The following is a 573,918-nucleotide window of genomic DNA, read 5'->3' on the forward strand; positions in this document are numbered from 1 at the left end:
TCCTCAGCGGTAACCTTGAGCATTTAGGAGAGCTGCCTCAACTTTTCAGGTCACAGAGTTTTTATCACCAAAAGATGAAATTAGATGAGATAACCTTTAGTGTTTCTGTCAACTCTAGAAACATATTTGATCTACTGATACACTTGCTTACATTTTATCTTCAATTTCATGTTACTTTTAAAATGCGGTTTTGAAGTCCTCTAAGAGGAACAGTAATGTGCTCGGGAGTTGAAATTAAACAAGTGGGGCGCCTGAGTGGCTCAGTCAGTTCAGCCCCCACCCGACTTTGACTCAGGTCATGATCTCACGGTCTGTGGGTTCGAGCCCCATGTCAAGCTCTGTGCTGTCAGCTCAGAGCCTGGAGCCTGCTTTGGATTCTGTGTCTCCCTCTCTCTCTCTGCCCCTCCCCTGTTCTCTCTCTCTATTTCTCTCTCTCAAAAATAAACATTAAAAATTTTTTAAATTTTTAATTTAATCAAGGATATATATAGAACAGAATCCCAAATGATATTCTCCTCCCCTCCCCTGCTTACACTCTCTGTCTCTCAAAAATAAATAAACATTAAAATTTTTAAAAAAGAAATTAATTGGGGCGCCTGGGTGGCTCAGTCGGTTAAGCGGCCGACTTCAGCTCAGGTCACGATCTTGCGGTCCGTGAGTTCGAGCCCCGCGTCGGGCTCTGGGCTGATGGCTCAGAGCCTGGAGCCTGCTTCCGATTCTGTGTCTCCCTCTCTCTCTGCCCCTCCCCCGTTCATGCTCTGTCTCCCTCTGTCTCAAAAATAAATAAAACGTTGAAAAAAAAATTAAAAAAAAAAAAAAAAAAAAAAAAAGAAATTAATCAAGAATGTATATAGAACAGAATCCCAAAGGATATTCAGACCAATATCTCTTACTTTTTAACTGAAAAATACCTTCTTCTTTCTCTAACTGAAATTTTTCTCCAAAATAAGAGAAAGCCACTGGAAGGGTGGCCAGGTGATGTCACCTGATTGGAAGCCAAGTGACTTCATGCCATGGATACCCTCTGTCCCTAGGACATTCAGGCTCATCAGACCTCGGGAGTTCAGCCTCTCTGCTAGACTGGTCCCAATTTCCGTTATTCTTGGTGGCTTATGTAAGGGAGGAAACAATCTTCCTCTGCCCCCTTAGGGTAGGGGGTCTATAATCAGACTGACAAAAGACAGATTAACAGGAGAAAAGGCAGACACATTTCACTTGTTGATAATTTAATTTTTCCCCATGAGTGGAGGCCTGCACAGAGATGGAGACCCAGAGAAGGGGTCCAGTTAGGGAGTGGGGGCATATATACCACTGTAACAAAGACAGTTAAGTCATGGAGAAGTGACCAGACCAAGGAAATGGGGTTTGGGCATCCAGGAGCAGACGCTGTGGGAAAGGAACTGTACTGGGATACTAATGGAAGCTGAGGGTTATTCAGTGAGACGGTTTATGCAGAGGCATCCTGGGACCACCGCCATCTCTGGTGATAAAGGCGGTCCTCCCTTCCTGGTTTGAGACAGGGGCACCCCTTCCCAAGGCAGATTCACTTCCTGTTCTTACGTGGAAGGAGATGGCAGGGCTTCCCGTGTCTACTGTTTCTTTCTTTTTTTTTTTTTTTCTCAAGTTTACTTATTTTGAGAGACAGAGAGAAAACGAGCAGGGGAAGGGCAGAGAGAGGGAGACAGAGAAGCCCAAGCAGGCTCCATGCTGTCAGCACAGAGCCCGATGCAGGGCTCGAACCCACAAACTTCGAGATTATGACTTGAGCCAAGATGAAGAGTCGAACGCTTAACTGACTGAGCCCCCCAGGCGCCCCGTGTCTGCTGGTTCTTAGTTCTTTCGGCTCAATATAACCTTTATGGCAAAGTGGCATATTTGGGGGTGGCATACTCTGATTACATATTCAATTGTAACAAATATGAGAACTGAGATTCAACAGCGCTGTCTAGAACTTTCTTACGACGATAGAAATATTTCCATGTCTGTGCTGTCCAACATGGTAGCCACTAGCCACACGTGACTATTGAGGATAAGAAATGTGACCAGTGCAAGTGAAGGGCTGAATTTTTTTAATAATTTTTTTTAATGTTTATTTATTTTTGAGAGAGAGAGAAAGCAGAGAGGTACAGAGAGAGGGGGAGACCCAGAATCCGAAGCAGGCTCCAGGCTCCGAGCTGTCAGCATAGAGCCCGACATGAGGCTCGAACTCTCGAACCGTGACATCGTGACCTGAGCTGAAGTGGGGCCCTTTTCCGACGGAGCCACCCAAACAGAGGAGATGAATTTTAAATGTGAACCCACTCAGATATGCGCATGTGGCTAGCAGCTTCCGGGGACAGCAGAGCTCCAGGATACTGAGAACATAATCCATCAGAAAAGACCAGGTTAGCTTTTAGCAAGAGGAGTTTGACGGCGAGCCTTATCGCGCACTGTACCCAGCACTCCGGGTCACATTCCATTCTGGGATGTTTGCTTTTTCTTTACTTTAGTATTTACACAGAGTGCCCTCTACTGTCTCTGGGATGACAGTTTTGAAATGTCCTCAGTGTGAGTGCCTGAGGATGACAATCGGTTCTGTAAACCCTGCAAATCAGCCCAGAACTAACTGCTGTTACCAGCACGTCTTGTCTTTAAGTCCTGATGCTTCAAACTCGACACAAGCAGAACCCCTCCTGAAGATAAATTGGCAATGAACTCAGGAGACATAAACCATTCTGGATTCTTGATGCACCATTATTTCTGCTAAATCTTTTTTCTTGGCCAGGATGTCTTTAGGCCTTGCTAGGAGCTGATGTCTAACATCTCACATTTATATTCTGTGTTACAGGGAAGATAGGCAGGGAAACCAGAACTCGATAGATCTGCGAGAGTCTGAGGCAGATATGGGCAAAACGGCGGGTGGCTTTGAGAATGAGATCCAGAAATTTAAGTCCAATCCAGGAAGCATGGAAATCCAGTGAAGAATCTTAAGGAGAATATGGGAACCTCTGTTTGGTTTGCAACATAACCATTTTATGGGTTAGAACCATTTCTCCCCGGTGATTCAGGGACAAGTAAAAACAAAAAGAGAGACAGAGACAGAGAAGCCAGGCTAGCCTCTGCTTAGGGGATATGGTACTTTCAAATTCAAACTAATAGTCGACTTAGTCAACGGCTTTACTTGGGGAGAAACAAAAAGTGACGCAAAGTTTGTGGTGGAAAATCGCTGGCTTACTTGGTGGGCCACGTGAGTCACTAGGCAGAAGTTGGAACACCTGCGTTTTCTTGCCCTCCCGTAGGAGAGGTGGAGAACAGTTAGAGAACGTGGATCGTGAGGATACAGCAATCCACGTGGGCTTAAATCACAGGGAAACAGAGAAAGCACAGAGTATAACAACACAGGTTGCGTTCGACTCAAAAAGCGGAAGGCACAAATCCAATTTAGAAGCTCACAGAGCAGGAAGGATTTACAGCTTCTGCAGAAACTAAGTGGGTTGCAGGCTTGGGGACTCGTTAAGTTTCTAACCTGAGCCATCGTGATACAGTTAATGGGTGTACGTTTAATTAGACGCTCAGGAGGCAGAATGAATGTGTCATCTCTGCGAATATGTATTGTTTATAAGCACGGGGCACTTGCGGTGTGCAGGGGGTGGGAACCTGGGCAGAACCCAGCTCCTGCCCGGACCAGTGTACAAACCCAGGCAGGGTGCCTGGTGGCTGGCCGTGGGAGGGCGAGGCAAGGCAGGAGAGGGGCACTGTTGCCAAGCCTCCCACCTCCTCCTCTCTGGCCGGCATAGACGTGATTCTGCACTTGAATCAGGAAGCTTGGCTCCGTCCCCGGTCCGGAGGTTAATCCAGGCTGATGTGACCTAAGCACAGTGGTTCCATCCCGCTAGCTGATTTTGTAAGTGAAGCAATCCTGGCGACGAAGCTGTGAGCGAGGCTTCCGGGAATAGGTTCTCTGCTCTCAGAGGGACGCGGGTGAGCGTAGGCCAGCCCATACAGGACACCTACAGCTGGAGAAGTCTTGGGAGCCTGTGTACATGTGGCCTGAACGTGAACCAACGCGTTGTGAATGGCAGGGCAGAGAGACGGGGAGAACGCGAGTCTCCCGGATTCTGCGGGAGCCGACACCCGATGGCCCTACGGGGTGAGCAGCGGTCCGGTGTGCCCAGGGGCACTCCAGTCTCAGCCCTGTGGCTCCCTGCTACCTGCCCCGCATCGTACCGAGGGTGCTACATCTACTGTTTTCTTTCCTCCTCACGGCGATTTTTTTTAAGCTTTTTACTTTGAGATGTTTGTAGATTCACACATAGTTGAAAGAACTAACACAGAGAAATCCCATATAGCCTACCCAGTTTTCCCCCAGTGAGGACATCTTATGAGAGTATGGTACATCACAACCAGGAAACCACCACGGATCCGGTCAAATATAGGACAGTTCCATCACCACAAGGATGACATCATCGCCCTTGTACAGATACACCACCTGCTTCCCACCCAGCCCTCCTGAACCCCTGGTGGCCACGGATCTGTTCTCCGTCCCTATGATTGTGTCACGTCAAGAACATGGTATCAGTGAAGTCTACAGTACGTAACCTTTTGGGATTGGCTTTTTTCACCCAGGTTAATTCCCTGGAGATTCACCCAGGTTGTTGCCCATTGGTTCTTTATATTTCTGAGTGGTTTTCCGCAGTGTGGATGCATTGGAACTGGTGTGTTCATTCACTCAGTCAAGCACAATTGCATTGTTTTTAGTCGTTGGCTTTTGGGACTGACCTGATATGAACATCCACGTGCAGATGTCATTTCTCTGGGGTAAGTGCCCAGAAGTGCATTCAAGTCATACGGTGGCTGCATATTTAGGTGGCTTTTTCGTGTGTGTGTGTGTGTGTGTGTGTGCGTGTCCCAAGTGGCTGTGCTGACAGTATGCCTTCTCTTCCTAACCTTTCAGAGTCTGCTGATGTTTCATGTGGAACACAAGGGTTCCAGCTGTACTAGTGGGAGTCCGCCACCTTCTGCCACGGATTTTTCTAGGCAGATGTGCGTTAGTTCCCCAGGACTACCGTAACAATGTACACAAAGTGGCGACTTCAAACAACAGAGACCTGTATCTAATGGTTCATTCAGAGTCCAAGATCAAGGTGTCCACAGACACGTGCTCTCTCTGAAAGCTGTGGGGACATCCTTCTTCGCCTCTTCCCAGCTTCAGGTGGTTACGGGTGACCCTTGGTGTCCCTCGGTGACCCTCAGCTGGCAGCTGCCTCACCTCCATCACCTCCGTTGTCACATCATCCTCCTTGCATGTTTGAGTCATCACATGGCCCCGTTCTTCTAAGGACACCAGTCACAGCGGGTTAGGAGCCCAGGCCACCCCATTGTGACCTCGTCTCAGACTCACAAACTGCATCACAATGACCCCATTCCACATAAGGTCACATCTGAGTCACTAGGGGTTAGGACTCTAATGGATCTTTTTTTTTTTGCGGGGGAAATGCCATGTTCCTGTGGAAGAAAACGACACCCAAGCGCCAGCCAGTGGCAGAGCTGGGGTCTGAGTATGATTGGGCCACTCTGGTTACTATATCCCCATAACTGCCTGGGCTCACCCAGCTCAGCCAGCTAGTAAAAAGTATGTTAGTCCTTAAGAAAAAGGAGGTCGTAGCAGCTGTACCAATGGATCAGTACCACAGGTCGTTTTTTCTTGCTTTTCGTTGCGTTTTCTACCTCTCCTTTTGCTGTTTATTTTCTACTTAATTGTCTTCTACCTGGAAGGTCTGGCATGAATGATTTCAGATTTTTGACAATTATGGATATTTCCATTGTGATCTGTGTACAGATACATTTTGGTGAATGTTCCATTTCACATATATTTTATTTAAGTGCCCTAAAACTCCCTGAGAGGAGGTGAGCAGATACTAACTTCATTGTCAGATGAGGAAATTAAGCATTAAACAGACTAAGAGCCTTTCCCTGGTTGAATATTTATTAAGAGAGAGAACAGAGATTTAAACCCTAACTTGCTTCATTAAAGTCCTTCTTAACTATTTACAGCAACCACCCCCCAGGAGCCGTATAGGATGGCTGAGAATCAGGGGCCATTTCATTTTTACTTTGCATTCTTTTTTTTTTTTTTAAGTTTAAATATTTATTCCTAGAGAGACAGAGACAACATGAATGAGGGAGGGGCAGAGAGAGAAGGAGAGAGAGAATCCCAAGCAGGCTCTGCTCTGTCAGCACAGAGCCCGCTGCCAGGTTGGAACTCAAACAACCGTGAGATCCTGACCTGAGCTGAAACCAAGACTCAGACACTTAACTGACTGAGCCCCCCAGGGGCCCCTTTACTTTGCATTCTTATGCACTATTTGATTGAAAGAAAAAAAAAAAAACAAGTATGTATGGGTTTTGCAATTTTGTAGAGAACAATGAAATTGGGGCAGGGGTTAGGCAATCGCACTTCTGGGAATTTACCTCAAGGACTTAGTCCCACAGACTCAGAAAGAAACTCACAAGGGGATATTCGTCAAGGGTGGGGATCCAGAAGCAACGTGACCGGCGTGTGAAGGGCCTGGTACACCACACTCAGACCCCAGCACCCCTTCCTGTGATGCCACCTGTAAGGCTTCCTGGGAACGGACGTATTTGAGGGCAGAGTCGGGAAATATCTGGAAAGATCTTTCCACTACACTAAGTAACACTGGTTTATTTCTGGATAATGGAATCTCATGTATTGTTTATTTTTGCTTTGTCGTGTTTGAGGGGTCCCTGGGGGGCTCAGTCAGTTGGGCATTTGACTCTTGCCTTCGGCCAAGGTCATGATCCCAGGGTCATTAGTTCAAGTCCCGTGTCCGGCTCTGCACTGACTATGAGGAGCCTGTTTGGAACATTCCCACCCTCTCTCTCTCTCTGCCCCTCCCCTGCTCTCTCTCTCAGAATAAATAAATAAACATTAAAAAAAAAAAAAAAAAGAAAGAAAGTGCCCCTGAAATGCAGCTGGCCCTTGTCTTCTCCGGTGGGGTGTTGGCATAGGCTAAGGCTGAGCATTTTTAATTTATGCAGCTGAAAGGAAACATGTTTATTATTATTATTTTTAAAAATTTTTTTAGTGTTTATTTATTTTTGAGACAGAGACAGAGCATGAACAGGGGAGGGTCAGAGAGAGAGGGAGACACAGAATCCAAAGCAGGCTCCAGGCTCTGAGCTGTCAGCACAGAGCCCGATGCAGTGGTCAAACCCACAGACCGTGAGATCATGACCTGAGCCGAAGTCGGACACTTAACCGACTGAGCCACCCAGGCGCCCCTGAAATCTCCATTTTTAGGTCATCAAAGCTCATGTGCTGGTTTCATATGGTTCAACATCTATTTTCTTCAAAAAAAAAAAATTGTTTTAGAGAGGAAGAATGTGCCCTTGTGAGTGGGGGAGGGGCAGAGAGAAAGTGGAAGAGAGAATCCCAAGTTGGCTCCACACACAGAGCAGAGCCGGTCACGGGGCTCAAACCCTTGAACCGTGAGATCATGACCTGAGCTGAAGTTGGACCCTTAACTGACTGAGCCGCTCTCCCCCTGTGTCTCCTCAACCATTATTTTTAATGGTTCCACCTTCATCAAAGAGTAGTTGTTAAGACCTGTCATGTAAGAACGGGACCGAATCCCACCATTTGAACACACTTCACGAGCCACACACCCTCCCCTTCTCCCTGCCCCCCAAAGCCAGTAAATACTTGAATGATGCCAGAAAATTCGATTTCAATTAAAAGTACATACGATGAATTTTCAGCTTTCCCTTTGGTCCTTTCCATAAACTTCCACCCCGCTTTTCCCGGTTCAAATTAAGTTTAACTTTAGATTTGCTTTTTCTCTTTTCAGAAGTAATGTGCATTTATTGTAGGAGATGTGCCAAGTGGACAAAAGCACGGGGGTCCAGAAGGGTCAGCACCCCCCGCACCGTGTTCATTGCCCTCGTCTGAAAACCTCGGATCAGCCTCGTTCATACTTCCTGAAAACTACCTTGGCCTTGTAAAGAGTCCCTCATGGCTTTGCTAGATTATCGAGACCCATGCTAATACTTACTCAGGTGGCTTGAAGTATGAATTAGTTCCTTATTCATCAAGCCTGGGTCTGCTGTAGAAGCGTGTGTCCGGTGGTACAGTAAAAATAACCGGCTCCTCTAAGGAATAAAAAGTGACTTGAAACGCAGACCCGAGCACCTTGGCTGGCTCTCAGATACCGTTCTGGATGATTAACGCCTGGGACGAGGTGGCCTGGCTCTGCTTTCCAGCCACAGAACAGTCACCAGGGCCCATGGCATCCAGGGAAACCGAGAATGGAATCAGGTGGGGGGGCGGGGGGAGAGAAGGAGCTGAGCTAATTTCTGAATGTATTTCAGGGCCACACTGTGGACAAGTTAGTGCCCGTAAATGATGAGACGCTCACGCCGGAGCTTGAGTGGCGAGGTGCCTTTCTTCAAAGCTGGCCGATCCTGGGTGCCGTGGGGGCTCCCCCTGGCTCTGGTGGGTTATTGCAGTGGGGACAGTGCTGTCTTCAGATTCGCGTCTGCTCTGGTTGCAGACGAAAGCCACAGGAAGCATCTGGGAAATGAAAATACATTTATTCCCCTTGGGTAGTCTTAGAAAAAATGTCTTATCTCAGTCTGTTGAGGCCGCTCAGAGTCCCACACATGGGGTGGCTTACAAATTAGGCAGCTCTGCAGGCCGGAGGCAGATCAGGGTGCGGGCTGGTCTAGTGTCTGCTGAGGTGTCCTCACTGCGCCCTCTTGGGGTGGGAGCGGCAGGGGCTCTCTTGGGGTCTCCTCCCAGGGGTACTAACCCCCTTCAGGAGGGCTCTACCTCATGACCCAATCTCCTCCCAGATGCCCCCCTCCTAATCCATCATCCCCTTGGGTGCTAGGGTTTCACCGCATGCATTGGAGGGACACAGACAGACCCAGCAAGTACGCATCTTTCTCCTTAAAGATGACGCCTGCATTGTGCAACGAAGCGTGGGAATCTTGCCCGTGTCCTGCCAGGAATGCTGGACTGTGGGCCCCCTGGAGGGCCTGGGGGTCTTGTTGAGCACAACCCAGGGTGCTTTGGGCAATGCCCACGGGAGTGGGAGCTCAGCTCTGGGCTCCACTGAGGCCCTGAAGAAGGATCCTTCTGGTCACATTTGCAGGCAAGAGCTCTGCCTGGAGATAGGTAACATACAGCGGATTCAGAGAGAAGCTTCGTCTGAGAAAGCAGCTTCACCCCCGCAGGGAAGGAGACTGGCTGGCCCCAGGATGGGAAGTTGCCTTGGCAGACATTTCCACAGCGGCCACCCCTCCCATCTCCCCCTAAGAATTCAATGTCTCCCCACAGCAGCCCTGTCTGCCCCCCTCACCCTATGGTTGGCACACGGACCCTGCTCTCTCACTGCTCAGGGGCAGTGAGAGAGCTCACGTGTGCGTGACTAAACTTGCCCTCTTTTCTCCTGTCTGTTGTTAAGTGTCTGGGCCCCCGCCACTGGGTCTGCACCAGTAGAGGGAAAGCGTTTCCCCCAACGATATGAATCAAGAAGGGCAATCCTGGGGTTGGCAACACCCCCTCCATGCTGCCCCCTGAAGACAGCTGTCTGCTGCCCCATGTCTGCCCATGTGTGGGTTGTGATGGTCTCTTCCCCGGAAGGTCCAAACCTCACAGGGATGCAATTCGAGAAATTTACCAGAACCATGAAACCCTGCGATTAGACCAAGTGGTGGCTTACGGGCACCAGTTGCAGCCCTGGCTTAACGTCCTGAGATGAGGGTCACCTTCTTTTTCAGCAGGCATTATGCTCATTGTTTATTTAGTTTTTTTTTTCAGATCTTCAGAAATTCTAGTCTTTAAGAAGGTTTGTTTTTACAAGTCTACTCTTGGCAGGATTTAGGTTTGATTCCAGAGGGGCCAATGTTCCATTCCAAGGAAAGGTAGAGAATATTGTACGTAACGGAGTTTCAGTGCACAGATAAAGACTTACGGGACACTTATCGACTGTATGGTGCGTAGGGGTGCCTGGGTGGCTCAGGTCATGATCTCGTGGTTTGTGAGTTCGAGCCCCGCATCGGGCTCTGTGCTGACAGCTCTGAGCCTGGAGCCTGCTTTGGATTCTGTGTCTCCCTCTCTCTCTGCCCCTCCCCTGCTTGCACTCTGTCTCTTTCTCTCTCTCTCTCTCTCAAAAAAAAAAATGAAAAAATAAAATTAAATTAAAATAAAAAGCAAACCCACATGATGAGGGGAGAGCCCTGGGGAGGCCAAGGCATACATGGTCAGGAAAGCTACAGATTGTCAAGAGAGAAGCCAGAAACAGGGTCAAAGGCCATAAATGTATTGAGTGGCCAAAGTGACCGTGAGGTGGGTCCCCGATGATGTGGGTGAGAGCAGTTTCGGGGCACGTGGAGGGCAGGCTTTCTGGAGGAAGTGGAACAGCTAGTGACCACGAGTCTTGTGGAGAATGAAGGAGTTTTAGCCACACAAGGGAGGAAGCCCCTTGCTCAGAAGCCTGCCCATCATGGCTCAAAATTCCAGCTGAGACTCAGTGAGGAAGAAGAAAACGAGAAACGTACAAGAGGAGAAGGGGGTAGTTCACAATGTGGGCATAGCCATTAAAGGCCAGGAAAAGTAGTTATTTTTTAATGTTTTTATTTATTTTGAGAGAGAGAGAGGGAGGGAGAGAACATGAGTGGGGAAGGGGCAGAGTGGGGGGAGAGAATCTCAAGCAGGCTGTCAGCACAGAGCCCAACGTGGGGCTCAATCTCAAGAACCAGGAGATCATGACCTGAGCCCAAACCAAGAGTTGGACGTTCAACCGTCTGAGCCACCCCGGCGCCCCAGGAAAAGTAGCTCTTTCGCAGAGAATTAGAAGAACAAAAAGCCGTCCCCTGGGAGACCAAAGAGGTAATCGCGGACTGGATAGCACCGTGTGGAAAAGACTTTCACGTACAGTGTCTTAGAAACATTCAGCATCCACTCAATCGGTTACTGAAAAATCAAAAGCAATGAACTTGGAGTTCCTTGTTCTCTGGGCACAGGGAAGGTCACTGTTTCACAAGAGGAAGTTGAGCCGCTAAAAGCAAAAGCTAAGCCTGCATGTCAGACAAGGGGAAGGATGAAGAGAAAATTGCACAGGTTTGGGGGGAGCTCAAAGGTCAAAGAGCAAGGGCAACACAAAACCCAGCAAAGACCCAAACCCACAACTTTCCAGAAGCCCCCTTAGCAGACGGAGTAGTTAAGTCTCTTGCGTGCATTTCCAAACATGGAGGCGAAGCTTGACCTCGGAAGCCTGAGGCCCGGGTGGGAGGGAGGACCTTTCTCTTAAGGTGTGTGCCATGTGAATGTGAGTTTCCCCGCCGGGACGCTGCTGTCCGGGTGGCCAGGCTAGGCCTCCTGGAGGAGCTTTCCTGGGGACCCCGTGCAAAAGAGGCAGGAATGCAGACAGAAGGGCTCCGATGTCCTGTGAGCTCCAGGCCCCTCAGTCCTCGTTACTCTGCACACAAGCTGGAACCGTGCGGCCCAGGGAACACCCTTCTGAGCAAACACCGCCCCGTTTTTGCACAGGGGCAGAGGATTCCTGCGGTGGCCCGCGAGCCTCCGGGCCTGGTGGGTGGAGGCCAAGGAGGCTGGGGAGATTAGCCCCAGGGCTCCCAGGAGTAGGGGTCCCAAGCCTGAGCTGCTCAGACTCACCTGGAGGCCTGGGCCCCACCCAGAGTTCCTGACCATGGGTGGGGCTGGGGCTGGAGAACTTGGGAACTTCAAGAACCACAGGCCTGGCCTGAAGAAAACCATCCCTGAGAGCGGGTTCTCAGGACTGAATAGGGAACAGCCAGATGCTAAGGACCCATGTCTTAGCAGAGAGCAGGAGAGGCGGCCCAGCTTAGGAGGACCCCAGAGAAACCGTGGGCCCAGGGAGGAAAGGGGCATCTCCGCCAGGGCCAGAGACAGAGGGGAGGGGAGAGGCTGGGACCTGACTGGGACTTCACTGCCTGAGGCCCCCCATGGCAGTGCTGGCCTCTCCCCCTCCTCTCTCTGTCCTCGAAGCCCTTCAGAGTTCTCCCCACAGACGCACATCCTCCAGGATGAGGTCCCAGACTTGAGGTCAGTCAGGAGGTGAGGCACAGACAAGCTGGTCTGTTACAGAGAGGAAAGGAAGGGGTCACATCTCTGCTCTCGACTTGTAGCCAAATGGCACAATGCTGCTGGCAAGGGACAGGACGGCCGGGCACGGGTTCTCCTGGGAACAGCAGCACCAGCCATGCCTGGCAGAGCCCGGCTGGCCTTGACCTCGGACCTCCGGGACTGCGAAGAGATAACTGTGTGTTGTTTAAGCCATCCAGAATGTGGCACTGGGCACAGCCGTCCGGGCAGACGAATACACCAGGGAACAATGTGTCAATGTGCTTGTCCCCAAGGAAGTTGCAGTCTGTTCTGGGGACAGAAATGTAAAGACCTGTGTTCATCATAAGACAGACAAGGGTGTCTGAGAGATGCTTAAACCAGGGTCAGGACAGAACAGATGACCCACACTCTGGGGATCCGCCTATGGAATCACCCAGATTTGGATGAAGCTGAGCTAGGGATAGACAGAATGGATGCACTGGGAGATAGCACCAAAGAGGATGCTGTGGGGCTGACCCCAGACCAGTTCCGGCATTCGTGGGCAGGACCTAACTTCAGGTTTCCCCTAGAGTGTGTGACTCAGGGGTGGTGACAGCAGATGATGCAGAGGCCGGGCGGGCCATCGGGAAGACGGACTGATGGTACAGGGGACAGGATCTAAGAGGACCTGGGTGGCTCAGTCGTTAAGCGTCCAACTTCGGTTCGGGTCGTGATCTCAGGATTCGTGGGTTCGAGCCTCGCGTCAGGCTCTGTGCTGACAGCTCAGAGCCTGGAGCCTGCTTCGGATTCTGTGTCTCCCTCTCTCTCTGCCCCTCCCCCCCCAAACAAATAAAACATTTTTAAAAATTAAAAAATATATGTATTAGAAATCTACCATTTTTGGAATTTTGTATTGGCTTCTTTTCCATTTCTACAAAATTCTTTAAATTTGTTTTGAAGTTTTTGGATAGTTTTTATGATAAACAGAAAACGAGCTGATGGAAGAAGGCATTGGTGTCAAATTAGATGAGATTCTATGTTGAAATCTAGGAAGAAGCAGGTTTGTGAGCTACAATAGCAGCCTGTATTGCTAGTTAGATCATTGCCGCTTTGGGTATTTTGTTTCACTTTCTTTAAGCTGGGAAGGCAGTTTTCAAATGTTCTCAGTCAGGTTCCCACCTCACCCCCTAACTTGTGTGCAGACGTTTATGCCGAACAAATAGTCTTTCTATGACCGTGGTTTGCCCAGCAGCCCTAGAAGGGTCCCGAGGCATTGCTTCCCCAATCCCGAATCCGGGAATCCAGCCCTGGGGTCATCCACTGATGACCAAGGGAGGGAAGAGCAGAGACTCGGGGTGGCGGGTTCTGAAACTGAAACGGAAGACCGACTCCATAAACACCCACAGTTTCCTGCCCAAGCTGGGGTGGGTTGCTGTCCCCGAGGGCCTGATTCATCATGCTGAGTGCTGTTGGTGCCGGCTGAGGAGGTGTTGGTCGAAGTGGGGGGCTCCCCCCAGGGAGGGAATAGGGATCTGACGTCTCCCATGCACCCCTGTGTACAGGATCACACGCCTCCCGGGGGCCGGGAGGTACCATGCACATTTGGTAGGTGAGAAAAGAGTGCAGGACCACTTGGAACACTTGCCCTGATTTGCTTGGTTAAAACGTAGCCAACAGGGTTCCCAATTCCATTCTCTTGTCATCTCTCCACACGCAGCTGACACCAGGCCTTCGGCAGTAAATTGAAGGGATCACGATGGATATTGAAATGGCCAGAAACTGTGCAGGAAAGATTGGTACGTTTGGTACCTACAAATAAAAGTACACGTACGTTTGGGGCGCTGGGGTGGTCTCTGTGCTGGCAGCTCGGAGCTCAGAGCCTGGAACCTGCTTCAGATTCTGTCTCTCTGTCTCTCTCTCTCTCTCTGTCCCTCCCCCACTCACTTGCACATGCTCTCCGTCATTCTCTCAGAATAAATAAATAAACATTAAAAAAACTACCATCAACAACATTGACATGGTTGAGTTTTGTGTATGTATATATATATAAACTTTTATATGTTATATTTCATAGAAATTCATTTACAGGTATTTGCTTTACATGTTTTGTGTTTATGTGTTGGAAATTCATTTACATATGATACACATATGACTTCCAATCTTTTATTTTGAAGAATGGCAAATCTATAGTAGCACCATGATTTAAAAAAAGTGTTCACGGGTTTTTAATGGGAAATTAAGAAAAGGAAACCCACCAACGACCAGTAGATTTTTATTTATTTATTTATTTTTAAATATTTATTTCTTTTGGGGAGAGTGCAGTGGGGAAGGAGCAGAGAGTGGGGGACAGAGGATCCGAAGCCGGCTGTGCGCCGACAGCCTGTCAGTGAGGGCCCAATGTGGGGCTGGAATTCATGAACTGCGAGATCATGAACTGACCCGAAGTCAGACTCTCAACCGACCGAGCCACCCAGGTGCCCCCTGACCATGGATTAAAAAAAAAAAGGTTATTTATTTATTTTGAGAGAGAGAGAGAGAGAGAGAGAAAGTATTTGCGTGCCATGAGTGCACACGAACCGGGGGGACAGGCAGAGAGAGAGAGGAAGAGAGAATCCCAACGAGGGGCTTAATGTCATGAATTGTGAGATCATGACCTGAGCCCAAATCAAGAGTCAGACGCTTAACCGACTGAGACACTCGGGCTCTCTGACCAGCAGATTTTTAAATAACGATTTTGACCTTACTGATGATCAAAGAAGCACAAATGGAAATGAGACCTACTTCTACCTACCATGCTGGTAAAGATTAAGCTTTGTCACTGGATATTGGGAGGGTGTTGGACAGACAGGGGAAATATTCAGCACACACGCTGCTATTCTGTGCAGAATCCCGTGCTGACATCACTACTCTCAGTGCATCTGCCCACCGAACCCCAGGGAGATTATCAGTTAGCTTTGGCAACAATCAGAGTAAAGACTACATTTCCCAGCCTTCCTTGCAGCTAGGTGTGGCCACGTGACTAACTCATGGCCAATGGGATATAAGCAAAAGTATCATGTGTCACCTGTTTGACACTCTGCCTGTCCTTCCTTACTCCTGCTGCTTGGAATGTGGCTGTGATGGCTGGAGCTCCAACCGGGACTTGGAGGGTGAGAGTCGACTCTGAGCTGGCTGAGCTGTGAGCTGGAAGGAGTCCTGAGGATTTTGCAGAACAGACTGCCAGGCCAGCCCCAGATGGTCTACCTCAGAACTTTTTTGTGAAAGAAATAAATGTCTGTCTCTTTTAAACTCCAGTTATTTGGGGCTTTCTGTCCCTGTCAGTGAGAACTTCATCCTGACTGACGCAATTTACATATGCTTCACCTGGCAATTCCGGCTGCAGCAGATTAGTTTACAGAAATGACTGGACAAGTGGGCAAAACTGTCTCATACCTTAGGATGCGATGGCTCAACCCACTGTGTCCACAATAATGAGGGGTAGCATCTTCAGCGGCCGCTGGTACATGTAGAGAACACTTTACATATAAATCACTTTTGTTCTGAAGGGGAACCTGGGTCCTGTGGATGTGAACCACGGAGAAAGAAATGAATATTTTATGGCTGTGAACGTTGGGGTCCTTGCGTAGATGGCGTGGTGCAGGGCAGGACCGCCGAGTTAGACACAGCCTCTGCCACAAGCCTCTTGATTTCGGCTCAGGTCATGATCTCACAGTTCGTGGGGTCGAGCCCTGCGTCTGGGTTCTGTGCTGGCAGTGCAGAGCCTGCTTGGGATACACTGTCTCTCTCTCTCTCTCCCTCTCTCTCTGCCCCTCCCCCGATTTCTCTCTCTCTCAAATAAACTTAAAAAAAGGAAAAAGAAAATAACCAGGAGTGATGTTCACCTCTGAGAAATTTAACGATGAATTTTAAAGTGCATTGGTATTATTCTACAGCAGTGGTTCCGAACTGAAGGCCATTCTGCCCCCCAGGGGACAGCGGGCGTGGTCTGAACAGATATCTTGGTTGTCACCACGGAGAGGGTGTTAGTCCTCCCATCTGGTGGTTAGAGGCGGGGCACTGCTACCCATCACAGGACACCCCCCCCCCCCCCCCCCCCCCGTGCGTGCGTGTGGCCGTGCTGAGGTCAGGGATCCCTGCTCTAGACAGAGACGACTGTCGCCTGAGAGCTGATGGAGACGTGGCAGCACCCCGTTTTTCCGGATGCTTGTCCACGGCTCCTCTCTCTCCCCCTCCCATGCGCTCCTCCTGTCCCTCCTCCCCCCACTGTATCCCACGTGCAATCCACAGCAAATCCGGTAGATTCCACCTTCAAAACACACTCAGAGTGTAAACACTTTGAACATTCCTCAGTTATCATGCTAATCCCAACCACCACTGTCTCTCCCAGATGCCTCTGCCTCCACCAGGGCCACAGCCACCTCTGCTGGGAAGTGACCTTGTTTCTCCTCTGCTCAGAATCCTCTGTCACCCTTTTACCTGGTACAGCGTCTAAGCCTTAGCCCTAATGATGCCCTCTAGGCCCTGGTATCCTTCTCTGCCACGCCCACCCCTAATCACAGCCCTGACGTCTAGCTCACCTCCTCTCTCTTCTTCTGGCTGCTCTAACCTCTTGTGGTCCATCAAGCCCGCCAGGTGGGTTTCTGCCCCAGGGCCTTTGTACTCCCTGCTGTCTACCTGAATCCTTCCTTCTTTCTACAGATGAATGCACCTTCAACTCTTTACCTCCTAATGCTTACAGAAACTCCATCTTGAAGACATCCTGTTTAAAATGGAACTCCCTGCGTTTACCGTCAGGCCTTGTTCTCTAGGTACCTTCCCCGTTTATTTTTTCTCCGTCTAATATTTAATCACTGTCTAAGACGGTATATATTTTGCTTGTTTATTTTGTTGGTTGCCTAGGTCGGGGCTTAGAGCTCAGTGCTACAATTCCTACCCACTGAGAGAATAAATGATAGGTAGGGTCTGTTGTATTGTTTTGCTTTTTTTTTTTTAAAATTTTCAGTTTATTCATTGAGAGAGAGAGAGAGAGAGAGAGAGAGAGAGAGGCAGACAGGGAGGGGCAGAGAGAGACGGAATCCCAAGCAGGCTCCGCACCGTCAGCACGGAGCCTGATGTGGGGCTTGAACTCACGAACTGCGAGACCATAACCTGAGTCGAAATCAAGAGTCGGATGCTTACCCGACTGAGCCACTCAAGCGCCCCATGTTTTGCTTTGCTTTTTAAAAAGGAAGAAAGTACTTTAAAAGATAAAATTGTGGCACGGCAAGGTACCTAGAAACATTCCCAAGTTACTTTGCAAAATCCAACGAAAGCAGCCATATTTTCTCATTTCTTTTATTTTCACTGTAGACAGTCCCAGAATTGCTAAGTTTACATCTCTTTTAAAAGGAAACTGCAAAAAAAAAAAAAAAAAAAAAAAAAAAAAAAAAAAAAAAGAGGTTAGAGTGGGAGAGAGCCAAAGCATAAGAGTCTCTTAAAAACTGACAACAAACTGAGGGTTGATGGGGGCTGGGAGGGAGGGGAGGGTGGGTGATGGGTATTGAGGAAGGCACCTTTTGGGATGAGCACTGGGTGTTGTATGGAAACCAATTTGACAATAAATTTCATATATTGAAAAAAAAATAAAAGGAAACTGCATATTTTTCTTGGCCTGGGGAACGTTTCATCTAGCAATTGGAAAAAGGATTAGCCTGTTAGGCCAGTGGTTTAAATCCAGGCAGAGTAAACATCATTCTTGGCAGGTGAGTAGCTCCTTAAACAGACTCTTAACCCAACGTCTCCCTCCTTCTTCAATATGGCCTCCTGTGACCGTGACTAGGGTGACTGATGGTCTTCTGGCATTTTTTTAGGAGTGGTTGAAATTTGACATGGAGACATTCTCTCATTTGAATGTAGTTTTTCAAAGTGCTGGAGAATTAAAAATTTTTAACACACTCGCTGAGTGGATTCTACACGCCAGGCACTGGCTGGGTGCTGGGATGGTCCGTCCCCTGCGAACCTGCTCTGAGAGCAGCTGTCTTCTGCAGCGGAGACAACATTCAGTTAATGAAATGTATCCAAATACACAATAATTGAGCACGGACCGTGTCTCGGTTCTAGGCACTTGGGACACACACAGAACAAAACTCAAGGACCCTCATGGGCTCACAGCACCCTGTTTAGTGAGTGAGAGGGTAAGATGAGACAAGCAAGGATGGCTGGGGAGGATACTAAGTTAGTTTAAAACCTGCTCCCTGTCTCTACGGAATTTGACAATTACTATAGGAGGTAAGAATGAAAATACAATGGTCTGCTTAGGAAGTGCAGAGGCTTGGAAGGGCTGGGAGGGGGGTGGATGATGTGGTTTCAAGTGTTGGGGGTTGGAGCCAACAACCTACAGAGTTCTCCAGACGTCTTCAGTGCAAAAAGGTGGTCTTATTAAAGCATGGGGACAGGAGCTGTGGGCAGAACAGGGTGCACTGGGGTTGTGACAGGTGACTGATTACAGACCTTCAGGTTGGGAGGGGGTTGGGGACAGCGTAAGTCTCTAAGGTATTTTGGAAGCCAGGTTTCCAGGCTCCTGAGGGGGCTCACAATTGGTAAGGTTGCTTTTTTTCTTGTAAATCATTAAGACGGTTGCAAACTGACGGAGACTCCGGTCCTGCACAACTGTGATCTCTGTCAGGTAACTATTTGTTTCTTTTTAGCAAAGCACTGACCTTCAGACACTTGGGTGTTCCCGGAGGAATGTTAGACCCTGCCTGCCTCATTGTTAGTGGGCTGCAGGTTATAAGGAAATTTAATTTTATTTTCTTTCTTTTGCCTTTGTTCTCATCAGTGGACATGCAGAGAAAGGACTGTGACAGGAGTCACCGAGGGGGGCCTGGAGGAGGGGACCTGCTCACACGGATGAGGGGCTGGGGGGGCTGACAGGTGAGGCAAACCCAGCAAGTGAGGGTGGGGGGCAGCACACCTGGGCATGGTGCGTTCTCAGGACACAGCTTCTCATCTCCCCAGGATGGTGAACTCGTCCGTCCTTTCCTGACTCGAAGCTTTCTTGAGTAACTATTGTGTGCCAGCTAGGCTTTGATGTGGAGCACAAAAGCAGGGGACAGGACCGGTGGGCAGAAAGAGCTGCACTGGGGTCGTGAGGAGTGACCGATTCTAGAAGATTTTCTACTCTATGGAGGGGAGGGTGGAGTCCAGCTCCCAGGAAGTTGAATCCATGGGTTTGTTGAAGTTCAGCTGTTGATAAGATTGCTTTTTTCTTGTAAATGAAACCGACGTTGACTCAAGTCCTGCCTGCCTGCGACCTCTGTCAGTAAACCACTAGTCGTCCCCTCTGGCAAAGCGTTAACATTAAGGCAGTTGGGCGTTCCCGGAGGAGTGCTCTATTCTGCCTGACTCAAGTTATGAGTCACTCAGGTTATAAGGAAATTGAATTTTACCTGCATTTCTTTTTGCCTTTGTCCCCCACATCAGGAAGCAAGGCAGGTCTCTGAACAGGAGAGGCAGGAGTTAGGAAAGGTCCCGCTCCCCAGACTCAGGGGGAGGGCGGTGCGGTCACACCTCTGCACACCTGCACTCGAACACCTGCTGGGCCAGGTCCTGTTCCCCCTTTACGGCGACCTGCGGCACACACAGTGCCCTCAGCAAACCACCGACCCGGATTCAAACTAGAGCATCGAGTTCCGCCTCAGCAGTTTTTTTCTAAACTAAATACCAAATCCCACACGCTGCACATTTTAGAGGAGTTTCAAGGTTTACTCAAAAAGGAGGAGAGATTTTGGCAGCAGCCACGGCAACTGACAAAGGCAGACTGTGACTCCCAAGTTTCAACCGGTCACGGCCGCGCACCTTTTCAGATACAAAACCGCGCAAACGATTTCTTGCAAAAGTGCAGAAAACAAAACAGAAGCGACCCTGGAGGCGCCCCTCCGCGGCCTCCAGCTCCCCGAGCCTCCGCCACGAGGCTTTTTTCAGACGCTCCTCGAAGGTGAACTTCTCCTAACTGCCTTGACCGGTGGCTACATTTGCGCACCCGCAGATCAGGGGACCTGCGCGGCGGGGCGAGCGGCCCTCGGCCGGTGGCGCCGCGGGGCACCTGCGTGGGGGAGCAGCTCCCCGGGCTCCGCTTCTGCGGCGGCGAGCCGCCCGAGCGACCCCCAGGCCGCGCCCCGCCCCAGCCCCGCCGGCGGGACCCGAGTCCGCCGTCCAGCGCGGCGGCCGAGGGCGGGGGGGCGCGGCCAAGGCGGGGGCGGGGTCAGGGGCGGGGCCGGGAGGGGCGTGGACGTGACCAAGGGGGCTGTGACCACGGGGCGTGGCCTGGGGGCGTGGCCGGGGCGGGATCCGGGGGGACCCAGACGGGTGCGCACTGCAGCGGTCTGGAAGCCTCAGGTGGGCGCCTGGTTGCGTTCCCCGCTCCTGTCCAGGCTCGGACACGTGGCTCCTCTCTCGCCCTCCCAGGCGTCTGAGCGGGAGGACCCCGGCGGGTCTCCGCAAGTTCGGGGTCCTCGCGAGCCCTGGTCCCCGCGAGTCCGGGTTCCCGCGAGTCCGGGTCCTCGCGAGTCCCGGGTCCGAGCGATCTGGGGGCGGCGGCCAGCTGCTCCAGCGGCTCCCGGGGCACACGGGCCGGACGGGCACGGAGAGCAGGAGACGGGGGCCTTCCTTCGGGAAGATGAGGAAGCCCGACGGGAAGATCGTGCTTTTGGGGGACATGAATGTGGGCAAGACGTCGCTGCTGCAGAGGTACATGGAGCGGCGCTTCACGGACACGGTCAGCACGGTGGGCGGTGCTTTCTACCTGAAGCAGTGGCGCTCCTACAACATCTCCATCTGGGACACGGCAGGTGAGGGTCGCCGGCACCCCCCGGGGCCACTGTCTCGGGGCTCTGCGGAAGAGGTGCTTCCGGTAGGAGAGAAGCATCCCCCAGGACCGGGGTCTCCTAGGGCAGGAGTCCCCAGGGCAGGGTTCCGGTGCAGAGTCCCGCCTTGGCACGACATGTGACCCCATCTGGGGGGGGGGGGGTTAGACCCCTAGTCACAGTGCGAGGCCGCCCTTGGCCCTTCTCTGTCACTACTTGTTCTGTTTTGCTGGCGGGGAAACCGCTCAGCCACTGGGTAGGTCTTAGGGACAATATAGGTGACTTAAAAGCACCCCGGGCTTCGAAGAGAGAAGCCCCTGTTGTCTCCTGAACCTATGGTGGCGTCTGGCTCCTGAGCCCCAGGGTCCTGTGCTAAGCCTGCTAATGGTAACAATGGTAACCAGGTTCTCATGAACGTGATCTCATGTGATATCCATAACAACCTTGAGGCCTGAGCAAAGCTGGTAAATTACCCCTTCTTTATAAAAGAGGAAGTTGAGCCACCGAGCATTCCCTGCAGGGTTTGGGGAGGGGGAGAGCAGGAAGCAGGCAGAGCTCAGGTCTCTCCTGGGAGTCCTGAGCACATCTGCATTTCCCACCACGGGAATCATCTGCTTGATATCAGTGCTTGGGATGAGCTGGTATCTGCCATGGAGGGGTTTGAGGTAGTTTTCTGTAGAAGCATTTTTAAGAGAAGTAATGAGTTATTTTTTAGTGCATGTAGCGTTTGTGATTTTTCCAAAGTAGGGATGGGGGTCTTGATTTAGGCTTTCAGTTTGTTAGCCCTGCAAAAGTTCACTGGCAATTATAGTTATTGCTGTAGTGGCTATGATATATATAATATATTGCTATAATAGCCATTACGATAGAATTTATCTCCTTCTCCATGAAAAGGAACAGAATGCTTGAAGTAGGTAAAGGAACTGTAAATAGGATGGCAAATTTTCAGTGAGCGCACCTTCTAGAAGCCTGAAATTTGGAGGTCTGACTTTTTTTTTAGGCCAGCACTTGAAGAAGTGATCAGTATATACCCGCAGCTCCTGTCTAGAAAACTTAAATTAGTAGCTTGGGCGCACCGTTCTGCTAAGTGAACAAACTTAGAACTAGTTTTGTGTTTAAAATGGAATTCATGAAGTCAACCCATGTGCATCTACCCTTCTCCCTCCATCCTGCGTTTTCTCTTTGAAATTTTTTTAATGTTTATTTTTGAGAGAGAGCGAGAGAGAGCGAGAGAGGGCGAGCATGAGGAGGGGAGGAGCAGAGAGAGAGGGAGACACAGAATCCGAGGCAAGCTCTCCGAGCTGTCAGCACAGAGCCCGACGCAGGGCTCGAACCCATGAACCGCGAGACCGTGACCTGAGCAGAAGTCGGAGGCTCAAATGACTGAGTCACCAGGCGCCCCTTCATCTGCAGTTGTTTCTTGTTGTTTCTTGTGTATTCTGGCGGTTAATGTCTGACTAATCGATTTGCAACTGTGCTGTGGGAACAGTCTCCCAGGTACGAATGTCCCGGTCCCTGCTCTTCTCCAGCTCCAGGCTGCAGGGAGGCTCCGAGGTCGTTTACCTAGGCTGACTTTCTAGCACTAAGCGCTGGTAGGGACAAAACACAAACTCTGGAAGTCAGATCAGTTGAAAGTGACTTGTCTGTCTGGTGTGCCGCTGGCCCCTCAGATCCTTCAGCTGACTGGTCGTCATTGGTGTACAAGAGGATAGCGTGGGACTGGTGTTGCGGTCCCACACCGAGAAGCCCTGTAGCGGCTGCTGTCAGAGGCTGACCCTAACCGTGTGGCGTGGGGTCTCTGGGACGGGAGCTGACCTTTGGTGTCGAGCAGGCGTTCCCGGCGTCAAGGGTGTATGAAGTAGCAAAGTGATTTTGACTGGCCACTTTCTTCAGCGACCAGGACGTGATGCAGCCGGAATCTTGAACGCCGGGGGATTTTGTAAGACAGCAGATGTCATGTCCCAGACGTGCCGTCGGGCTCCCGGGGGCGGCGACTCATTTCCTGGCTGCCGCTTTCTTGTTCCTGGAACTCAGCGTGAGCTCCGTCAGCCTCCCGGGGCAGTGGGGGTGGCCGGGCCGCGTGTCCACATTGCTGCCCTGTGTACACAGGCGTAGGGTGACCGAGGCTGGCGTTCAGCAGTGACACGGGCCATCTCTGTGCCTGGCACCCCAGCCACTGTGGGGTTATGGGCAACTTGGAAGGAGATGCCCACATGGGTAGAGTCCAGGTACCTTTCCTTTATCTTTGTTGAATTCTGAAGGGGAGGCTACTTTCTTCCTCCTCTTGCCTTGTTCTTGAACTTCCTCTCCATTCCACAGACGTCCTTTGTTAAAGTTGTTCACTTTACTTTTTGTAACCAAGGCAGAGGATAAGGACCCACTGGAGGCTGGCTGAAGGGTGCCCTTGGTCACAGGAGGCGGGCGGGGTGGAAGTGTGGGGTGTGCGGGGTATCAGGACACCCGAGGGTAAGGCTGAGAGTTGGGCTCGGAGAATCTCACTCTCGTTCTTTCCGACAGCGAAGCACCTGGCGGCTTGCAGCTGGAGAGGGGAGGGGAGATGCGCGAGGCCGGTGAATAGGTCATCTTACTCAGTGACACAAGAGGCCTTCGGAGAGGGAAAGATCACTTCCAGGTTAGGGACGGGGCAGTGGAGACCGGCCGAAGCTGAGAAAGGTCCAGACTTTGGTCCTGTCCAGGCGCCCTGCATGCATCGCCTTGGCCCTTCCTCACTCTGACGCTTGCCTGGTCGGGCAGACAGAGGTGAGGCTTTCACTGCGAAGGTTGGGTGAGTCCTGGGAGCAGAGGGCGGTTGCCCGGAGACGAGAGGCGCCCCCGCAGAACCGCCACCACTCTCCTCTCCGTCATTTCTTTGCCCCGTCTGAGCAGTCTGAAAAGACGTCGCCCGTCATTCAGCAAATGTAAACCTGGCCCCTGCTACAGGCCTGGGGCCGCTGCTTCCGCGGGCCTTCAACCCCAGAGGAGGAGGTGGGGCACAAGGAAATGAGTGGCATCATTTCACATCTGGTTATTGTCTTGAAGAAAACACAACAAGATGGGGAAGCGACCGGTGCGCCCCAAATAAACTGCACCCGCAGGGCCCGGGAAGGCTAGACGCCCCTCATTTATTCCTCCCTCAAGGCTGTAGTCCCTGGAGGGGGGCCATGCGGCTCACTTTTGCACCCCCACCCTCTGTCCTGGGAAGACAGAGCACCTAGTCCCCTTTCCTCCACCTCCGGGGAGCAGCTCCCATTTCCATCTGAGCTCCCACTGCTCACACGCTTACCGTCCACGTTTCCTCCTGCCGGCTTGCGTGGCCTCCACAGATGACACGGGTGTTCTCTACCCTCCCTGCCTCTCCGAGGCCTCCCCAGTGGGGCTGGCAGTAGCCGTGTCCCTGCGGGTCTGTGCCAGGCGATGCGGGCTCTGCCGTCTTGACTTCTTCCAGCCTCTGCCGCTGCCCGGATCCGGAGCCCCGCCAGCTTTGTCACAGCAGCCACTTTGTCACGGCACCGAGTCTGCTCTAGGATTTTACTGCTGCTCCGACAAGTGCCACCCACTTAGTGTCTTAGAGTACAAGGCTCAGAAGTCCTACCTGGGTCTCACCGGGCTGGAACCCAGGTGTCTGCAATCCGCGCTCCTCTCGGGAGGCCTTGGGGGAGGGTCTGTCCCCTCCCCCTTTTCCAGCTCCTGGAGCCTGCCCCCTCCCCCCCAAATTCCTCATCTTCCACTCCCAAGGCCAGTGGTGTCTGTCATCCTCGCTGGGACCCTGACTGTCGTGCCCCCTCCCACATTTAAAGGACCCCCGTGATTTACCCTGGGTTCATCCAGCCAATCTCTCAGCTGGTTAGCAACCTTGACCACCCCCCACCCCCCCCACCCCCCCCACCCCCCCCCACCCCCCCGGCCATGTAACTGAACATAGTCACAGGCCCCAGGGGCTAGGACTTCTTTGCCAGGGAGGGAGGCTGTCATCCTCTGCCGGCCGCAGCCCCTGACCACGCGTGTGATTTGGTGGCTCTCCTCTCTCTCCACCTCCTTTTCCTCATCTATAAATGGGGACAGTTGTAGCACCCGCCTAATGCGTTGTTAGGAATCAATAGGTTAATATTGGCAAAGTGCTTGAACAGCATCTGGAATGAGGAAGCACAGTGTTCGTGTTTAATGAGTAAACAGCTATCCAGTGCTGCGCGCTTCTGGCCACGATTACCACTGGCAAGCATGTCACCGAGGGACAAGAGCGGCTTGAGTGGGCCCCCAGTAAATAATTCTGCACTAAATGGAGAGCTCAGAGAGACGGGGATTCCGAGCAGTTGGTGTTATGACGATAGCTTCATACTATATAGTGTGACTGCTTTGTTCTTTTTTCTCTGGGTTTCCTTGGCTAATTGGGATCTTTTGTGGTTCCTGATAAATTTGAGTGTTTTTCCTACTTCTATAAAAAAATGTCATTGGAATCTTGACAGCGATAGCATTGAATCCAAAGGTGACTTTCGGTAATAGTGACATTTTAACAATATTAATTCTTCCAGCCCATGAACACAGAGTGCCTTTCCATTTATTTGTGTCTCCTTCAATTTCTTTCATCAATGTCTTGTAGTTTTCATCCCAGAGATCTTTCATGGCATTAAATTTATTCCTAAGGATTTTATTGTTTTTTTTTAAGTCTTTTTTTTTTTTTTTAAGGGGCACCTGGGTGGCTCAGTCAGTTCAGTGTCCAACTCTTGGTTTTGGCTCAGGTCGTGATCTCATGGTTCATGTGTTCAAGCCCTGAGTCAGGCCATAGCTCACCCTCTATCTCTCTGCCCCTCCCCTACTCTCTCTCCCTCTATCTCTCTCAAAGTAAATAAACATAAAGAGAATAAAGTCTTTTTTCTTTAAGTTTTTATGTATTTTGGGAGAAAGAGAGAGATTGAGAGTGAGTGCATGTGCAAGCGGGAGAGGGACAGAGAGATGAAGAGAGAGAATCTCAAGCAGGCTCTGTGCTGTCTACACAGCCCAAACCCTGGGATCACGACCTGAGCCGAAATTAGGAGTCAGATGCTTAACTGACTGAGCCACCTGGCTGCCCCTATTTTATTGTTTTTGATGCTATTGTAAGTGGGATCAGTTTATTTCTTTTTCAGAAATTAGTCTATGGAAATGCTACTGATTTTTGTATGTTAATTTTATGTATTGTATTCATTGACTGGATCTCACAGTTTTTCTGGTTGAGTCTTTAGGATTTTCTCTTTATAAAATTAAGTCACATGCAAACTGAGGCAATTTTACTTCTTTCTTTACCGTTCTGATACTTCCTATTTCTTTTTCTTGCCTAATTGCACTGGCTGGCACTTCCTGAACTGTGGTGAATAGGAGGGGTGAGAGTAGACAGCCTTGTCTTGTTCCTGATCTTAGAAAATAAGCTTTCAACCTGTCAGCGCAGAGTGTGATGTTAGCTGTGGGCTTGTTGTGGATGGCCTCTGGCATGTTGCGATGTGTTCTTTCTGTGCCTAATTTTGTTAATGATTTTTATCATGAATGAATGTTGAGTTTTGTCGAGTGCCTTTGCTACGTCTATGGAGATGATCATCTGATTCTTCTCTTTCATTTTATTAACGGGACATGTCCCATTGATTGGACTACCCTTGCATCCCAGGGTGGCAGTTGGTTTTAAGATCATTCTCTCGAGGGGCGCCTGGGTGGCTCAGTTGGCTAAGGGTCTGACTTTGGCTCAGGTCATGATCTCAAGGTTTGTGAGTTTGAGCCCTGCATCGGGCTCTTGGCTGTCAGTGCAGAGCCTGGAGCCTGCTTTGGATTCTGTCTCCCTCTCTCTCTCTCTGCCCCTCCCCAGCTAGTGCTTTCTCTTTGTCTCAAAAATACATAAAAACATTAAAAAAAAAAAAAAGAACTTTCTCTCGAATAGCTTCAGTGCAGCCCAGGAGAAGATGTTGCTGTCCTGGGTTATGAAGTCATGGTGCCTATGACGTTAGCTCAGAGGTCTTGGCTGCCTGTGCAGAGCCCAGGGCCTCGGCCCGGTCTGAAGGATGGGGTGGCACACAGTGAGGATGCCAGGTGAGTGCGCCCTCCTTGAGGACCGTGAGCCCCCGTCATTTTCCTTCCACTCTGGGTAGAAGCCACGGCCCCCTACCCCCACATTTAGGCAGCTGCTCCTACATCCGGGGAACTGTGGCAGGGATGCTTGTCCCAAGTGAGGTGGGTTCAGGTTGGAAAAGATGGTGGTGCCGTGGATGAGCCCGAGGGTGGTCTCTGGGACAGGGACCGCACCGTTGCTCATCCTTGATACCTTGGACTGGCCTGTGAGGGCCATGCGGTTTGGACAGCCTCAAGGGATCGGTGCAGAGCAGGTGCACAGCCTGTGCAGAATGTGGAACCCACGGTGGAGGACTCAGATCTCAGCTGAATCTCTTACCTATTCCCGCCTGCTGAGTGGTTTTGGTGGTCCTGATACCCTCTGCCCAACAATTGGTATTTGTGTGCCGGGACAGCATCTGGGGAGCTACATCCGCTTCCTGTGGATGAGCAGACCGACTGGGCCCTCCCTGGTCATCATGAATAAAGTTTTATTGGCACACAACATGCTCTCACACTGTCCTGGTAGAGCCCCGTTGTTGCAATAGACACCATGTGGCACCGAGAGACGAAAGTGCTTACCCCCCCGCCCCCCCCCCCGCCCCCCCCCCCCCCTGCAGAAACTAGGCTAACCCCCCGTTTCTGTCACCTTGAGCGCAGACTGCTTCTCTAAAAGTCTTTTCTCTGGTTGCAGAGACTCCCCACAGAGTCGCGCATTTCGCGGCGATTGAGGGAACCCTGATCAGTTCCACTCAAGCCGCGGCCACGCTTCCCTGTGGGTCCTTCTCGGGGCTAGATGGGGATGCGGGTGGGGTCGGAGGTGAGCTCCACGTGGGCCCTGATAAAAAATAGCTCTTGGAAAAATAATCTTAGTTTACATTCGAGATCCGGAAGTCACACCTGCAAAGCCTGTGTTGTGGGGGAGCCCGTATCTTTGGAGGTGGATCCGCGTCTATACCGCTACCGTGCACTTTGAGTGGGCGCCCTCCGTGTGCACGGCCTCTTGCGCAGAATGCCTGTGTTTTCTCGATCAGAAACAGTGGCCTGAATATGAATGTGGGTACTAAGACAGGTGGAAGGGAGCCGACCCCGGGTTCAGCAGGGCAGACAAAGCGCCATTGTGCTGAGTGACTCCAGAGCACAAAGCGAGCCTGTGAGCAGTGCGCGCGCTGGGAGTCAGCCCAGAGTCCGCCTGGAGGGGGCGCCGAGGACTCTGGGGGTGGGAGAGGTATTTTCGGCTGGTTAGTGTGGTGTCCATTCAGGAGAATTTAACTAATTCAGGTCAACCATGCTCGTTAACTAAGCCTGATCGCATCTAGCATCTCTGGAAGATAATTCCAGGCTTTATCATTTCAACTCGGACTTGCCTGTCCTCTTGCTTTGTCGGGACTTCACATAACTTCCCTTTCTGTGAAGAAGAAATCTTACACACAGTTGCCCACATGTGTACAGACACACAAGTTTAAAGGGCCGTTCATTCTTTTTTTTTTTTTTTAATTTTTTTTAATGTTTATTTATTTTTGAGACAGAGAGAGACAGAGCATGAATGGGGGAGGGGCAGAGAGAGAGGGAGACACAGAATCGGAAGCAGGCTCCAGGCTCTGAGCCATCAGCCCAGAGCCTGACGCGGGGCTCGAACTCACGAACCGTGAGATCGTGACCTGAGCTGAAGTCGGACACTCAACCGACTGAGCCACCCAGGTGCCCTAAAGGGCCGTCCATTCTTAGAGGAATGGCTTTGTCACCTGCTGACAGATTTTCCCGGTCCTGCTGTCCTGTGCCCGCTGGCCGAGGAAGATCCCAGCATTCATTTCTTAATTTTTTTTAATGTTTATTTATTTTTGAGTGAGAAACAGAGACAGAATGCAAGGGGGGCAGGGCAGAGAGAGAGACACACACAGACACACAGAATCTGAAGCAGGCTCCAGGCTCCAAGCTGTCAGCACAGAGCCCGACGCGGGGCTCAAACCCACGAACTGTGAGATCATGAGCTGAGCCGAAGTCAGATGCTTAACCAACTGAGCTACCCAGGCACCCCAACCAGCATTCATTTCAAAGGTGGAGAGAAGGCAGGCCAGCTCGGGATTTCTGGGTCCACAGAGTAACACAGTGGTAGGCTCCCTGGGTTCTCTTTTTGCCTCATTTATCCCAAACTTGGAGCTGAAGAAGCCAGCAACCCAGAAATGCCAAAGGGCACAGACAAAACAAAACAAAATTAAAAGCCTGTTCTTCCACCAAAGGATCAGGAAAGGGGTAGCCTAGTGAGGCAGACCTTTTCAACAATAACTGTTGTACTCCAGTCAAACACTCAGAAAAACCGGGGCACCCCCATCCCCATCATCAAGGTAGGAGCCGGGCTCATGTCCCCACCAGCTGCTGAGGAGCCCTCCCCACCGTGTGCCGGTGGAGGCTGCATGGGGAGTCTGGACTTCTGCCTCCACCGGCCCCAGTCCCGGCCCCCCCCCCCCGCCCCCTGGTCCCCCACTGCTGGGGTGAAGGATCCAGCTCAAACGGGAGATTTAAGTGAGACCCAGTATCTCATAGCATAAGACAGAAATGTCCAGTTTTCAATACAAGAGCCGCTCTTTGTACAAGCACCCGGAAGATCTGTAGCAGAGTCGAAAGCAACAATCACTGGATGCCAGTCCAGAGCTCACATAGATGGTGCAGTGACCAACAAGGACTTTAAGGTGGCCGTCCTAAGCATACTTCGGGGAACAATCCGGAGCCCTTAAACCCAGGAAACAAAAACAGAGAGCCTCAGCAGAAACAGATTTAAAGGAGACCCAAATGGCAATTTCTGAACTGAAAAAAAATGCGATAACCCAGATAAGAAGCTTAGTGGATGGACTCAGCAGCCCAGCGGAGGGGAGAGAGGAAGGAGCCGCGAGCTAGAAGACAGGGCAGCACACAGCACCCAAGCTGTACTACAGACAGCAGCTGGGGGAAGTGAGCAGAGCGTCAGGGACCCGAAGTCCTGGAGAGCCAACACTGTGCCGTCAGAGTTCTGGAAGGAGAGGAGGGGAGTGGGGTGACAAGGGGCCACCAAGGGAAGAAATCTTGGAAGCAGCCGGAGGGGAAAACAAATCAGAATGACAGCCGGTGTCACATCAGACACCATGGTGTCAGAAAGAGGTGGCTTCTGTTTTCAGGTGCTGAAAGTGAAGATGCAGAATATTGACACATAATTCTCGTCCGTTGTCAGTCCCAAACAGTGACTCTGGGAAGACGTGGTTCTTTAAAAAAAAAAAAAAATTTATGTTTATGTTTTTTTTTTTTTTGAGAGAGAGAGTGTGAGCAGGAGAAGGGTGGAGAGAGAGGGAGACAGAATCCAAAGTAGGCTCCAGGCTCCCAGCTGTCAGCACAGAGCCTGACACAGGGCTCGAACTCACGAACCTTGAGATCGTGATCTGAGCCGAGTCGGATGCTTAACCGACAGAGCACCCAGGCACCCTGGGAAGACTTAATTTCTGTTGCGTTTGCACCAACATTGACTTGGGACTTTTAACTTGTCCTGTTCTTTAAGTTATACCTATAAATGCTCTTTCATACTTAATATGCTATTTAGGCAAACCTGGGATGTCCCCCCCCCCCCTTGAATTTTAAAAGCTTCTGGCTTTGTAGTTTAAACATTGGCAACAAATTTTGTATAGATAATAGCTTTGGTTTTTGGCAAAATTGTCCTGGTTTTGTTTTATTTTTTAGTAAGGCTTATTTTTTTTTTAAAGTTTATTTACTTATTTTGAGAGAGGGAGAGAGATCAAGAGTGAGCAGGGGAGGGGCAGAGAGGGAGGGAGAGAGAGAATCCCAAGCAGGCTCCGCGTTGTCAATGCAGAGCCCGACGTGGGGCTCGAACCTCCGAGCTGTGAGATTATGGCCTGAGCCCAGATCAAGAGTCGGACGCTTAAATGACTGAGCCACCCAGGCGCCCCTTTCCTATATATTCTTCGAAAGTTCTTAATTTCATTAATTAACAGCCTTTACAGGCGTCAAGAATCCATCCTGGGGTAGAGTAACAGTTACACCTCCTACAGGAAGCCTTTTTGTTCAGGTTATACCAGAAACGCATGCCTGTATTTGAAAGTAAACGTTCAGGAATAAAGAACAGATCGAATGGCATGATTTTGACACTGTGTTGGCCCATGAGCTACCATGGGCCCTTCAGGGACCCCGTGTCACCAGCCTCCCTGAGATGAGGCACCATCACAGATTGTGGCCAAATAATTGCTGCTTATGTAGCGCTTACTATATACGCCAGGGCCGTTCCCAGCTGTGTGTGTAGCGCTTACTGTATACGCCAGGGCCGTTCCCAGCTGTGTGTGTAGCGCTTACTGTATACGCCAGGGCCATTCCCAGTTCTGTGTGTGTAGCGCTTACTGTATACGCCAGGGCCATTCCCAGCTCTGCGTGTGTAGTGCTTGCTGTATATGCCAGGGCCGTTCCCAGCTGTGTGTGTAGCGCTTGCTGTATATGCCAGGGCCGTTCCCAGCTCTGTGTGTGTAGCGCTTACTGTATACGCCAGGGCCGTTCCCAGCCATGTGTGTAATGCTTGCTGTATACGCCAGGGCTGTTCCCAGCTCTGTGTGTGTAACGCTTGCTGTATACGCCAGGGCCATTCCCAGCTCTGTGTGTAACGCTTACTGTATATGCCAGGGCCGTTCCCAGCTGTGTGTGTAACGCTTGCTGTATACGCCAGGGCCATTCCCAGCTCTGTGTGTGTAACGCTTGCTGTATACGCTAGGGCCATTCCCAGCTCTGTGTGTAGCACTTACTGTATACTCCAAGGTCGTTCCCAGCTCTGTGTGTGTGTTAACCACAGGGTCACAACCTGGGTCAGTCTACACAAAGCCCAGAAGTGGCTGGGCTGGGCAAACTGCCCAGGGTTTCTGCAGTTGGTCACCCAGCCTTGTGTGTCCTTCACTGAAACGACATCTAGTCTAAAGGGACAGTGACCTTGTGAAGTGCTCTGTGCGAGGCGCAGTCTGTGCCTACACACGACGTGACGATGTGCCAGCGTGCCTGTGAATGTGGACGCGGTGTTGCACCCAGCAGTGTTAGGATAAACATATCTCCGGGGCCGCCGGGTAGGGGGGTGCTCAGTCGGTTAAGTGCCCGACTTCAGCTCAGGTCATGATCTCACGGTTTGTGGGTTCAGGCCCCATGGCGGGCTCTGTGCTGACAGCTCAGAGCCTGGTCTGCTTCTTATTCTGTCTCCCTCTTTCTCTGCCCCTCCCCCCACTCGTGCTCTGTCTCTCAAAAATAAATAAACGTTAAAAAAAAATTTTCCAGCCTTTGGGCCACGGGTCTCAGGACAGGATTCGTGCATCAGCAGGCCTGTCATCCACTCTTTCCCACGGGGAATCTCCCGAACCTCGTACACCTGTTTTCATGTCTGAGATGGCACTCTCATTTGTACCGAGCCGGTAGGCAGTATAGCGTTCGATCTGTCCTTGAGACAGAGGTCCCGAATCTGTCACTCCCCTGACTCAGCGGTGCTGTTTCTGGGCAATCTTGTTCGAGAAGGGCCGGTGGGACGCCTGCTGGGCACCGTGGGCCCGTCAGCCTCTCTTGGTGACCGTCCAGGTCTCCGTGTCTGGGTCCCAGAGCAGGACAAGCACGCCCTGTGGTTTGTGGCACTGAAGGTCATCCCGTCCTGTTGGCAAACTCCCTGGGTCCAGAAGAGCCTGTGTGCCGGGAAGCCACCCAGGGCTGTGCCCCGCACGCGTCAGTGCCTTCCTGTGCCCTCGCTGGAGGTGGAGTTTTTGCTCAGAAACAGAAGGCCGATGTGTGACCGCGCGTCTTGTGGAAAGCCGTCGTCTTGTGGCGTTTCTTGGAGTGACGCGTCCCACCTGAACAGACTTAGCCGTGCCCACCTTTCCACGCACAGCCGCGCTGGCGGACTCAGCAGATTTTTATTTATTTTTTAGCTGAATCAGTTGGGATGCTTTTTAATGAGGATTTGTCCTTTCTGTCTCTGAGTTTCAGTGACCTTGTCCTAAAATTGTGGTAGAGAACCTGGTTTACAGGGTTATTCTGAAGCTTAATGAGGATTGTGGATGGGAGGGGGGGCACACGGTGGGTCCTTCCTTTCCCTGGTGCAGAGTAAGAATGCTCAACCTGTGTAAAGGGGGCGGGGGGCAGGTGGCCAGGTCTTTCCCTGCACCTTTCTAGTGGCTTTTCTCTGACAGGCTAAGGAATGACTTTTGGGATTACTGATGGGTGTGGTTTGAGTTGGACATTTAATTTTCATGTATTTTGCCATATGTTGACTTCCAGCTTCAGCTGAAGACCAGACTATCACTGTTTCCACGGAGTCAGATTATCCAATAGGAATAAAGAATTAAAAAAATGGTAACAATTTTGGCCAAAGTCCAGGTATGGTAATCATTAATTGCTTAAACATGAAGAATGGTGGATGTAAAGAGGCCCTTTTCTTAACATTAAAGGGCTTATTTTATAGTCTCTTACTGGGCCCTTTTCACATATTGCTTTGTACTTGTTCTTGGGGGGGTGGTGGTGGTGAGGGTTTTGTTATCCCCCCAACTTTGTGCTGACTCTCAGTTCTGTGCTCGTCCGAGCTCGAGGAGTCCGGTGTGGCCACCGCCAAGCTCCCTCTCATTCTGTGTCCCAGGCTGAACACTCGGTTGGTGTGAACCGTCCATTCACACACCCAGTCAACACTGCGCACCTGCTCGGGGGCTAGCAGTGACCGTGGTGGTCTTTCCTCCTGGGAGCTGAGTCGTGGAGAGGGATGGTGGCTGACAACTTTGTGCTTGAAGGAAAGGGTGGGTTGGTGGAACGGCACTGATCAGCCCCGGTTTGGACTTGAGGGTGTGGTGGCTTGTCCCCCGTGGAAAAGAGAGTTCTGCCTCCTTTGCACATTAACTGCCTCATCCTCTGTGTCTTTCTTTAACGTGCATCCTGTGTTACGCAGTGTTCCCATTGTGCGTCCTTACACGACTGTCTTCTTGGCGTCTTCAAGACCTCTGTCTGCCTCCCTTATTAAGTGAACTAAATAACTAAGTAAAGAAATAAAGATCCTGAACGTATATTTACTAAATTCAACGAACTAAATAAAGATCCCAAACGTATATTGACTTTTTCTTTTTAAAAGTAAGTTCTAATGCCCAACGTGGGCCTGAACTTATGACCCCGAGGTCAAGAGTCGCATGCTCCACCAACTGAGCCAGCCAGGCACCCCTATATTTACTTGTCCCCCCAAATTTTTATTTAAATCCAAGTTAGTTAACATACCATGTAGTATTGGCTTCCGGAGGAGAACCCAGTGATCATGTCTTACATATGACACCCAGTGCGCATGCCAGCAGGTGCCCTCCTCAGTGCCCATCACCCTTCTAGCCCATCCCCCACCAGCTCCCTCCAGCAACTCTCAGTCTGTTCTCTGTGTTTAAGAGTCTCTTATGGTTCACCTGCCTTGCTCCCTGCCCCCCGCATATGTTCATCTGTTTTGTTTCTGTTTACTTTTTTTTTTTTTAATCTGTTTGGGAGTCATGATTTTGCCCTTCCTTGAAAATTGCCTTTTAACATGTTTCAGAGTAGAAATTGCTTAAAAAAGTGCTTGACCAAATATCCTAATGCTTTTCCTAACAGAATTTAGAGGCCTGCCCTTGCCGCTCAAACCCTTACTGCCTGGCATTTTCTTACACAGACCAGTCATTCTGCTGCTGGTGTTAGGAGCAGCTGACTTCTTGGGGGCCCTTGAGCAGCTGTGTGAGCGCTCTGGGCCTCTGCTTCCAGATCTGTGAAGTGGACACCCAGATAGTGAGGAGAACAAAGTGCCCGTGTGTGCATGTGTGGGTACATGCGTGTGAGTGCATGTAGGTGTACGTGTATGTGTGCATGCACGTGTGTATGCACGCATGTGTGTGCACGTGTGTATGTGCACATGCTTGTGTGTGTGCACGCACGTAGGTGTACGTGTCTATGTGCATGCATGCGTGTGTGTGCACACGTGTAAGTGTGTGCAGTGCATATGTGCATGTGCGTGTGTGCACGTAGGTGTACATGTGCACACGTGTATATGCATGCATGTGCATGCGTGCACGTGTGGGCACATGTGCGTGCATGCATGTAGGTGTATGTGTGCATGCCTGCGCGTGCACAAGATGTTCTGCCTGCACTTGGAGTGAATCTCAATCGAAGTTTGAACTGCTCTCACAGCAGTTCTCAGAGGGAGTGAGACTTGGTTAGCAGAATCAAGGACACTGGTCAGGACACTGAGGCCCCTGTGTCAATAATGGAGCACAGAGGAAGCAGTTCTCCTAAACCACAAGAAGCCAGACTGAGTGGAGGATGTTTTAAATGCTTCCTGAGTTTATATCATAACTAGAACTTACCTTTTTAAGTTTATTTATTTATTTTGAGAGAGTGCATGTGCACATGAGCAGGGGGAGGGGCAGAGAGAGGAAAATCCCAAGCAGGCTCCTCGCTGTCAACGCAGAGCCTGATGCAGGGCTCAAACCCACAACTGCGAGATCACGACTTGAGCCAAAATCAAGAGTCGGACTCTCAGCCAACTGGGCCTCCCCGGCACCCTCTATCCTAACTGGAACTCTTCTGCTGTGAGGATCTTGCGTTATGAGTAGCTGGGAACAGTGTGTGATTCACCTATCACAGGGCCTTGTGAAGTAGCAGTGTGGTCCCCTGCAATTGTAGAGCATCTGAGGACACTTTGTTCCCACTTTTCAAAGCGTGTTGACCTACTTGCTTAGCTCTGCACCTTTTCCACAGCAGCTGCGGAAGCACATTCCAAACCGAATTTTTTCTAATCTGATAAACTCTGGTTGGTTACCTCGTAGCCCAGGTCCCTGCTGCTCAAGAGTGAAGCTCTAACACCTGGTGAGTGGTGCCTTTCAGCTTTCCTGGGTTGAACCCCCTGCAGCCCTCTCCCCCTCCCCCTGGGGAACTAGGACCGGGTGCAGAGTCTCAGGAGAAGGCACTGGAGGGGTGGAGTGTAGAAATGGCAAATGCAGGTTTGAGTTGCATCGTTGGGTTAAAACTGTATCTGGTCCTGGGTTGATGAGAGCTGCCCTGGATCCCTCAAGGTTTTACAGTCTTGCTTCCCAGAGGGAGGTCTGTGGGCTGGAAGAATCCAGCAGAATCCAGGCCCCACCGAACCTCTTGATTCAGAATCTGCATGTAAACCACATCACCAGGTGATTCTTGTTCCAGGTGGACAAGAATTACTTTGTGTTTGCTGCAGCTACTGTAGAAATGAGCTGTGAAGGTACAGACAGGCAGGGATTCGGCCATTTGGGTTTTCCGGTGTTCTTAGTAGGCGCTTTGTTTTACGTACAGTTCTATGTCTCTGTCCATCTCTGTCATCTACCTATGCTCTTTCTGCCTATCCTCTCTCTTTCTCTAAGTATAGACAATTTTTCTTAAAACTTTTTTTTAATGTTTAGTTATTTTTGAAAGAGAAAGAGACAGAGCATGAGCAGGGGAGGGGCAGAGAGAGAGGGAGGCACAGAATCCAAAGCAGGCTCCAGGCTCTGAGATGTTAGCACAGAGCCTGACGCAGGGCTCAAACTCAACAAACCTTGAGATCATGACCTGAGCCAAAGTCAGACGCTTAACTGACTGAGCCACCCAGGTGCCCCAGACAATTTTTCTATTGTGGTAAAATACACAGAACAGAATTTATCACTTTAATCAAGTGTATAGCTTGGTGGCACTGAGTACATTCCCATTGTTGTGCAGCCACCATCATCTCCAGAACATTCTCCTCTTCCCGGCTGAAGCTCAGTACCCATTAAACACCAGCCCCAGGCCCCCTCCCTCTGGCCCTGGTGGCCCCCCTTCTGTGTTCTGTCTCTATGAATTTGACTGTTCTAAGTAATTATTTAGAAGTTTTACGTTTATGTACACTATAATATTCTATTTAAATATTAAACGAGCTCTAACAAAATATTTCAATGTGATTGATTTCAAAGGGCTTTTGCACCGTTCCATGGGTGAAATAATTTCCAGGAACTCCCAGGTTGACCCGCCACCCGCAGAAGGCATTTCTGGTTTACGGTATCTGTCAATGAATAATGTACTTTCCAGGGACTTCTGTGAGAACATACCCAATCTGTTGAGCAAGGGATAGCTAGAGGTTGTAAACATCTAGCTGTAAACATCTATCTGGATTCCTTAGAATTGCTCAGAAAAGGTTTAATGTGCTTCCCTCGGGATGGAATTAACAGAAAAGCAATTGTTCTCTGCTGTGTATTTCTCAGAGGACTTTATATTACGGAGAAGAATAAAACGTTGTTCTGGATCGCAGAGCTGTTAGACATAACTGGGGTATTTACTGAATGGGCTACTCTAGATAAGAGGCTATTCTAGATAACTTGATATTTCGAGAAAGCTCTCTATAAAGTTAAAGAGTTTTCTTCATACGCTGTTTGCAGTTGAGTCTCGACTTTGAAACAAGTTAAAACTTGCTTTAAAAAATCTGAAATGGGGGCGCCTGGGTGGCTCAGTCGGTTGAGCGTCCGACTTCGGCACAGGTCATAATCTCGCGGTCCATGAGTTCGAGCCCTGCGTCGGGCTCTGTGCTGACAGCTCGAAGCCTGGAGCCTGTTTCAGATTCTGTGTCTACCTCTCTCTCTGACCCTCCCCCATTCATGCTCTGTCTCTCTCTGTCTCAAAAATAAAATGTTAAAAAAAAATTTTTAAAAATCTGCAATGATTTTAGTCCCCTGCTTTAATAACTAGAGAATTTAGCAAATAATTGAATTTTTCTTTTTTCTTTTTTTTTTTTTTAATTTTTTTTTTTAACGTTTATTTATTTTTGAGACAGGGAGAGACAGAGCATGAACAGGGGAGGGTCAGAGAGAGGGAGACACAGAATCCGAAGCAGGCTCCAGGCTCTGAGCTGTCAGCACAGAGCCCGACGCGGGGCTAGAACTCACGGACCGCGAGATCATGACCTGAGCCGAAGTCGGCCGCCTAACTGACTGAGCCACCCAGGTGCCCCAATAATTGAATTTTTCTTTGTTAATCTCACTCTAAGAGTTAATTATCACAGGACAACAGAATATCTGTTGGAGGTAAAAGAGATTGGATTAAATATGTTGGTATGTGAGAGGTTTTTATTAAAAGCTAAATCTGTTACGTAAGTGTATTTTCTTTGGAATTGCCTCTTTTTCGTAATATTAGATTGCTAAAGATCATATCTTTATTTGAATTACTTGGTTTTATTACTGAATTATTTTTAGTACACTCCTGTCGGAGGAGAGTGAGGTAATTTGAGAATTAAGCTCTAGTTATTATTATATAACCTTAGTAGTTATTTCAGAAAGCCCAGTTGGTGAGTCACAGACAGAGGATTAATTTAGGTGCAATTAATTATTTGGTTCACTTGGGCATATGACACGTTCGCTGTTTTTGGTTGTCTTCAAATTATCAAACAGAAACAACAGAAATGACACGCGTGCGGGTTTGGGTAAAAGCACAACGTGTGTAAACAAATTCATTTTTCTGAAACACCCTTCCTATGCCCCATATGTTGTTATTCTATTAGTTGGAAATCATTGTGGGTTTGGGCAAGATGAAAACGCCTCCTGTAACAGGCTCGGGTCTTTGTCTTTAAAATGCTATTTAATCCCTTCTTTTGTTGGTGTAATTTATTACTTGGTGTTGGGCTTTTAATTCTTCCTTCTGGCAGAAAAAAACCCCATTAATATGGAGTGGGGTTTTTTTCCTTTTAAATTCCTACTCTTTGATGTCCAGCTGATGGCTATTGGCTCGGGTCTTTCCCTGCAGTTTCTGGGAGGTTCTGTGAGCAGACGTGTGAGCGAGACCGGGCTTCGCCCTGCCCGTGGAAGGGCCTGGACGGACAGTGCGCGGTGGTCCCGTCTGTCTGAGAACAGTAGACGGTTCATTCCCACCCGTCCACACTGCCTCCTGGCTGGGAGGGAGCGTCTGTCCCCCAGGGAAGCCAGTTCTTCAGATGCCGGTGTTTCACTTTTTGTGCTTACCTGGCCTCTTTGGGGTTGCTCGCTTTCTGATAAGAGGATGACAGAAACCACCCCGTTGTTTCTTCTAGATTTTGAAACACTGGCATTCTTTTCTCGAGCCCTGAGCCTCCCCCTGAGCCATGCTCGTGTAGGATTTGGAGCTGGCTCCTGGGAGCGGGGCCTCTGGACCCTGATGGCCGTGGCCCCGGCCCGCGTGCGGTGCCCGCAAGGTGACCGAGCATGTGCAGGCTGTGTGCAGTGCCCACAGAGGTAGGTGCCGTGACAGTGTTGCTGCTGGGGGTTAACACCCCGTGTTGTCGCATAAGGGCCCGAAGAACACGTGGCCAAAGCAGCCCCCCACTCAAAGGGTCTCCGTCCCCTGACCTGACCCTCTTCGGATGGGTCACGTGTGCTTCTGATGACAGGTGTCGGTACCGCTTCCCTCGTGGTGCCTCCAGGTGGATAAGCGTTAGTGTCTCGGCGGTTACCCCCTCTTCTTTCTCGAGTTTCTCCAGCAAGACGGGCAGCCGGACCGGGGTGCGCGCTCTTTCTCCGGTCGATCAGATCAGAGGCCCGAGGTCCTTCCCAGAGCAGCGTCCGCTCGGGCTCAGCTGCGGGATGTGTTTTCAGGAAGCCGGCAGATTTGCTGACCTTGCTGGGGACGCTCCATGTGCGTGGGCTGGGGCACGTGCAGTCATTGCCATCGGAGCCCTCCCGTCCGCTTCTCCGCCGTGGGTCACTGCAGGGCACAGATGCCCAGTTTTTCTCCTGTGCGTGGAGGGGGCGGGAGAGGCCCCCGCACGTGGGTGTGCTTTGGTTCCGTCTGTGACTCCTGGCCTCTGTGAGAGGCGAGGCCTCGGCCCGTGGCCCCGTGGCCTCCGTGGACCGAGTCCTATGGCTGCCACACGCTGGGCGGCTTGCAATTCCCGGTTGCATCCCCGTCCTGGATGAAGGTGTTCTGGATCCCGACTTTGGAAACCCTGTCTTTCCCGTGTTTACTGTTCGGGTGTTGAAACCCAGGCAGGGAGGCTGGTGTGTTTGTGGGTGTCCACTCTGTCTCACAGGCAGCACAGGGGCTCCCCTGCTGGGTCTACGTGTAGCGAGGGAGGTGGTGGGGCCCGGGAGCGGGGCGGACCGTCCTCAGCAAAGAGGTGAGCCGTTTGGGTCACGGCGACCCTCGCCACTGCTGGGAACCCCTCTCAGGACACTTCCCCTTTTCCTGTGGACAAGCGGCCAGTGAGCCGAGAGAATTCCTTTTTACTTTTTTAAGTTTATTTATTTTGAGAGAGAGACAGAGCGAGCGAGGGAGGGGCAGAGAGAGGGAGAGAGAGAATCCCAAAGAGGCTCCATGCTGTCTGGGCAGAGCCTGTCGCGGGGACTGATCCCACGAACCGTGAGATCATGGCCTCAGCCGAAATCCAGAGTCAGATGCTTCACCGACTGAGCCACCCAGGAGCCCCCAGATTCTTTTTTCTCCAGGAACTTTCGGTCTTTGCTCTTAAGGCCTTCAACTGATTGGGTAAGGCCCACCCAAGTCACGGAAGGCGATCTACTTAAAGTCAGTTGATTGCAGATCTCAAAAAATACCTTCATGGCAACATGTACACTGACATTGGACCACGTAACTGGACACCACAGCCTGTGGCCAAGGTAACCACACACAGGTATTGCGGGGGTGGCAGACTGGAGCCTCTGCGTGGACAGTGCGTCCCTGGATGAAGTGTCCTTGGGTCTTCGGTGCGTGTATACTGTAGAGGCAGCTGCGCCCGGCGCTGGCCCCAGACGGCCAGGCCCTCTTCTCAGCCCGGGAGGACACATGCTTCCTTTTTCTCATTGCACCAGAAGAGCTTTAAACGTCTGTGCTTTTGTGAACATTCCTGGGGGTAGCTGTTTCCACGGGCCATTCTCCAACCACACTCACAATCCGTTCAGGACAAATAAATAAACTAAAAAAAAAAAAAAGAAAAAGAGAAAAGAAACAGCTTTCTGATTCTCACATGTTAGTGACTGGCTTTTACTTGACTGTCACCTCTGGCTGCACGTCACATGTGCCAGGGAGCTTCTGACAGGATATTGGTACCAACCCCCCCCCCCCCACCCCGTCACATCCTGTTTTATGGGCTCTGGGGTGAGGGGCCCGAGCATCACTATCATTTTGGAATTAATGAAGCAGTACATGCACATGTTTCAAACGTGCAGCCCGCGTCGCAGCATGATTTCTGACGGCCACACCATGCGTTCAGTTGCTTCCGACCGCGGAAGCAAGAACGAGACTGTGTTCAGGGTAAAAAGGGTGGGCGGTCACCTGGCCCCAGGACGGCTGCAAATAAAAGCGAAAGCAATAGAGCAGTTTGTGTCCTGTGGTCCAGAGGCTGCTCGGGATCCCTGCGGGCCGCTCGCCGACTTGTGTCCCCGGGGCTGCTGGTGGGCGGAAAAGCTCCGCTGATCCCACGCGGCAGCCACGGGACGAGGTGCCCCAGAACGGGAGAAGGCCATCTCTGAAAGTAAGGCTCGTCAGTAAGACAGGGTAGGGGACTGGTCGGCCGCCAGAGTGGCCAACAGGCCCCGGAGACAGTCTGTAGACATGCTGATGAAGAGACCAGGATGCGGGGGCCTGGGAAGGTGTTTATCCTTGGGTGGGCAGGGCTCTGACCCTCCGTCTATTTAAGCAGCACCGACGCGGGGCTTGGCGGGAGCAGGTGCATGTCTAGGTGGTTCCTGTCCCGGTTATGTCCTCTTGCACGGCCGCCCGCTGGTGGGACTGCCCGCGTTCCAGCGATCGGAACAGAGGCCCAGCTACTTGCCCAGGGTCATACTGTGGGGCTGTGAGTGCGGATAGTCTGTGCTTGGAGCCACGCTCTCCCACGGCTGGTTAGACCACAGACTGCCCCGTACCTGGGCTCCCGGCTCCTGCGTGCGTGGGCCCCTTGCTGTGCTCTCTGGTCTCAGTTTCTCCCTCTGTAAAATGGGGGGAGGGGGAGGCCCCCTTTGTGCGGTTGCTGGGAGGACCTCGTGGCTGTGTCCACTGTCCTCATGCCGACCCCGCTTTCTCCCGGTCACTGCCCCTCCCCCTGTCCCCTGCCCCCAGGTCCTGGCTGCCACCGACCCCTACTTGGAGTCCACCAACCGGTATTTGTCCCGTGACTGGCTTGTGGCCCTTCTGTGTTCCCTGCAGCATTATTCACAGTCCCTAAGGAATGGAAACACCCCAAATGTCCTTTGACAGATGAATGCATAAAGAACACGTGTCTGTGCGTACAATGGGAGATTATTCAGCCTTAAAAAAGAAAGGGTCTACATTATGTGAGTATGTGGGCGAATGGGAGTGATTTGCTTCACGGACAAGCCAGGATTCCTGGACAATCACACGCGCTCCCGGCCCCCAGCCCCTGCGGACCCCCATGGCAGGGGCAGCCCCGGCCGCTTCCTGGAGGCGTAGGAGGCTGGGCCCCTCCCCGGACTCCTGCCTCCAGCTGGCTGGCAGGCGGTCTGGCGGGGCCAGTCCAAGCCTGCAGCCTGGCTTCCCACCTGGCCTGCGGTTTGGCCCTCGCTGACCCGCACCCCCCTTGGCTGGCACAGGTCAGCCGCTTCCCAGGCGTCCCCAGAATCAGGCCACAGGGCTGTTAGTTCCTCAGTGTGAGCCAAATAGAGGAAACTCCCGGACTTCCCAGAGCCTCGGCTGTGGAGCTGGCGTAGGGACACAGGCTGGGGCAAGTGGGAGAGAGAGAGAGAGAGAGAGAGGGAGAGAGAGAGAGACACCCGCCTGGTGGCCACGGGAGGGGAGCTTGTGCGCTGCTGGGTCCCGCCGCCCACATAGGCCTGGAGCAGGTGTTTCCCATGTGTTAACGGGAGCCTGACCTCACAGCCCAGCTGCGTTCACAGACCTGCAGAAAACTTACGAGGTCTGGAGTTCAAACACCGTGCGAGGCTCACAGAGCCAGTTCTCAAAGGCCGAGTCTTAGGGAGCCACCCCTTTATCGTTGCTGTGTCTGGATGCCGGAAATGCCGGGGCTCCCGCTGGCACTGGGCCAGGGCTAAATTCAGAACCTCTGTTCCCGGTGCGACTACCCCGTGCCTGTGTGGGCACCGCACTCTTGTGACCGCCTACCCGCCGTGGATTGTGTCTAAGCCAGAATGTAAGGATTTCGGGTACAGAAACCGCTCACTCGAAAATTCTTTGGTTGCCAGGCCGCCACACTCTGTGTCTGCGTTGGCTCCTGGGCGAGTGGTTGGGTGATCAGAACAGCAGCTCTCGTCTCCTCTCCTTTCAGGCTAACGTTTGGGATTCTTCCATTCTTACTTCCTTCATTACTCTGAGTTTTTTCTTGGTGTGTCCGTATTGTTTACTTTTTTAGTTTTTTAAAGGCAAATCAGACATTTTTGTCTGGAAAGGAAAAGTATTTTCGGCCTGGGCTCAAACACAGTTGCCTTTTTGTCCCCAGTGAAGTGCGTAACAGACAGACAGACGGTCCCCCCGGGATAACTGGAATGCCCCTTCACTCTCCCCTCCTTGGCCTTGTGGGCTCTGGCATGTCGGGCTGGTCACCTCTCCTGTTGGAAGATCTCACGATGCCCGGATCGTTCTAGATGATTAGTGTCTGAAAGGAGAGTCCTAGTCAGTGGTGATGGTGGGGAAGCATATCTTTCTTTTCTTCTTTGTTTATACATTAAAAAAAATTTTTTTTTAACATTTATTTATTTTTGAGACAGAGAGAGACAGAGCATGAATGGGGGAGGGGCAGAGAGAGAGGGAGACACAGAATCTGAAAGAGGCTCCAGGCTCTGAGCCATCAGCCCAGAGCCCGACACGGGGCTTGAACTCACGGACCGCGAGATTGTGACCTGAGCTGAAGTCGGACACTCAACCGACTAAGCCACCCAGGCGCCCCTGTTTATACATTTTTAAAAATGTTTGTTGATTTTTGAGAGAGAGAGACAGCGTGCAAGCAGGGGAGGGGCAGAGAGACAGGGAGACACAGAATCCGAAGCAGGCTCCAGGCTCCGAGCTGTCAGCACAAAGCCCGATTCGGAGCTTGAACTCACGAACCGTGAGATCATGAACTGAAGTCAGACGCTTAGCCGACTGAGCCAGCCAGGTACCCCCCCTTTTTTTTTTAATTTTTCTTAGTGTTTATTTATTTTTGAGAGACAGAGAGAGACAGCATGAGCGGGAGAGGGCAGAGAGAGAGAGAGAGGGAGACACAGGATCCGAAGCAGGCACCAGGCTCTGAGCTGTCAGCCCAGAGCCTGACGCGGGGCTTGAACTCACAGACCACAAGATCATGACCTGAGCTAAAGTCGGACGCTCAACCGACTGAGCCACCCAGGCGCCCCTCTCTTTTCTTTTTAACTAATGCCTGCTGTTGCCAGTTTTAAAATTGGTTTTTAAAGACTTCTTGACCATCGTCTCCCAGGGTGGGTCCAGAAAGCGACGGGAGAGCACAGCTGAGTTTCTGCCTGTTGGCACGGGGCGTCGTTTCACGGGAACTTGTGATGAGATGATCTGTGTCAGGGCTACGTCGTGCTGATGCTCACGGGCAGGAAGGCTGTTCTGTGGGTGCTGGATTCCAGAGCACACGCCGCTGGTCAGCAGGCAGCCCTGGGAAACTTGCTTTCTGGCACATCTCTTTGACCTTCAGCATCTTTGCAGGGCGGGACACGTCCCTCCAGCCCCTGCCAGACCGGGCCTGGGCGGCACCTTCTCCGCCCCTCCCCCTCCGGATCATTTTGGGGGGACATGTGGGGCCTTGCTGGACAAGAGGGGCGCCCTGGCTTTGGGTCTGGCTCTGTGCAAGGGGAAGTCAGCTGTCAGGTGTAGGTTCACACCGTCTTTCTCAGCAGGCTGCTCTCCACCCGGAACTTAAAGTGAGGCAGTCAAGGCCATTTCAGAATAACTGGGGATTGGGGTGGCAATTGGTTGTGTTGCTTTGGTCATTTAGCTGAATGAAAACAGTGGTTTATCGGCAGAGGACATGTGCTTTATGTGAATATACGTGTGTAGGTAACAACCTGCCTTCAGCCCATGCTCCTGAGACCCCCCGGGGCCAAAAGTTCTTCCTTTCTTTTTTGTCAGGGATCCCTTTCTACCAGGTAGTGTGAGCCCATGACCCTTTCTCTGAATACTGGATTTAAATGCATGCAGGGGCGCCTGGGGGGCTCGCTTTCGATCTAACTCAGGTCCTGATCTCACAGCTCGCGGGATTGAGCCCCGCCTCGGGCTCTGCACTGACAGTGTGGAGCCTGCTTGGGATTCTCAATCTCTCTCCCTCTCTCTCTGCCCCTCCCCTGCTCATGCTGTGTCTGTCTGTCTCAAAATAAACAAACTTAAAAAAAAAATGCATGCAGTAAAATTCAAAGCTTCCCTTGGAGACCAGGCTTCCTGTAACAGCCTGTCCAACAGCTGTCGTTCCAGAGCAGGGGGTGGTGCCCCCGGGTCCCTGAGGGCCTGGACACTCACTTCTTTTTATTTTATTTTTTAGTGTTTATTTATTTTTGACAGACAGAGAGAGAGAGAGAGAGAGAGAGAGAGAGACAGAGCATGAGCAGGGGAGGGGCAGAGAGAGAGGGAGACACAGAATCCGACACAGGCTCCAGGCTCTTCGCCATCAGCACAGAGCCCGAGGCGGGGCTCGAACTCACGAATCGCGAGATCCTGACCTGAGCCGAGGTCGGATGCTCAACCGACTGAGCCACCCGGGCGCTTCTAGGGATGCTCATTTCTTTGTGCACGCCAGTGTCTCCATCAGGCCCAGCTCCAGCCGCACCTGCATTCGGGGTACGGCTCCCATCGTCCCTCTGGGGTTGCCGACCTCGGACAAGAGATAACCTGCCTGTCTCTTTTCCTCTTCCTGCCAGGGCGGGAGCAGTTCCATGGCCTGGGTTCCATGTACTGCCGGGGAGCGACCGCGGTCATCCTCATCTACGACGTCAACCACCCGCAGAGTCTGCTGGAGCTGGAGGACAGGTTCCTGGGCCTGACGGACACAGCCAGCACTGACTGCCTCTTTGCCATCGTGGGGAACAAGGTGGACCTCGTCGAGGAGCCGGCTGCAGAGGACCAGGAGAAGGACGGGAGGGGCCCTGGGGTGGCTGGGCGTGGCGGCGAAGCACCCAAAGCACCCAAGCAGGTGCAGCCAGAGGACGCGGTGGCGTTGTATAGAAAGATCCTGAAGTACAAAATGCTGGACGAGAAGGATGTGCCGGCCGCTGAGCAGATGTGCTTTGAGACCAGTGCAAAAACCGGGTACAACGTGGACCTGCTGTTTGAAACCTTGTTCGACCTGGTGGTGCCTGTGATCTCGCGGCACAGAGCCCAGGGGCCACCGCAGACCGTGGACATCACCAGTTATAAGACGCCCAGACAGACCCCATCTGGGTGCTGTGCCTGATGCATGGGGGCGCCGAGCCCCGGGGTACACGATCGGCCAGGGGATGACCAGCGCGGTCGGAGGGTGGGTGGAGAGCCCAGCGTGTTCCTTAGTGGGGCCGCACACCAGGAGGAGGTCCCGGGGCCAACGCCAGCTGGTGGTTTTGCAGCCGCTGGGAATGGTCCCTTGGTCTGTGTCACTGTGCCGGGAGGTCGGGGGACAAGCGAATCCCTTGCAGAAACCACTCTTCTGAGCCGAGATGCCCAGAGACCGCTGTCCCCTGCTGCCTCTTCCCTAACAACCTGGCCTTGCCGGAGGCCGTGGCCGGGCTTTGGAGGGCACCCGGTGTGGCCCCCGCACCACTTTTATGTTGTTCTCAGACATCAGTGCCTCCTGGATCCTACCATTTGGTACTTGTGTCCTGAGGTATCACGATGATTCTGGACATGTTAGCTTCTACGCAATCAGGAATCCCTGCTTCGACGTGGGTGCAGCCGAATGAGTGCGCGTATTATTAAAAAGGATTATAGGAAGACCCTTGGTGTGGAGTCTGTGTTGATTTAGACTTTATTTTCACTGCTGGTGGGCCCCTTGCCGGGGCTCCTGGGAGGTGGCTGTGAGCTTAAGGTACTTGTCTTTCAGGGCGCCTGGGTGGCTTAGTCGGTTAACCGTCTGACTTGACTTCGGCTCGGGTCATGATCTCATGATTCGTGGGTTCAAGCCTGGAGTTGGGCTTTATGCTGGTGATGCGGAGCCTGCTTGTGATTTTCTCTCTCTCTGTCTCTCCCTTTCTCAAAATAAATAAATAAACTTAAAAAAACAATGGGAGTATCTCAGCCAGCTGGGGCCGCTCGTCTCAGACCCTTAAACTCTCGCAGCCGTGGGGGCTGGATGCCAGAGGTCCGGGGGGGCCAGATCCGATTTCTGGTTGGGCCCCTTCCTGCCTTGCAGACGGCACCTTCTCACTGTGTCCTCATACGGTGGAAGGAGCGAGCTCTGGTCTCTCTTTTCTCGTAAGGGCACTGATCCCATCATGAGGACCCCACCCCCAGACCTCCAAAGGCTGTCACACGGGGAGGGGCGGGGTCTGGGCTTCAACATCTGCATCTTGGGGGAAGCAAGCATTTGGTCCATAGCGGAATGCAGAGAGGCAGAGGCCAGCCTGAAAGCAGTGTGTTTCGTGAGTCGTTACTTCCGGAGGGTGCGGGGAGGCGTGCGGTAATTGTGTTCAGTGCCCACGACTGGTGTGGGGGCCTCCAGGCCGGCCTCCTCTGCTCCCGTGTGCCGCCTTTTCCGGGGTGTGTGTGAGCTGACCTGCGGGACGAAACGAGGCACGGCCCCCTGCCTCCGTCTGGGGCTCCCCAGGGGGGACGCCTGTTACTGAAACCCACCCTGAGGCCTGCCTCCCATCCCACAGCGGGGCGCACTGGACACTGAAGATGAATCAACGCATCATCAGCTTGGTCGAATTGTATCTTTGCTAGATACACCTGCCACCATCCAGGGGGCCCTGGAATTTGTCTCCAAAGGCCATGGACGCGGTGTCCCGTGAAACCGTCTCTGGTTCTTGCTGGAAGGCGGGGCCGGCTGAGTCCCTAGGGACCTGTCCCCCTGAATGTTCCTTGCGTGTGCTCATCCGCTCTGAGCACCCCCAGCTCGTGTCCCTGAATGGCCACACTTCCTGGGGGATTGCCTGGGATGGCACGTTCTCCGTCAGCCACGCGTAATTTCAGCTTTGGTTGTTGCCCTAAAAATATACTTCACGCTGGGCTCTGTCCCAAGTAGGTTTGGGACACTGGCCCAGTTCTGGGGTCCAAACCTGCTCACAGGTCTTCAGTCTGACCATGTGGGCCCAGTTCCCACCTGGGGAGCCAGGTAGGCCCTGGGGAGGCTTCAGGCGGCTCGGGTGGGTGTGGGGGAGCCAGCTGGTGGAAAGAAAGGGGGTTTCTTGGCTGGGTGTGGGTTTGAGCTGGCAAGCTCGAATGTTCCTTCTTCTCTTTTGCACAAATACAGCTGCTGGGGGGCAGGGAGGCCACGGACAGCCCTGTGACCTCCCACTGTGCCTGGTCTCCGAGCCACCGCGTCAGGCTTTCACCCAGGGCTCCCTGTGTTCTCCCATGGGTGAAAACCTTTTTCTTGACATTTCCTGGGTGGATGTTTCCTGGTGCCTGAGGGGCCGAGCGAGGCAGCTGCGTCAGGGATGGTTGGGGAATGTCGTCTGGGTCATGAGCCCTGCTCCCCCCTTTCCCCGGGCAGCCGGGCCGGGTTCTTAAAGGTACGACTGTCATTTTCAAACCTGGTGGAATCAGAGCCACCTGCCGTGTCTGGAAGCCATACCTTCGCCTCTGGCACCCAGCTTCCCTGCAGACCGGCCCTCGGCTTCAGGCGCCTGGTTCCGGGAGCTGCCGTGTCCTCTCCCCCGAGGTGGGTTCCGTGGTCTACCTGCTGCCCCAGACAAGGTGCGCCTGTTGTATGCCCCCACCTGCTTGTTTCCCTGGGAAAAGCCATGGAGGCCTCACAGCAGTCCTGGGGCTGATGCGTCCGGGCGAGGTGAGCGGGGCGGCCTGGCCCGGGGAGGGCGCCCCCTCCCCCCAGCCCAGGACAGTGTGCGTCTCCAGGGGCACTTCCCCCTCCTCCCACAGCCTTGCCCTCTGGTGGCCTCGCTCACAGGTTCATGCCTCACATGTTTGTGTGTGTGTGTGTGTGTGTGTGGGTGGGTTCCTGTCCCCTGGGCAGGGAGGGGGGGGCAGGAAGACCCCCAAACAGTGTCCTCAAATCCAGACACCAGAATCCCATTTCCAGGAACTCTGCAGGGATCACTTATTTTTTCTTTTCTTCTTTTTTATGTTTATTTACTTTGAGAGAGGAGGGGAGGGGCAGAGAGAGAGAGAGAAAGGGAGACACAGAATCGGAAGCAGGCTCCAGGCTCTGAGCTGTCAGCACAGAGCCCGACGCGGAGCTTGAACTCAGGAACCGCGAGATCATGGCCTGAGCTGAAGTTGGACGCTCAGCCGACTGAGCCCCCCCCCAGGCGCCCCAACACTCGTTTTTTCCCAGCATAGAAGTAGGGATAAGTCAGCTCCAGGAAGAGCATGGGAACCCCCCAGTCCCACCACAGGGGAGCCAGACCCTGACCCCTGTGACCAAACGGCCTCTGTGGAAGCAGCTACAATTTCAGGCCGATTTACATCATCACATGACCTCCGTCCAGCCGCCCTGTGCTCTTGAACCTGAGCTGTGGGATGGAGACCAGCCTCCCGTGAGTCCGTCTGTTTGGCAAGCCCCCGCCAAGGGTCAGCCTTCAGGCAGGGCGGGCATCAGGGGCTCCCGGGGAGTGTGTCCCACCAGGGAGGATGCTGGTGCCCAGCGCCCCGTCCTTCATGGCATCACACCTAAGCCGAGTCGAGCAGGGATCTTGGGGACTGTGCCGCACTTCACAGCCGCCCCCTGATCGTGGCGACCGGAGTCTGGAATGAACAGCTGCCTCCCACAGGGGGCGCCGTGTGGTCCGCTTTCAGGCCTCACATCCCGTGGGGTGCTGTGACTGTTGCCATGGAAACCATCTGTGAGCAGGTGTAGGACACAGCACCCGCGTCGGCTCCACTGCTTCTCTGCCGTGTCTACCTGGGACGCCGCTCAGCCCCGCACACACGGGACAGCCAGGGACCTGGGGGGGTGGGCAGCCCACGACCCCCCGGGGCGAGAGCTGGCGGAGGGAAACGTCCCTTTTCCATGCCTCGGCTGCACAGCCTGAGGCTCCTCCCGTGGCCTTCCTGGGGGGTCCCTGCAGGACAGAGCCCTCAGTACCGCATCCTCTGCTGGAGTCACTCTGCCAGGCCCCCTCCATCCTCTGATCGGGACTCGTGTCCCCAAAAACCCTCCTGGGCAGAGTCCTTGTCCCCGTCAGCTGCTGGGGGACAGTGCAGGGTGGTTGCTCAACTATGTTGAATGACAGTATCATGCGGAATACTCGTTTAGTTACGTGGAAATAGTTCCTAGAAACGTTTAATATGAGGTGCTTGACTGGCTCAGTTGGAGGAGTGTTCAATTCTTGATCTCGGGTCAGTCGTTTGAGCCCCACATCAGGGGTAGAGGTTACTTAAAAATAAATGAAATCTTTTTTAAAAATTTAGCATGAGATTGCATTTTCTATAATTTTTTTTTTAAGTTTATTTTTGAGAGGGACAGAGACGGTGTGAGTGGGGGAGGAACAGAGAGAGAGAGAGAGAGAGAGAGAGAGAGAATCCCAAGCAGGCTCCAGACTGTTATGAAGAGCCTGACGTGGGGCTTGAACTCACAAAACCATGAGCTGACCTGACCTGAAAACCATGACCTGAGCTGAAACCAAGAGTTAGACCCTTAGCTGACTGAACCACCCAGGTGCCCCAATATGAGACTGCATTTTATTTATTTATTTATTTATTTATTTTTTAATTTTTGAGGGAGAGACACACAGAATGAGAGTGGGAGAGGGACAGTGAGAGAAGGAGACAGAAGCCGAAGCAGCTCCAGGCTCTGGGCTGTCAGCACAGAGTCTGACACGGGGCTCGAACTATGAGATCGTGACCTGAGCCGAGGTTGGACACTTGGCTGACTGAGCCAGCTGGTGCCCCAAGACTGCATTTTAAAGGCTGGAAATAAATTCTGGCCTGGGCTCCCAGAGGCCTGCCAGGTTCCAGAGATGTGTCTTGGGGGTCTCTTGGAAATACGGAGATCTGACCTGGGACGTTCTGTCAGAACTAACCAGATGACTTGGGAAGTGTGTTTGTGAGGCGCCCGTTCTCTTGAGCCCCGTGAGTGGTGGCTGGGGTGTTTCCTGTGGGCCCTAACACACTGCAAACACAAACACCTCCCTGACGAGCCACACCACAGACCCGGGGAGGGGCGTGGCGGGTGTGTGGGGTTCGTGCAGCAAACTGTGCTTGACAGACGTGGGAGAATGAAGGCCATCAACACCTTGGGGTATAAAAAGCTCAAAACCAACTTTTATTGTGTGTTTGTTACAGAGGTTAGATATGTCATAGGAGTATGAGTCACCAAGAATGGAGGGTAAGTCCCCGGGGCCACCTGGGGCAGTAGACACATCACTTCTGACTACAGTGTGCCACATGGCGTGGCTGACAACAGGTGGCTAAGAGGTCTCCCGATGGTCTGTGAAGACGAGGCGGGGGGGGGGGGGGACAGAAGAGAGCTCATGTGGGACCATCAAAGTCTTAAAAGGCACATCTGGCCTTCCTGAGGGGTTAAGAGGCACATCCTGGGTCTTTGGGAGGAAACAGAGCTGCCAGCACGGAGGCCCGGATACCCGCAGGTGGGAGTCGCACGAGGGGTTCAGGAGCCCTTGGTGACACGCTTTGCTTATCAACACCACCCCATTAGGCGGGTTCAACAATGCGGGTCGTCTGCGGGGTCTGGAAGCGCAGTGACTCTAAGGGCACGTGTGGAGACATCAGCTACACCTAGTGCAGAGCACTGTGGCACAGCCTGATGGGGGTGTTCGGGTGGGTGACCGTTCTGTTGGGAGGCAGGTGTCGCCAGTGCCGAAGCCCCTGCGGGTGCCCACGGGCTGTTTGGTGTGAGCGCTGGCGCTCAATTCCTTTGGCAGCCTTTCCGTCAGAGTTTGAAAGAGAGGATGAGATCGGTTTTGGGGGCGGCGTGTGAGGTAATAAGTTAAGAGTGAGCACCAAGGTGGCCCCCCCGGCCGAGTTTAGCCCCCCGAGAAGCGCGTGCGGGGCGCGGCCCCCGCACGTCACAGGTTCTTCATGCACACCTGGCAGCGGCTGATGTGCGTGCGGATGAGCCCCGCCTTGAGGGTGTCGGCGGACGGCGAGCCCTGGAAACTGCGCTCGGGGATGGTGGTGAGCCAGAAGCTGTACTTGTTGGCGTAGTAGTGGCAGGTGCCACGGCCCCCGTTGCACTCGATGAAGGGCGTCGCGCGGAAGTCCTCCAGGCAGCTGCCCGGAGACACCAGCGACTGGCCACCGCCTTCGTCACCGGCCGCCGTGTGCTGCACAGAGGGAGACGGGGCAGGGCTGTGAGCGCGCCCGCAGGGGGACGGCCCGGGCTCTTTGATGCACCATCCTCGCCACCCCCCCCCCCCCCCAGCTAAACACCCCCCGGAGTTTATCTGCGCTTTCAATACAGACCGCCTGCAATAAACCAGGGTGGCCCACGCACCAGGCACAGTGCAGGGACAGGGACGTGAGCCCACGCGCACCGTCTGAACTTCAGGGAAGCCCAGAGCAGAAGCAGGTTATAACCAGCACACGCGGCTGACTTCGTCTTGGGGAAAAACACCGTCTCCCGAATCATCTACTCAAAGGGTGAAGTGTGTTCACCTGGCAGGACAGATGCCAACGTGTGAACTGCTTTTTTTTTTTCTTTTTTCAAAGGAAAACTAAAGTCAACATGCAGGGCACACGTGAGGCTGGTAAGGTAAAAATAAGGCAGAAAGAAAGTGGCCTCGACAGCTCCTCCTCGCTTGTTCTTCTAGAGAGAGACTGGGAGTGGTTCTGGAAATCTCCCCTTGCTGGTGTCTCGATAACCAACAGGTACTACTTGTGTAATGATTGTTTTTTCAATCAGAGGGTTGTTAATTAGGCAGCCGGTCATCTGAGAGGACCGTGTGGCTGCTGGCCGGGAGGCGGGAAGCGTCAGAGGGGACCTCGTCTTCACTTCTGTCACCTGCTACTTTCTCGTGGTGTCCCAAGTGCGGCAGCTCTTGTTAAGACGCACGGGACCCCCGGGGCCCGAAGCTCATAGAGAAATGGGCCGCCAGGCTTGGTGGGACACACACTGTCCCTGTGGCTTGTGGGACAGGGATGTGTCTCAGCCACAGTGTGAGGGAAAAAAAGGAGGCTGTTCTGGGGCGTCCTGGGCGGGTAACCCGGGTCAACCTCTTTAAACAAAGCCACAAGCACAAGAAGCTTTGAAAAAGGCTTGCGCTCGCAGAATGCAGGAGCCCCCCCAGCCCAGAGCCCCACAGTTCGTTTGGTGTGGGAGGGAGCCTCAGGCCCCACTTGGTGTGAAGGAGCGGAGGCCGGCCTGGGAGGGCCCCGCCCTGGAAGGACACCTCGAGGGAGCCGGCGGGCCAGGGTCAGGAGGAAGCACCCTGCGGGAAGCCTCAGAGCTGGGAGCAGCCTGGCCAGCAAGGGCTCTGACTTTAGTCCGCACACACACACACACACACACACACACACACACACGCACACGCACACCTGCACACAGACGCACCCCGATGGCACATGTAACCACACAGGCTTGTTCTGTCCTCAAAAGTCACCTTACGTGGCCGTGATCAGCTTCTCGAAAAGTAGGGAGGTGCCTGTCTTTGCACAGAACTCAGTATTCTGTGCTTCGAATTATTGCAGCAATGATACCTCTAAAAATATTAAGATATGAATACTTACCTTTTCCTATCGCTTACATGTTATGTTATTTATATGATTTATGACTTATGGCACTTATGACGAACGTAAACACAAGGCCTACTGTCGTCACTGGCCTTTCCTTTCTCCGTACAGTGGTGGAGTAAGCAGGAAAACCGTAAGGGCTGCTATCATGGTGGCCCAGTTTATCCTAATTGCAGCCCGTACAGTGGCCTGATGGCAAATTCACGGGCCCCTGTGGGTGGGGCAGCCCATGCCTGACATGGCTCAGTTCGCAAAGTGCTTAGGCAAAAGTGCAGGCTGTATTCCAGCTCTCATCCCCTGGGCCAGATGCCCTTGTGCAGTGTGCAACCTGAGCAACTGTCCCGTGTGATTATTCTTACAGAGGCAGGGTGTGTTGGGGAGAGGAACTAGATTTCCACCCAGTTCCATGCTCAGACAGAGAAAGCAGGCAAGTACCACATACCATGAGGAAAGAATATCCAATCCACAGACTCCGCCATCCAGCTGGGCAGTGGGGGATGGAGACATCTTGACTGTGTACCGCTATGGCGACGGCTGGGGCCTCACACACGGAACAGCGGCTGATGTAGGGCTTGATTTCGTCCTCGGCCACCGGCATCATGGGCAGCGGGGCCGTGGTGGAGAGCCAGTAGGACTTGTCATTGCGGCTGGCGTAGTAGCACACATCACCCGGGTTGCAGTACAGAAAGGGCATGGTGCTGAACCGAGCCAGGCAGGAGCCCGCCAGCCCTGTGGAAAGAGGTTGCAGCTGAGTGTGGCTGGGAAGACGCCCCTCCAGGCCAGGCCAGGTCCCAGAGGCCCCACGTCAGGGACCTGCCCACCAGCCACCCGGCGGGGCTCAGATCCGCACAGGGGACCGAGCTAGCAGTTTCCAATTCCTTTTTTTGGAGTCTGCCCTGCCATTTCAGCCTTGCCCTTCCAGAAGTTTTCACACACATCCCTGGATGGAGTGGGGTCTTCATGAAGTAGCACCTGGCTGAGGCCTATGTTGTTTGGGGGTCTTCAAGACCAGCCCCGAGAAACCCCTGATGGGACCCAAGATAAGGGCCTGGCTTCCTGTACCCTGAAGGGCCCTGCCCGAAGGAACTCCGTCCGTACGAACCCCAAACACTCCCCTGCTCCTGGGTACAAAGGTTGCCTTTATCTCAGGGCAGAGAGGATGAATTAGAGCTGCACAGTCTTCCCTGCTCAAATGGGCTGCCTACTGGGCTTGGGGACGTGTGGGCACCTGCCACCAAGCCTGCCCAGCGCAGGCCCCACCGCCTAGGCTCTCCTCCCGGCTCTGCGTTTTAGGCCCTGGCCCTGTGCGTTCGTCCCGCTTTGTGTTCTGTTAAACTTATTTCGGAAGTGGAACCTGTAGACGGGAATGTGCACACAGCATCGGGGTCGGATTGAGGGACTCCCCACCCCTGTCCCTACCACAGGCCCCTCGGACGGAGGTACCCCTGCCCCTCCCCGACTTTTCATGTGTGCTCGCTGCACTTCCTGTGCACTTTTAAGTCCTTTCAATTCCTTTTGGCAACCAGGCTTATTTGAATGCACATCTGTTCTCCTGGGGGCTCTGTGTGACCGCCCGCCCCTCACGGCCCCAGCCTGACCGTTTACAGAGCCTGCGGCGAAAAGCCAAGCTGGGGGTGAAGCTTCTAGTGGCCTCCAGGGCAGGCGGGGCCACCCCTGAGCCTGTGCAGGCCGCAGCCTCTGTGGTCCTGAACTGAGCTTTGGAGGTCTCAAAGGCCATTTTCATCTCTTCTGGAAGCCCAGGGATGTGGATGGGCCCAGTGCCCTCGATCGGCAGGAGCCCGTCCAGCCAAGAGCTGCCAACGCTGACCAGGAGCCGAATTGGCCGGGGCTAGCCGGGCGGTACCTACCCAGGTCCTGGTTGTGCGCCTTCTCCTGGCCTTCAAAGTACAGCAGGCTGTACCCACTCCAGAGCTTGTTCATGCCCACGGGGCACATGGGCTCCTGGTCCGTCTGACTGTGCTTCACCAGGAGGTAGCCAATGCTGACGCTGCGGCCGGGCATGCCGGGCAGGCCGGGGGTCCCCGGGCGGCCTGGCTCCCCTAGAACCGGGAGAGAGTGGCCACCTTTCAGCTGCTGTGTGGACCTTGGCCTCTGCGGCTGCTGCCCGCTTTCTGCCTGAAGCCTGGCCCTCACTGGCTGTGCCCCTTGGAGGACCTGCCAGGGCCCTGAACGAGGGGCAGGTGCGGAGCCAGTCGAAGGGCCCAGAGGACTGCGGCTCACCCCCACCCAACAAATGGGCCTCCTCTGTCCCAAGAGCCCTGTGGCTGGGCACGTCTGGGTTAGAACTCTGCCTCCCACGATGCCCACCCAGGGCTCGAGTCTGCTCCCAGAGCATAGCGGAACATCTACTGTGCCTCCAACAAGACGACCCTTCAAACACTGGGAATCAGCTGTCCGTGCTGATCCTGCCTTGCTCCCCGCCCACCCCCCCAAGGGACACTTCCACTTGTCACTTGTTCCTCACGGGATGTCCCCTCCACCTCTGCTGCTTGGTCTCCCAGCCTGGATGACTCCCCTCTGCCCACATGTGTCCCTGGACATACATCCCCCACGGAGCCCGCAACCTCCTGGCCATGGGTGGGTCCGTGCGGAGGACAGCGGACTGCACGCTCCTGTGATGGGGACACCGGTCGTGCACCCCAGTTGAATGTGACTCACTCCTACCACTGTTTCCCAGTGAGCTCAGGGGGGACTGAAACAAATCTACTTCTTTGTGCACAAATTGCTGGTATTTCTGGCCTATCCCGCCCTGCGTACGTACAGATCATTTTAAGAAATCAGTGACACCAGACTTTACGATGGCTGCCACTAACACAATTGCTTTCCTTCAGCTCACTGTCCCAGACCTTTGAGATCATAACAAAGCCCGTTTCTCGAAGTGCGTTGATTGCCTCCTTCTCCGAGCCACCTGCAGACGTGTCAGTGGAAGGAAGGGGGCCGGCCTGTCTGGGGACTCTGGACCGGGTGCCCTCATGGGCACAGGTGTTGTTACCGAGTGCCACAGCCTGGGTGAGGGGCAGCGTCTTTCTGCTCGTCTGGGTGCTGGCTCATCCCTCCCCACGTACCACAGAACACTGGTCAGACCCTCAGTGGACCTGGAAGAAACCCCCTGCCCTCTGCCCCCTTTCCGTCTGCCACTCACCTTCCTGGCCGATGGGCCCCTGCTGTCCCATGGGCCCCTGGTCTCCTCGGAATCCAGGAACAGCAGAAACGCCACCTCTTCCCTGGGGCCCTGCCTTCCCTGGAGCCCCGCGGAAACCTGCATAGCCACGAAACGGGTGTGAGCACCATGGAAGGCGTGACCGTGCTCAGCGTCACTGATGCTCAACACAGGCTTCCCGGGGAGGAAACCGAAGTGAGAAGAACGCGAGCAGGAGAAGGCGTTTCCCTGGCGGCTCTCTGGCAGGGCTCCTACCTGGCTCTCCTGGGGGGCCCTGGGGCCCCATCTCTCCCTGTGCCCCCGGGGGGCCTCTCCTTCCGTGTGGACCCACTGGCCCTGGCTGGACGGTGATCTTCTGGGGGATTCCCACAATCCCAGGGGATCCCATAGAACCGGGGGCACCTGGAAAGGGCAAAGAAAGGCCAGTTGACACAGGGGCGCCCCCTGTCTTCCTTGCAATGATCTGTATTCCATTGTTTTCATCCGTTGAAACCAATCTTGGAGCTTCCTGGAACCATCTTGCCATCTAGAGAATAACCCGTCTGCGAGGTCGCTAAGGGCCTTCCCTTCACCGGCGGCTGTCAGTCACCCAGTCACGGCGGGAGCCACAGAGGGTCCCAGCGTGGCACTTCAGAGGGAGACCTCGGAGGGGTCCCCCAGCCCGGAGGGCCAGGGATCGTCCTGAAGCCCAGTCCTGGGGCCGCCCACCTGAGATGCTGGCTGTGTGCGTGTGCGAAGGCCACTCACCTGGGAGTCCCCTGTCTCCTTTGGGCCCCTTGGGGCCTGGGTCGCCCACACTCCCGGTGGCTCCTGTGTTTCCCATGAGTCCTGGCTCCCCTCTGGGTCCTTCAAGACAAGCAGGACACAGAGGACTCACACGTCTGTGTGGGGGCTCCAGCCCTGCCCGCCCCCCCCCCCCCCCCCCCGCCCTGACTGGTGCCGCCAGCCTCCCCGGCAAGAGGAGACAAGAGGAGCCCTCCCTCCGTGGGCACCGTTACCTTTTACTCCCGGGAGCCCGAACACGCCAGGCCGGCCCTGGGGCCCAGGGTCCCCGCCCCACCCTTTGGTCCCGGGGTTTCCTGGGGCTCCTGGGTTGCCCTCGTCTCCTTTCCTTCCAGGGAGAGCAGCAGGTCCAGGTGGCCCCGGGGGCCCTCGATAACCTGTCGACATGCATCACCAGAAAGACGTTACACAGGAGGAGGGCGCGGGCATGGCCAACCGGCACTGGCATGTGTTGCAGGACGTGCCCGGGGGGCCAGGTGTCGAGTCCCCTGTCTGGGGGGCGTCTTTGGCATGTCTAACACTGGACGAGTTTTCTTTATTGTGGTAGAATATACATAACATAAACCTTACCATTTTAACCATTTTTTTTTAATTAAAAATTTTTTTAATGCTTATTTTTGAGAGAGAGAGAGAGAGAGAGAGAGAGAGAGAGAGGTGGAGAGAGAGAGAGAGACAGAATCCGAAGCAGGCTCCAGGCTCTGAGCTGTCAGCACAGAGCCCGACGCAGGGCTCGAACCCATGAACTGTGAGGTCAGGACCTGAGCTGAAGTTGGACGCTTAGCCAACTGAGCCACCCAGGCGCCCCCATTTCAACCATTTCTAAGTGTGCGGTTCAGGGGCACTGAGTACACCTGTACTTCAGGGCACTGAAGGACCTGTGTGGCCATCGCCACACCAGGAAGGTCCACCTCAGACCTTCTCATCTTCCGGAAGCGGGGCTCTGCCCCCATTCACCTGCGACTCTCTGTCGCCTCCCCCAGCCCCAGCTTCCCCCATTCTCCCTTCCGTCCCTGGATCTGAATGCTCTGGGGACTTGTTACCAGTGGCATCACACAGTGCTCGTCCCTCCGTGCGCGTGTGGCCCATTTCCCTTTGCACAATGTCCCTCAAGGTGGCAGTGAGAGTCTGTCCCATCCCTACAGTAATCCGGTCACCGCCGGGTCCTGCCCCACAGATTGCAACACACAGAAACAGGAGTCCTGCTTACCTTCTGGGCCAAATATGCCCGGCGCCCCTTTGTCACCAGGTGACCCAGAGATGTTGGAAGGTGGGGTGATTCCTGGAAATCCCTGAAGTCCCGGACTCCCGACTGGGCCTCGTTCCCCTTCGGAGAGAAACAGAAGTCAGTTTTGCCATCACCGTCCAACTTTTCAATCTATCGTTTCCCCTCCTGTCCAGGAGCAGAGCCGCCAAGGAGGGGCAGTGAGGGGAGGCGGGGACCGTGCCACACTGCGGGCGTGGGGAAGCCACCGGCCCCTCCTGCTGCCTGGAGGGTCCCACGGATCTTGCTCAGCCGACGTGGCTGTGGTACTTGAGGACGGCCCCTGGGCCCTGGAAGGCTGGCTCTGTTGTTGGCTAGCACTTGGGTTGGGATGGAAGGTTCCAGGTGTGGCTAGCACTCGTGTTGGTCCAGAAGGACCACACGGACGCTCCCAGTCTGCCCTGTCGCCCTCCCTTCGGTAGCCTGGGTCCCAGCTTTGCACAGCCGTCCTCGCCGCCCGTGGGTTCTGCGCTCGCCGATCCGCATACTCGGCGGGGTTTACTGGCGATGCGCCCTCAGTGCCGGCGTCCCTCCCGGACAAGCAGAAGAGGCAGACCCTTGCGTGCCTGCCAACGTCCTCGTTTCAGCTCCAAGTGTCAACAAGGATTCTTCCTGTGTCTGTTTAGTGCTGTGGTGTTTACATTTCTGGGCTTCTTATTGGTGATTTCACTGTTAAATTGTCCCCCCTCCTCCCCGATCATGCCGAAGTGCCATCTGGCATTCCTCAGCTCAGGACAGCTGTGGCGTGCTCACAGAGGACACGTGTGTCACGGGGGCTTCCTTCGGGCAAGAGACCGAGCCGGTGGCCGCGAGGTCCACGTCAACGTATCAACAACACACATCAAATAAGGTGTCTTTCAACAGAAACACATGAGAGCAAAAGGTCACGTGCAGGTCGGTCGGTGAAGGTGTGACCAGGGGCTGTCAGGAGCCCGACTCTGCATTTCCATGAGAGTCCCTGGTTCAGAATCTCTCACTTGGTATTTGCTTCGCAGAACAGAACTGCGGCACGGGACAGGACCGGCCTCAGGCACTGACGGAGGACAGACGGTGGAGGACAGTCCCCATGTGAGCAGATCTGTGGGAGCCCCCTGGTCCCGCGTGTTGGCCCACACGACGGTCACAGGTGCCCGTCCGTGCTCGGCGGGCGTGGGCGCCGCCAGTGGGGAGGCGGTCGGTTTCTCTCCTAATTGCCAGACTGGTGTTTGTTTTCTCCCACAGTCTGGAGGTGCGGAGAGGTGTCCGGGTGTCCCGGGACCGTCATGTCTCCGCCACGGTGGACGGTGAGCTGGGCAGCACGGGGCAAATCCGCATGACCGAGGGGCCAGCTGCCGCCTCCTGTGCCCCCCACGCAGCCTCCTGGCTGGTCCTCAGCCACACCGCGGCTCCGATACCCGTCACGGCATGTGCCTCTGTGCAGCGGATGGAGAAACGCGCCGGGGGAACACTGAGAAAGGTGTCATCTTTGTCTCAATTACAGGCAGTGGGCAAGCGGGTTTATGAGGCCTGTGGGGACTGGCCAGCTGCCGTCTGTAGTTTGACAGAAAACGACACCAACTGAGCTGTGTCTAACTATTGTCACAAAGTGACCGAAACAGGCGGCGAGTGTCAGTGGATACAGGCAGAAACTCTTAAGTCAGAAGATCCAGAGCGGCCGGATTCCCACAACAAACCACAGTGACTGGGCCTCTGTTAATGACACTCTGAGTGACCCAGGCTCAGTTTGCTGGAATCAGGGTCAACACAAGCCCGTTCCCTCCTTGGCGCCCATGGATCTTCCTAAGTGTTGAAAGAAACCCCCGACTGATGGAGGTTTGATGAAAGGCCGTCCCGCACAGGCAAACCATGAATTGAGCCCCACATCAGCGGCAGGAGGGGCCTCGGCTGCAAATCTGCACTTCTGGCCTGAGGTGAGGCCCACGGGAGGGACAACGATGGCTCACGGTCACCCGCCATCCTCGGAGGACAGTGTGTCCTCACCGGCCTGCCTGGGGATGTCTCCGTGGGAAGTCTCCCTCCCTCACGACGGCCAGAGGCTGTGGCCCAGTGGGCAGAGCCCGGACTCTGCTCGGAAACCACCAGCTCGTTGGGCTGCCGTGATTCTGATGCGGGACGAGGCCCTCGTAGGGGACAGGTGCTTTACAGAGAGCTGCGAGGCCTCAGGGCCGTGTGGGAGCCCGCACGTTCTGGGTCCCTCTGATGGAGTGCGGGGGCTACACTGTAGGTTCAAGAATTCTGGGAAACAGATGGCGCACAGTTACCGCGCGATGGGATCGTGGGGCGGGGTGGCGGAGTCTTTCGACTTTGTGGCGGTCACAAAGAGTTTCACAACATTCTGCTCCAACGAATGTCTGTGAACACTGACTCTGCAGCAGGCATCTCGCCGAGGTATAAACAGGGGAGTAAGAGAGGTGATTTCTGTCCTGCCGGGAACCGTAACCTATCCCTTGTTGCCTGTTTCTGAGCCTGAACAGTGTGCCGTGTGCATCAGTCGGCATGCCTCAGGACACAGGGCGCAGCTGAAGTCTTGTGAGCACTGTGCCTTTCGCTTCCCTCTGTCCCCTGGGCCTGGTCTCACCTCCATATCCCGGGCTGCGTTCCCCCACCCCTTTCAGAGGGCAGCTCCTCTTACGAGCAGGACTCTCTGAAAAAATACTAATTGGAGGCCTTTTAGAGAAGCCAGAGAGCGTTGCTTTCTGGGCCTCTATGTGTAAGAGCCTCACCTGTATTATCTCACCGCATCCCCTCGATACCCAGAAGGTGGGCTTCTACCTTCGTTTTATAAGCAAAGCCATGTGCAAGGTCGCACCAAGTGAGAGGCAGAATGAGAACACACATGCAGGCATCTGACTTCAAAGTCACGGGCACTGCCAGCTCCCCGGGGGGCTCTAAGGAGGCTTGTGCCGGTGGACCGACCCTTACCCCCGAGCGGGGAATGTGCTGGTCAACAGACCCCGACTGAGGCTGCGTGAGCACCGTGCAGCCTCTTAGGGCTCATACTAAGGCCCCGGCTGGCTGAGCCTCTCCTCATTCTCTTGCCTTCAGATCAATGCTGTGGAGCTCAGATATCAGGGAATTCTGGAGTTTCCAGCTATTTGAAAGAGGGGCAGTGACAGACCTTGGAGAATCAGGCGATGTGGTCGGTGAGCCTCTGGACACTGGCTGCCCTCCGTGGGGGATCGAGTCGCTGCCTTCCTTGGGCACTGACTACTCTATAGGGTTGCTGGCTCTAGCTTACTAGAGTATCCTGACCGAAGCACGCCCTGGGCCGCTGTGTGACAGGCCTGCACCCATGTGCTGGGTGTGCTGGTGGCCACGGATCGTAAGCAAACGCTCAATGACACTGTAATACTTTCAACACGCTCTGCCCCTAGATACTGATTGGACTTCTGTCTGGAAACGTTTCCCACCTCAGGTCAGGCTTAAGCACGTGTGCCGGGGGCTTGGGTGGGAGTGGGGCCCTTTCTCAGCAGGTGAGACACCTTTCCCTGGTTGGCTCCTACCACAGGCCAGGCCTGCCTGCGGGGTTCAGCTCGGCGACTGTAATGCTTGTGTTTACATGTTCGTCTGACACTGAGAGATTGTGACGGGTAAGCACTGTGCAGGTGCCCCGGGGACATGGGGCAGGGGACAGAGTGTGGTCCCTACAGGTGGGAACGTGTCCTTCCCACCAGAGAGGGTGGTCACTCACTAACCCCTGATGGATTCTAAGAGTCTAAGGGTGGAGGGCTGGCCAAGGGGTTCTGCAGCAAGAAATTGTCTGCAAAGCAACCGGCACTTTCTAGGGACCTTTCCACATCCATCTCTCGGACTCACATACACCCCAGGTTTGGTGCCACTGACTGGTCCTTGGCCTCACCTGGATTTCCTCGCTCCCCTTTCTGTCCTGGGGCTCCGACAGGGCCTGGGCGGGTGTTGGCCTCTCCTGGGTCACCCCTGTCCCCGGCAGGACCGGGAAAGCCGGGGTCTCCGTGGGCGTCCACACCTGCGGCAGGGTTAACACAGCGGTGAAGTTAGCATCCTCAGCCATGGCAGGCTGATCTTTGGAGGCAAAAGACCAGTGATGCTGTGCACCAAGACTCGGGGATGGAACCAGAGGCCGGCCGTGGAGATCCCAGCTGGCCGTGCGGCCTCAGTGTCCCGGATGTGATTGTAGTTGGAACCCCTCTCAGTCTGCAGCACCACGGAGGAGCCCAGGTGGCCTCCGGGAGGGCCGCACAGCCCGCACAGAGCCATCCTGCTCCCTGAACCCCCAGGTCCAGGACGTCCCCCACTAGCCCCTGCCCCCCCCCACTGGGTGTGGTCACGTGGCTGGGGCAGGATTAAATACCTGGGGATCCTGGAAAGCCTTTGGTGCCTGGCAAGCCGTGGAGTCCGCTGATGCCTCGGATGCCCGGAAAACCTGTGTGGGTTTCACTCACGGTTATTTCATGCACCGGAGAGCAAAGAAACTCTTGAAGCAATTCACACCTGGTTTTGTTTGCTGTTATACAGTCATCCATCCGGTTCACTCAAAAGCCCGGCAAACAGCAAGCAGTTCTGCACACTGTGACTTGCACATCGCTTTCGTGTCACCCAGGAGAACCATTTAACTGAGATTGTTTGCATGGAATCTTTTCACAGGCTCGTTATGGCCGTAAGGGAGCTGGACGGAAGTGCGGTGTTTCTCCTGATGCTTCACTGTACATATGTGGTTCGTACAAGTTGTGCTCGGAACCAAGGCTCTAGCATTATTCCATTCCCTCCGGATTCCCGAGCATAAACTTTTCTAAGTAGGACATGTAAGGCTGACGGCCAATGAGCGCGATTCTTCCTGGGATATGGGGAGTGAGTGTGGGTGGGGGTGGTCCCTTAATGCTGGGAAAGACAGCTCCTGAGGGCCTGGGTAACCCCCCAGCTCCCGCCAAGAGCTCGGCCAGACCTGGCTCAGCCACAGCTGGAGCCCTGGACAGGACAGCAGGGACACTGGCTTCTGTCCCTCTGTCCCACCTCTGCATTGCTGTGAGCCGACCAGAGAGAGGCCAACCTGGCTCCCAGTGCCCCTCCCCAACCTGCAGGCCTGGCTCTGAGTTGGTGCTCGTGTCTGCAGAGGGAGAGACGCTCTCACCTGGTGAGCCTGGGATCCCGGGCCAGCCATAGTCTCCTTTGTCACCGGGCGCTCCTGCCCGCCCCGGCTCTCCCTGCGGCCCCTGTAGCCCTGTCAGTCCTGGGAAGCCTGGGGGTATAAACACACCCTTAAGTGGGACTGGAACCCCCAGCAGCACCCAGGAACCCCAGGGCCTCCCTGGTCTGTAGCTCGGTTCTGCCTGGAGGAGGAGGGCCTCTGTGGGAAAGGAAGAGCCTTCCTTCCAGCTGGAAACGTGCCCCACGTACGGGCTGAGGGCGGGTAGCTCAGCTTTGCCAAAGAGAGAGCAGCCTGTGTTCTCCCAGTGTTGTCCTGCCATCTGCGTGGGAGTCTGGAGGGAACCCAGGAAACCCTGAAGGATCAGCCTTCAGGTTCCCAGGTCCCACGCAAAGCAAGGCAACAACAAAACAAAAGCAGCAACAAGGAAAAAGCGGGGAAGTAGCCCCCCTGTCTGCTTTCCAAGCTAACTCGGGATCCGCAAACACGTTTCTGCATATTCGGATGCACAGAAGGGGTGCTATGACCAGAACTCAGCCTGAGTTCACGGGGAGACACCGGCCACAGGAACTTGTGCATCAGTTCTTGTGCATGTCCCCACGGCTGGCCGCCTGGTCCTCTCCATGAGCTCGGTCCTAAGGCAGAGCTGGGTCACGAGTAACATGCAAGGGCCAGCTTCCTGGGGCGCGGTGTGATCGTGGCAGACTAGGAGACAGGCACACCGGCCACCTCTGTCCTGGGGTCCTGAGGTTTGGAGCCCCAGCTGTGGGGGTAGGGCACACGTGGGGACAGCAAGACAGCAAGAGATCGTACCTGCTTGCCCTTTAGGTCCCGGAGGGCCTTGGACGCCTGGCACGCCTGTTATCCCGGGGAAGCCGACTTCACCCTCCGTTCCTTTTTCCCCAAAGAATCCCTTTAGACCTGTAAGCACAGAGTTCTGATTGGAGCCGAGCAGACACTGCCTCCCTGGGGCTTAAGGGGACGCCAGGTAAGGGATGCTGTCATTTCACACGGCTGCTTCTGCTGTGAATGTCTCCTTATCTCAACATGTTCCTTCCCTGACTCCTGTTTTACCTAATTCAGTGGCCCCACGTCCTAGTATTCATGCCCTTGGGCATGGATGGGGCCGACTTGGGTCACCCCAGGTCACTGTGTCACTTCATCGGCCATAGAATGTGTCATGCATCCCTGTTTTCACTTTGTCACCTCTTTGGGTGGCTGGCTCTGGAGAGGACACCCAAGCTGCTCGGGGAGAGGCCCACGTGGTGAGGGGCTGAGGCCTCCCGCCAACAGCTGCTCTCGGGTGCCATCTTGGAGATGGGCCCTCCCGTTCCAGACCAGCCTGGGGTCAGAACCACGGCGCTCCTGAATTCCTGGCCCCTGGAGACCATGAGATACTTCTTGTGGATGTTCTAGGCCACTGTGTTTTGAGCACCTCACCAAGATCACCACCTAGGGCCCCTATCGGAGTGGTTCTTCACGTGTGGTGTGTCGGGGACAGCTGGGGAATCGGTCATACATGTGTGAGCCTCTGTCTCAGGGATGGCTTAGCAGGCCAGGGGCAGTCTGTAATCTGCACCTTCAACTAGCACGTCAGGAGACTCCGCCATGGCCATCAGGCAGACTTAGAAACCCTGCCTTCGCCAGTGACATTATTCCGGGTCAAACGTTTGCGGTGTTTTCTGGCACGCTGGAGGATTTTGAAAACTTTGGATCAACTTACATCCCACATAATCACTTTTGTCCAGGGTCTCCTCAATTCTGAGTTGCTCATAAAAGGTACTGTTAACGTTTGTGTGGTCTTGAAGCAGAGCCACCTGAGAAGTTCTGCTTCTATCAGTTATTCTAGTGTTTTAAGAATCCTCTCCAAACCCCGATCAGCCGCGTGCTCTCTCTGCAGACAGTCCCGTGTGCCTTCATCCCGGGGACGCCAGCCTGAGCCCCGTTCCCCCCCACCCCTGCCCCCCCCCCCCCCCCCGCCCAGTCCCCCGAGGCCCCTACTGCGTAGGGGCCGGTCTGATCAGGGCCCCTCCGGCTGCCCCCTCTGCTGCTGACCTCTCAGGCGGCCCTCATTGGTCCGAGGGAGATGGACCCCACGGTCGCCTGATACACGTGTCACAGCCCCTCTGTGCCTGGGACTGATGTCCTGAGACACAGCCCTACTTCCTGGGCCCACAGCTAAGTCACCTACACGGTTGAGGGGTGACAGCCGGAGTTCTTGGTGGGGACAGCCTCTTTCCCCCAACATATTTTCAGGTGAATAAACGAGGTCATTGTTAGTGACCACAGAGCAAAGATGGTCTCACGTTTCTGCTTTTATAAACCAAATTGCCCAAAATTCTGTAGAAGGGGAGATATAGGCAGCCCAGGGTGCCTGTGTGGCTGGGTGGAAAGCCACTGTGAAACCAATGATAGATGTGCAGTGAGCCCAGAGCAGCCGGGAGGCATGGACCGTCTCTGGCTCCATGTGGCCTGAATGCCCCAGTCACACGGACAGACGCTTTCCCCCGACCAGCGCTGTCCCTAAGAGAACTTGGGGCTCCAGGCAGCTAAAGCAGTGAGGGGTCCCCCGAGAGAAAATCCCCGGAAGGGATGCATCTATCCCTGGTGCCCACTAGTGGGAATGCTGACCTTGGCCTCAGGGACACTCAGAGAGGAGGAGTGAGCTACTGTACCACGTGAGGCACCCCTCCCCCCACCCTGTGCCGTCGGGGGCCTTGTTGCCCTGCTCAGGGCATGCGCCTGACTCCCGCTGCCCTCCTGCAAACCCCTTGCTGCCTATCACACGCTCTGGCCATTGTGTCATTTGCTTCGTGTCCTACTGTGTCCCTCTCAGGGACAGAGAGAGCTTTCTTAACATTGTCTTCAGGTTTAACTGAATTAAAAATTCTTCTGTGCACATTGGGCTTGGAGACCTCAAACCGTTCCCTGGAACGGGACCCACGATGCTACAAGTGGAGACACATTGGGCCGGGCCAGCTCGTGAGTGAGGCACACCCAGTGCTCAGGGCTGTCCCGAGATGGCAGACAGGAACGACTCAGGTACCTGGTGCTCCAGCGACGCCCCGCTCCCCCTTCAGGCCTGGGCTTCCTGGCAGGTCTATGGTGTCTCCAATGTCACCTAATGTGCAGAAAAGATGGTTCACAACCATTCTTCTGAATGGCAGGGGGTTAGCTTTGCAACTTCTGTTGTGTTACTGTTCATTCATTCATTCATTCGTTCATTCATTCAGTAAGCTTCATGCCCAGCATAGAGCTCAATGTTGGGCTTGAACCCACGACTCTAAGGTCAAGACCTGAGCTGAGACCAAGAGTCGGATGCTCAACCTACTGAGCCACCCAGGCGCCCCTGTGTTACGTTCTTAAGACAAAGAATTTGCTTTAAAATTCCTGCCAGCATCTCCGGGGCTCATCACCACACCCGCCCGGAATGCTCTGGATGGTGGACACCCTACGGTCATGATCCAGGCAACACTCACCGAAATCACCTGTGGGGCCAACCTCGCCATAAAGACCCGCTCTCCCCGGAGCTCCCTTGTCGCCCTAGAGCAAAGTCAGACACGGAAACATCTTAGGAGGCTGTTCATGAAATAAGTCTATAATTTAGGAGGGCTAGGGCGTCCAGCTACTTGGTTTGCTAAAACCACCTCTTGATGTTTGTTACGTCATCATTTTGTAGCACCCCCCCTCATGTTTTTCTGCATGATAGCAGGTGGTTTGCTCCCCCGTTCTTACTGAGCGGTAAAGCTTTACTGAAACCAAGTATGTAGATGATGTGGGTCACTGTCATGACGGTGGTGGTGGCACTCGTGGCTGATCGCGTCCCACACTCTGCTCAGCTGTGCACGGGCACCCATGTTGGGTCCTGTCTCAGAGGCAGGTATGATGAATTCGCATGTGACAGATGAGGACGTTGAGGCACAGAGAGGCTAAGTAATTTCTCAAGGTCACTCAGCTAGTAAGCGGCAGAACTGGGATATGAACTTGGGCTGCTGGATTCCCGAGCTTGCTCTGGATGTTGCACGGCTCTGCCCTCCATCTGCAGACGTGAGACTTCCCTCCAGCGATGCTGATTCCTGATAATGAGCCTGGGGTGGTGTCTGGGTGGCTCTGTGACCATGCAAACCATGGTTTCCTCTCTGAAGGGGCTTCTTCCTCAGATGGAGGGTGGCCTCCTGGTCCACCCTGATCCTCTGGTCTACACGGCAGCGTTAGTGGGGACTTGTGCACGGTTACCTCTCCCAGCATGGCTAACTTGAGTCTCTGGACCACGAGAGTAGTTCCCCTTTGGGTGGGGGGTGGGGACGCTGTGCCAGAGGCTGCATCATTGTCCACATGATGATCTCTTTTCCTTTTTTTTTAAGTTTATTCACTCATTTTTGAGGGGGGGGGATAGAGGGGCACAAAGAGAGGGAGAGAATCCTAAGAAGGCTCCATGCTGTCTGCACAGAGCCCAACGTGGGGCTCGATCCCATAAGATCCGTCCCACAACCATAAGATCGTGACCTGAGCCAAAAACCAAGAGTCAGCTGCTGAACCGATGGAGCTGCCCAGGGCCCCCTCCCTCTTTTCCTTTCTTAAAGCTTCCTGTCCTGAGGAGTAACACACACCACTGTGGTGAACTCATCTCAACCGCTCAGTGACCTTGCATTCATGTCCCACCCAGATAGACACACAGAATATTTTCAGAATTCCAGAAGGTTCTTTTGCGCCATTTCCTAGTCCCTAATCCCTGACCGACCTCTGTCACATCGTCTGGTCGGTTCTGGACTTCTACACCCGTGGGATCGCATACTTTGTACTCTGTTTCTGGCTTGCTCGGTTCGACGTGAAGTCTGTGACAGTCACTTGGGTCGGTGCATTTATCAGCACTTCCCCATTTACCACCGAGTGCTCGTCCACAGTCGGAACGCGCCGTGTCCACTCACCTGTTGGCCGGCATTTGGGCTCTCCCAGTTTTTGGCTGTTAGGAAAGAAGCTGCTGGGAACACCGTCCTCTGGGCCCCTTGGTAGACACACGCATCCTTTCTAACCGACCCAAGTAACGGCACACACCTGCTGCACAGGTCCCATCAGGTTCCGGGTGATGGAAGGAAGACACCCAAAGAACTCAGATGGCGTCGAGTACATGAAGGTGGGCTAGACACAGGCCAAGCTGGGCTGTTACTAGAGGTTTACCACAGGGTGGCCAGGCCTTCCGATCTGCCCAAAATGGGCGAACCCCACTGTGAGCGCCAGAAACGAGTGCGTCACATGCTGAGGACTGTGAGCGTAAAGTACCTTTAGCCGTAACAGGTTGAAGGGCTAATTTCGTGAAGTAGAACCGACCGAGGGCCCCTCTGTGCCACGTTACACGGACCACGCCCCGCCTGGCCAGTGACATCGCAGGGTAGCCGTGTCCTGAGCCTCACAGACGAGGAGGCAGGTGTGGAGAGACGGGAGCCCCGCCCGGGGTCACCGTGCGTCTGTGTCACCCCGATTCGGCGCCCGCACCCAGCAAGCACTCAGAGCACGTGCGTGGGGTGAAGGAGCCAGTGAACGGCAGGCCGGGGTTGTGTCCACTCCGTGACCCAGTAATGGGTCCTCCGTCCCGATGTCACACACGATCACGTGTAGAGTTTGATGGCTGTACATTCACGTGTAGCTTTCCCAAGGGGGCCATGAGAGAGCGCGGAGGCCACCCCTCTGCCAACCAAGGCCACCAGCAGCGTGGGCGGCACTGAAATCACCACTGGGGCTGGTGTGAGCAGCGTCCACTTACACCGAGCCGGGACCCAACTCCGAAGCTGTCCCTCGACCACTCGCACCCCAGCAAATCTCTGGTCGGGAGCAGAGGTGGGGCTGGGAAGTAAGAGGTGCCACTCACCCGACTTCCTGTGAACCCGGGAAACCCGATGATTCCGGGGGGGCCGGGCACGCCGGGGAATCCTGGCAATCCGGGCACGCCTGGGACTCCGATGTCTCCTTTGACTCCTTTGATGTGGCCCGGCTTCCCTGGCAAGCCGGGGATTCCAGACAGCCCGGGGATCCCTGGCATCCCCGGGACACCTGTGGGGAGACCCGAGTGTGAGGAGGCAGCACCCACCCCAACCTTTCCCGTTGCTGCGGATCCTAAAGCGGGAGAGGGAGGCCACTCAGGCGGCAGGGAAGCCGTGGGCCCACTTGCTGAGGTGTCAGGGGCCGGGGGCTGGGACATGGCAAAGCCTGTGTTGGGCGGAGCGGCGTCTGGCGTAGACCCTGCTGCTCCTGAAGCAGAGAGGGGTGGGCGGAGAGGGGTGGCGATGCTCACCTTTTAGGCCCAGGTAGCCTTTCAACCCCATAGGTCCCTCGTCTCCTTTCTCCCCTTTGATGTCTTTCATTCCTGGCTGGATGATGGGAGGTGGTCCTGGGGGCCCCGGGTCCCCGCGGCTGCCTGTGAGGGAACAGGATGCGGTCTCGCTGTGGGCCTCTGGGCCACTCACCCGCTGTGATCCTGGCAAGCGCGTCCCGAGAGGCTCTGAGCCTCGGGGCGGCACATTTCCTGGCAGCCCCCACTGGGCCTGAGCCGGGCAGGGGCCTCCGAGAGAGGCCGAGGCTGATGGAAAACGCCTGTCTTCTCCCACAGCCCCTTCTCCACGTGAGCCAAGTGTGGACCTGTGCCCCCCACCGCTATCGAACTTTAGGACATTTTCATCACCCTGGAAAGAAACCCCGTGCCCATCAGCAGTCACCCCAAGTGCTCCCCACCCCCAGCCCCGGGGGACCACTAATCCAAATCCCGTCTCTAGATTCGCTTGTTCCGGATGTTTCACGTAAAGGGAAGCAGACCACGTGCGGCAAAACGTCCTCAAGTTTTACGCACGTTGAGCGTGTGAGAGGCCTTTGTTCTCTACGGCTGGCCAGCATTCATGTGACACCACATTTACCCACAACGCGTATCCAGCGTGTTTCTGCTTTTGATTGTCATAAACAAAGTTGCTCTGAACATCCGTATACAAGGCATGTTTTCACTCCCTCGGGACGGAATTGCTGGGTGCCTGTGTTGATCTTTCCACGACACCGTCAAGCTTCTGTCCACACTGGCCACGCATCTCGCGTTCCCGCCAGCAGCGTGTGATACCCACGTGCTCATTCTCATCAGCACGTGGTGTTATAATTACAGGTTTAGAGGCCGTGAAGACACTTTCAGAACAAGGGCGTTTGAGCAAAAGTCATGAAAATGTGGCTCGTTGGAATACACTTCCTAAACAAGGAGCCTCACGCTTGGGGTCTTGAGATGCCCCCGCACCGGGGTTTGAACTGGCCTCACGTCTGTGGCACAATTCGTGGGCACAGTCCCTCCACCGGGAACACTGGGTCCCCATTTGCCAAATGGCCCTCGCCTCCTTCAGAATTTGTCTTCTGCTTTTCACCCGGCTTCCCCTGACCTCACGCTCACCATGGGATAATCATGGTGGGACGTTTCTTATGATGCATTATGAGATCCTTGATGCGGCCGCCTGTTTTGTTCTTAACAGTTTCCTTTGTGTAAAATATACAGGCCGTGGGGATGTGATGTGCCATGTAGTGACCATGGCCAATAACACTGACCTGCGTATCTGAAAGTTGCTAAGATCGTAGATCTGGAAAGTTCTTACCGTAAGAAAAAATTCTGTAACTATGTATGGTGACAGATGTTAACTAGACTTATGTGGTGACCGTTTCACAGTATATACAAATAATCATTATGCCATGCACCTGAAACTAAAGTTGTATTCAATTATACCTCCATAAAAACTTTTGCTGAATACCAAACAAGCTAGTTTCCTTTGGTTGGGATTCTTCCTTTATTATACTGCTGGTGGGTTGAGGCAGAGATAAAACCTTCTGATTTTTGTTAATTTCCTTCTTTTCTTTTCTCTTTTTTTAAATGTTTATTTAGTTTTGAGAAAGAGAGAGACAGAGAGAGACAGTGTGAGCAGGGGAGGGGCAGAGAGAGAAGGAGACACAGAATCGGAAGCAGGCTCCAGGCCCTGAGCTGTCAGGACAGAGCCTGACACGGGGCTCGAACTCACGGACAGCGAGATCATGACCTGAGCCGAAGTCAGATGCTCAACCGACTGAGCCACCCAGGCACCCCAGTCTCCTTCTTTTCTAGTTGTGCCCAGCTTTGGGCTCCTGGAAGGTTCGGTCCAAGCAGCACTACACCCCACAAAAGTGGGTCCCAACCTTGTCAGGACAATATTAAGAGAGGTGGACATACCTTTCACACCTGGCTCACCAGCCAGACCCTTCAGTCCTGGAATTCCAAAAAATCCGGCCTCTCCTTTGTTTCCCGGAAGCCCAGCTCTTCCCTTGAGCCCAACCATGCCTTGGAAACCGTCCATCCCGGGTGAACCTCTACTGCCTTCAGAGGAAACGAGAAAAGTGCTGGGTTAGGCCTGGAGAAACACACGGGGTGTTTCCATCTTGCTTGTCTGAGACATTCCTGAGGAGTGGCTCGGGTAGTAGGGTTCCTGACCTAAACTAGGGATTTCCGGGGCCCCATTCCTCAGGTCACCCGCCGGCTGACTGCCCCCCAGGGACAAGGCATCAGGCAGATGTACATGGTCACAGGAAAGACACAAGGCAAATGGGTGGTAGCCGAGGTCCGTGGGCCTCAGGGAGAGGAGGCTAACACTGCAGCCAGCACGGGAACCGCGAAGGACCGAAGGACCGCAGGACAAACATCTCTGTGTGGCCCCACAGTCAAGGGCCAGGGGCTCCCCTTCTAGGAAAACTGGTTTGTCTACAAATAAGCCCACACTGGTGACCAAGCCCTGGTTTTGGTTTTGTATTAGCCAACTGGCCTCGGGATATGCAACCAGCCTCCGGGGGCCTCCACACAAATCTCCCACGCAGACCCCAAGTCTGCTCCCTCGCTCTCAGGAAATTATGACAGGGCATTTGGGGGCATGTCCGTCACACCCAGCCTGGCAGCATGAGCTGGCTTTCCCAGGTATGACACCTCCTGGGGGCTGGTGAGGGGCTGGCCTCTCCTGCAGCCATACTGAGTCCCGGTCACCCTGGTACCCGCCTGGGGGAGCGCCCCGTCTGCCGATCCTCACCTTTGGGTCCGGGGACACCGGGAATTCCACTCATTCCTTTAAATCCGGGGCCTCCTGGGGGACCCCTCTCACCCAACAAACCAGGGTCACCTCTGTCGCCAGAAAGACCCTTCATGCCCACAGGGCCGGGGATGCCTATGTCACCTGGGTCCCCTCTGTCCCCAGGCAGACCTGAAAGGCAGAGGAGGAAAGAAAGTAGAAAAACACGAATGAACTCAGAAGAGCTAAATGCCCCTCGGACCCCTCACCTGGGACAGCACCCCGCCCCCTGCCCCCAGGGCCATCTGGGCCCCAGCCTCCAGGGCTGTCTCTTGGTGGGGGGACCTGGGGGGGATGGCCTCTGGCCTCCACTTGCTTCCTGCCCCCCTTTCCCCCTAAGGAAGCTCCTGTTCTTCCCCAGTTTGCTCACTTTCAGAAAACAAGTAATTTCCCCTCCAGAGCACAGCAGTGATTCTGCAGTGGACATTTCACGTTTTTCCTAAGTGACATCTTAGCCAGAACCCCAATATACACCAGGTACAGAGCATGGGCAGGTCTCTCGGCCTGTGTGAACTCTCGTTTGGCACAATGCGTGCCCTGTTTCTGGAACGTGTTAAGGGCTGAACTGTGTCTCCCTCCCCCCCCCCCCTCCCCACCAGTTCATATGTTGAAATCCTAACCCCCAATTAGGGGAGTGTGTGAAATGGGCCCTAATCACATGTGACTGGTGTCCTCATGAGAAGAGACTAGGACCTACACACAGCGGGGGGACAAGCACGGGAAGGAGTGGCCAGCTGCTCAGTGTGGGTATTTTCCAGATCCCCGCAGCTCTGGGGCGGGGGTGGGGGGAGGGTCCTTGGGGCCCAGTTTGAGAACTCCCCCAGGGAAGGGTGGGGCTAGTTCACTTGTGCAAGTGAGGCCAGACCCCTCCCCCTCCATGGGATAGGGGATCCTTACCTCCGCGGCCTGGGGCGCCTGGCAGCCCCAAGGGCCCCTCCTGGCCAGGAGCTCCTGGGAAGCCATGCAGTCCTGGTGGCCCGGGCAGGCCTGGCTGGCCCGAGGGTCCTGGGAAGCCCGGCTGGCCCTTCAGGCCTGGCATTCCCGGCATGCCCTGGCTTCCTGTGGACACCAGACAAGCCCCGTGAGGCCGACCCCACACCCTTCGCTGCACACAGGCCATACCTCTCAGGCTCGTTCTATACAAACAGGACGCAATTATTTTCTAGACCGTGAGAAGCCCGGAAAATACACAGAAGTATCAAGGGTATTACAGTAGCTCAGGCTGTCCCCCAGGGGCCACCACTGACAGCTCAGTGTATGTCCTTCTGGCCTCTGTTCACACAAACACACCTGGGAACCGAGGCTCACAGACCTCATCCCTCGCTGGGAGTTCAATTTTTGGCTTTTTTCTCCCCAGCTGACATTACATTTTGAGCATTTTGCCACACTTGATCATGACCTGAGCTGAAACTAAGAATCGGACGCTCAACCAACGGAGCCACCCAGGCGCCCCCCCAAAAACATTCTTCACGTTTTAAACGGCTGCCTGAGTAATAGCATCACGTTGTGTGGACACACGCCGCGCACGTCTTTCTTTGCTCTTACAAACGGTGCCGTGAGGAAGCTGATTTTGGAGCACGGAGCTGGGCATTTCTTCGGCAAAGTGCCCTAGAAACAGACTCTGTGGGTCAGAACTGCCTTCCACACACACTACTGCACGGCTTTCCGGCTTCTGCCCCCGCCTGTCCTGGGGGGCTCACCCAGCGTGGGGCTGGTGCTGAAGGGAACAGAAGCCTGGCAAGGAAGATACCCGTCTACCTGCACGTTGGTGTGAGTGACGTTTCCTTCTCTTGGTGTTCGCCTTCTAATGCGATTTTTGTTCTGTGCTTCTATTTTCCTTTCGGGATTTTGATATTTTTATTATGGATTTTAGCATTCCTCATACACGTTGGCTATTCTTTCTTCGTAGCTATCGTAAAGTTTACTTTGCTGCCCAAATTCTCATTGCTTTTGACATGAAGATTAGCATTCGCGTGAAAATTTAATGTGGTGTGCACGCATGTGCAGGTGCACGTGCGTGCACACACCCGGGCACGGTTTCTTCCCTTGCTTTTACGTTCAGAATATCCTGCCGTACCCAGTAGTCATGTGAGCATATATCTTCTAGTTTTTAGATCCTAAGTCCCCCAGCTTCCTTCCATTCAGGCATTTTTACCTTTCTTGGACTTTGAGGTTGGCTACATCCATCCAGTGAATAGGAGGAGGGGCTGTGCCCGCCATCTCACAGTGCTTGTCGGGTGACCTTTAAGTGCACCTGCTCATGTATCCCATGACCACCCTCCCGAGTGTGTAGGCCGACCCGAGAGGAGGAGGGACCGGTCGGGGGACGGAGGGGAGGGGCATTGGCAAGAGGGGCCAAGCCAGTCTTGGGCCAACTCAGAATCCGACTTGCCAGCCTGAGTCCCAGTTTTATCTGCTATGTGGACAGAACGGGGGAGGAAGGTCTGCAAACAGCGGGGCAGATTCGGGGCAGAAGGCTGCAGAAAGTAAGTCTCTGGGAAGGCACAGATGCACGTCCTCCCGTTTTCCAGCTTCACAACGGGATCCGAGGGCACTGTTCCCACTCTGCTTCTGTCTCTGGAGGGAACAGCTCACGGTGCCGAGGGTATCAGACGGCAGGCAGCATTGCAGGCACTCAAGTCTAACCGGGGAGTCAGGATCCTGCCGCGATGCCGTGCTCCATGAGGACGGGCAGGTACCTTCACCCGCAAGGACCCTCTGGGCTGGTGAACGGAGACAGCCCAGCCAGGAAGGTCACGGGAGCCCAGGCTGCAGGGGCGAGGGCATCCAGGCACGATTTCGGGAGCACCTCCTTCACAGGAATGGGGAGTGGGCAGGACACGATGCAGGGGAAGGAGGGAGAACCGGCCGCTGCTACTTCAGCGGCCGCCTTAAAACAATCCGGTGTGGCGGCCTGTGCCTCCGGCTTTCTGTCGTGATCCTGGAACTCAGGATTTTAAGCCAACAGCCATTTCCAGAACACGGGCCAAACAAGGAACAACTACCAAGGATCCGTTTCCCTCAGCAAAATAGCATCTAACTCGTGGACCCGCACCCCTACTTCATGCAGGGGTTCCGCTCCGCCAGGCTGCGTCCGGGCTCCACGGGGCCTCGTGCACACCACCTGCCATGGCCCCACGGCCCGGGCAGGACGGACGAGATGGAAACAGGTTCTCAAGCCTCCGATGCTTCTGAGGTCAGAGCTTGTACTGACAGTGTTTCTGCCTGGGCAAGCCGGACACTGAGGTGGCCTTGGCCGTGGGAAACCGTCACACGCTTGAAAGTAAACCTGCTGTCAGTTGCTGTCCTGCCGAGGTGCTTTGACGTCCGCAGGGAACAGTTACATTTAGAAAATCCATCACAAGTGCCCCCTGTCAAGAGCCTGTGGGCAGTTTCTGCAGCCGGACAGCAGCCCCGACTCTTGGGGACACAGTGCCTGCCACGCCTTTAAACAGCCACCGGGGAGGCTGACGCATGTGGTCCCCGGTGTCCACACTCGCCGAGTTACGCCGTGTGTTCCATCCCTACCGGCAGGTGGCCAGGTTGGCAGGGACAGCCCCGGATGTCCTGGCATCGGGTCCCCACTGCTTGATGGTTCTACACAGGCCTGTGCAGCTGATTGGCTGTGTGTAAGAGGGTGATCGTGAGTGTGTGTGAGAGTGTGTGGGCACACATGTGTGGGTCTCTGTCATCATGTATGCACAAGCAGGTGTGTGTACGTACAAATGTGTGGATACATGCACACGAGCACGTGTATATGAGTGTGTGGGCGCATGAGCATGTGTGTGCACTCTAGCCTTCTTAGGCTCCTCCTTCCATTCTTTGGGCCTCCTCCCCATGGGTCTCTAGGGGAAGCCCGGCCCCCATGCTGGGGGTTCTCCTGGCCAGCCGACAGGGCAGGCATGATCAACATGGAAACCCACCTGCCCCGTCTCCCCTCCCCCGCCCCAGCCCCAGGCCTCCTAGAACCTGACGGGCTCCCCCAAACACCACTGCTCTCCTGAGCTTGCTGAGTTCGCCTGCCTGTGGACAACCGGCTTCACCCGCCCGAGTGTTCGTGTAAAGGATGCCGGGCGAGGTCTAATGGCACTGGAGGACGGGACGCCCGCTCCCTGCCCCACAGGAAGCCCCTTCCGCCCGGGTTTGGGAGCAGACATGTGGTGGATACGCAAAGTCACGGGTCTGCCTGCATCTGGGTATCTGAACAGGAGCACCACTGGCCTGGTGTCTCCCGTGCGCGGTGCACTGAACAGAAATGTTTGGTCTTTAGTGACGGTCGTTCATAGACGGAGGGCGTCTGCGGTTCTCAATGCCAGCTCTGCATAGATTGGGTACTTCACTCCTCAGCCAGCAGCCTTCCCACTTTGCTAAACGTGCACTGAGGATATTGGGAACACTAAAGTGTTTTACATGAGAGGCGCCTGGGGGGCTCCGTCGCTTAAGCGTCCAACTTCGGCTCAGGTCATGATCTCACGGATTGTTGGTTCGAGCCCCACGTCGGGCTCCGTGCCGACAGCTCAGAGCCTGGAGCCTGCTTCGGATTCTGTGTCTCCCTCTGTCTCTGCCCCTCCCCCACTTGTGCTCGGTCTCTCTCAAAAATAAACATTAAAAAATTTAAAAAAATTAAAAAGCAACGTTTTACACCAGTCCGTTTTTACACCATCCAGTTAAAGCGTGTCCCAGCTCAGTTCTGTCTCCTGCCTCGCTCTCTTCCCAAGCTTGGCCCTCCTCTCTTCTCACCACCTGCACTCGTTCCCTGAAGGCACCAGTGAGCCCCCTGCCCCCCATTCACGCCCCGCTGGAGAGTAGAGGGTGTGTCTCATTAATCTGCACCTGTGAGTCTCAAATGGCCATCGTTCTTGGCTGTGAAAAGGTAAGTCACAGGACGCTGATGACCGTCCTAACCCGCTTCGAAGGAACACTGGTACTGAGCATGGGGTAGAAACCACGTGTGCTGTGGCTTCTCATCAAATCCTCAGGAGGGATTTCAGACCCACACTTGGAACCCACGGTGTGGTGGGATCGGGCCCCCCGCTCTCCTCCCACCGCCAGGACTTACCCCGGAATCCAGGTGGACCTCTCTCTCCCGGAGGGCCTTTCAGCCCAGGGTGTCCGGGGAGCCCAGCATCTCCCCTGGGCCCAGGCTGGGCTCCCAGAACTTCTCCGGGAAGGCCCCTGTCCCCTGGGGGCCCGACGGGCCCTGGCAGACCGGTGGGACCTGGGTGTCCATCTGGGCCACGGAGGCCTGCCACGCCTTTGGATCCTCGGGGCCCCACGAACCCTGAAAGGAAACACAAGTTAGTACCGTGATGGCCCAAGAGAGGTATAGGAGAGAGGCCGGAGACAGCAAGATTTGCAGTCGGGGGGCCTTGGCTCAAGCCCCGGTCCCATCACTTACCTTGGGACCACAGCATTCTGCCCCCTCTGCCATCTGGCCCCCAGCCCCACCATTTGGTTAACGTGAAGGCCTTTAGAACCACCTGTTTCTTGGATATGAATCTTCCTATTTGATGGGCTCCCTTGTTGATCAAATAATCCCCAAAGAATGGCTTCTATGGACCTTCCAAGTTATGTGTGCAAATGGGGACGGAGACCTGGGGTGAGAATGACCAGGTCTCTCGAGCCCGAGCTCCACCTCCCTGGTCACAAGTCCCTGACCATCAGTCCATTTGGAAATGCTCTGGAGGGGGCCAATCGCCCTATTGTTTTCACGGTCAACTGTCCACGTCTGGATAGAAGGACGGTGGCTGTCACATGCCAGTGCCTGTCCCGGACGACTTCCCCTTCCCGTGTCCTCATCCCTGATGTAATCTGACACTGAACTCTCAGAGTGGACGGTCACGTGTCTGTTCAGGAGGAAAGCTTTCTGAGGTCATTACTGCCGTGGCCGTGGAACGCTGGGAAGGAAGGGTCGACCCGACAAAAGAGACCCCACACGCGGGGTCCAGGGCCTTTCCCGGGACAAGGCTCGCCACGGCCCGCCTGCAAGATGGGCTGACCCCTATGGCTGTGTCTGAAACACGGAACAACAGATCTGGACTTTATGGGAGTATTAATGAGTGGGACCCAATGCCAGAACTTCAGTGATGTGATTTATTCACAGAAAGTAGAGACTCGGCTTTTATGGAGACGTTCAAAGCCGTACGTGGGCACCGTGGGCTCAAATTGTGGGCACGTGTGTGTATGTGGATCTGACATCCGGAGTAGACTCTGTTCTGCAGCTTTCAAAGTTGGGCATTTGGTTTTCTTCTGCACGTGGCACATTCCGTGTCATAAAGAGTGACACGTGTGCAAAATCAGAGTATGCCAGTTCCTCACTTACCCCTTTCCTCCGTTCTACCCCGATCTCCCCGTTCACTTACGGGCTCACGTTTCAGTACAGAACAGGCTTCCCATCAACACCGTCTGCTCCCCGCGTGTGCTGGTGACAGGCACATCCAGCTCAGTCTCTACCGCCGGAGCGTGCTCTGGACAGCTCACGCCTGCCTGGCTGGCACCCAGCTGGTGACCGGGTCCCCTTCCCACGCAGGGCAAGCAGGTGTTAACAAACTACTGTCCTCTCAAGAAATTCACACTTTGCTTTGGTATGTGTGACAGGACCGAAGTGACCGTGCCCTAACTGCTCAATGTCTGGGTGCCCCCAGAGCAGGGCAACAGGCTGGTCCTCTGGTGCTGGCATGAAAAGTCTCCCGTGTTTGTCTCCAGTGCAGGTTTTCACCAGCCCCATGCTGCACAGGGAGCACGCCCCCTCTTGTCGCAGGACACGGAGATACTTGTCACGAAAGGTAACAGGGCGAACGTTCCCTGCGGTCCCATGTCCCCAAGCACCCCCCGGCACAGTCCCATGTCCAGACCAGTGAGTCTGGGGGGAAGAGGTACCAGGACTGACCCACACTGGTCCAATTAGGGTTAAACCAACTGCCAGAGTGTGACACCCTTCCCTAAGGGGCAAAATTCAGACAGTCTTTGCCGAACATATCTGCTGAGGGTCTAAACCTCAGGACACCACGGTGCCTGGCTCTGTGCGATCGTCCAGATGTCTGGACTGTTCTGTTTAGTTTCCCGAGACTGGTTTGTAGGGAATGCAGACGAATCCGAATGCTGGAGGTCACGTTATAAAGAGACGGTCTGCACTCCTGGGGGCAGTTCTGCCCCGTTCGTGTGGTGTGTAAGGGGACGTGTGGCCTCTGTCTCCAGCTGTGTGGGGGGTGAACTTGCTGGAGGCAGATTTCACTCCTCCCGATGAGTGATTCCAGCAGAGGCTGGAGGGGCTCCTGACCAGGACCCTGCGGGGGACATCTGGCCTTGGGCCAAAGCGACTTCCACAGTCCCTGTTTCAATAACACGATTCTAGGGGCGCCTGGGTGGCTCAGCCGGTTGACTGTCCGACTTTGGCTCAGGTCATGATCTTGCGGTCTGTGAGTTCGAGCCCCGCATCCGGCTCTGTGCTGACAGCTCAGAGCCTGGAGCCTGCTTGGGATTCTGTGTTTCCCTCTCTCTCTGCCCCTCCCCTGCTCATGCTCTGTCTCTCTCTGTCAAAAATAAATAAACATTAAAAAAAAAGTTTTTGGGGTGCCTGGGTGGCTCAGTCAGTTAAGTGTCTGACTTCAACTCAGGTCACGATCTCGCGGTCCGTGAGTTCGAGCCCCATGTCGGGCTCTGGGCTGACGGCTCAGAGCCTGGAGCCTGCTTCAAATTCTGTGTCTCCCTCTCTCTTTGCCCCTCCCTCGTTCATGCTCTGTCTCTCTCTGTCTCAAAGATAAATAAACGTTAAAAAAAATAACATGATTCTAAAACTGTGTGCCTCTGCACACCAAGTAACACAGCCATGCCCGCTCACACTGCTGGAGCCACAACTGCGCGGGGCACCTGTGCTTGGGCACACGGGACCGTGCCGGGGGGTGCTTGGGGACACGGGACTGTGGCGGGGGTGCTTGGGGACATGGGACCATGTCAGCGGGTGCTTGGGGACACGGGACTGTGTCGGCGGGTGCTTGGGGACACGGGACCATGTCAGTGGGAGTGCCGACACGTCTCCCCACAATCAGTTACTGGCAACACGCTCACTCCCTGCCGTCTTATGCTCTCTTAGCCACCCACCGTTTCTGTAATTCTTTGCCGCATCAAATGTAGATGGAACCATTTGCTCAGACAAGCGCCCACTGAAGAGTGAGCAGGCAGTGCCGTGAAACGTGGACACAGGTGTCCTTTGTGTGGTGTCTGGTGCGTGATCAGCAGATTGGAATCGACGACCGAGGGCTCCATGCCTTTAGTGACAGTCCCAGAAGAGGGGAGTGTTGTGTTGCCCTCAAAATGTTTCACACCAACCAGAGGACATTGCTCTGCACACCTACCTCTTTTTTCCTCCGGGAGCTGCAGGGGTCTCATGCAAACTCCAGCAGGACATTAGTGATGGGAACGTCAAGAATTTAATTTCCCAACCGCAAGAACAAAGTGGTCATTGAGCACACGTTGAAAGCTTCTAAGTGTCCAAAGACAATAGAGCTGGGGCACCCATGCCACACACAGTCATTTCCCGAACCTAAGAGTCGTGTGGGGGTCTGCCCCTGCCTTACCTGGGGGTCCTGGGAATCCTTCACGACCTGGGTCTCCTGGGAGACCCTTGAGCCCCGGTACTCCATCAGCTCCTGAGGGTCCTGGTATCCCTTGGAGGCCCTTGGCACCTAAGCAAACCGAAGAAGGCAGGACACAGGTCAGAGCCCCATGTGCAACCCCCAGCCGGAAATGCGTGGAAGATGGTCAGGTCTAGCACCTGACTTAGCATGGTCTAGGAAATGATGAGGACGGGGAATGTGAATGTAAAATGCCACGTATTTTTCTTAAGTTTATTTTGAAAGAGAGAGTGAGAGTGCAAGCAGAGGAGGGGCAGAGAGAGAGAGAGAAAGAGAGAGAGAGAGAGAGAATCCAAAGCAGGCTCCTTGCTGTTAGCACAGAGCCTGCCTCAGGGCTTGATCCCACGAACTGTGAGAAAACGACCTGAGCTGAAATCTAGAGTCGGATGCTTAACCACCTGAGCCCCCCCAGGCGCCCCTCAACACTGGGCACTTCCGACCTCTGGCCACATCCCACTGCAAACCCCACAGACCACGGCAGCTGTATTGGTCAGTTGCTACCAGAATTCACTTGAAGTCTTCCCTCGAGTTTGCTGCACCCAGAGCCAATTTATCCAGATTTGAGAGATGTTGACTTATACTACTTATAATGAATGTGTTAGACTCAAAACCAGACGAAACCTCACACCAAATAAATGAACTAATTCTTTACTACCGGATGTTGTTGACCTGAATCCTTTCCCATGGGAAGCAAACTTGAGGGATTTTCCCCCGGGCATCTCTGTGTCTGTCTGGTCCAAGCCTCAGAGATTCCCTTCCATCAGAGACTCTCGGAAACCACAGCCAGTACACCTGCCTACTGCAGGTGGCTGGGCACCGGGAATCACCGAGATTGCCTGCAAACACTAGTGAGAGCAGCAGCCTCCTCCCTGCCGGGTGCGAGGCAGCGTGCAGGGCAGGGGCCGGCGAGGGGATGGGCGGGGAGGTCTGTAGGTTCACTAGGGGTTCTAGCTTCTCCAGCTGCCGTCCCGTTAGAGGTGCCCTTGAAAGTATGAGGCTGGGCTGGAGCTTTGCCATCACGTAGACGGGGCCAAAGCCAGCCTCCTGGAATTCTCAATATTTTTCTATGTGGGGACAGAAAGATGTCATGAGAGAATTGTGGGCACCCTTCCCTTGGGGCAGGGGAGCAGGGGGCCATGTGTGGCACTCAGCAGGCCCCCTCTGGGGTCCCATTCCCTGACACTCCCGTCGAGGCAAGGCTGGACTCGGGAGGTCACACGGGGTGAGGACACAAGCTCACCTCTACTCACTGCAAATAAATGCACAGATTCATTCCACTGATGAAACGTCCCCCTCAGATCACCAGCTGCTCAGCACAGTTAAGTGACTTTAAACAGATCCCTACGCTGGGCTGTGGAGATGGGGAAGGCTCAGTGGGGACCAGAAGTTGCTGTCAAACGACGTCCTTGCTAACACATGACTCCACGGGTCTAATCCTGCCGCTCTATGACGAACGGGGTGGGCTCAGACCCAGAGACACAGCAACGTGCTCATTCAGAACTCCGATACGCCTGGGAGTCTGTGACATGAGTGAGTAAGGAATGGGATGACAGGGCTGTGCACAGAGGATGTCCCACGCAAGCACCAAGTTCGACAGACAAGACAGGACAAAACAAAGCAAAAGACACACTTTCAGGTTGTCTGAAGTGAAGGTGCGTGAGGTGAGTCCGTTTCTGAAAGGAAACCACCATGGGGCCTGAGGGCGGGCTCAGCCGAGCCCCAACAGGACACACAACCCAGCACGCGGCCTCTGGGCTGTCCTGCTGTCACGGGGTCACGGGCACGTCCCTTCCACGAGCGGGAAGCACCACAGACCCTTTTGTGCAAGTTCACAATCACCTTCCGGACCGAGGGTTAGTCTGCACCAGACACGTGGATTCTATGAGCTCCTTACAGCTTCATGTCCTTAAAATGCAATCAAAATCCTCCCCTCAGACTCAATTCCTGTGTATTTTGGGCCCTGCTTCCACCCAGTTTCTGCCGAAAATGGTCCCTCTGCAGGCTGCTGACCCCAGGGCCCCGGTATTAGTGGCCGTGTGAAAGCCTGCGGACAGACAGTCGTCCGGAGCTAGAGCAGGGAGGATAATGCAGATAACGGAGTGAGGAAGACACATGCTGGGTCCTCAGAGGACAACACAGGGACATCTAACACTGCTTTCCGTGCATATGACACTTCTGCATTTCGTCCTGTTGTCCCCGGATCCCGCATCACCGTGAGTCCCGGAGATGCCCTTAGGATCTGGGGACGCACACCGTGAGGCAACATACTTTCCAGTTCTGACTGTTGTCTCGCACTGGCTCAGCACCGCACTTCACAGTTGACACTGGACCTCAGCCCCAGCGCATCATGTGCAGTATTAAGGGCATCGTTTGCAAAGTGGGAGGAGTCTAGAATGCCTGTATTAGTCCTCTGGTACAGCTAAGAGGACAAAGTTCCACAAGGGAGGAGAGAGATGCCCAAGGCCCCACTGCCAGTTAGCGTGAGAGCCGGACCCCACGGCAGGGCTCTGGCCACGCGCCCCACGCTCTCAGCACCGAGCGAGTTGTTGAGTGATCGAGGCTCTCGCCCTTGCCCGGAGGAGGACCTGCCCGGGGCCCTGAACTGCTCTGTCCCGGGCTGACAGACACAGACATCTGGGCATCACCCAGTGGTGGTGCTGCCCCGACCCCGCCCGCTATCTTTTTTGAAAAGCCACACACGCTGCAGGTGGGCGTGGACGGCTTCCCACACTGGGCTCTGCCACTGAGAGCCTTGCTCCAGTCACGCGGGTGCTTGGTTGGGTGATGGGTCCGTGCCAGTAGCCACATGGGGCTGCCGAGATGCACCGCTGGCCTTGTGAACTTCTGTTCCCCTCCGTCAAAACCCAGAACAAACAATCCCCTCCCAGAGGTTCGTCCCACAAAGGCTGGGACACCAAGGGGGAGAAGAGGCACAGAAGCGAGCTTCCTCCAGTCTGGAAGCGGCGGGCCAGTCTCTGCCACTCTTTGGTGCCCACTGAGGCTGGTGCCGTGGTGGGGGCTGGGTTCTGTGCAGTAAGAATTCGCTCCTCTAGCCCGGGGCTCAACTAGGCGTCAGTCGCCACATGCATTTTCCACGGCGAAGAGGAAAAGGCTGCCTCCCTACCCAGGTGACTGAGGTCTGCAGTCATGTGCCAAGGTTGTGGAACGTGGCAATGTCCAGAGGCGGGGAGGGGTGCAGGGGCAGCGGGGGGATGAGCAAAGGGGCCAGAAGGATGAGGAGGACACAAGGGGAGGCTGGAAAACACCCCGTTTACCTGTGGGGCCTGGGGGTCCCCGCAGGCCTGGTGCTCCCTTGGGTCCTCCGACGCAATCTGGGAAGAAACAGGAAGAAAGAAAGACAAGTTGGGGCGCGATCATTCACACCGACTCTCACGGCTGTGGGCCCTGCCAAGGTCAGAAGCACCAGCCCTGAAAACCGGCTACCACTCTGTGATCAGAGTAACTTAACAATTTAATGAATCTTGATTCTAACGTAAAGGAAGGTATAGTTTCACCGTGCAATGAATCAGAATATCAGTACTAAGGCCAACGAAGTCGACCCAGTCCAATAAAGCCAGCACGGGGCTGGCGATGCTACATCCCCACACTTAGGGCGACACCTGGGCACAACTGAGCTAGTCTGGGTCCATCCTAGTCTGTCAGTGTGACTGCCTTTCTTGTGTCTGGGAACGGTCACCAGTGGATGGAGACAGCTTGCAATTTCGAAAGGAATTCTTTGACTTCTGCTTTGTGACTTTGAATAGTTTCAGAATTGGCCACGTGCGTTAGCTGCTTTGAGAAATGAAACCCGGGCTGCAGTCACTTTCGGGCGGTGTGGACGAGGGTGGGGGCATCACGTGGTGGTACTGTGGCCTTCATCTGAGAGAGCCCCTCACAGACACAGCAGCTCTCCAAGACGTGCTTTGTCTGTCTGCCCAGGCCCTGGCCTCCTCTGACGCACGAGGGGTCCCCGAGGTGCACGCTGGCCAGCCCAGCTCATCAGAATAGAGGGACAGGATGTCCTGAGGGCACGGCCTCCCCCCCAGACCCTCATGCCCAGGGACGCTCCCACCAGCTCTCCGAGGGCCTGCAGGTGACGTTCCTGCTCTGCACGCACATGCCTGGTCTGTTCCCACACGTCCACCCCACCTCACGCGGGAGACCCACACGTCCTGATGCTACGTCTCCAACCCTGACCTCGATCTTGAGGCTCACACCCAAACTTTGGTCGGCCGCTTGGGACCTACTGCTGCCACATGTTCTACGAGCATCCTGAACTCTGCGCCAACCTCTTTGCCGGTCTCTTCAAAACCCTCCCGAGGCTGGCACGCCCTTCGTACTCTGGACACCTCCTGGCTTCCCACTGCGGTTCCTGACACGCCCTGGAGACTCTGGCCCTCTGTGCCGGCTGGGCCCGCCTCCGATGGCATCTCTCCCCTGTTTTGCCACCACTAGGCCTCGGCACAGGGTCCCTGCACATCCCTTTGTTATCGGGCAGCCCCTGTGCTTTCTAGCACTCATTCATCACTAGACCACACTCTCTTCTGACAGACATCTGGAGCAGTTTTCACCACACACAGCCAGCGAATACAGCTCACACACACACACACACACACACACACGAATGTATGCATACACTCTAAGTGTGACGGTATTTTATCAGCACGGTAGCCTGGGGCTTCGCACCGGTGGGAAGCCTGGCAGGTCCGTGTTTCACCGTGCGTCCCCTCCCCCGGATGACGAGCTGACGGAGGGGTGCCGACCTGCGGGAGCTCACGGCAGCCACTCACTCGTTAGTGGCCCATCTTACAAACCCAAATCTTTCAAGTGTCCTAGAGCCTCCTGGTCTCCATCACGGTACCTGGCCGCACGGTCTTCTGTCCGTCATCTCCGATGGGCCTTTTCACACCTGTATCGCAGTCTGGGAGCAAGACACAATGCAGGGGTGAGGCGATTCTGAAGCAACCGAGAGTTGCCAACCTATCCAAGGGCGTGTGCTGCTGGGCTGGGCGGGGGGGGGGGGGTGTGTGTGTGGCTGGGACGGCAGGGAATCCAGAAGTGCACGCCTGAACGGTGTGTGGAGCCCCCGTGACCAGGGCACCGGAGGGACAGGCCCACCCGAGGGTGACCTGACTGTGGTCGGCCAGGAAAACCCCGCGTTGGTTTGTCTGTGTCCATGACTGATGGTGCAACATGGACTGTCCCGTGACGCCAGGGGAATTTATACATCTGCTGAAGAAGGGGAAGGTCCCACGACTGAAAGATACAGAGAGGACTCCTCCGTACCTATCTGTCCGGGAGCACCCGGGGGACCAGCGGGCCCGGGAAAGCCTGGTGGTCCAGGTGATCCCACATCTCCAGGGAAACCGCGCTCGCCTTTGGGGCCGGGCAGGCCCAATCCCCGGGGGCCCCTCTCTCCTGGAGCGCCCTTCGTGCCCGGTGTTCCTGGGTAACCGGTGTCCCCTGGGGGGCCTGTGATGCCGTCACCCTGCGTGAAAATTCAGTTTATCTCTTAAAATACGTGGGAACCTCAATGGCCATATCCCGGTTCTCCTTCCCGTTCCCCTGAGTTGTGTGTGAGGGACACAGAGCCGAAGGACGGTGGAGAGTCACAGGTGCCTCAGTCACAGTCTAACCGAGCTTGGGATGAAGGCAGGTTTTGTGCACGAGTGACACAACGGGAGGCACACAAATCTGAGTATTTGCTTTCCTCTTCCTAAGCCTCTCGCCCTCCTCAGTCGGGACCTTCATTCACAAGGAAGAATCCTGAGGGGGAATTAGGTGCAAGCCCAGATCATCAACAGGAGTAGGAACAGACTGTTCTCACTGTCATGATGAGGCAGGTGTGACATGTCCACTATCCACAGGGGTGATATGTCGTTGGAAAAAGGAGTCTGGTTTGGGCCAGAAGGAGCAGTGTGTTCACTGGAAATAAGGAGGTGAGACAGGACCAAAAAGGCAGGGTGCGGGGCGCCGTGGGGGCTCAGTCGGTTAGGCGTCCAACGTCGGCTCAGGTCATGATCTCAGGGTTTGTGGGTTCGGGCCCTGCGTCGGGCTCTGTGCTGACAGCTCAGAGCCTGGAGCCTGCTTCGGATTCTGTGTCTCCCTCTCTCTCTGTCTCTCTCCCGCCTGCACTCTATCTTTCTCTCTCTTAAAAATAAATAAACATAAAAAACAACAACAACCCTGCAGGGTGCTCCCTGTGGATGAAACCACCCAGCAGGTGTGGAAGGCAGGGGGCAATGGAGAGATAAGGGGACTGTGGGCACGGGGGTCAGAGGATAGCTGTCAGCAGGTCAGGGGCAAACACAGAGGGCTTCACGCTGGGCCTATCTGGATGAGCCGGTGCAAAGCCATGCTGGCGAATCCCAGCCCATCTGTCCAAGCGAGAATGAGGCCAGGACGCGCCCACGGCAGGCAGCAGCCCGTGCAGGGCAGAGCCCCACCTCCCCAAGCCCCTGAGGCTCCCTGCCCAGCTGGGATCCTAGGACCCCAGGCTGGACCCGCACTCAGTGCTGACAGGTGATGGCCCCTCGCTGTTTCCCGCCCATCTCAGGCACAGCTCGGAGGCGGCAGCGTGCCAATGCAACGGGGGCCGCGCGAATTCTTTTTGGAAACGGTTTTCAGGGTTGAAACTAAAAAAGCAATACTAGGTTATGAATAATCCAGGTGTTTCCAGGGAGCCCACGAGAAGCGCACCGGGAGCGTGCGAGGGCCACACTGGAAGTGACCCACGTTGGGCACAGTGGAGGCCTGGCTTTTGGAACGCGGCAGACGAGCCGCTACAGGGAACCGCGGCGTGAGGCTGAGAAGGAAATGTCGCGGGGTGAACTGTGTCCCCGCCAGACGCTGGAGTCCTGATGCCCTGCCTGAGAGCGTGGCTGCTCTGGACAGAGGGTCTGTGAGGGCGATCGGGGTAAGGAGAGGCGGAGCCCTGCAGACGGGAGTGCCAGATACAGACAGATACGCAGAGGGAAGCTGATGCGTCGGCACAGGCAGGAGACACGAGGGACAGCCGTGGCCACCAGCACCGGGGGACAGCTTGGAGGAGGTTCTGCCTCGGGAGGAAGCGGCCGCCACCCCAGGCTCCCATTCTGTCCTCCACCAGGAGAAACACCTGTTAACTGGTTGGCCTAGAATGTTCCCTCTGGGCGTGGCTTCCGACCTAACTCCCCGCTTCGTAACGGACAGGATTTGTGCTCATGAAACCACACAGGCTGCACCGGGTGGACCCAGCCCCTCACTCGAGATACTCACAGGGGGGCCTGGGAGGCCTGGGAATCCATCCAGCCCATCGCGCCCTGGGACACCGTCGTCACCTTTCAGGCCAGGCACGCCTGGGACACCTGGTTGTCCCCTCTCACCTGGGAAGGGATTTGGGGTGTGACTGTACTCACCCAGGTGCTGCCACGGAAGGACCGCGGGTCCCGGAACTGCCAGAGCCCAGAGACTGACCTTTGGTGGTGATTGCCCGAGAATCGCCCTTCACCCCTTTGGGCCCTGGAGGCCCGACGTTGCCAGGGGCGCCCTGTGGGAGCAAACACACAGTTTCTGCCTCCTTCACACTGTTAAGGACGCCAGGGAAGATGACAAGTTTTGGCTCACACAGCTCAGGAACCTCTCCAACATCATGCCTGGCACTGCCCCCGAGGATCTTCTGCCATGCGTGAGATGCTCTGCACCTGGTGGTCCAGTCTGGGAGCCACCAGCCACAAATGGCCACCGAGCGCCCGAATAAAATTTCAAATAATGAAAACTTAACAGAAGGAGCCATACGTGGCTGGATAGTGAAAACCAGAATCTCGCTACTCAAAGTGTGGTCCGCCGACAAGCAGCATCAGTCTCTCCTGGGAGCTCATTAGAAATGCAGAACCTTGGGGCACCTGGTGGGTCACTTGGTTACAGGTCTGACTCCTGATCTCGGCTCAGGTCATGATCTCATGGTTTATGAGTTTGGGCCCCGCGTCGGGCTCTGTGCTGACGGCATGGAGCCTGCTTGGGATTCTCTCTCTCCCTCTCCCTTTGCCCCCCTACTTGTTCTCTCTCTCTCTCTGTCTCTGATAAATAAATAAACTTAAAAAAAAGGCACAACCTTGGGCCCCACCCTGGGGTACGGAACAGGAATGTGTGTTTTAACAAACTCCCAGGGATTCACATGCTCGTGAACTCTTGAGAAGCGGTGACCTAAGACAAACCCAAGGCTGCTAAATCTTCACCACGTTAATTAGAATCCAAGCCTCCACGTACAAAGGAGGCAAGTTTGTGCTCATTCAATACTGAGAACGACAAAGAGAGCTTTGTGGACGGCTCGTCTTCCAGACTGAAATTAAGGTTGGGAAAAAAAATCATACTTTAGAGACAAGCTTATGGCAGGGACATCACATTTTATGTCACAAAATCCAGTCTAGGTTCAGTGGGGAGAAAGGAGCAGATTCACAGGCCAGGATGTTAATATGTGTGATGTGCTAGTTTCTGGGAAATCTTGCCTGTTATTTGCAAGAATATGAGAACTTGCAGTGTTGGTCTAATGAAATGGACTGTTCTGAAAAATTCCACAGATACTTGATTTATTGATTTAGTTCTTTGCGGAAAAGGGCAACATTGTTTCCGAGTCCGGGAGGGCGCGTTGCACACAGACAGCGCTCAGTCTGTAGGTGCTGGGCAAACAGGTGGATGGATGAACTCACTTACTGACTGACTCCCATGCTTCACTCTCCCACACTCTAGCAGCACAGGCAGTAAAAAAACCAGAAACCATCCCTGGCATTTCTCCTGTAGCAGGCGTGCCAGACACATAAACATATAATTAAATGCAGGATAACAAACACGATACCCGAGGTCTCTGAACAAAAATGCCGTGGGTGTGTGTCACACAGCTGGGGGAAGCGTGTACCCTTGGAAGATGTCAGACACCCCGGTGCACAAAATGGGATCCTTTTGGCTTCTAGGAGATACTCGATCATTTTATAAACAGCCGAAGATCCTACTAGTTTGGCCAGTAGTAATTGTGGAACTCTCACCGCATATGCATTTACATGCTGAGAACTCCCTGATTGGGAGACGGTATCATTTAAAAAAAATTTTTTTTAACGTTTATTTATTACTGAGAGACAGAGTGAGACAGAGCATGAGCAGGGGAAGGGCAGAGAGAGGAGGAGACAGAATCCCAACCAGGCTCCAGGCTCTGAGCCGTCAGCACAGAGCCCGACACGGGGCTCGAACTCACAAACTGCAAGATCACGACCCGAGTCGAAGTTGGACGCTTAATCGCCTGAGCCACCCAGCTGCCCAGAGACGGTATCATAGCCCCTACTGTTCTAGTTGAACAGTACTGTGTTATCCTGAGGAATCTCAAGGTGTGAAGCAGAGAACAGGTGCTCTGGAACTCCTTTCGCCCTCAAAGCTCCTGTGTCACAAAGCGATTATAAGTCGGAACCTTCTGTATCAGCAGCTGCGTGTGGCTGCCTTTCCCCGGCACCAGGTCACACAGCCAGGTCATTCTGTCCTTGGTCAAGTGTCCTGAGCAACTTTTCCCCTATTGGCTGAATAAGTAAAATGATAGACTTTCCACACTATAAGTCTATTGCGATTGTCTCTTATGTAAAATAAATGCTGTATAATTTCTTTGGCTTTAGCTGATACTGGCTTTGAAGTCACTGGTTAAAACCTCTTGCCCAGGAAAGATCTACAGATATTCTTTTCATTGGTGTGAACTAAAATCCTAGGCGTGATCTAAAATAAAGGTGTGATACACACAAGGAATCCATGGGCAGGTAAGTTCACACACTCGTGTAAATTCATGGTTTACTTGGGGGGGGGGGTCTCACTTTTTAATCTGGTTCAGAGAGACTTCATAAAATGCTTAATCAGTTCTGTACCAAATCTGAATGTTCTGTAAGTAAGATGCTTTACATCCAAAATGCTAGGTTTTTAAAATTTTTTTGAGATGTAATTTATACACCATAAAATTTACCATTTTGAAGCACGCAATTTGGGGTTTTTTTAGTGCAACGAAAACAACTGCAATAATTGCGAGATTGTGCAACCGTCACTATTATATAATTTCATCACCTCCCCCAGAAAACCCCAGAGCCATGAAACACTCACTGCCCCTCCCCTTCCCCCAGCCTCCGGTGACTGCTGTCTGCTTCCTGTCTCTAGAGTTGCCTGTCCTGGACATTTCCACAGTGGCCACGCCGTTCACATTCTCACCAGTGAACGTTTCGAGGTTCCTCCCGGAGCACGTGGCCTTTTTGGATGGAGCACTGGGCGGGGGGTGAGCGTTGCTGGTCTAAATCTGCGTTCATTTAATAGACAAAAGCCGTCAAGGACAACCTATCAGCTCTGATGGGACTGGTGTCTCACCTTGAACCCTGGGAACCCAGGGATGCCATGCTGGCCGGGGTCTCCCTGGCTCCCTTTCTTCCCAGGCTCCCCATTGATGCCTGGAAGGCCCTTGGGTCCTGGTGGCCCCGGGAGGCCCCCGATGAACTGGTCGCCTTCTGCGCACTTACAGTCCCCAGCGTCACCTGCAACACAAGGGAGGCGGGAAGACTCACTATGTGCTCGTGAAGCACGTGCTTTCCCAGGGGAAAAAGTCCAGGGCGGTGGGGGCTGGACTGAGGAGGGGGCACTCGGGGACCTCCCGTGCTCGGGGGACTGTTACCCATTACCCCCGTTTCCTGGATGAGGAATGTGAGTTACTCCCCGGGACGCAGAACCCTGCCACGTTTACCCAACATGTTACCCAACAGGCCGTTTACAGAGCTGTGTGTGGAGCTGAGGAACAGGGGCTCCAGAGGCCACCACGGGCCTCCCAGGTCAGGGGCGGGGGGCAGACAAGGCTCCAGGGTCTGGGACAAAGGGGGGCCATGGGTGGGGGGCGGTGTGCCTGGCTGGAGCGGTGGGTTCAGAGCCAGGATCCCGGGTGGGAGGGAAGAAATCTGTGACCTCCCTTCTTTGTGTGCCTGTGGCGGGGCCCGGGGAACCCACTGTTGGTGGCGGGTGCTCCCCAGGGCACAGGTGGCAGGCGGGAGCTCACGAGAGGAGTCCTCTGCAGCCCTCCATGGTGAGTGATTCTGCAGTCACCACCTCCCCTCCCCCGGGCGCCAACACACCCTCACGTCCCGTGTGAGCCACAAAGGTTGGGGTGTGCTGCTTGGGGCCTCTGGGCGGCCGCCTCCCAGAGACGGAGCGTCCCCCAGGCGCGTCGTATTTTGTACACAGAAACCCCTTTGTTCTGCTCGGTCGACCGCACCTCCACCAGCAGCGAGGGTGAGCCCAGGGCGTCTGCCCTGTGGTGACTAGTCCCTAACTCGGGGAGATGGGCAGCCAGGCCTAGTCTAAGGGAACTCCGTAGGGGACAAGCTTGCGCAGGTGCTCGTTACGCGGCCTTGGCGCTGAGCCCTTAGAGGAATCATGGATTCATTGGCTCCGTAGTGGGCTCCGCACTCCCAGAAGGTTCAGTGGTGCAGGCGGAGACACAGATGGGAGGAGGGAGCGCAGACGGAGGGCCGGGTGGTGGGTGCCATGCACCTCAGCTCCAGTAACACCGTGGGAGAAAGGAGGCGCAGGGGGACGCGGAGGGTTGTCTCACGTCAGAGCCAGTGAGAGGGGTCATGGCCTCCCGCCCTTCCTCCGGTGCTCTCGACGTTCCTTACCTTTCCAGCCTTTCTGTCCGCGAGCCCCCGGGAAACCAGAAGGGCCAGGGTAGCCCACATTTCCTTCCGCTCCTTTAAGGCCGAAAAGGAAACCTAAGGAGAAGATCCAAGGGCGGCCCGTGAGCACGGTGTGGAGACCCCACGTCTCCCCGGACCCAGTGCTGGAAGGCTTACCGCGAGGTCCCCCAACAGGGTGTGACTCCATCCCAGGACACCCTCTGGGCCATTCTGTGGCCACAGCTCCCAGGGATGCAAGGAAATGAGAGGGGCTAGGTGTTCAGCTTTTCTATTGAAGTCTAGAGATAAAAACCTTTGCTTTTGGGAAATGTTGAGTCCAAGGAAAGGCTTTCACTTTTCTACCATGTATTTTATTCCGCTAAAAAAAATTTATTTATTTTGATACAGAGAGAGATAGAGCATGAGCAGGGGAGGGGCAGAGAGAGAGAGAGAGAGAGAGAGAGAATCCTAAGGAGGCTCCGTGCTGTCAGCACAGAGCCCGATGTGGGGCTCGAACCCACAAACTGCGAGATCATGACCGGAGCCAAAATCAAGAGTCAGAGGCTTAACTGACTGAGCCACCCAGGTGCCCCTTAGTTTATTGTTTTTCAAAAAAAGTGATTTATTTTTTAGTTTCTTAAGATTTTATTTTTACTAATTGTATTTTCTTCTTTTTAGTCTTCTATATAGTTTCAAACTCTGAATAGTAAACACATTCTTTTACAATAATTAAAAAAAAAGCAATTTACATGTAAAAAATTCTATGGGCATTTATACATCGTGGGGACAACTGGTATCTTTACAATATTTCTGTGTATTCGACCACATATCTGTTTATGTGCTAAAGGCTTGTAATCCAAGACCAACACAAGTCTGGTGTCCCCAAAAGACAGAAAACAGAGTAAGATATTAAAACTACCTCGGTTCTCTAACTATCCCCCTGGAGCAGGTGCACAGCCGGGTTTGTGTAGTTAATGCAGAGAACAGGGGACCATGTGGCTCCGGCAACCTCACCTCCCCTTTCCCGACCCTCACCCCCAGTAACTAGGCTCAGGGCCCCTCAGAAGCTCTGCTAAGCTAATTCCGAGCAGGAATATGTGGAGGGATTAGAACCACCCACCTTCTGGCCGCGTCTACTGGACGGCAGCGCCACCTTGTGGTGAGAACGAGCCGCGCACTCCTAGACACCAGCAGGGCCCGGAAGGATTGGAGGGTCCCCTACCCCGTCTGTCCTCAGGGCCAAACCCGGTGAGGCTCGAGGCTCAGGCTCGCAGCCCCAGATCCAGACCTCCCCCGCCCTACACTGGGACACATGCTGCCATTCTGCAGGGAGGGAGAGGGAAACAGGCCACTAGGGAGACCGGAAGGAGAGGAAACACCCGTGCTAACGTTTGCTAACTGCTTGGCAGAGGGACACCAGGATTTCAACGTCAGCAGCCTCCCAAGTAGGGATAGATATTTATGGAAGGGTGGTGACGACTACTGTCCCGTGTGGCTCGCTCTCCCTACGCATTCAAGATGATCACTCTCCTTTGCTCTCAGGCGTCCAACATCTGTCCCATCTGGCACCTGCGTGAGCCAGGTGCCGTGTCTGCAGCTGGAGAGAAAACCGCAGACCCTCACGGTACCTATGGTTTATGCGTGGACACACAGCAGACACACATTAGTGAACAAACCCACACGGAAGTTCAAATGAGGGCCGGTGCCACGTGAACAGGGAGCTGTCAGGGAGAGCAGTAGAGACAGCCTGTTCAGAATGGGGGGTCAGGAAAGCCCGGTCTAGGCGCTGGCCCAGGACCCAAGGAACAAGAGGGAGCTGGCCGAGCGTGGGCACCGGGGATCGCTCCGGAGAGAACAGCGCACCCGAGAGCCCCTGAGGTGGGAGGAAAGCCAGGAACTGGAGGGGAATGCCAGGGGCTGGGGTTTTCTCCAAGGGCAATAGGGAGCCATTAAGGAGTTCTGAGGGGGGATGTCACACAAGTTTATGGGTTAAAAATCTACATGCTACCCCTGCAGACAGTTGAGTGGAGGCTGGTGATGAGCGGGCTGACTATAGCAGACAGGCGCGGTGTGTATTCGAGTAGCACAGGGGGCGTGGGGGAAAAGTGGTGGACAGACTGCAGAGGCAGAGTCCGTGGGACCTGGCGATGGGTCCAGTGTGTGGGCGAGCGAGGCTGTGGGCCAAGCTCCGGGTCTGTGTGTGTGTGTCAGGGCGGGGACGAGGCCCAGCACGGGGTGTGTCGGGTCGGGGAGCCGGGCGGCAGGAGACCCAGAGTTCAGTGTGGACACACAAAGTTCGAGATGTCTGTGAGACAAGCCAGGCGGCCATGTGACGGATGACAGTTTGTGAGAGTCGGGGGCTCAATACAGAACTGGATCGGGGACACAGGGAGTGCGGGCAAACGGCCTGAGCTTAAGGTCACCTTAACTGGGGGGTCCAGTGGGTGGGGGTACAAGACAAGGGTCCAAGACCAAACTTCAAGGAACCCTGTCACCTCCCAGACTGTGTAGGCGGGAGAAGGAGGGGCCAGCAAAGGCGCCTTGAAGAGAACAGCCAGTGAGATAGTGGGGAGGGGGGGCACAGAGGGCCAGCCCATGAAGAAAGCCTGCCACCTGCATCCTGTGCCCATGAGCAAGATGGAGCCCTGGGACCTGCTCCTCAGGTCACTGGCGACCAGGCCAAGGGCATTCAGGCTGCGGTGACTTTGGGGGCTTTATTTTATTTTATAATTAAAAAATGTTTTTAATGTTTATTTATTTTTGAGAGAGAGAGAGGGAGAGAGAGACGGAATGCAAGCGGGGGAGGGGTAGAGAGAGAGGGAGACAGAATCTGAAGCAGGCTCCAGGCTCCGAGCTGTCAGCACAGAGCCCGACGTGGGGCTCAAACTCACAAACCGTGAGATCATGACCTGAGCCGAAGTCGGACGCTCAACCAACTGAGCCACCCAGACGCCTCCTTTTTATTTTATAATACTTTTTTTTGTGGGCTTTATTTTACATCTCCTGAAGTTGTAAGAAGTGCAGAGCACAGGTAGGCGTGTGGCCACGGATATCTCAGGGATGTTGGCATTTTATGTTTGACACAAACACTGAGTGTTGCTGACACTGCAAATCCAGTCACAGAGGCACGGCGTGGCCGTCATAAGGGGCCATGCTGCCTCTTTCCTAAGTGCTCTCTTTGCCTAATAAATTCGTAACTTCAGACAAGTCCTATAGGACAGCAGGGCACCTCTTAGACATTTCCAGGATGATTCTCCTGAAGAGGCCAGTGGCCACAACAAAGCTGTGAGCATTCTGACTTATTCTAGAAAACGACAGGACTGCCCCCATCCTCGGTTCCGTGAACTCGGTTCAAACCAAGAGCGAGCAAAGTATTTAGCTGAGAAGAAAAACTGCCAACACGGTTTGATTCTACAGGAACGGCAAAAGGCTAAGAATTCTGGTTTTCATTAGTAGCAACACATAAAGCAGGATGAAATGCGGTTAACAAGAAAGGAATCCAACAATGTCATTCCAGGGGGAGACTTGGAGAGATCTGTGGGAATCAAGGTCACTGATATTACATTATGCACAAAAATCCTAAGAGGCCATTGTGGTTGGCTACTTCTTGTGCAAGAGATCGCTTTACAAAAGCAATTGGGAAACAACGTGTCTCACAGGGGAGAATAAATATTTCAAGGAGAACTTAAGTTCTATGCTTTTAATATCGTAAGTTGATAAAAGTTATTGGACACTATTCTATGTATTTTCTGGATAAAATACGCACAAGAAAGTGGTTGATTTGTTTACAGCTAACTGACGTTAGCAAATCACGGTCTTAACCGAGCAGGATTTGTAAAACAAGATGGTGTTTGTATCTTTAGCAAAACGAAATTTGGTTACAGGAATTGGGGCAAGGTCAGCCTTCAGTCAGTCTTCTGAAGAGGCAAGTCTTCGTGCTTAAAAAATTTTTAACACATCATGTTCTGTTCCCAGAGAGGAAAACTTAACAGATAACATTTGCTCAGGAAATATCATGCTCACAGAAACTTAGCCATTATCAACGATGTCACAGGAATAAATATTACTTCCAGGCTAAAAATATATTAAAGACAACACTGCTCAAATGATTTGGCAAATCCCAGGGAAATATCTGCACCTAAAAATTTCCAGAAGAATGTGACAATTTGGCTTTGCCGGTCAGAGGAGAGTTGGAGCAGGAGAACCACATCACATAGCAATCTGTGCAACACCAAGTGGAATCAGAGAGGGGACTGCTGATATTTTTACAGCTCTTCTATTAAAGTTTATTTATTCTGGTAGGGGGGATGGACAGAGAGAGAGAGAGAGCGAGAGAATCCTAAGCAGGCCCTGAGCTGTCAGCACAGAGCCCCAAGCGGGCTCGAACTCACAAACTGTGAGGTCATGACCTGAGCCGAAGTAGGAGGCTTAACCGACCGAGCCCCCCAGGCGCCCCCGGGACTGCTGATTTTTCAATGGGAGGTGTATGTGCAGATACACTTCTCTAACCCCCAACATCTTTCCTCTAGAGATGGCAAAGAGAAGCAGTCTTCCCAAAGCACCAAAAGCACAGATCTGAACCTGACCTTTACACTGAAATCCAACACTACCTGTTGGCAATGTGAGGCTCCCCCTCTCCGAAGACAGGAAGCTCCCAGAGATTATTGGGATGGGGCAGGGTGCCAGGAAACTGAAAGTCAGATGTTTCGAAAGGAGGCTGACAAACTATGGACCATATCACACAGGAAGAAATTGGGCGCTCATGTTTTCTTCTAAGGCCTCATATATCCAAACTCTTGAGGGGATGGAACGCTCCCATTAGGGGATTTTACAATGTCGAAAACAGCCCTTTAAACTCAGAAGCTGCAAAGATCACCGTTTTTGATGGCAAGCACGAAGACAGACTGCCTGTCTCCCTGCCTCCTGGGGGCACCCTCAGCTAAAAGATGAGCCAGGGTAACATCGGAACCTGGAAGTTCCACTCTGCTACGGTTCAGCGACACCCCCAGGCAGCGTGGGATCCAGAAGCTCATGCTTGTCTGATTTACAGACGCTCAGAGTCTCGCGTCTCGACCTTGGCCAACGGCGGCCACTTCCTGTTACGATAACGCAGTCACCTCTTCCTGTCGACTATTATCAACTGTTCAGTGAGAGGCTCCATGTGGGCTGAGAAGACAGATTATCAAGTCTGCTTGGATTGTTAGTAAGACAGAGGAGAGAGGCTACAAGTCAAGGCAGGAAGGCTCCACCCTGGAAGAAGGTGATGGAACGTACCACACAGACACCCGACAGCGTTCAGCATGCACCTGCTTCCAGACTGCGCGGCTCAGGTCTTCCACTGGAGAGCTGACCTCACTGGACCCACAGCCGGCCAAGCCCTACTGGGTCATGTCCGCGGGCCTGCTGATACTCAACAGATTCACCAGGCTGTGCCCTCCTTCCATCACCAGCCTTTCTGTTTGCATCCCAGAGCACCTGCCATGCCCTAGCGTGATGCCTGCCGCGTTGGTTCACCGAATTATTTAGCAGAAAAACCCCAGGAAAGATCTGACTGGGGCCAGGCTTCTTTGTCTGAACACGAAAACCACCACTCTTGAGTTTCCTTCCACTTACCGTCTGGCCCAGGTAGTCCGGGAGGCCCTGGCGGTCCTCGGGGCCCTGGCTTTCCGTCGGTTCCCGGAGGGCCGGGGTACAGCGCGGGGATGCCTGGGTCTCCTATGAAGCCTTTGGGCCCCATTTCACCTGGTAAACCTCTCTTGCCATCTGAAAATCCAACAGTGACCACCGGCAGCATGAGATTTGTGACGTGTAATGTGTGTGTTGGCATTCCCGTCCCCAGGAGGCCACCAGGACTCGCGGATTTACAGTCTGGTCAGGACCTTAAGGGTCGATGCTGTTGGAAGGTCCCATCACCATATTTCAACTTTAAAAAAGCCCCTCCTCTCACCCCCCGACAATGGTCTGAGAGTCGTAAGTGTGGCCACGACGTCTGAGGGCTGTGCACACTCCTCCCGGCCAGCTGACAGCATCATGCTGGTTACTTGTCAACTGCACAGCCTGGCCCTGTGGCGGGGGGCGGGGCGGGGTGGGGCGGGGGGAAGGGTCACTGTCACAGGCCCAACGCTCCCGGGAAGACACTGGGTGCATGCACTTGAGTCCGTTAGAGCTCCTGAGCCTCGTCTTTAAGAGACTCCGGCTGCAGAGCTGAGCAGTCAGTACTGGGACCCGAGGGGACGTACGTTTGGTCTTTTGACACCAGGGAGCCTTTACCTTCGTCTCCGATGGACGTGCCAGGGGGGCCTGGTGGGCCCGGGTCTCCTGGTTCACCCCGGCTTCCTGGCTCTCCGTGGGCCCCTGGGAATCCTGGGTCACCCCTGACACCTGGAATCAAGACAGACTTCGAAATGAGAACAGGACGCTGTCCAGGACCCGCCTCAGACATGCACACCTTCACCAACCAAACATGTATTTACTCGTTTATCTCGTACACCGAAGGATGGCGGGGGTCCGAATGTTTAATATATGGGGGTCTCTGCTTTCGAGGAGCTCATTCCTAATCAAATAGGAGCGATACAAGATTCCCATAAATATCATAAAATGACAGAGAGGTTTCAAAAGGGGGAAAGATTATTTTGGGGAGAAATCGGACATTGAGGGACCGTAGAGATTAAAAATAATAGGAACAGGTGACATTGTGGAGCTTTTGCTGTGCGCACTGGGCTTGGTGTGCAATACTTGACGTTCTCATAAAGCCGTGGGGGACGGGGAGAGCTACAGCCCCACTTTTACAGACACGTGAGGCTTCATGCCCACCGGCACTCAGGTTTCACGGACACGGCAGCCTGGCAGTTGGACACGGGTGCCCTCTGAGGGGACAGGAGACAGGAGGGACAGGGCAGAGGACGGTGGCAGAAGGGGATCTGGAGAGGAGATCAGCCAAGTGGAAAGCAGTGATCAGGGGAGCGTCTGCTTCTGGCGGGAGTGCTGGGGATCTGTGAACAGGGGTCAGGCTGGGAGAGCAGCTGAGTCTAGAGTGGGGATAAAGAAAGAAACGACAGGCCTGGGGATCCCCCCGTGCATCAGGCTCCGTGCAGGGAGACCAGGAAGTGAGGAGGGTGGCTTCCTGCGTGAGGCCCCTCGTCCCCAGAGCCCCAGCTCCAGCCCAGCTCCGCTTTTCCTGGCTGTCTGCTGGAGGGATAGTGTATGTGAGCCCTCTTACAAACCCTATCCTGAAACACACACACACAGACACACACAGACACACACAGACACACACAGACACACACACACACACACACACACAGAGCGGCCTCGCTGTGTTCTGTGCAGGTCAACAGCAATGCTTTACTGTGCAACACATTTTTTCCCCTGGAATACAACTGGGAAAGATGAGAGAAAAGATGAGATAATATGATATTTTACCGCATAGGGATTATCAAGTGTTAGGAAAGCCATCACTCTGCATGGGATCTTTAATTTTTTTGTTTAACCTCAAAAGCAAGTCGTTGAATTAAGGATGCCCGTGTGCCTGTGTACAAGCGGGTGGAGAGTGTGAGTCTGGGCTACCTGTGCTGGGGCTCGGCTCCCTGCGGAGGGCGGGGCAGGGGAGGGGTGCTGGGTTCTGCACAGGGGTCAGGGGGGTGCTGAATGCTCCTCCTCCACTCATTCTATGTGACCTTGGGCAAGTTGCTTAACTTCCTGTGTTTCAATTTATCCACCAGCAAAACAAGACTAACATCAGGCCCCCTCTCAAAGGGTGGTTAGGAAAAGTAAATCAATTAACAAGCATCATGGTCTAACAACTCAGACCCCTGCCCGGGCTCCGGCGAGCCCTAAAGAAATGCTCGCCATGAGCATGGAGTGAGAGACGACGATGAACGTGCAAACCACAGACTCTCTCATTTGGAAGAAGAGCAGGACTTGTTTCAGTTACTTTGCAACCATTAGGGAAAAAAAAGCACAAGTCTCCTCCACCCTTTGGGATTCGACGAGCTCCTGCAAAGCTACTTTGTGAAGATATTTATTTTCCTTTCTTCGCTGAGGGAATCTGCTCATCAGCCTGTGTCAGGAGCCCTCACCTGCCAGCTCACCAATTAAAAAAATTTTTTAACGTTTATTTATTATTGAGAGACAGAGCATGAATGGGGGAGGGGCAGAGACAGAGGGAGACACAGAATCGGAAGCAGGCTCCTGGCTCTGAGCTGTCGGCACAGAGCCTGACATGAGGCTTGAACTCACGAACCGCGAGATCATGACCTGAGCCGAAGTCAGAAACTTAACCGACTGAGCCACCCAGGCGCCCCCCAGCTCACCAATTTAAAACCATCGCCTTCCCAGTGTGGTTTTAGAAATACAGGGTGGTGGACAGGGGAAGCTAGATCAACGCTGGGCTCTTGGGCAGTGAACGTTTTTGAAAAATCGCCAACGTTAATTTAAAAAATTATGTTCCCAAAGCCTCAAGGATAGTATTTCCATTTCCCCAAAACCACTGACAGTACATCAACCTCATGTTCCTCTTCCTGGGGTTTCTGGCCTGGCAGGCATGTCGCAGTCCATGGACACCCCATGGACTCCATGAGTACCAGCCGCGCAGGGAGGGTGATCTGAGGTGTTGAGTAGGGATTCCAAATATACCCATTTACCGGTATGTGTTAATTCGCAAGAATGCACAAAACACAGCTGTTCTTGCGGAGGGAGGCCAGTGGTGTCCTTTGAATGCCACCCTGCAGAGAACTCCCTCGGGGGCTCTGCCGGGATGTCCTTAGCCCTGTGCTAGTCTAAGTTCTCACCAACAGCGGATAAGCACATGCAAAGGCTGTTCTTAAACTGACAGATGGTTCGCACCAAGCAGGAGAGTGAGTCCTTGACCCGCGGACATATACTGGATGCAGGAAGAAAACATTAGACCATCTTTAGTTAAAAAAAACTCTTTTAAAGTAAAACTCTTGGGGCGCCTGGGTGGCTCAGTCGGTTAAGTGTCCGACTTCAGCTCAGGTCATGATCTCACACTCCGTGAGTTCAAGTCCCGCGTCGGACCCTGTGCTGACAGCTTGGAGCCTGGAGCCTGCTTCGGATTCTGTGTCTCCCTCTCTCTCTCTGCCCCTCCCCTGCTCATGCTCTGCCTCTCTCATTCTCAAAAATAAATAAATGTTAAAAAAAAAAAAAAGAGCAAGGGTACTTTCATAATAAAAAGATGATGTACCCTATTCTAATTAAAAAAAAAAAAAAAAGTAAAACTCTTTCCTGATGTGCATTATTTAGTACATACACTGTTCAGCCGTTCAGGTAACCTACTCTCTGCCTGGTCCTGTTCTAGAAATTGGGGATACAGTAGTGAACCATAGCAGCCAAAATCCCTGGAGCTTTGCACAACATGGGTGAATCACCCATAAGTAAATATACATATGATTACTTAGAGGGGGCACTGAAAACAGGTTTTTTTTTTTGAACCTAGAAGGACTCACATTCAAAAAGGTTCTGAGCCCACTGCTCTTCTCACAGAATTAAAATCGTATTTTGGTACGATCCTGCCAATCTGGGAGGCTGAGTGAAATCACGAGAAGGGCATTAGCTGTGACACATGCAAAACCTTTCATGTACACTCAGGGGTCAACTGGGGCACCGGGAGCCTCTCCTGGGCAGTCCATCATGCACAAATACCTGGGGATTCCTCGAAGGTTGAAAGGAGGTGGCTGTGTACAGATTATGGATTATGGCCAGTTTCCGGCTTCAGACTGGCCAGCAGGGGCCGTAAACATCTTGGTGCACGTGCGGCAGAAACCAGCAAAGGCGGCTGGGACTCCCGCCGTCAGGAAGGCCAGATGTGCCCAAGGACTGGATTTCTCCAGTGACTTTACAGGTGGCGAAACCAGAATCTGCACGACGTATGCGGAAGTGCAGGGCTCGCCCAGCAGAGGGCGCTCTCTTAGGCACAGGTGAAACGAGCGCCTCTCTGTGACACCACATTTAAGCATTTCAGCTAAGTTGTACATGGGACTGATATTCTCCAAAGGTTATGTTCTAAACATCTTTTGTTTTGCTTTGCTTTGTTTTACTCAGAAAGCCTCTCTTGCCAGTTTATGACTCTGTGTCCGAGACAGAAGAGGATCCTGTACGATGTAGACACGCAGGAGAAATCACACACAAACCTTTGGCCAGGGAGGGATGAGGCGAGTACGCAGGGGCACCTGGGGGGCCGCGGTCACCCACTTCTCCCTGGAGGAAGAAAGAGGAGAATGGAAGAACGTGAGGCCCGCCTTTTGGAGTTTGGGAAACTACGCTTAGTACCAGGGAGTAAAGCTGGATGTGGACTGTCTGCCCTGTGCTGTGGTGATGCCCGGGCATCCCAGCCACCAGCCGGACACACCAAGAAGCAGCGGTGTGGGCAGGGCACCAACCTCACTTTGAAGTCCTTGTCAAACACCAGAAGCGGGCAGGGGATGACTTTCTGCAGGGCAGACTGTTCCCCTGTTGGTCACGGTACCCCAGCCACCCATCGGATACCAGGCTGCAGCCACACCCAAGCTGGGAACGATGCAACTGTACCCTGATCTGGATTGTGACACCGAAACTTCCAAGTGCTGCCTTGGTGTCCTCGAGCCTCCCGGGGCCCCCGAAGGCCTGACCGCGGAGTGCCCCTGTCCTCACCAGATACGCTCCCCACCAGCAGGAAAGTCTCCCCGCCTGGCTGGAGCCCCATCACCCGACCACCTGCACCCCACCTGGTCCTCAACCTACTGGTCCTCACCTCCCTGCCAGCCCATTCTTCGAGCAAGCCAATCATACTCCCCCCTGGGGACAGGGGATACCCCACCCTCTTGTTACTATAAAGCCTCTCCCCACAGCCCCGCTAGTCCCCTCTGCTCCCGGGTGCAGATCCCGAGTGTGCCCTCCATGTGCCTTGTGTGGTGTGCAGCACTGTGAGGTCCAGACACGGGACCAATAAGTCTGTGTCTGTATCATCTGTCCAGTGCAGGGTGTTGTGTGCTTGCTTAGCTAGTGTTAAACAGGGCAGAGGACACCTCCTCCAATGGGGTGGATGGCAGGAGACCACACCTCCAGCCACAGGAAAACTGAGCTCACCTTGAGTCCCGGGGGTCCATCTGGGCCTTGATAACCATCCAGTCCTTTGCTTCCCTGCAGGAAAGATGTTCGGGGCTTAGTTTTACTGCTAACACAGAATTTAAAGAAGTGACCACGATACCATTATTACGGCTGACAACACTGACAACCCATGAAAATTACCTACTACCCACTCTGTGCCCAATGTTCCCTGATTGTGGTCTCAAAGTCCAAACGTGACCTGCGGCTGATAAGCCTCATAATTATTTTGTTTAATTAAAATTTTTTTTAGCGTTTATGTTTTTGAGGCAGAGAGCAAGCAGAGGAGGAGCAGAGACAGAGGGAGACATGGGATCTGAAGCAGGCTCCAGGCTCCGAGCTGTCAGCACAGAGCCCGACGCGGGGCTCGAGCCCACGAGCCGTGAGATCGCCACCTGAGCCGAAGTCGGACGCTCAACCGGCTGAGCCACCCAGGCACCCTGGCCTCACAATTCTTAAGAGTTGCCTCCTCCTTTCTACTTTTTCCATAACTTCTGTTATTGTTGCTGTTGAAGAAACCGGGTCACTGGTGGTCCACTCTTCCTCGCAGTGGTGGAAAGTGTGCACCTCTGCCCGCAGACGTCCTCTCCAGCAGCTGTTCTCGCTACGGGCTTCCCTCCCTGGGCTCAGGTGCACCTTCCGAGCGAGAATTAGTCACAAGGCGTGTCGTGTCCTTCCTACTGCGTCACTTCAGGAGGCTTGGGGCCGGGTTGCCCCCCTTCAGTGATTTTATGATTGATCCATCTATTAAAACCTTCCCCCAAGCGGGATTTTGAAAAATTTTTACGAGCACCAAAAAGGAGCATTAATGCCCCCTAATTTAGAATTTTTCTCTTCATTTAGAAAGTGCTCAGTGCTGCTTTCTAATCTGCTTGAATATTTATTGAAAGAAAACATTCACCCTCGTGAGTCACATCATAGCTGGATATATATGTAAAGCTTTTTAAGAAACCTAGAAGTTCATTCCCTCTTGCCAAAGAATAGGTACAGTGAGGCCCCAAGTTGAGAATACCATGCGCCAGTGGTGTAAAAAATGCAGCCTGGTTATTTCACAGGATGTTCTGGAATGCGGGAGCACACATGCTGAAAGTCCTGTTGCTTAGCGTGAGCAATGACGGGGTTGGTTTTGTGCTTTCCGCGCAGGCCTTTCATGTCGACGGACTTCCTTTCACACTAGGTGGAGCTGACGATTCAGAAGTGAAGGGAAACTTCTCTGAGGTCCCACCAATCTCCTACTTGGAGGCCATCTCTCGAGACAGGCACAGAGTCCTGAAAGAGCGCACCGATGATGGGAGCAGCTAGGCGCTCAGTCCTCAGCGGCCTGCGTGCCAACCTAACAACTCAGCCCAGATGCCGCGCTGGATGCGGCCAGACGTGCATTCGTGCTACGTGCCTGAGTGCCGTCTGGCTGGGCGACGCCATCACTGGGCAGTAGTGGGTAGTACCCCCCCCACACCCCCTCCGTACAACGTGCTCACCACCTGTGCTGCATAAGCCACAGCAGCACCAACGTTTCCGAAACACGTCTGAGCAAACGTTTGGAATGAGCCGGGGGCTTCGGAAAACCAACAGGGGAAAGGGCAAAATGGAAGAGTGCTCAGGATGTCTCTCACTATTGGCTCTATCGATCCACAGGTCTCCCTGTTGGCTGCTGGAACCCCAAAAAGCCAAAACAATGATCTAGAAGTTTCCCTGTGAGTTCTCAGCAGCAGGTAATTGACTGGGGATGGGGGTGGGCTCAGTATTATGTAGGACTCAGCAGAGTAAAAGGGGGAGATTGTACTTAGGTGCACGTGAGACCACAGGCAGCTGGAACCCTGATTGTTTGGCACACCAGGAGTCAACACAACCACCTAACGGGTTGTCTTTGTGTTTCTGTGCAGACATAACAACAGGGGTGGCGGTGGGGGGGGGGGCAAGGGCTGTGCGGTCAAGGAGGAATTATCTGGGGACTAGATCAGTAACTGAACAGGTCGCTAGGAGTAATGGCAGCTTGTCAAGTAAGACGAGGTTCAGTGGTCACGTCTGAGGTGCCGTGCGGCCTAACAAGCAGGGACTCTGCCATCTGTACATGTCCTGGGCATTTCCTATTTGTATGGTTGAGTAAACTGTCTCCCCACAGAGACGTCCCACTTGGCCGGAAGTGTCCCCGTCTTCCCCTGGAAGATGAGGGCCTTCCGTTCTAACATCTGGCCACAGCAGTTAGAGGCCCCAGGTGGTCAGTGTCTAACTGGGCGTCTTGTCTCACATAAACAGCGAGTTCCAGGGGGCAGCTGTATCCAACTGCATTAAAAAAAAATCTGTAACTCCTGAGTGCCGGGTGTAGAAGAAACCCGTAATTATAATTTCCCTGTCACTGGCAAGCGATGAAAGTTTGAACGACAGAACTTCGGTTCCACAGGCAGTGGAGACGGGTCCCTTGTAGACGTTGCCTTAGTTCTCTGTCTCTTTGCTTGATTAATGAAATCCTTCCACTGGAATTTGGCCTTTTGGCCTTCGGTTGGGGTACGCCTGGACAGCCGTCCTCCAGGAACACCGCCTTTGGGGGTGACTGCATCAGTTACGAATGTCATGAGAACGTGGATGCAATTAGGGAAACCCTGGTGTCAGCTTCTCAGCCTGACTTTGGGATGAAAGGACAGGAACGGGAGGAGTGAGACAAGCCAAGGTTGCAGGAAGGAGTCGACGCTGGTCCCGCTGCGAGCGGGTTAGAGTGTCAGCAGAGCCTGGGTCTAGGGCTAGTGCCGGCTGGAAGCCGGACCCGGAGGCCACGTCCATCTGAAGTCCCCGGGGAGCTCCCCGTGGAGACTGATGAGCCCCACGTCCTTGTTGTCCACACGGCGGTGGAGCCCTGGCAGGATTCAATGCAGTCATGATTCAGAGGCTGAACTGATTTCTAAAAAGCCTGTCTATGCACTTCCTAGGACTGAATGATGGAAATCCTGGCCTATGGGCGCCAAGAGGTGTGTCCCATACTGTCGACCGTGTGACGGCTGCAAACAGCAAGCAGCTGGGAACCACGGTGAGGGGTCGTTAGGCACACGGTACGTCCTTTTCCCGCAATGCTGTGCAGGTCGCTACCAAAGCTCTGTGGACGTGTCCGTGCTAATGTGGAATCATCTGCAAAGCACGGTGGTGAAATAAACAGGCGCGTCAAACTTACCTTTTGTCCTGGTGAACCTTTCTCGCCATCGAGGCCAGGAGAACCCTGGGTTGGGACAGAAAACGGAAGCAAAAACATCTCAGAATGGACAGCAACATTTCCCGGAGGGCACGGGCTAACATGAAATGCTTTACTATGAAAGTATCAAAATTATTTTCTGAAGGAGGTGGGTCATCACATCTACTGCCCAAAGAAATACGGAGAAGTCTAGAAAGATGGTATGGTTCATCCGGTGGAGGTGTTAAAAGACCTGCACTCCAACTTCCTCAGGGGTCTCTTATTTTCCAAGATTCTAACACGCGTCCTTTTAGTGGCGGTGGCTACCAGAGAGCCACCATAAGGCCACTCTGCCTTTGTTCTGGCCACATTTCCCAGTGCACTTGCAGTGAGGTGTGGCAGGTGACCGAGCTCCGGCCGATGGAGGGAGGACCGAAGTGGCAGGCGTCATCTGAGGCCGCGCTCTAAGGATGGAGGTCTGCCCTTGGGCATGGGAACCACAGGGAATCTCCATGGGGGGGACACTCCCGTGACCCCCAGCACCCCACCCACTGTCCTAGACTCTCAGGGAAACAAGAATCAACTTCCCGTGTTGGGGACAGTCTACACTTCCGTTACCGTGGGTTAAGGCAGCCTCACCGGCATTGGCAGAGATGTCTCTGTGTTCTGCCCCTGCCCTCCTTCAGTGGAGTCTCCAACATCATGGTTACTGGGGGGGAGGGCGTGTCCATCACTGTGGGCTCGCCCGCCGCGGTCAGCAGGCCACTCTGGCAGGGACGCTGGGAGTGGGGAGGCTGTGCGTGGGTGAGGGGAGAGGGTATGTGGGACCTCTCTGTGCCTCTAGCTCGACTTCGCAGGGAACCTCAAGTCTGCTCGGAGGAATCCAGTCTACTTAACACGCAAACCCAGCAAACCGCACTTACGGGATGCATCGCTTACCCGTGTGCCCGAGAAGCCCATGACTCCTTCTTCTCCCTTCAAGGCGATGCCCTAGGAGGAGAGATAAGATGTGAGGCAGCTGGCCCGTGCACTTTACCCCCTCGGGTGTTCTAGCCCCCTGGGACTCCTGGGGTCCCCAGTCCAGCCCAGTACGATTCAGGGTCACAGAGAGTCCCCCAGGTGGCCTGAACTAGCATCGCTCCAGGACACCACTGGCATTGTCACGTAGCAGGTGACGCCCAGGAGGGCTGGGAATACAGGGCAGGCATGACGAGGACGGAAGACAGCATAGCAACGATGTGCTGGCCCCAGAACTGAAGCCACTGCCAAGCCCGCCGTCCCTCCGCCTGTGCACCTGCTCTCTTAAAGCGCCGATGTTCAGGTCACAAACCCCAGAAGATGTTGGTTAGCTGGTGTATATTATGCAAAAGGGGAGACATTCTAAAATTGTTTTCTGAAAAGAAGTGTCAAAGCACCACCCGGTGTCACAGGTGGATGCTGCTAGAGCCCTGTGCGTGGTCACCGGGAGTGGGGGCCGGGTGGGGGGCTGGGGGGACCCTGCCAGCGAGAGGAAATCCGGCCGCTGCTCGACTTACCTTTCTTCCCGGCTCCCCCTCACTCCCCTTTTCGCCCTGTGAAGACAGTGAAGTGTCAGAAAGAGCATTAATTCAAGAGCAGAAAGGACGGATGGGCTTCACCATCCAAAAAGTAGTTAATGCAACGGCAAACAGTGACTACGAGTGACTCATAATAAACAACTCCCATGTTTTGCAGCTTCAAAGTTCAAGAGAAAAGAAGTATGACTTCTTCTGGTCTTTCCCAATATCAGTTAAATCCCATGCTACATCTGGTGGAATGGGGAGGCTGCCCGTCCGCTCTCTGCACGGCCCCCCCCTCGCCCACAGCGCAGGCCCATGGTGACGTGCAGTGGCAGAGGATGTGCCCGTGAGAGGCCCCCAGCGATGGCGTTCGTTTGAATAAAAGAGCCTTAGGAAGGTCCTCTCGGGGGAAAAGACACGTTTGGAGCATATTAAAACCCCAAGCTAAACAGGCTTTATTTAGGAAGCAGGCTCAATTTTATATGATCGCTTTTTACCACTCTTCTTGGTCTAAAACGGGGGAAGAAATGCAGTGACCACTGGGTTCTTTCCCTCATTGCTGCTGAGACGGCACCCAGGATTGCTGTCACTCTCAGCGGCCTCCTGCAGGCTGGCCAGGCCCCTGTCCCCCATCCATCTTGTTGCAGAAGCTGAAGGAAATCTGCTGCAGAAGCTTGAGCACCTCGGCAGGGATCGCACGTCCTCTGGCCTCACTCCCCGCTTGGCTCCTGTCCTGAAACTGGACAGAGGCCCTACCTGGCTGATGGCGAGGGCACCAGCAGGAGCCGGAGTCCCGCCTGGATCCCACCTGATGACTCAGTGGGGTCCCCTTTCTGCCTGGATGTCCAGGGACATCCTGCTCTAAGCTCAGATGGCTCCTGACACGCTTTCCTTGGCGTTCTGCCTGACATCAGCCACCGCCCAAGCCCCTTCTGTCAATGGTCACGTGGCTGTTAAGTCAGGCACAGCTGCCCAGAGCGACTCCCTCCCAGAGGCCTGCCTTCCCCCAGCCACAGCCGAGCACCCAATCCCCATCTGGACAGATACTTGAGAGTTGGAATTAGATCCCATGTTTGGGGTTTTCACTTTGGTCCCAGGCACTGTCTGTGACCTCAAATTGGGGACTTTGCCCTGATGGAGTGGTCTCCACTCAGCAGCATTATGAGGTTGAGTTTATTGACCACCTTCCTTTGGCACAAGGGAGCCCGGACACTGGGGAAGGTTCACTGGCCTGTCTGAGTGAGTGAGTGGTAGAGTGGGGTGTTAATTAAAAAAAAAAGTTTATTTATTTTTTTTGGGGGGGAGGGGCAGAAAGAGAGGGAGACATAGAATCCCAAGCAGGCTCCACACTGTCAGCATGGAGCCCAACTCGGGGCTCGAACTCACGAACTGTGAGATGGTGACCTGAGCCGAAACCAAGAGTCAGGCGCTACACCGACTGACCCACCCAGGCGCCCCTGAATTTTTATTTAGATGCCAAGAGTACACTTTTAATCAAAGAAAATGTTAATGGAAATTATAAAAATCAGAAAACTGACTGATGGGAGAATGCCCACAGTGATGCTCCATTGTCAGCAAAGACAAAAAGTAGGTTTCTTTTGCGGAACACAACACTTTGCTCAGATAGTTCCCATCCTGGCTCTGAATTATGCTTGGACCATTAACCTGTGCCTGCACAGGAGATGTGCATACTCAGGACAGATTGGAGACTGTTCGTGAATTCTGCTGTTGTCACAAATTTGTCACAGTTTTTTTTTTTAAGATGATGGACTAGCACACCTGTGTGATTATGGGCGGTGTCTTCATGTATGATGAGCCAGCTGGGTACTAAGACTTTACCACTTTGTGATTGTTTTAAAAAGATCAAAGAAAGTTCCTTTCTTTTAGTTCAACTGGAAACACAGTCAACTTTGCTCAAGCCTCTTTACCTTATACTGATCTGGGTGGAACATCTCCTTCATGGGCCCGATGATGGCATGGTGGATGTCTGATGGAATCCCATTGGGTCCCGGCTGTCCCATGTCACCCTGGGAATGGTTTAGCAAAAGTAGTCAGCTTTAAATTGCAAAGACACCATCAGGTGTGAACAAAAGCACCACTACAAACTGCTATTCCTACTTTTGTATATTACAAAAATTACACCAGTTTTGTAATGTTATAATCATAGTATAAAATAAAATCATAACGTAAAATTATTTGTGTCCTCCTTGCATTCATCATCATTTGCAATTTATTCATAAACAGTGTTGAGGTTGTTCATAAGTGTGGGTTACATTTGCTTCTGTGGCGTTATCTCCTTATGATGAATTCCTGTACTAGGGCTGAATGTCTCCACATCAATGTTTCCCTCTATTGTGTTCCAAGATTGGGACCCAGGTGTAAGATATGCCTGAGAAAGGAAAGACTACTCCAGTCTCGCCACTGCTATGCCCGTTAAGGGTGTTCTTATAGAATAAAAAGTAGCATCTTCAACAGATAAAATATCTCAAGCTTTATTTGCACTTTTGTCATTAGCAAGAAACACTTCTCACTTGGTGCACAGATCCCAGAAGGAATCAATCTGCAACAATTAGACAAGGATTCTTGCATAAGAAGGGGCTTCATCTACCAGAAACTGACACAAAAAGAAACCTATTGTCTTTTCTTTGGCATTTCCACATGCAGACTATGGAATACAAATTTGAGCCCAGATGTCATATAATGTGAACAGGAGCAAAGTGACACAATGTAGTATTCTGAGAGTCTGCTAACATTGTATCTGAGAATTGCCTGGAGGTCTTGGTTCGTCTTCCTTTACCTATGGGGCCTCGATACTCTATTAACATTCAACTCAACTCTTTGGAGATGATACACATTCACTTCTTTTCCATCCTGTCTAAAGTGATGACTCTTCCTTCTGCCCAGTGATTTCTTCCCAGATTTTTCTTCTTTTTATGTTAGTTCACTATTTTGTCATATTTCATTGTATAGGTGTGTAACTTTTTGTGTTCAGATTTTTCAACGTTTTCCTTTGTAAATTTTTTCTACAGTATTAGCACAAAGAAAAAGTCTTTCTCTTCGGACCTGAGCAGTACCGGACTCCACTCAGTGTACTGTGTGATCAAACAGCCCAGTGGAAAAACAAAATGAAAATTCATCAACAATGAGGCCACGGCACAAAGTTCACGGTGGCCAGTGGGTTTTGTGGTGAGTGCGACCTGTTACGTGTTGGTGAGCCTCTGCTTGTGTGAGCCACCTGCCACATTGGGCGTCTCACGTGAGTGGCCTCAAGTGATGCTCTCGAAGGCCCTTGGTCTTTGCGTGTTGGTGGTGCAGGGATTACAGACGCCCACGTGGTTCCTGCTCGCCTGTGAGCCCGGTCCCTGAGTGGGCTCCACGTTGGCTCGTGGTTCTCCATTCAGTCTCTGCTCACTTACCTTGGGGGTCCGCACATTGGGAGACACCTCGGGCAATATTTTTCCTTTGTGGGTGCTGCAGACGGCTGAAGTCACTCGCATCTGTGTCACAGGTCTGTCCGGGGCTAACCTAGACTGTTGGCTTTCACTGTCTCAGTGACCCATCACCGTAACTGGAGCGTTTCCCATAGCCCGGCATTTTATAGTGATCATTTCCTATGCAAGTGGTCAGAAGACGACTGCATGGAAAGCAGTCATCAAAATGATTTATTTCCTAATTGCTAAGCAGGCCTCTGCTTTAATCTATTATGTTTCCTTACCTTCTCTCCCTTCTGTCCATAAAAACCAAGTCCTCTGTTGCCCTGAAAAGAGAAATGGTTTTTCTGAGTTTTTAAAAGTCATTAACCACAGAGAAATATATATATGTGTGTGTGTGTGTGTGTGTGTGTGTGTTTATATGTATGTATATATATATATATATATATATATATACATATTTAGAAAAAGAGATGTAAGCTCTATCTATTTGCAAAATACCAAACAATTATCTTTGCATAATATTCTGGCATCCCCTCCCCAAACCTATTTGACACAAAAGAAAATTAATGTCTTTTCTTTTGCGAGTTTCACATATAAAGTACGTAATAAAAGTGTGAGCCCAGAGATCACACAATATGAATGGGAGCAGGCTGGGGTCACGTAGAAATTACGGAAAGCGGCACCTCATGGTGTATCGTGAATGTGATGAAAACAATGGGCTTTGGGAAAATGCTGTGCTATTCTTGAATACAGGTGTGCTTTTAGGGAAAATCCGTATTTTATACTCTAAGCGAAACCCTGAAAATAGAGGATTAATGGCGGTTTTTCTGGACTCTGTCACCGCTGGGAATGTTTTAGCTTGCTTTTTGAAACATATTCTGTTGTTCAACCATCCCAAGGCTCCTGAAGTTGGCTGTGTCATTAATTCTGCACCTGCTGTGTGAGCCAGGGCTCTGCGGCATTTAACCCTGTGCAGCGTGCGATGAATGAAGATACCGCAGACGTCTGGCCGTGGCCTCCCTGCTGGCGCGCAGCAGAGCCCAGACCTGATCCCGAGTCTCTCGGACTCGGTAGCGCACCTGTCGTCTCCACGGATGAGGGTCTCAGCGTCTCCTCAGACCCAGGAAACAGCCACTCCCCGCCCCCCTGGATCCCAGATCTCAGGATCAGGATTCAGTCTCACTTCCGCCTCAGCCTTTTGTCATTTTGGTAAGATAATCCTGATTCCACAAACACATCTGACCCTTTTCATGACTTTAGGGGCTGGGGATTCTCTGGCTGGGGCCCCCGACTTGTCACGTACTTAATAGATTCACAAGTGGGGGGGACATATGTTCGAGAACTGACTTGACCCCCAAGTCCAGGAGCAGCTGTGCTACACGCTTACACATGTTCTAGAAATAGTGCTCTTTTCTTTGGCGTGCAAACAACTCGGCTTCCTCCCCAGGGCCCCCACATTCCCACCAAGACAAAGGATGGCGTGGGGCCGTATCTGCTCCTTCTCTCTGCAGTACCCTGCTCCCCCCCCGATGCCCAGATATTCTCCAAAAAACACAAACAAAGCCCCTAATTAATTTTTGCTATTTTGCTCCTTTCCCACCTGGCTGGGAGCTGAAATCAAAGCACAGCAAGGCAGCCGGGCCAGATCAGAATGCGCTTTGCCGGGGGCCCCCGCTGTCCCTCTGCCTCGCGAGCCGGCCGCCCAAGTCCCCAGGAAGTGACCTGGTGGACGGCGAGGGCTGTTTGTGCTGCAGCCAAGCGGGGATCTGAGGCGACCCTGGGGCTGGGCGGCCCCGTCCCACATCCGCTTCTCTTGGCTCGGGGCCGTTCCCACCCTGCTCGTGGCCGCGAGACAGTGGGGAGCCCAGCGGTGGGGGCAGCAGGCTTAATGAGCTCCAGCCCCAGCCGGAAGCCAGGTCAGAGGTGATGGGAGCAGAGGAGGGGGACGGTGGACGCCGAGGTCCCCCGGAGGCCAAAGAGATGAGGTTTCCGTAGAGCAGACATGGGAACATGCAGGCTGGGGGATGTCCCCGGCCACGCGCAGGCCACGGGATGGTCCTTGCACACTGGCAGCTGCAGCCCAGCATTTCTGACCACCCATCCCCTTCCCCACCTGCCTGCTCTTGGTCTTAGACATTTATCCAACTTTCCCTGTTGACACTGAACCCTAGTTCCGTCTACAGGTTCTGACAAGCCACCTCCTTTCTTGTACTTCATCCAACTTAATCATCTTTCTTGGGTGGGAACAGTATGGCCTTGGGCTCAAGCCTGACTTGAAAATCACAGACTAGCTTCCTGGGGGCTGGTGTCACCCTCCGGCACAAAGAGCTTAGTTACATCTGGGCAGGAATGCCACTGGCTCCCCACCCCGCACAAATACAGCCACATTTTGTCCCCTCTGGTGCACTGACACATTCGGATACACACGAGCTGGTCTTGCGTCTACATTGCTAATCAAACATTCATCAGTGTGATTTCCACATGATGGCAGTGGGATGTGATTTTTTTGGTCTTAAAAACCTACAGAATCATTTTCATCACAAAATAAACGATATGTCGTTGTCAACCAAGTAGCCCTATGGTCAGGAAAGGGGCACACAAGTGTGTAAGCCACCCCTCCCCCGTCACCGACTTACCGGCTGTCCTTTAGGTCCAGGGGGTCCAGGTGGGCCCTGCACAAATACAAAGAAATCTGTAAACTGTTTTCTTTATCCCAGGACCCAGATAACTTCTGCTGGGAAGCTCTGGGAAAGCCATTCTGTGTATATTTAGAACACCGTGTAGTATGTAGAGAGGTTTCTGATCTACCTGCCTCAGTGGGGAGGACAGGCTGGAGGGCAGAGGACCGGGGGCGGGCCTGCCTCTCAGAATTTGCCAGCTGTCCACCTACAGCTGTTGTGGGTTTGCTCTTCTGAGTTCAGACTTTTGACTTCACCCGGGTCCTAACTCCTGCCTGCTCTCACCCCCCGCAAGGTCCCAGGCCCTGTCACCGCGGACACTGCCTCCCGTGACCTCCTCCTAGCATGTTTTGCTGGAGGGGTCAGCAAATGTTCACAAGCAGAATTAACCTGCGGGTCCAAACTGCAGGGTTGAAAGTCCATCTGCAAACACCACGGTCTTTCTGCAAAGTGTTCAGCGTCAACGCCACACTTAGGATGAGGTGTTAAACACGCACGAGATGGGCGGTTAGCGTTTAAGCACAAGGAAGCGTGGGCGATTCTAATGGCCCGTAGAAGAACCTGAAGCTGTCAGATCAGCTCAGGACACGGCGGGGACAGGCCCCTGCTTCAGATTTCCCCGAACTGTGTATTTAAAGACCAACCCCTGCCCGTGTAGCGTGTGTACCGTGGGCGGGCCGACAGCTGTATGCGGCGGGGGAGCAAAGAACCTGGCATCTCGCGATCCTCGATTCTCCGGTTTTCTGCGACAAGGTCTCTCTCACCTGGACCCGGACCTCCCCCAGTGTTGTTCAAGGCCCATTTGTCTTGATGCTAAACTTCCAGGGAACGAGGGGCAGACACCCAGTGGGGGTGGTTTAGTGCCGGGCCGGTGGGCGGTGGGGGAAGTGGTCTGGGGGGCTTCATGGGCACCAGCACCTCTGTTTTCTCGTCCTCTCCCTCCCTGCAGCAAGCCTTCCCTCACCCCCGTGTTGTGCAGGTGCCACTCTGTCTGTTGAGTTGCACGGGCTGGGAACCCCTTCAGGCGGCCACTGGGGCCATTTTGCTAACTGATGTGTAACATCTCACTGGCAATGATGGCCACTCCCAGGTGTGGCACAGCTGTCACGATGGCCACGCCCAGGCAGAGACCATTTCTTCTTATCCACCTGTCGGACTTTGATGTGCTTGGCCCAGGGGTGACCGCCCCTCCCCTGCCCCCCCGCCATCAGCTGGCTGGGTGTCGGGCCGAGAGAGCTCGTCTCGACTGGAAGGGGGCCCAGCCAGCACCATCTCCACACTGGACATGCTTGGTGGTGATCTAGTGCCCACAAATTTCAAGTCCTCATTCTTCAATCTTAACAGCAGCAAAACGCATGCGAGAGAGTCTCGATAGTCTCCATCGTGACCACAAGCATCCGAGATGTATCGAGATGTTTCCACATGCATCAACAACTGAAGAAGCCATGTGTCTGGGGGAACACCCTGATGGCCCCCTGAGAATGAGCCGGGCACCTGCTACTTACTGGTCTTCCTGGAGCTCCAACCGGACCCATCTGTCCCATAGGCCCGTGGCGGCCAGGAGGCCCCTGCATACAGGCAAAAAGGAAGGCTGTTAGGAGAGGGACACCGGTATATGCAGTCCTGAGTTCTTGACATTCTGCTTGGAACATTCTCTAATGAAAATAGACCTTACCTGGAAACCGACCAATCCAGGCTCCCCAGGTTCACCCTAGTTGAGAGAAAATAATTTTAACAGTTCTGGTTTTTATTTATTTATTTATTTATTTATTTATTTATTTATTTATTTAAAATGGTTTTTTTTTAACATTTATTTATTGTTGAGACAGAGACAGACAGAGCATGAACGGGGGAGGGTCAGAGAGAGAGGGAGACACAGAATCTGAAACAGGCTCCAGGCTCTTAGCAGTCAGCACAGAGCCCGACGCGGGGCTCGAACTCACAGCCCGTGAGATCATGACCTGAGCTGAAGTCGGACGCTTAACCGACTGAGCCACCTAGGCGCCCCAAGAGTTCTGGTTTTTAAGTGTCTTTAGATTTAGTTACATTTTATCACAACTTTGGAAACAAATTTGGAAACTATATCAGCCCCGCCAGGGGCTTGGTAATGCTACCCTTTATCTGGGGCATTGTGAATACAGACTGGAAAGGTGTGCACCCACAGGTAAATGTCACCCCGATGGGAAATCGATGATTTTTTTTAGTTTACTTATTTTGAGAGAGAGACAGAATCCCAATCAGGCTCCACACTGTCAGCACAGAGCCCTACCTGGGGTTTGATCCCACGAATGGTGAGATCGTGACCTGAGAGAGTTGGATGCTTAATTGACTGAGCCCCCCAGGCGCCCCAGGATAGAAATCAAAGGTTTTTAGCTTCTTCATGGTGCTGGGCTGTTCTACCACCCCAGAGGCACTTGCTTATAGCTCAGCCATACTAGGGAAGTTTTGTTATTATTAGGAATTACCCTGATAGCTCAGGCACGAGTCCCACCTCTAGCGAACATACCCTGTATTTGTCGCGGTCCACACTGGAAAGCGCGTACGGCTCACCTTTCTGCCCCTTGGGTCCTTGGGGCCCCTATGGTAGACAGGACGTGAAAGACAGAGAAAACACAGAAAGGCCCATGAACACTCAGTGCAGTCAGTGCTAGCCATGTGGGTGATTAGACATTGTCTGTTATGGGCAATGTCAGTGGTCCTTACAGCTTATTTGGGTTATTCTGAACACCAGTCCTACATTCAGCCACAAAGATGAGACTTTCGTATTTACCCAATAGTATCTTCCTTCAAAGTTAAAATGGAAACGTTTTATAGGACTTAGGTTATTTACAAAAACCCAAAAGGATGCTCAGTAAACGAATCCTTCAGGATACCAACATGTTGTTTCTCTTCGTAATAATACACTTTGTCTTTTCTTGGGCATTAGGGTGCTAAAGATATTAACACATATGTTCTGAAGCACTATTTTTGGGAAAGATGCTGGGTCATTCTGGAAAAGTGGAATTGTGACAAATACACTCAGTACGTGTGCACATCATATGCGGATGAATGTCTTTCAATGTCTGTGTATGAAATCAGTATTAAAAAAATTTTTTTTAAACATTTAATCTTAAGACACACAGAGAGACAGAGTGCAAGAGTGGGAGGGGCAGAGAGAGAGACACACACACAGACAGAATCCCAAGCAGGCTCCAGGCTCTGAGCTGTCAGCACAGAGCCCAATGTGGGGCTTGAACCCACGAACTGTGAGATCATGACCTGAGCCGAAGTCGGACGCTTAACCGACTGAGCCACCCAGGCGCCCATATAAAATCAGTATTTTATTTAAATTTTTTTTTAATGTTTATTTATTTTTGAGACATAGACAGAGTGTGAACAGGGGAGGTGCAGAGAGAGAGGGAGACACAGAATCTGAAACAGGCTCCAGGCTCTGAGCTGTCAGCACAGAGCCCAATGCGGGGCTTGAACCCACGAACTGTGAGATCATGACCTGAGCTGAAGTCGGACGCTTAACCGACTGAGCCACCCAGGTGCCCCTAAAATCAGTATTTTAAAGTGATGGTTATATTTATTGATAATGATAGTTTCATGACATTACAGCAGACTGGAAAGTGATGGTCCTCGTTGACAAGGTGACCCACACATAAAAGACAACCCAGGGAGAGGACTGGGGAGGAGAAGCGAGAATAAGAGAAATCCACGAACTTCAGGGGGAAACACGCGGGGAGGAACGTGTGAATATTCTTCCCCAGTCTTAGAAATGTTTTCTTAAATAAAAAGTTTTACCAAATAAGATGTTGGCAAAACCCTGACTTTGCAATATTTTGATGGCAAGAAGGCAGCCATACAGAAATGGAAAACATTTCAAGATTCTTTGCAAAGACCTGAAAACTGAGTCTACAAAATAGATGAATACACGGAAGTTTTCCATAAAAAAAAAAAAAAAAGCACACTTCTACCTGCAGGGGCTGTTTCCATGTCACAGAGGATTTTAGAATCTAACAAGATGGGAGCTAACGGCATTCTGTCAAGCTCTAATTAAGCCTTTTGATTTTGTTTTTGCTCTTGCCCAATTCTTCCCTGTTACTTGAATTGTAGCATGGGGGGAAATGCAAGGACACAGGTAAAACTGCACGATACAAACCACACGTATTATTTTCTATCTTGTTTACAGAATAAATTTGGAGAATGAAGTTCTCTGGACGCAGGAAAATCATGCCGAGATGTCTGCAGGAACGTGTGCATCCTGACCGCTGCCTAGGGACAGGGGAGCACCTGCCTGGGGGTGCAGGAGCCGGGCTGAGCACACTTGCCCCGGCCGAGGGGTCCACAGGAGCCAACCCGCCCTCCTTGGAAAGTCTCTCTGACACAATTTCTAAAAGGGCCTTCTGGTTGGGCCCGTGAAAGGCACACCACACATCCTCCACCCGTCTGCGGACAAGGGCCGGCCCCCCAGCTCCTGGAGTTCACCACCCCAGCCACACCCGCTGCCCTGATACTCACAGGAGGGCCAATGAACCCCCCGGGGCCGACGGGTCCCTGGTGGCCCACGTCTCCTCTCGTCCCGTTGCAGCCATCGTGACCAGGTGGCCCTCTGGGCCCACCTTGCCCCGGGTGTCCCTGGGAGAGAAGAGTAGGTGAGCCTTCTAGCACACGGTCTGGCGTTCTCATGAAGAGCGTGATAAAACACTTCTAAATCTTCCCACCCTGCATGAACCCAAGGGCAAAGAGAACTCAAAACCAGCAGGTGGGTGAATGAAAGATTAAGTAAATGGAGGCACACAGGTTCGGTTCTGAGCAGGAGAAAGGCCTTCAGGACAAAGTTCTGTTTGCCATGGGCTGGGTAAAGAAGTCCATTACCACCGGTCTATCGGGAGGTCTGTGTCAGCAGGGACGGGTCATGGTAGATTTAAAACTTCTAGAAGGCACTCTGGAAGCGGCTAGGTCTTTCAAGGACAATAAGGGGCCCCATCTTTTGTGCCCAACTGAACTGTAGAGGATGAGTTGACAGACTCACATCCTACACAGGAAAGAGATTCACACTCCTCCTGCCCACCGATGGGATTTCATCCATGACTTCGCCATATGTAGAAGAACTGATTTCCTCTTATTTGCTTTCGAATAAAGCCAATAAAAGCAACATCTGATGTTCAGAGATGTCGGGGTGGGGGAGGGGAGGGAAGGCAGCATGACCAAATGTCTTTTGAATAGCTAGGGAGTCAGGCTGAGTTAATGACCTGCCGCTTACGTACTACGAGACCACGGCCTATTTTGCTGTTTCTTCCCACGGCACGTGTTTAGATATATGCCATCTTCTTAATCTTTCTAAAATTTTGCTTTTGCTGACAATGGACCAAGCATACATTCCAGAGTGGATTTTTTGAGGCCCCATTAGGATGCCTTTTACACTTACGTTGAGAAATTTGGGACATTTCAAGAGAAATGAACGAATCCTACATAGAGTGCCTGGACCCTGAACGATATTAAGAAACACAACGAGAAGAGTTGCATTTTAATTTCGTTGTCTACCTCTCATCGCTCTCCTTTAGACACTCAAAGCCGCTGCTTTAACTGGGACCCTCAGACAAGCACAGATCCAACAGCCAATCCCCTGGTAGACGAGAGAAATCCCCTCCGCCCTGGAAATCACGGGGTACCATCCATCTCTCCAGCTGAGAGTGCAGCCAGCTGCCTTGGTAGTGGCCAACTACAGGCCTTTTTTTGGGGGTCTCTGAAAGCTGATCCTTCAAATTCAGCCTGAGAAAACAAGCCCGGTGGGTGCTCTGCTCACGATCTGTGTGGTCTTCCACGATGCTTTTTGTAACTCGAGTTCTTCACTCCTCTCCGGAGTGATCTGTCTCCTGTTGGCCTTTCTTGCTCCCTTGGAACTGATCTAAGTCATGTGACATGGCGTGTCAGTCAGACGTTAGTTGGAGACTGTTCTTCAAAGAAAAATTGCAATTACCTTGAACTGACCGCCCGTCTCATGTTCAACATCTAACTGGACACGGCTCTTAAGATCTGACTGCACATCACATTTTATATATGGCTCCTAAGTGGCTAAAATTAGCCCGGGGGCAGATGGCACATGGGTGCATGTATGTGCAGTTCCAGAGTCCTGTGGTCAGTGGGCGAGGCCATTGTCAGCAGCACGGAGATTCTGCGGAAACCGCTCAGTTACCTGCTTACTGTGACCACTCTCTCATGTGAAGATACTGCCTCTCCAACTTGTGAACTATTTCCTCCTCAGAGTAAATGGGCATACAGTGGAAAAACCAAATATGACTCAGAGTAGCTATACTGTTTTTCCACATCTCTCCTTTTAAACTCAGATTTCGACTTCCAGAAGACAAAACCGACAAGGCGGCCCAAAGAGCTCAAGAAAGCGGTTTAAGAATAGGTGGTTTTGTTGCAGGCGGTTGGTAGGAAAATGCTATCATTATTTGTTTATCCCTGAAAATCTACGGATTCTTTGACTCTGACTAATGGGGAAGTGACTACCTTACTTGTTCACACAGCTGTGTGTCCTAACTGGTGCGTGTGAGCCCCCGTCCAGGGGACGCTCCGGGTCAGGTCACCGTCACGCGGGCCTCAGGTCTGCGTGTGGCCTGTCTGTAGCCCTGACCGCCTTCCTGTACCGCTGCACAGCCTCCTGGGTGTGCAGCCGGCATTCTGAAGAACCTCCTCTCTGTGATGCACAGCCTCTCTGTGATGGCTCTTCTGTGTTCCCTCCTACAAGGCGGCTGTCCTGCTTCCACAGCTCCGGGAATGCATCTGTTACGTGTGCACACGCGTGTAGATGTGCGTGCTAACACAGGGGCAGGGGGTGTGGGCATGTGGGGTAAGGGCTCGGATGTGTGCACACGAGGGAGGTTCCTGAAGCAGATGTCCTCAAACCTCAGCAGCAGGCGAAAGCATGTGTCATAAACACATCTGTCCCTGCGGCTGGGATCTGTAGGAGGCAGACCCTGGGAATCTGCTCACGGATCCTTGTGAAAGAGGTTGAGAGACAGGCCGCTGTGTTTATTTTTTTTTTATGCCACAAGAAGTAAAGTAAACTAGGTTAGAAAAACACATTTTATTGCATTTTGAGATTTTCTCATGGACAAACCCTGTCTTTTCTTCTCACTTACGCATGGTTCACTAGAGAACTGGGGAAGCGTCACCAACGTCCAGCAGAGGGCGTCCTCCCACCCACCATCTCGGCTGTGCCCCTTTATGTTCAGGTCGCTTTACGGTTCCAACAAAATGTCAAGCCGCATTCTGATTGCGCATATCTAACGTGCTAGCCTTCCATTACAAAACCAGGTCCGGTTTTCGCCAAGTAGCCTCGATTCCGAAGCCAAGCGCAGAAGAACATTTACAAAGGAACCCATCTGTGCCGTATTTGATGGGACTCCAGGGGAAAAAGGATGCACTGAGAGCCCTACTTCATTTCGTAAACCAAACAGGAGGCCTAGGTAGAAATGCTTCTGTAAGTCAGGAGCTTGCTTAGCATGTGTTCGGTGTTTTAAAATCCTACAAAATCTTACAAAACACTTACGGGAATTCCGTCGGCACCAGGGAATCCGGAAACACCTCTTGCTCCCTGTAAGGAAGGCAGACAAGCTTACTGTGGGCCGGGACACCCACTGCCCGTCACAAAAAGTGGAGGGAACATGAGAAGTCATCATACCACATCTCCTTTCGGTCCTGTGATCCCCGGTGACCCCCTCTCGCCCTTGTCACCTTTGCGGCCCTGCAGTCCTGGGAATCCCTGCAGGCCTGGGGGCCCGGTGTACCCCTGGGGGCCCACTGGCCCTGGCTGGCCCTGCAGAAACAACAGAGTTTAATCACGGTTAATAACAACAGACGAGCATTTTCCAGCGTGCTGCTTTTGAAACGACGCTTTTCATTCTCAAAGAGCTATGATGTCCAGGGAACGTCACATGTAGACAGTTCTATCTCCTGCCACAATTGCCACAGAGTGACTTCTGGCTAAGAAAGAAGGCCTAGAGTGTTAAAAGAAAAAAAAACATGTTAAATGTGAGAAAAAAAAATCATCCTAGATCACTAATGTCGCGTTACCGTGAAATGCTGGCATTAGGTTGGGATGAAAGAATCCGCTTACTTGGCTTTTTAAAAAAATTTTAATGTTTATTTATTTATTTTTGAGAGAAAGAGAGTGAGAAAGCGTGAGCAGGGGAAGGGCAGAGAGAGAGGGAGACACAGAATCTGAAGCAGGCTCCCGGCTCCCAGCTGTCTGCACAGAGCTCGACGCGGGGATCGAACCCACAGACCGTGAGATCATGACCTGAGCCGAAGTCGGACGCTTAACTGACTGAGCCACGCAGGCACCCCTTACCTGGCTTTTTTTTTTTTTAAAATAAAAAATGTGTTCTCAGTTAACAGGAAAATTCCAAACAGATTTCCAATATTTTATCTCTACTCAGTATAATGCCTGTAACAGGATGGAAATGTATATGGCACTCAGGTATCAAAATGATCCCCAGATGTTTAAGTGATCAGATAATCTCCCGTCTACACACATACTACACGCACACACAGAGAAACATTAAAGGTGTCTGAAGCCTGTAACAATCCACACCCGTGGCCATCGGACATGAGTGGCCATTATTTAAAAAAAAGACAAAATGATGTGCTGGTGAGCACACGGAGAAATCAGAGCCCTCGGCACTGAGCGTGGGGATGTAAAACGGCACGGCCGACGTGGAACAGGATGGTGGGTCCTCAAAAATTAAACAGAGAATTGCCATTCCATCCAGCAACCCACTTCTGGGAGAATCCTCAAAATCGCTGGGAGTGGAGACCGAACAGGTGCTTGGACGCCTGTGTTCACTGTAGCATCTTCCCCAGCAGCCAAAGGGCAGACGCACGGCGTTTCCTGGGAGATGGTGAGTATATAAAATGGGGTCCATCCACGCCACGGGCGATTATTCACCTGGCCGGGGGGTGTGGGGGCCTCACCTCCCAACACTGCCAACGCCTGCGGACGTGGGGCCCAGGTGCGGGGGAAGCGGTCAGAATTTCTCTGAGGCGGAAGATACGGATGGAGGTTAAGATCGAGTCGATGGATGAGACCTGCCCCGAAGCTCGGGACCCCTGCCTCCCCCAACAAAGGGTGATTTTGGATGCCCCCTTAGGGCTCCCTCTGGGCCAGGTCAGTTCTGGAGATGATGGGTTCTCTTGCTGTACCCTCCTCGTGTTCCGGAGGGTCCGGTCAAGGCGGAACTCACCAGATACTCCGTCTGAGTGCAAGCATCGCAGGCAGTGGTGAAGCCAGGGTATTTCGTGTCTTTGAACAACGCGGTAAAAGGGGGCTATTGCCACTTTCTTGTCTCCCCCTCGTTGAGGAGGGTTGTGCTGGAAGGTGGGTAGCCCTGACCATATGAACACACGAACCCCAGGCTCACCCTAGGCTAGTGCTCAGGGCCTTCTGCCTGCTACATTTGCTGGAAGTGTGGGGACAAAACGTGCTTTGATTCTGATTTTTACGGATCTTCTCCAGTCGTAATCATTTTTGTTTTGTTGGCACTGTTAGAATACCACCTTCTTGTGATTATGCGGTATGCCCCAAGCCCTCGAATTCCCCCAGTCATGGTGAGGCTCGCACGGCGAGCGTCCTTTTGGGCGTAAAATGTTCTTCAGTAACACTGTCACTTTTACCGTCTACAAAGTTCATCCCCATCTGGGGGGCTCACTGCACGCCTCCAACTAGGAGCGGCACCTACTGTTAACCACAGCAGAACATGTGTGTCTTCATGATGAAAAACCACATTCTTGTCGTGCCTTCAGTAACCTCTCCTCGGTTCCCTTTGATGGGAAAAGTGATAGCGACATCATGTACTCACTTTCCTGCCATTGTCAGTAAACTTCTTTTCAGCCTTTGTTTCTTGGATGGGAAGTCTGGCTTTTGGAATGAGCCTTTCCTCTTCTGAGGCGTGCTATCACTGTGAAATTCCCATAACACAACACAGACCCTTTAAAGGGGCTTCTAGCACATTCACAGTGTTCTCTACCCACCAGTTCTATCTAGGTCTAGAACATTCCCATCACCCCAAACGGAAACCCGTACCCACTGAGCAGACACTCCTCACTGCCCCTATATTTGCTGTCTGCTCTCCGTGTCTGTGGGATCTATCCATTCTGGGTATTTCACATATATGGAGTCATATGTATGATACGTGACCTTTTGTGCCTGGCTTCTTCCACTTACCATAGAATTTCTGAGGTTCTCCCATGGGGTAGCACCTGCAGTACCCCATTCACTTCCACGGCTGAATCATACTCATTGTATGGAGAGACCACAATTTGTCCATTTCATCCATTCATGGGCATTTACGGGGTTCCCACCTTAGGGCCATTGTGGCTCGTGCTACCATGGACGTGCACGTACAATTACCTGTGTGAGTGCCTGTTTTCGATTCTTCTGGGTACAGACTTCGGAACGGAATGGCTGTGCCTTCTGGCAATTGTCTAACTTTTTCAGGAACTGCCAGACTGCTTCCCACAGTGGCTGCATCACGTCCATTCCCAGCAGTGGTTTGTGAGGGTTCCAGATTTCTCCGCACCCTTGCTAGCACTCGCTCTTTTCCCTTTCTTAGAAGTTCTAGCCATCGTGGTGGGTGTGAGGATGGTGACATTCTGAGGAGTTTATCTTGAGCTTCTGACAGATGGGACATTTCACAAATTCCATCCAGCTTCCGCCCTGGGGAAGGGCCAGGAAGAGTCTGGAGAAAATCTGAATCAGACCTTCGTCCCCATGGACTGGACCCTCGCTCTTGCCCACAGTGCAAACGCTGTGCTGTTGAGGCGAAGTGGACATTGACGTCAAGGTCAAGGACCTTGCTCTGAATGTTTTAGTCATCAGGCCTGAGATTTCCCCGAGGATATCCTGCCGGCCAGGGCATCCAGCGTGTCTGTCAAGAGCAGTTGGAATGATCAGCTAATGAAAAGGAGCTTCCTCTGTGCTAATTATCACCAACTTCCACCCTTAGTGGGAAGGTCACGGTCGGAAAACCTATTTCCATCTCTTCCCTTCCTTTTGTTCTAAGTGACGTTAAAAATAAAAATTACCCCAGAAGGAGACGTCTAGTTTGAATGTCTCTGCATAAACCTCAAGGGCTCCTGAGAGTCTTGCGGCGCACTTGACAAAAGCATTCCTGAGAAACATTTCTTAAAAGCCAGCAGATGCTGTGAAAGGAGTGGAGGGACCATGTGCTGTGACCCCCGTCCCGCCAGGCGATCTGATTCAGATCTACGTGTTACTCGCTGGGAGACAGGACAAAGGAAAAAGCATCATTAAATCGCGTATCTTCTGGGATGAAGTGCCTGTTATAGGTTTTATTTTTAAAAATCTTTAAAAACGTTTCTATTTTTGAGAGAGTGCAGGACGGGGTGGGACAGAGAGAGGGGGACAGAGGATCTGAAGCGGGGTCTGCACCAACAGCCGTGAGCCCGACATGGGGCTCGAACTCACGAAGCAGGAGATCATGAGCTGAGCTGAAGTCTGATGCTTAACTGACTGAGCCGCCCAGGCGCCCCCGTCTTGGTTTGAAAAAACGGTTTATCTTATTTTACCCCCATGCCAAACACGTGACAACTGTCACCCCCCACTTGAGAGGAGACAGCGGGGGCTCTGGAAGGAGCCCAGTATCGTGAAGTTGGGTGGGGAGTGGGCCGGTTCTGAAGCTTCCGTGTTCCATTACATCATTGCTGCTCTGAGTGAGGTCCTCGACCTGAATCAGCTCCATCTGGGAGCTTGAGAGAAATGCGGAGTCCCAGGCTTGGCCCGGACCCTCCTGGAGCTTCAGTGACCACCCTCCCCGGGGGGTTTCTTTGTACAGTAGCCTGGGAGGCTTACTGCTCAACACCCCTCCCCCTGCGACATTCTCACAGAAGCAGGTATCTTTTAATAAAAATCTCATTTCATAAAAAATGAAGTCAGGTCTTAGAAGAACAGTTGAGTGTTTACTGCATCAGGCAGAGGAAGATCTAATATTTACGTTTGTTAAGTACTATTTCTAACGAACTTTTCTGGGTCTTAGGCTTCAGTGGGATCTGCAACAGGCCAGAACCAACTTTGCTCCCTGTGAGGACGGAAGGTTGCTCATCATGTCTCCTTCTTGAAATCACTCCTGGAGCCCGTGTGGGATCCAGGGTCGGCGGTGGAAGCTGAAGTCTGGAAAGGTGGATAGAATGCGTCCAGACTTGAATACACATTGCTCAAATACCGCGGCTGCGGCCAGAATGCACTTCAAGGCCTGAGACTCTTACTAAGCTTTCCTGAACTTGGAATTTTCACTTCTGAGAAAAGGGCAGAATGTAACCAGCTATGTGCACGCGGGGGTGACTCCGGGCCTGCGGACGCGGACGCGAAGGTGGGGCGCTGATCATGAAGCGGGGCCCGAGAAGTATGGCCTCACACGCGGCCCCAAGGGGGTGCCTGTTTCTATCCGCAGCTTGTTAACCTTACAGCTCTCTGTGGGGAGGAAGGTAAAAAAAAAAAAATAGCTTCCTTTATCAGAGAAGGATAAAGAGAAATGTTTCCAAGGATAAAACCCTGCTTCACTGCACATCAGGATTTTTAATTTACAGTACAGTATTTTCCTGCTCGAATAAGAATAAGCTTTTCACTTACTGGCCAACATGTGAATAGTAGGAAATCCCTTCTCTTTCTGAAGTTGACTCTTCCTGTCTTGCCTTGTATGGGCAGCGGGCCCCAGCAGACACCCCATATCCTCTCCCGTCCCCTGGGGGGCCCCTCCCTTCCTCGGCTGCTGGCGGTGCGTTCCAGGCCTTCCCGGCCCTTCCGATGCTGCCCTTCTCGGTGACCCTCTGGGGATTCCAGCCCAGGTCCCAGCTCGTTAGAAAATACGTCAAATGGCCCAGAAGCTGGGCAGGGCTACCTTTGAGGATCCAAGAAAACAATTCCTTCAGCTACAACTCAGACTTCGCCGCTGTTCTTAGGGTGAGTGAGTTTTTTGATGGCCCTGGCCGGGTGAGTCTGTACCATTTTCTGAGCTCATGATAACGTGGAGGCATCGGAACAGGACAGAACCTGTACGATAACAATCAGCAGTAACGAGCAGCCGCCCGATCCACGCGAGACAGAGCCCGTGGTCGGTCCGCCACCCTTTGCCTGTGGCTTCTTTGGCGTAACAGAACACCAGCCCTGCCCCGGCTACCATTCCGAATCACGGATTCCACCTATATGAGGTAGAACTATACTGGCCTTGGAAGTCCTGCTCTCCAAAATTATTTGGCACTGGCCACAGCACCAGCATCTATGCAAAGCAAATACATCCACACGTAAGGAAATAAACCGTGACCCTCGTCTGGTTCCATGTACACATGTGTGGTCAAAAAGGGTCATAGACCTGAGTGTAGGAGCTAAAACTCTAACTTTCTGAAGAAAAGCACACAGGGAAGAGTCTTAGCGACTTTGCATTAGGCAACTGTTTCTTAGACGCGCCCCAGAGATCATGAACCGTAAAAGAAAAATGTTGAAAACACCAGAAGGCTTGATCTTAAAGGTACCATCAAGAAATAAAGAGCAGCTACAGATGGGGGGGGGGCATATTTCCAGAACACATATGTCTGATACGTGACTTTTGTCCAGAGTACAGACAGAACACCCAGAAATCGAGGACAGAGACACTCGATATGAGATCTGAACCCACTCTTCCTCAGAGAAGACGACCAGAGGGAAGCCAGTCCACGCTGGTGCCACCAGGGAGGGCTATGGTCAGGACAGCCCCCCAGGGGTGGGTTGCCCGGCAGGACGGCGTGCCAGGACCATGCCGGGGAGGCTGCCGGTGTGATGCGGAATGGGCAGCCTCTCTGGGAAAGTGTGGCAGTTTCTTATAAAGTTAAATATCCGCTTACCGTAAGACCTGTAGGTAAACGTTCATAGCGGTTTGGTTTATTTCAGCTGAAACCCTGGATGTCCAGCGGCTGATGAGTGTAGGAACTGGTACGTTCGTAAAATGGAATACCACTTAGCAACACGAGGGGGGAAATGACCTGATGTGTGCAACATGGAGGACGGATCTCGGGGCGTCATGGTGAGGGAAGCTCATCCCACCCATCCCGCTGGTAGGATGCTATGCTGATATCTGACTTACGACATTCAGAGAAAGCCAAACTAGGCACAGGAAACAGAGCAGTGGTGGCCAGGGGTGGAGGCAAAGGGAGGGAAGAGACTGAGACTTTTGGGGCTCATGGACCTGTCTTCCTTCACGATTACATGTAGCTGTACACGACTGTCAGTATCCACTAAACTGCACGCAAAATATTACCTCAACAAAATTAACTTAAATACAAATGAAGAGAAGAGTCTGGTAAAGACACACATTAAGAGGACAAGTCTGGGGGCGCCTGGGTGGCTCAGTCAGTTGAGCGTCCGACTTCAGCCCAGCTCATGATCTCAGGGTTCATGAGTTTGAGCCCCGCATCGGGCTCTGTGTGGAAGGCTCGGAGCCTGAAGCCTGCTTCGGATTCTGTGTCTCCTCTCCCTCTCCCCCTCCCCTGCTCACACACACTCTCTCTCTTAAAAATAATAAACATGAAAAAGTTAAGGGGCGTCTGGGTGGCTCAGTCGGTTAAGTGTCCGACTTTGGCTCAGGTCATGATCTCATGGTCTGTGGGTTTGAGCCCTGCATTGGGCTCTGTGCTGGGAGCCTGGAGCTTGCTTCGAATTCTGTGTCTCCCTCTCTCTCTGCCCCTCCCCCACTCATGCTCTGTCTCTTTCAAAAATAAATAAATGTTAAAAAAAAGAAAAAGAAAAAAAAAAAGAAGAGAAGCCTGAAGTTCATGGGCTTGTTGGATACGACCAAGTCCTTCTGGAACATTCTTACGAATGAATTTATAAGGTCACTAATGTTTCAGAAAGGAAGAAGGAAGAGGGGACACTTTTAAAACGTCTTATTAAAAATACACTTAGCCAAATGCTTTTTAAAAACGTCTGCCAGGGAGATGAAAAAAAAAAACAAACCCTTAGAGAAACTAAGGGCTGGTCTGGAGTCCAGTCCGGAATCTGGTCTGTGGCACTTGATGTGGACAGAAAGGAGGGCTGTCTGCACTCAGCCTGCCGAGTGGCCGGACTGGAAGTGGGTCAGGACCAAAGAGAAGGCCAGGCGGTCCTGGCCTCCACGATGCACAGTCTTCAGAAAGAACACACCAGAGGCATCACCTCTACTCGTAAGATGCTGCTGTACAGTTTTACCTGAAATGAGTCACATTTTACAGCAGAGGAGAAATGGGTCAGCTCCCGGTCCCCACCCACAGGAGCAGGACGTCTGCAAACTCTGCTCCTTCTTCTAAAAATAGGCAGCACATGGGCCGTCCCACTCGATGGCTTTTACCCCAATGTGAGGCCATGCTTTTTACAGTCTGGATGTGACGCTGCCTGGCATATGTCAGAAAAGCCGAACTTCTGGGAAAGCCTTCCCCTGCTTGCGGCAATAAATACATTTCGTTTGCCTGAACGCGACTGCTTGCCTAACATACCGGCTTGGTTTCTCAAGCCTCCTGGCCCCCAAGAAGACATGGAGTTGGATGTGGATGAACTGAGGGCCTCGGGGAGCCCAGGCGGCAGCCAAGAATGGGCTGGAAGAGCAGATTCTGGGACCACAGGTGTCCCGTAGGCAGGAAATGCTCTAACTGAGCTCTGACTACACGGAAAACAGTATTAGTGCCCAGAGTAACTGCAGCAAATGGCCTTCGTGTCCTTATGAGTGATACAAGGGCTCCTGGCTGTACTTAGGTATCAGAAAGTGACAACCAGAATACGAGGCGATTTTGGAGTTACCAAATCAGGCAACCGCAGGTAACTAAAACAGCCGTCTACGTGTACGGTCTCAGTGGAGACCATTCATTTCCATGTGCCAAGACTCCGCCGGTCTCCTTAGATCATACTCCTAGGCCACGGTCGAGTGTGACGTGACTCACGGCAGACCCTGTGCGTTTCTCTCACGGCCTTGTGATTGGCAAACAAGCCCTGGGGGGGATGCCTGCACACAGGGGAGCCGCAGAAGACACCCTGTGTGTGGGGCCTCCTGATGCTGGCTCCCCTGATGAGGTCATCAACTGGCCGGCAGGAGTGCGGAATGCCTTTTGGATGTTGGTGGCATGGACTAGGAGCAGGACCAACAGTTCTATCTAGCTTGCTTTTAGAATAAACACAGTCACCTGAAAGAAAACTATTCTTTTTTTTTTTTTTTATTTTTTTTTTTTTTTATTTTTTTTTTTTTTAATTTTTTTTTTTTCAACGTTTTTTATTTATTTTTGGGACAGAGAGAGACAGAGCATGAACGGGGGAGGGGCAGAGAGAGAGGGAGACACAGAATCGGAAACAGGCTCCAGGCTCCGCGCCATCAGCCCAGAGCCTGACGCGGGGCTCGAACTCACGGACCGTGAGATCGTGACCTGGTTGAAGTCGGACGCTTAACCGACTGCGCCACCCAGGCGCCCCAAGAAAGAAAACTATTCTTGAGGTTGGCATTATATTGATTTTTTTAAATATTTATTTTTTTTTTTATTATTTTTTTTTTTAAAGAATTTTTTTTAACATTTATTTATTTTTGAGACAGAGAGAGACAGAGCATGAATAGGGGAGGGGCAGAGAGAGAGGGAGACACAGAATCGGAAGCAGGCTCCAGGCTCTGAGCCATCAGCCCAGAGCCCGACGCGGGGCTCGAACTCACAGACCGCGAGATCATGACCTGAGCTGAAGCCGGACGCTTAACCGACTGCGCCACCCAGGGGCCCCTTAAATATTTATTTTTGAGAGAGAGAGAGAGAGCATGCACACAAGCAGGGGAGGGGCAGAGAGAGAGGGAGACACAGAATCGGAAGCAGGCTCCAGGCTCTGAACTGTCAGCACAGAGTCCGAAGTGGGGCTTGAACCCACAAACCATGAGATCGTGACCTGGGCTGAAGTCGGATGCTTAACCCACTGAACCACCCAGGCGCCCCTGGAAATCCATATTTTTAACAAGGTCCCCAAGCAACTCAGATGCAAAGCCAGGTTTGGGAGTCAGGGGACAAATATAATTCTCACACAGGACAGGTGAGGGGACAGCCCAGGGAGGTGGAGATCTTAACCCACAGCTCTGCTGGCCCTCCGCCCGAGAGCACTTCATGACATCCTTCTGATGACGCTCCAGGTGTCACGGTCAGGGTGACCCCCTCCGCTGACTCTAGGGGCCTGGATGCTTGTGTTCGTCAAGTGAATGTAAGACCTCCTCTCACTTTATGACCCAAGGACTGCTTCCTCACTCCCCTGCACAGAGGACTGTGTGACCCTCCCCAAGGTGGACGGGAACTGTAGCCCAGCAAAATGCGTCAGGATGGAACTTTCCATATTTTCAGCATTTACAATGTTTTTGCCTCCAAGAGTTAAAGAAGAAAACTCCCGAGGGTCAGTGACCTTATTCCAGTGATTGAAAAAACTCCAGCAGGGGCCATACTGGTTCACTCTGGTTGCTTTGGATCTGATGATGCTCCTATATCCAGTCTTTGGAGACTCCCGGGGTCTCCTTGGGAGGACCTGAAACCCCCACCACTCATTTCAAAGGGAGCCGGTCTCCACAGAGCCCAAGAGCAGGCTGTTTCTCAGAACGCTATGCAGTTTGGGGCCGTTTTCTTGATCCCTTGTAATATTTTGTTTTCTGAGGATAATGATTTCATTCCCTTTAACAAAATGAGACATCCCTCACCTTTTAAAAGAAAACCTGGCTAATGTACCCCAAAGTAAGTCATTAGAAGTTTTAAGAGCAGTAACCATGTTTTTTTTTTTTTTAATTTTTTTTTTAACGTTTATTTATTTTTGAGACAGAGAGAGACAGAGCATGAACAGGGGAGGGGCAGAGAGAGAGGAAGGCACAGAATCTGAAGCCGGCTCCAGGCTCTGAGCTGTCAGCACAGAGCCCGACGCGGGGCTCAAACTCACGGACCGTGAGATCATGACCTGAGCTGAAGTCGGACGTTTAACCGACAAAGCCACCCAGGCGCCCCAGTAACCATGTTTTATGCGCATTTTGTGAGAAGTTGGAAGTGATGAGTTCAAACAGTGGATGCAGTTATGCATTTAAGTTCAGATCCAGCATTTAAGTTCAGATCCGAGCAGCTTGGCTCGGAGCCAGTCAGGGCTGACGGAGGTCCCCGTGGTCACAGGAAGCATCACTGTGTGCACTGTCCTACTCTAGAAGGCTGGGTAAGCCCTGAAGGTGGTGGTTTGTCACTTGCATAGGCCTCAGGGCTCCTGAGTGCGGGGTGATGTGGGACGCTCCCCGCCAAGTGGCCTGATGGACGTTCCCAACACCAACGTCCCTTACCTACAGGTGTTGGGAAAAGGCTTTCTGCTTGTAGACCACTTTTACGACCATTATAACGAGTTCATGGTTTCTGGGGCACTTTTGAAGCACAGTGCCAGTGCGTAAGACTTGTGGGGGGCTATCGCCCTCTGGTTCTGTCCCCCAGTATGCCAAAGTGTGTCACCTACAGCCTTAGATCCCTCCCTCACTCTGCTCCAGCCCGTGGAATTACTGATCTGGTTCTGCACTGGGCAGGTGATCTGGTTCTGCACTGTTGGGGAGAGGGCTTTTCAGGCGTCAGCGTGGATCACAAAGGCAGAGCACCCAGACTCATGGGGAGGGATGCCGGCCTTATCAAAACTGTGTACGATCGGATAAAGAGAGATCAGCCGCCGAAATCAAGACCTAGGAAACCAGGCCAGGGTTTTGGAATGCCGCCCCCAGGGATTTACTTCTGGTAATCTTTGAACCACGCTGTTTTGAGGACAACTGTTAGCGATATACGGAACATGCTGGAACCATTCTGCACAACCACCGTAACTCAGGAGGAGCAAAGGTTACAGACAAAAGGGGTGTTTGCCAACTGGGGTCTGGGAAAAGCTATAAAAGGAAGCTTTGCGACACTAGCTGAATGTTTCTTTTTAGAATAAAAATTTCACTCTATCAACAGAAGACACCTTCTCACTGCCTCCTCCTACACTGCGGGTCAGAGGAACCCGGTGCAGTTCCCGCGGCTGGCACTGGGTGGCAGTCAGTCGCGCTTTTGGGAGCGAGACCCCGCCCCACTTCAGACTTCAGGTTTGTCGCGTCCAAGATTTTGGGACTGTTCTGGGTGACGATGACCCCCTTCCGTGGGACAGAGGGCAGGCCCCTCAGTTGTCACGGGGAGCTAACCTCCCAGGGGGAAAATTCTGATGAAAATGTTCACGGCAGAATTCCAACGGTGTCGAAAGAGCGTATCAAATTCCGGTTTTCTCTTCATGGGGCACTTGAACTAACAGTAATTAATTATCTTGTACTTCCCTTCCCTTTTGACTTGCCCAAAGGAATGTGTTCTAAGTACACAGAAATAGCGGAGGACCCGTTAGACCCAGACCCAGTGCAGAGTTCCGGGAGACAGCAAAGTAATAAGTGCAACCAACATTTCTAGAGTGGAGCGTTCACGGTGTGGAAAACTTTCCACCAGCAAACGGATTTAATCCCCATGGCACCTCTACGGGGCAGGTGCCGTTCCCATATTGGCTCCGAGGATGGATTCGTGCCCAGCTTTGTGGGACGTGCCCAGAAGGCAACGTCAAGGCGCCTACGAACGCCCCTTGAGTAACGGACATGACTTGGGACCCTGAATCATCTGTTTCACTGATCTTCACGAGGCTACAACAAAGCCAAAAGCAATGGCCAAAGTGACAAAGCCAAACAGATGTACGCCTGGGGTTCGCGCAGACCCAACAGAACAGAGCCAGTCACCTCCCTGGGAGATTATCTGAGAACCTGCTTCTCTGCTTTAACCCAACGCTGCTCAATTGCCGCCATTTCACGGCTCATTAATCCGCCTCCTGCTAGAAAGTGACCGGGGCAGAAAGAGAAGGTGAAACTCCAAGTCACTTCTGTTACTTTTTAGCAACTCTGGTCAAGAGGTATGCGGGGGGGGGGGGGGGGGGGGGGGGGCTGCAGGCTAAGACATCAGGACACAGGGAGGGGGGCAGCTGGACGCATCCCATGACTGTGTTCTCTCTGGCACTCATGCATACTCGCTGTTGAGGGAAGACCATGTTAGCAGACTTCTCAACGGTTGAGGAGGTTTTTATGGTAAGAAGATTGGATCGCTAAGTATTTCCTGAACAAAGGGTACGCTGGATCTGTGAGAGTAAGTTTTCAGATACATGGAACTTGCTGGAAAATCACCTCTGGCAAGAATAAGTTCCTCGGGGAGAGGCCCGTCGGGACAAAGCAGAGCCCGAGACAGGAAACAGGGCCACGTACTGCTAGTGCCATTTCTTTTTCTTGTTTTAAGGTTTTTAAAAATGTTTATTTGAGAGAGAGAGAGAGAGGGAGAGGGAGAGGGAGAGGGAGAGGGAGAGGGAGAGGGAGAGAGAGAATCCCAAGCAGGCTCCACACCATCAGCACAGAGCCTGACGTTGGGCTCAAACCCGTGAACTGTGAGATCATGACCTGAGCCGAGATCAGGAGTGAGACGCTTAACTGACTGAGCCACCCTGGTGCCCCCACCAGAGCCGTTTCTAAGGGGAGGCGAGACTCCCCTGGAGGGAGGGAGGAGACCATGTCAGAACTGGCAGCTACTTGGTTGGGAACACAGTGAAAAGGTGTGAAAGTGGCTTCTAATTGGATGTGGCAGAGATGTTACGGGACAGAGAATGGGAGCTGTTTCCAAGAGCAGGCGTAGAAGGAACCCCCAGAAGAGGCGTGTAGAAGACGCTGGCAGGGGCCCGGATCGTCTGCATCGGGAGTGCAGGGCGTCCACAGTCCCCAGCCGTGTGGGGCTGTCCCAGCAGGGGCAGATGCTGGTGGTCCACCCACGACCGAGTTACAGATTTGTGCAGAGAGCTCGAAGAACCCCCAGGATGTCAGAAGCACATTAGGACATCTAAACATAGATTTACTTAAGGACACGTGGAATTAACTGTAAGCTTGGGAACAACTCCTAGAGAAGGACATAGCGCTATCTAACTTGGGGCCCAAGTGGTCTGGACCCGGTAATGTGGCTAGGTCGTGGTGAGCGGCCGGCCATATTCTAGTTCATTAATTTTGCACACTCCACGTTGCCCTTGAAGTTTGGTGCTGGGGGAGGTTACGTGGCAGATAGTGAAACCAGATCAAAGTTCAGTCTCCTTATTTACATCTTTAAAAGTGTCTAACGTTTTGGAAACGGTTCCACAGAGTATTTGTTGCAAAGATATTATCAATAATGACATCTAGGGGCCTCTGGGTGGCTCAGTCGGTTAAGCATCTGACTTCGGCTCAGGTCACGATCTCACGGTTTTTAGGTTCGAGCCCCGCGTCGGGCTCCATGCTGACAGCTCGGAGCCCGGAGCCTGCTTTGGAGTCTGTGTCTCCTTCTCTCTCTCTGCCCCTCTCCTGCTTGCACTCTCTCTCTCCCTCTCTCAGAAATAAATAAACATTAAAACATTAAAAAAATAATAACATCTCGTGCACTGGTGGAGATTCTGGAACTGCTGAGCAGAGGCACGTGATGACGGCGACTGTCCTCGGCCACAGAGTGGATGTGTGAGCTGAAGGTCCGTGTCCGCCATCAGGGTTAAATCCCGCTAACAAAGGGCTGGCAAGCACGGTCGTGTCTGACACAGCAGATGGCTATCTGGACATCCTGGACTTCCCTCCGAAGACTCCCCGGTCCAGAGTGGCTATTTGGATCAACACTGAACACACATCCGCAATTAAAAAAAGAACAACAAACCACGAGAAATTGATCTTTTTTCAGTCTGGTGGAAAGATAATGGATGGCTCATTTGTACAGACATGAAACCCGGGGTCCGGGGTGGGAGGAAACCAAATGACATTAACACTCATTCCAGAGAAGTGACTCAGCTATGTGCTGTCCTCCTGACAGGGGCAGAAACAACCTCCAGAATGCTCGTTCTTCTCAAAGCCATTTGCCGGGAGAAGAAATAGCAATTTTCATCCACAAAATGGGAGGCGACCACGCCACACAGCCACCCCTCCAAGGCACATGCTCACTGCTGACGTGCTCCTTCGAAGACCGTGTGGCCCGAGACAAGATGCACACGGTTCACCGAAAAGACAGGGAGCCTCGACGGGGAGGCTCGGAACACAGACCTGGAGGCGGGCCGATCAGCACGCATGGTTCCTGCTGTCTGTGGGAGCTGGAATAAACATGGCAGAGTTCATCCATCACACGGCTGGAGCCCAGCATCCTTGCGAGCTTCCCCCCAGAAAGCCCTGCCCTTCAGACTTGGGAAGATGTTCCCTTCTGTGCTGCATGTGGCCGTGTTGTTGTCCATCACGGTCACGGCCTTGTCAGTTGGTCCTGTTCTGCACATGGTGGGCCACAGGTCGGGGTAACACCGTGAAGGTTAGGGGTTTCCTCTCCGCCAGCCTGGGTCGCTGACCCTCCAGTGGATTCCAATCCTAAACGCAGCGGAGGGGAAGAAGAACGTCCGCAGAAAATACAGAAAGAAGAACACACGAGCAAACAGGAGATACGGACCATGAGATGTCGCCCCTCGTCCCTACTTGTGCACGGACGAAGGAGGCCACGTCCTCACTGGTGCAGCCTCTCGTGCGTTTCTCTGATTTAGACACGCTGCTGGTTATGAATGACACTCACTATCTGCTTCCCATCGGGGATTTATGGGCAACGGCCGCTCAGTTCGGCAGTGATTTCTTTGAGCCACAAGATTCCTCCTTGTCAAGCAAAACAGTAGTGCTTTCTTGGACGCCTCCATCTGATGCGCCAGGAAGGAATTCAGGAGGCAGAGGCTGGCATGGCTTTTCCCTCTGATAGTGATTCACTGGAAAATGATTTCCCATCAAGAACGTGCTTCCATTTCTTTAGCGGCTTTTCTGCTCTCCCTTCCATGCCCAGGACCACAAGCTGGCACCTGCTTGCTCCTGGGAAGGTCTCCAAGGGACACACCGATTGGCATGAACATCCGCTAACTTTAAGTCTCCTCTCTCTTTTTGTTTAAATTTTAACATTCATTTATTTTTGAGACACACAGAGAGAGCATGAGCAGGGGAGGGGCAGAGAGAGAGGGAGACCCAGAATCTGAAGCAGGCTTCAGGCTCTGAGCTGTCAGCACAGAGGCTGACGCAGGGCTTGAACTCACGGACTGTAAGAACATGACCTGAGCCGAAGTCAGATGCTTAACCGACTGAGCCACCTTGGCGCTCCTGTAAGTCTCCCTTCCTAAAAAAACCTCCAGAAACCAAAAACCAAGGGGAAAAGTGAGGTGATTTCAAATGGTCTAAGTTAATTCAACTGGACCTAGTGAACTTCTCCAGCCACCGCTGCTGCCTCTGAGCGCTGGGCTGGGACTGTGGCACGCGGGTTGGGCAGTGTGGAGGGGTGGGGATCCCCCTGGCACCACCTCGCGGGCATCTCCCCCCATGCATGAGACCCCAGGCGTCCATAGTGCCGGGCACTTGAGAGGCTCCATCACCATCCCGCCATCCCGAGCATCCCAGGGGCACCTGCCCGTGTCAATCCCCTGCTGGCTCTCTGAGCAAAGACCGTTTTCCAAGCACAGCCCGCCTGTTTGGTCTCTGAAATGATCTGCTGCATTGGGATTTTATAGGAGTTTTATAATTCCTTCAGTCCCCACTGCCCGCCAGCCGTCCCCCTTTCTCTTCTCAACCCCTGGCCTGGCCGTGTGATGTCAACCAGCAGCGCCTGCCCTGTGGCCCGCACCCCGCTTCCCTGCTAGGAGAGCAACCTGCCCTCTCCCCTGGGGGGGGGCGCCATGCCTCTGAATCTGCGTCTCCCACCTCCCCACAATCTGGCACGCGGGCTGGTCACATACGTGAAGGATGAAAACATACGGGGCTTTATGAGTATTCCACTTTACAGCGAGGGCAGAACCTTCAGATACGTGTCGGGTTGGAAGTGCTCCATCGACCCAACAAGTTTCCTTTAAAAAAGCAATTAAAGGGGCGCCTGGGTGGCTCAGTCGGTTGAGCGTCCGACTTTGGCTCAGGTCATGATCTCGCGGTCCGAGAGTTCGAGCCCCGTGTCGGGCTCTGTGCTGACAGCTCAGAGCCTGGAGCCTGCTTCGGATTCTGTGTCTCCCTCTCTCTCTGCTCCTCCCCCATTCGCGCTCTGTCTCCCTCTGTCTCAGAAATAAATACACATTTAAAAAAAATAAAAAAAATTAATAAAGCAATTAAATAAGAGAAACCGAAATACCTCATTATCATATGATTTGCTACCTTACGCTTTTTTGCTTTGCATGCCAACCGATTCACAGAGACACAGTTTACGAGCTTTCAGGCCAAGAGGCTATAAGCTGAGCCAACCACCTGCAGGTCAGTGAGGTGAGGAGTCAGGGTCCAGCCTGCTCTGAACCAGGGCTGCTTGGAAAGTAACAGAGCTGAGCGTTTTCCTAACACAAAATGTGGACTTTGAAGAAGCTTTTTTAAAAATAGGTTTTGTTTGCTTTAGTTCCCACGGCCGGGCCGGTGTGCAGCAAAACCCCAGTGTCTCCTCTCCACGCGTCCAGTCAGGTCCCCTCGGGTCTCCACGGCAAACACCTTCGCGAAATGGCATAGGCCACCCTTCGTGTTACTTTCGTTCCCTCTGTTCTTCATTTTAAAGGACACGGACCACGCTAAAATGAGTTGTTGGTTTGGCTCCCCTGAGCAGAGCCCAAACCGACAGTAAACAGCACCAAACCCGCCCTCGTGACACACTGGGTCGTAGTTCGATGACGCTTTTACCTGCGAACTCGTTCTCCGAGTCTCCGCCTCCCCGATTCACAGGAGGTGGTCAGGACTGTGATGATGGGATACACGGATGGATGCAAATTTATAATAAAAGGCAAAACCAAACAACCATGGATGGAACAGTCCGTTACAAAATGGAGCTGTGCTAAACCAACCCAATGGTTAGGAAAGAAGTTGGAAATGTGTGGGTGTGCTCTCAAGGTCTCAGAAAAATTCAGGAAGTGCACCAGATGTCTTCTGTTAAGAGGCGTTGGAAGTCCCAAGAGCTACATCTTTTTTTTTTTTTTTAAATATAAGTTTATTTGTGAGAGTATGTTTTTCCTCTTAAATAGTTCTCTTCGAAAACTTCCCAAATGGAATGCTGGCCAAAGTGGTGAACCCCTCAGGCTTCAGGGAGCGACTCAGAGTGTGTGCACTTGAACGTGAGAGTCCCTACAGGAGGCAGAGATCTAGGTCAATCATCTGAAACACTTCATTTTCTGAATAGCTCTTTTCTCTTACTTACTGAAGCAGAATCAGGGCTTTTTCTTTAATCTAATCGGTCATGAGTCGTATAGTGCAGGCTCAGAGGTAACCATATTTTCCCTCTTTGGAAGATGATATAAGAGGTCATAATGGTAAGCATGCTGCTATTTTTGTGTGTTTTTGACATAAGCATTGATAAATAAGGATCACATTCAAGGACTCAGAAATCAAGTTAGTAAAGCTAGTAAAACACTGGGGTTTTCTGCGTTTTGGTTATAATTTTGAATATATGTTTGAATACGAATGAAATGATACTTTTCTTAGTGTCATTGTTTTTTTTAAGTTTTATTTATTTTGAGAAAGAGAGTGCATGAGTGAGTGGGGGAGGGCAGAGAGAGAGAGAGAGAGAGAGAGAGAGAGAATCCCAAGCAGGTTCCGTGCAGTCAGTACAGAGCCTGACATGGGGTTTGAACCCATGAACCATGAAATCATGACTTGAGCTAAGATCAAGAGTCGGACACTTAACCGACTGAGTCACCCAGGCGCCCCTACTTTCATTGTTTTGTAATCGACTTTGGGCTAGAAAAGCTGCCTTGAGCCCCATTTTGTCCAGTTATCAGCAGGAGAGGGACAGAAATTTCCTTTTGACCAAAGTTTCAAAAGCCACAGAATGAATTAATGTCCAGAAAACATCTAACATCTTATTGCAACATCTTGTCAGCTCAGAACTTTCCCACCTATGCTGCTCCTACAAGTTAGTCACACACACCAAGTGTGTACGCACGATTAGGTTATGTAATGAACATGCACTACATGAATGAATGAAAATGGAAGTCACCATCCCGGCTGGCTGGTCCACGAGGCTGTAGGAACAGCCGGTGCGTGAACCCTGGGAGAGGTTAGAAACGCAGCTGGTGTGTGTTTGGGAGAATTTGTCTGGTTACTACACATGGTTATTGGATATATTATGAATATGGAACAAATTCAAGAACATTAGATTCTCCTAGCCTTGTGGCGATTACCAAAGTCATCAAGAATTTTAATCAAGCATCTTACAGAAGGAACTTGTACAATTATCAAATGACAGAAGCTGTGACCGAAGCCAGCCTCATTCAAATCCTCCTGTCTCAGCCTTGAAGCAGTGCTGTTCCCTCTGAAGGGGGCAGGTGGCCTCCCATCTTCCTGGCAGGAAGACCATGGACCGCAAATATAACTAGATTAAAATAAATTAGTAGAGTTGTGTGGGAATTTACATTTTCAAACATTTTCACAACCAATCCCTCCAAACTTAAGCCATTTCCCCAAAGTTCCAATATTTTCATATATTACACAAAAGTGGATTGTGTCGCCTGAGGAATGGCAGGCATCTGGAGAAGGGAAAGTTTCACAAGCCCTAGGCTGGGACCAACCCTTGTTATCTGTGGAAAAGAAAAGAAGTCAAATCGGTCAGATAGGCAAGACTGCAGGTCTGGGGCCAACCAAACTCACAGAACCACTTAGAACCCATTATGGGGGCGCCTGGGTGGCTCAGCCGGTTGAGCGTCTGACCTCAGCTCAGGTCACGATCAGGTCATGTTTGTGAATTTGAGCCCCACGTCAGGCTCTGTGCTGACAGCTCGGAGCCTGGAGCCTGCTTCAGATTCTGTGTCTCCCTCTTTCTCTGCCCCTCCCCTGCTCATGCTCTGCCTGTCTCTGTCTCTCTCAAAAATAAATAAACATAAAAAAACATTTTAAAGCCCCATTATGGGTAAAGCTAGATTATTTCCCTCCCAGAGTGGCTGGGACGGGATGTTTCAGATTTGCCCCAAATGGCAGCATTAATCTGTCCCTGATCTACCACGTCTGGCGGGGGCTTTGGATTGTTTCTGGACTGGGAGCTCCTCAGCGAGGTTTCCAGCCTCACAGGCTTGAGGATGTGTGTCCAGGAAGAACCCATTTTCTGCCTGGGTGACTGTGGGCAAGTGGTTTAACCTCAGACTCAAGGTCTATGAAGTGAGCGTTTCGTGTGGACCCGGGGAGTCGAGCGGCTGGCTAGGCACGTGTGATGTCCACGGCTTCCCTCTCCTACTTCTCTTTCCTCCCGCTTGTACCTTAAACGTCCTTCACAGGAGCTACTGGAACACCTGTGTACGGTGGCTGCTTTACAACCTGTGTGTTCTCTTGATTTTCCTGCCAACGAAGAAGGTTCTTCTGACTAAAAACTGGCAGGAGTTTGTGGTTGATCTCTTGATAAAATGGCCCAAGCAAGCCAAGACAAATATGGTTAGACGGTCAAGGGAGAAGATAAAAAACAAGCTTTTTAAATGGATTTGGCCCAAATAAAGTGACTTTTTAAAAATCAGTCTAAATTAATTTGGTTGGTGGTCTCACAGGCGGCTGGATGACTTTCCACTCTGACCTGCCTGCCTCTCAAAAGTTCTGTGGGAAAATCCCGTACACAACATTAAATAAAAAGAACAAGCATCTTTGGGAAGATGAAACAGTTTCATCTGCATCTAGATGCAGCCGGTATGATACCAAGTGGATGGCACTTGTCTTACTCCGTTCCTCAGGTCAATGATGGCCCTAAATTGTATCTCTCATCCTTTGTTGATTTATATTTGCTGCTGTTATTTAAAAATTTTTAAATGTTTTATTTATATTTTAGAGAGAGAGAGAGGCAGTGGGGCAGGGACAGAGAGAGGAGGAGGCACAGAATCCGAAGCAGGCTCCAGGCTCCGAGCTGTCAGCACAGAGCGCGACGCGGGGCTCAAGCCCACGGACCGTGAGATCATGACCTGAGCGGAAGTCAGATGCTTAACCAACTGAGCCACCCAGGTGCCCTAGCTGCTATTATTTTAATAGGCTGGTTGAGTTTTTCCTCATAGCAGACAGGCATTTTATTATTTTTAATTGCACTTAAGTAAATACACTTCACACTTTGCCTTTTTTTTGCCCTAAAGCAGGAAATACAAATATTAATGGAAACAGCCAAGATGGAGAAGGGACAAGAAAAGGAAGCAGGAGCGAAAGAAGAAAGCTGGTTTTTGGCTCAGATTTGTGCACGTTTCTAAAAATAACATCAAAGCCCTCAGAACACGTATGGCCTGGGGGCGCCTACACTTGTTGGATGTTTCCCAGGGTGTCCAACAAGGCTTCTTTCAGCAAATAGCAGCCCATCTTTTCAAATTAGAGGGCTGTTAAAATGTGGCTTTAGAAAATCTTTTGCAGGACTCAAAAGAGGAGATAAATCTATGAATCTGAAAACATGGCGTAAAGTCTTATTCTAACTAGTGTCCTAGGCCCCCAAGCTCAGAGCTGGTCTCTTCTCTATGTCCACAAAGCACGTGGAGTTGGTATAATTAGTTTGGGGCTCAGGTCACATGGTCGACCGCTGCTTCAGCAACATGCTTTGCAAGGGGCGGTCCCGTTCGGGGACCGTATTTCCACTTTTGATTTATTCCCCAAATGTCTGCTCTTCCAAGGCTGTGAAATATGCCACCTACAGTGTTCTAAAAAAGTGAAAAAACAGTTCACCAGTCTACTACTATAAAAATACGCATCCATCATCAAATGAAACAGGAAATGAGAAATTCATTCTGCAAAGTTCTCTTTTAATAGGTTCCCCCCCGCCCCCCCCAGTCAAGCCCATCGATATTGGTGACTTGAGCATTCAGATGACAGGGGCGCAGGCCAGGGACACGGGGTGGCGGCTGATGATGCCAACAGAGTGTCTCAGGTTCCGGGGCAGCACGGGGCACCTCCCTGTTACAGCTGTACTTGGCAGAAGCCCTGTTAGCAGCAGCCCAAGACTCTTGTGATGCAGCTGTAAGTAAATGGACTGTAAAATGATCTTCAGGCGAATATCAATGGGGGTGTATAAACAGGGGACCAGAAGACGTTTTCCAAAAAGTCTCCGCCTGTCATGTAATATTAACAAGGCTGCCCTGTGGTCTTGGCAGCCTGGGCTCCGGCCTGAGCAACGTTATGACCAAGGATGGTAAGGCTGTGAAGAAGCCCATATTAGTCATGACCCAGGAACCCGGGCTCTCACAAGAGAGTGCAGTGCCCCGGCCAAAACACGCAATCGGATCACAGGACATCTGCATACTTAACTTTTCCCTAAAATCTCGCTGTGCCTACAGTTTGACCTGTCCAACAGTTTAAAAACATGATGGGTGGCAAATCTTTGCCATCCGTAATAAAGAAACAGCAACCATTTAAATATCAGTGTTGATTTTATTTTATCATTAGGGATTGGAAATCCTGTTTAATTCCTTCCTTTCAGGATAAAAGGGTCAACCTTGTCATTTCCATTAAAAACTTGAATGGCTTAATTTTAGAGTTTCATGGAATTTAATTATAAAATGTTTAGTCTTTATCTTTTGGAGATCATTAAGGGGGTGAGTATGTCTGATGGTTTGCTAGCGAACCAGAGACGTGAAGGCACGTTCCAGAAAAAATTAAATGATTCTCTTTTCTAGGGCTTCTTGCTGGCTAAATCCCATTGTCCTGGGAGCCTGTCCAAGCAGAGAGCTCACCCCGGTAATTCCTGACACACAGGAACTCTGGGGCACCTGCCTGTGGGGGAATCATCACTACCCACCACTTAGGGGGCAAGAGAAACCTGCACATATTTCCCCAAGTACTGGGTTGGTTGTTAAAAGTCCCTTTCGATCTGCATTGTCCAATCCCACAAATCCTCAAAGACAGATTCCCATTTAAAAAGCATAATGGAGGGTCTAGATTGGTGTATCCGTTGTCATGAATGTACCGTCCTACTGGAGGATGTCAGCAATAGGGAAGCTGGGGGAGGACGGTGGGGGGAGTGGGGGAGCAGTCTCGGTACCTTCCGAACAATTTTGGTGTAAATCTAAAACTGCCCTAAAATAAAAAGTCTTTTTAAAATAATAGAAGAGAGGGGAAAAAGTACATTCCATTTATTTTAGCCTCATTTTCATTAGGACCTTTTACTTGTTTGGGGTTCTTGCTTATGATCTATTTTATTCCACAACCCTCAAGTGGAATTAAAGACTTGGATCTAAAGCATCCATAGTGAGACAGTTTGTTGGGGAAGATTTTAAGTTATAAACAGAGTTTTATATGTAGTTGATATAATGGCCAAGTCTAAAGAGGAGGAGTAGAGCCTTACGGGAGGAATGTGTCACATTCTCACGTAACTTTGCAAAGTGAGGGCTGGTGATGGGGGTCGGGAGAGGGAGAGAGGGGTGGGGTCGGGGAAGAGGGAGAGGGAAAGAGAAGGCAGAAAAGAGAGATCACCTATTGAAATTGGCAACTTGCTGGCCATTCTACCCAACATGCAAACATTCTATCTGTGCCTTTCACAGAGCGTGTCTCTCCACAATGGACGAAATTACTCTCTTTAAACCTCCTCTCTTTTCACACAACACGGTAGTTGCAATTACTTCATAGAAAGTGCTTGGCAGAAGAAAAAGTGGGCCGTTCCAGCATGGACAGCAAAGCTGGTTGTCTGGACAATCACTGGGCGGCGGGGGCTTCCGAAAGGGAACATTCACACGACCCGTCACGGATCGTACTCACGGACCTGAGGTCCTGCTCCCCCGAGGAGACGTGTCTCCACTGGTTACTTCCAAACCTGTGGAGGACTAGTCTGCACAGAACTGCTCAAGCAAGGAGCATTCTCTCTGTGTTACCATCAATAAGCTGTGGATAATTCGAGCATCACAAGATGTCTCTTGTTCTGGAATCACTTACGAATGAAAGCCAAGTGTATGGAAGATGTGGCAGTGGAGGGGTTCGGGGCCACTGGCCAGGCTGCGTAACGAGCACCCGATGAGCCAGAAGTCCTGCTGGCCATCTCCATGTCCCATGTGATGGGTTGCATCTGACCCTAGCAGAGGCACACACAAGCTAGTCAAACCCTAACCCATTGACTAGAAAGTACTGGAAGATGCCTAAGTGGATGTGTCAGATAGCAAGGAGAGGACCGCAGAGTGAACCCTGGCTGGAGTCACGCACCCAAGGACGTTCTTGAGTCACTGAGTACAGTGTTAAGAAGCAGATTTATGTCGGGACGCCTGGATGGCTCAGTCAGTTAAGTGTTCTACTGTTGATTTTGGCTCAGGTCATGATCTCACTGTTTGTGGGACTGAGTACCATGTTGGGCTCTGTGTTGACAGCACAGAGCCTACTTCAGAGTCACTCTGCCCCTCTCTGGTCTCTCTCTCAGTTAAATAAATAAACATTAAATACATAAAAAAAAAAAGTGGATGTATGTCAGCATGCCCGGGATGTGGGGCGTTGCTCTGGGGCGAGTATCTGGAAACATCCACAGCCCACGATACAATGGCACCATCAGGGAAAGACTTCTGACCTGGAAGTAAAAGGCTTTTCTGTCTTCTCGTGTGCACTTGCATACGATTATCTGTCAAGCTCTGAGCAGCCCATCCAAACCCCTGCTGTCAGGGCCATCCTTAAAAAAGCCCATCTGGTCATGGGGGCCTGAAATACAAGTACTCAGTGGCTTCCTTTCTTTTAAAAAAAATTTTTTTTTTAACATTTATTTATTTTTGAGACAGAGAGAGACAGAGCATGAACGGGTGAGGGGCAGAGAGAGAGGGAGACACAGAATTGGAAGCAGGCTACAGGCTCTGAGCCATCAGCCCAGAGCCTGACGCGGGGCTCGAACTCACGGACCGTGAGATCGTGACCTGAGCTGAAGTCAGATGCTCAACCGACTGAGCCACCCAGGCGCCCCATCAGTGGCTTCCTTTCATTCTCAGAGAGGCCGAGCCCTGCACAAAGCCTCCCTCCTCCCGCACAGGCTGATCTCTGGCCCCCAGCAAGGCCCCTGGCCGCCTGCTCCTTGCTCAGGGCTCACACCCGCCTGGTACACCTGGGGCACGAGCCACCGCCTTCCTCCTAGGACCAAAGTCCTTCTGTCTTCAAACATTCCTCTCTTTCCTCCACCTCCTGGCCCTACTTCCCCGGCTGACCAGCCACCAGACCTCCTTGGCTCCTCTCCCTCCTTGCCCAACACCCCATCTCGTCTAGGCCCTGCTCAGCTGGCTGTGTGACTCTTTTCGGGACCATCTCACTGTGTCTTCAGCCTTCCCATCACTACACCTGGCTCCTTCAAACACCCTTTCCAGCACATCAGGCCACACAGCAGGCCTGCGGTGGCCCCCACCGCCCTGCACAGAGCCTTCCCACTGCACGGAAAGTCCTCTATCCAGATTCGGCCTGTCTCCTTCCTGCCCCTGGCCCTTTGCTCAGGATGCAGCCCCATGGGCGGGATGCACTCTGGTCAAGGTCATCTAGGGCCAAGCCCCTGCCGCACTGGTGCGCACAGAGGCCTCCAGCATAGACGCTTGCTGTTTAAAGGGACTTCTGTTCCACCCATCTGTGTTACCCAGACTCCCAGCGATTGTGCCCTTCCTTCTTATGTGTTAATTTTTTGTGTCTTTAATGGACTGTAAGCTCCTCAGGACGGGAATCATATTTCTTTGTGCTTTCTAAGCTTCATGCATTTATTTTAAAAATATTTATTTATTTATTTCTCAGAGAGAGACCGTGTGTGTCGGGGAGGGGCAGAGAGAGAGAGAGAGAGAGAGAGAGAGAGAGAGAATCCCAAGCAGGCCCAACTCAGGGCTCAGTCCCACGAACTGCAAGATCATGACCTGAGCTGACATCAAGAGCCAGACACTTCACCGACTGGGCCCCCCAGGTGCCCCCGTTTATTTCTTATCATAGTGATCTGTGTGTTACATAAAACTTACCCTTTTAACCATTTGAAGCGTGCCGTTTGTTGGCATTGAGCACACTCACAATGTTGTACAGCCAACAGCTCATTGATGTCCTAAACGTAACAGTCCCTGTGGGACAACACCGCCTGTGTCTTCCCTCTCTCAGGCCCCCGTAGCCTGGAGTTTGCTTTCTGTCTGGAGAATGTGCCAGCTCTGGACATTCCACGTGTGAGCGTGGGCATACACGTGTCCTCTGTGGCCGGCCCCTTCTGCGGGGCTTGCTGTTTCCACGGTTCATCCGGGCCGCGTGTGTCCGCACGTCACGCCTCGGCGGGGCCGAAGAGCGCTCTGTCGTGTGGATGTCCACACTCTGCGTCCCCATTCGTGCTGGCGGGCTCCTGGGTCGTCCCCAGCTTTCGGGGACTGTGAAAAGCACTGCTAGGAATGTGGTTTACACACAGCTGCTCGAGGCCCTGTTTTCAATTCTCCCAGGCGCATAGGTAGGAGTGCCATTGCTGCTCCCTACGGTGACGTATGCTTACTTCTTGGAGGAGCAGGACCCCTATTCCTTGTGTTTCTGTGGTGCCTCATACTGCTGGTGGGGGGTGGGAGGAGAAGGTGGGCACACAGCTAGTATTTCATGAACTCAGTGGCAGCAGAAGGCAGCGGTTCGCAGCACGGGCTCTGGAGCGGGAAGGTCTGGGTTAGCAATGTTGACCCTGGGCAGGCCGACCTCTCTGTGCCTCCGTTTCCCCATCTGAAGGTGTAAGTGAGCAACCTGCCTCACTGGGTTAGTGTAGCAGAGGAGTGAGCACATACAAAGTGTGAAGCAGTGCCAGGAACAAAGAAAGCAGTGTCCACGTGTCTGCTGTTGCTCTATAATGATGGTAAATTAGGACCCCCGCGCCCCCTCGTCCGGGGGTTAGGAGATCCCTGAGGATGTGTGCAAGAAACCCAAGCTAAAGACACAAGTCAATCAGCTACAGCATGGGCGGTCGTAGCTTGACTTCTCCCCCCATCCTTCCAGCGTCTCCCTGAACCGTTAAGGATGCAGGCGGGCCTGTGGGGCTCCACCATCACTGCCTTCTGCAGGAAGCCCTTCACCAGCCACGGGTCCCACAGTCAAGTTCCGGGAAAAGACATTTTGAGCCTCATTATATCTGAGTCATGCATTAAAGGTCTCTTTTCTAAAAACTCTTAATAGTACAATTCGCTTGAAATGGTCCAGAATTACGGCACAAAGTCTAACTGAAATGGAGTGACTAAAATCCAACAGTAAAAACCTTCCTACCCAGAGAATTGAAGGGCAATTCAACAGCAACATCATTTCGTTGTTACATAAGGCTTGCGTCACACTGAATGACAGTCGTAAAATTATAATCCTCACATAATTTCCACACCCAAGTACTGCCATTTAATTCTGGAAATTACTTGTGGCTGGAAGAGTAATCCAGCATTAAGAAACCAAGCCAGTGGTAGGTGCAGTTAGATATTTTAATTTTATTTTTCCTTTGAAAGTCTTTTATTATTTATTTATTTATAAGAGAGAACGAGCGAGTGTGCACGTGCATAAGCAGGGGAGGGGCAGAGAGAGAGGGAGACATAGAATCAGAACCAGGCTCCAGGCTCCGAGCTGTCAGCACAGAGCCCGACGCGGGGCTTGAACTCACAAACCGTGAGATCGTGACCTGAGCCTCCTGAGCGACTGAACCTCCCAGGTTTTTAAATGAGCTTGTTAGAGACACGTAAAAGACAATCACACAAGATGGGCTTTATTCACCGTTCTCATGAATTTGTGCTATTACAGGGCTCCTAGAGTCGTGTGCAGGTCACATGTCCCCAGGCGGGGGCCACCAGGGCCGGGAGCCCTTTCCTTCCTCACGACTGGGACTCTTCCCGTTGTTCTCTATGTGGGGTGTGGGTGGGGTGACCCCGATCACAGCCACTCCGAGACTTGTGAACGTACACAGTCACTCCTTAGCTTTACCTTCTTTTCTTCTCTTTTTTAGAAACAGAGAGGGAGCAGGAGGGGGCAGGGGGAGAGACAGAGAATCCCAAGCAGTTCCCACTGCGGAACTCGATCCCATGACCCTGGGATCGTGACCTGAGCCAAGTCAAGAGTCGGATGCTCAACCGACTGAGCCGCCCGGGCGCCCCCACCCTTAGCTTTACTTTCTTGGTGCTCAGCTGTCTCAGCAGCCACACGTCTGTCTTCCAGGACTTGACTTGTAGTTGGAGAAAGAGGGAGTTGGGAGGGTGCCACAGGAGAGCAGATGGCTCCCAGGACAGGAAATATGCAGTAATTACTGCTGACCACAGTTAGACAAGGCGGGAGGGACGGGCTGTGGGGAGGGATTCTCGGCGTCCCACGGGGAAACGGGAATGCGCAACATGGCCTTTCTTCCGCGCGGAGCGGGGCATCCGCTGCACAGTTCACGTCTGGGCAGAAACTTCACGAACACTCCGCAGACGAGGCGCCTACACACGCACACGGCCTCCGAGAGCCCCACGCATCTGGGACATGGCCTGTGGCCCCTCCAAGTGAATCCTAGCCCCCGTTCCCTCGGTCCTCGAGGGCCCAGTTCTGGTCCACCCCCCGGAACCTACCTTCCCCTGCACCTGGGACATGGGGAACAGCCCTGACACATTTATCCAAGCAGCGGGTCCTCTGGAACACAGCTGGGAGCATGTTAGGAAAGTCATTCTCTGGGCTCTTCTACTGGCTCCTTGCAGGGCTCTTTCCTTGCAAGGCGCTGGCTGACTTCTCTTCCCGCTGATTCTTTTTGCTCAAATCTTGTAATGTTTGATCCTGACTTTCAGTGTTCATTTCAGCCCCTTCCCTGTTCTGGAATCCCAAATCTGAGGTTCTTCACCTCCTGTCATTTACTGTCGAAGACTCAGATGCTTGTTTCCAACTCCTCCAAATTCACCCTGGGAGGGAGTGGAATGTGTGGTGGCCAAAAGAGAGAAGCTTCTGGAAGAAGTGCACACAAGGATTCTCACCACATATGGAGGTGTAAGGAGCACTGAGAAATTCAGGGTAAATATTGAGGAAGAGCAAACTGAGACTGACCCAGTGAGCTGGAGAGAACCACCACACCAGGCCCACCAACGCAGTCCATGGAGGGCAAAACAGGCCATGAGGGGGATGGCGGTGGCCACACATTAGGACAGGGGCACGTGGTCGCCATCATTTACCAGGTACCGGAGATTGTCATCTACCGCTAACTCTGTGACAACATCTCGATTCTGTCTTGCAGAGCCAAAGTGTGGGGCCGACAGAGGCGGGGGATTTCCTCATGGCCATTCAGCCATTGAGAGGTAGAGCCAATTTCTCCTTCATAAGCATTCTGAGTGACAAGGGACACATCATTAGTTCCCTGGAAATTCTTTTAACTCAGTGGATCACTAGCATCATCAAACTTCCTGCACCGATAACAGCAAAGCAGCCACAGGCATCTGTGGAAAGGTGCCCCCAGAACGGCCAGGTCTGGTGACCTCTACCTGGCAAGGTTTTCTGACTGTCCCCGCTTTGCTAACCTGGAAATGGATGCTTCTAGTGGCTTTGCTACCTGAAGTCACACTATTTCCCACTGGCAGGACGGGCGCTCCTAGGCCCTGGAGATATTACAGCTATTTTCTTAATGAGTGAGTGTGATGGGTGCAGCCAGGCCGGCATTCTGGAAGCATAGTTGCCAACAAGACTCTTTGAAATGATAACAAAAGTAACAAAAACAACTCCAATCACTACTAAAAAATAGTACTTTTTCTGTATGTGTGTGAATGAGGATGTATCATAAAAAGAAGTCTTCATAATTTACTTACAGCCCACATAATTAAATAGTTTGAAAAGACACTCTCGGATACAAATAATGTAGCTCCTGCTTGATAGACATCCATCTGGAAAATAGATTTCCATGTCAGAAAGGAGTGTAACTTGAATTTGGCAGTGACCACAAAGGCCCGGGATGCCATGGGAACAAGACCCGCCTACCGCAGCCGTCCAGTGAGGGGATTACTCACCCAGGTCTAACGGCAGGCCGCTCTGTGCTTTCTCAGGCCCCGCACCCAGCCCTGACATATAGGATCCCTCTGGGGAAAGCATCCCGACAATGTGTCATCCGGAATGAGCATCAGGAAGTCCAAGGGCATGAGAATGGGCTCTCCGATCCCTAAAGAATGGTTTGCGACTGCCAGTGGAGTAACCGCAGCTGAGTTTATACGTGGACTTACAAAGCGTAAAACTGGGAACCCTAACGCAAAAGCTTTGAAATGCGATTTAGCGGGGCGTCGACTTGTGGACGTGAGTCTGGACCAGGCTCTGTCTTCAACCTGTGGCACGAGGTTGGGGGCACTGTGTTGTCTGCTGGGCTATCACCCGCAGAACCTGAGTGCAGGCTCGAGGGTGTCAGGGGTCCCTCTGGCTCTGACGTTCGAGACGTCAGGGTTCTTGGTCCAGGTTATTACGTAAGCCCAGGGATTCCATGGAGACAGCGGAGCCACCCACCTGCCACAGTCGTCTTCCCCCGAGGTCAAGCAGACTACAAATCTCGAGTGGGGTGGTTGCGTCTTCAGAATATGGTCATCCTTGCACCTTGCAGTCTGCATACAGTACACGCCCGATATGCACTTGTGAACAGATGGGTGACATGGTAATGCCGACAGATTCTTCTCCAAATTACTCCGTGCCAAGCAAAGCAAGCACTTACTAAACTGAATTGGTTTGGCCAAGTACATGGGATTGTCGACTACACGTACTTGTTAAACATGGACCTTTGAGAGAGGTTTGGGTCAGTAGGAAAGTAGGAATTTTTTTTTTTTTTTTTTGCTTTAGAAATGTTTCAGGCAAAAAGCATCTTCTACAATGAACAAGGAGGGTGGTGTAGACCAGATATGGCCGGTCCTCCTCTCTGGGGGCTGGAGTGAGAGGCACAGGACCAGGAAGCAGCATCCCATTCCTGGGGTTGGGCTTGACTCCTGGGGCTGAAATCTTGGGAAGCACACATCACGCTCCCCGCGATGTGTGTGCGCACGAGGACACGTGGAGGAGAGGAGTCTGTATCCCGGGCTATTTCTACCACCTTCCCTCAAACAGGGGACAAAGGTGGAGGTGAATGTGGCCGAGGGCCCCTGCATGGGCTCTCTTGCAGAGGCGACGCCCACCACGCTGACAACCCATTCATCGTGTGGCTCTGATGCCCAGCTTTGACGCGGTCGCTCGGTACTGTGTGACCAGAGCGTGGTCACGAAGGGTGGCTTCAGTCCAAACTGTCCATGTGCAAATCCGTGTGAGTGTATGTGCACACGTGCTAGTGCCACAGCATGATGTCGGCTACAGACTGGTGGCATTTCCACGACTGTAAGTGCCCCCTAAGCGATGCATGGCTCCGCGGGACACAAAAGTGATAGGATGTTCTAACCTGAACATTAGGACGTGATGGTGACAGCGTCGGCTCCTCTAGCCCCTTCTCCACCCAGGTTTCAGTTCCACCCTGTATGCTGGCCAGTGGTGTCTCCTCTCACTCTTGGATGGGGCCAGGTCTCCCTGAAGATGCTCACCTGTGGGGACAGGTGCGGGGGCGGAGTCCTGCTGGAGCCAACATCAGCTGGAGATGTCATACGCGGGGCGGGAGGGCCCGGGGGCCATGTGCCAGGACACGGTGAGATGACAGAGAGGGACAGTGGGACCCCCCCCACCCCAGAGGGCTCCTGGTTATGGGGCCTTTGCCTCTTGGGCAGGTGGGCAGAGCAGGCACCTGCAGAGGTGAGGCAGGCAAGGCAGCTGCAGGCAGGGCAGAGGGACCAGGATGAGGGAGGCGTGGGAGCAGCAGGCACGAGAGACCCACAGGGGAGCCACGGGCAGTCCCAGAAGCCGTGGAGACCACGCCGGTTTATCATGCACAACGTCTGATGTCAGAGCAGAGTCTGTGCCTCACACGGGCACAGCTACGGCCCGCGAGCCAATCAAACCCCCGTTTATGTGAAAGGGGAACAATTTTGTTTTTTGCTGACTCACCACATGGGAGCTTTATGCCAGGTTAAAAGTCAAAACGCATTGCTCTCCGAGGGATAAAAGCTGCCCCTTCTATAAACACATTCCTTCCGACGGCATTCATCTCGCTCTGTGGTCTCCAAGGCGGCAGCCGCTCGGAGCATGACAGAGCACAGGGCTCAGCTCCTTCTCATTCAAAGAGTAAAAATAAACCCTGAATTTTGGGCAGAGGCAAGGCCACGGTGCCAGGAGTTGAAACCTTCCCTTTTCAAGTAGTGTCTGGAGCACCGAGCCGCGCCCGGCACTCGGGATGCCAGGAAAAGTCCAGTATCTCTCCTCCAAGGGGCGGCGGCTTCCCGGCCGGTGGGGGCAGGAGCCCGGCTGGCCGGCCTCATCAGGGAAGGCTGTGCCGCCCCGTCTGTTATTAAGTCCTGCTCCGGGGTTTCACGCTGCGTATAGATCTTCCCTTACAGCTTATATTTGGCCTCCCAGGGTACAGTCTGAGGAATTCTATTCAAGTCAAGCTTCAACAGGACCTGCCTCTAAGTTTTCTCCTTGACCATTTTTGGTCTTTTACTCTAAAGGTTGTACTGTCAGGTTTCCTTAACGTAATCATCAAGGGATACCAAAAAGTCTATTTTTGGCTACGCGATCAACATGGGAGCTTTATAAACATCCCTGAGGCATACATATTATAATTGCACCTAAGTCTCTACACTATAAAGTGCTGCTTCTCTAATAAACGTTGAATGACCTTGAGCTGAGTCCAGAACAAAGTTCTGGGATCTGCAGAAAGAGCGGTGTGCTGGCTCTGTGTGCAGAGCCGCGCACCTGCACTGGGGCTCCGCTTTCAAAGCCAGGGCCTGGGAAAGAGGAAGCCTCAGGACTGGGCCTTAGAAAAGGAGATCATGACTTCACTGCCACGAGCCTACTTATTTGGCCTCATTACTTGCCTCTGAGTCTCATGGACTGAGATGTGTTCTGAAAAAGCAAAACTGAGGTCCCGGAAGGCATCTATACTTAGAAACAGGTGCAGGCCCTTCCACCGACCCTGAGTTCCTCTGCAGCTCAGTGCCACCAATGGCCAGCGGCCCCCTCCGTGCCCGGTGTGGGATTGCCGGTGGACAGGTGCGGGGTTTGGCCAATAGTCGGCCTGCCTGAAAGGGTACTGTTGCCCCACAGATTCCAGAGGCTTTCCTGATGGCAAGGGACAGGTGTAATGAAAGCACAAAGCCCATGAGCATATCATGGTTTTTCTTATCAGATGGATTTAAGGAGTGGCTCTCAAGACCTTGGGCAGTACAGATTTGGCCATCAAGGAGGCAGGGCTTCTGATGTTTAGAAAATACCGCTTACGACAGTGCACCTGTTATATATGAGTATTGAGAGGATCTATTTAGGTGACTTTTCTGGATAAACATTTATCCATGTAACACCTGACCTTGGCTCACTTTCAATGGACACCTTTCTGAAAGCCCTTGACCCAGAAGGCCAGCATGGGGGGCCTTGGTCATTCTTTTGTGATAATTTAGATGTGCTTGCTCCCTGCTCTCTCCTGCCTCTCTGCCCCAGACTGTGATCTTCCTGAGGGTAAGAATCTTACCCATAACTTTTTTTTTTAATTGCTGTACTCTACACACAAAGCACTCTGTTTATGTCTGTGGGCTGGATGAAGAAGCGGAAGAATGACACAACACTTAGCCACCCCACACGGCACATAGTTGCCTTATAAATGTCATTTCTAATCTCCACGTCAAACCTGTGGGGTGACCATTTTAATTTCCACTTCTATAGATGGAGAAGAAGGGCTCAAAGCTATTAAGGAGTGTGCCCAGATCACGTGGGTAGAAATGAAAGTCTCATGTTTTCCCCTCAAGTCTTTTAAAATGTGCTGTGGAGGGGCGTCTGGGAGGCTCAGTCTGTTAAGCGTCCGACTTCGGCTCAAGTCATGATCTCATGGCTGGTGAGTTTGAGCCCCGCGTCGGGCTCCGTGCTGACAGCTCGGAGCCTAGAGCAAGCCTCAGATTCTGTGTCTCCCCCTCTCTCTGCCCCTCCCCTGCTCGTGCTCTGTCTCTCTGTCAAAAATAAATGAACATTAAAAAAAATAATAAAATGTGCTATGGAAAGAATGTATTCCATTCGGCTCACCAGCAAGGATGCTGTGGTGCGTGCAGCTGCTCCTGAGAACAGAGGCCCTCCCATAGGCGATCACACCATAACTGCTCTGCTTGAAGACACGTGAAATGGAGACAGGCTTAGTAACGCAGAGAAGGGATTCTCTCCCTGATTTATGATTTGCTGCATGCCAACCCTCTCAGACCGGCTAACCGGCTTCTACTTCCCGAGCTGTTAGTGGGGTCGTCCAGCAGCAGGACACGAAGAAGCCATGAAGAACGTGGCAGTGGAAAACACGGTGGTTGTGGCCCACAGCTGGCCCCTGAAATCACTAAATCATCACGCACGGCATCAAGTTCCTGGAGGAATCACAACTCAGTGGAAGCAGCAATGTTATAAAATCTTGGCATAAGAATAAGAGTGATAATGATAACCGTAAGCTGATGATAAAGATGTGCTGGCCCTTGGCTGTGTGTATTCTACACCTCACCCCATTTGCCTCTTCGGGGTGTCCATTAATGTCTCTGTTTTCCCAGCGGGCACGCTGGGGCCCATCCCACAGCTGATAAGGGCTGAGGCCAATTCCAACCCGGGCTGGACCCGAGCACTGACCGTTGGACAAAGAGTGGATTCCTGGATGCAGATCCAGGGGGGGTTAAGAAGCAGTTGGTTATCTGAGTCTCATTTTCCGACCTGTCTCTGAGCCCTGTCTGGTGTTCAGTGGTGGGTGGGGATCACTTGTTCTAAGGACTCGCTTGCCAGTAAGACAGGAGTGTGACAGGAGTTGACAGCTCGTCAGTCTTGATGAACTGGCTTACCCGTTGTTTCTTTCCCCTAAGGAACGACAGCATTTTAAGTGTTAGGAAGACTTAATTTTTCTAAAGAATCCATGGTTATTCAGATGTTTATGTGAGTAAGGCTAGGGGGCTTTGGTTCTGCTGCAGGGGGCACAAGGGAAAGGAAACCAGAAATACTGGTACAAATTCTTCCATTCTTAAACGCACACACACACACACACACACACACACACGCGTGTGGGCAGGTGTAGGTGACGGTCTCACCTCTAAGGTAGTGCGAGGCTCCAACGAGCTAGCACACGTTCAAATACATGTATACTTAACATCCTGACATTTAAAAGATTAATATTTAATAAAAAATATTAAAGCTGTAGAGACGAGTAACTACAATTACTGTGGATTGGGCAAAGGCAGAGAAGTCCCTTCTAACAGGTTTCTATAAAATAAGAAATGATACTAATACATGATGTCCATGCTGTTGGAAAAACAAAAGACCTAAATAATGAAACTTATCAGCTTCACCCAACCCTCAAAACAGAAGCACCTCAGATTTCTTTCAAAATCTGCCCTTTTTAAAAGTTTATCTATTTATTTTGAGAGAGAGAGAGAGAGTGGGAGCAGGGGAGGAGCAGAGAGAGAATCCCAAGCAGGTTCTGTGCTATCAGCACAGAGCCCGAGGCGGGGCTTGAACCCATGAACCGTGAGATCGTGAGCTTAACCAAGACCGAGCCACCCAGGAGCCCCTCAAAATTTGCCTTTTAAGAAACTCAGTGGGGTTCATAGGTCCCCTGCCGAATGCAGATCTCCCCCCGCAGGATTAGGGCCTTGGAAAACTTGCTCTTTATTTTTTATTTATTTATTTTTTAATTAAAAAATTTTTTTTTTAACGTTTATTTATTTTTGAGACAGAGAGAGACAGAGCATGAACGGGGGAGGTTAGCATGAACCGGCTAACAAGAAAAACATTTCGACAACGTGCACTTTTTTTTCCAACCAGAGAGAGAGGGAGACACAGAATCTGAAACAGGCTCCAGGCTCTGAGCAGTCAGCACAGAGCCTGACGCAGGGCTCGAACTCACGGATCGCGAGATCGTGACCTGAGCCGAAGTCGGACGCTTAACCGACTGAGCCACCCAGGCGCCCCAAAACTTGCTCTTTAGAGAAGTCTAGCTCAATCAGTAATCCAGGTGTGGCAGGAGCACAGAAGGTGTCAGGAGGGTGTGAAGCCAGGGAGGCTGGCAGGAGGGCTGGCCTGCTAAGGGTTCCTAACAAAGAAAAGCTGAGGGTGACCAGGGAGGGGGCGCCACTGAGGCCGGAGAAGGGAGAGGAGGCGGGCAGGGGGTGCACAGATTGGCGTGAGGCTTCTGTGGGCAGATGAAGTTAATATGCGGCCGTTTCCTTCAAGCAAATATGGAGCTCGGCCACGCCTCCTGCATAAGCAGGACCCCGACCCTGGAGCAGACCCTCCGCGTCCCCCATCCCACACGTGCTCTGTTCCAGGCCTGAGACAGCGGTGCCAAGGGAGGAAACAAGGTGTCATGCACGTGGGACCCAGCATTTGACCGCAGTGTCCTGGCTCTGGGCTCCGTGGCCCAGCCGTTATGGCCCCTCCAGACTCGGATCTGGGGGTGTGCCAGCAGGAAGGCATCACAGAGCTACCGCTGCAGCGGGGACTCTGCAAGCCCCCTCCTGTCCCTACCCCCGGGGCTTGGTGCATAGTAGGGCACACAAACGTTTGCTGAAACGAGGGCTGAAATGAGCAGCGAGATGGGAAGGGGGCCGTCCTGGGCTCTTGCAGTGCGTGGCCACTCGTTCTCTCCTTGGGGCCCCAGCCCACCACGCTTGGGCCAGATAACTGTCTCCTGTGGACTGCCCCTCGAGGCAGGTGCTCCCGGCACCCCCAGCCCCTACGTGCCAGGAACACCCTCTCCTTACTTGTGACACCAAAAATGTCTCCAGACTTTGCCCAGTGTCCCTTGGGGGGCAGAACTGCGCTGGGTGAGAATGTCTGGTGCAGCCACGTGAGGTCTCTGCCATGCCTGTGGCCTAGGTGTGTGCCTACACATCACGGCCAAGTAGTTATACCCGGGCTCACCGCTGCCGGTTCTGTTATCTCCCTCACAAACCTAGAGAGCAAACCAGGAGGGTCCTCCCCAGGACAAATGAGCAGTTCTCATCTGTGATTTTGTCTACTGGTATCAGCACAGGGCTGTGCACCGTGAGCCTGGGAGACAGCAGTCTTGTCACCACGGTGGGGATAAGGAAGGCACCAAGGGATCAAATTACTCACCTTAGGACAGGGCAGATCAGATAGGAGATATTTTTCCTGGTCTTTCCGATAGTTCGTATCTCCTAAATAGCACACAAAGGCTGTCTGTAGAGAACACTGAACTCAGAATGCACCTGCTGGGGCTGATTTCAAAATGAATTTTGTCGCAGACAGAATCTGCATTAATAATTTCCTTGTAAAACAGATTTTACTGATCATTTTTGTGGCCTGTAATCAACTTGCTTTGGTTGCTGTTTTCTCCCAGCTCTTTAGATCAACTTTAAAAGGCTGCCTGACGTGTTATAACTGTTTTTTAAAATTTTACTTATTTTTTATTTGAGAAACAGAGAGAGAGAGAGAGAGAGAGAGAGAGAGAGAGAGAGAGCACAAGAGCGCGAGTGGGGCAGATGGAAAGAATCCCAGACAGGCTCCATACTCAGCATGGAGCGCAACGCAGGGCTCAAACTCACGGCTATGACATCATGACCTGAGCTGAAATGAAGAGCTGGATGTTCAACGGACTAAGCCCCCTGGGGGCCCCTCATATGTTGTAATGCTATAGTCTTGTTCCATCCTGGGGAACCTCCGGGAGTGCAGAAGTCCCGTAAGGAGGGGCTCTAGATGAGGGTGGGCCTCAGTTTCCTCACCTGTGGATGACATTTCCTAGAGGGATAAGGTTCCTTCTAGACCTAAAAGTCTCTCAATTCGTTCCATGTCTATTTCCCTTTGGACAAAACTTTTTTCCTCTTGTCTATATTTCCTTATGTCCATGTTTTATTTGCAAACCATGTGATGAGCAAATCTCCGACGCTCATCCTTCAAGAGCAAAGAGCCAGTATAAACGAAGGTAAAACCCAAGAGGCATGCCTCTCACTTTTCAACAGAGAACGCAGAAAGCACTACTCAGGGAACAGAGGCCTGACGAAGCCTGTTGAAATTCTCAATTTCACGTTATAGTTTGATTCAAGACAGCTGGGCTATCCCCTCTGCCAGAGTCATCTAAAATGTGACAGAGGTTTGAACGTTCTTGCAAGACGTGCTTAGGTCTCTGCCGGGTTCCCACATGCCTGTTTGTTCTCTGTCGGAGCAAACCCTTCTCTTTTCCAGTCTGGGTTTTGACGGCTAACAAGAAAAACATTTCGACAACGTGCACTTTTTTTTCCAACCAGAGAAGTTCTGCAAACAAAAGCTTTGTTGAAATACACTTGTAATATGTTTAAATTATGTCAGTATGAAACTATTAACTATAAATTAGTCTAATTTTTATAAAGTACATGTTAAGAGGATTTTACTTTCTTTTTTTAAAATTTGTTTTGAGAGAGAGGGAGAGAAAGGCAGAGAGAGAAAGGCAGAGAGAGAGAGAGAGAGAGAGAGAGAGAGAGAGAGAGAATCCCAAGCAGGCCTGATGCAGGGCTCAAACTACCGAATCGTGACACCATGACCTGAGCTGAAAATGAGAGTTGGACACTCAACTGACTGAGACACCCAGGGGCACCAATTTTACCTTCTTGAACATGTTTTTCTATCACCTGAAGTTTTAGTATTGCTTCACCAAGTTGAGCTCAACTTGATGAATCTCTCCATGATCGAAGCAGAACCAGGTGTGTGTGTGTGTGTGTGTGTGTGTGTGTGTGTTTCTCTGAAGAGGTGGCCACTGGGGCTTCTTTTGAAAGCTCTTCCTGTGATCAAGTACTGCTGTTTTCAGTGGCCCAGGTGTTCCACCCCTCCCGACGGCACAGGGCTAACCGTAAGGATGTTCACCCAGAAAGCCAGCCACCCCCAGCCATATCCAGTTGACTCACATTTTCTGTGATAATGAGGACGCCAGGGAGAAGTAACACATCCACGGTAATATCCACCATTTGTTGAACACTGAGAGCATGCCAGACACTGGACATTTAAGCATTGAAGAATATTACTTCTTTCGAACTACCTTGGGTGGGTATTACTATCCTACTTTACAGAGGAAGAAATTGAAGGCCAAGGAATATATATGAGTCCCCCAGGGTCTACAGACATAAGCGGTAGAGCCGGAAATTGACTCCAAAGTGAAGACTTTTACCTGCCCTTCTCACTCCCACATACTAAGACCACGTTACATCTCACAGTGAACGCTGTAGTGCACGGACACCACATTTTTTTTGTACCGTGGGATGTCTTCCATAGGCTCTGCGTGAGTAGGTAGGTCCTGACGTGAAAGGGCTCTAGAAGGAACAGGGCTTAAAACCAGGGCTTATATGAATCCATTCTGGGACGGAACAATGCTACAAGGAGGTTTATTGGCAGAGCTGCTTAAAATATCACCCCTTGATCTACTAAGAATAGTCTTAAAAAACTTCCAGTCCGTTCAGGGGGTTCTTGAACTTTGGGAATGCTTCCGAAGAGGACAGAAAACCATGCATTTAATGGAATTCTGGTGGTGTAATCAGGACAAGGTTACAAGAGTCGGGTGGGGCGGGTGAACACTGAGAAGAGCAGGGGGGCGGAACCGGGTGGGAGCAGGGCAGCTAGTGCTGAGGGAAATGAGGAGAACATTTGCCATATTTGGAGAGCCTGCTGGTTTTCAAATAGGAGATCTGCCAATTCATGGAACAGAGCTGCCTCCAGAGGAGAAGAGAGAGAGAGCATAAACGCAAGCAGATGTGGAAAGGATGGATTTTTAATTTACAAAATTGTGGCTTTATATATTTTTGTTTCTTCTCTGGCTTCGTGGTTTTGTTTAGAAAAAGAAATCGTTGATGCAGAAATTACAGGTTGAGGAAGAAAAGATAATTAGGAACAACTGAGTTTCAAATGTGCAACCTCATACCCAGATTTTAAAGGGGGCCCTTCAGGAAAAGTCAAGAGTACGGGCTCCTGGATGGGCTTCTGATTTGGTTTCCTCAACTCTAACGATGGAACTTTGGACAGCTCACTTCATTGTTCTCCATTTGATTTCCTCAACACACACCAGGGGCCACATCACAGGCTCTTGGAAAGACTGTGAATTAATGAATGCGAAACACTTAGCAAGCACCTCGCCCACAGTAAGCCATCAGTGTGTGCCAGGCACCATCATAACACACGGTGACCCAACTGGGCCCCATTTTCTGTGTTTTCCTTTCACGCACAGCATGTGCTAAATTTGAATATGATACAACTGTCTTATTAATAAAACTTCAGTCCAGTTGCAAACTCTCAAGCTGGGTAATTTGAGGAGTTATTCCAAATTCTGTAGTCTATGGTGCAGACACACAAAATCTCTGTCAAGTGCTACGTTATGTCCTTGAAGAACTCTAGAATCCAAAAGAGTAAAAATAGAAGGGATGCTCACCTTAGCACGTGCCTCATCAACTTACAGTTAAAAAGTGGTAAAAAAAATCACAGAGATAGGAAGAAGCTCATTTAACCGATGCTGAATGATGGAGGCGTTAAGATGTGACAGACTTTCATACAAAATTCAGCAGAGTTACATAGAATTTCAGGGGTACTGCAGGTTCCCAGAGTCCTCAAGCTCTGCATGGCAAGGCTCTGTGAGCCGTGGCTCTATGGGAAAGCATGCTTCTCAGCCTGGGAAACCCCGCGGGTGTACTGAAGCCACACACAGAGACAGGAGAGAGTGAAGCCCTTTGTTTAAATCCAACATGTTACGGAATTTCTCAGTACAGTGCTTTGAGGGTGATGGCTGCTCCATATCTGTGATTAGCTGATCCTGTGGCGGGGGGAGGGGGATGGTTCTATGCGATATTTTGATTTTTCCTCTTTAAAGCAGAGAAGTCTAATATTTCACTACCCGAAACCCTCTGCATTGGACACTCCACGAAAATAAGATAAAATATGTTCTTGAAAATATACTAGCTACCAAAAGTCATGATTAAATACCAAGGAAGGTAGAGAAGGCTATCATGCGTGGGACATTTCCCCACCTACAAGGTGCTTTTGCAAAGTAATTGGTGTTGGCTGGGCAGCATGCGTGAGGGGAGTCCTGAATCCATCTGGGTGTTCGTAGCCCAAGTGCACTCTTAAAATAGAACAAATAACCCCAATGTGAGTAAGAGCATTGGTAGGAAGAACTTAGGCCTAGGTCATCAGGATTCTTTTGTTAATTGTAAAAACAGGTAGTGGACATCCCACCTCTGAGAAATACTATGCATCCCAAAATAAATGTTTAGTCACTAAACCATATGGCTATTCAAAAATGGAGTAGATTGCTCCATAGTGGCCAACACACGACAGGAATGCACACCAAAGTTTGGAAGTAAAACCATGTGAACCAGAACAATAATCTTCCATAACAGGCATTGTGCACACCCCAGACAATGGGAAATTGAGACACACAAACAAAAGACAAACAACAAAACCTGCCAAAAAGGCATAGGAAACACCTGCTATTTAGAAAAAAAAAAATGGAACAAGATACTAATGGTTATTTCATGTGCTTTGCTATAGTGGCCACAAGATGAGACTTAAAGCATTGTGGAAAAATATCAGTGCAAGAATAAGTGTACTTTAAATAGGACATTTTGTCTTTTCAGGTTACCTCTGTTGGTAATAGGAGAAAAGATCGTTATAGATGAAAAAAAAAAAAAAAAAAAGCTTACGTGCCTTCCAGAAATAGCACATGTTAGAAACGAATCACAATTACACACAAACAGTAAGATGCCTCTGAACTTCAAACAACAGAACACTAATTATTTCGATTAAAATGGCACTTTTTCCCATCTTCGCCCTGACCTGTCAGAAGGAGGCTCATTGATTCTGAAATAGCTTACGATTCACAGGGAAGCAAAACGGGTCAATCTGACTTGGTCTGCAGAGACAGAAATGTTATTATCTTTTTTAGGACAAAAAAACGTCTGTGGAGAGGTTTTGGGAAAGTGTTTCTCTTTGTGCATGACCCCACCCCGGGTGAGGGTCTGTGGCCCCCCTGCCAAAGGAACCACCTCCACGGTGCTCTGTGGGGCCCCAGGGTGTCTGGCTCAGGGAAAATCAATGGCACCCTTGTCCAGAACTTCTTGAAATATCCAATTGTACGTGTTTCTTTTATGTTCTAAATTTCCATGAAATACAGTAAGGACACTTGGAAACTCCCAGAGTAGGATGTAGCATCCTTATCTAAAAACAAAGCAGAAGGTGAGGGAATCCCCCCAGCTGCCTGGGGTGGGAGTGTGGTCCTGGCTGTGCCCCCAGCCCCTGCCTCCCTTCCTATCTGCGCGCCAACTCCCTGCCGGTTTATTCTGGGAGTTCCTGTTGACGCACAGCCAGCAGAATATAGAGATCACTGGGGCATATGGGTGGGGATGGGAACGACAATGAATTCCTGGAACAGCGAACGTCAGTCCAGAGGAGGAAAGTTGGATTCTAGCGTTCTCCCCTGTGACAGTGACACCCCCCCCCCACCATGTCTCCCAAAGGACAGGGGATATTCACGCCCAAAGGAGAAGCAGATTTAAATACATGATGTTGTCAAAAATAATCAATTCTTGTGCCTAGAGTTTAGGAACATCAGGACTAGGTTTGATATAAAAACCTGACAAATGTAAAAAGGCAATAGTGTATTCTAATAAAGTTTCAGGGTATTCAAAATACATGCCAGACTTCATTTCAATTTGTGAGATAAGATTAAATGCTAAAAATAACTAAAATCCCATGTTGAGCATGTGATAAAGGGTTTTCTATGATAGCAAAATGTTTTTTTTCCTGGAAACACGCACACATAAAATATGTATTTAATAAACATAAAATACACTAAATGAAAATCCGTAAATGTGCATACGCATATGTACACACACAGATAATGTGCATATTTCAAAATCCTGGGGTTATTTTTTGAATCTTTTATATGTTAATTCTAAGAAGAATGATCTTATCCTGGAAGCTTTCTCAGACGGCCCCCGTGTCTGCTGGAAAGGGGTGTGGGGTGGTGGTACAGGGCCCCTCGCCCTCTGTCAATGCAAGTTTCATGGGACTAATCTATTCATCTTTCTGATCCACATGGGATTTCCATTACTCATCTTTCCTTCCAAGATAACTGACATTTTTGAAGGGCAACCGTTTTGTTAAATTTTATTTCCTTCTACTAAAGAAGTCTTTTTAATCTTCTGGAATTAAGGAGTTCATTTTCATCCACAAAGTTCTTTTTGTTTACTTCCTTAGTCTGATTATTCTACTCAAGGGTATGCAGATGGCTACATACCCCTTTTCATCGATGCTATCCTCAAAATAAAAAGTCCTAAAAATACCAGCGGCAATTAACATTTAGAAATCTCCTTTTTGGTTACTAGCCATCTTCATGGAATGTCTGTGTTTGAATTAGCTCAGTACTGGACAAGTAGGAGGGAGAGAGACCCGGGGCAGGAGAACGCCTGTATGTCCCCATCCCCAAGTCGGAAATGCTGGCTGTATCTTGTAACAACTTCACAGCAATCAAAGTAAAACCTTGGATTGGGGTTTAAAAATTAATTCTACACATGGAAGGCTGATAGTCAAAAAGCAAAACCAAAAAGGAACGTGACAAAAAACTTACATAAAAAATGGATTTGGGGGGAGAAGTATATCCCTTGTGAGCCCATGCAAGAATGTGTTTGGTAACAAAGGGGTGACAGGATTTTATGGTGGGGTTCAGAAGCATAGCATCCAGATCCAGAGAGGAAATAACTCCAAACACTCACTTGGGTCAGGCAGCTGCTCCAGGACTGAAGGAGGAAAGGGAGAAACTTAGGAGACCATCTTCACATGAGCAATGGGTCAGGAAGTCAGGGACCCAGTTTATGCAACACATGATAGCTTAATATGAAAAAGGTTAGGAGATCGTGTGCTTTCCTATAATCCTGCTCAGATCAGTAGATGTGGGGGAGAAGGAGATTTGACTGGGGGCTGGTAGAGGGATGCAGGAAGGGAAAGCTCACTGGGGTCAGAGGGGCTTGGGCTGGAGTGGTGCATGGGCACTGACATCTGGCACATCCATGCTTGTGTGTACGCTTGGGTGCGATCAGGGGAGGGCTCCTTCCTGCAGGGACACGGGCACGTATCAAAGCTAAGCTTTTGTCCAGGGAAGCATCCTCAAGAGCTCTGGTGGGAACAACTACAGCACACACCCCAGTGCAGGGCCACCTCTCATGTGCTGTGATGGGGTTCTGGTTGGCGAACCACCTGTCAGTAGTGTCCAACAGTGCTCTCTTCGATGGCACAAATTTTTGTCGTCTGATGATGGCTGACACTCATACGAAACTCCCCATACAGCTATGCTATAGCACACGTGTTACCTCAGCCTTCTTGGATTTCAAATTAAACACCCTAATGCTATTACTTAGTTCAACCTCTTTCTCCTTGCCTCCAGTTTGACTGAGTGCTTAAAAATGACTGTTTACATATAATATAGTTGTGGCACTAACAGAACTTTCTTCTGTGACTTGCAGAGGCTAAGTCTACCTCTCCAGGATGATCTTTAGTTCACCTCCTGTACAACACTTGAGAAGCAGGCTGATGTCACCGTCCTGGCATCTCTTGCTTTCAAAATCCACTCTTTCAGGGCAAAACAAACTCATGAAAAACACCAGATACAGGAGGGATCAACTCTTACGAAAAATGTGAAGCTCACAAGGCACAGAAAGAAATATCCTAGGGGCTCAAACAGGATCAATTCAACTTCTTGTCAACGGTATGTCGACCACTGGGTCTCTTTTAAGTGAAGCTTATGGAATGAATCTTACTGTCTCGAAACTTTAAGTGGGTCTCACTGCTCTCTGCAAGTCTCAAAGGAAAACTCTGATCTTGGGGGAGAGCTGAACTTTTTTGGTTCAACTTTCGGTTAGGACTTAGATTCTTTTCTTTTGCAGTAATATACTACACTTTTCATTAATGGAGTTTTTAACATGCACTTTACTCTGGACACATATAAATCTACTCCGAGGTGGGGTTTTTTGTTTTTTGTTTTTTTAACACCCAAGAACAGAACAGGCTGCCATCAATCTCAGATGCCCTCTTCTCTTTTTCCTGGGTGTGACACCAGGGACAAAACTTGTCAACATACTACACCTGTAATTCTATCATTCTATGGAGAGAAACACAAATATTTGTAAAATATCAGGTGTTAAAGGATGAGGAATTCACCCCCAGGCTCCAAGCACAGGAAGCCTGGCCTCATGTTTCAGGGTTCTGCTTGAATTGTCTGGGCTCCTGGTCAGTCCTCTCCTCCTTCAGACTGCAGAGATGCGGCCTGAACTGTGACAGGCTTGCTCGTGAGTCTCGCCCTGGTGCCCCACCCCGGGCTGCTTGGGCACGAGACCTGCCTCCTCTCTAGGCTGGGCTGACGAGCAGGATGTTAAAAGCAACATAAACAAAAAAGAGAACTGCTCCTCAGAGAATCACAGAATTCTGTTAATTTTGTTCTATCTTCTTGCAGACATGTGTGTCCTCAAAGGCTCTGGCAACGTGTTTTTTTAACCAAATCTGAGAAACGCTACTTTTGTTGACAGATGCTAAATCTGGGTGCGATGCATAAAAACTGATCTGGACGTTAGGGTTCTTTTGAAATATGAGCACTATCTTCACAAGCCTTTAAAAATGCCATTATCGCCACTTAAAGTATATTTTTTTTAAAAGAAAATAATTACTACCATGCAGAGCTGAAACATGCCAGCACTTTAATTTTTATTACTGAGACCAGGCTCACCATAGAACTCATTCGTCCTTCTGTTTCTTTATTTAAAACAGACTTTAGGTTTGAAGAGTAGTTACAGTGCCTTGCAAAGACAACAATTTAATAAAAAACATCAACACTGACAAGGCAGCCGAGGACTATTAGGCCAAAGATATTATTTGCCCAGCATTAATGACTTCCATTTCACTTCCATTTTGTTTTGTCTCCCCCACCGCTTTCTGGTCCCAATCCTTTAGGAATTATCCATCCCAACAGTGTTTTGGGTACAAAAACTTTTGTTCCTATGGCGGGATTTTTAATGCCCTCACAGTGGCTCAGGAGGAAACTGTCCTCAATACAAGGTCTGTATTGCGTTACTGGGGCGGCTGTTCCTGCTTCATTCTTCCAGAATTTAAACTTTTAGGCTGGACACAGAGAGGGAAGGGACAGGGATATTTTGACCTTTCTCATCAGTGGGGACATATGCCCTTTTGAAGGCCTGCTTTGTGCTTCCCATATGAGTCAGACATCTGACGACTTGAATGATTTGGTTGTCTACACCACAATGTGCTAGCTTGGGTGGGATGCCAGAGGGTTCAGAATCACAGGCTGTTTGGGACCTCAGGTTGGGCAGTTTCTTAAGAAAAATTTGAAATGCCTAAAAGCTGTCAGAAATAAATTGATCTTCTGCTCGCCCGAATGCCAGTGATGAGTACAGTATCTCTGTCCGTGACTTTGAAGGACAAGGGTGGTTCCCTCTGATTTAAAGGGAAGAACACAAAGCAGAGATGAGATGACCCTGATTTCCTTCTTCCCAGGGCACCCCCCAAGTATGTGTCCATTTAGGCAGCACATTCCGAAGGCCCCTCAGTGAGGAAAGTGTGTGTAGGAAGAGTTCGTCTGGTCACTTCTGCCATTATTCTCTGGTTACTATTTAACTATCTCTGGAAGAAAACAAAAAGTATTTTCAAAACTTTGCCATGTGACCTACTGGTTTTCTCTTTGCTATGGAAGCAGTGTGATGTCTAAGTACTTCAACGCAAGCGCACAGAGCCTCTGGTCAGACAGCTCACTTGGGAAGCACTTTGAGACGAAACCACAGTGGGCAGGTGCGACACACATGCTTTCGGCACACGAAGACTAGACCAGGCCACGTGAGGCCCTCTCTTCCCCTGTGTAGACAGATGACCAACTCAGAGCAAACATTTCTGTTTTCAGACTTGCTTTCAGAAAGCAGATCATGCTCGGTAACAACCCTGCTCTGGTCATTTCAGAAATCCTGCAATTGTTTACTTAGAATGAATTGGAAGTGAATAAAACAAAACAAAGGTCTTTGAAGACTGGTGTTCTTTCTGTAACAGAGAGGGGAAATGCTTTAATGCTATACTTGTCAAAACATTCCATCAGGAGGTAAGAAAAACGAAGGATTTCTGAAGGCAGAGCTTTGGTTTGGTTCGGTTCTAGAACAGTAGAAATATTCATTTGTCTCTCCCAGTTTATCAGCCGTCTATTGGTGTCTGTGTGAGATTTTCAATCAAGACACAAAATCGTTACTACCATCATCATCCTGGCTATGGACTGATGTGATATTTTCCTTAAAGCCATGAAAGGCCATTTCCCCAGGATGGTCAGCTCTGGACCAGCGCCCACTTAATTATTGGGTCGCCACCCTAAGTGCCAGAGGCTGGCAGGGACGGGCTGGGTCCCTGAGCTTCCGCTGGCTCAGGCCACCACCCAGAATTCATGGGAAGCTCCTGGGGGCTCCTCCACCTGCTCTGACCAGCCAGCGGACCTCGCAGGGCCAATTTTGTGCTTCTTCAGAAACCACACTTTCTACATACACAAAAAATCTGATCAGTTAAGGTCTAAAGGGTTGGGGAACAGAGACCCGCCTATGTACAAAAAAAAAAAAAAAGGTTTTCTCTCAACGTGGCTCCCTCTTCTGCGTGGGCTCTGAGAATGTCTACTCTACACTTCGTGTGTTTAGGTGTAAATTCCGAGGGGAACGTTTGGATGTGTGGTTCTCTCAGAACGAGATAGTAGGCGTCACCTCCCCCCAGTGTTTCCAGAGTAACAGACGCTTCGTGGAAGAATTTGTGGTGTCTGTGGCACCAAGGCAGCCATCTTTCACGGGCAATACCTGGACACTCAAGACCACAGTGCGGCGACAATGTGCCACGCAATGTGGCACGAGCTGCCCACGTGATTTTTTGGGTGTGTTTGTGTACAGTGTTCATTGGAAGAGGGAGAAATGGATGAATCAAGTAGGAAGACCTTTACAATTCTTCCTTTGCACTCAGGTACTAAAGACATCCGATGGGCCAATGCTTCATTATTCATCACTGAACATGTACCGCTCCTGCTTGCAAATGTGTTCTCTGCTGACTCCATCATCTGTCAAGTATCTGCTCCCTATCAGCAGTTGTATCATGGCCATTTCTGTTGAGGTTGATAAATGCTAGGCCACGACCACTGTGGTTAATTTTCACCAGTGACTTTCATGGTTCCTATTATTTAACAACATATTTTACTGGTAGAAAACAACCCAGGATAGTTTGTCCTGGGGATAAAGACCATGATGATTTCGATGGTGACGAAAACATGTGTTTTCTCTAAGCACTGACTTTCAACCAGGAGATTCTGTCCAGAATGATGTTCTCTGAATCCATTCAGCAAGGCGGTATTAAATTTTGTCTTTTTAGGATCTGAATAATGTATTCTTGCTTTTGGATGAGCTCCCAACGGGCCCGTTTTCTGTCAAATCCTGACTACCTGTCATAATGGTCCTTGCAAAATGAAACAATTACCATCTTGGGCCAGGTAAAATGGGGAGTGGGCCTGAGCCACGTAACTGTACCTCTCTTCTCCAGCTGCACCATTAATGCGTTTCTACACAGTTTACTGAAAGCCCTGCTTTAAGAAAATGCTTACTTGATCTTGCCAGAAAGACAGTGAGAATAGCCTGATGTTCCAAAGCTGAGGGCTGGGTGAGCAAAGGTCTCCTGCACCAAAGCAGCTAGACAAGGAGTTTCTAGAAGGGGAGGCCCTGACCAGAGCTCACGCTGGAAATGCAGGTTTCCCTGAGACTGTGGGCAAGGTCGAGGATGTGATGAATCATGTTCGGTACAGACACCACTTCCAATGTGTCCTGCTCATGGGTCTCTATATTTTTGAGATAACATGCTTTTAGTAAGATATAAGCAAGTTGCAATCTTGGTCTTACTTTCACAAAACCCTGACTTTATATTGTGCTTTATTTTTGTCTAGGATTTGATATCTAGAACATTCCTATAGATTCACAGTGAGTTCATTGTCTCTCCTACTCTCCACCTCCGTACTCCCTAGAACTGTGATCTTCAATATGGAAGCCATGGGAGCTATTCAATTTGAATTTTTGTTAACTAAAATTAAATAAAATTTAAAATTTCTCTAACTACATTTTAAATGCTCAAGTAGCCAGGATGGACAGCATAGATACAGAACATTTCCATCTCTGCAGAAAGTTCTTTTGGAGATCATGGGGCTAGAAAGCTCCAAAAGATTAGGGATATTGATTGCTTTGTTTACTTCTGTATTCCGGGTGACAAGACGGGACCTGGCGTGTGGTAGGTATGTAATCGCTGTGTGTCAAACGAACACTTTGGTTTTCAAGTTCTAGTTTCCAACTACGGCTGTGTATAATCTATTATTTCATGGTATTTTTTTTGAGTAGACTAGATCACCAAAACATGAACCTCACCAGCCTCCCCATATGAAGATCTCTGTGACTTGAGTTATAAGTTACATGACTTCTCTAAGGACATCCCTCAAATGGTTTCTCATCTCCCTAAGACTCGACACAATCTTCTCGCCGCCCCTGACCTTTACGGTTGGACCTGGCCTCGCACCAGTGTCTCCCCTTGCTGCCCCTTAAAATTTTTTTTTTTTAACGTTTATTTATTTTTGAGACAGAGAGAGACAGAGCATGAACAGGGGAGGGTCAGAGAGAGGGAGACACAGAATCTGAAACAGGCTCCAGGCTCTGAGCTGTCAGCACAGAGCCCGACGCGGGGCTCGAACTCACAGACTGCGAGATCATGACCTGAGCTGAAGTCGGCCACTTAACCGACTGAGCCACCCAGGCGCCCCACCCCTTGCTGCCCCTTAAGCACTCAGGGCACACCCTTACTTTGGGGTCTTTGCCCCTGCTGTTCAGGGGACCCCCCTGTTCACTCATGCACCCCTTTCTCTTAGACAAGTGCCTTGTTCGCAGATGGTACACAGTGCATGTTTGAGTGTTGAAGACATGCCAGCCTCCATGGTTAAAAGGAAGCGGGGTTTTTCTCATGATGGCAAACATAAAAGCACATCACTACCTGTGATCTACAAGTTAGGTGGACCCTGTCTACACCTGGTGTAATATTAGTTTCACTGCACAAATAACCACGTAATTGAGATGCTGCAGCTACTGTAGCATCAGATGAGCCAGAACCACACCGCTGTTCCAACAGCACGCGAAAAGTAGCGCACGATTTTGAAAGCAGGTGAGACCCATGTGTGGACAGGTATTACAAAAGCCTAGCACCCAGGTCATGTCCTGGCTGGTTCTGAATAATTCGTTGTCCTTTCTGGATTGTGATAGTTCATAAAACATTGGAGGTGGATTCTAATTTTTTTTTAATGTTTATTTACTTTTGAGAGAGAGCGAGAGAGGGAGTGAGAGAGCAGAGGGGGGGCAGGGAGAGAGGGAGACACAGAATCCAAAGCAGGTTCCAGGCTCTGAGCTGTCAGCACAGAGCCTGATGTGGGGCTTGAACTCACAGACAGTGAGATCATGACCTGAGCTGAAATCAGACGCTCAAGCGACTGAGCCACCTAGGCGGCCCTGGAAGCCACTTCTGTTAAAGGTTCTGAGTGTGCCATGAGAAAGTGCCAGGAAAACAGCAGCTGGTCTGAACAGACGTTTGCCATAGCGGCACCGACGTTCTGATCCCACACATGCGAGCATCTTCGGGGAACAAAGGTGATGGCCACGTTGCCACGGAAACCCGGGCGTGGACCACGTACAGCACACACGTTCCGAACTGAAGATCTCTCCGTAGCACTGCGTTGCTCTACCCGCTTTTCAGACTTGTAGCGAGCCATTTCAGAGAAGAAATTCCATAGTATTTTGCAGTCCTGGCTACTCACATTTAAGGGGAAGGTTTACGGTCTGCAACGCAGGATAGAAGGTACTCTTATCAGCAAGACTGCAGCTCACCTTACAGAGAAGATCTTGTCAATCGCCTGTGGCTCATAGCTGCTCTACGTCCTTCTACCCCTGTCCCTGGGGGCCAGGGCTCTGCTTCCCTTCATCTCTTGGTCGCTGCTCCTCTGAGCTGACAGCAAGTGGCCAAAGACAATGAACCTTTCCACTGTCGCAGGGCACCTGCTCCCTGCTACCCCCTGCCAGAGTCCCCCGTCCACTCTTCCCTGCTTCCCCTTTCACTCGGCATCTCTCTGGTTTCTTTCACTTTGATTTACATTGTCGGACGTACGGAATCTTGTGAGGTTAAGAATTGTTTACTCATACTTTGACTCCAGTCCGGGGACCCACAGACTGTGGGAAACTCCTGGCTGCATGAAAACACACAGCAGCTACACACAGCTTGGTGCGAGCCGTCGCTACCGTGCACGCGAGGGGCTCATCTCTGGTCCCGTGGTTGGTGCTGTCAGGCCCACGGGGGGCGAGCGGGTGGCTGAGTGCTGAGTGGCGGTGGGGGGCAGGGATGCCAATGTCCTCAAGCAGGGGCTGAGGACAGAGCTCTGGGAACCAAAGCTGTGGGTTCTCTTTTTCTCACCGCAGCCCGACCATCTCCGTAATTCCCAACAATTTGGACCTAACAGCGTCTTGGTGCTTACCAATCTCTAAAATATCTGATTGTCTGGGGAAACAGGTGCCCTGTGAAGGCCGATGCCACGAAAAGCTGCAGTAAGCTATCCGACCCGAGTTTATGGTCAAAAGTCAAAGGGCTGGGGGGAACACGAGCCTAAGGAACTGAAATAATGAATTAAAACTGACCTCCGTTGGAAAAACCTGAGAATTTCACAACCTCTGGGTAAGTTAATGAGCAAAGACAAAGATGTCTTTATTTGTTGAGTCGGATGCCTCACCGGCTCTCCTTGCTGTTGTCTCTACTAGTGATTTTTGTATTACCTGGTGCGTCCTGCTGTTCTGATGGAAGTTCTGCGACAGAAATGAACTCTAATGCTTTCCATCCAACAGACTTCCACCCCGTGAAAGAAAGAAAAATATAAAATATATGAAGGAAGAAAGAGTAAAATGACTAGAAACAGGTGAAGGGGCTGGGCAGCTGTGTCTGGGGCCGGTGACCGTAGGACCACTGGCGGCAGAGGGCTCGGAGAAGTTAGTTGGCCGGCTTCCGTTGTGCCCGTCACCCTGTACGATATCGGTGAGTCAGGACTTACAACTTTTAATGACTCCAATATATACACAATCGTTTATTGTATTTTTTAATGTTTATTTATTTTTCAGAGAGAGAGAGAGAGAGAGAGAGAGAACACGAGCCGGGGAGGGGCAGAGAGAGAGGGAGACAGAGAATCCCAAGCAGGCTCCACGGTGACAGCAGAGAGCCCGACATGGGGCTCGAACTCACGGTCCCTGAGATCACGACCTGAGCTGAAGTCGGATGCTCAACTGACTGAGCCACCCAGGTATCCAATAGTTTATTTTATATACAGACCCTCAAACAGCAATAAATTATCAATTCATTTAGGGGCACCTGGGTGGCTCCGTTGGTTAAGTGTCTGATTCTTGATTTTGGCTCAGGTCATGATCTCATTGCTTGTGACATCAAGCCCCGCATCGGGCTCTGCCCTGATAGCACAGAGCCTGCTTGGGATTCTCTCTCTCTTCCTCTCTCTGCCCCTGCCCTGCTCTCACTCTCTCAAAATAAATAAACTTTTAAAAAAAGTACCAGTTCTTTTCTCAAAGTTCTGCTTCCCTCACTGAACCACTGAAGGGAAGGGTGGAGAACTGACCAGAGCATCCTAACTCATGCAGAGAGAGGGCCAGGACCCCTCTCATTTGGCCTGTGTCCTTTCCTTCCATCCACAGAGAATCTCCTCCATGTAGGCTACCATCTGGGAAGAGGCAGGCACAAAAGATTACTCATCGAAGTCTGAAGACTTGACTTGTGTTCTGGACCACACTGGAGCAGGTCACTTACCACCCCCCTGCCCCCCGCCCCAGGTCACTGTTCTCCTTCCCTGACGTGTGAACTAGGGAACAGGGCCCAGAGCACCCCTCCACACCTCCCAGCTCTGCCCAGGGAGTGAAGAGTGGGGCCGCAATTCCTGCCCTCCACACCCTGGCGGCTGGTGGCATAGTTTTTCCACAGGGCTGGACGGCCCTGCCTGTGAGAACAGTCTTCTCCCTGCTATGACCCACCAGCCCCCAGCGAGGGCTGGGGAAGCTGCACACGTTTCACACTGAGCTTATTCATTCGGTAACATGAGAATTCATTCGGAATCAGAATCCACAGTGCGTTTGTGATTTCTGCTTCGAGTCCAAAAGTTATCCAGTAACATACAGCTTCTGATGTCGGCTGTCACCATGGTGAGGAACAAGTGAACTCTACCCTGTGCCCATATAAGGCCGGGCTGCCCAGGGCCCAGGGAGCACAGAGCTCTGCAGCGAGGCATTGTCATCTGTGCTCCAGAAGCGCCGTGGGGAAAATATATGGCAAGGGACCCTGGGGGAGCTGTGGGAAAGAACAAAGTATGCACTCAGCTCTCTAACAGCAGACTCTGTCCAACTGCTATTTTTATGCATGACATTACTTTTAAAAAATATTATCAATCCGAGAGTAAGACAGAAATAGCCCTGCCGTCTACAGGAACACATCTGGGTAAATTTGTTAATTAACAAATATTTAGTGTACATACACCAGGCTTCTGGAACTGAAACGGGTACCGCGCCTTAGCAAGCACACTAATGAGGTAGACGTAATGGTTCTAACAACAGGTATCTCCACTAATACAGGCTCACCCCATAGAACATGATAAATGGTGCCATTTCTCTCTCCTCTGTAACTTTTTTCTTCCCATTGACCATCAGCCTGTCTATCATCTTGTTGACTAGTATCCAGTGGCACACCTGGGTCACCGGGGCAGCCCTGGAGCTGACTAAGACAACCCAACTTGTGTCTGTAAGGTCCACTGCAGCGTGGAGGGCTGGGCAGTGTGAAGACGGGGGCAAACGCAGTCTGAACGCTACATGTGGTGGGTCCCACAGGCCAGGCCCCAAAGTGGGCTACCACGTGGCTCTGTCTCTTGAGGAATACTCACACAGCTGTCACATCTCATCTTAATGTTATCATAATCTGTCTGAAGAACTAGAAGCAGGTCAAACTCACTCGGGGCTCTGGATTACTCGCGTTAACCAAATTAACTGGAAGGGGTCAATTATCTACTTGTTCACGTACAGAAACAGTGTCAGGCTATGCTGTGGATGAGGGATGATGGGAAATTAAAAGCCCTCAGTGCCAACTTACTGACTTAGAGAGACCTAGGGACCCTTAGAAATCCCCCCTCCTCATAACCACTCTGAGAAGACCCCTGGCTTTCTGTAAGAGCACATAACTACGTAGATGGTCCTGCACAGTAAAATAAAATACAATGCTAAGTGACATAAATCAGCTGGAGAAAGACGAATGCCGTATGAGCTCACTCATGTGGAATTTAGGAAACAAAACAAATGAGCAAACAAACAAAAAAAAGAGATAAACAAAAAAAAAAACGCAGACCCTTAAATACAGAGAACAAACTGGTGGTCGCCAGAGGAAGTGGGTGGGGGAGGGGTGAGACAGATAAAGGGGACTGAGCACAGAGAAATGCGTAGAATTGTTAAATCATTATATTGTACACCCGCAACTAACAGAGACTGCATGTTAGTTATCCTTGAATTTAAAAAAATAATAATCAGAACAAACTATCTTTACTGAAGAACAAAATTTGTATAAAACTGTTATGGGAAATGTTACCATATTGGTTCTGCATTAAGCAATCATAAAAAGTGAAAAAGTAACCTTCTGCTCTGTGTGGGTTCTGTTTGGCTGATCACGTGGAGAAAAATGCAGAGTCTCTCCAGAGTGTCTCTCTGGAGTTGAATTCCCTCTTACACAGGCGAGTCCCACAGATATTTGTAAACCATTAATGTATCTTCCCCTTGCCCATATTCGGCCGGGCCAGGCCAGGCCCTGGGGAGGGGAGGCTCTGCGTCAGGCAATGGTCATCCCTGACCCGGAAGTGGCACTGGGAAAACCGATAGCAATGGACCCAGGGGGTTTCAATCTCATGAAATGGCTTCCATATGTTTAAAAAATACTTAATCCTTGTTAAATGCTGATGCATAATCTTTGATTAGCAAATCTTTTTTTATTTTTCAGTTTATTTATTTATTTATTTTGAGAAAGGGTGCACATGCATGTGAGAGCAGGGAAGGGACAGAGAGAGAGGGAGGGAGAGAATCCCAAGCAGGCTCCATGCTGACCGTGCAGAGCTGGACATGGGGCTCGATCCCGTGAACTCATGTAAGATCATGGCCTGAGCCAGAACCAAGAGTTGGAGGCTTAACCAACTGAACCACCCAGGCATCCCTCGCTCGATTAACAATTTTTAAAGCACGACGTCCCCATTTCAAGCAGAGGAAACTTTACCGAGTCAACAACAGCAACAACTGTCTTGAGGACCATAACTCATGAAGGACATAGCACGTAGGGACGGAAGCTCTGGGCGAGTGACAAGAAGCCTCCTCTATGGTGGTCTTCGGCCCTGAGAGGACGGTTAGTCAGTCCCACGGTAGTGAGACCAGCACCTTTGTGAAGGGGTTCCTTATCAATCACAGATTTTACATGTTTGACTTGTGGAGGGGACTCGGGTAGGAGAGGGCACAACGTCCAGCCAGCCGCAGACTGGCCCCACCGAGCTCCGCTGAGGCGCGTCCTCCCTCTGGGGTGTGGGAGTGGAGAGTGGGGACCGTCAGCACTGACTTCAGGATTCGGGGTGGGGAGACGCATTTGGAACGCCCGAGGAGCACTGTCAGAGGGAATTCCCACAGCAAGAGGGAATGCAGGCAAGACGTCCCAGCCGCCTCTCACGACCTGGCCCCTGGTGGACGAGCAGGAGCCCCATGGGGAAACACGATCCCAAGACGTGAAGCCTCAAAACACTCTGTGTCATAAAACGCTATATGGTCCCCACGCGAAAATGGGCTTACACCGATAAATATAAACAATCTCTTTTTGAAATCAGTAACGCCAAGACCCAAACATCAGCTTTAATGGCAACGGGAAAGCCAGTCACTTCAACATACTGAACCCAGTATCAGCCCGTATTTCGGGTTCCGATGCGGGGTGACCTTTTTTCCCTGACTCATCTGATGAAACGCACTACAGAAAGGATATTCAGGGGATGAGTGGAATAATTTTAAAAGGGAGAATTATTCTCCATGGCAGGATGCTTGTGCCCTCTAGAATATCAGAATATCTATACTGTGAGGGGGGAGACACAACCATGTCTGCTTTATGTAACACACGCGTGTATATACAATCTCACAAGTAGAAGACGCCCTTTGTAACAATTAATAAGAGAAAAGATGTGTAAGAAAGTTGTCATTGTTCTCAATTTGTGCGGAAAGTGGCATAAATTGACCAGACTTTGCCTCGTATCATTGCTTGTTCCGATACGGAAGAACACGTCTGTGTTAAACTTCTCAGCAAAGTACGCAATTGACTTAATCACGTGGTTTAAGGCGCTTGGGTTTAGGTGCGAGTATAAAGAAGAGAGGTTGATGGCGACGCTGTGACTTACCCGCCCTCCTTTCTCAGGGAAACACTGGCAGCCCCCGCTACAGTCTCTGCCCCCGCAGGGCACGTCGAACTTCTTCACGCCCTGCAAGAATAACACGAAGAAAACGTTAGTCCAAACACCATCGGCTACAGCAGGTGTCACAACAGCATCTGCTGAGAGGAGGTCCAACTCCGGCCACGCGGTCTTTATTCAGAACAAACAGACTTCGGGGCACCTGGGGGGGCTCAGTCCACTGAGTGTCTGACTCTCGGTCTCAAATCAGGCCTTGATCTCACAGTTCGTGAGCTCTAGCCCCACGTCTGGCTCTGTGCTGATGTCGCGGAGCCTGCTTGGGATTCATTCTCTCTCTCTCTCTCTCCCTCTTTTTCTCTCTCTCTGCCCCTCCCCCCCCCCACTCTCTCAAAATAAAGAAATAAACTTAAAAAAATAAAAATAAGCAAATAGACTTAAATTTTTAGAGCAGTTTTAGGCCCACAGCAAAAGGTACAGAGATTTCTTGTCCCCCCCTCCTCCCCTTCCCCCCAATGCATTCTCCCCACTATCAACTTTCCCCTGCAGAGTGGCACATTTGTCACAGTCGATGAGCCTGCAGTGACGAGTCCTCACTGCCCAGACTCCAGAATTTACATGAGGGTCCCTCTTGGTGTTGTGCCTTCTATGGTCACTGTGCCTTTTAAAGGTGATAAATGCCAGATGCCGAGCTACGTCCTGGGTCTCGACAGTCAGGGAGAACATTCCCTGAGTGCAGGATTCCGTGTGAAGTGAGCCTGTAAGGACACTCTGTTACGTAGTTCAGAGTGAAGGAGGAACTCAGGCACACAGGAGGCGGCCCTTCGTTCTCTGGGAAATGTGGGGTGTGCATCCCAGAGGAGGGGGGTTCAGGGTGAGCAGGATTGGGCTACCTTCAATGCTGGGCCCCCATCATACACCAGGGATCCTGCTGAACTAAAGGGAGAGGGGCTTCCGATGGGGAGGGGGACCTCGCAAATGCACCTGTCAGGAGGTGCAAACCCTCACCTCTGCCACAGAGGTTCTCGACATCCCCAGTGGTGCCAGCAGAGGACACCCTGTCCCTTTGTTCTGTGAGACTCATTGGTCTGTGGGGGGAGGAGGGGATGGAGGGAAGGGGCTTTCGCGAGGATGCCGAGACAGAACTCTTCAATGAAGTGAGTGAGTAAGTCAGGGAGCTCTGTGCCTGGACAATTCCAATGGGATTCCAAGGCATTTCTTGCCCTTGATCTCAGTATTTCAGGTAAAGAAAGGACTTGGACTTTGGACCATGTCTGAGCCCTTCCTTTCAGACCACTGACAGTACTAAACATTTTGAGTGGGACGGACATGACAATTAGGTTGACCTCTTCTCTCCCCTTCCTAATGAGCCCTGTCTCTCCCATCTGCATGACAGGTGAGTTACAGTGGCAGCAAGCAGGGGAGTCCCTGTCTGGCACGTCACCCTGGGCCAGACTGCCCGGCTGTCAGGCACTGATACTCCAGGGGCTCTGGAAGTGGTCGGCTTCCGGTGAGCGCCAAGCCAAACTTTACCATGCACGCAACACTCCCCAGAAAACAGATCGTTCCAACTTTACATACAAGAGCATTTTCCCACATCTGTCCCATTCTCTTCTAAGTTAAGTCTCAATGACTAAACAGGATGGTCACCTGGGGACTCCCTCCATTAAGCTTTCTGTTTCTTGTGCTAGAGCATCAGCCAGAATCTTCCCCATTCCTGGCTTGGTACTGATACTCATGTGGAAAGGGACACGGTGTTGCCTTGGCCACCTCTGTGACATCTGCTAGTCTATGACAGTCTTCCTGGACATGCAGCCTTGGACGGGCACACAAGTGAACTCTGACTCAAAACTATCTGGCTGGAGTTTACCCAAGATCACAATAACTACTCAATGCTCTTTTTGTAGACATGATAAATTCCTTTCCAGGGCTAGCAACTTTCTACAAGAGGGATCTTGTGTCCCTCCAACAGCCCTTTACCTACTCTAGTCTCTGATGCATCAGTCACTACTCTGAAGGATTCAAACAAATCTGAGAATCTCAGACCAACACCTCGAAGCCTTTTGGATCCCTTGCTTATCTTCCTGTGAGAATAGCTTTGAGTTCCACAGTGTAAAAGTAAACACATTTAAAATCCTTCCAGGCCCTCAAAGTATGTTTCTAGGTATTTGCCATTTTTTTTTATGGCTTCAATGTTCGTCTCTAGTGGGGCTCATTTTAAAATCCCACGATTTTGAATATTTGGTTTTTGTCAGTCCAGCTCCATGCTAAGCCATTGGTTTTACGGATTACCCTGAATGCCAAAGGGAGACGTCTAGAGGGGTCACCACATTTCTGCTTCATATTACATACGACTGGGATGTGAATAGGTGGCTTGGCAGGTGTCCCTGGTTCACACAGTAATTCATTTGCCAGTTGTCTGGAAAGGGTAGGGGGACTCCTCAGTCTGAAGGGTGAAGCATAAACTTACATTCTCCATCTGGTATTTGAGAGGCTATTTTTAATTTTGATTTTAAGCCCGCTTGCCAAATCCCTGGATATAAATCAACGGTTGAAATGATTTTGAAGGTTTTGAATCGATCTAACAGACTTTCTGTCCTAGGCTTAGGATATACACTGGACTTAGTTACAGAGGTGAGTTCTTCATAACCTGCTTGAAATTCAATAGTGCCGCTTTGCTTTGGAGCTGGGACTTGTAGGTCTGATAACTCCCAATCTTGACACTTCCTCAACCGTGTGCCATGGCTCGGGTACCCTGTCTCAGGAGGTGAGGAATGGTCATGGAGAGGCAGGCCTCCCTGTACAAGCCACAGCCAACTTCCATCATAGAGATGCCAGCCCCGTGTGCCTGTGTGTGTGATGTGATGTGGTGTGCGTGAGTGTGTGTATTTTCCCATCGACACCTGGCATCTTGCACATCCTGCAGAGGGAACCTCATGAATCCTGGTATCTAAGAGCTCCAAGTACCACGAACTGGAGTGTCAGACTCCAGGATGCACACAAGGATTTATTAGAGCACAGCGTGTGCTCCAGACATCTCTTAGACACTGAACAAGTCTCAGACCTGAGCCTTGGTATTCCCTGACGGGACGTGGGCTCTGAAACATTCTCAGGATACGAATGCCCTCCTGAGGACCCCGGATGAAGAGTCTGTGAACTGCTGTGTGGGTCCTCTATGTCCCCGAACAGAACACGAAGGGCTCCCACCAGCCGCTGCCCACGCTCTGAGCCCTTGGGTCACCGCCTTGATTCGACTGCTCAATGCAACTCAGAGACGAACCACGATCCTTCCTGTCACCTCCCTGGTAAAGATGGCCAGTTTCCCCTGACCGCGCACTCAACTCAAGAGTCCGTCCACCACCCTTGAAGATGGCAGGTTGGCCTGGGTCTAGGCCTTCAAACTCAGTGTCTCTAGGAAGTCATGCTTTCCGTCTGTGGCTCCGAGATTCCTGGGGACCATCAGGTAAATTCTCACGTCAAGTCTGAATTCCCATGGGCATCATTCTGTACAGCAAGATTTCCGCACTCTGTCCTCCACCCCTTATGGCCCCCTGCAGCTGTGTCTGTCACTGCACTCAGCATCTCGACGTCCACAGAGGAGACCCTGCTCCCAGGGCCAGGAGGCTCCTGGGGACCCTGCTTGAGGTGTGGAAAGTGTCCACTGTCATGGAGCACGTTACACCCACTCAGCTGAGCTTGTCTGGACGTCCTTCATCCCTGGGCAGAGCAGGACTCGCAAATGGGACCAGTTATGGTGAAGATCCACGCAAACCGGGAAGGGCCTCCACCCCCTTGAGAATGCCTGAATCTGACACGCACGCGTTCACAGGTCCTCGTACTCACGCAGAAACTGCCCCCTCCCAGGCTCCGGAACCACACAGGAGCCGGTGCCATGTGCCTCCCAGCTTGGAGGGATCAGGGAAACCCCCTCCCTCAGCTGCAGCAGTGAGAGAGCTCCCACCCCCCCAATTCCTGGCAAACATGACCACAGGAGGGGGCCTGGAGATAGTTTAAATCCACTCATTGGTTCCTTCCTTTATTCTTCTCCGAAGGCTTACTCTGGGCCGAGCACGGCGATGGGCCATGGGTGTAAAGTGGGGAGTAGACGACACGCACCAGTTGACAAGAAAATTCAGTGAACAAGCAAGGGAACCTACATACTTTAAATTATGGCGAGTGCCATGAAGAAGAGGGGCTGTGGGAGGAAGAGTCAGGGAGGCCCGGTCACAGTCACGGTCACGGAGGAACCTGACTTAGCTGGGCTCCTTCCTTTGGGGCTGTATTGGGCCCACGCCACAGGGTGGGCGGGGCAGGGGTGTGGAAAGGGGGTTGATAGATTGCAGGCTGGGGCTCCCACCTCCTGCCTTGGATGTAACGTCTAAGAGGTGATCAGCCCACACTTGAAACGCTACCGTCCCCGTCTGGACCCTCGGCACCTCAGCGCGTTCCGTGGACACAGCGTCCGTGTCGCCTGGGCATTACTTAGGAACGCAGGCTCCACCTCAGAGGTCCTGCATCAGGACCCGCTTTCCAACACACTCTCCATGTTGCAGCGGCCTCCCATGAAGCCACGCCCTCCAGTGGAGCAGGAAGCATATTCCCCACGGGTTCCATGCTTCCACACCCAAAGTGGACTCAGGCATGTTGTTCTAGAAGAGTGCCATCCCCAGACTCCCTCTGACCCCAGCCACCTGGGGCCTGTTTATAGGGAGGCTCTGGGCACTCAGGGCTCCGTAGCTGAGCTCCTCATCAATCACCGTGCCAAAAAGACGTTCAGTTCTCTCTTCCTTATGCAGAACATCCTGTTAGACTCTTCTCTTCTGAATTTTACCCTGCCCTGAACTGGTAGCCAGCCTTATTGTGCTAACTTGAAATTCTAGGAATTACAAATGACCTGGAATGCCTAAGAGCCAATTGGCAATGTAAAGGCACAGATAAATTTTCTAGAAACCTTGGATAGTCTGCTCAAGTGGAATGCCACTGACATTGTTCCTGGGGGCAACGTGGAGGCCTCTGAGCAAGAGATTTTTTTTTGGTCAGCTTTTTATATGGAAATTATTTTCTTTAGAACCTTATCTCCATTTTGGCGTCATTCCATTTAGACAGATTTAAAAATATGTGTATTTGCATGGCCCTTCAGTTCATCCTAGACACATCCAAATCCCCCTCCGTGCAAGATCCATTCCTTGGGGAGTCTTTTGTCTCTGGGAGAAGAGGGGTCACGGAACCTTCTAAGAAGGCCAGTTTCCAGCTTCCTGGATCCGGCATCTATCAGGTTCAAGCAGAGAATTTCTTGTCTTGAGCCACGGGCTCTGTGGCTGCCAACAGACTTCTCTGCCATCTATAAATGGAACCCAGTCTCGTCGGAGTAGGTATGTGTAGACACAGCTGCGGGATTAAGGGAACATCCGGTCCCATGTGCGGCTGGCCCGGCCTCTTATCTGAGCAATCGACTCACATCAGGGGAGCGGAGAACCATGCTACCTTCCCTGGGTATCACATAGCATTAGGCAGAGAGGAAAGGCTTTCTTCTACCGCCCAGCCCAACAGACACATTCTTCTGGAGATGTCTGAGGAGCGGTCCCCTTCTAACCATCGAGAAAATGGCTTTTCTCACTTCTCCCAGTGGCAGATTTGTCCTCATATTTAGGAAATTTAAAAATAGGTTTAAATAACAATCTGAATGCCAGGAAATAAAGCACACAAAAGAGTTGGACTCTTGAAGACCAGCTATTTCTGTAACCATCAGTGTGAACCATCCATGTATATTAAGGGAGCAAACCCGCGGACACAGATCCAGGTTTCTGCAGATGTGAGTCTTGTGTAAGGTTGATACAATATTTACAAATGAAACAAGTAAAAATGCTGGGCATTGTTCTCAAATTGCACATAAGAAATGAGTATTAACCAAATTTATATGAAGACCCAAGAACAAAACTCATTTGTCCTAAAACAAAGAATATTTTGTCCTCCACATATTCCAAGAAACTTCTTGTCCAAGAAAGTCTTTCTCAGCCAATATACCTCCAGCCAAAAAGAGCAAGTCTCTGTAGGGAATTTACAGATATTTTACCGCCGGACTGCCCCCAGCATCGAACCCAGGCTTCCTGTGCAGGGGGCTACTGAATAACCCAGTCTAACAGACACAGAAGACAGACATTCCTTACTGCAGAAAAAAAAAGTAGTCCTTTTTCATATTTAAGGTAAAAAAAAAAAAAATCTATACAAGTCTTTGTTTTTGTCACAAGTCTGGTCAAGCTTGACTTTATAGAATTACCCTTTTAATCCAAAAAGAGGCCCAAAACAAAGAAGAAAGCCAACTTGGGAAAAAGGTTCCCAGTAAAATTCTATTAGTTTATCAAAACAGGAAATATAAGCCATTTCCGCACATGCAGCTTTAGAAATTAAGGAAATAATTCCAACATGGTATTAGCAAGCCAAAGCATATGGCAGAGGAAACGCGGACCACGGCCACTCCACACCGAACAAAGCCCTCCTTCCCTGTAAGCCAGGTGGGAAACGCGGCCCATTCAGTGTCCTTTGTTTAACGCATTTCAAGGGCACCCAGGATAGATGCGCCAGTCCAGAATGGTCCTGGGACTGTCACCAGGTAGAGGCGGTGAAATAAATGACGGGTAAAAGTGCGGACCCACGTAAAGCCAACAACTCCAGGGGCCTGTTTCAGACTCCAGCTAGTTCCAGAGCAGGCCTGTCCTCATGGGGCTGGGGGCTCGGGGAATACAGGAGGAGGGGAGGGCACTGTGCTGGAAAAAGAACCAGAAGGGCCAGGATGAGTTTAAAGGGCAGACAACGCGCCGGTCTCTCAGGGTGATGGTCTAGGCTGACTTCGGGCCAGGCGAATACCTGCGGGACAGCGTCACCCCTGCTGACTCACCTGCCCAGCAGACGTCCCGGGAGGCCTCCCCTAGTCATCGGCCACGAGCCACGTGACGTTATATACTTGTATGTTTTTACGAGCAACAACGGGCCAACGTCTCCACCCTCTCTTGCGCTGCAGCCAGAGGTCTAGGGGTGTTTTCCACACAGAATCGCTACTGACGAGACGACCTGGGGCTGGGGCGCTGAGCCGTAGGACTGGCCGGAGGACCCCCAAAGCAGGAATCAGGCACGACGGGGCGGGCTGCTGGCGGCCACAGGGAGTGCGGGAGGCCCAAGGCCGAGGCCAGACGCTTCCCCGAGTTACATCACCGGTGCTTAGGACACCTACAGGCGGCCCAAAGGAGGGAGGCATGCGAGGTGTCGGAGTTGCGGAAGAGCAGCCCCGGGGAGGCCCGGAAGAGGCTGGCCAGAAGAATTGGCGATGAGGCAGGGGGCAGGGGCTGGGCAGGGAAGTGGCCTGACTTTGCTGAACTGTAGCACGCTCTGCACAGAGCAGGGACAATAATGACTGTGCCCCAGGTCTGCTGGGGGGATTCAGTGATGTGTTCATGAGGTCTCCCGCACCTTCCAGGACCAGGCCTAGCTCCCTGGCGGGGGCCCCAGAGCCAGGAATGAGGGCTAGCGCCCAGCCAAGGTTGCATGAGCCAATGCTTCCTTAGAAACCCGTTGCCCAAGGCTAGAAATGATCTCAGCGTGTGGGTGGGCCTGCCTGCAGGTGAGGACACGCGGGCGGGAACGGGTGGGCGTGGCCGCTCCTGTTGTGCAGGCTGTGCCCTGGGACCCTCCTTTGCTCCTGGGGCGACAAGCAGAGCCCGCCTGTGTGTCCTCCCCAGCGAGGAGGGCAGGGTGCCCCCGGGGGGTTCTGGCATGCGTGGGGTCAGCGCAGGTGCTGACATTAACAAGCTGCCATGAGTGCAGGTGACATGGGCTCTCTCCAGAAGCACCCCTCCCTCTTCCTTCACTGTGTCCTTTTGGTGGACCCAGCTGGCCTTCAGCCAGGAGGCACCAAGGCCTCATGGCTGGGTCCCTTATTAGGTGCTGGGTGGAGACTGGGAGTTGTCTGATCTTGAGTCATCTAGACAGCGAGGGCCCAGGCTGTAGTCGGGATGCAGGCAGGCACAACCAGGCAACCATGCAGGCTGGGGGTCAGCGGTCAGCGGACTCCACCGGCAGCCTTAGGAGACGACACAGTGCCAAGAGAGGATGCCTGGAAAGGCAGGTAATTTCCAGCCCGAAGCAGGAAAGATTCCTGTCCCAAGTACAAACTGCCTCCGTTTTCAGGTGCTTCCCCATCACCCAATGCCTAGCCCACTTGAGTTCTGGTGCTTTTTACTTCCGATTGCAACAGACTTCCTGGAATCTGTTCGCTATTCCCACCACATCCGCTGCCTCCCGCGGGACCTATAGCAGCCACGGTCTCAGCTCCTAAGACCTCTGAAGATTTATTCTTCTAGCAGTTTAGATACGTTTATGAATCTATTTTGAACTCGAGCTTATTCACTTGACTCCAAAGGCTGCTCTTGAACCTTTTCCTGCCAGGGATTCCCTAGGTCTCCAGTTACAAATGAAACACAGTCTCCCAAGTATCAAACGAGAATGAGTTCTCTTTCTTTGCAAGCATTTGAAACGGCTCGTTGAGTTCTTCACACAGGTGCCTCCTTACCTGTCCCTGTCACTCTCCTGTGGCGGCTCCTCAGCCACCTACCCAGGCTCACGAAGGCCAGGGCGCCGCCCGGTTGACCAGTGTGCCAGCGCAGGACCCAGGCTGGGGTTCTCCCAGGAAGGTGGTCGCTTGGCGACTGCCCAGGCTCTTCAGAGTGCATAACTTGAGAGCCAGTATGCAACGCCAGCCACCTCGCCAGGGCTGGCATATCCAAGTGCACAGGTACACACGCAGGCAGAACGAGATGGGATACTGGATGCTTGTATTTGTCCCCTGACTACTGACCGGACATCTTTGGTGGGTCTGTCAATGGAGAAGTTTCTGGAAGTCACCCTCCCTCCGCTCCTTCTACTTCTCTACCCTTAATGTAGATGCCGCCATTCATGCTTTTATTAATCACTAGTGCCTGGAGTCTCGGGCCATTTGGGCCGCTATAACAGAGTATCATAAACCGAGTGGTTTGTAAACAGCAGAAACTTATTTCTCCCAGCTCTAGAGGCTGGAAGGCCAGGATCAGGGCAACAACAGATTCGGCATCGGGTGAGGGCTGCACCTGATTCCTGATTGACAGACAGCATCTCCTTGCCACGTCCTCACATGAGGCAGAGAGGGGGCCAGAGAGCTCTGTGGGCCCCTCTATCGGGCACTGATCCCGTCGTGGGGGTTTCACCCTCACCACCTAATCCCCTTCCAAAGGCCCACCTCCCAGTCACATCACCTCTGGGGTTAGAATTTCAACATGAATTTTGGGAGGACACAAACATTCAGGTCAAGCACCTGGCGAGGTGGGTAATTACTTCCTCCTGGTGTCCTTTAGAGCTCCCCCCAGGCTCAGTTCACAAGGTACATCCTCTGTGTGTGGCCTTCCTCTGGTCCCTGCACCTCCCTGCTTCTCTGGACTACCCGCCTTGCTTCTCCTGACACCTGCCAGTCTACATGCTGTTCTATTCCATCCACTCCTCCAGGGCTGTCAAGGTCTCCTATTTCAACTCCCAACTGAGTGCTTCATAAAATATTTTCCCACGATGGTGGAATGCTAAGGATTTTAAATGCATTGAACGTAACACCTCTGGGTCCCATCCTCCTCAGGGAACGCGCCTTGGTACAAGCTGTGCCTTCAGCCTGGAATGTTCTACCTCCCGCCTTGCCTTCCCCATCTGCAGAGCCGAGACCCTCTCAAACACTCAAGCACAACAGCCACTCACCCTCTGGAACAGCAAAGTCAAACCTGTGTTGATTTCACATCTTGTCCTTACTCATTCTGTTTAAGTGTGGGTGTTTCTGCTAAAACCCAACATAGGGCTATTTCTGGAAAGCCTTTACATTCTGCAAAATCACACGCCAAACCAACAAGATTGTATGGGAAATAACAGTGTTTAGAGGCAGACCACTCAACACCTGCATGACTTTGTAACAGGGCACTAATAAAATTAGTCCTAATCCCAGTAAAAATAATAGCACAGTTGAACAGACATGTAAAATCCCTGATCAGTAAAGAAATACTACGGGAACTATAGGGCTTCATCTTAAAGAGCAGTGAAGGCAGTAATTTGACAGAAGGGGGCAGAAAGAAGTGGTAAGACCCCTAAGCTGTAGAGAACAAGAGCCACATGGCCAACATTGGGAAGAAGGACACAATAGGTGCTCCGGGGGAGGGGCACGGACCCACCAAGCCCAGGGAGTGAAGGCCACCACTTGGGCGTCATGTACAGAATTAAATTCTTCGACAGCTTTCTGTGTTCACTGTTCATCTACTTTCCCTCCAGCTACACTGTCACTTGGCATGCAAACCACATGCCCGGAGTAGCACCACGCATGACCCAACACGGCCTCCATTCTAGGCTGACTTCATTCTCCCGTTGATCCGCCATCGTCTATGGGCGGATCTGAGTTGGAGAAAATGCACTGTAGCAAAACAGACTGTACTTCCATATCCTCTCACTTGCTACTCATTCCTGTGTCAATGCTCTCACCCAATGAATAAGGAGTCGGCCACGTTAAAGACTATTTCTGATGAAGGCTACTGTCATTCGGTCATTTCTTATCACCTTGGGGATACAGTCCTCAGTGTCGAGGAAAACGACTCGTGGGGATCTTTCAGCTCTTGTTTGAGAGGCCACCTATGTGATTATAGCTAGGAATGAGGATCTGTACGCACAGCATAGCTTCTCATGTTCGACTTAGAATAAGCACCCTCAAATATGTGTGAACCGTTCTGTGTATGCCCTGCTCATCTAGTGGGACACAGCCCAAGACATCCTTTAGTGTCTGCATTACCTCACACATTACCTACACTACATTTTATTTATTTATCCAGCATGTCAGTTCTTGGTATTGTCTGGCAATGAATAAAAACGTGTATGTTGTTAGTGCCGGCGTAGGAGCCAAAAGTGAATATTTAACATTGTTCTTGAGCGATGGAGTGGCTACATCTATTTATTCCAGAAAAGTATGCCCTGTTAAGAGTTTTATCTAAAACCCTCCCCTCATGCTAAATTTGGGGGCAAAATCCAAGAAGAACGGAACGAAAGAGCCTTAGCAGTGCTCTTTTGTGATACAATGAGATTTCTGTTTGGGTTTGGTAAGGACTGGTCCAGGCAAGGCAGGTGCTGGTTTGTGTTGGCAGGCAAGGAACAGCAGTCTGCCTGGGCAGGCTCGAGTCTAGACCAGAGGAGCTAAGTCTCTGCAGACCTGACATCAATCTGAGTCAAATCACGGCGGCTCTGGGGCCAGAGGAGGGTCCATACCAAAACCACAGCCACTTTTATGTACCTGCTGGCCTGGCTTCTGGGGAAGAATTTCTGCATTTCTGCTTGGCTCTTTCTCTTGTGCGTACCCAGCCAAGTTAACCAAGCCGGGCAGCTTTCGGAAGGTATCTGTGTATGCCTTTGCACACTAGCAGTGACTTAGGATTCCCTAGCTGTGAGCTTAGTGGTTTTCTCTGCGAGGGATGAAGGTCTACTCTTAAGTCACGGCAGAAATGTATTCTGAGGCCAGCAGCTCTGTCCGAGTCCTGACTGGTGCAGGCGGCCCTTAGTTACCTGTGTGCAGATTATCCGTGTGGGTATTAATCTGCTTGGATATCCCCACAGTGAGTTTCCAACCCCCTGCCTCTCTGTGCTTCTCAGTAGGCCACTGCACTTCTAAGACTCGGCTTCTGTGCTGCCTGGAGACCTCGTCCAGCAGTAAATGCAATACTGACTTACCAAATACTGATTTCCCAGGCACTAGGTTCAGACCAAGTTTTGGAGCTTACCTCCACTGAGAAGGCAAATTCAGAATCGGCACGCACACATTGTTACCCTCAGGGGCCGGTTCTGTAATACCGGTGGATGAGGATAGTTTAGCCCACTTTTTATCCTGTGTCTGGAGTGTCTGCAAGAGCACAGGGTCTTCCCGGGCCTCAGGGGTGCCACGGTTCTGTTTCCTGGGTCTCACTCGGGTGTGCACATATGCACGGGCACGCACCCGGAGTGGCTCTCCAGGGCACCATGTTTGGAGGGAGAAACGGGCTGCAGACTGGCACCCCAGCGCTGTGGCCTGTGAGTCACCCCTATCCCACATTTCCACTGGTTTCCTCGTTTGCAAACCTGGTAGAATCCACCATCCCCACCTCTCGGGGTTGTCAGGAAGAAACCGGATGAACCCGTGGGAGGAGCTTAGCCACGGTGCTCAGCACAAGGCAGGAAGGATGTGCTACTCATGTTCTTAACCTTTCTTTTGCTTCACCCAGAGGAAAAAGATGCCAGCCTCCCCTCCCCTGCAGTTCAGATCCAGTGATTATAGCAAGTGTGAACATCCTCGTTGTTCAGGGAGATTCTTGTTTGTGGAGTCAGTGGAATCCTTCTAGGGTTTTTGCTCAGTAGGCATTCACACGAGGATGAATCTATACAGAGCTCATGGAATTAACCTCGGAAAGGCGATATTTCGTGAGGTACCAGCTTCTCTGAGTTAAGATTTTGAGAGGGAAATTTAGTATGCCAATTCCTCTTTAATAATGGAATTCTTTTTTTTTTTTTTTAAATTCAGTGAATAGTTGGCAGAGGCAGAATTTAAGCATCTCAGCTATGCTGAATGTGGTACCCAAGGTCAACCAATGAGTCAAGGTCACTTGGGACTCAAGCCAAGACCTCCTATTCTCTTTCCGTCACTATGAACCTAAGATAAAAATTCATGAATACTGTCTGAGCAACAAGGCTTGTAATTCCCCCAGTGTATCAAAAGTGCTCTTATCATATTACAAACAACTAACATGCTGAGACTGTAAACATTCAAAAGAGTGGACTTCCTCAAATACTTTCAGTGATGTCATCTGGCCCTTCTTTCACATCCGCTTTTATTATGCTCCTGTCCTTGGAAAACAGAGTTTGTGCCACAGCACAACAAAGGCCAGGAAATGTCAGGACTGTGGCCGTGAGGCGGACCTGGAAGCTAGGAGAGACTGATAAAGTACAAACACCTCCAGAGGAGAAGAAAGGAATCGCCATGGACAGCAATCTGCATGGCCAGGCTGAGATGGGCGTTCTGCTGCCCCCATCTAACACGCTTGGTTTGCTACGTCGACGGTGAACTACTGAGTTGTTTTATCAGTAGACAGGCACTCCCCCCCGAGGCGTCTCCTAGGAAACGTCTTTGGGAGCCCACCACCTGCTGCGCACGCAAGTATCAGGGAGTCTGGAGGTGACTGGGCAGGCCCCTTGCCCTTGGGAGATTACAGATTCATTGGTCTCCGCAGTAGGTACTCAGCGACACAATACATGCGAGAGTAAGGTGACACGTGAAGGAGCAGGGACAAAGGGGAAATAATTCTTACCCGCATTATTGTGTTTTTAAGCTGAATCCTGATTGCTTATCTGCACTGTTTAAATGAACCTGCCCTACTGATTTAAAGCACGTTTTCAGTCCTTTCTACATTTCAGTCCTTTCTACTGTCCATGTATCTTGTGTCCTTTGGAGTCTGTCCCATGCTTACCTGTGCAGACAGGTGCACCCCTAGCAGACAGATTTCCTGACCACAGCTGGGAAAGTGGGGAGAAGAAGGTGACACAGAGCTTTGGGGTAGGAGCGGAGAGCGCAGGGGTGTCGACACTATTAAGTAGGGGTTTCATCCTAAGGCGGTCCTCGCCACGGTTCCCCGCCCGACAAACACACGTGCGGGCAGACCAGTTGTGGGTCTTTTGCCAACTCTGCGGTGATTCAGAACTTCCTTTCACCAGGCACACCACCCCCGGGAGGAGAGGCTGCCAGGAGCTACGGCTCCCTTACATACCATAAACAGTCAGGCCTGATGTGAATGGCAGCACTTCCTCCCACCAGCGCACTGGAGTCTTTGCCCTTAATAGACAACACTCTCTCTCTGGGAGCAACCCAGAAACGTCTCAGATGCAGGATGGGCTGCGGCCCTTTGAAGTCCCAGCCAGCGGTGCCCCTAAGGTCACTGAGCAGAAAACAGCAGGAGAAAGGCCTGACGATGATCGAGGGCTGTGTGTACACCCGCCAGGCTGGAGCCGCAGAAGCTGGAGTTTGCCATGAGACCACTTACGGGTCAAGGACAGGGTGGCGCTGAGACACTTTTAAATATTCTCTGCCCATTTGACAATTCTTTGTACTTTAAAATATCCTCATGAATTATAGGAGGGCTCTGCTTTTTCCCAGAACTGGCTTGTAGGACTGGACTTTTGGGCCCCGGGCTCACAGGACCACCCTTCAGAAGATGCTGCCCAAGGAGCTCAGACATTGTGCCAAAGTGAGGGCCAGTGGGAGGGGCCAAACCTGCACTTTCACTGGAAGAGTCATGGCTGCGAATATTTTCTTTTCATGTTACCACAGCCCTGTGTCTTCTCCCTGCTCTTTATTGCTTTTCTTTCTTTTACAACTTTAGAATGGAAAGCCTTTAGAAAGGATTGATTTGCTAGATTCGGCAGTCATCTGGTATGGGGACTGTGGGTTCATCTGTGGCTGAATGGAATCACATCTTCGTCACATCTTCGGGCTGGGCTGCCCCGGGTTACCACTGGACCGGAGGTTCTCAGACTCTCAACCATGGAGGTCATTTTTGCCCCGCGTCCCCTTTTCACCCACCCTCAAGGACTCAAGCCACGCTCTTGGTATCCCAAACAGCCAGATGGACCCCCTTCCAATCCGTGTAAATAGCACCAGTGTTCTGGATCGAGTCAGTAGAGTTCCCACAAAAGCAAAGAACTCTGATGCGTTATTAGCTTACACAGCCTCATCAGACGGTGATGTGCAATTTGTGGAATGCTTTTGAGATGCTATAGACCATCTCTATTCTGGGTAGCCCAGATGCATGATCCAAGGCAGTCCACTCCATGGGCCTCAGTGATGTTTCCTTCCACCTCGGCTACTATCTGTTATGGTGCCAAGCCCAAACATCAAAACTTTTGGAACTGGGGAAGATTGACAAGATGATTAATTCTAGGCTATCCCAGACTCTTTTTACTGAGGACCAACTTTTGAGTGTATTTTATTTGTGTTTTTATAAATGTTTATTTATTTTTTGAGAGAAAGAGAATGAGTATGAGTGGGGCAGAGAGAGAGAGAGACAGGATCTGAAGCAGGCTCTGCACTGTCAGCACAGAGCCCAGCGCGGGGCTGGAACTCACAAACTGTGAGATCATGATCTTAGTCAGATGTTCAACCGACTGAGCCACCCAGGTGCCCAATAATTCTTTTTTTAAGTCTCAGGCTTATAAATGAAGTCTCAGGTTGTGGTGGTGGTGGAGACTGAGGGCCGGCACCACTCCCACACTCAGGGTCTGGGGTAGCTAATGAGGGCAAGACTGACCCAGCCAGGCTTTGGATGCATGAGAACCCCCATTCTACCTGCATTTCTCATGAGAACACCGGGTGCTACAGAGACCTTAGATAACCCCCTGTGATTAAATACCAGTGTGCAAAACCCCACAGCATGTGCATGCATTTTAATTCCCTCCTACTCCAGGAAACCTCGTCATGCCCGTTGTCAGGGTAACATGCTGCGTCTCCCATATCCTCTTTCAATGACTGAATTTGGTCCTCTTTTTCTATAAACAATGATTCTCTCTGCATAAACGTAGGAAGAAAAGTCTCAACTCTCTGACCCATTTAAAAACCAGCAACTGAACTTTCTTTGAGCCCCATGTATGCTCTCACAAGATAGTAATGTGAAAAGAGGTCGGAGAGCAGTGGCCCTATTGCCTCCACCAATGGTGTCCGGGGAGGACACGTCGCAGTCCCTGGGGACTGCTTGCGCAAGACTCACAACTTCCAGCCACAAGTCTCTGCTTAGAAGTCAAACACCATTTTCTTCCTTTTATGGGGCACGCACTCTCCCAAAAATTGTCCTGTAGATATTTAAGAAAACAAAACGAAGCCCCAAACAAAAATCCCTAACTTCTTACTGAACACGCGTGACCTCCCCGCTAGAGCACAGCAGCCTGGAGCTCTTTGCTGGTCGGGCCAGACCTGGGGGGTGGGGTGGGGGCGCCAGATGTTCTCCGAGCTCTTGTCTTCAGGGGACAGCAAACATGAGGCTTTCTTCCTCTTGCAAAAAAGTCAGGCTAGCAATTCAGGGAAGCACATCACTCCTCTCCAGGCTGCAACTTGAGGCCATTTCCTTGGCTACTCTGCACTTTTCCCTGTCATTATTCAGATAAGCGATCCCTTGGGTCTCAGTTTTACCTTCTCAGCAGAGGCTTCTTGTTTTCATTGTCAGTGACCACCCAGGACACCAAGCAGGGCCCCGCTCGGGAGGCTTCAGTCTCCCCAGGGGAAGCGTTTTACCGACTCACAACCTTTTCCACATCCTTTCCCTGGTCTTAGAATATCAGCATCTCATCTCAGCAGCCGTGCCCTTAGTAATTTGACCTGTCCGTCTACCTACACACACACACACACACACACACACACACACACACACACACACACACACACCATTTGTTCTCCATTTCATTTCCGCCCTCTTTCCCAGCTCACGGAAACAGGTACCCACCGCTGCCTTCCTGAGATTCTCAGTGTGAGCTCTTCCTGCAGACTATCTGTTCGGCCTTCACTGCCTGAACAGCTTTTTTTCCCATAAACTATGGAAGATTCTTTTCCTCTAATTATTAGAATCAACTAATGAAGTGTTTATGGATCATGAAATGCCTGTAAAAAAGATGATTTAATAAGCATTTATGGAAAGATCTAACTTAAAAATCAGCTTAGGACATAATTTAGCAATAAACAGCCCTCAGAGGGGTAGATGGCCCATTTGGGAAATGTTTGGGTTGTGGTTCTAGAGTCCCGTAAAACCACACACTAGCCTCATTGAACAGCAAAAGCAACAAGAACTGTCACTCCCAGTTGTTGGTGTTATGCTGTTTACTTTCAAAGCATTTTTTTCGTTGAGTGGGCCACCTTTAATCTTCATGAATACCAATGCTTTGTTTTTAACAGTTAAAGTGTTTTGCCTTATCCTAAGCTGTCCTGAAAAATGTCTCAGGCACAGGAACACACAGCAAAGCCTGGGAACTTTCTGGAACCTTCTGGAACACGAGCATTTCGAATTCCTATGAGCACACACCAGTGTCAGTGTCGGAGGGCCATGGTGGTCAGCCACACGGAGTGGGAGCTTTAGGACCAGTAGGGTGAGGTTCCATGCAGGAGGTCGGTGCCCATGCTGTCGAGAGCACCTGGGTGTGACTCTGGACTGTGTGCAGAGCATTCCAAGGTGAACCTCCCTGACCTGCCGTAAACGGGCTTCCCTCCTGATTGTGATCCATTTCCATGTCTGCTCCTTTCCCTGGTGCTCCTGCCTGCTGTCCTCTTGCTCAGGGCCGGCGGCCGGCTCCCGGCCAGGGCCGATGCAGCTGGACCATGATCTGGGCCTGTATGGCACGCTTGCCTCCCCCTGCCCACCAGCTGTGGGCCCTCTCGGGCTCGTTTTGGTTGGGACACCCTGTTTTAGATGTTATTTTTATGATTCCAAATCACAGAGCACAGCGCCTTTTGCCCCAGACCAAGGATTTCCAATTACTAGCCTCATGGCGCCCCTGCCCTACTCCAGATCTACGGAATCAGAAGCTCTGGGGTTGCACTGTCACCGCGTCAGAAACTTGAATGTGCCTATGCAGTGAGCATATATGATAGTCCTAGATGTACGGGGTATCGTAAGTGCCCAACGTGGGTCATAGACACACATAGACGGGTATGGTCTGTTTCCCACGTCCCCCTCATTTCCACCGGGCCCACTGGAAAGTCGTTGCTGACCACTGCCAGGACTCAGCACATCTGGGAGCTTGTGCCATAACCCATGTGTGAGCCGGGGCACATACTGCCACCTTGGGGGTGGCCTTCTGAGAAGCCAGCCCACGGCCTGATGGGAACGCCTTCCCTGTGACTGCTCAGGGCGAGCAGAAGATAAACGTCTCTCACGTGAGGCTTCCGAAGCTTCGTATGCTGAGACTCTGAGTTTTAGGAAGGTGGTCCTTGGGCCCTAGGCTCTGTGTGTAAAATGTTCAAACATCCTTGGGAAGGAAGCTCACGGATGAGCTGTTTGCTGGTGTGATGCTGCTGCTGACACCAGGCCCCGCCTCCCATATACCGCCCCCCCCCCGCCCCCCCCCCCCCCCCCCCCCCCCCCCCCCCCCCCCCCGCAAAGCGTGATATGCATAACAAGGGACCCATTTGCTCCAGTAAAGGGATCAAGAGTGAGTTTAACTTGGATAAAACGGGGCCCATCTGTCCGGCCTGTGGTTGGGCCCATACCCAGGAGGCCCAAGACTAACCCAGCTTCCTCTGCAGCCCTCCAAAATGCATTTTATTTTAAGGATCCTATAAAAACCTGCTGTTCAGCTTCATTTTGATATCCACTCCCCACTTTTTCCTGAATTCATTTGTTTTCATGAATAGCGCCATTATCCTCGACAAGTGCGGCAGCATTAAAATTCCCTGAGCATTCATAAAAGATCGGTTATGCTTGAGACATACAATCAGACATGTTATCAAAGAGGGTCATTAGAATATTTTCCAGGAAAAGAGGAAATGGTCAAATCTTAAAATTCTTTACACCCATGTGACAGAATAGTGGAGAAAATAATTTGGGGTAGCTGAGAGACCAAAAAAATAAACAAATAAAAAGTTTTGTTTTGGTTTTAAACTTTGGAATAGACACAGATGTGAACTTTTCTAATTTTATCTTCAAATGTATCAGCTCTAGGTAGAAAGGTAGCTTGGATGTAACTGAGTGACCATGTAAAGTGGGACCGGGATGCGGTGCCTTGTTAACAGGAGTTAATAACGTTCTTCCTTCCTCAAAGGATGATTTAAGTGGGCGCAAGGCAAGGGACAGAGAAATGGACGGTCCAGGTCCCTGGGAGCGGGGTCCCAGCCCTGCTAACTTCCTCCTGTCTCAGATGGGGAGGGGACTCAAAGGTGCTGAATCGGTCCGGGGAGGACCAAGGGCCAGCGCCAGGCAAAGACTGGCATGCACCAAGCTTCTCCTTCTCTCTTGTATTTCTTCCTACACAACTGAGACCATATTTGGTGTAAAATTCCACACCCATATTTTTTCTTAATATGAAACACTTCTCCGTACTACTAAAAGCTCTTCCCGGACAAAACATTTATCCTACGTTGGCTGAGTGATATTTGTTCTTAAGAGATGCGCTGTGATCTTCCTTATCGTCGCCACGAGATTACGCACAGAAGTACTTTCCAGGTTTCCCAAATTATAAATCTGTACTGCGAAGAAAAAACCTGCTTAGTGAATAAACATCTAACGGGTGTGCCGTGGCCGTGATGAGCGAGAATCCTCAGCTTGCGAACGGGAACCTGCTCCCGAGTGTGCAACCTGGATTTCACTCAGATGCGAGATGTGTGTGGACACCCTCCACAGAACGTGGCCACGAACCTACTCACTTACGCACATCATTAGTCTCTGGTCTAAAGGAGGCTTTGGGACAGAGTCATCTGGACACCATGCAAGTACATTCAGGCACTCGCCTGGCAATAATCCTCATTAAGGATTAAGATTGTGCTTGCCAAACAAACAAGCAAACAACTAGCTCACTAACTAACAAGAAGTCCTTCAAAAGCTAGGTCAGTCTTCTTGAATGTCAAAGCCAGAGATGATGGCCCCTGCCTGACTTCACAGCCAAGCCTAATGGCTTATGCCACTCTGCTCTAAAATGAGAAGCTACGCATTTATGTCATCGGCATTTATTGCCCTCCTCCAGGTTCAGGCAGCAAAACGGGCACTCTAGGGCCACACGCCCACGCCACATCCCCGCGCTCCAAAAGCTAACACTAACTGAGAGCTCAGATGCGCGACAGCGGTGAGGCAGAGTCAAGGCTGCTGGCGTGGGGCTTGACCACGCCACTCACCTAACTTTCTGGACCTCAGTGTCCTCGTCTATAAAATGAGGATAATGCTAGTTCTTACCTCACAGGGTTAGAGTCAGAGTTATTCGTTGCCGTGAAGGCACCTGGAGGGAATGTATGCAAGGCTTCGATGACATCCACTCTTACTATCTGTAACCACAGCTACATGTAGGGCCAGGCAGACGTGACTGTGTAAGGGCCACGGCAGAACATGTTTGATCTGCGATGCCTCAGCCATAGTCCATCTGAGAGAAGTTAGGAAGCGTTTGGAGAAGAAGAATTGTACTTCCAAACATTGTCCTCTATGAAGACAGTTAGTCTGGAGGCAGGTGGGGGAGGTGCTCGGCAAGTGTGCAGGTATGAGGATGCACACCTCACCGCAGGGAGTGAAGAGGCTAGTGACATACCACAAGCAGTGCAGAAGGAGCTGGGCTTAGCCAAGCAGGCTGGATGTGGGAGGGACGTTAGGTCCCAGGACGTCAGGGCTACAAGAGGTTGTGGAGAATCCTTAGGGCATCCAGGCATAGAGAGGATTTTATTCACAAAATGTAAACAGCTGTCTTTCTGTGATGATGTGAAGTACATTTCTTTCTGCCCAGGGAAGGGGCCAAGGTGGAATGACACTGAGGGCTGCCATATAGACATCTCTTCAAATGACAGACATCAGGGACCACCAAATGGACACCCCCGAGGTCATAAATCAGAGTGGAGCCTGGGGCATGGCTGGTCTTAGGGGTATTTTCTCAGGGTGGTGGGTGGGCCACACACTTTCCAGAAGCCTGGTTGGCCCCTGTGAGGACTCGGCAGGTGTGATGCCTCTGACATCCACCCTCTCGCTGTGACAGGATCAGGGATAGGACTCACATAGCTACCACTGGAATTGGGGCTTCTGGAAATATCACTGTGTTTAGATTGTGAAGAACTTTGACTGAGCCCAACAGCAGACTCCACCGTAACGGGAGTAGGTATCATCTGAGGACACCGATGGCTTGAGAAACATGTTCCAGGCCAGGTACGCAGGGACCCAGGCAACGCCAGACAGAGTCACTACCCACCTTCAAAACATGACTCTCAAGGATGGCAAAATATGCTATAAACATAGAAATTGATTCTTCTACTACAGGTGAACATACTAGAACACTGGATAGTCCGTATTTCTGTGAGCCCACCTTCCCTTGCCTTCTGTCTGCCAGTGCATGCCTTCTCAGGAACACGACCGACATTCAACATGCCACAGTCGACATCCAAACTTGGACAGAAGGTGGGGACAGGGAACATGTCATTTGAGGAAGGCTGTGTAAAGGGAGTTGTCACATCTGTCGTACAGCAATAGGGAAAGCATGAGTGTGTGTGGATGTCATTACCACTTAATTCCTGGTTTATTCTCTGTGTTTGGCTCTCTGTCTAAGCCTAATTAAAGACGAGGAGGGCTTGGAATATTGTTTCCAATGGCACTTTCTTTTGGAAGATGGTCCAGAAAGCTATCTTGGGGATCATACAATTTGGAAGGTGAGCTTGGGTTCCGAAAATAGCTTGTGTATGTTCTAACATCCATTTTGAAGCCTTCTGGTGACCATGTTCATAAGCATTTCCTGGTTTAATATTGCTAATGTATTCTAGGCAGTATGACAAAGCATGAGAGAAAGAAGTAAAAGGTATCAGGACCAAGAGGAAAATGTAAAGCCATCTTTTAAAGATAAAATGATCGCATTTATCGAAAAATACGAAACAATCTACAGTAAACTTTTGGAATTAGCGAATGAGTTTGGGAAAGCACTAACCGTAAAAAAAGGTGAATAAGTGGGACTACATCCACATTTAAGCCATCAGCTCGTCAAAGGGCATCATTAAGAGAGAGAAAACTTGAGCCACTGAGTGGAACAAAGTGTTTTTAACATACATAACCAAACAGGGGCTTGCATTTAAAATAGATGAAGAGTTCCCAAGTCCTCATGAACAGGGGCACCCAAGAGAAAAATGGGCATTAGACCCCCAACCAGCAGATTACAGGACAGAATATGCAAATGGCCAATACATACACACAAATCATGCTTGACCTCATTGGTCAACAGGAAATACACACATTGTGAGAATAAATATGAGATACTACCTTCTGTTGGTTTTGAACCAGTTTCTGGAATACTGCTTCAACCTTCCTACTGCCCTTGGTCTCAGAAACTTGGCTCCATGGTTGGGAGTGGTTTGAATGTGAGAGCTGGTGGGGTGGGGGTGTGTGTGTGTGTGTGTGTGTGTGTGTGTGTGTGTGTGCGTGCTGCTGGGACGTGTTCCTGCCCCCATCTCCCACCGTGGCGGTCAAGGCGGACGATTGAGGGTCAGGCATGGGTTCCATGGGTCGAGGCATGGGTCAAGGCAGCTGAGCCCAGGGGACTGCTTCATGGCTCTAGCTGTGTGTGCCCCTGACTTCCATTGACACAAGCAGGGGAAATGATGGCCTCTCCCTTTTTTAAACAGCATGGAGATCTCTGACAGGTGTAAGACGGAGGGCTGATGCGGAAAACCCATCATAGAGACACAGGGTAGACAACGTCCCATGTCCCCATCTCTTACTCTGCCATGGCCTGGCATTATCACCTGGCTTTACTGGTATATTTTAGGTACAGTGTAAAATGTTCAAGCTAACCTTTGGAGGATGGTTTAAGAGCTTTGGGGTCTTTCTAGAAGAAACCAGTATCAGTCCATTTCCACTTGTAAAAAGCTTTGTGGAAAGCAAAAACTATTACCGACCCCAAGAGAATCTGAATGCCCAGGGATGTTTAAATAGCATTTGATGAGTAGCTATTTTACGCGGAAGTTGAGAAGATATGAGACACACCACGGAGGAATGTTGGCGGGGAAGAGTCCAAACACCCTAATAGCCTGATTACCCAACTATGCGGAGAGGAATCAGTCAGCCAAAATAGGTCAAGACGGGCAATCCCGCTGCCAGTGGTTGGTAGAAAACTCTCCTTAATTGCTCTTTGGGAAACTAATTGGTCTTAGCAGAAGCATCCAACAGGAGGTCTTTAATTCGGGGGAGCAGGGCCAAGCCCTCTCCCTGTATGGTCCCTATGTGGCACAGCCTGGGAGGCCCTCTACCACAGGTCCGAGGACCGCGCACCTTGGGGAAGTGTTCAGGAGGAAGGTGGACGTCCCATAGGGGAACCTGGAAAAACACAGATATGTACTTTGCTTTGAGCCATAAGAGAATCCCAGAAATATCGGCCTGAGGAGATTTTAGCCAAATTTTCAGAGTTGCTTACGTGAATTGTGAACAAGCAGATAAGGGGTCTCAATAGATTTCAGGGGATTTGCCCCAATCAGGCTGACATTCTGGCTGGGAAGGCTCTGGCACAGTCCTGCCCCCACCCCCTCCCAACACCTCCCAGCTCCGTTCCAACTCGCCACCCACCTACACAATGAAGCCACCCAAGTAAAACACCATGTCATGGCAGTATCTTTCCATGCTCGCCCAGAAACCTTACCCCTTCTAAACGCTGACACGTCAGTTGTCTGCTTAGTGACCGTTATAATACTGAAAATTCTTTATTTGACTTGCTTGAGATGAAATCATGCAGCTGTAAGAGTGATTTGCAAAACAAAATCAAGTTCCATTCTCAGTTAACGGGACCATGGAAAGCCCTGAAATCTCTAATGGTGAAACTTCTTGTCTATCACATTTCATTAAAGGTTATTACAGCACTCCTGGCTTTTACACAGAGTAATTCACACTCACAGAAGAACAAAATACAATGCAATGTTGGTTTGGCAACTTAAAGCAATATATTTAATGACCCTGTCATCTCTGGCTTTGCCACTGAAAGAGCTGACAAGGTGGCTTCATAGCACAGTATCCTTAGACTTCGTGATCTCACTGTGGAATTACGCACTTGGCTGGGGGTCCCTGGGGAAGTCACTGCGTGCTTCTCTCTTTTCCTGCCAATGTTGTGGCTGTTAAAATAGCCCCCCATTTCTCTCCTGGGGTGACTGAGACTACCAAATGAGGGTGTCCACGGAGCTACATGAATTTGGAATAACTTGCTTGGAACCAACCTTTCAGGCAAAAGAAGCCTTCTGACACCAGCTCTATCTCAACCTAGTGACGCTGGCATGTTCCTGAATTCCTCTGTGCTTTCCCTTCTTTGGCTGCAAATAGGGAGGAGTGCACCTGTCCCATCTATTGACAAGGCTGCTATCAGGATTAAGAGAGATAATGGCTATGACACTTTGCTCGGAACAGTACAAAGAACTATGGCAAATATAAAGTATCAGCAACAAGGCCGAGAGGGCAGGCTTTTCTATTGTGTGCAGGGCCACTGAGATCGCCCCATCCTGCGAACACCATACCACACGGCAGGCCGCCCGCTGGCTGATCTATTCTCTCTCAGTACCACCCATCCCAAAGTGGCCCCTTCCTCACGTCTTCACCATTGTCTGGGACCTCTGTGAAAGCCCTGGCATGTCATGAGTCACAACTCAGCTTTCTGGATTCTCGAAATGAGGCATTCTCATGAATTCAGGCTTTCGAACTTCAAGAAATCAGAGCTCAGGTTCAGGCGGGGGCATTGTTCTTAGATGTGCGCAGAGTGACTGATTTACTCTCTCTCGGTACCACCCATCCCAAAGCGGCCCCTTCCTCACGTCCTCACCATTGACTAGGACCTCTGAGAAAGCCCTGGCATGTCATGAGTCACAACTCAGCTTTCTGGATTCTCGAAATGAGGCATTCTCAGGAATTCAGGCTTTTGAGCTTCAAGAAATCAAAGCTCAGGTTGACTCAAGGTGATGTCAGGCGGGGGCATTGTCTTAGACGTGAGCAGAGTGAGAAAAGATTAAACGGGGTGGTGCCTTACATTATTTTAAATGTCGTGTATCTTTCAAACCACTAGCCTTTACAAAATCTGATACCACAGGGATTAAATAAGTGACTTGTTTCAAGGTCTGAGCTTCTCTGTTTAATTTTCTCTTGCATTTTGTTACTTATCTCTTTGACTTTGTATGCATTGTGCTAAAGTAGAAGAGTTCACTTTTGCCATATGGGGCCTCAAAGGAGAATGTACTTTGTTCCATGACATAGTTCTCGGAAGATCGATGGGTTTTGGCTTGGTAGGATATTCCGTTCACCATTCCCAAAATAAGCCTTTAAAAACAGTGAATCATGTCATTTACTCAAAAAATGACCTAATATGTAAAATGACTTAATTACTGAAATTAGATGACAGCATTAGTTTATTAAGGCTGACACCGGACCAGGGCTTGGGTTCTCAACTCCACCGGGGGCCAGCTGTGTGCCGGTTGGAGGGTGTCTGCACCTCTCTGGGCTGTAGGTTCCTCATCTTAAAGAGAAGTTTGGACGAGTTGGTCCCTAAGGTACAACCTGCTTCTGCCCTTTTGCAGCTAGCATTAAACTCTCCACAGACAAATGTCCTTATGCATCATCCTTCAGAAGATACAATCATTTAATCCAATTAATCCAAATCTTAATCCAACATGCTGTCAGCACACTGAGCTCAACATGTCTGCACCTTCAGTTTCTTCTGAAAGTCCAGTGTTTTGTTTTCATGAGAGAGAGGAATGTAACAGAGAAAGATAATAAAATGCTTAATGGGCGAATCCTCACTTCTACTACACTTGCTTCAGCAAACTTGATAGGCCTCGTCTGGCTCTTTCTTCTTCAATGTCAAACTGGGGAGAAAAGTTTGACTAATTTCATTTCATTGTGGAAGGGTTAGATTCAAGGAAAAAAAGAGTCTGGATTGGGGAATCTTGAAAAGAGAAACAAAATCGGACTGATTTTTAAATGACATGTCAGCAGTTGGGCTAAGCGGTCACGGCCCTCAGACAGCTTCTCCTGCTGGGTTGTGACACTTCCCCAGGGACAGAATATTTTGTACGTGTAAATGAGCAGTTCAGAAGCGCCTCAAGGAGATGTGTTTTCATAAGCAGATTAAGCATCTTGATTGACTTTTTTAAGACTGTTCATACTAACTGAAGACCCCTTTCAGCATACAGTTCAACTGAAGACAAAATCATAATTATTAGTATAGATTATTGAGGTGTATGGTACACGATTTATACTCTATGGTTCTAGTATTACCTAACAGTCATAGCATACTGACTCTGTTCCACACATAAAATTTCAGGAAAATATTACACAAATGTATTTAGACTTTACTAAGTCTCTGGGAAGTTAATCACGCTGTGTATGTGACCGAGAAAAGCTGTTTCTGGTCACAATGTTGTTTTAAAGGGCGATTTAAAAAAGACGATAGCAAACAGTAAAACTTTGCTTGAAACAAGGGTCTTAGCTAACTCCGAAAACAGAATTAGCCGGGCGTGGGTCCTGGCGGGTGTCGCTTCTATTGGGAGGATTTCAGAGCTTTGGTGACACCCACGGGATGGACGCCTCTCTGTGATCAGCACACCAGCCACTTCAAGCAGGACCTCCCGGTTTTCCACCCAACACCCCATCACCAGCTCTCCGCGTATGAAAAGACATGCACTTAAAAGTCACCTGCGGCTGTCTAAGGGGTCACCTGAAGCACTCTCAATTCCTGGTCTTTTAATGACAGGACTCAAATGCAAAATGTGGGCTCAAGCTGACCTTAGGATGGACGTGCCCGGACGGGTTGCAGCATGATGTAGCAGTTGTTTCTGGCTGGGATTCACCGCGGTCAGTGACTCGGGGACAAGTCTGTCTTCAATCCGTGCTGAGCCCTGGGGTGGGTGAGGCTCTGAGCGAGGCAGCGAGCCAACAGTGGAGGGAAGGGAGCTTATCCAAGTTCAGTAGCCGGCAGAGCCAAGATGTGGACAGCCGGGAGCCTCCCGAGGGCAAGCCACAGGGGTGGCCAAAATGGGGTCCTTTGGAATGAGGGAAGCTGGGCCAGGGGGACCAGCAGAAGTGGGTGGGGGTGGGGGCGCGTATGTAGGAAGATGGCAGGGGCATCTGAGTTGGGACTCTACAAGTGATGAAGTGAACACAGCTTCAAACTTCTGAGGGCAAGGTCGGGGGGACACTGAGCAAGATTGCACCTTGAACCCAAGCTTATTATCCATCCATGGTCAAGTTTCTTCGGTCCCAAACTGGTCAAGTTTTCCAGCTGACTTAGGAGCTGCCCTCTGCGACTGTGAGTTTCATGGATTTTTGAGCAGTAACTCAACAGTCAGGCTGAGACAGTATTATTCTCATGTTGCCATTAACAGGCTGACAATCAGGGAGAGACGGACTGTCTCTTGAATCAGGATTCAAGAGCTGGATGGAGACAGATCCCACCGGGCATGACCCAATACAGTAAGTGTCACTAAGGGGGCAGCTGGACCTGTGTGGGGTGCTGGGAACCGCCAGGCCCGAGGAAGAGCCTGGGTGTGGCATGTGGCCTTCTCTGTGTGACCTCTACCGTTAAAGCCACAGGAGCCGGAGAGGGGGACCACGCAGACAGGGTCAGTGAAAACGCAAATGACTGCTGTCCACCAGCGGTCCACCTGAGACACTTCCTGTGGCCGCTGAAGGAGCTACCTGGACACAAAACCTTCTGGAACTTTCCGGCCAAGGCTCCATGACACTGGGGCGTGGAGGAGCCAGGGGACTGGGCTGTCACCAGGGAAAGACGTGAGGAGGGGACACACTCAAGTCCAAGTGGTGACAAGTGTAGAGGAATCACAGCACGTGCAGGGTGTCTATCCTGCGGACCCACATTCAGCGCTCCACCAGCGCTATGGAAGATGGTCCGTGGAGCAGCGCGGAGGGAGGAGTACGAGCTCACCTCCCAGAGAAGGGAACGGAGGTGTCAAGAAACTAAAGATCCTTCCCAAGATCATGGCTCCCGACTGATGGAGCCCGACCTGGACCATGTGGGCTGGACTCTGAGGTCACAGATGCTCACCTCGGGGGGATGGGCAGAGTTTTAAGTTCTAACCAAATGAGCGAAGGTGAGGGTTTGGGACGGGCGCATTCATCATGTCCCCCTCCCACAGACAAACCAAAGTACCAGTTGGAGGAGAGAGGACAGCCGACAGGAACGCAGGTCTGAAGGAAGACATACGGGACAGAGGTAGTCTGCAGTGGGGAGCTTCACACTACCACGTGGCCCTGGTCCTTGTTCCAAACAAGCATTCTCCACCTCGAGGCACTAATCTTCCAGAGCCATTTCCCCTGTAGACATTTACACGAGACGTCTGCCTCAAAGAACTTAATCTTTGCTTTTATCTCTAATATGTAGTTGTCTTACGTGGAATTTTCCAAAGGATGCTGTTTGATAGATGCTTTACCCAGAGACGGTCAAACGCATGACTGACCATCGCGAGGGAAAATCGAGTGTCACTCCATGAGAAGCAGAGCTGCCCTGAACAATCTAGAAAGATAACAGGGGCGGGGCTGGGGGTGGGGGGCTGTGCCAGCAGCCTCATTTCAAAGGGAAACAGGCTTCAAGTAAGCCCTCCCTGAAGCAGGAGGCTTGTTGTCTGTTTCCAGCGGTGGTCTCTAAACAGTTCTCCAGGAAGGTACCGGTTTCTGCTCACTGTGTATACCCCCGGTTACACTTTTCAAACTTTTTCATACTAAGAAGACCCACTTTTCAGGGTGTTTTGGCCAGCTCAGGGTCAGACCTGCTCTCAGGCAGGGCATGACTGCAGAGGCTTTGGACTTGCGGGTCAAAAGATAAAATGCTTTTTTTTTTGTTTTGTTTTGTTTTGTTTTGTTTTTCAAAGAGAGAAATTCCTTAACCCTTGCAGAGCAGAGCAGATGAAAATGAGGTTTTTCAAGTCCGTGACTTTCCAAACTCGCCTGCACAGGCCAGCGTAGCCTGTTGCCTGTAACGTTTCGGGAGCTGGGTACAACAGTTTGGGGGCACGGGAGCCCTGGTTATACATGCTATTGGTTACTGGGGAGCCCCTGTTCAAAGGGAAGACAGAATCTCACGGCTCTGGAGACATCTTCCAGGGACTGCTACCCAAGCTATGGTCCCGGGACCAGCTGCACCCCACACCCTGGGAGTGCATTAGAAATGTGGGGCCTCGTCCCCCAGGCCTGCTGGGTCTGAAACTTCTGGATCAGATTTGGAGCCTACACATGGTTCTCTGGCCTGGCTCTTCAGACCTGGCCGGGATCAAGGATCTTTCTGGTGCACAGGTAGGGAGGCATCACCTCCTGCTGGACTCTGTGTCGGGAACCAGCATTTACAGGAGAGAGTAACCTCGAGGACAAGTCCCCTCCCCATCAGCTACCTCACTGTCATGGGCCCAGCAGGGAGGGACTCGAGACTCTGGCTGACAAGTGGGGGGCTTTGAATGATGGCCCCCCAACCATTCCACTCGACTATGTGGTTTGGTCACTGGTCCATTTTCTGCACTCTTACCCTTCATAGACCACAAAGCCAAGTTTCTGCAAGCACAAAGGAGGCCACTGGCCAACTTCTGCCCTGAAGAAAAAGTTCACCTCGGCCCACAGACCGCTCATTGGCCACATGCCTGACTCCCCCTTGGGCCTGAAGCTCAAGAAAAAGAAATGCCATGAAGCAGGCTGGCATTCGGTCTTGCAGTGGAAGCATATTTTTCATGAGTTTGACTCCGCAGATAAGCCAACGTCTGTCCACCCCAGTAGCTTTTTACACAGTGATTTGAGTTCAGTGAAGCCAACGACAGAGGAACTCCCGTCAGTTGACCCCAGCTGTGTGTGTCTGAGGGACGTGCCTTTGGCGCTGAACCTAATCATTTGCGCCGTTATTCTGAACACAAAGTTCCCCAAACCCTTCGTGTCCGTTCTGACCAGGACTCCTGTCTTTCCCACTTTCTTCCGCCTGTCTGTCCTTGACTCGGAGCCCAGCCACCCCGCTCAGCCCTGCACTGGGCACTGGAGACTCGGGACACCCGGGACCCAGCCCCTGCACTCCCGGGGCTCCCGGGGTCATGCCCAGGTTGCGGCAGGAAGAGGAAGGCCTCCTTCCTTTGGGATTTCCTCCCCGCGCATCTGTGTGCCCTCCTCCCTCGAGCACCGTGGAGGTGATCAGACACCATGCCCCGGAGACACCTATGCCAGCTTTATCCATGGGGGGGGGGGCCTGGCTGCCCCACAGCTTCTCTGATGTGCCCTCATCTCAAAACCAGGTTTTGCGATGGCAGAGGAACAAGAATTAAAGACACAAGCCTGGTATTGCTAACTCAAAAAGAATAAAAAGCACACAGCACCATGCCTGCCAGGAACCCTCTTGCCAACATCTGGTGCCATCTCTGGGCAGGTGGCCGCCCCTCTGACCCTCTCCTCCCCTTGGGCATCGGGTCATGGCCTGCTCACAGCTCCCCAACCACAGACGGCAGAACTGGAAACCCCAGAGCAGCCAGCAAGCCTCAGACACGTGGTCCCACCCCGCCACAGGCCCCAGCGGACTGGCCACGGGTTTCTAGGGTCGACACTTTCTCTAAGACAGAGGAGTAATTCAGCAGTGGGATGCTGATTGAATGGGGGAGCTGGGGCTCAGCGTGTTAGACCCAAACACTGGAAAGGGGGACAGAAAGGCCACCTTTCTTTAAAAAAAATTTTTTTTAACTTTATTTGTTTTGGGGGGTGCCTTGGTGGCTCAGTCGGTTGAGAGCCCGACTTTGGCTCAGGTCATGACCTCGTGGTCTGTGAGTTCAAGCCCCACGTTGGGCTCTGTGCTGCCAGCTTGAAGCCTGGAGCCTGCTTCGGATTCTGTGTCTCCCTCTCTCTCTCTGCCCCTCCCCTGCTCATGCTCTCTCTCTCAAAAAAAATTAAACATGAAAAAATACTAGCGAGGGTGTCTGGGAGGCTCAGTTGGTTAAGCGTCCGACTTTGGCTCAGTCATGATCTCACAGTTCGTGGGTTCGAGCCCCACGTCGGGCTCTGTGCTGACAGCTCAGAACCTGGAGCTGCTTCAGATTCTGTGTCTCCCGCTCTCTCTCTCTGCCCCTCCCCCGCTCATGCTCTGTCTCTCTCTCTCTCAAAAATGAATAAACTTCAAAAAATAAATTAAAAAAATTATTTATCTTGAGAGAGAGAGAGAGAGAGAGAGAGAGAAAGCACAAGTTGGGGAGGGGCGGGAGGGGGGAGAGAATCCCAAGCAGGCTCCACGCTGTCCATGCAGAGCCTGACTTGGGGCTTGAACTCACAAACCGTGAGATCAAGACCTGAGCTGAAATCAAGAGTTGGATGCTTAACCAACTGACCCCCCAGGTGCCCCAAGACCACTTTCTTTCCACCTGTGTCTGGGTCTTCTCCCTCCAACTCTGCTGACTTTCCCTGGGTGGCCGGGAGCCTTCTGATCACGTCGCCAGCCTCCTGCGTGTAGAAGTCTTAAACATGCTAAGCCTTCCTACGGAATGGTTAAATGCCACATTCATTTAATAAAATCTCCCAGCACGTCTGTGAGGGTCCTGTGCTGGAGAGGACACATGTTTTGGGCCCTCAGGGAGCCCAGAGTCCACTCCAGTGACCTGAGGCAGCCGTGGGTAAGAGGGATTTAGGCTCAGTGTCCCCACTGCTCCATATCCTGGGGTCTCCCCCACCCACCACGTCCGGACCCAGCACTGCGTGGAGAGAGGGGCCAGGGGCCTGCAGCCGGGTGACCCTGGACAAGGCTTTAGCCTTGGTGGCCTGTGATGGCCTGACTGCTGCCCCCTGGAGACAGCCCCCCCTCTGGGCTGCTGGGTGCAGCTCCTCCTGGGCCTCCTCCCGGCTCTCTGTCTCGATGCTTCACTTTCTAACACCTTCCTGAGGAAGCCCGTGTAGCCCCCGGGCCTCAGCAGGTCTGTGACACCCACATCTGCCCCCCCCCCCCCCCGCCAGCCCAGGCCTTACCCACGAGCATCATCACACCTGCATATCCAGGCCTGGAGGAAACTTGACCCCGCACGCCCCGCAGCCTGCTGGGTCATGGCACCACCAACATGTGCCAGAAAGCGAGCCACACGGCTAGAGGAGAGGGGCCACTAGGGAGCCAGGCAGGCCACGTGGGGAGACGGGTCTGAGAGACGGAGGCACGGGAGCCTGTGGCCGACCTGCCCACTCGTCCCTTTGGTTTGAGCTGTGAGTCACTTCCTCTGAGACTGACACCAGCCGCTAGTGCCACCAACCAAGACGACAACACTGAGCTCTGAAACAGTAAGTTAAAAAGCACAGGAGCATTATTCAGCCTCACCAAGGAAGGGCGTTTGGACACAGGCCGCACCGCGGATGAACCCCGAGGACGTCACGGTGCGCGGTAAGCCAGCCCCCGAAGGACACGTGTCGTACTGTTCCGCTTACACGAGGTCCCCGAAACAGGCAAACGAGGCTCGCAGACACGGAAGGCAAAACGGGGGTCACCGGGGTGGGGGAGGGGGAACGGGGGTTACCATGTCATGGGGACAGAGGTTCAGTTGGGGGAGATGAGAACATTCTGGAGACGGACGGTGGTGTTTGCACAGCTCTGGGAGCAGGCTGGACGTCACTGACCGTACACTTGAAAACGTAGAGACAGTAAACTTCACGCTGTGTGTGTCAGATCACAGTGAAAACGTGTACAAGAATCAACACAGGTGTGCACCATGTATACGAGAGATCCGAGGTGACATCAGTAAGACTGTTTTCAAGTGATTAGTTTACAAACACTGTATGTTTGTGACGTATGTGATATGTGAATCATGTACCAAGACCTTACTTTTTATTTCAAGAAATTTACCCAATTTTTACAATACTCAGAAAGAATACAGATGAAAAATACTTTTTTTTTTTTTTTTTTTTTTTAATGTGAGGAATTAAATAAAGGAAACCTCACCAAGGCTGCCTTTTTTTCCTATGTTTATTCTTACGGACTTTAGTTAATTAAACCCAATGAGGAAGAAAAACCACCACGAAGGCAGAAATATTCCCTGAATAAACACTCTTTTGTCCTTAACTCAAGAACTGGAAGAATACAGATTTGTTAAAGGTACTGCAAAAAGGAGAAAGAGGCAATCTTAAGCATGGATGAAATATCTGTGTATCTTCTTTTAAACAAACTTATTTTCCTTTGAGGCACTGCTCTGGCTTTTGCTCCGGTTTTCATACAAACAGAAGCAGATGGCTCTGGGTTAGATTTGTTCTGAGAGAACCATGCTTTCCAGTTATTTGAGTTATCAGGGTCCATCCGTTCTGTGTTCTAGAACTTCTAGACAGGAGTCAGTACTATTCTTATCTGCTTTTACATCTTAGGTAAGGAGTTTCTGGATTCAAGAAAAATCGGGAGTCCTCTCTCTCTGCCCCATCCCCACTCATGCTCTCTCTCCGTCTTAAAAAAATAAATAAAACATTAAAAAAAAAAAAAAAGAAAAATCAGGAGTGAGCCTGAATGATCTTACACCTCCTCCCCACCCCGGAGTAAAGTGAGTCATTTATTCTAGGTACCACTCGGATTGGAGAGCAAAGAAATCACCCCCAAATTACAGCACGGGCTCACCGGGGGAGCTCAGATGAAGCGTGAATTGTACCCACTGGGTGTATTGGGTGGGACATCCCCAGGATGGGGGCTGCCTTCAGCAGGTAGAGAGCCCAGGACTGGAGGACCAGAGCTTCTGGGGAGCAGAGCAAATTTTCTTGGTCTTAAGGGCAAAGTCAGTCTCTGCATGGGCTTTGGAATTCCTGTATAGTCTTCTTAGGGCCTGTTATAAATCCCAATGACCCTGGGGAGGGATGGGTTCTAGCGTTCTAGAAGATTCTCCAGCCCCTTGAGGGCTGCTTAATCCAGAGGTGGAAATGTGGATGTCTGGCCCCAGCCCAGAACAGATCACTCAGAGTATGGGATTTTACAAGTTCCCCCAGGGATCCCAATGCCCTGCCAGGCCCAGGTCCCTGCTTTCATGGGAAACCAGAGGCAAATTGTGCATACACATATGAGCAGGAGGGGAGACCTGCTCTGAGCAAAGTTTTAGATCTAGGAGAGCACAGGAGCTTGGTGGAGACGTTTTGGAGCACTGATGAGAAATCAAATAGAATCTACAAAGATAAATTTTAGGGGCACCCGGGTGGCTCAGTCGCTTAAACGTCTGACTCTTGATCTCATCCAGGTCATGATCTCGTGGTTTGGGAGTTCGAGCCCCAAGTCAGGCTCTGCCGTGACAGCTTGGAGCCCGCTTGAGATTCTCTCTCTCCCTTTCTCTCTCTCTCTCTCTCTCTCTCTGCCCCTCCTGCTGCTTGCTCTTTCTGTCTCAAAATAAGTACATAAACTTAAAAAAAGAGAAATTTTACTCTTTTTTTCCCGGTTGGACTCCACTGATGTGAGTTGGGAGAGGAAAATTTTTGTCTGTCATCTGCTGTCAACAGAAAAGCAGAGCGGTTTGCTGTTACCACTGGTACTCGGGGCCAGCCAGCCAGCATGGGCACCCCTTCCAGGGGCTGGGGGTGTGAAGGACTGAATTTGCTTGCTCTGTACACACATCCTGCCCTGTGCAGGCAGCCGGAGCCAGTGATTTGGGCCAGGTTCCATTTCCACCAAGAGCGTATCTGACAGCTCCATGCGTGGTTCCTATAACTGAGCTGCTGAGGTTCCTCCCAGAACCCTACAGGAGGAGACGGGACGCATTCTCCTTCGAAGCCCCAGGAAATGCCTTGTGTCGTGCCCTGAGGGTATGTGCTCCACGAGGGTGGGAACCAGACCTGGAAATGTCAGCATTTACGAGCCTTCATTTTCAACATGAATGATTTTTGCTACGACTGTCCTCTTTGTTTAAACTTTGCAGCTTTCTCGAAATGCAATTAAAATGAGTGTGTCTGCCCTTTTGCAGTTTTATGACAGCCAAGGGCGGGCGGCTGAAGAAGGCTCGCTGCGGCAAGAAATACATTTATTTTTTCCAACCTCTGGTATCTCGCTGTTGGTCAGCACACACAAAAACTGATGTCTCCCGTGCTGGCATGAGATCGACAAGTCATTTCAGACTCTTTGCTGTTACCATTCCCTGTTTTGCAACGGGAAGGGGAGGCTGGACCATAAAAGCTGGTGACTAAGATGAAGGAAATCCTGTCTGAGCTAAGATTGTCTTGGTGGGGGGTGGGGGGGGGCCCACGAAACCTGGTTGGAATAAGCAGGAAATGAAGGTGGCGTTCAGATCGGAAGGAGACGATCTGGGCCCAACTTGGCGCTGTGTTGTAACTTGCGAGGTTGTTACAGTTGGGACAATGTTAGGACAATGACCAAGTAAGGAAGAAAGGGAAGGAGGTGGGCTTCCTCCGTGAAATTCCCAGCTGGAACCTTCTACCCACTGGCCTTCCTCACCTGGGCGCTCAGGAGGAAACAGGTCGGTCTGTGTGACCTGCCCACCCTGCCAGGAAATGGCAGGGGGGATCTCTGGGCTCTTCCAAGAGAGAAACCCTATCCTCGGATTTTACTGGGTATTTTCTATGCTGCCTCGCCAAACCCAAATCTCTGGAGTCTTCTTGCTTTGTTAAATTATACTTGGGTCTCAGAATTATTTGAACAAAATGTTCTTTGTAAGTCTTTCCATTCGTTCTGGAAATAATTTAGTTACACCTTGACCTAACTTTGATTAAAATTAAAATTCTTTCCTTCGTTGACATTTATCAAACTCCAGAAAATGGAAACAACTGTCCAAAGGCTTTGGGAAGATGCCCCTATGCCCATGTCGCCTCGTGGGCCTTCTGGTGTCCACAGGTCACTTGCTGGGGTCACGGCTGCTCCCCGCCAGGCTGTGCGAACACAGTGGGGTCTCAGCGCCAAAGATGTGGACCTTACTCCCCACGATTCCTCCCGTATGTCTCAGCCCTGCTGGCCTGGTGTCTCAGCCCACCTCTCCCCTGTCCCAGCTTGTGAGCTGGGCAAGACCCGGTCCCCTGCCTTGGAGGCCCCAGTCAGAGAGCACCCTGTGGGGGCAGTGAGGCAACAGCTGTTCTGTCCCCAGATTCTCATAGCACTTAACCTGTTTCTGTGGCTTCACGTTTTCATGTTTTGAGGAAGAAGACCCACCCATATTTAATTAAAATTTTTTAATGTTTACTTAATTTAGAGAGAGAGACAGAGAGAGAGTGCAGGGGAGGGTCAGAGAGAGAGGGAGACACAGAATCCGAAGTAGGCTCCAGGCTCTGAGCTGTCAGCACAGACCCAGGCATGGGGTGCGAACCACGAATGGTGAGATCATGACCTGAGCCGAAGTCAGACACGTAACTGACTGAGCCACCCAGGTGCCCCTAATTAAAAAAAATCCTAAAACCAGGTACCATTGGCCAGCATTTATCAAGCCCTACAAGGCTAAAATTGCTAAGATCTTTATATGCGATTTCTTTTTCCCTGAGAGCACACTTACAAGGCAAAACTATTTTTATTCCAGCTTTAGAAAAGCAGCTAAAGCTTGAAAGCTCAGTAGCTTTGCCCAAAGTCACGCAGCCAGGAAGTAGCAGATCATACTTCGAACTCCAGACCCAAGCTGGCCTTCCTCTGCAAAAACCGACACCACAGTCCCACTCTCTCTTCCACGTGCCGTGGAACAAACCACGGCTCTGGGTCTCGAGTCTGCCTTCTACAGGTTTGCTGACGACCATAACCGTGTGGATCTGAGGTACCGTAAGGCCTACTTGTCAAAGGAGAGAGAAACTTTGTCTCACACAGCGAGCTTCCTCTCTAAGCGGGGATGATCCCAGGTGGTATATTCAACTTCAAACATTGTCACACAGTTGGACAACTCCCCTCCCCCCCACTGTGCTCTGAACGCCCCCATCCACTGCCCCTGGCCTGTCTCACTCTGGACCCAGACCTGAACCCCCGGGAGGATTCATGTACATAAAGGCTCCCAGGACAATCCAACACATTCACTTGGTGTGAACGAATTACACAAAAACCATCTCACTGCGACCTTGCACCATGGTTACCAGCATTCCTGTTTTACCCAGAAGAAAAGGCTCAGAGAGAAGTGACTTCTCCTGGTCACTGGCCCCAACCCCAGAAGCTCCAGCTCTGCCTGACAGACCCCACCTGCCTGCCAGCTGGCATGTGGGAAACAATGCAGAAGGATCAGAAATGAAAACACTGCCGTGAAAGCAGAGAATTGGCACCACCCAGGAGAAAAGGACCCTGTCTTCATTCCACTGCGGTCCAGGGGTCTCTGCACAGTCAGCATAATTTGGGGAGGGCCCTTACTCCCCAGGAGGGTTCAGTGAACCCTTCTCCAAGTTAAGACTAACACTTTCCCCATAGCCTCCTCATCTGCTGGAGATAACGCCGAGCTTACACGACCCTCCCCGCTTTACAAAGCCGTCATCCACACGCCTCCACGGCCTGGAATCTCCAAAAGGACCTGGAGAAAGAGATTTCCAGGAGTTCTGTCTGTGGCTGGGATTCCCCGCTGCCCATTCGGGCCTCTCTGGGTCATCCTGCCTGGACTGCCACCTGTCCGGTCCGCTTCTTGGGGTCCACAAGCCACTCAGTCACCTATGTGCACAGGCCGGCCTCTCTGCAGAGGGGCCCCTGGAAAGAACAGGTCTGCCTGACAGTTCCCTAGAGACAGCCATGACCCCCTGCTTCCGCTGGGCAGCCCTTGTGGGGAAAGGAGGCAGGAGTATCCATGGCCGTGTGTGTGAGTGTGTACCCTACTGTTCTGTTTCTCTCATTTTGACAACCATGATCTTTCCATCTACCATCTGTCTGACTCCACCCATATCGTCCATCTACCTATTTACCTATCTATCCATCTCTCTCTGTAATCTATCAATCATCTACGTCCATCATCCACCCGTCAGTCTATCTATCCATCATCAATCTACGTCTGTATCTAGTCTGTCTCTACCACCTCTGTCTAGCTAGCACCTACATCTATTGTCCATCCATACTCTATGCAGATAAATAGCAGACACACAGATCTCCCACGTGATGGACATACGTATGCTTTATGTGTCCCACGCTGTGTGTACCTTGAGTATGTGTTCGTATTCTACGACAAGGGACTTGTCAGCCTAGCACAGTGGTTGAGAGCAGAGGTCTTGGAATAACCAAGTCCTGGACTTCGCTCCCAGCCTCACTGCTTACTGGCCATGACACGTGCCCTCACCTGGGTGTGCCTCAGTCTGCACACCTGTAAAGTGGGGCAATTGCAGTGCTGTGGGCATTTAGCAGGTACCGTGTGTTGGTGCCTTAGCTCAGTTCCTGGCACCAATGTGACCAGCAGGCAGTGGCTGCTGTATTTCTGGGATATTTTAGTTGTTCCTGGGGCTTCTGGAGCCCTGGGAGCACCTTCGGGGATCCCTCTTTCTGATTTCTGATCCCAGGAGATCCCACGAGCCCTCCCAGGGGCCCCTTCCTTCTCTCCAACCTGAAGCCAGAGGCCACCGGGTGCGGGCAGAGGGGGAGGGGAGTGTGCCCAGCAGGGCCCGTGGCACTGGCTGGTTTCCTGCGTCCTCCCTCCCACCAGTGCGCGGTCACCGCACCACCACCGCTAATCAGCCTGTCTGTTCTCTGACGGACAAGCCGGAGCCTTGGAGGCATCCCAGGGAGCATGTCCTCCGTTCTCCTGGGGCCCTCATTACCCCACAAAGACAGTCACAGATCTGAGAGTGCTCGACACGCAGACATATTGTTATGTCATTTCTACCAGGTCCCAGAAAATTAGTGCATGGAATTCCAGAACACCCACTCTTCTGTAGTTCCCACATGGGAGATCGCCGAACTGGGCAAAAGCAGCAACATAGGAATTTCATGGGTGGGGCTGAAACAATCCCCAGGAAAAAATGCAAATCCTTCACAGACAGATCAACACATCCATTATCATCACACTCAGCTAGTGCTATCCAGCGGGGGCAGTGCTTAATTCGGGAACGCCCCTCCACCCCCCAGTGAGAAAAGCTACATTTTAATCTAATCTTTTATTCGTTGTTCCACGACTGTATTTCTCACCCAAAAGGTGTGCTGGAACACTTTCAACTAACTGCATCGCCACTCATTTCTGGAACACTTTATTGAAGGACTACTGTGTTTCAGGCCCCGGAGCAAACGATGTATCAGTGAACAAACCCCAGACGAAACGCGCCCTAAACTTTGGATTGTGGCAGCAGCAGTTACGTCGAGGATGAGTGAAGAAAGTGTTGGATGTCTACATGGGTTATGAAAGATAATTTAAAATCTTGAATATCTTTTTAAATTTTATTATTTGAGAGAGAGCGAGAGACAGAGACAGAGGAAGAGAGAGAGAGAGCAGGAGAGGGGGAGGGGCAGAGAAAGAGGGAGAATTCCAAGCAGGCTTCATGCTCAGCATGGAGCCCAACTTGGGGCTCGATCCTACAACCCTGGGATCATGACCTGAGCCGAAATCAAGAGTTGGATGCTCAACTGACTGTGCCATCCAGGTGCCCCTATAATCATTAATATCTCATGCTATTCTAAGTCCTGGCAGTCTGAGAGGGCACTTTAATTAGACCGATAAATGGGTCTCATTTCCAAGGGACAGAGGCTCTGGCCAGGCGGGTGCAGGCCTTCTGACCTCTGCCTCTTGGGCAAGGGGGCAGGGTGTCCTCTGTGTGACGGGGCTGTGGGCTACAGGGAGGGGACAGGGTGTGCGGGCAGCTACAAAACAGAAGGGGCCAGGGCCAAGGGCCAGGGGCTGCTCTGTTCCTGCAGGGTGGTGATAGAGGCTAATGTGTGAGGTGACAGCAGCTGGCCACTGGCCATCCTTGATGCTGGCCCTTTCCCGCAGCCCATGACTAGAGTGGAAGGTATGGCCACTTGGAGATGTGGCTCGTGGCACTCTGTCACGGGGCCGGTGGTGATGCCGGGAGCATGCACAGATGGGGCTCCAGGACCCCGGACACCCCAGGCTGAGCCGCTTTCCCACCCGGCTGTCCACAGGGTTTTCTAGGTGTGGAAGGTGGGGGTGGGGCTCTCCTTGCGTATGCAGTGCCCAAGGGCTTACGGATGCCGGCCTGACAAATTAGGAGGGGCCAGGGCGTGAGCCAGCCGTGTTCAATGTCTTTCTGAGAGTGGCACCATCGTGCCGACCTGTCCTGCCACCGCAAGGTCTGGAAAGAACTACGACGGCTTCCTCCCCGGGCAGTCAGTCAAGGACGGGGGGCTGCCGTGGCTCACCCTGGAGCCCCAACAACAGGCCGAGTCATGGAAACTCCATCGGGATGCCTCTTCTCCCCTGTCTTTGGAAAGCACTCCACCTGAGTTAGGGGGACAGAAGCTCTTGGCCAGGGAAGGGCTGCTTCTGCCGTACCTCCAAGCACACATGAGTGCCTTTTGTTACTTAGTCTATTGGAGAGAAGATGGGAGCACTATCTCCCTCGTGCTGGCCACACCTGCTGCTCTCTAGTACAAGACCTGCCGCTTCTCAGCTTCCTCTCGTCCGCCTGGCGTTTGCTCGCCCAAGGAGGCTGCCCCGTGGCTTCTGAGAGCAGGTGTGGACTTGGAAATATTTAGATCTGCAGAAAAGGTGCACAGACAGTGCAGAGGGTCCCTGTACACCCTCCATCAAGAATGATGATGCTACGTCAGCATCTTCGATAACCTCGGTGCGTTTTGTCAAAACGAGACATTAACGTTGAGTGCGTTGATAAACTACAGACTCTACTAGGCTTTTGCCAGTTTTTTCCACTAACGTTCTTTCTCTCTTCCAAGATCCAATCCAGGATACCACACTGAACTTAGGGGAGTCTATTTACAAAAGAACCCGTTGCTTGGAAAGGCAGCCTCCCTCACAGCATCAGAGCCCGCTGTGTGCACCAGGAGCCCGGCCGAGCGCTGGGAGATGGGGGGGGGGGGCACCCAGCACAAGGAGGCCAGAGCCAGTGGGTGGGGCTGAGCTTGCAGGGATGCTGCTGGGATTTGGGCTTCCTTTGAAATGCGCTCCTGACCTTGTGGACGGGACTGGAGAAACTTGTGGGGCCCTCCTAAGACTAGACATCCCCTTTTTCATTCATTCATTCAGTGTTAGAAGCCACTGACATCATGGTTAGTGAGTCACTTAGGCCTTTATCTGACGCGAAAGAGTCTTACTAACTGAGGGTTCAGCTACCAGGGCAAAAGGTAACCACCAAAAACCTGCCTGCTCTCATCTCAGCTGATTAAGTACCATTCACTCAATTCCAGAGGCTTCTCAAGCCCTGAAGATAAAAAGCCTAATGCAGTATGTTTATTTTTTTTAATTTTTTAATGCTTTTATTTTTGAGAGAGAGAGAGAGAGAGAGAGAGCGCACGCGTGCAAGCAGAGGAGGGGCAGAGAGAGAGGAAGACACAGAATCTGAAGCAGGCTCCAGGTTCCGAGATGTCACAGAGCCCGACGTGGGGCTCGAACCCACAAACTGTGAGATCACGACCTGAGCTGAAGTCAGATGCTTTACCGACTGAGCCACCCAGGTGCCTCAGCATATTTATTTATTTATTTATTTATTTATTTAAAAGTTTTTTAACATTTATTAATTTCTGAGACAGAGAGAGAGAGAGACAGAGCATGAGCCAGGGGAGGGGCAGAGAGAGAGGGAGACACAGAATCTGAAATAGACTCTAGGCTCTGAGCTGTCTGCACAGAACCCGACACGGGGCTCGGACTCACGGACCGCAAGATCATGACCTGAGCTGAAGTCAGACGCTTAACCGACTGAGCCACCCAGGTGCCCCCAACATATGTATTTTTAAGTCACATTCTGGAGCAGTGTACGTGCGTACCTGGAAAAGCACTCCCGTGGCAGGGTCGCAGCTGGGAAGGGTGGGAGCCAGCTCAGCACACAGGGGAGGGTCTGCACTGGGTGTGGACACTGGAGCGCCCCAGCACTGGCACCCTGCAACACGACTCCTCGCCTTCCCCACGCCCCAGAACCAAGGTGTCAGGTGACTTGTTCTGGGGGCAAACAACCAGTTAGTAGCCAGGCGGGGGTGGGGGCTCCGTGCCCCCAAGACTCCTGTGTCGTCAGTGGTTTCCGGGGGCCACCAGCCACTGCACAGACTGCCTGGTTTGCAAGCCAAATCAGCCTTTAGCGGCAGTGATGACGACCACCACCGGCCCCAGCAGATATAGCAAGACGCGGCTACAGACCTTTCACTAAAGCTTCCTCATCAGAGATAAATATTCTTTCTCGGAGTAAAAGAACAGAAGCTCTAAAACCACCTTGTGAGTCAAGACAGCCCCAACTTCCCTCACATTCTCTATTTAATTGAAGCTTGTCACCCATTGTTTTTTAATCCTTTCTCCAGAAAGACCATCCTTTCTGTGTTTTCCATTTTAGCAAAGTCTTTGTTTTCTACTTGAGAACTTTTCACTTTCTCCCTCTCTCTGGCTCCAAACCATCCCACAGACAGTGAGGCAGTGTGAGGGCTGTGTCCCTGTGTCTGTCCTTTGCGGCCGATTTTAGTTCTACGACACTATGACAAATTCCTCCTGTCACTGACTGTGGCCAAGTCATACCGGCCACCCAGGGAGGTCTGCTTTCCTGGCCTCCAGAGAGCTGGATCCATGCTTCCTGCTTGTTTTTCCACAAACAGAGGAGGAACCCTGTGATATTTCCCTTCTTCTTAGGGGCCCAGATTTCCAACAATGGGACTAGTGCTCTAGGGAATTGTGGGAAAGAAGCGCTCTCCTGGATTCCTGTGTCGCGCACTGGAGGCATCTCAGGATCACGCATTCTTTATAGCTTACCGACAAGCCAAGGGAGAGGAGAAAACCTCAGAATACATTGCTTTTTTTTTTTTTTTGCGAGGGGGAGAGAAAGGTATGGCTGCTTGCAGAAGCATCCCATGAATTTTCCAGGGCTTGGAGCCCTGGAAGGGGCCTGGAGGTTGAAGCTGGTGCTGAAGACAGTGTGGAGCCCAGCACTTCCTGGGGTGGGCACAGCACCTGCACCACCAGGCCCCCTGGCTGCACCCTAATACCTGGGAGAATCTACAGTGTGCAGCCAGTCTCCCCAGCCGAGGTCGCAGGGTCAGCCCGGCCCACGGCATATTTGATCTCAGGGAAGGCCTTTGTTCTCTGGAATTCTCTTCATCCCAGAATCACACCAGACGGGCTCTTAGATCTTCAAGGCTGCTGCCCCATCTCTTGAGATAAGTAACAACTCAGCACCAGCTCAGCATGGGCTGCAGAGGGCTTTCAAGTCTCTACAAGGCCCCACCTCAGGAACCTTCCCTCCCAGGAGCCCGGCACATGCCTCACGCACTTGCCCCATGCCAAGCTCCAGCCTGCTGCTTTGGGGTCCATTCGCCCGACAGCCTTAGCTCTGGGCTCCCGCTCTTTCGAGCAAAGCAGCAGGGGATGAGGAGTGATATTTCCCTTTCCAGAAACCAGTGTGTGGGCTTTGCTCTCAGTCACGGTCAAGAGCAAAGAGAAAGCAGAAGACTCAAATCCTGAAACTCAGGAGTGTTCCCACCACTGACTTACAGTCTGATCCTGGGTCACTTAGTGGGGCAGGTGTCTGGGTTCCAACCCCACATCGGCACTGACAAAGAGAGAGACCTTGAGCAAGCTGTCTAAACACATTGTGCCTCTGTTTTCTCATCTGTAAATTGGAGGTAATAATAGTTACCTACTCAGGTAGATGCAGTGTGTTTCCCATGAGGCCTGTGGACCAAGACATGTGGAGAAGGCCCACAAGTAGGCCCATATAAATAACTGTCTACTCTCTTCTGTAACTGTTTTCAGCTGCTTCTGCTACAAAGCTCTTCCAGCTAAAAGAGCAGCCCCTTTTTTTCTGACCTGACCTACCCCGGGGAAGAGTCCTTGGCTCAAATGGGCAATGAGGCAGGGGTTCTGGAGCCTAGTAGACAAACAGGGGAGGAGATAAACTTGCCACAAAGAAGACCGAGTTCTTAATGGATATCGTTAAGAACCAAGGTAATACCTACTAAAGCCAGAGGTCAATAAGAAGTTAATAAGTAGAAGGGCCGATGTTGAATACAACAAACTGCCTATCCGTTGAAGACTGTATACACCCATAAGCCTCTAGTAAAACGACTCAAAATGGCAAGTGACTCCAACCGCCTCCCTACCCAACACTCTAATTCAGTGGTTCCAAACTTGGGCGTCAAGTAGAATGCACCTCCAGGCTCCATCCCGGAAAGCCTGACCAGAAGACCTAGACTGGGAGCGAACCAGCCTGCCCAGGAGGGCGGAGGGGTCCAAGGTCCGTGCTCTGGGAAGCATGGCCAGACAGTGAACGCTCTCAGTCCCATCGTGAGTCAGAGGGCAGATGCTCAGGGGAACGGGCCGCATCTAAGCGGTTTTGGAGGAAGGCACAGGGGCCGGCGTCCGCCTCTGTAACAGGCAAGGGAGGCTCCTTTCCCGTTCTAAGTCTGGAAACTGGGGCCCAGGATCTGCGGGACCAGGGGAGAGCACCGTTTATGAGTCCAGTCTTCTGCCATGAAGCCCTTACCAGTGTTAGGATCAGTCCCACGTGAGACTCATGAGACTTCCACCATCCCCAGGAAGAAAACCAGGGTATTACAAAAGTGGTTTTAGGGCCAAGGGGTGTGGAGACAGCACACCAGGGCACACGCTCTCAGCACAATTCAGCGTGGCCTTTCTAGGTCCTCCTCCTTCTCACAGAGTGTGTCTCCCACTCTGACTCGTGACTCTGGGCCAAGTCCTACCTGTCATGTGTGCCTAAGGACCATAAGAGTCAACGGTTCCAGCACCTAGGCTTTCACCTTCCTCAACCAGGACACGTGGAGACGACAAAGAGACAGACTTGAGCTTTAAGAAAACTTTGGCCTGGAACGTTCTGGTGAAAGTCTATGGACTTCCCAGGCCGGGTCCTGAACTGGAGAAAGCAGAAAAGTAGAGCTAAAGTTTCTTTCCAAGCTGGAGTAGCACTTTTTCGCTCACTGCCTTTAAAAGCCTTGTTTGTTTTACGTGAGGACAGAATGATGAAAATAACAGAATTTCAACCAAACCACGAAGGCAGCTTCCCAGGGTCCTGTGTGTGCACCCTGCCCACACAGGGAGCCTGCCACAGTCACCTGGGAAGTCAGGAATTCTATCAGAGCGCGCCGAGGGTGGGGAGGGGATACAGTGTGTTCCCTGGGATTCTAGTCCCAGTTGGAACATCTGTGTCCACAACGGAAGAGACTGCCAATGACCCACGTTCTGTCAAGTTTGGTGAAGAGTGGCTCCAACTACTTAAACCCAACTTACAAAATCCCATCTGCAATCACAAGTGCAGTGCCAGGGCCGGCAAGGCAGCTCTAAATGCACCTGAGCGCCTCCCAGCCCTGCTGTTCCAGGGCCAGACTCGGACGGGGGAGAAAACGCAGGGTTTCTGCCACTGTGCACCCACATGGGTTACAACAGATACACTCTGGTCCTGCTCGCCCCTCGCCCCGCCCATTCCCCCAAAGCCTCTCATTTAAAGGCAGGAGAAGACTCTCCCCCAAGGATGGTACCCAGACACCAGCTTCCCAAGGCCACAAACAGTTTCTCCTGGGTACCCCGGTGCCTCCCACGCCACATGACTGACAGCCTTCCCTCTAGAAGCCAGAGTTTTGCTCAAGCTTAGGAGAGGATGCCGCAGGCTACGTTTTAAATTACTGGCTTTCGTGGGCGGCCCCCGCCTGTAACCCACACCACAGAAGTGGGGACCCCAAGGGAAGGCAAACTTGAGGAGTTCTCCGGGGAAGGCCAGCTCTCTGGGAACCTGGGCTGGGTCATGGCCACACGCGCACGTGTACGCACACACACGTACACACACACACACACATACACACACACACACACACACACACACACTCAGGTGAGCACCCATGAACTGCCTTGTGCTGAGGCCACTCTGTGTCCCTGCCACACTCTTGCCAGCGAATCGGAGCCCGTGAACGGGACCCAGGACTTACCGCCAGGACGCTCTGGGCCAGGAGCCCCACTGTCACAGCCCCCAGCAGCAGCCACCTGGAGGGAGAGAGAGGGAGGGAGAGGGAGCGCCATGAGCGCGCCGGCTCGGCTGGGCAATCCCCGGGTCACCCGCAAGGCCCCCCGCGCGCAGGACCCACGGGGACGCGGCCGAAGGTGGCTTACCGCCGCAGGGCAGGGCTGGACGCCGAGCACTGGTGACGGTCCATGCTTCCGATCCGGCCTCCCCGGGCGCCGCTCGGTCCCTCCTAGCCTGGAGGGCGAGAGACAAAGCGGCCTCAGCAGGGGCTGGGGTGGGAGCATCCCGGGCCCCCGGCCCCCAGCCGCGGGAAAGCTGGGCGCGCCCCCGCGCCCCTGTAGGGGTGACAGAGAGCGGCCCCGAGACCAGACGCAAGAAGGGGGAGCCCTCCACTTAGGCCCCGCTCGGCGCTACTTCGCTGAGGCCGCCCGGCGCCCCCCCCCCCTCCTCCCCAGCAGAAGCGCGCACGGCCCCCGTCTGCTGCGGGCGCCCCGAGTCCCAGCCCCCGGCCCGGGGCTCGTTGTCCCCGGGGCCGCCCTCACCTCGCGCCCGGCGCCGGCGGCCGTCCGCGCGCATCCGCCGGGGCGGGAGCGCAGGCGGTGCGGTGGCCCTGGCGGGTCCCCGGTGCCCGCCCGGGTCCTCGGTCCTCCGCCCGGTGGGCGAGCGCGGGGGCGGGGGGCGCGGGGTCGCGGGGCGGCCGCCGGAGGGTGCGGAGCGCAGAGCCCTGGCGTCCCGGCGCGCGGCGGCCACAATCCCTCGGCCGCGCGCTCCCGCCGCCTCTTACCCGCGCCGCAGGGTCCTCCCCTTTGAGACGCCGCCCGCGCGCCGCCGAGGGGAGGGGGCAGCGCCAACAAATTGAGGAGCTCGCCGGGCCGCGCTCAGGTCTGCGCCGCGAGCCGCCGCGCCCCGGACGGTGCGCAGCGCCCGCGCCCCGGCCCTCCGCGAGCCCGCCGCCCGCCGCCCTCCGCCCGCCGCGGCCCCCGAGCGCCGGCCCCCGCCGCCACCCGCCGCCCCGGGCGCGCCACCATGGGGCCCCGGCTCGGCGTCTGGCTGCTGCTGCTGCCCGCCGCCCTCCTGCTCCACGAGGAGCGCAGCCGGGCCGCTGCGAAGGTGAGTCCCCGGCCGGCCCCGCGCCCCCGGCGTCGCGCCCCGCGCCCCGGCGTCGCGCCCCGCGCGGCCCCTTTGTCCCCGGACCGAGCCGCCCGCCCCTCCGGGGGTGTGTGGGGGAGGTCGCGCGGGGGCACGGCCGGGTGCCCTCTCCGAGCCGGTCCCCGCCGGTGACTCCCGGTGGGCTGCGCTGGCGCATCCGTTAGGGAGCCTCCTTTGTTGTGGGCTGGGTGGGGGCGAGGTGGACGAGTCCCTGGCGCCCCGGGCGAGCGCAGCCGAGCGGGGTGCGCCCCGTGCCCGGGACTCCGCGGGATTTGAACTCGCAGCGCCGGGGGCCTCGGCGGCCCGGCGCCCTCACCTGCCCCGGGCGCCCCCGGGTGGGCCGCGGCCCGGTGGGCAGGGCACGCGCGCCCACGCCGCTCACAGCCCCACACTTGTGCCCGGGAGTCGCTTTGGGCGTGTTTCTCCCGTTCTTGGGCGACTCTGCTGGTAGATGCTGAACAGTTCTGGGCCGTTTGCCTGGAAACAGCTGTATCTTTGCTTTCCCACGACTGTGCTGTTGCGGGAGGACCGGCCGGAGCACCAGTGGGGCTCCTGTGCGGCGCGGCTTGAAAAGTTAGGACCCCTTGCCTGTTACTTGTATACGTTGAACAGCTACAACCACGTTATATCTGGGAGTGAAAGCAAAGCGAAACTACATCTTAGTGTTCTAAGCACAAATTGTTTTCCTCGTTTTCATTTCCTCCGCTGTGTGTTTGCCCGGAAAGGATCTGGGAGCTCGGCTTGCTGGAGTAAAGGCTCCCAGCCCCGGTGGGTCCTTGATGTACTGTTCTTTCCTTTTTTTCCCTTCCCCTCAGACAGAATAAAGACGTCCGCCGTTACCCAGTGGGGGAGCCTTGTAGACAAAACCCCGGGAGAGTGTGGCTTCTTGGCCCAGTTTGCACGCCCCCCCCCCCCCCATTTAAAATTATTTTGCTACTTGCCACTTTTCCCACTTACTGTCTCACTGTTTCAGATCCTAATCTTGCTCTTAGGTTTTGTTTGTTTGTTTGTGTTTACTTCTCTTCTGGAGGATTGATTGCCACCAGCCACGCTTCACTCTTCACTGGGTGTAAAATGTATTAACTGTTAGGTGCCAGGAGAAGCTGGTAGTTCGCACACATGCCTCATCATCCCAGACCTGACCCTTTACTGGCTGCTCCTTCATCGGTGTTGAAAAGGCTGGTGATCACAGCAGCAATTAACTGCAGACGATTTCTCCCAGCCCCGGAGTGGAGCCAAGCTCCATGCTCGGTTTAAACGCTCTTCAGTAATGATGACAAAATACTTTCAAAAGAGGAGTCTCTAGAACACGTTATTTGGGTGCAGAAATATTGACCAAAGGATTTATGACTTCCAAGGAGAGATTGCTAAACTCGGTGGCAAACAAATGAGAGAAAGTTCTCTAATTTGGAGCTACGAATCTCTGACTTAGAGTGTCTAATTGAAAATCTTAGCAAAGCAAAGCTAATTGTCAGAGCTAGCTTTTCAAACAGCCGGGACTTTAAAGGATGAGCCACTCACTTACAGGCACCCCTGTTCCTGCCTGGGAAACCAAACCCATTGCTCTTGAGTTTGGGATGCTTTCACTTCCCTTTAATTATTCTCTTAGGCCCAAGCACATTCCTTTCCACTGGCTTGGCTCTAAGCCTCAAGGTATCACATACTATCTTAGGATATCTGGCGTGTGAATGGACACTGTCTGGTCAATCACCAGTTGACTTACCAGGCATTATCATTGTACTTCATTTTTCCTTGCTTAATTAGAGATACATGGATATGAGTTATGGATGTACACAAAAATCCAAAAGTAATAATTTGTCTAATTTTAAAATTGTTTCACTCTTCATGCCATCAAGAACATTTTTTGCTTACTTCTTTGCAGAGTTACCAAAAAGTTGAAATGACTTCAATATTCATCCAATCAAAATACATTGAAAAGTACCTTTGAATGCAAAGATGCTGTAAGTCAATCAAATCCGAACTCAGAAGCCAACACGAATGATTCTTGGGTCACCTGTGCCTTTGAAAGAGTGTCTGAGTCACACTTTTACCTGCATTTGTACCTGTCCCAACATTACCTCCTGTGCTGGGTGAGAAGTGCACTCCCCACTCCCCATATGAAAGGCTATTTGATTTTATATTTGACCATATCTGCCGAGGCCCTATTGTTCATTTACTAGTAGTTGGGTTTTATCGGCCAGTGACTTTTCCCCAAGCCGAATCTGCCCCGACTCTCCTGCACAGCTTTTCTTTCTGAGACAGGAAAGGAGGAATAGGGTGCAAGCCTGAGACAAAACTGTGCCCCTCGTGTTATGGCCGTGAGTGCCCTCTGTTCTTAGTTAAGCAGTCAGACGGAAGGGAGGTGTCCCCACCACACGCGGCCTTCAGACTCCTCCCTCACTGGTCCCAGGGACACCCCTTAACAGAGATTATTTCTCAGGATCAGAAATGTGCACTTTCCTATGTGTGTGGTGATGCCTGCCCAGTGGTGTTGGCACCGTTAGGCCCTCTCTCACTCTCCTGGGACTCAGTGACCCGGAACTGCAATGAAGTGAGAGTTAGTTCCCTTGTGAGTATGGACTGTGTTCTGCTGCAAATGTAATTTAAACGAGAAGGCTGATTTCCAATTTAGACCCAATGGCAGCGACACCACCAGCAGCCCAATATTTCAGGAGTGCCATTGGTGAAGACATGATCCAAACCATCGTGTTCTTAACGTATAGACTTGATCAGAAGGAAGGTGTGTGCGACAACTAGGTAACAACCGGCAGGAAGAGTGTGTGTGCATTGTGAGTGTGTAAGGGTGGACCCTCACAGATTTATTAGTGGTGTCGATTAATCACATAACGCAAAGAGCCAGTGTGGTTTAGGGACGAGACAATCTTCAATTTTATCTGCTTTGATTAAGCAAATGAATTTGGAGGACTCATTCACCCTCCGTCTCCGGCCCTGGCAGACTTGCCCCTTCTCCCAGGAACCCCTCCTTCCCTTCCTTTGTTCCGCACATGTGCCCTGGGCCCTTCTTCATGCCCTGCGCTCTGCCTGGTGATGGCCGGGCCACAGTGAGGGCGACCCACCCCGCCTCTGGAAGCTTGCGGTTCGGCAAGAAGTGCTGAGCAGCAGGTCAACACCACTCAGGCTGGTCAGTGCTGCAGTCAAGGTAAATCGAGGGCCGGGAGAGCCTCTAACCAGCTCTGGAGAACTCAGGGAAACTTCCCTGAGGACATCCCACCTCCAAATCAGAGGGGAAAATAGAAGTATAAGCTCAGTGTATTATTTTTATGAGTTGTTACGGTACATTATACTCATAAGGGGGGATAAATCTACTCACCTATTCTTTCGTATACCTCCAGGGGTTTGCATTTAAAAATGACCCTAAAGCTCCCTCCTGTGAGATACCAACATGTCATTGCCTCTGTTATTAACGTGGTAGCTGAACTTTCCTCCCGGAAGGGTAGAGACACTGAGGGACGAGGTCTCGGAGAACAGAGGTGAGAAGTTCCCAGCTCCCACCAGTGGCCCTGAGATTGGTGGTGTCCCCTCTCCTGAGGCTGCAGGCCCATCAGGATGTTTGGAAAGTTGCCGCATGGATGGCTGATTCTAGACTGGAGTGCCTTTAGGAACTGACCCAGAAAACCTACCCTCACTTGGGCAAGGACATGAGGGAATTCACAAAACCCTGCATTATTCATTAACAAGACTGTTGGCAAATGTCTTGGGACTGGTAGGGATGGTCATAACTTTACCAGTTCAGTTATTTGGTTAAGAGCTGGTAAAGGTTTTGCAGACCAGTCGAACCCACAAGCAAGGCTCTAAGACAAACCCTTTTAGAAATCCGGAGGGCATCGAGACTGGAATAAGTTACAACGCTTGTTTTGCAGAAGTATATACAATGTTTGTTATAACATTTGTTCCAGAAATTTAAAAAGGATTAACCTCATTAAAATGCCTCTCCAGCACATTTGGTATTTTGAATTCTTGAGGTGGAGTAAGCAAAAGCAACAATAGAATGCCTAAAATAATATCATTAGGGGATTGTTCTTCCTGCTATTATTAAACAACCACTAAAAAATGTCAACTGTAAAACAATACAAAAGAATATTCCTACCATTCTGACGTGTACAATGAAAGAGGATATAAACCAGAACACGTTTCAATGGTTAATTTCTTTTGAGGAGTTGAACCCTGTAAGAATGACTGGGGTTAATATTTTTCTCGTCCGGCAGCTGGTGAGCTGCTTCCAGCCTTTGTTTCCCTCCATTGTTCTCCTGGTCCCAGTCCAGTGACATGGGTCTCTTCTAGTTTTCTTCTGCATCTCCCTTCTGCCTGTCCCCAGGCCTTCAGCGTGGCTGTGCCGTGGGGTCTGCTCAGCTGGCTCCTCTGTCTTCCCTGTGCTATCTCCTCTCTCGCTGGGGAGATCTGGAAGGATTCCTCATCATTCCCTGAAGGGGGCTCCAGGCTTTTCTCTTGATTTCCAGTCTTGGGTCTTCATGTTCCTGTGGGACAGGTCACCTTGGCTCTGGTCTCAGACTCAGTGAGAGTGTTCAGAACCGAACTTGCTGCTTTTTACCCACCCCGGACCGCCTGCCCATCCCGACTGTGGTCTTTTGGTCGTTGATGTCCCCGCGGCTCCTGACGCTCAGTTTGGACACAGTGGCTTCACCCCGAGGCCTCGCCCTCTCTGCTTTCCCACCTCCGCGTCACTCAGTCCCCAAGGCTGCATTGTCTTAGTTCTAGGGGCTTCACTGTCCCTGCCTGCTTTCTCCTCCCATGGCCATGGCCCCCTTCCAGTCTGTGCACCTTGGGCCGGGTGGCCACAAAGCCCTCTGGCTCCCGCGCCTCGTTGCGGCCACAGGTTCTGTCCATTTGTCATGTCATGAGGCTAACGGTATTCAGAGATCCCGCTTAGGACCACGTGATTCCCCTGACAGTGGCTACATGCTGTCTAACCAAACCTTCCCTTCTTTTCAGCTGGGTGGTTTGTGTTTGTTTTTTAATAAAGACTTTATTTTTTATAGAGCAGCTTTAGGCTGACAGGAAGGTGCAGACAATGCCCCCCACACCCCCTCACCCCCCACTTGAGCACAGCCTCCCCCATTATCAACATCGCCCGCCAGAGCGCTCCGTTTGTCCCAATGGATGAGCCTATGGTGACGCATCATCGTCACCCAGACCCAGAGTGTCTGGTTTACGTGAGGGTCACCCTTGGTGTTGTGCGTTCTGTGGGTTTGGACAGATGTGCAGCGACATGACGCCATCACTGAATATCACACCAAGCATTTTCACTGCCCTCAAGATCCCCTGGGCAACTCTGCTCATCCTTCCCTTCCCCCACCCTCCTGGCAACCACTGATCCTTTTATTGTCTCTATAGTTCTACCTTTTCCAGAATGTCATATGGAACGTAGCCTTTTCACACTGGCTTCTTTCCCTCGGGGATACGCCTTTCAGGTTCCTCTGCGTCTTTTCATGATTTCATAACTACTGTGTTTTTAGCACTGAGTAAGAGTCCACCTTCTGGACGCACTGCTGTTTATTCATCCATCACCTACTGGGGGGTATCTTGGTTGCTTCCAGGTTTTGGCGATTATGAATAAAGCTGCCGTGAACATCCAAGTACAGGTTTTTGTGTGGACATAAGTTCTCGCCTCCTTTGGGTAAACACCTGGGCACGTGATTGCTGGGTAGTATGGCAGAAGCATGCTTAGCTATGGGTGCCCACCATGCTGTGTTCCAAGGTGGCTGTGCGTCCCCACCGTTATCATTATGAACGAGAGTTCCCTTGTGTCCACCACACCCTCCTCAGCACTCGGCGTTGTCGGTGTTGGGTTTTGGCCATTCTCCATAGTAAGTGTGTCTCATGGTGTCTCATTGCCACTTTAATTTGGATTGGGTTTGCGTGCCCTCCGCAGCCCGGATCCGTGGAATTTATGTGGCCTTCTCCTTCATGACTCCCCAGCCTAGAGGTTGGGTAATTGTCACAAAGGACCAGTCTCTGTGTTCCATGGGATGATGTAATCGCTTTGAGCCTCAGGTCCCTACTCTAGTAATACGACGTCCGTGGGAACCTTCCCATTGCCCAGTGCAGTTGTGCCCTCAAAGCAGGTCAGAACTCAAGAAGTGTGGGGTGTTATCACTGCCGCGTGGCTGGGATCTCATCGTCTTATGTGTGTTAGTCTGACGCCCCTGACAATTCCGAGACACTGGAGGACACGGCTTCTTTTGAAAACGCCCCCACTACGCGAGGAGCGCCTGACCCATGGAGGGAAATCACTGAGCTCTTGTCATCGGTGCTAATGTTTGTGGGTCGCATTCAACTCTCCACCCCGCTGGGACCCCAGGCTGGCACATGGGAGTGGTGTTTCATCTCTGTGGCGGTGTCGGGGAACGGGAATAAAATCAGTGCCAAACAAAGGTGTTTCCTCTTCATTTGGAATTTGGAGTAGTTACTGCACCATAGACTAAACATGACTTGGAAATATACACAGTGCTGAACTCTTGACGTAAATAGTTCATTCCGTGGTTTAGTGACATTCCTCGCTTTGCCATCTTTGATTTTTCATCTGCTCACTATAAGAACGTTTCATGTCACCTGAGTTGTGAGTCTTGCTGGGATTTGTGGTGAAGCACAAGACAAACGAAAGTACCCAATGGGACATTAAAGGAATAGTCCATGCGCCATGTGGCGTTGGTTTCACCTCCTGCTGATGAAGGACAATTCTTGAACCCCCTCATCTTCTACTGCTCTTAGAATCAGTACTTTGTTCAGAGTTTGGGAATGACTTTGTTCATTACTGAATACATAGCTCAGTGGCCTGTGGGCATTTCTTTCTGGGTCCGATAACAGTAAGTTGTGGCTTGGTCTGGGTGAAGCCGTAATGGGAGTCCATTGCTTTCCACATGTACTGACGGTCGGAGGAACTGTTTGTACCCTCTCTCAGAGAGAGTCTAGCCACTTAAAATAAATGTTGTGCAAACCCAGCAGAATATTTTGGAGACCTAGTATTCCTGTGTCTGACGTTTCGTTAAAGATGTTAAAAGTTTTATTGAGTGTTTGCTTTAGAAAATCAACATATTCCTCCACGGAGAACAGAACCCAGGGCTTTCTAGTTGTAACTCAGAATGCCTCCAGAGCTGTTGGCACAAGTTTTCACGGCAGCCGCTCACACTTGGTGATGGGAAGAGGTTCAGAGAAGTGGGTGGCAGGCCACGGGGGTGCCTTTACTTAGGACAGGTGAATCTTCCCTGACATATGTCAGCTAGCACGTGGGCATTTGGCAGGCCTCAGGATGTTACAGATAAACAGAGGATAACTATATTGGTCTATTCCTTTGTTTCTGATAAGGAAGTGTTAATGGATACTTATACATACATATGTAACTGTATAATGTATCTACCAGTGGAAGATTGGGGGCTATGTCTCCAACAGTATTTTTTATAAAGTAAGCGTATTATTTTATAATACAAAGAAACAATCACAGTTTATTCTAAAACCCCACAAGGATCCTTTCAAGCAACCAGTCAGCACAGGAGTATTTATTCCTACATCATCCAAGAGCGTCAGCCCTAAAATGTCATTTTAAAATGCAGGCAACTCCTTTTCCTAAGAAGCGTTAATTTTTCAAGTCACGTTTTAGAATTTTTTTTTTTAAAAGAATACAGTAACACTTGAATGTCACAGAGTTATTACCGAGTTGTGTGAAACTTACTTACCAAGTCCAGACCATTCCTGGAGAAAGGCTTGAGTGAAGGTAACATCGCTGTCTTTTTATACCTCTAACATGCAAGGTTTTATGAGGAAGAGAAAGGTCATGGGACCTATCACGTGGCCCATTTTCTGTCATGTCCATTTGGAAAATACTTGATCTGACTTTATGTCTTAAGTAGAAGTAATGGTCTATGAAGGGGTCAGCTCAATTCCAGGGACTCAGTGAGCCAGGCAGAAGCAATGTGTCATTCTCTGGGACGCTTGGCTTGGGCTGTGCACACACCGCTTCTTGGAAAGACCATTGCGATGTCTCAGAGGCATCCGGAGAGGAGCCCTGCGTGGGGCAATGGACACTGCTGTTAAATTCAGGGGTGCTGGTTCCCCTCCTGCTGCACCTGTCCCCAAGCTGTGGGACCCTGTGCAACTTCCCTCCCTCTCTCTGCCCATGTTTCCTCACCTGGACCATGGTGATGGCGATGGTTGGTGCCTGGCTAAGAGGACATGTATGCAGATTAAATGAGTTAATGTTTACCGGGCGTTTATATAGTGCTGGGCACCATTCTCTTTGTTAAATGAAAAATAAGCACTGAGGAATAAGTAGTGAAGTAATTCTGTCATCAAGGCACCCTGAAGGTCACCTGGCCCAGTAGTTCTGGAACTTGTGCTCACAGCAGATTCTCCCGGGGCTTGGTGAAGCACAGGTGCCAGGCCCCCTCCTAGAGTCCCTGATTTGGGGGTGCGTTGTGCACCTGAGAGCTGCCTTTCTAGCAGGTGATGTGCGGCCGCTGTTCCAGAGGCCATGGGTCTTGTCCATTCCTTTTTCTTACGGGGCCAGCTGCTTGAGGATGTGGGCTATCCACCTGCTCTTCTGGGCGTTAGTTTGCCCTCAAGTAGAAGCTGAACTGTTGTATTGAAAATGACTCACAATTCTCGTTTTCTTCTTATTGGTTGTTGTTGCCACTGGCAATCCCAGTTCTAGCCCTGTGGTGCCATTTGAAGGGGGAGAAGTGGGAAGAAGGTTCTAGAAGTATATATGTGGAGTGTCTGTGTTTGAGAGTTAATTTGAGGGGGTTTCGGCCGATGAGAGTTGAGAAGATGCTGGTGCCTTGTGGTCTTCCTCTCCTCAGGACACGGGACATGTGTCTTCTCAGGATTATCTACCTTAAGTCAGAATTTTTGCCATCTCTCAGGCTCTGTTCTCTCTCTCTCTCTCCCACACACACACACACACACACACACACACACACCTGCTGAGAATGTGCACAGGCTGTTTGCTTACAGGCTGGCAGGGCCAGAGGGCAGGTGGGTTGTGAGGCTGGCCCCCCAGGGCGTGACTGCCGTGTCTTGCTGTGGCCCCCCCGCCCCCCATGGGTCTCTGTTGCTTGCCCTCCTCATGAGGAGTTTCTGTTTCGTGTCCTATTACGGCTAAATCTATTTCCTGGATATTAAAGACCATTTGGGGTTAGTGGTTTAAAATAACTCCTAAATTTTGGTCAGGAAATGGCCTATAAAATTGAGATAAACTTGCCAAAGCAGGAAGATGGGGGAACCACTACAGTATGAGTAGTTCAGCTTCTGGGTCAGACGTATTTTGGAGAAGAGTGCAGCCATGGTCCAAGCTCAGTTCTGTTCACTGAGAAACTGGGGAGGGGACGCTTTTTATTCCATAGGGTGTAGCGGGCAGTGTTCTTGGCTCATCCCTTGTCTTTGACAAGCATTTTGGCACATAGATGTTATGCTGACGACAGATGCGTTTTATCGGTTGGTTCAAACAACTCTGAACAAACAGCTATCAGGCGCCTTAGTAATAATTAGATTTTGTTTTTCCAAATGCTGAACACAATAAGATTGTATTTCTTTATTCTGGAATTCAGGCTCTTAAAACTTGAAAAAAAATTTATAGTTAATCATTTTTTTATAATTTCTTATTGACCTTAGATAATTTCTCTGCTCTCATAGAGTGATTATGTGTGAGTCTATAGGATAGACTTACACGTCCTTCCCTTGACTGGATAATTCATTTAAAACATCCCTAACTTTGGGCATTGTTTTAGGCCAGAAGGCAGATTTGTAATCAAAGCACCCCCCCCCTTTTTTCTTACATCCTTGAAAATAAAATAAATAAAGCTAAGAATTCACTTAGGCACCTAACATAAAGTAATGGGTCCATAACTCAGTATCTTGCTTCTGGCATTCAAAATGTGTTCCACAAATGTGTGTTGAACACTCACTAGAGGTTGGAAAATATGCCAGCAGTTAGAAGAGCTCTTATGCTTTGTACTCTGCTCTGTGCCCAAGTTAAGGTAAGAGCAATTTTAATAATGGTATAATAGATGTTATACTGAACAATGAAGATGTTCATGGTGCTCTTTTTTGCCCCCAGAGTTTTCACATAGGTTCTGAAACTGTAGAGAGATCATCGTGCAGTCATAGACTCTGGGGCCAGACCACATGGGTTTGAATTCTGGGTTCACCGTTGACTTGCTGTTTGACCGTGGGCAGCCTTCTCAGCCTCTCTGTGCTTTGTTTTCTCTTTTGAAAGTAGGAGTGATGGTACTGTTCCTTTGTAGGATGGTTGTGAAGATAGCGTGTGTGATAATACATTCCAAGCACCTAAATGAGGAACTTATATCACGGGTCCCGGACATGTCAGCTCTCATTTATTTCATGATTATAAACGATGTGGACTGAAAAATATCTTCCTTTTACCTCTACGTGGTTCCTTAAAGTACGGTAATTCCTGGGTAATTTGTAGATTAGGATTATAATGATATTCACATATTTCAATTAATTGAATAAGTTTTTATTGCATCATTTTAAGGATATAATTCTATACCCAAGGTTGAAAACTGGGCTTTGAAGACAAAAATAAAACCAACACGAGCAAATTGAAAGGAAACAGTGTAGTGATTCCGCACGGGAAGTGGCCATATTACCGCAGTTTCTGACTCTCGCGAGATGCCCTGACGGTTTGTATTTGAGAGCCATTCAGAAGAAGGTGTCTTCTGGGGGTTTCTTCCTGCACGTGGTTAGTGTGAAAAGAGCATGGTTTAATAGAGTATTCTGCAAAAGTGGGAACCGCTTTCCAGAACTTTCTGCCTGACCTTGTTCACATGAGAAAGGGCATCTTATCCTGAGCCTGAGAAATGAAGGGTTCTCGGAGCTTTGTCTCTTCCACGTCCCAGATGCATGTGGTCTCTGGGAGTCTGAGACTCCACCTCAAGTGTCAGGGACTCTGGTAATTTTCCACCAGCACATCCGCTGAGTCCAGAGTTGATGGGTCTCACTGAAGACAACAACCCTATCTTTTAGTGATAAATTCCTCTGGAATCAGCCAGTCGTGGCGCTCAGCAAGCTGCTTCGGCTCGAGTGCAGATGTGGAGACAGATCCAAGAGGTGGCCCACTCCGGTGCTGAGATCACATGTATCACCGGGCCTCATCCTGCAGGAACGGCCGAGTTTCTGTGAGAGACAGTGTCTGCGGGGCACCAGACCTGGGGCTTCCAGCCACATAACCCTCTGCTGCCGAGATCCGTTTTAGAATTCACAGAAGGTCGGGGTCAGGACGCCACAGACTGGGAGAGCATATGAAGAAAATCCAAACATGCTGACACATGGGGGATGTTTATCCGTTGAAAAGCCTAAGACGGAGAGAGCCCCATACATCTTGATAGAGCCTTTCTGCAGAGGTCTGTACGGGCCTTCGGGAAATGAGTCTTGCTTGTACATTTTACAGTAGAATGGTCATTTGGAGGATGTTAGGGTTTTCGTATATTAAGTACCTTTGGTTCCTCCGTATGTGCATATATGTTTACGTGTTTGTATATACACACGTGCGCATGACTTAAATGTATTATGTACATTGATGTAATTAATGATTTTTGGTCCTTCCTTCATGCATTCATTCACGCGGTAAGTATCGTACTGGGCTGTGGAACAGAACAGACGAGAATTGTTGCCCTCAAAGATTGTTTGTGGAATTAATACAAACAAACAGTTTGGGCCTTCCATCATACTGAACTAGAAAATACTTTAAAAGATGCTCCTCTTTGCTCTTTTAGGAGTGGCTCAGCCTCAGAAACTCAACTTTGTCAAAAGAGCTGTAAATATAAGGACCAAAGCTCTTTATTGGAAGTATTATCTACTTTGTAGATTATCTCTAACAGACCCTTCAGGGCTGTTCCATTTATTTAGAAGGTAGGTGGGGGGCACCTGGGTGGCTCAGTCAGTTAAGTGTCCAACTTTAACTTGAGTCATACCTCACAGTTGGTGGGTTCGAGCCCCATGTTGGGCCCTGCGCTGACAGCTCAGAGCCTGGAGCCTGCTTCGGATTCTGTGTCTCCCTCCCTCTCTCTTTCTCTGCCCCTTCCCTGCTCGTGCTCTGTCTCTCTCTCCCTCTCAAAAATGAATAAGCATTTAAAAAAATTAAATAAAAAAAATTAGGAATTTCAAAATATCTCTAGAGCAGGGAATGAGTTAGCCTGGGTCTCCTCTCGCCCTGGGAGTTATGCAAAACTAGCCAGGGGAGAACGCTTCGGATTTAGGGAGGACAAAGGCAGCAAATGTGGAAATACCAGATGTAAGAATGGAGACTTCAAAGAGCAAATGTGTTTCTACAATGTTCATGACTTCCAGGCATTTTGATGAGAGTGGTATGTGTCACAACAGCAATGGTGCAAGAATATTGTCCTTTGCCTTAAAATTGCTATGTGGCCAAGTCGGCAGCATCCTGTGTGAAGAGGTTGGACACAGACAGAAGAAGGGATGATTTTGTAATCAACAGGGACGTTCCCGAAGGACCTCTAGTTCCAAAAGACAGGGGTCACTCCATCCCACCCCCACTCCATCCCATCCCACTCCATCCCACCCCCCAACGGCGAGCCCCATGGGACAGGCTGCCACCGTGTGCACCAACACCGAGAAATGAAGGGCTCGATGTTCTCTACCTAACACGTCCTTGAACTTGGAGGGGTTCTTGTCACAGTTAGCAATGAGCCCTTTTCTGCGGATTATGCTATTGGGCAAAATTGAAATTGTGCCGTAGGGACCTTTACCACGGTTCCTGGGCAAAACCAATCTAATGTGTGAGTTAGGGATAATGAATCAGAAACGCAGGGACTGTTTCTGTAAAAATATCGAGTGGCTTAAAGAAAGAAAACATGGGTCAAAGTTCTTGGCAAAAGATGTTGGGAAACTGTCCCAGGCAATTGGTAGGACACATCCTATGTCATCTTGCAACTGGGAAGAGCTATTGATACAGGGGAAAGTTGTAATGTAAAAATCACTGATGGAATGTATGATGTCGCAGAGCGTTTTTAGTGGGAAGTTATTATAGACCCGATCATTAATGAGCTTAATTCCCTGAGTTGGCAATTCTCTTCTTAAATGAAACCTCAGAGAGGAGAGAGGTGGGAAGATCAGCCGGTTTCCATTATGTCCAAACACCATGTAAAAATGCTGCCTGAGTTTGAGTTCCCATATCTGAGCGGAATTGCTTCTGACCTCAAGCCAGAATGACAGATGATGGACAGCTCCAAATGTTAACTCAGCTTGTTCTAGTCCTGGGTGATATGCCACTGTGTAATTTGAGAGGATATGGTATTAATTTGAAAGCTCTGCCTTGCAAAGCAAAATAATTAGATTGAGTTTCTCATATTAATAGCTTCGTAGGCAGATGCAGCGGTCGCTGGCTTGTGTAGTGTTTTCTCTGTTCTTCCCAGATTCTGAGCCATGATGCATGTGCAAGCCATGGGCTGTGGTAGCCTGAGTATGTGCAAAGCAGAGGTGTCTTTCTATGAAACAGCTTTACGCAGTTTTGGTCTTAGGTTTTCAAAATTGGGGACTTTGCTAATCTGCGTAGGTGTGCACTGTGGCCCTGGGTGGTGAGTGTAACAGAAAATCACCAGACCTGGGCTCACCGCCCATCCGGTTGGTCCTCCTGTGTGTGTCCCAAGCTGGATGAGGCCCCGGTATAAGGCGACTTTGAGTGGAATCCAGCATTTAGCACCAGTGGATGGAAAGTGACCGTATTTCTAAGAGCAGTTCTGGGGAAGAGGTCTAGCTGGGTACTGAGATTTGTTACAGCACTCAGGAACTTCTCATAACTGCAGAGTCTACCTGTGAATGTGAGTTGTGTTGTCTTAGCTTCTACCTGAGATCGCCATGCTGGTAATGGCCCTGAATACTTGGCATTTCTCCTAACCCTCCACGTGGCGATACCTCTCTTTGATGGCCTGCTGATCCTACCTGCTTACCCACCGGAAACCCCACGGAGTTCCTGTCTCTGTCCTGTAGCAGCACCAGGCAGGTGGGACCGTAACAGCGGGGGGCTTGGAGCCCTATGGAGAGAACCACACACAGGTCTTCCTGACCTTTGGTCCCTCTCTCTCTTTCTAGTTAAATTAAGGGTAAAAGGTGGTTTGGGATACCCACTCCCAAATTAGAGGCACTGGAAAGATTAAATTCAAGAAACAATCATCTAGTGACCATTTTGTAGTGTTTCAGATGAGCACATTGTGTGACTCAAACTTATACAATGTTGTGTGTCAGTGACCTCTCAAAACTGGGAAAAATATAATCAAACTTAAAAAAAAATAAATTCAACTTACAAGTGAAAACTAATGGTCTAGACCACAGGGTGTTCTCTTCAGTTGGGGGCGGGTGTCCATGAACCCTCAGAATCATATGTACGTTAATGAGTCCGTGCATGGTGCATTTTGAAGGAGGCAGTTCCTGGAGCCCTTATCAGACTCCGGAAGAGACACAAACCGCAAACTACAGGTCTAAAGGCATGTTTTTGGTAGCTGAGTTTTTAAATTTTATTTTAGAGAAAGTGTGGGCAGGGAAGGGTCAGAGGGAGAGAGAGAGGGAGAGTGAGAGGGAGAGAGAGAGAGAGAGAGAGAGAGAGAGAGAGAGAATCCCAAGCAGGGTCCACACTCAGCATGGAGCCCAACGTGGTGCTCGATCCCACGACCCTGGGAGCATGATCTGAGCCAAAATCAAGAGTCGGATGCCCAATTGACTGAGCCCCCCAGGTGCCCTGGTAGCTGATTTTTATAGTAAGATCCATTGCACAAGTTTCCTTATGGAAAAAGCCCTTGAATTTGGCAGAACAGAGCTAGGTTTGACCATCCCCCAAAGAGTTGGCTCTTAGAAGGAGGCAGGATGTAGGCACTTGTGAGGGTGACAGGAGAGCCTGCTGAAGGAGGACATTTTTGGCACATATGATCTCATTGTCTCCATCAGATGTTTGGCAAACATCTCATTTTCCTGGAACCACTGATTTCTTTGGGTGTAAACATCCAACACTCCCCTGCGTTTCAGCCCCTCAGTTTTCCTGCCATACCTCGCATGGTATGTGCCCATTGCTGCACAGGACTTAACACCAAGCCAGTCTCTCTTGATTGTCAAGGCTGTGCTAGAGAAGCTGAAATCTTGGAGGTGAACCTAGAATTTGTTTGTCTGCAGATGGTGGAACTGGGCGATGACTTCAAGAACCCAGTTCAGAGCCTTGATGTAAGGGGAAAGTGAGGGGGCCACGGAAGAGGCCGTCTGACCCACAGGGGAAGCGTTTCTAAGAAAACACGATGGAGCGTGTCCTTACGAAGCCATGCTGTGGCTTCATGCTGTGGCGAAGGACTGCACGTTTGTGCAAGGCTGTTACACTCCAAGGCCCGTGCCCTGTACTGCTTGTCCGCCATGTAAGGCACAGAAGCAGGTGTGCAGAGGGCCAGCCCAGTCCACGCCGGTGACCCTGGCATGGTTGTTAATTATTAATAGAGCTCCCATTCACCCCCAGCAGTGTCCTGATCTGGAAGATTAGTTATATGGGAGCCTGATTTTGAGATTCAATGCTGAGAGCTTTCCACCCAATCTTGAAGAGGAAAGCACATTCTTTGGTGCTCAGAAGCCATGAAAACATAGAGTCAAAAGTCACGAAGAATTTGGGGTGCACTGTAAAAGATGGTCAGAGACCAGTGATTCTTTTCTTTTTTAGTTTTTTTTTTTAAGTTTATGTATTTGGAGGTGGGGGTAGAGGCAGAGAGGGAGAGAGAATCCCAAGCAGGCCCCACACTGTCAGCACGGAGCCCGATATGGGGCTCGAACTCACGAACGTTGAGATCATGACCTGAGCCAAAACTAGGAGTCGGCTGCTTAACCAGCTGAACCACCCAGGTGCCCAGAGACGAGTGATTCTAAGTCCCCGAGCGACTTGGGAGTTAGCGACGCTCCTCCTGGTGGCAGAATGTGCAGGCAGGGGTTTAGAGACACAGTTTTAAGGTGGGGAGGGGAGGCTGTCAGGGTTCTAGGTCAGGTAGGTGTTGGCCATTGTCCTGGGGAGAAAGGCACATGGGGTGTTTGCTACTCTGTGTACTTGTCCTAGGTCCCCACAGCCCCTCCTGCCCCCGATTTGCCCACTTCTGTGTTTGTCCGAGAGTGTGGACACCTGATCCTGGGCACAGTCACTTACTCTCAGGTTCCGCCGCTGCCCGGTGACCCCTCCCCTGCTCACTGACTGGCCCTGGTGGAGACTGGCCAAGAGCCCAAGGTCATGGGCAGAATGACTGAGGGTGATGTCAGAAACAGTGGGATGCGGGGGGGTGGGCTGGGTGGAGTTAGCTGCAGGTGATGCCAGGACAGCGCATTCCTTGCAGAAGGAGGTCAGTGGTGCCACCACGGCCGCTGTCCTGTCCTGTCCTGTCTGGGGGTCGGTCGGGTGGCAGCTGGGAGCGAGTTGCAGTCGGAGAACAAAGGATCTCAGAAGCCTAGGGAGCCTGTAAAAGGAATGTTATGGGCTATGTTGCCTTTTAAGGACAAGTCTGGTGTAATATAAACATGTTGTGGGTCATTAGATGTACTGATTAAGAGGGTAAATCGTAAAAGAAATTAAGTCTTGGACATAAAATTTAAACAACACAGTGACATTTTCATGATAAAACTAACGCTACACGGATTGGCTTCCCTCTGGGGAGCCTGGAAACCAGAAATGCAAAGCTCGTTCGATGGGGCATTTTAGCTCCCAGCATGTTCCCACGTATTGCATGGCTGAAAGAATACATGTTTTTTAAAAAATTATTTCTTCATTTTGAGGGAGAGAGAGGGTGAGCAGGGCAGGGGCAGAGAGAAAGAGAGAGAGAGAGGATCCTAATCAGGCTCTGCGTGGTCAGTGCACAGAGCCTGACGTGGGCCTGAACCCATGAAACCCCTGAGATCATGACCTGAGCTGAAGTCCGACACTTAGCCACCTGAGCCCCCCAGGTGGCCCTGAAAGAACACACTCTAAAAGGCCTCCAACCAGGCTTTAAGTAAGAGGACAAAGGGTGCCCAAGCCTGTCCAGCACCCCGTAAGCTTACCGAATGTGACGCAAGACTCCTCTGCCTAGAAGAATACCCCGTTGCCTCCGAGCGAGCGGCTGCAGATGTCCAACGGCTCCTCTCCCCTTCCCACACGGTCAAGACCAGACCCTCTCTCACTACCTCCCAGGGGCCGTAAGACTGGCCTGCTTGTCTTCCACGAGGGGGTGGATGCGGAGCGTTAACAGTCTCTACCCTGGCGTCCGAGGTCTGTCCACAGGCAGGGCAGACTGTCCACCACAACATTCGGGAAGAGGAGGTCACTGCGATGAGTCCGTCCTGTGAGGGACGGCCTGTGGCATCGTGTGTACCCCTGCTCCTTTGGTGCTGGAACTTTCCACACAGAAGGAGCCAGAGGCATTAGTATTTGGCCCTGAAGGGGGCTGTGCGTATTCTCCATGCAGTTGTGGACTCGAGACCATCATCAGTTTCTTTCAAACCACATTAAACGAACTCCCACTTGAGTGACTTCTAAATGTCTGTGCAAAGGCAGTACACAGAGTGCATGATAAACATCGACACAGTCAGGTGGGACCAGTTCTGTCAGCTGCTCTCCCCACGGTTGGATCATCCTCGAACAGAGTGTGGTTGCAAGAGATGAAATTCTTATCTCTGCACCCGTGCATTCTTTCCAGAAGTGACGACAGGCCTCTCTTTAGACAGATTCTCCTACTTGGCCCCCAGACTCAAAGCGAGCTCCAGGCATCCCAACGCTTGCGGGCTCCAGGCGGGCTTCCCGCATTCCCACAGCTCCCCCCCGCCCCCTGCTCTGGAAGTCCTTTGTGCCTGGTGGCTGGCAGGTGCGGGGCTCCTACCTCAGGGCCTTGCAGGAGGCCTTTCCCTTGGAAGCAGCTGGGTGGCGTGCCACATGTGCTTCCTGCTTGGGAATGGTGCGGAAGCCCCCGGTTGTGGAAGTGTGTCTGATTTTCCACGGTGCGGCCTTGAGCTCCCGCCAGCCACTGCTGGGCAAGGCCCGAGGACACGCTGACTTCATTCTGCGTGTCACCGCAGGACGGGCTGCCCGCACAGGTGACGGTTCACGGCTTCCAGCCACCCGGTCTCTGCAGAAAAGTTCAGCGAGCACAAGAGCCCCGGTTGTAAACGTGTGACGCTTCGATCCACGTTCACCGTGGAGGCCCCAGCCCTGGCTGTGGGAGTGTCACACAGACACCCGTGGCACTGGGTCCTTGGCACACATGCGGTGGGGGGGAGTACTGAGTTGTGCAGCTGTGTGGGACGGTTCAGGTAGCCACCATGGCTGGCCTGGGGCCCCGGGGTGGGGACCACGTGCTGCGGTTGGGGTGTGGCAGCATCCTAAAGGCATTCTGTTGCTTTTGTCAAAAGGTGGGACAGGAACTGGGGAGGGTATTCTTGCCCCTAGACATTCGGTAGGAAAAAGAACACCTCTTTTTGTCCATCGGCCCATTCCTTGGCCTCGTGACCCTGACGTGTGCCTCGGGGGTGCCGGCGGTCCTGCTCGCCTCTCCCTAGGTGGGTGGCCTCCCGGGGAGAAAGACGCGGAGTGTGGAGTGCGTCGTCACACCCTCCTCGCCCTCGGCTTCGATCCCTCCGAGTGCCGCTCCTGAATTTTCTGCAGTTTTGTGTTGGTTCCAAGCTCATTTTGAAGGAGGGCTTTGAACTCGCGTTGTAGAGTGCAAAGTGGAATTCTTCCCAGAAACAGATTCCACGGAGCTTGTCTGTGACTGAGTGCAGGTCAGAGGTCCGATGGCCTGCGACCCAGGAAGACGCACGCGCCCGCCCGTTACTGCGCAGACCTGGAAGAAGTGGACGTCTGAGAGGGTGTTGGTGCCGCCGCGGTCCAGGCTGGACTCCAGTACCTAGTCTCCCCCCCGCCCAGTACCTAGTTCTCTGTGGCCTGCCCTGTGCTCGCCCTGCCACACGGAGGGGCCTCCGGGGCTCGGGAGCAGAGTGGGGTCCCCAGGCTGCCTGTCTGGTGCTCTCGGGCACCTGAGCCCCTCCCATCCCTGTTCAGGCGTCTGCTGGGCATCCCCAGCTGGCCGTGACCTGCTTTTCTCCGGCCACAGCCTCTGTCTCTCTGCAGCTGTTTCTCCTTCCCCGCCTCGCTCAGGACGGATGTCCTGGAATGACCCACCGCTGCCTCAGCACCCCCCCCCCCCCCCCCGCCTCCCCAGCCCTGAGCTTCCCGAGGCTTGCCGGCCCTGTCCCCAGTGCTGCAGCCCCGCCTGCACGAGCCCTCGTCTGGCCCGGCCATCGGAGGTCGGCTATTCCAGGGCAGCCGCTTTGGCCTGTGCCTTCTGAGATCGCCACGCCCGCCCGCCCCCTGGGAGCTGCCGGGTGTCCCGACGCCCTCCCGCGAACGAACCAGACGGTTCTTGGCCCCGAGCTCCGGTCCCTCGTCCAGAGTGAGGTCACCTTGCCCTGCGTGCGCGGCCGGGGCTTTGAGTCCCAAAGAACCCGGTGTCCTTCTCGGCTTTGTAACCTCCCGGCTCTGTGAGTGTCTCTCGCCGGGTCTTTCCTGTATTCGGGCCTTCCGTCCTCTCGGAGCCTCTCTAGGCTCGTTTCTCACCCGTCCTGGGGGTCCGTGTTGGCACCTCGTCCCGTGTGCTGTGAGAGTCGAGGGTCCCGGTGGCGGAGGCTGTGGGACGAGGCATTGGACGGAGGACGTGACCCTTGAACGGCGGCTTCACCCGGCGCGCTGTTGTGGCTGATGGTGTTAGCGGTGGGACCAGCAGCGACACCTTTTGCGGTGTCAGCGGGGGCTGTTTCAGTGGCAGCAGCGTTGGCGGTATTAGCGGCAGTGGCGTCAGCAACGGGATCAGTCGACGCGTCGGTGGTGGTGGTAGTCGCAGCAGGGTCGGTAGCTTCAGCAGTAGCTGTCACCCTAGTGGAGTTAATAGTATCAGCGGTAGCGTTTGCAGCCTGAGTATCCACGGTATCCTTAGCGACGGTACTAGCCGTCGTATCGTGGATGTGTCGGTAGTGGTAGCTTCAGCGGTCGCGTTAGCAGCAGTATCGGTGGTATTCACGGTTGTCTGAGTGGTGGTGGCGTCAGCAGCGGCTTCGGGAGGTGCGTCAGGAGTAGTAGGTTCAGCAGCCGCGTCGGCAGTGCGGTGGCATCAGCACCAGTGTCGCCAGACGTGTGATCGGTAGCGTCAGCGGCAGCATTACGGACATTATCGGTAGTATTCGCGGCAGCAACAGCAGCAGCAGCGGCCGTGGTAATAACAGCATTACCCGTGGTAGCAGCAGCGGTGTTAGTAGAGGTATTAGTAGCAGCGGTAGTAGCTTTAGCGGCAGCATCGGTAATAGTAGTAACAGAGCGACAGCATCGGCAGTATTACTGGTAGATACATTAGTAGTAACAGTAGCATTAGCACTAGTATTACTAGAGGTATTGGTATTAGTGTTAGTGGCAGCATTACCAACATTATTCGTAGTATCAGTAGCAGCGACAGGTGCAGCAGTGTTAGTATCAGTAGCAGTGTTACCCGTGGTGGTAGTAGTAGCATTAGCAGCGGTGTTAGTAGAAATATTATTATAAGTAGTAGTAGCATTAGCAGCAGTTTTAGGAATGGTAGTAACAGTATCAGCAGTACTATCATCAGATACATTAGTGATGGCAGTAGCATCATCACTGGTATTACTAGAGGTATTATTATTATTAGTAGCAGCAGCATTACCTGCGGTGGTAGTAGTAGCAGTAGCAGTGGTGTTAGTAGAGGTATTAGTAGCAGTGGTAGTAGCATTAGCAGCAGCATCAGGAATAGTAGTAACAGAGTAACAGTTTTGGCAGTATTATTATTAGATACATTAGTAGTAGCAGTAGCGTTAGCACTAGTATCACCAGACGTGTTATCAGTAGCATTAGCAGCAGTATTACTAACATTATTGGTAGTATTCGCAGCAGCAACAGCAGCAGCAGTGGTAGTAGTAATAATAGCATTACATATAGAGTAGCAGTAGCATTAGCAGTGGTGTTAGTAGAGGTATTAGTAGCAGTAGTAGCAGAGTTAGTAGTGGTGTTAGTAGAGGTATTAGTAGCAGCGGTAGTAGCATTAACGGTAGTAGCATTAGTGGCAGCATCGGTAATAGTAGTAACAGAGTGACAGTATTGGCATTATTATTGGTAGATACATTAATAGTAGCAGTAGCACTAGCACCAGTATTACTAGAGGTATTGGTATTAGTGGCAGCATTACTAACATTATCCGTAGTGTCCGTAGCAGCGACAGGTGCAGCAGTGTTAGTATCAGTAGCAGCGTTACCCATGGTAGTAGTAGTAGCATTAGCAACGGTGTTAGTAGAAATATTATTAGTAGTAGTAGCATTAGCAGCAGCCTTAGGAATGGTAGTAACAGTATCAGCAGTAGTATCATCAGATACATTAGCGATGGCAGTAGCATTATCACTGGTATTACTAGAGGTATTAGTAGCAGTAGTAGCAGCGTCATTACCTGTGGTGGTAGTAGTAGCAGGAGCAGTGGTGTTAGTAGGTATCTTCCTAGTAGTAGCAGAAGTATCAGCAGCAGCATTAGGAATAGTAGTAACAGTATCGGCAGCATTATTACCACCAGCAGCCGTATTAGTAGGTGCCTGAGCAGGAGTAGTATTAGCAGTGGTATTGGTAAGAGCAGTATTACTGTTACCAGCCACAGCCTCAGTATTGGCAGTGGTGCTGGCCATAGTAGTAGCAGCAGCAGCAGCGTCACTGGCCATGTCAGTGGATGGATCCGTGTCCCCAGTGGCCTCAGCAGTGGTTTTTCCTCTGTCGCGTGGCCCTCACGCTGGCCGTGCTCCCCGGGCCCTAGGCCCCTGCCTGTACGGCCTCATGCGCGCGCGGCCAGGCCGGAGCTCGGTACTCCGAGGCAGCCCCAGTGATCGGCAGCTGCTGGGTGACGAGGCACACGCGTGGGGTTCTGTGGGCACGTGCGAGGCCTCCTGCTGGTCTTCTTCCTTCCCGGTGCATCCGTGTCTTCACAATTCACGTTGTCATTCCGAAACCTGTGCCTTTTGGCTGCAGCATTTCAAGGGACCTGATTCTGGCTCACGCCGTAGTCTTGAATTTGGAAAATAACTCACGCTGGAAAGTTGAACTGTTCTTACGTTCTCAACGTGACAAGACGCGGCGCCGCTCAGATGCGCTCTTTCCTGGCCCTGCCCCCTGGCGGGTGGCCGTGCGCTGGTCCTCCTGGACTGCTCGGCACTCAGGGCCGTCTCTGGGCTGTGGGGGATGCTGCTGCCATAGCCTTTCTCCTGGACAGGGCAGTGTGGCTGTCTGTCTCCTGGCCACCGTGTTCGGTGGTCACAGCTACAAAACGCACTAGGAGAAGTGGGCAGAATGAGTGAGGTTCAGTCCCGGGGTCGTGTTTCTCTGACGTTCAGGGAATGGTCGCGTTCGTTGGCATCTGCCTTACTGGCCTGATGGGGTGAGTGCAATGTAGACCCCCAAAGAACCAGGCAGAGCACTCTTGTTCATGTCAAGAGGAGGACAGCGCCATACTTCTGTTCACCGAAAAGGCCTTTTATGGAGAGGAGACAGCTAGGGGGGTTATTTTTGGTTTGTCTGAACCGCAAACCCCATCCACTGAATGTGATCAGTACCGCCAGGCGTGGTTAGGAAAGCTCATTCATACGGTGTCCCTCCCGTGTTTTTTTAGACACAAATTGAGGGAAGACACGGGCTTCCACTTCTACACTGCTGAGGAGTGTGAATTAGGTTTTCGTGTTCTGTAAGGGGTCAGAGGCTAAGATTAGGGTATCACCCTGACTTTCCAAGAGGCTAGACTAGCAGATCCTTGCAGCTTTCAGGTTATACTTGTCGATTTGGGTTGGGTCATAACTTAGGTAGTTCAAGCACATACGTCAGATGTTAGGGGCAGGGCTGTGGCTTTGGGTTTCTCAATACCGGAATGCCGGTCGTCTCCCCAGCTCCCGGTTTTGGCTCAGGTTGTGATCTCATGGTTCATGGGATTGAGCCCCATGTCGGGCTCTGTGATGACGGTGTGGAGCCAGCTTGGGAGTCTCTCTCTGCCCCTCCCCCCTCAAATAAATAAACTTAAAAAAAAATAAATTGGAGACACTGGAGAGAGAAGCTCTAAGGGGGCCATTGGTGAAATTCAGCAGCCCGTTTCCAGAAGTTTCTACCAGGCAGCGAGCACTCTGTGTCTGGGTTTCAGTCTGGAGCTGTGTGTACCCCACCCCCAGGGACAGCCACAGGCTTGGGTGGTGATTCACTCTGGCCTCCCGCACCCCTCTCCCTTTGTTGAGAGCCGTCTCCGTGCTCATGTGGGGGTGGGATAGGGCGGTCGGGAAGAAGGTGTGTCCAGAACTCTCTCTGTGTGTTGAAGGGCAACCCAGGCCCAAGAGTGAGAAAAAGCTTTCCACTGGGTTGAGTCAGCACCGCAGGCTGGATGGGGCCCCCTGCATGCCTCTGGGCCTCTGAGCGGGCTCTGTGCTTTGTGGGGGTTGCCACAGGTGGGGGCCCCTCTCTGTAGTGGTCGGTCTCTACCCCGTGGCTGCCAGTGTCCCCGCTGAAGGCTGTCGGCCTGCAACCATCACAGCCTCCTGGGTGCTGTTCTCCCACAACTCACTCCCCTGCCAGCCTGAGACTTGGTTAGCCAACTGCAGGGTCTGGGGCCTTCAGGCCAGGAAAGGGAACACGTTCCCCACAAATGCCACCCAGTGCTGCTGTCCAAGTGGCCCAGCCTGTGTCCTGGCTCAGTGCTCAGCGTCCGTCCTGGGACACGTGCGTTGTGCCATCTGGTGGGCTCCTGGAGGGCAGGACATCTTAAGGGCAGTTTGTGTGTGTGTGCACATGTACATGTGTGCGGTTGTGTACCTATGTGCACGTGCGGAGGGGGTGGGGGCCCAGACACCCTGGCCTTTCCCTTTGCATTTTCCCTGCTGGCTCTGAATGCTTTGTTTCACACCCTGGGCTTAGTACACATTATCTTCTTCCCGTATTATCAGCATAAACATATTTCACTTTTGGCTAATTAGCTATTTCTATTAAATATCAAAAGACCAAATCTATGATTTAAAAGCTAGCTGCTGACATAAAATTTGCTGCTCTACATGGTTCTTTGTTTTCTCCAATCTGTCCTCCAAATCTCTGGTTTGATGACTTCTCTTTTCTGAACATATTCTTTTGCTTGGTCTTGGGAAGAATCCTGTAACTACCCTCAGCTTCTGTGTTTCTTAGAAGAATGTCTTTCTTTCTTTCTTTCTTTCTTTCTTTCTTTCTTTCTTTCTTTCTTCCTTAATTAAAACAAATTTTTTTAATGTTTACTCATTTTGAGAGAGAAAGAGACAGAGCGTGAGCAGGGAAGGGGCAGAGAGAGAGAGAGGGAGACACAGAATCGGAAGCAGGCTCCAGGCTCTGAGCTGTCAGCACAGAACTGGACGCAGGGCTCAAACCCATGATCTGTGAGATCATGACCTGAGCCAAAGTCCGACACTCAACCGACTGAGCCACCCCGGCGCCTCAAAGAAGAATGTCTTTCAGATGGAAAACAATAGATAGATAAAGTTGAACCACAAAGTAAAGAGAGGGAAAGATACCATTTAACTCCTTACATTAAGCCGCACCTTTACGTCTGGAGGTCAGTGACCACCCGGGCCCTGGGGCCACCGGAGGTGGTCAGGGCCTCTGCCTCTGGGCTCTGGGGTTTGAAACATGGAGAGGTGCAGGAAGACTGGAGATGGCCACTGTCATGGTTTTTAGGGAAAATGGGACAAGGCTCCATCGCAGAAATCCCACCCTGGTGGGATCCACACAGGGGTTGCCCTCCCAGAGTGAGTCTTCAGCAGGAGGCTGTGAATACTTGGACACGAAGCCGTGGCCTCAGGGAGGCAGCACGGTGGCCCCCACATCAGTAGACACAACGTGTTTTGCTTTTGGCACGTTCCGCCCAGGAGCCGCTGTCACGGTGTGACCCCTGTGGCAGTCTGGGCGCTTGCTGAGCCTCGCCCGGGCGGTGGGACCCACACCAGAGCCTCAGCCGCCTGCTCGCTCGACGATCTTGGGCAGGGCCTCGCAGCTCTTCCCAGTGACACCCGTGTCCGCTAGGAGCTGACTCTCGAAAGCAGCGTGTGTGCCGTGGCGAAAATGTGATGGATCTGCACCGGACAGGGGGCAGAACGATGTGGACAGGACGGCAGGGAAGGCCCGGAAGGAGGGCCGAAGACAGCACTGGGGGGACTCAGGTGGACAGCGTAGGGTCCCCGGTGGACGTTGCAAAGTGACGGTGCCTGAGTGTGTTCTCTCTAGAGTACCGGGCCATGCTGACGGGCTGTTGGACCCGCGACGGTGGCGGAGGGTTGGAGACATTTATCAGCACGCGAGGGGGGTATGACTTTGCTGACAGATTGGGAAATGGCTTTAACTCAAGAAATAAGACCCTTAGTTTCCAGAAAATCTTGGTCCGAGAGTGACTAAAATGTTCCAGAAAGGAGAGGTTTTGTAGGTAGCATGTTCTCTGACGGAGGGCACTCTGATTTGGCTTTACCCAAACTTCGAAAAAAATCTTTTTTAGTGTTTATTTATTTGTTTTTTTGAGAGGGAGACAGAACATGAGTGGGGAAAGGGCAGAGAAAGAGGGAGACACAGAATCCGAAGCAGGCTCCAGGCTCTAGTTGTTAGCACAGAGCCCGACGTGGGGCTTGAACCCACGAACCATGAGATCATGACTTGAGCCAAAGTGGGAGGCTCAATTGACTGAGACACCCAGGCACCCCTGGTGGCTGCTTTTTTAAATTTTAATATAGAGACAGTGTGGGCAGGGAAGGGTCAGACAGAGAGAGAGAGAGAGAGAGATGGAGACAGAGACAGAGACAGAGACAGGGAATCTCAGGCAGGCTCCACACTCAGCATAGAGCCCGACGTGGGGCTTGAACCCACGAACCATGAGATCGTGACCTGAGCTGAAGTCGGATGGTCAACCGACTGAGCCTCGGCAGGCGCCCCTGGCTTTACCCAACCTTAACTTCTAGTCTCCGTAACTTACAGACTTTTGATAAAACGGAGTTCTCTGAACCCACACGTTAGAGATGCAGGCGTCCTGCTTTGTGTTTGACGCTGTGCCCTCCGTGTTGCCACAGGGGTAAATACTTCATCCCGTGCTGGCACTTCTTTGCAGCTGGTTGTTTTCAGCCGATGGCTCTGCTTTTTCCCGTGGCCATTCTCAAGGGGCTAAAGATGCTAATAAAATAGTTTGAAATCATGTCATAAAATGTGCTTCAAGGAGCACAGAGTACTTTTTGGAATGTTGAAAATTGGTCAGTATTGTTGTTTCTCACGTTTTGTTTTGAAAAACAGTAATTCCAGCTGTGGGAGATGGGGATAACCCTTTCTAAAGTCTTGTCACCACGTAACAATGCTCTTACAGCTGTTCTCCCCAGAGAAGAAAGTTGGAGGGAGTGTCTTCCGTGTCTGGTGGCTACACAAACCCATGGATGGTGTCAAAGATGTTGGGGCCCCTGGCCAGAGGATGTTTTGTTTACTGAGAAAGCTTGGAGCCGTACAATTGTTTTTAGGACCAAATAGCGGGGAAAATGGAACACATAGTTGGGTGGGAGAAGAAGCTTCTCTCTTTCACTGATCCCAAAGAATTGGGTAACTCTCGAAGCACACAAGGGGTAATATGGCCCCCTGAGTAGTTCCACGTATTGGGCACACACACACGTGTGGACAGAGACACACAATGCCAGACACACCTTCCGTCTGGTACTCACGTGTATTTCGTAAAGAGTGTTTGACCAAGAATACAAGAAAGGCTTTAAGTCTTTAAAAAAATTTTTTTTAATGTTTATTTTTGATAGAGAGAGAGAGAGAGAGAGAGAGAGAGGCGGAGTGCGAGCAGCGGAGGGGCAGAGGCAGAGGGAGACACAGAACCCAAAGCAGGCTCCAGACCCCGAGCTGTCGGCACAGAGCCTGACGCGGGGCTGGCTTCTGTCTGCAGAGGTGTGATGTGTGAACACCATGCCACGTAAGATAATTAGGCCAAAGCAAACTCATGATTTGTGAGCAGGGACTTGAAGATTCCTGATTTTACTATATAATTCATTTTTAGAATATTTTCCCCCATCATACAAGCATGCAATTGTTTTCGTTTTCAATAGCATAATGGTGACTTTGTGATGTATTCGTGAGAATTATGAAGTTTGGAATGTGACTTTTATTTTAAGATTTGGGGGGAGCTCCTAAAGGCATTTCACTTTTGACCTTTATATGAAGTTGTCGTTGACCGTTGCTGGGTAGAGGGCGTCAAGTGCGAGCGTGTTTGTCGTCTCCGAAAGGTTGTATGTGTTGCATAGGACGACACGGGGTAAACACATAGAAAAATCAGAATGGCCAGTAGCCTTCTGTTTTCGCTGAACGCATTAACACGCAGTATTTCAGTTCTTTTAAGGTCTCGCTTGGAGAAACACAAAGCTCTTTATTCGACTTGGCAGATGTTATAATTTTGGGATGGATTCGTAAATAAAAAGGGGCTCCAAATTAAAAAAGAGACATTGCCACTAGAAACAAAATGTTAATAAAGAAGAGGAATAAAGGAAAGGGGTATCAGAAAGGAAGACCCAAAGGGAAGTGCGGATGCTAGCATTGCTGAAGCAGGTGCAAGGGGGGAGCTCTTTGGGGGCACCTGGCAGGTGACGGCCGAGCTGAGGCAGGACAGTGAGCACAGCCAGCGAGGGCAGTATGGCCTTTTTTAAAGAATTTTTTTTAATGTGTTTTATTTATTTTTGAGACAGAGAGAGACAGAGCATGAATGGGGGAGGGGCAGAGAGAGAGGGAGACACAGAATCGGAAGCAGGCTCCAGGCTCTGAGCCATCAGCTCAGAGCCCGACGCGGGGCTCGAACTCACGGACCGCAAGATCATGACCTGAGCTGAAGTCGGACGCTTAACTGACTGTGCCACCCAGGCGCCCCAATATGGCCTTTTCGATGACAGCCCGCAGAAGACAGGCGAGAGATGAATAAGAGATTTTCATCGATGAATCATGCAGAGGAGGTTAATGGTTGTGGATGAGAGCACGGTCTGTAATGGTTAGAGACTTAAACGGCAACAGCAAAGTTCAATATGTGAAGTCTTGGTGGGGCAAACTGAAGAAGGAAATCCTGCGAAACACTTCTGAGTGGCCGGGTTTTGGTGCTGGGAAATTTCCCCCAGCAAGCGAGGATGTACACAGTAAGAACTTGGCACGTTTTGGTTCCCTCTGGAAACCCATAGGCGTGGATGTGGCCCTCGGAACCCCAGAGAGAGTAGCTTAAAGGAGTTGGGCATGTGGAACTTCATGAATGACGCTATGTGGTGTGCACACTCCGGGAGCCACCCAGAAACATGAGTTATTTCAATGATGTTGCATTGCATCCTGGTCTAAGATGGCACAGAGAGACCAGGCGGTCAGGCCCCAGCCGCAGGGGCACGGACGGAACACATCCGCCGAAGGGACGCTGTGGCCGCGCCAGGCTGAGTGGTAGCAGAGGAAAAGCAAAGTAAAAATGGAGGAGAATGAAGTAATCCCGGATGCAGTGCAAAAGGGAAATAGAGTGACGTGGAATGTAGAAACCCAAATTACCATCTGAGGGGGAGAAGGAGTGATGTATGTCTTGGTGAATGACAGGTTCCCTTTCTTGGTGTAGAAAATGTTGGCTACTTGAACGTTGCCTTAGTTCAGGCTCTTGTAACAAAAATGCTCCAGACTGGGGGGCTAGTGGACAACGGACGTGTAATTCTCACAGTTCTGAGGCTGGGAGTCCCAAGATCAAGGTGCCAGCGGGTTCCACGTCCGGTGAGAGCCCGCCACCTGGTGCGCAGATGCCCATCTTCCTGCCGTGTGGCGGGGGGCGAGGGCCTCTGCAGGGTCTCCTTTGTGAGGGCGCCAGTCCCACTCGTGAGGGCTGCACCTGGTGGCCTCCAAAGGGCCCACTCCTGCTACCATCACACTGGGCTTAGGGTGGGATTTCAACCTGTGAATTGTGGAGGAACACCAGCATTCTGTCTGTAGCTATTTTATTAAGTAATTTATGGTTTTAAGACTTGGGAACATTTTATTGGAATGTTATCATCATTGAAGCCAGATGATGACATATTTGCGGTACATGATTGCAAAAAGTAATACAAGAATATGTGAGTTCAAAGATCTTTGCTTAAAGAGAGAGTTGAAGCTGTCCCCAAGAGGGATGGCGGGCAGAAGGGGGATGCGTGGGGGAAGAAGCGGGTGTCAGCAAAGCCTTGGATTGACGGAAGGCATTTTACAGGACAAGACATGAGTTTTGGTTTGGAAAAAATGAGAAAAAAGAAAATCGGGATGTCTCTGAGCTGCTGAAGGCGATAACACAGCGGATGTAACCAGCATTCCAACGGTAGATAGGCAGACAGATTGAGAATGTGATAGTGTCGAGAGTTCTGTCTGGGAACAACAGGTTTCCTTGAGTTGCAATCCCGTTCTATGCTCGGACAACCTTCCTACGGTAAGAAATGCAGCTCACTTAAATTCCAGACATTGCGTTGGAAAATAAAGAAGAGGAAATGGCCGTGAGACGTCAGTTATGATACCAGTCAGAGGTATTTGTTGAACATTTACTATGTGCAGAAAACAGACATCCGTTGGGAGGAACACTTTTTTTTTTTTTTTAAAGACTTTGAAGCCAGTGCGAGTGCTTTGTAGGTGCACATCGGATGGGTAAAGGAATCCACGAGTGAAATGAGATCACGCACGAAGGAAGAATCTACAGAGTGGCTTCACACAGCTCCTTGAGGGACTCCAGGGGATTGTGTGAAGTGTAGGACTTTCAGACTGTTGACAAATATTAGATCTTGTCAAAACCCAGAAGCTAAGTATGAAATAGGGTCAGAGAGAAGGTGGGGGGAATATAAAACTCCCACCAGCCTGGGCGGTGTCTCACTGGAAAGCACTTTACCTTTTCCATAAAATATAATGCTTCCTCTTCAGTGTACCTTCATTTACATCCAGCTACCATGTCTATAAATGGCTCCTGAAGCTTATTTTTAAGATCTTCTGAATCATTAGGAGAAAAATATTACTTAAACTTAGTATGTACATCTCAGTGGAGGGGGCTGGAAACGAGAAAGCTTGAAGTCTATGTGTGATAGTTTTAAAAGAAAAAAAAAAGGCAGAGGTAAGCACGAAGGAATTTAAAAAATTTCCATCGAATGCAGTGTTAGGATGGGTTATTGTGTTGATAAAGGAAGTTAGTGATGATGATTCAAGTTTGCAAAAGGAGATTATTATGAAGAGAGAGTGAGTGCTAACAGTTTGAGAAGATGATATGGGAACGAAGGGGGAAATGAAACCAAATGGATGTTGAGAAATCTCAAGAAAATAAAATCTCTGGGTTAAGTGAGGGTGAACTTTAACTTGCTCAGCAGGCCAAGACTGAGGTCAAGGAAGATATGAGGGCAGAAAGGGCAAAGTCTGCAAGGGCCAAATGTGCCAGGGAGTGGCGTGAGTCCCCCAGAGCTCGAAGGGAGCCTAGAAGGAGAGAGCCAAGAATTGAGCAGATTCTGGGATGGGGGGTGTGTGGGTATGGGGGGATAGGAGTGGAGGAGGTGGGGGTGGGGGTAGGGGTGGAGGGATGAGAGTAGAGGAGGTGAGGTGGGGGGTAGGGGTGGGGGATGGGAGTAGAGGAGGTAGGATGGGGGTAGGGGTGGGGGTATGGGAGTCGAGGAGATGGGGAATGGGGGGGTTGAGAGTAGAGGTGGGGTTGGTGGTAGGGGTTGGGGGATGGGAGTAGAGGAGGTGGAGGTAGAGTGGTTGTGGGGGATGGGAGTAGAGGCAGTGGGGTGGGGGGTAGGGGTGGGAGGGATGGGAGTAGAGGAAGTAGGGGGGGGGGGTAGGGGGGCGTCCCTCTGCAGAAGGGGAGATGGTGCCCGTCTGGCTGGGTGCCCTGGTCACCAACTTACCTGGTTGTTCCACAGGAAGGATTATTATATAAATTAATCTGAACTCCTTGGTAGAAGATATTCAGAAAAGATGAGTCATTATATCAGAGATTTCGGAGAGAGACAGATTGGGGAAGGAAAAGAATGATGAAGAAAAGGAAATTTGGCCTCAGTGGCTAGTTTTCAAAGGACGGATTTGTTGTGTTCTATTCAGGGGAGTGGCTAATTAGTCAAAATTGAAATGTGCTATTAGGATTGATAATACAGGGAAATCAGATTGTAGCCACCTGAGGGAGGGCTCCGTTGCCCTGGAATACAGCTCCAGGGTGACCTTCCCGTAAACGTACGTGTGGACTTCCTGGAACGCACATTTCAGTGATTGAAGCTCACTCAGCAAGTCCACTGTAAATCGCCGAGTTAACCTGGAGGTCCTTCAGTGAGTGGCCAGCTCGGTGACAGAGCCTGCGTCCCAGCGAAAGGAGCCCAGAACAGTCCCGCTTTTTACAGGTTAAGCGTTAGAAACCTGGAGTCTCATTTTTTTTTCTTAAAAAATTTTTTAATGTTTTTATTTATTTTTTTGAAGGAGAGAGAGAGAGACAGAGCATGAGCGGGGGAGGCACAGAGAGAGAGGGAGACACAGACTCTGAAGCAGGCTCCAGGCTCTGAGCTGTCAGCACAGAGCCCGATGCGGGGCTCGAACCCACGAACCGTGAGATCATGACCGGAGCCGAAGTTGGACGCTCAACTGACTGAGCCACCCAGGCGCCTCCTGGAGTCTCAATTTTTAAAATATTCATTCTAAAAACTCTAGAATATGGTTCAGGCCACGTGAGACATCTGGAGGCAGATTCCAGCCCACGGGCCACCACTTTGCTATCCGTGTTCCAAATCGAAAACGCTGGGATCTTCATATCGAAGTGTTTTGTGTCGCGTTGTGTTGGTGACATATAACTTCTGGTTAGAGCTGGTGCACGGTGGTGGGGACCTGGATCGTTAGGGCCAGCGTCCTTTCTGACTGGTTGGTATGGCATATCATACTGGTGGGCTGATATTTTTGACCATTATTCTGCATTTAAGTAGCCCATTTATGTATCTAATGTGGTACATACTAGTTAAGATTGAGAAATTCATTATTAACGTATAGTGAATTCTCTATCTTGTGTAATGTTACTAATATGGTAAGTCATTACTGCGTATAATGTTCAGGGTTATCTGGTGCCAAACGTTATGCCAAAATTGCAGACCCTCCCCGAACAACCTGGATAGAAACGCCGAGGGTGTGGTGGTGCCTCGGCTGAGTGGAGGCACTTGGCAGGATGGTGAGGTTTTGGCACGAAGGCTGGGATGTGTTCCTCAAGGACCCAGCAGAACACTGGGCAACATCTGTAGTAACTTACTGAATTTTTGAGTTATTGAAGGAAAGGACAAAATATCTGGGTCAACAGTAAAACAATTGTGCCGATAGAGGTTTTCCTCTGCTCCATCAGACCGTTTCACAAGTGAGGGTTGTATACATGCGTGTGCTGTCTGTAGCTCTGCTGTGAAAACAGAAGTGTGAAGGGTGAAACATATGGTGTAGTTTATCCCCACATCTACCTGAAGATGTCTTAGAATTTAAAAATACCTAAAATTCTCTTCAGTAATTTTAATGCATGTTCCACAGGTACCCACGCACGTACACACACGTGCACATTTACGTCTACATCTGAAACAGGTGTAGAGATTTCTGCTCTGAAGGATTCAGTACTTGCTGTTTTCTCAGTGTTTGTCTAGGGCTCTCCAGAGACGTGGGGCCGATAGGATGTATAGAGAGACGTATAAGGGGAGATTTCTTTCTTTCTTTTTTAATGTTTATTTACTTTGAGAGAAAGAGAGAGAGAACGGAAGAGGGGCAGAGAGAGAGAGAGAGGGAGGCAGAGAATCCCAAGCAGGGTCTGTGCTGTCAGCGCAGAGACCCCCGGGGCCGTGATCCCATGAGCCATGAGATCACGACTGGAGCCAAAATCAACGGTCAGATGCTTAACCGGCTGAGCCCCCCAGGCGCCCCAGGAGGTTTCTTTTAGGTGTCGGCTCACAGAGGAGCTGGAAGCCGCCCTATCTACCATCTGCGGGCTACAGAACCTGGAAGGCGGGTGTGAAGTGCAGCTGAACTTGAAGCCTGAGGTCCAGGGGCCTGGAGGGTGCAACCCAGGTCTGAGTCTGGAAAGCCTGGGAACCGAAAGTGCCAGTTTCAAGATGTTGGGGGCACCGTCGGTGGGTGGACACATGTATCATTTCAGCTGAACAGGCTGGGTGATTGTGTCCCCACTCTTCTGGGGGGGATGGGGGTCGGGGGCTCAGCGACTTGCTGCGAGCCAGACGGCAGGTAGGCAGTGCGGCCAGATTCAGGTCCCTCTCTGGAAAGCTGCGTGTTCTCCTTTGAGCACGTGGCTCACGATGAATGGTGTGGTCGTCAGAGCAAAACGTCTAACAACTAATGGGGGAAAAGGGCTTCTTAAGGCAGAACCACTTAATATGCCCAGATGCATATTTCACAGCCTACCCTGAAGACTTCAGTGATTTCAGTTTGAGTTGTGTGTATTTGAAGGTGTAGACGTCTCTCCCCTTGTGTCCATGTTTCAACGTAGCGACTAGCCGATAACATCGTAATTTGTATTACACCATCATCTCCCCATTAATTGAGGACAAAGCCTTAGTGTTTCCCTGTAGCACTTTGTATAATATTTTGCTCAGTATTATTGAACAGATAAGCAAATGCATAATTAAAACAGTTGTAACAGCAAATGTTTAAGTAAGAATTAGTTTTTAATTTGGCCTAGCCCAAATCTTACTGGTCTTTTTGCCTTCCAATATAACAATTTTTAAACTTATTGGGAAATTAAGGAAATGGGATCCTTTGGTGATTAAACTGCTGTAAGTACTTTCCAAGTGTCTGCACTTCAGCCGAGGACTTTTGTCACGCTGATGCTCATTGAAAAGAGGGTCTGTGTCTAGGCAATGCCAGTGGACGTTGGGGTCATCTTGAAGGATCATTCTGTCCTCGTAACCAGAAGGTGTGGTTTGATGGACTGTACACCCACTTAATCCCTTGTGTCTGTCATTTGAAAAAAAGAAAGAGGAGGGATAATTGTAGTTCTTTCCTTATTACTCGGTTGTGTGAGACAATTTAAAACCATTTCCCCAATGAAGCATTTAACTCTGGGATCTGAGTTTCTGAAGCAAGCCTTAGTTTGATTTACAGACTTTTCCTTAAAGAACACTGCCCTTTGAAGCTTTCAGAGTTTATGATCTTGTCTTTAAAATGAGGATTTGAGGTAAGGGAGGAGAGGTGGGTTTAAGACAGGTCTTGCTTGCAGATTCTATTAATTATTCAACAGCTATTTATTGAGCACCCACGAGGGACTTCATGAGCGGTAAAAAGCTTGTTTTCTGCAAAGGGCTGTGGGTGGGGCTAAAGCTCGCACTCAGTGGTCAAGGAAGCATTTTTTAGACACGGGCGGGTCATGTCGTTGATCGTGAGGGCAGACCTATACCAGACCTTAGTTCCTTCTATGTGTGCATCCCCTAATAGCTGGGGACCTTGTCATTGTCTGTTCTGGCACCTAGAACCATGGCCAACAGTAAGAGGGATTATGTAGGCCTGTTGAGTTCATGGATACATGAGCGATTAACCCAGCCAGTGGTGCCGGAAAAACCTCAGAGGTGGTCTGGATCTCAAAACGCTTGTGCTCTGGGACAAGTTCAGGCAACCATTTACTGTTTATAATACACTCGTTTAGATTTTGAAAATTTTAACTAGCTTACTTAAAATTTTGCCAGTACACACACATGCGCACACACACACACAGACACACACACGCACTTTTTTTTTTCCTTCAAGGAAGGAGAAAAGAGACATTTCAATTTGCTTTAGGTTCCCCTTTATACCCTGTGAGCCCAGAGCAATCAATGACTGTGGGCTCCCGTACCCCTCACCATGCCCATGGGCTGTCCTCTTGGTGGGGGACATGGGGTAAGGGATTCTGACCTCGGCCATGTCATGTTTGTATAGCAAAGGCCACCTTGGAATGTGGTTTCCATTTTAATTGTTTAGGGTATGGAGAAAATCAACTCTTCCCCTTGCCCACATCTTAGTGTTAACATCTACCTTTGTGTTGGTGAGAAAGGGGGTTTGGGCAGGTGGTGTGAGTTAGGTACCCCTTCTTCTGTCTGTCCGCTGCAGTTTCACAGTTTGCATGATGTAGAGCAGTTGACGTGTTTGAGAAGGAGCTTGCCGTGGAGTTGGGGAGCCGAGGACCCTGGGAGACACAGACGCGCAGCACAAGCCACACGCCACGGCTGATAGGAGCAGCCGCACGTGTGCTCAGTGACTGGGGACTGCTCTGCAGGTCGAGGTATTTCTTAGAAGTGTGTGATTAGCATTCGGAGTTTGGAGAGTGTTTTTGTTTCAAAAATGTGAAGTTCAACATGTAATTGTGAAACACCTTTTCAAAAAAAGCAGAGTTAGCCTTTTGCTTTCCTTGCATGTTGCATGTATGTCCCATTGTGTTGTCCTCCCTTCCCCAGCCCCGAGGCAGCCTTCCTCCCGAGAGTCCTGTTCCTTCTGTTGAAGAATGGTGTTTAGAAACCAAGACGTGAGAGGTGGGTGTGCTGATGGCTACTGTGTTGCCATTGCCTTCTAGACTCTGAGTGGTGCAGTTAATACTTTCTATTAGAAAAAGGGCGTCTCTAATAAGGGTAGAATTTCAGCCAGCGTCGCCTGCCGTGTCCTGTGTGTGGCTTCATAGAAGGCCTCGTGGCGTGGTGGAAATTCTGTGCGTGGATGCCAGAGACACCTGGCCTCTCCTCTTACTCACCCTGAGCCTCAGGGGCCATGAAATGACCCTCCTGTGGTGGTAGGTGGATGCAGGAGGGGAGAACACAGCTCTGTCTTGGGCGTGTGCATCATATCCTAGTAGCTGATGCTTCCACCATCGTCTTGATATTATCTTCTTAATCCTTATTTTTCTTCTTTCTTTCCATAATCTGATTAGGAGGTTTCAAGAGGAAAGTTGGCATTGTTATTAAAAACAATTTTAAAGAGGAAATACTTAATGTACTCTTAGTATGGTAGAATGATCGCAGATCAGTTTCTGGCAGGTTAATCTTTCTACCGCTTATCTTTGCCATCTCGGTAAGGCGGAGGGACTGACTGGTTTCTGCTCCTGAATGATCACGTTTGCCTCCGTGGCAGCGTGGAAGTCGGCCTCACCATCCAGGTGAGCTGCCGTGGCATCTGGCCCATCCAGGTTGAGAATTTCATGCCCGAGGCAGGAGGCAGCAGGGTTGGGGGAGGAACATACTATCCTTGAGAAGCTCTGGTCTCATCTTGGCATCTGCCAGAATTAGGTCACACGCATTCCAGCCGTCGGAGCATTTCCGTGTTTCTGGCTTTACAGTGCCAGTCCCCATCGGCATTTTAGGTATTTCGCTTCGTGTGTGAGGTGTCGGGACCCTTCACCCAGGCGAACAACCTGAAGTGGTTCTTTCTATTTGTTTTGGACCTGGAAATAGGATCTTCATGGTGCTATCACTTCAGAAACGCCCTCAAGGGCCCCTCAAAGTTGGTGTCATCTGGTGAAGCTGCCTGGGACATGCTGCGACCTGTGGTTAGTTGGGGCCCACCCTGCCATGTGCGTGCATGTCCCATCACATGTCCGTGTGATCCTGTGTGTGGGAGTCATGGCCAGCCCTTGTGAATTCGGTTCGGATGGACATTGCCACGTGTCTTGTGAGCTCCAGAAGCTAGCTTTGCTTTTTCGGCTTTCTTGATTGCTTCTGACACTGGTTATCATCAATGTATAGGCTAAGTGTAAAATGGGGTAACTAACTGCTGTCTTCATAATTCCAAAGGGCCTTCATCTTCTAGATTCTGTGGTCATTTAATGCATGGGAACTGTGGGCCCAGCCTATCAGCATTGGCCAAAATCCTTTTATGACAATTTCCTCCTACATGGTAAGAAACATATATAGGCTCTCCTGATTTTATCAAGGTTTTTTAGTTTGATTATTCTATAGTTTCCTATATTATTATTATTTTTTTTTAAAGTTTATTTTGAGAGAGAGAGAGAGCGTGAGCAAGTGGGGGAGGCAGAGAGAGAGAGGGAGAGAGAGAGAATCCTAAGCAGACTCCGCACTGTCGGCACAGAGCTTGATTCAGGGCTCGAACTCAGGAACGGTGAGATCATGACCTTAGCCAAAGTTGGACACTGAACCAGCTGGGCCACCCAGGGGCCTCTTTCTTATATTATTAAGTTATATCATAAACAAGGTTTTTTTTGTTTGTTTTGTTTTTTAGCGTATCTGTGAGCACTGAAGGATAGAAGCACTTTATTTTTTGACATCAGGGAATGAGTCTTTCTTCTGGATAGGAGCCATTTTTCTAAAGCTTTCCTTAAATTGTGATAATTATTTAAAAACTTTCAGCCTCTGATGTCTTTGGTAAAATATGCTCTCAGAGGAGCACACTGTTGATAACTGAAACGCTCTGGAGGACTTGGCCTCACGTGGGAAGTCACACCTGCGCTGTGCTCCGGGAGGCGGGTCTGTGTGGCCACGAACTGCCCTGGGCAGGGCCGCCTCCCCCCTGCTCAACCCCCTCCCCCAACCGCCTCTCCCCTGCTCTTACCTCCCTCCCATGACCGCCTACCCCCTGTTCACACCTCCCTCCCCCGACCGCCTCCCCCTGCTCACACCCCTGCCCACCCCGACTAGCCAGGAAGGGGCTCATTGGGTGCAAGGTGGACGAGGCCCTGGGCACCAGCAGTGTGGATGGCAGGGGAGCCGCCGCGCCCGCGGGTGACCGCAGGTCCTTTCTCTCAGGGCGCTTTGTGTCATTTGTGCCTCTGTCAGCAGCCGCTGCCCTCACCAGGAGGCTTTCTCTGTAGCCCACCCTCAGCTGCTCCAAAGGGCTTGCTCTACATTTGCCCTGTCGCCACTGTCCCCTGTGGACACTGCTCTGCTCCTCACAGCCTTTTCTCCTTTTGGTGTCCTTTCCCACATTTTCATACTCCTTTACCCTCCTTAAAAAAACATATAGGAAAGTTGCAAGAACTCTGCTCCCGAAATTCGCTCCCGAAAATCGGTTGTTGACCTTTTACCGTCGTTTGTGCTTTCTGTCTCCAAATTATTACTACTCTTTGCCAAGCCGTTGGTGCGAGTTGTTGGCCGTCACGTCCCGCAGCCCCTAAGCGTGGCAGCCTCACATCTGAGATCAGGGTTCTGTCACTGAAGCGCGGCGTGCTCGCTAAATCCAGGAAGCGCACTGTTACAATGCTACATCCAGCACCAGCATCCGGTGCAGGGTGACACGTGCTGGCCTGTCTTCCTCGAGGCCACGGCTCTTCTGCAGGATGCGACCTGATGTTTTCTTACCACAGCCAGCTCAGGGGCCCCTTCTCCTCAGCGGGAAGCAGGGCCAGCATGGAAGATCCTGGGGGTGGAGTCCCTGTCCCTCTGCATGCCGTGAGATCCAAGGTGACAGTGATGGACGTGCTCAGAGAGCTGCTCATGACATGCCGGTCCCACCGCGCGGCGGGAGTCGACTCTGTGGCCCCCGAGTCCTTGGGCGTTGCCCGAAGCCTGATGCCCTGTGCATGCAGCCGGGTGTCAGCTCATTTCCATACTCTGCTGCTAAAAGAGCTGAATCGGGGAATTGCTTTCAGCCCTTTATCGCGGTGGCGATCTTTTGCTGTGTAGGATTTCCCTGGCGCAGGCCGGGGCATGACTTCATTCTTTAGAGCACGCAGCAGCCCCCGCTCTGGCTTGCTGTGTGTGCGCCGGGGACTGTCACGTCCCCATCGCTCCCCCCCCCCCCACGCGGTGGGCAGCGCGACTTCCAGCGGCCAGCACTTGGCTCCCCAGGTGTAATCCCAGCGGGCGTGTTGGTGTCTGGGATGATCGGCAGGAATTTGGGGCGGTCGGCTAAGCCTGGGCTCCTGTCTGAATCCAGCCCCTGATGAGGAAGGCTGGCCTGGCTGAAATGGAATTAAAATGACCGATTCGATTGGCTTCTTTGGGGCAGCTTCCAGACTCAGGATCACCCTCAAGACAGAGTGCCATGGGAATGTGCACGGTGATTCAGAAAATGAATCTTTTTGCTCATCGATGTGCAAGGAGGCGGGCACCATGTGGGCAGGAGAGGAGTCCCTCCGTCCTGGAGGCTGGAGATGGTGCCCTGTCCCTGCTCCGGCCCGAGGTCACCTTTGTTAGAGCCACTGGCTGAGCTGTGCTGCTAGCCTCTGGTCTCCGTCTCTCTTGTCCGACTGTGTGGTGCCCACATGTCGGGTGCTGAGATCTTTTATCTGGTGAGAGTGGGGGTGTTGGTCACTTCTGAGTTGACAGTATGAACCCTAACTGTGTGGGACTCTAGGTAAGGGTGTCCCATGTCCCACCACTGTTTGGGACTGTGGCTGTCTTCATGAATCCTCCCATTCTGAGCTACACTCATGCTCTTAGGGCTTTCGAAAGCTCTCCTTGGCCTCCTCTGGCTTTGCTGACGTCCTCCAGTGACTGTGCAGGAAAATTACGCAGTCCGCTCCTGGGAAATAAATTTATACTGCAGTTCACCCATCATGAATCATATTTCTGTGATTTCTACCTTCCTCCTTTCTTTATCCTGACCTTCTCTGCATTGAATGGAAATGAGGTCAGGCTTCCCTTGCCCCCAGATTCCTAAATCTGAACCTGGGGACTGAGAGGGTAGAGCAGGGCTCCCTGAGCCGGGAGGCGGATGGTGGTGAGACCATGACGCAGGGCCCGGCACCTGTCTCGCCGGGGCCCCACTGTGCCCCGTGCGGCCAGCGTTCCTGCACACGCTGGTTATTCGGTGACAGAGTAGGAGGGAAGAAGGAAGGTCTGTTAAAACAAGCAGTAGGAGATAATGGGACGGTGGAAAGGCATCCCAGGGCTCAGGAGGCCTTATTCCCTTGTGCCTCTGGCCAGTGGCCCTGGTAGCACACAAGCCCAGGAGGAAATTGAGGAAATTGCCCCACGCCTGCCCCAGCCAAGTGCTGCGTAAAAACAGTCTCCTTTTGAAAGGTGAATTCATTTTGGGATTTAGAGACTTCATGTATGGAATTTCCCATTTCTTGATATATTCAGAAAAGTGAGGGACGGCACTATGGTCTTTGACTTCTGTCTCTTTCCTGGCTCTGTCCCTCACGGGCATTTGCGCTGGGAGGCAGGCGGCAGGTGGGGCGGGTGAGCAGGGATATTGCTAAATTTGGGGCCTCGGCGGAGACCCCGTGTGGCGTGGGCAGCTGGCACGGTTGCCTGCAGGGAACGGAGTCCGTGATTCTCCCCGGAACGACGACAGTGTTGCCGAGGACAGACAGCTGTGGTTTGCAAACTCCTTAACGGTCTCCTGCTCCATGAAGAAGGAGCAGAGTCTCTGGGTTTCAGCCTCAGAAACTAATTAACCCAGACTCGTGAGAAGTGTGGCTTCAGTGCCAACTTGGAGCTCGCGCGGGATTCCTGATGGGGGCGAGGGTGGGGGACGCGTTCTCCAGCGCTGGGAAAGTCTCTCGCTTCGAGAGCGAACTGGGAATACAGCTGCCGCGCTGACATTACCCCAGGCAACATCAGGGAGGAGGATGTTCTGAGCTCTGTCTTTCGGTACAACTTTTACAGATGTCTTGGCTCTGGAAAAAGATCTGCCCTACTTTTTTTTAGGGTAGGAAACTTTTAACCGTTTCATTTCGGATTTTCCTAGATTTATAATTAGGAACTTATTTTTACTTGGTCCTGACATAGCTCAAGCTTGTATGTCTTTATAGCTTGTAAAATAACCCTAAGAAGCATTTACGAGACCTGATCTGCAAAGTAACAACACCATTTCAACCATTAAGTTTATGTTTTCCCGAAAGATGCAATTGATGAAGTTTTTACTACTCCCACACAAGAGAGGCAATGTGTAATTCATTTCAAAAATCACATTGTTCCCATTTGGTGATAATAAGAACAATGCCAGGTTGCTTATTTTAATGCAGGGTTCAAAGTGGGTTTTAAAGGGGTGATGCGCTTCAGTTTCTGTTAATAATCTGCTGTGTATGTGACCCAGCAATGGCCAGGTAGTTTCTGGCAGTTACTGATGGCACGCACTCCCTGTTCTCTGCGCTGAACTTACGTCCCAGATTTGGAAGTGCCAGACTGGGGGTGTGATGTCCTCCCCGGAGATCAGAGCTTACCTGGACTCACTGGACCCTTTGGCTGTCTTCGATCCGGGTGGTTTGCTCTCTGGTTTAGAGCAGAGGGGGACACCACAGAGGGGGGCACAGCACATTTTCTTTGGGTCCTTCACCAAATGCATGCACGTGTTCCTGGAAGGGTTGAGCATGTAGAGTTCCACCAGCTAATGTCACCTGCCGGGGAGAAGTCTGACTCATTTGATTCAAGTTCAGAGCCACAACGTTGAGCGCAAACCTTGACCTTCCACTTTTCCATGTCAAGAGTGCCTTTACACTTGCGAGGTCTGCGGGGTCAGTGCCCGGAGTGCATCTTTGGGCAGGAAGGGCTGACAGCCTCTTTGCAACACTTGAAATACAATATTGATTTTATAATGCAGCCCTCGACTGGAAAGGTATCATGGGGGAGACAGACTTGTCAGGTGGAAATCTTTAGGACCAAGTGGAAAATTTAGAAAAGCAGTAGATTATTAGGACAGCTGGAAATACGGACCTTTAGCCTGGACATTCCAGGTAGGTGATATTAATTAGTGCAGCAGAGTCAGGAGATACGTGTTTCCCCTGAAAATGTGTTCTTTATACTCTCCTTCCCACTGTGTGAACCCCAGCCCCTGGGAGTCCAGGGTACCACATTTCCTCCTCCCAATATGGTAGCGGGACTGGGGGCCAGGGAGCGTCCACCGGGCAGTTTTGTCCAAATACAGACTATGATTCACAGTGACGAGAGGAAGAAGAATTAAGGAAATCCCACATGAAGTTACACACACACAGAAAGCTTCTGAAAATGACTTCTGTTTTGTGATTTACCATAAATAACAGTCAATTGGCCAATTGGGTGGTTTCATTGCCATGACCTGGCCGGGGATGGGGGCAAGCATATTTGGAAGCCCACCTTCTTACCATCATCCGTGGGATAGTTGGCGGTGTGGGTGCCTTTGCAGAGTCAGCTCATTGTGGAAAGAGAGAGCTAGGCTGTGGAATTAGGTCCCAGTTTGGACCTTGGTGCCTCCACTCTCCGGCTGGGTGATACTGGGCTCTGCAGATCTGTTAAGTGAGCACCTCTTAGGGTTTGGTGACCCTGACCGAGAATCTGACCATCTGTTTCCAAAGGCCCCGCAGCACACAGTAGGTGTCTTCCCTTCCCCCTCTGGGGGTTCGCTCCATCCTGTTAGACGTGTGGGGGAAGTGCCCTCGGGCAGGGCAGAGGAGGGAGAGCCCTGGGCCACCTGTGTTTTCCAAATTCCATTAATCATATTCCGTGTGTCCTCACTTTCCAGCTACCCTGCAAACACCCCATCAGGTGGTCTTGAAATGGGTCACGTCCCTTCCATTCTGGGCCGGTCCGCTCAGGTCCCGCCAAAGGCGCGGCCGTCTGCTCAGAAGATGCCATGGTTCCCGCCACGCTCAGGGGGCACTGCACAAGGCTCGAGTGGTGAAAATAGGAAGCACCAGGCGTGCTGCTAGGAGGTGACAGCCAGGGCCTAGGTGCCACCATGCCTGTGTCCCTCATTGCAGGGTCCGGATGCCACCACTCCCGTGTCCCTCACACCAGCCTCTGGTGGCAGATCTCATAGGAAGGGGTGACACACTTTCAGACATGATTGCTCACAGTGAGAATGCTCCAGCCCCATGCTGGGGCCCCTGCTGAGGCAGGTCCTGGATGTGTGTGGGGTCCTTGAGCAGGCCCTGTGGGCCGATTCCCAGGGGGCCAGCAGACAGCAGGGCTGTCTAGAAGTATTGAAGTCAGCGTTGTGTGTCTTCCTTCTTGGTGTGGCCAAGTCGGGCTTGAAATACATTGGGGGGATCTGAGGAGACACTCGATTTAAAGGCTCAGGAGTACTTGGGCTGCAGGCAGTTAAGGAAGAAGTTCTGGGGCCTTCTTTCCCCAAACACAAGAAATGGTAGAGCTTCAGAAGACTGTGGCCCAAAACAAGCATGCCAACAGCTCCCCAAATCTGGTAGGAGGAAAGAGAACAAACGTCAACATCTTCTTCCAGGGAATCCAAAATTAGAAGCTCCAGTGATGAGCGTGGCTGTGGGTTCTGTGGAAAGACACGAAGGGATGGGGGGCTCACTGCCCACCCTGGCAGGCTATCTTCTGTGACTATGGGTTCCCAGCAGGAAGGACTGCTGTAGGACATCGAGGTTTTGAGGATAGCTAGCCAGATTGTGAAAACTATTTCTCACTTTTTTTTTATTGGCATAAAACATGCATGACAGAATTTGCCATCTTAACCATTTTATTACTTTTTTGATTTTCAAAATGTTTTATTTATTTTTGAGAGAGAGGGAGAGAGAAAGAAACAGAGTGTGAGCAGGGGAGGGGCAGAGAGGGAGACACAGAATCGGAAGCAGGCTCCAGGGTCCGAGCTTTCAGCACAGGGCCTGACACGGGGCTCGAACCCACAAACTGTGAGATCATGACCCAGGCTGAAGTCGGATGTTTAACCCGCTGAGCCACCCAGGAGCTCCTGCCATCTTAACCATTTTAAGTGTATGGTTCAGTGGCTTTGAGTCCAATGTTGTGCAGCCATCCCCGCCTTCCATCTCCAGAACTTTCTCATGTCATCAAACTGCAGCTTGGTCCCTGTTAACGCAGAACAAAGTTAACACCCTGTCAGCGTGAGGGGCGAGCATTGGGCTTCTCTCCAGGGCGTCTGGGAAGGACGGTCTTGTGTTCTCCCTGGTGCTACTTGATTTTCGTGGAGTATAAACACTGAGGATGCAGGGGTGGGGTAAGTTACCTGCCTGTCCTCTGTCCCACGGGGCACGGGTGGCTCCTGGCTCTTGGATTGGGTTGCGTGGTGACATGGTCACAGGGGCAGCGTCACCCTGGCACCCGGACACAGCCACGTGTCCCCCAAACACAGAGAAAAAGGTGTCACCTGGGCCTGTGGGGTTTCGATGTGCGGCCCCGCCTGTGTGGTGCTTGCCAGCTGACGGCGGGTGACCTCTGGTTTCCATGGCCCTTAAGTGAACAAAACTCGGTTAGAGTGATTGACTTGTTCTGATTTCAAATGATAACGTTTTATCACATTCTTCAACACATTCTTGAAAATAAACTTTTGCTGTCACCTTTTTTATGAACCAAAAAATATGAAAACCATTCACAGATGACTGGACGGCGAATTTCCTCCCCCGAAGGGCGCAGCGAACGGTTTCAGTAAAGAAATGCTCTGGTTTTCAAGGGGGAAAGCTTGTGATCTGCCAGTTTCCTGTCTAGTCGACACAGCAGAACAAAAGAGGACAATTTGATTCCTTCGACTCCTTGGGCTAAACTAAGATTTCCCATGACATGTTTGCTCTACCTGATTTTGTAGACAAGCCTTTTTTTTTATTAAAAAAAAATTTTTTTTTTAACGTTTATTTATTTTTGAGACAGAGACAGAGCATGAACAGGGGAGGGGCAGGGAGAGAGGGAGACACAGAATCGGAAACAGGCTCCAGGCTCTGAGCCATTAGCCCAGAGCCCGAAGCGGGGCTCGAACCCACGGACCGCGAGATCGTGACCTGAGCTGAAGTCGGATGCTTAACCGACTGAGCCACCCAGGCACACCCACCCCCCCATTTTGTTTTTTTTTTAAAGCACTACTGTTGATGAAATACTTGCAACGTTTGCTTTAGATTTGCACGAAGTAAACATGTCATGTCAGACTAGAGAGTGAATCATGCAGCCGGCCGCTGATGGAACCACCTCATTAGGGTCCGTGAGCTAAAAACAATACAAAATAATTGGGGCTGGGCTGGTGGGGGAGGAGGAAAAGGTGGTTTGTTGGAAGCAAAACAAGGTCTGGAGAGTATTGCCTTAAAAAGGTAAAACATACAAACGGACAGGAGGGTAAAGCCCAGTTGTGTGTGGTTCTGGAAGCTGGGCGAGGCACAGACTAAGGTATGGAGCAAGGCCTCCCCGCGGGGCTGGGTGGGGTGGTGGGGACGTTCAGGCCAGATGCCACCTGGAGCTGGGTGAGCCGCAGAGCAGGCCCTCTGGGTTGATCAGTGCTGCCAGTGAGCATGACTGATAGATCACGGTCTATCTTACCATGGGTGATAGATCAAGGCTGTGTATATCCTACGTGTCTTTTCCATTTGTGATGCAATGAAATGCAATGAAATGTGTGTACCCTGAAACTGTACTGGGCACCACTTCGTCTTTATTTTTTGAAGTTACTTAGTAATTTAAGGGTTTAGAAAATATGTATTTTGGAAACCACTGCGTGTCAGGTTCCTTCGTATGGTCAGATTAGCAAAAGCCCTAGTGCAACTAAAAATTGAAATCTACAACAGCTTCAGCTAGTATCATCTATTAGCTTCTGCAGTAATTCATTGGTAATTCATTAATTCATTAATTCATTCTGTATTAGTTCATGAATTCATTAATTCATCAGCCGGTAATCCCAGGCTGTATTTTTAATGGAGAGAAGGCACATGGTTGTAGTAAATAGACTGAAATAAAAAATTCAAAGCGTATATCACCATCTAAATTAATCCATTGGATTTGGGATACTTTTATTTGTCAGACACTAATAGCAAGGTGTGAAGCTGTCGTTGACCCACACCAGTCTTCTATGTCACATGCTCCATGGCTGATGCATGTTATGGCTGAATAAATGTGCAGACTGAATGAGTGTACCCTACGGGGAAACACAGCACAGACCACTGTAAATTTGTTTTCAGTCTGTGCAAGGCTACGAACAGAAATTTCCGTGTGTAACACTCCATCTGTTCAAAGTACACTTCATCCTGATGTTTAGGGACTGGATGCTGGTAACTCTAAAATACATCTACTACGTCTCAACCACCCACCTGTGGTAATGCGTGTTACCACGCGCGGTGGGGTGTGCTCCGGTCAAGCTCTGGCTGCAGGACCTCCCTGTGGGCGCGGACTCACTCACGGCCTCAGATGCTGCATCACGGGCCCGGCACACAATGGGTCACCAATCGATCTCAATCCAGGGGGTGAGAACTCCTGTATTTATTCTCTGAGCAGCCTAGTCAAAACAACTCCATTTCTTTTAATGGCGAAAACAATGGGATTTGTTTGATTTCAGAAGTAGATTTCCAAGTTCAGGGTTCTGTAGAAGTACATTGTGAATTGATCAAAAAGGCAAACGAGAGGCGTCAATAATTAGCTCATCAGAAAGGAATATGTCATGTATGCACACAGACGTGCACAGAGACACATAATGCCCGTATTTCTCTGTGCAAATGAGGTCAAGAACAACCACAAAGTTCATATCGAAGCAATAACACACTAGAAAGTATGTGATGAGCCTGGAGACATTGTGGTTCATATATGAACTAGGATGCTGTTGATTTTTTTTTAATGTTAATTTATTATGAGAGAGACAGAGTGCAAGCTGGGTAGGGGCAGAGGGCCAGAATCTGAAGCAGGTTCCAGGCTCTGAGCTGTTAGCACAGAGCCTGACATAGGGCTTGAACCGTGAGATGACGACCTGAGCCAAAGTCGGCTGTCTTAACCGACTGAACCACCCAGGCGCCCCATGGGATGCTATTGATTCTTAATGTGATAGTGATTTATGGCCAAAATCTCTTTGATAATTTAAGAGAGCAGTGACTTTGGACGCACTTGGGTTGGAAGTTGGAGGCACTTGGGTTGGAATCTAACAACCAGAAACAAGTAAAGGACAAGGAACCCGAAAGAATTGGGTTGTCACCTGGCATTTTCCCTGCAAGACATGACATGAATTGGAGTGGAGGCCAGTTCTGCCATTTTAACCCGAAAATCCACGCCGATGCTCTGAACTGTCAGTGACACCACCTGTAGAGAAAAACCGGGTCGTTGCCGGTTGGTCATGAATTTGGCCGATTGTGTCATTATGACTGTAATCTCCTAAAGATTCCAGGTTTTAGGTGTTGTTTGGCCAGGTCCTCCTCTGAATATTTGTATTGGCCTTTGGCTTATCCATACTTGATTTTGCCCAAGAACTGGCTTGCTTCACTGCATCCAGGGTATCTTCCTCCCCATGCCAGGTGCCTCATCCTGTCTTTATTCCTTAGTGTCCCCTTCGACCAGTGCCTTGTTCTCCCAGATGCAGAAATAGTAATGGGCTGCTCTAAAAATGAACCTTTGCTTAGAAATTAGGGTAGACGTTTGAACTCTACAATGGGCAGCTCCTAGCAGAGATGGTCTAGTTTTTCCAGGAGAGGATTAGCTGCCATCTAGCACGTGAAGATGTCCATCAAAACGTGGAAATATAGTCGTTAAAAGCACAAGAGTGGTTTTGGTTTCCGAGGCGATATACCTCCCCAGAAAGTACTTGTTCTGAATCGTGTTCACAGTCCAGTTCACCCTGACTCCACATGGGTTCTCTTTAAACTCCATCCATGGTAGCAAAAGGTTTTCTCGAATTTTCTAGATATTAACATGCTTGCTGTGGGTACTGTGCCATTAAGAACCGTATTTTTGTTCCCACAAATCTCCTTGGGCTCTGTTGTACTGTGTGCACAGTGTCTCTCTGAGGAAATAAGAATTTAATGAACGTAAATGAGAAAGAGAAAGTAGGGGTATTTGTGTATCCTTCCAATGGAAGGATCAGGGAAATAGAAGGAGTGCTCATTTTCATATGTTATTTATTTCACTTTTATAATAAATTCTGAATGGCTTAAGTCCGCTTAATATTTTTCTTAATTCTCTTGGGAAAGGTCGGGGTTTCTGGCGTCATCACCCATTTTGATAGCTACGGACATGTGTATGTGGATTAGCCTGTGTGGTTTTAGGAGTTGCTGGCAAACTGGAGGGTGTAGGAATAGGGTTCTGCTCAGGGACAGAGTGGGAGGTGTGGTTTAGAAATGATGGCTCTGCACAAACCAAACATGTGCAGCTGACCTCAGGGCCGCACAGGAACCTCAGAGGTATCGCGGGGCACCCTCTCTCGGCCACAGCGTAAATACCAGAGCTTGCCGCCGAGAAACCACTGCCTGACCACCAGGCGCTTCACTTCCTCCTGTGGTTTGCCCCATTTTCTCTCCTTTAACCATAAGTGCTGTGCTTGTGTGTTTAGGTGGGTCCTTCAGAAGTGCCACTACGGTTTGCAAAGTAGCATTTTTGGTTTACCGTCCATTATGCTCCATGAAAGCCCGACGAACTCGTGGAAGGTTTTAGTGGAGGTCTTGCTAAAATGTGCATGGGACCCAGAAATACGTCACGTAGCACACCCCCACATGGATCCCCGAGCTTCTGTCAAACGCAGAGAACCCCTGCTGTGAGGAGTTCGGTCACCCGCTGGGTGTACCATGTGACACTTCTGTTCACATTTTGCTTAGGTTTTCAACACTGGTTTCAAAGATACAGATCAAGTAATAACATCCTTGGCGGTGGTGGGGGGGGGGTGGGGATGCTTCGTCTGGGTGTGGAGGACTGGACCGAGACATCTGAGAATCTATCATTTATGAAGAGTGTAAATCTGCCTTTGAAAAGTGGCTTTACAGATGAGTCTGGTATCTGAGACTGAGCGCAGTTACAAAAATGACCCTTTGGCATCATTCTGGCTGGGATTAGCCTCCGCGTGCATGTTGTTCCAAAGTGCGTCCCGCATCTGACGCAACAGGTGAACAGCTGTGATGCCACTGTCCTGACAGGATGTTTTAGTGTCTCTGTGAGATGGAAGTAGCATTAAATCCGTGGACACTGTCATGTGCACTTATTTGCCGTGCTGTGTGGTTAGGTCGTACCCCACAAGAAGGACTATCTGGCACGGTCTTTGCTACTGAACACCCCATACGGCCTTCCCACGGTGGGGCATGCCGTCTCGCCATGCTGGGGAGGTGTGCAGAGTCTTACCCGTGTGGCCGAGAGCCTCATTCCCCACCGTGCCCTCCTGGGGTCTGGTCCTCTGTGATTCCTCTGTGATTCCTGCCTTCCTCTCCTTCCTCTGTGCATGGTTCACCTACTTCCTCCTGGAGCGTCCACGTTTGCCCCTCCAGGCTGTGCCGTCTTCCCCGCCGCCTCCGGGAAGCCACCCGGAGCCACCCTGATGGGGCCTGGCCGCCAAGCAGCGACCTCTCTCCTCCCACTGGGTGTATCAGCTCAGTCCAAAATAAGTTTCTCCTTCTTGCGTTCTTGCAGAGGTAGTAACATGAATGCTCCTGACTTCTTTAGTTTGGGGTGTTTTTCTCCTCCTGGACTAGAACACGCCTGCAGGAAGGAGCCGTGCCTCGGGCACGGTCCCTCATGTCACTGAGGACGGTGCGTGAACATCACCCGGGCTTGTGTTCATGTCAGTGGCTCTCGGACATTTCATGGGCGACTGGCCGAGATGAATTTTAGGGATGGTCTGCTGGATCTATAGTATTTCTTGCTAAGGATTTACATGATTTCTTGCATCAATGAATAGGATTATGAATTAAAGTTTGATAAGAAGATATGAGATCTACACTTTGGCAGAGAGTAAAATCTTAGCTTGAAATGAGGCTAATTGAGGGGCGCCTGGTGGCTCAGTCGGTTGAGCATCTGACCCTTGGTTTTGGCTCATGATCTCATGATCTCGCAGTCGTGGGTTTGAGCCCCGAGTCGGGCTCTGCACTGAAAGCTGGCTACCTGCTTGGGATTCTCTCTCTCCCCCCTTCTCTCTCTGCCCCTCCCCCCACTCGTGCTCTCTGTTTCTCTCTCTCAAAATAAATAAACTTAAAAAAAAAAAAGAAGAAATTGCTCTAATGGACAGAACTGCCAACGAAGAAAATGAAAATTGGTGACCATTTCCCATCATGAAACAAGACACATTGCTTTCTTGCCTCCTTTCCCCTCCCTTCCTATCTTTCCCCTCCCCTCCCCTGTCTCTCCACTCCCCTTCTCCTCGCTTTCCCCTCCTTGGGATCGGGCTCTTTGGAGAATATCCTTTCCCTACTCCACACCTAGTGGAGCTGTAGCTCCTGTGACCCTCAGTCCCTGACCCCTCCCTCCCCTCCTCTACCTCGTCCTGCCCCACCTCCTCTTCTCAGAGCTGCCTCCTTCCCTTCCCTCCCCCTGTCGCCTGCCTCCCTCAGGGCCCTTGTGCCCACACTAACCTCACTGCCAGCAGGGAGGGAATTTCTCTCGGTTCAGAACTTTTCAACGTCCCCGTGGCCGGTTGAATGGCACAGAATCCCCTCTGCGGGCCATCCAGGACCCACCAGCTGGCATTCACCCAGCCTCGCCAACACCTTTTCTCTGACACCCTTACCTTATTTAAGGCTGCCTCTGAAGCCTTGGCACCTGACCTTTCCACCATTGAGAGCAGGCTCAGGCCTGAGCATTGGGTCACCTCTGTGTGTGACTCCTGGAGAGCGTGAGTCCCGTCTGAGCCCCCCTTTCACCCTCTGAAGTAGGAGGACAGAGCCCAGCATGTAAGTGTGCTCATCAGATCCTTACGGGGCGGGGGGGAGACCTGTGCGGCCAGTGCACCAGACCACGGTGTGCCCAGAATTCCCTAGAAAAGGAGAGCTTTCTGCCTGCTTTGACAAGGAGAATGTATCCTGTTAGGATGGAAACAGAGCGTCAGGGAGTGTCACTCAACTTGGATCACATTCCAAGAGACTGGAGGAGGTTGGTGGTGTCGCTAATCTCGGGAGAAATTAGCAAGCATTTAAAATATTTAATTGTCGCAGGAAAAAAAAAAACGTGGCAATCTTGTGGCCGCTGGTTTAGTCAAGCTCTGGATTCAAGTCGCAGGTCAGTCACAACGGTGATGCTTCGCTGGTCACTTGGGCTTTTGTGTGTCCATTTTAAGTGTGTTACGAACTGTTGGCATCCCTAGAGGACCAGGATGTGGAGCACGATGGGGCACGATGGGAGACATAGAACCCTGACCCCACCTTTCAATACACAGTATAATGCGGGTCTCCGTGCCTGAGTGCTGGTTATCCGTTACTTCCCTAGAACACGTGGAGCCTTTGGGAGATCTCTTTAAAGAGCCCTGTTGATGGGAAAACTGCCCAGCATAAATCCCTCTTGACAGCTGCCCAGTAGACATGCAGCGGGGCTTTTGGCGGGTCCGCTTGTTGGGAATTTTTCATTACCGTGGTAAAATGCAGCGCATTTTCTGGGTCATGATAGGAGAAGCATCTGAAGTTCACTGAATGCTGTTTTCATTTCACATTTAGGTGCTGTTAGGAGTTTTTTGGAAGGTATAGTGCCGGCGAAGGTGCTGGGTGGGGGTGGGCTGAGCAGGGGCTTCTCGCGGCCGGGCCGTCTGTCCACCTTCCTGCAGAGGTGTGGCGCCCTTGCCACAGTATCGTGGAGGAAATGTGTTCATGTGATGTTGCCAAAACTGTGATACAAGGTGTGGGGAGAAATACTGTGAATCTGGGATTCAGGTTCAGGGTGAGCACAAGAGACCGGCAGCAACATGGTCCAAGGGACCACTTTTATTTTTTGAAGTTATTTATTTTGAGAGAGAGAGAGAGAGAGAGAGAGAGAGAGAGCAAGCAAGCAGGGGAGGGACAGAGAGAGAGGGAGAGAGAATCCCAAGCAGGCTCCGCATGGTCATCGCAGAGCCCAACGCAGGGCTCAAACCCACGAACTGTGAGATCATGACCTGAGCCTAAATAAGAGTCAGATGCTTAACTGACTGAGCCGCCCAGGCGCCCCAAGGAGCCCCCTTTGAGGGTTCTTGCTGTCCAGGCCGAGAGCAAGCAGGACGGGGCCTGGGGCTACCCGCTTCACATCCCCTCCTGCCTCCTCTCTCTCTGTCCCCTTTCCTCCCTTCCTCTGCATCTGTGTTTCCTCTCCAGCCCTTTAGGGCATCCTGGAGCGCAGCCCTGTCTTGCTTCTCCCACCCCAGGGGCATCGGATCATACCGATGGGTGTGCAGAAAGCACACAGCACTTCTGCTTCAGAACATGCTTCTGAATTACATGTGAATCCTGGAGACCCCATGAACAGTAGATTAAGCGCTCTTCTATTTACGACCAGGAATTAATGAAGAAGGCACCTGTTACACCCAGCTGTCGGGATTGAGGTCGTCCAGGCAATGTGCTGTCACTTTAAGACCGTGATTATAGATTGATTGGAGTCAGAGTCCCTGGCCTCCGAAAGAGTAAACACAGAAGCTGGGAAGGGCCGGGGCTCTGCAGGGAGTCAGCTACGCCCTTTTCGCCCAGACCTCCAAATTCGACTCCCCACCAGCCTCAGGAATGTGTGTTGTCACTCATCACCTGCCCAGCTGGCACCAGTGCCCACCCCGACCAGCCTCCCTTGCCAGCTCTCCCTCATTCTGCTTTGTTCCTAGGACAGCACATCCTCTTGAAGCATGTGTTTGGGACTCTGTCTCCACAGCTGCCAGTGTCCCCCTTGTGCCCCAACACCCGCGTCCCACACCCTGGGGCCGAATGCCCTTTTGCTCCGTTTGTTTCCCCTTCACCTCTTTCTTCGCAGCAACACTCCCTCCCCGTGTTCTGCCCTCCCCCTCCAGGCCAGCACCCCCCAGTCTGTCACCTCTATACTGGGACCTGCCCTGGAGATCCCTCTGCACTGGGACAGGGTGCAGGGCCCCCGCCTCTGCATCTGTGGGACTCCGCTCCCCTCTCTTGTAGGAGGCGACACCTTGTCATCTCACGCCTCCTCATCCCGCTTGCTAACGTGCTTAGTGCTACGCGCGCCTGGCCTGTGTCAGGTGCGGCAGGTGTCACACTCCAACCACCCATCAGGTCAAAGATGAGTCACGCTGGGGACTGAGACCAAGTGTGGGTGAATGGGCGGCTCAGGCCCACGAGGGAGCGGCTGCGTCCTGTGGACTCACCCCCTGTGGGCTGGTCTGGGGCTTCAGAAATAAAGGCGGATGTCTGACAGGCAGTGGCCGGACCAGGGCATGGAAGCAGTCAAGTCTGCTTTGTGTTTTGGAGCCACAGCGAGAGGAAGGATGAAAAACAAAAAACAAAAATAGCCAGAAGAGCCCCACGGACTTCAGCCCAACAGAGGCTTGCGCATTTTCCCAAAGCTGGAGAAAATAGTCCAACTTTTTTTTTTTTCCCCTAGCCTGGCTGGGTGAAACGTTCTGGGCTTCAAAGAGTGGCTGGGAAATGTACGTGTGGCACTCGGGAAGGGGTCTCCGAGGAGGCGACCGGGTGGACACGGTGTGTGTGTGTGGGGGGAAGTCGAGGCAGTGGGGCAGGGCTGGCCGGAGGGGTTCGGGAGCTGGGGGGACAGTAGCCAAGAGCAAGAGTTTTTTTGGGGGAGGGCTCCTTCCCTCCCCCCATAAGTAGGAAATGTGTTCCCTCTGTGGCCAAGGAGCCCCTGAGTCCACACCTTCACCCAGGACAGCCTCTTGCCCTGGAGGAACATTCGGGGAGCGACTCAGTGGGAGGACCCCTGGGCTGGAGACTCACATCACCTCCCCGGAACTGGTGAGTCAGCAGCACCAGGGGGAGCCCCTGGCCTCCCGGTTCTGGCCTCAGCCTTGCCCCACCCATGTGTCCCAGGGGACACGCCGGCCCACCAACTCATTTCACACAGAGACCTCTGAGCCACTGTCACGGGGCCGCTAATTATAGTCACATCTGCTTGCAGCTGGACAAGACATGACCTGGAGGTGAAGTGAGGCCCCAGCCATTCCCTCTGGCCCATTCCATTCCCCAGGCGGGGACCTTGAACGTCCAGCCCCACCGAATGGGAGAAGGGGCGGAAAAGACATGAAAATGAGACCACATAGATCGTAGGGTGGGTGACATCTGCACAGACCCACGATCCCAGGCTGACGGTCAGGCGAGCCAGGCAGACACCCCCCCCCCCCACCAGCTTCCTCCTCGTGCGGTTTTGCTGGGAGCCCCCGCAGACCCCACGGGCCCCAGCCTCCCACGCACTGCGCTTACTCAGACGTGCTCATGTCACAAGTTCAGTTTGTTTCTCAAAGGTTTCATGCTAATTTGTTTTTTTGCCAAGAATGCATCAACACTTGCAGTTGTTTTCAAATGGGAACAGAAAAATTTTGTGAGTCCAGAAAGTAGTAAGGGTATTTGGTTTCCATGTTTTCCATGATTGAATGAAACAGAAATGTTGTTTTAGTTAAACAAAATCCTCCCTTCCATTGAACTAACGACGCAGGATAATTTTCACATCCTTTGAATTGCATCTAACGTTTATCAAAACAAAACGAGGCCGATATAATAAAACACACGCAGATAACAGAACATGGATGGAGAGCCCCTTGGAGATTAATCATCCTTACATCCATAATGCCAAACATAGTTCTGGAAGTTCAAAAATGCTGCACAAATGTAAGCTTTTGAGAAATTGCTATTTGCACTGTAACATCTGGCCTCTATTTCGCTCTCCAGTTTGCTAATAAGTTTTAAACTTTTGGGGGGGGGGTAAATTTTATTGAAGAAACGTGTGAAATGATACGGACACAGTTGAGTGCATCTTGCACAAACAGAACACACCCACCAAACAGAAGCCTGGAAACCCCTTGGTCCCCCTTCCCCTCACCGACAGCCCCTGGGGGTAGCCAGCATTCAACTTAATTCTGTTTAGTTTTCAGCTTTGTATCAATGGACTCACCGGGCTCGCTCTGCTGTGCCGGGCTTCCCTTCGCTCAGTGTCGTGTGTGTGAGGGTCCCCCGTGTTGTGGTTGCCCACGCCCATGTGTAGAGGGCTCCCCCTGAATATGACCATTCTTGAATATGCTTTATCTGATTTGATTGAAATACAACAAAGTACAAAAACTGTGAGTTCCCAGCTCAGTGACCTTTTGCAAATGGGAACCCCTGCCCCATGTAGACACCCGACTCATCAAGCAGAGACCATGTCCGGCACCCAGGAACCACCCTGGGTTAGGCGACCCCCCACCTTTTGGACTTTTTCACCCTGGATAGTTTCACCTGTCCTTGAAGTCAGTGCAGCGGGACCAGTGTGTGTTCTTCTGAGAGTTAAGGTTCTCTTTCAGGGCTGTCCCGCCTGGGCAGTGGGTGCGTGGAGGTGTGGAGGGCCATTTTGCAGAACCTCATGGCAGTAAGCAGCATTTACGATATTTTAATGTACAAAAAGAAGGTGGACTCTTGATGCGTTTCTTTTGGTGGTCCTCTCTGATTGACCACATCAGCACTTTACTGGTAATGAAATAGAACGAAAAATAACGGAACGGCGAAGATCAAAGTCTGGTAGCATGTGATAAGGGCAAATGTGGTTAGCTGCACGTGAGCGTGTCTCTCGATGATGTCCCCGCGATGCACGTGAACACACACACACCTGTGGGGCACATGCCAGGCGTGGAATCATCTAGGAAAGCCCCCGTGTGTATGTTCAGGCCCTGAGACACTGCCGAACAGTCGTCCAGCATCTGTCCCATTTGACAGTCCCATGGTGGGGGGAGGGGGAGGTAGGAGAGCCCCACTATTCATTCCTGCACACCTTTAATTTCTGCCCTAGCAGCTCTGAAATACATGCCTTTGTCTCCACATATTTCTTTGGTTGGATAATGATTCCAAAGCTTCCCTGAAGAAGTGCTACAACCAGGAAGAAAATCGGGATGGTAATATCACCACAAAACTATTCTGACATTTTGCACAGCATGGGGAATGTACAAAGGAATTTGAAAGATAAGCTGTTTAGACTTGGCAGATGTCCACATGTCCCTATTTGGTGGGATGGGAAACACATAAAACTTGTGAAAGCAGTGATGTCAAAGGTCTACCTTCCATCAGAAGCAGGAAAGAAGCGGGGAAATGGAGGACTTCATTGTTAAACCCATTCCGAATATGCCTTTCCTGCAAAAAGTTATGTCACAGCTGGCAGATCAGCGGGACCGAGTGTATGTATGGGCTTGCGCTCTGTCTGTCTCTCACCCACACCCCTCACCCCCCACTCACACACGCGTGCATGCACACACACGCAGAGCACTTGGCATCCTTCGGTTAAGCAGAAAGGCGCTCTCCAAACTGAATCCGCGAGCCTCCCCCCTCCCTGCATTCCCACAGGGAAGTCACTTTAATGTTGAGGAGACCTCCCTGTTGGTCTGAAGATCAGAGAAGGGCCGGAAATAGGCTTCATTTCAAGCTAGAGTCACTGACCTCCATGATCTCCTTCCTTCTTTGGCACTAGGACTGCAAATCCTAAATCTTAGGGAATTTTTAGAACTTAATGTACTTCATAGCACTCATGCTGGAAATTGGGGCATGAAAGAAAATGTATATAATATTAATTAATTTGTCATGACCTGAAACGTATAAACAGACTGGACAGGGGCACCTGGGGGGCTCAGTCGGTTAAACGTCCGACTTTGGCTCACATCATGATCTCGCGGTTTGTGGGTTCGGGCCCCACGTTGGGCTCTGTGCTGACAGCTCAGAGCCTGGAACCTGCTTCAGATTCTGTGTCTCCCTCCCTCTCTGCCCCTCCTCTGCTCATACTCTGTCTCTCTCTCAAAAGTAAATAAAATATTTAAAAAAAGAGAGACTGGAACAGACTAGAAGAGACAGTTGTTCTAAAGGCTATGTTGTTGTACCATCGCTTTCAAATTTTATCATTAATTGGCCCTTAAAGTGGCCACTGAAGTTGTGTGTGGACACGTTTGTCTGCCAGACTCCATCTAGAACAAATGTGTTTTTTCTGTTTAAAATGCAGTTAATTCAATTCAGCTCCCACTGGACGTAACTTCTTACAATCCCATGGTGGGTTATTGGCTGTGGGTCCTGCCGGGAAGAGGCCAGGAGGATCATCAAGAGGGATGTGGTTTTCATTAAGTTGTTCTGCACCGTTAGGGGGTTAGGGATATAGATACGATGTTTTCCCCCCGAGAGCTGGCTGGGATTCTATTCTCCCCATGTCTAGGTGCTCCCCCCCAGTGTTGGCCATGGAGATCCCACTTCTGCAAGAGAAACCAAGACCCACAGCCCCCAAAGACCAAGAATTTGGGGTCTTCAGCCACATTCCCCATGTTCGAGTGGAGAACATCTTTGACCAGCTTCCTCATCCATGACCTCTTGGTTTGAGCACTGCTCAGCAGGAAAGCACAGGCTTTCCTCCTAACTTGGAGCTGACTTACTCGATGCTTGCACCCCAGTGAGGGGAAAGGCACAAGAAAGAAGTAGGAGTACTTCACAGAGGGTACAGATTTTTCCCATTCTAGAATCTGGAACAGATGGACAGGAGCTAGTTGATGGGGCCCGATGTTCCAGACACTGGTAGAAATGAGCATCCCTCATAAAGTCCCTCAACGTGTGGCCGGTAGGGAGTTGTTGGAGTCGGTGAGACCCCTGCACACCATGATTTTGCTGCAAGGTCCAGATGCAAAATGTGCTTCCTCAGGAAATCATGACATTTGCGACGCCATGTTTAACATGTTAGGTGGGTCACCAGTGAAATTTTGGATCCGAGTAACTTACATAGTTCATTTGTCCTTTTAAACTTAGTGATTCACAGCAGAGAGTTGGGATGTACATTACTTAAGGCTCTTACTTTATTTAGCTATTTCAAAATCATGCATTACACCTGATTAAAAAGGGATCCTTAGAGGGGTGCCTGGGTGGCTCTGTTGGTTAAGCATCCGACTTCGGCTCAGGTCATGATCTGGCTGTTCCTGGGTTCGCATCGGGCTTTGTGCTGACAGCTCAGAGCCTGGAACCTGCTTCAGATTCTGTGTCTCCCTCTCCTTCTGCTCCTCCCCTGCTCGTGCTCTCTCTCTCTCAATAATAAATAAACGTTTTTTTTTAAAAGGGATCCTTAGAGCACCATTGGTATTCTTTTTAGCAGCATACCCTTAAATCACAACTAAAATACCTCGTGTGCCATGGTGATATCCAGCATGGACCATTATGTGCCGACAATGTTAAGAACCAGAATGGTGATATTTCAAAACAGATTTTAGGGGCGTCTGGCCGGCTTAGAGGACCCTGAGACTCTTGATCTTGGGGTCGTGAGTTCGAGCCCCACGCTGGGTGTGGAGATTACTTAAATAAGTAAAAACTTTTTAAAAAGCAAAATAGATTTTATTTAGCAAAGTAAACATGCATTTTTTAATTTTTTTAGTCTAAAAATTAGTTTTTTTTTTTTTTAATAGGGCCATTTACGTAAAATGCTAGGCCACCCAGAAAGTGAAACAAAAATCATGGTCTAAAAATGCCTTTTGTTCTGAAAGGCTGACGGTAATCTAGGTATTATTAGAATTACTAGTCCTTTGGAATTGCCTTGTAGGGCCAGCACTGGTAATAAAAATTTCCTACAAGAATAAATCAGAAAGAAGCCATGAATGTCTTTTGTCTAGGATTTTTTTTTTAATTTTGCTTGATATACAGTATGAGGTGGTGGGGGCAGGGTGGGGATCTTTTATTCCTATAATAGAGCCCGTGATAAAGGCTCTAGTCCTGTATTTCTTGTCTCAGATTGCCCTGAGAGTTTGTCATGACCCGCAGCCTTGCCCGGGATAAAACTGCCCATTTGTTTACCCATGCACGCTGGCTGTGTTTCTGTAGCAAAGGCACCAGAAGCACGTTGACCCCAGCGTCCACAGTCGTGGCCCTGTAACCTCTTATCTGGTGTCCCTTGCAATTAAAGCATTTGCTGAGAGCTGAAGGGAACAGTTCCAGGAAATTCATGTTTATAACTTCCTCAGACTGAACGGAGATAAGCTTCTGAGATTTTATCAACATTTCAGAAGAGAAAACCCAGAAAGACCAAATAGCCATTTTTGCCTCAGCCACATGATCCTTTGCCTAATCTGGAGTTTAGAAGAAACCATACTGAGCTGGGAGTAGAAAAGCCCGCCTTCCCGCTTCAGGCTGTTGTTGGGTTTTGGCCAACGAAGCCTGGGTGGTAGGTGGACCTCTCTTTCCTACCAGATAAATGAGTAGCCTGGGTGATTTTCCCTTCTGGCATCTGTAGGAGTGGGATGGGGGTTAGCAGAGTTTAAAGAGCAGAGGCGTGTTCCTGAACCTGGTTCAGGAGCAGGAGTTTATAGGGCTGGGCTGGGAGCCGGCGGTGGGGGGCCGGGTGGGGGGGGCGGGTAGGCTGATCCAGAGCCCTAGCGACTGTCCTGGACAGGCACCCTGTTCTGGTCTGGGGGTTCACCCAGCACCCCCGGGAGCCCCCTCCTCCCTGGCCGGTCCCACTCTCCTCACCCAGTTTCCTCTTTGGAGTATTTACCCACAGTGCTGTTAGTTAGGCAGTAATATGTTGGGAGCTGATATACCCGTGTCATTGGATTGCTCTCTACACCTGTTATTTAAGGTTGGTTAAATGGCCACCACCAGCAGCAAGCCCACAGTAACTGGGTAGGCACTGCTCTATTTCCTCAGTTCCAAGACGCCCATTTATTAATGCATTAAGTCTGAAGCTCCAGTATATCTTCACGATGGATGATGTGTCATTGTGTAATCCGTGCTATTCTTTATCTCTTGGCGTGAGTCTTACAACCCGTGTAGTCTCAGATGAGATACAGTCTGTGTCAAGCTTGGTGTGATTCTGGGCCTGCCCCCCAAATGTTCTCAGGTCCTGGGGAGGCAGACGAGTAGAGGGTTGTGAGGGGCATGGGACAGGTGTCTCGGTAGAGGCCTGTCACCCCACTGTGGGAGCCCGGGTGGGGTGCAGCCACCCGTCATGTGGGGAGGAGGCAGGAGACAGTGATGTTGTTAGGAACATCTCTTGGGTCTCTGAGTACTTGGATTTGGGCATTTTGGATGAACCTTCTGGAGCACAGGCTTAAGATTTTGGCTTCGTGTCTTTGGAAAACTCTGAGTTGTCACCAAAACCCAGATTGTGAAGCAAAACTATGCACATGGCTTGATGTAGGATGTTAGGAGGTTATGAGATTGCACGCTGATGACTGCCACACGTGTGAGTCAGGGAAAGAGAAAGACCATCATCTACGGAGTCTGTTTGGACTGTGGTCAATTGTCCCCATTTCCAAAATATAAAATTAATAACAGCTCACTGTCTTGGAGGCACTTGTTCAGGTTTCACTTTATGAAATAAATATCCCCAGATGTAGTTGTTTTATGCAGAAGATCTCCACGGCAACAGGGCTAAGGCTTGAGGATATCGTTAAAGAAACAGACTTCACGTGATCTCAGTTCTATTAATAGTATTGTTTTCTTTTTGAGAAATGATCTCTTGAAGCAGAATTGAAGCACACATTGTATCTCAGACTTAATACACAGCCTCTAACAAAGCGTATTAACTAAAGTTTTTCTTGTCACACCCCCTTCCATTCTGTCTCCAATACCTGTGTCTGTCTTGGGTTAAAATTTGGGTTTGTCTAAGGAACTTGCGAATGTGCGTAAGCACCTTCATACTTTTATCTCTTAATGTGCTGGTAGTTTTATGGAATGGAAGTTGGTGGTGGGTTCTAATTTCAACCTTGTCCTAGCATATTATATTCAAGCTCCAAAGTCAGTTCTTGCATCTGAAAAGTGGGGATGGTAGCACTTACCTCAAAATAACTGTCAGCTGATTAAATAAGATGATGGCAAATTTTGAACACGTTAGTTCCCTTCCTTTCCAGCTTTCTTTTCTTATAGGATGCTAGTTTAGTTTAGTTTAGTTTAGTTTAGTTTAGTTTTTCATCAGAACAGGTGTATTCCTTAATCCCCATTCCCCCACCCGCCTCCCCTCTGGGAACCATCAGTTTGTTCTCTGTAGTTAAGAGTCTCTTTCTTCCTCTGTCTCTCTTTCTTTTTTTCCTTTGCTCGTTTGTTTTGTTTCTTAAATTCCACTTACAAATGAGATCATATGGTATTTGTCTTTCTCTGACTTATTTCACTCGGCATTATACTCTCTAGTCCCATCCGCATCTATGCAAATGGCAAGATTTCATTCTTTTTATGGCTGAATGATATTCCACCGTATGTATACATCACCTCTTCTCTATCCTTCATGTATCGATGGACACTTGGGCTGCTTCCATATCTTGGCTGTTGTAAATAATGCTGCAATACACATAGGGGTGCATGTATCCCTTTGAATTAGCGTTCTTATATTTTTTGGGTAAATACCCAGAAGTGCGATTGCTGGATTGTGGGGTAGTTCTATTTTTAACTTTTTGGGGAAACTCCATACTGATTTCCGCAGTGGCTGCACCAGTTTGCATTCCCACAAAGGTGCACGAGGGGTCCTTTTTCTCCACAACCTTGCCAGCACTTGCTGTTTCTTGTGCTTTGATTTTAGCTGTTCTGACAGGTGTGAGGTGATATCTCACTGTAGTTTTTTGGTTTATATTTCCTTGACGATGAATGTTGTTGAGCATCTTTTCATGTGTCTGTTGGCCATCTGGATGTCTTCTTTGGGGAAATGTCGGTTCATGTTTTCTGCTCAAGTTTTAATTGGGTTGTTTGTTTCTTTGGGGTGTTGAATTATATCAGTTCTTTATATATTTTGCATACTAACCCTTTATTGGATATGTTGTTTATAAATATCTTTTCCCATTCAGTTGGTTGCTTTTTAGTTTTGTCGACTGTTTCCTTTGCTGTGCAGAAACTTTATTTTGATGTAGTCCCAATAGTTTATTGTTGGTGTTATTTCCCTTGCCTCAGGAGACATATCCAGAAAGATGTTCCTATGGCTGTTGTCAGAGAGGTTACTGCCTGTTGTCTCTTCAAGGATTTCTATGGTTTCAGGTTTCACATTTAGGTTTTTAATCCATTTTGAGTTTATTTTTGTGTATGGTGAAAAAAAAGTTTCATCCTTTTGCATGTGGCTGTCCATTTTTCCCAACACCATTTGTTGAAGAGATGGTCTTTTCCCCATTGTATATTCATTCCTCCTTTGTGAAAGATTAATTGACCATAGAATTGTGGGTTTGTTTCTAGGCTTTCTATTCTATTCTTTCTATTCTATTCTAGTCTAGTCTAGTCTAGTCTATTCTAGTCTATTCTTTCTATGTCTGTTTCTATGCCAGTACCATACTGTTTTGATTATTACCACTTTGTAATGTAACTTGAAGTCTGGAATTGTGATACCTCTGCTTTTTTCTTTTTCAAGATCGCTTAGGTTATTTGGGGCCTTTTGTGGTTCCATACAAATTTTAGGATTGTTTGTTCTAGTTCTGTGAAAAATGCTGTTGGTATTTTGATAGGGATTGCATTAAATGTGTAGATTGCTTTATGTAGTATTGACATTTTAACAATATTTGTTCTTCCAATCCATGAGCATGGACTATCTTTCCATTTCTTTGTGTTGTTTTTAATTTCTTTCATCCGTGATTCATAGTTTCAGGGTACAGGTCTTTCTTTCACCTTTTTGGTTAAGTTTATTCATAGGTATTTTATTTTATTTTTTTGGTACAATTATAAATGGGATTATTTTCTTAATTTCTTTTTCTGCTGCTTCATTGTTAGCCTTCATTATATTGAGGTATCAGAGGGTTTTATATCATGAATGGATGTTGTACTTTGTCAAATGCTTTTTCTGCATCTGTTGAAATGAACGTATGGTTTTCATCCTTTCTCTTGTTGGTATGATATATCATGTTGATTGATTTGTGAGTATTGAACAACCCTTGCATCCTGGGAATAAATCCCACTTGATCGTGGTGAGTGATTTTTTTAAAGGTATTGTTGGATTCAATTTGCTAATATTTTGTCGAGGAATTTTGCATCTATGTTCATTAGGGATATTGGTCTGTAGTTCTCTCCCCCTTTTCTTTTGAGGTGTGTTTATCTGGTTTTGGTATCAGAATGATACTGGTCTCAAGAATAAATTTGGAAGTTTTCCTTCCTCTTCTAATTTTTGGAGTAGTTTGAGACTAGGTATTAACTCTTCTTCAAATGTTGGTAGAATTCGTATGTGAAACCAGCTGGTCCCAGACTTTCATTTGTTGGGGTTTTTTTGATTACTGATTCATTTTCATTTCTGGCAATTGGTCTGTTCAAATTTTCTATTTCTTCCTGCTTCAGTTTTGGTAGATTATATATACATCTAGGAATTTATCCATTTCTTCTAAGTTGTCCAATTTGTTGGCATATTATTCTATTCTGTTTTATTGGAATAATATATTAATATTATGTCCTAATATAATGATTTAATAGAATTAATATTATATCATAATATTTTATTACAATTGTTTGTATTTCTGTGGTATTGGTTGTTATTCTCCCCTTTCATTAATTACTTTATTTAGATTTTCTCTCCTTTTCTTGATGGATCTGGCTAGAGGTTTATCAATTTTGTTGATCTTTTCAAAGAAGCAGCTCCAGGTTTCATTAATCTGTTCTCTTGTTTTTTTAGTTTCAATTTATTTCTGCTCTAATCTTTATTATTTCCTTCCTTTTGCTGGGTTGGGGTTTTGTTTGTTCTTCTTTTTCTAGCTCCTTTACGTGTAACATTAGGTTGTTTATTTAAGATTTTTCTTGCTTTTTGGTGTAGGCCTGTGTTGCTGTAAACTTTCCTCTTAGAACCACTTTTGCTGTGTTCCGAAGGTTTTGGACCATCATGCTTTCATTTTCATTTGTTTCCATGTACTCTTTTTATTTCTTCTTTGATTTCTTGATTGACCCATTCATTGTTTAGTGGCGTGTAATTTAACCTCCATGTATTTGTGGTCTTCCCAGATTTTTTCTTGTGGTTTATTTCTAGTTGCATTGCATTGTGGCCAGAAAAGATACATGGTATGATTTCAATCTTTTTGAACTTGTTGAGACTTGGTTTGTGGCCTAATATGTGATCTATTCTGGAGAATGTTCCTCTTCTCCAGCTTTTATTACATGCTTGGGTTCTTTTCATTCAAGCTTTAACTGAATTGAAAATCAGTTCTCTAAGGTTGGGCTTAAAATAAGCTCCTTCATTTATTTCCTCTTTGCACAAACATTTTTTGCATACTTGTGTGTCCTTGGGAATTTGGAGGACAAAGCATGGACTCTGCTTTCCTGGGGCCTCAGTTTCCCTGGTCTCTGGTCTGAAACTCCTTAATCAGTATCATAGCCTTGCAAATATGGGTGATGCCCTGTTAAAATCATCCCTGGAGAGGCGATTCCAAAAAGTATAAATAGAAGCCTTCAGTTTGTGGAGCAAGTAATGCTTTGATTTGCTCTACTCCAGGATTACTATTTCATCTATGAGGGCAAGAGAGAGGAGCCAGAGGCTACGTACATGATAACCCCATGAGAGCAAGTGCAGATCTCACATTTTGAGGTCATACTCCTCATAACGGGGTAGGACGTTTCCCATAAATAGGTGAAGATGCCAAAATCATTTCAATTCAAAAAGTGACCTCAATTTGCAAGAGTTCTTCTATTTAAAGATGTTTTTCTCTTCCTTCCAGGGCGGTTGTGCTGGCTCTGGCTGCGGGAAGTGTGACTGCCATGGAGTGAAGGGACAGAAGGTAAGTGGCCAAAACTTAAATGGTAACAGTTTGTTTTGAATTGCCATCAATATGGAAATCATGAAAAACTGCATTAAACCTAACCAAATCATCAGCAGTTCATCTTAAAGCCTTATTACTTACTATTTTGATAATTTCCCCAGAGTGATTCAAATGAAGCAAAACCAGGCTTAACATTATGTCTAGGGGATCTCAGCAGCAGCTCCCCAAAGACTGTGATAATTAGTGGCAGTTAATGCAGAAAAACGGATTCGGTTTCTTTCCTTTTTTGACTCAAGAAGGGACACGTGTATTGGCAGAAAACCTGTCAAGTCAGTAGTATTCTTTGGAACCCATGTGTAAGAACGAAACTTAGCACGTTTCTCAAAACAGAAAAAGTTTCTATTGCACCTAAGGGCTTCAGATCAGTATTTTTAACCCCACACTGGCCCAGAATTATTTATAAAAACAGTAAATATTTATTGTTCCCCAAATGTAAATTGAATTATATTTTTCTAAGCAAGTGTTCCTGCCTGTCATTTAAGAGTCACAGACCTGGGTAAATCCTTTTCTCTGGAGGGCAATCAATCTGTGCGTTTCAGTTGTTTGGAGAGAGGGTGTCTGCCTGGGTTTCCCTGGGGTCAGTGCAGCACCCTGAAACTGCGTGGTTCTGTAAATCAGGTGTGGCCGTGAGAAGACATGGCCAGTAAGCCAGTTGGCCTGTGACGAGTGGGGGCCCGAGGCAGGCGGGGGTGTATGGAGCAGGGAGGCCCATGGACCACTGTCTGCTCCTCGGGCGCTGAGGGTGTCAGCCAGGCCTGGATGTTCATTCTCTACTTCATGGCCTGCTGCAGGCTTATCAGGTCACAGGCTCACACTCTTGAAATTCAGAGAATTTTACTGTACAGAAAATGGTTTGGTTTCTTTTTAGCTACTTGCTAAAGTACCAACATTATTATTAGTTTTTAAATACACTCATAGTTGGTGGTACCAGTATTAATGGATGGTTGTGTGGGTTTTTTTTAATGTTTATTTTTGAAAGAGAGAGAGAGAGAAAGAGAGAGAGAGAGACAGAGTGTGATCTGGCAAGGGGCAGAGAGAGAGGGAGACACAGAATCCGAAGCAGGCTCCAGGCTCTGAGCTGTCAGCACAGAGCCCAACGCAGGGCTCGAACTCACAAACTGTGAGATCACAACCTGAGCCAAAGTTGGACGCTTACCTTCTTAACCAACTGAGCCACCCAGGAGCCCCAATGGATAGTTTAAAAAAAATTTTTTTTTTAACATTTATTCATTTGTTGAGAGACAGAGAGCACAAGCAAGGGAGGGGCAGAGAGAGGGGGAGAAATGGAATCCGAAGCAGGCTCCAGGCTCTGAGCTGTCAGCACAGAGCCCAACCTGGGGCTTGAACTCATGAAACGCGAGATCATGCCCTGAGCCGAAGTCGGATGCTCAACCGACTGAGCCACCCAGGTGCCCCTGGATAGTTTTTTGAACAAATGCAGTATGTGAAAATATATTGATAGCTTTCATTATCAACCATATCAACTATAATCTACCTTCATGGTCTGTTCATTTTCTTATTTGGGAAGTTTTTCTAGCTAGTTCCAGTGTGCATTTGCAAGAGTTATTTTATAGTGGGGGAAAGTATGTTCATACCACAAGGAATCTCTCTCTCTCTCTCTTTCTTTTTTCTTTTGATCTAACTTGAGTTTTACACATAAGCACACTGAGCTAACAAAGACATTCTTAAAACTATAAAAAGTAGAACTTTCCTATGTCAACAAATAGGAACTGAAGGCCTGTATCAACATCACAGTGTTTTTCTTGTAACTTAAAGCATCAGGAGTTGGAGGGGAGGTGGCGGTAACGAGTCTCACTCTCAAAGAGAGCGGAGTCCATTCCCCTGACTTTCCCAATCTCCCCTCTCATCCAGCAGCTGCAGACTCCGGTGGTGGCCCCCCCCCCCCCCCCCCCGGCTCTGCTTTTTCAGACTTCCTATTCCATGCATATGCTTTCCAGCCTGACTCATTTTCATTTTTACCCCAAATCCACCCATTAATAACATGTAACCAGGCAGAATAATCTAGATATAGCTTTCCAGGTATTTTTGGCTGAGTTTTCCGTGACTTGAGAACATCTACTCAGAGACTTGGTTCACTTTAGTTTGGATTTGGTTAAATATCTTTAGAGAAGGCGGGGGTCACCTCTGAGTCACGGCCAGCATCTAGCACCCAGCCCCGCAAGGAAAGGGTCTTTAAACATTTCTTTTCAAAAGTGAGCATTGAGGAAACCTTTGAGCATTGAGGGAACCCTTGAGGTGGCTGGTACACTCAGGTGAGGCCAGGTCTGTGTTTATCTTCACAAGGAAACATGCCTGCTTCCCACTTGAGCACTGGACGGTCAAAGGGAGGAGGCATCAAGGGCGAAGATGTGCCATTAGATTGTGCCCCTTTCTTGTGATGTGGTCTCAGGCGAGCCTCCCACTGAGACCAACCTGAGCCTTGAAATCAGAAAACCACAGACCGCACCCTTGGGGGTGGGGTGGGAAGAGTAGAATTCTCCTCTCCCCCCTTGCTGACCATCAAGAAGATTCCCAGCCAGTGGACCAGACATCTGGGATCCAGGGCCTCCGTGACCTTTCCTGGCTGGCCCTGCCCCTCAGCACCCTGTCTCTGCCCACTTGGGATTTTTTGTCTTATTCCTAAACAAGACTATTTAAAATGAAATACTTGTAAGCTGTAGGTTAAACCATTCTGAATTAATCTTTTAGAAGACTGTAATTTTCCAATGGATTCAGAAGGCCCCTTGAAATCTAGCTAAATGGTTTAGTATTATGTCTTTTCAACAAAAATTGAAGATGTGTCTTGAGCACAAATATTTCAGGCCCCACGTTTCACATAACATGACCAAGGAAGAGGTCCTTCCCCCCCGCCCCCCACGGAAAGAGGACATTTTAACCTCCACTCATTGTCTTGAAACTGATGTCGGTCAGTGTTAATGACCTGGAATACCTGAAGTGTGGTTGAGCCGGGATTTCAGACGTGGTTCCCCCTGTCATGCCCTCTCCCTCCCCTCCCCTCCCCCTCCCATCCCGAGGTCAGACAACAGAGGATTTTATTCTCAGCTGGCACGTCAGTGACAGGAATTGGTCCTTCTCCACCGCCATCGCCCCCCGCCCATTCTCAGAGTGAGGCCTGGGCATGCTAACGGGGTTTAAATGCAAAATGAGCCGAGGGTGTAGAATCACAGCCCCTAGATCTAGCAGTTCGGATCACTGGCCTGCTTTGGAGCTCCTGCCGGATGGCTTCGCTTCTCCTCTGAGTTATTTTGCTATTCTCAAATGCCTGCAAGTCAGATGAATTTTGACCTGTTTTTTAAAAATAGGATAGTAGGAGCCACATAACTCTGAGACAGTTAAAGTTACCTAAGTGGGACAGAGTGTCAGCCGCCTTGGAAATGTGGAAATCGTTGTTTCTGACACATGTCTTTTCCACGTCTCCTCGAGGAAAACTTTCACATGCTGACTACTTAGAATCCACCGGCGGACCCTGGAATGTCTCCGGTCTCAGTTGCCAAACCTTTTCTGGCTAAGTCCCGTGTTCGAGGGAGATGTCATTCCTGGGCAGAATGTCTTCTATTCTCCAGTTGCCATAAGTGAGTGTCAATGTAGGGGGTCTTTGGGCATGTTCTAATCTCAGTCATCAGGCTAACCCTGGGCGTCTTGCTCTGCGTTCACGAGGCTTTCGCAGGATGTCAGGGGTCCTCGGAGATGTTTGTCTCCCCACTCCCCTGGCTGGCACGTGTATCTTCAGGTGCTTTCTCTTAGGTAATTCGGGTTTGTACCGGTGGCTTGGTGTTCCTCCGGAGGCCTCAGCCCTGTGGGAACGGTGGCTGCTTAACCTGATTAGCGTTTTGAATGCTTGCTTACTCAGAAACAGACAAAAGTTGAGCTCTTCTTTTGCTTGAGAACCTGCTTTTCGCAACTCCGTGAGATATTAGGAAAGGCAGCACATTCCGAAGAGTTACTGCTGTCTGCTTGGGAACTGGCTGTTTGTGTTTTGCCAACATAGAGCTTACAGAAGAAGTCTTTCAGATGTTTTGGCCCCGGGAGCCCCTGTTGATGTAAAGCACGCATTCTCTTCTGCGACCCCACAGCGTTCAAGACAGGGAGCTCCCCACCAAACCAAGGGTGAGAGGCGTGCAGACGAGGCGGATAGCCGAGTGGGGAGCAAGCAGCCGAATCGCAGGGGGCGCAGAGAAAACAGGTGCCCCGGTTCTCAGAAAGGAACGGCCCCATGGCCCAGAGGTGGCCCGGGGCTGCGAAAAAGGGGACCACTTCCCGGTGAAGTGCGGTGCAGACATATTCTGTGTCCACTCATGCACCTGATGTGCTTGCCTAGGGAGCAGGGTCACTCACAGGCATAAGGACACACACAGAGCTTACCCACGCTCATCTGAGAAAATGCCTCTTATGGCCAGTTGATAAGCGTATTGTTGAAAAGGCCTGATGGTTCCTAATCGGGTGACTCTGGCAAGGGGCTTTCCCCACCACGGTCTGAAGCAGGCTCTTCATGAAACAGAATTGTGGCATTTCTGTCGCCTAACAAGAACTGTGTGGGTGTCTCCTCCGTGTACTCTACCCTGCTGATGCCTTGCTGCTTGCCAGCAGCGTGGGGAAGAAGCCCCGTGTCCTGTGGTTGCTGGGTAGACTGTGAGTCAGAGCCCCGCTCCGCACGCGGGTCCTGCACAGTGTGATGCGTCATCAGCGAGGACAGCCCCAGATCACCCGCAAAGCAGAGAACTTTGAAAATGGAATTTCTGTTGGGCTGAAATGGGTGCCTTATCTGATTTGGAAGGGTGGAGGAGTCTGGCCAATCTGGAAGACGTTCTGTGTTGGGCCCTGGAAATCTGGGAGGAAGTTCGCGTCACTCTTCTTGCGGGACACTCTTTTCTTTTATTACGGCGGATGGTTTGGGGCTTCGCCAGCCATTTAGTTCCCATATGTGTGTCACACAGTCAATAAATATCCCACATCGGGCCGCCATATAAACCTGTCTGTCTACATCTTGACATTGAATTGTAGCGTCTGCCCATTCACAGCCGATCTCGGCAGGAGAGGAAAATCCTGGCTTTGGAATGTCAGAGCAAGGAAAAGGGTCGACGTGTATTGAACATCTATGTTGGGTCAGGCGCAGTGCTGAATTTTTTAATGCTTCTTCTCCTTATATTTGTTTTATGGTTGAAGAAACCAGCGAATCCAGGGTTTCTCACTTTTGGCACTATTCACATTTTGGGTGGGCTAGTTTTTGTTGTGGGGGGTTCCTTTGCATGCAGGATATTTAGCAACATCCTTGGCCTCTGCCCACCAGATGCCACCAGCACCTTCTCCCCCATTTGTGGCAACCGGAAGGTCTCCAGGTTTGGCCAGATAGATGTTTCCACAGGGGGCGGTGGGGGGGGGGGGGTGGTGTGGATGGAGGGGAAGTAAAATCGCTCTGGATTGAGAGCCACTGAACTGGCCCCATCTCTTTTAGGGAATATAAGGCAAGGCAGTGGTCAGAGCACTTCTCAGTTTCCATTGTTCAAGATAAGAGGATCTTGATCTGGGGGATCCCAAGGAGAGGAATTCGGGGTCCAGAATATTGAAGTCTTGAGCAAGCTCCCGTTGCTTTAAAACTCAGTCCACATGGGGTACGCTGCTCTCCTGGCCACCTGCCTAGGAAAGCAGACCTTCCAAAGCCTTTCTCTGGGCAGTGGTGATGGAACAGATTGCTGGAGAACCACAGAGAAATGGACGTATTCCTTTGGGGCCACGGGCAGACCTCCCAGTTCCAGTTCCAGATGAGCATCCACTGGGTTAAACAAACAAGCACAGGGAGCCACCTTGTCTGTGACACAGAGCAGGTCAGAGGTCGTGTGGCCACATCCCGAGTCCCGCTCCCCACCTGAGGAAGGTTAGGGGAAGGCAGCCCAAATAATCAGCATTCGCTCCCATCCGGAGGATGTTCATTTCATACGGCATTCAGAATAAAGCCTTGAGGGGAAGGCGTATGGAAGGGAGGTTTCTCTGGCCAGCATTGGGACCCCTTCCTCCAGGAAGTCCTGGTGCATTCTCTGTCCTGTAGGAAATCTGTCACCCTGGTCCAAAGGGAGTGACTTTGTTATGTATTGGGCACGCCTCCTTGATTTCCCAGGAGGTAAATATGGCCACATTTCTTACACATTCTGGATGTAGTTAGAGACTAGGGTCATCAGCTTATTCATGGCCTCGTTGACATCTGGGAAGAGGCATCTTGTCTCTGTTTTCCACGGGCTGCTCAGAGTTGTGGCAATCAATCTGCACACACTTTTCAGCCGTTACTTTGCCAGGCACCTTGCGAGAGAGCAAAACAAGCATTTTCAGGGTCCTTCTCTCAAGGGCACACGGTACATAAGGAAAAAGTGTAAAGAACACGCTGATTGTAATCATGTCTGAATACAAGAGAACAGGCAACACTTTCCCGCCTTCCTGATTCTGTGTGCCCTTTTACATTGGTTTTTCTCATCGGCTCCTGTTGGCAGAGGCCTTGCTTGCTGGGGACTGGAGACACCGGCCCGCGCCCCTGACAGTGCTCAGAAATGCCTCAGGACCTCAGTCACCTTTACGGTGAAGGGTCTCAGTTTCTCACGACCACCACTGTGGGGCACGCGTTTACTAGTGTTTCCGTATTAAGTGAAATTCTTTTTTGAGACAGGGACTACATTGTGTTAGTATTTTTTGGGAATTCAACAGTCTTTATTTATATATTTCTTTCATTGGTCTTTTAATTTATTCATGGCTAATAACAGACATATTTTTAGCCATGATTTCATTACAAAATAAAAACTAATAGGGTGTTTTGTATGTTGTACTTTATATTATGACCAGTTGCCCTCTTTTCACTCTTAGCATAGAATAATAGATATATTATATGTTATCTTTCTATTATTCTTTTGTCAGGGTATTGAAAATCCCTTTCTCATAAATTAAATTATATTAACCATCATTCTAAATATTAACGGTGTCATATTTATCCCTTGTTAATGTTTTCCTCAAGTAAATGAAAGTAAATATTTTTATATAAATCTTTGAAACTAGATAAATGAACTGATTTGGACTACTAGTAATGAATTATTGATAATAACGACAATTTATTTACAAAGCACTTACTCTGTGAGAGGCATTGCATTGCATTTGGATCAGGGAGAATTTTAAAATCCAGTATATTGAAAAAAAATACATTTTTCTACTCATAAGATTTGAAATCTAATCTATAAAGTCAAAATGCAGAAGAGAGTGCTACTTACTACAAAACATTAGGAGGTTTATTTAACAAAATTGTGGTTAGCGTATTTGAAATTACTTCCAGTATTACTGAGACTGATTGGATATCTTTATTTTTATCAGTGTTTTGAGCATTTCTAAAAGGCAATGTGTAGTTTGGCCCTTCCCAAAACATGAGTCTCAGAGCATCTTGAGATGTTAATAGATGTTTCCTTTGGGATGGAACAGGGAAAATGTTCCAAGGACAAATGAGTGTGGGGAACACTGAGTTATGGCTAAATGCTTGTTTGTTGTTTCCGGGCCAGAGCATCAGCTTTAATGACTTAGGATCTTTAATAAGTTTGTGAGCATTCAATGGGAGGCATATGACGTACCGTTCCCCGGATGTGCTCAGTCATAGACCCTTTTATCTCTCGGATGGGAGACAGCCTGTAGGGAAGAATGTTTTGTTGAATCAAAGCCTTCCTTCTGGTGTGACCTCCACCATCTACCATGTGCTGAGTGTATCTCATGCAGTTACTTAGACCAGGTTACCCTCAGGAAGAGGAAGGTGGCCTTTGACTTGTGGCTTCCCAGGGCTGCTACAGGGGCACATGGAAGGCATTGTGCCCAAAAGCACTCAGGAAATTGAACATGTCACATATGTGCACGTGTCTGCTTAGCGGTAGCCGAGTTTGAAGGTTGCATGAGTACGAGGACAGGCTTTGCTGGCGGGGCCAGCTACGGGAGGGTTCCTGGACATATAGAGAGATGTGGAGACCCCTCTTCCCAGGTGGAGTCTGCAAGGCCAAAGACGCTGACCGGTTACACCTGTGCCAGAAGCTCTCCAGAGACTCAGTTAAAGAGACGTTAGGATGTTTTCAGCGCAGAACCATTGTTAGGAGGCATGTTTGTAGCTTTTGGATGCTTTTGGTGGAGGAAAAATGAGATGGGCTCACTTGGGAGGTCTGTCTGGAAATACATCCAGTTTCTAGTCAGTGTCCTGATTTCATCACCCATTTCCAGAATCCTTATCCCTTAAAACGTAGGGGGAAACAATTCTCCCTTTACGCAGCCCAGATACCGCTACAGGGTTTTGTGAACTGCTCTTCCTGATGTGCATGTAATTACAGGCATTGTCCAGGCTCATCCCTGCCCCCAGCCAGCTGTCCCTGTTCTAGATATCGTAAAAGGGGAACTTCTGAGAAATGTCCTTTATTTTTGCCACAGGAGGGATCGAACACCTCAAGCGTCTACTTTAATCACTTCGGGAGCCATTGGTATTCGCTGCAGGGTCCCATGGTGTGTTCCTTCTCTTCCGGTTAGCGGATCATGTGGGCTAATACACCCTCTTTTCCTTTTCCATGTTTTCTGTGGTGTCTTGTAATGCCAAGATTTTTTCCAGATGGTTCCTATTTCCACATATTACACATGACTCATCTGGCAGAGTCCTCGTGAGAATCAACATGGGTTCCCACATTCACCTACTTTTGTCTTTTTTATAGTGCTTTGAAAACAAAGAGCTTTAAAAACTGTGTTTGAATCCCAGGGTTAAGATACTACCAGTATTCCAGAGGGGAGTCACTGAAAATGGATCCACGTTAAGTGGCTTTATCTTATTCTGCACACAAGCCCCACCATGGACGTCTCATGGATGTTTCACCACCTCAGTACCCACTGGCCCCCCCTAGCGCAGGAGGGACGCGGGCTATGCGCTCCCACCTTGCACCCCTCTGCCTGTTTCTCTCCGCTGCATAAAGTCTGCCCTTTGTCATGTGCTCCTGGGGCTTGTGAGACTCGTGATAGATGACAATCACCAAAAAAAAAAAACCTAAACCTACATTGTTTTTCTATTTGCACCTCTATTTGGAACACACCTCATCGAGCACAGCTTTAAAAATAGTGATTTGATCTTGTTTCCATGTTTAGAAGGAGGAGTAGGAATTAAATGTCTTGAATGCAATATTGTGTCCTGTGACTTTTAAGGCCTAGAACACCTCATGTGAGCTAGTGGACGCTGTCGTCATGATGCTGGGCCCTGATAGCCCTCGTCTTGATGACTGATGGGGAAAAATTGTTTTTTGTTTTTTGTTTTTTTTTTGTAAATAGGATCCTGAGGAAACATTGGTTGTCAGGAACCATAGCTTTCTATTTGAAGGAGCCAAATGAGACTGTGTTTTAATTCAAGATCAAAGGCAACTTAAAACAGGCCCTGATAAATGCGAACGGGGCATTTGGACTTCTGTCGCTGAACATGGAACACACGAGCACTGCGAATATGTCTCTAGATGGCACGTAATGATGTGAAGTGCTTATGGAGTGTGGGCGTGGACACGGCACCCGCAAAAATGATCTTAGCAGAACCCTCGTCCTTGTGAAGTGGTTCAGCACAATGTGCAATTAAACAAAGGAAGAATTAGTCAGCGGTAACGAGCAAAGCAGATGGCCCCAGGAAGTGGTGCCCCCGTGTCTTCTTTCCCTCTGGCAAACCCATTAGAAACGTTAAAGGTATGGCTGGAACACGTCTCCCCGGTGGCTTAGCTGCCTCCGCTGATTAACCACATGGTTTTGCAAATGCACGATGCTTATCTGGCCCAAAATTTCATTGACTCTACATTTCTTCACAGGGGAATCCAGGGAGCTAATAATGAATGAGTCTTGGCTGATTGCTACAAGGCCACCATGAACTCATTCCCAGTTAAAGCCCTTCGGTGGGGGTTCTCCTTCATTAGCACGAGGATGTGCAGACCCTGTGCTTACAGACCAGCCTCCAAAGGGATGTAAGGTGCTCCTGGTAATAAAGACAGATATGAATCTCTTACACGCATCCCATGTGATCGTGAGGCTTTATCCGGACATATTTTATGGATGTCCCATCATAGCACATGAGGGCCATATGTGAGTTCACTGATTCTAGGCAAGAAATCTGTGCTGTAAGTTGATGTGAATTCTGAGACCTTTAGGGAATGGCTATGTGCGTGATTTGGAAATGGCTTTCCCTGGAAGATTGGTTAAGGAAGTAAGTAATTAAGTCTACCCATAAGTAGATCCAGTGAGCAGTTGGAGCCAGAAAACAATGTCCACCACCCCACCCCATCCGCCTTTCATTCTGGGGGCTTCTGTTCCATTTGGCAGTGTGCCGATGGCCGGAGGCGGTGGTTAGCAGGACAGGCATGACACGGGCTCACGGCAGAGGGAAGTGTTAAACAAGCAACAGCACCAATAAGCCCTGGACTGAACACTCTGTTACCAGCTCTGGGGGAGACAGGGTTGTGAGACTGAGCCCCCCGGGGACCAGAGATGAGCTGGGGTCTTGGGTCAGGGAAAGGCAAACCCAGCTTTTCACCAGCAGGCACCTCAAATTCAGGCAGCACTCTCGGGGCACAAGGCTTAGACCCCCAGTGTTTCACATCTGCTCAGATTTGGGGTGGAAAATTGGACACTTTGGGAGACTGCCGTGGGCTACTGAACCCCCCACATCCCCATCTCATCTTCTCCTTTCCACCTATGAGACCCCAAATCTTTAAGGGACACAGTTTCATGAAAGTGGTTTGGCCATAAGCAGAATGTGTGTCCTTCCGTGAGCCCTTGGGAGTTATTGTTTTCTTAGGCTGGGCCTCCCGCCTCGGGTCTGGTCTGTGTTTCAGGGACGAGGGTGGAAGGAGCCCAGACGAGGCTCATTCCCACACTGTCTGCTTCGCGACCCGGGAGGCCTGGGAGGCCCGGGAGGCCACGCTGTCCTGTGCACTGGGACACAGCGCTTTTTCTCCTGGTCCAGGGCGTGCTGTAAGCATCGCTGCGGAACCCTCCGGCCCTGGCCGGTGTGCTGACAGCGTTTGGTGGCTCAGGCCCAGAACGGAGGCGCCGGGTGGAGAACAGCACCTCCTTGGCGGATTCGAGACCACACAGGCTGTGCCCTGGGAGCCCAGCAGGGAGGCCACGACCCCGCAGTGTCAGGAGGGCCCCTGGGGGCGTCCTGCCTTCCGGGGCTCTGTGTCCTCTCTGGATGTGGGGTGCGTGGTTCTTTACCAGAGACGGTGACCTGGCAGCTTGTTGAATGTCTTGCCTGCCAGGGCAGAAGTGCTCTCTGGCTGCGGGAAAAGCTTCCAGTAAAAGCTAAGAATAGTATTCTGAAGTATGATTTGCAGTCATGAAGCAGAGCAGTGGACATTAGATGGCTGACCTTTGCCCAGGAACTCTGCCCCTTGGGCCCCTGTGGGTCTGGGGCCGCAAGGACAGGAGCTGAGGCCTCGCAGGGCGTGGGGCTCCCTCTGGGGGCTCTGAGCACATGACATTGTGTGTGGGGGGGCTGTGCTTTCACAACTCGCTGTGTGGGCACGAGGTGCCTCTTTTGTCTTTCTTTCTGGCAATTTGGTTCTCCCCCTCCTTCCCGCCACAGGTTTCTAGTCTTTTCCCATTGCTTCCTGCTCTTCCTGTCTGCTCACTGCCCAGGAACACCTCGTTCACCTTCCCCAGCCCCATGGCACACATTCCTGGGGCCTGCCTCCTGCTTACCTCCTGTCTGTGTTCATGTGCGTGTGAGCCACATGTGCACATGCACACACACAGCACGGTGCACACGTAGGCACAAGTGCACACACAGCACGGTGCACACATGCACTCGCACACACAAGCACACGCACACACATACACACATGTGCGCAGATGCATGCATGAACTCGTAGACACACGTGTGCACACATGCACACATGTACACAGCGGGGCACACACGCGTGTGCACATATGTGCATACACGCACTCAGACACGTGCACACACGACACATGTGCACACAGTGCATACATGCGTGGACACATGCACACACACATGTGCACACGTGTGCATACATGCACACACACACTGACACGTGCACACACACATATATACACATGTGCGCACATGAGGAGGATGTCTGCCATCTGTGTGCGCCCTGTGGTCTTGTGATTGGGTGCACATTTCTCAACCAGACGGTCATTCTGTTTCCAAGGCGAAATCTCCAAAAGGAAGCACCGGCCCCTGGGCATGAAAGGACATCTGGGTCAAAACGTGGACAGGCCGCCCCCGGAAATGCCAAAGGCCCCTCGGTGCTGCGCTCTTGCCGACCTTGCTGCAGTGAGCTGCCGTGTGAGCAGCAGGGGCTCTGGCATGTGGCAAACGTCAGGACGCCCGGTCAGTCCGAGAGAAGGAAGGTCAGGCCCCCAGCGGCTTGTCCCTTTACCGGCTGATGTCTCCGCCGTGCTGAATGCTTGCTCGGGGGTCTGCGGAGGAGGGGGATGGTGGCTCGGCGGCTGTATCTGGTGTAGCCTTCAGCCTGGGTGTTTCGAGCCTGCTGGTGTGAAAATGTGAGTTTCTTGAGCCCCGTTTGCCTCCGGGTTCTTCTCCCGCTGTTCCGCTTTGAAAGAGCTCGAGGTGCCCGCGTGAGAGTTCCCATGGCTCCGAAGGTCGTCTTGACTTCCTTGATGCCTTTCCTTTCCACTTGCTAATCTGTTCGGTTCTCCGTATTTCTGAGATCTAACCTGGGGCCGGGGGCCGGTGCTTAAGTCGCGTGCGACTTTCTAGAAGACCTGCGGTGGTGGTTGTCCCTGCCTGGCAACAGTGGGTCATGCGTCCCCTCTTGCTCTGGGGTAGGTACCAAGCCCCAGGAGTGAGGAAGATCGTAATTGTGAAAACATTCCTGGCAACAGCCATTAATCTCCTTTCATACCTCACTCTCTTGCCTTGATGAAGTTGTACTCTTGCCCCAAAGGGTCTGTCTTAGAAAATTTACCATTAAAATTCCCCTCCTAGGGGGCTGTTCAGACTCTGGGGACATAGTCCCCTCTGGGTTCTCTGTCTCACTGAGGGAAACACAGTAGAACACACAGTGAAACAGGTGCCTTCCTGTGACCTTAAGGGCCATCCTACACACCAAATGATGCTTCGAGCAAAGTGACCTACTCAGGGTATGTACTTTAAAATTCCATTTATATATATATATATATATATATATATATATATCTATATCCAAGTTAGCTAACATACAGCGTAGTCTTGGCTTCAGGAGCAGAACCCAGTGATTCATCACTTCCATACGACACCCAGGGCTCCTGCCAACAGGTGCCCTCCTCAGTGCCTGTTGCCCATCCAGCCCATCCCCCTCCCCCACCTCTCTCCAGCAACCCTCAGTTTGTTCTCTGTGTTTAAGAGTCTCTTATGGTTTCCCTCCCTGTCTGTTTGTACCTTATTTTTCCTTCCTTCCTCCTATGCTCATCTGTTTTCTTTCTTAAATTCTACATGAGTTAGATCGTATGATATTTGTCTTTCTCTAACTGACATTTCTTTTAACATAATACATTCTAGTTCCATCCACGTTGTTGCAAATGGCAAGATTTTCTTTCTGATTGCCTAGTAATACTCCATTGTACATATGCACCGCATCTTCTTCATCCATTTGTCACTTAATGGACATCTGGGCTCCTTCCATGCTTTGGCTACTGTTAGCACTGCTGTGAACATTGGGGTGCATGTGCCCTTTCGAATCAGCATAAACTTCTGTTCTTTTAAAAAGGAATTTGTTTCGCTCCACGATGGATAGGAATGTACACATGTCATTTTCTGTCCCATTGAATGTTTTGGGACACAGCCCCCTCTCCTGAGGGTGTCCTGTGCTCCATCATGTATTGAGTATGAGTTCTAGAAGGAGTGTAAATAATCTCATTTCAGAAGCAAATCCTTTGTCGCTTACTCGGCAGTTAAGACATTCAGCTGTGGTTGTTTCACTCCATCAAGAACAATGCCTGTTCCCTGATTCAGGACTGTCAATGGTGGGGGGGGGGGGGGCTGCCAGGAAGCCCAGGTGGCTCGGCCCTTAAAGAGCGAGTCCAGGGGCCCAGGAAGGCGGGTGGGCCGTGGCCCAAGCCATCCACAGACTCCTCACGAGCCCCGAAACGGGGCCAGTGCCTGTCACTGCTGTATTTGTTCTTCAGAAATTCTGCACTGCAGCAATCAACCTTGGTGTTTACACACACACAAATAGCTGTCAGATGATAGCTTTTCATCTGATTCTGACAAAAAGGGTGCTCTTTCTTCCTGTAGAGAAGCATGGAGCTTTGAACCTCTTTATTCTCTTGAAGATGCCTGGTGGGTTCCCATTGGTTAGAAATCCCCATGGGATCTCGGAAATCTTACAAAATTAGCCATTTTACATCTGGGGCAGGGACAAGGGGAGGCCACTTTAGGTGGTTGGTTGACCAGCGTCCTCGTGTCAAGGAGAAGTCGCCTCAGTCATTGTGTGGGAGGCTGTACGTCCCCCGGAGTGCAGAGCGGAGGGGCCCTGGCAGCAGGTGTGGCCTGGCATGCCTCTTCCTGCACCCCTCCCTCCCTCTCTCCCTTTCTCTGTCACGTCTACACTCGGGGCCATCCATCCTGTAACTGATTCTTTAAAAATTTAGTTATGGAATACAAGGTAAAATGTCACACGTTGAACTCCACGATCTGTAATCTGTTTTTTTTTTAAATGTTTATTTATTTATTTAGAGAGAGAGTGGAGCAGGGGAAGGGCAGAGAGAGAGAGAGGGAGAGAGAGAATCCCAAGCAGGCTCCACACTGTCAGCATGGAACCCGATGCCGGGCTCGAATCCACGAACCGTGAGGTCATAACCTGAGTCGAAATCAAGAGTTGGACACTTAACCAACTGAGCCACCTAGGCGTGCCTGTAATCTTTTTCTTTTTAAATGAGAACATTAATTTTTCCAGTTTACAAACTGTAATGCAATTTAGGCAGATTTCTGCATCCTGTCTCCTAGCCAAAGGACATAGTATTTTAGTCTATTGGCATTAAGTAATTAGAATAAAAAAGCAAGAAACTATCTTGTATATGCAACCTTAGAAACTTCTACAAAATATATAGAGTAAAAATGGCATTAAATAAGATTCTACTAACTTACAGTTTTGCTGTGATTTGGCTATTGGGTTAAAATAATCTCCACGTTATCTTTTGGAGACAGGTTTGCCAATTCTGTTACCAATCCTGTGGTGAAGGGACCCTGCCTTTTCAGGGAAGGCTGCTTTCAAATATTTAAGACATAGTTACTTGTTGCGTTAATTCCGCACCATGGTTTTTGTATTGATGGTGCACTTGTACGCTTTTCGTAGCTATTCAGTTGTCAGATCAAAATCTTGACCCCCCAGACACCCTTCTGTATCTTGCTTAATTTCTTTCCTTGAGTGACTGTCTATGTTTTAAAAGAATTAATGGTGTTTACTGAAAATAGGCTAAAATGCAGTTAATTATTAATTCAGATGGATCTGACCCCTTTTTCCAAGTTAACGAGGGTAAGCGAGTTGTGGGTTCTGTGAAACCTCAGGCCCTCCCAGTATGGCATTGCATTATACGGGCAAAATGGAGTTGTCATGTTTCAGCCACTTTGGAACTGCTCTTATCTTTTAGATTCTGAGTATGATTAATGACGTCTTGAAATTATTGCCGCGTGCTGGGGGAGAACATTGTTAGCAATGCAGCACGGCCAGGCAGCTTTGTCGGAGGATGAGGAAACAGAACACGTGTGTGTTATCGGATACTTGCGAGCAGGGCCCTGGGGCTGGTGCACGGGGTGGCTGTACAGACTCGGGCTCGCTTGGGAGAATAAACAGAGTGTCCGGAGCTGGAAAAGAATGAATATCAGATGTGTTCATTGAGGAAAAATAAAAAAACCTTATGCATAAGATAAGTGAGGAATTTCTTAAAAAAAAAAAGAAAAACAAATTGCCTTATCTTTTCAATACCCAAGAAATCTTTATTTCCCATTGTCAAATTTAGCCTCAGAAATAAGAGTGAGATAATTCATGGGTCGTGACCACTGGGAAGGGAAAAAGGCGACACTGCCTTTTCATTCTCTTTTAAAATACTCTGTGGCTTTTATAGGAAATGCAGTCGACTGGATGGGCTGAGAAATCTTGATAGTAAGTGCAAAATATGTGTATTTAAATAAACAACAGCCAGACCAGGTTGGTCCACGAATCATGGGTCCAGTGTTGAATACAGCGGGAAGTCAGGGAATACCCAACAGTGTGATCCTTTCTAGGATCCAGCGTGACTCAGTCGTCCCATCTTCTGGCCGGCCGGCCTGATTCTCAGAGAGTCTTGGGGGCTGGGGCTACAGACACAGTCTCTGGCTCCTTGGCCGGGGTTCTCCCCAATATACAGCATTATCAGTGCCCTCATTGTAGGAGGTGCCCCAAAGCAGAGCAACCATGCCTCGTGTTTCTGTCAAGTTTGGAAACCAGATTTCTAACCCTGTGTCCTCTTAGTATTATATTATTTCCTTGGAACCTTTTTTTTTTTCAGTTTATTTATTTATTTTAAGAAAGACAGAGACAGCATGAGTGGGGGAGGGGCAGAGCGCGAGAATCCCCAAGCAGGCTCTGCACCGTCAGCGTGAAGCCCGATGCGGGGCTCAAACCCATGAAGCTGTGAGTTCATGACCTGAGCTGAAACCAGGAGTCGGACACTTATCCCACTGAGCCCCCCCAGGTGCCCCTTTCCTTGGAATCTTTAATACTTTGTGTTCCCTGATTCACTCCTGAAATACTTAGTGAACACCTACTATGTGCTATCTGTGCTGGGTGCTGGGGAGCAGGGACACCCGTAAAACCTACTTTTGATAGGCAGTTGCATTTAACTACATTTTTAAAGAAAAAACAGAAAAAAAATTTTTCTTAACGGACAACTAGCAATTTTTCTCAAGGTTAAACCTGACCGATACCTTGCGTGCCTTTCATGTTATTAACTATGATGATTATTGTCAGGGCATTTCTTTTGCATTTTTCATTTTTATTGTGAACACAGACCACACACACAAATGCCTGACCTAGATTGTGGCACTTCCTGACTTTTATGTGTCCCGATTTTGTTCAGGATGCACGCACTTCCAGGGCTGTGTCACACACCCACATACATTTCCAGGTTCAGGTGAATAACATCCTCATTATGGTAACATGAAAACCCTCTAAGGCTGTTTAGGTTTTGTGCACTGATCGCTCTTTCTCAAGTTTGCTGACGACATGGAAGCCATCTCTCCAAATCTCAAGGTGGTTGGCGATAGTGAAAACAGAGCAAAGTATCTTCTTTAAAAAAAATGTTTATTCATTTTTGAGAGGGGGAGAGAGAGAATCCCAAGCAGGCTCCACACTGTCAGCACAGAACCTGATGAGGGGCTTGGACTCACGAACCATGAGATCATGACCTGAGCTGAAGCCGGATGCTTAACTGACTGAGCCCCCTGGGCGCCCTGCAAAGTGTCTTTTGAGAAAAAGATGTACTTTTTCTGTCCACATCCTCCAGAGCTGCTAACTCTGCTACTTCTTAATAACCTTGTTACTTTGCTGTCAATTAGTTATTTTCCTGCGGTGTTTCTCCTTCTCCCAGTCTTCAAGGTATAACATAGAATTTTGATAAATCCCATGGAATGTTACAAAAAAAAAAAAAAAAAAGAAGAAGAAGAAGAAAAGGCACTTGTGCTGGTGAGTGGAAGCACAGCTCCTCTTAGGCAAGATTATTCCCTTACCCCAGAGTGCAGCTTTGTAAGCATTCGTTCATAAACAGAACCCCTTTGTAGGGTCTATTTCTAGCTTGGTGGCTTTGCTGCTACTGAGTTTTGCCCAGCTCTGTGCCTGTTAGACCAGCGCCCCCTCCCCTCGCCGGGCCAGTGCTGAGCTGCAGCTGGATTTCGCCCTGTACTCGCTGCAGTGTGTAACATGCACAACCGTCCACAGCCACGGTGAGGGTCCGAGCCGCAATAGAGCTACCTTTTATGTCTATACTGTTTTCTGCTTTAAAACACAATCTTTAAGTCTGTGTATGACAGAACAGAAGGTAGTAGGATTAGGCACAGGCATTTACGGTTCTGATTTTCACACGAGCTCCATGTCAGTAAATCAAGAGTTTAGCAAGGGAGATGTTAATCATCTTTTTTGGAAGCCATTAAAAATTGGATGAATTTTTTGCCTTCACAAATGGCAAAGATCAGCAGAATGGATTAAATCACCTTATGTATATGTTTCCTATAAACTTGAAGAAGAAGGGACCAAAGAAAAGCCTTTAAAGAAATTCTCCTGTCAGCCTCTACCTGTTTTATGAATGTTTTGTAAGGATTTAAAATTTTTTCCATGTGTGCTATTTTCATGCCATCATTTAGAAAGCTGAATTTACTTTTTTCCTGTATTATTGTTTGATTCAAGTACTCAGTTTACAAAATGAATGGAAGAAGCAATCTGAGAACTAGCCACCATTCTTATTACTGGTGGGTTCATCAGCACTCACCTGCCATGTTATAGCCTTCATGTTCAGGCTACTAGTCTCATATTTAATTTTAATTACATTTTTAATTCTTAATTTTTTTTTTTAAATTATTGAGAGACAGAGAGAGAGCGTGAGCAGGGGAGGGGCAGAGAGAGAGGAAGACACAGAATCCGAAGTAGGCTCCAGGCTCCGAGCTGTCAGCACAGAGCCCGACGCGGGGCTCAAACCCACAAACCGCGAGATCATGACCTGAGTGGGATGCTCAACCCACTGAGCCACCCAGGTGTCCCTACATTTTTAATTCTAAGTAAAATTCTCTCTTTTCCTGGGTATTGTATCTTTTAGGCCTTATCAAACTGACTGAATATTTAATATTAGTACATTAATATGATGAATAGTAAAAAAGGCTGAAGGCTTCAGGTTCCAGAAGGGTTTAATTTGAAGACAGCATAGTCCCCTAGCGCCCCCTTGTGGTGGGAAGCCAGAGTTGTGAGGCTTTCTTTACACGCGCCTCTAAAAGCCCATTCCCTCTTTGTTTATTGTCTCTTAATTGAGCTGGATTAGTTAGATGCAATTGTTTTCTTCAGATCACCTGCATCTACAAGGTCTTCCCCAGGGAAGGGATGTTTGGCTGAGATCCGGGGATGTGTCGGGTGCTGGGGGATGGTAAGGAGTGGGGTATGAATACAAACGTTTCAGATGGGAACATCCATCTCTGAGCCCCACTGGGTGCTCCCCGGAGGCGGGGACCCTGGCCGGGGAGGCAGCGGAGAACCAGGGTGTAGGCTGGAGGGGGACAAAAGTGCATGTGAGTGAAGGGCTCCTGGGTGGGGGTGGGGGGAGGCTACAGGAGAACCCATCCAGAAATTTGAACCTTCTCCTTGAAATTTGAATGAGTTAATAGAGGCCGGGAGGGACAAATGTTTCCCAGAGAACAAACGGCCTTTGGTGGCAGTTTGCTGGGAAAATGGGCATAAGCTACGGGTGAAGGTCAACTTTACCAGGAAATGTATACACAGGATTTGGCAGAATACATCCACAGCACTTGGGGAAAATGTTATCACACTGTTTCTCCTCTTCCCAGTTTGGGCAGCTGACTACTTCAGGGGAATGGCTTAAAATATTTACACTTCAAAGTATTTTGAGCAGATGCCTGCTTCAGAGGGAGACTTAACGAAAGCATGTTAGCCTGGTTTTTCAGAGAGAGCGTAAGAGACAAATTCTGAAGCACACGTTTGCCGCTGAAGATCCTGGCTACCGCTTATGGCTTTCGAGCATGTCCGCTGTCCGCAGTATTCAGCTCTAATTAGGGAGACATGTCAGGAAATTTTACAAGTCCTAGGGGCCTTTGGAAGATTTTAAGGTGGTTTTTTTGTTGTCGTTTTGTTTTTGTTTTTTTCTGCTAACAATTTGTCAGCACTTGATTTTGCTTTCTGGAAAGTTTTTCCCACTAGAAGGGGGAAGTCAGACGTTTGGCCCTTAGATGGCTGTAGGCGAGCAGTTTAAATTTATGAAGACGACACCTAGGACTCTTTCACGTTATTCTTGCGTTGAATGATGGTTCTGTAGAAAGTATTTCGTGAAGAACTCTCTGTAATTCCTTTTTTGTTTTCTTCCAAGTTGATGTACAAAGTGGATTTTTGCAGGTCAGAAGGTATCGAGGGTTCTGTTCGTTGCCAATGTTGATTAATCACACATCCATATTGTGTGCTCCCCTGCAACCGTCCTCCTGCTCGTTTTGTGTTACGCACGATTTGAGACTTTGGCTCCACCAGCTGGCTTCACGGCGGTGCTGAAATTCCAAGAATTGTGCTAGAGTGTATCGTGGGCTCAAATAATGTTTCAGTATCAGGATTTATCCGAAGGAAATCTGTCCTTGAACATGGAGACTTGGAGAAGTGCTGTATCTGTGGGCTGTCTGAAGCTGGGGAGCCATCAGCTGGGCCTAGGTGGGCCTTATCCACGAGAGGGATCCTCTCCGCAGGGTTGGGAATTCCTGCCCAGGAAGCCGGTGGCAGAATGACCCACGTAAAGCTGCAGAGGGGAAAGGGCTCCCAGCCAGCTGCCCTCCCACGGTTCAGCATGTAGGTCTGCCCCATTCTCCGTGCAGACCCGACCATCTGCAGCCCCAGAGTCATAAGCCTGGTGGTGGTCATGTGGCAAGAGGCGGGGTGGCGTTAGAAGAGGCAGGATGGGCCCAGAACCCTCCTAGGAATGGAATGGATCTGACAGCACATGAGGTCATGAACTCCAAGGTCACGGGTTGGGGGATTTTTTTTTCCCCAACACGTTTCCGAGTCTTCTCTTCCCTTGAATTTGTAAAGGACGTTCTAGAAATGCCTTCGTTTCTAGAAACAACCTCTTGAATGCTCATCTTTACTCCCCCTCCATATATAATTGCTCAAGCTCTTAACACATATTTGCTGGAGAGCCACAATGTAAAGATTCTGAATATTGACCTTAAATTAATACACGCATGTTCGTGTAGGAATCCAGGTACATGTCTCCTACTGCAAAGGAGAATCAGTCTTTACGTCCTCCTCTTTGGAAAGCGTGTTCAGGGCTCCAGCTGTGTATTTCCCCTCCCGCCGGGGCGCCAGGGCGGTAGTCCCACCACGATGGCAGGCCTCGTGGTGTGGGCGGAGCTCCCAGTGGGGCCTCGTCAGAGTTTTTCCAGGACCCCGTGACACTTCCCACCACTTTCCCACTGTCGGCATTCAGGAAATGGCCCCGCAGATGGTTGTTGGGCTCAGCAATTGCTCTTGTGGAATTTTTGGCCGAGTCCCCATGTCACCCATTGACTGACTGTGACCCGTCATTTGAAATCGTTTCCCCATCGCTGAATTCTTGGTGAGTCCTGGCTCCAAAAGTGAATGCTTTCATTCCTTCACTCATTTGCAGCTTTGCTTGGAAATGGAAGCCTCCAGGCGCCCAGTGACAGAAAGAAACAGCTGATCCGGGGTCCTGTCCTGATCACAGCTTGCTTTTTCTGTTGCTGCTTCGGCCGCAGGCACATAGGTCAGCCGGGGTTCCCACGGCGCCCGCATGGCTTCAGACCTGGAAAGGGGCCCCGTGGCCCAGTCACCACCCTGTACTACGCGTTAAGTTTCTAGGGCGCACACCCATACGAGCGTGGTTCGCTACTGGCTAGTTCATCCATCCGCTCAGCGATTTTAGCGAATTCAGAGAGGGTGCCGATCACGGTGAATTAATAAAACGATCTCACTGCATTTACTTCTAAGAGGTGGAAACCCAGCTACAAAATGTCTCCAACTGACACCGCTTGTGGGGTCTGTTCTGCTTTGTGATGGATGAACCCAAGCGCGTGGATGGCTCTACCCCCCTGCAGTCAGCCCTCCTGGGGCCAGGAAGCCTGGTGCTCTGGACACACTTTTCTTGTGCTTCTGTCCACTGTAAAGATCCTCGGTCATATCATTTTAGATGTGAAAACTTAATTTAAAATTTAACTAAAAGGATGTGATCCCATGCTGACTGTTGAAACAGGCATGCTACGGCCTCTGATAGTAGGACTTGACCACTTACTCTAGGTTTATGTTGTGTTAACTTCAATGTTTGTGGTTCGTAACTGTATTACCCTTCGAAGTTAGAAGCTTTACAACTCTTCCGATTTCAGCCAACCAGGGGGCTTCGTTTGTATTTGGATTTTTCTGACTTGGACAGGAAGGGGTGTCACGTCCTAGCGTTGGAGTTCCATCTTGAGCTTGTTTCCATAAGCATTTTAAGAGGAAGGGGAGTAATTGATATTATAACAGAATCTTTTATCCTCCTATTTGATGGAGTTTTAAAAGTATGTCCTTGCTTTAGATAATACATACGTTATGCAAAATTTGTAAGTTACTCCATGCATGAAACTGTATTTCATGCCTAATTTAGAATGGCTAATTTCGATGCCAAGATTATTCTCCACGGCTGTATTCTTTCATCTTTATAATGATGGCATTTTGCTCTTCCTCTTCAAACTCTGAATTCCATCATTTGAGGACACATCGGTAATTGGTTCTGCTGTTGATGCATGGACGTTTTAAAATGAATCTAATACAGTTGCACTGACGTTGGAGAATAAAAGTATGAAATGCAATTGCATCCACACTTTTGTGTCATATTTTACCAGCTTCTCTGGTCTTCCCTCCATTGGAGATGCTCATTACTGTGATGAACAGTGGTTGGGGGTTCCATTTCTGCCCGGTACGGGTTAGGCGGCCACCATGGCCTTTTGGACCTTGCCTTGTTTAAAAAAAAAATTTTTTTAACGTTTATTCATTTTCGAGAGACAGAAAGAGACAGAGCGCGAGCAGGGGAGGGGCAGAGAGAGGGAGACACAGAATCTGAAGCAGGTTCCAGGCTCTGAGCTGTCAGCACAGAGCCCCGATGCAGGGGCTTGAACTCACTAACTGTGAGATCATGACCTGAGCTGAAGTCGGACGCTCGACCGACTGAGCCCCCCAGGCGCCCCTTGGCCTTTGCCTTTACCGCATCGTGGGGTGTAGATGACTTGGTCCTGTTTCTCAGGGACGCTGACGGCACAACCCCTCCTGCCTTGACCCCCAGTGTACGGGTGGCCACAGTCGAGGTCTTACTTCTACAGCTGCACTGCCTGTCTGCATCAGCCAACGCTTCCTACAACGACAGTGGGGATTTGCTGAAAGCTCAGAGGAGTAATTTGGCCTGCGTTCCACGCACGCTGTGTGCCAGCTAACTGTATAGCTGTTTGAACGTTTATCCTGTCTGCTGGCTCTGCTCGGGTGCCCATAATAGCCTTGGACGGGGCACGGGATATTGGATTATTCATGTGCACTCTTGTCTGAACAAAAAGAGTGGGAAAGTTAAAAAAAAATACGTGGGAGATAACAAGAACCATGTCAATGGAGGAGTCACTTCCTTCGTAGCTAGTTAATTCCAAAACTCTTGGGATATACAGATTGCTTAAGTGTTCCAGGGACATTTGGGAAAGAATGTGTTCTTGTGGTGCAAGCAAAGACTGGGAGTCTGATTTCTGTGTTCTGTTCCCAGCAGCGTGCAGGGGTCACCCGGTGACATGTGACAAGTCAGTTCCGTGTCAGAATCCTAACGTCCCTGTCTGTGAAATGGACATAAGAGGGGCTAACTTCACGTTGGTGAATCGTTCAACAGTTTGCTGGGAACCAGCTTGCTCTAGTGACCTAGAAAAACCATGCACTGTGGTGCAGGCTGACCTCATTTCTATTTTTGGCTTTAGCGCTGACTCAGTGAGAAACTTGCAGAACTAAGCGAATCTGGCTCTCGGCCTCCATGCGTTCCATGGTTAAAATGAGAATTATAAAGTCTTCTCTGCACTGGGTCTCATAGCGATAGAGCCAGATACTAATGAAGTTCTAAAAATATGCCACCAAATACATGGGAAGGCTCTTACATCGATGCGCCTCTCACACTTCCTTCCGATGTCCTATTAGGTTATCTGGGGAGACACAACTCGGTGTTCATATATTTTTCTCAGCCAGCTCTTGGCAGTTCAGTTCTATTCTGTTTCGGGTAGAATTTTCCCACATCCGAGTAGTAGCGAGGAGGTGGGCACGATGACGGAGCATCTCTATGGTCAGTGCTCTCTGTGGTTGGAGCCCACGGTTCATTATGTTTCAGTGTAAGAATGAATATATTTGAGTAGCTTTCCATGTGAACAGGTCCTGGTCTGAGAACGCTTTCCTTTGCCGGCTGTCCCAGTTCTCGGGAGGAGGAGCCAGCCGTGTCGAATCCCGTGCCGAGGGCTCCGGGCACGTTAGCATTTGCTCCTCTGGGTGGAGTCTCTGGACGCTGCTGTCCTGAGGGCTGTGCCAGGCTGCACGGCTTAGTTTTCTTGAATCCTTTACCATTTCATTGTGTCTTCTCGAGTTTGCACTCATCTGCACATTTGCTCACACGCTGCTTCTGGACTCCCGACTTCCACTTCCAGCTAATCCTGCGGTCCACGGGGGGGCGGCGGTGGAAGTCCCAAGCTCAGAGTCCCATTCTGAGCTTCTAAAAATGCAACAGGTGCTGAATTTGCCAGCAATGCCAGGACCGGCCAGTGGTGTGGAAAGAAGGGCAGATCCTAGACCCCTTGCCCTGTTTCCCTCCATCTGTACGACGGTGAAACTTTCCAGTAACTCTCGGGGACCTGCTCTTCTGGGGGTAAAATGCTTATGTTGTATACCGTATAGCTTGCCTGTTTAGTTTTGCTTTGGGCCGATATGACTGAGAAAGTACTGGGCGCTAAGTAATCCATAGGACCGTCTGCTTTTTCAAGTCAGCTGGCGATGGCTGTTTCATCTGCACCCTTTGTTCTGGAAGATTGCAGTGAAGTCCATGTACTGTGTAAAGCACACAAGTTTTCATGATTTCAGGTCGCGATTGTGGGTGATTTTATCTTGGCAGTCTGAGTGTGGCGATCTGCCTTCATTGTCGTGGCATCAGGTCACGGGCTCGCTGGTGCCTCTGGGAGAAATCCTGTTTCCGGGTCAAACGTCGACGTTCCTGCGTGCTCTTGTGCTGGTTGTATTTTTTTTTAGTTTCTTGTGCTCACACGACTGAGATCGCCCTCATCGCTGCCTGTTCCCCACCTTCCAGACTCAGTGACTCCTCTCTTTTCTTCACATACTTATTTTGTGTTCATCCTTCAAGCGCCAGCTTCGGACTCAGAACCCCAGATGTTTGGACCTTTCTTTTTCCTTTTTGAGTGTATTATGACCGCCTGCACATGCACTGAATGATAGTATTTTATATTTTTATTTTATTAAATTTTTTTAAATGTTTATTTATTATTTTTGAGAGAGAGATAGAGGGCAAGCAGGGGAGGGGCAGAGAGAGAGGGAGACAGAATCTGAAGTAGGCTCCAGGCTCCGAGCTGTCAGCACAGAGCCTGACACGGGGCTCGAACTCATGAGCTGTGAGACCATGACCTGAGCCAAAGTCACATGCTTAATGGACTTAGCCACCCAGGCACCGCCCGCCCCCCCCACCGGCCATTGAATGATAGTATTTTAAAAACAATGTTTCTTATTTCTTTTTGCTCCAAGAGCATTGGCAGAGACTCTAATTAAACTTTGTGCCTTTGCAAACAAACACTTTTTAAGGACACTTTTGAAAGCCCATCGTCCGATTGTTGATTGCACAGAGAGGTCTCAGCATCTCGTGTGGAAGCTCACACCATGAGCTCTGCCTACACACCTCCTAGGAATCCGAAGGAAAACTGTGATGCTCTGCTTACAGATTCTCAGTGCCATGCATGCCGATAATAAGATCCCACTAGTTGAATGACAGCATAATCAACTTGGTGAAAAAAACCCAACTAGCCATTATTTTATTTACCCGGTAAGTTATTGAGCATTTAGAATATAGAACATAGAAAGCATTGTCCCAGGTGTCGGAGGTAAACACTCCTGTCCTCAAAGAGCTTGGCATGCAGTGGAGAAAAGCCTCCTGGAACGGGAGTTAGTTTGGAGCGTGGACCTTCAGGTGCCCGCAGGGACTTGTGCGGTGCTGGACGGTCGTGGCAGGTTCTGCCAGCGCACCTCCCTTCTGACCTGCTCCTTCTCCCCCATAGGGCGAAAGAGGCCTCCCGGGCTTGCAGGGTGTCATCGGGTTCCCCGGGATGCAAGGACCGGAGGGGCCTCAGGGGCCCCCGGGACAGAAGGTAAGCTTGGCCGTGCCACTGCGGGGAGGAGGGTGTGAGTTTAAGGTGGTCCACGTTCTTGTCACGGTGGCACTTCTGTTTGCTTGCAGGGTGACACTGGAGAACCCGGACTGCCTGGAACAAAGGGCACAAGGGTGAGTACACCTGTCACCTAAGTCCGTGAGGCTGTGGTGATGCGTGATACAGTGATGCCTCCGCTTGAGGGCCCTTCACCCCTTCTCACCTCCCAGCAGCCCTGAGGGGCGCCCCCTCTGCCCCCCATCCTTGCCGGTCCATCTTCCCAGAGCTCCAACTGTGCGGTGCCGGGGGGCTGACGTGAGCCCCCTGCTCTGACCCCCGCCCTTGTGGTGGCTTTTCCCGTCGGTTCTGTTCTTCCAGAGGGTTCTCGCACACACCGTGTGCTTTGGGGGAGGGGCGATGACGTGTCTACAAGTCATGGAAGAAAAGGGCTGCCATTATCGAGAAAAGGGCGAACCTTCCCAGCTCTCACTTCGGTCTTCCTTCTTCACACTGCACTCTGGTTTTGCTCCTTCCATTCCTGGCAAATGCAAAGAGGAAGACCTCTGAAAGCACATTCTGAAAGCAGAGAAGCAGAGGTGCTGTAAACGTTTCATTCCGCTGTTCTGACACGGTCACCGGCACCTTGGGCAGGAGGTAGAGGAAATGGCCCCAGGGGTGCCCGTGACGGAGCAGATCCAGACTTCCACTGGGAAGGACTGGGCTGCCCCCCCCCCCCCCCCCAGTGAACCGAGTTCTCTTACAAATGCTTCTTCCCAGCAGTTTGCGATTTTAATGTAAATTGTGTCTATATTTATATACACATAACTTGTATGCGTTTGCACGTATACTACGTATATAACGTGTATGTTTACATACATACTACACACATAATAAAAAATATATTTTACCTACAAATCACGAAGTGTGGAATGAGGACAGGGTTATTTTGTGGCTGTGCAGCCTTGGTCTTAGAAGTACAGTAAAACCTTGGTTTGTGAGCATAATTCCTTCTGGAAACACACTTGTCATCCAAAGCACTCGTGTATCAAAGTGGATTTCAAGAACCACAGGCTCAGTTGTGATCACGTGACGTTTGGTGTCACGAACGACTCGTATTGCAAGACACCACTCGTTTATCAAGTTAAACTGTATTAGAGGTGTTTGCTCATCTTGTGGAACCCTCTCAGAACCAGTGACTTGCAAGCCAAGGTTTTGCTGTAATTAGCGTCAGCTTTTGGTATAGAGTTGCTGCTTCCGGGGGCCAGGCCCTCAGCTGCCTGCCCCCAGAATGCAATGTGTGCTTAGGGTGGATGCTCTGAGCCCCAGCGACAAGGGTGTGACACCCTCAGCCAGGTAGGTGTGGTGGGAGGAGACGAGGGTCCCCCCGGCTCACTGCACTCTCTCTCATTTCCATCCTTACAGGGACCCCCAGGAGCATCAGGTTACCCGGGAAACCCAGGACTTCCTGTATGTATCTAACTTCCTGTATGCTTCCTTAACGAGACTTCTGATGTGCGTGACCCCACCATCATGTGATCCTCTGTTCTGGCTACTTTTCACTTTGTTAATTGCAGGGTATTCCTGGCCAAGATGGCCCCCCCGGTCCTCCAGGTATCCCCGGATGCAATGGAACAAAGGTAAATTTGGAACACAGACCCTTCCCCCCGTGCTCTGGTTACCCGACTCGTGTTGAGAAGTCCTATGACATGGTTTTCATTGCCACAGATGGAAAGCTGTTCGCCTTAAAGTGTCCTTTAATTGATGAGGAAATCAGTTTCCCCATATTTAATATTCGCAAAAGGCAAAGCTGTGCCTTTTCTGAGGACTCTTATCCTGCGATTGCTATAAACACTAAATTTCTTGCCTCTAATCTGTTGCTGAAGCAAATAAGGAAATGTTATTATTATCCCTTGTCCCTATCCGTTATATTCTCATGTGTATTTCTCCTGTCACCAAGTAGCACTGAGCAGGGTAGCTGCCAACAGGTAATTGTTAGGGGGTCCCAACAAGTGAAGGATCTGTGAAGGGAAGGACAGAGTACCTGGTGTGGGCGTCTGGGAGGATGTGCTGTGTGCCTGGCCACACACCCGAGTGACTTTCTGCTGTCCCCTCAGGGCGAGCCAGGGCCTCTGGGGCCTCCAGGTTTGCCTGGATTCACTGGAAATCCCGTGAGTATAGCATCGTTTCTTTCTTCGGTTATAATTCTTCTTTTCTTGGGGCACCTGGGTGGCTCAGTCAGTTAAGTGTCCCGACATCAGCTCAGATCATGATCTCGTGATTCATGGGTTCAAGCCCCATGTCGGGCTCTGGGCTGACAGCTCAGAGCCTGGAGCCTGCTTCCTATTCCATGTCTCCCTCTCTCTCTGCCCCTCTCTTACTCGCATACTCCCACTATCTTTCTCAAATATAAACAAACATTAAAAAATATTTGAAAAAAAATTCTCTTCTTCACTTTCTTTCCCTTTTTTTTTTTTTTTTTTTTGCACTTCTGTCCTAATGCTAATGCTGTTTTGAGAGAAACAAAACTAATACCAGCCTTTTCTTTTATAGGGACCACCAGGATTACCAGGAATGAAGGTACGTACTTACACTCGACTGGGTTCATTACGGGTGCCTATATAGCAGATGCTGTAGACACAGCTTTACTGTATGTTCCCGGGTCTACTGGTGGCCTGGTAATGCATTTGTCTAAACCCTGCTCTGTTCAAAGAGTGTCTGAGTCCTAGGCACAAACTTAAATTTTGGGAGGTAAACTTTAGACACCAGGTGCAGTTTCTGAATCGGAAATAAGCAGAAACGGGAGCATGGTGCGATGTGAGTGATGTGAATCCAGTCCAGATTAATTGTCTGTGTAGACAGACTGGGTGACACTCCTCTTCCAGAGCTGTGGGCAGAAACACTCAGACTGTTACCGTGTTTAATCTCTGTGGTTTCACTTGAATACCACCATCTTGTTCTGTGGCCTGTGATCTGGAGACACCATCTTATAAGTTCTGTAATTCCTGCAGGAAGACCCCAGTTACTTTAGGTGAGACCCTTGGTGTGCTGCCCACCCCCCTTATTCAGAGCCAAACCATGGGCTTCGCCAGCTTGATTGTCCCTGTGTCAGGGTGGCCCCGGACCCTCTGCACATGGTGAGGAGGAGAAGCCCTGAGCCCCTCCCACTGCGGTGTCCAGAATAACGGGTCCCTGTCCTTCATCCACACTCATGCCTTGAGCAAGCGCGGAATGAATCCGGGCAGGTGCTCAGCTCTGTCCCAGCCCCTCCAGCATTCTTCTCTGGGACTGGGGAGGGGGGGAGGCAAAAGGAACCTGGCCCACGGGTCCTGCCCAGACAGGTGGGCGGTGATGTGGCCGGGGGCTGTGGTCACACCGAGATGACTCAAAGCATGTGCCCACTCCCCGCCCCTGTGCGTGCCGCAGAGCAGTTTGGGGGGCAGGGGCATCTGGGTGTTGAGAGCAGCCCTGTAAAAGGACAAGTTCCAGTTTTTTTTTCAACAGCCACACTGCAGACGACCACATATCCGAATGAGGTGGAGTGTCCCTGTGTCCCTGTGTCCCTGAGAAAACCTGAGAAATAGAATCCTCACGTTAGTCCTGTATTTTAGTCGGGGCTCTGCAGAGAAGCAGAACCAGTAGGGTGTGTGTGTGGAGTGTGTGTTTGCACACGTACAGGCACAGACGTACGTCCTGGTAGAGGGGTTTACTTTAAGGAATTGCATGATTGTGGGGGCCTGGCGAGTCCAGAATCTGCAGGAGAGCATCCTGGAGGCCCGGGGAAGAGCCAGGGTCCCAGTTCAAAGACTGTCTGGAGACAGAATTTCCTCTTCTTGGGGGAGGTCAGGGTTTTTGGTTTTTTTTTTTTTTTTCCCTTCCTCTTGAGGCCTTCAGCTGATTGGACGAGGCCCACCCACATTAAGAGGAATAATTTATTTTACAAAGAGGCTTCTGATGTAAATGGTTATCTTATCTTAAAAATACCTTCCCAGGGACATCCAGACTGGGGCTTAACTGAACATCTGGGTACTGTGGCCTGGCCAAGCAGACACATGAAATCACAGCCTGTTTTATACAGATGCTCATCCTGGGTCTGTTTGTGAAAGATAAGCCTTATCGCATGAGAACAGATGGAGCCTCGGCCCCGATCTGCGCTCTGTCTTCAGGCGTGGGGCACGGCCACGCACAAGCGGGGGGCTCCTCGTGTGACGCCTCCACATCCAGTCCTGGCGCAGCCGAGTCCAGCTAAGCGTGGAGCTTGACGCTGGCCATGGAGGCAGTGGCAGTGAACATGGCGAACGTGGACGTGGCCAGTGCGCGTATTTCAAGCGTAGATGGGCTCTCAATCCCAGACACGGGCTGATTCGGCACCACTAACGCTCGCCTCTTACGCAACGGGTTCTCGGTTTCTTTCTATGAATATCAGTTCGTGACTTTCTTTCCTTTTTTTGCTCACCCCCTAGGGGGATCCAGGTGAAATAATTGGCCACGTGCCTGGGACCCTGTTGAAAGGCGAAAGAGGATTTCCCGGACTCCCAGGAGCACCAGTAAGCGTTTGCTAAATCACCAGAAGCACATGCGGTGTCTCTTCCTGGCTCCCATCTCATTCTCGCGTTTTCACTAAATTGCAGGGCTCGCCGGGACTGCCAGGGCTGCAAGGTCCTGTCGGCCCCCCGGGATTTACCGGACCACCAGTAAGTTTGGGGGAGGATGTCTCTTGGAGTCGCTCATTCAGTGAACAGCACTGTGTTTGTGAAAATAAATCCGATTTCTTGAAACCTTTACAGCGTCGCAATCTCTCTTAATTTGGATCGGGAGAGAGAGCTTCTTGGGAAGATGTGTGGCTGGCACTTGGGGTCCCTGGGGAAAACGATGGCAGCCGTAGTGCAGGCCAGGTCGTCCCCCACACACGGCACCCTCGCCGGTGGAGGGGCTGGGGGGCTGCCGATGATACTGTGGCTGGAGGAGGCCGAGCTCAGAGCTGGACAAGGCAGCCTGTGCCCTGCCCGCGGACGCGTAGGAACAGTTATCCCAGAGGGCCCGGCTTCGCGGGCGGCTGTGGACACAGACCGGGCGGCGGCGGGGACTGCGCCATGCTTGTGATAAAGGGCGAGCACCCGAGACAGCCCCCCGGAGGCTCCGCTCCCTGCCTGCCTCCTGCACAGCCCGTGATTCCCAGGAGGAGGGCCCATGTCCCCCACTCGTACCGTTTGGGAGCACGAGACACTTGGCAGTAACAACACTTCCCTACTTGTCAAGTGCCTTGTGCCCTGGTGATGAGTAATGCACCGCGGTGTGCCGTCCTTGCCCGCCCGCCTGCCGGTCCTTCGGGACTTTTGGTTCACCTCCCACCCTCCCTCCTTCCTTCCTCCTCTCTCCCTCCCCTCTCCCTCCCTCCTTCCTTCCTTCCTCCCTCCTCCCTCCCTTCCTTCCTCCCTTCCTTCCTCCCTCCCTCCTCCCTCCCTTCCTTCCTCCCTCCCCCTCTCTTTCTCCCTCCCTCCCTCCTCCTCCTCTCCCTCCCTCCCTCCTTCCTCCCTCCCTCCCTCCTCCCTCCCTCCCTTCCTCCCTCCCTCCTCCTCTCTTTCTCCTTCCGTCCCTCCCTCCTCCTCCCTCCCTCCTCCTCTCTTTCTCCTTCCATCCCTCCCTCCTCCTCCCTCCCTCCTCCTCTCTTTCTCCCTCCCTCCCTCCTCCTCCTCTCCCTCCCTCCCTCCTCCTCCTCTCCCTCCCTCCCTCCTTCCTTCTTTCCTCCCTCTCTCCCTCCTCCTTTCCTCCCTCCCTCCCTCCCTCCTTCCTTCTTTCCTCCATCTCTCCCTCCTCCTTTCCTCCCTTCCTTCTCCCTCCTTCTTTCCTCCTCCTCCTCTCTCTCCCTCCCTCCCTCCTCCCTCCCCCTCCCTCCCTCCTCCATCCCTCCTTCCTTCCTCCTCCTCTCCCTCCCTCTCTCCCTCCTTCCTTCCTCCCTCCCTCCCTCCTCCTCTCCCTCCCTCTCTCCTTCCTTCCTCCCTGCTTCTTTCCTCCTCTTCCTCTCTCCCTCCTTCCTTCTTTCCTTCTTCCTTCCCCCCCACCCTCCTCCCTCCCTTTCTTCTTCCCTCCCTTTGACCCTTCCTTCCTTCCTTTCTTCCAAATCCAGCAACTCTAATGTCCATTCTTGCAAAAGTAACCTCTTTTATATTCTTGCAAATAAATGGACTCATTTTTGTGAAAGAGAATGACTAGGCTTTTTTTTTTAATGATTAAAAAGCATTCTGAAATTTTGCTGCAAACACAGGAAGGTTTTTACTTCACTACAGTCTATGCACTTGAAGAAATCATTCAACTTTTTAAGATAAGTAGTTATATCCAAAGTGGACAAATGCTACGTTATTTCCAACCTGGAAACCCCAGCGCTCTCAGAGAGTTTGGCTGATAATTTAAGTCATCACCTGTTAGCCGGGCACATTGTTGGGTCAGTGGATTTCACAGGGAAGTGCCTAAGATTCTGAGGTGTTTACATCCCTGGTAATTATTGGCCTGGACTAATTCCTAGTTATTTTCAAAATTTTATAGATCCAAAGCACAGGAATAAAATTTAAATATTTAACAAATATCATGTTAATCGTGGGAATCTTAAGATAACCTCATTAAAAAGCATTTAAAGCTTACCAGGGTTATGAATGATATTTAATTAAAATGCTCTTTTTTACAGGGCCCTCCAGGTCCTCCTGGCCCTCCAGGTGAAAAGGTAAATATATTTTTCATTTGAATTTCTTCAGCATTTGTATAAGACTACCACAAAATCACCATAACTTGCTGTTTAGTCTCTGTAAACAGTTTGAGAAAGTTATTTTTTTTTGTCTCTATTTAACATCTGTCTACCCACCTGCCCATGTATCTGTATACCCATCCCTCTATCTATCCATCTGTCATGCATCCATCCATCGTCTGTCCATCTGTCTGCCTGTCCATCCATCTGTCTGCCTACCTGTCCACCCATCCATCCATCTATCCACTCATCCATTTCCATCTATCCATCCATCTGCCTCTCTGTTCATCTGTCTATCAATCATCTATCCATCTCTCTGTCTGTCTATCTGATCTATCCATCTGTTCTGTCTTTCCTTTCACCAGTCCCTTACTTTGGAATCATTGATCTTTCCTTTAGTTTTCTATAGTCACATTTTATTTTATTTTATTTTATTTTATTTTATTTTATTTTATTTTGTTTTGTTTTGTTTTGTTTTGTTTTATTTTATTTTATTTTATTTTATTTTATTTATTTTTGAGACAGAGAAAGACAGGGCATGAACGGGGGAGGGGCAGAGAGAGAGGGAGACACAGAATCGGAAGCAGGCTCCGGGCTCCGAGCCATCAGCCCAGAACCCGACACGGGGCTCGAACTCACGGACCGCGAGATCATGACCTGAGCTGAAGTCGGACGCTTAATCGACTGAGCCACCCAGGCGCCCGTATAGTCACATTTTAAAAACCTTAAATTAAAAAAAAAAAAGTTTTATAGAATTCGTTTTCAATAATACTTTAAAAAACGTTTTTAATAGCCACTGAATACAGCAGGACACAACTTTGTGGAAAATGTTATGATACTTGTTGGAAGCAGCTCCTGCCTTGACCCCACCTTATCATTACATTTTGTGTGATTTTGAGCAAAGTGGACAACTCGAATAATGGAAGCCTAATTTTTAATCTACAGGGGCAAATGGGCTTAAGTTTCCAAGGCCCAAAGGGCGACAAGGTGAGTACACGTGGCTCTGGACTGTTGTCATGTTTATTTTTTATTTTTTTTAACTTATTTATTTATTTTGAGAGACAGCGGGAGCAGAGGAGAGGGTGAGAGAGAGAATCCCAAGCAGGCTCCGTGCTGTCAGCACAGTGCCTGATGTGGGACTCACACTCACGCCCATGAGATCATGACCCGAGCTGAAATCAAGAGTCGGATGTTCAAGCAACTGAGCCCCCCAGGCGTCCCATGGAGTGTCGTCATGTTTAAAATCACAGTTGTAGGGATGATAGAATTTCAGCCTCTGGACCTCCTCTTGCACCTTCCTAACCACAGTTCCCCTACTCTGCATGTTCTTGAATTTGTTAGTGTTTTCCTTAAAATCCATGGCTAGAAGTCACTGAGGTTTTCTACGTGTGGTCTGACCAGCAGAGAACACAAGGCCATTCTAGTTCTAGTTCCCTGTGCGTTGAATTCAATCAGAATGTTCCCTGGCAGTGATAAAGCCAGGCGCAGACTTTATTATAAAAGAGGCACATTTAGGACTTGGGCGTTAGTGGTACAGCTATACTAAACCCTGCAGAGATGGAAGGCCGTCATACGAGCCGGGAGAGGCAGGGAGGCAGAGACTGGAGCAGGGGAGAAGGGAGGCCAGCGGTGGCTCCCTGATCCTCCAGTGATCTCTCCACCAGTTTCCCTGCGTCAGAGTAGCCACATGGGCACCAGCCAAGTGGGGATTCTGGGCCTGTGACAGCACCTGCCGCGGCCCACGTTCTTCTCCATCGGAGCCCAAGTCGGTGTAGAGACCACCACCGGTGGGTGCCAGGTGCACCAGAGGCCTGGGCAGGTCTGGGCTGACCTGTGGCCTCCATGTTTCACCCCAGATTTGGTCCAGTCTTTCCATAAACCTCCGAGGAAGGTGACCCTGCAAATTGAGTGTTTTGGATCTCACTCATCGTGCGATGACTGGGATTCTCTGTACTTCTGGTTGCGTCCAGCTGTCAGAGTTCCCGAGGGAGAACATTCCCGATGGTTCCCTTCCTTTTCGTGCCCCTAAAGATACGTCCTTTCCTCTCAGGCTGTGTTAGCAGTCTGTGACCCTTCCCTCCATGCCATCAAAATGCGGGAGGACAGCCTCTGTGTCCTGCTACGTATGCATGTACCGCAGAAGTGCATGTGCGGTCCTCACGTATGCACACATGCAGAGATGTCTCATAGATGTTCAGGTTCCATTCCTATTACCTGAGGTAGTGGCTTTCCTGACCCCTGAGAGGTGAGAGTCTCCTGGCTTCGTGTCCTTAATGTACCATCTTCCTACTGACACTGCGTTTTATGCTGAGACGGGGATAGATTAGTACAGAGTTTGATTACCTTTTTGCAAACCAGATGTTCTATTTTGCCTCACCAGGGTGACCAAGGGGTCAGTGGGCCCCCGGGGGTTCCAGGACAAGCTCAGGTTCAAGAAAAAGGAGACTTTGCCACTAAAGGAGAGAAGGTAGGAGACGGACTTTCTTAGGTGAATGCTGGCTTTCGAATTTGGGACAAATTGGAGGGATGCAGAGAAAACAGGTTTATAGATTGTCCGTCCCGCAAAATATGAGCATAGGGGGAACAGAGGCAGCTGAACTGGGTTGGGGCAAGGCTGAGCTCCACATGGGGGCTTCTTAGATGCACCAGGTTGAGGCCAGGCTGGGTCTGCAGCAGGGACAGAGGCTGAGGGTGAGGGCGGAGGGTCCCAGCTGCCGTGGATCGAGCATAATGATGTGGTCTTCCCAAAGCCACACCCTTCTGGGAGTTAGGACACGAACATGGGAGACCAAAGAGAATTTCCTTGTTGATGTATCGGGAAAAGGCATTGCTTTCCTTTTCCATGTTCAGTGTGGTGTGTCAAGATCGATACAACCGTTAATCCTGATGGCTCACTCTCTTGCTCTCTTTTGAAAACTTCTTTTAGGGTCAGAAAGGTGAACCTGGATTTCAGGTAAGGCCCACATTCCTATTTGTTTATCATCATTTTGTGGGAACGCTCACGAAGTGTTGGGTTGAAGTTACGAATTTCTTCACCTTCAGTATAATAGCGACTCAATTGAATATTTTACTTAAATGTCCTAATGAATCTTTCTGTTCTTTCAAGGGAATGCCAGGGGTTGGAGAGAAAGGGGAGCCCGGAAAGCCAGGGCCCCGAGTAAGTGCCTCCCAAGTCCTTCTGTTCCTGACTGTAAACTCATGCTCCTCCCTTTCCTAGAATCCCAGACTTACAGAAACATGAGTGGAAGAGGTCTGTCCTCTCCGGAAGGGCTTTCTCGAAGCCCTTGTAGCAGGAAGGAGGAGGCCACCTCCACCTGAAAATCCCCCTGGCAAGGCTGAGGCCTCCCACCGCAGAGAGCTGGACTGGGGGGCTCTCTGGACAGCCACCCGCCTGCTGGCTTCTCACTGAAAGCCCCCGGTCCTCTTGCGCAGAGTGCCAGGTGCTCTTTTTGGCTGCCTCCTGAGCCTGCTCGGGGCTCTACCCGGAGCCCAGACTGCATGGCCTAGACGTGAGGTATTCCGATGCTTCCCACCCCTGAATCCTGGGGACGGGAGACCCACCCGCTTGTAGCGGCCTGAGCCCGTCCTGCTCCTACCCTGAAAATGATGCGTGCAGACCCCCATTAAAATGAGTCCTCTGCCTACCTGCCACCAGCCCCTTGCCATTCAGAAAACCTCTCTGCTGTTAGCTCTGTCGCCAAATGTAACGGTTATCTTGGGAGATTTGGGGCTACTCCGACTCCGTTTTCTAAAAACTGGAAAGTCCTCTTTGGCTGTCACTGCACAGTTATTCTCTGTATACCACATTACTCGTTAGTGTGGTGTGGGCAGCTAGCTCATGTAGGGGTTCAGAGCCTTGGTGTTAGAGCGTATTTATTGTTATTTTTATGAAATTCTAACGTCTAAATCTTTATTGTACAGGGAAAACCTGGCAAAGATGGTGAAAAAGGAGAAAAAGGGAGTCCAGTAAGCATTTCTCTGTAATTTCCTTTCTTTCTTTCTTTCTTTCTTTCGAAAGAGAAAGACTTTTTTTTATTTAAGAAAAAATTTTTTTGATGTATTTTTGAGAGAGAGAGAGAGACAGAGTGTGAGCTGGGGAGGGTCACAGAGAGAGAGATACAGAATCTGAAGCAGGCTCCAGGCTCCGAGCTGTCAGCACAGAGCCCGATGTGGGTCTCGAACCCACGAACTGTGAAATGATGACCCGAGCTGAAGTCGGATGCCCAACTGACTGAGCCACCCAGATGCCCCGAGACTTTTTTTAAAATATTTATTTATTTATTTATTTATTTATTTAACGTTTACTTATTTTTGAGACAGAGAGAGACAGAGCATGAACGGGGGAGGGTCAGAGAGAGGGAGACACAGAATCCAAAACAGGCTCCAGGCTCTGAGCTGTCAGCACAGAGCCCGACGCGGGGCTCGAACTCACAGACCGTGAGATCATGACCTGAGCCGAAGTCGGCCGCTTAACCGACTGAGCCACCCAGGCGCCCCAAATGTTTATTTATTTTTGAGACAGAGAGGCAGAGCACAAGGGGGGAGAGGCAGAGAGAGAGGGAGACACAGAATCCGAAGCAGGCTCCAGGCTCTGAGCTGTCAGCACAGAGCCCGACTCAGGGCTGGAACCCACAAACTGCGAGATCATGACCTCAGCTGAAGCCAGACGCCTAACAGCCTGAGCCCCCCAGGTGCCCCGTATTTCTCTGTAATTCTTAAGAACAAACTGTTGCCCTTGTTTGCTCATTACTGTTCTCCATGTTTCACTTCAGGGGTTCCCGGGGTGACGCAGGGTACCCAGGACTCCCCGACGAGAAGGTTTCAAGGTAAATGGTGACACTACTTGGAGCTTTACCTTATTTTGTAGTTCAGCCCAGAAGTTGTTCGTAGTGTGAAGGACTGTGGACTCAAATAATAAAAAAAATATTTACCTTCCCTACGAGCAAATCACAACTTAATTTTGTGGTTTTATTTGTGTGTGTGATTTGAAAAAATTAAAAAAAAATTTTATTCAAAAATTGTTATTTATTTATTTCTTTAAGGTTTAGTTATTTTGACAGAGAGAGTGTGAGTGGAGGAAGGGCAGAGAGGGATAGGGAGAGAGAGAATCCCAAGCAGGCTCTGAGCTGTCAGCACAGAGCCCGACATGGGGCTCCAACCCATGAACCATGAGATCATGACCTGGGCCAAAGTCAGGTGCTCAATGGATCAAGCCACCCAGGCACCCCTGTGTATGATTCTTTTTAAAAGAACATAAAATGTTCCACTCATTCAAGTTTTTATGCCTTATTTTTGGTAATAGATGAATTTTATCTGGCTACAAAACAGCTGAAAAGGCAGAAAGAGTGAAGAAAAGAAAGCTTATCTGATGTTTCTGTTCCCCTCTCAGAAACGGAGTGCACCATTGCCCTGTGTATCCACACAGGGCACACACCTGTGTATCCGCACACACCCTGTAAAACAACGCCCTGTGTGTGCACAATTGCCCTGTGTGTACACACACGTACACCCTGTAAAATAGTAATGTGTGACGCCTCTTGGCCTCCTTGCTTAGTGATACGACGCGGGTAAGGATGTCTGTACGCGCGGCCACATGGGAATGTACTCTGTGCCCAGGCCTTCTGCATGGCATCTGGGTCACACCCACATGGGGATGGGTACAAGTATCTGTGCTCACTTGTCTGCTCGTTTCCATGTCACAGATTGCTACAAGTGTAATTTGGGGGGGGGGGTCAATGTTTACACTCTCTTTTTTGAAAGTTTTGCCACAGGCCACCAAATTGCCCCTGGAAAAGAACAGCCATCTGTCTGGGGCCCCTTTTTTGTTTTTTTTTTTTGGCAACTGCTTGTTATCAAACCTTAAAAAATATTTGTCAGTGTGGTAGGCAGAAAACTAGATAACATAAATCTCTGCTGAAGTAAGAAGTAGTTTGGAAATATTTCTAGTGGTGACTCATAGACCAGGGAGCAGACCTCACGGTTCATTCATGAAAGCCAAGGAAAAGGGAAGTAAAGGAAAAATCCTTTACTGATACTGTAACTTTTTTTTAAAAAAGTCAAATCTTGTAGATTTTAAAAGGTAAATCCGTTTAGAATGTATTAGCTAAGATATTTTTTAAGTCCCAAAGATGTTTCTAAAGCCTCTTCTCATATTCAGATAAGAAAAATCAAAACATTGAATTCTGGTTTACTCCTAAGTTTATTGCCTTGGTTGAAAGGGGAAAACTACATTAAGGGACTATGTGCAGATCTTAGGACTTTTAAAGATACTATTATGATGGCTTACATAAAAACATTAGATATAACAGGATTAATTTTGTTGAGTTTGTCTTCTTATATGAATGAAATTAAGCCTCAGAGTGACCAGAATTTATCCCCCCCCCCAACGTTTTCAGGTAATGCTGGGTTTTAAGGAGAGAGGCGAAACCATAAATATCCTTTTACAAGGACTCCAAGGCAGCCTCAAACAACCTTACACCTAAAAATCTCTAATAAAATGATTTCTTTAAGAAAATACATTGAGAAATCAAAAGCTTCCATTTCATTTCATTTTATTGAAAGACCACCACATTCTAACTCAACTTACGGATGGCTCTATGCAAGTTGTCCAAGGGGAGTGTGCAACCAACCGAACACAGCAAACGTTGTGAGCGCCTTTGTCCTGTTAATAATTGCGCTCCCGGTTATGATTTGTAGAAATCCTTATTTCCACGCGGCACGCTGCATTCGTGTTTGTTATGACAGGTCCAGAGCACTTGAAGGTCCGTCCTCACAGTGAGGAAAATAATTTTAGTGTAAGTGGGCACAGTCTTTATTTTTCCAGGAAAAAAAAAAAAGCAGTTGAACACTGCTTTCTGCAAGACAATCCATATCGTCAAAAAAAGCCACGTATTTTTTCTTTTGTAGGGAGACAAAGGTGAAGCAGGTCCCCCAGGCCCACCTGGAATCGTGAGTAAAAATAATGTCTGGTCGTCTGTGCGGGCGTTTGACAGTGAAGAGAAGGGGGTTGGGGCCACGGCATTCCTGCACTTACATTTGTATATAAAGAGGGTGCTTAGTATTGACAAGAATAAACTTATACTTTGTATTGCGTGGAGTTGGGCACTTACATTTTATTATATTTGGATCATTTCCGCATCCCCTTGGCCACGGAGAATGGAGAGATTTGCCCGTGGATAACGATACGAGCAAAACCGTTTGAAACTGGCCCGTTAGGCAAAGTGTGAAGAGAAGCAGGTCGCCCATAATCTCTCTGGAGCACAACAGTTTTTGTGTCTGCAAAGAACATTTTACCTCTAGTCCACGGGCGTAGCTGTACCTGCCTGCGCTCAGTGCGTGCAGTGTCTTTTTCTTTTTAACAGTGAGCGTTCTTCATGTTTGCAAGTTCTCTGGGAACGACTGTTTTCAGTATCCTTCCAGAGAGCCGTGCTGTCACTGGCTTAACCCGTTTTGTCCCCCCACCCCAGTCTTCTTTGGAACGATGAAAATGTTCCCATTGTTTCGTTTGCTGCAGGTGGAGGGGTGCCCAGTGCTCGCATACGTCTGCGTGTCCGCGCGGCACTCAGGGACTTCTCCTTAGGGGGCGTTTCCCAGACTGGGGTCCCTGCGGCAGAGTACGGACCCCCCCGACTGCCGTTCACACTGCCACGCAGGCTTGGGGTTCCCCTTTCCGTATCCGTGATCGGGCAGCCACCTTCGAGTGGCCCGTGTGTAGCCTCATCGGTGGATTTTAATCTGTTAATTTCGTCACTACCAAATTCTATTTTAAGGGAAATATGCAATATTTGAGCTTGCCATTTCCCTTGAATTTCTGTGATTTAGAAATGGGGTGGCCTAGTTCACTCCCTTGTCATGAGGCTGACAGTGTCGGCCGTGTCCCTAGGCCCTCGGGGACGTCCCCACTGTGGTCCAGTGAAGTCTGCCTGTGCTGTTCCACACTGCCCGGGAAAATCTAATAGTCCTCTTTAAAGTAGACTCTTCATTTTATGGCTTGTCGGGACATTTAGAAATTCCAAACCCAAACCTCAGAATTAGTGCTTCTCTAACCTCACCTCCCTGGCAAAGCTCCCACCGGGCCAGTCATTACAGGGGGCAGAGGGTCTGCCAGGAGGGCCCAGCGGAATGTCCGTTTTCTGTGTTGTCTTGACTGTCCCCTCCCCCCCCCTCCCCTTCCCCCACGGCTGTTTCTTTACTTCCACCTTTCCTGAAATCTCTGGAAGATGTTAGTTTTCTCTCTGCTCTTCTGTGACATGCACAACCGGCCGCCTCCACACACCTTGGTCTCTTCTCTTCTGCCCCCAGGTGATCGGCACGGGACCCTTGGGAGAAAAAGGAGAGCGGGGGTACCCAGGGTCTCCAGGGTTGAGAGGAGAGCCAGGCCCCAAAGGTCAGTTCCTGTTTCTCCTCCGTCCTCCTTCCTCCTCCTCTGTCCCTCCCTCCCTCCTCCTTCTTACCTCCGCCTCCCCCTTTCCTCCCTGTGCCCTTCCTCCTGCCCCTCCTTCCTACCTCCCCCTCCTCCCCCCTCCTCTGTCCCTCCCTCCCTCCTCCTCCTTACCTCCCCCTCCCCCTTTTCTCTCTCCCCTCCCTCCCCCTTCCTTCCTACCTCCCCCTCCTCCCCCCTCCTCTGTCCCTCCCTCCCTCCTCCTCCTTACCTCCCCCTCCCCCTTTCCTCCCTCTCCCCTCCCTCCCCCTTCCTTCCTACCTCCCCCTCCAACCCCCTCCTCTGCCCCTCCCTCCCTCCCTCCTCCTTCTTACCTCCCCCTTCCCTTTTCCTCCCTTTTCCCTCCCTCCCCCTTCCTTCCTACCTCCCCCTCCCTCCCCCTCCTTCCTCATCCCTTCTGTCTTTTTCTCCTTTACCTTTTCTCCATTTTCGACCCGATACCCTCCCATTTTAGTGACACTGACAGGTCTTGCACGACCACGTGGTGACAGACCTGCTCAGGTCTGTCCTTTGTCCTGGTGCCAGGTCCCCCAGAGCCCATCTCTGCCCGTCTCTGCGGGGCCAGGGGCGCTGTGTTTCCCCCAACGCTCTTCCCTGGCGCCTGGCCTGGGGCCTTGTGGGCACAGATGCTCGGGCTCGGGGTGTCTGACTCTCCCCTTCTCTTTCAAGGTTTCCCAGGATTACAAGGCCAGCCAGGCCCTCCGGGTGAGTATCCTTGGCTGACTGTTTCAGATAACTGTACAACATCTGTGTGCTTCATGTCCGGAACATGTTTGTTGTGTATGCCAGGGTTTGCCAGAAACGGCTGGCGATTTTGTGCATGTTTTTCTAGTTATGACAGCAAGGTGTGTGCACAGCTGTGGTCCTTTACTTTGTAAGTCACAGGCGGCCCTGCGGGTGTGTGTTCCTGGGGGTTCTCATGCCTTCCTCATACTTCTCTCCCTGGTTTGGACCGGCCTCTTTGCCCCCGCCGACCCCCAGGCTCCTTCCCTCCACCCACACCCCCCTCCACTCAGGTCCCCAGTGTCTGGCAGGCCCCGCCCCCCCGCCTCACTCACCCCTGCCCAAGGACGAAGATCCTGTGTGTGGCAGGCCCCTTCACGCCCCCCAGCCTCATTCCCCCCCCCCCCCACCGGCCCAGATGCAGGTCTGCAGCATCTGGCAGACCCTTCAGCATCGGTGCCCACAGTCCCTGTCTCTGGGGTGACTTTGTTTCTCCCTTGGGACTAGAATCAGGGCTGAAGCCTCCCTTACTGATCTGAGCACCTCTTCTCTGTGGAATCTCACAGCTCTTGCTTGAACTTGGTGTGTGATTGCATCACACCTGCTGCTTAGCTAGTGTTGGATCCTGTGTGTGTGTGTGCATGTGAACATGTACGTGCGTGTGCATATGAGCATGTATGTGTGTATACATATGAGCGTGTGTGCATGTGAACATGTGTGTGTGTGTGCATGTGAGCATGTGTGTATGCATGTGAGTGTGGGTGCATGTGAGCGTGTGTGCATGTGAGCATGTGTGTGAACATGTGTGCATGTGTATGTGAGCATGTATGTGTGTGTGCATGTGAGCATGTGTGTATGCATGTGAGTGTGGGTGCATGTGAGCGTGTGTGCATGTGAGCATGTGTGTGAGTATGTGTGCATGTGCTCATGAGCATGTATGTGTGTGTGCTCGTGAGCACGTTTGTATGCATGTGAGCATGTGTGCACATGAGCATGTATGTGTGCATGTGTGTGCACGTGAGCATGTGTGTATGCGTGTGAGTGGGTGCATGTGAGCATGTGTGTAGGCATGTGTGCATGTGCATGTGCATGTGCACATGGGAGTGTGTGCATGTCTGTGCACATGCGTGTGTACACGCTCTCCCAGTCCCTGGAGTGGGTCATACAGGCTGTGAGGGAAACCCACATGTGCCCTAGAATCGATACCACAGCCAAGAGCCTGGAATCCTTACATCTTTGGTTTTGTTTTTTATTTATTTTTGTGTTTTATTCTCTTTTGCTTATATTTTGCTTTCCCCTTTCTGACAGTGCTTTGGCTATAATTTCCCCCAAGCTCCTTCCTTGTCTCTGGAACAGACTGTACCCCAAGTCCGTCCCGCATTGAGGATTTGCTTCAGCCATTCTCAGGCAGGGCCTTCTCTGCCCACGTTCCTGCTTTCCAGCAGAGCTTTTGGGTCGGCCTCTAAAATCACCCCATGTCTGTTTCCATTCACTTTCTTCCTTGTGCTTAGGAACCATGCTGGGGCTTCTGTGTCCTCGTGAGCCCGTCACTTCCTGTCTCCCCTGGCATTCACCACATTTACTTTCCAAAACCATTCATCTGCCCGACTGTCTCCTAACTGACGGTGTTGGGAAAGGTCTTTGAAACTGCTCTGGCCTCATCTGCTCTCCCCTGGTTGGAGCCCGGCCGCGGGCTCAGCGCCCCGCCCCCCAGGCCGCGGGGTCCCCTCCTGGGTCTGCAGCCCAAGCCCCAGGGACCGCCTTCGGTTCTTGCTGCACTGAAGAGTGGGTTTGTCATGGATGGCTGCAGTTCCGCTCCTGGGACCTGTCATCCCTCGTATCCCTCGTGTCTGCGCTGCTCTGCTCTTGGTTCAAGGCTGCGTGACAGTCCTGCCTCTGCCCTTGGCTGTCAGTCCCCCACCTCGAGGCCAGGGTAGAGCAGCCCCTGAGCTGGTGTTCTGCCGGCTCTTCTCGGTGCGCATCCTGGGGGCCCTGTCATCTTGTCCTCTAACATTTACAGCAACCGAACTCAGCTTTCACGTTCACACCTGACCTCAGGCTCCACCAGACCACCTTATTTGTCTTAACTTTTTGGCTGTTCCGTGTAGATTGCCAACGCAGTTCCCGTCCCCTAGGCCTCCTGTCCCACTTCTGCTTTTGTTCGGTGACATTTTTATGCCTTATCCTCTACGTGGGAATAGAATTGAGCCCCAACAGCCTTTTCATTCATGCAGTGGGAATACTATTTGCACCAAGAGAAACTCACAGGTTTTTCACGTCTGTGTGCTAAGTCCTTTTCCTTAAAGCTAACTTGTAGGAGGCATTTGCCTGGCAACCTTCATGTGGTGGGAGGCCTGAAAATTTAGCTCGTTTTTACTTACCTAGAGCAGTTCCCCTCTTGGTGATGGGCACACCTTATTTTACCCTGAACGGAGTTAGGAAAATTTGTGTGGCAGACACTGAGCTCACACGATGATGGTGACATTTTGCTCTGGTTTCAGGCTTCCCGGTACCAGAGCTGGCAGGTGCTCCTGGCTTTCCCGGTGAAAGAGGGCAGAAAGGTGACCAAGGGTTTCCAGGCACATCTTTGCCGGGACCAAGTGGAAGGGACGGGCTCCCGGGTCCCCCCGGGCCTCCTGGGCCCCCTGGACAGCCGGGTCACACAAGTAAGTTCTTTCCAGGACAGTTCGCATGTGTCTGGTGTGGGACGGGTGCCGGACAGAGCTGCCTGGGTGTTGCGGGGAGGGGGGGGCAGCGCTCCAGGGTTCTAGTGGGATACAGAAGGCCGGGCGTCCCAGGCTTTGTGAGTGATTTGTGTCCCACTTAGCATCTTTGCAATGCTAGTCATGCTACGGGATGGAACTATAAAACAATAACCCTGGTCAGAGGAATGAGAAACATACCAGCCAGTTCTGAGGCTCTGGGCATCGAAATGAAAAGGCAAGGCAGCTGAAAACGGGATGCATTCCTGTTCATCCAGAGACACAGATTAGCACTAAGACACGCACGCACGAACAAAGAGGGGTCTGCAGGGGACGGAACGCACGACTTCTAAGTCGAACGGTACTTTGTGTGGATGTTTCCCGCATCAGCTCACTGTCAGAGCTGAGCATGGGACGTTAAACTCTTGAGTCAGTAAACGGGGTCCTGGGACCCCAGAGTGACACCAACGCAGAATGTAAGACTTCAGAGGAATTAACTCCAGCGGGAACATGTGAGATTCTCATAAGCAGCACGTGCGCCTCAAGCACTGGAGACCCTGGTCTTCTGTGGGGCTGATGCAAGGGGGGGCCATGGCTGCAAGTACCAGGCGGCTTATTTGCCAGAATTCAAACACGTCTTTAAGAAAGGGAGTTCTCGTGGGCGAGGCTCCATACGGAGGCCAGATAGGAACTGGAGGGAACAGTTGATTCCAGGTGTGAAGCTTTACTGGGAAAGGATCAGCAGAATTTTCTTTGTCAAGGTGCCCAGGGCAGGGGTGGGTCTGTGACTTCGCAGGGATGCCCCCCCTTTTTCCCACGGATCTGGGAAAGGTGGAGAATGAAGATGATAGTGAAGTCCTATGACATTCAGCCCCAAGTCACTTTCTCTCCATGTGTCTGAGAGGGTTGTGAGTGGCCAAGGGGCCTTCGGGGTCACAGGTTTACTCAACAGGTACCCCAGGCACTGTCACAGTCCTGCCCTCCTGGGCGTGCATCCCATGGGGGAGTGGAAGCCAAGTGAATTATGTGGTCTGCAGGAGTGACAGGTGCGGGCTAAACACGAGCAGCGAAGGGACCGCCAAGTTCTGGGTGAGGGTGCTTCGGGTCATGGGTCTAATTTAAGTGGAGTGAGAGGCAAAGATTGAAGGGGATGAGGCATCCAACCGTGGGGAAATCTGGGAGAACTTTTTTTGATACGTGTAATTTTTTTTTCACTACCAAAATAAGAACAAATTTCATGTAAAAACATGACCTTCCCACTGCTGTTAGTCGAGGAGGATGCGTCAGCTGAGTGCAGTGTGACATCTGCCATCCCCGGTGCCATGTTGTCCCATTTTGTTTATGTTAATTAAGTGATTCATCTGCATAACTTTGTTTTTTTTTTTTAACATTTATTTTATTTTTGAGAGAGAGAGAGCGTGAGTGGGGAGGGGCAGAGAGAGAGAGAGACAGAGAGAGAGGGAGACACAGAATCCGAAGCAGCTCCAGTCTCCGAGCTGTCAGCACAGAGCCCATCATGAGGCTCGAACCCACGAACCGTGAGATCATGACCTGAGCCGAAGTTTGGGCGCTTCACCGACTGAGCCACCCAGGCGCCCCTTAAGTGATTCATCTATAAATGAGATATTTGTTCAGTTGCACAGTGTATGTTAAAGAGGCGACGTGTTAAGATGAATTGATTTTCACAAGGATGTAAAGTTGCTTTCTTACGGGTGTGTGGGATTCTGCCTCAGATGAGGCTGGCCGGAGATGCGTTCTGGAAAAGGAAAGAAGTGAGTGATCGAATGTCTGCCCGTGTCCATGTGCCTGCAGTTGTAGGATCAGGGAGCTCATACTCCCTGGTGCTCACACAGCCTGGCGGTGCTGGCTCCTCACGGTCAGATAGTGTAGGGGCTGCTCCTGGAAGCATGAAAATGACAAAACTTTGTTTAAGAGCAGGAAGGGCCCAGCAGCCGTGGGCGGACCCTGGGACAGAGCCATCGCCACCTCAGGGCTCCTTACCGCCGGTGCTGTACCTCCAGGAACCCCCCGGGAAGACATAAACCCCGAACCCACAGACAAAGCAAGAACTCTCTCTGTCTCCCTTGGACTGGACTTTGCACACACTTGAAATGACCGGTCTCTTCTGAGCTCTGAAGGAAGTCATCAAGCAGGAAGGTTCGGGCCCTCTGTCCGGCCTTCTGTTTGGGAGAGCAAACCCACCGTTGCCCGTCTGGTGCCTTGTGCCCTGGAGAGAGCCGGGCTGGGGGGCAGGAAGGTGATTCTGGCTGCTTCATCCAAGTCAGGGTGTGGGGACGGGGCATCAGGTGAGGGGCACGGCCTCTCTGCTGGCCCTCTCCCCTCCTCCTCGGACACAGCTCACTCACCAGGCTCCAGTCTGCAGTGAGGACCTGAGCGCCCAAGGGGAGCCCTGGGGTGAATTGTTGGCTCTGTCGTTCTTCTTCCAAGATATTGGACCAGGAGACATGAACTCTATCACCGCGTGTCTGAGCTACGAAGCAGTGCTTTTTCTAGCAGAACCCCCGACAGATGGTGTTTCCACGAGTGCAGTTTGTTTTCATGCCTCTTTACGTGCGTGGGGCTCAGAATTGGTTAGAAGCGCGTCCCCATGGACAGCCTGCATCTCTGAAACAATGATGACTTCGCTGTAAATTTGCTGAGGAAAAGAAAAAATAATAAAGTTCATCAAGTCTCGGCTTTCAGTTCGCAGATGTATGGCCTCGCTTTTCTGGGCTAGTTTTTTTAATCTGTAGAATAAGGACCCAGGTGTGTACCTTACAAGGTGAAAACGAAGGAAGGTACAGGACAGGGCTGATGAACTGAGAAGTGCTTTAGGATCGTAAAATCGATGTTTTAGCAGTGATAGTGTTGAGAGGTCGGATGGGTGCTGGGTGGGCCTGTGTTCAAATTAACTTTCCAGGATCGCTTTAAGGCAAGCTGAAGCTGAATTTCCGGCACGTACCAAATAGCCTGATATACTTTGGTATCGCAGTAGGGGTGGGGTGAAGAGGGGGTGTTGATACCTGGTTTCCGTTTGGTGGGAAGGGTCCTGTAACTTTGAAAGTCCATTCCAGATGGAATTGTGGAGTGCCAGCCTGGACCACCAGGGGACCGAGGTGCCCCCGGAAGTCCGGGGCAACCAGGGCTGACGGGCGAAGTCGGAGAAAAAGGTAAGAGATGCCGATGTTTTAAAAAAATGATGATTGTGCTGGGGGATGTGACGTACTTCTGCATATCGGGAGCGTGAGCGTGCTCTTCCCTTATTCGGAACTCCCGTCCAAGTCTGTTCCTAGGATGTGTCTCCCTATAGCTCTGTCGGGATGTCCCGTTGTTGGGTTTCCAGGAAAGAGAGAGAGAGAGAGACAGAGACAGAGAGAGATGAGAGAGAGACAGAGACATAGAGACAGAGAGAGAAACAGACCAGAGAGACAGAGAGAGAGCTATCAGCTGGGAGGCAACAGGGAGCCCCCGTCCTGACACGTAACCGCTCTACCCTCTAACGGCCAGCAGATTAAACCCTAAGACTGATATCTTAGCTCAGTCTTTTGGTTCAAAGTCTGGAAGATCCATTCTCAGAGAACGAATGGCTTTCTTTCAAGTGAGTCACAGATGTGTGCCCAGAACACTCCCTAGTCCTCTGAGCCCTGTTCCTGTAATTGGTGTGAGTGAACCCGCCTCCCTGGGGTGGCTGCCCACGCCCTCGGCTCTCAGTGTTAAGGTCACCATCTCCCAGTGCCTGCCGTAACGCCAACCCAGCACACAACAGCCTCTCTGCACACTCGTGCCGACAGTGGATTCTCACGGCACCAGTGGTGCCATCTGAGAGTGCCGTGCCCCTTGGACGGTCCACTCTTGATGGGTGTCTCAATAACCAGAGAGTAGAGCCACCGGGAGACTGTTCCCAAGGCTAACCCCACTGGGCACCATTGGTGGCCTTCCTCTGCAGATTTCTTCCTCTTCCAAAGTCAATGGCACAAATGCTGCGTGGAAAACAGTTGCAGCTAACATCTAATTTGGGCAGCCACGTAAACCTCACAAGTGGAAGTGGTCTTAGCAGTCATCACGGAGGGCCACCAAGCCTTCGGTGTCATTAAAAACCAATGCGTACTTGGTTTGTAACGAATGTTTCTCGTTACCAGATGGTTGGTACTTCCTGAGGTGGGACGTTCCTCCTTACGACACAGAGTCAAAAGCTTCTTTGTCCTGAGACCTCCACACTCTTGCTGTAGAACCACCACGTGTGAATCCCGTGGGGCCCAGAACTTAGCAGGCTGCCAGCTGACTTGTGCTGTCCCTGTCCCACAGATGGGCTCCTGTTTGTCCTTGCCCACACAGCAGGGACATGGGCTGTCTGTGTTGGTCCCATCACTGTTCCCAGCAGCAGGTTCTGCCAGAGGGGAGCAGGCTTAGCAGTGCCGGGGCTGTGGTGTGCCAGTCCGGGCCAGGCCAGGGCACGCGGGCCAGCCTGTCACTGCCCAGTAGTAGGGGCTTCTCCTCGCGCCGTGCCCTGATGAGTCCCTCGAAGCCAGGCATTTTAAGGTTTAGGACACGGGTTTATCTGAGACACCATATGGCCTTGTGGCTTAGTTTGAAAATCAAGACCTAAGATGTTAGAATTTCCAAGAAAAAAACAAAAAAACAAAAACGAGGCATTTTCTCCCTTTTTGTCTGTGCTGCAGTCTCTCTCCCTTTCTGTCCTCAGTATCGGGTCACGTATGTGTTCCCGTTTTCCTGGCTTTTCATTCCCATTGGTCACCCATCAGCCTGTAACCAGGTTTAACGTCCAGGAGTTACAGGTGTGGAGTTCGCTAAAAAATGTGACATCAGAGAGAAAGGTGATGGGAAGTTTTCAAGACGGAAACAAAACTAGAGCAGTCAGATCTTTCCAGGCTGTGAGCAAGCTTCATTTCCAGATCACCTTTTGGCGAGGCAGTGCCCGTCCTCGTGCAGGGCAGAGGGTCCCGGCGCCCCAGCAGTGGCCTGTGAAGTGTGCAGAGGGTGGCGGGCGGGCCCCGGGACGGGCACACACCACTGGTTAGCACAGCAGAGGTGTCTGGGGGCGGGTGTTGGATGACCAAGGACACTGCACTGAAGCAGGACGCCATTAACAGTGGCTCCATTTTCTGTTCTGCCACCGTGCTGCGGACACTTGCATTCTCACGTGCATGTGAGGACCTCTGTGTTCCCTTTGCAGGTCAGAAAGGAGACAGTTGCCTCATCTGTGACACAGCAGGACTTCGTGGGCCCCCTGGACCACAGGGACCCCCAGGAGAAATAGGTGAGACCCCGGATGTGAGCGGGACCAGGCCAGAGTTTGCTTCTGCGGGTTGGAAATCACACTGAAACGAATCTTATGCCATGAGAGACCGCATCTCTGCATTTAAAACTAAAGCATAAAACAGAAAACTTTCGGTCCCACTTCCAGGATTTGCCTACTTTGTTGAAAGTCGTCCGGATGACCTACAATTTGGCACCAGAGAGACCTTCCAACAAAAGGGCGATAGCATACAGTTCCCTTAGCTCCACAAATTGAGTTCTCTTGAACGAAATGAACAGAAGGTTTCTGGTTAAAACGGTTCCTGGCGTGTGGGTGGGGGCACTTGTCACCAGCTGCTTCAGTGGCTCTTGTCCACATCTGGGGTCGCTTTTCCCCTTCCCGAGTCCACCTTGGGCACGTTCGTTACTACCGCATTGGGAGTCTTCAAACACCATCTGCTTCTATGAAGGTCCCTCTATGCTCTTGATTCTTTTTTTATTACTTTTTGACTTTTTTCAATGTTGACTTATTTTTGAGAGAGAAACAACACGAGCAGGGGAGGGGCAGAGAGGGAGACACAGAATCCGAAGCAGGCTCCAGGCTCCGAGCTGTCAGCACAGAGCCCGACATGGGGCTCGAACCCCCGAGCCATGAGATCACGACCTGAGCCAAAGTTGGACGCTGAACTGACTGAGCCCCCCAGGCGCCCCTGTGCTCTTGAATCTTGAAAAGGAAAGGTGTGGGGTTATTAGGATGTGTCTCACCCACAATGTGTCCTACCTCCCTTGTCTTCCTAAAGGTTTCCCGGGACAGCCAGGGGCCAAGGGTGACAGAGGCTTACCCGGCAGAGATGGCCTGGAAGGACTGCCTGTAAGTAAAGCCGTCTGGTTGGAGTACTTAGTGGAAGTAGCTGCCGAGCCAGATAACAAAGGTGTATGTTGCTGCATTTGTGAGCATGGTTTCTGCAGTGTTATTGGGGTGCTGGCCCAGTGTGGCTGTCTAGAACAGGCTGGAACAGTCTAGAATCACTCTACATATCCACCCGAGGGTGAGCAGGACTGTCCAGGCCAGAATCCACATCTCAACCGCCTCTCTCCTCACCTGGCCAGAATTCAGTTGCCACGTCCCTGTATCCAGGGGCAGCGGCTGCTGTGTGTCACCTCCCTACAGGGTCTCTGGGGACTCTCTGGGGACCCGGGGTACCGCAGGGGCCCCTCCAAGCAGCCGCGCTCCTGAGGTCGGCTGCCGACCTTCTGCGTGAGCATTGCCTGTCACAGCAGTAACTTAAAAACGCGCCGTAAGTTCAGCACGGGCAGTTTCCGTGGAGAGACGAGCACTGGCCTGTTTCCTTCGAGGAGTTTGGAACATTTTCATTCTTCGTCTCCCAGAGGTGTTGTTCGGAAAATTCCTGTCACCTGTATCTACCGTGGGGGTGCTTTTCCGCATCTGAGAATGAGATGCCTCTCTCACGTCGATGTGCAATCTTTCAGTTAAATGAAAATCAGCTCCTAAACTTTTCTCATTTGTTTAAAAAGAGGCCATTGAAGGGAGCGGTCATCATCTCAGACACTGAAGGGCGCTTTTGGTGCACGTGGTCCGCTCTGTCTCTAAAGCGTTTAAACCTGAAGGCCTCGTTCTCGTATTTTCTTTGTTCCTCTAAGCTTTGCAAGCATTAATGAGTTTCTCCACTTCCTTTCATGACTTTTTTTTCCATTTTTCCTCTCTTTCTTCTTCTGTCAAAGTCAAATCTTCAGCGTTATCCTTCTTTGAGGTAGCTCTTTAACTTTGCAATCTTTAAGGATGTCGCCGGCAGCTTTTATGATAGCAGGTCAGGACAGAAGTGGGCGTTGACATAGCCGTGAAGCAGCTGGGATTGAGCGATGCGTTTTCTCCTTTTGAAGTTAGATCTTGGGATTCTGCTTCCAGAACGTCCCTGGTGCCTGGGGAGCTGAGTTAGAAGTCGCAACTGTTTAAAATATTTCTAAATAAATTAGAAGTTCCCATAACTGGGAAGCCATGGCTCTGGTGGGGATCAAAGACAGAAGAGCTTTGAAGAAGCAGAAGAGGATGCTTTTAACCTCTGGACACGGTCCTTATCTACTTGGCCTTCCTGGAAACTTCCTGCCTTGACTCTGCCTGAAACCCCATGCAGACACCAGCCCCCCAGCCCCCAATCTAACAAAAACGGGACAAGAGGAAGAAGGGAGAAGGACAGTTGAGGACAAGTCCTCATGAAGAAGAAAATAAAGAGAATGTACGACGGGATTTCTAATCCCCACGCCTTCCCCATTGGGAACTCCGAGCTCCTTTCTTTCTGCAGATGCCAGAGGTTTCTAAAAATTGTTTTATGGGTAAACAGTTTAATTGAGAAGGTAGTAATTTTCCTTTGATTTGAAGCCGTCCTGTGACTCCATGGCTTACCTGGCTCACAGATGGGGTCCTCTTATTTCAAATGTGGCTGGGGCTGGTGGAGGTGCCCAGGAACCAGTGGAGCATCCCGGCAAGCAGGTGATAATGACAAGAGATGAAATGCTCTGGCTTCCTATTTGATTTAGGTAGCATTTCTGTGACATGTCCTTTTGCAAGCCGAGTGTTTGATTTGGGGACCGAGGGACAGGCTGGCTCCTGATGGGGACCTGAGCGGCTTTCGTGGTCATCGGGATGGTCTCTTGAAAGGAGTTGTGCTCTTTAGAAGCAGCCTGTGTAGCCGCTGGATCTTCTCTAATTTACGGAGCCAACGCCAAGTTTTCAAGGCAGTGTTTGATTCCTTGTCACTTCTCTCAAGAGATGTGGATCCAAAGGCCTTTGAATTGCCTAGGATTGAGATGTTCCGGGGCAGGGAAACCACATGAGGTGTCCTCAGATCAAAATGTCACCTTTCAAAAAAGAATCAAGATTTCTTCCTTGAAGGATAGCTGGCGAGGTCACCATTATGAAGATAAAGAATTATATTTCCTCGCTCTGTGCTTACAGAAAACTGTATTCCTAGGCTGTGAATCTTCACCGTAAAGGAACACTGATCTTTCCAGGTTGAGAAAAATCTACACTGGTGGTGATTTCTTACACTGGTGTTCATTTTTTACTGGTGAATATCGCTAGGTCATCTCCCCCTTCCTCCAATCCCCCCCAGCTGCAGACATTCAGGACACGAAGTTAGCCTTACGCCTGCCCTCCATGCCCTGAAAGACGGATGGGAGAGAAAGGTGTGCAGACACGCGTTCTTAACAAAGCAGAGCAATTTCTGTAATGAGGACCGAGCTCTATACCATGGAAACACAGGAAGGGCTCCACAGAGGAGTCTCAGTGTAGCTGGGACTTAAGGATCCACAGGAGCTAATGTTCCCTGGGGGGAAAGTGCCCCAAAATACCACAACCCCTTTTAACTAAATAATGAGTTTTCCACACCCCCCTGCCAAAGTGCTCTGCGTGTTCGTCCCTCACCGGCTATGTGCTTTCAGTCTCTGCCCTGCGTAGTTGGGTGAAGAGTCGGGAGTGACGTGCCGAGGGCCGTGACCCATGGTGGGCGCACGATCGATGGTACCCGCTTTAAAACCTAGAGATTGTATGAATTTAGGTCCCGGCCCCTTCCTTTCTTTCTGTGTGCGTGTGATTTGCGTACATCCAAGAGCCATTTCCAAGGGAGTGGTGAGAAGGAATTCAAGTGAAATGAATTGTCCCCAGAGTCTAAATTCCGCCAAGTTGGGCAGGGAGGCTGAAGGGCTTTCTTTCTCAGGCCTGAGGGAACAAACACTTGAGATGATGATTTGAAACGTTGTGAGCCCCGGTTCTCAGAGTGGCCAGAGGAAAGACCATCTGTGGGTGTGGGCGTTCCTTGATTTAACTTTCCAGGAACTGGGGAATGTGCTAGGCTGTGTCTCTTGGGAAAGTCCCTTCTGTTCTGCTGACTGCTCACAATGACAGCGATGGAGCTGGCCCGTGCTCACACCCAGACTTTGCTCTCCTTGTTGCCTGTCCTGTCTGCACCCAGAAGCCCTCCTCCAGTTCCTGGGCCTAGGACGCCCCACGCTCAGCAGCTTCTGACAGTCGCTAGAATGTTCGTGTGAATGTCAACAGTTGTAAGCACAGGCAGGTTATCTGGGGCCTGCCCTACAACGTGGGCACCACTCCCCCCTCCCCCGCCCTAACCTAGTCTCTGTGCGGGATACTTAGTACAGAGTTTTTGCCAGGTGTTTTCAAGAGGAGCACAAGAAGCGAGGTCAGATCAGGGCTTTGTCACAGAGCTGTTGGCTGCTGCGGAATGAAGGAGCTGAAATAGGTGACCATTTTTCGGGGAGGTGGCTTCTTGATATCACTGTGGACTAAACCCCGCTCATGCTGGGTCACTCTGTGGACAGACGCCTTTGCTTTGTGCTTGCAGGGACCGCAAGGTGTGCCAGGGCTGATGGGCCAGCCCGGAGCCAAGGGAGAGCCTGGCGAGATTTACTTCGACGCACGGCTCAAAGGAGACAAAGGGGACCCGGGCTTCCCAGGCCAGCCCGGGATGCCGGGCAGAGCAGGCACTCCGGGGAGAGACGGCCACCCGGGTCTGCCCGGCCCCAAAGGCTCCCCGGTATGTTCATCTCCAGCCTTGGGAAACGCACGTTAGAAGCAGGTCTGCAGAGAACGCAGGAATGAGTTATTTGAATCGCGTCTACGTATTTTTGTTTGGATGGGTCGTTGTTATCCATGAACTAATTCAGCGGCTCATGCAGAAACTGACGGGTGTGAATGTCAGTGTTGATGCTGTTGGCTGGGGTGGAGGGGTGACCATGCATAGGCATCTTCTGACGTGTTTTGGGCCGCCAGAGAGACGTCTGTGTGTCAGATTCCGGGTGTCAGGTGGGAGGTGGCGTTTCAAGTTAGCGGGGTGCGAGACATCCTCGAAAGGTCAGTTCCAGATACAAATACTTCAGTCTTTGAAATGTGTCCTTGCATGGGGTGGGAGGGCGAGTGCCCAGCCTGGACAAGAAAGCTGGAGTCATTTATTAACTGCCAGATGACCCTTGTCGGAGGGTGGGAGTAAATAAATAGCAGGAGCCAGCTAACCCCTGGTACTTATTTACCAAAGACGGTGGAAAATGTGACATGAACGTGTATCGGGATGTCTGTTGATAGCGTGTCTTTTTCTCTCTGCCGGTCAGGGTTCAGTAGGGTTGAAAGGAGAGCGTGGCCCCCCCGGAGGAGTTGGATTCCCTGGCAGTCGTGGCGACATCGGCCCTCCTGGGCCTCCAGGGTTTGGCCCCATCGGCCCCGTTGGTGACAAAGGACAAATGGGTTTTCCAGGGAACCCTGGACCCCCAGGCCAGCCAGGTGAGGCCCGAGGTCGCACAGAGCACGGGGCTCGGGAGTCGGGTGTCGGTTCTTCCAGGAGGTGGACGTAGCCCGGGCCCTTCCGTCACGTGGCCGTACCGTCACGTAGAAGATGGGCCAGGCTGGGTGATGTGCAGAATCTGGCTGTAAAGAATTTGACTTCGTGGGTGATTTTTCCTACAATAAGTACATGGTGCCTTCCAGTTAAAGTTGGCCTTTTGTGTGGAAGTGATGTCAATGTGAGCCTGCTTCCTTACATATTTTCTGTGTGAGCTCTGCGCTGAGCGGAGAGAGAGTGTGGTAGATGGACAGGTGTGACCCTGCCCTCCCGGAGCTCGGTGTCCGGGGTTTGGCAGCATGCACGGAGTGAGGCCGACGTGAGGGTTTCCCACGGGCGTTCTCCCCCCATCCTCACGCCCCACGTGTTCCCAGGGACGAACGGGGAGAAGGGGTGGCTCAGGCCTCGCACACCCCGGGCTCCCGGGAGTGCTTAGTAGAACGTGATTGAGCGTAGAGACGGCACAGTCCCGTCATTCCCTAGAAAATCCTGGACTAAGAAGAGGAGAGGCCAGGGACGGCTTGGGCACAGGGGAGAGAAGGAGGAGGGTGTGACTAAGAAACATCACGAAAGTTGTAAAGATGAACAAAAGGACTTCAGATGGTTCAAATTGTGTGACTAATCAACCTTGAACAACGTAGTTACTGGATAGTCAAATGGACCAAAACAAGAACTAGGCAGGAGAGATTTCACAACGGGCGCCCCCTCCCCAGGACCCCCGTGGACGCCTGAAACCCCACGTACGCTGTGTTTCTCCTGTACACACAGACGTGTGGCCCAGTTTCACCTGTAACCCAGGCCCAGTAAGAGATCAACAATGGTACCTTATAGTGAAATAGAACAGTTAGAAACATACAGCGTTCTAAACATTGTGTGAATGTGTTTCTCCCTCAATGTCCCTTCTTGTCCTGTACTCAACCCCTCATCTTGTGACGATGGGACAGGACAAAATGCCTGTGGCGAGGGGTGAGTGATGCAAGCGTGTGCGCAGACCTTCTGTGCTGCGTCATCTGGTCCCGGGGCCCCGGTTGACTGTAGGCAGCTGAGACACACAAAGTGAAGCCACTGACTTGGGTGGATGACCGTGTGGCCCTCGTGCTCACCAATCTGCCGATTCTGTCACAAGCCATGTATCCGGCCCAAGTTCTCTCAGTTCCTATCCCATCAGGAGCTATTACTTCCTGAAGTCATAGTGTTAAGATGCGCAAGGTCTCCAGCATGGAAACGTCAGCCTGTCTTTGCTGGAAGTGCAAGTGGCCTAACGTGTATCTTACCGTCATTCTTGTCTGGTGGTGGGGTACCTAGCAGCGGGCTACGGTTCCCTTGATGGTTGTTCTTTGTGTAGCAAGCATCCCAGAAATGTTTCTTTTGTGACTCCTTTGGGGGCAGAGAGATTTTGACCTGGGAAGACCCCCCAATCCTGGTAAAGGGACGTCTGATCCGTTTCCCCATAGCCATAGCCCCTGACTCCGCGGTCAGCATCTCAAGTGCTCTTTGAGCTTGCGGGGTCTGGAAACTTGCAGAGTTGTAAAAGGGAATCAGACTCTTCGTGGCCAGAAACTAGCATCAGAGAAACCATCTGGGGCAGCCACAGACGCGTCCCGGCAGTGAGGGAAGGAAGATTCCTGAAGGAGGTGTTGATGGTGCTGTTGGTCAGCTGTCCACATTCTGCAGGGTTCCATCCAGACCCGGTCAGCTTTGGGGTTGAAACCCAGGCTTCTTTGATCTGCCAGAGCCCTGTTTACTCTGGTGACATTAAAGGCTTATTCCCAGGGTGGGACTGATGGCAGATATGTGTTGGAGTCAGTCGGCTGGCATTTCCCAGAGCCTTTAGCTAAAGAATGTGGTGGCTGCGCCTGGGAGGCCCTGTATGTCTTAAATTCCGATAGGGCGTGTGAGGAGTCCACGCGGTGTCCTTGGAGGTGACCCCGTGGTGCTTTCCGAGCAGCTGAGCCCTGACCCCCAGTGGATCTCTGAGGCACCAGTGCCTGTACCACTCACACAGCTCACAGCTGCCTGGCTGCAGTGTTCCAGATCATGCCGGATCGCCCAGTTAGCATGTCCTGGAGGTCGTTTACCACTAGACGAGCAGAACTGAGGTCGGCTTCAAAGCAGCTTAGAATTGGTTTTGTCTGATAAATTGAACAGTGAAGTGTTTTGGCTTTGAGTCAGGCTAATTAACAAATTACCCATGGTCATCTCACCTCGTTTCCTAGTTTTGTGACCCTTACTTTGGACTCTTAGAGAATTCATGTGTCAGGTATCTAGATTCTTCTGGATGTAAATTTTGGGGAAAACAGGAAAAGCTCACTGTGAAAGATTCTAGATAAGTAGAGAGAGGAAGTGGAGGGATCCACATGGGGCTTCTCTATAGGTACAAACTGCTCAGGACAGGATGCGGGCTCTCGCTGTCCTTGCTCAGGACGGGATGTAGGCTGTCACTGTCCTTGCTCAGAACGGGATGCGGGCTCTCGCTGTCCTTGTTCAGGACGGGATGTAGGCTGTCACTGTCCTCGCTCAGAACGGGATGCAGACTCTCGCTGTCCTTGTTCAGGACGGGATGCAGGCTGTCACTGTGTCCTCCCTCAGTACAGGATGCGGGCTCTCGCTGTCCTTGCTTGGGACGGGATGCAGGCTGTCACCCAGAGTCCTCACTCAAGACAGGACGATGGCTCTCACTCAGTGTCTGTGCTCTTTCCTCAGGTCCCAAGGGTGAAGCTGGACAAGTTGTGCCCCTACCTGGTCCCCCCGGAGCACAAGGACTTCCGGGGTCCCCGGGTTTCCAAGGACCCCAAGGTACATTTAGTGTCCTAGTTTGTCTGGAGATACAGTTGGGACATTGACACGTTTTTCTCACCCTGATGGTTGGTTTTGCTCACAACAGGTGACCGAGGTTTTCCTGGGACGCCGGGAAGGCCAGGCCTCCCGGGAGAGAAGGGTGCCGTTGGCCAGCCCGGAATCGGATTTCCAGGGCCTCCTGGCCCCAAAGGTAAACCCGGAGGACAAGCCCCACCCGGAGTGGGCCCATAGCTCTACTCATGGCCCACACAGGCCCAGCTGTCGGCACCGAGGGCTGTGGTCTTTCCGTTGGTTTGCACGTAAATTTTAGGAGAGAAAGAGGCGAGGGATACAAACACTCTACTTGAGGTAGCGACGTGCCATTAAGGGAAGATTGCCAAAGTCTGGAGGGCGGTGAATCCACCCACCAGGGAGCTGGGTGACGTGGTGCCTCCATGCCACGGGTGTTGGTCAGGAGGGGCTGGGACCTTAGGGGCCCAGCCAATGCCCGGGGAGCTGACAGAAGCTCTTTGGGGTGTTGGGGGCGCTCTCCTCATCAGTGCAAGAGGTACACAGAGCAACGGCACTGTGCCGGGCTGGGTTTGGGTCTCCGGGAAGGGTGCTGGGGAATAGGAGGAGGCCCCCACAGCACGGAGCCTGGATCCCCACGAGGCTGGCATTTCAGAAGCAGCATTTCTTTCTGAAATCTGTGAGGCAGTGAGAAGGACAAGGTCCTGGGTGTGTCAACCCTGCAGGCAGGCCCTGGTGGGGGCACCTGCCATCATACACCTTGGTGTGGACCGAGCAGGCGCTGTGAGCAGCGAGGGGCACCTCTTTCCCATTTAGGCCGGCATCCTGTCCCCTGTTTTATTGGCCATGTGTGCAGAACCTCATGGAAAGAGCTCTCCAGGCCCCCAGCTTCTTGTCCAGAGGCTCTGCGTGCATCACACCCGCTGTCAGGGTTACAGGCCTTCACACTCGTCTGGCAGCTGTGTCACACACACACACGCATGCACATGTGCACACACATACATGCACACGCGTGCCCCCATGTATACACACATGCACACACGCATGCACACACGAACACACACTCTCATGTGCATGTACACACATGCATGCGCACATGTGCCCACACGTACACACGCACATGCACATACACCCACACGTATACACACACACTCGCATGTGCATGCACGCACACACGCCCACATATATACACATGCACACAAACACGTACACATACATGTGCACACACATGAACACACACTCTCTCATGTGCATGTACACACATATGCATGCGCACACGTGCCCACACGTATACACACACATGCACACTCACATGTGCACACGCACACCCACCCACACGTATACACACACTCGCATGTGCATGCACGCACACACGCACACGTGCCCACACATACACACACACACAAACATGCACACATGCATGTGCACACGTATACACACACACACTCACATGTGCACATACATGCACACCCACACGTATACACACACTCGCACGCACACGTGCGCACACGTATACATGCACGCACACGTACTCACATTTGCACACGCATGCACACACACACGCACACACACACAGCGACCTGTGTCAGGCTTGAAGGCCAGAGGCTCTCAGCCACCCTCAAGGTCACAGGGACAGTGCCTCGACCTTCCACCTGTCCATGAACCCTGTTCCCAGTGAGCCCCATCTCACCATCGTGACAGGCAGAATTTAGCAGTAAGGTCTCCCAATCGGAGGCTCTCTGCCCACTCGCACGAAGTGGTTTGGAGATGCGGATGCCGGTGGGCAGTTAGGTGCATCGTGTGTCCAGCTCCCCGGTTACAGCCGCCCCACAGCACCTGCTTCCGCACACTTACAAATCCCCGAGCGTCGGGACCCTCCGCATCCCGTGGGATAGACTTTGTGCACAGTAGAGCCCCGGGGTAGCCCTTAGCCCACCAGACCCTCTAGGGTTGGGACCCAGACAGCCTCTGATGCCCCACGCGCCTCCGGTGGTGTGGCCTCCAGTGGCTTGAGAAGCAGTGGTCTCAGCGGGGCTGTTCAAACTGGACCGTGTCCCGGAATCAGAAGTCCCGCAGAAATGCGCGTCTGCTCTGGGAGGTGTGGGTGGGCCTCTCCCGCAAGGCGGCCCCTACCTTGGCTGCACTGGGGACAGTGGAGCCAGATGCCACCCTAGGCTGCTTGTGCCCTTGGGGGGGTGGGGCAGGCAGAGAAACTGAGGTTATCGAGGAAAGGAGGAGGGGAGGGTGGGGGAGAGGCGGCAGGCACGGGTCTGCGGTCCATGGCTCCCAAGCCGCTCTGGCTGGTGCAGGCTGGTGCCCCACCCCGTGGCTGGGGTGGCCTCAGGCTCCTCTTAGAAGCACCTCGGAAGGGCTTCTCGTTGGCCAGTCCAGCCAGTTCAGGGGCGTCTGAGCGAGTGTCAGGGCAGTGAAGCAAGTGGGGACCAGCATTATGACAGTAGTGAGTGTTGACTCTTCAAACCAGGTGTCGATGGCCTGCCTGGAGACGTGGGACCTCCCGGGAGCCCAGGCCGCCCAGGATTTAACGGCTTGCCTGGCAACCCGGGTGTGCCCGGCCAAAAGGTGGGTACTGAGCGTTCCCCGGATTGTTCTTTCCCCGTCCTTGCTGTTCATCAGACACATAAAATGTGGCGCGCGGAGTAGAAAATAAGCACACTGTGTGTGGCGGTTGATGTTTGGGGGAGAACCGTACGTTTCGGCTCTGTGAGTGTGCTCTTGCCTGAGTGTGAACTGTATCTCAGCGTACAGTGCGGGTCTTATTGTGAGCGACAGGACAAAGCCGCATGAAGGCCACTGTCCTGAAAGGCGTGATGGCAACCCGGGAGGGTCTAGCTTTACTGATATTCTGATCCAGTAATTCTTCATGGCGGGGGCTGCCCTGGACATCGTGGGCTCTTTAGCCACCTCCCCCTTGGCCGCTGCCCACAGATACTGAAGGAGCACCCCACATCCGCCCCCAGTTGTGACAACCAGAACTGTCTCTCTGAACATTATCAGATGTCACCGGGGGAAACACGGCCCCGGTTGGGGACCCCTGGGCTCGAGGGACTTAAGGACTCTCCTGGCCTCAGACATCCCTCTGCGACTTGCTGATACTTGAAATTCTGCTCATTGAGTATAGCTGACCAATTCCACCTTGCCAACAAAAGAGCTGGCCTTGCCTGTTCCTTTTCTGTTAGGAGGGTGGGCAGAGGCCGTGGGGATTGGGTAGGGGTGCACAGGCAGGCAGGGCCCGTGGGGGACCGGGCGACGGAGGCAGCTGTGTCTCAGTGACCCCAGGGGAGCGCTCTCTTCAAACACACCTGATCTCACGGTGTCCCATTCCATCTGTGTGGCTGACGCGGCTTCCCCTCATAAACTGCACTAGATGCACTCGTGAAACACTAGTCCGTGGTGGTGCCATGCGGATCGCTTCGCACACGTGAGGCTCATGAGTTAGTAAATGCAAATGGAATTGGGATAAGGATTTGGCTCATGATTTAAAGTATTGTGCTTTTTCAAAAGTCCCTTGGATTCACTTCTTTCTGTTTTGTGAATTTGCTGCTGGGACGCGCAGAAGAACCTCCAGTGGCCACTTCCTCTGAAGGTTGTGGCCACGGTGGACAACAGGGGGGCCCGGTGACGTAGTGTTCCTCGGGCCTTCAGAGTACTTCCTTCGTCGTCAATCATCTGCATTTATCAAAGCCCTTAGATTCATGACATCCTTTCCATGTTTAATTTGAGGTGAAAGCCTTCGCTGAGACAAAAATCTCAATAAATGGTGTCCTGGTCCCATCCTGGAACGTTGCCACCTCGTAGGAAGCTGTCTATTAGCCGCTCACAAAGCACATTGGGCATTTTGTCCATCACTTGGACTCCACTCCTCACAGACACAAAGCGAGCGGAGGGCCGGGGACTCGGGTGGGAATCCTCCCTCTGTGACCTGGAAGGCATTCAGCCGTGGGGAGCCTTGATTTTCTTCCTTCATAACATAACAGTAATAAAAACGAACCACCTCTGATTTGTATTGAAATCAGAAGGGGGATGGGTGCGTGAAGGCTTCGTAGGCTTGAGGTTGGACAGCTTCTGCACTTACGCCGTTGGCTGGATGGAATCCCAGCCTCTCCTGCTGAACCAGCTTCTCTGTGTTTCGGGAATTTCCAGGGAGAGCCTGGCATCGGTCTGCCTGGACTCAAAGGGTTGCCTGGTCTTCCCGGCATCCCTGGCACACCCGGGGAGAAGGGAAACATCGGGGGACCGGGCGTTCCGGGAGAGCATGGTGTTATCGGCCCCCCAGGCCTCCAGGGAATCAGAGGTAACTTCTTCCAGACAAAAGTGGACTGTGGTGGATGGAGGCTGGGCCTGTTGGTTTGGTGTCCATGGGGCACCTGTTAGGGTCTCTGCATTTGTTGAAAGAATGATGAAAATCGCAGATGGTTAGAGCTTACGGTCCTGTGTTGTTGTGGCTGATTGTGGGGGTGGGTCGTATGGTCTGTGTGCCATTCATTTACAATTTCTTCCCATCCAGGTGACCCAGGACCACCCGGATTACAAGGTCCCAAGGGAGCCCCTGGAGTTCCCGGGATAGGCCCACCTGGAGCGATGGGCCCCCCTGGAGGACAGGGACCACCAGGGTCCTTAGGTGATTATCCCTTCCCCACATCCCGCTCCCCAAGGGGAAGGGGCCAGCTCCGGAGCCTGAGTGAAGTGGGGATTAGAGCCCCCTAGTGAATAAAGGGGGGAGGGGGATTCTGTTTTGGGGAGACTGGTCTGATTGCCCCCTTAACCAGAGTTTGTGGGTATCTTTCTTTTCCTCTCCCTGAGCTTGGTTTACGTGCCAGAGAGCACCCCCCCCACCCCGCCCAGCCCCACTTCATGTGTATTCAGTGACATTTTCCTTTAACTCAGAACGACTGGTGTCTCCACCTTACCTTTCCGTGGGGGGTTGGTAGTTGTGGGTAACGTATACTAACTGGTCCTGGAGCCGCCCTGGTCTTCAGTAACTAGTCCCAGAAGGGAGAAGGTGCTGGGGGCCCATGAGTGTAGCCGGGAACACAGCTGAAAAGCAGCTAGTCTTGGGTGTGGACACTGGGGAGGGCCCGGGGAGGGGGAGGGGGCTTGGCAGGAGGGAGGGCTCGGTCTGGGACAGTGCTCGTGTGGCTCCCCCGTGGCTCCCCCTTGGCTCCCGACACGGCTCCCCGAGACAGTGGGAGTTTCCCAGCCCCCTAGGGTGGACTGCACACTCACGTGCCGCCTGCAGAAGGGATGGTGGGACACAGAAGGGCGCACCGCGGAGCCCCCTGCTCACCGCTCCTGCTCTCCACCTGCTGTAGGCCCTCCTGGACTGAAGGGAGAGAAGGGCTTCCCCGGATTTCCAGGCCTTGACATGCCGGGCCCGAAAGGAGACAAAGGGTCCCCAGGGCTGCCCGGCCTGACAGGGCAGTCTGGGCTCCCCGGTCTTCCCGGACAGCAGGGCACGCCTGGCCTTCCCGGCATTCCAGGTAAGCGGCTTGTAAACGCCGGCCCCTATCTGTCCCCGACTCCCTGCGTCTGCAGTCTGCATTCACAGCCCCTCGTCTGCCGCAGGTCCCAAGGGAGAGATGGGTGTCATGGGGACCCCGGGGCAGCCCGGCTCGCCAGGCCCGGCAGGAGTGCCAGGATTGCCCGGAGAAAAAGGTAGGGGCTGGTCACTCCAGAAGAGCCCGTCTTGTGTCTGTGTCTCTGTGTCTGTTGGGAACTCTGGAAGGGTTGAAGGTGCTATTTCGTACCAAGAGGCAGAGGAAAGAAGAAGGTGAAGCAAGGGTCGGGGAGACCCCTCTTCCAGTAGGAGCTCACGGTGCCCGTGCCTGTGGGGGCAGGGGCTGTGCTCTGACCCAACCAGAGAGAAGACCGGTTTCCAGATGCTCCTTCACCTGCACAGTTGAGGTGTTTGCTCTTTTTAGAGCCAGTGGGATCTCCCATCATGCAAGGTCACTGGCACGGAGTCCTTAGAATCACGTTAGCAACAGGGGCAAATATACAGGCCTTAATTTTTATTTCTTATCTGGTTATTTGAAATTGGCCCCAAAATATGTTTCTAAAGAAATGGACTTTGTGAGACATAAAAAGAGTCTTTTGTTTAGTAGAACAAGAAAACTCCCCATTTTCTTATTTTGTATAGAATTGAGAGGCACTGTGAACAGGTGAGATAAAGCTTCTTAGGAAAGAGGGGAGATGTGAATCATTTAAACTAATAATAAGCAGAGTCACATGCATGTTTGAGTTATTCGCAAATAATGAATTCTTAAAACTGGGCTTTACCGTTCATTTACTCAGGGCCCAGATCCTTCCAGTAGCTCAGACGCCTGCCTGGTGATGCTGCCTTCCTTCTTCATCGGCGGCTCTGCCCGCCAGAAGGAGGGCCAGGCCTTGTCACCGCTGCATCTCACCAGGCGCCTTCTCTTCCCTTTTCAGGGGACCACGGCTTCCCGGGCTCCTCGGGGCCCAGGGGAGACCCCGGCTTCAAGGGTGACAAAGGAGATGTGGGTCTCCCTGGCAAGCCTGGGTCCATGGATAAGGTGGACATGGGCAGCATGAAGGGTCAGAAGGGAGACCAAGGAGAAAAAGGTGAGCGGACGAAGCGAAGGCACGTCCACCTGTCTAACCAGCTCTTCAGTGGTGCACCAGCAACGTCAGACCAGCCTGTGTTTCTGCAAGGTTGTCTTTTAGGCGGATGTGGTCATCATGATTCTTTTCTGTGACCTGCAGGACAAATTGGACCAACTGGTGATAAAGGATCCCGGGGAGACCCTGGAACCCCGGGAATGCCGGGAAAGGATGGCCAGGCAGGGCATCCCGGGCAGCCAGGTACGGAGTGAAGTTCAAGCCCAGTATGCGCCAGGAGCTCACGCTAAGGGAATGTCACCCAGCACTTTTCATAGGCATTAACCTGTTGGACTTTTCCCTCTGTTCTCCTAGGACCTAAAGGTGACCCCGGCATTGGCGGGACCCCGGGGGCTCCAGGGCTCCCTGGACCCAAAGGATCGGTTGGTGGAATGGGCCTGCCAGGTACATTGGATTCACAAAAGGGGTCTTCTTTCTATAGAACAGAATGTCCCGTCCCCGCGCTGGCAGGGACAGGTCTGCAGGATGACATGCGTCGCCCCGAGGGCATAGTCCAGGCATGTGCACTTTTTACCCAAGTGCACATCTTCAGTCCTGTATGGTCCCCTGCCTCGGGATCAATGGCACTTGGCTGACACTGTGACCATTACTAAAAAAAAAAAAAAATAATAAATCACAGTTCAATCAAATAAAACATGGGCTGTCTACCATCACCTTTCGATCACCTCCAAGTGACTGGCCACCTGGCCACCATCTCCCTGGTGCGGTCTGGCTCCCCACTCGTCTAGGCCAGCCTCCAGTGCCCTTTGGCACCAGCCCAGAAGAGTCCTCTGGGCTCTGCTGCCCCAATCCTGACCTGGCCTCGACTCCCGCGACGGGGCTGGAGAGAGGTGGAGAGCTCTGGCCTCGGGTGGGTCTGGGCTAGCACCGCTCCGAACCCACAGGGAAAGGGGAGCCGAGGCAGGAAGCCGGCCCTCTCCCTACGCATGAGGCATGGTATCGCTCCATTTAACATGTAGAAACATCTAGCTTGCTGTCTACACCTGCTTGTAAACAGGTTTGGCTGCCAGCATACCTCACGAAACCAGGTATGCATCTGCTTTCCTTGGCCCACCGCACGACCCGTCTGATCCTTCTGGATAACGGGAATTGATTGTAGAATAAGGAATACGAAAGTCATTTTTCATACTACTGCCAACGTAAATATGCCAAGGAGTTACCGTATGTCTGCTCTGTCTTTGTAGAATGATGGTCTTTAAGAGACAGGAGAGTCACTTCCTAACATGGCACTAATGTGCGGGTGACGGCGTCTGCCTGCGGGACTAAGGGATCGATAAATGCAGGCACACACGTTCCACCTCCTTCTTGGTGGCTGTTAGGGCGCTTTTCCATGTTTAATATTAGCACCCGCCAAGCACGCACTCAGGTGTTAATTGTGTGTGTTTACAGGAACACCCGGAGAAAAAGGCGTGCCTGGGATCCCCGGCCCGCAGGGCGTCCCTGGCTTACCCGGGGAGAAAGGCGCAAAGGGCGAGAAAGGGCAGGCAGGCCTCCCTGGCATTGGGATTCCGGGCCGGCCTGGCGACAAGGTAACCATGTCCTGCGTGGACACTGCCCCCTGTGGCCACCTGAGCGTCTCCGCACACTCTGTGATTCAGAGTGGTCTCCCCTGATTTACTGCACATTGTCCCTCTGGCCCCCTCTGTGCACCTTCCCTGCCTTGGCAAGAATCTGGAGACTGTTGAGAGGCGGGACAGCCAGCCCAGGGCTGGAAGGGAAGGGTGAGGAGACATGTGCAGAGAAGAAACAGAACTGGCTCTTGTTCTGGGCTTCCCACTTATCCCCGGTTTTCAGACGTGGACTTTAATTCTTCGCTAGAAAGCAGGATGTGGAATCCGTATAGTGTTATCCAGAAAGGGCCCATAGACACGTGCCCGGGGACAGGTACGAAATTAACGGTCTCGATGTCTGCCCACAGGGAGATCAAGGGGTTGCAGGATTTCCGGGAAGTCCTGGAGAGAAGGGAGAGAAAGGAAGCGTGGGGATCCCGGGGATCCCTGGCTCTCCTGGCCCCCAAGGATCCCCTGGGAGCGTTGGCTATCCAGGTAGGTGAGCCGGGCCTCCTTCTGAGCTTGGGTCCAAAGACAACAAAGTCTCCAATTGATGGCATTCTGCTGTCTTGTTTCTTCCTCTAGGAAGCCCTGGCTTGCCTGGGGATAAAGGGGACAGAGGCCTCCCAGGATCGGCTGGCATTCCCGGTGTCAAGGGAGAAGCAGGTAGAGACCTGAGGACACAGGAGACAGAGGACACACGGGGGCCTGTGGGGATGAGGCGGGGGCCACCGAAGCTGGGAATTTCCCTCAAGGTGACAAGTCGTGGACCCCAGAGTGTCACGGGTTGGCACACCCCTCTACTTTTCAGATGGACAGACCGAGTCTGGAGTCTAGGGGGGCTCATGGGGCCTTTATAAGATGTGGCCCCCAGTCAGGAGCCAGAACCAGAGCTGCTGAACTGGCTGCATTGCGGCTCCAGTAGGTTCTAGAAGCATGTTTGTGTTTGAGGTGCATTCCTTGAGGATGCCGGGTATGCACGGGGTAACGGCTCCCTGGGGAACTGTCGGGAATGAGCGTCTTGTCGTGACAGGGTCCAGACCTGACTAATGTGGCTCTTCTCTCTGAGGTCTTCCTGGGAAGCCTGGCCCCGTGGGCCCAGCTGGCCAGAAAGGGGAGCCTGGCAGTGACGGAATCCCAGGGTCGGCGGGAGAGAAGGGGGAACCAGGTATGGTGGCTCCTGCTCCCTTTAGAGCGAAATAAATGCTCCTCCAGGGTCAGCATTGCTCAGGGGTTGGCGTCGGTCCAGGGTCAGCATCACTCAGATCTCCAGTCCATGCTGAGTGACCGGGGCTGGGCACAAAGTGGTATCTGCACCACGTGTCCTTATGGCTGTTTATACACTCGTGTGGACGAGGGGAGAGGCCTAGATAAGAAGAGGGGCAGGTCCTGTACTGACGGGCCTGACCCAAAACACCTGGACTCCCGGGGGCGAGTGAGACACACACAGAACGTCCAGGCTGTCCCTCCTCTGCCTGGCTTTTCCCCCTTTAGAGAAAGGGTCCTGGGACCAATTCTTACCCTCCGATCTGCTCCCATCCCTTGTGGGGGGCTGCAGGTTCTGACGACGAGAACCACGTACACGGTAATGCTTGTGTGTAGCAAGAATGACACCTGCGGTCTGAGACGGGTGAGCCTAAGGCAGGAGTGTGGGTGTGGGGGTGTCGCTGGAGAGGAGCCCTGGGGCATCTGCTGCGGGCAGGGCTGGCCCCCTGCTTTTTTTTTTTAATTAATTAATTTTGAGAGAAAGAGAGAGCAGGGGAGGGAAAGAGAGAGAGGGAGAGAAAGAATCCCAAGCAGGCTCTGCACTGTCAGCACAGAGCCCGACTCGGGGCTCGAACTCCCAACCCTGAGATCATGACCTGAGCTGGTCAAGAGTTGGACGCTTAACTGACTGAGCCACCCAGGCGCCCCAGGGTTGGCCTCTTTCTAAAAGTTCGTTGTTTCGTTATGCACTCCTTATGTTTCTATTGCACACATTCATTTTCTTATAAAAAATAATTCATAAAAATGCCTCCATACCTCCCTTCCCCCCATGTTCATCCTCCTGCAAGCCCCTTACTCACGTTTCTGGCCTTTCCGGTGTTTGCTGCCCCCCAGTCCCCAATACCACCAGCTCTCCCTGCCTCCCTTGAGAACGTTGTTAGCTGGACAGTCATCTGGGAACAGCTGATTTGTTAGTGTCTAGATGGTGGTAGAAAATCAGCACTTATTTGTACAGAGCATTTCTACTAAATGCTGTAGTGGTCGTGTGCTGAAAAGTACTTAAGAAAAGTGCTAAATTATACACATCCCACCCAGGACTTCTTAGAACAACTGCAGAAACGAGATTTTACTCAGGAGTGCAAGGAGCTGATTTCTATGTGGTGGTGTTGCAGAGTCGACAGGGTTTTGTGCTGTACTCGAGGACCAACTGTTTGAGGACATGTGGATGTGACTTCTTACCCTTGTCTTACAGGCCTGCCTGGAAGAGCATTCCCAGGGTTCCCAGGGGCCAAAGGAGAGAAAGGTAACATTCGCTACATGCGTACTTCCTTTCCACTCGCCGCTGATGCACGTGGCCCAGGCCGAGTGGGTCGGGCAGTTGCGAGGAAGCAGTGGGCGGCAGTGACAGGATGCTGGGTCTGGGGCACACGCCTTCTCCTGGCCCCTGACAGACCAGCATCTGGTGACGTTGTACTTTTGAAAAAGCAGAGGAAGCGTCACAAGAGAGGCCCGATGACCATTTTTGGCCACGACTCTATTTCCCTCCTTTCTTATTGTTTCTTAATAACCTTGAAACGATCCTGGAAGTTTGGTATTTTATTAGTCACGTCTGGGTGGTATGTTGGGAACTAAACATGGAGGAATTTTGTTCCCTATAAGTTCTTACCTTGAAAACTTCAAAAAATAGCGTATCATCGCATTTCTGTCATTGACATACCGTAAGCTACACGCATTTATAGAGTGCTATTTGATGTCTGTTTTTGATACGGTTTGATATATGTATAATCTGTGAAAACATCACCACACTCAAGATAGTGAACATGCCTGTTACCCCAGAGTTTCCTGCATTGCCTAATCATTTCCGTCCTGCCCTCCCACCCCACCCCCCAACACCATCATCCCTCAACCCCACCCTTTGCTCTGTCTTCTGGTACTGTAGATTAGGTTGCATTTTCTAGAATTTTCTATCAGTAGGATCCTGTTTTATTCTAAGTCTGACTTTATTGGCCCAGCACAATTAGTTTGCGATTCGCGGGTGTTGGAGCTCATGCCAGTAGTTCCCTCCCATTTCTTGCTGAGTAGTGTTCCACGGTGTGGATATAATATTACTCGTGTATTAATTCACCTGTCGATGGAGCAAGCCCTTAATTTAGCAGTGCAGGTGCTCACAGACCCCTCTCAGCCTGTATTCCAATGGCTTTTCGGCAGAACACTTCCTTACAAAGTATGAAGAATGACAGGTGGCTCTCATACTCTAAGCTTACTCTTCCCTGGGTCAGCCATGGTCGGCGTCCCGTGTGTCACTCAATAAAGAGGGGAAAGGGCACCCGGCTCTGGTTTTCCCCTGCCCCTCGCACAGCTCCCTCCTCCTCGACGTACAGGCTTTCTCTTCTCCCCTGTGCTTCCCCACCATCTCAAACTGGTTTTGTTGTCTAGGTTCAAAGGGCGACGTGGGTTTCCCGGGACAAGCCGGGAGTCCAGGAATTCCCGGATCCAAAGGAGAGCAAGGATTCATGGGTCCCCCGGGGCCACAAGGACAGCCGGGCTTACCCGGAGCTCCGGGCCACGCTGTGGAGGGACCTAAAGGAGACCGGGGTGCACAGGGTCAGCCTGGCCTGCCAGGTAAGGGTGTCTCACCGGGGCGAGAGCCGGGACTGAACCAGAAGGCACAAACACACACACGAGTGTAAACGAGATTTAAATACTTAAACCTTCAATTGAACTTTTTTACTTAGCGGTTCACAGCATTTCCTGTAACTTGAAACTGCTTACGCTATTTGGGGACCCTTGTGTTTTGGCCTCCGCTGGAGGCCTGTGTCCTTTCTGTGAAAGAACACGGTAGATGTGACAAGTGATTACAGGTAGACTAGACATTATTGGAAAAGACTGGAGCATGAGAGCCACCCGTGGTGGCTTGGAACATGGTGGCATTCTGGCGTGCCCTGTACCGTGTGAGAAAATACCCCCGCACTGGACGCTCGGGCCAGTGCATTCATACCAACATTTTCTGCCTATTGAGCAGGTTGTCCCTTTGAGGACCTGCTGGGTTTCTGCTGTGCTCACACGGGCTGATCCACTATTGTTGCCCCTGGTTGGGGACAGCTGGGCAGCGGGGATGGCAGCCAAGCCCAAGACATTTGTCCATAAAATCACCCTCTCACCTCAGATTGTCACTTCTGTGTCTCCTGTCAGGGCTTCCGGGACCCATGGGGCCTCCGGGGCTCCCCGGGCTTGATGGACTGAAAGGTGACAAAGGAAACCCAGGCTGGCCGGGGGCTCCCGGTGCTCCAGGACCCAAGGGAGATCCAGGATTCCAGGGCCTGCCTGTGAGTTGTCTGTTTGTCAGTCTTGTGTGTGAATAGGATCACAGCACGGTGTGTGTGTGTGTGTGTGTGTGTGTGTGTGTCTACCTGTCCACGGGTGTCACAGTCCTAAATCCTCTCCAGGACTGGAGAGGGCTCCTGCCCCTTGCTGGTCATCAGCTGTCTTTCCTGACATTGTAGTAGGCTGCTGTTCCCACGTTCTTTCTTGTGCAGTTTTACAAGGACTGTGAAAGGGGAATGTCACACAGGATCACCGCTCAGTGCCTGGGTTAAAAATCCTGTTTAGGGACCCCTGGATGGCTCAGTTGGTTGAGCGTCTGACTTCAGCTCAGGTCATGATCTCACAGTCCGTGAGCTTGAGCCCCACGTCGGGCTCTGTGCTGACAGCTCGGAGCCTGGAGCCTGCTTCAGATTCTGTGTCTCCCTCTCTCTCTGCCTCTACCCCGCTCACGCTCTGTCTCTCTCTCTCAAAACTGAATAAACAGCAAAAAATTTAAAAAAATCTGTTTACACGCTTGATGAAGAAAGCAAGCCTCAGTGACAAATACATTCCCTAGTTCTGGTGCCGTCAGTGGCTGTCTGTCTGTTTCCATGTACATGTATAGACGTGTGTGTATGTGTGTGCGTGTGTGTATACATACTTATATTTGTGTGTGTTTTCGTTAGGACACTTTTTTTTTTAAATCTTTATTTTTGAGAGGGAGGGGAAGGGGCAGAGAGAGAGGGAGACACAGAATCTGAAGCAGGCTCCAGGCTCTGAGCTGTCAGCACAGAGCCTGACATGGGGCATGAACTCACAGGTGGTGAGATCATGACCTGGGCCAAAGTCGGACGCTCAACCGACTGAGCCATCCAGGCACCCCTTGTTAGGACACCTTTTTAAACAAGGTAAAGCACAGACACAAATACATGTGAGAAACAGTACAACTTACTATATGTTGAGAAAGGAGCTAGAGAAGGAATTGTTTTGAAATAGCCAGAAAAATGAGAGAATACATTTCCAAACATGAATGTTGCTATATTAGAGAGAAACGTAGAGGTGCCTGGGTGGCTCAGTTGGTTAAGGGTCTGACTCTTGGTTTCTGCTCAGGTCATGATCTCACAGTTCATGAGTTTGAGCCCTGCATCGGGCTCCCCACTGACAGTGCAAGCCTCCTTGGGATTCTCTCTGTCCCTCTGTCTTTGCCCCTGCCCTGCTCGCATGCTCTCTCTCTCTCATAACAAGTAAAAGTAAACTTAAAAATAATCCTCCTTAGTATTTGTTTTTTTCTCTCCACATTTAAAATCACTTTTCAGATAAGATATTAAACTAATTCTAAAGAAATTTCATTACGCTTGAGTGTCTGGAGGAAAGTTTCCAGAAGGTAGTTTGGTGTTGAAAGATTGACATGTTGCCACGACAGTGTTCAGGAAGTCCCAGATCTGTTCTCGGCCCTGTGCTGTGGGGGAGGGGCAGCAGGTCGCGGGCCTTGCACCTGCTCTGGGAAGTCACCACTCAGACAGATGGGGACAGGGGACAGGGGAGCGAAGCGACACGTGCCAGTTCCCAGCTTCCTACTGCAGCTGCACACAGGCCCCATTTGTTCACAGAGCCTCTTGGGGAACACTGAGGGGCTGCCCCAGCCTCCCGGCTTCCAGGCTACTTGAGAGACTTACGGTGTCCTAGCGACTCCCAGCTGACGCTCTGTGTGTGTGTCTAGGGAATCGGTGGCTCTCCAGGACTCACAGGCTCTAAGGGTGACATAGGACCTCCGGGAGTTCCAGGATTTCAAGGTAAGACAGTAAAGGAGGTGCTGCTTGAAGACAGAACCTGTCCACTGGCACTTTCACACCGATAGGCCAGCTGGATCACAACGCAAGATCGGGTTTTCTTCGAGTTAAAAATGCCGTGTCTGTGTGGCAGCCTGATTTGTATCATCCTATGAATGGCTGTGTAAAGACGCTCTGATTTTCTTATTAAGAATCAGTTTACAGGGGCGCCTGGGGGGCTCAGTCGGTGAAGCGTCCGACTCTGGATCTCGGCTCAGGTCGTGATCTCACAGTTTGTGGGATCGAACCCCACATTGGGCTCAGGGCTGACAGTGCGGAGCCTGCTTGAGATTCTCTCTCTCCCTGTCTCTCGCTCTCAAATAAACTCAAAAAAATTAAGAACAGAGAATCAGTAGATCATTTGTATGTCAAAAGACATCATGGTTTATAACGTATTAAGCCAGCATGTACTGGTTGCCTCCCGGCTCCCAGGCACTGCTCTTTTCCTGCCGAATCAGATACGTATGAACGACAGGTGACTAAAACCAGTTCCCAGCTTACAGGTGTCTTGGGGTCTGTCTGGGGACATGGGTGACCCAAACTGTGACCCCAGCAGGATCATGTGCCTGTCTGCTTTTTGTGGTCATTTTATGGTTTTGGAACGTTTGCACGTTGGGAAAAATGTGACTTCCAGATTCTAGAGGGGAGAGTGTCTTTAAAAAGTTTACATAGCTGACCGGAAGGAATGTTCTTTTCTTCTCTGACAGTTGATTGGAAATATGTTCCCTGCGTGTGTGTGTATGCGTGAACGCGGATGTGCGTGCATGCGCCCGTGCTTGCGTATCGTTGGGGATTCGGGGGTTCTGTGCAGAGACAATGTTCTTCTCTCCTCCAGGTCAGAAAGGCCTCCCCGGCCTGCAGGGAGCTAAGGGCGATCCGGGTGACCAGGGCTTCCCTGGAAGCAAAGGTAGGAGCACGTGCTGGGCTGGTGGGGCCTTGCCGACGGTGTGAATGCGTGGATCAGGGTTTGGTTTTGCCCATGAGAAGCGGCTTGAGTATCATTCGCAAGCAGCTGATTAAGAATTCTTTGGTAGCTTGTCAGGACTGCCGTGTGAGGCTGCCCTAGTCGGCATTTTATTAGCGACGCGTCTTAAAAGTCAAGCTGGTGAATCCAGCCGGGGAGGGTCGACAGACTCAAGACTCGCAGTCCTACAGGCTCTGCTTGGTGTCCTCAGGTTAAGGTGGGGCCTGTGTGAAAGGGGGCTGGGCAGCAAGGAGTTTTGTACAAGAAAGAGTCTTCTGTGGCTTCTGCGCCGTCTGTCCCCCGCATGCGGCGACTCCCGGCCCCCAAGACCGCCTCCCGAGATGGGAGGAAATGGTCTAAGTACGACAGGCATCCAGTTCCAGTTTCTGCTGGTCTGACCACGTTTCTAGGGTTCCATGATTTTTGAAATCATGTTTCGAGAGACAGACTGAGCCAGCAGAGTGCATTAAGAAGTACGATGGGTGGGCACCTGGGTGGCTCAGTCCGTTGGGCGTCCAACTTCGGCTCAGGTCATGATCTCACGGTTCGTGGGTTCGAGCCCCGTGTCGGGCTCTGTGCTGACAGCTCAGAACCTAGAGCCTGCTTCGGATTCTGGGTCTCCCTCTCTCTCTGACCCTCCCCCGCTCACGTTCTGTCTCTCTCTCTCTCAAAAATAAACATTAAAAAAATTAAAAAAAGGTTAGGGGTGCGTCCGACTTCAGCTCAGGTCATGATCTCACAGTCTGTGAATTTGAGCCCCGGCATCAGGCTCTGTACTGACAGCTCAGAGCCTGAAGCCTGCTTCGGATTCTGTGTCCCCCTCTCTCTCTGCCCCTCCCCCACTCATGCTCTGTCTCTCTCTCTCAAAGATGAATAAATGTTAAAAAAAAAATTTAAAAAGTACGATGGGGGAGTGAAAGAAATGGGGACAGTGTGTGGAAGGCAGGACAGGACTGGTGATGTCTGGCTGAAGAAAGCGAGGCCGGGGCTGACTGAGAGCCTCCGCACTCCTTCGCTGCCGCTCACCTTTCGGGAGCTGTCGCGCAGAAGGATGAAGTTTTTGCGTCACTGAGGGATGAAGACTGTGGTTATAATGTCCATAAGGCAGATTTCAGAGAAGCATAAGATGAGACCTAATTGCACATGCTGTAGCTCTCCAGGTCGGGGAGGGATCCCTGGGAGGCATGGAGCCCCACCTGCTGGCCCGCGGTTATCAGGGGCTCTGGGACCCAGCTCCCAGTTTGTAGTAACGACCCCAGCATCGGTCAGTCCCAAGGATTCAGGACTTTATGTTGAACAGTAGCAAGGCGTAGGTACGTGTACATCTCGTGAAGACCTATTACATGTGTTTTTGATACTGAATGACTTCTGAGAAACGTGTTTGGATTGGGTTTCATGCTTGGATCTGCTCCCACGAATGTTGACAGTGGAACTGACCGGTGGCCCCCCTGATTCCCACAGGCCTCCCTGGGCCCCCAGGCCCCCCAGGGCCCTACGACATCATCAAAGGAGAGCCAGGACTCCCTGGTCCAGAGGGTCCCCCAGGTCTGAAGGGGCTTCCGGGACCACCAGGCCCCAAAGGACAGCAAGGTAAGAAACTAGCAAAGGGGAGGTGTGGGGTCAGAAGGAAATAGGGCAGGGTCTGCTCCTCACCAATGTGTCCCAAGCCAGGGTCTCTGGGTGACGGCCATACAGGTGTATATTTGAATAGGACTTTCTTGATTTCCTTTAATGGATATCAAAACCTAATGAAGTTTCTGAAGGGAACTCAAAAGCCAGAACAAAATACAGGAGAAGCCAGAGGAACATCCAGGGACCTGTGCTCACTCGGGGAAGACATGGGCCGCAGCACAGAGACCATCTTGTTCAGCTAGAAGACAAGAGGTGGCTGGAGGCATTGATCTGGAACCATGAGAATGGGCCTTGACAGTGGCCTGTGCTCGTGCTTGGGATCCCCAGACACCCGACCTGGCACTTGCTGCTTAGTTGGGCTGAGCCCTCCCTGTCTTAAGAGCTGCTGGTGAGGGGTGGCTGGACGGTAGAGGGGAAGGAAGACTCTATACTTAGGAGGAGGCATCCATGAAAATTTCACTTTAAACTACCTGGGAAGAAAGGGCCCACATGGAATCAAAGACTTGTCCACGGGTCTGTCTGTCACGTAAGAATTACTTGGGGTGCGGAAACACGGCCTGGGGAAGATGATTGAGAACACAAAACTGGGTCACAGCCCTCCCTCCCTGCCGCGTCACTGCCTTTCCCAAAGCCAGGTGCCACAAGGTAGCAGTGAGCAGCCAGGTGGCGGGGGGGGGGGGGGGGGGGGACTGTGTGCAGTCTGGGTTAGACTGTGGGGCCCGCGCCCTGCGAATGCCAGTTTGGATGCAGCCGGTGCCAACAAGGCTTCACAGGAGGGGCTCCAGGCTGTCTGGGAGAACAGTGTCACTGCTGCTGCCGGCCTTAGGCTACGGAGACATTTCAGAAGGGAGGACAAAGAGGCACCCGCCTGTGCTCCAGGCCTTTGTCACCAGCTCCTTTCACTTTCCCACAGGTGTGACAGGATCCGTGGGCTTGCCTGGACCTCCAGGTGTTCCCGGTTTTGACGGTGCTCCTGGCCAGAAAGGAGAGACGGGACCCTTTGGCCCCCCTGGTAGGTTCGCTGCGGCACCCTGCCCACCCCCCCCCCGCCCCCCGCCACACCCCGCCAGCTGCCCTCTGCCTGCATCTCTGGGTCACACGCTGGAAGTCAGGTGTGCAGACGCCTGCAAAATGGAATTGAAAACATCGCCTGCAAGATTTCTGAGGAAGTCTGTGTGTGTGTGTGTGTGTGTGTGTGTGTGTGTGTGTGTGTGTGTGTTAAGAGCAAATAAGCTCATCTAGAAGAGGTAAAGTTGTCATTTTTTCCGTGTGGAGAGACAGATGTTGATCTAAGCCAGTGATTTCCAGATGTTGTTAGAAGATGGCCAGCAGCGACGGCCTGGGGCTTCCTGTGGTGGGGGTGGGGGGCAGGCTGCAGCCACAGAAATTGTGTATCAGCAGTGGACAGGAGGGGTGGATGACGATGCCAGTGGTGGCCGAGAGGCCACCATCCGGCATGAAATGCAGTCGGTGTGCTGCCCAAGGAAGCGGACACTCCGCTGTCCCATGTTGACTGAGATGGTAAAGGCTGAGGCCTCCACTGGAAGGGCGGGGGGGGGGTCCGGGGGGGGGGGGCCCAGCCCAGCAGGAGGCCAGCCAGCAGCGTTGCAGACAGCGTAGCTACCGAGGGGATGGGGAAGGACGCGCCGTCACTACCCTGTGTCCTTGCGCGGTGCTGGGCTGCCGTGGCAGGAAGCCACCTTTTAAAAGGAGTTTTTTTTTCTAGTGATTCTGTGGTCCTTCCTCCTTGGAGGAGCCCCCAAATGTTGTCTGAATGACACATTCCCTCATATATTCCTTTTCACATATTGTGTTTATATTGGACTCCATTTTCTGAGCGTTTGCTTGGCACCGAGCACCGTGTTTCTCAAGCATCGTGGGGGGGTCCGTGCAAAGGGAAAGAAAGGGGGGCAGCGTGGAGGCGGGTTATCCCAGGGCACCTGTCTGCACCCGGGGAAGCTCACTCCTCTCTGTCTTCCAGGTCCAAGAGGGTTTCCAGGCCCACCAGGTCCCGACGGGTTGCCAGGATCAATGGGTCCCCCAGGCACCCCATCTGTTGATCATGGCTTCCTGGTGACCCGGCACAGTCAGACCACGGACGACCCGCAGTGTCCTCCTGGGACCAAAATTCTTTACCACGGGTACTCCCTGCTCTATGTGCAAGGCAACGAGCGGGCGCACGGCCAGGACTTGGGTGAGACCTCGGGGACGCATGCATTCATCCAACACAGACTCATGGCGTGCCGAGGCCGGCAGAGCTGTCCCTGGCCCCGCATGTCAGAGCGCCACAGAGACGTCGTTAGCGAGAAGAGGGCCTGGTTCCGCTTCCCTCCCCCCTCACACGACCAACCACCAGCTCAACAGCTGCCTCATTAGCACAGGGAAATGTCAAGGCTGAGTCTCTGAAAGCTTTTAAATTGATAAAACTTTTGATCTGGTCTTCAAACTATCAAGTAGGTCAAGATTTCCGGAATACATGCTTCACAGCTAGTGTCGGTCTTCTTAAAATAGGGCAGCTTTACAGGTGCTCTGGCTAAAACCCGAGCGTGCGCCCCTGTCCTGAGTCTCTCTGCAGGCTCCAAGCCCCACCCCCGGTGAGTCTCCATGGGACAGCTGTCCGTTGGCTGTCATTTCTCTCGTCCCCACTGGACGTCCTTCACCAAGTTAGTGCAGTGTCACGCACGTTAACCTTTATGGAGGTTGGAAAGAACAAGCCGCCTGTAAGGAGAATCTGCATTTTCGGCAAGATAGTCATTGAAGACATTGTTCAGGGTTACTGTCCGCTGGATCAGGAGCCACGTGATAAATTTCCTTTGGAATTCAGTTTTTTTTTTTTTTAATTTTTTAGTGGTTATTTATTTTTGAGAGAGAGTGTGTGAGCAGGGCAGGAGCAGAGAGAGAGGGAGACACAGAATCCGAAGCAGGCTCCAGGCTCCGAGCTGTCAGCACAGAGCCCAACACGGGGCTTGAACTCGTGAGCAGTGAGATCATGACCTGAGCCAAAGTCGGACGTTTAACCGACCGAGCCACCCGGGCACCCGTTTAAAAAAAAAATTTTTTTTAACGTTTATTTAGTTTTGAGAGAGAGAGAACGTGAGTGGGGTCAGGGCAGAGAGAGAGGGAGACAGAATCCGTAGCAACTTTGGGGTTCAGTTTTATAAAAGATTTTTCTCTACTGATAAACTGGTGTGTTTCCCTTAATCAAAATATCCTACATAATTCTTTATAGGGTTTCTTCTGCCTTGAATCACTTTAAATTTAAGTTAATGCTCATTTACAACCATACTTGCCTGTGTGGTGTATTTACCTCCTTTCTGCCTGTAATTGAAAGCAGTTTTATTTCCACCTTAATGGTTGTGTTGTGCGGAGGCAGACTGATCACAGAGCCGGCACTTGAACCTGTGTCTCCCTGTGGCTGTAGGCACGGCTGGGAGCTGCCTGCGCAAGTTCAGCACGATGCCCTTCCTGTTCTGTAACATCAACAACGTGTGCAACTTCGCCTCCCGAAATGACTACTCCTACTGGCTGTCCACCCCTGAGCCCATGCCCATGTCTATGGCGCCCATCGCCGGCGACAATATCAGACCGTTCATTAGCAGGTGAGTCGGGCATTTGTAGGAGCAGATGTATATAATCGAAGAAGAAAAACTGCTTGTAGTCTAGGCAGAGGTTGTTGCTTCGTTTTTTTTCCCCAAAGCTTTTGACCTGTTGCCAGCTTATTGTTTATGATATCAGAGTTTTGTAATAGAGATCAGACATAAAATCATTTGGTATAAAAGTTATTCTCTCTCTTTTTTTTTTTTAAGTTTGTTTAGAGAACGGGCGGAGGCAGAGAGAGGGATGGGGAGAGTCTCTTAAGCAGAGAGAGAGTCTCTCTGTGCTATGAGCACAGAGCCTGATGCAGGGATTGAACTCATGAACTGTGAGACTATGACCTGAGCCCAAATCAAGAGTCGGACGCTTAACTGACTGACCCCTGCCCAGGTGTCCCAAGCTGTCCTCTTTCAGAATTACAGTGTGATGCCTTCGAGAGGCAATGCCCAGCTTTGGGGCAGAATTCCTATTCTGTGTGACTCACTGGGGTGGTCTGGTTGCCCTTTCCCCCATGAAGCAATATCCCTGGAGTCCCCAGCAGGCCTGAGAGCAGCATTCTAAACTTTTTTTCTTAAATAATTATCTCCCCGAGGAGCCTTTTAATATTTTTTTCTTCTGAATCGCCCACCGCTTTGAAATTTAAAAATTTTGTTGTTATTTTAATTGTAGTAAAATAGACATAAAATCAATCATCTTAACCATTTCTTTAAAAAAATTTTTTTTTTGGGGCGCCTGGGTGGCTCAGTCGGTTGAACGTCTGACTTTGGCTCAGGTCACAATCTCGCGGTATGCGAGTTCCAGCCCTGCATCGGGCTCTGTGCTGACTGCTCAGAGCCTGGAGCCTGTTTCAGATTCTGTGTCTCCCTCTCTGTCTGACCCTCCCCCATTCATGCTCTGTCTCTCTCTGTCTCAAAAATAAAATAAAAACGTAAAAAAAAAAAAAAATTAAAAAATTTTTTTAATGTTTATTTATTTTTGAGAGAGAGAGAGGGAGACACAGAATCTGAAGCAGGCTCCAGGCTCTGAGCTGTCAGCACAGAGCCCAACACGGGGCTCGAACCCACAAACCCTGAAATCATGACCTAAGCCAAAGTCTGGTGCTTAATCGACTGAGCCACCCAGGCGCCCCATCATCTTAACCATTTCTAAGTGCAGAGTTCAGTGGTATTTAATGCAGGAGCTCAAATATGGGTGTGAAGTGTCTCTATGAAACTAATACCGCAGACATTCTGTATATCTGTGCTTTATACACAAAAAGATTATACAGATTTGTTGTATACATAAAAATGTATACCTATCGAGATTTTTTGTACTCCCCACCCCCCCACTAACTTTTGTTTCCTTAGGGTGAATTCCCACTGGCAATTCATGTGTTTGACCAAGCAGCTTGCCAAATGAAGTGCTTTCCACACTAATTAATGTCTGGAGCATGTTTTCAAGTCCCCCAGAGTCTGCCTGATAGGAACTAATACGGGAAATTGGAATTAGTATGACTGAGAAGTGCATGGAGTTCCTATTTTTGTCTCATTCCTTCTAGTTAAAAGCTGATTCCTTAGCTGTACTCAGAACTAATAGAAAAGTGACAAAGGTATGAATTCATGTGACCAAGAAGCCGTTCTGTAGTTTTACTCGTTAACACACTAAGGTAATAAAGGATGAACAGAATAACAAGGCAGGACAAGTTTGCTTCAGGGAGGTGAGAGTGGGGACTAACTTGAGCCTTTCTACGCTCCCTTTAAAGAACCAGGCAGCTTTTGACTATGAAGAAGGGTAAGGCAGGGTCCTGTGGTCAGTGGGAAGAGGGAGCAGGAAGTAAGCGCTGGAACCAGTGCTGGGAGCCCCAGGCCGTGGGGATTTGGGGGAGGATTTCGGGTTCTGGTACCTGTCTCTGGCTCTGCGGTCCTGGCAGATCAGTCTTATTCAGAGACCTGTACCACACGGGACCCCAGGATGGAAGGGCTGGGAGGTGCCCTAATATTAAAATACAAAAACTGTAGATTGACTTACATTAAACTATCTCCTGATAGCTTTTTTGGGTTTGGGTTGTTTTTGTTTTTGTTTTTGTTTTTTTGTGTTTTTTTTTTGAGCTGTAAGAAACTTACTTTATGGGTCTTAAAATGGGAAAAAGGTTCTTCACACTTCCGGGCGGCACCTTTCAAAACAGACAGTCGTTTACACATGTCAGCGAGTGCCTGTGACTTTCGCTGTTGAGGCTTTCCACGCTCAGGACCATGTGGGCTGTACCAGAAGGAAAACTAACCACCTTTGTATTTTTGTTCAGCTTCCCTTGGACAACAGGTAGAAAACGATTATTCATGTTTGTTTGCTATTTTACCTCCTTGATAAAACTGACCTTTGACCTCCATTTGCTTGAGGGAAGGGGCTGTGGCATGCGTTTGTGATGTTCCCAAATCAGCCTGGGTCTCAGATTTGTTTTCCCCTGTGGCCCCCTCACTTTCAGAAAGACCACCCCCCCCCCCCCCCCGCCCTGACAGCATGCTTTGGTGCCCTAGCCCTGTACATTTCAGCCCCTGGCATCTCTGTTACCTGACCCCCAGAGGCTCAGCATGCAGGGACTTTATCAGTCATGTCCTGGAGCTGATCCTGAAACCTGCCCCCCCCCACTTCCCCCCAGCCTGCTGTCTCACGTTCCCTTTGGAACAGTGCTTCCATTCTGGTCTCTGAGCCCACAAGTTTCCATGGTTACTTTCACCCCGTGGTTGTGTGAAGTCTTGGGCCTTTCGGGTTATTCTGGGGAGGTCCTAAAGCTTAACCTTTCGAAAGAGTTAATAACACAGAATCCTTCCGTTTAAGCAGAAAAGCTGGCAACTTTTCTGCCTTCATCCTGAGAACAGGGCAGACATTTCTGGCTTCGTGTTGACTTGAGCTATCGCACGCTACTGATTGTTTAATTGTTCTGGCGGAAGGGCCACTGTTAGGAGAGCAGGGCTGCTGCGCCCCAGTTCTGGCTCTGACACGCTCTCTGTGGCCTCAGCCTTTGCCGGAATAACCCGGGAGATTCAACTGTCTGAATTTCAAGGGGCTGTCCAGCTCTTCCCATCTGTGACCCTGTTCCCTTATCCATCTGATGGGGCGGCGTCAGGATGACCTTCTCGACGAGCCCCCCTCCCAAACCCTGAGCCCAGAGAGAGCCTGACATCAAATGCCGTCCGTCTGCCACGCTCTATTTCTGCTTTCCGTGTCAGGCAGACAGATGGTAGCAGATGTACAGGCCAATTTCAGTAACTGTTGTTTAACCGAGGCTTTTAATTCATCTGCATTTGCGTGAATAAAATAGAAAGCTGTGCGCACGCACGCACACACGTCCACGGAAAATCGAATGACTAATTTAGGCCTCTGCCCACTTCTCATCCATTTTCATGCAAATGTTCCGGCATAACTAGGTGTAATTATTAACACCATTTGTAGTCATTCGTCAGCATTGCTAACACTCTGTTCATTTTGTGACTTGAATGTGATTATTTTACTGCTAGTGCTTAATTCTTTTTTCTTGTACAAAACGGTGCCCTGCCATCGAAGGGTTCCCTGAGTTGAGCGGGTCTGAGTCAGAAGATTGTGCGTTGTCTTCATTTGTTCCTGGGTACGGTCCCAGTGGCCAAGTGTCTGGCATCCCAGCTCGGGAAGCTCCTGTCCTAGAGAGGGTTCTTTGGGGGTCACTCGCACTGCAGTGTCCCGCTGTCCATCCCCGCCTGGAACAGACAGGGTCTCGCCACCAGTCTGTTGGCATTGAGTCTGGAGTAAGTCTGAGGCAGGCTCACGTGGACATCCAGCCTCCGATGCATTATTTGTTAGTTCCTCTACGTCACTACATGTATTTCTTAGATCGAAGATGATTCTTAGCTGAAAACAAAGTGCTGAGTTCTGGAAGCTGTAGCACTTGCATTTCACCAACTCTTTCTTCTTAAGTGTTAATTGTGTTTGCTAAAGTCCACGCTCATTGTTGAAAGTTTGGAAAACACTGGAATGCGCAAAGGAGAGAATGAAAGTCAGTGGTCCCTCGGCCCCTCCACCAAAGCAGATGGTTAAACAGCAAGTGTTGGGTGTCTTGGGGATTTATTATTCTAGTACTGAGGTGGGCTTATCAAATCAGTGAGAGTCAGCTGTGGGCGTGTCAGCCGTGTTGTAAGCATGTGGTTGGGTCAGAAAGCGGGAGTGGAGAGGAGGTGTGACAGCACAGGAGAAGAGAACAAACAGGTTTTATCCTGTGCTGTGCTGTCCCTGTCCCTGTCCCTGTCCGTGCTCAGAGTCCCTGCTGTGTACCTTCCAGGTGTGCGGTGTGCGAGGCTCCCGCCATGGTGATGGCCGTGCACAGCCAGACCATCCAGATTCCGCAGTGTCCCAGCGGCTGGTCCTCCCTCTGGATTGGCTATTCCTTCGTGATGGTGAGCATTTGGGGAAACTCCCTGCACCCCTGAAGAGCCTCCCGCTAACACCACCACCGCCCCCATGCTCCCACCCTCAGTTGGCTGGCTCATGCCGGGCAGGCCTCTCCTCCCTTGCTGGGCCACCCAGTCCAAAGCATCCCCAGGGGCCTGGCCTGCTCCAATGTGGATGGCAGCTGTTCCTGCACCTGGCCGGAGCCTACCTCCTGCCTCCCGAGGGGCTGCTCCAGAACTAGGTGGCAGGGACACCAGGAGAAGGTTTCCGGGAGTCAGAGCGTCTCCCCAGGAGGAGAGGAGACAGGTGCCCATTCAGGCAGCTCATGCAAGCCTGAAACAGTGGTGTGCATCGGGCAGAGGCAGCAGGGGCACTGGCCAGTGTCTGGGAGCGTGAGGACACACTCCTGCCACTCAGCTGTCCCAGACACCAGGTCCCCGATGTGCCCACCCCTGGAATACCAGTTAACACAGGAAATATGGCACCTGCTTGTGATCCCATGGTGGCTGGTTACTTTATTTTATTTGCCTCAGTTTAAAGAAGTGATTGCATGTATGAAGGCTCTGAACCGGTCAGGTCAGGTTGTACTGGGTAAGCCACAGTAAGGGCCCTGCACGGAAACCTTCTGGCTCACCACTAAGCCCCGCCCCTCCTCAGTCTCAGGTATGGCCGCCTGGACGTTTTGACCCCCAGATGATCTCTAGCCTATTATGTATTGACTGGGAAAGTGGCTTCATAACTATTTTCTTCTGCTGCAGTGATCCCAAGTGCAGAAGGTGCCAGAAAAGCACTTTTAAAGCACTTGTGTCTGTATTCACGTTTGGTTGTGAGATTTCCTGGGTTGATGATGCTTCAGGTAGACTCTTCAACAGGACCAGAGAATTTGCCACCCAGAAAGTTAGTTGCTTTGATGATTCTAAATACTGCATGGTAACTACTTGATTGGGAAAGCCAAAAAGTTAGAACTACAGTGTAGAGAAGTCAAGACACCAGCAGTGATGAGACAGATTGAATGTTTTGCCTGTAGAATCATAAGAAATACTCAGCAGAACCTCATGATGACACAAGTAGCCCCTGGCCCAAGGAGTAAAGAGCCTCAGGAAAGCCTTTTGTCCTACGAAGATGTGAAACAATGATTGCCCATAATTTCCCTAAATCAAGAGCAAACTAAAGTAATGGTGTCCCAGGGAACAAGTTCTCCATCACTTCCCAGGCTTAAGGGGCATTGTGGGGAGGTGGAGGGGCTCTGGCCCCACAGTCTGGAGACCCCTGTTCTTGTCTCAGCTTGGCCTCAAAACTGGGACCATTGTCAAATCCAAAATGTTCTAGCGTCATCCAGTCCTCATCTGGGAATGGAGGGCATTAGCTTTGTCTTCAAAGGGCCCTGAAATTCTCACGTCTGAAATAATAGTCATGGTGGATTTTGGAATGTCTTATCTCATTTGGGGTCATTTATCTTATGGCCCTGGTTTCTGAGCACAGGTAGATCCTACCTGAACCCATTAGACTAAAGTGCATTTTAAGTTACAGTAGTGGTTACTTTTTTTTCTTCTTATTTAAATGATCTCTCTTTTTAAAGGCAAGTAATGGGTGATTGTTCTTTACCTTATAAAAGGATACATAGCATCCAATGCAGCAAATTCAGGATTTTAATTATCCTCCAGGATGTTGATTAGAAAGCTTGATTTCGCATGTATGGGTTCCAACATCATTTACACATTTTGGCTGTTTCTTCTGTCCCAAGTTAGAGGAGGTGTCAAGTGTTTCAAAAATAATAACTAGGACAGCATTTCTCTAAGTGCTGATGAAGCCGGACTGGCCATGCCGAGTTAGGGGGCGGCGGCGGCCCCGCTGGGTCCTGTACTGCCCCGTGCCACTCGTGGAGCCCGGACCGGCTTGCAGGCCGTCGGAAGTGCGGGCACTTGGGTGTTCCGGGGATCTGACCCACGGCTCACGTTTGCTCCACAGCACACCAGTGCTGGTGCCGAAGGTTCTGGCCAAGCCCTGGCATCCCCCGGGTCCTGTCTGGAAGAGTTCAGGAGCGCGCCATTCATCGAGTGCCACGGACGTGGGACTTGCAATTACTACGCGAACGCGTACAGCTTTTGGCTTGCCACGATCGAGAGAAGCGAGATGTTCAAGTAAGTCTGGGCGGCCCTCTCTGCTGGGAAGGGGCCTTTTCTGGTGTCGGGGAGGGGCCTCTCTGCTGGGGTCGGGCCTCTGCTGGGGCAGGGCCTTCTCTGCTGTTGGGGTAGGGCCTGTCTGCTGGGGCGGGGCCTCTCTGGTGTTGGGGCAGAGCCTCTGCTGGGGCGGGGCCTCTCTGCTTTTGGGGCGGGGCCCTCTGTTCTGCTGGGGCGGGGCCTCTCTGCTGTAGGGGCAGGGCCTCTGCTGGGGGGCGCCTCTCTGCTGTTGGAGCGGGACCTCTCTGCTGCTCAGCCGCCTTTGGGGCTTTCAGTCTTGGTCTTCTGGATGGTTATAAAACTGATTAGGAATGTGTGTTCCACAGGAGGTAATGAATATTCGATTCTGTTCCGTGTGGACAGATAATCGGGTCAGACTTCAAAGGCAGATCTCAAGTTATGGGTTCAGTTCTTCCATTTTTGTAGGTGGCGCCACTACAGTGTAGTTAAAGCAACTGGAGTCTTTAAACAGAGCATTTAAAAATATTTGGGGCCCCTGGGTGGCTCAGTCAGCTTCTGACTCTTGATTTCTGCTCAGGTCATGGTCTCACAGTTCGTGGGATCGAGGTTTGCGTGGGGCTCAGGGCTCTGACAGCTCAGAGCCTGCTTGGCAATCTCTCTCTCTTTCTCTCCCCCCACCCCTGCTCCTGCCGTCTGTCTCTGCTGCTCCCCTGCTTGCACACACACACACTCTCTCAAAATAAATAAATTAAACATTTTTAAAAATTCAAAAAATAAAAATATTGCACATTTAACATCGGTGAGAGAGGAAAGGGCAGTATTTGCCTTCTAGCAGTTGTAGTGCTGACTCCAGTGTATGTACAGGGTGAGTTCTGAGGGATGAAGCAAGACTTTATTAAACCCATGCAAATAAACATGAATTTTGGCACAAGTGCAGCTGAAATTGATAGGGAGGACCTTACCTTTCTTTTCCGCTAGCATCACTTCACCTTTATGACAGCTGTCCCAAATGGCTGCTGACCTTGCTGAAGTCAGTGTGGGGCCTGCACGGTGGGGATGGAGGGGAGCACATGATGGTCCTCTGTCCTTTGGCAGCACTGGCCCCATCCCCTGCTGGGGCAGACACGGAGGCTGATGGAGCCCCAATGCTTACTGTTCCTTCCCGAAATAAGTGCTGCTAGCCCCTGGGGACAAGCCTTTCTGCCTTTACCTTTTCAGAGAGAATTTTCTGGAACTCTCTTGTGAGCCCCTCGCTTCCTGGGCTTAGATCATAAAAGACAGAGCAACACACTCTCTGTTTGTAATTCTTTAAGCACCAAAAAAGTACCAGGGACCTAATTCATAGCGTACATGAAACCCTGCAGGCATTTGGAAGCTTGACATCAACTCTCCGGATAAAGCTTAACCATTATCCAAGTGCTGAGCACTCGGCAGGTGTATCAGGTTCTCGGGCTTCCATTATAGGGTTAATAGAACAGCAGCCTGGTACGATGAACTAAAACAAAATTAGATAAGATCCTATTAATTTAAATAATTAGTTTGGGGGCAATATGGTTTTCATAGAAGTTGCTTAGAAGCAGCCTTAATTTGAGGACAAGTTACTTGTTTTCTGTGGCTACCTTTTTAATAGAATTTGGTTAGTGCCAACTTCGGTTCTGACTTCACCCCACTAACGGTCAACTTAAGACAGAATTCCTAGGATCAAAGAGCATTTGGGACACTAACTGTCTTCCCCTCTGGCCTCCAGTCCGACCACCTGCATAGAAATCTGGCAAAAGCTTATGAAAGTATTTCGAGGTCTGGTTAATTGTTCCAGATTCATTGCTCATCACACCCTTCAACCAATGTTTAATGAGCTCTCCCTCTGTGTGTGAAGGGTCACAGAGAAGAGCACCTTCCTCCCTGGGAGGAGCGAGTGGTCTGGTCAAGGAGAAAGGCTGGAGTGGGAACGTCACAGTCCAAGGAGGCTGTGCGGTAACCTGGGAGTGGCTCAGACTTTAGAGCCCAACAGGCTCGGGATGGCTGTGGCTGTGCCCTCACCTGGGCATGCAATTGGGCCTCCACCAGCCTCATGGCTGCGCATGGGGGTGAACGTGATGTCGTGCACGGCCCCTGTCCCTCCCCGCACTGTGAGGGCGGGTGACACCCAGTGCGGTGCCCACTAGGTCAGGACGAGCAGTGGTCGCTGCTTGTCATGGGCTGGGCCCACCCCCTTCATCCGGCCCCTCGGGAGAGGGGGAAGCTCCAGGAAAGGCGGGGGCTGCTGAGGGGCTCTCCTGCCTCGTGGAGCAGCGGCGCTGATGGCTGGTTTCTGGGTTGCCTTGTAGGAAGCCCACGCCGTCCACCTTGAAGGCGGGGGAGCTGCGCACACACGTCAGCCGTTGCCAAGTCTGTATGAGAAGAACATAATGAAACCCGGCCCTCAGCTAACGTACAACATGGTGCTACTCCCTCCTCTCCCCCTTCTCTTGTTAACAGCAACGAACCCTAGAAATATATCCTGTGTACCTCACTGTCCAGTATGAAAGCCGTAAAGTGCCTTATAGGAATTTGCCTAACTAGCACACCCCGCTTCGGTGGCCTCTACTCGCTGAAGGAGAAACAAAGAGCATGATAAGCTGTCATAGTGACGCACCAAATGGCACTTTTGATGAAATAAAAGTGTAAGTCTGTTCTTGAAGCCAATGCACTGATGCGTGAAGTACGAACTCCATCAGAAAACCAAAGGGTGCTAGCAGGTGCGCGGGGCCTTCCGTTGTGTCTGAACGCCTGTGTCCACTCTTGTGTTGGGACAGGTGCATTCCCTCCCCCCGGATGGGATGTTTGTTTACGTCACCGTCAAGCTGTTTCCAAGCGCAGGTCCCTGGGCCCGTACACGAGTGGGTCCCGAGAGAACAGTGTTCCGGGCCTGCTGATGGAATGGCTCAGCCGCCGAATCTTCCAACCCCCAGACGTAAATGTAGGTCTTTCTGCTCTGTGTGGTACTATGCAGCTGCTTGTGCAGAAATCACAAATTTCCTGTGGAATAAAGATGGTCCAAAAGTAGGCGGAAATTAAATATATATATTATTTTAGTAATTTATATAGATGTCAGCGATTAGGTCAAAGGTTTGTTTCATTTCCACTGTTAAAATAAAGCTTACGTAGTTTCTTCCTTGAAAAGACTGTGTTGTCCTTTCACATAGATTTTTAAACACCCGGGTGTTGAATGTGACACGTCCCGTTTTCGTTGTTCACCTCCAAACCAAAATGCGTGTATCGCCAAAGCCAAACCCAGGTCCACGAGCGCGGCGTCTGCTCCAGTGAAACATGTACTCTGAGCTTATTGTTTGTATTCTGTATTAAATGTCTTCAGGGTTTTAAACACTAATCACAACCGAATGACCTGACTTCAGAACCAGCAAAACCGTAAAAGGCCTTCGTTTACTTCGTATTCGTCGTTCTGCGGCCTGGTGTGCAAAACAGCTCATTTGAACCCTAGTATCAGTATTCCCCCCGTGTAAGTGCCTCCGGGTGGCTTGCTCGCTCCGGCGAGCTGCGTGCAGACGTCAGCAGGGAGCGGACGGATCACAGGAGAGCAGGATTGACCACTGGCAATGACCTTGCACTGTCAATGCGAGGCAATGACCTTGCGCCAAAAGTCTCCAACACGGTTTTAAGACTACTAAGGCCTTTTATGTAATTTCTTTACATGTGTATTTCTTACAAATTCAAATTTGTAATAAAACTATTTGTATAAAAATTAAGCTTTTATTAATTTGTTGCTAGTATTGCCACAGAAACATTAAAAGTTACTGCACCGGCCACTAATAAATTTGTAAGCGCTGCATGCCTTAGATCATTTTTATTTTGCAGTTATTCCAAATGAGAGCCAGACTGGGTGTGATTTACAGAAATTGCTACAAAGAAAAAACCGATTGATCTTCTTCACCTTTCCTCCCTCCCTCCCTTCTGTCCATCCATCCATCCACCCACCCATCCATGCACTCATTGTATGTGTACCAAGGATTTGCCACTCTTCAAATCCCAGTTAGATACAAGATAAACAGATAAACAGATATGAACAACATACATTTCCAGCCACTAAAAGTAAGATTCGGTAGGGATTAGCACCGAGATTGTGGTTATGCAACGATAGGTGCATAAGTCTTACTTAAAGTTGGAAAGAAGATGCCAGATTCTTTAAACTTGGTTAAAACATGATCCCTGAAAATGAGTCTGACCCTGTGTGTCCAAGAAAAAGATCTAGGGGCTCCCGGGTGGCTCAGTCAGTTGAGCATCCGACTCTTGATTATGGCTCAGGTCGTGATCTCACAGTTCATGGGTTTGAGCCCCACATGGGGCTCTGTGCTGACAGCGTAGAGCCTACTTGGGATTCTCTCTCTCTCTCTCTCTCTCTCTCTCTCTCTCTCTGCCCCTCCCCCAACTCTCTCTCTCTCTCAATAAGTATATAAACTTAAAAAAAAAAAAGAAAGGAAAAGCTCTAAATATTGCAACGTTCTGGGCTGTCGTACCTGCCATTGCTGTAGTGAGGAAGATATGGGACAGTGTGAATGTGACTTCCCATGCTTGATCAGGAAACATCATTCAAGGTGTAGGTTCAGTCACCTCCCACCTATCTGTGATAAAACTGGTGAGAAAGAAGGGTTCATTTGCTTCCCTTGATGCATGGGATTGTGCAGAACACTGAAACCATCAGGCTGGGTTCTTACTGAAGGAACAGATGTGGCGGCCATTGGGAGAGTTTGTTTCTGTGTCTAAAACTGATTGATTATAATTTTTTTTTAACGTTTATTTATTTTTGAGACAGAGAGAGACAGAGCATGAATGGGGGAGGGGCAGAGAGAGAGGGAGACACAGAACCGGAAGCAGGCTCCAGGCTCTGAGCCATCAGCCCAGAGCCCGCGGGGCTCGAACTCACGGACCGCGAGATCGTGACCTGAGCTGAAGTCGGGCGATTAACCGACTGAGCCACCCAGGCGCCCCTAAAACTGATTGATTATAAATCACTAGTTACTAGATACAGGTGTGTATAGATGGGAAAGTGCAAAGAAGATGATAATGACACCTTGGATCCCAACATTCAGATCCTGTGCATTTTTATTTTTTAAATGTTTATTAATTTTGAGAGAGAGAGAGAGAGAGAGAGAGAGAATCCCGACTTGGGGCTCGACCACACAAACCAGGAGATCATGACCTGAGCTGAAATCAAGAGTCAGACACTAAGCCAGCTGAGCCGCCCAGGTGCCCCAGATCCTGTCCGTTATTCTGAGAGGAGCTTTTATGTTTTATTTTTAAAATTCTCCTACAGTACAATTGATTTATGTTGATGGACAGGTCTATGGATTGTAACATATGGGTAGGTCCATGTAAGCATAATCCAAATCAGTCCACAGAAGAGTTTGAGCCACTGAAATCCCCCCTACCCTAACCCTGGCATCCAACCACCGAGCTCCATCACTGTGACACCTCTTCATGAACAGAATAATAGAGTGTGTAACCTTGGAGACGGTCCTTCACCCACCGTGATGCATTTGACACTCCTCCAAAATTATCGTGTGCGTTGATGGCTTATTCCCTTTCATTGCTCAGTGGGATTATATAAATACACCACATCGTTCACCTGTCGAAGGACGTGTGGGTTATCTCCAGTTTTTGGTGATAATGGATAGAGAATAAACATTCATGTTCAGGTTTTTGTGAACACAGGTTTTTCTTTTTTTTTAATTTTTTTTTTTAGTGTTTATTTTTGAGAGAGAGAGACAGAGTGTGAGCAGGGGAGGGGCAGAGAGAGAGGGAGACACAGAATCCGAACCAGGCTCCAGGCTCCGAGCTGTCAGCACAGAGCTCGGCGTGGGGCTGGAACCCATGAACCGCGCCATCATGACCTGAGCCGAAGTCGGAAACTTAGCTGACTGAGCCACCCAGGTGCCCCGGGTTTTTATTTCTTTAGGGTAAGTACCCAGGACTAAGATTGCCGAGTCATATGATAATTGTATGTTTGACAGTGTGAAAAACTGCCAGACTGTTTTCCAGAGTGGCTGTACCATTCTGCATTACTTCCAGCAATGTGTGAGAGCCCCACATTCTCCCCAACGTTTGGAATTGTCAGTGTGTTTTTGTTAGCCATTCTAATAGGTAGTGGTGTGTGGTCAGGCTTTTAATTTGCATTTCCTGGATGGCTAATGACGTCAACCATCTTCATGGCATTTGTGTGTGTGTGTGTGTGTGTGTGTGTGTGTGTGTGTGTGTGTGTGTTTGTCCATCAACACCTCCTCTTCTTTGAAGTATCTATTAAATTTTGCCCACTTGAAAAATGTCCCTTTTCATACTGTTGAGTTTTAAAAATTCTTTGGATGCTCTGCTTGTCAGCCATTTGCTAGATAGGTGATTTGCAAATTCATCCTCCTAACAGTATCTTTCACAGAGCTAAGGTTTTTCATTTTGATGGTGTCCAATTTATCCATATCTTTTCCATGGGATGTGCTTTTGGTATTGTGTTTAAGAACTTTTTGATTACTCCTAGGTTACTAAGATTTTCTCCTGTTTTCTTCTGTAAGCTTTATGATTTCACTGACTACATTGCGATCTGTGACCCACTTGTAATTTTTTTTAATTGATGACATTCACATAACTTAAAATTCACCACCAGAAAGCCAACCCTTCAGTGGCATTTAGGACAGCCGCAATGTGAATTCACTACGTCTATGTTAACTAGAGGTATTTTTCATCACCCCGAATCCAGAGCCAGTCAACAGTGGCTCCCAAACCCTGGAAACCACCAGTCGGCTGCAAGTCTGGATTTTCTGACTCTGGATTTCATGCAGTGGGATAATCCAGTGTGTGGCTGCTGTGTCTGATTTCTCTCACTGAGCATAATGGTTTGGATGTTCACCCACCCTGTGGCACGTGTCAGTTCTTCGCTGGTTTTGACGGCTGAAGAATGTCCATTGGATGGATATACCAGTTTGGTTAGCCATTCATCCACTGATGGGTGTGTGGGCTGTTGGGACCTTCTGGCTATTGTGAACATGACGGCTCCATATTGACATCCCTGCTCTCAATTCTTTGCAGTAGGTAACAAGAAGTGGCCTTGACGAGTCCTGTGGTTACTGGAGTCTAACTTTTTGTGGGACCATCAGATTCTTTTGCTTTGAAGCTGAACTGTTTTCCACCCCCACCAACAATGTGCCACGGTTCCCATTTCTCACATCGTCTCCAACACGTGCCATTTTCTGTTGACTGTAGCCCTTCCGCTGGGTGTGAGGTGGTATCTCCTTGTGGTTTTGACTTGCATTTCCCTAATTTCTGATGATGTCGAGCATCTTTTCATGTGCTTGTTGGCCATCTATGTATGTTCTTTGAAGAAAGAGCTTTAAGTCCTTTGCCCATTAAAAATTTTTTTTTTTTGGTAAATGTTCTTTATTCTGTATGCAGATTCTTACCAGATACACGATTTGCAAATATATTCTTCCGTCCTGTTGGCTGCCTTTTTACTTTCTTGATAACGTTCTTTGATGCACAAAATTTTACAATCATGATTAGTTACAATTTATCTATTTCTCTTTGGCTGCTCGGTCTCATGTCATATCAAAGAACGCATTTCCAAACCCAAGGCCGTGAACATTTACCCCTATGTTCTCCTGTAAGTGTTTTATGATTTTCGCTCTTACGTTAGGTCATTGGTCCACTCTGCATTAATTTCTGTACGTGGTGTGAGGGTGGGAACCAGCTACACTCTTTTGCGTGTGTGTATCCAGTTGTCTTACACCATTTATTAAAGAGACTATCTTTTCCCCATTGGATAGTCTTGACAGTTTTGTCAAAAATCAGTTGGCCACCAGTGTTCTAGGATCCATTTGACTAATTCTTTAAATGACATGTAAGTTTTAGATTATTATTTCACATATGGCTATCCAATTGTTTAGTTGTTGAGAAAGGCTACTTTCTCGTCATTTAGCTGACTTTACATTGCTGATTTGTGCGGGTCTGTTTTTGGACTCTACTCTGTTTCATCAATCTGTGTGACTGCCTTCACCAACACTGTGCCCTCTTGGTTAATTTAGCTTTAAAGTAAGTCTACATCAGTTGGTGTGATTCCTCCTGTTCTGTGCTTCCTTTCCAAAATTGTTTTAGCTACTTGAGTCTCTTTGCTTTTCTGTATAAATTTGGGATTTGGCTACAGAAAAATCCTTCTGGGGTTTTGATTGGAATTGTATTAAATTTATTCATCAATTTGGGAAGAATTGTCAGCTTTACTATACTGAATCTCTTACATTCCAAGAACATGGTATGTCTTTTCATTGATTTAGGTCTTCTTTGATGGTTTTTTTTAATGTTTATTTTATGGTCTCCTTTGATGTTTTAATTATCATTTTATAGTTTCCAGTATACAGATTGTGTCCATTTTGGTTAGATTTGTACCTGAGTGTTTTTTAAGAGCCATTGTTAGAGGAATTCTTTAAAAAATTTTTAACTTTCAATCGTACCTATCTAATCTACATAAATATGATTGGTTTTTCTATGTATATTGATTTGGATCCTGTGACATTCCCAAGTTCACTTCATAGTTCTAGGAGGATTTCTTTTTGTAGCTTTGTTAGGATTTTCTGCATAGACACTCATGTTTTCTATGAAGAGGGACCCTTCTATACCTTCCTCTCCATACTCCAGCATCCACTCTGTTCTTTTCCTTGATTTTTTGCACTGGCCAGCACCTCGAATCCAATGTTGAATAGGAGTGGTGGGCCTGGACATACTTCCCTTGTTTTTGGCCCTAAGGAAAAGGCACTTAGCCTTTTCACTGTTAAGTATGATGTTAACTGTAGGTGTTTATGTAGATGCCTTTATACTGGAGAGTTTTTATCGTGACTGGATGTTGAATCTTGTCAAGTGCTTTTTCTGCATCAGCTATCATGGGAGATTTCCTCTTTAAACTGTTAATATTGTGGATAACAGTGACGAATGAAGGTCGGGCCAGTCTTAAATTTCCAGGATACAGCACACTTGGTCACGGTGTATCATTTTTACATTTTGCTGGATTTGACTTGCTGATATTTTACCTGGAGGTTTTTGTGCTCATGCTAGTGAGGGAAATTCATTTTTACCTTTCCTTTTTTGTCTTGTTTTTGCCTGGTTTGTGTGTCAGGTAATGTCATGGTCAAAAAAATGAGCTGGGAAATACCCCTCCTCTTCTATTTTCTGGAAGAGTTGGTGGTATTCTTTAAATGTTTAGTAGAAGTTGCCAGTGAAATCTGGACCAGCAAATTTCTCCTGTGCAAGGTTTTTAATCATAAGATCATTTAAAAAATAGTGACAGGGCTATTCAAATTACCTGTTTCATTTTGGATGAGTTTGATAGTTTTTCCTTTTAAGAAATGAATCCATTGCAAGTTGTCAAAATTATGTGTGTAGAGTTGTTCTCAGAATCCCCTTTTCCTTGTGTTCATTGAGCCTGTAGTGACACCCTTTATATCTCCCTTGATATTGATAATCTATATCTTCTGTCTTTTTCTTTGTCAAACCTGTTAGAAGTTTATCAATATCATTGATCTTTTCAAAAAACTAGATTTGGTTTCATTGATTTCTATTGGTGTTTTTTGCTTTCGGTTTTATTGTTTTTTTTTTAAACTCGTATCTTTATTATTTCCTTTTCTGTTCTTATGTTGGGGCTATTTTGCTCTTCTTTTTCTAGTTTCTGCAGGTGGAAGTTTAGATGATTCATTTGAGACTTTTATTCTTTTTTAATACAAGCATTTGATGCTACAAATATCCCTGTGGGCACTTATTTTTGTATCCCACAAATCCTATGATATTGTATTTTCATCTACTTTCACCTCAAAATAATTTCTAATTTTCTTTGCTACTCCCTTAGATGCATGGTTATTTTGGAAGTTAATTGTTTTGTTTCCAAGTGTTTGTAGATTTTCCCGTTATAATCCCGTTTTCGATTTCTGGTTTATTTTGTTACAATCACAGAACCCACTGTGTGTGATTTGAGTGATCTTACATTTGTTAAGGTTTATTTTAGCAGGGTAAAGGGTAAGATCTTTCTTGGTAAATGTTCCATGTTTGATTGGAAGGAATACATATTCAGCTAGTGTTCATAGATTGTTCTATGAATGTCAGCTAGAATCCATTTGATTGGTGGTATTGTTCAGTTATTTTATATCCTTAAATTTCTATCAGTCATCGAGAGATGAGGGTTGGAGTGTCTGATGTTACTTAGGAACTTTCTAACTTCTTCCAGTTAGGATAGTGTTTGCCCTGTCTTTTTTTTTTCTTCAAGTTCTGCTATTAGGTGTACACACATTTAATCTTGTTATGTCTTCGTGATGAGTTGATGCTTTTATCTTTACACTCTGTGCCTCTTTATCCCTGGAAAGTATTGTTTTGCTCTGAAATCTACTTTGATATTCATCAAGCCACTCACTCCATCTTTTCTAGTCTCCTACTTTTAATCCACCTATATCATTATATTTGAAGTGAGATTCTTGACGACAACGTATAGTTGAGTTGTTTTAAAATTTCCCTCTGACAATCTGTGTCTTTTAGTTGGTATGGTTAGCCCGTGTTCGTGCGTAATGTCATGACTTCTGTGTTTGGCTATTGATACAGCTTTTTATCACTTGTTTTCTGTTTGCAACATCTTAAAAATTTTTTTTTTTTTTTGCTCTCCTCCTGTATTCCCGGCACCCCAGGCTTTCTCTTGTGTCTGAGGAACCTCCTTTGACAATCCTCTTAGAGTAAGTGTGCTGGCAGCAAGTTCCTGGAGGTTTCCTTCATCTAGAAATATCTTTACTTCACCTTTCCTGAAGGGTTTTTCCTCTGCCCGTGGCATTCTGGCAGCTTTCTTTTTCCCGGCAATCAAAACTGTGTTTGACTTCCTCTTCTTCTGGTCTCTGCAGTTCCTGATAATAAATCCCCAGCCATTCGAATCATTACTCTTCTAGAAATGATGTTCTCAGGCTGCTCTGAAGATTTCTCATTGTCCTCAATTTTCATGTTATTGATTATGGTACGTCTGGGCATGGATTGGGTCCTCAGAACCTTCTGAACCTGTAGATTCATGTCTTCATCCTGTGGGAAATGTGGATATTTCTGGCAGGACATCGGTCTGGTCAGGGTCAAGAGTCCAGGTCCCAGCTTGGCTCCCGTGGTCTGTGGTTCCAGGGTCACATCTGTTTCTGTAGCGCCACTCGGATCTGTCTTGCTTGAATGCCACCCTGCGCCTCCTTGGGGTGTGAGTGGTGGGGTCAGCCTTCCACGTTGTTGGCATGGCCCTTAGAGCCACAGCGTCATCTGCACAGACCCAAGATGGGCCCAAGAGCTCACACACAACTTTGCAGACTTCTTCTCGAGGTCTGTCCTCCTTGTCACCTTCCCAGTACTTGCCAGTGTTTGGAGGTCCCTCTGTTTGATCTCTTGTCCACAATACCTTGGTGTTTACTTCCTTCACTCTGTGCACACTTCCTGGGACTGCGGCCACAGCCGGGCTGAAGGGGGATGGGAGCAAAGGAGAAATGTGGTGAACTCTCCCACTGCTTTGGTGGCATGTCTCAACCCGTTTTTTTTCACTGGTCTGTCTGCTGCTGGTCCTTTATTGGCTACTGCATCGTGGAGAGACAGGCTGGGGTGTGCTCACTCAGTCCTACCTGGAGCCAGTACCAACACGATCCCAGTTCAGAAGCGTCGAGTACTAGTTTTGATGGTGGCGAGAGTGACGGTGAGGCACAGAAGAGGAACAAATGGTTTGATTTTGCTCATCTTTAGTTTTTCCCACGCTTGTTTCTAGTGCCTGAATGTGTGGTAAGTTGTTGATTCGGTTAACTATCACATGGCGGCTTTTCTAGTAACAGATAGTACTGGGTCTTCCCAAACGCTTTTTGGTTCTATGCTTCAACTATGCTTCAGTGACATTCACTGGCCTATGCTCGTGTCAGGGACCATTATCTTCACACCAGACCTTCCACGCCCTGGCGCTCTGATGCTGGGTCTGTCCTCCACAATCTGTACTTGAATCAAGGGTCATTCTGTTGTACTCGTGCAACCAGACAGCTCTGACTTCAGATTATGACCCTGCCACTTACAAAGTCATGACCTTGAGCAAGGTATATAACCTCTCAGAGGCCTCCATAACCTTGGTCATTTTTATTCTGCAGTCCTTCCAAACCAGAGTCATAGACTGGGAGGAATTGATAAGAAAAGGAAAAAGCTGTTTTCTGGCACTCACCCTGCTCTCCCTCCTCCATCCCTCCCTCCCTCCCTTCTTTCCTTCCTCCTTTCCTCCCTCCCTCCACCCATCCAAACCTCCCTCCTTTCCTTCTTCCTTTCCTCCCTCCTCCCTCCCACCCTCCATCCGTCCATCCATCCCTCCCTCTTCCCTCCCTCCCTCCTCCAGCTATCCCTCCCTCCCTCCTTTCCTCCCTCCCTTCCTCCCTTCTTTCCTTCCTCCTTTCCTCCCTCCCTCCACCCATCCATCCCTCCCTCCTTTCCTCCCTCCCTCCCTCCTCTCCTTCCTTTCCTCCCTCCTCCCTCCCTCCTCCATCCATCCCTCCCTCCCTGTCTCCCTCCTCCCTCTCTCCACCTCTCCATCATACATATACTATGTCCTTACTGTTTCCCAGGTACCCGGTTAGGAACAGGATAAATAGGAATGAATAATATCAACCCCTTAAGAAATTTTCTGTTAAATCATTATGGAAGAAATCTGTAACTCTCCAGGTATATGAAATGAGGTTATAGATCTGGAAGCGATAGTAATGCCATAGACGGGTATGGGGATGGGGGCCCGATGACAAATGGGGATCTTGAGGGCTGCTGGCTTGAAGATGAAGTGAGACGTGGGATCAGTGAGAAATGTGTACAGGGAAGGGCAGACGGGGATCTTCACTCATCCAGGCCCCGCACGGGGCCGAGGCCTGGCTGGGCTCCCAGCACATGCTTCTGCCTTGAGGACCCAGGAGCGCAGGCCAGCGATGGTCTCCTCCCTCTTTCTGCGTCTTCCTTGGGATTTTGTTAACATCCTACCCTTTAGAGGTAGGATCCAGCCTCCTCACCTCTGTTATTCCAGATCTCAGGTATTTCCAAGTCGCTGTAGACGCGCCTCATCCTGTCAGGTGAGTTTGTCTGATTCCACTCCTTCCCCCAGGGGGTGTCACAGACGGAAATGGTGCGTCCCTCAGAGGTAACCAAGCAAACGAGTATTAAGCACCTCTACTCTCCATGCCCACTCCTGACCTCCCACCCCGGGGAGAGACAAGACAGGAAAGCCCATCTCCCCTTACAAGTTCAGATCACCTGGATGCAGGAAATATTTCATAATTAGGGCCTTGTAGGATGACAAGTTGTCAGTGAACTTCCAGACTTCAAGCCCCTCCTCTCTCACTTGCAAACTACACCTGCTCACGCCAGAGACATGAGAGACTGTCTCTTAAAGATATCACGGGCGGGGGGGGGGGGTGCATCTGGGGGGCTCAGTCAGTTAAGCGACCGACTTCGGCTGGGCTCAGGTCATGATCTCACCGTTGGAGGGTTTGAGCCCCGCATCCGGCTCTATGCTGACAGCTGGGAGCCTGGATCCTGCTCTGGATTCTGTGTCTCCCTCTCTCTCTGGCCCTCCCCTGCTCGCGCTCTGTCTCTGTCTCTCAAAAATAAACATTAAAAAAAAAAAAGGATCTCAAGGGAAAAGTATCTTGTGAGCCCATTTGGTACCTTCCGGATATGAAGTTTCCGGTCTGTGCTCCAGCTCTCACTGGGCTGCCGGAAAAGGCTTTATCCTCCTGCCTGCCCGCCTCCCCCCCCCCCCCCCCCCCCCCCCCGCCAGCTCTCACCGGTCCAGAAACAGACGGTGCGCCGCCGCCTTTACAGCCCTGCATTCAACCCCCACCATGCAGCCAGCTCTTCTCAGAACCGTGTTGAAATGATTCTGAATCCAGGACCGGGTCCTCCCGGGTCCATCACTGAGCCTCCGTCTTGGGGGTTGTTCTTACACCTGTTGCCGCGGGGTCACCTGACCCTAGAGGTGGGATGGGAGGAGACGCCCGGGATCTTCCCTGAGCGCTGCTCCGGGCGACGTGCCCACCCAGCGCCCTGTCCTGCAGACCCCGGGGTCATTCCACCCCCCCCGCCCCCCCCCCCCCGAGGCACCGTTTCCCTGCTACCCAGGCATTTCACATTTGTTTGCAATTTATTAGTAAAAAGCGTCACATTTTTTCTCTAAGTTAAAACCGAAGCTCTGGAATCCGGAAACCAAGGAGCCGAATTGTACCGACGAGTGCGTTGGGCCCTCCGTGGATGCGGCGGAGAGCATGGTCTCCCGGCCGCGGGGCCTCCGCGGTGCAGCCTGACCTGCCGCGCTTGCGGGGCGGGGGGACAGGGTCACCTTGACACAGCTCTCGCCCACCTGCACGAGGGCTTGGCCGCCCCTCCCGCCCTGCCCCTGCCGGCTTGCCTGGAGAGCGGGGCTTTGGTAGCTCTGAATCATCCCCACAGGCTCCTCCCTCTCGTGAACGCCCCGTTTGTACTTCCCGCGCCCCCCAGTCCCCTTTCCTGGCCCCCAATAGCCGCGCCTTCCCAGGGCCTCGCCTGCCCTGCCCGAGCCACCGCGAGCCGCGCTGAGTCACGGTGAACCCGGGTCACCCAGCCTCGATCGGGAAATCCCGCCTCGAGCCTCCTCTGGAGCACAGCCGCAGGTGACTTCCGGGACTCCGTTCTGTTCTGTCACACCCTCCGCCCCCCCCCCCCCCCCCCCCCCCCCCCCCCCGCCACCGGTCGGCCCTCGCAGAAACCTTTCCCACTGATTTCCTGTACTCGCTGCCTGGGGCAGGTGGCACAAAAAGGACCGGGACTCTCTGCCTTCAGGGGTGTTTATTTCTCGGATGCTAATGGGAAATCCCTGCAGACTGCTCCCTGCTGGCCGTTCAGTGAAACAGCACGTACATCTGATCTCTTCCTGTGTAGGGGAAATTTCCGGAACAAACTGCAGAGGGCACCCCACCCTCCCGTTGCGGAGCGCCTCCGCGGGCCGCAGGGTTTGCTTCCAGCAGCAGCACGATGCCTTTTTCCTCGGTGTCACTGTCCCGAGGCCACTCTGCAGCAGATGGCCTGGTGCTGGCGGGACTCCGCGGCCCGGCCCCTTCCCTTCATTGTTTTCAGGTGACAGAATAGGAAGGAACGTGGATGGAGAATTATTCCAAACATGCAAAACGAATTCTTTTACCAGAGTTTGTGAATGTGAATTGTAAGAGTGAAAAGGCAATGAAAACCCGCATTTTTAAAGAATCACGCAGGGCCGTGGCTTGCACTGGTCTGGTGGGGGCTGGATTCCTCTCCAGAAGCCTTCCTTGGTACTTCGAGAAATCCTGTCTCCACGCCTCTGTCTTCCACCCCCCACTGCCAAGGGCTGTCCCCATAGGCTCCCACCAAGTGTGGGACACAGCCCTGCGGTGCAGCCGCTGAGGAATCTCAGAAGGCTGACCTGAAGGTGGGGGCTTGTTGAGGACAGGGGTCACCTCCGGAAGCAATGTGGCCTGGACCGCGGCAGTGGGATGCTGAGAGGGACTTTTCCTGCCACTCCAAACAAGAGGCATCCAGCGTCACACAATCTGAAGACAGCTGCCAACAACTGGGGCGGGGGGGGGGGGGGAGTGGGAGGGCAGATTCCTATCCAGCAGGAACACCCGGCCCCCACACCCACACCCCTGGCGCTGCCCACACCCCTTCCAGGAGGAGGAGAGGAGGAGAACTGGGCGGTCCCAGGAGTGGGATGCTGTCATTTCCCTCCTCACTGTGAGGCCTGCCGCCACCAAGCCAGGGCACCGAGGGGACTTTGCAGACTCGTTGCCCACCCCCCCCCCCCCCAGAGGTGGAGAAGGGCATCTGTGCCCTGGCTGGGGAAGGAGGGGGCATGGTGGGCTGGGGGCAGGGGCTTCAGGACATGACCTGCACACCATGGCTTTTGTGGCCTGGAGATGAGAGCTCCGTTTAGGGGCCTAAGGGCAGGCAGGTGGCTGGAGTTATTCTGGCCTTTTCCAAAGAGGGCCGTGTCTGCGGACCCAGAGTTGCCTCTCTGGAGTGGAGAACGAGGAGGTTCGGAAACTCATTCCCAGGCCCCTTGAGAGCCAGCCCCGGGGACCTCGGAAGGCTCAGATCACACGGACGGCGGATGGGAAGGATGGTGACCCGCCCTCACCCTGCCTGGCTTCATCCCTGCAGGACCAGGACCAGAGGAGGGAGAAGGGAGGGCCCTACCTGCTGGTCCTCAGGGGTCCCAGACTGTCGTCTGTTATTCGCTTTCTGTGATAGGGACCCTTGGGCACTCCAGCAATGCCAGAGGAATTCTTCTCAGAAAAATTGTTTATTTGAAAATGCATATAGCAAAATACATGTAGAGCATTATAAATAAACCGATTATTGAATGCACTTATCAAAATGCTTAAAAATATGAATGTAGTAATACATGTACTTCCATTTATTTATTGGTGGGGGGGGGGGGAAGAGAGGGAGGGCGAGGGAGAGGGAGAGACAGAGACTCTCAAGCAGGCTCCACACTCTGAATCGACTGAGCCACGCAGGCGCCCGGCCATGCATGTACTTCTTTATAAGTACACGAAATAAGGGATGTAGAGGCATAATTACATCTTAAAGTGCCGATGAACACAAGCGATGTTTCACCCTGTCTGAAGTTACTGCACTGTCACACGATAAGATCTGCTTTTGCTTTTGGTGACCAAATCACAGATCCTGCTAACACTGTGGTGGCTTGTGGACTGTAGTCATAACAGAGAAATGCTACACTTCAGGAGAGGTTGGTAAAAATAAAATGTGTGTCGTTTCCTAAGTTCATGGGTTCTGAATTCCAGGGAGCCAGATCGAAGGATGTCTGAAAGAAAGGACGGTCACCCAGCCGTGGGCCATGGAGTCGGTGGGCACCTGACCGGACGGGAGGGAGGACAGTGTCTCTCTTCTCCGGGAGGCTGGACTTCTCTTTGTGGCTGGAGGGAAACGGACAGTCCTGCATTGGCCCACATTTCTACGGAGGGACAGGTGACTTTGCCCGGGCACCATTTGGACAATTGGAGGAAACTGAAAACTTCTCGTGTACATTCTCTGTTGAGTTTACATTGAAATATTGGGTCTTTGGGACTCCCGGGTGGCTCAGTCAGTTGAGTGTCCAACTTTGGCTCAAGTCATGATCTCATGGTTTGTGGGTTCGAGCCCCACGTCGGGCTCTGTGCTGACAGCTTGGACCCTGAAGCCTGCTCCCATTCTGTGTCTCCCTCTTTGTTCTGCCCCTCCCCAGCTTGTGCTCTGTCTCTCTCTCTCTCTCAAAAATAAATAAACATTAAAAAAAAGAAATATTGTTTTTTTATTTCGTTGTGAACATGTTTGTTGTACCTTATGTTCAGGAGGAAAGTACGGGCTTTGAAATGAGACTAAGTTTGACTTCTCGACAACTGCTTGCTCACTGCTGAGTTTCCTCCTCTGGGGGACTCCGCAAGGTTGCTTGCTTGATGGGCTCCAGAGGGAACGTGGTGCGGTAGATGCTGGGTGCCTCAGGGGTCTTTCCTCTGTGCTCCCTGGGCTGCACCCCATCCTCACCTCCCACGCATCTTCGGGTTTGGAGAAGAATCGAAATCATCCTGTAACTTTCCAGCGCATTGTGTGATCCATTGCTCAGCGCCTTAACCGTTGCTGCACTGTGAGTGCTCTAGTAAGTTCTGAAGGATAAGGCCTGCTTTATCAGGTAGTATTCAGGACTGTGTATGATCTAATTCCAACATAGTCAACACAGCAGCCGTCCATTTACATCCCTTAATGTCCTGCTTTATAATTTCAGATTTATGGCAAAATGACAATCAACCTCACGGCCTTTCAATTTTCCCAATTGTCTGAGATGAATTATAGTAAGGAGAGTCTCTCTTAAAATACAAAGCTCCCTCCATTTGCTGGTCTGTTCACACTCCCTACGGTGTGCACACAGGAGCACAGTAAGTGCGAAAGTACAGAAACCTGTACGTCCAGTACAAAACCCTTACCAAATACGGAACCCCCGGTTATGTCTTGTTTTACTTTAGTTGTTTTCATGATGGATTCTCCTGCCCACGTTTGTGTTTCCCCTGTTCTTTCCCAGTGGGACAGTTCCATTAACTGAGCACAATTGTATAGGAAATGGAGTTTACTGCTTCTAAAAAATTGAAAAGAAGTCTATTTCAAATAGTCTGCTTTTCAATCATGTTGAAACTTGTTTGCACAGTAAGACCCATCCTTATCGGGGTGCCCGGGTGGCTGAGTCGGTTAAGTGCCCGACTCTTGATTTCGGCTCAGGTCATGATCTCATGGTTTGTGAGTTTGAGCCGTGCATCAGGCTCTGCACTGACAGCAAGGAGCCTACCTCGGATTCTCTCTCTCTCCCTCTCTCCCTCTCTCTCTCAAAAATAAATAAACTTAAAAGAAAGACCCATTCCTACAGATCTCCCAAATCCAAGCACAACTTGTGACACGTCCCCGTGTCCCTGTGACACGTCTTCATTGTCCCGGGAAAGAGCAGAGCTGAATTCTATTTTTAGTGTTTCATGCCCCTCTTCAGACTCTGTGTCTATCATTTGACCTTTATGATTTTGCTCCATCGCCATGGAAAGCACGGGAAGGGATGTCTGCATCAGTTAGCTGTGGCTGAATAACAGACCACTCCAGACATGACATAAGCCCATGGATTTGCTGATGACTCTGTGGGGGGGGGGGCAGGGGGGGAGTGTGGGCGGGGCTCCCCGGAGGGGGCCTCACTCAGGCATCTGCAGCCTGTGGTATCAGCTGGGGAGGCTGGGGACAGAGGCGTGTGTCCCTCATCATCCTGAAGGGTCGCCTTGAAGCCTTCCTGCAGCACAGGGCACTTTGTGAGCCCCTGCTGTCTTACACGCTGATTGTTGCAGACAGAATGTTTGTGTCCCCCCGAAATCCTTGTGTTGGAACCTAAGCCCCCGTGCGACGGTATTGGGAGGTGGCCTGTGGGAGGTGCTTGGCTCACGGGTGGGGAGCCCTCCCGACTGGCATTAGTGCCCTTTTTTTTTAAGTTAAAAAAATTCTTTTTAATGTTTATTTATTTTTGAGAGACAGAGAGAGAGAGAGAGAGACAGAGTGTGAGCGGGGGAGGGGTAGAGAGAGAGGGAGACACAGAATCCAAAGCAGGCTTCAGGCTCTGAGCTGTCGGCACAGAACCCGACACGGGGCTCGAACCCATGAACCATGAGATCACGACCTGAGCCGCGGTTGGCGCTCACCCGACTGAGCCCCCAGGCGCCTGGCATTAGTGCCCTCACCAGATACCGCAGCTACTTCCACCTTGATCTTGGACTTCCAGCCTCTAGAACAGTGGGAAATACAGTTCAGGGCGCCTGGGGTGCTCCGTCCGTTCAGCGTCCGACTTCGGCTCAGGTCATAATCTCGCAGTCTGTGAGTTCGAGCCCCATGTTGGGCTCTGTGCTGACGGCTCAGAGCCTGGAGCCTGCTTCGGATTCTGTGTCTCCCTCTCTCTGTGTCCCACCCCTGCTCACACTTTGTCTCTCTCAAAAAATAAAGTAAAAACATTAAAAAAAAGAAATACACGTTTGTTGTTTATTAGCCCATCCATGTTAGTCTGGAAGAGCAGCCTGGACAGACGGAGCCACTGATGGTGTGTCAGCCACAGGAAGTGACGGTCACACAGCCAACCCTACATTCAGGTCCTGCAACAACCAGCTTTGCCTCCTGCCTGGAGGAGGGGGCTTCAGAGTCAAGGCGGAGGGGAGCGTGGGCACAGAGGAGTCCGGGGCCATTTTATCTGCCATAAGATCCTTACATAATACGGTGTTAGATTAGATTGGTCATGTAACTCTAACAGAGAAATAGGATTACACAATCCTAATCCTTTCACAATCTTAGTGACACTGTAAATACTTGTGTAAGTTTCTAGACATAAAATGGAATTCTTATTCCCAAGAACGTTTGATTTAATTTATTTAAAATTCTGTTTTGGCTACTTCCCCCATGTCTCCTGTCTCCTTTACTAACAAATTACGGGAACTTTCCGGAACACAAGACGAAACAGAGCAGTCTTGCGGGTGCTGGAAAAGCAGCCTTCTCGGTCATCAGGGCACCTGTCACAGACATCAGGGGGGACTCGGGCTCCGCTGTATTTCCCATCACTGGGCATTTGCTCCAGAAGCAATTACTTCCCAGCGAGGTGGACGAGAAGGGGCCCACGTGGGGTCTCCCACCTCCGTTGAAGGTGCTTCCCCTTCTGGCGGGGGGCAAGGGCATCCATCTGAGCTGCTGCACAGACACGCTGCCCCACGGTACCTCTGCGATAGGAGATGGGAGCATGGGGACAGGGAGGGCCGGTAGGGGCGCTGTGCTGATGCCCTCAAGCTGCAGCTCATGTCTCTGCGACCCGGGGCACTGTCCCTTCCCTGTCCCCCCGCCCCAAGGCTGGAGGCCCCGCTATTGCTCTGAACGTTACTGCTGCCTTGAACCCAGCCCCATCCTGGCCAACAGTGTCTCAGTCAAACCCTCCTCCACGATACCGGCTCACCTGTGCCTCCTGGGTCCAGCAGGGCCTTGACTGATACACATTGGAGACCAAAACCAGAAATGAAGATGGGAGGGGGTGGGATCAGAAACAGGCAACAATAGGGTAGTTTAAAAGGCCACAGTTATGATTTGCACAAAACACTTAGGTGTCCCCTGCTGTGGGCTGACTTGTGTGGCCTCCCACGTCCCCCGGTGTGACTGTGGTTGGAGATGGGGTTTGTGAGGAGGTTCAAATGAGGTCATGGGATGGATCCTAATCTGATAGGGTGGGTGCCTTCTAAGGAGAGCAAGAGAGACACTCGTGTGCACAGGGTTTGAGGAGAGGCTGTGCGGGGTCACCATGAGGGGTGCCCGTCCACAGGCCAGGCGGGGGCTCCCATCAGAACCTGACTATGTGGGCGCCCTGACCACGGGCCTCAGCCTCAGAACTGTGAGAAACACAGGTCTGTTGTTCAAGTCCCGCCCCATCTGTGGTCCTTTGTCAATGGCAGCCTGAACTAAGACAATGCCAATTTCATATAGGTGCCTGAGGTGATCCACAAATTTGACTCCAGGGTTCTACAGCAAATGAAATACAGGATTTGTTACAGAGTTTCTACTATGGTTCCCTTGCAATGTGATTTTTAAGTGCCTCTCTGTATCCCCAGTTTTATTTATTTATTTATTTATTTATTTATTTATTTTTAAGTTTTTATTTTTTATTTTTGAGACAGAGAGAGACAGAGCATGAATGGGGGAGGGGCAGAGAGAGAGGGAGACACAGAATTGGAAGCAGGCTCCAGGCTCTGAGCCATCAGCCCAGAGCCCGATGCGGGGCTTGAACTCACGGACCGCAAGATCGTGACCTGAGCTGAAGTCGGACGCTCAACCGACTGAGCCACCCAGGCGCCCCTATATCCCCAGTTTTAAATTATCTTCAGTGGAGAGTGTGTATGTGTGTGTGTGTGTGTGTGCGTGCACACACCTTAATACCTCTTGGAACATCCTCTTAACCCTCTTAACCCATTGGTTTCATTCATATACATCAATGTTATATACACATTACTCATTCCATACATGTCATATATGTATATAACATATCCAAAGTATTATATATCATAACATTATACTATATAATGTTAGATACATGTTACCTGTTTTCTATACATCATATTTTCTGTCCATATCACCTTTACATTCACCTTTCAAGTAGTATCATCTGTTACATATGCAGCAACTGTTATATACACATCACTCGCTAATACATAGTACCTGGCTAAGTGGTTAGCTTAGGGGTAGATGGGCTAAATTTGGCTTCAGCCAGATCCTATTTAATTAGAAAATGGCAGAGTAGAAATATGTCTACTTAAGGAGGGGACGCATCTAACTGTATGCAGCCTGGACAATATTAAGTACAAGTGGAAAGAAGCAAGTACAAAATGCCTTTGGAAGCAGCACCGGAGGGGAGTGGAGGGCAAGGCCATTCCTTCTCGCTAATGTCTTCTCCCTGGAGGTGCCTGCGGGGTGCACTTGCAAAATGCAGCCAAAATCGCCCCGGGTGAGTGCTGGTGGGAAGGAGGGCAGAGGGAGATCCAGTCCTTATTGTCGTGCTGTTTGGGGAAATGAACACCGGAAGGGCAGAGACCGGGGCTCTCTGGGTGGTTCAGGGTCAACTGAATAGAAATCCAGATCCTGCTGGGGACTCGGATCGCCACCCAGGTAAGCGGATGCTCAGTGCTGGAAGTTTCAATGGCGCCAGCCCACCATGGCCAAGGCCTAGAAGGAAGGCAGCAGGGATCCACAGAGGTGTAGAAAGAGTCACTGTGGGGACAGCAGAAGCAGAAGCACCTCCTTGCCCCCAGCACTACCCCTAGCTCAGAGCCCCCAGCACACCCGCCAGCACCGCCCCCCAGCTCAGAGCACCCAGCTCAGAGTACCCAGCGCAACTGCAGATGTCTGAGAGCCGGTTCACATCTATGCCTGGAGACCACAACCTTCCATGCATGGTGTTGACAGCATGTATGTGCCTGTATTGGTTTCTTTGGGCTGAAAACAACAGGAGTTTACTGTCTCGCTGTGCTGGCGGCCAGAAGTCTGAAGTCAGGGCATCTGCAGGGCTGCGTCTCCTCTGAGGCTCTGGGTGGAGTCCTTCCTTCCTTGTCTTCCCACCCCTCCTGGTGGCCCACCATCCGTGGTGTCCCTTAGCTTGTAGATGCGCCTCTCCAACCCCTGGAGAGAGGGAGAGAGAGAAAACCAAGCAGGCTCTGAGCCATCAGCACAGAGCCTGATGCAGGGGTCGAACCCACGAACCATGACATCATGACCTGAGCTGAAATCAAGAGTCGGATGCTTAACCGACAGAGCCCCCCGGGGACCCCTGCTGTCCTGTTCTTATGAGGACACCAGCCATATGGGACCAGGGCCACACTACTGCCGCATGACCTCACCGTAACTAATCACATCTGCAATGATTCTTTTTACAAATAAGGCCATATTCTCAGGGTCTGGGGTTAGAACTTTAACCTGCCATGTTTGGGGGGGACACAATCCAAACCATAACGATGCCCAAACAAAATGCTTTTATTTGAGCGATGGGCCCTTGAGTTTTCTCTCTGAGGCATCTTTCCCTAAGGATTGCTGACAATAGTTTATGCTATGGATTGAGTTTATTTTTCACTGCACTGATTTAAAAAATGTCAATGCTTTGGCCTGATGACAGGGTGAGTTTGCTTTTATCCTTAGGAAGGACTCTGGGTTGCTGTCGAATGTTGGCAACTTTATTTTTAAGCAGACAGGAGACGCATCTAACATGTGTGCTTACCTGTGGGCTATCCATCCCCGGGGAAGGGTATTGTTAGAAAACCACACTGGATTTGGAGGCGAGCTTGGGTTGAATGCCACACAAGTCTGCGTTATAATTGTTACACCTCTCTGCAACAGAGTTTCCAGGACAACCTTTCTGCCCATCGGAACTGGAAACCTTCCAAGTAATGGTTCCATGTATCACTCACAATTTGACAGCATGGCCACTGCCTTTTATTTTATTTGCCTTAAAATGAAAGGTCAAGAGGTTTTGACTTAACCTAGGGTTGAAGTAAAGGTAGCATGTCCACAGAGGTGAGCTGTAGAGTGAAAAATAAAAAACCCAGGAGGGCTATGTTGCAGCCACCTGATGTCAGAGCCATTGCTATCGGCTGAAGCAAGCATCCAGTTACTTCTGTGGGAGGGAAATAGTTCAAGCAAGGTATTGTCTATGTTTCTTATTGCTTCAGAAGGGGGTCTATGACTTGGGGAAGTTTGATTCTTTTTTTTTTTAATGTTTATTTATTTTTGAGAGAGAGACAGAGACAGACAGAACATGAGTAGGGAAGGGCAGAGAGAGAGAGAGAGAGAGAGAGAGAGAGAGAGAGAGAGAGAATCTGAAGCAGGCTCCAGGCTCTGAGCTGTCAGCACAGAGCCTGATTCAGGGCTTAAACTCACAAGCAGTAAGATCATGACCTGAGCCAAAGTCAGATGCTTAACCAACTGAGCCACCCCGGGGCGGGGGGGGGCAGTTTGATTCTTAACAGGACTCTTCTCTTGGACAGACGGCTTCTATTGGAAAGCTGGTGCTAGGTTGGCCAGTGTTTTAGAAGACAGCAAGGCAACCCCATCCTAGTTCCATGACAATGTAAGAATGAAGTCCAGGAAACATGACACTCTCATGCAAAGTGACTACCAGTAAGGTTACCTGGTTGGGCAGCTGGGATTTGTTCCTTGGCCCTTATTGGTATGTTTGCCTTGAGAAACATTTCTCTGAAGAAGGTCTGTTTCCCCATCCTCTTTAAAGGCTACCTGGACCAACGAAGGTGAGCCAGACCCAAACTCTCTCACTCCCCAAACCAAAACTTTAATCTCCTGTTGAAATAACATTTAAGGAATTGTTGACTGAGAACAGGTTGTGTTTTTCCCTATGACCACACTTAATTCATTTCGACAAAGAGCCTAGATTTCTTTCTGTTCTGTCTTGAGTGATAGCTATGAATGATTCAACCTTCCATGCTGGTAAGGGAAGTTCTCAGATTCACACTATGCTCGATGGCCACTATTTACTGAGTGCCTACTGAGTGCCAGATGGCTATTTACTGAGTGCCTGTCGTGTGCAGGGTCTATACGATGGGTTTTGCATACACCATCTCATGTAACCCTTACGAAGCTGGGTGAGGTAAACAGTGGGCTCTACAGAGAGGCCGAGAGATTGCCCTGAGACCATCCACAAACCTCTGTGCTGAGTATCTGAGGATCCACTCCTCCGCATTGGGCCATGACATTCTTGGGCACAGGTGAAGAACCTGCTTTATTCCTTGGGCTTCCTGGAAGGATCCACAATTGGAGTATTAGGACTATAGCTTCTCTGTTTCCCTTTTAGGAAGGGGGCTTTCTGTATAAGAGAGACCCCCATGACTCCATCCATGAGCAGTTCCCAGTGAGATCCCCTCCCATATTCAACAGCATCAACCATCACCAGAACTGAGAACCTCTTCGGGGGACCCCCTAACCCTCTCCTCTGCTGTTGTAGCATTTCTGCTCGTGTCTGCCCCCCAGACTCAAGACCAGCTCCACGTGGGTGGTCTGCCCTGACCCAGGACTTCAACTAGGAATGTGTCTTCAAAAATCCCCTCCGGAGCACACGACTGTGGCAAAGCAGGTCACACAGGAGGAGGCCGTGTCTTGTAGCCCCCCTTCTGTACCGTGCAGGGCACCACCCTCCTGGGAGGGGGCTACAGAGTCTGTCTATTTCATAGTGATTGCTCATGTGATTCGGAAAGACAGACTCTGGGGTCTGAGGCAGGATGTACCCTTCCATGTCTTAATTGCTTCCAAGAACGATCAGATGATTGCATTCCTTTGAAAGATCCATGAGGATATACTGAAGTGTCCCAGCAAAACAAAAGAGAGTTTCTGCATGGTTTCTATTCTCCTCTGGCTCTGTTGATGGGTATTGAATGCCCGGGGAAGGAGTAGGCTGATGGGAGACGGGTCCCCTTGCGAGGGGGGGCGTGGACGGGCCTTTGAGGGAACGTCTCCCTCCTGAGGGATGTGAGAATTGTTCTAATTAAGATGGGGATGTACAGCTTCCACCACACCAGGGCTGAGCCCCACCTCCAGCAACACTGGCTGAAGGGATGAGAAAACGTGAAGGGGTCTTGAACCCGTGTCTCGGGGAGTTTGGGTGCATAATTCATTGCCATCCTGTTACAGAAACTCCTGCAATGTGGCAATTCGGAAAGGTTAGGCTGGTTTTACGTGGAGATTTTTAAAGGCTTAACCGCTTTTGTGAATCAGAGGTGACTCATTTCTGCCTGTCCTCATGACCCACTGGTCCGCACAAGTAGATACTTTTGTAGGGGAAGAGAAAGGAAAGGAAAAAAAGAAAACAGAAGAATATACGCTCTCATTATGCACATTTTTGGGGTGCTTTTATGTCAAAATTACTGGGGGAGAATAGCCAAAGCAAGGTTTTCTGGTATGACTGTGGCTTCCCCCTGAGTTTGGGTGTCTATGTTGCGTTTTCAATGGAGAAGAGATTTCTTTTTGTGTCCAGGAGTCAAGGGTGTCGAGGATTGCTGTGAGGGTCAGATGCTCAGGCCACAGTGAGCCAGCGTAAGAATGACCTTGGCGTTGGGCTCTAAACTCCTAGGGGCAGGTGCAGGTGCTAAGTGCCCTTGCAGAGAGCCCAGGGGACACTGCGTCCAGAGGGAGTTCATCAGTCCCTTACTTCTGGGTGCTATGGAGCTGGGTAATGGGGCTAACACAGACGTTCTGAGGATAAAAACAGTGGTGTCTGAGTGTTTTCTCGAGGCCGAGTCAAGGTGCTGAGCTCTAAAAGGCAGGAGGTTGGCTTAGAGAGGAAGGAGTATTCAGAAGATTAGGCCCCACGGTCGTCTGAGGCTTTCTGGCCATACTTGTGTTGACTTGTCTGCCGGATTTACGTCCCCGTGTGTTTAGCCGTCCGGTTGTAAGGGCTAGAGAGTCCGGGGCAGATTCCATGGTTGCTCCCAAGAACTCACACCCTCCCTGGACTAGACCCATCATCATGGGCTGTCAGCAGCCCCAATCCAGCAGGGGGGACCCTGCCGGTGTTGGGATTGGTCCCGTGCCACATCGAGGATGTGGGAAGTGCTGTGTGCTTCTGCCCCCTTCTCTTGCTCTTCTGACCTTGGCCCTGAGATGAGTGTGTCTCAAGCAAGCTATGGGTCAGGGAGGCTGAATCCAGCCCAGCCTGCCCACGGCAGAGCAGAAGGCTCCAGGCCCCCATCGTTTGTGAGCATGAAGGAGCCTCTGAGTTTTAGAATTCCTTTTTTACTTTTTTTTTTTAATGTTTATTTATTTTTGAGAGCGGGGGGGGGGGGGCAGGGGGTTGGTTCAGAGAGAGAGGGAGACCCAGAATCCGAAGCAGGCTCCAAGCTCTGAGCTGTCAGCACAGGGCCTGACGTGGGGCTCGAACCCACAAACCACGAGATCATGACCTGAGCCGAAGTTGGATGCTTAACTGACTGCACCACCTAGGCGCCCCTTTACTTTTTTAAAAAGTAGGCTCCACACCCAAGATGGGGCTTGAACTCAGGACCCTGAGATCAAGAGTCACATGCTCCACTGACTGAGCTAGCCAGGTGCTCCTAGAACTCCTTTTATCATGCAGCACAAACTGATGAATTCAGGATCTTCGGGCGCATAGTGAGGAATCCTGGGTAAGTCTGTTCTGTGTGGAGGGTCACCGGGCTGGCACAAAGGAAATTCTACTGGGCCCGAGAATAGCAGGGCCCTGGCTGCAGAGACCGTGGCCCCCGGACGAGAATACACTCCAGGGAAGGCCGGGAGCCCATGGTCAGCTCCCGCCTAATCATTTCTTCTCTAAGCCCGATGACAACAGCACACACAGGCTGCATCAGTCTCGAGGAGTCCTTCCAAGGGAGCCACCGCGACGCATGGCCCTCGTGTCGTCTGGGTGGTATGCACCCTATTAATATTAATCATCCGGCTGAGTCTCAGGAACCTGCCCACATCGCTGGCCTTCTCAATGATCCCCATTGGACCTCCCTCTTTGAAGTGGGTTTTTTTTTTTAATTTTAATTTTTATTTAAAAAAAAAATTTTTTTTTAACGTTTATTTATTTTTGAGACAGAGAGAGACAGAGCATGAACGGGTGAGGGGCAGAGAGAGAGGGAGACACAGAATCGGAAGGAGGCTCCAGGCTCCGAGCCATCAGCCCAGAACCCGACACGGGGCTCGAACTCACGGACCGCGAGATCGTGACCTGAGTTGAAGTCGGATGCTCAACCGACTGAGCCACCCAGGCGCCCCAGAAGTGGGGGTTTGAGAAGCAAATTGACAGCATCATTTGGGTGACCGGCTGGCTGTTGTAAAAAGGGTTAAGAAGATTAGCTCAGCCCCGGGACAAGATGTGTGGGCCGCACTGCTCCTTGGCGCCCGCCCCATCATTAATCTGTACTGAGAGCCACTTCCAGAAGCGGGGGGTGGGGGTGGAGTGGGGGGGAGGCCTGGGAGCCGGGGCGCCCGCACAGCTCAACAGCCAGGCCCTTTGTCAGACCCACATTCTCTGCAGCAACGGGCCTCCGTCTGCACGACAAAAGACATTTTCCTGAATTATGGGAGGCAGAGTCCATTAAGTGCAAAACCACGGTACCAGAATGGTTTCCAGTTTCCTGAGAGGCGGCCCCTGTGGCCATGAGCTTTCCCGTGCGAGAACCGGGTGGCAGGTTCTGAATTTCCCCGGGAACTAATGGATCTCCGTCGTTGGGTGGCATCTCCCTGTCATGCCGTCGTGCCACGGCTGTCCCCTTTCGGAGCAACACAGATGCCTCCCAGGGGATGCACATTTCTATGCTTGTGAGCCTTATGCTGATGCCGGGGAATGTGCATGCACGTGTGTTTAAGATGTGGACACCGCACGGGGCACCTGGGGGGTTCAGTCGGTTGAGCTTCTCACCTCGGCTCAGGTCATGATCTCACGGTCTGTGGGTTCGAGCCCCTCCTCGGGCTCTGTGCTGACAGCTGGGAGCCTAGAGCCTGCTTCAGATTCTGGGTCTCCCTCTCTCTGCTCCTTCCCTGCTCACACTCTCTCTCAAAAATAAATAAACATTAAAAAAATTAAAAAAAAGAAAAGGATGAGAACACCACACTAAGAGACCATACGGATGAGTTGTGTTTCAAAGCTGCGCGGGTACATCCGTGTTTTGGAACTCCTGAAGTGAGGCGCTCTCTTAATAGACAAGTCGGGAACGGCGTTTGCATTCCCCGGGCCCCTGACAGCAGGCTCCGTGAAGCCCAGTGCTGGCTTAGGACACGTCCTGCAGAAGCCAGCAGAAGGCTGGTAACTGTTCTGTCCCCAGAGCAAGGGACTGGGGACGTCAGAGAACATGCAGGACAGAGGTTCAAAATGTCCAAAATCACTGACTGAACCGGCAGCAGGAAGCGTGCCTCCCACCTCCCCTGTTGGTCCGGGCTCTCCCAGAAGTGGGGTTGGGTATTTAGGGCCTCGCCAGGCGCTGCCGGAGGAGAGGAATCCGCCCGGTGGAGCTGAGAGGCGCTCCACACTGACACTGTCAGTCCTCTGTCCAGGAGTCCACACAGCCCAGATCCGCGAGGTCCTGGGCCTCCTGCGGCCAAGCGCCCCCCTTACAAGGCCCCGGCAGACGTGCTGTGCATGTCACCCCCACCCCCCGGCTTTGCAAACCCTTTCCTGTAAGGGCGCTTGCAGTTTTTACCGACATTTTTTTTTTTTCTCAGCCCCAACCGGGCCCCACGGGATGGGCCAGGGAGGGTGTCCAAGGCCAGCTTCCCTGCAGTGTCTTTGTGACCAGTGTAGTTGACAATCGGCTTTCAGTGCTCTCAGGAAATGTGGTCTCCCAGGAGTCAGGGAGGCCCCTGGGGGCATGACCTGCTGGTGAGCCTGCTTCGGGCCCCGGGGGTGCCCAGGCTCATTGCAGCCCGGGCGACTCAGCCTCACCGGGGTCTGTGCCTTCTGTCGGAAGTTGGATTTGTTTGCATCTCGTTACTCTTCTCAGCTCAGGTGGGATCAAATCCGAATCCTGGTGCTGCCAATGTACGAAGGGAGGCTTCTTGTCAGACACAGCCTCCGATGTGCATGTTCTCTGAAATCAGCATTATAGATCAGGGAAAGAATAATTCTGTGACCCCGTGTCACAGATTCTTATCTAAACCAGACAACACAGAATGCCCAGCCCCCTTATCATGTTCCGTTAGGGGTTGAATAGTGTCTCCCAGTGAGATATTTACATCCTGAATCTGAGGTTGCTGTGGATGCAACCTTATTTGGAAGTAAAGTGGTTGCACATGTAATTAGATGCAATGGCGGGGTCACGCTGGAGGAGGGTCGTCCTAATCCAGCATGACTGAGGTCCTTATATAAAGAAGACAGCACCACGTGAAGACAGGGACACACAGGGAGAACGCGCCGAGACGATGAAGGCAGAGATTGGGGTGTGCATCTGCCTGGCCTGGAGCGCCAGGGGTCACCGCCACGTCCGGAGGCGGGGAGAAACCGAGGAAGGAGTCTACCCAGAGTGTCATAGGGCGCTGGCCCCAGACACCTTGCTTTCAGACTAGCTGCCCCCACGCCATGGGAGAAGACATTCTTGTTGTCTGAAGCACCCCCATTTGTGTTTCTTTGTTACGTCAGCCCTAGGACATGAATACATGGTTTACCGAACACACGCCCTCTGCCTGGTAGGTAATTACCCCATTTTATAGAGGGAACACTGGCCTCAGAGAGGTTGAGAATCTCTCTGATGTCACACAGCCTGCGTCTCTGAGCGGAACTGGGACTTGGGCTCTTTGCTAGAGTTCTGACCTCTCTGTTTTGTTTTCTTTTCTGGTAGCTAGGAGACGCCATGCTTCTAGTGTGTGATGTACGTGATGAAAACGATCAGAAAATGATTAGCCACATTTCGAGGCATTTTTTAGAGACATTAAGTATGACAACGAGGGGCGCCCAAGCGGCTCAGTAGATTAAGCATCCAACTCCTGATGTCGGCCCAGGTCGTGATCTCATGGTTTGTGGATTTGAGCCCCACATCGGGCTCTGTGCTGATGGTGCAGAGCGTGCTTGGGATTCTCCCTCTCCCCTCTCTCTCTCTGCCGCTCCCCCCGTCACACACATACTCTCTCTCTCTTTCTGAAAACAAATAAATACACATTAAAAAAAGTATGACAATGAGTTTTTGACAAGTGCATACGCCAGCATATCCCCAATCATAGCAAGACAGGGAATCTTCCATCACCCAGAGGGTTCCCTATTCCCCTTGTTGGTGAGTTTGTGCTCCCCGACTCAGGGAACCGTTTCCTGGTTTCGTCGGGACAAATGCCTTGCGGAACTTGGTGAGGAGGCACCCGTGCTCTCCGTCTGCTTTCCTTCTGTGCGAGCCGCAGACCCATCCCTACCACTGGCTCGTTTACTGCCACTCGTGTATCTCTCAGGATACGGCTCCTTCACTCTTCATTCACTCTCCTGATGGCGGGCATCTGGGTGGTTTCCAGTTTGGGGCCGTTCTACTTAAAGTTGCGCTCAATCTTCCTGTGGATTTGTTGATATTGTTTCTTTGCTTTCGGGCAAGGATCTGGCAGAGAAGCTGCACGGCCATCCAGTAAAGACACGGCTGGCTTTACGAGCACCCGAGAGGCCGGGCACGAAATGACGCGCGAAGCGCGTGGACGCGAGGGCGTGTGGCGGCCCCGCCTCGACAGCCCCGCCCTGCCCCGCAGACGCAGTGTAACCAAGGGACAGGGCGCTGGGGGCGTGTTCGTCTCGGCAGGTTGCCGCCCCGCTGCCAGGCGCACGCACAGGCCCGGCACACTGGGTTCCATGGGACCACCAATCCGTCCGTGGAGCGGCGAGATCGTGGGGAAAGCTTTGCGGACGGGCACACGGTGTTCTGCTTAGATACAGAATTTGCTTCCTGGATCTCACAGTTGCCTGCGTCCCATGTAATTCAAGTCTCACGGGAGCTGCAGTAAAGGACGTGGGCTAGAGAAGCTCGTGGCCTTCAGTCCACCAGGAACACGCGCAGGGAGGCCCCTTGCTCTGCACCACACGCGACACGCGGCCGCGGGGGAGGGAAGGACGAGGGGCTGCTCCTGCCCCCCGGAGCCGGCCGGGCGCAGAGGAAGTGAGGTGAGGGGAGAAGGGTCCAGAACAGAGCTGGTTGTGCAGAAGGAGAGAGCCTGGCAGAATGAAGGAGCTCACCGCCCCGCCCAGGGCCTGCACACACTGGCTGTGTGCACGACTGCCGAAGAAGGGCCGTTTCCAAGGAGCACCGTCTGGCGGCAACATCCAGGGGGGAGGTGCCCATTGGGGATGGCTCCGCTCACGTTTGCACACATGGCCTCGCCCGTCACCTGGGGCCTGTCGGAGATGCCACGTGAAGCTGATGCCTGGTTCCGGTCTCCAAACCCCGGCTTCTCCCCGTGCCAGCCTCTTCCCCGTGGTGAGACACCTCCCTGCCACGTGGGCCGGGGTCCCTCGGGTCAACCACGTGCCCTGGGGGAAGGCGGGGCCCAGTGGCGTCATGGCAGCCCGTGGACACCTTGGCCCGGGAATGACCTACAGTTGGAGCTGAACGTCTGCTCCACACTAACGAAGTGCGTGAACTTGGGCCAGTGCTTCAGCCTTTCTATGCCTCAGTAGATTCCTCCATGAAATGGGCTTTGCAATGTAATAGAATATAATAGTGGATGATAGGACATGGAGACTGCTTCGCCCAGGACCCAGTATGTAACACGTGCTCCACGGACACCCCCGGCACTATGGATGCTTCTTTTGCTAATTTAGTGTCTGGAGGGAAGGAGCAGAAGGAAACTGGCACTTAGCTACAAGGTGCTATTTCTATCTTTAGGGAGGTTGCCTGAGACAGGGCAGGTGCACAGCAGGTCTGGAACTTACCAGCTGAGACCCAGAGAAACTTGTTTAACCTGTTATTAAAAAATACTTCATACAAATTTTTGAATAAGTAACATATTCACTTGGTTTAAAAATATCTCCAAAGGGAAACATTGAGAAATCAGCACCACTTGTCTCCTCTTGCCCCTCCGCATCTCGCACCCTCAAAACACTATCGTTAACTGTTTACATGCTTCTGGTGCTAATTAGTGCACAAAAAAGAAAATTAGAAACTTACATTTTAATTTTCCTCTCTTGATTTTTGTAAGGGAGAAGTTTGTATAATAGGCCCACTTCCATATGCTGCCTTGTAAAAATTAATTTGATCTACTTTGGAGATCTTTATCTTATTTTTTTTTAACGTTTTATTTATTTTTGAGACAGAGAGAGACAGAGCATGAACGGGGGAGGGGCAGAGAGAGAGGGAGACACAGAATCGGAAGCAGGCTCCAGGCTCTGAGCCATCAGCCCAGAGCCCGACGCGGGGCTCGAACTCATGGACCGTGAGATCGTGACCTGAGCTAAAGTCGGCCGCTTAACCAACTGAGCCACCCAGGCACCCCAACTTTGGAGATCTTTAATCACCTCTACACAGGGAAGTCTCTTTATTCTTTTATTTAAAAGTTTTAATTTATTTATATTGAGAAAGAGAGAGAGAGAGGCAATAGGAGCAGATAGAGAGAATCCCACGCCTGCTCCTCACTGTCAGCGCAGAGCCCGATGCGGGGCTTGAACTCATGGACCGAGAGATCATGACCTAATCCGAGATCAAGAGGCTGACGCTCAACCGACTGAGCTGCCCAGGCGCCCCTCCCTATCCTTTCTTACAGCTGCACATACTCCACGATATGGCTGGATCATACTCTACTGAACTATTCCCCTATTTAGGGACTTTTGGGTTGTTTAATAATTTGCTGTCACCAAAATCCTGCCATAAATAACCCAAAGTACAGCTCTAGGGTAACTTCCCAGAAACTGATCCCTGGGTCAAAGAGTGTCAGCACTTCACATTTTGATGGACGTTATGAATTTTCCTTCTGTGAGGGAATTTCCACCAACAGCGGGCGCAGATGACTTCTCAGCCTCCGTGACACAAGGTACTCTTCGTAGAAATGTTTATAGGTCAGAAATACCTATTTTCGTTTCTCTTATTATGCGTGAGGTTGGACATCTTTCAATATAGTGAAGGATTCTTTGGTTTTTCTTTTTTTTTTTAAGTTTATTTATTTATTTATTTATTTATTTATTTAATATTTACTGAGAGAGATAGAGAGAGAGTGCAGGGAAGGGGCAGAGAGAGAGAGAGGGAGAGAAAAAAGTCCAAGCAGGCTCCACACTGTCAGAACAGAGCTTGACACCGGCCCGAACCCATGAACCGTGAGATCATGACCTGAGCTGAAGTCAAGAGTTGAACACTCAACCAACTGGACCACCCAGGCGCCCTTGATTTCTCTTTTTCTTGAAGCTATGGTTCATGTCATTTTGTAGTTTTCTATTGGGTTGCTGGTTTTATTAAAGTTATTGAGAGAAGTTCTGCGATAAAATTGCAAATAGTTTTATTAGTTTAACTTTGTTTTTTCCTATGGTTTTAGCATTTGAAATTTAATCTTAATTTTGGAATGTAGAATTTTTGATGTAAATTCAAACTTTTCATCTTTTTAAAAATGGCTTCTGTATGTGGAATCGTTACTTTGAAAGTTCTCTGTCTCGAGACATTAGAGGAATCCCCCATGTTTTCTCCTGAAACTTTTATGGTCTCATTATTTATCTTAGACTCCATATGCAGTGATAGGCTGGAGCCTGCTTATACCTGCTCCCGAGGGCTTCAAATCCGCGGAGGACTAATTTACAGCGTGGAAATGGGCAATGCTGCATAATCAGGATTTTAAAACATTTTTTTTTTTTTTAGAGTCAGTTATTAAAGCATTTGGGAACCCAGTCCTGCCTCTAATCTACTTAGATTTTTAAACAAATAATGTACTTGACCACTTTAGGGTTGGTGATCTCATCTGGGGCAGGAGGCGATAAATGGCAAGCAGCCATCATGCAAAAGGTGCTTGGCCAGGGCAGCCACTGTTGTCCCTGACACCTGCCATCAACCCCGTGAGACACCCTCGTGGCCTCTTGTCACAGGCACTGGGCAGGCAGAGGCTTATCCACATTGCATGGCAGGGGCGGATGGGGGTGGGGTGGGGTGGAACTGGCTCCCCATGCAGGTCCACGTTACCCCCGGGCTCACTGGTGCCCTTTTTCTCTCCATACAGTGTCGTGTTGAGGGCCATGCTGACCGTGTTGGGGAAAAACATGGTGTTGGAAAGGTCGACCTGAGAGTATGAACAATTACTGGATTTTTTTACACCCTATTTTACTCCACTTTGGGGGGGTGGGTGCCTAGTCCTTCCTCGATGTTCAGGCAAGTGGGGCCAGCGAGGCGGCCAGGTGAGAAGCAGTCACAAGCGTTAATAGTACTGGAGCAGAGTCGCCCGGGGCGAGGGTTGGGGGTTGCTCAGTCGGTTGAGCTGCTGACTCTTGATTTCCGCTCAGGTCATGATCTCATGGCTGGTGGGATCGAGCCCTGCATTGGGTTCTGTGCTGAGGGCGTGAAGCCTGTTTGGGGCTCTCTCCCCCACTCTCTCTGCCTGTCCCACACTCATGCTGTTTCTCTCTCAAAATAAATAAACTTAAAAAAACCGGTCCTGGTGCGCTCCCTCTCCCCTCCTGCCCGTGGTAGGGGTGATGTGGCAAGGGCGCCCTTCTCCTTCTGCCTCTGCTCACCAGGTACTGCCCAGCTGTGCTGTTTTCTTCCTGTTCTGTTTAAGCGAATTCCCTCCTGAACACGTGTTGGGTGGAGGCTGGCGGTGCCAGTGTGATGTTGTCGGAGCCTCGGACTCCTCGTGGGATGGCCCTGGGTGGGGTCGTCCCCTCTGCAAACTGTTTTGAAAAATTTGGGTAGTTCTCATAAAAATGGCCTTTTACTTGTGCTTGCACACAAAAACCATTTTCCCTCTTTAACTTTTTTCCTTTTTCAATCGGAAAACACGGTGGACACTTCATAGGAACTTTCCCACAAGAGCCCCAAACATTCCAGACACTGCTGTGCCCTGAGGCACCTGGCTTGGCCTTCCATTACTCTGCACCTTTCTTCTTGTCGCCCTCTCCGTCCACCTGGGGACTCTGGCTCATCTGCAAACACACACGTCATCCTGGGTCTGAAGCACCCCTTCCCCACCAAGCCTGGGCTCTCTCGCTCTGCTCGATGCCCCCTGCACCTTTTGTCCTCTGCCTCAGGGCACCAATCCCATCCTGCCGCTTTTTAACCAATCCCGTCCCACCACCTGTTCACCAATCTCGTCCTGCTACACGCTCACCAATCCCGCCCTGCTGCATATTCACCAATCCCGTCCCGCTCATATTCACCAATCACGTCCCGCCGCACACTCACCAATCCCGCCCTGCTGCATATTCACCAATCCCGTCCCGCTCATATTCACCAATCATGTCCCGCCGCACGCTCACCAATCCCGCCCTGCTGCATATTCACCAATCCCGTCCCGCTACAACGCTCACCAGTCACGTCTCGCCGCATGCTCACCCGCCGCCCGCTCACCGTGTGTGTGTCGCGTTTTCCTCTTTCTCCTCTGTTATCAAACTTCTTGAAGAAGGGTGAGTACTTTAAAAAATTTGTTTTGAAAAAGGTCCTGACTCTGGCTTAGTGCATGTAAAACACTCTGAACGAATGGTTGCTAGTTGAGTGAATGTGTGAACACACACAAGACCTTTGCTGGCCAGGGAGAAAACAGAATGAAAAGCAATTAATGTGCTGCGAATTTCCTTTATTTAAAAATTGGAGGTAATCCTGGTAAAATAAGATTCATCTTTCCCTGTGTTTTCCTCCCTATCTTGCCAGCCCTTTGTCTCCCTGGGATCTCTGAAAACATATGCCCGGGGCAAGGCTATTGCTGCTGTAACAAATCACCGCAGAGCCAGCGGCTTGCACAAACACACATTTATTATCTTACAGCTCTGTAGGTTTGCAGCCTGAGCGGAAATCAAGTTTTGTGTTGGGCTGCTTCCTTCTGGAGGCTGCAGTGGAGAATCGGTGTCCTTGCCTGTTTCAGTGTCCAGAGACTGTCACGTTCCTTGGCTGTGACCCCTTCCTCCATCGTCCATGTCAGCGATGGCTGGTCAGGCTCTCTTTACATTCCTCCAGGCTGCCTCTGTGGTCACGTCTTCCTCTGACTCTCTTCGTCTGTCTCCCACTCTCACTTTTAAGGACCCTTATGACTATATTGGGTCCATGCAGATAATCCAGGATAACGTCTCTATTTTGAGGTCCACTAGTTAGCCACCTTAATTCCATTTTTAAATCTTCATAGTCCTTTGATAGGTAAGGGAACATATTCAGGGTTTCCTGGGACTAGCATGTGGGCATCTTTACAGGGTCGCTATTCTGTCCACCACAGGGCCCACAGACCTGGGTTGCTGCTTTGGGCAAAGCAGGAGAACACAGCCTTACGGTGAGCCACTGCCACCACAGGGCATCGCTTAGCCTTGCCGGGCACTTGGGCACGCCTTACACACAGGTGTGTGATGTGAATTTGGAAGGGGGTCACTCAGTTCCAGAGTGGTAAAGCCACTCTTGTTTGTTCTGTATCTTCACCCTCATTTTCACAGAACCACATAGAACAAGAACACAGGAATGTCTTCACTAAGCTTGGACATAAACCTGGAGGTGCGGAAGTTGGGCACAGACCTGGGACAGTGGTTGTCAAAAAGCTTGACGCGGTTCACCTGTCACAGATCTCCATTTCCCAGAAGGTAACTATTTTGGTGATAATAACGGAGTGTTGCATTGTTTGTTTTTGTTTTTGTGGGAGGGGGGTGATGAATGACTCAACTATTGGAGCAAGAAACAGTGGATGAAGCTTGTCTGAGCTAGAAGGAAATGAATTTTTCATGTCCACATTGGAAAACTATACACTAAAAAATATTGCTAATGCAACTTTGAATCACTAACCGCTGTCGAGTTTACAAAGTTCCCCATGAACACATTTACAAGTAAGTGAAATGTGATCATGTGAAAACAGGATTAGAACAAAGGAACTGCTCATAACAGCCTCTGTTCAACCTGTGGCAGAGTCCTGACATTTGTCTGAATTCTAGAACATGTCAAACAGGGCTTTCGAGCCAGAGTTTTAGTTAAATGCTGAAGTAGCATCTTCAGGACACTCTGGAAAGGTGGGAACTTTAATTCACAAATTTCCACTGAAGTCCCTCTTTGTTTCCTCTCACTAGATTACCAGTGATTGGTCCTCAGTCATATATAGAGTATCTACCTACGTGAGCATCATTTGCCAAGAGCCACTAAGGGAATGATTACTTCCCGGCTTTGCCCATAGGTGGGCTGTGGACACATTTTGACAATCACTACTCTGTAAGTTAGAAAGGAATAACTGCCGATCAAACCATAAAACCATAGAATTTAAGTGACGGATGAGACCTAAGAGTATACCTTCTCTAGGAGCTCTTGAGCTGATTTGGAGAGGAGCCTGCATTTTCAGCTGGCAGCCCCACCTGATGGTGGCTGGAAAGCACATGAAGAAACAAAGAGATGGTTAGGGGCGCCTGGGTGGCTGGTTAAACGTCCGACTTCAGCTCAAGTCATGATCTCACGGTTCCTGGGTTCGAGTCCCGCATCATGCTCTGTGCTGACAGTTCGGAGCCCGGAGCCTGCTTCGGATTCTGTGTCTCCCTCTCTCTCTGCCCCTCCCCTGCTCGCGCTCTGTCTCTCTCTCTCTCTCTCTCTCTCTCTCAAAGATAAATATTAAAAAAAACAACAACAGTGTCTCCACTTTTCCCTTCCATCTTTGCTGCCTGTGCCTTCTTTTCTACCAACACAGCACTTTCCACACCTTGGCTTGTCATGGACATACATGTGTTTCCGCAACGTAGGCACATGCCAGCACATACGTGCAGGCATGTTTTAACGCTAGTATAGATTACATGTTGTGTATTGAAGGTACTGTTTCAATACTCTGCAGTATTCTAGAAAGTTCCACGCACTCTGCCATTTGCATGAATGCGAGAATTTTGATCAGATTCTGTTGCTTCTCCTGATCTGCATCTGTAGGTTGTCTGACAGATGATCTGCGGGCAGCATCTACTTAAATGCTAACCATTTCAGGCACCTGCCTTCGGGATGAGGCAGCCTAGTTCATCACTAGTCCGATCATGTTTCTGGAACGTTTTTCTTCTGTTGGCCAGCCTTGCCCTTCTTGTGTCTTCTTGGCACTGGTCACGCCCTACAGGGCACAGGACACGTCTGCGCCTCACGATTTACTATGACATCTTCTGAGCACTTGTAGCCGGTGAAAATGTCTCCCTTTTGTCTGCTTTTGCTCAGGCCACATAGAGGCCTCCACGGGGTGAAGGAAAGAAAAGAGCCCAGTTATGGCCTGAGCAGGTCACTTACTCTTCCTGGGCCTCAGTTTATTTGTTAACAGAGGAACAGTCTTGCCCTGCCTAACTCGAAGCGTGACGCGACTGATTGACGTAATGGGCATAAACCGCGGAGTCCTTTCTCAAAGAGAAATGTGAGACATTGCCTGGGCTACCCCAGGCTCTTTCACTGATCCTCATGGTACCCACGACTGAAGTCATTATGCTGGATGTGGTGCCCCCATTCAGAATATAGTGGGACCGTTATCCCCACACTTGGGACACACCTCACATCTCTGCGCTTCTCGAAAAATAGCAAGAACTCTACCAAGTTGGAAGCAATCTTTACACAGCAGGTAGAACATGTTGCTCTAAGACGTGGGCCTGCCGAAAACATCCATCAACTCACACACGTAGCTGCTGAAAGCTCGGTGTCAAAGCCACAAAGACCAGATGGGCAGAAGGCACGGTCCTGCTCTCGGAAGTTGATGGGACGGTTGAGAGATCTGCACATGAGACCAGACAACAATATAAGACCCTGCCTAAGGATGGACGGGCCATCCGAGGAAAGCTGTGCAGCCTGGAGGCAGTGAATCTAGCCAGAAGACACAAAAGGGCCAAGTTCCCAAGAGAAATGACATTGGTCCATAACAGGGCAAGGGACAAATGCCTTGAGTCAGAACAGACCTGTGCCGGGAGAGCTCATATAAGCACGTGGGTGCAGGAAGTTGGGTGTTGGGAGGGTATAGTTACAGGTGGGAAATTTGCCCCTTCCCCAGGTGTCTCCTAGACCTGCTTTCAGGGACTGACCACTTAACTTTCCCCCGGGTCATTCATTTAGCCAGAATATGTAACTTGACTGTCCCCAGGGGACAGATGCTGGGGGCATAGTGTCCGTGTGTCTGTGGCTCCCTTTGAGGAACTCCCGGTCTCACTATAAAGAAAAGCACATACTCTCTGATTTTAGCATCACATGCTCTCGGCCTCACTCATGTCTGGGGTGATCCTGGTAGTAATTCCTCGTGCCGGATGAGGGCTCTGGGAGGGGTTCACGTAGCAGGTGGCATCGAAGCTGACTGAAGATGGTGTTCCCGAGTGTTCCAGAGATAACGCGGATAGGGGGCTCGGCAGAACAAGACGGTTGCCCAAGAGGACCACGGAGACGCCACGTGCCCCGCGCCTGGGGGCGGTGCAGACCTCAGCGAGGCCCCGGGGCGGTGCCTCCTGGGCGTGTGGATTGAAAACCACCTCTCTTGGTGCTTCTCACGGGAGCCTTTCGTTAAAAAGCAAGGGGTGGGGCTGAGGGACTTGGGCGGGGGTGGGGGCAGGGCTGGAAATAGGGCCTGGTTCAGCCTGTGTGGTGGTTTTCAAAAGCATCCACAGAGTCTCTCTCTTCCCTTCGATGGGTGGAGCTCAACTCCCCGCCCCCCGCCGGACAGTGGGCTGGACTCAGTGATGTGCTTCTAACAAAGAAGACACAGGCGGAGGGGAAGGTGTGTGGGTTCAGAGACAAGGCCATAAAAAGTCCCCATGGTCCCTCTGGGCATTCTCTCTGGGATTATGCATGCTGCGGTTTGCCGGGTACGTGTCATACAGACACTCAAGCGACCCTATGGAGAGACCGTGTAATGAGGACCCCAGCCCTCCAGCCACCCGCCACGGGAACCCTCAGCTCTCTCAAGCCGTGAGCCAGAAACACCCTGTACTAACCATACCATGGTTTTCTGTGTTTTCTGATGTTTTGACATCGGGGGCCTTGCTGATCTTGGAGACGCTGCCCCTCCCAGGGCTGGCCAATTCCTAGAGGCTGCCAAAGTCTTCGTCCATTCAGGCCACTGCAGTAGAATACCACAGACGGGGGGCTTGCAAACAACAGAATTTATTTCTTGCCGCTCTGGAGGCCGGGATGTCCAAGATCAGTCCAAGAGGTGGGAGCCTTTTCCTGTTCCTTCCTCTGTGGTCCCTCTCTGCAGGCGCAGCGTGGCCTCCTCCCGGGATCTCCGAGCATAGCTTCTCAGTGGCAGCTGCTGTCTGCTGGCCTCACCACACCTGGGTACAGATAGCACCTGCATCCTAACACATGCCCGGCTCAACTCTTCTGGAACCTGTGATCACACGTGTTTGTTGTCTGAAGCAGTTAAGTTTTGTGGCAATTTGCTATCAGTAACAGCTATCTAACACGGCCTGTGAAGGCCTACAGGTTTAGAAATTAGGGAGATACCGTGGTTTTTAAGGGGAGCCACGTGCTGAATTTTTTATTAGAAAAGGCCCCTCTGGTAGCAGAAATGGTAGGAGAGTATGTTCCCCCAGGACAGACAGACCCATGTGGCAAGTCTGACCCTTTATCTTGTTAATACGACAGCCTCAACCCTGTGGTCTGAGTCTGTAACTTTATTTATTTTTGAGAGAGAGAGAGAGAGCGCGCATGCGCGCGAGTCGGGGAGGGGCAGAGTGAGAGAGGGAGACATAGAATTGGAAGCAGGCTCTAGGCTCTGAGCTGTCAGCACAGAGCCCGACGTGTGAACCCTGAGATCGTGACCCTGAACACAAGTTGATGCTTAACTGGCTGAGCCACCCAGGTGCCCCCTGAGTGTAGAACTTTGAAAAGAATGTAGAGAGGGTTTGACTGATTTTTTTTGCAACTTTCCAAAGCATTCGTTCATCAATGCCTCTCATGGCAATGTTTATTTTCCCTGCCAGTGTCATCCCAAGAAGGATCTGGTTGACAGGGCATGTTGTGGGCTCAGTTGGTTAAGCCTCCAGCTCTTGATTTCTGCTCAGGTCATGATCTCACGGTTTGTGAGTTTGAGCCCCACATCAGGCTCTGCGCTGGCAGTGTGGAGGGAGCCTGCTTGGGATCTCTCTCTCTCTCTCTCTCTCTCTCTCTCTCTCTCTCTCGCTCTCTCGCTCTCTCGCTCTCTGCTCCTCCCCTGTCTGCACTCTCTCTCTCAAGAATAAACTTAAAAAGAAAAAGAAAGATCTAATGTGGGCAAGTGCCCCTTCTCACCTGATTTTCCCCATCAGTTTGACAAGTCCAAACACTTTGTGACTCTTTCCTTCCCTGTAGCCTTTACCTTGTTTGTTGAGTTTAGGGACCTGAGAAGGCCACACCCCACGGTGGGCACTGCAGGCAGGGGTGGGGTGGGGTGGGGGGCACCTTCAGAAAGTCTAGGTGGTTAGAGATCAGGGACCAGGACCCTGGTTTGCTGCACGGGGGGTTGAGCCGGCAGCCTCTTCATGCGTCCTGCGAGGCATCCCCTCTGAGGACAGGGCTGAAGCAGGCAGGGTTTCTCTGCAGGAGGGGGAGTGGCCGGAGGGCCTGGCCACCTGCACGCAGGACAAGCCCGTTAAGTGCCCCGGGAGCTGCCTGCGCAGGAAGGCTCAGCAGTTGCCTCCTTCTGCTGGTCGCGGGGTGCTGGCTGGTCTGGGAGGGGGGGCAGCGAAACACTCCTAGTTCCCCAACACCTGCACCGTAGCATGTGAGACGGTACCCGAGCAGGGAGTTTTCATAATGGTACTAGTAGAATAATAGTATCAATAATAATAATAATAATAATAATAATAATAAAGCATCAGTCCATGTTGTAAGCACGCTGAGGCAGGGAGAAGTACGCTCAGAATTAACTGACTTACAAATGGCACAATGCCATTTTCCTGGACTGTCTGGAAGACAGAAGTGTGAGTCTGCAGGTGTCTCTCCGGGGTGCCCTCCAGGGAGGCCCGCGAAGGCTGCGGGGATGTCCAGGGCGGGGCGCGGGGATGTAAGGTGGCGGCTTCTGACGAGACAACCCAACAGGACTTCGTCCCCCTTCAGAAAACTGGCTCGCGTCTTGCTGGCCGGCGCGCAGCCGCAGGAGGATCCGTCCCCTAGGCACGCGGGAGGCGACAGAGCAGGGGCGGCGGGCACCACCCAGCCTTCCGAACGCAGGAGGAGGCTGTTTGGGGAGAAACGCGCCAGCGGGCGCTTGCGAGTGCGGCCTCCGGCTCTTAGCTCCTGCCCACCTCGCCGCCCCGGCGTCGGCCCTAGTCCCCGCGCAGGGACAGGACCCCCCCCCCCCCCCGGGGGCAACGAGCGGCGTCCTCCCCCAGGCCGGACACCGCCCTCCCTCCAGGTGGCAGCACACTCCGCGGAAAGCGGGCGGAGCCTCCCCCAAACCCGCGCCCCGTCCCCAGGGGGCGGCTCCGCGGACGGAAGGCTGCAGTTCCAGTGGGGCCACCGCCGGCGCCACCGCCCCCACCCCCATCCTCCGCGCTCGCGCTTGCGTGCGCGCGCACACACAGAGAAGCACACGCGCACACAGAAGCACACGCACACACGCGCTGTTATGGTCTGATTGCTGTGTCCTCCCCAAGTTCACGTGCTGAAATCCCTCCATGTGACGCTACTTGGGGGCGGACCTTTGGGAGGTGATTCGGCTCAGGTGGGGTCGTGAGGGGATGAGCATTCCAATCAAGGAGATTCCCTCCCCGCCCCCCCCCCCCCCCCCCCCCCGCCGAGCTCCCGGGGCCTTCCACGGGGACACAGCGCCAAGTCTGCGCCAGAGGGGGCCTTCCCGGCCCCCCCATCCTGGACGGCCGCCGCCAGACGTGTGAGCGATGCAGTTCCGTTTGTTCGTGAGCCACCCTGTCCGCGGAGCCGCGTTCTAGCAGCCGGCCGGCCAAGGCGCCCACGGCCGCACGCTCACACGTGCGCGCACCCGCAGACTCACTGCATGTACTCACACCTACACACACACCCGCAGACTCACTGCACATGCTCACACGTGCACGGGGGCACACGCACACTCCCCTGCCGGCACATCCCTTGGGCCACCCGTTCTGTCGCTCCGAAGGTTAGGGAAGTAGTCCTCTGGCTGCCCCGCCCTTGGGTCGGTCTCAAGTGTGGGTCAACATCTCCTGAATGACTCATCAGCGTATTAGGTGACACAGGAGTGCATTTTGCCTCCTGGCACAGACCAGAAGGCTTAGGCTTGTCAGGGTGACGTGGGGGTGCTGCCCGGCGCCCCCCACACCAGCTCTATATGAGGGGACTCCGGCTGGGAGCCCTGCTGCCCCCACTCTACACCCCCGGGTCTGCCTGGATGTCCCCTGGGGGGTCGCGTCTTTGGATGCACAGAGAGTAACCAGGGAAGCCAGAAATACTGAAAACTCCATGGGGTGGGGGTGGGGGGGGGCCCTGGCACCACCCTCTGAACCTGCAAACACTGAACCATGTGACTGTGGCCCTCTGGATCCTAATTCTCATAGCTTCTTCTCTGGCCGCTGCTGCACACTTTATCACTATGATAATGGGTGCCTGGGTGGCTCAGTCGGTTAAGTGTCCCACTTCCGCTCAGGTCATGATCTCGCAGTTAGTGGGTTCGAGCCCCGTGTAGGGCTCTGTGCTGACAGCTCAGAGCCTGGAGCCTGCTTCGGATTCTGGGTCTCTCTCTCTCTGTCCCTTCCCTGCTTGTGCTCTCTCTCTGTCTTTCAAAAATAAATGTAAAAATATATGTATCACTATGATAAAGTGTCCCTTAGTTCAGGGCCATGAGCCAGCCCTGGAGAGGAGATGTGAGTAAGACCCTTTGGGCCTGGGCACTTCCTGGGTGGACTGGGGAGTCGGGGACAAGGCCTTGGGTCCATCCAGGGGCATGTCCTCTGAGTGGAGTGACATGGTGTTCTGGGCCTCGCAGTCCTCACTTAGAAAACGGGGGTTGCAATAGTTTCTCTGTTCTCTGGGGGCGGCTGAGACACAGTGCGGCAAAAGGGGGGCCGGACAAGAGAGTTTACTGGCCCAGTTCTGGAGGCAGGAGGTCTGAAGTCAAGGTGTTGGCGGGGACACGTGCCCTCTGCAGGCTTTGGCAGAGGACCTTCCACTGCTGGAGGCTGCTGGAGCCTGGGTCCTCCTGGGCTTGAGGCCCTAGCCCCCCCACCCCAGCCTGTGCCTCTGCTCACACAGCCTTCTCACTGCCTCCGTGTCCAGTGTCCCAGTTCGTGTCAGGACCCTGGCCACTGGATTAGAGCCCCTCTACTCCAGTACGCCCTCCTCTGAACTTCCAAACAGGGCCACACCTGCAAGTATCAGAGTTGGGACTCATATCTGCGCTCAGGGAACCCAGTCAACACAATTGTGAGGGCTGGAGATTCCACATCACTGGAGCTCATTAATCAGGGTGCGAGAAAGACAGCCTGCCTCCCGCTCCCACCCGGGAGGCTCCTGAGCTGCCCGGAAGCCCCCTGGGGCGAGGGGGAAGCCCAAGCACCTCCCCCGGGATCCAGCTGCTCAGGGCACCTCAGTCCCCTTTCAGCCTTGGCTCAGCTCCAGTTTCTCTGGGCCGCAGAAGTCTGGACTTCTTTCCTGAGGACAGAGGGCCCTGGAAAGGGTGTGGGTGGAGCACCTTGCTTCAGTCCCGTGGGCAGCCGCTTGGAGCTGGGAGCCAGGAGCTGGGAGCTGGGAGCCAGGAGCTGGGAGCAGGGAGCAGGGACCTGGGACCTGGGACCTGGGAGACTGGAGCCAGGTCCCAGGTCCCAGGTCCCAGGTCCCAGCTCCCTGCTCCCTGCTCCTTACTCCCAGCTCCCAGCTCCTGGCTCCCAGCTCCCAGCTCCTGGCTCCCAGCTCCCAGCTCCAAGCGGCTGCCCACGGGACTGAAGCAAGGTGCTCCACCCACACCCTCTCCAGGGCCCTGGGTCCTCATGAAGAGACTGGAGCCGGGAGCTGGGAGCAGGGAGCAGGGAGCTGGAAGCTGGGAGCAGAGAGCTGGGAGCAGGGAGCTGGGACCAGGGACCTGGGAGGCAGGAGCAGGGAGCAGGGAGCTGGGACCTGGGAGCAGGGAGCAGGGAGCTGGGAGCTGGGAGCAGGGAGCAGGGAGCTGGGAGCAGGGAGCTGGGAGCTGGAACCTGGGACCTGGGACCTGGGAGCAGGGAGCAGGGAGCTGGGACCTGGGACCTGGGACCTGAGAGGCAGGAGCAGGGAGCTGAGAGCTGGGAGCAGGGAGCAGGGAGCTGGGAGCTGGGAGCTGGGAGCAGGGAGCTGGGAGCTGGGAGCAGGGAGCTGGAACCTGGGACCTGGGAGCAGGGACCTGGGACCTGGGACCTGGGACCTGGGACCTGGGACCTGAGAGGCAGGAGCAGGGAGCTGAGAGCTGGGAGCAGGGAGCAGGGAGCTGGGAGCTGGGAGCAGGGAGCTAGAACCTGGGACCTGGGAGCAGGGAGCAGGGAGCTGGGACCTGGGACCTGGGACCTGGGACCTGGGAGGCAGGAGCAGGGAGCTGAGAGCTGGGAGCTGGGCGCTGGGACCTGGGAGCAGGGAGCTGGGAGCCTGGAGCCTGGAGCTGGAGCAGGGAGCAGGGAGCTGAGAGCTGGGAGCAGGCCCTGGGGGCCCGGATCCAGCCGCAACCGCTGACCACACAGCGCCAGGCACCTTGGGCTTCTGGGGTCTGGTTAGCAGTGTGGTCCAGCCCTGGGAGCCTGGGTTTCAGAGGCCACTCCCAGGGTCCATGTGGGGTCTGGAGAGCCTGTGGGGCGGCGCTGGAGGTTTGCCATGGGCAGGGCCCAGCCCACGCCTTCCCGGCTGCCCCCCACAGTGGGGCACCCCAGCCAGCCCTCTCTTGCGTGCCCATTCCACATGCCGTTTCTCGACGGGGCGCTCTTCACATCGGTGTCACTTCTGCCCGTGCAAGTAAACTACGTGCTCATGGGCAGAGGTCAGCCCCCAACCACATAACAAGACCACATATGGACCACCGTGAGTCCCGAGCTAGGCAGTCTGTCCTCGGAGCCCCCGTCCACTGCCAGTCTCGGGTCAGAACTTAGCTCTGCAGCGAGTACTTCCCGACTGGTCATGGGCTCCTCTCTCCTCTCTCTGTAGTCTGTAGGCCAGGCTGGCTTCCAGAGAAACCAGTGGTTGGCACTTGCCTATGGATCACCGGACCCAGCAGGGAGTCTGGCTAGGTCGCCTGCCAGTGGGAAGGGGTGCTAGACCCTGGGGCCTCAGTCTGACCGCCTGTACAGTGAAGGTGCTGGAAAGACCTGTCTTTTATAATTTTTTTTAAACATTTATTCATTTTTGAGAGACAGAGCATGAGTGGGGAAAGGGCAGAGAGAGAGAGGGAGACAGAATCTGAAGCAGCTCCAGGCTCTGAATTGTCGGCACAGAGCCCAACGCGGGGCTCGGACCCAGGAACCGTGAGATCATGACCGGAGCTGAAGTCAGATGCCTAACCCGCGGAACCACCCAGGTGCCCCATGGAAAGACCTGTCTTCAAGGTCGGTACCCCCTGTGGTAGCCCGTGTTTCTTAGCAGTTACCTGGCACATAGAAGTTCTTGGTCAGCTACTTGTTACAAATAATCACACTCATTAACAGAAACAGAGGGAGCCAGTGAGACACAGTGATAGAAAAGCCCAGAAGTAGGGTTTGGAATGGAGTCTTTCACTCTCCAGCTGGGTCTCCTCAGAAAAAACTTGTATAACTTCTTCCAGTTTCGGCCATGGCCTCTATCACGTGGGCCGATGAGGGTCCTTGCACAGGAAGCCATGAGTGAGCATGGAGACATGGAAATACTGTCCCAATATTGCTTGCAATCAAATAAGTTCAGCATCTGTTGCAGTCACGAGAAATAGAATGAACAAGGCTGACAGGTGCCGAGCTTTACAGCACTTAGGGCCCCGTGAAGGTGACAGACGCGGAGGCGCAGTGGGGGTCATCCCAGTGGCCTGGTGGGTAGGTCCTGAAAAGGGGGTGAGCCTGCCTGAGCCTCGGGACATAGGACTTGAGTGTGAGTGGCTCGTTCTTCTCAAGTAGGGGTACAATGGGTAGTTGTGCCCTGTGTGCCGAGGGACTTTGGGTCGACCTCTTCTGAACCCCCTTGGTGAGTGTCCAATGGGCCACGCGCCCCGGCAGCCCTGTGTCCTCGTCCCTCCCACCCGTGGCTTCTGTCTTGTTGTTTAAAATATCACATCTAGGAAATGCAAACAGGCTAGTACACTGTGGGCTAATCTCACCATGGCCGTGACCTTGGCAGGCTGTGACAGCTTTTCATAGAAAGTGCAAGAGGGCTCTCCGTGTGTGAGTATTCGTGCCATAGTGGGGGGGGGGGGGGCGGGTTGGAGAAGACACTTTTCTAAGATATCATGGGAACTGTGTGCCAGGCACACAAGGCTCTTCGTGGTGCTGGTGGTGGCAGTTACCCGTCTCGAGCATCATTAAAAAGGCGTGAAGACAAATCCACAGAGGGTTTGCTAAACAAATATCACTGGAAGCCACAAGGCACTGGACGGCTCCTGAGAAGGAGTAGGCTTGCTGGGAGTGTGGGGGGAGGGCTTGAAATGCACAGGTTCTGGAGTGCAGGGTGACGGTGGGTTTCTCCCCGGTGACCCGCCTTCCCTCTCACCCCGGTGGGCAAGGGCAGGGCATTCAGAAAAGAGAGGACACCACCTCTGGCCCCCAGAGTTCATTTCTTCCTTCTTCTCGAAAGCAAGCAGATGGTTTCACTCACTGGCTCCCCACGTGTGGTCCCCGGACCAGCATCGGCATCAGCTGGGAGCTCCTCCCCGATGTGGGTTCCAGGGTCACAGCCCGGGCCTTCCAGATGAGCAGCTCCAAGGAGCGGAGACCCAGCCACCTGTTTAGCGGCCTTCTCGGTGGCTGCCTGTGAGAACCCCTGCTTCATGTAAGCGTCATCTGAAGACACAAAGGTTTGCTCAAAACCCCAGGGGTGGAGTGTTGGGGCGGCTCAGGTGGTTCAGCAGCCAACTCTTGATTTCAGCTCAGGTCACGATCTCAGTTTGTGAGTTCCAGCCCCATGTTGGGCTCTGTGCTGACAGCGTGGAGCCTGCTTGGGATTCTCTCTCTCCCTCTCTATCTCTCTGCCCCTCCCCTGCTCATGCTCTCTCTTGCTCCCTCTCTTAAAATAAATAACTAAAACTTAAAAAAAAAAAACCACGGGGGTTAAAAATAGACTTGCTTTTCATCCGGTTATTCCCTCTCTAGGAATTTGTTTTCATTCCTAGGAACTTATTCTATGGATACACTCATGTAAAGTGTGCAGTTAGGGCATGAGTTCTGTAAACAATAGAAAGGTCACAAAGCTGTGTCTGACAGAGCCATGGTGAGGGTAGAGGTGCATACCTGGGTGCGAGGGTCTGCACCATCCAACGATGAGGTAACACCGTGCGCAGTGGTCTGTACAGGTGCCTCACGTATGTGGTTAAAGGAAACAGCAGGTTGCACAAGAGTACAGGATGCCCTCCTGTGTGCTTGTAGAGGAGGGAACATGTATACTTTCCCAAACACGCTAATCAGTTTGTGTCTGGAAAATGCACAACAGGTGTGTGTATTTAGTAATTTTAAAACTACCCAGGGAACAGAAACAAAACCCAAAAGTTAGGCAGAGAGAGGGCATGCGAACCCATGACATTCGGCCGGGCGCGGGGGCCTCCCTCCCCATCCCGGGCACGGCCTACTCTCTGCATCACTCGGACACAGAAGTTTATTTCCTCGGGTCCCTCTTCTGTGGAAACCGAGTCGGAAGGCTTCATGATGCTTGAAGCTATTGAACGACTTCACAGCATTTATTTTCAGACTAAATAGTCTAATCTCGCTCTCTGATTTCTCCTCAGAAAACCTGAGCTCGTCTGAGGTTCTGCAGAACTGTGTTTGGTGGGGCCGATTTGGAGATGTCGGCCCGATGCATCATTAATTTCCCCGGCTGGGTTAATTTCACTAAGGTGGCTGTGAGTCAGTGGTTCATCATGATTATAATCTTGGTAATCGCTGGCAGAGGGTGGTATTCGGTTGATAGGGTAAAAAATAAGTAGATTTAAAAATGGAGCGAGAATGACCGGATGTGAGAGATTAAGACAGACAGGGAGACAGACAGACAGAGGGAGGTGAAGGCACGGGTTTCCACCATCAGCCCTTGGCCCTGAAACGTGCCGGAATCTGTGCCCGACATAGCCCGGCCATGCTTTCTGGTGATTTCTGGTTGCTGGGACCACAAAGCACCCACAGCGACGGCTGCCTGCACCGAGGAGCTGTGATTCCCCGGTTTCGGGGTCCTGCCAGAAAACCCAGAGGAGGGAGCGTGGGGGCAGGATTCTGGACGCCACAACGCGATGGCTCCTCTTCTCCAGCTGGAGATGGCAGGCCATGGGGCAGGCTCACCTGTGTGCTGTGCTGGGGTGTCAGGAGGAGACTGGTGGAGGGTGTAGCTATACCCGTGGTCTGTCAGTGATCAGTACTGTTGCTTTTTCTTTTTTACCATTCTTTTTTTTTAAATTGTTGTTTAAAGTTTATTTATTAGTATTTTGAGAGAGAGAGAGAGCAAGGAAGTAGGCGGGGAGCAGAGAGAGAGAGAGAGGGAGAGAGAATCCCAAGCAGACTCCCCACTCTGCACTGAGCCCCACACGGGGCTCGATCCCACGACTTGGAGATCATGATCTGAGCCGAAATCAAGAGCTGGACACTCAACTGAAGGAGCCACCCCAGGGCCCCTTTCCAACACGTGTTTCACAAGTGCCTGCCAGGCACGGGTGCTAGGCCAGGTGCTGGGCGAGGTGCGGGTGAGGCACACACGGCCGGCGTGCCTCCCCTCCGCCCCGAGGCCTGTGTCTGGAAGTCAGACAGATAGAAGCAAGGGAAGTCAAATGTAAACGTGGTATTTTAATGCCTGCAGGATGGTGTCTGACAAGGGTGGGGACGGCGGGCTCTTTCTCTGACGTGGGAGCTAAGTGGACAGTCCCTCTCAGCGGGAACATAAGAGCAGGCCGTCCAGGAAGAGCACCGCGGAGGGGGCTGGGGCTCTAACATGCGAGCAGGGACGGGCAGCTGGACCCAGGGGCCGTGCCAGAGGGCACTTAGTAACGGGCAGTGTAGCGCCCGGCTCGTGAGATCGGCTCACTGCCATGTGACCTCTGCCCGGTCCCCAAGCCGCTCAAGTTCCTAAGTCAGTGCCAGCGTGGAGGTTCTCGGACCTGCTCCTCACAGGGGGTTCCGGCCAACGCTGATGGCCTTGAATTTCTGGTGGCCATGCTTGCTTCGGCGTATGGCAGAGCACACACACACACACACACACACAGGCCTGCTGGGACTCTGTGGGGCAGCTGGGACCACTGGGGACAGGGCGTTGAGGGGCTGCCTGGTGGTGGGGGACGACCTGGTCGTGGCCCCCAGAGACAGCCGTGCCTGAGGCACTCCCTGGCAGGAAGGAGGCGGCTGGGTGACAAGACTCTCCCAGGGCTCTGGAGAACCAGAATAATTCCCGCTGTCCCTGGTGCAGCATCCCCAGCCCTGGTGGGGCCTCAAGCATGGCCGTGGGGTTGGGGGTGCAGGGGAGGATGTGGAGTGATTAGGGGAGAGGCCTCAAGTGAGTGAGCGGCCCAAGGCACATCTCCAGGGGCTGAGGCTGAGGCCGCCAGCCCCACGGTGTCTGGTGGGGGGGTGTACCCCACAGGGGCCCCAGGAGCCAGCGGGGGCAGGTGAGCATGCGGAGGGGGGCATGGCCACACGAGCAGCTCTGCCTCCTGGAAGGTGCCAGAAGACCCCATAGAGCCGGGCATCATGACGTTAGTCCCAGAGGGCCCTCTGGGAGGAGGGGACACAGGGGACAGTGACTCCAGCTCCCTGTGGCTCCGTGGGAGGTTCTTCCAAGAATAGTCATCTGTGGGTGGTGGGCTTCTTCCCCAGGCACAGGGAGCCCAGAAACAAGGGGCCATAGGGTCCCACTGCCCCTCTGTTAGCAGGCTTGTAGGCACTTCGATCGGGGTCCTTGCCACACGGCTTGTGTCATGACACCGGTGAGAGCCCACAGAGGATTTCACGAGCCCTGTTGCTATTGTGGTTTCCCTAAAGCAAAATTACTATCTAGTGAAGTTACTTTCTCAGATTTCATTGTTTCTGGTGCCAACTCTTAAATTCGCACAGAAATCCCCCAATTACTTCATTCTCTGTGTTCTTGTCTTGGTTTGACTTACGTTTTTATGTTACCATTGAGGTGTCAGATGCCAGTTCATGGGGTGCAAGGGTCCGGGACAGTGCAGGGAGTAAGTCACACTGGGGCGGGGGAGGGGGAGGAAGAGAGACAGAAACAGTCACAGAAAGATACAGAGAGAGAGGCAGAGGGAGGGAAGGAGAGACACAGAGACACAGACATGGAGAGACAGAAAGAGACAGAGGGAGGGAAGGAGAGACACAGAGACACAGACACGGAGAGACAGAAAGAAACAGACAGAGGGAGGGAGGAGAGACAGGGGCAGGGGAGTGAGGAACAGAGAGACAGAGAAAGACAGAGAGAAGAGACACAGAGAGACAGAGACACGGAGTGAGACAGAAGGAAGGAGAGAGGACAGATGGAAAAGAGACAAAGACAGAGAGACACAGATGGAAAAAGACAGAGAGAGAGAGACGGATGAGGGTGGGGGGTGATGGGGAGCAGAGGGAAGGATCAGAGGGAAGAAAGCTTCAGGAAGGAGCTGGGGGCAGACACACAGGGCTGGGGCCCCAGCTGCACAGAACTTCTTGCCCTGGGCCAGTCCCCGGGGCCTCCTGGACTCTGACTTCTTCCCCTCAGGTATACTAAGGAGGATCGCATCCCCTGCATCTGATTCAATTCCCAGCCTGCTTGTGTGAACGCCGAACAGGAAGGGTTCCTGCCACAGACAGGAGCTCCAGCCCCAATTTCCCTCCTCTCAGGAGCACTTCCCGTCATCCTCAGCAGTGTTGTGAGATTTGAAAGGGAAAAATCACCCCCTACATCATTACATTCAAAAGGTGGGATTTGAAGGAGAGCCGTAAACAGACACCGAACTCTGGCGAAGGATGCACAGGTACGAGCATCCAGGAGCAGGTGCGCTCACGTCCGAAACCTGCTTTGAAATACATAACGAACAGGAGAGTGGACGCAGGGCTAGAGAGGGTGGATGGATCATGGTGTGAGAAATTAGGACTTGCGGACTCCGGGCGGTGAGCACAGGTGTGTGTACCGCGTAATGCCTTCCATGTTTCCGGGGTCTGACAACGTTCATGATAAGGTGTGTGGAAATGAGCAGTGTCTACAGTGACTGTGTGTGTGTGTGTGTGGGGGGGGAGACAGGTGAAGGCGGACAAGACGTGCCCACAAAGCGGGGGGATAGAGTGCTACCTCGGCTCCTGGCCCTGGGCACCCTGCTCTGAGGCTGGTCCAGCCCCTCCCGTTCTGAGGTTCGTGTTTCTGGAAGGCACTGGAGCTTCTAAGCTGTCATTTCTCAAATGCTGTGGCTGCAAAAAGGAGGCATTCTAGCAGACAAGTCCAGGAAAGTGTCCCCGTCCTGTGTGCAGGACTGTGTCCTCTCTGTCTCCTCGAGCACGACGAGGACCCAGCCAGACTGCAGACATCAGTTCTGAGACCGTCCCCCGTTCCTGGTGGCGATCAGCTTGAGGGTGCCCAGCTGTGAGCACGGCCCCCGTCCCCGGGCCCCGGGCCAGAGCAGAAAGGAGGGTGACTGGGCCCAGCCGAGATGCTGCAGGAGGTGACTGACTGCCGGGCAGACAGGCGGGAGCTTTGGTCCGCGTCCAGCACAACCGTGGCCTGTTTCTCGGAGCTTCAGTCCTGGGAGCTTTGGAGAGCCCTAAGTCCTCAGTGCCCTGGAAGGTTCTGGCAAAGAGCACAAGGGAGGTAACTGTCACTGTTATGTTTGCCGTTTCAAACAGGCCTGGCTGGCCTTGCGAGGGCTCAGCAGACAAATCACTGTGTAATGTGCCCGGCACCATGGAGGTTGGGGTCACTGTCGTGCAAAGACAGGACTGGCTGCCCAGGGGCCAGACATCAGCAACCTGCAGCCTTTGCTACACAGCAACCCTTGGGCGGGAGCCCCCAGGTCCAGGTGCCGGCAGGCCTGCTTCATTCCGAGGCTTCCCTCCACGGTTTGCAGACAGCTGCCTTCTTCCCATGTCCTCGTGTGGCCGTCCCTCTGCCCTGTGTCCTCAGTTGCCCTTCTTGAGGATACCAGTCATACTGGATTAAGTCCAGCCCAGGTGATCTCAGTTTACCCTAATTATCTCTTTGAAGGCCCTACCTCTGAGGGCAGCCACCGTCCGATGTGCTGGGGCGGGGGGACACAGTTCGTCCCACAGCCGTCCCTAGACCATTGCTAACAGGCAGCAAACGCCCCATGGGGGCGCCATGAAACAGTCTGAGGTATGAACACAACACAGGCTCACAGATGCAGCCCCGGGGGCCTCATATATGCTCAGGTCACCGACGGGGAGACAGAAGTGTGGACGGGAGAGAGCACAGCGCCAAATGCTGGCAAAGACAGCTGGAGTGGGTGGAGCCCCCGTCACGGCTGGCGGGAGCATAGACCGGCACAGATGCTCGGGAAGACAGTGCTCACAGAGTGGGACATCCTCTTACCAGAACATCCAGCCGTCGCACTCCTGGATTTGCCCAGAGGCGAGAAATTCTACCAAACATGAAGACGTCCCAGAAGGCGTCAGAAACGAGCCAGTCTAAAAAAAAGCCAAAGACAAAACTAGTGATTGTGGCTTCTCTTCCCCCTGTATACAGACATTCTTTTCATAGTCACCGCTTTGCTTTAATGGGGTTTTTGCACATACTTAGAACCTGTTCACGATCAGCATTACAAACGAAAAAGAAATTTTCCTTCTAACGGACAGTTTTGCACCTCAAGTGAAAGAAATGTAAGGGCCTCGAGGACACAAGCAAAATGACAGGTCGGTGAACTGCACCGTCTCCTGTTAGGACGAAACCTATTTTATTAGTGGAAGGCACACACAGTACTTGGGAATCCCACGACACAAGTCCCCACTTAAGCCAGGTCGTCAGGCAGGTCTCCGGAGCGTGGGCGGCAAAGGGGGGAGATCCAGAGCCAGTCAAGACTCCACCGCGGACAAGTCCACCCCGGTGCTGCTGCCCAGGATTAGTACCTGGGGTTACGTTCCCTGTGGGCGCCACGAGGAGTCTACACAGCTCAGCGCCACGCCTCGGGAAGGGGACCCGAGTGGCAGTGTCATGTGCCGAAACACCGTCGGCAGGAGAATGGGAGTCTAAGATATTGGGACCCCGTCTAAAGGAGCAGAAACCTTGGTTCCCCTGCCCTGCCACGACACCGTCTCCCTCCAGGCTGTATTTATTGAATGGAAAACAGAGGAAAGAGAATGCGGAGGCAGAGGGTCTATGTGGCCGACCTAAAGAAGCGAGCTGTGGTTTCTGGTCTCTGAAGCAGCCAATGGCTCATGCACAGCCGGCTCTCCGGCACGGCCCCGGTGTTGGATGGCTTCTTGCCTGGTGTCACATTAGGCGCCCTAGCCTTCTTCAGGCAGAGGAAGTGCTTTTCCGCAGGAAACGCTTGTTTCTGGGAACCTTTCTGGGGTTTAGCGCACTATGAACATTACCTCAAATACCCCCATTTCTTTGAGATGTACACTCCAAATATACGTGGATTTCTTAGGAGTCAGTAGAATATTCGAGCATCTCTGGAAACAATCCCAGAGAGCAAGCATTTGAGAAGCACGGGGATGGGGACGTTTTGTCGCTGACGCTTCCCGACATTAACCAGCCGTGTGGCCTTGACCGATCACTTTGTGTCTCAGGCACTCAGGTGTCCTTCTCTACTTGCAACTGAAGGCATCAGACGGCAATTCCCAGGATGCCTGCCGGCTCAGCAATTCAGTGGCTCCACTACAAGGCAGAGTTTGGTAACAAGTCCCTGGGGGAAAACATATAAAGCTGGAGACTGGTCCAGAGGACGGGTATTTGTGTTAGAAACAGGGAAGGAGGAAAGAATGGAGCTCCGATGGTCCTCGTAGTAGGGGCCAGGGTGTCACAAGAGCTGCTCTGTCAGGAGCACCCTGCGACAAACAGACGGTTTTGAAATCTGATGCTTTATCCTATAACAGGAACGACATAACATATCCAGCTTTGTAAAATGTAAAATAAAGTTTCCCCTAAGGGCATTTCAGAAAGCTGCCCCATGCTGATCTTTATGGCATCAAGTATCATCTGTCCCGTTACCTTAAAATTTTTTTTGTTAATGTTTATTTGTTTTTGAGAGAGAGAGAGACAGAGCTTGAGTGGGGGAGGGACAGAAAGAGAGGGAGACACAGAATCCAAAGCAGGCTCCAGGCTGTCAGCGCAGAGCCTGATGCAGGGCTTGAACTCACAAAGTGAGCCAAAGTCAGATGCTCAACCGACTGAGCCACCCAGGCACCCTTGTCCCATTACCTTCTACTATGGTTCAACGTTTTGTAGTTTCCTGATGAAGAGAAGTAAGTCGTGAAGTGAGATAATGTGCTCCCATTCCCCCTCCTCTGGGATAGACCAATGGCTGGTTTTTGGAGTTAGTGTATTTGAAAACATTATTGTAAATTGTTCATCAAGGCCAAATATTTGGGCAACTGTCACCAGGCGAATGCTTTGTGGACTTTTGTCCGTGAGTTCTCTTGTAATGATATTCTTGGAAGATGTATAATCACAAGGAAATCTATTGATTCCTGATCTCTCAGCATTGCCAGTGGCCTCAGGGTATCTTATTGAATTGGCTTTTTTTTTTTTTTAATGCCATCAGACATGCTGTTTTTGCACACAGAGCTTCGAAGTGTCTTTTACTGGACATTATCAGAAGCCGGGATTCTCTGGTCTCCTTCTATCTTCTTTGCAATCCCCAGTCACCTGTGCTCCCACACATTACCTGGACCAGGACATGGGTTCCCTCCTCTTCTGGATGACCCAGGGCCCTGGGGTGCGGCCAGTGGGCTCCTCTCAGGAAAGTCACCTTCGGTCAGGTTGTGCAGACGTAGAAGTGACAAGGAGCCACGTCGTCTTCGTCATGGGCTGCGTGTCGGAGGCGAGGGAGCTTCTTGCCTCCCGAGTGCGCTGCAGGGAAAATCAATTAGCGCTTGTAATAAAAAGCTACTTCCTTTTTTTTTGCTTTTTGCAAAGCAAATTGAGTGTGCTAGTCATCATAAGTTTAACTTAAGAATAGGGAACAAAGACCAAGCTAAAACTAATAAAAATACACTGTGGTCATATAATATGGTCAGATAGCAGCAAAGGGGAAGTATAAAATATGAGAAAGGAAGGCAGGCAAAAACACAGGTGCACACATAGAGCAAAGAGCAGAGGCATCCGAGCAGATGGACAAGCAGATACTTACCTGGACTCAGACACTCAGTCAGTGGAGTCCGTGATGGCATGTTACCCCACCTCCTGTCTTCTGGGATGCTGGCAGCAGGGACATTTAAAGTCAGGCTGCCTTTTCACGGTGGGAGAGACAGAGTCCCTGTTGGCATCTGCTCCTGGAAGACAGGTGCGGTGCTCACACAGAGGCCACGCCTGGCATTAGTGGCCGGCTCTACAGTCCTACCCCCTTGGAGGTGCCGGGTCAAGGTCAGCCTTCAGACCTTCCTGCAGCTCGCCCTCAGGTTGGAGACCTGGTACTGAGTCACGTCAGAGACGCCCAGACCTGGCATCAGTGCCCACCGCTTCTGCAGCTGCCATGGATGTTCTTTGGGAAGGAACGCCAACAACGTCTTTTCTGCAGGCTCAGATTCTTCCCTTTATGGCCCTTGTGGCAAACGGCTTTCCCCACGCACACCCCAGCCCCATTCGCCCTGAAATCAGGATTTCATGGCCATCTGTCTCACCTCCAGACAGCAATCCCCACCAGTCCCTCCTCGAGAGGGGCACATTCCTGGGGGCCAAGGAGCACCTGCTTGTGAGAGCCCGGGAGCACGGGGCTTGAATCTCCTCTGACATTTGTAAGCTATTGGCCCTGGGCTGACTGCATGTGCTCCGGCTTTACCATCTACGGAGCAGGATTATGCCGCCTGCCTTTGAGACAATGACTGGGCGCCTGGCCTGGCGACCTTCTTCCTCAGCTCCAACCCCTGCTGGCACCTCTTCCCTGCTCGACCCTGGTTGTGTGCATTTCTGGGGATCTAGCTGCAGCTCTTATATAACCAGGGGTGCATCTTTGGAAAGGGTCCCAAGGGGAATGAGACAGTGCCAGGGAAGAGCTGGAAAGCAGGCAATGCTCCCAGAGGGGGCCTCTCGTCCACTCAGGATCTGTCTTTGGCCAAACTCCAGGCTTGAACTGAATGGGGAAGGAGGCCTTAAGAAGGTAGACCTGGCTCTTTCTCACAGGTGTAGAGGGGGTGTGGTGAGGTCCAGAGGCAGCCATCTGGCCCAGCAATGATGCAGCTTGTGAGACCACAATAGGTCCTGAAGTCCTTTGGTTATAACCTACCCAAGACCCAGGCTCCTCACCTGTGTGGGTGGATGATAATCCCACCCTTAAGGCTTTTGTAGGCAGTGAATGCATCACTGTGTGTCAAGTCTTTAGCATACTCTGTGTATGCGTGCACACACACACACACACACACACACACACACACGGTCATACACACAGAGTGTCATTTTCTATCCAAGTTAAGTTGTACTTGTTAACAAAAATACAGAAGGAGAAAGTCCCGAAAATCGGATCTGCAACTCTGTGCCACAGGACGTTTAAAAAAGACAACATTCTTTAGGACGTGCACAATGAAACCATAATGTATTATCACAAAAACGCTATTTTATTAGGAAAATAAAACAGAAAATACTAGACTCCCTGAGCCTGGGCTAAGTTGAATCAACGTTTTGCCCATTTCTCTGCGAGTGCGGGGAGTAGATTCCACAGCCTTCTGATTTCTGATTTGCGCTTCTTTCTTTGTGTTAGGAGGAGGGGGACAGTCAGAGCTCGGCGGCGTAAGCACTACCTGGTTTGTGGGCAGAACAGGAAATGACTGACACAAGTGGCTGGCAGGTCCCCAGACCCCATTCAGGGGATATTTGCCGGAGTGGGCGGGGCTTAATTCTTCTGAAGTTTCAATTCAGTTTCTGCCGTGGAAGCCTTACAAGCTATCAGAGCTATGTTTTTTGGTTTTTATAAATAAAGTAATAGAAGCACTATGGTTCATTTTTCTAGCGTTCTGCTCATACCCACTGGCGACTGGAGTGGAGCGCGGCGGCTGTTGCAAAAGCGCAGGGCGCCAAGCAACAATGTGCGCTGGCTCCGCGTCTCTGGGAGCACCCGGTCGTGTGCTCCGTGAGTTCTCGGTCTCGGGGCTTGCGGTCACCTAGCCGGCTCCGCCTCTGCACTGGTGTTCTCGCTCCACCCGTGCGTCCACGGTGTCTCTTAGCTGGCTGCTTTATGTGCAAAGCATGCCAAGTTCCCAGGCCAGGCTTCTCTAAGATGAATTACTGTTTCTTAAAGAGTCTACCATTCAGATGTGCGCCTGTCTCCTTTGCAGCAGGAGAGGCAGGACCCCTGACCGCTGGAGGCCCCCCTCTTCACTGGGCAGGGGCGAAGGTCCCAGGGAAGGGTCTGCAGATGGGGTTTTATGGAGGACCAGGGCTGAAGAGCAAGCCCAGAAGGTGGGGAGGGCCCCCAGGGAGGCTCCTCTCCCCATGACCTGGACAGCATCTGGGCATTTGGGGCTGCAACCCCGGACCCTAGATGTGGAGACGACTGGCATTTTCCAAAGGTTTGCTTGAATCCCTAGGGTGTATAGAGAGCCAGGCCTGTGGGATTCATTTCCTACCATCTTCGGAAACAAAATCAGTTCTGTGAGCTCATGAGAGAGACCAGGAGCCACAGAAGGAAGAATGGTGGATGGTCCCTGAACTAAGTTGCTCTGTCAGATGGATGTGAATCCTACCTGAGTCCATGTAAAGATCAGGCACTGATCTCGAGGCTTTTTGGCAGGGAGGGTTGTGACGTGCTTGGGTTGTTCTGCACCGTTTATTTTTCCCTGCGGTAGTTTCAGGGTTGGACTTGGCGTTTGGAATTGAGTTGTCAAGGGTGAGGACAAAGGCGGGTGCCATCATAATTGGCATGTGGGGTGAGAGGCAGGACAGAGGCTGGACTGTGTTTTCTGTTGGTATTTTAAGCAGTTTGCAGGGCCCCATTATTACCTTTTCCCTTTGTGTCCTTTTCATCTCTGAACGAGGATCTCTTAAAATTTAGTTCCTACTCAAGACTGAAGTCCAGAATGTTTTCAGACAATGTTTTTATCTGAGGATTCTAAAGATCCTAGAACTTTTGTACTTATCTTTAAGTAATCTGTGATTTATACTCCAATATAACAGGAAGCCTCAGATACCTTAAATTTCTGTTTATTTTCACAAAAATCTTTTTAATATTGGGTTTCTAAAAAACAACTAAATATGAACAATCAGGAAAAACGATGAATTTTATTTGAAATATCTGTTAGAAGTTTCCTTCTCCTCCACGCCACTCTGTACAGTGTCCCCTTCTTGGGCACAATTCCTTGGGCTTTTCCTTCTTCTTTGTTGTAACTACCTTTATGGACTTTGAGTCTCATCCCATTTTTGGAAGCAGGGAGGGTAAAGGGATGGTTCATCTTACTGGGCTAATATGGACCCTCAGAAGGTTTACTAACTTCTTGGGAGATGAGAGGGAAGTGGTTTACTTTTGGTGTCTTGTGCTTAGAATGGGCGTAAAGGACACATCGTTGATTTGAGCGGGAAGACCCCACCTGAGATTTCTAAAACTTGCTCTCAAGCTGTGAACACCTCATGATGTTGTTAGTGCAGTAAAAGGGGAGTCTGTGTGTTTCTAAGTATTACTTTACATTTTTTAAAAGTTTTTTTTTTTTTTTTTAATTTATTTTTGAGACAGAGAGAGACAGAGCAAGAGCAGGGAGGGAGACACAGAACCCAAAGCAGTCTCCGGGCGCTGAGCTGTCAGCACAGAGCCCAACGCGGGACTTGAACTCACCGACTATGAGATAATGACCTGAGCTGAAGTCGGATGCCTAACCAACTGAGCCACCCAGGCGCCCCTCTAAATAGGACTTTAATCGAAAGAGGCATCCAAAGTAGATTACAGGAAAGATTTTTAAACTAGTGATCTAAAAGACAACTACTGTGATTTGCAATTTCTTAGTCCAATTGACAAATACCAAATCAAATACAAGAATGCATTAGGGTAGCAGAAGATTGTTAGCTGTCTTTATAGCATGAAGTGAAGCAAATAATTAGCAACGTGGGGTTGAGGAAAGGTTTGGAGAGAGGAGGCAACTTGGTAGAACAATAAAAATCACTCTTGTAAACACGCTTTACCTGTCAAAAGGTATGAAATCAGATATTTGAGAAATAGAAATCATGTTTCCATTCTTTTAAAGAATTTTTTTAATGTTTATTTATTTTTGAGAGACAGACAGAGAATGAGCAAAAGCAGGAGAGGGGCAGACAGAGAGGGAGACACAGAATCCGAAGCAGGCTCCAAGCTCTGAGCTGTCAGCACAGAGCCCGATGCGGGGCTCGAACTCACGAACCGCGAGATCATGACCTGAGCCGAAGTCAGACGCTCAACCCACTGAGCCCCCAGGTGCCCCATGTTTCCATTCTTTTAAAATCCAGAAGAAACAAAGACAAGATCTTCAGGAGGCAGGGAATGTCGAGGGATTCCTGCAAGAGGGAAAGCATTTGGGGCCAGGGGTGGGGATCTAGAGCAAAGAGACTCACTCACAGCAATGGGGGAGAATGTCACGGGCCTTCCCAGGAGATCCCAGAGAAGTTTCAAGGCGGGCATTGAATATCCAATAGCGGGAATGATTAGTTGAGAAATGCTTAGCGCAGTGGTCCTTGGGCGCCCTTCTCAGAACCTTCAGCTGGTGCTGGCACACTGCTCTCTGGAGAAAGCAGCCCCCGAGCCTGGAAAGGCCTGGAGGCAGAGGCTGGTCCTTATAGTCAGCCCAGTCCCTGCAGAAGACAGAGAAGAGAGGAAAGTTTAAAAAGACAGCAGCTCCTTCCAAGACAGAAATACAGGGAACCATCATACTCCAGAGTCACCTGGGGCTCAGGACAGTGACTGAGGATTCCCTGGTAGCTCCAACCCCACAGTCCATCAGCAGAGCTCATCTTCAGTGATGCACAGCGAGCCAGGCGCCCTGGGGGAGCCCTGTGAGAGGCAGAAACAATATAGCCACAAAAGCAACACACTCCGACTGCCTGCAGTAGATGGAACAGATCTTCCCACAACACAAGAAAACACCCCCAGGATCACCAGATATCTGAAGCATTCAAGAGCTTGATGAAAAGCAATCATGACCCTCAAGCAAAACAGCCAACCCTTGAGGAAGCATGAACACTTCACGGAACAGAAAAGAATGTGACACTTTCTAACTAATGTTTAGTGAGCAATGAGAGGGTAATTCCTCTATAAAACATGAAGAGTTTGCTTTGAAAGAGGAGCTATAGGAGAGTAAAAAAGAGTTCTTATCAAATGGGATTGTTGAAATTAAAGGTGTCTGGATGGGCTAAATGGCAGAATGGATTTGGCTGAAGAGCCAGTGGTGATCTGGAAAAGAATGTTAAGAAGATTTCAGCTCGTCAGACAGACATGGGAAGCTAAGAGCCACGTTTTGAGGTGTGGGAAATAGATTCAGGACTTTCAGAGTGGAGAGTGGAGTTCATGGAAGGAAAGAGTAGATCAAGGAGAGAAAAGGGGAAAGGTGTCCTTGAGCTGAAAGAGATTTCAGTTTTCAGCTGGGAACAGCTAAGAAGAGTAACTTACAAACAATGAGCTGTCCTGGAAACACGACCTGTGGCTTGGACAAGTGAGCGTGAAGACACAAGCCCAGATGCTTACAGAGTGAGCCAAGCACACACACCAGTCACCTAGGGCATGACAAGGGTGATGTCAACACCAGAGGACTTGCTTCGAGGGGACACAGGAAGACAGCAGGACAGTGGCTTCCCAGTTTCCTCATTCATCCAACAATGGTATTTTTGATATTTATTTTTATTTACTCAGTGTTTTCTATGTGCCAAGTGCATCTCTGGACACATAGCTCAGACAGGTAATGCGCAGATGGACGAGTAAGATACATTGATTAGTAGATGATGTTAAAGGCTTCAGAGAGAGAAGAAGCAGGGAGAGGGGCTGTGAGGTGTTGCCTGGGGAAAGAGCGCAGGTGAGGTGTACGGGCAAGGCCTCCCTCAGAAGCTGCTTTTGAGTGCAGATCCCAAAGACGTAAAGGTACGCACGCACCTCCTGGAGTAAGAATCTTCATGGCGGAGACAACAGTTAGCATTGAGTCTGCCCATGAGGGACTGGTCTATCCAGCTTGGTGGCAAATGGTTTTGAGCTGAGCATTCCATGCTGAGCTAATACCCAGCAAAGTGTTGGGCAACATTTGGCACCTGCCAGCACTGGGGGAGCTTTTCGTCTTCACACGTGCAGGCAAACACTTACCCAGATGCACTTGAGCAGCACGGAACAGGAGTGCAGGAAAGAACGGGACCCGGGATTTAGGAGTAGTGACAACTGAAGCTGGCTCAGGAGGAGCGCAAGACAAACCCAGAAACAAAAACAAGAAACCAGCCAAACAAATAGGGACATAAATGAATTTAATGTCACTCCCCCAAATGTTCGATGGGTGGGGCATTCCCTGGCAATGATATATGATGTATGATGTTACACATGATGTCTGCATGATGTATGATGCGATGCAGGATATATGTATGATGAATGATGCGATGTGTGGTGCATGTATGATGTGTGCATGGTGTGATGTATGATGTATCACACATGCATGCAACGTATGGTGTATGTATGATGTACAATGTGATGCAGGATGCATGTATGATGGATGCATACAATGCATGATGTATGTTGTGATGCATGATGTATGCATGATGTGATACATGACGTATGATGTGGTACATGTGTATTTATGTTATATATGATGCGTGCATGGTGTATGGTGTGATGTATGATGTGCACATGTGATGTATGATGTATGTATACTGTATGCATGTGATGCAAGATGTGATGCATGATGTAGATGTTTGTGTGATATATGCATGGTGTATGATGTATGCATGAGATATACGATATATGTATGATGTGATGTATGATGTGTAGTCTGATGCATGAATTATACATGATGGATGATGCAATGCATGATTATGTCTGATGTGTGATGAATGATATCTGTGTGATTTATGCAAGGTGTGATGTATGACGTGTATTTGTGATGTATGATGTATGTATGACGTATGGTGTGATGCATGATGTATGCATGATGTCTATATGATGTATTCATCATGTATGGTGTGACGTGTTATGATTACACGTGATGTATGATGTGTGTACGATGTACGATGTGATGTATGGTGACATTTCTTGCTCAAGAGTCGGACTGCACACATTCATTTCTGTGGTGGCAATGTGTCCATAATCCTAATGTTGTAAATGTGATTATAGCATTTTAGTTTAAGACAGTCCTTTAGATAAAGTATGGATGATTTGTCAAGGCTTACAGAGTAGAATATAGTTGTTGTACAGTAATATAAAACCTAATTTAACATTAAAGTGTGATTCAATAGACATTGCCTAAAGTGATATGGTTAAATGTGTAGTTTAAAAAAATTGCAATAGAGAACACCAGAGGAATGAAGATAAAAATGTGCGCTTTTTAAATCATATTAATGCATTATTTTTATGATTAAATAAAAATGAATTAATATTTCAATGTTCTGTAGTGGGGCAGTAGAATTTTAAAAACCAGGCATTTCTAATTGTAAAAAAGCCCTGATTAAAAAAGAAAACGAAATAAAATGCATTCAAAACCACTTCAACTTTGCAGTGTTTTGTGGAAGAGAGTTGCTGATGAATCTCAAAAGAGGTGAAAGAAAACAGAAAAAATGAAATGTATAGTGGGACATTTTCCTACTTATTGGAAAAATATTAGTAGGAAGCCCGGACTAATCTATTGCATCAGGAGATAATCATACCTTTTAAAGTTCTTTGGAATTACATTGTAAGTTACTTCAAAGTAATTTCTACAAAAACATGCCAATTCAAAATGAAATAAATGTGATGTTAAGAACAAAATATCACAAGACCTCAGAATGAAATTAGCATTTTATCGGATTGGTCCACATGCTGAAATGAGGACAATAAGGTAACTAATAGTTCTGATGAAACAGTAACTGCCAATTTGTGTGCGATACGCACAGAGAATATAAAATCTGTCTTAATTAGTGAGACATTCTTGGGTTTGTCAATGTTGAAGAGACCCCTGTGGCTGATTTACATCAGGTTATGAAGACCTGTTTGTTGCACATCCTGGTTGATATCAGTGAATCCTAGTTGATATCAATGCAATGTTGCACATCCTAGTTGACATCAATACAGGATCAACGCAGGGCGATGCACCGCTGGACCCCGGACCAAGGGTGGTGCCAGGGACACAAACGGAGATTCTGACAGGGTTGTAGCACAGTGTGAGGAGGAAGGGACAAGGCTCGACACACTCAACATCATGTTCAGGTAGTGCCTGGAGCAAAACACGATTCAGGGATCAAAATGCTAAGTGCCTGGTGACATTTAATTGTGGGTGGCCGTGAAAATGCATGGTGGTTTGTAAAAGCAGAGTTATGACCTCTGAGGTTTCAAAATAAGGATATTTTTGCAATATCGCCACCCCCCACCCCCCAGACCCCAAGTCATCAGCTGGTTTGATGGCAGGAAATTCATGGCGACACCACTTAGGACACTATGGTTGTGCTTACGCTGCATTTACAACTGAGTTTTTCCAAAGTTTCCACTTGAAAACATTCTGTGCTCTAATAATTATTCCGGTCAACACAGAAGCACCATAGCAGTGGAAATGACATTCTTTTAAGATTTTTTTTTAACGTTTATTTATTTTTGAGACAGAGAGAGACAGAGCATGAGCGGGGGAGGGGCAGAGAGAGAGGGAGACACAGAATCCAAAGCAGGCTCCAGGCTCTGAGCTGTCAGCACAGAGCCCGATGCAGGGCTTGAACTCATGGACCGTGAGATCATGACCCGAGCTGAAGTCGGATGCCCAACCGACTGAGCCACCCAGGTGCCCCTGGAAATGACATTCCAACAGCATGTTCCCATAGATGTATCTTGGAAACTTATTTTGTGGAACTTTAGGAATATGGCAGGTCATTGCATGATAATACCTTAAGAAACTTCCATCCTTGAACCTTGGGACAGGTAATGTCCTTGACTGTTATCTGGGAGACAAAGAGTACTTTGCTTCTCTATGTGTCTATTTTTTATGTCTTCTGTCTTTTCAAGGAAATGAAAGACTGGACTTGAAAGACACTTCTCAGATAGAATAAGCAGATTTCAAAAACTTATTAAAAAGTGTTTATTTTAGGATAGGCAAGAATCTGGGTTGATGGCAAGACTCTCATATTTGCTATCTTGAGTGCATGATGATGATGATATTACTAGCCAGGATTGAGAATACAAAAATTAAAATGAATTTTTTGAGCAAGGAGTAGCGAGGAAGTCCCATTTGGATATAAAAAGTTAGGCCCTAAAGGACATCAGGGCACATCTGTTGCTAAATGACCTGTTCAGGTTCAGTGTGGAGACCCAGGGAGAACAAGAGTTGAGCACCAAAATGGCAGTGCCATCACCAGCAGCTGAATCATGGTAGATGGAAGCATCTAGGGAAATAAATGCCCGGGAATGCGAGGGGCTGCATGCCATCCTCCAGAAACCATGAGGCCAGCATTGGCAAAAGGGTCCAAATAGAGAGGACAAGGAGTATAGTATGAAAGAGACTGAGGAGGAGGTAAGTAGGAGGCCTAGGATTCAAGAAGTGGGGACGTGCTTGGAGAGGGACGGCTGGTGTGAAAATACCACAGTAGGAGGGGCGCCTGGGTGGCTCAGTCGGTTAAGCGTCCAACTTCAGCTCAGGTCACGATCTCGCGGTCTGTGAGTTCGAGCCCCGCGTCAGGCTCTGGGCTGACGGCTCAGAGCCTGGAGCCTGCCTCCGATTCTGTGTCTCCCTCTCTCTCTGCCCCTCCCCCGTTCATGCTCTGTCTCTCTCTGTCTCAAAAATAAATAAACGTTAAAAAAAAAATTAAAAAAAAATACCACAGTAGGAGCAGGTGCGTGAATGCAGGCTTTGGACCTCTGTATTGTGAGGGACGGGATTCCTCCCTGGTTTCTGTCAACTCTGAGGTTCTCTGGATAAACACTACTCCTAATCTGTCCTGTTAAATATAGAGCGATAGTGGAATTAGATGTATGGGGTTTCCTCCAAAATGTTGATCACAGACAACTTGATGATCGCCTTAACATGAAGGAAAAGCACATGCTAATTTTAGAATGGGGGTGGGGGAAGTTAGTAGAAATGTTATGGTGGCTGTAGTAGGCAGGATAATGGCCCCCCAAGATGTCCACACCCTGTCTTGGAACCTGCGCGTATGTTACCTTGCTTGGCACATGGACTTTGTGGGTGTGATTAAGGTTAAGGACCTTGAGATGGGAGAACATTCTGCATTATCCAGGTGGGCCCAATGTAATTGCAGGATTCCTTAAGATCTGAAAGCCTTTCCCATTGCCAGAGAGCCAGGGAGATGTCGGGGTGACAAGGGCCTGGCTTGCCTACAGGCACCTGCTGTGAGATGGGGGAGGGGCTACAAGCCAAGGAAGGGGGTGGTCTTGCAAAACCGGAAAAGGCAAGCAAGCAGATTCTCCACTGGAGCCTCCAGAAGGACTGAGGTCCTGCCTACGTGACTTGAGCCCAGGAAGACCCATTTTGTATGTCTGATCTCCACAATAGTAACATAATAAATTCGTATTGTTTAACAAATTATTTGTTACAACACAGTAGAAAGCTACCAAGTGGCTTTTTAAACACATAGTGCAACATTTGTATCCTTAGTTTATGTTTGAATACATATGTGGAAGAATTGTATATGTTTTTAAGCACACACAACTATTTGTATACAATAAAAAAAAAAGTATGGTCTCAGAGGTGGAAAAAAAAAAAAAAGAAATTGCAAAACAGGAGGAGTCCTTATTTTTCTTAAACAACCCTAGCGCTTTGCTCCCAAGGAGAAAAACAAAAGCTGCCCTGATTTTGGGCCACCTGTGTCACACTATGATCATGTGACACTGAAGTATTCTGCTTCCTGAGCTAAAAATAAGTTGATGACACTCTGTTCCATTAACAAGTATGTGATCTTATCAGAGGACTGTGGGCTTTGATCTGGAGTTCATCCGCTTAAAATCTTTATAATTAGCGTTCCTTGGGAACTCGGGCCTGCCTTTCTTATAACTTTTTCCCCCCATCGAATGATCAGCAAACCCTGCTTGTTATTTTGCACGTATGGTTGTTGCTTCCCAAAAGGAAACATTCTTCCCCCCCTCTAAAGTCTTAAATGCAGTCTTGTTTGTTCCTGTCTTACTGAAAACACTAACAATGCCCATCACCATCGGAAAGAACTAGCCCAGATTTTTTTCTTCAGTGGGGTCAGGTCGGTACTCTCTTTCCCAGACAGCTCCAACTCGCAAATGGGTCCTGTCCTGTAGTTCACGCTCCAGTCTGTTGTGTGGAATTGGGAACAGATCTCCCCAGACAAACAAGGTAATAAAAGAGGATTTGCTCCCTAGGCTGCTTTTTGAGGAGTATCTGAACGGTCCCAACCTAAGTGCTAGGATCTGGGAGCAGAGGTCATTCCGCACAGAAGGGAGAAACAGGGGACCTCAGGCTTCCAGACTCCAGAACTGTGATATGTAAATTTCTCATGTGTATATGGCACCCAACCTGGCAGGTTTTGTAGTAGAAAGCCAAACAGACTAAGACATCAACATCCCAAGGAGTTTTGTGGGATGGGCCTGTGCGGACTCCTCAAACATTTTGTTAGCAAGCCTGTGTGTTTGATAGGGGATTACCTGTTCCAGAAGACTGTGCGTTACACTATCACCAGCTAAGTGTCCCCAGACTCCTGATCATGTGCTCACCTAATCAAGGGCTGCCATGTTTTACACCATGTGGCTCTGTCAACTTGGCCACAGCGGACCGGACCGAGGATGGACAGTTGTCTCAAACAGGCCCTCGGTGGACCACCTTATGAGCACGAGAGAACAGCCTCACAAGGAAGTTCCACTCTTGTGCTGCCCCAGCATGCTGGTCTTCCTAGGACAGCTCAAATGTGCATCTTCAATCCCTGAATTAGTTGCTAAGAGGGTCCTTTGCACGCCCAGGAATGATAGGTTCAGACAGTAATCACCCTACACTGCTGGGCATGTGGCCGAATGGTGAGGTTTATGAGGTGTGAAGGGCAGCACGGGGAGGGAGTCAGGGGGGCCACTGCTGGAAGCGACACTGGGGCAAGTCGGGAAGGGCCACAGAGCCAAGTCTGGTGGGGCCCCTCAGACGTCCTCTTCTAAGGGATGGCCTCAAGCTAGATGAGTCTGCTCCTTGATTTAACCGGTATTTGTTGAAACCACCACATCTGGTGGACAGTGCCGAGATCAGGGGACCCTGCAAGGAGTGGCGAGTGTGGTCTGATGGCCAAGCGAGTAGCAGACCCAGCAACGTGACTGGTGTCCTGGGAGGGGAAGCTGTTCGTTTCCAGGCAGCGTGGACGAGCGGACGAGGGGGTCAGGCAAGGGTTTCTGGGAGACGGCAGGCACACCGAGCCCGGGAAGGGGAGGCGAGAGGAAGTCAAGTGGAAGAGGAGGGGCGGAGCAGAGTGGGGGGCAAGTGCCGAGCCGAAGGGGGTGAGCCTGGCAAATGAGAAGGGCCCGAGTGACTCCCTAGTCTGTACCCACTGGTGGCACCCAAGTAGGGTCCGTGGACCAGCAGAGGCAGCACCCTGGGCACTTGCAGGAAGTGCGCATTCTTATCCTTACCCCGGACTTCTCAGACAGAAACTCTGGAGGCGGGGCCCGTGACCTGTGTTTCAGCAAAGCTCCAAGGGGCGAGATGTCTGGTCAGGTGTGAGCACCCCTGCTGCAGCCTCCCAGAGCCCGTGCTGCTCCCACTGGAGCCCCTGCTCTGGGGGAGCCCAGGACCCCCGTGGGGAGGTGCCCTCACGCTACACCCTCTGCACCAGGGTCTCTGCTACCCGGGAATCCAACTCCCAGCCACTCCCGGCACCCTCCCCACCCTGGGGCCTCCAGTGCGGGATGCTCGTGGCTTCAGATTTGAGAACCTACAATTTTCCCACCATGTCTGAGACATCCTCTTGTCTGCACTTGGCTGGAGAACAGTGAAAACTCGTCTGTCCAAGCATGGAGCTGTAGCGAAGGAGAGGGAGGGAGGTGTGGACTATCTTTTCCAAGGTGCTGGCTCCTTGACACTTGGACTTCATACTGGGAAGAGACAATCCACAGGATAGGGCATGCGTGTATCCTGCGGTGAAGGGCACAGATCCTGGAATCAGACTGCCTGGCTTCGAACCCCAACTTCATTACTTACTCGCTGTGCAGTTAAGGGCAGGGCACTCAACCTCCTTGTGCCTCAGTTTCCTTATCTATAAAACGGAGATGATCCTTCCTACATGGGGGGTTATTGTGAGTAATGCATGAGTTAATAGACGTGAAGCCCTCTGAACAGGGCCGGGTGTAGGACATGTACTCAAGGAGCATTGTCTCTTGTTTTCGGCTCTGTGGTATCTCTCTGTACATCACAGTGTTGTTATTGCCTCTTCCCCGAGCAGAATGTTGGGACCGCACCCTTGCAGACTGCCTCTGTGAGGCTCTGTTACTCACGGACATAGGAACGCTTGTACTTTTCTGCTTTTTCCTGACTTCTCGAGTGAAGACATCCCCAATCACTGAGACTGATCAGTGGCCCTGAGGCAGGTGTCCTGGTGAGCTCATTCGCTCTAACGTACAATAGCTGTCAGTGACTTGGCCCTCCCAGGTAGGTAGTTATTTGGTGCTTATTTATAAAGCGAATGCCTCACTCCCTGGCTGCCGTTTGGATCAGTTTTTGACCAATAGTCAAATAACTTTAGGAGTCGCCGAACAAAGGATTACGGGTTCTTCCCCAGCAGGACCTCTCAGAACTTCTACGTACAGAGTTGGTGGGTGTAATAGGCGATGTTTCCCAAACTTATCTAATCTTCTAGCACTTTTTGTCCCACGGGGCCACACCTCAGAAACATGGCTCCTCCCCCCCCCCCCCCCCCCCCCCCCCCCCCCCCCCCCCCCCCGCTGACCCAGGGGCAAGGGCAGGAAGCCCTGTGGGGAGGGGCTGCCCCAGCCATGCCAGTAACTGTTCGTGGTCCTGAACTGTTGCTGTGGGCCAGCGGCGGGCTGGCCCCTAGAAACCCGGGTCCTTGAAAGCCTCTGCAGACTCTTCCACGGATTCGGAACTACTGGAGGGTAAAGGTAGTTCGGGAAGAGAACGGAGAGATGAAGGGTTGAGAAAGAGCCAAGCAGAGTCCTGAGAGGCCGGCAAGAAAAGAGAAATAAAGGGAACCCTTTCACGACGGTTTTAGAATTTCAGTTCCTGGGAAAGCAATCACACATGCACCATGGCCAGAACTTTGAAGGACAAGAGGAGAGTCAGAAATTACTGTGTGAGGTGGTTTAGACACAACCGGTGCTGACGTGGACAGAGAAGCTTGCCCATGTCGGTGCCCCTGAGTTACGGCAAAGTGCTCATGGCTTTCATTAGTATTTGTTTTAATTTTTTTAAATGTTTATTTAGTTTTGAGAGAGAGAGAGAGAGAGAGAGAGAGAGAGAGAGAGAGAGAATGAGTGAGGAAGGGGCAGAGAGGGAGGGAGACACAGAATCCGAAGCAGGATCCAGGCTTTGAGCTGTCAGCACAGAGCCCGACGCGGGGCTCGAACCCATGAATCATGAAATCATGACTGAGCCAAAGTCAGATGCTTAACCAACTGAGCCACCCAGACACCCCTCACTAGTATTTTTTTAATGTTTAATTATTTTTGAGAGAGAGAGAGAGAGAAAGCACAGCAGGGGAGGGGCAGAGAGAGAGGGAGACACAGAATCCGAGGCAGGCTCCCGGCTCCGAGCTATCAGCACAGAGCCTGATGCGGGGCTCGAACCCACAAACTGTTCAGATCATGCCCCGAGCTGAAGTCGGACACTTAACTGATTGAGCCACCTAGGAGCCCCAGTATTTTTTAACGTTGTGAAAAATTTGCTGTTTAATGTAGGTTGAAGCCTCTTTCTTTGCTGTAACATTTAAATAACGTCTTTCTGCTGTGGGGGAATTGTGAGGGAATGCGCCCACCTCACCCCTCCTGGCCTTGAGGCCAGTGGACCCTCCTGGTGATGCCCCACCGCTGCCCCTGGTGTCAGTGCATGTGTAGCCTTGATCCAACCCGTTCCCTTGGTGTGGGGCACGTGATCGAGTCTGCTCTTCGTCATCTTTGGCTTCCTAAGCAAATCAGTGTCAAATATCACAACGTCTACTCCTTACTTCACACTATGAGTCCTTCTAGGATAACTCTGCCAAAGGGAAACACATATTTTCATTTTTCCAAATCACTGGAGAAAAAATTAAGTCCAAAAATCCTTTGTAAGCCTATAATTAAAAACTAGCTCCTGAGAGATCTGTGGCTTTGAAAATAAATGTTACTTCTAATGTTCTACTGCTTGTGAGGGTGGTTCCCAGCTTGGGGCACGAGTGGGGTGGGTAAGTGGGCCATTTCGAGGCTCCTTTCCAGAACATTTGTTTCTCCCTTGGGACAGGATGGTGGGCATTGGAAGGAGCTCCACACTGAATATTCTCCGGGCTCTTCAACCTTCAGTGTAATGTGGCAAGCCAGATACCTCCAAAATGATATTTTCTATTTTTAATGGCCTGAAATGTTTCATAATTGATTTCTTGCAAGGGGTGAGTTGGGTCCTGGGTGGAGGTATTTCTCCTATATTCTATCCACTCCACTTTAAACTATTTTCTGATATTGGAGTAGAAGAAATAAAACGGTGAGCAAGTGAGAACAGAAATTAACTAACGAACCCAAGTTTGGTGGTTTTGGGTGGATGGCAGATGAAACTCTGGCCACAAGCAGGAGAAGGTAACAATCTGAAAGAGATTTCGTGCCTCTTCTACTCCCGCAGAGGACCACAGCCACTGCTTGAAACTTCTTACATGGTAAGTACAGTGTCATGGACTGGCTAGATTAGGGATGGACCTTTACTTCCAGGAACAACGAGCTACCTTCTCACCACAGACATTGACACAGGTGCCCAAATTGTTTGAATACTCCCTGCACAACCAAAATCGACTGCCATCTTACTTTGCTTTGGATTAGAAGGCTTGCGTTTGGCAAAACAAAAGAAACGTGAAGAATGTGTTTTTTTTTAAAGTTAATTTATTTTGAGAGAGAGAGAGAGAGAGAGTAAGCATGAGAGAGGCAGAGAGAGAGGGAGACAGAGGATCCCAAGCAGGCTCCATACTGTCAGCACAGAGCCTGATTCAGGGCTCGAAACCACGAACCATGAGATCATGATGTGAGCCGAAATCAAGAGTCAGATGCCTAACAAACTGAGCCAGTCAGTGCCCCCACCCCATACCTTTTTCAAACCAAGTCATCTGTGTATATTCAGAGTGCTAGAATGTGTCAGTATATAAAGGCTATCTTCACATTTAATGCAACTTTTCTAATTTTTCAGTCCGTTTCTTATTATACAAGTGATGTGTCCTACGGATAAAATTTCAAATGTTACTAAATGGCCCAAAGTAAAAAGCAAAATCCCCCCTTCTGCAACCCCTATGAACATTTTTTTGGGTGCATTCTTCCAGAAATTTTTACCTAAATGCTTCTTAAAATTTATTTATTTATTTATTTTTAATTTTTTTTTAATGTTTATTTTTGAGACAGAGAGAGACAGAGCATGAACGGGGGAGGGGGAGAGAGAGAGGGGAGACACAGAATCCGAAGCAGGATCCAGGCTCCGAGCTGCCAGCACAGAACCCGACAGGGGTCTCAAACCCACGAACCGTGAGATCATGACCTGAGCTGAAGTTGGACGCTCAACCGACTGAGCCACCCAGGCACCCCCTAAATGCTTTTGTATTATGCATTCCCTTCTGCAATTTGCTCTCCCCGTCTCCCCATTTAATATCACTTAGACTATTCTCATGTTTTTGTCTCTTTTATTTAAAGATTGCACGTCCTTCTTTGGGAGGATATTCTACTATAAATCTGATGGACTTAACCTTGTTCCCAGTGGGTTCCCCAGTTCCAAGATGGCAGAAGGGATGCCATAGAACACAGGTCTGCATACGTGTTCAAGCAGGGGATACGTTTTTGCAGGTGGATTTGTGAGGACAAAGGGGATGTGCATCTTTGGTTCTTGAATGCAGCTGTGAGGTGGCCTTCCAGGGAGGCCACAGCTGGTCCTACTAAAGTACAAGGATGTTTATTCCCGGCCTTACTAAATCCTTAGTCACTGTGATGTTGAATATCTTTACATAATTTATTATCTATCTATATTTTTAGCTTTACCTATTTTTATGTAAGGTGCTTTAGATTTCTTTTTGTTGACTTGTGAGGAGTATTTGTGTAGGAAAGAAATTAGGCCTTGATGTATTTTCTATGTTTTAAATAGTTTTCCTAAAATGATATTTTTAAATTTGTGTATGGTATTTTTAAAATGTTTATTTTAAGAGAGAGAGAGTGCACACATGAGCGACTATGGAAGGGCAGAGAGAGAGAGAGGGAGAGAGAAAGAATCCCAAGCAGGCTCCGCACTGTCAGCACAGAGCCTGACTCAGGGCTTGAACTCACCAACCATGAGATCATGGCCTGAGCTGAAATCAAGAGTCAGACGCTCGACCAACTGAGCCACCCAGGTGCTCTTGTTTATGTTTTTTTTTTTTTTAAAACATACATTAGTTTTGAGGGTGTGTGTGATCATATGTACTAATCTTTTCTTCATTTTCTTCCTGATTTCTGGCTTCTAGGAGAAAAAAAAAACTTTTTAAAGTTTATTTATTTTCAGAGAGAGAGAGAGAGAGCCAGAGCCAGAGAGAGAGAGAGAGAGTCAGAGAGCAAGCAGGGGAGGGGTGGAGAGAGAGACAGAGACACAGAATCCAATGCAGGCTCCAGGCTCTGAGCTGTCAGCACAGAGCCTGATGCAGGGCTCGAACTCAAACCTTGAGATCATATGCTGAGCTGAAGTCAGAGGCTCAACCCACTGGGCCCCCCAGGTGCTCCAGGTTCTTGATTGCTACTTTAAAACTGCCTTCTCCTGAGGCCTTGGGGCTCCCCTGAAGACAGTCCCTGAAGGGCCTTTCCAGGCAGTTGTGGGGTCTAAACACACCAGAGGAAGAGTGGCTCAGACTGGGGGAAAAGTGAAGCAGGATCCTGTTTTTACATGCATTTCTTTGACGGCTGGTGAGGTGAAGCCTTTTTTACGTGTTAACGGCCTTTTTATAGTTCTTGCCCCGAAACTTAAAACCAGTGCCTCTAAAGCTTGCGTTAAGGAACTTGTGTTTAGGCAGCTTCCTCTCCTAGGGCCCAGGGCGCACGGGCGAGGGCAAGAGAGGAGACGTGCGCACAGCAGAGCCATCCGGCCCCACTGGTCTGCACGGCAGCAGGAACCTCTTCGTCTGTGGGAGGGCTCTGGTGACACACGGCCCGTGTTCTTGCAGGGTTTTACTGAGGGACAAAAGCGATCGCACCCCTGGACGTGTTGCTGAGCTTGTAAAGCTTGCATGGATGCGACACGAAAATGAAACGCAGTCAGAAAACACGGTCCATTTCCTCCTGTGGGAATGATGCTGTCGAATCGGTGGTGTCTACAGGATCTTTTCTGTTCCCACAGGCTCAAGACCCAGGTTCCTGTTCCTGACCCAAGTCATCATGCGCATTCTCGACCCCAGCTGATCTGAAGGAAGGGTCTTAAGACTCTCCTCTGGATTCTAGAGATTTCTCAGGGTGCAGCTGAAGGCCACCCCATGCCCATGAGGAGTCTTCATAAATGGATTTTCCTCCTTGGATTCTCCTAATTTGCAGGCCTCACAATTTAAGTAAATGCTATTACTGCTTGAAAACTTATTTTGTCTCCTGGTGTTTCTTCACAACATGGTTCTAGGATTTATTTTATTAGATGCCACCGCTTTTTGTTACTTCTATAGATTATAAGACTACTGTGACCGTTAACTGTAGCTGTCAATTGGCTAGGTTATAGAATCTAGAAATCAAACACTACTCCGGATATTGCTGTGAAGACATTTTGTAGATGCACTTAGCATCTACAGCCAGTTTACTTTCAGGAAAAGAGAGCATCCTCCATACTGTGGGTGGGCCTCATCCAATCAGTTGAAGGCCTTGAGAGCCAAAACTGAGGTTTCCCCAGAAGAAGAAATTCTTCCATGAGACTGTAGCACTAATCCCTGCCTGAGTTTCCAGCCTGCTGGCCTGCCCTATGAATTTCAGGTTTGCTAGTCCCTACGATCAAGTGAATAAGTTCCTTAAGATCTGTCTATCAATTACCTATCATCTGGGTATCTATCCATCAATTATCTACCATCTATCTATCTATCTATCTATCAATTATCTATCATCTATCTATCAATCAATTATCTATCATCTAGCTATCAATTATCTATATCTATATCTATTATATATCTGTTATCTATCTATCATCTATTACCTATCATCTATCAATTATCTATCTATCTATCTATCTATATTATCTATCATCTAGCTATCTACCAATTGCCTATATATCATCTATCTATCAATCATCTATCTATCATCTAGCTATCAATTATCTATATCTATATCTATCATCTCTATCATCTATTATCTATCTATATATCTATCAATTATCTATCATCTAGCTGTCAATTATCTATATCTATTATGTATCTGTTATCTATCACCTATTACCTATCATCTATCAATTATCTATCTATCTATCATCTATCTATCTATCTATCTATCATCTATCTATCATCTCTCTCTCTCTCTCTATCTGATCATCTTCTATTGCCTTGGTTTCTCTGGAGAACATAGCTAACACAGTTATGGGCAAGGGTCATCAGCTCCAGAGCACCTAAAGTCTTCCCAGTCCCCCAGTGCTTGGGGATGTCTTTCCATATTGACACTAAAACATGTCTCCTATTTCTTGCTCAAATCTTTGCTATCAACTAGCAGACTCCCTGCTCAGAGAAACTACTCTAACTCCACAGTTTCTCCCTGTTTTATAGGTTCAGAGAACAAAATGCTGCCAGGATCTTAACCGTTCCTGAATCGAAATGAAAGTTGCCGGTGGAAGAGAAAAATGGCCTGGGTCTGCAGAAGGGGCAAGGTATCATCGTTCATAACCTGAACAGATCCCTTCAGTGGCCAATCCCAGTGACCCAGGGTCTGGACTTCCAGCCCAGAATTTCGGCAAGGAGAGGCAGCTGCATGAGCCGGGTGTCTACACTGTGGCCTTCACTCTGCCTCCGGCCCCTGGGGCACACGGTTGGCTGAGGTTCCAGCTTGGAGATCGGGTCACTGACATACACATTGCCACCCTCCAGCAGAGGTGAGTGGCCCCGCCGAAGTTTTGGTGGGACTGTGGTTTTCTCTCTAAGCCAAGGTTTTAATCTGAAGTCGGCCCCGTCACAACAGCACACTGAGTAGATATTAACTGTCTGCCCCCTACTCGGAGGGCACTGGGCCGGGCCCTCAGAAGATGCGACATGAAGAAGGCACACAGGATTCTCGTGTTGGTGGAAACGGGAACAGAGTGCAGCTAGATTTGTTCAGAGCGTAGGCTGAGGAAGATTTGGTCATTGTGGTGAGACCGGTTAAGACAGACAGGAATGTAAAGTAAGATGATGAGCCATAAGCAACTAAAATGTTGAACAAAATATGTAAAGCAACTGTTTTCAGACACGAGAGAATACTTTTGTATCATTTTAAGCCACGCTGTTTGTCATAATTTTTTATGGCAGCCCCAGGAAATGGATGCAAAGCCATACACATAGATAATTTGGAGGGATCACAGATCTAAATGTAAAAGCTGAACCTATACGGTTTCCATTAAAAAAAGAGAGCATTTTCGTGATGTCGAGGGTAGGCAATTATTTCCTAGATAGGGTACAAAAAGCACTAACCATAAAAGAAAATAATGAATAAATCAGGCTCATGAAAATGAAAAACTTCCATTTATCAAAACACACTATTATGGAAATGATTAGGCGAGCCACATGTTAGGGGCAGATATTTGTCACAACACACTTGACAAAAGATTAGTATCCAGAATATATAAAGAATGTCTACAACTCAATAATAAAAAGACAAACAAAAACTAATAAAAATGGGCGACAGGCTTGAACGCACAATTCATGAAGGGTGAATCTAGGAATGGCCGATGCGCATAAGAAAAAGTACTCGATACCATCAGCTAATCAGGTTGGAGACATGAGAAAGACAAGCACCAGTACGAACTTGCTACAATGGCTAACAAAACAAAATCCCTGGAAACAGGAACTGTTGGTGAGAATGTAGAGCAGCAGGAATGCTAATGTTCCTGTGCCCACCCCTTCCCGGGTGGGATCCTTGCGGGCACTAGGAAGTGACTTGCTCCTAGTGGCAAGCTCAGCGTGTCATGAGGACTGGAAGTCTGTCGAAGAGGTGATGTTGAAGCTCTGCCTTGCATTGTTGGCTCCCACCTGAGAGTCTTTTAGCCTCTCCTCATTATCATTTTAAGGTAAGTTGTTGTGACACAGCTTCATAGAGGGAGTTGACCCATGGTTCTTTGGGGAAGTCTGCATTGACTAGAGTACGTGTGGATTGGTTGGGACTGGAACTGGAGAGGAGCCAAAGGGAAATTGCACTTGGGCCCCATGAGGGACTGTGAAGGGGCTTTAGCAGAAGCAGATCACAGATTGAGAGGGATCTTGAGGCTACCAGCTCCATCCAAGTCAGGGGGCAGGGGCCAGACTGCACCAGGGGTGTGGAAACAGTTCCTATCTGCACCTGTCTGTTTCTAGGATACCTGTCTGGAGGCCCAATTTTTTATCTTGTAGTTGTGTGTACTTGTGTCTACGTGGTGGTTTGAAAGCTTTTATTTATTGACTCCGTGTGTATGTGAGATCTGGAAATCTCAAGACCACAAGTATAAAGCACCCCAACAATTTTTGAAATTGAACTAGTTTGCCCAATTGCTGCGGAGAGCCTGCGGAGCGGCCCCTCTGATACTGTGTGCACAGAGGTGCCACTGTTTACACATTGGTGATCCGTGTTCGTTTCTGAAACAGGGATGAGAGTAAGACGCAAATCTTATGTTGAAAGTAGGCTTGAAACATCGTTTGATATCTTGAAAATTACTAATGAGATTGTTTATGATGGATTGTTTATTGTTTACAACAGCCTTGGGAGAGGTAGGAGTGGAGCTGGATAATTAAAATGTATTTGTCCAATTCGGCCAGCACAAGCACTTCCATCATTCACAAGTTTTTGGAGAGTGGCCACTTGGATAAAGTGTGTGGTTCTGGGTATCAGGCAGAGTCTAGGTTGTTGTCTCCTTAGTAGAGGCTCCGGGACCTGCACTGAGCTGTGAACGGGTGCCTCTCAGACTTTCAACCCACATGGTACAAAAGCACGTCAGTGTTGGAGCTTGCTCTGTTAGACCATGAGTTCTTGGAAGACTTGTTTGAGTAGCTCCTTTTGTGTGTGTGGTGGGTGGGGGGCGGTGGAAAGGGCTCACTTGGTTAGGGAGGAGAAGCTGTTCTCTTCCTTTTTTTATTTTGTAGACACCATGATATAAGACATTGCTCAAAAATATTCCTAGGTATATGCACATATTTTGAAAGAAGTTTAGAAATGATGTTTCTACTCAGATGTTTTTCTGGGTGGAGTGTGCTGTATGTTTTGTATGATAGGTCAGTATGGGTGACGTGGAGGCCGCTCGCTAAATGAGTGGTGTTTTCCAAGCGTGAGTTTCTCTAAGCCAAGATTTTAACCAAATATGTAAATTAAGGTTCATTGTTCTTCCTTCTTTGTGCCTCCTCTTATTGACAAATACTTTCCATTTGGTCTTTGTCTCTATGTACACAGTGCTGTTGGAGGAAGTTGGCCAAGTAATGACTAGAATCTGCATAATCATTTAAAATACAGAGATCTGTTGGTATGTGATTAGTCAAAGTGAAGGGTAGCCCTGAGGAGCTGACACCAGCCTGCCTGTGAGCGAGCGACCAGCAGCAGTGCAGGAGGAAGATGGTCTTGTTCCTGGACGACGTTCCAACTGTGCCCAACCAATCCTGGACCTCCCTCCCCACGGGGCGGATGCCGGACATTTCACTTGAAGGTTCAATTCTGGAATCGTACGGCTGTCCCTAGTCGGCAGTAGATGATCGATGCGTGTTCCTCGCATCCGGTAAATCCTGTGAAATCGCAAATGCCCAAGTGAGGGTCATTCTCTGCTTTTTCCTTTGAACGAACCAAAGTAAGTGTTGAACTGAGAAGTCAAAGCTCCCGCCCCTGTGGGTTCAGTGGAACCCCCAGCAGGGTGGGTTTGGAGCTGAGAGGGGATCTGATGCCTCTGGAGGAGGAGAGGCAGCCAAGGAAGGAGGTGTGCTCAACACAAGACGGAGAGATGTGAGGAAAATCCAGAGTGCTCAGTGTCCCCACCATGCTGTCAACCTCATGAGCCTCTAACACACTCCCAGGAAGTTTGCCCTAAATTCCCAGTGACTGTCTCCGAAACACGGCTAGCCTTCCTTTGGCCCCTGGTCTTCTCCCAGGGCACCTCCAGCAGTTCTGGGGCAGCAGGGGCGGGGAGTGAGGTTAGCTCCGTGCTCGAAAGACAGGTCTTCCAGGCTTCCTGCATCCGTGCAGCTGCCAGAGGTACACACTGGTTTCGATTATTTCTTGTGCTTCAATTTATTTACTCTTTAAAGAGTGCCACGAATAAAATGCATCCTACATTGGAGTAGAGTGATTCTGGAGTCGTTTGTGGATTTCTGGAAAGTAGCAGACTACCTGTGCATGTGACAAAGCCAGGTAAAGGTAACATAGTGGGGCTCCCCGTGAATATTGCAGGACAGGCCCTGGGGACAGTGCATAGGGACGGTGCAGGGACCGGCCGCGACAGCTGAGATTCACGGGCCGGCTCTCTGGCTGGGTTGAGCCGGCTCTGCTCACATTCGGATCACAGAATCTTGTGGGGTGTGCCAGCCCAGTAACGCTGTCCAGGAGGTGTTAACACAGGTGCCTACCCCTGACACTCACATTCATGAAGTCACCCTCTCTTCAGGAAGGCTGAGGTCATGAATTCTCCCTGCAACCCTACTTCCGGAATGGGGGGCAGGCTGTAACCCCGTCCGGACACTGAAGGAGTGTCCTTGTGGCACAGGTCAGATATTCCACTTTTGTTTTCACTCTTTCCCTTGGGCCTGAGACCTAGAGAAACCAGGTGTGGTATCTGGTCGGAGTGACAAACAGGTCGCGTCTTTAATTACTGCGTATCACAGGAGCGGTTGAGGCCCGAGTGACAGTTACTCTGCTCAGGAGACAGGCACGCAGTCGCCTGGGCATGATTAGGCGCACGGTTGCCATCCAAATACGGAACTTGGTGCAGGTGTCAAATGTCACCTGCTTCCACCATCACATTAATTTGCCGAGTGATGAAGGATCCTGTCCTTTGTTTTTAGGAGGTACTTTGAATGTCCCGCCAACACGGGAGCGGTCCAGCGGAGACTTTCAAGTGAAACCGTTTTTGGTCAGATTTCATCCGACATGGATGTTCTCTTCGGCTTTTAAAGTAAGTTATTATTTATTCGTTACTGTCTTCACTTCATTGCTGACATGCAATGTTATGTTCGTTTCAGGGGCACAACATAGTGATTCGAGAGTTGTGTCCAGTAAGCTGTAGCTACCACCTGTCACCAGTGTTACAGTGTCATTGACTGTGTTCCCCATGACTTAGTAATTTTATAACTGGAAGCGTGTGGGGGCACCTGGGTGGCTCAGTCCGTTGAGTGTCTGACTTCAGCTCAGGTCATTTTTGAGAGAGAGAGAGAGAGAGAGAGAACATGTAAGTGGCGGGGAGGGGAAGAGAGAGAGAGAGGGAGAGAGAATCCCAAGCAGGCTCCACACTCAGCACAGAGCCCAACTCAGGGCTCGATCTCACAACCCTGAGATAATGACCTGAGCCAAAATCAAGAGTCAGATGCTCAACCAACTGAGCCACCCGGGCACCTCTATTCCAGAATGTTTCTGAGGGAGCTGAGGCAGGGGGACAAGAGGCTGGTCTCCTACTGAAATTGGGACCCTTCAGGGGCCAACAGACCCAAGCACAGTGTTTGGGAGGCTCACAGAGCTGCCAACCGCGCCACCCCCCCCCCCGCCCCGCCCCATCACAGCAAGGTGGAGAAAAGAGAAAGCCGCTTGTCCTGTAAAAGGAGGACGGCTCACACTGAGGCTGTAGGGTGATCCCACCCTCTGGCCAGCAGCCCAGTGTGGTCTCCCATGGGCCAGTGTGGGGAACAGGGCAGGTCCCCACTCCTGTCTGCATGGAGAGGGGGGCGTCTGTGCAGCGAGTGGGGCTGGAGAGCGGCCCAGACTGCAGGTTCTTGGGGCCGCCACAGGCTCAGGCACACTAGCTCCCCCTTTGAGCTGACCCGCTGAGATCTGTTCCTGATGATCACCCTCCCTTTCTTCATGGGACAGACGTGAAGGACACAAGTACCCCAGAAGCACATTCAGCGAGAGAGTCTGGGGAGCTTCATTGGCCTGGTTGGGGAGGCGGAGGCTCGGGGCAGATGATTGAAAGTTTCTCAGGCCGGGAAGGGTTTAAAATCATGTGTTTCTCCCCCCTGGGACTTGGGAATGATGGCAGACGTCATCATCTCCACCTTGTGGCCCCATTGAGGTGGAAGGGAGCAGCCGTGGATGCTCTGTGGATCCAGAACAGGGGCCCCAGTGTTGGGGGCAGGGAGCGGGGGGCTGCTCGGTTCCGTTCTTTTCTCTGGGACTCGGGAAGGGGATAAGCAAGTGCCCAATTTGTGATTTGTCCTGTGGGTTCAGGGAGGTGTTTCAGCAGAAGCCACTCACCACTGTGCAGACACAGCAGCACTGGACGTGGTGGCCCAGACTCTGAGCGCGGAGAGGCCGTGACTGGGGGGCCGCAGCTGAGCCCCTCTCTGCACGGATTTCCAAGTCTTGATGGAGCCACCACCTTGCCTCTGTAAGACTGAGCTAGGGGAACACGAATGTCCTGGAAACACTGGCTTTCCGTGTTTCCATAAACAAGAAGAATAGAAGGAATAATCTGGGGCACCAGGGGGCTCAGTTGGTTAAGCGTCTGACTTTGGCTCACGGTTCGTGAGTTCGAGCCCCGCGTTGGGCTCTGTGCTGACAGCTCGGAGCCCGGAGCCTGCTTCCGATTCTGTGTCTCCCTCTCTCTCGGCCCCTCCCCTGGTGGTTCTCTCTCTCTGTCTCTGTCAAAAATAAATAAACATTAAAAAAAAATATTCTGATTCTCAGCACTGCTCACTGTATCATCCCACTGAGGCTTTCATATGTTTCCGTAGTTTTTCTAACAGGTACAGGTCATGGGAGCTACACACACGCTTGTCTTCACGTATATGAGCATTTGTATGTGTGTGTATGAAGTTACTGTTTCTGTAGAGTTAGAAATTTTTTTCAAAATCTAACTTCTTGTGAGACTCTAGAATGGAACAAGATTTTGAACATGATTGGCTTTTCTTCTTTCCCCTCAAACTTAGCAATCAGCTGCAAGTCTGCAGAAGCTCTGTGGCTCCCTTAGCTGTACTTATTCTATTTGGGGAATCTTACAGTTCTTTTGTGGAACAGAAGGTGGGCCAGCTTATTTTTTAACTCCACTTGAGAATTTAGATGGCACTTGACTCACCCAGTGACTCAAGAAAGGAGCATATTTAGGGGTTGATTATGGAGGTGTTATTTCCCTAATTTAAAATCCAGTACAATGTCTTTGCCCACGGAGAGCCTCCACTTACCCTGAGTCATCAGGACTCCTGTGTCTAGACAGGAACGAATGCACTCACTTTTGAGCCAAGATGGTAGCAGAGACTTAACCCCAGGAAGTGTGTATATGTGTGTGCGTTTGTGCACGCACGCACACGCATGTGTGCTAGGGAGGGATTTAGAGCTATTTTAGTTGAGAGAGAAATGTTATGTTGATTTTTACTAGGTGACCTATTTGGGTTTCCTGTTCCAATCACACCAGGCTGTTTCCTGCCAAACGGTCATCCTTATTCAAGGCAAATATGTTTCAGGGAAGAAACTTGATTTTCTCATGGCACTTCAGTAAATTCTCCATTCCATTATTATTTATTTTTTATTTACTTATTTTATGTATAATTCATAGTCAAATTGGCTAACATACAGTGTGTAAAGTGTGCTCTTGGTTTTGGGGGAGATTCTCGTGGTTCATCGCTTCCATGCAACACCCAGTGCTCATCCCAACAAGTGCCCTCCTCAATGCCCATCACCCATTCTCCCCTCTCCCCTGCCCCCCATCAACCCTCAGTTTGTTCTCTGTATTTAAGAGTCTCTTATGGTTTGCCTCCCTCCCTCCCTCTCTGTTTGAAACTATTGTCCCCCTTCCCTTCCCCCATGGTCTTCTGTTAAGTTTCTCAAGTTCCACATACGAGTGAAAACATGATATCTGTCCTTCTCTGACTTATGCTAATACCTTCCAATTCCATCCACGTTGCTGCAAATGACAAGATTACATTATTTCTCATTGACAAGTAGTATTCCATTGTATACAGAAACCACTTCTTTATTCATTCATCAGCTGATGGACCTTTGGGCTCTTTTCATACTTTGGCTATTGTTGATAGCACTGCTATAAACATTGGGGTACATGTGCCCCTATGCATCAACACTCCTGTGTCTTTTGGGTAAATACCTCGTAGCACTATTGCTGGGTCATAGGGTAGTTCTGTTTTTAAATTTTGGAGGAAACTTCACACTGTTTTCCAGAGTGGCTGCACCAATTTGCATTCCCACCAACAGTGTGTGAGGGTTCCCTTTCCTCCACATCCTCACCAGCATCTGTTGTTTCCTGAGTTGTTAATTTTAGCCACCCTGGCCAGTGTGAGGTGGTATCTCAGTGTGGTTTTGGTTTGTATTTCCCTGATGATGAGTGACATTGAGCACCTTTTCATGTGTCTGTTGGCCATCTGGATGTCTTCTTTGGAAAAGTGTCTATTCATGTTTTCTGCCCATTTCTTCACTGAATTATTTGTTTTTCAGGTGTTGAGTTTGGTAAATTCTTTATAGATTTTGGATACTAACCCTTTACCTTATATGTCATTTCCAAATATCTTTTCTCATTCTGTTGGTTGCTTTTAGTTTTGTTGATTGTTTCCTTTGCAATGCAGAAGCTTTTTATCTTGATGAGGTCCCAATAGTTCATTTTTGCTTTTATTTCTCTTGCCTTTGGAGGTGTGTTGAACAAGAAATTGCTGTGGCTGAGGTCAAAGAGGTTGTTGCCTGTTTCCTCCCCTAGGATTTTGATGGTTCCCTCTTTCACATTCAGGTCCTTTATCCTTTTTGAGTTTATTTTTGTGAATGGTGTAAGAAAGTGGTCTAGTTTCATTCTTCTGCATGTTGCTGTCCTGTTCTCCCAGCACAATTTGTTAAAGAGACTGTCTTTTTTTCCATTGGATACTCTTTCTTGCTTTGCCAAAGGTTAGTTGGCCATACATTTTTAAGTCTATTACTATTTCCTGTAAATAAGACTATGGACATTTTTTTATGTCTGTCTGTTTAGGGATTTGGCCTGCTTTAGTTGAGTGTACACATGATGATAAATGCAATTTATGAGGTCACCTGCCAATTTTATTTACATATTATTAAAAACTTTTTTTTAATGTCTATTTTTGAGACAGAGAAAGAGAGAGAGAGAGAGAGGGAGAGAGAGAGCAAGCAGGGAGTGGCAGAGAGAGAGGGAGACACAGAATCCAAAGCACGCTCCAGGCTCCGAGCTGTGAACACAGAGCCCGATGTGGGGCTCAAAATCATGAACTGTGAGATCATGACCTGAGCTGAAGTCGGATGTCCAACCGACTGAGCCACCCAGGTGCCCCTACATATTATTTAGAAACATCCTTCTAAGTCAATGCTTGAAAAGGCCTCAAAATAGATATTTCAGGTGTCCTTACATAACAATTCTCATGTAATACTGCCCAGATCACTCTGAGCCAGACATTATGATCTCCACTCAATTTTCTGAGTGGTCTGTGGGCCTGAACTTCTCTGGAGCTACGCAAGGCCAGGAGATAGCGGCCAAGTGCAGAGTGTGTGTGGTCAGAGCCGTTGGAGGCCCTCACTTTCCAGGGGAGCCATGGAATCTCCTATGTGTGGATCAGTGGGCAGAAGTATCAGACGGTGGTAGCATCTTGGTTTGGCGTGACCTAAATTCACAGCACTGCTTGGGTCAAAATTAACCGCAAATTCATTTTGTCTACTGCTCAACCTTGTAGAACTAAGCTACATCTCTCGGTTTGTCTGTGCAGAGTTGTGGCCTTCCTTGCTTCTTCTCTCTTCCTGTGCTCGTGGAAACACCTGCTTCGGTGGACGGGCCCTGGGCATTCGTCAAGGATTGCTCTGTGGATGCTGAGCTTTTGCATTTGGTAGACTTCCTGTCCCTCTGTCTTGCCTGTGTCCTACTGAGTGGATGCTGTAGAGTAATGCATATGTTTATCTTTCAAATCAGTACAATTTTGAGTGTGCTAGACCTAATGGAAACAGTTCTTTCTTCTTTCTTTCTTTCTTTCTTTCTTTCTTTCTCTCTCTTCCTTCCTTCCTTCTTCCTTCCTTCTTTCCTTCTTTCTTTCTTTCTTTCTTTCTTTCTTTCTTTCTTTCTTTCTTTCTCTCTTTCTTATATTCCTATTATTTTTTAATTTTTTAAAATATAATTTATTGTCTAGTTAGCTAATGTACAGTATATACAGTGTGCTCGTGGCTTCGGGAGTAGATTCCCGTGGTTCATCACTTACATGCAACACCCAGTGCTCATCCCAACAAGTGCCCTCCCCAATGCCCATCACCCATTTTCCCTTCTCCCCCACCATTAAATTGTACTTTAAATGGAACTTAACAAATGAAGCAGTTAATTGACCAATACGAATACCCCTTAAATAGAGTCAAAATTTTCTAATGGAACTGAGGTAAACAAAACCATTTATCCAGAGGCTTGGACTATGCCAGATCTGTTGAACTTTATAAATCATAGTAAATATTTGTGCTCAATTTCATAAAAATAAACCTTGATGAGAGAAGGGTCTGAAGTGGAATTCTGCCACTTTTTATGCAATATTTGATTTAAATTCAATTCCTGGAAGCCTCAGATGAATGGGGTTCATGTATCAAAGCACTGAGTTTAATTTATTGTGGCTTAAACACACAGCTAGCTTACATGTGGATGAATATATATATATATATCAAAAAAAATCTGTTCCCTTAAAAGGAGTCAAGGGATACCACATATCAAATTTCTTGGCATGTTGTGAATATTAATATCCCCAAAGCAACGACGTCAAATTATTTGACTTGAACTCGCAAAACCAGAGTGTCTCACTGTTATTAAACAAGGCTGTCTCATCTTTTAATCTGGAATACCAGCAAGATCTCAGACACTAGTTGTTTATTGTTCCTTTCCTCTCTTTTTCTTTAAGTTCTAAACAAGCCTCCCCCTTTTCTTTGATACAATATGGCACTTAGAAACCTAATTTCTCTTTACCTGTGTATAAAGGATAAAAATAAAGAATAAATAAAGTCAATAATTATTAAGAGAATATTTTTGGCTTTAGAATGTCCTTGGAGAGAGCCATAAATCGGCTTTGTATTTGTGTTTTATTTTGTTTAGCATCAAAATTCCTTTGCGATGATGGATGGTAGGTGAATACCCTGGAGATGGGTTGTCTAGGACTTCTCTTTGCTAACAATAGGGAGAATGGAGTCATTTCCAAAAATACTGAACACCGGTGACTTGGTCAGATGGCAGCTTTCTCCGACTGAGCCTGCTGTTGGGGGCGCCCTCTGATGCATCCCATGAGAAGCTGGGGTCTGGCAAAGCTCCCGGCAGGTGGGTTCTGGCTTCGAGGGGCTCACAGTCCTGTGGCCACACTGCTTCGATTTGCCAGAAGATGCTTTAAGTGTCCAACGAGAGAATCGCCATTTATTCCAGCACTGACAGTCGCCTCTTAAAGTGGTGGGTTGTATTCTACTGTTGCCATGGCTCCATTTGGGGTTCACAGAATTGATTATTGAAAGTTTCCACCTCAATTTATTTGTTTTCTGTCTTTTTTCAGGACAAGGGTATGAAATAGGTAGGTTTCTACCACAAGGAGAACTTTCCCTTTTGTCTATGACAACATCTGAGAGCAGACATGCATCTTTTAAAAAAGACGTAAAATGTACATGAAGTAATTAAAATTCTTCCTGACTGTCATTTCATTTTCACTTCTGTGGAAGGTTGTCATCCATAATTTTGAGATCTCGTTTTGGGAGTTGTATCTTTCAAACTCTGAATTTGCATCATCATAGCCATGCATTTTTAGTTTTGATGCAGATTCCCCCAAGGGACACACTTTTGCAATAGAATTTAATGGTCAGCAATGAATGAGCCATAGAGGAAACAGCAGGTTTATGGCTTTTTTTTTTTTCGGTGAAGGGAAAAAAATTAATGTTCTCCATCAAACCTCGCCTTTCTCCCTTCATTCTTCCCCTCCATCCACCCTGCCTCCCCTTGGGATCTCAACTATGTGATTGGTTTGGTTTCCACACAAAGGAAGATTTATTACTTTAATGTCTTTGTGATTTAGTTGTGTGTAATCTTACTTGGGACACCAGGGAGTGTATTCCCCCCTCTTTCTGTATATGCTGTAAACCCCTTTGAAGCAAAAAAGAAATGCACACATTTAGGGGGGAAAAGCAGCCCTCACTCTCTTCTTCAGTCTTATCTTTCTGAGTTAAACATTTGGCATCAGCAACTAAATAAGATCAAACATTTAGAACGAGAGACATTGAATACCAAGAACATAGAAAACACAACAGTCGAAGCAACTCATGTCTTTTACATTCTTCTCCATGAACTCCGTGGCTTCCGTGTCTGAAAATGTTTACCAAGTGGAAACATACCTCCATAAAAGGACAATCCCACGTTTTCATTGCTTCCTGCCTTACTTAGATGTCACACTGAAAAATGTAGTTGTAATGTTGAATGATAGTCTTTGATTTATTTGAGATTAAAAAAATACACAGAGAGGGGAAATTGTGGAGGCTGGGGCCACTCAACCACCTTTCTGAAAGTGGTTCCTTTGGGAGGTCTTGCCCCTGTGTTGAGGAGTGACATATGACTTTGGACTGACAGCCACAGCTTTAGCATACATGGGACGTTTTTCAAAGTTATTGATGATCTGCCAAATATACCAATAATTTTATGTAAATGGATAAGTTGGTTTTATCTTCCATTATTCCACTTGAGCGAATATTAGCCTGGCTTGGTACCTTGTACCTTGTACTTCATTGAAGCCAACCACCCCCATTGTAGGGTGGAACCCTCCTGTTACACCCCAAGTTTGCAGCTGATGAATCTGAGGCTCAAAATGAATAAACAACCTCTCAAGATTAAGGTTCCCAACATAAGTGCCAGACCATCAAATTCGTCAGATGTCAAGTCCTTCCCATTTGTCACTGGACTGGAACCCTCAAGTGGAGGCTTCTCAACACTGTTGTCCTTCAAAAGACTTGGCTTCCAAGGAAATTATATAAAATGGTTTGAATTTCTTGGGACTTTGCTCCGATAAAGGAGATGTCAGTTAGGACTCATTAGGTGTACAAATAACAGAGAAGCCAAATCCAGCTGGTTAAGCGTTGGAGGTGACTCTTATTCTGACTTCAGGAAGCTGAAAACGGAGAGGAGGGGAAGGTTTGGCACTGGTTGACTGAGAAGCTAGATGATGCCATTGAGATTCTGGACAAACTCTGCCTTTTAAGGTTGTGTTTCATCTGAAAGGTGGTTCCCCTGTTTTCTGGCAAGGACTTAGTACAACCTGCAGACAGAGCGGGGCTTCCATCGTGTTGCTCCAAAGGACACTCCTGATAGTCACCCTGACTGCCTATCAAATGAGCAGACGTTGTGGCCAGAGAAGGAAAGGTGCTAGTCACTTTTGAACCTGGGGAAGAGTCAGCCTTCCCAGAGGCCGTGGGGCTGTGTGGAGCAGGGGTGGCTGATGGGATGAAAATCTGTGTAGTATCCTTAAGGAGAAACAGAAGCATGGGAAGAGGGCACAGGGGAGTAAACTGGTAACGACCCATCAAGTGTTCAAATCCTACATACATTAAAGCCCGACTGTCCTAGTTTTCCCATTGAATCTTCAACACTAGAGTTTCAGTGTTTCTCACTTGGAAAAAAGGATGAAAAGGGGGAAGTTGATCTGACTTTTGCTAATTCATGTTCCACCTGTTGGTGGACAGTGGCTGGTGGCTGTCATGCATGCTTAGAAGCGTTGGGAGTATTCCATCCAAATACTGATTTTGAAGTTTTTTATGGAGCACATATTCTCTCTTCTCTTTCTCTTTAAGTGCTTTGGAAACAGGGGTCTTTTCATATTTTTGTGTCTCTCATAGTGTTTAGCAGAATGCCTTGCATACAAGTAGGTGCTAATAACTGCTTACTATACTAACAATACTTTAGGACCTATCCTATAATCCTCTCAAGTTAGGAAAGGGTCTTCCTTGGATGGTGTTTTCTAGTTTTTGACCAACACGATGAAAGGAAAGCTAACATTTCCTGTCTAAAAATTTACTTAATTCCGGGGTGCCTGGGTGGCTCAGTCGGTTAAGCATCCAGCTGCGGCTCAGGTCATGATCTCGTGGTTCGTGAATCCGAGCCCTGCGTTGGGCTCTGTGCTGACAGCTCGGAGCCTGGAGCCTGCTTCGGATTCTGTGTCTCCTTTCCCCTGTTTACATGGTCTCTCTCTCTCAAAATAAATAAACATTGAAAAAAAATTTAAAAAGAATTTACTTAATTCTAATTTGGCAAATTTTTGGTGGTATGCCGACAGTATGGCCTGAAGTATTTTAGGTGGTAGAGACATTTAAGATGCCAGGAAAATAGCCAAGAGCCAACTCTTGCTGTACAGAAGCTCACAGAGTTGTGACGGCCACAGGCAAGGAAAGAAACGTATAAAACAACACAGAAAGTGTCACAGTAGAGTTTTGTTCTTGGTTGTGGGGGCAGTGGTGAGGCAGCAGAGGGGGCCCCTTAAGTTCCAACATTGAAACTTGGCAGATATTTGATCTGATTTTATCTGCTTTTCACCCAAAATAGATTACTTGAGATGCCCCTTAACTCACCCTCCACTCCCTCCTAATTCCCTAAAAGAAAGTCCAAATGGGAGAGAGTTGTAGGAACCGGAAGTCATGGGTGAAACAAGTACACGTGGCTGCAGATCCTGGGTGTCGTATGGAAACAAAACTTAAATAAGCACAAATCTTAGCTGTGTTTTGGGGGGGTGGGGCAAGGGAGAGGTTAAAATCATTTTTGCACATTCTGTCAATGGAACATGCACAGGTGTAACAACGCCTTGACACCACCTCTCCAGTCTGGCTCTCGGCGGGCGGGGGGGGTGGGTGGCGGGAGGTGGGGGTGGAGCTTGGAGACAGGCAGGGGGGCTGGAAGTTGAGGGGTCTCAGGGACTCACCTTTAAGTTCCCGTTTACCTTCACTGAGTGTGAAAATGTCCCTAGGATTTGCTGTTCTCAACATCCCTCTGGAGACCCAGCTTTTCCTCCAGGAACCAGACGTCCAGGAGTGAGGAACGTGCTGGGTGCTTTAAGATGATACCTGGCAACTGTTCGAATTTAGAAAGTACCTGCAATCTCCCAGCCGTCTCTTATGAGCATCCCCTGGAATCCAGATGTTGAAGTCCTAATGCCCAACGTGACTGTATTTGGAGCCAGGTCTTTAAGGAGGTAATTAAATGAGGTCATAAGGATGCAGCCCTGATCCGATCGGACTGGGGCCCCTGAAAGAGAGGAAGAAAAACCAGAGCTCCCTCTCAAAGCACACACACAGAGGGAAGGCCACATGAGGAGGTATAGGAGACAGCCACTGTCTGGAGCCAAGAACGGTTCTCCCCACCAGCAACTTGGCCTTAGACTTCCAGCCTCCAGAACTGGGAGAAAGTAAGTTGCTGTTGTTTAAGCCACTGTGGGTGGTATTGTGTTACGACAGCCTAGCTAACTGGCACACCACCGGAACAGACCACCTTTATGCTCTCCAGCACGGAGGGAACAGCATGGAAACTTCCCACACTGGGCATTTTCTAGCAGCTTGGGGCGCTCTGTGGGAGATAACGCCTTCTGGAGCTTTAGTTGTTATACTCATATTTCTAAAAACTATTCTTACCATGTTTTTGAGAGTGACAATGAGCCTAATGTACACTAAAGACTGTTAGGCTGCCACATTGTATTTGTGCCACCGCTTGTCCACGTTGTCCAATGTTGCACCTAGCTGCAGCCGTGTGTGCTCATTACCATGGTCATGGTCAATGATGGTCAATTAGGTGACTCGCATCTGACCCACGGATGCTGGTTTCTGGATTCACAGATGAGTCAGAAACTCCAGAATTGGCAGGGCTAACAGTCCTTGGATAATGAAGATCACTAATGACATGTGTCTTTCTCTGACTTACCGCACAGGAGGGGTACATGACTGGCCCAGTTCCCAGTTTGACGACTTCTGAGAAAGTTTTGTCCTTTGCCTGTGATTCCCTTGAGCTTTTCACCCAGGGGCGGCACACCTGTCACTTACCATAGCTCAGGAAGTTCTAGGAGATGTATTTTTGTCCAGTCGCTGGCTTTCCTGCCCGTCATGGCTGGCATCCTCCTGGTCAAAGGGGTTGGAAAGTTTACAGACAGTTGAGGGTTTACTTCCTCTCCTTTCCTGGAGAACACTTTCTATATCAGGAAATGCTAGCACTGTGGTGTGGACAAATGGACACCTGGATGAACTCGTTCAGAGTGCTACAGAGGCTATTGATTCTGCTTAGATAATTTCATGAAAGTAGGCCTGGTAAATGGACATTAAAAGAAAATTCTTCTAGTTTCTTGGAGAGGGAGAGTGTCCTGTGCTAAAGCACCATTTTCTGGTTCCTGCATAAGTCCAGGGTCTGTTCCACTGTATGTGGTTACGGCCGTGGTGGGAAGCAGACCTCCTCAGCCCTACCTCTTACTGTTGTTTTTTTTTTTTTTTCCTGTAATAGGAATTTCAGTATTTTAGGGTGCCAGGAACCAGAGCCTTATTCATCTGGCAAACTCTGACCTTAAGACTCAAATAGTTAATGTAAAACAGGAACCCCAAAGGTGAGCGCCCAAGCTGATAGGTTATGTGATAGGTTATGATAGGCTATGTGATAGTGATAGGTTATGTGACCCACATATGAGAGTTAAAAACACGTTCTCCAGGGGGTAGCAGGAGAGTTACTGGGATCATAGTGATGGGCTCTGTGTCCAGACTGTGGTGATGGAGATGTCAATGTGCACGTGTGATGGAATTGTGTAGAAGTGAGAACACACACACGCACACGTAAAGTTGGGGAAATCTGAGTAATATGGTGGGTTGTACCAACGTTCTGCATGATGATTTGAAAATATTACCACCGGGAACATTGGGTGAAGGGTATACAGTCGACTCTCTCCTTCTTGTTTCTTACAACTGTGTGTGAATTACAGTTCGTGTAGCTAAACAAGTTAGCCTCACCTCCTGAATCTACTTTCCAAGTCTTTAAATGCTAGCAGAGCAATGGTGGACAATATCATCTGATAAAACAAAACAGTGGAAATAGTGCTCTTGACTATTTTAACTGTGGATAATATTTTCCAGACTGTTCCACCGATAAGCACAGAAATTGATTAACACACTCTGGTGAGCCTCAAACATGGTGTCCCGTGGGAGCCCTGGGACAGGCAAACAAGGAGGTTTGAACATTTAGAGCTATTCCATTGAGACCATTTCATTTTTTCTCTAATCACAAACATCTGCTATTTATAGCAAATTGGGAAAATAGAATAAGGCACAAGGAAGGAAAACATATATAACCTTGAGATTGCGAGATAACCCTCATTGACATCTTGTTATAGTTCTACTGGTCTTTTGGTCTATTCAAATATATATTTACACATAATGAGTATTTCCCCACTTTTGAGGAAAGTCTCACAAACAACATTTCCAAGGCTTTATAAAGCACATTCTAAGTGTGGTTGTGCAAATCGGATATATATGCAGCCGTATAGGTTCCCAGTGTTCAGCAATCTGTCTCTCAGCTTTTCTGATGTTACAGATAAAAATTGGTATTTGTCTCATCTTTAAGGTCCAGTGAGGTCATTTTCCTCTTTGGTTGCTCGTCATTTGTATTTCCTGTTTAAAAAAAATTTTTTTTAAAGTGTTTATCTTTGAGGGGGGGAGGGCAGAGAGAGGGAGACACAGAATCCAAACAGGCTCCAGGCTCTGAGCTGTCAGTGCAGAGCCCGATGCAGGGCTCGAACCCACAAGCCGTGAGATCATGACCTGAGCCTAAGTCGGACGCTTAACCGACTGAGCCCCCTAGGCGTCCCTGTACTTCCTGTTTTGTGACTCACTCGCTTGCACACTCTATTTGTTGGGACTGGGTCCAAATTATCTAACAGTAACATTACTTGTCAAGAGGATAAAGCCATTAAGGGCTTCCTTTGAGGAGAACTTGAGTCCTTTGTAGCTGCTTAAACATGTGAGGCACTCTGGGGGCACTCGTGAGTGTTTCCTACACTCAGTTCTCATTTGTAATAGATCCTTATACCATAATATTTCCATTTTAGACGAGAATACAGTGCGCAGGAGGGCAAAGTATGATTTGAAGGCCTAAATATTCAAGCAAGGGGACCAGAAGGTGAATAATGTTGTTCAAACCCAGACTGTAAGCTCAGCCCATTGAGCCAGGTTAACCCGAGGGAAGATGCTGGAAAGAACAAGAGCAGCCACCTTCTGGACCCTGGCCTCAGCTTCCTGAGTCCTGCTTGGTCCCCACCCTCTAGAGTCAGCCCACTCTACCTTCTCACTTCCTGCTCTGGGACTATGTTCCCTGAAATCATGTTATCGCGAACACTTGGAGTTCTCGAGCACTATTCTTTTTTGGAGATTTTGCATGTTAATAGAGTGAAGCCCTTACGACAAATTCTGGAATCACGTTTGGACTTCCTGGGCTGCAGCCAGGAAACCGGGCAGGATTTTGAGGCTGTCCTGCTGCTTTTGAGTCAACTCTTGAGTCCTGTCGCCTCTTAAAGTGATTTTCTAAAAAGAATGATTGGAACGAAGTCAGAAATGAGTCCTTGAGAACAAAAACGTGATTTGATACCTTGGAGCTTCAAAATACATTCGAATACGTTTAGGATACATTGGTGCTGCTGTTGGCCATATTGAATACCAGGAAGAATCATCTTTTTAACCAGATTTATCTATGCCCAAATCATGTCTCTACTTCTTGGACCAAAAAGAAATGAAACAAATGTTGACTTTTTCCATATAAATAGGACATTTGGAAAACTGGGGTTTTAACTCTGGATTTATACAATTTTATGGTTCACTCATTATTGCCTTTAGACGTCAGCATCGAAAGTGGCCCAGATACTTTCCCCTGGCGCACCCAGAGAGTACAACGATGAACTTCTTTCATTGGTTGGAAAGAATAGCAGAAAATATGTTATATATTATCTCTAGGAAGAGGATATTTCTATATACTTTGATTTTGCCCATGGAGTAAGTCGATGGGAAGAACCATGTCTTTTGCCTCCTGGTTTCTTCTAAGCATCCTTCAAATCCACACTGAGGTGTCGCTTTGTCTACAGAGCCTTTCCAGACCCCTGCACGCCAAGGTCACGGTCTCTCTGGAGGCCGCACTGCACCTGCACCATTTCCATCGAATTCTCATGGTTACCTGATGAGGTGGCTGCAGTCCTGGTTCACCAATGAGCAAACGCAGCCTCCCACTTACAGGCTTCCTCCCTGGGGTCACACAGCTAGTCTGTGCTGAAGCCGCCCCTCCACGTGGGAATTTCTGCTATTATATTGTCAGCTAGATTGGCCCGATTGGGGGTGCTAGGCCAGGCCCTTCTTGATGATACTCTGCCAAAGGTTCTGTGGGTGCCAAGATTCTGTTCCCTGTGAGAGAGGACCGGGAGCCCTTTGCTGTTCAGCGAGGCGGGTGGGACGCAGACCGTCTTCCCCACTCCTTCTGGAAACAACTTGGAGCACAATGAGTCTGCCCAGGGCTCTCCCTGCTCTGCCGTATATGGCTGCCAGCTTTCCAGGGCAGCGCCATGATCCCCAGGGTCTCGCATGCAGGGCAGCGATTAGCAGAGGTGTTTACATGGCTGAAAATGTCTTAGGCTATAAATAGAAGTGATTTTCCCAGCATCCTGTGGCCCTGGGCTTGTTCTTTTCCTTTTCATTTTCTTCCCCATTTGTCAGCTTTAATAAATAAGAAAAGGAGCAAAGAGGGGAAAAAATAACCTAGCCACCAAACAAGTTCAGATGGACAGAAACAGTATTCACTTAAGATTCTCAGAAACATCTATGGCAAAGCTCCTGGCCCACAAAAGAGGGGACTGCCAAGGAAACACAAACTCTTTGAGAATGAAAGTGAGAAAGGGGTCTGGTAGTGCCAGGAGTGTCCCACATCCCCGAGGGGCCACCTCAGAAACTTCTCAGCTATTTCTGGTAGATTCTGGAACTAGCACTCAGCATACCTTCTTGGCTCCCTAGGTCAGCTTTATTCCTTGGAGTCTTGGGGTGTTAGTTGCAAATGCTGTCTTTGTGCAGCCAGGGATCCGGGGGCAGAAAATACTGTGGGGTTTTGCTCTCTCCCTGCTCATCCGCTTTCCCAGGTAGGGCATGGAGGCCATTCCCTAACTCGTGGTGGAACTCATTCCCGATGGGGAGTGATGCACCAGGGACCCAAGGGGACACGTGTCCTCACTGACGCGGGCAGAGCGCTCTCATTATGGACAACTACTTCCTTACTTTTCCTAAATCCATGGGCAGGTATTAGGGTAAGAGCTCGTCGCACAGTCCTGCATGATGTCCTTTTTCCTGACAACAAACAGAAGAAGGAAGAAATAGATAAAATATTATTTTGTATGTGAAGAAATCAAGGCAAAAGGGATTGAGTTACTTACCTGAGGTGATAACGCTAGTAAATGGTGCGGCCAGGTTTCAAATGTGGATAGTTTACAGGCCTTGCTTAACTGCCATACGGTGTTGCGTCTTCAGTCCTTGGGGCTGACCTTCTCCACAGGGACACTGGAAAAAGTCAGGAATAAGAAAGCTTCTGGTGAGATGTTGAGAGAAATTATAGAGGTCGGTTCTCAGCAGTTTCCAAAATGTAGAGCAAAATGAAAGCATCATTGCATAGTAAGGTACCAAGGGCTGAGAATCCAGAAAGAAGAAATCTATACTGAGTACGGAGTCATTGTGGATAAACCTAAATGGCCTTCTGTTCAAAGTCCTTCTCTCTACCACACTCAACAGCTAGAGGACTCTTGAGAGGTTAGGAAAACAAAAATAAATAAAAGAGAAAAGATATGAATTTGGTTCACCAAGTTAACCATGTTGGTTGGGCTGAGGGACCTTTGTGGCTCAAGGTGTCTGGAGACAGGAGAAATGTCTTTATCTCAATTCCTCAAGGTGGGCATTGAGTTGCTCCACATGATGCTGTAGAAGGAGAGGGTTCTGTTTCCTCAGCACCAAATCTGGGCACAGCACTGTCTCCCCCGGTGCTTCCCAGGCCATAGTTCTTCAGGCTCCTTCAATCCCTCCATCCACTTATAGCCAAATCTATACACGATGCTTCATCAGAGGGTCTGTCCTTCTTAGGCTGCTGGGTGGGAGCAGTATGCAGATCACAAGCATTCTGGAATCTTCTACCATTTCTTCCTCCTTCCATCCCTGTGTTGGGGCCAATGCAACTTTCCTTAAGTGCCACATACTTCTGAATCCCATGCCTGAGTGAAGGGTGAGGGTCTTTTGGGTGCGTCCCAACTGACCTTAAAGCACAATTATTATTGACACTCCTCAGACCAGGAAGGCCTTAGGGGAGGAAGAGTCACCTTAAATTTATACCCATAACAGGGAAAAACAAACATAAGTTAGTTTCTCCTGCAAGGTTTTTTTTTTTTTTTTTTTTTTTGCCACAAATGTTTACACTACTTTCAAGTATTCCATCAACTCAGAATATATCAGATTAAGATATGGCCTTAAAACAACACTTGGCTCCAATTATAAATGTTTCTGCCTGTGCTTCTTGCTTTGAGCACACAATGGTCTTCTAGCCTGCAGTCCTGCTTCCTGGAATCATCTTTCATTCTGTGGCTGGGAGAGTTTTCAAGTAATACAAATATATCCCCTTCCTTCCACCTAAAGTATTTCCATGTCTCCTCCTTGTCCATAGGATGAGACCCCAACTCCTTTGGCTGCTCTTTGGACCCTGGCTCTCTGGCCACTGCCTTGATCTGCATCTGACACTCTAGCTAGGGCGCCCACATGTAGTCCCCCACCATAATTTACAAAAGCCCTTCCTTTGTGTCTTTCCCTTGCTATGCAGAGAACAAATGTCTGCTCACCTGCCAAGCCCAGCCACACATTCACTACCCCTGGAAGCTCCCTTACTTCCCCAGAGGGAATTTATTGCAGCTCTTTTGTGGCCGTGCTGGAATTTGATCTAATTCTCATGGCATTTATTACACTTCATTGCAATAATATGTGTGCATCTCTGCTTCTATTTACTGAAAACTCCTAAGGGCAGAAGCTATTTGTTCATTCATATTTATTTGCCTGGTGCCTGGCCCAAGTCTGGAAACATCTCACTTCTCAATGAACTGTGTGTTGAGTGAACTGTGGGTCCCTGAATGGGAGGGCTGGAGGTAGAGTGACTATCCTTCCCAGAGCTGGAAAAACAGAAAGAACAAGAGGGAAGAGACCATCGTCTTTGTTCCAAGACATCCTTTTAAAAGAAAGTTGCCTTTAATGTCTTCAATGAATAAAGTCACCTGGGAAGACCGATGTTTTCACCTCTGACTGTTTCTTAGTGGGAGACTGAAGTGGCAGTCAGAAAAGAAAACTGTCTTAGGCAGGCAGAAAACGAGTTGTTAGACATTGGGCGTGAGCTGTAGAGACATTATCCCGTTCAACACTTGTTCCATAAAGATGATGGTCGCTTCTCACTATTATCATTATCATTAATGGGGTCACTGGTCTGAGGTGCTTGCTCACCACAATAGGTGCCACATTTATTAAATTCTATAAAGACAGGAATGAAAATGTGATGCAGGGTAAATCTGAAGATGAAGCCCTCAGAGGAAAGACTCTCTGTCTATTGTGTGCAAAGTACTTTTAGATAAATGCAAAGAAGGAGAGTACCAGGTTGTGTTACTGAGAAACCGAGAGGTGAGCACACTAATTTGCTTGGAACAAAAGATTGGGGTACATATATTGAGAGAGTAGTGTAAGACCCAAAACATTAAGCTTGGACTTAAATTCTACCCCAATTCAGTGTCTACTGAAGGTGACATAACCAAAGTCCTAGTTTCAAAGATTTGGTATCAACCAGGAGGCCAACCTGAGATCAAGGACATTTTGGGGAGAGGGCATGGCGATCGTGTCAGCACCATCTCAGTCAGGAAGCAAAGGGGAAACAATGAGAAGGGCACCAGTCATGGCATCCATGAGCTTCTCTGAGAAGACACAACTCTCTTCTCCTCCAGCAGTGGTGCTGTGGACAAGGTGTTCCATCTTGTCCAGATTCTGCTTTCTGATCTGTAACATTATGGTATTGAGTGACAGCCTCAGCAGTCCCTGTGAATCTTCCAAATTCAGAAGTCTGTACTTTTGTGGTTCCAGAAATAGATGTTGAGGAAAAGGTTGAAGGAAGAATCAATGGTGATTTGGAGATATTGAGCTTGAATGAATGAGGAGAGGGACATTGTCTTTGACAGAAGCAGGGAGTTTTGCAAGGGACTGATACATAATTACTCTAAAGCAATGAAGTTTTGGGAAATGCAGTTTTGTGGAAATAAAATTCTGAAATGACAGACACTATGCTGCTTTCCCTTTCAAGGTCTTCTTAGAGGTGGATCCTTACCTGAATTTGAAAGGAAGGGAGGATTGGTTGGTGAACTGCTCAAGAAATGAAGGAAACCAGATGGCTTTACATCTCTGCATTAGAAACTCATCTATCTGTGTTTTTCTCACTTTTTTTGTTGCCAGGGACTGCGTCCAGTGATGAGGGTGCTGTAGAAATAAAACTAAAGAAAATATTGATGAAGGGCGTCACTCCTGGGATAGGGGGAGGAGGTACATATTGTGGTAATTCGTATATGACATGGCAAGAGCCTGGTTGAGAAGGGGGAGGGAGAAAGGAGCAGATCCAAGAACCACAGATTATTGCCTCTGGGTCAAAAGCTGCTGGCTCATGTGGGGTCACTCTGTGTGTGGTTAACATTGGGCTTAGAGTAAGTGTTTAGTCCAAGCTGATGATGTTGAGACATCATAGAACTTTCAGCCCCTTCTGTTGCACACCAGTGTAATGTCTGATGTTGAGAAAGTGCTTAGTGGCTAGTGTGATGAGTGTTGTATAAATAATGGAGTGGCACCAGCCCAGGAGCTACCACACATGGAGCCCAATGTAACAGCAATCCCCTGGTGTTCCCGGGTCTTGCTGGGCCCCATACATAATTGATGGAATACCTGAGCCCTTGGGTTTCTTTTGTTTGGGATGTTTGCCCAAATCACCTTACTTAGGCACTGTTGATAAAAGTAAGAGAAATAATGTAACTTGACTCTCTGAGTTGAGTTATGCAATAGGCATTTTTTCTCTGTATAATAGAAAGAATGCTTTATGCTTTCCCTAAACTTCGCTGCAAAACTTCCTTGACAATACTAGACTGAAATTCTGGGGAATGATCTCACCTTCTAGTCTGCAAGGATCCAAAAGAACTTTTGCTGACATTGGCTGATTACACTGCCCTGCGTGTTGAGAAGGCAAGAGGAAAAGCCATACAACTCTCTCAATTTATCTGAAGAAAGAAAGGCCCCAGTCTCGCTCGATGATGCAAATATTTCAAGATAGGAGTGTGATGGGAGCAGAAACATTTGGAACCTCAGAAATGAGATACTGGAAAAGTGTGGTGATTCTCCTTATTATCTTTACATCTTCAGAGAAATGTTCCCACTTCCCCAAAGAAGGATCATAAGCATCACGTGACCCCCAGCAGCCCAGGGTTGGCCCAGAGGCATCCTGGGAGACTTCTCTCTGTAGCAAGCATCTTGTGTTTCCAGCTGAGATGACTCTGGATTTACTTAGGACAAGTCACCAACTTCAGATGCCTACCACCCTGTTTTATCCTGGTGTGTTCTCACCCAGGACAGAGATTTCCAGAAGCCACATATGTCTACTCAGCCTTAGCAATGGTCTTCACGTTTTCTCCTAATAATTCTTACAATAGAAATCCCCAGATTGATCTTATGTTTAAAAATAATAGAAAAGAGAGTACAAGTGATAAGTTCACAGAAGAAGAACTAAAATTTCAAGAAAACACCTGGAACCAAACCATGCTCAAATTCATTAACACAAAGAAACTGAAATGAAAGTAACAAGGAAGCCCATTGGTTTCTTTGGAGTTGGGTTGGAGAAGAAGATATACAGTTGTGGTCGTGGCGAATGCACACTCTCATCCATAGCTGGTCAGAGTTAATATTGATTAAAACCTTCTGAGAAGCAAAGTGATGATGAGAATCTAAAGTCTACAAAATTGCACAGCCTGAGATCTTGGTATTCCATTTGGAAGATTTCATATTTAGCAACTCTAAATGGATGGTATTATGAATAATACTATGGATAGCACCCTGTGTTCTGCTTTGAATAATACAAAGTCAAAGAAAGCAATGGCGCCCATCAAATAGAAGCATATATTTGTTGTATAACATGAAATTTGGAGGCAAGGAGCCAGGGCTAGACTGGTGGCCCCATGATGCCATCAAATCCAGTTTCCTCCCTGCTTTCCACCACTCCCTCCTAAGCAGGTGGCTTTCATGGTCCCAGGATGGCTGCCTATCTCCACTCATTACATCTGCTTCCCAGGCAAGAAAACAGGAGCAGACAAAGCAAGTGCACAGAACCATGCGAATGATGGGAGCCACATGTGTTCTCCCACCAAAGGGCTGCCCCAGAAGTACCACTTAGCATCTTCTGTTCCCGCTGTATGGACTGGACTTTGTCACAGGGGAGGTGAAATAATTAGCTGGGGATATTCCCACATTGAACAAAATCAAAATCATGTTAGCAAGGAAGAAGAGAAAATAGATGTCGGGTAGGCAAGTTAGTTTCTTTGACAATAAGTACGGAAGATTGCACATAAATTTTATATGTACCATTTATCTAATGTATAGAAAATACATGAGATAAGCACCTAGATGATAGATAGATAGATGATAGCTAGCTAGCTAGATAGAGGAAGTAGAAGCAACTCAAAGACTCCAAAATTAAAAGTGTGGCCCAGAGAAATGGTAACAATCCATACAATGGAGCACGATACAATCAATAAACATCAGGCCAGAGAGGGACATTTCAAACTGGGTAAAACTTTACAAGGTATTGTTAAGAGAAGACCCCTTGAAAGGTGTACAGAAAGACAGTATTAGGACGGAAAACCTGAAATGTGCATGTGAACACAGAGAAATAACGAAGATGTACCAGTGTTAATGGTGATTATAATGGCGGGGAGTGGAGTCTTAGGAGTATCAGATGATTATAAACATATCTTCATGTTTTTATGAGTTTTCCAAGCTTTGAGCATTGAACAGATACTACTTTTGTAATCTAAAACTAAAAAAAAGCTATGAAAAAAAAAAAAGGGTTGAGTTTAACTTTTCCTGATGGAGTCCCAAGGAAATGAGTCGCTTCATGGAATTGGGCCAAAGTAATAGAAAGCTGGTCTCTGGATTTGGACAGTTAATGTCCAAAGAGTTCGGGGCTTATTTGTGGAAAGCAATCATGTGGCCTCCTTCCAGATGCTCGCCAACACCCACATTTGCTTTCGGAACAGGTAAACAGATGGAAATGAAAGTGCTCTTGTTTGTTTTTCATTTAGTTTTACTTTCTTATCTCATTGAAGGCTTACCTTTATTAATTTTAAAAACACTTGGTTAAAATTAAAAAAATGTAGAACGCTACTATGCACTAATCTTACATTTTATTGTTCCTTGCAAAATGAAGTTTTCTTTTTTTAACTTCTCATTTGAGATCTTTTCCTTTGCAAATGTAATCGGAACTTCAAAAAAGTTGCATTTCCTGCGGTGGGGGGGTGGGTGGGTAGTACGGGGAAGGGGGGGGCATCCTCTTTACTGAAATGAGTGAGCTCTCTCTCCCCTGTGCAGAGAACACAGCACAGAGTGTGCTGTAAGGGGATCTATATTTATGTCACGTACACATCTATATTTATATGACGCACCTCCTAATAAGGGTGTCCTATAGCTCCATGACCAGCTGGACCCCTTCTGTCTGAATCGTTTAAAGTGCTACTAACGTCATGTTGAAAAGGGACTACCTTACACAGGGTCTAACAGGTGCTGCCTAGTCTGTGCTCATTCCTTGTCGAAACCAGCCCTCCCAGTGAGCAAATAACCCTGAGACCAAAACAAAGAGGTCCCTTCTCTGTCCTGTGTGCCTGGGTTGCTTACCCCAGTAAATAGAACAGCAGAGTAGACCTGCCCTGTTTTCAGTGGGAAACCGGCATCTGTTTCATAGGTGAGGAAGCAAAGGGAAAAAGGTGAAGCTTTATCTACTAAGACGCCCGTAAACCACGTTGGGCTGATTTTCATGTTCACTTCATTTTCAATTACAGCATATATCTCCCCATTTCGTTCTCCATCACACTCAGGGGACACGAGAGGGTAAGTGACCATATGACATTCGGAAGGTGAAAGGTTTCGTCGAGGCCCCCAAATGAGACAACGCTTTGTATCCGGGCTGCCCTTTATTATCTGACAGAGGCATGAAGCAGGCAGAAAAATCTTATTTTAGGGGAGGCAGGGGATAGAACACTGACTTTGCAGCTTAAGATCTATTCATATTGGGGGGAACAATTGTGAGCACTTGTAGGATTTGGGGATATCCAGGCCAATAGAGGCTGCCTCCCCCAGCTTATGGAGCAGGGAGAAGCAGGGACAAATGAGGTGAGTCCACATTCCAGCAAGGGTGACGAAGCAGAGAAGGGGCTGGGGCAGACATGGGAGCGCAGGGAGTGAGTGCTGGCTCGGGCAGGATTGGGCAGAGACGGCGTCTGGCAGACAGTGACATTTAGGCAGAGAAGTTTACAACAGGATGCGGCCAGGCACGGAAAGATCTGGGCAGGAGCACCCCAGGCGGAGGGGAGAGCAAGGCAAAGGGTCTGCAGGGAGAAGGGGACCAACACGCTGGAAGGACTGAATGATGATGAGGTAATTTTTATGGTCCTTTGGCAATACGAGAAGATGAGATTTGGAGAAAATAATACAAAGGGCTCCTAAAACGTTGGCATGGAGGAAAGGATAGAGGAAGGGAAGATGATGAATACTGTTGTCACGGTCTTGCTTAGGGAAGATCCCAGGCCAGTGTTTCCTTGGTAGTGTCCAGAACAAAAGTGCATTGAGTGTTCTACACAATAGCTATTATGGCATAAGCATAATTTACAAGCTAGTTATTCAAATAATTTACACAGAACTTTTACACATATTATCTTACTAAATGAATTCAAACCTTCAGTCATTCATTCATCTAGTAAGCCAAAAAATATGAGTCTACTTTGGGTCAGATTCGCTGGGACCATGGGACAAGTTACTGTTTCGGTCTGTAGCATGACCACGCACTGGAGTTGTTTCTCCCCAGGCCATTGTCGCACAGATGAATGTTTATCTCAACTGGTTACGTCTTTCAACATTTACTCCTATTACTTTGTGTTTTCCAAGCCTATTCTGCTGACAGTGGATGATCTTTGGTTGTGAATAAAAGCTGCCTTTTAATTTTTCTCAAGCCTTCTAGATTTATCTCGATAGTTTGTTGTGAAGATAAATGACATCATAGGTGGGGCCACCTGGGTTTATTTTGACCCTCTTTAATCTTCCATGAGATTATGGTACTGAGTGAATGAAAACAGTGTTACTGTTTCCAAAAAAGTTTCCTATTCTCCGTTGGAGAATGGAGGTTCTTATCGTCCTGATGAAAACAACACAGACTTAACTTGTTCTTCACCTAATCTCTCAAACATTGTTAAGTGGAGGCTTCAGATGGGCCCCATGATGGTGTCCTTTGGGGGCTACCCGCAGCCGGCTGTTGCTTCACCGGAAATCCAGAAACGCAACGTTCCTTCAGGCGCTATTCGTGTGTATGCAATTGTCATCTTAATTCAGCTCTCCTACACATCAAAGTAGAAAAGAAGAAATCCTGTTACTTGAATACTGTAATGAAAATGAGGATTAAATTTTATTTTAATCCTTTTCGAAAGGAGGGTGCAAGTACTCTTATCCACTGCCGAGCCCTACAGAGAGTTATTTATGGGATAGAAAAAACTCAAGAAGACACTTGGGAAAAAATGAGACAACGAGTTCTGACCAGGGGAGGGAGAATTGTAATGAGATTGGCTTTCTTCCCCCTTAAAATTCTCGGCTTTACACAGATGGAATGCTTTATGTTGTAAATAAAGCTACATTTAATCCCTTAAAAATGCATCCCTGAGCCATTATGATGGGGTCATATTTGTCACGGATTCTACTGAGATGTGTTCATTTTGCACCAAAAATATGAAACAGAGGATCTCATGGGCTTCAAACGTTGGAATTCATTATCTATACTAGGAAAGGAGGGCTGAGCCAAAGGGTTTCAGGTTGTGACTAACAACTCTGGAAGAGGAGGAGGAGTGGACATATGATAACTTGTCTTTGACTCACCCAATCACTTTACCACAGGAGGGGTTTCTGAGATCTCTTGCACTGTCATTGTTTAGTGGCTCATCTTATGGACCTATCATTCTCTTCAGCCTAGTCCTCCTTACTTATTTTTTTAATATTTATTTATGTTTGAGAGAGTGAGAGATAGACTGAGCATGAGTGGGGGAGGGACAGAGAGAGAGGGAGACACAGATTCCGAAGCAAGCTCCAGGCTGTGAGCTGTCAGCACAGAGCCCAACGCGGGGCTTGAACTCACGAACTGTGAGATCGTGACCTGAGCTGAAATGAAGAGTCAGACGCTTAACTGGCTGATCCACCGAGGTGCCCTTCTGCTCCTCCTTACTTCTTATGGACCATCCACGACCAGAGACTTGGGACAGCCCAGGTACAGAATGAGTGTTGCTGGTGGCATGGGAGATAATTCACCTGCAGGGACAGTCAGAGCCTCTGGATGTGTTTCTCAGCCATGCCTGAGAAAAACGTTGTCTATTGGTGGAGTGGCTTGCCAAGAGAGGGAGAGATGATGGTTCAGCCTGTGGTTTCTTGGAGAAGTCTGATGCCGCTCACTTCCAAGGATGACAACGTTTTAACCCTAGTGGCTGTTGGTCCTACAAGACGCATCTTCTTCACCATCTAGATAAACCTGTTTGTTTGTCAACATGAAAACTCAACAGTCCCATGGCATTTTCAGATATTTGATTCTTGTGGCTTGCTTGGTGTTAACTGCCTCCTTATGGTTAGTGTCAGGGGGATGTCAGGGCCACGTCACGTTCCTGGGTGTCCAGTCTTGACTGATTGAAGATGGAAGCAAACCACCTTTATCAGAGGCAAATACATTCCCTCCAAATCACTTCCATCCCATATAGTTTTTTAAGCTGCCATTGCAACACACTTACATGGTTTTATTCCTATTACCAAGTTTTGTGACAATACCAGTGTCTCCTTTTAAAATCAATTAAACATTACCAGATGTCTCATGAAGATTACCCTCCATACTACAGCCCCAACAGTCAAAGATTTTTTTCAGCCATATTTTGTTTCACTACCTCCCTCAGTGTATTGATATTTTATTACTTAGGAAAAAACCTGCTCCTTCAAATGACTTGTTTCCTGAACATGAAGAATGAAATCGGGACAGTGTGTCCTCATAATGTTTTCTGGACCAAAGCAATTCAGGATGAAGACAAGCTTTTGAAGAGAACAAACCACTTCAGTCAATTGCATTACCATTGATTTAAGCAAGGGTACTGGTGAGGAGAAAGACTACGGTAATTGAAATCTCAGAGCCCTTTGCAAACAGAGCAGTGTCGAGTGTGTAAAATAGCTTCCACTGAGAGTGGAGAGGGAGGAAGTGTCTATTTCTTCTTACTTCGGAGCTTGGACCAGAATGTCCTGTTCCCTGGTCCTATTTGGGTTTCCAGTGAATTGGTTCCACAGCGCCCCCTACCGCCCGCCTGCTGCCCCGTTAAGCAATTTGGTTGTTGCTGTTGAAAACGTTCTTGAGTGATTTTAAAGGCAAGTGTCCTCCTTTTGTTTTGGGAGTTGAGCACACTTCCTTTCACTCATACACAACCTGCTCCAAAGCTCCTAAAAATGCTTCTGTGAAAAGTGTGGTTGTTTGGATGCAGCGGTGTCCTTTAAACGGTGCCTTAGAAGCAGGTGTTCTCCGTATCAGGGGTGAAGCTGGGGTCCCCATCCTTGAACTTGACATCTTCAGCCTCCGAGCAAAAGCTGAAGGAGTATGTTGTTACTCTTCCGTTGATGGATGGACACAATAAATCAAGGTACTTTCAGCATTCTTAAGGGACAGGAGTAAAAGGGTTAGGAAAAAATGGAAATAAATGAGTGCTTTTCAAAGGCAGGAGATTAATAGCTCTGGAAATACCAGAAATCACATCAGGAAACCTTTTCCAAATCCCTTAGTGACCCTGACCCTTTCTAATTGGCACCTCCTTTGTCAGTACGTCCTCTGGCTGGTCCTTTGTGGCAGCCTATGCTTCCTGTGGCTTTAATTCCCACAGCTGAAGTAGGTAGTAGTCCCTTCTAGCACATGGGGGTGCGCAGAACCAAATTCCTGTAAGAATATGGGATTTACCGCTTCAAGGATATCCCCTTGCTTCCTAAGTGGTGAGGACTAGTGACTGCCACCAGGAAGGCTCCATCGACCAGCAGCAGGAAATGGTGGTTTCAGATTCTGTGACGTACATCTCTGTGGGTGGAAAACCTCTTTCCAATATCCCTGCTTCCTAAGAAAGTGAAGATTGCCCTGTGGACCTCTCCTAACGATATGACCTTTACGGCTCAATCCCATTTATGTCCTCACATCATAAAAACTGCCAAATTTATCTTTAAAATGTCCCAAGATCATAAGACGATGTAGCTTCAAGGTTTTAAAATCCAAAAAGAACCTATCGGCTTTCTCTTGAATAATTCATAAGCTGATTTTCACAGCTCTGACTTTGTACTGACTGATACCGTGAGGCCATGTTTGAATTTATATCATCCACATTCTGAATGTGTTTGTTCTTTTCTTTCTTCATTAAGGTGATATGTCCATAGAATAATGACCTCTCATACAAAGTCACCAGGATGTCAGAAGAGTCAAGACCTCTCACAGGGACTGAGGCACATTCTCTTGATCTTAGGACAGTCTTAGCCACACGGTAGAACTTCAGTCTTACCACTCCCAAGCAACATTCCTAGCCTTCGAAGTCCTCAGAGGCCACTCTGGGACCGAGTTGACATACAAATAACAAAATGGAGATAAAACACAGTAACTTAACAATGGAAATAACTGGGAAGTAGCTTTTTGATCTATGGCACTTAAGAAGCAAGCAAACTCTCACGAGGCCACGGAGAAATTCCCAATTAGACAATGTTGATGGATGGATTGTATGAGGTAGCATATATACCTTGGGATTTCCAGAGATTTATCTTCTCATCTGAGGGCTGGGGCTAGCTACTTCTTCCTTTGTCAGCGATTATACATGACTAGACCCAGCACTAGATTTTCTGCTAACAGAGATTTCTATCAGTTCTTTATGAAGTTGAGCACAGACAACCCTGAGTGATAATGGGATTTTACTGCGGATCATTAACTGAGTGTGCAAAACATCCTGATACAATGCCCCCTCTAAGAATGTAGGAATGAAACGCATGTTAAAAATTCAAAATATTACCTGTGTTTCAGGCATAAAGGGAAGCAACAAATCAGTCTGACATTCCATGAGCAATGAGCCCTGGAATGAGAATATGCTTTGAAAACAGACTGCTTAGAAGAACAAAATGTTACAGTCTAATATAACCCCAGTAATTTTTCATTGAAACTTTCCACCCACTACTTCTGAAAGGAAAAAGTGCTCTCGTGTCCTGTGTCACCCCTTCTGTACTTATTCTTTCCTGAATCAGAGCTGGCATATTACCTGTTCAGTAGGATGCTCTGAGACTTCCTACCATACCTTCCTCATCCATTTTCCATTCTATGAAGTGGTATTCCTTGTTCGTGAAGAGGTAGAAAGTGCAGGCATTGTAACTCACCAGACTTGCTCATAAGAAATACAACGATAAAGAAATTAAACTATTTTTTTTGTGTCCCTGCAAAGGCATTTTAATCATTAGCTAAAATAGCTCAATTCTCAATACCTCTACCACGTCTGACTGGGATGATTTCTTGACTAATTATTAGTATGATGGAATAATTTAAACTAATGTGATAAAAATTGATGTCTTCTGTTTTGAGCTGTTAGAATTTTATTAGAAATTTGGAATATGTCATTGAAAAGATTCCTAGCAACCAGGCCACATTCATCATATTTGGTCTACTATTTGGAAGGGCCCACGTTCCTGAGTCCCTGAACTCTTATAATGCTTCTTGAATAAAATGAGAAGGTATTGGGAGCCATATAGGATGTGACCTCCTTTTTTTTTCCCCTTTAGAGAGAGTGAGCAAGGGAGAGGGGCAGAGGGAGAGAGTACACAGAGAGAGGGAGAGAGAATCCCAAGCAGGCTCCACACTCAGTGCAGAGTCTGACATGGGGCTTGATCTCATGGCCCTGGGATCATAACCTGAGCCAAAATCAAGTGTCAGACTGCTCAACCGACTAAGCCGCACAGGCACCCCAAGATGTGGCCTCCTTGAATTCATAACGAGGAAACCAGAGAGTGCACCATGGACTCTCTAGAACACTGTCTCTGTGACAGTAGCCCTCCAGGATATTAACTTTGTCAAATTGTGTCTCATAAACTTGACTAACTCATTCTGTGGGTGATGTGAAGCCCCTCTCTCTTGCCCAATTCTCATCTGACTAGTAGAAGAGAAAAAACAACAACAGAAAAGTACCTGCAGCAATATGTGAAATTTGCTTCATTTTTTGTTGGGAATCAAAACTCATGATAAAATCAAATATTTGGATGATTTAAATATTTGGATTACTATTGTTTATTTACTCTTTTTCCTTGTGGACTATACAGGCAGGTCTTACTGAAAATATCAGTGAAGATAATCATCCTATGGAATCCAATCTGGAGAAATAGCAGATTGGCTCTCACTAATCCATCCATCCAGTTATTTTTGAAGCAAAAAATGGCAGAATTACCTTCAAATCAAGGCTCTGCCTCTAACTGACCATACCATAACTGAGCAAGCCACTTTGCTTATCAGAATCTTAGTTAATTCATCTCTATGATAGTCTACTTTGTAAGGTAATGTGAAACACTGGGATTACCTAGAATTTAGCAGGTACTCAATAAATTGGACTTAATACAATACAGGTAAACAGAAATGGACCAAATGCTCATGGATACATTCCTCCAAAAATTTTGTTGTCATCTATTCTTCACATATATTTGCCTGATTTTCAAATTTTCTGATATATGGTGTTTCTTAGCACTATTAAATTCTAGAGTACATTTTAGAAAAGGCACAAACAAAATGAAGAGGTCTTATGAAAACCATCACAACCATTGATCTTACTAAAGACTCTATTCCCATTGGACTTCTTGTTTCTTCTCCCAAACTCTCGTGTAAACCTTGGGAAACTATTCAATGAGCAATCCAATAACTCTACAATTTCCAAATAGTTCTCGCTTTGTAGATTTAACACTTTCCACTCGTGGAAACCATTTATTTTCTCATTTGATCTCGTTATGATAGATCCAGTTTGTGTGCAATCAGAGCCTTTACGGGTGAGCCTTATGATTATTTGGTCCATGTGTGCTAAAATTTTTAAATTCAAGAAGCATACTAATTATGCATGGCTTAAGAGTAAAAATGCTAAAATTTTTAAATTCAAGAGGCATACTAGTTATACATGTCTTAAGAGTAAAACGAGTGCCTGAATAAGAAGACATTTACGACTTCTTGGAGCATAAGGGCACTCAACTCCCTTTTGGAGTGGATAGAGTTGGGCTACTGAGGTTCCTCAATCTACATGTCTCATAGAGTCACTGATCGAAGTGAGACCTTGTGAGTCTTCAGTGAGTGGAGAAGAGGTTGAATGGGGTATCTATTCTGGCTTGTGAATACGAGGTTACATAATGGAAGCCAGAGACAGAAGCCCGAGGGCTCGGTGGTCAGCATGTAGCAGCGCTTTGGGGAAGGGCACGAGGCTGTGCCCCTCTATGTCAGAGACACAAAGAAATTGGTTTGCTCAAAAACAAGGAAAGGCATGTTATCCCCTTGGCGAGACCAGACATAATACTTAACACACAGTCTTTCTGGCAGAGAGACTACCTCCTTCAGGTGCTTCCAGCATGGAGCTGTTGAGTCATTACGTGTTATGGAGCACATCCAGGATGATTACAATGGGAACCATTATGGCCAGGATCGGCTATGCTATTCTCATTTTAGGATCTATTCGTTATTCCATTATACAACCTCACTTACCTCAGACGCCTCACCTCTTTTTTAACTAAAGCTCGGTAAAATTTTCCTGGTAGTAAAAACTTCCTTGTGTTTCAAAGCAATTTAGTGCTATGGAAGTGGGGAAAATTTAGAGTGTGGCGTATGGTGCCCCTGTGTAAACCCAAGATTTCTTACTGGCATTGAACGGATGGTAGCTTAAAATAATGTCTACTGTGCGCGCTAGCTGACAGTCTGTTTTGTACTCATTGGCGGATTTTAAGATGTTTTCTCCACGTGAGTATGTCGTGTGTAGGATTTATTTGTGCTAGCAAGTTACCCAATGGACTAGCATGTAATACCCAAATCCCGATCTCAAAGGATGTTCCCATGTTCTGGTTAAGATACCGTGCTTTATTATATCAATAGATCAACTCATAGGTCAAGCCAACCTGTTCGTGTTGTAGCATAAATCTGAATAGTTGGCTGATTTATTAGGGGAGTACAGATAACCACCCAAATGATTAAGCCAAAAATTCTGCTTTGAGGCATGACTGGATTGTTTGACCATATATATCAGCAGAAATCACAGGGAAGTTGTCCAAATCCATGGACCAGGCCCGGATACTGCTTCCCCACCCCCAGCCCCCGTGTTCCTCCCTACAGATGGGTTCCTCCCCCACCCCATCACATGCAGCCTCTCTCCAGCCTGGCCTTGTCCAGGCACCAGGACACAGAAGTCTAGGGAGCGAGCTCCAACTCTCTGGTGCAGACCCCATATCTGCTTGTCGTCCTAGAACGCCTCACCCTCCTAGCCCCAGCCTGGCTCTGAATCCAGGGCCAGCTAGACCCTGGTGCCCTGAGAACTCTTGGTGTGGTTCTGACAGCCAAGAGATGTGCGCTGTGTGTCCGGCAGTGACTTTGGGCCACGTGCGTCGTGACCAAGATTGTATTTTGTTCCTGGCACAATTCCAAGTACCCGCTTTCCCTGGGACCACCCTATTTTCATACTTAAACCTCACAGTAGCCCGGTGAAGCGGCCCGTCATCATCCTTAATATTCAGATGAAGCTCACGGGGATTTTGAAAAGTTGCTCTGGCTCATAGCTAAGAGCGCAGGAGCCAGGACTTAAATCCAACGTGAGGTACAGCCTCCTTTGGCCCTGGTTGTGATGGCAGCTCTGGGACAGGGCTTTTTTCTGTTTCTCCATTACCATCCTCATTCCCAGGAGCAGGGTCCCAACTTTTCTTTGGCACGAGAGTTTACCGACAAGTGACTCTGTTGTCAACAACCTGCGTGGGTCTCCAACATCACCTGCTCCTGGTCTGGGGTTGGAGAGTAGGGTCCCCAGACTTCTGGTGTCACCATTTGTTGCTTGTGGTCTGGAGACGTTACTTAACTGCTCTGTGCCTCAGTTTATCCATGTGTAAAGTGGAGATGCTGGGTGCCTCAGGGCTGTTGGGAAGATGCAGTGAGTATGATGGTGAAGCCTGCAGAATGACACCTGGCCCGTGGGCAGCCTCAGTCAGTGTCAGCACGAATTATGATGCCTCCTAGTGTCTGCGTTAGCCTTTGTCTTAGAAAACCCCACATGCGCTTCTGTGGCCCCAGCTGTGGGAGCCTCTTGCCTGCAGACACCCCTGGGGACCGTGCTTCTCTGAGAACCTAGAGATGGTCTTGGGTCCCGGGCCCTCCTAACTCCTGAAGCTACCAAGGAGCTGGGTCTGCATTGACTCAGTGGCAGTCTCCGAAATGCGTAACACAAGAGATGCTGTGATGGAAGGTGGGCCTAAAACGAGCTGGTGTGAAGACTGAGCTGCTCACTTCCTTACAGGGCACGAGCCAGAACTGCAGCTACTGCCCGCCCCCTCCCAGGGGGAGCCTTCAGCATTTTGTCCACCCCCGAGGCTGAGAAGCATGACTGCCATTGGTAAAAGCCACTCGATTGGTCCCAGAGATGATGAGGTCCCATAGATGTTTGGGTTATATATGGAGAGAGAGGGAGGGAGAAAGAGAGCGGGAGAGAGGGAGGGAGAGGGAGAGGGAGAGAGGTTTTGAGGAGTTGGTTCACATGAATGTGGGAGCTGGCAAGTCCAAAAGCTTCAGGGTGGGCCAGCAGCCCAGAAAGCCAGGGAAGAGCCACTGTCACAGCTCAGACCTGAAGGGCATCTGTTGCCAGTAGTCCCTCTTTGTCAAGAAAGGTCAGTATTTTTTTTAAAGCCTTCAACTGATTAGATGAGGCCCACCCACATTATGGAGGATAGTCTACTTTACTTGAAGTCTACTGATTCACATGTTAATCTCATATAAAAAATACATTCACAGCAACATCCATCTTTGGCCAAATATCTGGGTACCACAGCCTAGCCAAGTTGACACATAGAATGGCCTTTGGAATGGACTGGATGCCACACACTCTTTCGTTCTTCATCTGGGACCTTTGTGCCCTCATATTCCTGAGATGAGTCATTTTGGGCCAAAATTGCTTTGTCCAATCTGAAGTTGCCATGGTAATTAAGAAAGCATCCCCTTTGGGATGACCATGGGGCTTTTCAAATGGCCAGATGGCATGCTCATGAAAATGGCAGACTGATCTTTTGTCGAATATTCTCCAGACATGGGATAGGTTCTTCTGTGGCTCTTATTTATTTTCTGTGACTCTGATTGACAGCAGAATCTCCCTCCCTCCCTCCCTCTCTCTCTCTCTCACACACACATACACATACTCTCTCTCTCTCTCTCTCTCTCTCTCACACACACACACACACACACACACACACACACACAAACACAGACACACAGCCTTTGTGTTCAGAGAAACAGAAAGTTCTCATTGGAAAACTCTGTCCTGGATGGGAAATGGGTGGAATTTTTAAGTTAGACCCACGAAACCCCGCTTCTCCTTGGCAGATATATGTAAAGAAAGGACAATTTCTTGTTATTGATTCTCTGGTTGAGGAAACTCAGGAGACCGTGTTCTGTAGGGGACTGACATTCTGCGTTGTGCTGCACAGGCTTCTAATGACCTAATGAATTATTATGAGAGCAGAGAACACTTTGGTGGTTATGATATGCTTCTGAGTTTTTATGGATGCTGGAAGGAACAAAAATATGATGCCTTAACACTCCAATTTGTACATGCAGTACAAATTGTAATTGTTTGGGAAACGGCTCTTTTGTACTTTTATAGGAATGATATACATGGACAAACATTTTTTATGTCAAATAGGTAGTAAACTTGTACAGGGGCTGGGAGATCAGAGCGTGCAGGGAACTGGAGAGCCCGGACCTCCTTGTTATCATTGCTGAGCACATAGTTCTTGCCCACATGGGACTTGCGGCTATTTTGAAAGCATGTGGACGTGGGAGTCAGGCGATTTACTGCAAATGCAAACTGTGGCCCTAAAATCAAATGTTCTGTCATGCCTGGGAGAAAGGGGAATGTTAGTGGGTTTAAACTTTGCAGGATGACACCTGGGACTTGGGTGGGGGTGGGGGAGTGGTTCTCGTGTGAAGTCTGGGTGTCCTTGTCCTCCAGGCGGGGACCGGGGGCCATCTTGGTGCCGGTCTCTGGCACAGAACCCGCCGCCCGGTGGTCACCTCTGTGGCCTGCCCCACCCACGCTTCTCTCCAAAAGGGGCCCCTTCTTCCTCCACCTCTGTCTTTCCGTCCATACGCTCCCTGGCTTATAAGCCCTTTGCTTGTAAGACCTAAACAAAGCTCACATTCTCTCATCACTCCAGACCACCTTCTCTACTTTTTCTCTAAAACATACATGGCTTCTCTTCCCCAGAAGCCACCTCTTCCTTTCTGGCAAGCACTGGGGACACTGCTGGTGAGCAGTATTGTTTTTGCTTGTGGACCCGACGGATCTGAAAGGCCCCAGGTTCCTCCCGTGGGTGGCGGCTAAGAGGACATTCGCCACTCTCTTCTCCATATATCCAGCAACAACCGCAGAGCCTGGGCCCGAGATCCCTTGAGCGCTTGTGTGATTTAATTTCCGTGGAATGTTCTGCACAGGGACATACATCAATGTGTGTTTTCCTTGTCGTGGTTCACGGTACACACAGAGGTGGGCTCCTATGTGGGGAATTTGGAAGTAGACCATTTTACAACAACACTGAAACTTAGGTCATTTTGATTCTCCCTGTACAGCGATCCTTTAATTATCTGGGTAATTTCAGTGGATGCTGTGGGTTCTCTGTGTCCTCTCTTTAGGGGAAACAGACAGCGCTGAGATCTGGGACACTGGAGCTGAGCTTGTGGGGCATGACTGAGCCAGCGAGTGCCGGGAGCTGGATGGAGATGCCCCTGCCCAGCCCAGGTAACCCCCTTGCACTGGCCCCCGGAGCTTCCTGCCTCTGGATATGCTTACACCGCACTTTGAGGTTGGGACCCTCTGTCCGTCACCCGCCGTGAGCTGGTTCAGCCGTTCTGGACCCCCCTCTTCTCTATCCACTGAGTGTTTACACAAGCTAAGTCATCTCAGGGCAGCCGAGTGTTGGGTCTGTGCTGAGCATCTTGCCATTGTCCCTCCCCTCCCCCCCCCCCCCCATGTGCTAGGGCAGGGATCGTGTAGCAGAAATAAGCCCCTGGAGGCTGGGAAGCCTGCCCTTCAGGGGATAACAGCAGAGTGCAGTCAGGATCCTGCTTTTCAACAGAGTCCCCATCCATCTGTCTTTCTGATGAAAATGAAGGAACTTCACTGAACCTCATGCTAGTGCCCCTGCATGGACTGTCCTGTGTCTGGATCTCACCGCTGCCCCCACTATGCCCCCTCCCCCTGCTTGGTGCCCCTCACCTTCTCCCCATGACCTGCTCTGCTGTGGGGTGACTCCCCACAGCCGTGGAATCATTACCCATGCACATCCCGCAGGCAGGGTGCCCTGAGGCTGCACCCTGGCCGGCGTGAAGAGGGGGGCACTGGGTGCTGCCCCCAGAGGAGGGGTGCCCCAACCTCCCTGTGGTGAGTGGCCAGCTGGGCACCTGCTGGGGCCAGGCCTGGGCTCTCTGCTCTCCGACAAGTCTGTCTGGTTCTTAGAACCCCAGGGTGGCCGGGGCGGGGGGGGGGGCTCTCTTCTGCAAACCATCTTGTACAATAGCCTTTCCCTGGGGCACCTGGGGGGCTCCGTCACTTAAGTCTGGGATCCTTGGTTCTGGCTCAGGTCATGATCTCATGGTTTGTGAGTTCTAGCCTCACTTTTGGCTCTGCGCTCACAGCATGCAGCTTGCTGGGGATTCTCTCTCTCTCCTCTCTCTCTTGCTCACTTGCACACTCTCCCTCTCTCAAAATAAATAAACTTAAAAAAATTAAAAAAACCCCCACAATTCTACATAAGAAATAAAATAAAATAAAACAGCCTTTTCCTTGTGGGCCTTTCCAGCCAGTGGCCCCAGCCGCCTTCCTCCTCCGGGGACGACAGGGAAAGTATGTGCCCGCACCAGCGTGTGTCCCCGCTTCACACCGTTTCCAGACACGGAATGGCCCGGCCACTTGGGATGCCGTCCAATGGCCTCCTGTCAAATGACTCAGCTCCACTCTTTCCAAACCGGCGGGGACGTGCCAGGCCGACTCACCCTGCTCTCCTGTAGCACAGAAGCCGGGACGCTTGGGCGGGGCCGGCACCCCCTCCCTCGGGGGCACCCCTGCACCCGCTGGAGATACCCGAGTGAGGCCACAGCCCTGCGCCCCGGCGGACTGTGCCTTTGCCATCAGAGCCGCCCTGAAGTCCACGGCCGAGAGGGCAGGGCGTCCTGCTGCATCCCTCTGTGCTGTGTGTCCTCCAACCTCCGACAGACACCCAGTGATTCGCTCACGGCTTCCGGAGCTCGTGGGCAGGACTGTCCCCGGCTGGCCGACAAAGGGCAGACCAGCCTAACGAGCTGTGGGAAGTGACAGCAACAGTCCAGCCCGAGTCTCTTGTGACATCCTTTTATAGGTGCCATTGATTCCCCCTTCCCTAGTCCCCAGGAATTAGTATAAGGGTGCTTAAATATTTGCAAACTTTGCATCTCTGTTTCCTAGCAGATTTTGTGGGGGCGTGCCAGATATTCATTTTCAAATATATTTGGGGGAGAGGAAATGAACGAACATAATTAAAATTTGGGCTGCACTGAAGAAGTTCAGGACACGTATCAGGCTTCGCTCCAAAAAGTACCTTGAGTGGCGCCTGGGTGGCTCAGTCGGTTAAGTGTCCGACTTCAGCCCAGGTCACGATCTCGCGGTCCGTGAGTTCGAGCCCCACGTCGGGCTCTGGGCTGATGGCTCAGAGCTTGGAGCCTGCTTCTGATTCTGTGTCTCCCTCTCTCTGCCCCTCCCGTGTTCATGCTCTGTCTGTCTCTCTCTGTCTCAAAAATAAATAAAAAAAATGTACCTTGAGTTAGTGTCTGCTCGGTGCAGGTCGCAGAGGCCCCCACTGTTTTAAGAAAAAGGTAGAGGTTTGTCATTTCCCACAGACATCATGTGAGAAAGGAGGAGCAGGGGAGGGAGCGTGTTTGCTTCCTGCCGTCACTTTTGAGCGCACCTGCTGTTTCCAACACAGCCAGGTGGAGCGCTCTCATCTGTAATTAAGCTGAAGCCATTTTAGGAATTTGTGAGGCCAGACCAGGAGGCTTGGGGGCAAAATCTGTGTTGGCATTACGCGTCGAACACGACTTCCTGGTGACAGGGTCATCGATAAGAGAAGATGGGGCGGGAGGGAGGTGCACCGGAGGTGATCCAATGGGCGATTTGTCAGGGAAAACCTCTCAGTGGGCCAGTGGACAAAAAGGGGCGCAGGGTCGGGAGGCCACTGAGGTGTGTGATGTGGCCAATTGCGTTACTCGGAGTGATGCCTCCAACAGTATCTTGGAGCCACTCAAGCCGAGTGGGCTGATCTTTGCTTGATAAACCCCGGGGCTAATTCTCCCACTGAGTGAATTTTCCTCCAAGTGAGAAAAGGTTGAGAAAACCTAGCGGGTTTTCCCCCAAGGGTGTTTGGGCACTCAGGAAAAAGGCTGTTGTTTCTAAAGAGGCAAAGTGCAGATTTAAATCTTGTCTCCACCTCCCCCGGCCCTATAAGATTCTCGGAGACCAACATATCTCTATGCTCTGTAAACTTACTCACTATCATGTCTTGGGCCACTAAACGCGTTTTGTCTTGGGGATGCTGGACAGGAGCGTTTGTGCATAGAAGAGCATGTTGACGTTTGAGCCTGGTGGGATGAAGCGGGAGAACTTTTTCCAGCGTTTTATTATGAAAGTTTTCAGGCATGCAGCAAAATTGACTTTCAGTCAGTATTTGTACTGACTTCTGCCATTGACATTAGAATATGTGGGCTTTGTCAATCCATCTAGCCCCTCCCTCCCTCCCTCCCTCTCTCTCTCTGTCTCATATCTATCATTATCTATCATAGTCATTCATTAATTCAACTTAAATTTAAAAAAAATTTTAATGTTTATTTTTGAGAGAGAGAGAGTTGGAGTGCCAGCGGTGGGGAGGGGCAGAGAGAGAGGGAAACACAGAATCCGAAGCAGGCTCCAGGATCCGAGCTGTCAGCACAGAGCCTGATGCGGGGCTCGGACTCAGGAACCGTGAGATCGTGACCTAAGCTGAAGTCAGATGCTCAAGTGACTGAGCCACTCAGGTGCCCCAATTCAACTTAAATTTTATTGTGCTTCCCCCTAAATACTTCAATGTACATATCATTAGCTAGAGTTATACATCTGTGTTACCAATCTTTATCAAGGCATAGAACTTTACCACTATTATTCCAGAAAGCTCCCTCATGCTTCTTTTAAGCTAACCCGAGCTTCATTCACTCAAGACACAACTGCTACTCTCATTTTCTTTACAAGCACCAGAATTTGGTGGACACTAATCTGTCCCCTTGTAAGACTAGATGTCAAAGACCATGTTAAGTGTAGCCTAAAATACCGTTCATAAATTGCGGAATCTACTGTCTACGTTTTAGGAAACGAGAGAAAAATAAACTTTGGCAAAGGATAGCAAGATCTCTGCCCACAGTAAAGGGATTTGACCTTCACCCACGCTCACCTGGGGTCCCAGAGTGTAATAGAATCTAAGTTTGCTGTGATTTTTAAAGTATGAACTTTTTAAAATAGCATACGTTATAGAGTTTTAATTTTCCTGCTGGAATCATCCAACAGACGTATACACTTTGTGACGCCATTTTGTATTTACAATTAAAGCAACTTTGTCCCAGAGTACAAGGTTTGAGGGAAGGGGCTTTGCAGGAGACAGCGTCCCCTGGCTCCTATAACCACCAGCCATCACACCGTTTTGTTTTCCAAATTGCCTGAAAATAGTATGTTTGACCAGCTCTGAGGTTAGTTAATAAAACTCCTTTTGACTTGAATCAAAACAGCCCGAACTCAGTGGCAGGGATCCTGGGATGTGACCTAGGCAAGTGGGGACCAGCCACGCTGTGGTGACAGGTTGGGGCGGGATGCTGCTGGGTCACTGGGTGGGTTTGAGAAAGAAGAAGAAGGTTTGAGGGTTATTGTACTGTGCAGTACAGCTGTGGAGTGAGTGTATCCTGACATCTGACTCTCCATCAAAGAGAGAATCTGAAATTATTTAGTGCCCCAAGGCCTCCGTCAAGTTCCACTTAAACATCAGAGACCCGGGAGAAGTTGTTTTTCCGCAGCTTGTACATCAAGCATCAGTAACAGATTCCAACGCTGTGCAACATGGATCTAACCAAGCGCCTCCTGTACCAGGACCTCATATTATGGTCTTTGTAGGAAACAGAACCACTGGCCTCCAGTCTTCGGGGGAATGACGTCCTGTGCTAAAAAGCAGTTAATCCATTTTAATTTTTTTACTTCATTGATTATTTCTGTTTTATAGACAAAGAAATAAACAAGTAAGTTGTTATGAAGAATTTCCAGTGTTTTTTTCTTTTTTTGTTCTTGTTGTCCTCAGATCTGGACTGAGCTTTTCCCCGGTTCCTGTCAAGTTATTGTGTCCTTATTCGTGGGCCCGGAACTCCTGCCCAGTCCCGAGGGCCCGGTGACCTGTGCTCACTCCTTCAGGACGACCTTCGTCGCATGGCTGTGCCGTTGGTGCCAGAGCCGGAGCTGGGGAACGCCGCCACGCGCTCTGTCCCTGGACATCCGCCCTTGACTTGGCCAGCCCGCCTGCCCTCTTGCAGGATGGCCATTCTCCCAGCAGATCTGTTTACTCCCATGTCTGTCTCCTTCGGCATCTCGAATTTGTTTTCACTCTCAGATATGCTTGCCTGCCCTGGACCGGAGGAACATCTCTCTGCAGAGCACCTGAAATCCAAGGAAGACCAGATAGTACTCCTCCCAAGCCCTCTCCTGGGAAGCCGCCAACGAGGCAAGGAACTCCCTCCCTCCAGACGCAAATAATGCCTCTCATCCTGTAATGTAGAAAAGCTTCCTTACATCCATGGTATTCATTACTAATTTTCACCCCAAGTCTCATTTTGGCCTCTGAAGAAGGCAGGTATTTAATTAGGTAGGCTAGTAGAATTGTCAATATTAATGAACACCGAGAAACCCCCCTTTTGCGTGTGTTTGCTGCGCGTGTATTCGCAGAGGCAGACAACACGAGAGAAAAGCAAGGTGAGCAACTGTGCCAGCATTGAACTAATCAATTCATCCAACAAATTTCTACTGAGTGTCTTCTACGCGCCCAGGCTCAAACGGGCGCTAAAAATGAGTAGGAAATCATCCCACTGCTCACACCCACGGGAGGTAGGGAACTTTCTTAAGAAGTGGCCAAAGTGAGTGACAAAATAGATTGAAAACCCACACGCTGTGGAGTCGGGAAGGAGAGGCGTTCATTCCGTCTGGGGAGGCTGGAGGGACAGCACGAAGGTGTGGGGGCCGACGGAGCCAGACCTGGAAGAACAGGTAGAGGGGATGTGTGAGTAGGGAAGGACGTTGTTGAAGGGCGGTCCCCGAGAAGGAAGCAGAGGACGCCAGGAAGGGAAGTGAGGGTTTACAGCACATCCTTGGAATCGTGATGGGGATCGTAGGTGGATGGTCTGGAATCAGAGGCCCTACATTCTGTCTGCAGTGTGTCGCTCAGGAGAGAGTTGTCCCCAGCAGCTCTGAGGTCTGCTTCCTGTGAGTGGGAGCCAACACATCACAGGGATGGGAGGGTGAAGGGAATAAGGGGCCGAAAGGTGAACGCACATAGGCTGGCCCCACCGGGCCGGAGGCATGAGCTCACATGGTCCAGCGGGCCGTGGGGATTTGTGTAGCCTGAGCCCGGAGCCAAGTGCGCACCTTCCGTGTTAAGCCCATGGGGAGTGGAGACGGGGGACCACGCAGCAGAGACACTGGCATTTTCTTAATTACTCAGGGGAGCTAACTGATGTTCTCCGTGTTAACTAGTTGACTCCCTCTGCGACATGGAAGTTGGTGAAGGCAGGGAGGAGACAGAGGGCAGGGAGGGCGTTCGGGCATCTCTTGCAATTATTTCTGCAAAGAAAGCCTCAAACCCTAAGTTAAAAATATTTCTGGGGCATCTGGGTGGCTTAGTTGGTTAAGCACCGACTTTGACTCAGATCATGATCTCATGGTTTGTGGGTTCAAGCCTCACGACAGCGCAGAGCCTGCTTGGGATTCTCTCTCTCCTCTCTCTCTGCCCACCCCCACTCGTGCTTTCTCTCTCTCTGAAAATAAACAAATAAACTTAAAAAAATATTTCCAAAAAAGTGATACATGTATGTAGTATAGACATTTGACAATCAGGAAAGAGGGAAAAATCAGCCACGATTTTCAACCATCGACAGGTAGACAGTCATAAACACCATGGTGTGTGTTGTTGAAATCTTTTTGTATGAGTTACATTTTTTTGTTCTCCATAATTCTGCTCTTGCTAAATCCTGCTCACAGAATCCCCTAACATTGTGTCATGTATATGTTTCTACATTAATGTACATTCTCCTAAATCCTTTTTGAAAGATTAAATAGTTACTGTAAATCTGTAATGGACATTTTTGTGCCTTAAATGTTTTCCCATATTTCACAGCTATTCTGTGAATGGATTCCAAGAGGTGAGGTTAACTGATCAAACTATATTTACCTTTAAGAAGTTTTGAGTAAATCTGTGTGCTATCGATATAAGGGAATGTTATATATCGATTGATAATAAGAAAATAATAATTATTATTATTTTATTTTATTAAAAATTTTTTAAATGTTTATTTTTGAGAGAGAAAGATAGACTGTGAGTGGGGGTGGGGGGCAGAGAGAGAGGGAGACATAGAATCCGAAGCAGACTCCAGGCTCTGAGCTGTCGGCACAGAGCCCGACACAGGGCTCGAACCCATGAACGGTGAGATCATGACCTGAGCCGAAGTCAGACACTTAACCAACTGAGCCAGACAGGTGCCCCTATTATTATTATTTTTAAATATTATTTTAAGAAAATGACACTACTTTCTGTTTTAATTTGCATTTCTGTGGGAACATTTTCTCATACCTTCTCTTGTATATTTCTGTCTATATAATTTGAGTAATAATGAATATTGATGATTTGCCTAACAGCATGTTATCAAGACAGAGTACTGGGCTCTCCCACTTCATACATTGTGCCTCAGACCTACCCATTCGTATTTTCTCATTTTTCTCCTTCATTCATCCAGTGGTTTAAAAGCTACTATAAGGCTATCAGCCTTGAGTCCTGCATTAGCTCGCTGTGGCCTCTACTCTGCTGGGAGCACCGCTTTCTGGGACCCCGGAGTGTGTGGATGATTTATGCAAGCACGTGTGAGTGTGAGCAGGACAAGACGGTCTAGCCCAAATTGCTTTTGCAATGTTCACTCCTGTGTTTTTGTAAAGATTTTTCTTAATGTTTCATTTTATTTTTGAGAGACAGAGAGAGAGAGAGGGAAAACCCACGTGTGAGTGGGGGAGGGGAAGAGAGAGAGGGAGACAGAGGATCCAAAGCAGGCTCCGTGCTGACAGCACAGAGCCCGAGGCAGGGCTCGAACTTACAAACTCGTGTATGCTGAGATCATGACCTGAGCCGAAGTCGGACGCTTAACTGACTGAGCCAACCAGGTGCCCCTCCTGTGCTTTTTTAAAAAAACCCTTCCGGGGCGCCTGGGTGGCTCAGTTGGTTAAGCCTCCGACTTCAGCTCAGGTCACGATCTCGCGGTCCGTGAGTTCGAGCCCCGCATCGGCTCTGGGCTGATGGCTCAGAGCCTGGAGCCTGCTTCCGATTCTGTGTCTCCCTCTCTCTCTGCCCCTCCCCCGTTCATGCTCTGTCTCTCTCTGTCTCAAAAATAAACAAATGGTAAAAAAAAATAAAAATAAAATAAAAATAAAAAAACCCTTCCTTTCTAAGTTACAGATCGGAAGAATGTGGATGTATTTTAAAACGATGGCTTCAAAAGCTCTGATCTGTAAGTATGGGAGAAAACAAAGTCACATCAATTACTTGGCTTTAAGAACCGGCAGCACTGAAAACTAGTCAATGTTATAGCCCTGTGAGTGAGATCTCGGCGGGTGGTGGTAGGGGGGAGAAACTGGTGTCCCCTCAGCCCCGATGCTATCTCACCTTTGGTGAAAAAACCCACACGGTTCTGTCACGCTTCCCTCCTTGGGCACAGCGGCAGCACCTGACGCAGCGAGACAGCGGGTGGCTGCAGGTGCAGCAGGGAAGGCCTCCGGTGCAGAAGGCCAGCCTGCAGGCTGGACGTCAGGTGTCGGGGGGGGGGTGAAGCCTGGGAGGCGGAGAGGCTGCTGGCCCGCAGGCGGGTCATGTAATCAGGAATGCTGAAGCATGGGCTGCCAGCCTGCGGGGCCCCTCCCAACCCTGACATTTCTCTGCTCTTGAACCGCAGCGCACGTACCTCTGGCACCGCGTAAAGCCCACGGTAGGCTCATGTTCACGGTGGCAAATAATTTCCAAATTAATTAACTTATTTTCTTTTTGTATAAACATCCATGCCCCAAGCTAATTGCTCATTTAATTAAAGCCTTCAGCCTTAGTCGGGAGTGCCTTGTAAGGAATCCACACGTACTCGAGAAGTATCGACAGCTTTTGCTGTTCTGTGCCTGAAACCCAGACAAGACTGTCCAGTAAACAACTCAAGAGACAGCATTAGAGACAGCAGCTCAGTCAACAATACCTGTCAGTAGCTTTTTTCTGAAGAGTCGGATTGACTCCGGAATGTTCTCTAAGGGGGGGTGTCTTTAGGGCTTTTTAAGTCGTTACCATTTTTTTTTTCTCCCATTTTAGTCTTACAACCCCGCTTTCTGGTTTCTGCTTCTTTCTCAGGGAACATTTTCAGGAGTTTAATCTCCAGACAGTCATATAATCTTTCAGAACTGAACAAGAGACTGGATAATGTGCGTCATGGTCTAATGAAGTCATGGATCCCGGGGGTATTTAGAACCTCACAGGGAGTGTGTGGCGACTCTCTGGCAGGACCAGTTTCAGGTGGTTGGGGGCGGGACAGGCTGAGGCGGTGGCTGTGCTGGGTGTGGTGGGCAGGGAGCTGTCACCGTGATCCAGGGGTCTGTGGTGGATGAGCGTGACCTTCTCTAATGATTGCTTTTCTTCCTTCCAAGATATCCGTGTCAAAATTTGCAAGTGACTGAATACACAAAACAATCTGCATTAGAGGGAAATGAATCATGGTGTCATATAGTGCAAGAGTTTATGGGCGACACTAACTTCATACCCGGCTGGATTAGGGGCTTGAATCACGGTGTCAGGATGCAGGTTGTCGTGCTGCCTGGCCCCGCTCTCCCCAGGCTCAGCTTCATTTTCAGAGGTCACGAGGTGGTGAGCAAATTTTGGTGCCAGCTCCACCAACATTCAACGCCACAGAGAAAAGAGGGTGCCCCTTGTCCCAGGAAAAGTCTCATTTGCTCTGTGTGGGTCCTGGCCATTGACAAACCAGGGCTATGGCCAGAGGAAGGCAGTGCACACCCATTGGGCGGGAATGAGTTATAAGCTACTTTATCCCAATCATCTGGGCTTGAGGTCAACTCTACTAGAAATTCCTTGGATTGAGATCAAGAAAAGTGGGTTGCTATCCAGAAAAAAAATTAAAATATTATTATCAGAAGAAACTTGAGTGATTACAGAAGAGCAAGAGTGACATATTCATCTGGGGATAGGGATTGAGGATGAGACTATGTGTATAATATTCGTATATTGTACAATATTTGTATGTTTGTATGTTTATACAAATATTGTACTAAAGTAGTCAATTCAAACTCTTTTAAATAGTTTCTCCTGGAGTCTCCTTGCACTTAAAATGGCAGTGGGGGTTGGAGGCATATCTTAGAGAGCCGGACCTTCACTTCTTTCGCATACCTGTGCTATATTTGGAACACGGTACCTGAGTTCTGTCTCCTCCTGGTTAGAAGACTGAGAAACTCAGAGACTCGGTCTGGTCTCCCAATTGCAAAATAAGGACTATTGTGTCCATCCTGCCAGCGTTACAGGGAATGTTTCGGCACCAAACAAGAATGCACAGTGCTTTGTTAATAGCGCGTATGTTATGACTGAACCAAACAAAACAGAAAATCTTAAACCATGATGTTCTAGGCTCTTGATGGTCTCCTCTCAAGTATTTGCTGTAACATGATTTCTTTCTGTCCATAATTCACCAAACCTTTGTGTTTGGGTAAATTTCACAGAAGCAACACCAGTCAATGTCATGGGACTTAAATCTCATGGGTAGCACCTGAAATAGAACCAGAATATTGTTGACTACATTACAGAAGTCTGGTTCTGTCTCGAAGCTGCACTTTGGAGGGACTTTTATTTATTTTATTTTATTTTTATTTTTAATTTTTTTTAGAGAGAGAGTGAGAGTGTGATTGGGGGAGAGGGGCAAAGGGAGAGAGAGAGAGAGTGAGCAAATCCTAAATTTCGATGCAGGATCTGATCCCACGACCCTGGGATCATAATCTGAGCTGAAATCAAGAGTCAGACACTCAACTGACTGAGCCACCTAAGCGCCCCTAGAGAGCCTTTTAAATAGAATCCCATTCTCATCCATGGGATTTCCAGTGAAGCCCATCAGAGAAACCCTCTTGCCTGAGATAAATTTGATAGGTGGCTGGAAAGAGAGGGTGACAGACCAGTGCAACTGGGTCATGGAGCCTCTTGGAAGTTGGGCTTTTTGAAAATGGTGGGAACTCAGGAATACCTCTTAAAGGATAGGGTGAAATGATGAATGTGGTTTCAGGGAGAAAGTTCTGACTGATATTTTCTGTGTACAGGCAGTAGGGAGAGACTGGCCAACCTCATGGCCATGACCAGCTGACTGGATCTAGGAAGACAAGCTATGGGCAGCCTGAAGAAGAGGTGGGGCACTTGAAGGGAAGTCTGATGGTCTGAGTGGTCCTTTCCCCCTGATGCTCTTTGCTCACATTTTCTTTGTAAAAATGGGCATTCCTTTTCTGCCAGTGTGGGTGGGGTGTTGGTGGACAGGTTGGGGACTGCTCTAGAGGACAAGAGCTCTCATCTCATGTGGCTTTGGGGCTCCAGCCTGTCCCCAGGCACCATCTTTTTTTTTTTTTTTTTTTTTTGAGCTGCCTCTTCAGCTCTTTCGGCGGGACAAGCTAAGATACCTGCAACCATCCGTGGGTGAACTCTCTGCATCTTCAAATACATCTCGTTACCAAGGAATAAGATAAAAATGTGCAGTGATGTCACCTACGGCCCCATGTTTCACAAAGGGATCCTACAGTGTAACTGTCAGCCTCGGGTGGTTTTAAAATCCAGTGTTGGAAGCTGGGGAAAATCCAAGGTTTCTACCTCCACAGAAAAACTGAATAGCAGAGAACAGAGATACCAGCAAGTGGGGTTTTTAGTCATTTGAGTTTGAATTTGGACTGTTGATGGCCTCCCACATGGAGCTGAATTTTACCCATATTATGGGAATTACATTGAAATATGCAGAATGTGTCCTGTCTGGACAACCAAAGTCCCCAGTCATCTTCGAAAGCAATATTTATCTTAATCATTGAAAATGCTGAAATGGTCCAATCATGACTCTATTCCACACCTAAATGCCTGAAGTGAAGGGATGCTGTAAGCAGCATGGCCGGTGTTGACTGCCAAGAGCAAATCTCAACCAGTGTTGGTTGAATGAGCGAAGAACAAGCTTCTTCACGCCACCGATTGCTGTTTGAGGAAGGACTTGAAATTTCTCTTTAAATGTGTTGAGAGCTTACTGGAGAAGAGGCGAATTAGGGCGCCGTGACTCAGCTTGTGTATGGAGAAAGGGGTGTGCTGTCAACAGTGGGAACTCCAGCACTTGGCAATGAGCCGAGGAATCTCAGGGTCATCTCACAGACCCCTGGTGCCTCGCTTCTTCTCACGCCCTTCCTGTGGACACACGGAAATGAGAACTGTTTGCAGGTGTGAGGCAGCCCAGGGCCACCTCGTGGGACCATGTGGGCTTCTAGTCCAACACCCAGCCCTGGCTCTCGGCGAAGCTCTATCGCTGTTGGCTGCTTGGCTTCTGGAGCCTCAGTTTCCCCATGTGGGAAATGGTGGTGTGGGGTGAAGCGGGAGAATGACAGAAAACACACGTGGCATTTAGGGAAAAATGATCGATTCCCTCCCACTCCGCTTTCAAAACAGTAGCTAGATGTCAAAAGCAGGAGTGCGGAGAGTCAGGAAACGCAAGCGTCTTTGTTCCCTGTGCTTACTTTTCTTGGGTTCCTTTCTCATGGCCACTGTAAATCGTTCATTCCTTTGGTTCATCCCGGCTGTCCGCGTATGTCTAGGTTGCTCATTATTCCTTTATGTTTGCTTTTCTGGAGAGTTGATAGTTGGAAGTGCTCCCGGCAGACGTGGCTGGGGTGTCCTTACGGCCAAGAGATGCACACCTTTTCGGGTCTCTGTCAGACACCTGTGCATTTAAGGCAGCAGAGAAGCTGCCAGAAGGGGCTCACTGGGGTGGATCTCCTCAGAGGGAACCAGAATTCACTGACTTCCCTTAGCAAGCCATTAGGCTTCTGGATGGTTCTTTATCATTGTGGAGCTCATAGCAAAGCTTCAAACAGGTGCTGGACTGCGAATGCTTGCAGGGAGGGGGAGAGCAAGTTCGTGTTTGTAGTTTTCCCGTTTCAGGGTTTTAGGAGCCCCAGCTGGGCAGGGCCTGGACCTCCAGCTATATTGCCTCAGTGAGTAGGGAACCATCCCCAGTGACTGGAGAGTCTGACCCCGGAGCAGCCAGTATAGCCTTCACCTTGGGAGCCGAGAGGCGGCAGAGGCAGGGAGAGGTCTATGGCCCAGTTCCCTTCCCCTCTGGGAGGGAAAGACCCCCGCACCGCACGTCAGATATGTGCAGAGTTCAAAGTTCAGTCCTGCAAAATTAATGTGGGGGTAGGGGGTGCCTTGGTGGGAGGAAGCTGCTCTGTCCAGGATTCAATCCCTCAGTTCCCAGGAGCCTGGGACTTGTGTGGAAGCCACAGCACGGGATCACTGGAGTGTCTCAGAGAAAAGGGGTAAAGAGACGCATAAGGTCAGCGGAATGGGACGAACTGAGAATTTTTTTTTTCAATTTTTTTTTTTAACATTTTAATTTATTTTTGAGACAGGGAGAGACAGAGCATGAACAGGGGAGGGTCAGAGAGAGGGAGACACTGAATCCGAAACAGGCTCCAGGCTCTGAGCCGTCAGCACAGAGCCCGACTCGGGGCTCGAACTCACAGACCGTGAGATCATGACCTGAGCCGAAGTCGGCCGCTTAACCGACTGAGCCACCCAGGCGCCCCCGAACTGAGAATTTGAATGACGGACATTTCTGGGTTCTCGTTTTTGTTGTGGTTTCATTTTGTTCTTGTTTTGTAAGCGAATTAATTGTTTTCTTTTGGGTGGATTTTTTTTTTTTTCCCAAGCAATACGTGTTTATGGTCTACAGGTTAAGAAATACAGATCAGCAGAAATGCCCACGCCTGGTTTTGATCCTAGTACCTGGAGAAACCACTGAAATGGTTCTTTTTCCCGGCTCTCTCTCCTCATCTACTTGAAGGCATTCACATGCACTGTGACCTGCTCTGCTCTCTGCTTTCCCAGCAAACAATGCACTTTCTTAAAATTTTTTTAATGTTTATTTATTTTTGAGGGAGAGAGAGACAGGAAGAGAGAGAGAGAGAGAGAGAGGGAAAACAAGAAGGGGAGGGGCAGAGAGAGAGAGGGAGACACAGAATAGGAAGCAGGCTCCAGGCTCCGAGCCATCAGCACAGATCCTGATGCAGGGCTTGAACCCATGAACCGTGAGATCATGACCTGGGCCAAAGTCAGAGACTTAACTGGCTGAGCCCCCCCAGGGGCCCCCAAACAATACACTTTCAAAACGTTTTCATGTCTTTATGTGTATTTTACCACGGAATTTTCAATAGCTGTGGAGCAGTCCACGGTACAGGCATCCATAATTTAATTATGCCACAGCAGCTGGGCTTTCAGGCTTGCCCCGTTTTTCTCTATTATAACAGCGTTTGAATAAACATATTTAAAATTCTATGAACGTTAGTCTCTGTTCACCTCTTTAGGTAAAGTTCTGAGAGAAAGAGGAATTGCTGGGGTTGGAGTTTGCCCATTTTTAAGATTTTAGCATATATTACCAAATCACTCTCTCGGTTGTTAGACCATCAGGCTTAATTTCTTTCAGAAAATTGCCTTTATAACTTTAACGTCTACAGAATAAGATCATTCATATGGGTCACAGAAATGACAGCAGCAGAAACAAATGTAAAAGAAAAAGAAAAAAGAACAAAACCACCCTGAACTAAGCAGGCAGAGCTTATAGACTGGGTCTGAAGTCAAGGTGGGGGCAGGGGCAGGTCCTTATAGATGGGGGGTCTGAGGGTTGAGGGTGGTCTGTATAGACAGGGATCTGAGGGCCTCTGAATGGGTGGGGTCCATATGGAGGGGTTGGGGGGAGGCTGAGGGCTGAGGGGTGGTCCATATAGACGGGGGTCTCAGTGCCATGGGGTGGATGGGGTCTGTATAGACCGGGGTCTGTATAAAGGGGGGAGGGTTTGAGGACTGGGGGGGGGTGGTTCCAGACCTACCCTTGCCCCTCTCAGCTGGAGCTCTCAGGACCCCTATCTTCCCGTTGGTCTTTATTACATTGGGGGCATAGGATCACATTGGTCTTTATTACACTGGGGACCCAGAGTCTTCTGGAAGGAGATCACAGGTTCTGGATGGCACACCACCGCCATCTTTACCTTTCTTTTGCCAAAATAGTAGGGAATGCTTATACACGCTCACTGGACAGACAGACGCTTTGTCCTGGCCTCAGACTGCTCCCCAGAGTGGCGGCACCTGCCGGGGAGACCTGTCAGGTCTCTGAGAACTCCGGCCTCTCCGGGAGCCTTTGCAAGCAGGTGAGAGTTTCCGGCCAAAGGAGCGTGGCTGTTACCCCATCAAAGGAAACCCAAGCCTTTTTGTGCGGAAGCTCGGTTCATCTCAGTTCAGCTGAGGTGTTGAGAAAGCGAGAACAGATATCCTGTTCTCAGCTGAGTTCTGGGTTAATTTGTCATTTGACTGTATTTAGAGAAGCTGTTTTCTTTTTGGAGTCTACTTAGGGTATTTGGAGAACTGTGACAAATATTTCTTCCCATGTGTCCTGCCTGGTTGTCGATGTGCAAATATAAAGTGTGTTTCTTTCTAATGGTTATAAATACTTGAGAAAGAAATATGTGGAAGGAATAAACAGTCTAGGCTCTTGCTTGCTTCCCTAAATTAGAATGTTTGCCTCTATGAACTGAGTGATATAAGCGATAAAACTCTGGGTAAGCATCAATATTTCTTAAATAACATATTATGGGTGGGCTCTTATAAGAATGTTATCTATGATAATTTGCGATGAAAAAAATATGGTAGTCTGTGCAGAATGAAGTTGATTTTAGACAATTGAATGCATAAAATATATTTTAAATCAGGTCTGTTGTAGACACAGCCCTTATTTAAGGAAATTGTCAGAATTTATTTTAAAAAACGGTGTGGCTACATGATTTTTGTGATTTTTTAAAACCATGTTGAAGTTTTGACAAGCTCTTGGCCTATTCCCACGATTCTCCATCTGGGCACTCGGAATGATTTCTTACCTCATTTAGCATTTGCTCTCAGACATCATTCCCTTACAGAGAGCGCTGTGGGTTAAAAGGGATAAAAAACACTTTGCTTTTTTGCTGTCAGAAGCATTGTGAAAGAAAGTTCTCAGTCTCCCTAGGAGTGTAATTAAAGACTTCAATAACCTTAAAACACTTTTCTCCACTTTCTTCACGTATATTTGAGTTCTTTTTATGTGTCCTATATGGGACCCTGGTATATTCGAGCCAATAAAACCTTCTGGTTTATTGAACACCTTTTATTGAACTTTCACTGTGTGTCTGGTATTGTGGGAAGGGCTATGATACATGATTGTATTCAATCTTCATAAAACTCCTCTGAAGTATTTAGTCTTCAAAATTCTTTTTAATCAGAAGGGGCAACTGAGTCTCAAAAAAGTTGAGTGAATAGCTCTGCGATTTGGATTAACTTACATAAACTTTCTAAGTCATAGTTTCCTCCACTGAAACAAGGGCGGTGGTAGTATATCCTGAGAAAGACGACGTGACGTATGAGTGAGGTCAGGAGTGAGGAACACAGCCCAAAATAACCTGCAGATGTTCAGCACAGGTAGATTTTCAGAGATTACTTGATGGAAGAAATTCCTGCCTTTGTTTCAAAGAACAACACGTATGAATCTCAGCTCCTGCCGAACACATTGAACCCACGGGGAATGACTGGGAGGGAGGCGTCCACACTTGTTGCCCACCCGTGACCAGCCGTGAGACACAGCGACAACAACAAGACCCAGTAGTCGCACAGTCTGGTTTTGGGGGGGGGTGTGGTCCCAGCACAGGATGTGGTGATGCCACCCACGCTGGAAACACAAAGCACAATAGCATCGCATCCAATGTGAATCATTTAGGGGTGACTTCAGTGCGAGGCAGAATAGTATCAAATGGTTTTCAGGTCTTCCTCAAGTCTACCCTGATCGTCTTTTGATTAAGGATGATTTTGCATAGATGGCTGATCAGAGATTTCCATTTAGTGTCCCGTGGTCTTTTTCTATTGGACGAAGCACACTTCCTTCTGTGGACTGTCCTACCATTTAGATACACTGTCAAAAATTAGCAATTTGCCAAGCACTTCCTATTTGCGCGAACATGGGCACTAAATGTGGGTTTAGAGCCACCGAGAACTTCCACTACTTTTTAGCAAGGCATGAAGTGTTTTAACGATGTTAATATTTCAGCTCTGCAATTCTGTAGTTTGTACTAAAAGAGAAAAGTAGTGACATGGTCTGAACATCCTGCCAGAGCTCAAGGCCTCCTCCCACGGATTTCATTCCAAGGTGTGGGAGTCTGAAATACAGCGGGGTGGGCCCAAACAGTGGGAACCTATGGGTGTTAAATATAAAAATGGCATCTGTTGGGAAGGCTGAAACAATAAGTAAGTCCACAATGCTTGGACCCGCAGACAATGGTGACCGAATTTAATCTTGAAATCCCATTAATTGGGGAAGGTGGGCAGAAACTGATTTCAGATTCCTCATGGATGGTTACCACCTGGGGACATCTCCATTGTTTCCCACGTCTGAAGACCTCATCGTGCTCTCAGGCAGTGAGGCATCAAATCTGGGATTAACGTAACCAGATCTTCTGCTGGGTTGCAGAATGTTTGAGGCTGATGGGTCGTTCTAGGGTTACCCAGCCCCGGAAATCTGCCTCAACTACAGTGGCACCATGAAGTGAACTCTGGAGGTGACATGCCATGAACTACTCTTTTTTTTTTAACATTTATTTATTTTTGAGGCGGGGGGAGGGGCAGAGAAAGAGAGAGGAAGACACAGAATCTGAAGCAGACTCCAGGCTCCGAGCTGTCAGCTCAGAGCCCGACACGGGGCTCGAACCCACAAACCGTGAGATTGTGACCTGAGCCACAGTTGGACACGTAACTGACTGAGTCACCCTGGCTCCCCAATCATGAACTATTCTTGATGACATTAGAAAACAAGATACTTCTATCTCAGCCAGCTCATTCACTAAAATGTTCAGTAAATGCTTGATACTATTTGGGATAGGGACTGGACATTATTTCTTCACAGTGATGGGCCATACTTTTGTACCTGCTGAAAATCACAGTTCTAGAGGCTGGAGGTCTGAGATCAAGGTGTCGGCATGGTTGGGCCTCTTTCTCCCTTGCAAATGGCTGCCTTGTCGCTGTATCCTCACAGGGTAGGAAGAGAGAGCAAGCTCTGTGGTGTATCTTCTTAGAAGGGCACTAACCGCACCAAGAGGACCCCACCCTTGGGCCCTCACTAAACCAAATTACCTCCCAAGGGCCCTCATCTCCAAAAGCCATCATGTTGGGCTGAGGGTTTTAGTATATGAATTTGCGGGATGCCATTCGGTCCATAGCAGTGGTTCATATGGGCCCAGCAGCATCTCTGCCCCAGGTAAGCAAATGCTCAGTTCTTACTTCTTCACCCTGATGCCAGTTCTCTCTCTCGAGTCCAGGTTAGTTGTTTGTCCTGTAACCCCAGTTCTCTGAATGTTTCAGGAGAAGTCTTGACTTTTAAGTTTGTTGGACTTTCTCTCCTGGGAGGGTGAGGGCAACACCTATCTCTCCACATCTTCGAGTTGAAACTGAACTTCAGCCCCACATTTACCTTAAGCTTTTCTGATTATTTTAGTTTTAGGTATTCTCATTAAAAAAGGATTTTTTTTTTAATGTTTTATTTATTCTTGAGAAAGAGAGAGCATGAGCAGCGGAGGGGCAGAGAACAAGGGAGACAGAATCCGAAGCAGGCTCCAGGCTCTGAGCTGTCAGCACAGAGCCAGATGCGGGGCTTGAACTCATGAACTGCGAGATCATGACCTGAGCCGAAGTTGGACGCTCAACTGACTGAGCCACCCAGGCGACCCAGGGTGTTCCCATTTTGCCCCACAGAAACTCAAATTTCCAATTCTCTACCTCCTTCCTCCAGCAAAGGTAAGTAAATTAAAAAAAAATTGAATTAAAAAGCAAAATGAAAAAGAAAGGAAACCAAACTTAAAAAAAATTTTTTTTTTAACATTTATTTATTTTTGAGAGACAGAGAGGCAGAGCATGAGCAGGGGAGGGGGAGAGAGAGAGAGATACAGAATCCGAAGGAGGCTCCAGGCTCTGAGCTGTTTGTTAGCACAGAGCCTGACGCGGGGCTCAAATTCACAAACTGCAAGACCATGACCTGAGCTGAAGTCGGATGCTCAACCGACTGAGCCACCCAGGTGTCCCGAAAGGAAACCAAACTTTAACGGGCCTAGTATAAAGAAAAATAAGCTAGTCTCTACAATGTAATATAAATCACATTTTTTGCATAAAATTTCAAAAGAATTCTAAAGCTGACTGTCATCCTTGTTTGCATTAATGAGGAATACGCCCTATCAAGACGTGGAAGAATGTGGATTATCTAAACTCGCTGTCACCCAGGAATTGCTAACGACTCGGTCAGTCCTTCCTTGAAGCGAAGTAATTTAATAATTAGTCCTTCCTTGAAGCGAAGTAATTTAATAACTTAGCAAATGTTTATTTTGAAATTCTGTACAAAATAATTTTATTCCCCGGCACATTACATGCTCGTACTAATGTTATCAGGGTAGGATGATAATTTTATACGGCTTCGTATCATAGAATATTCTGAGTTAGCCTCGGTTTTCACTGAACCCTATCTATTCTTGCGCGCTTTCTTGGTGTTGCAGCAAGAGAAAAAGGGTCAGTAGCCAGCCTGTCGGTGAAGAGCCACCATGCAGCTTCTTCTGCTTATGAGTGGATTCCTGCTGAGATCGATAGGAGGGGCCATAGAAGGTGCAAGGAAGCACCCGCTCCTTTATAGGAAGGAGGTGGCGCCTGCCTGGGCACTTTGACCAAGAAGTTCAGTTGTTCAGGTCATAATCAAAGGTCCTGAGGTGACAACAAGGCTTGTGTTCACCTGTTGCCATTGCTAGCGTGAGCCCGTGGGACACGAAGGTAAAAAACTGTGCAGAAAATCATTTGTACTGTTGGGCCACACCAGTCAGATAAAACATGGCCACACAGGACCAATGCATTAGTTAGCTGGGCCACCAACGGCAAGTACCGGAGACTGAGAGGACTGAGAGGGCCTTAAGCAACAGGGATTTACCGGTCACAGTTCTGGTGGAGGAAGTCTGAGGTCCAGGCGTGGGCAGGATTGGGTCCTTCTGAGGTCTCTGTCCTGGGTTTATAGATGGCCGTCTCCTCTGTGTGTCTTCCCGTGGTCATCCCTCTGTGCATGTCTGTGTCCTAATCTCTTCTTACTAGGACACAATCATATTGGATTAAGGTTCACACTAATGACCTCATTTTACCTTAACTGACTTTTCATAGGCCCTACCTCCAAGTGCAGCCACAGTCTGAGGTGCTGGGGGTAAGGACATCAGCCCATGAATTTGGGGGGGGCACAGTTTGGCCCACAGCAGTCCCCAGATCACCCTTACATTGCTAACAGGCAGCAAATGTGCCCCCTGGGGGCACCATGAAATAGTCTGAGGTGACGAACACGACACAGGCTCAGGGATGTGGCCCCAGGGGCCTCAGAGACGCTCAGGTCACCGATGAGAAGACAGAAGTGTGGACAGAGGAGAGGACCTGCCCAAGGTGGCAGGCAAGTTAGCGAAGGGCTGGGGTGGCCTTGGGGATCTCCCCTATTTCAGGGTTCCCACGTGCAGGATAGACTGGTAGGGAATCACACAAGGAAATTTTAAAGTTCTCCAGTTCTCTGGAGGGAGGATTTCTGTAGGTCTGAGAGCCGGAAGCTCCTAGGGGTTCTGCTGCTCAGGTGGGATTGAGGATCACTGCTTCCTCTAAAACAGGGGGCAGCAAATGTTCCTGGAAAAGGCCAAATAGTACATACTTTTGGCTTCATGAACCATATGGTCTCTATTACAACTACTCAGCTCTGGTGTGTAATTTGGAATTACAACCGCAGTTGTCAGTCAATAACCACCTAAAAAAATATGAATTATAAAAATGCAAAGGACGTGCAAAAGCTTGAGGAGAACGTAGGCACACAAGTCTAGGCCTCCACACACAGCAGTGATCAGATGCACACACGTCCACACCGTGGAGATTGCCAGCAGTGGGCACTGCTTCCTGCCGAGGGCCACAGGGAAGGAGCTGGTCCGGGCCTCTCTGCTTGGCTTCTAGATGGCTGTCTTCATGGCATCTTCCTTGTGGCTCAACCTGTGTTGACATTTCCTATCCTTATAAGGATCCGTCATATTGGACTAGGGCCTAATGACCTCATTTTAACTTGACCACCTCTGGAAACTCTCTCTCCAAATACGGTCACATTCTGAGGTCCTGGGAGTTCAGATTTCAACACTTGAATTTAAAGAGGACACAATTCAACCCCTAATGGTCGACAAGAGCAAAAGGCTAATAAACAAACAGAGGGTGGGAATCATCTGGGAAACCCTTGTGCAGTCACAGGTGCGGGGTGCTTGTCGAAGGCTCACTAAGGTGGCCTTTGAAACCAGTAGTCTACACCAGGAAGGGAAGTGTGTAACTGCCTCCTCTCTGTTTCTTAAAACTGCTTCTAGCCTGTTGGGAGTCACAGACATGCCACGTGCATTTGCGTAGGGGGCAGATGTGGCCCCTCTTGCCACAGTTGATGTACGTTCCTGGACAGACTTGGTGTTGGATGAACGCTTACGTCTCCCCTCGGCCTGGTGCACGTGGGCTGTCTTACTGGGGGCTGTGGTAGAGACTGGTCAGCCAGAAACCCAACGTTGGCTCAAGGCTTATAGAGAGAGAGTAGGAAGAGTTGCACTGAAGCGAATGCATCATTCAGAGGCTCAGCACAGGCTCCAGGTCAGGTCCTGGTGCCAGCAGAGAGAGACTTGGCAGGAAAGCTTGGGGACAGACCCTGGGAATCTGCTGCAGTGCAATTGCTGAGGGCAGTGGAAGGGAAAATGGTGGACTTAGGGCTCAGAGATGATAGCATTCTGCTTCCTCAGAAACCTGGAGGACAGCAAGGAAGGAGAATGATCCCAAGGTTGGGGCCACAACAGTAGCAGCCCTGGGCAGGGCTGGGCACACCCCAAGGAATCCTTCGTGCATTCCACGTGTGCCAGTCCAGGTACATGAGGTGGCCTGACTGTGCTTTACGCCTACGTGGCTGCCCATGTTTTCTCCGGAGGTAGGTTCTGGAAGAAAAAGGGAGAGCGTGTGGAGCATGGAGCAGCAGAAGCACCCCACTGTTACCAGAGCATGTCCAGGCCTGGTATGTCACTGTCCCACATCGCCTGGCTTGCTCTGCACCCTCCAGAGCCGTGTTCTGTCCTGGGCATCTGGAGGGGATGGTGGTAACACTCAGTGTTACTGTGGAGGGCGCATCGCAGGGGCTGCTGATATTTAGTCTACAGGTGCTTTTCTGGCCCAAGGGGCTCCCTTTGCAGAGGGATGTAGTGGGGGAAGGGCCCTGGAGGCAGAAAGGGTGGAAACTCCCCATTTAAGCTGAAACATCGGCATCTCGGGAGGAGGCGGTGCGTGCAGTATTTATATTTGGAAACCAAAACATGTACATACTGTTTTCATGATGCAAAAATAGAAAGCGACGGCAATAAAATCTTTGTTTTATGTCATGTGCATTGTGCAAGTATGGTACAATTTATCCTACATCCTATACATACCAAGAGCTTTCTCTTTTAAAGAAAAGGATGCTTTTATTCAACTATAGTGCTGACTCTCTTTTACTTTAATAAAAAAAAAAGGTGGGTGCACAAAATTGTAATATTTAACAAAGGGGAGCATGGGTTTTAAAAGTTGCAAAAATGCTCATGGAGAAGGAAGTTTTCAGTTTCCAATTCCAAGGTTCCCTTGTTGGCCCTGAGTTAGAAACGTTAATCAATGACTCAGATGGAAATATTTAATAACAATGACAAAAATGCAGAGCATTTCACGGGTTATAAGGCATACTTCCTGTACCTAAAGCAAACGCATTTAATTTATGAATAGCACAGAGCTCGGGGGAGGGGAGTGGTTTGAACCAGGACCTCTAAAGATCTCAATGTGTTGAAATGTAGGCAATGCTATAATTGGATAAAATTCACTCGTGATAAGTGCATTTGCTAACAAAAATCCTGATTGCGTTTCAGGTATGGGGAAATCATGGCTTAACCAAAGCTTATGTAAAATAGAACTTAGAGGTTTAAGCAGGCTAAATACTAAGTATATTAATAATGCGCTGTGGTTGCCAACAGAGCTAATGTAACTTAAGCTGCATTAATAAAGATATTAACTCTAGACCAAGGAGAGACGCTCATCTTTAATCTTGACCAGACAGGTTGCTTCTAGAGAGGTAAGGCAGGACGTACAACATGGAATTGAAGAGTGTGGGTTCCAGAGTCCATTTGTCTGGGTTCAGATCCCATCTCTGCTATAACCTAGTTGTGTGAGGACCTTTAATAAGTCACGTAACCTCTCTCTTCCTCATTTTCTCATCTGTCATATGGAGGTTAAAATACCTACATTTTGAGATTGCTTTGAGGGTAAAGGAGGCCTGTCTGAGTCTGCTCTGGCTACCATGGCGATATACCCATGGCGATATACCACAAACTAGGGGCTCTGACAACAGAAGCTAAAGCCCTGGAGGCTCGAAGTAGCAGATCAGGGTACTGGTCAATCTGGTTCTGGAAAGATCTCTCTTCCTGGTGTGTGGATGGCCACCTTCTCACTGTATCCTTACATGGCAGAGAGAGAGAGTGTGTGTGTTATGGCGTCTCCTCTCATAAGGACATGAATCCTCTTGAGTCAGGGTCCCACCTTTATGACCTCACTTAACCTTAATTACTTCCTAAAGGCCCCCCTCTCCAACATCTCCAAATATAGCCCCACAGGGGATTAGGGCTTCAACATACAGATTTCAAGAAAACACAATCCAGTCCCATTTAGAATAGAATCTCACACAGGGTCAGTGCTCATTAAGTGATAGTTACTACCATCTAGATTTTGTAATTTGAGTCTGGGCGCTATTGTAATAAGACACAACTTTGGGGACATGTGCTAGCTGTCTCGCTGTGGGATTTGTTCCAGTTGACCGTAAGTGTCAGAGCAGGGACACGGGGGAGTTCCAGAAAGACGTGCCCACACAATGTGGGGAACACTTCGGGTTAGCTCTCTATAGCTGAGCATAGATGGATGCTTTTTTTTTTTAAGAGGACAATTTAGGGATAGGGATCAGAAGTGTTAAAAATGTGTATGCCTTTTTCAGCCACCAAATTTATTTGAAGAGTTTCTTCAAAAGGAAACACTCAAGTGCTTATGTACGTAGAAGATATTACACCACAAATTGTGAGAGCAAAATATGAGAAGTGACTCAACTTTCCCCAAGCAGACGACTGAGTAAATAAATGAAGGCACTCTCCAGAGAAGAGAACGTTATGCGAGAATTTCAAATAGGTGTATGTTCCCAGATAAATTTTGAAAAGCGGGAAAAGTATTTACAATAATTGTATATTTAAATAATATACAATTTTTAATTGTATATTCACCCTGAGGTTATAAGCAGGAAAAACAGGACCGAGTAGAGCATGTTGAGAGTAATCTAATTTTCAGAATGTGAAAAAAGAGGAGGTGACAACATGAGCGTATCAGCAGGGACTCGTACCTTAGGAAGGTGGTTCAAAGACATCTTCAAGATGCTGAAGGAGGTTGAGACAAGACAATGGGATTATGGGCGCTTTGTCTTTTCCTTTTCTATATATTCTATGTTTTCTATAATGAACAGCGACTACTTATGAAAAAGTAAATATATACCTTAAAAATAAAATGAAGTTGGGACGCCTGGGTGGCTCGGTCGGCTGGGCGTCTGACTTCGGCTCAGGTCACGATCTCACGGTTCGTGGGTTCCAGCCCCGCGTCGGGCTCTGTGCTGACAGCTCGGAGCCTGGAGCCTGCTTCAGATTCTGTGTCTCTCTCTCTCTCTGCCCCTCCCCGGGTCGCACTCTGTCTCTCTCTCTCAAAAATTAAAAAAAAACAAACATTAAAAAAATAATAAAATGAAGTTGGTGCTTGTGGATTCAAAGACCTGAGACATTGAAAACAGTCCTATGATGACCTGATCTCAGGAGAGTATGATCCCGGTTTTGCAGTGGGAAATGGCAGGTTGCAGTGACCGTGCTGTGGGCCAGGTGAGCCCACCAGATCACCTGCGACACTTGGAACCTCCAGCTCCTGCCAGCTTCCCATCTTATGAATGTCCTTGCTTTTCACATTACGATTTGTGGGCAGAGTATCTTCGGTCCATAGTTCGTCTTCCGCACCATTCGATCGAGTAGCTACCAGCCATGTACATTTAAATTAAATTTAAAAGGAAATAAAGCAAAAAAGTTAATTTCCCGGCTGCACTAGCCACATTTCAAGTGCTCAAAAGCCATGCGCCACTGATGGCTACCATGTTGGACACTACAGAATTATAGAACGTTTCCACCAAGGCAGAGGCTGTGTTGCATGTTGCTGCCTTCTGTGCACACAGGCAATGGAGATGCATAGTTGAAAGAACAGGACTCTTTGGCAGACTGACCAACCGACTAGACTTGGAGTTCAGCAAGGACAGGGACCCTGCTCATCTATCCCTGGCTCCCTTCAGCGATTGGTGAGAGTAGACATTGCATCAATATTTATTTATACATGAATGAAACGTAAGTGAAGATCCAGCACAGAGTAGTAACTCCATTAATGTGGCCACCATTTGGTGGGTGTATTTATTTTTTATTTTTTTATTTTTTTGAGAGAGAGAGGGAGAGAGAGAAAGCATGAGCAAGCAGGGGAGAGGTCGAGAGAGAGAGAGGGAGAGGAAGAATCCCAAGCAGGCTCCACACTGTCAGAGCAGAGCCTGATGCGGGGCTAGGTCTCACGAACCATGTGATCATGACCTGAGTGGAAGTCAGGGGCCGGACACTCAACCGACTGAGCCACCCAGGCACCTCTGGTGTGTGTATTTGAAGAAGGAACCACCCCTCCCCCCCCCCCCCACCCCAACATCCTTCTTTTCCCAGCGTGGATTAAGGTATCGACCATGAAGCTGTCTATAACATGCTCTAGCAAATATCTCCAGGATAAGGTTACTCAGTAGACACAGACATTCATGATGTTGCTAAATGCTTGCTGCCATGAGCAATTTGTCAAGAACCCATCTACCAGGGAGCACGAGAAGTATTCTAATAGGGAAGTCAAATTGCCTAATCCCTTCCTGCCTTCCATGAATGATCAGTCCTGTCTGCTCGGTAAGGCGAGATGCGTGTGCGTGTCTACGAGGGGAATAATCACTGCCAATGGCTCGTCACGTCTTCAGAATCCTAACTCGGCAGCAGATATGCGTGCCGGCAGAAGACAGGCGCACGTGAGGAACTAAAATAAGACGCCTGGATGTCCCGGCTTCTGCCGGGGAGACGTGGGTTTCCTGGCACCACAGCAGCGGGCAGATTTAATTACTCCATTTTTTTCCTGCTCCTCTCTGCATTTGGCACATCTCTTGTTTTAGGTTTGAATGTCTCATTTGAATTCTGCTGGGGCTACTCGTGCTGTACAGATATGTCCCTGCCTCATCCTGTGTATCTGTCACCCTTTCCCACATCCATTTTAATTGTCCCATTTCTGCCACGCTTTTTTGGCACTGGGGGTCTTTGTAACAGGGCCCAGAGAATATTCTATTTCTCCTGATTAAATCTGTTAGATCTTTTTTTTTTTTTTTCCTGGACCTTATTTGGGTTCTTTTAATTTCCTCCTGTTTATTACTTTCCTTGTCAGTGACATTACTATTCCATGAGTTGCTATGGTGTGGGTGCATTTAATTACTTGCAAATGAACATACAGGAGGATAAAAGAGATAATTTAGAAAAGCAGTGCTGACTTTTCAAAAACATTGTCAGTCTTAGACCTTGGCTCCTGCCATGCTCAAGCAGTATTTCCATTTGGTTGCATTTTTTTGAGCAGCTTTGGGACATGGTGGGGTTGGAGATGGAGCTCATCAAAACCTCGAGGTGAAGGAAGCTGGCTGAATCATCCCTTCTCTTCCTGCCTAGTTACTGGCATTATTTCCAGTGCTGCTTCGCCCGGCCATCTGGAGACGTGCTCTCCTGGCCTCATCACAACCCCCCCCCCCCCCAAATTGAGCTGAATCCATTTCTCTGAGCTGTCATGCTTCCCTTTCTCCTCGGCAACATACCACAGTGTAAGCGTCCTAGTGCGTATTTTCTTCCAGGAGACAGGTGGCTTACCGTAGCTAAACTGGTCATCTCTTTCACTGGTACACGACAGGTACATATCCCAGGTAATATAGAGCGGGTGCCTGTTTGGATGCTGTTCGTGGGCAGTAGCTTTGGCAGGGCTTAGAGGGAGGGCGTCAGTCCCACCCACCTCCCACAGGTGGGATGACTCTAGGATAACGGAGAATGAGAGCAGGGCACCGAGCAGAAACAAGTCTGCCAAGCGCCTGAGATCACATAAATGCACTGATTTCTGAGACTTTCCTATGTCTCCTCCTTGGCCTCCTTCGCCCAGCCAACTCCAGCCTTGGGTGACCGCCACTGTGTACTCACGTTCGAGTGAGTGATGGCCGACCAAGGCACAATTGAGCACATGGGCCGGCCATACTGGCCTTGTCTATTTCTTTATCTTTTCTTTTCTTTTCTTTCCTTTTTTTTATTAAAAATTTTTCTTAATGTTTATTTATTTTTGAGACAGAGAGAGAGACAGAGCATGAGCAGGGGAGCGGCAGAGAGAGAGGGAGACACAGAATCTGCAGCAGGCTCTGGGCTCTGAGCTGTCAGCACAGAGCCCGACGTGGGACTCGAACTCATGAACCGTGAGATCGTGACCTGAGCCAAAGTCAGATGCTTAACTGACTGAGCTATCTGGGTTCCCCTCTATTTCTTTAAAAAGCTTTTCTCACTGTCCCCGATCCCTACTGGGTGTCCTTCCCTCTATGTTGAGCCCCCCATGCCCTCCTTCCTATCCTGGCTCTGGCTGGTGACCTGATCTGGCTGGTGATGTTTCACCAAGACATCAGACGCCATCACGTGAGAGAGAGCACCCTTCAACCCCATGATGATAAATCCCCCTATACTGACCCCCACTCTCTTTTTTTCTGCTTCTCTTCCTATCTTTACGTATGCTGTGGACTCCTCCCACCTCACCTGCTCTAAGAAGTGCTGGCGTCTGGGGTGTGGTCCCTCCTTTGTGCTATGTTTTGTCTCCTTCTCCAAGAGGTCATTCCCATTAGTAGTCCTGCACATTCTGGGGGCTTCTGTCTTTAAGTAAATACACCCAGGGCTCTGCTTCTCCCCTCCTTAGACCTGCTCACCTGTCCCCACCCCTCACATTGTTCAGAAGACCCATCCACATATGCCACCAGCCTCGCACCTCAACCTGGACACCGATAGGGCTCCTCAGACCCAGGCCTGCTCACGTTGGCACCATGGAGGGCCTCCGCGTGGACAACTCCAGAAGATGCTTGTGTGTGCTCTCTCTCCCCACCTGTCACAGTCACTCTGCATAAGCTGATCACACTCACCTTGGACTTAATTTCTCTCAGAGCAGGAGCCTGTCTGTCTCTTGACCACCGTATCACTAGCAGCAAAAAGTTCCTGACTCAGGGGGCGCCTGGGTGGCTCAGTCGGTTAAGCGGCCGACTTCGGCTCAGGTCATGATCTCACGGTCCGTGGGTTCGAGCCCCGCGTCGGGCTCTGTGCTGACAGCTCAGAGCCTGGAGCCTGCTTCAGATTCTGTGTCTCCCTCTCTCTCTGACCCTCCCCTGTTCATGCTCTGTCTCTCTCTGTCTCAAAAATAAATAAACATTAAAAAAAAAAAGTGCCTGACTCAGGTGGCCCAAACGTATTTGTTGAAGGAACAGGAGATACTCTGTGTGGCTTCACCTGCTCGAGGCTTACACTCTCAGGGTTTTCCTCTTGATTGGCAGCTCCCTTCCCCCATCTCCTTACCTGGACCCCCTTTCCCTCTGCCATGGCTTCAAACCCTGCACCCCCAGGTGCATAGGTTCAGCCCCGTCTCCCCCGAGACCCGGTCCTCTGTGTCCAGCCTAGAGTGCACACCTGGATTCAGGTCGCACGCACACCTGCGCTTACTCAAAGTGGAACCCTTCACTCCCCTTTCCCTTCTTCTCTTCGTTTCCATCCATGACCATACACCTGTCGTTCAGGAAAGAATTCTCCATTTTCTATGCTTCCTTTTCCATGTCCCTGTCACCCACCCCATCAGCCGGCCCTTCCGCGTCTCCCCGAGGTGATGTGACACCTCCAAGTACTTCTGTCCCGCCTCCTGTGTCTCCCACGCCACCCCAAGAGGCTTCAGAACAGCCTGCCCTGCTGGCTGGCCCCATCCTCCGCTCCCGTCCCCCCGCAGCCTCTAGTCAGACCCTGAAAGCTCACTGGGTCCTCTCCCTCCCCTGCCGAGGATACTCCATGACTGCCCAAGCTTCCCCTGGCCCTGCATGAGCTGGCTCCTTCCCTCCTTCTCAGGACACCCGAGTCCTGCACCCTTGTATCTGCTCGCAGGTGCTGTGTGCCCACTGGTTGACTTCTGCCCCCGCACCCAGCCTCCCGTGGACCTGGGTGCTCCTAGGCTTCTCAGGCCACATCCTTCCCGTGGCCATTCTCCGTACCTTCTGAGCACTTACCACGGTTTCATCCGAACGAAATTTACTTACCGGTTTATTGACCATCTTGCTCACAATTACAAATTTCGTGAAGACAAAGACCACACTGGACTCACTCCTTCTGTAATCTCAGCGTCAGGCACCGTGCAGCACGGAAAATGTGCCCCCGATTGTTTTTAAAGTAATGAACCGTGTTAGGATTCAGTCGCATTCATGGATTCACTTCCATTATGGCGTCAACATTTTGCCTTTTAATTTGTCCGTCACTCGGTTCCCTCTCCATAACTTCCAGAATATTAATGAAAAAAAAGAAAAAGATGACGAACCTATGTCAATATCGGTCTTACAGTTTCTGATAGAAAGCATGTTTTATTATTTTCAGCCTCAAACATTTGTCTGACCCAGAAATGTGCCCCCGCAATTCATTTTGTTGTCATATGATTAATCACCCACACATAATATTTATTGATATTCATTTACAATATTAATGTTTATTCATCAGTCACAAGACCACTCTAAAAGCTGGTCTTGGATCTGAACTGCCAGATGCTCTGATTTCCTCGCAGCCTCTTGCCGTCTGGGGTGGGACACTGCCTGTTTGCCCGGACTTTGTTTGAAGAGTATGCCCTGTGGATGTCTTGGTAATTCAAGGAACTGAGTGGATTTAAAAAGCATTACCTTCCTTTTTCATTTCTTTAAAAAAATTGTTTATTTATTTATTTTTGAGAGAGAGAGAGCAAGCAGGGGAGGGGCAGAGAGAGAGGCAGAGAGAAAATCCCAAGCAGGCTCCACACTGTCAGTGCAGAGCAGATGTCGGCCTTGAACTCACGAACCGTGAGATCATGACCTGAGCCGAAATCAAGAGTCAGATGCTTAATTGACTGAGCCACCCAGGCGCCTCTTCTTTTTCATTACTAATGCAAGTAAGAAGGAAAGAATAGTTCTAGTTGACCTTTGAAAAGCACAGTCCTCCATGGCTGAAATGGTTGGAAAGCTCTGGAGAGATCCGTGTAAATGAGGCCACCCTCATCGACCTGCACAGACTCCACACTGTTTTTATCCATATCAATGCTTAAATAGTCAAATTCCCTGGAGTCATGGAGTAAGTAGTAAATCAAAAAGGTAGAATAGATCATCCCTGCTGGTCAAGATAACAGTCGCAAACCAACAGAACAACACAATCTAGACCTGTCCAGACAGAGAGGTTTTATCCTGTGACTGCCGTGGGTGGGTGAGGCCCCTACTGAGATCTGAAGGTGGCCTTGTGCTGGTGGACAAGACAGAGGAAGCAAGGGGTTTGTGGGACTTGAGGCTGGGGTCTGCAATGCCCACTTCGCAGATTATGTGGAAGTGATGTATTACCTTCTTTGAAGTCACTGCTCCTCATCTGGAAAGTGGGGGGTTAAATATGACCCTCCTCAAAGGCCATTGGTAGGATTGAAGGTCACTGCTCAGGTAGAGGGTTAGATGTTCAGTTATTATTAGTATTGTCATCAGTGTAAATTCTCTCTGAGATGGTAATACCGCTCTCTCATTGACTGATTGTGCTTACAATTTTATACTCCAAATCCTCCCTTGAATTAAGATCTTAGGACTGAAGCTGTTTACTTAAGAATTGCCCCCTAATTCTTGCTTAAACTCACCAATTTCTCAATATCCTTTAGGACAGTGGCTCTCAATCGGGCTGACGTCACCCCTCCCTTCCAAGGGGCACTTCCAGCCATGTTGGGAGATGTTTCTATTTTGTGTCATCACACCGGAGGCAAGGTGCTCTGCACCCTGTAGGCTGAGTCCAGGGGTGCCCCCTAAATACCCTGGGGTGCCTGGGGCGGTCCCATGGCAGTAATGTATCTGATACCCCATGTGCCGATGGTTCAAGTTCAGAAACACTGCTGTGAGGCATTACGTGTCCGCAGAGCCTTTTCTGTTCATTTGTCCCTGTTGACAAGACTAAAAATGTAAGTGATTATCTTGGAAATTTATCATTTTGTAATCTGAAAAAAAAGATTGCATTTTGAGTATCTAAATTGCACAAGCAGATGTAGGTTTTTTTCAAACTGTTTATTTTGGAGTTTTAAAACGTATTGATTTTAAAATCATGTTCCAGGGAAAGCCATTCTTTTGATGACTTCATTGAGGAGTGCAAGTATGGACTTTAAGCCCAGGCCCCCAGGGAGGTTAGCGGTGCAGGAACACGCTCACAGTCATTTCAGATATTAGCAATTAATTTTCTGAGTATCCAGAATGATTGCAAGTCAGAGGTTATAGAGAGGGGGCCTCACACATGACATAAACAGGAAGGGGGGAAAAAACCATGTATTCGATAGGGCACCTGGGTGGCTCAGTCGGTTGAGCATCCGACTTTGGCTCAGGTCATGATCTCGCAGTTCGTGGGTTCGAGTCCCACGTCGGGCTCTGTGCGGACAGCTCACAGCCTGGAGCCTGCTTTGGGCTCTGTGTCTCCCTCTCTCTCTGACCCTCCCCTGTTCATGCTCTGTTTCTCTCTGTCTCAAAAATAAATGAACATTACAAAATTAAAAAACAAACAAACATGTATTTGAGAGCAACTCAGGGAGAGATGGCATTTTCTAATTTTTTCCCCTTGCATGTGTTTTTCAAGTCCACAGCCGGTTTCTTTAGCTTTGTGGAAGCCTTGTTCCCAAGGTGTAAATACGGGGCTTGACCCAGATGCTCCCCAGCCCCCTTCTGCACTGACACCCTGGGGTCACATAATACTTCCCCACTCTGGAAATGGTGCAGATTTGTATAGGTGTCAGAGACTCGCTTCATGCTTGATTTTTTCCCCCTAAAACAAAGTGTTTTCCTCTCTCGACCGGCGATGTCTTTCCCCTTGATCTCTGCAAGGCTCTGCTGTCTTTAATATGTCCCAGGAATCAGATGTTTTAATGCACTTTCATTTCAAACCCGGAAGCTTTTATCTCTGATCAAACAAAGACTGACATGCATGGAGCATGCGTTTCCTCGGCGGGTTGCCACCGTCGCAGGACAGCTTTTAGAAACTTACAGTCCCATGATTTGCAATGTTAGACGTGTCAGCAAAGCCAGCATACGGGCCTCGGAGTTATGTTTTGACGGTTCCTCAAATATTCCGGTAAACTGGATGAAATGACTTTCCGGAGCACAGTCCTCAGCGACTCGGTAACGAGGAGGTGGGTGGCTGCTTTGTTGAAATCTGTGTTGGTTCTTGCAGTCGGAGGACATCCAGTAAACAGTATGAGGACGTTTTACAGTCACCCTCACGTCGGAAAATCTTCTTCTCGAGAAGCGAAATGGCACCAAAGCTCAGTGCGGGGACGTGCCGTGCCCCTGGCCCACTCTTCCCGCGGCTTCCTTGCCGAGCGCCATGAATTAGATCCCAGAATCAGTGGGGAAGGAAGCGAGATCACAAGTGCAGTGGATTTCTGTGTGTACGAGTGCAACACATGCTGTGCTCAGAGGTGCAACGCGGCAAACCTCACCGTCTCATCCCTGCCTTCAGAACACTCCATGATGCCAGCCTGACATCGGCTCCTTCGACAACGGAACTTGGTCTTCGAGTTGTGTAGACACTTTCCAGTTCACACTCTACTTCTAAACGTTTCCTTATCCCCATGACAGCTCTCTGTGAGGAGCAGGTGGGCGGCCACTGCTGGCCCTCGAGTCTCCCAGCGGCCCCCGTGACCCTCCCTGGTACCCATCTCTGACGTGGAGCTGTCTGCACTGGGGTCGGCCCCCACCCAGTGTTGGATACCACCATGAAGGAGAACTTCTGCACGTGTCAGGAGCCCCTGTGTGTGCCCTCGCCAACGTGCTGGCCCCAAGGACGAGCCCAGGAGCGGCCCACTTAGCACTCAGCCTAGACAAAGAGCACATCAGACTAACTGAATCTGTGTGACCAACCTGTTGTGTGTGACAACCTGGTACCTCTGCTTCTTTCTGATTAAAGAGGCCGCGAGCCACATTACGGAATCGATTTGCAGCCAGACACCTCTTCATATTTTTGTCTAAATCCATATGGCGCGTCTCTGTTGTTAGTATTTTAAGCTGCAGTCGGCGATACCATTTTCGATATCCTTTTATGGAAGGTATTATTTATAGCCAAGGTGGTTTGGTGTTAAGGAGAAACAACTCAAGCGAGAAAATTAAAACAAACAAACAAAATGGCCCCGGGGGGTGGTTCGTGGTGTCTTATGTGAAGGAAGCCCCTCCGTGGCCCGGAGAACTTGGTCAGTGCAAGACAATCTGCTTGCTGAGGACGTTCACCAGGAACGCACACGGGTGAGGCTTTGGAAGGACCACACTGGGCAAGGTGAGGGTAGAGACCTGGATGCTGAGGAGAGAGGTTACCACGCACAAGACGTTAAGTGCGCGTGCGTCCCACGCACAGAGACGGTGGCCAGAGATCCACCACTGCCCAGCCCTAGACAAGACAGCACCTCCCCTCGTTCCCACAGGGCTCTCTACTGCGCCAATTTGTTCTATTTTAACCCAGAACGAAAAGCTGGCTGTTGGGACCCTGTCTTGTGAGATCTTCACTGGCAAATGGTGGAAGGAAATATGGGTCAATTTCCTGGCCGTTTCAGACAATATCCTCCTCTTGCTGCTAAGTGATCTGGGCAACTTGGAGCAAAAGTGGTTTTGATTTTCTCTTCTGAATTATCCGGATAAGGGCCTCTGCTCTCCCGGCCCTTCAGGATTTGATGCAGAACAGAGATAACCTGAAAGCAACCACGGTTTCAAAAACCTCAGGGTAAAGGTGGCATGCAGGGTGTTTTACTCCACAACTTACATTTCTTTAAAGCCGGGAAGAGAGAGCCAGCCTCATTTCTGCCAGTCTTTAAGGGCTCTTGTCTCATAATTCTCTTCTCTCCTCCTTAGTCCCAGAGCGAGCGTGAGCCAGCAGCACTGCTGGGGTTCTCTTGTCTGCAGCACCCCCAGACCCTGAGACCCCGCTCAGCCTCCCTGTAGCTGGTCGGGTGTAAAGCACTCCATCATTCTCTCCGTTCGTCTCCTCTGGCTACTTTTGAACCATTAGGTGTGGATCATGAATGTGAAAGGACTGAGACATCCAGTCCCTTGGAACCAGCGTGGGGAGCACAGGAAAGGGGCAGGAGCCGGGAAGGTGGCCTGTGATCTGTCACCACTCCCGCGAGGCATGGCCACTAGAACGATGGGGCCCTGGGTGTGCCAGGGGCTCCGGCCACTTCTCACCCTTGGGAAGTGTTTTATACTCTTGTTAGGCACCCACGCTTCTCACGCGGTTACTTAGCTCCCTGGCTCCCAAATCCACGTGCACAGTTCTTTACTCCTGAGGCATATCAGACTGTGAATGGGATTTCATGCAGGAAGTGACGTGCTTTGAAATTACATTCTGGGGACCTCAGTGGGATATGGTATGTGGGAATCAAAGTCAACGTTACAGCCTGTGCCCGTCTGTAGAATGTCGGCATGAGAGAGTTGTTTGAAGCACTGGAGGCAGGATGATAAAGGAGACTGCATACAATGTATTGATGGATGGTCCTTCTCTGCATTAAGAAAAAAAAAGTGTTTATTTATGTGAGCGGGGGAGAGGGACGGGGGGAGAGAGAGAATCCCAAGCAGACTCCGCACTGTCAGCACAGAGCACGATGCGGGGCTCAGTCTCACAAGCTGAATCAAGAGTTGGATGCTTCACCAACCGAGCCACCCAGGCGCCCCTGTCCTTCTCTGCCTTGATCAGGGTTTACTAACAGTCTTAGACATTAAAAACCATTTTATTACTTGTGCGTGGATGTGAGGAGTGGTTACCCTAAAGCCAGAAAAAATGTCTATGTGCTCCCGAGTCCCTCACAGCAAGCTGAGTTAGAACCCCAGCCGCGTTTCTCCCCCAGCGATAAGCAAGGTGCCCACCTCTGTTGCAGCTTGCCCGACGGCTTGGGTGGATCGCGGTGCGGAGTGAGAACTGCTCAGGCCGGGGCCATGGGCCAGGGTGGCCCTGGTGGACCAGGAAAGGGCAGAAGCAATCGCTTCAGGGATAGCTCTTCCTCTCCAGCGGGCGTCCGTCCCCCGCACAGCCTTGGACTCTGCACTTGGCGTGGGCTTGGTGAAGGGTCGGCGGAGGGAGGCGATCAGCCCGGGCTGCCTTTAGGCCTCCCAGAGCTGCTCTCTGCGGGCTTTGCTTCATCACGACAGGGTCGTTCGGGGTTTTGAGTGTTGGATTAATTTTCTGCCTAGAGAAGCTGTGCTGGGGCTGGGGACAGAGAAGAGGCTGACAGGGGGAACTTTGAGCCGCTCCTGGAAACCTTGGTGACACTGGTGTCCCCCGGGGGGAGGGGGAGCACTCGGAGCCACGCGGTGGAGAGGATGTGATGTGTTTGGTGGCTCTCTGAGTGCTCGTTACTGTTCATTCTTCAGCAGGAAATGAGGACTGACGTTCCTTGTGATGCCAGGAAGCCTGGAAAAGCCAAGTGGAAACCCCTGGCCCCAACCTTCCCCCTCCCCCCAGAAAGCATCACCCCGTGTGAGGATATTTGTAGGAAAACTCCTGCAAGCGTCAGAGGGCATATGCTTTTATAACTTTCATACACATTGGCACATTGCCTTCCTCAGGGCTGTCTTCACTCACGTTGCCACCTGTGATGTACGAGAATAGTCACTTCCCCCAGCGTACTGTAACGTCAGAGTTTTAAATCTTTGCTGATCTTCTAGTAAAAAAAAAAAACAAAAAAACAACTGTGGTCTCGCAGTGTAAATTTAATTTACATTTTCCTTTTTGTGCACGGAAGTGAGTGTATCTTTTTTTTAAATCATTTTAAGAACAAGACTTCTTTTCTAGAAACTCTCTGTTCATCTCTCTTTTCCATTTCTGTGTACTTGATCTTATTCATTTGTGGGAACTTTTTATATATTTATGAAATTAGCCCTTTGTGATCCAAATAGCAAATATTAAAAAAAAATTCTTTTTGACGTTTATTTATTTTTGAGACAAAGAGAGCATGAACAGGACAGGGGCAGAGAGAGAGGGAGACACGGAATCCCAAGCAGGCTCCAGGCTCCGAGCTGTCCGCACAGAGTCCAATGTGGGGCTTGAACCCACAAGCCGTGAGATCATGACCTGAGCTGAAGTCGAACGCTCAGCTGCCTGAGACACCCAGGCACCCCCCAAATAGCAAATATTTATTTCAAAAGTGTCACTAGTCTTTTAATTATATCCGCAATTATTTGTGGAGTGTGTATGTATTTTCCATACAGACTTTGAAACATTGTAGTTAGTTCAATTAATTGCTTGTTTCCTTAATGTTTTTTTTTAAATTTTTTTAACGTTTATTTATTTTTGAGACAGAGAGAGACAGAGCATGAACGGGGGAGGGTCAGAGAGAGGGAGACACAGAATCTGGAACAGGTTCCAGGCTCTGAGCTGTCAGCTCAGAGCCCGATGTGGGGCTCGAACTCACGGACCGCGAGATCATGACCTGAGCCGAAGTCGGACACTTAACCGACTGAACCACCCAGGTGCCCCTCCTTAAAGTTTGAGTCATGGCCAGACGGATCCTCCCACTCAGAAGTTACAGGAAAAATTCTTCCACCGTTTTATTCTAGTTATCTTTTGGTTGGTATTTTGCTTTTAGATCTCTTACCAATTTGCAATTCATCTTCATTTATAGTTATGATTGTTAAAATTATGTATCATCTTGGGTATACATATATACATACTACAGTACCCAGTTATTTAATCAAACACCAATCTAGGTGTTTCTATGAAGGTACTTCCTATACGTGGTTAACATTTACCATCAGTTAACTTTAAGTAAAGGAGATTACACTCAACATATGGGTGGGCCTCATCTAATCAGTTGAAGGCCTTAAAAGCAAACACCATGGCTTCCTAGAGAAAAAGGAATTCCACCTCAAAACTGCAGCCTAGAAACTTGCCTGAGTTTCCAGTTTCCGGACACGTACACATTGAGCATCTGGGTCCCTGCTCAGAGCCTCACAACTCACAGACTGAAAGCAAAGTATTGGCCAGGGCTGAATTCTCACTGGAGGCTTGGGGGCCTCTTCCAAGCTCCCTGGTTGTCTGCAGAATTCAGCTCCTCAGAACTAAGGCCAGAGGCCCTCTGCTCCTAGAGATGGCTCACATTCCTCGCCCAGCAGGACTCTCAGCAACCAGCTGGGAGAGCCCCTGGTCTGTGTGCTGCGAGATAGAGCCTAACAGACACAGGGGCATCACGAGCGACCTTTGTCACCCTTGTCCTGCTCCTTGGTTAGCATCACGTCACCGGTTCTGCCCACACTCAGGGATGAACAGAAGGCAGGGTGGCTGGGGTCACCTTGAGGGGGGGAGTTCTGTCCACTGCACTCCTTAAAATCCTTCATGATCGCGTGAAGGGAGGGCAATGCTACCTCTCTCTTGTAATGAGGCTGCACGTGCAAATCGTAGTTTCCTTGATCCTTGTGCGGGAACGATTATATAATCGAAGTCTTTTCATTTCTGTTTGACGTTGGTGTCAGAGTCCTCTAAATTTCACTTCTAGTTGTGCTGTATCAACTTTGTCTCACCTTTGCTGCGAGCTAACTGGCAGATAGAGACTCGGTCTAGTTTACCTGATTCACATACAACCTTTGACATAGCACACGTGATGGTTAATCGTCCACGATAACGTCGATTCATGAGGGAGGTGGATGGCGAGTTGAGTTTCAATGATGGAGCAGCCACTTCCCAAATCACTAACATTTCTTCTCCTCCATTCAAAAAAAAAAAAACCAAAAAAAAAAAAACAATGCTGTTTTGGAATTAAGCTCTGTGGTCCAAAGAGGAACATGGGATTTGCATATTAGATACGTCTGCAGGAAATGAAGGGAGGAGGGTCCAGGAGAGCCAGAGAAGGAAGATAAGCAGGACGAGGAGGAGAAGGAGCTGAGAGGGACGGTCAGCAGTGGGCATGCGGCTTGTGACAGTCCTGGAGGCCTCCGTGTCTGCCTGAAAGCCAACGGGGCAAAGGATGACCTGAGTTGGTCAGAAGAGGTTAGAATTCGAAGTAGCAACAGCAGTGTGGTCCGTCTGTAAATGACGCTAAAGCCCCTTAGGTAATTGTGGTCACCCGTGACAGTCACGAACAGCAGACAGAACTCGGGGGACTCCGAAGGTGAATGGACAGCACAGAAGGATCCCAACAGGGGCAGGAAAGGAACGCCCAGGGAGGGGATGAGAGGCAGAGTGAATCTCGGGGAGACTAGGTTTTCAAGCAGAGGGGGAATTGCAAGCACCGGGGATGAAAGGCAGACAGATAAGAGAGGAAAACCATCCCTTGGCTTTGGGAATCAAGAGGTCATTGGCGACCCTTGCAACAGGGCTTTCAATGATGTGCACCAGATTATAGGGTTTGAAGAGCGGACAGGAAATGAGCAAGTGGAAAGAAAACAGAGACCAGTTTCTAATGTGCTCTGCTGATAGAGGAGGGAGGGAGACAGTAGGTGGAAAGTAGACACGGAGTTCCTGGGCTTTTCTTTCTGTGTTTTATTCTGTTTTGTTTTTTAGGGTGAGAAGTTTATAGATTGGGGGCAGGGGAAGAAGGGGAAAAAAGAAGGAGAAATTGATAATAGAGGAGAGGGATGAAACAATTGATGACTGAACATCTCTGAGGACACAGGAGGCTGAGAGTGTGGTACTGGACACCCTTGACAAGGGTCTGAGCTTCTGAGAGTAGAGAGGGGGGAGAGGGGAGTAAGGTGGGGGGAAGGGGGAGGGTTGGAGGAAGGGAGTGAGAGGGGGAGGGGGGAGGAAGAGTGGAGGGGAAGTGGAGAGGGAAGAGAGGAAGGGGGAAGGGAGGGGGAGGAAGGAGGAGGGAAGAGGGGAAGGGGGAAGGGAGGGGGAGGAAGGAGGAGGGAAGAGGGGAAGGGGGAAGGGAGGGAGGAAGAGGGAGGGAAGACAGAGGGGAGGAAGGAGGGAAGAGGGGAAGGAAGAGGGGAAGGGGGAAGGGACGGGGAAGGAGGGAGGGAGGACAGAGGGGAGGAAGGAGGGAAGAGGGGAAGGGGGAAGGGAGGGAGGAAGAGGGAGGGAGGACAGAGGGGAGGGAGGAGGGAAGAGGGGAAGGAAGAGGGGAAGGGAGAAGGGAGGGGGGAGGAGGGAGGGAGGACAGAAGGGAGGAGGGGAGAGGGGAAGGAAGAGGGGAAGGGGAGAGGGAGGAGGGAGGGAAGGAAGGGACACCCCCAGAGGTTGTAGGAAATAGGCAGGACTTTGTGGCAGCTGGTAGGTTGTCCAAGCTTCTAGATTTTTCTTCCCCAATCCAGAAGATGACCAAGGGGTTAGAGCACATCGGGGAACTCGTCATGCTGAGTGAAAGTTTTCAGCCATCACACCAGGCAGGCAGGGAACTGACCACCTGGGGTAAAGGGTTATTAAGCACTATTTAAATATGGCTTTGGGGGTCCTGCAGTTTTAGTATTTCACAGTGAAAGCATTTTTGGGGTGACATCTGTGACATTACTGTGTGTGTTGGACTCTGTGGTCTCCACCAGGGAGCCCTCCCTGATGCCCCTGTCAGAGGCCTCTCATCGCTCTGAGCCTGCACACCACTTTGTTCTCCAGTGACGCCTTCGAGTGTGCTAGGTGGCAGGAGTGTCCCCAGGTCCCCGCCCCCCTCACTTACCAGTGTCTTCCCAGCCCACCTTGCAGAGCACCCTCCACTGTCAGCTGACCACGCGACTTCCTTGGCCACTGGGACTTCAGCAAACCTGACAAGCGGTTGGCGCTGCCCTCGCCCTGGCTCGGGGCCGTGGCCATGAGAGCCTGTCTGAACCGGCCTCCCAGGGAACCGGGGGGGCGGGGGGTCACCATCACCGTCCGTGGAGGCCGTCCTGGCCCAGCCTACACCCAGCTGATCCCCAGATGCGGGGGTGAGTATGGCCGGCCAAGGCCAGCAGAACCTTCTAGACTGGCACACGCCCTACATGAGTGGACCCACCAGAGAGCGGCCCAAACAAGCCCAGACCAGCTGAACTTCAGGGAACAGTGAGCTAGGCATTTATTTTTGTATTTCATTGAGTCTCTGTGGCTGTTTTTCACTCGGCATTATTGGTGGATAACTGGTCATCGATACACTGGGTACCTCTCTCAGGATGCCAGAGACTCATGAGGGGCCAGGCTGTACCCACCATGCAGGTGACAAATGTTGAGAAGCAAATGGGGTGAGTTAAGGCAAAACCTTGGAGTGAGGGACATACCCAGCTGGCCCACTGGAGCTGTTCGGGCCCATCAGACCCGAGGGACACAGTCCGAAACCCTGATTCATGGATGAGTTAATTAAGTCAGCCCTTGTCGACCACCAAACTCGCATTTGTAGGACTTAATAAAGCAAACACGGATGCTGAGCCATCCAGGGTGGGGGTTGGAAGTTACCCAGTGAAGTCAATCCTCTCCTTAGTTACACGAATTCCAAGGGTTTTGGTGATTAATCTCAGTTTGATTAAAAGCTTATTTTCCAGGGCGCCTGAGTGGCTCAGTCAGTTGAGCGTCCAACTTCAGCTCAGGTCACAGTCTTGCCGTTCATGGGTTTGAGCCCCACGTCAGGCTCTATGCTGACAGCTCGGAGCCCGGAGCCTGCTTTGGATTCTGTGTCTCCCTCTCTCTCTCTGCCCCTCCCCTGCTCTCACTCTCTCTCTCTCTCTCAAAAATAAATAAACATTAAAATTTTTTAAAAATAAAATTTAATTAAAAAAAAAAGCTTATTTTCTCACAAAGCCAAGAGAAGGCACAGAAAGAAGAGAGAATTCTAAGAACACGAGGGCGGTCTTCACGGTATGCACGCGCTCGTATTCCCGTTTGGCGTTACAGAAAGGCTCATGCGTTTGCCAAGGTTGCTGCGTTGCCTGCCTATTTAAAAGCCCCGAGAAAGGTGGTTTTAATAAAAGTTTTCTAATGTAATAGAACAAGCAGTAATAACATCCTGTTGGAAATGTCCGAGAAATAAAAAAAAGTTCCTTTTTGAAATGTTTTTTTCAAGAATTGTTTTCCACTAACTACAAGAGGCAAGATGAGTGTCGGGGACCACTGCCTGGGGTGCTCCCCGGGATGTCCTGGCCGTGCCTCTCGTCTGCTGATTGATGACACTCCTGGGGGCTCAGGATGACTCTGTCATCAAATGAAAGGTCCAGAAAGCGAGGAGCAAAGAGAGGCCTTTGAATGCGGCCACAAAGGGACGTAGGTTTCCCATCTCCACCTCCAGTTACGGCGGCGAACCTGTCCACGTCCAAGGCCGTGAGGCGGTCCCGCTGCTGTCAGAAGCTGGATGCTCGTTCCCGCGTGAGGACAAGCAATCCTTTAAGTAAAAGCAGTTACATAAGGGCGAAGAAATTTAATGCTGATGTGTTTGCTCTAACAACGCAGCGCTGGCGGCCTGGCAGTTATGACCTCAGTAACACATCATAACGCTCCGGGCGTGTGGGGCTGTGCGTCACCCGAGCAATTCATCGGTACCTGTGTCTCGATGCTACTCAAGGGAGTCGACGCAGCAGAACTTTATTTATTTTTGTATGGGCTTTATGAATTCTGTGGGTCTTCCTTCACGCTGACCTGGATATGCTGTAATTGGATCTGTCTCGCAGACCTACTTTCCTAGGAAAACACTGCGTTTCAGTCGACCGGGTGTTCCTAGAAGGGAGTCAGGGTTTAAACAGGAGGCTCCCCTGCCAGGCACCCGGGCTAACAACAGGAGGCTGTGTGTGCTTACAGAGGGGGGCGGGAGGGGGGGTGATGGCGGGGGTGGGGAGGACGTGGCCTCAGCTGACCCCACTGAGCACAGCCTTCTCTGGCTGGCAGCAGAGGGGCACAGCCTCCCTCTGATGGTATCGGGCACCTGTTTGCTAGCCTGTGGAATGGTCACGAAGTAGGACAGGTCCCAGGGGCACATCGAAGCGGGAGCCCCATCCTCCAGATCGGGTCTGTGTGGCCGCCACCTCGGGCCAGAGTGGACGGTCTCCTCTAGCACCTGCATCAGGGCCCCCGGCCTCTCCTCGAGGCCTCCTGTCCGGTCAGCGTGTGGCTGGCCCCAGGGTGCTTGGTGGGCACAGAGCACACACGTGATTCTTTCAACAACTGTTATGAATAATTTTTACTGTTCTCATTAAAAAAAAACCCTTTTTTTTTAACGTTTATTCATTTTTGAGAGGCAGAGACAGAGAGTGAGCAGGGGAGGGGCAAAGAGAGGGAGACACAGAATCTGAAGCAGGCTCCAGGCTCCGAGCTGTCCGCCCAGAGCCCGATGCGGGACTCGAACCCGTGAACGGTGAGATCATGACCCGAGCCGAAGTCGGACGCTTAACCGACTGAGCCCCCCAGGCACCCCTACTGTTCTCATTTTAAAGACAAGATGGCAGAAGCTTGTAAAGGTGGCCCCTTGCCTGGGCTACAAAACGAGGAGGCATATGCTCCAGGTCTGCCTGGATCCACAGCTATGTGATGTGGACATGGGTGACCGCATGTGTCAGCTCGGCCAGGCTATTGTGCCCAGTTGTTGCGCAAACAGCAGTTTAGACGTTGCCGTGAGGATATTTCATAGATGTGGTTCACACCTACAATGGGTTGACCTTAAATAAAGCTGATCACCCTCAGTGATGTGGGTGGGCCTCATACAATCCTTAACAAGTCCTTAAGAGCAAACTCTGAGGTTTCCCAAAGAAGAAGGAATTCTGCTGCCTCTGTAGGTAGGTAGGTAGGTAGGTACATAGATAGATAGATAGATAGATAGATACATAGATACATACATAGATACATAGATAGGTAATATATGTCCTAATGTGGATATCTATCTATAAGCTATTATCTATCTATAATCTATTATTTATCTATCATCTATATAGTATCTCTCTATCATCTTTCTTTCTTCTTTCTCTTTCTTTCTTTCTTTCTTTCTTTCTTTCTTTCTTTCTTTCTTTCCTTCCTTCCTTCCTTCCTTCCTTCCTTCCTTCCTTCCTTCTATCCATCCATCCATCCATCCATCCATCCATCCATCCTCTATGTCTCCTGTTTCTTTGGAGACCCTAGAAGGGAACTCCATTGCTACTTACTTCTCACCCTTAGCACACCCAGAGTTTTTAACATTGTGACGAGAGTATAAGAAAATAGCAGAGTACAAACCATATGAAGCTGAGGAGTGAAGTATCATGTGAGTATCATGACACTATCTGGTTAGTCCCCTCAACCCTGAAAAAGTTAAATAGCATCGTGAGGCTTGGCCACTGATGCGTCACTCCCGACCAAGACCTTGTCCTGAGCCCTGTGCCCGTGACCATCAACTAGTCTGGTTTATCCAGCCCTTCACACAGCTGGACCAGAGCTGAGTCTTTCTTTCCATTTGGACTCTGGCATGATTGGACATTCTTCCAGTTGTCACCTTGATTCTCCGCCATTATATTCTCCAGAGAAACGAAATCGAAGGAGTCAGATGCGGATGCACACAAGTATAGATATGTAGATAGACAGATGTGGATATGTAGGTCGATAGATACAGGTTTATAGACAGACACAGATATGCAGAGATATAGGCATCTAAACAGACAGATATAGACAGACAGATAGATGTGGGTATAGATTTGTTATAAGGAATGGCTCCCTTCATTGTGAGTGTGGGCCAGGGGGCTGCCAGCTTGGGCAGGGGCAGGGGTTGAGGCTGCAGTCTGGAGACAGACCCCTTCTGTCTCTGGAAAACCTCCGTGTTTGCTCTTAAGGCAAATGCTGGATGGGTTCGCCCAGTGAGTAGGTGAGGCCCGCCCACATTGCCTGCTTGCCCTGAAGTCAGCTGGCTGTACTTGTGAGCCACTTCTACAAAGCACCTGTCCAGCAACACCTCGTTTAGTGTTTGATTAGATTATCGGGGACCCAAACCCGGCCAAAGTGACACATGGGACTGACCATCACAGCACAGACTTCAGGATCTCAGCCTAGGGGCATTCTTGAGCCCCCTCCTGGGGAGAACTTGAGGAGTCTGCTGCTTGTTGTGGGCACTTAGGCCCTTACTAATGTTGCCATATTCAGCGGACTATCCCTAGGGTGACCGTCTGATTATTGTCCAAAGTGGAACACTTCTAGGAATTACAAGGATGCAGGTTCCTGGGGGGCTCAGTTGGTTGAGTATCTGACCCTTGGTTTTGGCTCAGGTCATGATCTCATGGTTCATGAGATTGAACCCCGCATTGGGCTGTGCACCCCCTCAAAATAAATAAACTTTAATGAGAGAGAGAGAGAGAGAAAGAGAGCTCGCATGAGTGGGGAAGGGGCAGAGAGAGAGGGAGAGAGAATCCCAGGCTGAGCACAGAGCCTGACGCTGGACTCAGATCCAGGAACCGTGAGATCATGATCTGAGCTGAAATCAAGAGTCAGGTGCTTAACTGGACACTTAACCGACTGAGCCACCCAGGTGCCCCTAAATAAATAAACTTAAAAAAAGAACTAGAAGGATGCTCTTGATAACCCCGCCAGACTTAGTTGAGGACACAGGCCATGCTTTCCATGTGCCCCATGACACAGCCCTGCGTAACTCCTTCTCCAGAGAGTATCCTTAGGGCTCCTGTACAGAAAGTCTTCAAAGAAGGATGTCGACATTTTGCAGTCCACTCCGCTTTTATTCCACGTTGTGTTTCCATCTGCTCAGCGCTGAACTCTGATGTTTTCTGGTCTATTCTACTTCATTAAAAAAAGGTTTCATTGTCCGCCAAGATGTGATCCTGATCCAGTAATGAATTGCAAATTGCAGCTTAAAAAATATTATTATAGTTAACTGTTTACTCCAGGTGACCACTCACTTGTTCCAAAGCCTATGACTTGAAGTACAGCAAAACCTTGGTTTGCAAGCATAATTTGTTCTGGAAACATACTTGTTTTTCTTTTTCTTTTTTTAATGTTTATTTATTTTTGAAAAAGAGAGAGAGAGAGAGAGAGAGAGAGAGAGAGAGAGGGAGAGGGAGAGAGAGAGGGAGACAGAGAATCCGAAGCAGGCTCCGGGCTCTGAGCTGTCAGCACAGAGCCCGATGTGGGGCTTGAACTCATGAACCACAAGATCATTACCTGAGCCAAAGTTGGACACTCAACTGACTGAGCCACCCAAGTGCCCCAAACATATTTGTAATACGAAACACTTGTATATAAAAGCAAATTTCCCCATAAGAAATAATGGAAACTCAGATGATTCATTCCTCAATTCCAAAATATTCATATAAAAATGATAACAATACTGTAATATTATACAAAATAATAAAGAAAATAGAAAATATAAAGAAAAATAAACAAATCAACCTGCACTTCCCTTTGAAAACCTTCATGGCTAGAATGAAGGAGACGAGCGAGAGGAGGGTTATTTTGTAGGAGGACTTTCACGATCACTAATGGAATCACTGCTATCTATTGGCTCAAAGGAATCTTTTTCTTTTCTCTGCAACTTTAACAAGGAACTTATCCAATGACACTTGCTTTTGCCCCTTTTTGAAGATTTTGCAGACATGTGACATTGCATTGATGATCACCCACAATCCTGCAGCGAGGGGGAGAGAGAGGAGAGAGAGAGAGAGAGAGAGAGAGAGAGAGAAAGGGAGGGGGAGAGAAAAGAACCATCAGCTCATTTGTGATCATGTGACATTCCACGTCACGTACGAATCGTATTGTAAGACGTCGCTCGTTTATCAAGTTAAAACTTATTAGAAATGTTTGCTTGTCTTGTGGAACCCTCACAGAACAAGTTACTCACAACCCAAGGTTTTACCGTATATCTTTCTTTCTTGTGTTTCCCCCCTTTTATAAACAGAAACCCACTCTCACCGTTAGATCCCCTCCCTTCCCCCGCTGCCCAGGACAGGGCCAGTGCTAGGTCTCTTCCTCACGGTACAAATCTAAGGGATCTCAAATCTGTGATCCTTATTTTTTTTTTTTAAGTAAGAAAGGCTTCAAGAGTGACATGATAATTGTAGAAAATTTGAAAAACATAGACATGGCCTCGATTCTTCTCCTTTCATCTATACCCTTTGTTGCTGGCTTCTGTGTGGAAGAGGGGTGATCTGCCTACTCCCTAAAACTGGGTTTGCTTAGGCCAATGGGGTGTTAGAAGGTGTGACACCAGCAGAGCCCTAAAAGGGGTCTTTGTGGCTGTGCTTGGTCCCTGCATCTCTCATGTAGCCAGGAGGAGCTGCCCGGGCCACTGCTGGCCCTAGGAGGAGAAGGTGGGTGTGGAGGGGAGCCCCAGGGCCACCTGCCACAGATGGCCCAGCCCTGGACCCAGGGAGCCCTACTGAGGTCAGGGGAAACAGCTCCCCTGAACACCCCCTCACAGACCTTCAGTGGCTAAATTTAATGTCACTTAGTTTTGGGGAGGTTCCTTACACAGCATTATTCTGGCAATAGATGGTCGATTCACCAGAAAAGAACTTATATTACATTTTAAATGAGCATCCTGACAACCTTAATGCAAATGACTTGTGGGCCAAAGTTTGAGAAAGTCTAAATGATGATACACTTCAGAGAAGTAGCTTTCTGATCTCGCTTTCCTAAAAATGTTGGTTTCCTTTTTTCTTTCTCTTTAACCTCAAAATGGATAGTGTATCTTTTTTGGATGCCTTTTCTGAGGAATCTTCTTTCATGATTACATGGTTTTTAAGCTCTGGTAACATGATGTGTTAGATCAAAATACCCTTCTGCTCCTTGAGTCATTTTACTTGATTGTGAATGGCCATCATGTGATGATAGACTTGGTCTGGACTTGCTAGTATTTTTTTTAGAATGTTAATAAGCCTTCCATTTTCATTTCTGGGCCACTTTTGTCAGGCTTGGGGATCCAGACTGCGTCGGTTAGTGAAATGAGCTGGGAAACTTCCTGGGATCTCCTCTGCTCCGGAGCGGTCTACCCAACCCGGTGACGGTCTGTTCCTTGACGGCTGGAAAGAACCTAGCCCAGAAAAGTCTGGCACCTTTTCTGGAAGTCATGCTTTGATAACCCTGCATTGTTTTTCTGTGATCGTTATACATGTAGATGGTATACTTAGTCTTCAATAGGTGTTGGAAAATTACCATTCCCTAAAATAATCACCCATTTCTGCAAGATTTTCCTATTTGTTATCACAAGTTAACCATTTTCATTATGACAGGGTGAACCATATTGTTCATTTAATTTTCTATCCAGCTGTCTTCCTGTCCCTTATTTTGTATGTCTATATTTTCTCATTTTTCTTTAAGAGATTGCCAGATGTTTGGCATTTTAATTAGTCTTTTTTCCCCTCAAAGTTATGAGCTCTTGGACATGTATATCAAATCTGGTTTTATTCTACCTCTGCCATCAATTTTCTTTTTTAAAAATTACTTCCTTCCTCTGGCTTTGTTTGCCTTATATTAACTTCCTGGACTGAATGCTTTCATTTCTTCTTGTTTAATAACAAAAGCTTTTACGGATATAAATCTCTCTTTGAACACAGCTTAATTTTATTTCACTGTGGTCAGATTACTTGGCGTGCACGACTCCTGCCTCTTGAAATTCAGTGAGGTTTTATATGTGGTCTGATGCATAATCAATTTTTGTGAACACTTTGTGGATCCCAGAAAAGATGTTTTTCTATAGGAAACAAAATCAGAAATATATTATTTCATTTACCCTTATAATGACATCATCACTCAGGCACCCTCCAGACTTATTTTGTTTTCTCGTTCTTGATCTGTTAAAGAGTGGAGAGGTTTTCTGATAGTAAAAATATTTACTTGGTTGAGTAGAAATACATTCAAAATTTTATATACAGGCATTTCCTTCCATCTTTTCTTTCTCTATATTTATTCCCTCGGCCCCCTCACAAAGAATAAAATAAAATAAAACAAAACAAAACAAAATAGTAAAATAAAATAAAGTAAAATTAAATTAAATTAAAAAGTAAAATAAAGTAAAATAAAATAAAATAATAAAATCTACCATAGGTAGTCCCAGGATTTTCTGTATACCCACTCGCAATTTATTTATGTAAATCAAAGTTATACAGACATATATTTCTACCGTTCCACATTTATGCTGAAATCTTTTAAAACAGCTTAGAGACGTCATGATATTACATGCTAAAATACTTTAAGACTCTTCTAAAAAATTAGGAAGTCTTCCTATGGAGCCAATGTGGCGTTCTCACATGTAAACGCTGGTGATTTTTTATTTTATTATCTTCTAGCACTGAGCACATGTGCAAATTTTCCAAACAGTCCAAACCTGCCCTTCTGCCCTTCTGTCCCCACCAGCGTGTTTGCTCTACATCTGGTTATTTCATCTCCTAAGTCTGTTGTTTTTCCAGCTTTTTGGAGTATTTTTTCAAGTGTTCAGAAAAGCGAAAGGAAGCCCTGCTGATGACGGCAGACCCTCGGCGGGAAGGCGCGGGGGAACCGGGACATGCGGTCGCTACGTGCGGCACCCACACCCTTTGGTGGCAAGGATGGTGTCTTTCTCTCTGCCTCCGTCTCTGCAGTGACCTTGATCAGCGTTTCCAGGCTGGTCCAGCCGGTACCCGTCTTGATGCTACCATGGTGTGGCCGGGGTGGCCCCTCAGCCTGGCTCCTGCATCCGGAGCATCCCTCGGTCAGTGCCTGGACGCCTCTGGCCCTCGGTGCGACAAGATGCTGAAGGCTGTGTGGACGGTCGGCCCGGTGCTGGGAGCGGCGGGTCTGGGGGCCCTGGTCCCTCCAGCTGGGACTATGTTTCAGGAATGGAGCTCTGGGAGTCCGTGACCATCGTTACCAGAAGCCAGTGCTTCTAGGCCCTTGTAGGGAACAGTTTCTGTGCTACTGGAACGACCTCACTTTCAGGGGGACAGACAGTTGCCCTGCGTAACGCCTAGGCCTGCTTTTCAGGGATAAAGTTTTCTTTATTTCTTCCAGGGCAATTCTCTGCTTGGTCTTCTCTGGAAGTCCTCTTTCTAATTTTTTTTTTTTAAGTTTTTAAAGTTTATTTTGAGAGAGAGAGAGAGAGAGAGAGAGAGAGAGAGAGAGAGAGAGAGAGAGATTGGGAGGAGAGGGGCAGAGAAGAGAAAGACAGGGAGAGAGAGAATCCCAAGCAGGCTCCACACTGTCAGCACAGAGCTGGATGTGGGGCTCGAACTCATGAGCTGTGAGATCATGACCTGAGCTGAAATCAGGAGTTGGACACTTAACCAATCGTCTGAGGCACCCGGGAGCCACTCTATTTTTAAAAATATGTTTGTGTAGGGCAACGGTCTCTTCTGATCTCAAAGTCGGCCTCTGTTTTGAGGATGCTTTCTGTCATTTTTAATTTTGTGTTTGTGTTCTTCTCCCCTCTTCCTCCCTGGAAGGGGCCAACTCGGGGCTTACCAGTGGCACCGCAACGGCAGGCAAAGGGGTTTTTCCATTGGTTCTACTCTTCTTCTAGCTTGTGCTTTTATCTGGATTCCTTCAATGTAGTTCAATTTTCTGCTGACTCCTTAACTTGGATGTTTATTTCGTTTATTCTTAGTCTATTATTCCCATTGACCTAGTTTTTGAGACTATGACTATTTCCTGCCTGGGCTGCACATCATTGATTATAACACATTTTTGTTAATTTTTATTTACAGGCGATAAAATTCGTTTCTCGCGTGCAGTTCTAGGAGCTCTGATGGGTGGGGTCGTGTGTCCACCGCTATGGTCACCCTGATCAGCCCCACCGCCTAAATTCCCTCTGTGCCACTCCATAGCCTCTCCCAAGCCCTTCTCCCCCAACCCCACCTGCTGCCAGCCAGTTCCCATCCCTGTGGTTTAGCCTTTTCTTTTCTTTTCCTTTCTTTTTCTTTTCTTTTCTTTTCTTTTCTTTTCTTTTCTTTTCTTTTCTTTTCTTTTCTCTTTTCTCTCCTCTCTTCTCTTCCTGTCCTTTGCCTTGCCTTGCCTTGCCTTGCTTTTCTTTTCTTTTCTTTTCTTTTCTTTTCTTTTCTTTTCCCCTTCCTTTCCCACCCCTCCCCTCCCCTACTTGTAACACCCTGTGCTCATCTCCACAAGTGTCCTCCCTGATGCCCCTTGTCCATTTAGCCCATTCCCCCACCCACAACCCCTCCAGCAACCCACTGTTTGTTCTCTGTATTTAGAAGTCTCTTATGTTTTGTCCCCCTCCCTGTTTTTATATTATTTTTGCTTCCCTTCCCTTGTGTTCATCTGTTTTGTCTCTTAAAGTCCTCATAGGAGTGAAGTCATGTGATATTTGTTTTTTTCTGACTGACCAATTTCACTTAGCATAGTACCCTTTAGTTCCATCCATGTTGTTGCAAATGGCAGGATTTCATTTTTTTGATCACCAAGTAATCCTCCACTGTATATATATACCACATCTTCTTTATCCATTCATCCGTCCATGGACATTTGGGCTCTGTTCATACTTTGGCTATTGATAGTGCTGCTATAAACATTGGGGTTCATATGCCCCTTTGAAACAGCACACCTGTATCCTTTGGATAATTTCCTAGTAGTGCAATTGCTGGGTCATAGGGTAGTTCTATTTTTAATTTTTTGAGGAACCTCCACACTGTTTTCCAGAGTGGCTGCACCAGCTTGCATTCCCACCAACAATGCAAGAGATCCTCTTTCTCCGCATCCTCGCTGACATCTGCTGTTGCCTGACTTGTTAATGTTAGCCATTCTGATAGGTGTGAGGTGGTATCTCATAGTTTTGATTTGTATTTCCCTGATGATGAGTGATGTTGAGCACCTTTTCGTGTGTCTGCTGGCCATCTGGATGTCTTCTTTGGAGAAGTGTCTATTCATGTCTTTTGCCCATTTCTTCACTGGATTATTTGTTTTTTGGGTGTTGAGTTTGATAAGTTCTGTATAGATTTTATATACTAACCCTTTATCTGATATGTCATTTGCAAATATCTTCTCCAATTCCTTCAGTTGCCTTTTAGTTTTGCTGATTACTTCCTTCACTGTGCAGAAGCTTTTTATTTTGATGAGGTCCCAAGAGTTCATTTTTGCTTTTGTTTCCCTTGCCTCCGGAGACATGTTGAGTAAGAAGTTGCTGCGGCTGAGGTCAGAGGTTTTTGCCTGCTTTCTGCTCGAGGATTTTGATGGCTTCCTGTCTTACATTTAGCTCTTTCATCCATTTTGAGTTTATTTTTGTGTATGGTGTAAGAAAGTAGTCCAGGTTCATTCTTCTGCATGTTGCTGTCCAGTTTTGCTAGCACCATTTGCTGAAAAGACTGTCTTTATTCAATTGGGTATTCTTTCCAGCTTTGTCAAAGATGAGTTGGCCATATGTTTGTGGGTCCATTTCTGGGTTCTCTCTTCTGTTCCATTGATCTAAGTGTCTGTTTTTGTGCCAGTACCATACTGTCTTGATGATTACAGCTTTGTAATACATCTTGACGTCCAGGATTGTGATGCCTCCAGCTTTGGTTTTCTTTTTCAGGATTGCTTTGACTATTAGGAGTATTTTTTGGTTCCATACAAATTTTGGGATTGTTTGTTCTAGCTCTGTGAAGAATGTGGGTGTTATTTTGATAGGGATTGCATTGAATATGTAGATTGCTTTGGGTAGTATCGACATTTAACAATAGTTGTTTTTCCAATCCATGAGCATGGAATCTTTTTCCATTTTTTTGTGTCTTCTTCAATTTCTTTCATAAGCTTTCTGTAGTCTTCAGTGTATAGATTTTTCACCTCTTTGGTTAGGTTTATTCCTAGGTATTTTATGGGGTTTGGTGCAATTGTAAATGGGATCAATTCCTTGATTTCTCTTTCTGTTGCTTTGTTATTGGTGTATAGGAATGAAACTGACTTCTAAGCATTGACTTTACTTCCTGAGACTTTGCTGAATTGATGGGTCAGTTCTAACAGTTTTTTGGTGGACTCTTTAGGGTTTTCCATATAGAATATCATGTCATCTGTGACGAGTGAAAGTTTGACTTCTTCCTGGCTGATTTGAATGCCTTTTATTCCTTTGTGTTGTCTGATTGCTGAGGCTAGGACTTTCAGTGGCGAGAGTGGACATCCCTGTTGTGTAGAGGGAAAGCTCTCAGTTTTTCCCCATTGAGGATGATACTAGCAGTGGGTCTTTCTTATATAGCTTTTATGATCTTGAGGTATGATCGTTCTATCCCTACTTTCTTGGGGGTTTTTATCAAGAAAGGATCCTGTATTTTGTCAAATGCTTCCTCTGCATCTTTTGAGAGGATCATGTGGTTCTTGTCCTTTCTTTTATGAATGTGCTGTATCACATTGATTGATTTGCAGATATTGAACTAGCCTGGTATCCCAGGTATAAATCTCACTTGATCATGGTGAATAATTCTTTCAATGTATTGTTGGATCAGGTTGACAATTATCTTGTTGAGAATTTTTGCCTCCATGTTCATCAGGGAAGTTGGTCTGTAGTTCTCTTCTTTAGTGGGGTCTTTGCCTGGTTTTGGAATCAAGGTAATGCTGGCTTCATAGAAAGAGTTTGGAAGCTTTCCTTCCATTTCTATTTTTTTGGAACAGCTTCAACAGAATAGTTGTTAACTCTTCTTTAAATGTTGGGTAGACATATGGTTTCACTCTTATGTGGATCCTGAGAAACATAACAGAAACCCATGGGGGAGGGGAAGGAAAAAAAAAAAAAGAGGTTAGAGTGGGAGAGAGCCAAAGCATAAGAGACTGTTAAAAACTGAGAACAAACTGAGGGTTGATGGGGGGTGGGAGGGAGGGCAGGGTGGGTGATGGGTATTGAGGAGGGCACCTTTTGGGATGAGCACTGGGTGTTGTATGGAAACCAATTTGACAGTAAATTTCATATATTAAAAAATAAAAAAAATAAAAAAAAAAATAAAATGCAGTTTGAGTTGACGAATAAAAAAAAAAAAAATAAATAAATGTTGGGTAGAATGCCCCTGGAAAGCCATCCGACCCTGGACTCTTGTTTTTTGGGAGATTTTTGATTACTAATTCAATTTCTTTATTGGTTATGGGTCTGTTCAAATTTTCTATTTCTTCTTGTTTCAGTTTTTGTGGTTTATATATTTCTAGGAATTTGTTCATTTCTTCCAGATTGCTCAATTTATTGGCATAAATAATTGCTCATAATATTCTTTTATTATTGTTTGTATTTCTGCAGTGTTGGTTGTGATTTCTCCTCTTTCATTCTTGATTTTATTTATTTGGGTCCTTTCCTTTTTATTTTTGATCAAACTGGCTAGGGGTTTATAAATTTTGTTAATTCTTTCAAAGAACCAGCTCCTGATTTCATTAATCTGTTTTACTGTTTTTTTTGGTTTTGATAGCATTGATTTCTGCTCTAATCTTTATTATTTCCTGTCTTCTGTTGGTTTTGGGTTTTATTTGCTGTTCTTTTTCCAGCTTTTTAAAGTGTAAGTTTAGGTTGTATATCTATTACCTTTCGTCCCTCTTTAGGAAAGTGTGGATTGTTGAATACTTCCCTCTTATGACCATCTTTGCTGCATCCCAGAGGTTTTGAGCTGTGGTGTTATTTTCAATGGCTTCCATGTACTTTTTAACTTCCTCTTTAACTTCCTGGTTAACCCTTTCATTCTATAGTATGATGTTCTTTAGTCTCCAAGCATTTTTTGTCTTTCTAAAGTTTTTCTTGTGGTTGATTTCAATTTTCACAGTGTTGTGGTCTGAAAATATGCACGGGTGTGATCTTAATCTTGTTGTACTTGTTGAAGGCCAATTTATGTCCCAGTATGTGATCTATTCTGGAGAATGTTCCATGTGCACTCGAGAAGAATGTGTATTCTGCTGCTTTGGGATGAAATGTTATGAATATATCTGTTAAGTCCATCCAGTCCAGTGTGTCATTCAAAACCATTGTTTCCTTGTTGATTTTCTGCTTAGATGATCTGGCCATTGCTGTAAGTGGGGTGTTGAAGTCCTAGTATCATGGTATTATTGTCAGTGAGTTTCTTTATGTTTGTGGTTAATTGATTTATATATTTGGGTGTTCACATTGGGGGAATAAGTGTTTATTGTCAGATTTTCTTGGTGGATAAACCTTAATTACGATATAATGCCCTTCTTCATCTCTTGTTACAGTGTTTATTTTAAAATCTGGGTTGTCTGATATAACTATGACTATTCTGGCTTTCTTTTGGTGACCATTAGCATGATAGATAGTTCTCCATCCCCTTTCAATCTGAAGTTGTCTTTAGGTCTAAAATGTATCTCCTGTAAACAGTATATAGATGGATCTTGTTTTCTTATCCATTTTGTTACCCCATGTCTTTTGATTGGCGTATTTAGTCCATTGACATTTAGAGTGAGTACTGAAAGATATGAACTTATTGGCATTGTGTTGCCTATGGAGTTGGAGTTTCCGGTGGTGTTCTCTGGTTCTTTCTAGTCTTTGTTGCTTTTGCTCTTTTTTGTTTTGTTTTGTCTTTTCTCCCGTCAGAGAGTCCCCCTTAAAATGTCTTGCAGGGCTGGTTTAGTGGTCACAAACTCCTTTAGTTTTGGTTTGTCTGCAAAACATTTTATCTCTCCTATTTTGAATGACAGCCTTGCTGGATAAAGAATTCTCGGCTGCGTATTTTTCCATTTCAGCACATTGAATATATCCTGCCACTCTTTTCTGGTCTGCCACTTTTCTGTGGATAGGTCTGCTTTGAACCTCGTCTGTCTTCCCTTGTGGGTTAAGGACTTTTTTCCCTTGCTGTTTCATAATTCTTTTCTTGTCTGTGTATTTTGTGAATTTGACTATGATATGCCTTGTTGATGGTTGGTTTTGTTGAATCTAATGGGGGTTCTCTGTGCTTCTGGATTTTGATGTCTGTGTCTTTCCCCAGGTTAGAAAAGTTTTCTGCTATTATTTGCTCACATAAACCTTCTACCGCTTTTTCTCTCTCTTCATCTTCTGGGACCCCTATGATTCGAATGTTATTCCTTTTTAATGAGTCACTGAGTTCTCTAATTCTTATATTGTGCTCTCTTGTCTTAGTTTCCCTCTTTTTCTTTTACCTCTGCAGAAAAGGATTTTATGCTTTTTTCAACCACAGCTTCTTATTATCGTGATTCTAAATTCAGACATCTTGCTTATATCTGTGTTGCTTAAGTCCCTGGCCGTCATTTCTTCCTGTTCTTTCTTTTAGGGTGGATTCCTTCATTCCATCATTTTGGGGGAAGAAAAAGAATTAACAAAATTAAAAAGAAAATGAAAAAAATTAAAAACAACAGAAAAAATCAAATGAAGGAAGCTAGATCCTAGGTGTGTTTCGGTCTGGTTGTTGAAATAAGCTTGATAGAAAAGAGAAAAAAGGGAAAGAAAATAAAAGAAAAAGAGTAAGAAAAGTTTTAAAAATTTAAAAATGCATACAATGAAATAGAATAAAATGAAATGAAGAAGGTAAAATAGCATAAAAATTTATAAAAAATAAAAAATACAGTAGAAAAAAATTAAAGAAACATCTTTTTCATAAAAATGGAAAATAAAAACAAGTTTTCCTCTCTCTGTATCCAAGAATAAGAAAAGGAAAAGAAAAAAAGTGAATAGATGGACCAGTGAGCAAAATGAAATACAATTGAAATTACATCCAGTTTCCCCTAGAAGTCAAACTATGAAGCACTTTATGTCCATACAGTAAGCGGGCGGAGATACTTGTGGTCCTCTAGTGCTTGGTTGGCACAGTTGGATGGGGCTTGGTGTCACAGCTCCATTCTCCACTAGGTGGCGCTCCTTAGCTTACTGGGGCAGATTGGTATGGCACATGTCTAAGTTTATGCACATGTGCAGGAGAGGTAAAAATGGTGTCACCCAGCTTCCCAGTCTCTAGTATCAGAACTCTGTGCTCTCACTGACCAGCCATCAGGCCCCCCTCCTTTGTCTCCATCTTCCGTCTACTCCCTGCTTCTGTACTGTCTGTGGCCAGGCCATCAGCCAGACAGGTGGCACCTCCCTCCTGAATTTTATCTTAGACAGGGCTGTGTTTCCAAACCCCTTGCTTCTGAGGGCCCTGCAGCTTGGACCCACTCGGATCCTCTGAGGGAGGGTCTTGCCACGCAATGACCAGGTACAGGTCCACCCCCAGGAATGCTTGTGCAACCACGCTGCTGCAGATGCCCAGAGACTGCAGCCAGGTACCAGCCCACCCTGGAAAAAGTGCATGTGATTGTGCAACGCAATGGTTCAGGGACTATGGTGAAACACAGCACACGTGTGGTGCCAACCTTCACTGCACCCTAGAGTCCTTGTGCCAGCACCGGCAAATGTTGCTGTTCTCTGGGGTCCACTGGGACCTTCTCCCCAGGGGAAGCCACACAGCCTCTACCAAATGTCCTCCCAGCAGGGGAGCTGCCTCTCCCTGTGTGGCCCAAGGACCCCTCAGACCTCACTGTCTGCTCCTGGGGATTCACCTTTCCCATGAGAGTACCGCCAGGTATTGAGCTGCAGAGATTCTGACTCTGTGCTCCCCCTGATTATAGAGTCTTAATGGTATTGAAGCCCTCTCCTTTCTCCCTTTCTTGTTCAGTACCTTGAGGGTGTTTCCAGTCTTTCTCTTTCTCTTCAGCTACTTTCAGCAGGAGTGATTTTCCTACATTCTCCCTGCTCTGTCCTCTCTCCACAAGCAAAAACAGCTTCCTGCCCTCTTTGGCTTCTCTCTCCCCCAGTCCGCCTCTCCACGCTGCATACCTGCCGAGTTCTGTGGCTCAAGTTATGGAGATTGTCATGTTAATCCTCAGATCAATTTTCTAGGTGTGCAAGGTGGTTTGGTGCTGCTCTAGCTGCCTTTCAGGGGTGAGAGAAACAGAGAACTTCCATGCGGCTCCACCATCTTGGCCCCTCCTCTGAGGTTCTTTACATTTGATGTGGAGCATCTTCCTTGCACAGATGTAACATAGTTTGTGCAGCCACTGACCACACATATTGAGGAATATCTGGGTTATTTCCAATGATTGCCAATTTTATTTTATTTTTTTTAATGTTTATTTATGGAGAGAGAGAGAGGGAAAGAGTGGGGGAGGGGTAGAGAGAGAGGGCGAGAGAGAACCCCAAGCAGGTTCTAGTCCCTCATCCATTGGGCTTTGTGCTGGCAACATGAGGCCTGCTTGGGATTCTTTCTCTCCCTCTCTCTCTCTCTGCCTGTCCCCTGCTCACACTTGCATGCATACTTTGTCTCTCTGTCTCTCAAAATAAGTAAACACTTAAAAAAATAAAAATAAAAGCGTGATCCTAATTTTCCTAACATTTGAACATTTTCGAAGGATCTTTCTGTTCTTGATTTATCGTTATGTTTGGCAAGGGAAATGAGTTTTCCTGATTCAAATCCTTTTAATTTTGTTTAGGTTTGTTTTGTGGCCCAGAATATGGTTTGTTTTGATGTGTATCTATGTACACTTGAACAAAAATATGCAGTTTGCTTGTTGACCGTGGAGTCTGGAACGTCCCTGAGGTAATATTGTCAGGTGGGGGTTGTGGGTCTTTCATTTCCTCGCAGATTTTCTCTCTACTTGTTCGATCAATCATTGTGAGAGGACCGCTGACATCATCATCATCGCTTGTGGATTTGCCTATTTTTTTCAGTTTTTGCTTCATTATCTTGGAACTTTGTTGTTAGATGCATACACATTTAGGATTATTGTTTATGTTTGATTAATTGACTGTTTATAACAATGCAGTGTCTTTCCGTATTCTTAGTAATTTTCCTTGCTCTGAAGCCTACTTTTTTTGCTATTACTATAGCCACTTTAGGTTTTTCAATTAGTATTTACTTGGTACACTGTTATACTGTCTACTTACTTTTAATTTACCTGTATGATTATGTTTGAAGTAGATTTCTTATAGATAGCATATAATTATTTCTTAATAAAATTCAGTCTGTCAATTTCTTTTCATTAGTGCTATTTTAGGCCATTTCTACTTAATGTAATTATTGAAATAATTGGATTTAGGTTATTGTTCAAATGGTGCTGGCTTTGACATTTGGGAACCTCTTAAAATTGGCTTCTTCTTTTTTGTGTGTGACATAACTCCACCACTTTGGGGGCACCTTCTTCCTTTCTGGTACCACAAGATGTTCCAGGCTCATCTTATATTTTCCCTGCCCCCACTTTGGAAGAGCTATTTTTCTAAAGAGCTCTAGTTATCACTGGAAGATGATGTTTAGGAACCAAGTTGTGTGCTGTGCTCATTGCTACTTTAGTATCATTCATTGTTTCTAGGACTCCTTCATGGACAGATCAAAAAATGTGTATAGGCATGCAAATGCACACACACATACCTTTACCTATTTCAATATCTATCTGTGTATGTGTGCGTGTTCCTTAGCTCGTGCTTTTGGTTCCAATCCAACATTCTGGGGTTCATTTTAGGATTCCGCTTTCTTCATTTGTAACTTATTACTCTGATAATGAGAGTCTCAGCTGTCCATTCCCTAAAAATATTTACTTAGTTTTTCAGTCTTGGAACACACAAAAAGCAATTTCAGAACTTCCATGACACATCCCAGTGAAAAACAACTTTACGAACTAGAGTGCAATATTTGTATACCATCCTATTTGTCTTAATCTTAATGTCCCTAATTTTTATTAATATATTTTCACAGCCAACACTCCGGTGTTTATCAGTCATCCATCTACTATGGATTTGCTCCACTGAGGTATGTTTTCCTGTTATTGCAGCCCAGTCATGTTATTGGGTGGAGAACTTATTTTTGGATAGTATGAAATACACTTTTGCTAGAAATAATGAACTAACATGGTACAAGTTCCAGAAGGCAGTGCTCCAGTGGCCCGTCCAAAGTCGGCACCTTCCTCGGCCAGCTTCACATTCCACAAGGAAAGTGCTAGCCAAAAGCCATTTTTTGCCTAACTGGAAGCAATTGAACAAATATAAGTATAGTGGGAGGGAAAGGATCAAAATGATCCCAGACACCTTAGAAAGACGTTTTGTGTGATGGGAACATCCCTCCCCAGTAAGCGTGCATGGCAGGGAGGGGGGAGTGGAAATTGCTTAATTTCCTTGTGAGGGATCAAGTTATTGTAACTCTGTCCTCATTTCACTTTTGATTCTTAGAAATTACACCTCTGGTCTGGCAGACCTTGAGATTTCTGTGCCCCATTTCTTTTGAAATAGTTTGTTTGTTTGCATTTAAGAGAATTTGAAGAGAAATTTGAGGGAAGTTTCTTCTAAAAACTAGCTTTGGTCATAACAGTCATGGAGCCACCATCATACTCTGATGCTAGAAAGTTTCTGTTCAGTTTCTAATGTGTGACCTTCCAGAGACTCTCGACTACATACAGCCCTACACTTTCAAACTCTTTTTGGAAGAGGAAAACTATTTTGCTACTGTATTTTTGGGACTTTTGGAGCTATGCCATTTGGCGTGAATGGTGTCAGTCTACATTGTTGAAGTCATCTACCAGTTATTACTGGTTTTCTCAGATTTCAGTGACTAATTAAATATTTAAGAATGAGGGCTTTTAACATTCATATCAGCACTTAATATTGAAAACTTGATGGTTTTTTGCTTTAGAGGGGTTTTCTATGAAATTTGAATGTATTTCTCCCCTATGCACAGGTAATGGGTAATTTCATCATCTCAATATCTCTGCACCATCCATGTACATGTGTAACTGAAAGACACACGAGTGTGACTTTTCATTGGCTACTCTGTATTAAGACAAAACCAGAACTGAGTGCAGATGAGTAACGTATAGGCCTGTGGAATCACTACCTTCTCCACCTGAAACTAATACAACATTGTCCGTCGTCAAACATTTTTAAAAGACGATAGCTATATGGAATGGGATTTAAGTAAACACCAATGCAAATTGGATGAATTTCATAATTATTCTTAATGATTGTTATAATGTATGACTTATGCTAACCTGAAATTTATTTGTAACCTTGAGAAGGATGTATTTTTCTAATATGTCATTTTAATATGTCCTCAGACCATGTTATTCTGTAAATGTTCAAAGTTGAAAGAATTCTACCAGGAACACCTGTATGCCCAACCCCTAGATTCAACCATTAACATTTCAATGCCTGTCTTATCCCACCTCTATTGATCTATCTATCCATCAATATTTATTCTTTTTAATGAGCTCTTAACTTGGAGTCAGACTTTATCTTGAATGACCCTTGGACTTCAGGTAGACCTCATAGTAATATCCCTTGGATAATATTTGTCTTCAGCTTCCGACAGCTTTAATCTGCCTCTGTTTACCTTGTTGGAGCTGTTGGCACCAGTTGAAAAGTGACTTTACCATGCGTGTCTTAGTTTTCTGTCTCTTCTCTTGTCAGAGAGGCCTCCCTGGAGGCACCTCGCAGGCAGTGTCCTGTCTCTCCGCATCCCTTTGCTTTGTTTTGTTTCAGCACTTAGCATCGCGTGGTATTGTTATGTACCTCTGTGCATCCAGACTGGAAACACACAAAAGGAAATTTTCGTTTCCATTTACACCCGACGAGTGCTCAGATCTGTGCTGGCTGCAGAGTGTTCAAATCTGTAAACATGAAGGGCTGGTCCTCTGACCTCTGGTCTCTGCTCTGAACCACTGTTCTGTAACAATGAAGTTTTAAAACATGCTTCTGTCCCAAACAGTGTTAAGGTATCAGCATCTACTGCAGAAGAAACCTCACAATTATTAATCACTAAGCATCCATTCCCTTCTCCGAAAGGTGATTTATAGTGCTTCTATCGAATTGCTGAAGGGCATAGGACTGTCTGCAAAATCTCCCTGACAGAGGCTTCTCCAGCCTAGCAACCCAAGCTAAATCTTTTCTCACTTTGTATTTTATTAATTGGCTTTCCAGTGCAATTTCTCTTTGTGCTTCAGAGATTGTTTCATTACAAATTAACTCTCAAGTCATTTGTATGTGTATGTTTGTTCTTTCCCTGAACATAGCCTTTGCCTACATAAGGTGGCCCATTATACCTCCAAACTTCTTTTTCCTTGCGAATTAAATAGCAGGACATTACTAATAAAAGGGAAAATCTTACTCAACTAATTTAAGGGTCATCATCCTTCAGGAGAGGAGCAAGCCTCTTTCCTGTCCCACTCACAGAATATAGGTACACAAGGAGGTGGTCATACACAGCAGTTCCTGGCGATGGCTGCAGGGGGAGGCAATCCTTCCTTCTTTCTTTTAAGTAGGCTTCATGCCCACTGTTGAGCCCAACACAGGGTTTAAACTCATGACCCTGAGATCAAGACCAGAGCTGAGATCAAGAGTTGGACACTTAACCGACTGAGCCACCTGGGTACCCCCCTGGGAATCTAAAAAAGAAATGTTCTCTGGCTATGATAGTAGAGCTATAGGGTCATACCTCATTCTCTGCTGAAATATGATGGATCAGTCAGAGTAGGACATGGGGTTTGACCCAGCAGATGTTCAATTTCTTACTTTTTACCGTATAATATTCTAAAGCAGCAGGTTTAACATTTTTTTTTTTTTTTTTTTTTTTTTTTTTGCCAACCATGAAAGAAGCTTGAAAGGCTGCAGGATCTACTCTCTTTTAAGACGATAGCTAAAGATTCTATTTAAAAGTCCTAATTGTTGGGAAAATTATGATTTCTGGTGTCCAGTGAATATTGACTTTTTAAAATAAAAGTGGTACATCACTTTAAAAAATGGACCCAGTGGGATCTAAGTATCCTATTACTCTGGTTACTCCATCCTCCATTTAAAAGGCATATGAACAAGTTCTTTTACGATAGAATGATTTCTACTGTTCTCTTTATTTGCAGTTTCCCACAGATTTTATGTTCTTGTAATATATTTTACTGTCCAACCTATATAATTCTTCTCAAAAACCGTATATAAAGTCTTGGGGCACCTGGGTGGCTCAGTCAGTTAAGTGTCCGTCTCTAGATTTTGGCTCAGATCTTGATCTCACGGTTCCTGGGATTGAGCCCTGCATCAGGCTGTGCACTGACAGTGTGGAGGCTGGTTGGGATTCTCTCTCTCCCTTTCCCTCTGCCTCTCCTCTGCTCACATGCTCTCTCTCTCTCTCTCAAAATAAATAAGTAAACTTTAAAAAAACCCTGTATATGAAATCTTATAAAACTCTACTCATTTCTAATGACCAGAGTGCTCTACGTTTTCTTCTGAATTGAGTCATGACAATTATTAACTGAAGAAATTGATCAAAACAACAAACATATTATAAAATTGTATGTATTGTGATTAAACGTAAGAAAGTAAGGTTTTATAGGAAATGTATGTGTTGATGTGGATGGGGCTTTTGTGCCAATTAGCGTACATGACCACAGATGACTCCTCTTTATGAAAAGAATGAGACAAGGCTTATTATCATTTCAATTCCTGATTTTTTAAAAAAAATTTTTTTTGATGTTTTTATTTACTTTTGAGACAGAGAGAAAGCACAAATTGGGGAAGGGCAGAGACAGAGGGAGACAGGAACCAAAGCGGGCTCTGCGCTGTCAGCAGAGAGCCTGATGTGGGGCTCGAACTCATGAGCAGTGAGATCATGACCTAAGCTGAAGTCAGGCGCTTAACTGCCTGAGCCTGCCAGGCTAAAAAAAATTATTTTTATAGTTTTAAGTACTAAAATATCTTGTTCAAATAAATTAGTGCTTGGAATTGGAAGGAGTTTCGTTATAGCAATGCCATTCAATTATTTAGACTTCTTTATGGTTGTATGCAAAAATATTACCTAGAGATCTGTCATTACTCTTTTGCTTTGGAGCGTTCATTTTTTAAAAGCTCAAAATACCAGAAGATTTTAGTGGGGCTCCTGGGTGGCTCAGTTGGTTAAGCATCTGATTTTTTTTTTATTAAAATTTTTTTAATGTTTATTTATTTTTGAGAGGGAGAGACAGAGTGTGAGTGGGGTGGAGGGGGAAGCAGAGAGAGAGAGGGAGAGGCAGAATCTGAAACAGGCTCCAGTTTCCGAGCTGTCACCACAGAGCCTGATGTGGGGCTAGAACTCGGGACCAGCAAGATCATGACCTAGGCCAAAGTCGGATGCCCAACCGACTGAGTGCCCCGCATCTGACTTTTGATTTTGGCTGAGGTCATGATCTCACGGTTTGGGAGTTTGAGACCCATGCCAGGCTGCACGCTGACAGCACGGTGTCTGCTTGGGATTCTCTCTCTCCCTCTCTCTCTCTGCCCCTCCCTTCTTTTGCACATTCCCTCTCTCTCAAAATAAATAAATAAACTTAAAAAATACCAGAAGGTTTTAGGGATAGAGAAATATTGTTAATTTCAATACACCTTTACCACTGCAGGATGTTTTTCATAAAATGGGATTATTTTGTCATACATTTAAAAAATATTTTCATCAGAACCTTTGAATAGCAGACACAAGCCGAGGTGTGGGTGAATGAAGTTATTCCCTGCATTCCTTTTTACCAAAACTGAGTAAAAAGCAGAGGGGTGTTTGACGGCAGATTAATATTGGCAAACACAGTTTTCAACAGGTTATGGCTCCTCTTGTCACGGGCAGAGGGAGCATTCTCAGCCCACCATGGGCTGACTTCAGTATTTCTTATCCCCGTTTTTGTTGGGTCCTCTGGGTAGGCTCCCACACGCGAGCAAAAATCAGACAGAACTTTAGGAGATGGAAGATATTATGCCATTTATACCAAAGTTGTTATTATCACATTCAGCTCTACACGAGATCAAAATTCAGATGCCTCACATGGCCCCCAAATACCCTGTCTCTAAGTTTATGTTGTGTTCTTAGGTGAAATGAGATGTATCAGACAGGCAAGTGCAATAAGGTAGCGGAAGCTGCTGTTTTCCTCCTCTTCCTTTGGTTTGGTAGGAGGAAGGCTTTATGCCCTGTGAAAATGTACTTGCTTGGGGTTCAGAAAGGGAAAAAGGAGAAACCTTCTTCTGGGAAGGATAAGATGGTCAGTTGTGAAACAGAGTGGAGAAGAAACGGGGCATTGGCAAGTGCAAGTTTGGGGAAAGAGCACCCACAGAAAAGGGTGTCTAGAGACTTAAAACAAGTTGTGCCCCAAGCACCTTGGAATCACTTGTGGAAATGCATATGGCAGCGTGCAGACCACTGTTTTATTATTTTTATTTTTTTTCTTCTTTTTAAAAATTTATTCTCAAGTTAGCTAACATACAGTGTAGTCTTGGCTTCAGGAGTAGATTCCATGACTCATTGCTTACATACAACACCCAGTGCTCATCCCAACAAGTGCCCTCCTCAATGCCCATCACCCATTTTCCCCACCCCCCAACCCTCCACCCCATCAACCCTCAGTTTGTTCTCTGTATTTAAGAGTCTCTTATGGTTTGCTTCCCTGTTTTTATCTTATTTTTCCTTCCCTTACTCTATGGTCATCTGTTAAATTTCTCAAATTCCACATATGAGTGAAATCATATATCTGCCTTTCTCTGATTGACTTATTTTGCTTAGCATAATACCTCCCAGTTCCATCCATGTTGTTGCAAATGGCCAGATTTCATTCTTTTTGATCACCAGGTAGTATTCCATTGTGTATATATAAACCACATCTTCTTTATCCATTCATCAGTTGATGGACATTTGGGCTCTTTCCATAATTTGGCTATTGTTGATAGTGCTGCTATAAACATTGGAGTACATGTGCCTCTTTGAATAAGCACTCCTGTATCCTTGGGAAAATGCCTAGTAGTGCAATTGCTGGGTTGTAGGGTAATTCTATTTTTAATTTTTTGAGGAAACTCCACACTGTTCTCCAGAGAGGCTGCACCACTTTACATTCCCATCAACAGTTCAAGAGAGTTCCCTTTCTCTACATCCTCACCAACATGTGTTGTTTCCCGAGTTGTTAATTTTAGCTACTCTGACTGGTGTGAGGAGGTATCTCAATGTGGTTTTGATTTGTATTTCCCTGATGACGAGTGACTTTGAGCATCTTTTCATGTGTCGGTTGGCCATCTGGATGTCTTCTTTGGAAAAGTATCTTTTCATGACTTCTGCCCATTTCTTAACCGGGTCATTTGCTTTTCAGGTGTTGAGTTTGGTAAGTTCTTTATAGATTTTGGATACTAACCATTTATCGATATGTCATTTGCAAATCTCTTCTCCCATTCTGTCAGTTGCCTTTTAGTTTTGCTGATTGTTTCCTTCCCTGTGCAGAAACTTTTTATCTTGATGAGGTCCCAATAGTTCATTTTTGCTTTTTTTTCCCTTGCCTTTGGAGACTTGTCAAGTAAGAAGTTGCTGTGGCCAAGGTCAAAGAGGTTGTTGCCTGTTTTCTCCTGTAAGATTTTGATGGTTTCCTGTCTCACATTTAGGTCTTTCATCCATTTTGTGTTTGTGTTTGTGTGTGTGTGTGTGTGTGTGTGTGTGTGTGTTTGGTGTAAGACAGTAGTCCAGTTTCATTCTTCTCCCAGCACCATTTGTTAAAGAAACTGTCTTTTTTTCCATTGGATTCTCTTTGTCTAAGATTAGTTGACCACACACTTGTGTGTCCATGTCTGGGTTCTCTATTCTATTCCATTGGTCTGTGTGTCTGTTTTTGTGCCAATACCATACTGTATTGATGATGACAGCTTTGTAATACAGCTTGAAGTCTGGGATTGTGATGCCTCCTGCTTTGGTTCTATTTTTCAACATTACTTTGGCTATTCGGGGTCTTTTGTGGTTCCAGACAAATTTTAGGATTGTTTGTTCTAGCTCTGTGAAGAATGCTCGTGCAATTTTGATTGGGATTGCATTGAATGTGTAGATTGCTCTGGGTAGTATCGATATTTAAAAAAAATGTTTGTTCTTTTAATCCACGAGCACAGGATATTTTTCCATTTCTTTGTGTCTTCAATTTTTTTCATAAGCTTTCTATAGTTTTCAGCATAAAGCTCTTTTACCTTTTTGGTTAGGTTTATTCCTAGGTATTTTATGGGGTTTGGTGCAATTGTAAATGGGACTGATTCCTTGATATCTCTTTCTGTTGCTTCATTATTGGTGCATAGAAATGCACTGATTTCTGTACATTGATTTTACATCCTGCGACTTTGCTGAATTCATATATCAGTTCTAGCAGACTTTTGGTAGAGTCTGTTGGGTTTTTCAGGTAGAGTATCCTGTCACCTGCTAACAGTGAAAGTTTAAATTCTTCTTGCCAATTTTCATGGCTTTTATTTTCATTTTGTTGTCTGACTGCTGTGGCTAGGACTTCCAATACTATGTTGAATAACAGTGGTGAGAGTGGACATCCCTGTCGTGTTCCTGACCTTAGGGGGAAAGCTCTCAGTTTTTTCCCATTGAAGATGATATTAATGTTGGATCTTTCATATATGGCTTTTATGATCTTGAGGTATGATCCTTCTATCCCTACTTTCTTGCAGGTTTTTATTAAGAAAGGATGCTGTATTTTCATTAATAGAAGAAAGGATAAGAACCATATGATCCTGTCAATAGACACATAAAAAGCAGTTGACAGACCACTATTTTAAAGGACTAGATGAGCTCGGATGAGAAAGGAAGCAAAATGAACATTTACTGAATAGACATTATGAGCACTGCAGGGAGAGCAATTTGCAACTGTTATCACAGAGTTGAAGATTATTTATCAGCAGGAGTCAAAACAGAGAAGGAGCCAAATAACACAAGTGTTCCAAAAACATTTAAAATACAGATCTTTTAAAAAGTCAAAAATGGCTGTAATAAATCATGGAAAGTTTATCTGCTATCGCCCGTGGCCCATGGGGAGGTGGACACCACGGGATGATGCATGGTTTATGAGCCGAGTGATCTGGGTGGGAGGCGAGGGTCTTCATGCAACACTGTGGTGATGCTGGGGGTTTTGTCAACACTGCTTGACTTTCTATGATTTTCTTTCCTCTTGTTTTGATGAATACCAACCACATGAATGTTCTGGTTGCAATGCTTCAGGTTTGGGTCATATACTTATTCATTAGTCCATGTGACTGGAGGGCAAACCAAGAGACCACATTTGGGTGTTGGGGCTGGGTCATATCCTTTTCCAAACATAGTGCTCATTCAAACATACAAACTTCAGAAACAGCAATCACACGGAATGGGCCACATCCCAGACCCTCTCAGTAAATGCCTTTTATTGGGTTTTTGTTCTCAACAGAGATTGTTATTCACATTGAACAAACACACACACTGGGAAAAAGTCCTAAGCCTTGGCAAGGAAGGTCTTAGAGCCAGTATGTAAGCTGGAGATCCCACTCCTGTCTGTGGGGCCAAAGCCTGGCTTCTTTTTTCCATTATGCTTCAGGGAGCAAACATGGGGGCGGGGAATCATGAGCACAGCATCCCTAACTCAGATATTTCCGAGTCAGCGGAATCCATTTTTGGCCTTTGTAGGAAATATTTGAGCCCCAAGGACGTTGTGGAGTTGAAGGCTGCTCAGAGATTCAACTCTGGGGTGTCCATACAGATCGGATGTTGTTCTGGGTTGACCTCATCACTGGCATCACCAGAAACACTTTCAGAACTCTTTCCGAGGTGATCCGGGAAATAGAGAACCCTGTAAATGAAGGGAATTTGTAGGGATGGACTCGATTGTGGAAAATTTAAAAGGCACATTCGCTTTTCCATTTCACTGAGAGAATTCTCATTGAACTAACAGTACTGATTTTTTTCTCCCCTAAGCGGTTGGTTCACTGATGCTCTTAGATTACGGTGCTACCAATTACTGCTTCATGGTCTCTAATTCTATCCTCAGTCAGTTTTCCTGGTACCCGAGTGAGACTGGTCAGCCTCTAATTCCTGGCATATCCCTTCACTGTCCTTTGCAAAATGGAAATGTAGTAGGTTCCATGTTACCCCCTTTCCAACTGTCCTTCTGAGAGGCTCTCATGTGGAGACTTGAGATCGTCAAGTTTGGGCTATTGAGAGTCAGTTAAAGCTAACTTCCGAAATGAGTGGACAGAACGCACAGCCAGTGGATCTGTGGTCTAGGTGTGAACAGAATAAGAGGACGTCAGTGTCCGGCCCTGACCTTCCTCTGGCCCCATGAGGCAAGAGCTGGCTCTTCCTACCTCCTTCCAGCTGCTGGGGAACCATCTAGTGGCCCAAACCCTGGTTAGCTTATGGCGAGGACACCAGGCGTCTTACCCAGTTAACTTTTCTCAGTGCTTCCAAATAATATTCCGGTTACTGAAAACAATTGAGTTAAAATGAAAACATTGCCCACTGAGGTATTGGCTGGACAAAAGCCCATGTCTTTCCATTCATGGGCACAAATCAAGCTTCTGACGAGGAGCATGCGGCACCTGACTGTGGCATGTGTGGTGAGGGTGCTGAGACTGTCCCTTTGCCAAAAATGCTTCCTTCATTCACTCCAGACTGCTCCCTGGACTCCATTCCCATGACCTGTACCGGACTTATTACAGTGCGACTTTAACAGGAAGGCTAACGCCTTACTTAACCTGCAGTGGTTCACGCTATTTCTGGATTTAGCTGGTGCCATCTGAAGTTGAAGTCGTGGTGCCGGGGCTGGACCATGTGTGGTGGGGACAGCACTTGCCAGGATGGTGCAGAAAGGCCTGGAAACGGCAGGGGAGGGGACAGGGCAAAAGGGGATGCAAACCGGAACCCACCTGTTAAAGGTGTTCAAATCCAGTATCTGAAAGCCCGTGGTAAAGTCGGGATGTTCTCACTGAACTCCCCAGAGGGGTACATTGCCAGACACACAAAGGCACGTCTGAAGCACCTGGGACCCGTCCTCCAAAGGCGCCTTCATTGTGGTGTCTGTTTCGGCTACGGGGAGCCCAGCAGCAAGCCATCATCTTCCTGAAGATGCTCCCCGGAGAACCGTTATTCGGACCAGCTAATTCCCTGACTACACCCATGAAGCACACCGTGTACCAGCCCTGATGCCAAATACAAAAGAAAGAGTCTCTCTTTGCTCCTTCCTTAAATCAACCTGAAGGGCGAGAAGCAGACTCTGAACTCATTTAATTCCTTTTTGTCACATCATGTCAGCAAAAATTCTGGCAAAATGCGGAAGTCACGTGCCTGCGATCTCAGTCCACCTAAATGTGATGAACTTGGATAAAACAGCTCAATGTAACTTAATGCCTTAAAAAGTAGGGTGACATCTGCTCATTCATTGTGCACTCTTCCACGTAAAATCTAAAGCTGGGTGATGGCCCTCGGTGGAAAGTGAGTGAGAGATCGTTTTGCCCCTGCCGGCTCGGCACTGGCCTTGGAAAGGAGGTCGAGACAGTGAACTCAGGCAGCGTGGCCCTCGGATGTGATTGCGGGGGGCAGTTGCTGTCACCTGCCCACCGAGAGAAGGTGGCACTAGTGTCTCAGGCCATCGGGGCTGGCCGGGGCCCCTTCTGCAGTGCGGGCATGTCCCCAATGGCAGGTGGTATCATAGTCTCTGGAGGAACATTACTGAGAGAGAGGTCGGCTGGTTCAGGGTTTAGCCCAAGTGACGTTGGCGTTTCATGTGCTTTCTCCACTTTGAGCTCACTGTCCTTGTCAGCTAGGTATTTGTGCCTGGGACAACAATTGTCTCTCGCCATCTAACTCTGGTGCTTACTATAGATGACTTTCCTTTCCTTGGCCCGGACTAGCTGGCAGAACAACAAAGCGGTGGCCCATCCAGTTCTGTTTCTCTTCCCACCACGTGTCATGCTCTCTGTGGAGCAGACATATTACTGCAAGTGTAGGCAAATAATTTCTTGTGAGATTGGCTTATAGTTTAAGTACCAGCGAGAACTCACATTTTCAGTGGTTGAGGCTCTGAAATTCATATTTGCCTTTGTCTGGCTCCATGTGTTTTGAGATAAGAAGTTGTAATAGAGTTACTTCTCTGACTTTGGTGTATAAGGTACAGCACTTTCCTCTTATGTATTATGCAAACATGATATTAGTTACAAGCCCAAACTTGGGATGTTTGAGGGAATGACAGAAGACTCTGATTAGCGTAACTCCCAAATTTCCTCTTGGAATGTTCTAGAGAACATCATCGATGCCCTAACTCAGCAATACAAATACTGCCTGATGGAGGACCCATTGTCACTATGAACTACGTAATGAGCAGAACCTGAGGCATCTCAGTGGGAGGGAAGCTGACCCTGAAAGTGTCCTGAGCTGTGTGTGGGGGTTGTGTGGTAGGCGGGAACCTCTCTGGTTTCTATGCCAGCTGCCGCCAGTGGGCCCCTGAAAAGCTGGACCCAGCCACGTGGATATTCCCAATCCATATCAGGAATGCAAATTGTATTCCTCCTGGAGTTATGTAAAGACCACATTTTTTAAATCATAAAACCAAATGCACCAGTGCCTTTGGAATAATCGGGTTGGTTTAGAATGCATTTATGAATGGCTGAAGCCATCATTTGGGCTTCACCACAAATGTTACGATATGATATTCATGGAGACTGGCCCCTTTGCTGGGACTCAGCCCAGCTTCCTGGGTGTCACAGGCTCGAAGCTACATTGACATGCGGGTTTCTGATTGCTTCAGCTTATAAATATGCTGATGACCGCCCTCAAGTGACCATGAACACATATCTAAAAAAGATTTACAGGCATATAAGAATAAAATGAATGGCACCGTCAGCACTAGAGGAATGCGTTAAAATTGAGGTTAGGACACGGTGTCCACAGGCAGCCGGGGAGACAGAGGCACTGCTGAGTGGGGTTCGTGACAAGCCTGAGCGGAAAGGGTGCACCTGGGGCAGACCCAGGTGCTGGGCACCCCTGGGGAAAACATCTTCCGCCAGCTGTGATGCCCGAGTCAGCCACAGAAGTGAGGAAAACACACTTTGTGGATTAAGTGTGAGGTTAACTCCTGGTGGGGCGAGGTCACCCAGCTCCCCCGGATGTTCCAGCCAGAGCCTCCTTCTTGGTGTGCCCAGTAGAGCCGGGCCAAGACCACCCACTGGATGTCCCCAAGGGGAGAGCTGGCCTTGAAGGGACCGGACACTCAGGGGAGGAGACTCTCGGCTGTTGGCCACCCCTCGGTTCTCCTCCATGTGCGTTGCTGTTGGGAATGGAGACATTTCTTCTCTGTGGCCTTTTGTCATGTTTGCATTGGCCACTGTGTAGTCAAATACCTTTTCCAGAAGGGCCACAAAGAATCTTGGAATTCTCACTGAACAGACCTGTTGAAACCCACAAAAACTACTACTAATTGTTGTCAGTGGACAGAACACAGAGTGAAATAGATCATACAATGTGATTTTAACTTATTTGTACAGTATTTTTACACAGAACTATTTCCCTTAGGGGCACCTGGGTGGCTCAGTCGGTTGAGCGTCTAATTCTTGATTTTGGCTCAGGTTATGATCTTGTGGTTCATCGGTTCAAGCTCCACATGGGGCTCTGTACGGACAGTGTGGGGCCTGCTTGGGATTCTCTCTCCCCCTCTCTCTCTGCTCCTCCCCTGCTCACTCTCTCTCTCTCAGAACAAATAAATAAGCATTTAAAGAAAAGAATTACTTCCCTTAAAATTGGTCTGAGAAACAGAAATTAAACAAAACCAAGAAGATTGAAAGCCTTTAAGAGGAAGGCTGGTGTCTAAGCACCTAGGCAGCTGCATTCATAAAAGCACTGATCATCTTTGTTGGCACGTGGGTCCAGCTGGAGCTGGCAGGTGCGGGAGTGTGGCACCGGGTTGCCTCAGGGGTGTCACCAGGAGACTCTCCTGGAGCTTAGCAGGGACAGTGTTCTCAGAATGGCACTTGTCCTTCAGGAGACCTGGCCTGCCATCGAGGGGCCCACCCTGGGTGCCCCCTTCACGGGTTTCCTGGCTTCCCCATTTCTTAGCATTTCTGAGTCTGTAAGTGTCTGCTCCATTCTCCTGTGGCTCTGCTACAGCTTCTAGAAGGTGCTTCTCACTCTTACCCCCTGGAGTGCCCTCCCCATGGCAGCTTGCCATGACCTATCATGCCCCAACCCCACCTTATGGAATCTTCTGGCTTTAGGTCCTGGGGCTAGTTGCTTTATTCTCTTATTTCTACATCCAAACTCTCGAGGGAGGAGTCTGACTGGCCCAGTCTGTGCCTGGCAGCTGCTCTGGTGGCTGGTCGGCCACGGACTGGGTTCCAAGGCTTCCACATGCTCCCATGGGCGTGCTGTCAGTGGGGAAGGGGACATCCACACGGCAGGCAGGATGCTGGTGTGTCCAGCTGGACGGGGCCATGGGGCGGGGTACAGGGGACAGAGGAAAGAAAGAGCAGGGTTTCGGCAGGAGGCCGCCCCCGGGGAGGTGAGCACACAGAAGGCACTTCTAAGTGAGGTGAGAAGAGCGAAACCATGAAGGGCAGACAGAGTTGTGTCACCGGGAGACACTGCTGGTTTGAACGACCGCCTGATCGAATCAAGTTGGAGACGTCACTGCTTGAGCTCAGTTTCAAAGATGACAGACCCCAGCCCAGCATGTGGCAGAGGGGCAGCGGCCCAGGACTCTGTTTACCTGGAGGCCCTGCCTTTTCCACCGTGAGAAGGTGCCTGGCAGGTGTGTGGCTTGAAGCTCCATAAACATGTTTGAAAGGTTCAACCAGCTCAGTCTTGGCTCAGAAATGACCATTTCTGTACCGTCCTTACCTTTCCCAGTCCCACACCCCCACATACCAAGTCACTGAAATGCGCTTGAATGCAATCCCCTTCCTGTGTTTGTACCCTCTGAGCGAGGCACCGAAAAACACAGGCCGACAAAAGCCTGAAAAGAAAATACTTTAATAGTATCCACATTTAAGTGATTGAGAGTCAGTCCCTTCTTTCCCAAATCTGCCAAATATTTTGGAATGAGTTCGAATCTTATTGAAGGAAGGCCCTTGGGGTTTTCTCTTTAGGGGTGTGATGTCTTTGGGGGCAGGCACTGTGTCTTCAGCATTTTGGCATCTCTAGTATTTACGAGGACTTCATCTGGGCACGCATGTGATGAATACTGAACAGGGAAGTCCACGGTCTGGTTCCAGCTGCTCTGTGTGGTGTGTGATATAGTGGTACCTTTCTGGGGAGACAGCAGTATCTTGCCCTGTGCCGAGACCCGGGATACGCTTGTGGTGGAGGTTTGGGACCCAGGGTGTCCTGTCCCTGCTATTGCTAGAGTCAATCTCCAACTTCAGATTTGGACACCAACATGTGGACTGTGAGTGCAACTGCTGTTTCTGGAGCTGGCTGATTTCACCATGAAGTTGTAACAGCAGGACATTTGAATGTGGACTCAGGACTCCTGAGGTCATCCCAAGCAGCAAAAGGATGGGGCTCAGATGGTCCGAGAATAGGAGAGTTCAGGGTCTTTGGAGAAATGGTCTATCAGTTATCATGCCAATCATGGCTATTTTTTATATGCTCACAAATACTCTTATTAGCTGAGTGTCAGAAATCTGGCCATGTTTATGGGTTGTACATGAGGAAGCATTAAAGTTAAAGGCAAGTCACAAGGGTGGGCGGCTGGCAGGTAATTTGGGGTTCTGGTGGCACAGTGGGGTCAGAAGCCTGCAGACCTGCCTTGGGGGTACCTCCTGCTGATGTTCCAGGGGTCTCCTTCTCTGTGTCCACGTTTTCCTCTGAGTTTGAAGAGGGCTGCTTTGACACCAGGCTGGAGAATTAGCCACCCCTACCCCAATGACAATGATGTTCGAGTACAACGACAGACCAGCCCCACTGCCCCAGGTGGGTCACCCTGAAGCCTGTGATTTGCCCCCGTTTTCCCAGAGTTTCCAGCGGGGCCTGGGCTCAGCTGCCCAAAGCGGGGAAGGATGTAATATCAACACACCTTTCTTGGCTCCTCCGTCCCTTGCCTCCATCCCCTCCTGGTGCCCCATTGCCTCTGCCCCATAAGAGCCGTAGGGTCACCCAAATGCCCCCATCCACTTCTCGGGGAACCCACACTGAGTGTGGTCAAAGAAACAACCTGATCATCGAGCATCCAACCGAAAAGCAGGAGCAGGAGGGTGGCCACCACAGGCTGCAGGCAGGGCGCCGTGAAAACCAAGCTGAGGCTGTGAGTGTGCAGTCAGGCTTTCCCGGACTGAGAGGTAAACCCTCGCATTTTGGACAAGTGATAGCTGGTGCTCTGACTGGCCTCTCCTCTCTGCTGGGAACTATTGCCCAAACTGGCTCATCTCGTCCAGACTGCAAGTGCATGAGTGGGAAACAAGGAAGGAAAGGGGTCGTGGGCTGTCTTCTCTCAGACTTTCTGGGGGAAGCATTCTCTGATCCCTAAGGCAAAGTTGGTGGCTTCTTTCCCTAAGTGTCCCTAGAGTCTTGCTCATGCCAGATGCCAGCTTCCTAGGGCGGCTGTGACAAAATCCTCCAGATTTGGTGGTTTGTTGTCTCCCACTGTGGAGGGTGGAAATCCCAGGTCAGGGTGTCTGTCGGTGGTCCCCTCTGAAGTCCAAGAAGAACAGGATGGCTCCAGGCCTCTTTCCCTGGCTGCCTTCCCCGTCTTTTCACGTTGTTTTCTTCTTTGTGTCTCTTTTCTAAGAACGCAGTCATGTTGGATGAGGACCTGTCCTAATGACCTCATCTTAACTTGATTTCCTCTATAAAGATTCTGTCTCCCAGTGAAGTCCTGGTGGTTAGGATTTTAACATGGGAGTTCACAGTGAGCACGGTGTAGCCCCAAACTCTCCACTTTGAACACTTCACACTAGCACTGTTCTTTGCTTTTCTCTCTCAGTGCACAGTGAGCTCCTCAAGCTGTCAGAGGTTTGGTCTTTGTGCCTTCAATACAGCAGTGGGAGTTTTCCATGCACTCAGAAAACGTGTGGAAGAGAAGGAATCAATAAGAAGTAGCTGTTTAATACATACTGTTGAACAAATGAACTGTCAGTAAATTCATACTAAGGTGCACATGACTTATATCAGACCCTTTCTGAAAGCAGATTTCTGTTTGCGCGAGGAGTTGGTGTTCAGGAGAGAACAGGGACAAAGTTGGAGGAAAGCAGCAAAGGTGGGATCCTCAGAGAGAAAGGGATGTCCTAGGACAATAAATACCAATTTTGAGTTTATTTTGGTGGTTCAGCAGGGAGTGGGAGCTGGCCCTGTATTTGGGACTTTTGAGTTTAAATCTTAACCTCCTAACAAAAACAATAAAATGACATCTTAGCCTCGAACTGGAGGTATACGTGATTTGGTATAAGCGATTTAGACACTCCTGGCCAGGGCAAGTTAGACATATCATTTCTTTCTTCCTGACTTATATAAGATATTCTCTAAACCCTAGGCAGTTAATGGCCCAGCACAGATTTCTGGGTGACACTGCTGTCCCCATGATCTTTTCAGCTGCCTTGTCATGACTCATCTTGCTAGCTATGCAATAGCCGTACTGGGCCATCATACTCACACACAGTGCAGATTCCCTGTGTAGGCAAGGGGGGATGACAACCTGAGGGGAGATCATTCATGCCGGAGCCCAGCACCCACATGCTAATGACACAGGAGCACACACGAATCGTGAACACGTTTCTCACATCCTTCCGAGCCTCCTTCTGCTTTGGTGTGACCCCTGGGGACAGTCCTCCTGGAGATCATTCACCTGGAAGAGCTGATTTAATGCCTTCTCATGCTTTAACCTTGTAGTATCTATGCAAAATGTGTTTGCTAGGATTTCATAAATAAGAATCTTGATTTCCACAAGGGGATTATTATTTGGTGAATAGTCTTACACTGACACACACACGCACACACCCATACACACACACAAAAGCTCTATTTTGCAAGACATCGTAGAAATTAGAATGCAAACAGAAGCTACGTTCATACTAGTTGTCACTTTCAAGTTGAGCGCGTTGGAAGGAACTCCATCTTTATGCCATCCTTAAGAATTGTCCTTTGAAATTCATGACCCTGCATCTTTGGTAGAGCAAAGCAACACAGGTAGGTACCACATATGTCTGACAGAAGCTGTACCAACAGGTAGAGAAATCATGCTGATTTAAAAAATACCACTCTTACCTATGTTGTTGGATCTCAGGCAAGTTGTCCACAAATATTTCTTAAGTATTTCTAAGGTCACTGTTGGGAGAGTCAGCGTTGCAGTTCGATAGAGGGAAGCTCATGTCCGTGTGTTCATGGGCTGGCACACTGAAAACACCCAGGAAGTGTTTGGGGATGAAAAGGCAAAGCCACAGACTCACTCGTACGGGGTCCTAGCTTCAGGGGGCTGCAACACCTTGAAACACCAAGTTAAACTAACAAAGACTCCCCACCTTTTTAAATACTTTTTCATATTTATTTTTGAGAGAGAGAGAGAGCATGAGCAGGAGAGGGCAGAGAGAGAAGGAAACACAGAATCCAAAGCAGGCTCCAGACTCCAAGCCATCAGCACAGAGCCCAACGTGGGGCTTGAACTGATGAGCTGTGAGATCATGACCTGAGCTGAAGTCGGACGCTCAACCGACTGAGTCATCCAGGCGGTCCCAAAGATTCCCCTTGTGATGAAGTCACTGGGAAGCTGAGTGTGTAGAAGGAATAACCAAAATCCAACCAGCTGGCATTGTTCCCCCTGCCCCCAGCTTCTTTCTGGCTTCAGCCAGTTAGCAAATATTCTATATTCTATATTGCTAGCACCTCCTGTGTGTGAGACCCCATAGCAGGCATGGGCAGGAAAACACAGATGTGGAAACACACACTGACCACCACCAGTTAAAACCACCTTGTAAACCAACACCCTATGTACCTGGAGTACACAGAGATCTCTGCACTGCGTTCTTCTCTTTCTGGGCCTCAGCCAAGAGCAGGGCTATGATAATATGACAAAGTACTCAAGGAGAAAAGCGGACTTTCGTCATGCCATGGTCTGAGGTCTCGGCTGCTCACTACACACTGAGTATGCAGTGGGTAGGGGCGCAGTGGACTCTACTCAGAAATCTGGTATTTTAAACAGTCTCATTAGCTCTAAATCACATTTAAGGATTAAGGGGAAAGTTTTATTATGACTCAACTCTCACATCTGTGAGTGTATCTGCAAATACTGTACTTCCTTCGCACATTTGTTTTATCACTCACAGACTTACCTGGAAGCTGAACATCTCATGAGTAAGAAGACAATAGACTGAAGAGAACTGCCTCGTAAGTGGAGTTACCATCCCAGGCACTGCCTGGTCTGCAGACAGAGCCAACCGGGCATAAACAGGTGACGTATTTTGCTTAGTTTAGGTTCACACAGTGCCGATTCAAACCCAGGAATCTAGCTCCAGAGTCTTAAGCTTTTAATCACTACTTTATGCTGCCTTGTTTTTTAGGCGACTCTCACCTAAGTTTTCGGTTTCCGAAAAACTTCTGCAATTTGCTAGTCCAACGCAAGAGTGAGTCTAAGGATTAGGGACTGGAGACGCTCCAAGCAAATTAGTTACCTTCCAAATTGGGAGGAAAACCCACATCCAAAAGGGCATTAAGGAGCACGAACGAATTTTGCTTGTAAGCTCTGCGCAGGAAGTGACGGGCCAATCTGGTTATCATCTGAGCTACAGGAGACCTGAGCCCTGTTCTGCCAGAGATAGGATTGCGCGTGGCACATGGAGGGAAGGCCCGATAATTCCCAGGGACCGGACTGAAGATTTCCACCCAAGCAGAACAGAAAACGCCTAAGGTTTCGAAAACTGGAGCCAGGGAGGAAGATAAGGTGGAAAGCGGCCAAAGATCAAAGAAGAGTCCAGAGCAGCCGGTCCAGCCCTGCCAGCGAAGCCAGAAGCCGATCTGCAGCGCGGCGCTTGAGGGGGAACTGGAGGCCAGCGTCCAGGGGTGTGCGCTCTGGAGCTGGCTTTCCGAACAGCTACATGCTGCTCCTTGGAGAAGAGCATTTGGGCGCTCACGAGACACCTGTCATCAGGCTCACCTTTGAATATCTGTGATGGCCGAGGAGGAGACCGGGACCCCTTCTAACTCAGAGGAGAAGCCCCTTGGCACTTTCTCCAACCTAGCTTCCACTTTCTCCTCCCCCACATCTGGCCGTACCTCGCTTTCAAATATGTCTTTAATTTCTGTGAGTTATTCTGTTGCAGGTGACCTATTTTAGGCGGGACTCAATCTTATCGAAGAGGACGCAGTTTTAGCCAGTTGAGCCTAGGCGAGCAGGAATGGTTAGGGGAAGTTCCTAAGTCAGGGTACTTCAAGCTTGGCCCTGACGGGTAAGCTGGGATTGGCCGAGAATCTGGGTCGAGCCTGGCCCGGTGACCCAGAACATGCAGGTGTCGGATGGGGACTCAAGCCCTTATTGACCAGTCAGCATGTTTGCCCCATGTTGGGGTGCATTCACTGCTCCCTGGTGGGGAGATGGGACTGGAGGTCGGGGCTCAGCTGGGCAAGCCTGGGGGTGCCCAGACCAGAGAAGTGGCACATGCTGACATCCTGGATAGTTCTGGTGGGACTGAAGAACTGTATCCGGGTTAGTTCCGCTGCATGAGTCCAACTTGTTTCAATAAGGAGAACCTGCCTGTGCATCAGAAGCTGGGATGTGGTGCCACATGGGGTCAGAGACCTAGAAACGGAGAAACTGAACGCCCTTGGTTTGGGTTAGCAGTGACCAGGAGGTGGTCTGTGAGAACGTCCCATTTCCTTGGCCAGGATTGTTTTTTTTAAACCCCTGGCACACATTTCTGCTGACATCCCAGAGTCCTTAAGTTCATGCCATGGATGCCCTTGACCTTGCGATGGTGAGTATAGATGCTCTTGCAGATCGCGCTTTTAAATGCATTACATAAGAGGGGCGCCTGGGTGGTTCAGTCGGTTAAGCCTCTGACTTCGGCTCAGGTCATAATCTCTGGGTCCGTGAGTTCAAGCTCCACGTTGGGCTCTGTGCCGACAGCTTGGAGCCTGGAGCCTGGAGCCTGCTTTGGATTCTGTGTCTCCCTCTCTTTCGACCCCTCCCCTGCTCGCGCTCTGTGTCTCTCAGAAAATAAATAAATATTAAAAAAAAATTGTAAATGTGTTATATAAGATGTACAGGATTGTAAGTAACTCCTTTGTATTAAAATCAGTTCTATCTCCACACCCCCCGGATGCCAGGTTAAAATCCCAAAACGGTCACAGTGAGAGAGAGAGGCAGGTGTTCTCACACCCCCAGGAGCAGATGGTGTTATCTCTGGGTCACACGTGAGGAAGGGAAGCGGGTCACTTGCTGACAACCGGAGGGAGACCTAGGTGTGAGGGATTCCAGCTGGGACCTAAGGATGGCTTTTCTGATTCCACAGAGCTCATTCCTCCTTCTACCCCGTGCCTCCAGTGACGGGCGAGCTAGGCTGGCGAGGGACCCAGGGTCAGGGCGATCTGTGGATCTGTCGTCCCACAACAGGGACCCGGCTCCCGGTGTGCCTGCACCGCTCTGAGCCTCGGCACCACTGATGTTCTGGGCAGGCGCTGAGCAGCGGGGGCCCCCTCTGTGCACTGGGGGTTGTAGGGAGCACCTTGCTCTCGTCCCACTCGCCCTCAGGGGCACCTGCCTCAATCGTGACAGCCGAGAGTATCTCCAGGATGCTGGAGCCTCTTTGTGGCCAGTGTCTGGAGGAGATGCCCCCCTCTGGCCAGGCCAGGTAATGACTAGAAGGCCCTTCCACGTGAGCCCAGTCAGCCCCTGGGGGACCACACAACGTCACCTGTCAGAAGTCCTTATCTCCAGGACTTCAGCTGCTCAGGGTAGCAGGGGAGGCTTGGGGCCCGTGTCTCTGCCTGCACCCCCAAACCCCCAAAGGTTAACCTCCGTTGAACCGAGGCCAGTGAATATTGAGCTTGTGGTTAACTATGATCCCCAGGAGCACGATCCCTTGTGTGCTTAGAACTCACATCTCTTCTGCTGGTCTCACAGGTCACCCCGGTGCAGGAGCCCGTGCGTGTGCTCAGAAGAAGGCACTGTACCGTGTTTTTATCATCAAGACACAGCGCCTGCTACTACCTGGCCCATCAGAGGGGTCCAGTCAGTGTTTGCTGAACACTCAGTCAGTGGGTTGATTGTATTCTCCAGGTAATTTCATTCTGTGGTTGGGTCCACCCCTCTACCTTGAACTCTTCTTTGAAAACGATCTTTGGATTTTGGAAGAATTTTAGATTTACAGAAAAGTTGCAAAGACAGTATGGAGAGTCGCCCCACATCCCTGACCCGGTTGCCTCCCTTGAGCCTCGTCGTGGCCCTGGTGCACCGGTCTGGCTAAGAGTGGCCATGGTGTTAGCGTTCGCTAAGCTCCTGGTTCTCAGTTTTCCTATTTCCTTACTCCACTTCTGTTCCAGGATCTCATCCAGGCTATCCCTCCGCGTTTCGTTGTCGTGTCTGCCTAACCTCCGCTGCTCAGTGACAGTTTCTCAATCTTTCCTTGTTTCTCATGACCTTGACAGTCAGGGAAAGTTCTAGCCGAGCCTCCCCTAGAATTCCCCCAATCTGTGATCGCGTGATGCTTTTTGTTGTGATCGGACTGGTGGTTAGGAGTTGAAAATGTCCCTTAGAAGACATGTAATTCATTTTGCCTTTTGTGTCTTCGTGTTTTTTGCAGGTGATGCTGGAGACTTCTTCCTACGTGTTCTCTAAGTTGTGACTCAAGTGGAGACATTTGCCTCCACGGGTCCCCTCCTTCCCAAGGCCAGTCTGCAACCTTGGCCACTCCCACCCGCCTCCAGGGCTGGGAGGGTTCAGGTCCAGGGTTGTGGCCTAGAACACCTGCCAGAGTCTCCCTTCCCCGCCCCTTAGGTGCCGGGCTGTCCCCGCAGGTCCCCTCTTCCCTGACAGCTCCGGGCTCCAGGACTGCCTGCTCCAGGTAACGTGGCAGAAGATGTGCTGCCTTCCACATCTGGCCTTTGAAGGTTCAGGGCATTACTTCCGCCATACTCTACTCATGGAAGAGTCCCAGCTACCGGCTTCAGGGGAAGTCATCAGGTTCTACCTGCTGCTGGGGGAATGGCGCAGTCACGTTGAGGAATGACATGGGACAGGAGATGCTCTGGTAGTCAGTTTGGGAACTTGCCACAATCCACCATAGGCAGCGCTCCTTTAGGGTTGGGACTTGGTGGCTGTGAGACGGTCCTGCCAAGGCCACTGTGAGAGCCTCCTGCTGGGGTGCTCCCCTCCCTCCCTCCCTCCCTCCTTCCCTCCCTCTCTCTCTTCCTCCTTCCCTTCCCTCCTTTCCTTCCTCCTCCCTCCCTCCCTCCTTTCTCCCTTCCTCCCTCCTTCCTTCTCTCCTTTCTTCCCTCTCTTCTCCCTCCCTCCCTTCCTTCAAGACACAGTGCCTGCTACTCCCTTCCTCCCTCCCTTCCTCTCTCCCTTCCTCCCTCCTTTCCTCCCTCCCTTCCCTCCTTTCCTTCCTCTTCCCTCCTTTCCTCCCTCCTTTCCTTCCTTCCTTCCTTCCTTCCTTCCTTCCTTCCTTCCTTCCTTCTTTCCTTCCTTCCCTTTCTCTCTCTCTCTCTCTCTCTTGTTCTCTCATTCTTCTGTTAGAGAACTCCTTTGTTGTGGTTTTCTTTCTTTATTGATTCAGTTTTTCCATAGGAAAAAATTCATTTGAAAATTCATCCTATGGTATACAAGGCTACTAATTCAAAGTTTCTGTTTCATAGGACTCTAAAGGAATCATGCCAGGCCCTGGTGAGATTTACGAGAAAGTTTTTGAAAACAAGAGAGAGCAAAGCAAAACCAAAGTCCTCAAATGCATGTAACAATTCAGTGTCCGTGCTCAAAGAAAACCACTATAAACAGCTTTTCGTTTCAAAGAAAATTGCACAAATGCTCATGTAAAACTCAGAACAAAATGTTTTCATCTCAGGGAGAGAAGATACAGGGCCTATTATCCATTAGAAAAGAAACTGCAGATAAGTCTTTTCTGTCATGCAATTATAGGGCTCCCTTCCCCAACAGTAATTCAAATTCTTCCCAGGCCTCAAAGATACCCTGTCCCTCTCCCCTCCCCATCTCTGCACTGCAGGATATTCTAGGTACAATTTTCCCCACAAATGAGGCAGGTTTAGGGCTTTACCAGTGTTTCCCACGACAGGGTTTTACCTTCTGATTCTCAGTTCACAAGGGGCAAGAATCATCCTTCATAATCACCTGCATGTGTGCTTTGGCGGCTCCTAGACCCTCCCACAAAGAAGTTTGCCTCCTT

The 573,918-nt window shown here is 49.9% G+C and overlaps 3 protein-coding genes and 2 long non-coding RNA genes across 6 annotated transcripts; 3 read left to right on the plus strand and 2 right to left on the minus strand.

Annotated features, from left to right (window-relative positions):
* The first annotated feature begins 5,474 nt into the window (after positions 1-5,474).
* Positions 5,475-8,177, plus strand: LOC109264067 (uncharacterized). The gene is made up of 2 exons (XR_002078565.2): positions 5,475-5,672; positions 7,848-8,177. It is a non-coding gene; the product is annotated as an uncharacterized LOC109264067 (long non-coding RNA).
* A 12,233-nt stretch (positions 8,178-20,410) lies between these two features.
* Positions 20,411-46,868, plus strand: RAB20 (RAB20, member RAS oncogene family). The gene is made up of 2 exons (XM_019443907.2): positions 20,411-20,916; positions 45,822-46,868. Exons 1-2 carry the CDS (start codon positions 20,745-20,747, stop codon positions 46,352-46,354), a joined length of 705 nt encoding a protein of 234 aa, XP_019299452.2. The 5' UTR covers positions 20,411-20,744; the 3' UTR covers positions 46,355-46,868.
* Positions 46,869-51,290: 4,422 nt separating this feature from the next.
* COL4A2 (collagen type IV alpha 2 chain) lies at positions 51,291-226,287 on the minus strand. Of its 2 annotated transcripts, none has more exons than XM_053889011.1 (48): positions 226,178-226,287; positions 224,859-224,946; positions 224,678-224,732; positions 178,970-179,050; positions 123,072-123,206; positions 122,940-122,984; positions 119,900-120,016; positions 117,903-117,974; positions 117,072-117,107; positions 116,902-116,964; positions 115,355-115,390; positions 113,000-113,041; positions 111,213-111,311; positions 109,282-109,317; positions 108,686-108,736; positions 107,750-107,794; positions 104,569-104,622; positions 103,635-103,701; positions 99,757-99,867; positions 99,100-99,249; positions 93,490-93,582; positions 92,195-92,358; positions 89,285-89,357; positions 89,087-89,193; positions 87,116-87,317; positions 86,691-86,750; positions 85,105-85,161; positions 81,773-81,880; positions 78,256-78,477; positions 74,094-74,255; positions 73,158-73,328; positions 72,314-72,457; positions 70,382-70,504; positions 69,959-70,140; positions 67,572-67,635; positions 67,139-67,213; positions 64,906-65,013; positions 64,078-64,185; positions 63,301-63,372; positions 62,830-62,955; positions 58,917-59,033; positions 57,925-58,086; positions 57,674-57,772; positions 57,182-57,328; positions 56,909-57,025; positions 55,614-55,805; positions 54,188-54,474; positions 51,291-52,340 (listed from the first exon to the last, which is right to left on the minus strand). In XM_053889011.1, exons 2-48 carry the CDS (start codon positions 224,900-224,902, stop codon positions 52,083-52,085), a joined length of 5,139 nt encoding a protein of 1,712 aa, XP_053744986.1. In that variant the 5' UTR covers positions 224,903-224,946; positions 226,178-226,287; the 3' UTR covers positions 51,291-52,082. The 2 variants fall into 2 exon arrangements, with proteins under 2 accessions (XP_053744986.1, XP_019299454.2); XM_019443909.2 differs by lacking the exon at positions 226,178-226,287 and adding an exon at positions 225,255-225,484.
* Positions 225,614-379,628, plus strand: COL4A1 (collagen type IV alpha 1 chain). Its single transcript, XM_053889041.1, is given in 52 exon segments — positions 225,614-225,822; positions 290,216-290,275; positions 316,392-316,481; positions 316,571-316,615; positions 317,904-317,948; positions 318,056-318,118; positions 318,596-318,649; positions 319,032-319,058; positions 320,942-321,025; positions 321,110-321,172; positions 323,161-323,196; positions 324,163-324,204; positions 325,598-325,684; positions 326,144-326,170; positions 326,324-326,374; positions 327,139-327,183; positions 327,990-328,043; positions 330,124-330,165; positions 331,519-331,603; positions 332,327-332,362; positions 334,882-335,046; positions 338,157-338,252; positions 340,277-340,360; positions 341,139-341,209; positions 344,718-344,909; positions 345,481-345,649; positions 348,411-348,503; positions 348,592-348,696; positions 350,998-351,095; positions 352,677-352,827; positions 353,041-353,154; positions 353,846-354,013; positions 354,099-354,188; positions 354,966-355,118; positions 355,260-355,358; positions 355,470-355,559; positions 356,565-356,704; positions 357,094-357,220; positions 357,311-357,391; positions 357,795-357,893; positions 359,184-359,234; positions 360,368-360,553; positions 361,124-361,257; positions 362,955-363,027; positions 363,899-363,970; positions 365,489-365,617; positions 366,573-366,671; positions 367,641-367,853; positions 369,081-369,258; positions 373,542-373,656; positions 375,620-375,792; positions 378,120-379,628. Coding segments are annotated over 52 exon segments (5,010 nt in total). The 5' UTR covers positions 225,614-225,738; the 3' UTR covers positions 378,202-379,628.
* Positions 379,629-430,445: 50,817 nt separating this feature from the next.
* LOC109264072 (uncharacterized) lies at positions 430,446-433,182 on the minus strand. Its single transcript, XR_002078567.2, has 3 exons — positions 432,868-433,182; positions 432,487-432,587; positions 430,446-431,421 (listed from the first exon to the last, which is right to left on the minus strand). It is a non-coding gene; the product is annotated as an uncharacterized LOC109264072 (long non-coding RNA).
* Between the last annotated feature and the right edge of the window lie 140,736 nt (positions 433,183-573,918).

The sequence above is a fragment of the Panthera pardus genome, unplaced genomic scaffold (genome assembly GCF_024362965.1).
Source record: "Panthera pardus isolate Hobbes unplaced genomic scaffold, ASM2436296v1 HiC_scaffold_1, whole genome shotgun sequence".
NCBI classification, from domain to species: domain Eukaryota; kingdom Metazoa; phylum Chordata; class Mammalia; order Carnivora; family Felidae; genus Panthera; species Panthera pardus.

What these genes read in the sequence shown, in the direction of transcription:
- RAB20 (XM_019443907.2), top strand. Translation starts at nt 20,745, where the DNA reads ATGAGGAAGCCCGACGGGAAGATCGTGCTTTTGGGGGACATGAATGTG. An exon ending in CTCCATCTGGGACACGGCAG is followed by an intron (nt 20,917 to 45,821) that starts GTGAGGGTCGCC and finishes TCTTCCTGCCAG; the next exon opens with GGCGGGAGCAGTTCCATGGC.
- COL4A2 (XM_053889011.1), bottom strand. Translation starts at nt 224,902, where the DNA reads ATGGACCGTCACCAGTGCTCGGCGTCCAGCCCTGCCCTGCGGCG. An exon ending in TCATCCCTCCCTGGCCAAAG is followed by an intron (nt 99,868 to 103,634) that starts GTTTGTGTGTGA and finishes TCTTGATTCCAG; the next exon opens with GTGTCAGGGGTGACCCAGGA. An exon ending in ACAGAAGACCGTGCGGCCAG is followed by an intron (nt 85,162 to 86,690) that starts GTACCGTGATGG and finishes GTTTCTTCCCAG; the next exon opens with ATTGCGTCGGAGGACCCAAG.